Genomic DNA, 576716 nt, shown 5'->3' with positions numbered 1-576716 from the left:
AAAAAGTAGAAAGACCACAGATCCACAGGAGTATAAATAAGAGCTAAAAGCAACAATCAAATCACAAGATGTACATTTAATTCCTATTTTTTGTATTCTATATTTTTAAACTTTTATTTAATAAATATAAATTTCCAAAGTACAGTTTATGGATTACAATGGCTTTTTCCCCCCATAATTTCCCTCCCACCCCCAACTCTCCCATCTCCCACTCCCTCTCCCCTTCCATTCACATCAAGATTCATTTTCAATTTTCTTTATATACAGAAGATCAACTTAGTATATATTAAGTAAAGATTTCATCAGTTTGCACCCACACAGAAACACAAAGTGTAAAATACTATTTGAGTACAGTTATAGCATTAATTCACATTGAACAACACATTAAAGACAGAGATCCTACATGGGGAGTAATTGCACAGTGACTCCTGTTGTTGACATAACAATTGACACTCTTGTTTATGGCATCAATAATCACACAAGGCTCTTGTCATGAGTTGCCAAGGCTATGGAAGCCTTTTGAGTTCGCTGACTCTGATCATATTTAGACAAGGTCGTAGTCAGAGTGGAAGTTCTCTCCTCCCTTCAGAGAAAGGTACCTCCTCTTTGATCACCCTGTTCTTTCCACTGGGATCTCACTCGCACAGATCTTTCATTTAGGTCTTTTTTTTTTTTGCCAGAGTGTCTTGGCTTTCCATGCCTAAAATACTCTCATGGGCTCTTCAGCCATATCCGAATGCCTTAAGGGCTGATTCTGAGGCCAAAGTGCTGTTTAGGACATCTGCCATTCTATGAGTCTGCTGTGTATCCCGCTTCCCATGTTGGATCGTTTTCTCCTTCTTTCTTTCAGATAGTATTAGCAGACACTAGTCTTGTTTATGTGATCTGTTTGATTCTTAGACCTATCATTATGATCAATTGTGAACTGAAATTGATCACTTGGACTAGTGAGATGGCATTGGTACATACAATCTTGATGGGATTGAGTTGGAATCCCCTGGCATGTTTCTAACTACCATTTGGGGCAAGTCAGATTGAGCATGTCCCAAATTGTACATTGTATTCTATATTACTATCACAATTTTTCACCACATATGTATGTACCTACAAGTGATATCTAATATCATTTTGCAATGCATGCTTTTAAACAATATACATTTGGTACTGGCACTGTGGCGTAGCAGGTAAAGCTGCCACCGGCAGTACCGGTATCCCATATTTGTGCTGGTTTGAGTCCCGACTGCTCCACTTCCAATCCAGCTCTTTACTATGGCCTGGGAAAGCAGTAGAAGATGGGCCAAGTCCTTGGGCCCCTGCATCTGAGTGGGAGACCCAGAAGAATCTCCTGGCTCCTGGCTTCCGATTGGCACAGCTCTGCCCATTGCAGCCATCTGGGGAGTGAAGCAGCAGATGGAAAACTCTGCCTCTGGCTCTCTGTAACTCTGCCTTTCAAATAAATAAAATAAATTTTAAAAAAAAATATAATTAATGTATATACCGTTCTGTAATTTATTATGATGGTGGTTCTTATTAAGTATGTGATATCTGTCATTAATTTTCACTGTTGTGTTTCATTTTTTAAATGTACAATTGTTATTATTTTATTTGAATACGTCTGTTCTAACTCATACCTGCAACTCATTTATTTTTGCTGGGATTAATTTGCTAGGATTTATTACAATAATCTCATCTGTTATTTTCTTTAGCTTTTTTCAATCTTTTACTAAATTTTATTCGGCTTTTAATTTCCTCTAATTATTTTTATTGACTAAGAAATTCACTTATCTTTCACTTCTTTAATGGCTGGCTTGTAAGTGAATTCTATCTACTGACTTTCCCTCCCAGAGTTTTCAACTACAGTTCATTTTAATATTCTTTTCTGTACCTTTTATATGTCTGCTTAACTTATTAAAAATAGGAAATACAGTTATAACAAACATTTTAATGTTCTGATCTGTTAATTCTAATACCTGTTTCATGGATCAATTTTGATTGTTGGCTTTTTTTCTTCTCTTCATTATTGGCCACATATCTTGGTTTGTATGCCATATATTGTGGATTTTAACTTGTTGGGAGCTAAATACATGTCTATTCCTATAAATCTTTGTATGTTCTGTGTTTGGATGTGGTTAAGTTATTTTGGTTACATTGACCTTTTCAGGTCTTTTTTTTTTTAACTTTCATTTAATGAATATAAATTTCCAAAGTACAGCTTATGGATTACAATGGCTTGCCCCCCATAACGTCCCTCCCACCTGCAACCCTCCCCTTTCCCACTCCCTCTCCCCTTCCATTCACATCAAGATTCATTTTCGTTTCTCTTTATATACAGAAGATCAGTTTAGCATACATTAAGTAAAGATTTCAACAGTTTGCTCCCACACAGAAACATAAAGTGAAAAATACTATTTGAGAATTAGTTATAGCATTAAATCTCAATGTACAGCACACTAAGGACAAAGATCCTACATGAGGAGTAAGTGCACAGTGACTCCTGTTGTTGACTTAACAAATTGACACTCTTGTTTATGGCATCAGTAATCAACCTAGGCTCTTGTCATGAGCTGCCAAGGCTATGGAAGCCCCCTGAGTTCACTGACTATGATAATTTTTAGACAAGGCCATGGTCAAAGTGTAAGTGCTCTCCTCCCTTCAGAGAAAGGTACCTCCTTCTTTGATGACCCATTCTTTCCACTGGGATCTCACTCGCAGAGATCTTCCATTTAGTTTTTTGTTTGTTTGTTTGTTTGTTTTGTTTTTGTTTTTGTTTTTGTTTTTGTTTTTTTTGCCAGAGTGTCTTGGCTTTCCATGCCTAAAATACTCTCATGGGCTCTTCAGCCATATCCGCCTGCCTTAAGGGCTGATTCTGAGGCCAGAATGCTATTTAGGACATCTGCCATTCTACGAGACTGTTGTGTATCCCACTTCCCATGTTGGATCCTTCTCTCCCTTTTTCATTCTATCAGTTAGTATTTGCAGACACTAGTCTTGTTTGTGTGATCCCTTTAACTCTTTATTTATTTATTTATTTATTTTTTGACATGCAGAGTGGACAGTGAGAGAGAGAGACAGAGAGAAAGGTCTTCCTTTTTGCCATTGGTTCACCCTCCAATGGCCGCCATGGCCGGTGTGCTGGGGCCGGCGCATCACGCTGATCCGAAGGCAGGAGCCAGGTGCTTCTCCTGGTCTCTCGTGTGGGTGCAGGGCCCAAGGACTTGGGTCATCCTCCACTGCACTCCTGGGCCATAGCAGAGAGCTGGCCTGGAAGAGGGGCAACCAGGACAGAATCCGGCACCCTGACTGGGACTAGAACCCAGTGTGCCGGTGCCGCAAGGAGGAGGATTAGCCTATTGAGCTACTGGCCACCCTTTGACTCTTAGACCTATCAGTGTAAACAATTGTGAAATGAAATTGATCACTTGGACTAGTGAGATGGCATTGGTACATGCAATCCTGATGGGATTGTATTGGAATCCCCTGGCACATTTAGGGTGTTGTATTTTATCAAATGCTTTCTCTGCATTTATTGAGAAAGCATATGGTTTTTCTTCTGCAGTCTGTTAATGTGGTGTATCACATTGATTGATTTGTGAACATTGACACATCCGTGCATACCAGGGATAAATCCCACTTGGTCTGGGTGGATAATCTTTCTGATGTGTTGTTGCATTCTATTGGCCAGATTTTTACTGAGGATTTTTGTGTCTATGTTCATCAGGGATATTGGTCTGTAATTTTCTTTCAATGCTGTCTTTTTTTCCGGCTTAAGGATTAAGGTGATGCTGGCTTCATAGAAAGAATTTGGGAGGATTCCCTCTCTTTCAATTCTTTTGTATAGCTTGAGAGGAATTAGAGTTAGTTCTTCTTTAAATGTCTGGTAGAATTTAGCAGTGAATCCATCTGTTCCTGGACTTTACTTTGTTGGTAAGGCCTTTATTACTCTTTCAATTTCTGTCTCAGTTATGGTTCTGTTTAGGTTTTCTATGTCTTCATGGTTGAATTTAGGTACGTTGCATGTGTCCAGGAATCTATCCATTTCTGATGGATTTCCCTGTTTGCTGGCATACAAGTCCTTGTAGTAATTTCTGAGGATTCTTTTTATTTCTGTGGTGTCTGTTGTTATGTTTCCTTTTTCGTCTCTGATTTTATGGATTTGTGTCTTTTCTTTATTTAGCTAGTTGGGCCAGTGGTGTGTCAATTTTGTTTTTGTTTTTTTTTTTTGTTTTGTTTTGTTTTTCAAAAACCCAGCTCTTCGTTGGCTGATTTTTTGTAATGTTTTTTTGGATTCAATCCTATTGATTTCTTCTCTGATTTTAATTATTTCTCTTCTCCTACTAGATTTGGGTCTGGTTTGCTGCAGTTTTTGTAGATCCTTGAGATGCATTGAAAGCTCATTTATTTGGTGCCTTTCCAATTTCTTGATGTAGGCTCCTATTGCTATAAACTTTTCTCTTAACACTGCTTTCGATGTATCCCATAAGTTTTGATATGTTGTGTTGTTATCCTCATTTACTTCCAGAAAGTTTTTGATTTCTCTTTTGATTTCGTCTATGACCCAGTGTTCATTCAGGAGCATATTATTCAGTCTCCATGTGTTTGCATATACTCTAGGGATTCCTCAGCTGCTAGTTCCCAGCCTCATTCCACTCTGGTCTGAGAAGCAACATGGTATTATTCTAATTATTTTGAATTTGCTGAGACTTGCTTTATGGCCCAGTATGTGGTCAATCTTAGAGTAGGTTCCATGTACTGCTGAGAAGGATGTAAATTCTTTAAGTGTAGGATGAAAAGGTCTGTAGATATCTGTTAGATCCATTTGGGCTATATTGTCAATTAAATCTGCTGTTTCCTTGTTGATTTTCTGTCCGGGTGACCTATCTATTTCTGAGAGTGGAGTATTGAAGTCCCTTAGTGCTATTGTATTGGAGTCTAAGTCTCCCTTTAATTCCCTTAACATATCTTTTAAATAAACTGGTGCTCTGTAATTAGGTGCATATACATTTATAATGGTTACATCTTCCTGTTGAATTGATCCTTTAATCATTATATAGTGCCCCTCTTTGTCCCTCTTAACAGTTTTTGTGTTAAAGTTTATTTTGTCTGATATTAAGATGGCTACACCAGCTTTTTTTGGTTTCTGTTGGCATGGAATATCTTTTTCCAACCTTTCACTTTCAGTCTGCATGCATCTTTGTTGGAAGGATGTGTTTCTTGTAAGCAGCAAATTGATGGGTTTTATATCTTAATCCATTCAGCCAATCTGTGTCTTTTAACTGGAGAGTTGAGGCCATTAACGTTCAATGTGACTATTGATAAGTAGTAATTTTGCCCTGCCATTTTCCCAAAGATATTTTCTAATATATGCTTTGAACTTCCTGTGATTTTTTTACTGTGAGGTTTTCTTCCTTTACCTTCTTTCATATTGATGGCCATGTTTTTGTGTGTAACATGTCTTTAAGCTTCTTTTGCAGAGCTGGACAAGTGGGGACAAATTCTTTCAATTTCTGTTTGCTATGAAAGGTCTTTATTTCACCTTCATTCACAAATGAGAGCTTTGCAGGATGTAATATTCTGGGCTGGCAGTTTTTCTCTCTTAGTACCTGAGCTATGTCTCGCCATTCCCTCCTAACCTGTAGGGTTTCTGATGAGAAGTCTGCTCTGAGTCTAATTGGAGATCCTCTGAGAGTAATCTGACGTTTCTCTCTTGCACATTTTAGAATCTTTTCTTTATGTTTCACTGTGGTGAGTTTGATTACCACATGTCGCGGTGAGGATCTCTTTTGGTCATGTTTACTAGGGGTTCTATGAGCTTCCTGTACTAGGATATGTGGGGAGCAACTCTGACTAGACTGTTACTGGAATTAAGACTTATTCTATGCATCTGCTCTCCCACAATATGGCGCTGGGAGAGGAGGAAACAGCTTCTACACAGCTGCCTCCAGTTCAACCAATAAACAGCAGAAGCTGCTCCTGATTGGAGGAGAGCAGCGTACTCGGCGTGTGGGTAGCAGAGTTGGGATTGGTGGAAGAGGACTATAAAGGAGGAGAGAGACAACATGCACCAGGAACATCTATCTGAAGGAACACCTGTGCAGCCCCCGAGAGAGCCGGCCGGCGGTGTGCTGCTCCCCCGCGGAAGTGGGGAAAGTGGCAGGGGGAACCTCCCTTCCACGGAGGTGGAAGGGTCGGTAGCCAACCCGGGAAGAACCAGCAGCAAACCGGGGGAGGGCCGAGCAGGCAAAAGAACAACGCAGGGTTTAGTGTCGTTCCTCCACGAAGAGGGGGAGCGACATAATGGTGCCATGACTCGGATAGGAAACCTAGGGGGGAAGAAATGGGAAGAAGTGGGAAAATACCGGAGAGAGAGACTAGCAAAGAGCCTAGGGAAAAGCCGGACGGAAAAGGTGCCAGAAGAAGCTATTGAAAGCCTAGGCATAGACTCGGATACGGACTGTGGGAAAGAAGTTAGGATTGAAAGTGAAAGTGAAAGCAAGAAGAAACTTAGACTCGGATGTGGACTATGGCGGGGAAGCTAGGAGATTAAAAGTGAAAGTGAAAGCTAGAACAAACAGACTTGGATACTGACTGTGGGGAGAAGCAAGGAGAAATGAGAGGGGAATATTGTTGGCAGAAAAGTTAGGAAACATACCGGGTAGAGAAAAATATGTTAGGGAGGATGAAGCCGCGGGGGCAGGCTGAGGCGGAGATGTAAGCTAGATTGGGATTCGTCGAGTCAGCCTGGGGAACAAGGGGCGAAAATCTGGAACCAGAGGCGGAGACGTGGGCGAGGTTGGAGTCCGTCAGATTAGCCCGGGGAGCAAAAGACGGGAAGCCAAACTGAAAGGCGCAGACGTGAGCTAGGTTGAATTCGCCAGGTTAGCCCGGGGAACTTAGACTGAATACCGGTGGCGGAAACGTGAGCTAGGCTGTGTGATTCGCGGAGCCGCCGCGCGCAGAGAGAGCGCGCAGGGCACAAACGGAGAGAGCGCACGGGGCGCGAGTAGGAAATGCGGGGCTAGCGCGAAGGCCATGGTGCGGGCGCAAAGGGCGTGGAGACCACGGAGCGCGCGAAGCCGGGAAGCGACGCAGAGCCGGGAAGCCGCCGCGGGGCGAGGTGCCGAGAAGCAGCCTCGGGGCTGGCGCTGGGAAGCCCCGGGGATAAGAGAAACAGAAGTTTAGAAGTAAAATGAGAAAAATAGGAATGCTGGCAGATAGAAGTAAAATAGGAGAAATAGGAATGCCCGGAGATAAAGAGAAAAATAAGGCCTCCCCACAACACGGCAATGAGAGGGCTTGGATTCGGTCTGCCTGATTAGTAAGGCGATGAGCACCTGCGGGCGGCTAGCAGCTTATCCACCTCAGGTCACCGAAGACAGGCACGTTATCAACATCAACAAGTCTCCCCACAATACGGCAACGAGAGGGCTTGGATTCGGTTTGCCTGATTGGTAGGGCTTGTAAGCACCTGCAGGCAGTTCCAGCAGAGCAGAGCATGCGCTGCAGGGCACCGAACACAGGCACGCATCAGCGCCTAAAAACCTCCTCACAACATGGTGAAGAGAGGACCCGGATTCGGTTTGCCTGATTGATAGGGCTTGTAAGCACCTGTGGGCAACTCTAGCAAGCAGAGCAGAGTGTGTGCCACGGGGCACTGAAGACAGGCACGTATCAACGCCAAAAATAAAAAGAAAGGGGGATCTGTGGGGAGCAACTCTGACTAGACTGTTACTGGAATTAAGACTTATTTTATGCATCTGCTCTCCCACAATATGGCGCTGGGAGAGGAGGAAACAGCTTCTACACAGCTGCCTCCAGTTCAACCAATAAGCAGCAGGACCTGCTCCTGATTGGAGGAGAGCAGCGTACTCGGCGTGTGGGTAGCAGAGTTGGGATTGGTGGAAGAGGACTATAAAGGAGGAGAGAGACAACATGCAAAAGGAATATCTATCCAAATAACATCTGAGCAGCCCCCGAGAGAGCCGGCCGGCGGTGTGCCGCTCCCCCGCGGAAGTGGGGAAAGTGGCAGGGGGAACCGCCCTTCCATGGAGGCGGAAGGGTCGGTAGCCAACCCGGGAAGAACCAGCAGCAAACCTGGGGAGGGCCGAGCAGACCAAAGAATAGCGCAGGGTCCTGTGTCATTCCTCCGCGAAGAGGGGGAGCGACATAATGGTGCCACGACTCGGATATGAAGCCTAGGCAGGGTTTAGTGTCATTCCTCCGCGAAGAGGGGGAGCGACAGGATATCTCCATCGTTCTCCAAACCCGGGAAGTTCTCTGCTAGTATCTCACTAAAAAGGTCTTCTAATCCTTTCTCTCTCTCCATGCCTTCACGAACTCCTAGAACCTGAATGTTTGTTTTTTTAATAGTAGCCTGTAGATTCCTGGCAATATTTTTTAGATTTCTAATTTCCTCGTCTTTTCTTTGGTTTGACTTTATACTTTCCTGTGCTCTGTCTTCTAAGTCTGATAGTCTCTCTTCTGCTTCACTCATTCTGTTTTTAAGGCTCTCTAATGCGTTTGTCATTTGATCCATTGAATTCTTCAATTCATTATGATTTCTCTTTAGAAACTAGATTGTGATAGCTGCACAACTTTTAAATATTATTTGTGCTGAATTGTACACTTTAAAAGCTTAAACTGGCAAATTTTATGTTTTATATGCCTTAGCATTATTAAAAATTTTATTATGGGCTGTCATTGTGGTGTAGTGGGTAAAACCACTGCCTGCAATATAGGCATCCTATATGGGTCCTGGTTCATGTCCTGGCTGCTCCACTTCTAATCTAGCTCCCTGTCATTGTGCCTAGGAAGGCACTGGAAAGTGGCCCAAGTCCTTGGGCCCCTATACCCATGTGGGAAACCCAGTAGAGTCTCCTGGCCCTCTCCCTTGTCCAGCCCCAGTTGGGGTGTGAACCAGTAGATGGTAGATATCTCTCTCTCTCTCTGTCTCTGTCTCTCTCTCTCTTGCTTTAGCTTTGCTTCTCTATCCATAATTATGCTTTCCAAGTAAACAAGTCTCTTAAAATTTTATTATGTAAAATACCAAAAGGCATTGAGTTGTACACTTGAAATGGTTGAATCATATGGTATGTGAATTATAACTCCATAAGACCACTTAAAAAGACACAGGGGATGGGCATTTAGTTTAGCAGTTAAGATGCCCATGGCCACACCAGAGAATCTGGGTTCAATTCTGGGGTCTGGTTTCTGACTCCAGGTTTTATTAATGCACACCCTAGGAGGCAGAAAATGATGGCTTAAGTACTTGGATTTCTACCACTCTCATGGTGTGAATTGCGCTCTTAGTTCCTAGTTTCAGCCCAGATCCAGCTATTGCAGGCATTTGGGGAGTGAATCAGTGGATTGGAGCTCTATAACTACCTGTCTGTCTGCTTTTCTCTCTGTGTGTCTTTCTGCCTCTCGAATAAATTAAAACAGTATAAAATTTAAGAAAACCCCCAAACCTTACATTTCTAGAAAGCTAATTCTCAGATTGCACAAGTCATATACATTTTTAAGTTCTTTTAAGTTTTATAAAATTCTTCATTAGTATGTAATACTTATACATTTTTACGGTGTAAAGTGAAATGCTCGTCATTAAATGACATGATTTATCAAATCAATTAAATATTCACAGCAATAAGCTAGGGGAGAGAGACAGAGTTTCATAATATACTTGGCCTATGATATCAGCAGGTTAGATCACATCTGGGTATTGGTTTAAATGCCCTATTTCTCTCATCATGTCAACCTTTGCCACTGATACTATGCTCAGGAGAACCAGAGATGAAATTTGAGCAAAGGTATTTTTAAGTGAAGGAAACCTGAAACCAATTATATATACTTACTGTATTATAAAGTTCCATGGGCAAATGTGCCTGTCCAAAACTGATGTTTGCCATAGGCCAAAGAACAGTTTTAAGTTGTTTTTCTTTATATATATATATATATATATATTATTTTATTTAATGAACATGAATTTCCAAAGTACAGCTTATGGATTACAATAGCTCCCCCCCCATAACTTCCCTCCCACCCACAACACTCCCCTCTTCCACTCCCTCTCCCCTTACATTCACATCAAGATTAATTTTCAATTATCTTTATATAGAGAGGATCAATTTAGCATATATTAAGTATATATTTCAACAGTTTGCACCCACACAGAAACACAAAGTGTAAAATACTATTTGAGTACTAGCTATAGCATTAATTAAACACCTAAGAGTAATTGTGTATTAATTACAGAGTTCAACCAATAGTTTTAAGCAGAACATAAAAAATACTAAAAGGGTAAAGTATTAAGTTCTTTTTTTTCTTTTTCTTTTTTTTGTTATATAGTTATTTTTTATTTAATAAATGTGAATTACAAAGTGCAACTTTTGTATTGTGGCTTTCCCCACCCCAACCTCCCTCCCTCCCACGGCCCTCGCCTCTCCCACTCCCTCTCCCATCCTGCCCTTCATCAAGTTTCATTTTCAATTACCTTCATATACAGAAGATCAACTTAGTATATACTAAGCAAGGATTTCAACAGGTTGCCCTCACACAACCGCACAAGGTATAGGGTATTGTTCAACTAGTAGTGTTGCTTTTTAAGTTTCATAGTAGAACACATTAAGGACAGAGATCCTACATGGGGAGCATGTACCCAGTGACTCCCGTTGTTGATTTAACAATTGGCACTCTTATTTATGACGTCAGCAATCACCCGATACTCTTGCTATGAGCTGTCTAGGCTATGGAAGCCCCTTGAGTTCACCAACTCTGAACTTGTTTAGTCAAGGCCGTATCACAGTGGAGGTTCCTTCCTCCCTTCAGAGAAAGGTGCCTCTCTCCTTGGTGGCCTGTTCCTTCTGCTGGGGTCTTGTTCAGCAGGATTGAAGTTGTTTTTCATTTCTTAGAGGACGCATGCATCCAGATTAGGTGTCATTTATGGATGGCTGATTTAAGTCCTCATAAATACTGAACATTCTATGTATATTTAGTGTATCCTAAATATTAGGTGTTTCATGAATATTTAGTGTCTACTAGGTTCTTTCTGATCTATATTCTGTACACATACACCCTACTTTATGTCTAAAATGTCTCCTAGGGGCCAGACATTTGATGCAGCAGTTAAGTTGTTCTTTCGGCTTCTTCACTCCATATCAGAGTGCTGATTCAAATCTCAGTTACCCTGCTCCCTGCTCCTGACCCAGTTTCTTGCTAACACACACCATGGAAGGCAGAGAATAATGGTTGAAATACTTAGATCCCTGTCATTCATAAGGGAGACCCAGATTGAGTTCCAGGCTCCTGGCTTTGATTTGGTCCAGCTCTGGCTGTTAGGAATTTTGGGAAGTGAACCAATGGATGGAGAATCTTTCTATGTGCCTGTCTCTCTGCCTTTCAAATAAATTAGAATAAATAAACAGAATTAAAAGTAATAGAAATTTAATATCAAAAATCCTATGTGTTAATATTCCTACTTGGCTTTGCTTAGTATGAAATTCTTTTCTAATTTGTTTTCTAGTCTTCTATAGCAGAATGCAGTTTTGTCAATCAGTACAGAAAATGCATATTCCAATTAGTTTGCAGCATTCTCATTTTATACATGAAGAAGCTGATATACAGAGGAATTAGATAACTTGAAGAATTTTCCAGCCAGGATCACACATGGAATTCAATGCCTGGTAGTTTGACTCCAAAACCCATCTTTTTAACCAGTATGCTCTACTGCCTCTGGGGATAAAGATGAGATAGGGTATTATAACAAAATAAGTTAGACATCATAAGAGAAGGTCTAAGTGCAATGGAGGCTCATTGGAGAAAGCCTTATGGAAAGGCTTTAAGGAAGTCCATCTGAAATGACTTAGAAAGAATGTAGGGCATGATTCCTAGCAAAAAAAAAGAATGAAGTAGAAGTGTTACACTCTTTGTAACTTAAAACATTTAAACATATATAGTGTAACATTGTATGTGGTGCATTTGTGTCTTTTAGTTGAAGTTACAACCTAGGAGCAACCAGTTTTCTATTTCCACATTAACTTTTCAGGGAAGCTATCTACTGTTTAAATTAGAAGACATCTGCCCCTACCTGCTTCTTTTATCTATAGCTACACCAACTATAGCAATACCAGGTGCTTTATCTATTAGCACTGTCAATATTGAAAATTGGATTACTTTGGTGAAATGTGTGGCTTGTTAATCAGCATAATGAATGTTAAAAATGAATTCTTAGAAGTAAGTCCATAGGAATATATGAAGAACTATACAGCTTTACAGTTACAAACTTCATAGACTTCACAATTACAACTTTAGGAATATGGTGATTCTTTCCACTATGCCTGGCCTCCCACCCATACTCCCACTGCGCTTCCTCCTCCTTTTCTAATCCCCACTCTTATTTTTTACTGAGATTTATTTTTAATTGACTTTATACACATATGTTTAACTCTATGTTAAGTAAAGAGTTCAACAAATAGTATTTAAAAAAACACACAACTATTCCTCAATAGTCAAGACAAGAGCTTACTTCTCAAGATACAGTTTAAAACTTGCCATGGGACCCCAAGTCCCCCTAAGCTGGTGGTAAAAATACCATCTTAAGTGTTAAAGTGATCATATGGATAGGATTAAGGATCTGGTAATAGTAATAGAATTAAAAAGGAGTGAATGCTCCAATATGTGAAGCAGTCCACACAGCAGACTCAGAATGACAATCACTTTAAGTAGCACTCTGACCTTAGAATCAGCCTTTAAGGCATTCTGGTCTGACTGAAAAGCTTGAAAGAGCATTTCAGGCATGGAAAGCCAAGATACCATGGCAAACTGTTCTACATGAAGGACCTCAGTGGGTGAGACCCCAGTGGAAAGAAGTGGTCATCAAAGGAGGAGTTACTTTTCTCTGAATGGAGCAGAGAACTTCCACTTTGCTTATGGCCTTGTCTAAATAATAAGGGAGTTTGTGGATTCAAAAGGCTTCCACAGTATAGGCAGCTCATGTCAAGAGCCTTGGGCTATCACTGATGTCATACATAAGAGTGTTAATTGTTAAATAGTACAAAGTCTTCTGTATACCTTGCAGTCACTCTGTAGGATATCAGGGTTCAGTTCACATGCTCCAGTCCTGGGAATAGGGCTGTTGGTATTACAAGCCCCAGCAACAGTTACATTCTCCCAGAAGGACCTAGGAAGGGCCCCTCCATATCACACAGTCCTGGAGCCACAGCTATTTGTGTCACAAGCCCCATCGTCACCCAGGATTGCCAGTGTGACAAGGAGGAAAGCTCATTTTCTTTCCACCAGCACCAAGAACAAGGCCCTAGATATAACAATCCCTCGTGTAACTGACACCAAACTCTCTGGGGACTGAAGACACATGCCGTGGGAAGCCAACACTTACCTCAAAGTCACACTTTAACCACAAGCTGAGCCAACTAGACCACTGTATTACTTATAGACACAACTGATATAAATTAAAGCAAAGAAATCACTCAGAGCTTACACTTTGAGGCTCACTTAGAACCAGAGCCAAAGCAACAAACCAAGCGATACCCTGAATTCCACCTAAACCATAAACTCTATTGCAAGAAAACTTACTCCATAGAGAAGAAGGAACTATTACACCAGATGTGCAGATGTCAACAAAAGGAAATAGGAAACATGAAGAAAAATACTATGATACCTCCAAAGAACAATAGTTCTCCAGAATTAGACCCTGATCTGAAGGAAATCTGTGAAATGCCAGAAATAGAATTCAAAATAACCATTGTAAAGAAACTCAACACAATGCAAGATAATACAGACAGACAACTTAAAGAAATGAGGAAATCAAAGGGTGAAGTGAATGGAAAATTCACTATAGGGATTAGAAATCATTAAGAAGACTCAATAGGGCTGGTGCTGTGGAAAAGTGGATTAAGCCACTATTGGCATTACATACGAGTTCCTGTCCTGGCTGCACCATTTCCAATCCAACAACCTGCTAATTTGCCTGGGAAAGCAGTTGGAGGATGACTCAAGTGCTTGGTCCCCTGCACCCATGTGGGAAACCTGGAATAAGCTCCTGGCTCCTGGTTTTAGCCTGGCCCTGCTCTGGCCATTGTGACCATTTGGAGAGTGAACCAGCAAATGGAAGATTCTCTTTCTCTCTCTCTCTCAAATTCTGGCTTACAAAAGAAGAAATTTTGAAAATGAAAACCTCTGTCACTGAAATAAAAAAAACTGATTGAGAGCTTTAACAACAGAATAGACCAAGTGGAGGGAAAAATTTCTGCTCAAGAGGACAAAGTATTGGAAATAACCCAATCAAACAAAAATGAAGATAATTTTTTTTAATTTGACAGGTAGAGTTATAGACAGAGAGAGACAGAGAGAAAGGTCTTCCTTCCGTTGGTTCACGCCCCAAATGGCCACTACAGCCGGTGCTGCACTGATCCGAAGCCAGGAGCCAGATGCTTCTACCTGGTCTCCCATGCAGGTGCAGGGCCCAAGCACTTGGGCCATCCTCCACTGCCTTCCCGGTCCTCAGCAGAGCTGGACTGGAAGAGGAGCAACTGGGACTAGAACCTGGTGTCCATATGGGATGCTGCTGCCACAGTCGGAGGATTAACCAAGTAAGCCACATCACCGGCCCGAAGAAAAGAATTTAAAAAACTGAAGAAAGTCTATATGAAATAAAGGATACCATTAAGCAATGGAATATTTATATTGTAGGGATCCCTGAAGGGGAATAGAAGGAAAAGGCACTGAAAGCCATCTAAATAAAATAATAGCTGAAAATTTCCTTAGGTCTGAAAGAGATATAGATGTCAAGATACAAGAAAATCAACCAAGCAGACTCAACCAAAAAATATCTTCTCCAAGGCATATTGTAATTAAATGTTTCAAAAGTTAGAGGCAAGTAGAGAATCCTAAAGATAGAGAAAAGTGTCCATTAAAGATAAAAGAAAACCAGTTACAACAACAGCAGACATCTCAGTAGAACTACTACAGGTCAGAAAAGAGTAGGATTATATATTCAAGGTCCTAGAAGAAAAACAAAAGAAACAAACAAACAAACACCCTACAACTAATAATATTATATCCAACAAAGCTATCCTTTAGATGTGAAGGAGAAACAAAATATTTACCAGTAAGGAAGAACTGAGACAATTCATCACCACAAGACCAGCCTTATAAGAAATTCTGAAGGAGTCCTATATTAGAACTAAACATCATGCAAACAAATGAGAGTACCAAATTTTCTAACAGAGCAGGTGTAACCAGCAACCAAGCAACAAAATGTCAGGTATTAATTTTTACCTATCAATACTAACCTTGAATGTAAGTGGATTAAATTCCCCACCCAAAAGATGTAGGTTGACCAAATGGATAAAAAAACAAGACTCCACTATATGCTGCCTACAAGAAACTCACTTTACAAATAGACACACATAGACTGAAAGTGAAGGGCTAGAAAAAGATACATTGGTCAAATGGAAATCCAAAATCAGTAGGAGTAGGTATACTCACATCAGATAAAACAGATTTTAAATTAAAAAAAAAACTGTAAAAAGAAACAAAGAAGAACATTATACATTGATAAAGGATCAACTCAGCAAGAAGATGTAGCAATCATAAGTATATACACACCCAACAGAAGACTGCTAAGATAAGATATATACAGAAAATACTATTAGACCTAAAGGGACAGAGAGACTCCAATATAATAGTAGTTGGTGACTTCAACACCCCGCTCTCATAAATGGACAGGTCATCCAGACACAAAATCAACAAAGATACACGGGAGTTGAACCACACTATTGAGCAAATGGACCTAACAGACATTTACAGGACATTTCACCCAACGGTTATAGAATACACATTCTTCTTTCCAGCACAAGGAACATTTTCTAGGATAGACCATATATTAGGTTACAGGTCAAATCTCAGCAAATTTAAGAAGATTTAAATAATACCAAATATCTTCTCAGAAACCAAAAGGATAAAACTATAAATCAACAAGAACAATAGAACATTCATAAATATGTGGAAATTAGGCAACCTAAAACTGAATGACCAAGATGTCATTGAAGAAATTAAAAATGAAATAAAAAACTTTCTTGAAATACATGAAATTGAAAACACAATATGTCAAAACCTGTGGGGTACAGCACTAAAGAAGTAGTAAGAGGGAAGTTTATAGCATTAAGTGCTTATATTAAAAAAGAGAAATGTCTCAAGTAAGTGATCTAATGATGCAACTCAAAGACTTGGAAAAACCAAATCCAAAATTAGTAGGAGGTGAGAAATAACAAGGAGCTGAGCCGAAATAAAAGAGATTGAAATTTAAACAACAATACAAAGATCAGCTAACCGAAAAAGTTGGGTTTTTGAGAAGATAAACAAAATAGACAAACTTTTAGCCATAAGAACAAAGAAAAAGAAGAAAAAGCTCAACTGATTAAAATTAGAGATGAAGAAGAAGGCATTACAGCTGATATCACTGAAATACACAGGATCATCAGAAACTACTATGAAAAATTGTATGCTTACAAACTGGAAAACCTCAAAGAAGTAGATAAATCCCTGGATACATACAACTTAACACGATTAAATCAAGAAGATATAGAAAAGCTAAACATTTTCATAGAAAGCAACAAGATTAAAGCAGAAATTAAACATCTTCTATCAGCCCAGCAGACTCATAGAATGGCAGATGTCCTAAATAGCACTCTGGCCTCAGAATCAGCCCTAAAGGCATTCGGATCTGGCTGAAAAGCCCATGAGAGTATTTCAGGCATGGAAAGCCAAGACACTCTGGCAAAAGATCTCTGCGAATGAGATCTCAGTGGAAAGAACAGGTCATCAAAGAAGGAGGTACCTTTCTCTGAAGGGAGGAGAGAACCTCCACTTTGACTATGACCTTGTCTAAACAAGATAAGAATCGGAGAACTCAGAGGGCTTCCATAGCCTTGGAAACTCATGACTGGAGCATAGGGAGATTACTGATGCCATAGACAGGAGTGTCAATTGGTAAAGTCAACAACAGGAGTCACTGTGCACTTACTCTTCATGTAGGATCTCTGTCCTTAATGTGCTGTGCATTGAGATTTAATGCTATAACGAGTACTCAAACAATATATTTCACTTTGTGTTTCTATGGGGGTGCAAACTGTTGAAATCTTTACTTAATGTATACTAAACTGATCCTCTGTAAAAAAAAAAAAAATTATCAACTCCCAACTTGACTCTCACTGGGATTAAACATGACAATAGGTCTGATCTGATTTCATCATCATTTTAAAAAAATCATCTATTATTCCTCACTTTATGTTTCTGTGTGGGAGCAAACTGTTGAAATCCTTACTTAATGTATACTAAGCTGATCTTCTGTATATTAAGATAATCGAAAATGAATCTTGATGTGAATGGAAGGGGAGAGGGAGTGGGAAAGGGGAGGGTTGTGGGTGGGAGGGACGGTATGGGGTGAAGCCATTGTAACCCATAAATCGTACTTTGGAAATTTATATTCATTAAATAAAAGTTAAAAAAAAAGATACAATCCACTACTGTGGATTTTAATAACATAAAACTGCTGAGGTTTTCATAAATGAACTGAGAAGTTTTACTTATTAATTTACTCTAGTAGCACTTTTCCTGGTTTAATTAAGCATTCCAATTATCATCTGTTTTCTGTTTGCAGTGATTCATAAATTAATAACAATAACGATAGCAAGAGAAAGCTTTAATAAAAATATATTCATATTTAAAAAAAAAACATCTTCTATCAGGAAAAAGTCCAGTACTTAATGGCTTGACTACTGACTTCTACAAAACATTTAAAGAGGAACTAACTCCAATACTTTTTAAAAATATTTTTCTAAAATATTGAACTGGATGGAACTCTATCAAACTCTTTTTATGAATGCAGCATCACTTGATACCAAAACTAAACAAAGATACAACACAAAAAGAAAACTACAAACTTATCTCCTAGATGAACATAGATGCAAAATTCTCAACAAAATAGTAGCAGAATGAATCCAGAAGCACATTAAAAAGATCATACATTGCCAGAGTGCTATTTAGGACATCTGCCATTCTATGAGTCTGCTGTGTATCCCGCTTCCCATGTTGAATCGTTCTCTCCCTTTTTGATTCTATCAGTTAGTATTAGCAGACACTAGTCTTGTTTGTGTGATCCCTTTGACTCTTAGACCTCTCAGTGTGATCAATTGTGAACTGAAATTGATCACTTGGACTAGTGAGATGGCATTGGTACATGCCACCTTGATGGGATTGTATTGGAATCCCCTGGCACATTTCTAACTCCACCAATTGGGGCAAGTCTGACTGAGCATGTCCCAAATTGTACATCTCCTCCCTCTCTTATTCCCACTCTTATATTTAACAGGGATCACTTTTCAGTTAAATTTAAACACCTAAGAATAATTGTGTGTTAATTACAGAGTTCAACCAATATTCGGATCTGGCTGAAGAGTCCATGAGAGTATTTTAGGCATGGAAAGCCAAGACAGTCTGGCCAAAAAAGACCTAAATGAAAGATCTCTGCGAGTGAGATCCCAGTGGAAAGAACGGAGGTACCTTTCTCTGAAGGGAGGAGAGAACTTCCACTTTGGCTATCACCCTGACTGAATAAGATAGAAGTCTGTGAACTCAAAAGGCCTTGGCAACTCATGACTAGAGCCTAGGGAGATTACTGACACCATAAACAAGAGTGTCAAATTGTTAAGTCAACAACAGGAGTCACTGTGTACTTACTCCTCATGTGGGATCTCTATCCTTAATGTGTTGTCCAATGTGAAGTAATGCTATAACTAGTACTGAAACAGTATTTTACACTTTGTGTTTCTGTGTGGGTAAAACTGATGAAATCTTTACTTAATATATACTAAATCGATCTTCTGTATATAAAGAGAATTGAAAATGAATCTTGATGTGAATGGAATGGGAGAGCGAGTGGGAGATGGGAGGGGTGTGAGTGGGAGGGAAGTTATGGGGGTGGGGGAAGCCATTGTAATCCATAAACTGTACTTTAGAAATTTATATTTACTAAATAAAAGTTAAAAAAATGGAGAAAAATTTAAAAAAAAAGATCATACATTGCAATCATATGGGATTTATCTCAGAGATGCAAGGGTGGTTTAACATTTGCAAATCAGTAAATGTCATAAATCACATCAATAGAAGGAAAAACAAAAACCATATTGTCATCTGAACAGATGAAGAGAGAGCATCTGATAAGATTCAACATCTCTTAGTGGTAAAAACTCTCCACAAGTTATGTATAGAAGGAACATATCTCAAAATTATAAAGGCTATAGATGACAAAACAATAGGCAATATCATACTGAACCAGGAAAAGATGAAAGCATTTTCCCTCAGAACTGGAACAAGACATGATATCTACTTTCACCACGACTACTCAATATATTACTGGAAGTAATATATAGTAGGAGGAGTTAGAGAGGAGAAAAAATAAATAGCATCAAAATTGGAAAGAAGAAAGTAAAAGTACTCAAATATGCAGATGACATGATATTGTCATGTCATCTGGAAAAATCTAAACACTTCAGCAAAAAGCTGTTAGAACTGATAAACCAATTAAGTAAAGTTGCAGGTTACAAAATTAATATACAAAACCCAGAAACTTTCTATATGCTAATTATGAACTCACAAAGAGAAATCAAGAAGAAAATCCTATTCACAATAGCCATAAAAATAAAATATTTATGAATAAACTTAGTCAAAGAAATGAAAAATCTTTTTTTTCAAATTTTTTTTTTACTTTTTTCTTTTACAGGCAGAGTTAGACAGTGAGAGAGAGAGAGACAGAGAGAAAGGTCTTCCTTTCGTGGCTCACCCCCCAAATGGCCGCTATGGCCGGCACACTGTGCTGATCCAAAGCCAGGAGCCAGGTGCTTCCTCCTGGTCTCCCATGCGGGTGCAGGGCCCAAGAACTTGGGCCATCCTCCGCTGCCTTCCCGGGCCACAGCAGGGAGCTGGGACTGGAAGAGGAGCAAGTGGGACAGAATACAGCACCCCAACCAAGACTAGAACCCAGGGTGCCAGCATCGCAGGTTGAGGATTAACCAAGTGAGCCGTGGCACCGGTCACTTTTTTTTTAAATTTATTTGACAGTTAGACAGTGAGAGAGAGAGAGAGAGAGAGAGAGAGAGAGAGAGAAAGGTCTTCCTTCCGTTGGTTCATCCCCCAAATGGCCGCCATGGCCAGAGCTACACCAGTCCGAAGCCAGGAGCCAGGTGCTTCCTCCTGGTCTCCCATGCGGGTGCAGGGGCCCAAGCACTTGGGCCATCTTCCGCTGCCTTCCCAGGGCATAGCAGAGCTGGACTGGAAGAGGAGCAACAGGGACTAGAACCCGGCACCCATAGGGATACCAGTGCTGCAGGTGGAGGATTAACCAAGTGAGCCATGGCGCCGGCCCCAAAGAAATGAAAAATCTTTACTATAAAAATTATAAAATACTGATGAAAGAAATCACAAAAATGGAAAGATATTCCTTGCTTGTGGATTGGAAGAATTAATATTGTTAGGTCCATACTACCTAAACGATCTATAGATTCAATGCAGTTCCCATCAAAATATCAATGACATTCTTTAGAGAATTAGAGAAAAATCCTAAAATTCATTTGGAATCACAATAGACCCAGAATAGCCAAAGTGATCCTGAGAGGGCAAAAATATCATGTGAGGTGGAGCCAGTGTTGTGATGCAGTGGGTTAAGTTGCTGCCTGCAATGCTGGCATTCCATATGAACATCCCTGTAAGTCCCGGGTGCTCCACTTCCAATACAGCTCCTTGCTAATGTGCCTGGGAAAGCAGCAGAGGATGGACAAAATGCTTGAGCTCCTGCACCCATGCGGGAGAAACAGATGGCCTTCCAGACTCCTGGTTTTTGTCTGGCCCAGCTTCAGCCACTACAGTCTCTTGGGGAATGAACCAGTGGATAGCATATCTCTGTCTTTTTCTGTCTCTCTTTGCCTCAGCATGCTGGCCGAAGCGCATCGGCCACGGTGGCCATTGGAGGGTGAAGGAAGACCTTTCTCTCTGTCTCTCTCTCTCACTGTCCACTCATCCACTCTGCCTGTCAAAAAACAAAACAAAACAAACCCCACAGAGTTCCAGAAATACACTTTCAAAGACCCATATGGGGTACCGGCGCCACAGGCGGAGGATTAACCTACTGAGCCATGGCACTGGCCCCAATAAATAAACCATTAATCTCTCAAACTGAAACTTGCCAGTCAATAATATAAAATAATTAAATTTATTAGTTTAATTTGAAATAGATTGTATGACTTCAGGGCCTGTGCTGTGGCATAGCGGGTAAAGCTGCTGCCACCTGCAGTTCCGGCATCCCATTTGGGGTGCTGGTTCAAGTCCCGGCTGCTCCAGTTCCAATCCAGCTCTCTGTTATGGCCTGGGAAAACAGAAGATGGTCCAAGTCCTTGGGTCCCTGCACCCACAAGGGAGACCTGGAAGAAGTTCCTGGCTCCTGGCTTCGGACCAGCGCAGCTCTGGCCACTGCGGCCATCTGGAGAGTGAACCAGTGGGTGGAAGACCTCTCTCTCTCTCTCTCTCTCTCTCTCTATGCCTCTCTCTGTGTGTCACTCTGCCTTTCAAGTAAATGAATAAATCTTTTAAAAAAGGATTATATAATTTCTCCTTCCTTCCAACCTTCTACTACACTGTTTTGGCTAACAACACCAAAGATGTCCTAACTTGCCAAAAGCAAGTCCTAGTTGACCTCTCTGCAAAATTTGTCCCTTTAAATCAATTTAACTTTTTTAAAAAATACCCTACTTATTTAGCTTTTTTCCAAAGATTTATTTGAAAAACAGAGACACAGAGACAGACGTGGAGAGAGGTGGGGGGAAGGAGAAGGAGAGGGAGAGGGAGGTGGGTAGAGAGAAAGAGAGAGATCTTCCTTCTGCTGTTCACTCCCCAAATGTCTACAATGGCCTGGGCTGGGCCAGGGTGAAGCCAAGAGCCAGGAGCTTCATCCAGGTCTCCCATGAGTGCAGGGGCCCAAGGACTTGTGCCATCTTCCATTGTTTTTCCCAGGTGCATTAGCCGGGAGCTGGATCAGAAGAGTAGCAGCCAGGGCTTGAAACGGTGCCCATATGAGATGCAGGCACTGCAGGTGGATGCTTAACATTCTACAACACAGCGCCAACCCTAGTGCTCCCCATTCGTACAACCACTGTCTCAGTCAGAATTCTCAACCTTCTGAGCCCAAACTGAGCCCAACACATTTGCGTCTACATGTAAGGCACTATAGGGGTGTTTGTGTGTGTGTGAGAGAGAGAGTGTGTGAGTGTGTGTGTGTGTGTGAGAGAGAGAGAGAGAGCAAAAACTGACTGCAAAGTGAGATTAGTTTCCAGCTAGCAGTTAGGTTACCAAAAATCCCTTTGAAAGGACAATTCTTGGTTGAAGAATCAAAGACTCAGTGAAAAATATCAGGCTCAGGAAATTGAGCTTGTAAATGATTCCATGAGAGTTCTTATTGCAAATACTGGCTCTCCAAACATCACTAAAATAACTTGTTGAATAGACAAGGCTGTGTTTATTCTTTCCAAAGCATGAAGGGGTGTACTATCTGAACAGAGTTGTAGTAACATCTAAAACTAGGGAGGATGCAATTGTGGTATATATAAAATTCTAAATTCTATTGTAAGACATGCCTTTCATTTGAGAGAGGAGCTTAGTTACAATTGGGAAAGAATCCTCATACAATAGCTTAAGATTTGTGGACTCAGCAGTCCACCAATGGATTTTTAGGACTTTTCTGATGGTTCTTTCAGGAGTTTACTGAAATGTAAGATAAGTTTACCTTTAACTATTATTTTTCTGGAAAAGAATTTCCTGGAATAGTAAAATCATATGGATAAAGGCATTGGAAAATCACGTTAACATAGATAGTACACCTTGTAGGTATAGCTGGACTCATGTTTCATGATAGAGAAGACAATAAAGAGATAATAAGAATGATAATTAAAAGATATTTATGGATTAAATTAGTAATAGTGATTATTGAACAATTAATTTCTATTTATAACCATATTTTCATTGTTATCTGACCTAAGCCGATTTGGCCTCACAAGTGTTAAGTTTAAATATCTAGAAGTTGAGGCCTAGAGATCTTCACATGCACAACTTTGCTACTTCACAGCATGTTACAGTGAATGGGGGTCTTCAACTGAATTACCCCACACATACATTTATTAGCAAGCAGGCACAAGGAAGTCCTACAATATTTTACAATAAGCCCTGAAAAATCTCTGCTTCATTTTTATGAGCACTTGAGCTTTAGAAAGTTTCACTCCAAAGCAAATGTTCTGAAAGCAAGCTTATCTAATATATTTGGGTCATAGAACAAAGGGCCATATTACTGGTGTGGGGTTAGAGGATGGGGAGAGAAAGAGTTCTAGAAGTGAAAGACAAAATAAATCAACCAACTAAAGAGGTGTTTTTATTCAGGCTCCTGCTATAGGGAGAATAGGTATATGAGAGTCATCTATGAGGCATATGGGAACTATGAGAAGGATGTAGATGGGTCTTACCTGGGAAGATATGGAAGCAGAGTAGCCTTTTGAGATTATTCCATTATCATAGGATCCTTTGGAGTATCCTCAGCATGGGAATGATTTGAGCTGATTTGGCTTTAAACAGTTACTTGTTCTGTTATATGGTGTTCTAATCCATTTTCTTTTTCTATGACAAATGATCCTCACGACTAATTAGTTTATAAAAATAATTTGTTTAGTTTAATAAATGAATAGCTTATCCAGCCTAGTTCTGGAGGCAGGGAAGTCCAAGAGCATGGCATTAGCATCTGCTTGTATCTGCTTAGCATCTGCTGAGAGCCTCCTTGTTGCATCATAACTTGAGAGACGGTATCATGGCAAGCATGCTAGGTCAGGTCCTTCTTCCTTTTCTTATAAAGTCACTAATGGAGCCAGTGTTGTGGCGTAGCAGGTAAAGCCACCTCCTGAGCCACTGGCATCCCATATGGGTGCCGGTTCGTGTCCTGGTTGCTCCACTTCAAATACAGCTCTGTGCTGGTGGCCTGGGAAAAGCAGCAGAGGATGGTTCAAGTGTTTGGGCCCCTGGCACTCATGTGGGAGACCCAGAAGAAGTTCCTGGCTCCTGGCTTTGGCCTGACCCAGCCCTGGCTGGTGTGGCCATGTCTCGAGTGAACCAGCAGATGGAAGATCTCTCTATCTCTCCCTCTCTCTCTGTAACTCTGACTTTCCAAACAAATACTAAATAAATCTTAAAAAAAGAAATATAAGATCTCAGGCCCTGTCTCAAACCTAATGAATCAGAACATGCATGAAAAAAAGCCACTAATGCCATCATAAGATCCCCATGTTGGTAACTATATCTAAACCCAATTACCTTCCCATAAGCCCCACTTCAAAATGCCATCAACATAGGAACTTGAGGACTAAGTTTCAACATGAGTTTCAGAAGGACAGTTTAAACTATGACATATGACCTACAGAGACCAGGAGAAGAAGCAGAGAGGTTACTAAGGAGGCCACTGCCAAAGTTGAAGGGAGAGGTGATGGTGGTCTGAACCAGGATGTTCGCTGCAGAGGTGGTGTAAAGTGGCAGATTGTTTGCACATGGTTAGAAGGTAAAGTCAACAGAATTTTTTGATGGGTTGGTTGTGGGTAAAAGAATATCTTATTCAGGAATATCTCCAATGTTTTCTTCATTAAGTCATGTCTCCCCAGGCAGCTTACCTATGTTCCTGGAGGGTAGGGATAGAACCTAGACAAGTCTTCTTTGCACTGTATTTATTACAGGATTATATACCAGGGCAGGCTTAAATGAATATTGTTGACTGACTCTGCTAAACAAATTGAAATAGAAAATAAAAAGGTTACGATACGTGTCCACAAGGCAGATTTTCTAATTGGGGCGCCTCTTTTCTCATCCTTTTCCTTCTCTCTTGATACTGAATTAAGCATGAGAAATGCAAAACACTTAGCGAGTCTCCACTTTCCCTTAAGGGGTAAAATGACCTGCATATTGATGTAGTCATTCTAGGTAAAGTGGCTAGATGTTCTAAGTGAATATGAAAGAATACAAACATTTACATGTATTTGAATCCAGAATTTTTTTCTGCTGTAGAAAAGGAAATGAATCAATACCCACCAGAAAATTATAGCTGAATTGCAGATTATATACACACTTTTAGTTGCATTTTAATTCTGTACTATTTGTTTAGTGCTCAGGTAAAGAAGATTTTATTCTATGATTAAAATCTGGATTTTTTGTTGTTGTTGTAAATTTGCAAAAGCAGGAGAGGGACCTTTACTTTCCTTACTCAATCATGATACTCCTATTAATCATAGTGTCATGTAGAAATACAAGGGAGCAGTAATGCTCGGTTAGTAATGGAATTTACATATTAAAAGCAAGTGATGCATACTCAATTGGTTCTGTTTCAGAAACTCATCATTATCACATTAGTCATTACTGTGTAACTACCTTGTTTTGACTGATTATATCCATGAACGCAATATAAATGTGCATAGCTGTCATGAAAAAGTTGGCTTCCATTTAATTCTGGTAAAGTAGTTGTCAGTTTATTTAAATTTTGCTTCAAAATGTTTTTCATGTTTCCCCTAAAATTTCCATATGTTTTCTTCATTATCCATATTTTCATTTCTTCTTGCTTTCAAAAAAAGTGAAAGGAGTCATTAAAACCTAAATTCCTAATAGAAAAAGAAAAAGGATTGCAAAATGGTACTAAGAGCATATACTAGAAAGAGCATTTACTGTATTCCAAACTTATTGTGGTTATCCTTCTTTTCCACATTTAAAGTAAGATTCCACTAATTTAGGCTATCACATTAGAAATATTGGTTTGGTAATCACATGAACAGTGTTAGTATCATATTTAGGCCACCTAAGTGAATGACATGTTCACTAATGCAATCTCCCTACTGTTAAACTAGCTTATACTCATTCTTAGGAAAATGTTCACATTATCTGTAAGCTTTTTGTACATTCTAAGATACAGATTTGGGTAGCCAGGATTAACTGTATCTGGCTGGAACAAGGGTGGCCGATATCATGGAATGAGACTTCCCCACTGAATAATTCCAACTGTTAGCATCAAAGAGAGTGCAATATGAGAATCAGAGTATAATACTTAGTCTTTCACTCCTTCATTGCTATTCAGTATCTACTACTTACCAGGTTTTGAGCTAGTCAATGTAGTGATGAATGTCTTCCCTTAAAGTGCTCGCATATATGCAGATGCCTGTAGGGATTGAATGCAAGAACATTAGCAAATGATAATAACAGAGGTTTCACAGAGGAAATAGTAATGAACTATGTTCTGGAGGGAAAGATAAAGGAAAGTCATAGACCTGGATAACAGGGCTAAATCAAGCTTTTTTTTTTTTTTTTTTTTGACAGGCAGAGTGGATAGTGAGAGAGAGAGACAGAGAGAAAGGTCTTCCTTTTGCCGTTGGTTCACCCTCCAATGGCCGCCACAGCTGACGTGCTGCGGCCTGCGCACCACGCTGATCTGAAGGCAGTAGCCAGGTGCTTATCCTGGTCTCCCATGGGGTGCAGGGCCCAAGCACTTGGGCCATCCTCCACTGCCTTCCCTGGCCACAGCAGAGAGCTGGCCTGGAAGAGGGGCAACCGGGAAAGAATCTGGCACCCCGACCGGGACTAGAACCAGGTGTGCCAGCGCCGCTAGGTGGAGGATTAGCCTATTGAGCCGCGGCGCTGGTCCAAGCTGTTTTAAAGAGTGAATAGCTACACTGAGGATAGAGAGATGGGAGGTACTTTCCAAACAGAGGGAGGATAACATCATCTAGCTGAAATATATTGTGAACAAGAAATGAATGAGAGTGAGGATCAAGCAGTGCAAGCAAAATGATAGTTTTATGCATTATACTAGGCCACACACACACACACACACGCTTTCCTTAATAATTTCAGTGTCTCATTCTTAAATATAAACATTGTCAAGAAATACTAGAAATATGAGGAAAACTTCTAATATTAGGGCTTAATTTACTTAATGGGCATAATTTGGTAAATACACACACACACACACACACACACACACGTTGATTGTGTGTGTTGACATCCATAAAACAAATTGCTGAGATTTTGACTGGGATTATGTTGAATTTGTAGAGCAAATTGGAAAGAACTGACATCTTGAAAATATTGAAGTGTCCTATCCACAAACATGAAATATCTCCATTCATTTAATTCTTTCAATTCTTTCATAAAATTTCACAGTTTTATTCATGTAGATTATGTAAATATTGTGTTAGAATTATCACTAAGTGTTTCATTTGGGGGGTGGTACTGCAAATAATATTGTATTTTTAATTTCAACTTCCACATATTCATTATTGCTTTATAGGAAAATGATTAACATGTATATTAACCATTAACTTTTATCCTGCATTCTTGTTACAATCCTTACTAGTTTTTGTTTTTCTCTCTTTTTTGGATTTTTTTGCACAAATGATAATGTCATCCATGAACAAAGACAGTTTTATTGTTCTTTTCAATAAGTATACCTTTCAATCCCTTTTCTTTTTTTTTTTAAAGATTTTATTTATTTATTTGAGAGGTAGAGTTACAGACAGTGAGAGGTAGAGACAGAGAGAAAGATCTTCCTTCCATTGGTTCACTCCCAAAATGGCTACAACAGCTGGAGTTAAAATAGACCCAAACTCAGATTTGTTCCAAATCCATAGTTGGTATAATGTTCAGAATGAACTGTGGAAATGTCTAATAATGGATCGGTTGTGGCTACAAGCCACTTCCTGGAGCTGGTATAGGTCCAACCACCAAAACCTGTGGCCACAAATGCCATGATACTAGATGACACTAAGAGCCCATGGCTTATTGATACCAGTACAGCCCAGAGATAGGACTGACACCCACCAGGCTATGTTCTTTCTGCTGCTGTGGACTCCTAATCCAATGCAACTCCTACCAGTCATTGCTGATGCTGGCTAGATTGGAAGACTAATCAACAATATTCAGGTTTCTGAGGAATCTCCAGACTGATTTCCATAGTGGCTTAACCAGTTTGCATTCCCACCAACAGTGGGTTAGTGTCCCTTTTTCCCCACATCCTCTCCAGCATCTGTTGTTGGTAGATTTCTGAATGTGAGCCAATCTAACCGGGGTGAAGTGATCACACCGATAGGTCTAAGAGTCAAAGGGATCACACAAACAAGACTAGTGTCTGCTAATACTAACTGATAGAATGAAAAAGGGAGAGAAGGATCCATCATGGGAAGCAGGATACACAGCAGACTCATAGAATGGCAGATGTCCTAAACAGCACTCTGGCCTCAGAATCAGCCCTTAAGGCACGCAGATATGGCTGAAGAGCCCATGAGAGTATTGTAGGCATAGAAAGCCAAAACAGTCTGGAAAAAAAAGAAGACCTAAATGAAAGATCTCTGCGAGTGAGATCCCAGTGGAAAGAACAGGCCATCAAAGAAGGAGGTACCTTTCTCTGAAGGAAGGAGAGAACTTCCACTTTGACTATGACCCTGACTGAATAAGATAGAAGTCGGAGAACTCAAAAGGCTTCCATAGCCTTGGCAACTCATGACTAGAGCCTAGGGAGATTACTGACACCATAAACAAGAGTGTCAAATTGTTAAGTCAACAACAGGAGTCACTGTGTACTTGCTCCTCATGTGGGATCTTTGTCCTTAATGTGTTGTTCAAATGTGAAGTAATGCTATAACTAGTACTGAAACGGTATTTTACACTTTGTGTTTCTGTGTGGGTAAAACTGATGAAATCTTTACTTAATATATACTAAATCAATCTTCTGTATATAAAGAGAATTGAAAATGAATCTTGATGTGAATGGAATGGGAGAGGGAGCGGGAAATGGGAGGGGTATGAGTGGGAGGGAAATTATGGCGGGGGGAAGCCATTGTAATCCATAAACTGTGCTTTAGAAATTTATATTTACTAAATAAAAAAGGCTAAAAAAAGAAATTGAAACAGTAATAAAGTCCCTCCCAACAAAGAAAAGCCCAGGACAGGATGGATTCACTGCTAAATTCTACCAAACATTTAAAGAAGAACTAATTCCAATTCTTCTCAAATTATTCAGAACAATCGAAAAAGAGGGAATCCTCCCAAATTCTTTCTATGAAGCCAGCATCACCTTAATCTCTAAGCCAGCAAAAGAGGCAGCATGGAAAGATAATTACAGACCAATATCCCTGATGAACATAGACGCAAAAATCCTCAATAAAAATCTGGCCAACAGAATGCGATAACACATCAGAAAGATCATCTATCCAGACCAAGTGGGATCTATCCCTGGTATGCAGGGATGGTTCAATGTGTGCAAATCAATCAATGTGATACACCACATAAACAGTCTCCAGAAGAAAAACCATATGCTTTCTCAATAGATGCAGAGAAAGCATTTGATAAAATACAACACCCGTTCATGATGAAAACTCTAAGCAGATTGTGTATAGAAGGAACATCCTCAATACAATCAAAGCAATTTATGAAAAACCCACAGCCAGCATCCTATTGAATGGGGAAAAGTTGGAAGCATTTCCACTGAGATCTGGTACCAGGCAGGGATGCCCACTCTCACCACTGCTATTCAATATAGTTCTGGAAGTTTAAGCCAGAGCCATTATGCGAGAAAAAGAAATTAAAGGGATACAAATTGGGAAGGAAGAACTCAAACTATCCCTCTTTGCAGATGATATGATTCCTTATTTAGGGGATCCAAAGAACTCTACTAAGAGCCTATTGGAACTCATAGAAGAGTTTGGCAAGGTAGCAGGGTATAAAATCAATGCACAAAAAACAACAGCCTTTGTATACACAGGCCATGCCACAGCTGAGAAAGAACTTCTAAGATCAATCCCATTCACAATAGCTACAAAAACAATCAAATACCTTGGCATAAACTTAACTAAGGATGTCAAAGAGCTCTACGATGAGAGTTACAAAACCTTAAAGAAAGAAATAGAAGAGGATACCAAAAGATTGAAAAATCTTCCATGCTCATGGATTGGAAGAATCAGTGTCATCAAAATATCCATTCTCCCAAAAGCAATTTACAGATTCAATGCGATACCAATCAAAACACCAAAGACATTCTTCTCAGATCTGGAAAAAATGATGCAGAAATTCATATGGAGACACAGGAGACCTCGAACAGCTAAAGCAATCTAGTACAACATAAACAAAGCCGGAGGCATCACAATACCAGATTTCAGGACATACTACAGGGCAGGTGTAATCAAAACAGCATGGTACTGGTACAGAAACAGATGGATAGACCAATGGAACAGAAAAGAAACACCAGAATCAAGGAACTAAAACCAATTCCTGGAGCAAGGACAATCTATTCAAAATATGGTGCTGGGAAAACTGGATTTCCATGTGCAGAAGCATGAAAACAAGACCCCTGCCTTACACCTTACACAAAAATCCACTCAACATGGATCAAAGATTTAAATCTATGACCCGACACCATCAAATTATTAGAGAACATTGGAGAAGCCCTTCAAGGTATAGGCACAGGCAAGGACTTCTTGTAAAAGACCCTGGAGGCACAGGCAGTCAAAAGCCAAAATTAACAATTGTGATTGCATCAAATTGAGAAGTTTCTGTACTGCAAAAGAAACAGTCAGGAAAGTGAAGAGGCAGCCAACGGAATAGGAAAAAATATTTGCAAACTATGCAACAGATAAAGGGTTGATAACCAGTATTTACAAAGAGATCAAGAACTCCACAACAACAAAACAAACAACCCACTTAAGAGATGGGCCAAGGACCTCAATAGACATTTTTCAAAAGAGGAAATCCAAATGGCCAACAGACACATGAAAAAATGTTCAAGCTCACTAGCAATCAGGGAAATGCAGATCAAAACCACAATGAGGTTTCACCTCACCCCAGTTAGAATGGCTCACATACAGAAATCTAGCAACAACAGATGCTGGAGAGGATGTGGGGGGAAAAGGGACACTAACCCACTGTTGGTGGGAATGCAAACTGGTAAAGCCACTATGGAAGTCAGTTTGGAGATTCCTCAGAAACCCGAATATAACCCTACCATACAGCCCAGCCATCCCACTCCTTGGAATTTATCCAAAGGAGATTAAATTGGCAAATAAAAGAGCTGTCTGCACCTCAACATTTATTGCAGCTCAATTCACAATAGCTAAGGCCTGGAATCAACCTAAATGCCTATTAACAGAAGACTGGATAAAAAAATTATGGGACATGTACTCTATAGAATACTATACAGCAGTAAAAAACAATGAAATCCAGTCATTTACAACAAAATGGAGGAATCTGGAACACATCAAACTGAGTGAAATAACCCAGTCCCAAAGGGTCAAATATCATATGTTCTCCTAGATCAGTGTCAACTGACCGAACACCAAAAAGGAAACCTGTTGATGTGAAATGGACACTATGAGAAACAGTGACTTGATCAGCCCTTGTCCTGACTGTTGATGAACAACTTAATACTTTATACCTTTTAGTATTTTTTGTCCTACTTAATACTATTGGTTGAACTCTGTAATTAACACACAATTATTCTTAGGTGTTTAAATTTAACTGAAAAGTGATCTCTGTTAAATATAAGAGTGGCAATAAGAGACGCAGGACATGTACATTTTGGGACTTGCTCAATCTGACATGCCCCAAATGGTAGAGTTAGTAACATGCCAGGGGATTCCAATTCAATCCCATCAAGGTGGCATGTACCATTGCCAACTCACTAGTCCAAGTGATCAATTTCAGTTCACAATTGATCATAATGATAGGTCTAAGAGTCAAAGAGATCACATAAACAAGAATAGTGTCTGCTAATACTATCTGAAAGAAAGAAGGAGAAAACGATCCAACATGGGAAGCGGGATACACAGCAGACTCATAGAATGGCAGATGTCCTAAACAGCACTGTGGCTTCAGAATCAGCCCTTAAGGCATTCGGATCTGGCTGAAGAGCCCATGAGAGTATTTTAGGCATGGAAAGCCAAGACACTCTGGGAAAAAAAATGATCTAAATGAAAGATCTCTGCGAGTGAGATCCCAGTGGAAAGAACGGGCCATCTCTTTCTTTAAGAGGTACCTTTCTCTGAAAGGAGGAGAGAGCTTCCACTTTGACTATGACCCTGTCAGAATAAGATCGAAGTCGGCGAACCCAAGAAGCTTCCATAGCCTTGGCAACTCATGACAAGAGCCTTGGGTGATTACTGATGCCATAAACAAGAGTGTCAATTTGTTAAGTCAACAACAGGAGTCACTGTGTACTTACTCCTCATGTAGGATCTCTGTCCTTAATGTGTTTATACAATGTGAATTAATGCTATAACTAGTACTCAAACAGTATTTTACACTTTGTGTTTCTATGTGTGTGCAAACTGATGAAATCTCTACTTAATATATACTAAATCGATCTTCTGTATATAAAGATAATTGAAAATGAATCTTGATGTGAATGGAAAGGGATAGGGGGTGGGAGATGGGAGGGTTGCGGGTGGGAGGGAAGTTATGGGGAGAAAAAGCCATTGTAATCCATAAACTGTACTTTGGAAGTTTATATTTATTAAATTAAAGTTTAAAAAGTGTACAGTTCAGCACGAATAATATTTAAAGGTTGTGCAGCTATCACAATCTACTTTCTAAACCTTTTTAATCATCCCCAACAGAAATTCTGTAACCATTAATCAATTGCCCATTTCCTTCTGTTGCCAGCTATTGATGTTTAATCTACTTTTTGTCTCTGTGAATTTGCCTAATCCTTGGGCTAGTACTGCAGTGCAGTGAGTTAAACTGCCACCTGCAATGTTAGTATCCCATAAAAGCACTGGTTCAAGTCCTGGCTGTTCCACTTCCATTCTAGGTCTCTGCTAATGTGCCTGGAAAGAAGCAGAAGATGATCAAAGTATCTGGGCTCCTGTCACCCCTATGAGGGACCAGAATAGAGTTCCAGGATCCCAGCTTTGTCCTGGCCCAGTCACAGCTTTTGTGGTCATTTAAGGAATGCACCAGCAGATGGAAGATTCTCTCTCTCTCTCTCTCTCTCTCTCTCTCTCTCTCCCCCTCTCTAACTCTGCCTTTCAAATGAATAAATAAATCTTTAATATCTATATATAGCCTTTCATTATAATCGCTGTGAAGTAACATCTTACTGTCGTTTTTATTTGCATTTTCCTAATATTTCCCCCCATTTACTTTTTTTTTTTGACGGGCAGAGTTAGACAGTGAGAGAGAGAGACAGAGAGAGAGGTCTTTCTTCCATTGGTTCACCCCCCCAAATGGCTGCTACGGCCGGCATGCTGCACTGATCCGAAGCCAGGAGCCAGGTGCTTCCTCCTGGTCTCCCATGCAGGTGCAGGGCCCAAGTACTTGGGCCATCCTCCACTGCCTTCCCAGGCCACAGCAGAGAGCTGGACTGGAAGAGGAGCAAGTGGGACATTATCCAGCGCCCCAACCGGGACTAGAACCTGGAGTGCTGGCACCGCAGGCGGAGTGAGCCATGACACTGCCCCCCCCAATTTACTTTTGCCTAAACATTTCCCCTCTTGAACTGGTTTTGGAAAACACTTTCTGTAAAGGGACAGACAAATAATTATTTTAGGCTTTGTGGGCCTCATATCTCTGGAACAAGGCTGTTGTCTCATTAAAGCAGCCAAATTCAATACATAAAAATATGAGCATGGTTCTGTGGGTGGGCCAAATTTAACTCATTTATCATATTTTCCAAACCCCTTATCTAGAGATATAGGATCATTGCTGCTGAATTTGTTCCACATGCAAAAGCATGAATATGGAGGGGTCACATTTTTGTTCATTCAAAAATAATTATTCAACACATATTATTTGCCTGCATGTGCCAGATACTCAGTATATAATAATGATAAGCATTTTGAAAAGTTCTGAGACATTTTTTCCTTTCACTGATGTGTAATGATTTTATTTATTTATTTATTTTTTTTTTTGGATACAACTGAAGAGTCAGCTCTGCTCTTGAGATATTATGGCTTCATTATGATAGAGAACAAAACAAAATACCCTACAATTAAAGATCTGAATTCTCCTGGGAAAAGTTCTTGTCATGATGCATTTGCTCTCATTTATTTTTCTTTTCTTTTTTTAAACCACATAAATTATTTAAGGGAGCAAGGACACTATACCCTAAAGCCATAAAATTTCCTTGACTGTTTTTGCACATGAATTTTAATGTGACATAATGTTTTAAAAGTTATTGTCATAAAAATCGTAGTGTATTTTGGGATGTGAAGTTGATGATGTTTTGTCATGTTTTCCATGTTTAATCCCTTCTGTCATGTTTTTCACACTCATGGAGATCACTAATGTGAAGAAGTACTAAGTACACAAAAGAAAATTGAAAGGGTGAAAAGGACAAAGATCAAGTCAAATATGAACAGAAATAATCATGTTCTAAATTTTATAATTAATTTAACATGTATAGTCCACAAGAAAAATGCTGGAAGCAATAGAATCATCCTGGATTAAATCAAGAGAGGCCAGGGATGAGAAGTGACATTTAATATAATTATTATTATAAGTATATCTTATTATTAAGATGAATGGAATTCATATTTTATCTGAGCTTCTGGGCACATACTGAGCAATTGCAAGAATGTTTAAACAAATAAACCACCAGAAGCCTTACAACCAGATTAATCCCCTTCAATTAGACAGGCGCTTAATAGAAAAGATTAGTCTTTACAGAACTATCAATATTTGAAAACGAAATTGAATTCTTTGAGTGAAATATTCAATTCAAACCAGAGCATAGGCTAAGAGTATAGCCATCAGGTCTATCCATGCACCCGATCCATTGGGTAAGCCTACAGAAAGTACTTCCAGCCCTCAATTCTAGACTGATGGACAAATAGAGGGATGGTTAGATGGAAGAATAAGGGATAAAGCAAGTAAGTAAAATGTTGTTAAAATATAGGTATTGAGAATAGGTGATCACTGTAAAATTCTTGCACTTGTTCTCTATTGAACAACTTTACAATAAAATATTAGATATAAGAAAAATCTGCAGCTCTGCATAAGTGGTAAGAACAGCATCATATTCCCACTTTGACCATGAAAGTTTGTGTGTGTATGTTTTATTTGACATGCTAACCAACTTGTAGTACTTGTAGTGCATTTTCCATACTTTCCAATATTTTATCTTTTAAAACAAATCCTGAAGATATTTTTAAGGATTTATGTACTTGAAAAGCAGAGTTACACAGAAAGAGGGAGACTCAGAGAGTACGAGAGAGCACAAGAGAAAGAGAGAGAGAGAGAATGAGAGAGAATCTTCCACTTGCTGGTTCACTTCCACAATGATCAGAGGGCTGGGCCAGGCCAAAGCCAGGAGCCATGAGTTTCTTTCGGGTCTCCCACGCTGGTGGCAGGGGCCCAAGAACTTAGGCCATCTTCCAATGCTTTTACCAGGCCATCAGCAGGGAGCTGGATCAGAAATGGAGTAACCATGCCCATATGGGACACAGGCAACACAGGCAGCAGCTTTATCCACTATGCCACAATGCTGGCTCTTGACAATGTTTTAATACTGCAAGTTTTATGCCTTTTTTATTTACTTGAACAGCATATATGTATATGTATATGTATATGTATACAGATAGAAAGATGCATATATATATATGAGAGAGAGAGAGAGAGAAACTATCCTCTGCCACTTTACTCCCTAAAAATCCCACAAAAACAAGGGCTGGGCCAGGTCAAAGCTGGGAGCAAGGAATCCAGTCCAGATCTCTCTCACGTGGAGCAAGGGACCCACCCTAATTATCACCTGCTATTTCCCAGAACCCTCATCACAAGCTGGAATCGGGAGCCAGAGCTGGGACTAGAACAAACCCAGGCATTCTGACAAGGGATAAGGGTTCCACAATCGGTGTCCTCAATCATGAGTCCAAATGCCCACCCCCTTCCATTTTTGATCTCTGATTTAGCATTTCAGATTGGAGGGGATGGTGGAGATGATATTCATTAATCATTGTCATTTATACTCAGTCTCTTGGAGTGAAGGAAGCTGCTCCAAGACCAATCAGAAGAGAGTATGCTGGTAGCTTCATGTCACCAATTTTTATGGTGACATTATTTTCACTAATCATTTCACTAATCATTCAAACTGCAGCAAGGGCAGAGTTCACTATTTGTATGGATGACAGATGAGCCATACTCCATAGGAGTGGGGAGATAATGGCAAGATTCTTAGTATTTAGTTGAAAGCTTATTCAATTCCATGTTCATACAAGCAAGGAAAAAAGGATCTTATCTCATATAGTTAGCTGTCTTTTCTCATGAAATATTACCAGTTCTCAATCACCAAAGGGATCAATAGTTAAGGCCCTTCTTTGAAGCAGACTGGAGTTGTTGAAATAAATCTGAGAATGAGGGTAGAGGCGGCAAACCATCAGATAGGACCTGGTAAAAAATTTCTGTGAGGGAGATAGTCTAGGGGGACTGTTCTGTTTACTGTGATCGCTTTGGGTCCTAGAACAGAGGTATATGCTCAGTAATGCTTTATTGAATGACAGACTGACTGACTGAATAAATGTATTCTCCTCATTCAATTATTTTGTAAACCCATAGAAATTATTGCCATGCATTGAATTGTGTACTCCCCCAAATTCATGTTGAAGTCTAACCTTCAATGTGATAGCATTTGGAAATGGAGCCTTTGGAAGGCAACTAAGTTTAAATGAGTTAATGAGAGTGGAATCTCATGATGGGGTAAGTGTCCAGACCTTGCTCACTCTCTCTCTCTCCCCTCTTCCATACCCTGATTCCACCATGTAAGGAAATAGCAAGAAGGTTGCTGTCTGCAAACCAGTAAGAGAGCCCTCACCATGAAACCCAATCAGCCAAAACCTTGACTTCTACCCTTCAGAGTTTGAGAAATTATTTCCTCTATTTTTTCCACTTAGTCTATGGTATTTATTATAGCATCTGAGCTAACACAAGCAAGGACCATTTCTTTTCTCTGATCATATTAAAAAGAACCAGGCAGTCTAGCCCCAAACTAAATCACCATGTGTAAAATAAGAAAACCCTGTGAGATGTGACCTATCTAAGCATTTATGCTTTATGTTTTCTCTCAGCTTCTAAAGCATTAATTCAGTAATTTTAACAATTACTTTTATAACTTTTATTTAATAAATATAAATTTCCGAAGTACAACTTTTGGATTATAATGGCTTTTCCCCCCATAGCCTCCCTCCCACCCACAACCATCCCATCTCCCACTCCCTCTCCCATCCCATTCACATAAAGATTTATTTTCAATTATCTTTATATATAGAAGATAAATTTAGTATATACTAACTAAATATTTCAACAGTTAGCACCCACACAGACATACAAAGTATAAAGTACTGTTTGAATACTAGTTATGCCATTAGTTTACATAATACAACACATTAAGGACAGAGATCCTACATGGGGAGTAAGTGCACAGTGACTCCTGTTGTTAATTTAACAATTGACACTCTTGTTTATGACATCAGTAATCACCCAAGGCTCTTGTCATGAGCTGCCAAGGCTATGGAAGTCTCTTGAGTTTGCCAACTCTGATCTTATTTAGACAAGGCTATAGTCAAAGTGGAAGTTCTCTCCTCCCTTCAGAGAAAGGTACCTCTTTATTTGATGGCCCATACTTTCCACTGGGATCTCACTCACATGGATCTTTCATTTAGGTCACTATATTTTTTTTTCCCAGAGTGCCTTGGCTTTCCATGCCTGAAATACTCTCATGGACTTTTTAGCCAAATCCAAATGCCTTAAGGGCTGATTCTGAGGCCAGAGTGCTGTTTAAGACATCTGCCATTCTATGAGTCTGCTGTGTATCCCGCTTCCCATGTAGGATCATTCTCTCCTTTTTAATTCTATCAGTTAGTATTAGCAAACAGTAGTCTTATTTATGTGATCCCTTTGATTCTTAATCCTATCATTATGATCAATGATGAACTGAAACTGATTACTTTGACTAATGAGATGGCATTGGTACATGCCACCTTGATGGGATTGAATTGGAATGAATCCCCTAGCATGTTTCTAACTCTACCATTAGGGGTAAGTCCAAGTGAGCATGTGCTGAACAGTACATCTCCTCCCTCTCTTATTCCCACTCTTATATTTATATTAAATTTATATTATATTAAATTCTTATATTAAATAATTCAACCAATGGTATTAAGTAGAACAAAAAAAATACTACAAGGAATAAAGTAATAAGTTGTTCCTCGATAGTCAGTACAAGGGCTAATCAAGTCATTGTTTCTCATAGTCCCCATTTCGCTTCAACAGGTTTCTTTTTAGGTGCTCAGTTAGTTGTCATTGGTCAAGGAGAACATATAGTATTTGTCCCTTTGGGACTGGCATATTCCCTCAGCATGATGCTTTCCAGATTCCTCCATTTTGTTGCAAATGACCAGATTTCATTTGTTTTCACTGCTGTATAGTATTCTATAGAGTACATGTCCCATAATTTTTTTATCCAGTCTTCTGTTAATAGGCATTTAGGTTGATTCCAGGTCTTAGCTATTGTGAATTGAGCTGCAATAAATGTTGAGGTGCAGGCAGCTCTTTCATTTGCCAATTTAATCTCCTTTGGATAAATTCCAAGGAGTGGGATGGCTGGTCTGTATGGTAGGGTTATATTCAGGTTTCTGAGGAATCCCCAAACTGACTTCCATAGTGGCTTTACCAGTTTGCATTCCCACCAACAGTGGGTTAGTGTCCCTTTTCCCCCACATCCTCGCCACCATCTGTTGTTGCTAGATTTCTGAATGTGAGCCATTCTAACGGGGTGAGGTGAAACCTCATTGTGGTTTTGATCTGCATTTCCCTGATTGCTAGTGAGCTTGAACATTTTTTCATGTGTCTGTTGGCCATTTGGATTTCCTCTTTTGAAAAATGTCTATTAAGGTCCTTGGCCCATCTCTTAAGTAACAATTACTTTTTACTAAAAGTAATGTGTGTATTTATAAATTGGAAGAAAAGAGGGGAATTGGAGAGCTTTTAAGAATCCTGAAAATTGGGCCAGCGCCGCAGCTCATTAGGCTAATCCTCCACCTTGCGGCGCCGGCAAACCTGGTTCTAGTCCTGGTCGGGGCGCCGGATTCTGTCCCGGTTGCCCCTCTTCCAGGCCAGCTCTCTGCTGTGTCCAGGGAGTGCACTGGAGGATGGCCCAAGTGCTTGGGCCCTGTACCCCATGGGAGACCAGGATAAGCACCTGGCTCCTGCCTTCGGATCAGCGCGGTGTGCTGGCGGCCATTGGAGGGTGAACCAACGGCAAAGGAAGACCTTTCTCTCTGTCTCTCTCTCTCACTGTCCACTCTGCCTGTCAAAAAAAAAAAAAAAAAAGAATCCTGAAAATCAGTTATTATAGTAGACTGGTTAAATGACAATCTTGACTTTGGACCCATGCATCTGTTATTTATTGAAGCTTACCAAGTGACTCCAATATGTAGCCAGAGTTGATGACCACTGTTGTAGTCAAGGAAAGAGCAAATGTTTTCTGTAAAGAATCAGATAGTAAGTATTTTAGAACTGTGGGCCACATCTGTTTCTTTGATATATGCTCCTTTGTTTATGCTTCAACTATTTTTTAAATATTTTATTTATTTATTTGAAAGTCAGAGTTACACAGAGAGAGGAGAGGCAAAGAGACAGAGAGAGAAGTCTTCCATCCGATGGTTCACTCCCCAGTTGGCCGCAACAGCCGGAGCTGCGCCGATCCGAAGCCAGGAGCCAGCAGCCAGCAGCCAGGAGCCAGGAGCCAGGAGCTTCTTCCAGGTCTTCCATGCAGGTGCAGGGGCCCAATGACTTGGGTCATCTTCTACTGCTTTCCCAGGCCATAGCAGAGAGCTGGATGGGAAGTGGAGCAGCTGGGTCTTGAACTGGTGTCCATATGGGATGCCAGCACTTTAGGCCAGGGTGTTAACCCACTGCACCACAGCGGTGGCCCCTATGCTTCAACTCTTTAGAAGTATAAAATCTGTGGCCTGCACTAGGGCACAGCAGGTTAACGCCCTGACCTGAAACGCTGGCATTCCATATGGGCACCAGTTCGAGACCTGGCTGCTCCACTTCCCATCCAGCTCTCTGCTATGGTCTGGGAAAGCAGTAGAAGATGGCCCAAGCACTGGGGCCCCTGCACCCACATGGGAGACCCAGAGGAGCCTCCTGGCTCCTTGCTTTTGGCTTCAGATCGGCGCAGCTCTGGCCATTGTGGCCATCGGATGGAAGACCTCTGTCTCTCTCTCTCTGCCTCTCCTCTCTCTGAGTAACTCTGACTTTCAAATAAATAAATAAATCTTAAAATAAAGAAAAAAAAGAAATGTAAAAATTGAGGTAGATATTTGGCTTATCAGTTAAGTCACCATTGAGAGCTGCACCCCACATCAGAGTGTCTGGGTTCAAGTCCCAACTCACGATTCCAGCTTCCTGCTAATGCAAACCATAGGAAGCAGCAGGTGATAGCTCAAGTACTCCGGTACCTTCCAGCTACATGGGAGACCTGGATTTAGTCCCTGGTCTTTAGCTGTGGCTCATTTTTGAGGTATTATGGGAGTGAGCCAGTGAATGGGGCTCTCTCTCTCTTCCCCCCCCTCTCCCTATCTCCCTCTTTTTCTACCCCTTAAATAAAATAAATGAATACATAATTTTAATGTAAAAACCACTCTTATTCTATAGGCCACATCTGCTCTAGTCTGTCAGTTCCCTGAAAGCTACAACCACTTCCGAATTTTTCCCTATTATGCTATGGTTTAAACGGGATTTAGCTCCCAAATTCATACATATGGTTTTTTTTTATTTTATTTTTGACAGGCAGAGTGGACAGCGAGAGAGAGAGACAGAGAGAAAGGTCTTCCTTTGCCATTGGTTCACCCTCCAATGGCCACCGAGGCCAGCGTGCTGTGGCTGGCGCAGCACGCTGATCCGATGGCAGGAGCCAGGTACTTATCCTGGTCTCCCATGGGGTGCAGGGCCCAAGCACTTGGGCCATCCTCCAGTACACTCCCTGGCCACAGCAGAGAGCTGGCCTGGAAGAGGGGCAACCGGGACAGAATCCGGCGCCCCGACTGGCACTAGAACCCAGTTTGCCGGCACCGCAAGGCGGAGGATTAGCCTAGTGAGCCGCGGTGCCTAATCCCTAGCCACAAGTTAATAGTACTGGGAGGATGAAGACTTGATCCAATTGTAGTGTTTAGAAGGTGTGCCTGATAGTCCTTAGGTCATTGGGCACAAGCTGTCAGAAGGCAATTCTCATGAGAAGGTTAGTAACAAAAGCTGAGCTGCGCACTACCTCTCTCTGTCTCTCTCTCTCTGTCTTTCTCTCTGCCTCCTGGCTCACCATGTGATTGTTCCCCCACAAATGCTCCACTGTTACCATCCCCTGGCCTCAGCAGATGGCAGAACCAATGAAAACTGCCCAACTTTAGACTGTGAACTTCCAAAGCCATGAGAAAAATTAACTTTCTTTCTTCATAAGTTGCATGTGTTGGGAATTGTGTTATGGGGATGAAATCTAACTAATACATTCTATATTCTTGAAACCTAGCACAATGTCTACCACAGAAGAGATACCCAGTAAACATGTGTTGATTAACTGGCTGAACTCTTTTAGCAAATCTTCCCTTAACATTCTCCCACCCCAAGTAGAACTGCTTCATCAGTGTTAGGATAGCGTCCTGTATATTCATTATCTTTCTTTAGTATACCATTTTAATCATTCTTGAATACTTAGGGTTAAACACTGCAATATTTTGTTGAATTAAATACTACTTTGAGTATGCAGATAAAGTACGGAGGCAGAAGTGCTAATAAGCATGATTTAATGATAGTGAAGCATTCAGCAACCAAAAGCAGTTATGAAACTATCAGTGTTCTGAGTAGGTGGTTATTTTTGAGCTGTAGTTTAAAATGATGCTGTTACCTTGGATTAGGTAATGTATTTAACATATGAAACCAAAAGTAAAACAGGCAAACTGGATGACATCAAAATTAAAAATATTTGTGCTCCAAACGATACCAAAAATTGGAAACACAATGACGAAAGTGGGAGAAAACATTTCCAACAAACATGTGTGATGAGGAATTTAAATCTAGATCATATGGTGAATTTTTACAATTCAACAATAAAAAGAAAAATAACCCAATTAAAATGGATAAAACATCTGAGTAGACACTTCACCAAAGAAAATATACAAATGATCAATAATTGTAAGAAAATATGCTCACGATCATTCATTAGTAGGTAAATGCAAAGCAGAACTACAGTGAGATATAATCTCACACCCACAAAATGGCTCTAATTAAAAAGGTGAATAATAACAACTACTGATGTGAATGTGGAGAAACTGGAGCCCTCATACACTGCTAAAATGATGCAGCCACTGTGGGATGGTATGGCTACACCTCAGAAAGTTAAACATGGAGTTATCTTATAACCCAGAAATTCTACTCTTTGGTGTATACTTCAGAAAGTTTAAAAATATATTTACACAAAAATTTTTATACAAATGTTCATGACAACATTATTCATAATAGCAAAAAGTAAAAACAACCTGAATGTCCATAAACTGATAAATGGAAAGTTAGGAGAATGAGCCAGATACTGTTTTCATATTTATTTTATAAATGAAGAAACTGAAAAATACAGAGAGCTTTCAAACAGAGAAGTTAAATAATTTTCCCAAGGCCACATAGTACCAAATGGTAGGACTAGGATTAGAACTGAAGTTATTTAGCTCCAGAAATCATGCTCTTAATAATTTCACAAAACAACTAATTAGTAAAATCATACCAAGTACACAAGGCTCAGCTATCAAAGCTGGAAGGTAGCACATCTAAGGCCTATATTGAACTCTGTTACATTTATCCCACTAATTTTGACATAACAAAGGGAAACTGAGCAGAGGTAGCTTTTTCAAATTACTAGTATTTATTAAGGAATGATTTAAAACCAAAGATTAGCCAAGATAAATTTTAATTTAAAGAAATCTTCCCATTAATTCACATCACAGTCAGGCACTTTTTGCTGGGGTAGGGTCAAAGGCCACGGTATCTTAACTTCTTCAATGGTCCTTAAGTTGCTTTCTCAGTGGGGATGTACTCTTCTTTTCCAGTAGTTACTTAGGCCTTCATTGTGGATGGACTCTTATACAAAGGTTATTCAAAGCAAGCTAAAGAGCCTTCAGTCACAGGTACCACATTTGAGTCTTAGAAGTGTAGAAAGTCTTCAAACAGCCCTGAAGTGGGAACAAGCATATGAAGTTCATAATATGAAATAATTTCCCAGAAATGATAAAACATACTAGTCTTCAGATGGAAAGAGATCATTAGGTGCTAAACGAGATAATCAAAAAGAAGTCTCAGATGAAAATGCATTGTGGCAAAATTTCTGAACACTGAGAATTAAAAAAAAAGAATTAAAACAAATGTCAAAAGCTTCTGTAGAGAAAATATGAGACAAATACAAAAGTTGTAAATAATTCCAAATAATTGAGGGAGCTTAATGTCAAGTTCTTCTAATTTTTTAAAGATCATTTATTTATTTGAAAGGCAGATTTACAGAGAGGCAGAGAGAGAGAGTCTTCTATCTGCTGGTTCACTCCCCAGTTGGCAGCAATGGCCAGAGCTGGGAAGATCCGAAGCTAGGAGCCAGGAGCTTCTTTTGGGTCTCCCATGCCGGTGCAGGGACCCATGAACTTGGGCCATCTTCTAGTGCTTTCCCAGGCACTAGTAGAGAGCTGGATTGGAAGTGGAGCAGCCAGAACTCAAACTAGCTCCCATATGGGATGCTGGCACCACAGGTTGTAGTTTAGCCTATTACACCACAGCATTGCTGCCCCGCCCCCCCCCCCCGCAAACCTATTTCTTTAAAGGTTAGTCATGCTTGTGACTTGTTCTGTCCTTTAACCTGTTTCTACACCCCTGGCAATAGGAACCATTTGAGAAGTCAGAGGTACTTGAACAGTTGAAAGGACTGGAGTGGAACCCACTGCAAAGCAGTTGTTATCTTCAATGTACTATTTTCAAGGCGATTGATATTCCAAATAAGCCAGTGTACAAGTTAAAGGGTTCCATTCACAGACGCCATTGGTTCAGCTGTTTTTGGATCCATCTTGAAAAGCCTTGCTCTAGGGGCAAGCATTGTAGCATAGCCAGTAAAGCCACTCCCGCATCCCATAGGGCGCCTGTTCCTGTCTCTGCTACTATGCTTCCTATCCAGCTCCCTGCTAAAGGCCTGGGAAATGCAGCAGAATATGGTTCAAGTGCTTTGGCCCCGCATCCACATGGTATAACCGAATGAAGATCCTGGCTTTGAGCTGTCTCAGCCCTGGCTGTTGCAGCAATTTGGAAAATGAACCAGCAGATGGACGGTATCTCTACCTCTCTCCCTATCTTCCTCTCTCTCCTTCTCCCTCCCTCCCTCTCTCTGTAAGTCTTTCAAATATTTTTTTAAAAAAGAACCTCTGATCACTTAATTTGTGGATACATCAAGAATAAAAAAAAAAAAAAGCCTTGCCCTAGAACTTGACATCTGACAACTTTAGTAAAGAAAGATGGATGGCATCTCACTGATGTTTGCAACAACCTAACTCTGGATGTATTAGTGTTTTAACTTCTTGGATTCTTAAATTTGTGCAGACTACAAATCATGGCTTGTATAAGTGTTTATTTTAGTCAAGCTTATAACAGAGCAGTGCCCTACTCCCAAGTTTTTTAAATTTGCTAGCATTTCTGATATATGCATAAGTCCCAGCAAGTAATTCTAACTTCAACTGTCATTTGTTCACTAATTAGCTCCATGGGCTGCTTAACAAGGTTGTAGTCTATCTTAAGATTGTGAGTTTGGAATTTGGCTGGTCTTGAAACAAGCACATCTGCCTTCAGTTTCCAGTTGAAAACTTGTAGGTGTATGCCTTGTCCTGAATGCCATTACCAATTAATTCAGTTTAATCAGATGATTGTTATTGTCGTAAAACCTGAATTCAACATGTGTACTAAATTGACCTAATTATCATCAGATGTAATCAGTTTTTATGGTCTGTTTAAGTCATAAATACAAGTACCTTTGTTGATGTGTTCTACTCTTCTCTAATAAATAAGCGAGTGAGCCTTGGCCCTCCTGGTGAAGACCAGGGAGGTAAGGGTGAGGATAATCTATACTGCTGCAAAACTCTGCAGTGGTTCTTGGAGGCAGCTGCCAGATAAAAGGAAGTGGTTGTTGTGGTAATTAAAAAACTAAGACTTGCCAGCGCCGCGGCTCACTAGGCTAATCCTCCGCCTTGTGGCGCCAGCACACTGGGTTCTAGTCCCGGTCGGGGCGCCGGATTCTGTCCTGGTTGCTCCTCTTCCAGACCAGCTCTCTGCTGTGGCCAGGGAGTGCACTGGAGGATGGCCCAAGTGCTTGGGCCCTGCACCCCATGGGAGACCAGGATAAGTACCTGGCTCCTGCCATTGGATCAGTGCGGTGCGCCCGCCACAGCACGCTGGCCTCGGTGGCCATTGGAGGGTGAACCAATGGCAAAGGAAGACCTTTCTCTCTGTCTCTCTCTCTCACTGTCCACTATGCCTGTCAAAAAAAAAAAAACAAAAAAAAAACTAAGACTTTACATTGAATCAGCCTGTAGCCGAAATGTAGTGGTAGATTCCTCTTTTACATGTTACGTTTTTAGTTGCCCTTAATATTATCAACAATATTCTGTCTTTTCTTTACTGTTAACAAAATTTCATCATTCAGAAATACCAGGGGAAGGAGATACAAAGGTAGCATGGTTTATTTGAGAACCTTTACCTCTACCCTGTTCCTGATATAAATCTGGTGCACTAAAGTTAGAAAGTTGGATCTTTTCCATACTGAGGGAAAAAAAGTTTCTAGTAAAATCTAGATTTAGATTAGGAAAAGACTAAACATAATGTCACGTGTTAGCATACCAACCAGATGCATAGAAAGAACATATTCACCTTTGGAGCAAGAAGAAAAATAAAAGAACAAAGCAAATGATCCATCCAGATAAAAGGAAGAAAGCAGACATGAAACAAGAAAAAACAAAAATGAAGACATAAAATTACTAGTAGTACTAAGTACAAATATATCAGTAATTACAAAAATATTAATAGGCTAATTATACTACTGAGAAGACTCTAATTGAAAAATTTTGAACTTTTTCTTATGTAATAATTAAAGTATTTCAAGAAGTTTCAGCAATAGTTAAATAACTGTGGTACAGGTAGTTGAGTGTATGTATTTTTTAAAAAGATGTATTTTCTTATTTGAAAGTTAGATTACATAGCTAGAAAGAGAGAGACAGAGATTTTTCATCCACTGGTTCGCTCCTCAAATGGCTGTTATGACTGGGGCTATGCCTGGCTAAACCTAGGAGCCAGGAGCTTCATCCAGGTCTTCCTTGTAAGTACATGGGCCCAAGCACTTAGGCTGTCTTCCACTGCTTTCCAAGACATTAGCAGAGAGCTAGATTGGAAGTGGTGCAAGGCTGGCATGGTGGCTCAATAGGCTAATCCTCTGCCTTGCAGCACCGGCACATCGGGTTCTAGTCCGGGTCGGGGCGCCGGATTCTTTCCCGGTTGCCCCTCTTCTAGGCCAGCTCTCTGCTGTGGCCCGGGAGTGCAGTGGAGGATGGCCCAAGTACTTGGGCCCTGCACCCGCATGGGAGACCAGGATAAGTACCTGGCTCCTGCATTTGAATCAGCGTGGTGCGCCATTGGAGGGTGAACCAACGGCAAAGGAAGACCTCTCTCTCTCTCTCTCTCTCTCACTGTCCACTCTGCCTGTTAAAAAAAAAAAAAAAGAGGAAGTGGTGCAGCCAGGACTTGAACTGGCACCCATATGGAATACTAGTTTTGCATATAGTGGCTTAGCCCACTGTGCCACAGTGCCAACCTCAACTGTATTTAATTTGAAAATGTAAAATATGAAACCTTTTTAGCACTGATATAATGTTAAAAACTTTCAGATAATGGAGCATTTCAGATTTACATTTTCAGATTAGGGATGATCATCCAGTAAATTCCATGCAAACATGACAAAATCTGAGAAACTCAAGACATCTGAAGCACTCCCAGCCCAAGAATTTTGGATAAGGGATAACATTTATTCAGATTTCCCAGTTGATAACAGTTAACCACACTCATTTTCTCTGTTTCTAATTTTTTCTGAAAAGTTTCATCGTGTTTAAGATGATTCTGGAACATCTTGGATTCCAGAGAGTAAAGCTCTCAAAAAATCATGGGAAGAGAAATTACAGATAGTGCTCTTATGAAACCACAGTATAATTATCAAAATCAGGAAATCAACATTGACACAATATTATTATCTAATATATAGGTCTTATTCAAATGTTGCCATTTGTCTTGAAGAGTTAAAGCTTAAGCTTACAGGTTTAAACCTTCCTGGTACATCTGTAAAAAATAAGACAGAGTAGCACCTTGGCAGTAGGGACTCCATTTTGGAGCACTTGAGACTGCATTCTGGGAAAGCACCCCCCACTGTGAGACTCTGGTCTGAAACTATGATCTCAAATAGTCGGACAATAGCAGTGCACTACATCACCCTTGGCAGAACACAAAAAACCCCTAGCATGATTGCTCAAGCTTAAAAGTAGAAAGGTTGCACTTGGGTTACCTGGGCTAATAATAAAGATGTGATTTGTCTGTGTCTTACATTAATGTCAAGTCCTAATTGCTAATTGTAATATTGTAACTGGTATTGTCAAGATTATGATAAATATTAATTTCACTTAGGTTTTAGGTTATGTTGACCCCAGTAACCATATACTCTCTTTTGATTTTATGTACTCTCTTTTGATTTTAGCAACTGTGTATAGCAACCGTGCATAGCAACCATGTATTCCCCCCTTCCCGGTTTTGCGGTTTTTGCCTTTATAAACCCTAACCTTTGGTTATTCGGGGCTGCTCTGTTCATGTATGGTCAGACAGCCCCAGCATGCTGGATAATCAATAAATCTTTAACCCTTTGCTGGTTGCATGAGAGAAAAGTCTCTTGGAGTCGTTCCTCGGGCGGTGGGCTTTTTCAGACTGTAACAGGCTCAATAAAGTGACCCTTTGTGAGATTATCCAAGAGTTTGTTTATGTCATTCCATAAGACATAAGATAAGAGACACATAATGGGGGCCACTGCTGAGGTGTAGATTAAGCCTCTGCCTACAGTGGTGGCATCCCATAAGTCGCCAATTCGAGTCCCAGCTGTTCCACTCCCGATCCTGCTCCCTGCTAATGCACCTGGGAAAGCAATGGAAGATGGCCCAAGTGATTGGGCTCCTGCACCTGGGTGGGAGACAGGGAAGAAGCTCCTGATTCCTGGCTTTGGTCTGGCACAGCCCCAGCCATTGAGGCCATTTGGGCAGTGAAGCAGCAGATGGAAGACTTCTCTCTCTGTCTCTCCCTCTCTCTGTGTGTAATACTGCCTCTCAAATAAATACACACATCTTTATTTAAAAAAGCAGAGAGAGACATAATGGTATTATTAGGAAAAAAAATTATGTCCCTGTATGATATTGTAACTTTCCCAAATTACAGAGTTATTTAAGTGCAGACTGAAGATCAGAACTCAGGTTTCCTAACAGATTTCTTGTCTGGTGTTCTCTCATTCTGACACTATGTCCAAACAAGCAATTAACACAGGTTATGACTGGTACTAACTACTTTTCTCACTATCTATTTGTAAATAATATTTCACCTATTGGAACACACGGCCACATCATTAAAAACTGCTTTTAAAATAAAAAGCTGAATGTAAAAAGCTTACATTTTATAATACTCTAAAGCCCCCAACAGCTGAAAATTCTCATAAAAATGAAGATTCTAAGAACAATGTTGAAATGGGAAATATTGTGACTGTCATATAACTAGACTATTTTAAAAAAATTAGAATATATCCATCTGAATACTCTCCTAAGAGAAAAAATAATTTATTCCATGGATGCCACAATCACTTGCAAACCTTTTGCTCTTTCTTGAAATTGCTTTCTATGCCAGTTTATGAGTCACAGAAGAAAAATTAAAGAGAAAATTTATAGTCATATCTCATATACAACTGATGGGAAAATTTTAATCGGTATTCACCTAGTACTTATGGTTTTAAAAGCTACAGACATGGGAACTGATTCAATGAAAATGATTAAAGTGCATAATTAATTCTGAGTGAATTAGCAAACACCTAGACTGGTCAATGATAAATTGTTTTACAAGGAGTTGGCATAGAACCTATCTGAGTAATATGCTTAAGTGAAACTTTATGATATGATGGTTAAGTGGAAAGGGCAACCATGCTATAAAAATCCTACAAACTGACCTTATAAGATATAAAATATCCTGAAAGTGATCCATAAAGCAAGTAGGCTAGGAATTAGGCTACTATTTTCCTGAACTTTCACAGATAGCATCACACCAGAAATTAGAGAACAATGAATGGGGTGCTGTACTTAGCTGTACAATGTGATCTTAATGTTATCATTGTGATGCTATTTGCATATGGTTCCATGGAATGTTGCTCTGTAAAATTGTTACTACTCTGAGTCTTCATTCATTGCAACGCAAGTGCCTTGGAACTAAATAGAGGCTATCATTGTACAACATTGTGACAACTAAATTTCAATAAATTACAACTTTAAGATGGTTTATTTTGTTACATGAATGTCACCTGCCATTTTTAAAATTTTTATTTTAATTATTTGAAAGAGAGATAAAGACACAGACAAAGAAAGAGATGGGGAGAAAGAAATAGAGAGATTATCATTGGTTTGTTCACTCCCCCAAATGCTTACAACAATCAGGACTAGGCCAGGCCAAAGCCAGGAGCCAGGAACTCCACCCAGTTCTTCCATGTAGGTGGTGGAGTCCCAAGTTCTTGAGCTGTCACCTGCTCCATCCCAGGGTGCATATTACCAAGAAGCTGGAATTTGAAGCCAAGCCAGAACTCAAACCTAGGTATTCCAATATGGGATATAAGCATCCCATAGCAGCATCTGAAATGCCTCCCTAAATGCTTACTTTTCCCCTGTTTCAGGTACTTTCCTTGGCCTTTGTATACACTGTCTAACCCTTCCAACAAGCCTAAGAGATAGACATTTTTTATCTCTATTTTCCAGAGGAAGAATCTAAGGATCCATGGGTTTAAGTGTTTTTGTAGTTTAGTAGAGAAACTGAGATTTAAACCTAAGTATATCTGCTTCTGACTCTTGGGATTGAATATTTATAGAAGTCCACAAATGAAGTGTACAGTCATCTGGATGCAAATACTTGAAACCATATAACCAGAGTAAGAAAAGAAGAAGATGTCCTTACTCAGTGTCATTGGGGCCATCTGCAGAGTCAGCCAACATATGAAAGACTCTCTCTCGCTCTCACTCTCACTCTGTTTTTCAAATAAATAAATCTTAAAAAAAATAAAGTCTTCCCTCAATCACTCAACCCAGTCCCAAAGGCACTCATGAACTAAGTTGGTTCTTATACCCTTTTACTGAGGTGGCCCATGGAACTGCATGGTGAGCATTCTTCCTTCCTGCAACAAGCAATAAGCCCTTCTTGTTCAACCACAAGTGTATTATTAGTGACCTTTCACTACAGGGCGTTAACATAGCCAATTATACAGTATCAATTCCACGGTGTGAAAAAAAATAAAAAAAACTCCACTTTTTTGAAATAAAATTTTCGTATTATTTAAAAGATAGAAGAAAGAGAAAGATAGACAGAAGTATTTTATCCACTAGCTCGCTTTCCACATGTAACCACCAAAGTTGGATCAGGTTGAAACTAGGGTCAGAAACTCAATCTCAGGCCTACCTCACGGATAGTGTGGACCCTAGTACTTGGCCATCACTTGCTACTTATCACGGCATGCATTAGCAGGAAGCTCTACTTGAAAGCAAAGATGGGATTCAAACCCAGGCACTCCAATATAGGATGCAGGCATCCCAAGTGGTGTCTGAACCACTGTGCCAATGCCTTTCCCACCATTTTGGTTGTTCAGTATAAATTCTTTTCCCCTCTTCCCTCAACACACCTTTTTTTTTAACTTTTATTTAATGAATATAAATTTCCAAAGCAGGATTTATGGATTACAATGGCTTCCCCCACATACCGTCCCTCCCACCCACTACCCTCCCCTTTCCCACTCCCTCTCCCCTTCCATTCACATCAAGATTCATTTTCGATTATCTTAATATACAGAAGATCAGCTTAGTATACATTAAGTAAGGATTTCAACAGTTTGCTCCCACACAGTCAACACACCTTTTAAAACTACTTTCTTCATTTAATATAGACATTACTACAATATATCAAGTAATTTAATCTACAGAAGATACTCAATATCATCTTTGAACTCTAGATTCCTGGTTCTTTATTTACAGATCAGATTGATGTATCGTTTAGTGATTAAGAAAAGTGTATGATGAATACCTCTACATCTTAATAATTAAATTTAAAGTCATAAATACTGCTGTCTCAATGTCAACAGAGAGAGAGCAAGCGAGAGAGAGAGAGAGAGAGAGAGAGAATCTTCTATATGCTGGTTCACTTCCCAAGTGGCTAAAACCTGGCCAAAATCAGGGGCCACTAGCTTCATCCAGGTCTCCCATGTGAGTGGCTGCGGCCCAAGCACTTGGACCATCTTTTGCTACTTATCCCCAGACCATTAGCAGAGAGCTAGATCAGAAGTGGAAAAGCCAGCACACGAACTGGTACTGTATGGAAAGCCAGCATCACAGGTAGCAGCCTTACCTGCTATGTCACAACACTGGCTGCAAGTTGTTTTGAATTTATGTTTATTCACTTTTCATGTTTTTTTTAATCAGCTATAAACTCTGCTACATTGTTTCTTTCTAACAGCTTAATTAGAATATAATTCACATTCTATTTATTTTATACGTTTAAAGTGTACAATTTGATGTTTTTTTTTTGATATATTTGCCGGATTGTGAAACCATTTCCACAATAAGCATTCAGAATGTATTTATCTCCCCATAGGAAACCCTATATCTATTAGCAGTCATTTCCCACTGCCCCCAAGCCCTGAACCTTGTCCTAGGCAAACATCAAAGTGCTCTCTCTCAGACTTGTCTATTCTTAACATTTCATACAAAGAGAATATTAGAATATGTGGTTGATTTTGACGGCCTTCTTACATGTACAAATATTTTCAAAGTTCACCATGTTGTAGCAGTATATATCAGTACTTTATTCTTTTTTATTGACAAGCAATACTCCATGTTTCCCCTGCCATTTATTTGCTAACAGAGCCCTGGTTTTGATCATGTATAAAGTAGGCTTAGGCCCCAAAGATCACATTTCAGAGGGTAAATCTCAATCCAACCTGGGATTTTTCAAAAATTGGACAATAACTCACTAGTAAGCTATACAATCAATTTAGTAGGTTACAATCAGAACTTTTCTTAAAGATTTTCCTTCCTTCCTTCCTTCCTTCCTTCCTTCCTTCCTTCCTTCCTTCCTTCCTTCCCTCCCTCCCTCCATTTCTTTGTTTGTGTGGGGAGCAACTGAGACTAGACTAAGTTACTGGAATTAAGACTTATTCTATGCATCTGCTCTCCCACAATATGGCGCTGGGGAGGAGTAAACGTCTACACAGCTGCCTCTCACCAATTTGACTGATAAGCTACAGGAGCTGATCCTGCTCCTGCTTGGAGGAGAGCAGCGTGCTCGGCATGTGGGCAGCAGAGTTGGGATTGGTGGAAGAGGACTATAAAGGAGGAGAGAGACAACATGCACCAGGGACATCTGAAGGAACACCTGAGCAGCCCCCGAGAAAGCCGGCCGGCGGTGTGCCACTCCTCCGCGGAAGCGGGGAAAGTGGCAGGGGTGCCGCCCCTCCACGGAGGTGGAGGGGCTGGCAGCTAACCTGGGACGGCGTTGTTCCTCCACGAATGAGGGAACAGCAGCTAACCCGGGAAGGGCCGAGCAGCAGAAAGAACAGCTCAGGGTCCTGTGTCGTTCCTCCGTGAATGGGGGAGCGACACTTTGAATGTCAGAGAGACAGGGGGAGACAGAGAGACATCTTCTATCTGCTCCATCTGCTGGTTCACTCCCCAAATGGCTAGGTCAGGCTAAAGCCAGGTGCCTAGAAATCCACCCTAGTCTCCCACATGGGTAGCAGGGACCCAATTACTCGGAATATCCTCTGCTACTACCCAGATGTATTAGCAAGGAGCTGGATCAGAAGTAGAGCAGCTGGGATTCAGGACTCTGATATGGGATGATACGCAATGCCATTGGCACAAGCAGAGACTTAACCCACTGTGCCACAATGCCATCACTCAGCGCTTTCTTTTATTGTGGTAAAACATATATAACATAACATTTGCCATCTTATACATTTTTGTATACATTAGTTAGTATTAATTTTGGACACACTGTTGTACAACAGATCTCTAGAACTTTTTCTTCTTGCAAAATGGAAACTTAATACCTATTAAACAACATATCACCATTTCCCCTCTCTCCAGCTACCAACAACAACCATTCTACATTCTGTTGCCAAGTTTGACTTCTTTAGATATCTCCTAGTGGATACAGACATGTTTGTCTTTTTGTAACTGGTTTATTTCATTTAGCATGATGTCCTCTAAATTCATCTATCATTATAGTATATGACAAGATTTCTTTTTTTAAAGTTGAAAAATATTCTATGGATATCTGTATCTTCAATTCATTCACTCAGAATGACTTTTTTGCTTCTACATCTTGGCTATTAATAATTCTGTAGTGAACGTGGGTGTGAAAATTTCTCTTTGAGGTCATGTTTTCAATTCTTTTGTATATATACCAAGAAATACAGTTGCTAGATCATATGGCAATTCTATTTTTATTTTTTTTAAGAACTGTTATTCAAATTTTCCTAGTGGCTAGATCATTTTACATTTCTACAAGGGTCATAATTTCTCCATATCCTTGCTAACATTTATTTTTATTTTTTAAATATTTATTTATTTATTTATTTGAGAGAGAGAGAGAGAGAGAGAGACTGGGAGAGACTGGGAGAGACAGAAACAGAGAGGTCTTAGAGAGCTCCCATCCATTGGTTCACTTCCCAAATGCCTACAATGGCCAGTTGCTGGGGTAGGGCTAAAGCCAGGAGCCGGAACTTTTCCATGTAGATGACTGGAACTCAATTATTTGAACCATGATTGCTGGCTCCCAGGGTCTGCATTAGCAAGAAGATGGAGTCAGGAGCAGGATAGGAAAGTAGAACTTAGGTACTCTGATGTGGAATACAGCCATCTTAACAACTAGACTAAATGTCCATTCCAACTTTTTTTTAATAGTGACCATTTTAATAGATGTAAGGTGATATCTCATTGTGATTTTAACTAAATTTTATTTAGTTAGTTAGTTTACTTGAAAGATGAGGTGAGAAGGGCAGGGAGAGATCTTCTAGCTACTGGTTCACTCCCTAAATGCCTGTAACTGACAGGTCTAGGAAAGACCCAAACTGGGAAACAGGAACTCAATCTGTGTCTCCCCTGTGGGTGGCAGAGACCTAAGTCCTTGAGTTACTACCACTGCCTACTGTAGTGCGCATTATCAGGAAACTAGAATCAGAGTCTCAACCAAGACTTGCTTGACATCAGGCATTCTGATATGGGGTGTGGGCATTCCAAGTGGTATCCAAACCACTGTGCCAAATGCCTAGCCCATTTTGATTAGCCCTAATCAATTTTGTATTACGAGAAAGACAAAGATATTTGGAAAACGAATGTGTATTTAGAGATTGATATACAGTAACTTTATGAATATCTAGTAGAAGAGAAGATGGGAATTTTTTCTAATTCTATTTTATCTCCCCTTTGTCCCCAATTGTATCCAACCAAGCAGCAGATGGCTAAAGCACAGGTACTCACTACTGAGTTCTCCCTCAACTGCTTTAAAGTGCCCCTCATTTGGAAAGACTTGACCTACAAAGCATCTGAAATAGCATTGTCTATAGAATAGTTTTCCTTGGTTGATGTGCAACAAACCATTTTTATTTTTTAAAATCTTAGGCAGCTCAAACATATAAAGGCAAGCCACTTGAACATTGTAGAAGGGAGTTTAAACCTTCTTCAGAGTTTGCGCAGAGCATCCTGCATCAGATCATTAGTTGCACAGAGAAATTCAAGTATTGATCTACCATATCCCTAGAAACCTTCTGAAAATGTCAGACATTTAAAGAAAGTATACTAGCAAAAATACAATGCTTCAAGAAAATGATTTTCTTGAAGATAACGTAAATTTCTGGTAGCATTCAATTCATTGCAGTTGCCATTTGCTCAGAATCTCCACATGGAAATGGAGGTGACTTCTGCCCTTCCCTTAGATCAACTACTTGCTGCTTTTTTGAGAGTCATTTTTATTGTGTATTCTCAATGTATTTTTCTTTTACTGTAAAATGGGTGAAATGGCACCTCTATCTATACACTACAAAAACTTTTAACAACAAAGAACATATGCCGTGTGTCTCTGAAAACAACTAAGAAATATCAGGGAGACCTTGTAACATGCACTTCTGTGTGCATACTCTCTAGAATCTGGCATATTTGGCTTTGAATTCCAGCTTTGTTTCTTAGCTGAATGACCTTGGGCAAATTATTGAAGTTTGCTGGACCTTATTTTCCTCATGTATAAAATATAAATAATTGTATTACCTATCTCATAAGACTTCTTAACGTCAAAGTTGATTTGCATTCTGATTTTAGCTCTACTGTTAGACCAGTACCAAAGTCAAGAACTGGTAGTTGGCAGACCACAGTTTGAATAACACCGAACTAAATAAGCCTAAGAATTTCAGACTTTTAAGCTACTGATCTTTGTACACCATCCATTCTCTTCTTCTCCTTTAACTTAATGATCACTGCCTTCAGGACATCTGAAACAATAAGCTCCGTGGAGAAGAAAAACACTATTAATTTGATCAGGAAATTGTCCAGCAGAGCATCAATCTCAACTCCTGCTAAGGCTGCAGCTTTCTTGAGATGGCTTCTGCTGGAGGACAGAGCCTCTTGCTTTCTCAGTTCTTCAAGGCTCTAAATTACAGGAATTTCAGTAATCTTAAGTTTCAGGCCAAAAGCTGAAAGCATTTTTCCTAGTACATTTACATTTACTTCCGAATCTACAGTCTGACTTCATCACACTCTCATAGAGCTTTCCTAAAACTCATAAGAGGAGCCAGCATACGCCAGCCTTTGAAATTTCCTACAGTTTTTCTTTTTTTTTAAAAAAAAAAGATTTATTTATTTACTTGAAAGGCAGGGTTACAGACAGAGAGAAGGAGAGACAGGGAGAGAGGTCTTCAATCCACTGATTCACTCCCCAAATGGCTGCAATGGCCAGAGCTACAATGGCCGATCTGAAGCCAGGAGCTTCTTCTGGGTCTCCCACGCAGGTGTAGGGGCCCAAGCACTTGGGCGATCTTCTGTTGCTTTCCCAGGTCATCAGCAGGGAGCTGGATTGGAAGTGGAGCAGCAGTGGGATTCAAACTGGAACCCATATGTTATGGTGGTGCCTCAGGCAGATACTTAACCTACTAAGTCACAGTGACAGCCCCCCTATCATTTTTCTTAATGCTAATAACCTTGATTGACACTTGGTTTACACTCTAGGGAATGTCAGATAAAAGTCTCAACACAATCACAACCCTTCCAGATTAAAATGAGTGTGTCTCCAATACTCATTTTCCCATCTTTCCAACTCAGATAATACTTCACTTTTTAAAAAAGATCTTTTATTTATTTCTTTGGGAGGTATAGTTACAGGCAGAGACAGAGAGACTGAGAGAAAGGTCTTCCATCCACTGGTTCACTCCCCAAATGGCCACCATGCTAGGGCTAGGCTGATCCGAAGCCAGGAGCCAGGAGCTTCTTCCCAATGTGGGTGCAGGAACCCAAGCACTTGGGCCATCTTCCACTGCTTTCCCAGGCCGTAAGCAGAGAGCTGGATCAGAAGAAAACCAGCTGGGACACAAACCGGCACCCATATGGGATGCTGGCACTGCAAGCAGAGGCTTAGCCTACTATGCCACAGCTCCAGCCCCCAATACTTCATTTTTTTTTTTTTTAGAAGATAACCATATTTGCCTCCCTCCCTTACTCAAACCACTCTCTTTTTTTTATCTTTTATTTAATGAATATAAATTTCCAAAGTACGACTCATGGGTTACAATGGCTTCCCCCCCCATACCGTCCCTCCCACCCACAACCCTCCCCTTTCCCACTCCCTCTCCCCTTCCATTCACATCAAGATTCATTTTCGATTATCTTAATATACAGAAGATCAGCTTAGCCAATACTTCATTTTAAAATTTTGTTCTTTGCAGTACCATTTTTTGATACCAATTACTGTAAAGGTAAGAATTCTTAGACAACAACAGAGTCCATTCTACCTAGTTTGAAAATTCAACCGTGCTTAGTTTAATGTTATTAGATAACCTTCAGAATTGCTGGAAGACATGTTCCTAGACATGGAACAAAATAGATTAAATGCCTAGGAACAACTCAATAGAACTGCCTTATGAAGGATGTCACTATTGGCACAGGCCCTAGAACCATGCTTCTGCTATAATTGAAAAACAACTGCCTCCTTTGATGTAACAGTTTGTACTATTTTGCTATAACAATATGCCTGAGGGTGAGTACTTTATAAACAAAAATGTTTATTTAAAGCACAGTTCTGCAGACTCAACACCATGACACTAGCTTCTATTTGGCTCTGGTGAGGGCCTAACAGTGGATAGCATTACAATGATGGGAATATGTATAGAAAACAGCACATAGTGAGACAGGGAGCCAGAGAGCAGGGAGGGGTCAGTTTTATTCTCTTGATAACATCTCACTCTGGTGAGAACTTCTTTCAAGAGATAATCACAAATGCCTTGGAAGGGCAATGACCCCAATGACCTAATTATCCACCACCTTAACACTGCCACACTGAGAACAAAGTTTCCAATATAAAATCTCTTGAGGCACAAACCGCATGAAAACTATGGCCATGGACAATTCCAGAAGAATGAAATGCCTTTTCCAGTAGATTTCTCAGTAGGTCCAGTCTCCTTGGATTCTCTTTTCCAGGTCTCACACCTACAGAAACTTAGCTCCAAGAATGAGAAACAGATTTCAGCAGGAAGTGTATTGGGGAAGAGTTGAGTGATCCGATCTATATCATCTACCATACACTAGTCTTTGCCTTCTGACCTGTCAAGAAGAAGGGGTGTATCTATTCCTTTTCTTTTTTTTTTTTTTTTGACAGGCAGAGTGGACAGTGAGAGAGAGAGAGACAGAGAGAGAGGTCTTCCTTTGCCGTTGGTTCACCCTCCAATGGCCGCCGCGGCCAGCGCGATGCGACCGGCGCACCACGCTGATCCGATGGCAGGAGCCAGGAGCCAGGTGCTTTTCCTGGTCTCCCATGGGGTGCAGGGCCCAAGCACCTGGGCCATCCTCCACTGCACTCTCGGGCCACAGCAGAGAGCTGGCCTGGAAGAGGGGCAACCGGGACAGAATCCGGCGCCCCGACCGGGACTAGAACCCGGTGTGCCGGCGCCGCTAGGCGGAGGATTAGCCTAGTGAGCCGCGGCGCCGGCCTCTATTCCTTTTCAAAGTGAGTCTCTTACATTTTTGGCCACACACCTTCTTTAATCTTTCAGGATGGGACTCCATTAATTGTTGCTTAATTTAGTATCAGTCTCTCCTCCACTATCTTCTTTCCCTTAATCCAAAATCTATCCTCACTTACACCTTCCTATAAAGGTTCTTGCTTTCTCTTTCTTCTTTAATTTGACAATATCAAATTTACAGATTACCTGTATTAACTATTCAACCCATAGCAATCTAGGCAGGTCAGGGCAGACAATTTTTCCTTTAAAATCTGAATGAAAAAAACATTTTATTTTGCCTGACTTCATCATAATGTAGACAAAACAGGAATTTATGTGATTTATTAGGGCTTGATAGCACGAACATACTAAGATGCACTATAAATTTTAGGTTTAAAGTATACAAAGTGTAATTGGGGCAATACCTACGGAATTGTTTCCACCAGCCTTGATTTATGTTTTCTGGTCTTTAAAAACAACTTTTCGGGGAACGTATTTGGATACAAAAGCTATACTGCCGGGACTGAGCAATGGGTTAAGCTGCCAATTGTGCCCCCTGCCTCGAATATGGGCGCCAGTTTGGGACTCAGCTGCTGCACTTCCCATCCAGCTCCCTGATAATATGACTGGGGAAGCAACAGAAGATGAGCCAAGTGCTTGTGTCCCTGTATCCACATGGCAGACCCAGATGAAGCTACTGGCTTTGTCCCAGCCCAGCCCCAAATAAATAAAATTGATCTTTTTTTAAAAAATTACATTGCATATTAAAGGATATGGATAAATTTAGAAGCATGTGGGTTTTTTTTAAAAAAAGATTCATTGATTTAGTTATTTGAAAGGCAGAGAGAGAGAGAGATACCTTCTATTCTCTGGTTCACTCCCCAAGTATCCACAGCAGCCAGGGCTGTGCCAGGACAAAGCCAGGAGCTAGGAACTCCATCCTGGTTACCCATGTGGTAGGAAGTGATCTTATAACTAAGGCCATTATCTACTGCTTTCCCAGGTACATTAGCACGGAGCTGGATTGGAATCAGAGCAGCCAGGACTCAGTATGGTATGCTGGTGTTGCAAGTGGTGACTTAAACCACTGTTCCACAGTGCTGGCCCAAGCATCTGGTTTTATCAACTGTTATCTATCCTCATACAACCATTAAATATACAAGAAAACATAAATTTTAGACAACTTACCACCATCCTTGCAAACTACCATATTTCAGGTGACAAAGACTGTACTTCATTAAACCTTATTCATAAGGCCGGCATTGTGGTATAGTGGGCTAAGTTTCCGCCTCTGGTGCCGGAATCCCATATGGGTGCCTGTTCAAGTCCCAGCTGTTCCTTTTCCAATCCAGCCCTCTGCTATGGTCTGGGAAAGCAATGGAAGATGGCCCAAGTGTTTGGGTTCCTGCATAGATGTGGGAGACCCAGAGGAGGTTCCTGGCTCCTGGCTTCAGATCACCTCAGCTCTAGTTGTTGCAGCTATCTGGGGAGTGAACCAATGGATGGAAGATCTTTCTCTTTGTCTCTCCCTCTTTCTATCTATAATTCTACCTCTCAAATAAATAAGTAAATAACCTAAAAAAAACCTTATTCAAGCTACCGGACCATCTATGTCATCTATGCACTTCCTTGTAAAATCCAGCTTTAGCAAAGAATCTTGCTAAGTCATATTGGCAAGAGCTCCTTACCCTCAATATCTGATCACTCTCAATAGCTGGTCAGGCTATCAATCTGTCTGATAACCCTGGCCCGTTTTTAACAAGAATCTTGTCAAGTCATCTTAATCAGTATCTTCCTTACCCATAATGTTTGCTTTAGTAATTTTGCCTACCCTGTCCCTTGCCTATACATTACCACTTGCCCATGCTATATTCAGGGTTGAGACCAATATCTTTACCCCAGTACAAAATCTCACCAAGTGGCCCCTATGTTGCTATGATCTTGAATGAAGCTTTTTTTTTTTTTTTACTATTCTCTAACATGTGTCTTTGAATAATTTTTCTTTAATACACAATGTTGATAAATATTCTCTGCCTAAGAAACTAGAAAGCCCCCTTTTTTTCAGTTACTGAATATTGCAAGGGCCATGTGATCAGCAGCTGCTTCTGCAATATAATCTCTACTAACACAGTATAATGATTGATAGGATGATAAATCATGAATTCTGTAGCCTAGGTAATTGGCCTGAAGTAGAATATGATTAAAATGTATACTTTTAGATTGACCTTGTTAGAAAGGAAAAAAAAATCAAAAGTAAGATTCCACATTTAGTCCTACTAAACTAATAGTCATTAATTAAGTAAAACATTTTCGGCCAGCGCTGCGGCTCAATAAGCTAATCCTCCGCCTGTGGCGCTGGCACACCGGGTTCTAGTCCCGGTCGGGGCGCCAGATTCTGTCCCGGTTGCTCCTCTTCCTGTCCAGCTCTCTGCAATGGCCTGGGAGTACAATGAAGGATGGCCCAAGTCCTTGGGCCCTGCACCCGTATGGGAAACCAGGAGAAGCACCTGGCTCCTGGTTTCGGATCAGCGCAGTGCGCAGGCCGCAGTGGCCATTAGGGGGTGAACCAATGGAAAAAGGAAGACCTTTCTCTCTGCCTCTCTCTCTCACTGTCCACTCTGCCTGTCAAAAAAAAAAAAAATAAGTAAAACATTTTCTTGAATTATGCGTTTGTCATTATAATTCTTTTCTTACTAGAAGGGGAACATTTTGGTTCTTGAATTTTTGGTTTAGGGATACTGCTATGGTTTGCATATTAGCTTAGATGTTAAATGTTACCAAAGGCTCATAGGCTTAGTTTCCAGTCTTATGGTAAAGATACTAAATGGGTGGAAACCTCATCTAATGACTGTATTTGGATGTGAAGACTTTGGGAGGTTATTGTATTGGATCACTATAATATGGGGGAACTAAACAGGAAGATTAGGTAGGAATAGTTGAGATGGAATATTTTTTTCACAATTACTGCCTAGCCCTGCATTATAACTCTACCGCCTTCCCTGTCAATCTAGTATGCTCACTTTCCCATGATGCACCAGTATCTCATCTGGGACCAGGAGGAAGGAGATGCCATGATGGCCATGTGGAAGTTAAGCTCCGTATGGAGGTACCATGAAACTTCCAGAAATCCTCAAGCACAGTAAACTCCACCCCATTTATATATTCAATTACGGCACTACTCTGTACCTCATAAAAGGGAATAATAATGTGAAAGCCATCCTTCTTTTGCTCTTGGCTTCTGGGCCATGCATGTGGATCCTTCTCTGGTCTTCTCCTACTCTCTCTCCTTGTAGACATCTCTCTAGAAACAAAAAGCTGCAACCAGTGTGCCACACAAACCTGGGAAAGCCACTGATATCAGCATGCAGGCTTGAAGAACAGCCACGTGGGCAGAGACCAGCAGAGCCATGGTGGCATGGAGGCCTCCACCAGTACATCAAAGGATGTCTCAGACAACTTGGAAGTCCAGGCAGACACCTGGAGCAAGGGCAAGCTACTGCAGATAAACTCCAATAGGGCAATACCAAAAGGAAATATGTGGTTAAAGCTGGGGCAGAGTCTCCACAAGTTCAATGTCCAGGGGATCTGCAGAGATGAGATTCCAGCCTGTGAGAATTAATAAATAATAGACTGTGAGCAGCAAAGTCATAGAAGTAGGGCTACCCAAACCCTTGGGAACTCATCACCTGTCACAGTATGGCCAGAATGCCACACATGGAGCTTTAGGGTTTCATGCTTCCTCTGAGGGATTTCAGTCTTGCCTTATTCTGAATAATCATTTCTACTTGGTAGTTACCCATTTTTGGAACAGAAATATATACCTTTCCTATCCTACCATCATATCTCAGAAGTATGCAACTTTTGCTTTGTTTTGTTTTGCTTTGCTTTTACAGGAGTTTACAGCCAAGGAAGTTTACTTGAGTCTCAGATGAGACTTTGGACTTTTGAATAAAGTTGGAAAATTAAGATTCTGGGACTCTATTTTTTTTGACAGGCAGAGTGGACAGTGAGAGAGAGAGACAGAGAGAAAAGTCTTCCTTTTTCCATTGGTTCACCCCCCAATGACCGCTGCGGCCGACGCACTGCACTGATGCGAAGCCAGGAGCCAGGTGCTTTTCCTGGTCTCCCATGTCTTTGGGCCATCCTCCACTGCCTTCCTGGGCCACAGCAGAGAGCTGGCCTGGAAGAGGAGCGACCGGGACAGAATCCGGCGCCCCGACCGGGACTAGAACCCGGTGTGCCAGCGCCACAGGCGGAGGATTAGCCTATTGAGTTGCAGAGCCGGCCCAAGACTCTGGGACTCTTCAGAGTGAGTGCATTCTGCATGGTAAGGTGCACATGAAACTTTGGGAACCAGGAGCAGAATGCTATTGTTTGGATATTAGTTTGGTTGTTGAATATTCCTCAAAGACATATTTGTTAAAGGCTTGATCCCCAAAGTTTATGTCAATGATACTCCGAAGGTGAGAACTTAATTCAATTATGATGTTTGGAGGTAGGGCCTTTGGAAGGTGACTGGATGGAATTGGGCTGTTAGAGTGGAATACCATGATTAAGTCCTGATGGCTTTGTAGGCAAGCACATAGAAATAGAGATGAGCCATGTGGTGCTCAGTGCCACCTCAGGACTCTACTAGCAGGAAAGCCCTCGCTAGAGACCAAACCAATGCAGCCCTCCCAGACTTGGACTATAAACCTCCAAAACTGTGAACCAAAATGAACACTTTTCTTTCATACACAGTCTGTGTCAGGTATTTCATTGTAGTGAGAAAAAGCTGACTAACATGCAAGTGTGCCAAAATCTTTATTAAATAAAAATGACATGAAATAAACTATATGTATGCCTTTAAAAGTCTTAAAGTATACAATTTTTTAAATCTTAAAAAAAATTGTCTTTAAAGATTTTATTTTCATTTATTTGAAAGACAGATACACAGAGAGAGGGAGAGACAGAGAGAGACAAAGATCCACTGGTTTACTCCCTAGATGGCTGCAATAGCCAGGGCCAGGCCAGGCCGAATCCAGGAGCCTGGAACTTCATCTTAGTGTCTCGTGTGGGTGCAGAAGCTCAAGCACTCAAGCCATTTTTCACTGCTTTCCCAGGTGCATTATGCTCCAAAAAGGGATATTGGTGTTGCAGGTGGAGGCTTAACTTGCTGAGCCACAATGGCAGCCCCTAAAATTCTGTTTTTAAATCAAGATACATAACACAGATTACAGTGCTAGTTGCACTGTGAATATACTAAAAGCCATTGAACTGTGACTTGAATTTAAATGTGATTATATGATATATAATTCTCTCAATAAAGTTATGGGGGAAGACATAGATAAAGCTCCATTCATTAATAAGGGAATTCAAACATAGAGCAATGAACAGGAAGCTGAAGCTGCAGACCTACAAGGTTTTGGGAGCAAAAACATGGTATGGAGGGGCCAGCACTGTGGCGTAGTAGGTTAATCCTCTGCCTGCGGCGCCTGCATCTCACATGGGCTCTGGTTCTCGCCCCGGCTGCTCCTCTTCTGATCCAGCTCTCTGCTTTGACCTGGGAAAGCAGTGGAGGATAGCTCAAGTGCTTGGGTCCCTGCACCCGCATAGGAGACCCAGAAGAAGCTCCTGGCTCCTGGCTTTGGATAGGTGCAGCTCCAGCTGGGGAGTGAACCAGCGACAGAAGACCTTTTTGTCTCCCCCTCTCACTGTCTGTAACTCTACCTCTCAAATAAATAAAATCAAAAAACAAAAAAACATGGTATGGAGTCAGAAAGCAACTCAAATAAGACAGTTTTCAAGCATTCACTTATAAGAGGGGTTGGAACCTCATTCACGGGGTGAAATGAGGGGTGAAAATGACGGTATTGAGTTAAGCTTCCTTCTCCGATTAATTTAATACTGCCCGGGGTTACAGTCAGTAAACATGGCAAAAAAGAGTGGTTACAACTGTGCAGGAGAGAATACAGCCAAATTGTGCACTGATGCGGAATTGAGAGTCTCATAGCAAAAGATCTATGAGCTGCCATGTAGAAGAGCTGGTTTTAAATGGGGAACCGTAGGGACCTGATGGCAGCAACCCCAAAATTACATATGTGGAGTGGGAAGAGTGGACAAGGTTAAAAAGGCATGCTGACTCGAGAAAAGCTTTCAGAGCAAGATTGCAAACATGTGACAACAGTTTACTTTTTATATTTATTTATTTATTAAAAATATTTTACAAATTTTTAAATTTTTTTGAAAGGCATAGAGGCAGAGAGAGTCAGAGATACAAAGAAAGACAGAGACATATACACAGAGATCTCTCATCTGCTAGTTTACTCCCCAAATGCCCACAACAGCCAGGGCTAGGCCAAGAAAAAGCCAGGAGCCTGGAACTTAATTTAGGTCTCCTACATGGTAGTCTTCCATGATATAAAGTAGCAGAAAGCTAGAATCTCAAGTGGAGCTATGGCATGAACACAGGCACTCCAATATGGGATGTGGGCATCTGAAACAGCACCTTAACCTCTGTGCCAAATGCCTGCCCCATGGCGAAAAAAAACAAACTCTGAAAATGGTTAACAAGCTCAATAAATGGGAGAATTTAAGTGCGAAATAAATGTGAGTAAGAGAGCACTTACAAAAGATTTTTAAAGACCCACAAAGAGATACAGTTTGGAATAATATTCATGCAAAAGAGAAGCATATTTTGAAATAAAATTGGGCAGAAATGAATAAATAATATGAATCAAGATAAGTTAAAGTATAAAGTGAATACAATAAATGAGAATAGGTAATAAAGGAAGACACAGATGAGAAAAATTTACCGAACGTGCAACATCAGAGCTTTATGTACAAAACATAGATTAAGGAGCTCTACCATAAATCTATTAGGGGTGCATTAGTTTCCTGTGGCTGCCATAACAAATTATCTCAAGCTTGATGGCTTAAAACAGCAGAAATTTCTTCTCTTATATATCTAGAGCTAAGAAGTTCAAAACCGGCTGGCGCTGTGGCTCAATAGGCTAATCCTCCGCGTTGCGGCGCCGGCACACCAGGTTCTAGTCCCGGTCAGGGCGCCGGATTCTTTCCCGGTTGCCCCTCTTCCAGGCCAGCTCTCTGCTGTGGCCTGGGAGTGCAGTGGAGGATGGCCCAAATGCTTGGGCCCTGTATCCCATGGGAGACCAGGATAAGCACCTGGCTCCTGCCTTTGCATCAGTGCGGTGTGCCAGCTGCAGCGCGCCAGCCGCGGCGGCCATTGGAGGGTGAACCAATGGCAAAAGGAAGACCTTTCTCTCTGTCTCTCTCTCTCACTGTCCACTCTGCCTGTCAAAAAAAAAAAAAAAAGTTCAAAACCAAGGTACCAGCTGTGCTGTCGCCTCTCAAAAAAATAAAAGAACCTTGTTTTGCCTTTTCCAGTTGGCAGCTTCTAGCTTCCCTGGTTTATGGCTGCATAATTCTAATCTCTGCCTCTGTCTTCACCTGGCGTTTTCCCTTTCTTCCCATATCTCTCCTCTGTGTCTTTTATAAGAATGATTGTCACTGGATTTAGAGTTCACCCAGATAATTCAGGATGGTCTTCAAAGATTCTCTCTCCAAATAAGTCTCATTCACAGGTTCTGAGGATTAGGACATCAACATATCTCTTTGGAGGCTGACATCCAACCCTCTACAAGGAGAAATAAAATGAATAGCAGATAGGCAATATTTTAGAAGATAATGGCTAGACATCTTCCAGAATAGAATGAAGACAAAAATCCTTATATCAAAAGTGCACACCAAGCGGAAAAAGATAAATAAAAAAAGACTCTACATCTAGACACACCATAGCGAAAATGAAGGATATTTAAGAAATTAATCTTTAAGTTTTATCTATTTGGAAGGCACAGTGTGTGTGTGTGTGTGTGTGAGAGAGAGAGAGAGAGAGAGAATCTTTCATCTGATGGTTCACTCTAAAATGGCCACAACAGCCAGGGCTGATCAAGCCAGGACTGGGACAGGCCAGACGGGAACTCCATCTGGGTCTCCTACATGGGTTGCAGAGGCCCCAAGCACTTGGACCATCCTTTGCTGCCTTCCCAGGAGAATTAGCAGAGAATTGGAAGCAGAGCAACTAGGGTTCCAATCTGCATTACAATATTGGAGTGCAAGTGGAACTTAACCCACTATGCCACAATGCTGGCACCTAAGAGATTAATGTCATCCCCCAGAAGACAAATATACGTTTTCCCTGATTTGTAGAAACAAATATACATAATATACAGAGTAAAAAATTGTAATATACCTGGGCAAAATTGACATTTTGAAATTTATTATTGTTTATAGCCCTGTCTATATTCCTGAGGAACAGCAGCTTTTCGACCTACTTATTGAATTCTTTATTTAATGGAGGGTTAATCTCATAATAATAAAGTAAACAGAAAGTATGTCATTGCAGAAATTAAAAGAAAAGAAAGAAAGTAAGGAGGAGAGAGGGTGGGAGTGAGGAAGGGAAGGAGGGTGGGTAGGAAGTATCATTATGTTCTTAAAACTGTATACATTAAATGCATGAAATTTGTTCCCGAATTAGAAAATTATTGAAAACCAACCAGAAAGAAAGCCTAAAGTACTTAAGAAAACTGGAATGGCAGCAATTATTTTCATCAGCTATGCTATCAGCAGACAATCCGATGGTACCTTCTAAATTATGAGGGAAAAGAACTGCCAACATATATTCTATATTCAGTTTAACTATTATTCAAAGTGAAGTTAAATATTTTAGGGCAGATAAATATAAAAAATAGATTATTCACAAATATTTTCCAAAGCTATTATAACAGGTACTTTAGCAAGAAGAAAAATAAATCCAGAATGAAAATGTCAGAAGAAACATGAAATGGAAGAAAGTTGAGATGGAACAGAAAGAAATCAGCAAGTGAAAAAAAAAGTCAGGGAACTGGAAAAAAATGAAAGGAATGTTAGGTACATAAAACAGGGGAGAAAGAAAAGAGGAATATGGGGGAGGAGAAAATCCTTTTCAAAAGCAACAAAGAAAAATGCCCTAAAAGTGAGAAAATCCTTTGTTCCAGCAATTCTACCTCTAGGAATTTGTCCTAGGAAAATAATTAAGGACAGATGTTAATATTTAGCTGCACAGCATATTATCATTTAAAGATTAACAATAGATGATTTGATATGTAAATTAGGAATATCAAGATAGTAAAATATTATGTATAACACCAAAAATAATGTTCTATGTAAATATTTGGCAAGTAAAAATTTTATAATATATTGTTGAGTAAAAAGAAAACTGATTGCAAAACAGTATAGACTGTATGATCCAATATTTGTTTAAATATCCATGTGTGGGGGTCTGGTGCTGTGGTGCAGTGGGTTAAAGCCCCAGCTTGCAGTGCCAGCATCCCATATGGGCGCTGGTTCAAGTCTCAGCTGTTCCACTTCTGATCCAGTTCTCTGCTATGGAAAGGGAAAGCAGCAGAGAATGGCCCAAGCCCTTGGGCCCCTGCACCCACATGGGAGATGTTAGGAAACTGGCGCAGTTTCAGCCAGGTGGCCACATGGTCCAGCTACCTGAGCCAGGCTCCACCCCCATCCTAATGGGATTCACTGCTCCTGCTTCCCTGCCCACCCTCAGGCAAAGTTTTAAAAGGGCCTGTTCCTGAACACATGCTCTCTACCCTCTTGGCCCTTCTCTCCTGTGCTCTCTTGGTTCCTCTCTCTAGCCTCCTCCTCTGGTCTCTTGGCTCTCTCTCTCGGCTCCTCTCATCTCTCTTCTATCCTTGCTAGCTCCTCTCCTCTCTCTTTCTCTCTTACACTCTCTTTCTCTCTCTTTCCCTTCGCTGCCCCTTCACTCCGGTCTGTAGGGTGTTCCCCAATAAACCCTTTCCCTTACTCCGGTGTTCAGTGTGTTTTGCGACGGCTAACATTAATACATAACAGGAGACCCAGAAGAAGCTCCTGGCTCCTGGTTTCACATCGGTGCAGCTCTGGCAGTTGCAGCCATCTGGGGAGTGAACCAGCTAATGGGAGACCTTTCTCTCTCTCTAGATCTCCCTCTCTCTGTAACTCTGTCTTTGAAATGAAAAAAAAAAAATCCATGTGCGGGGCTGACACTGTGGCGTAGTAGGTTAAACCTCTGCTTGCGGTGCCGGCATTACATATGGTTGCTGGTTCAAGTCCCGGCTGCTCCATTTCCAATCCAGCTCCCTGCTAATGTGTCTGGGAAAGCAGCACAGGATGGCTCAAGTGCTTGGGACCCTGCCACCCAAGTGAGAGATCTGCAAGAAGCTCTTGGCTCCTGGCTTTGGATCCACCCTGCTCCAGCCATTGCTGCCATTTGGGGAGTGCACCAGGGGATGGAAGATTCTCTCTCTCTCTCTCTCTCTCTCTCTCTCCCTCTCCCTCTCTGTAGCTCTTCCTCTCAAATAAATCTATAAATCCTAAAAAAAAATCCAGGTGCATATAAATTGTAAAACATTTGGAAGCTTTTAAATTAATTTAGTTAATACTCTACTGAGTTTGAATGTGTTTAAAAATTTTATTTATTTATTTGAGAGAGAGAGAGAGAGAGTTACAGACAGCGAGAGGGAGAGACAGAGAGAAAGTTCTTCCATGTGCTGGTTCACTCCCCAAATGGCTGCAACAGCTGGAGCTGAGCTGATCAGAAGCCAGGAGCCAGTAGCTTCTTCAGGGTCTCCCATGCAGGTGCAGGAGCCCAAGGACTCGGGCCATCTTCCACTGCTTTCCCAGGCCACAGCAGAGAGATGGATCAAAAGAGGAGCAGCTGAGACTAGAACCAGTGCCCATATGGGATGCTGGTGCCACAGGCAGAGGATTAACCCACTGTGCCACAGCGATGGCCCCTGAATGTGTTTTTTAGAGATTTATTTATTTATTTATTTGAAAGGCAGAGTTACAGAGAGAGAGTGAGAGAGATTTTCCATCCACTTGTTCACTACCCAAATTACCACAACAGCCAGACCTGAGCCCATCTGAAGCCAGGAACCAGGAGCTTCTTCCCGGTCTCCCACGTAGGTGCAGGGGCCCAAGTATTTGGATCATCTTCTACTGCTTTCCCAGGCACATTAGTAGGGAGCTGAATCAGAAGTGGAGCAGCTGGGTCTCAAACAACTGCTTGTATGGCATGTCAGTGCCACAGGTTACCCACTATGCCACAGAGCTGGCTCTGAGTGATTGTGTGTGTGTGTGTGTGTGTGTGTGTGTGTGTTTAAGATGTATCTGAAGGCCGGCGCCGTGGCTCACTAGGCTAATCCTCCACCTTGCGGCGCCGGCACACCGGGTTCTAGTCCTGGTCGGAGCACCGGATTCTGTCCCGGTTGCCCCTCTTCCAGGCCAGCTCTCTGCTGTGGCCAGGGAGTGCAGTGGAGGATGGCCCAAGTGCTTGGGCCCTGCATCCCATGGGAGACCAGGATAAGTACCTGGCTCCTGCCATCGGATTAGTGCTGTGCGCCGGCTGCAGCGCGCCAGCCGTAGCGGCCATTGGAGGGTGAACCAACGGCAAAGGAAGACCTTTCTCTCTGTCTCTCTCTCTCACTGTCCACTCTGCCTGTCAAAAAAAAAAAAAAAGATGTATCTGAAAGGCAGAGTTAGAGAGAGAGAGAGAGAGAAATATCCTCCATCTACTGGTTCACTCCCCAAATGGCTGCAAAGGCTAGGGCTGTGCCAGGCTAAAGCCTGGAGTCCGCAATTTCCTCCGAGTCTGCCATGTGGATGCAAAGGCCCAAGATCCTGGACCATCTCCCAAGATCCTGGACCATCTTCTGATGCTTTCCCAGGCACATTAGCAGGGAGCTGGATAGGAAGTGGAGCAGCCGGGACATGAACCAGGGCCCATATGGATGCCAGAGTCACAGACAGAAGTGTAACCTTCTAGACCATTATGCCTGCCCTGAGTCTGAATGTTTTTAAAATTTTTTTGATATGCTTGCCAGCTGTATTTCTATTTTCTCTACAATGAATACATACTGCATATCTAACATTGTTTTATCTTTAATTTTAACATAACAGAGTAAACTTTAAAATAGTGTGTTTTTTCCTCATACTACTTGTTGAACTCTTTACTTACTGTAGGGTTAATCTATGAGTGTAAAGGAAACTGAAAATAAATCTTTGTAAAAATTGAGTGGGCATAGGAAAGAGAGAGAGGAGGAAGAAGAGTGGGAGTGCAGGCGGGAGGGAGGGTAGGGTGGAAAGAATCACTATGTTCCTGAACATGTATGTATAAAATGCATGAAATCTGAATACCTTAAGTAAGATTTAAAAAATAATAATTTTAGCTGATAGCAATTAGAATTGTCTATTGACTCCTTCAAGTCTCCAAAGTACTCTGTAGTTGTAAACAGAGATGAATGAATGGCTAAGATATTTTTTATTAGTCTCTTGTTTTCTACTTGTATGAGTTGCTGTCAGGTATTTTATTATCCATAGCATACTGTAGATAGATCTGTTATTTACTACTTCTTTAGGAATTACATTAATCATTTTTTAAAGATCTACTTATTTATTTGAATGGCAGAGGTACAGAGAGAGAGGGAGAGATAGAGAGAGAGAGAGAGGTCTTCTATTTCCTGGTTCACTCCCCAAATAGCCACAATGCCCAAGGCTAGGCCATCATGAAGCCAGGATCCTGGAACTTCATCCAGGTCTCCCAAATGGGTGGCAAGAGCTCAAGCACTTGGACCGTCTTCCACTACTTTCCCTGGTGCATTAGCAGGGTACTGGATAGGAAGTGAAGTAGCCAGGAATGAACCTGGAACCCATGTAAGATGCTGGCATTGCATGTGGCAGCTTAACTCAGTGTGCCACAACATTAGCCCCACATTAATCATTTTTATAGAGAGAGAGTGACAAGGATTAGGGTTATAAAATATGCTTAAGAAATAAAATATTTTAACCAAATAACAAAAATATGTGAAGAAATAACAAAACCCAAAATTGTTTATCCATTCATCCTATCTAGCATCATACAGTCACAGAATCCATGGTGGGCAAGGGTGATCATGGTATATGAAAAATATATGAAAAAGCATTGTGGCACAGCATTTTAAGCAACGATTTCTGACGCTGGCATCCAAAATCGGAGCACCAGTTCCAGTCCCCACTGCTCCACTTTTGATCCAACTTCCTGCTAATGTATCTTAGAAAGCAGTGGAAGATGGCCCAAGTTCTTGGTCTCTGCAGCCCACATAGGAGACCGGAATGGAGTTCCTGGCTCTTGGCTTCAACTTTTCCCAGGCCTGTCTATTGGTAGCCATTTGGGGAGTGAACCAATGGATAGAAGCTCTCTCTCTCTCTCCCCCAGTCTCTCTCTCTCTCTCTCTCTCTCTCTCTCTCTGTTGTTTTGCCTTTCAAATAAATGAATAAGTATTTAAAAATAAGACAGAATTGATATGAAATTTTTCAAAATGCTAATGCTATGATGGTTTTCAAAATACTCTTAACCAAGTTACCATAACAAAGACCTCAAATTATTCCTGCGAATTATTTTCTTGTTTGTTTGTTACTTGTTTATTCGAGATCTATCTATTTACTTTTGGGGGCACTACTTAGAGGAAAATTTATATTCCCATTATTGTATAGAAAAATATCACAAATCTAGCAGCTTAACAAAAATATCCATTTATTTCCATGAGTCAGGAATGTGAGCATGTATTGACTGAGTTTTCTGATCATAATCTCACCAGGTGGAAATCAAGGTGCTGGCCAGGGCTGAGGTCTTGTCTGAGGCTCTTGGCTCTTTTTCGAGATCACATGGTTCTGGGTAGAATTCATTTCCTTGCAGCTATTGAACTCACAGTGCCTGTCTTTAAGGCCAACAGAGGCATGTCTTCTATTGTTTCATACATCCTCTAAGTGCTCACGTGATTAGGTCAGGCCCATCCAGGGTAATCTCCCTTTAGTTTAACTCAAAAGCAACTTGTTAGGGATTATAATTCCATCTGCAAAATACATTTTGCCCACAGGTCAACAGGGCCCACATAATCAAGGGGAGAGTATTTTTTAAACAAGATTTTTGAATGGCAGAGTTAGAGAGAGAGAGAGAGAGAGAGAGAGAGATCTATCTATCTTGTATCTGTTGGTTTACTCCTGAAATCACTGTAATAGTCAGTGCTGGGCCAGGGTGAAGCCAGGAGCCTGGAACTCCATCTGGGTGTCCCATATTGGTGCAGGGGCCCAAGGACATAAGCCATATTCCATTGCTTTCCCAGGTGCATTAGCAGGGAGCACCCAAATGGTATGCTGGCATTGCAGGTGATGTCTTTACCTGCTATGCTACAATGCCAGCCTTGAGAGCATTTTTAGGTGTATTTATTTTCATTTTATTTGAAAGGCAGTTACACAGAGAAAGAGAGAGAGAGAGAGATCTTTAATTTGCTGGTTCACTCCACAAATGCTTGCAACAAGTAGATCTCCAGGCCAAAGCCAGGAGCCTGAAACTCAGTCTGAGTTTCCCCCAGGGGTGGCAGGGTCTCATGTACTTGGGCCATCATGAGCTGCCTACTAGAGTATGTATTAGTGAGAAGCTGGATTGCAAGGAGAGGAGCAAAGTCTGAATCAGGCACTTTGATTTGGGATGCATGTGTCCCAAGTGGCAAGTAAACAAGTATGAAATGCTCAGCCGAGGAGAGAGTATTTAATCCTTATCTAAGATTCTGTATCTTTACTTCCTAACAATGGAAACGGGGGAAATGTTAATTCTCCTTCACAGCTAATTATTTCAGATGTGCATCATGAATCAACTTCTTTTCTGATTCCGTAATTCCACTTACCAGTTTGGTGTGTGAAATCTGGCTACTTAAATACACCGACATTACTTATTTATTTTTGCAGGCTGAAAGTTGGACTGCCAAGGAAATAAATCAAATATAGCCTTTTGAAAATTGAACCTATTATGCTAAGCTAATGTATCCTCACAGAGAAAAAGAGCAAAGCACTTGGAGCTAATAGAATTGGCTGAACAGTGGGATTTTTAGAAGACCCTGAACCATTTTCTGGCTGACCTCCCCCATAGCATAAAGTAACAATAAATCTGAGTGGCATATGAGTCATACAGACTTATACAACCTTGGCATATACTAGTCACACTCATAATGTTTTACAGAGTATTTGTTATTATTACATTCAGCTTGCAATGTGCAAACCATGCACTCACAAATGAAATTGAATATTGGATGAGTTTTTCAAAATTGATTGGGGTAGTAGAAGGTAACCACAATGTTCCCTAGCAACAATAACATTGCCTGATTTATGAATGCTAGCATTAGCCAGCAGAATCACACAAAGCAGCCCTGATGAAATTTAAGCTGACAGGAGCACCATATTGTTGTATGCGGCTTTTGTTTTGTTTGCTTTCTTCTTTAGGACCTTCTGACTTGAAAATAGGATCTTAACTGCTTTTTAAATTTTATCAATTTTCAAAGAAGTCTAGCAGTACTTTGAAAACACCTTAGCAGTCATCAACAGAAATTATTTGTATTATTTATTTTTTTATTTAAAAAGCAGAGAGTGTGTGTGTATGTGTGTGTGTATGTGTGTGTGTGTGTGTGTGTGTGTGTGAGAGAGAGAGAGAGAGAGAGAGAGAGAGAGAGAGAGAAATCTTCCATCTACTGGTTCACTCCCAAAAAATGCCTGCAACACCACCAGGGCTGGGACAGGACAAAGCCAGGAGCCTATAACTCTACCTGGGTCTCCCAAAAATTATGTACAAGGACTCACCTACTTGAGCCATCACCTGCTGCCTCCTGGGATCACATCAGGAAGAAGCTTCCAGGAGTAGAATCAGGCAATCTGAAAAGAGATGTGGGCTTTCCAAGTGGCAGATTCAGTTGCTGTGCCACAAAGGCCCACTCAAACAGAAATTATTAGGATATTTTATGCCTTAGTACATCACTGTTTGCTGAATGTGCCTGGTGAAATCTTGGATTATATTTAGAAAGCTGGTTTGCTACCCATGAATAGACATGCTTGCATGTGCCAAGTCTCAAGCATGAACTAATCAATTAGGCATTAAAGTTACAAACATAATTAATCCACAATTCCTGCCTCAGAGGACTTCACAGTCCAGTAAGGAAGACAGATACAGAACAAATTAACTACCATATAGAACATATAACACACACATAAACAAAGTGCTATGGAAAAACAAAAGAGTGTTTCAGAAAAAACAAAGAAATGGATAATGAAAGTGGAAGAAGGAGGTCAGAGGAGGTAACTTATGAGAAGGGTCAAAGAATTACCAGGCAGAAGAGGAGGGAAGGGGCATTTCCATTACTGGAAACAGCTTCAGTGAAATGTATGAATACCATCTCCTGCATTGCAAAAAAAAGTACATTTTATTTCATTAGCATTACAAAAATATTCATATTTTCTTGAAGTGGTGAATTTGGTTTCACATTTTAACAGGTCCATAAGCAAGATGCTTTTAAGACCTTGAATGTAGAATTAAATAGATATGTATCCGAAACCAGGTCTAGCCATGGCTACCATCGGTACTTTTAAAAGATGGTAAACTTGATATGGCAATTTTTTTTTTTAATTTCAGGACAACTGAATAGCAACCTCCTCCAGTATTTCTTCTTGAAAAAGATTTATTGGCTGGCGCTGCGGCTCAATAGGCTAATCCTCTGCCTGCAGCGCCGACACCCGGGGTTCTAGTCCCGGTCGAGGTGCCGGATTCTGTCCTGGTTGCTCCTCTTCCAGTTCAGCTCTCTGCTGTGGCCCGGGAAGGCAGTGGAGGATGGCCCAAGTGATTGGGCCCTGCACCCGCATGGGAGACCAGGAGGAAGCATCTGGCTCCTGGCTTCGGATCAGAGCGGTGCTCTGGTCGCAGCTGCGCCAGCCGCAGTGGCCATTGGGGGGTGAACCAACGGAAAAGGAAGACCTTTCTCTCTGTCTCTCTCTCTCTCACTGTCCACTCTGCCTGTCAAAAAAGAAGATGTATTTATTTTGTAAGTCAGAGTTAGTTACAGATTTACAGAGAGGGGGGAGGGAGGGAGGAGGAGGAGGTGTAGGAGGAGGGAGGGAGGGGAGAGAGAGAGATTCTATCTGCTGGTTCACTCCCCAGATGGCCACAATGGCCACAGCCAGCCTTGGACCAGGCTGAAGCCAGGAGCTTCATCCAGGTCTTCCACATGAGTGCAGGGGTCCAAACACTTGGGCCAAATTTTGCTGCCTTTCTCAGGACATTAGCAGGCAACTGAATAAGAAGTGGAGCAGCAGGGACTTATACCTCTCTACCACAATGCCAGCATCTCCCTCAGTTACTTCAAAAAGCTATCAAGTGAGGTATAAAAGGATGATTCTATTTTCTGAAAGTCTCTTCCAGATATATTGGTCTAGATTTTTTTTTTACAACAAAAATCCATCTTCAGTTCTATCAGTGTTAACATTACTACATGAAACTAGCTCCAAATTGTTTTTGTTCTGTAAAATGTAGCAGATACAGCTGAGGCCATACTGGATGTGTTCCATCTCATTTTACTTCCTCCTTTTCAGTGATGACAACTACCACAAATTTAGTTGATATCATCCCCCTACTGGTTTTTAGTTTATTTGTACTTATGAGTGGTTCCATAAACAATGTATTCTGTTGTGTTTTCAAACCTTAAATAAATGCCATGATATTGCATATATTTATTTTGCAATTGTGCTTTTGATTCAGTTATATATACTTTTAATAAACCTGTTTCATTTCATTTCATTTCACTTATAGCAAAAAGTTTCTGTAAAGAAAGAGGGAGAGACAGAGAGAGGCAGGTCTTCCATCTGTTTGTTCACTCCCCAGATGGCCACAATGGCCAGGACTGGGCCAGGTCAAAGCCAGGAGCCAGGAGCTTCTTTCAGGTCTCCTACATGGCTGCAGGGTCACCTTCCACTGTTTTCTCAGGCCATTAACAGGAGAGATGGGAAGTGGAGCAGCCAGGATATGAACCAGCAGCCATATGGGATGCCAGCATCACAGGAGGCAGCTTAACCCTCTTAACCCACAGCCAGGGCTCCTATATTTTTTTAGGGAAGAAATGTGGAGGGTTCTCCCAGGGCACTGGGAAAATCCTGAAGCTAGGGATGGTGCAGGCTCCTTAGCTCCACCCAGAAATGCAAATCACCTACCTTGGAAAATCTGTTGGATCATGGGAAAAACTTCCCTAAGAGAGTATTACAATTATAGGTGTACTTCTTTCAGTTGTAGTCTGTCTAGCAGTTGTCATTGTCTAGTTGCTTGAATAGTGCTCTCTTGCAGCATGTTCAATAAATCAAACTCTGTTCACTCCAAGAGCCAGGAATTCAATCTAGGTCTCCTATATGAGTGGCAGGGGTCTAATTACTAGAGCCATCACCTGCTGCCTCTCACTGCCTCTCAGAGTACATGTTGGCAAGAAGCTGGAGAGCCAAATGTCTGCCCCTCAAAATCATATTTTAAGTTTTTTTGTTTGATCTATGATACAGTATTCTATTGTATTTGTATTATCACAATCTATCCAGTCACCATTATGTTGCTTTCAAAGATACTTATATTTTTTAAGACAACTCTTCTAAAGTGTGGTACACTTTGGGGGACATTGGGTTACTCTGCTCTGTTACATATGATTCCAGCATCCCATATAAACATCTCTTTGAGTCCCAGCTGCTTCACTTTTGCTCCAGCTCCCTGCTGTTGTGCCTGGGAAAGCGGCAGAAGGTGGTCCAAGTGCTTGGACATTGCCACACACATGGGAGACCCGGATGGCCTTCCAGGTTCCTGACTTCAGTTTGGCCCCACCCTTGCTATTTGCCATTGTGGCCATTTGGGAAGTAAACCAGTGGATGGAAGATCTCTGTCACTCTGCCTAATACTAATTAATTAATGAATTAAAAAATGTGATTTTTTAAATCTCACACCTTCACTTCTGCTTAGTGAATCAGAATGAAGTAGGCAGGCATACAGGTTAAAATTGATCAGATTTGTGAACTTGAAGACCACGCCCCTGTGTGACCTGATGCTCCTACCTGATGCCTTTGCCATGCCCCTGTGTGGCCTCATTCCCCTACCTGGCCACACCTGGGTGCCCACCAGCCAATCAGGATAATTAACCACTCCCCTTTGGAAGTAGGTTAAAAGCTGGGCCACACTGCTCTTTTTCCTTGGCCTCTTGCTAGGAAGGGGGCTTGCTGTAGCCCCACGCCTCCAGGGCGCATGGCCTTTGGGCCATGTGCTCTAGGCTTCCTGGCCTAGATGCTCATCCATGTGGCTGGTTCCTGGTGCTTGGTATGAATCCCTATTCACCTCTCTCCCCTAAATAAGCTCTCACCCTCCTATGCACCTTTCTCACTAAATAAAAGCCTAAAACGTACCATGCTGCCTCGTTTATCTGTGCCGGTATTCAGAATTCTTCAAATATTAGGCAAGAACCCTCTCGTGCTTATTAATATCGGGGATTTAGTAATAAGCCCGTGGTGAAATCGTAAGGCACCCCAAATTCCAGCAGCACATGTGGCACCCCGGATAGCATTTCTAGGGAACTTTAATGGCCACATTTTAGTGTAGATTTTAGGGGTTCTTGTCCGATTTCAAGAATCTGTGGAGATGGGAGGTGAGCAAGTTTTTTTTTTTCTTTCTATTACAAATTCCTTAGGAGATGTTTGGATATTACTGCTTTAGGAACTTCAGACTAAAGATGCAGCAAAGATAGATTTGTTTCTTAGAGCATCATAGAACTGGGAAACAATTGTAAATTAATTGCCTAAGGAAATTTGTAGACAGGTTTATCTATAACTACAGGTATGAAAAGCAGTAAAGAAAAGGTTCCAATTTGGTTTGTTCACATATCTGCTCAAAAATAGTTCTTAGAATGTTAAGAGCAAAGCAAATTCACGTGATAGTAGGTAACAGCTTGTTGCTATTTTCAAGTGTAGGAAAGAAAACTCCTTTCCTCTACCCTCTTGGTTTTGGTCCCAGTAGGTATGTGAATTAAATTAACAAAACACAGATTGTCAAGAGAAAAAAAATTATTTACACACGCAGCGCACTTAAGAGGGTACTTCAAAATGTTTTTGGAATTTGAAACCTATGTATATAAAAGGGTTTTCCAAAAGGTCGTGGAGATATGTATTGTGAAGAAAGTATGCATGGATTTCAAATTAATTTGCACCAAAATAAGATGATTTTTAATTCAATTTTCCACAAACTTCTTGATGTTCCCCAGACAGTGATGAGTAACATAAAGAGGTGATAAAAATATGTAGCTTACAAACCTAGCTTGAGGAAGGAGAGGTAGAGGGAGTCTATAGGAGGAACAAATAAATAGTGTTTTTCAGGAAAGACAAATGAGTTTCTAGAAGAAAAATAGGGGAAACAAGAAAGTTTGTGATAATGTTTGTTTATGCAGGTGCAAGTGGCCTTTCTATCTTTATAGTCATGATGCTCCCCCAGGGAGAGGATTTATGGTAGGTTTAGTTTTACTCTCTCTCCTGGCAGTAGAAAACTCCCCAAAGAGGGAATTTATAGCAGTCTCATTTCTCAGAAGTTCTGCTTTTGGTCAGATAAAGGAAGCTCCAAGAAGGCTTCTTGCTGCATCTGTTGAATCTCAAATGTCTTCAGCTTAAAATAATCTTTATACCAGCTCTGGGGTTCCGAGTAAAAAACATTTTGTAATGGAGTGAGTTCAAGTCAGAGTGTTAGAAACCACACTTCAATAGAGATGGGGAAAAAGTCAGAGCAGGTAAGTTGACCTACAGAAGACAGGCAAACAGATTAAGGATGTGTACAAATAATTGGGCAAGGCAAACAGTGTATCAGATACTAGTGAAAGCTGAAACCAACATGATTTCCTGTCCCCAAACTAAACAATTCTGAGCAAAGGCATATTTTCCTGTCTCTCTATTAATTCTGATTTCAGGTACCCCTTCCTGTCCTTAAACTGGGACCAGAAATAAAAATTGAGATACTCATTTCAGGAAATACTTGCTCTTGGGAGGGCAACCAATTAAAACAGTTTGATCATCAACATTCTCTTCAAGATTCTAAACCTGGGTGTGTTCAAAAATCCCATGTTACTATGCCATAAACTCTGCCTAATCTTTATCTGGTTGCCATCTTAAAATCTCCCATTGCAGGCTCTAAAACTCCAAAATACCTCATAACTTAATTTCTTTATTTTGAGACAATACTAAGACTGTCATAGTGGTCTTCTCTCTTATCAGTGTAGGTCTAATAAGCTTAGCACTGCTTGACCAACATGCTGTTCTGGTATCCAAAAGTTATAAAGTACTGAAAAAATAGGCAAAAATGACTAGATATCCTTTCAAAGGAATGCTAGATGTTATCTAGAAAATTCTTTAGGGATTATCTACTTTTATTAGGATCTATACTTTTCACTTTCTTTGGTCTAATTTACAACACTGTATGTTGTTAAAAATTATAATAATGCAAATTATTTTGTCCATAGAGATGTAGAGAGATTTCTCCTGATTTGGGATGGGGGAGGAGAGAGAAAGAGAGAGAGAATTATGTAATCATGGAAACTGTTGGAAACTGACAGAGTTGCTTCCTCTAAGGGAAAATTCAGTTTTGCACTTAAGACCTTCAAATGGGTATCATAGCCTACCTATGTTGACAACATAAAATTAACTATCTCACAGCTCAAAGCTTTTTCATATACTTATAGTTGATGCAAGAATCTATCTCTGTGTGGGACCTAAAACAGTGCTTCTCATGCTTTATGCCCAAAAAGAACCATGTGGGGATCACATAAAATGTAAATGCCAATTCAAGAGGTCTGGGGTACGGACAAATTAGCTGCCAGATGATGCAATGATGCTGGTTCTTGGACCACACTTTGAGTAACAAGGATTTAAACCGTAACAACAGAAATATTATCCAAGTCTCAAATGTGAGCCACGCATGTGATTTTAAATTTCTGGTGGCTACATTAAAATGTGAAAATAGATAAAATTAACAATTTATTTAACATAAAATATCATTTTAACATATAATGCATATAAAAAGATATTAAACATTCTTTTTTTTGTACTAAATCCTTGAAAATCAGGGCATATTTTGTAGTTTCAGCACATCTGTTTATCCTCGCTACAGTTCATGTATTCAGTAGTGATTTTCTTTTTTAAAAAAGATTTATTTAATTCTACCGTTTGAGGTAAGTCATCTTGAGCATGTCCCGAATTGCACATCTCTTCCCTCTCTTATTCCCACTCTTATATTTAACAGTGATCACTTTTCAGTTAAGTTTCAACACTTAAGAATAACTGTGTATTGATTACAGTATTCAACCAAAAGTATTAAGTAGAACAAACAAACAAACAAAAAAACAGTAGAGTTAGAAACATACCAGGGGATTCCAATTCAATCCCATCAAGGTGGCATGTACCAATGCCATCTCACTAGTCCAAGTGATCAATTTCTATTCACAATTGATCATAATGATAGTACTAAGAGCCAAAGGGAGCACATAAACAAGACTAGTGTCTGCAAATACTAGCTGATAGAATCAAAAAGGGAGAGAATGATCCAACATGGGAATCGAGATACACAGCAGACCCATAGAATGGCAGATGTTCTAAACAGCACTCTGGCCTCAGAATCAGCCCTTAAGGCATGCGGATCCGGCTGAAAAGCCCATGAGAGTATTGCAGGCATGGAAAGCCAAGACACTCTGGAAAAGAAAAAAAAAAAAAAACAACAACAACAAACCAAACACACACACACACAAACTAAATGAAAGATCTCCATGAGTGAGATCCCAGTGGAAAGAGCAGGTCATCAAAGAAGCAGGTACCTTTCTCTGAAGGGAGAAGAGAACTTCCACTCTGACTACGACCTTGTCTAAATATGATCAGAGTCAGTGAACTCAAAAGGCTTCCATAGCCTTGGCAACTCATGACTAGAGCCTAGGGTGATTACTGATGCCATAAACAAGAGTGTCAAATTGTTAAGTCAACAACAGGAGTCACTGTGTACTTACTCCTCATGTAGGATCTCTGTCCTTAATGTGTTTATACAATGTGAATTAATGCTATAACTAGTACTCAAACAGTATTTTTTCACTTTGTGTTTCTATGTGGATGCAAACTGTTGAAATCTTTACTTAATATATGCTAAACTGATCTTCTGTATATAAAGAGAATCGAAAATGAATCTTGATGTGAATGGAAGGGGGGAGGGAGAGGGAAAGGGGAGGGTTGCGGGTGGGAGAAGCCATTGTAATCCATAAGCTGTACTTTGGAAATTTATATTCATTAAAGTTAAAAAAATAATATCAACAACAACAACAAAATGATTTATTTATTTGAGAGGTAGAGCTACAGACAGAAGAGAAAGGCAAAGACAGAGACAGGGATCTTCCATATGCTGGTTCACTCTCCAAATCGCCACAACTGTGGGAGCTGGGCCAATTAGAAGCCAGGAGCCAGGAGCTTCTTCTTTGTCTCCTATGTGGGTTCAGGGGCCCAAGCACTTGGGCCATCTTCCACCGCTTTCCCAGGTGCACTAGCAGGGAGCTGGATTGGATGAGATGCAGGTGCCACAGGTGGAAGTTTAATCTACTATATCACAGCTCCAATCCCTCAATAGTGATTTTCATAGCATACAGTGCAGGACTAGGGATATGTAGGAGCCTTAAAAGGACCTTGTAGCTGGGTATGTGATACATTTCCTCTCTTCATCTTCTCATTTCCTCTTTCAGATAATTGTTTTAAATAAGATCAATCTTCAGGAATCGAATTGTATTTGAGTACAAACATTAACTACATCTAAACATGAAGCTCAACTATGCAGATCAACAATCACTTTTAAATACTCTTCTCTCTAAGTAAAGAAACGTCTACATTTATTAAAAGACGTAGTAAGAGGTGAGAAACTATTGGCTAGATACCTGATGGTTGACTACACAGGTAACATTCACTCCATCCTCTTGTGGTCCTGCCAGTTGTGACAGGTCAATGCAAGGATTCTGGGTCAGGATTCTGGCATCAAAGAAAAGTTGATCAAAAGAGCTTGCCAAAAAAGATATCCAAGACAAACTGAATCCCATCCTCATGCCCCAACATTCTCCTGTACCCTAGTACTGACGACCTTTTCATAGCATATTCCAATTCTAAAACAAAATTCTTATCTTCCTGTGAAGAGAAAATGGTTGAAAAAATTCTTCACTGAGGGGTTGCATTAGAGCTGGTACTTGATAGACTTGTAAAAATTTCGCAGGACAAGGTGGATGAAAATGCAAGAGTACTTCAAAATGCTCATGGAGAAACAGAATTAAAAGTTGATTTTGGTGCAAAAATTTGAAATCTATGCATAGATTTTTATACAATAGACATTTCCATGAAATTTTTGAAGTGTCATCATATTCCAGTATTAATGAACAATATGAACAAAGGTATTTATAAGCCTAAAAGGGTGGGTTTGAATTTGAATCTTTGCTATAACATTTTCAAATACTAATGTGACTTTCACCTCATTTATTTACCAATGTGAAAGTTCTGCCTTATTTTTCCTGGTTTCTTGCTTCCTTGCTGGATAACTCTATCCTCTTAGCACAGGCTCAGTTGCTTATTTTCTGTCTCAGGGTAGGAAAATTGCCCTATGTATTTTCAATCCCTTTCTTCACCACCCTTTATTGCACAGGTGAAGTTATCTATTGGGATGTCATTTTATTCCACTCTCTAGTATTAAAAAAAAGACAACCGGATTTGTACTAATAATTCTAGTTATGCCCATTTTTATTTTATTCTATGTTGTCTTAGGTAATGAATGTAACATCTTTGAACCATTTTTTTTCATTTATATCATAGTGATAACAAACTCCTTTTCACATCTTTGTTAGTATTAAATAGAGTATGTTAGTGAAAATGTCTAACAATTAGAAGATTCTCAATAAACTATTTTATTCCTCTTAAAACAAGCATATGAGTGGGAGAAATCAGCAAATTTTGTATGGCAGGTCCCAAAGAAACAGATCTTAAACCTTTCTGAGATTGAAAATATTTAAGAATTCAAAATATATTTCAATCAGCTTTTCAGTTAGCTTTTTCTCACTCTATCAAGATAAATTTTTACTTTCTGGAAAGATTGCTTATTTGACTTTAGTAAGAAATTTATTGCATAATTGTAAATAATAGAACTTTAGAATGTGTTACATGCATCTAAATAATAGTAAGGATTTTGTCTAGGGTCAAAAGGCCAGTATATATAATACTGCTATTATTATTATATATATAATATATATTATATATGTATATATAATAGCAGTATTTCATTTTATCTACTCAAATTGAAGTTGGGGTATAGCCTGGGTCAGGGAGATAAGGTTTTCTTATAACTCCAGGAAGGTTCATAAAGTAAAATGAAATAAACCGATTTAGAGCCAGGTATGTAAACTTGGGTCAGGAAATAGATGATCATGTTTAACTGTCCTGGAAAGTAGTCTTTTTTTGTGAGTAAAACTCTGGTGTTCTTTCATTCAAGGATGTGCTTTAATTTCCAGGATTTCACATGAACTAGGTTGCTACTTCTAAAAGCCTTTGCAAAAGACTACATCAGCTATGTACTTGTGTTATATTTTCTACAAAGCATTAGGCAACATCACGGACATTTCTGTAGCTAATGTTGCTGGGAGAATTAATTTGGTAAGAATCTACAAATATTTTTTAGGTTTTCTTAGCAAAGCCCAATACAAATAGCATTTCATCATATTCATTATTTTTATGTCACTTGAATTTTGCAGATTAAATGAGTTTTTAGGACTCTTTTTAAAGATTTATTTATTTATTTGAAAGTCAGAGTTACACAGAGAGAGGAGAAGCAAAGAGAGAGAGAGAGAGAGAGAGAGAGAAAGAGAGAGAGAGAGGTCTTCCATCCACTGGTTCACTCCCCAATTGGCTGCAGTGACCGAAGCTGCACTGATCCAAAGCCAGGATCCAGGAGCTTCTTCCAGGTCTCCCACGTGGGTGCAGTTACCAGACCTTGGGCCATCTTCTACTGATTTCCCAGACATAGCAGAGAGCTGGATCAGAAGTAGAGCAGCTGGGACTCTAACTGGCACCCATATGGGATGCCAGCACCGCAGGCAGCGGCTTTACCCATTACGCCACAGCGCCAGCCCCCAGGACCCTGACTTTTTTTAAAGATTTATTTATTTGAATGAATAAATAAATAAATAAATAAATTCACAGAGATAAGGGGAGAGCCAGAGAGAGAGAGAGTGAGGGTTCTTCTGTCTGCTGCTTCACTCCCCAGATGGCCACAATGGCTGTGGCTGGACCTGGCAGACGCCAGGAGCCAGGAGCTTGGGTGGTAGGTACCCAAAGTACTTGGGCCATCTTCTACTGCTCTCTTAGGTCATTGGCAGGGAACTGGATGGAAAGTGGAGTAGTTGGGATGAGAACTGGTACCCATATGGGATGCCAGCATTGTAGGCAGTGGCTTAACCCACTGAGTCAGAATGCCAGCCTCAGGACTTGGATTTTTGCACAGTTTTGTAAAACCTATATAAGTATGAATGTGAAATTCATAGTGAGGAAGAGAAAGAAAGGCTGACATTTTTCAACTCCTGTTCAATTGAACTTCCACAAAAACCTGACCCAGATCAATAGCAAAATTCTGGATTAAGATTGTTCTGTACATATAATAAAAATAAAAATACTTTATACAGTAAATATTCTTCCTGATATGCATATATTTACAAAGCCTTAGTGAAATTGGCAAAATTCTATCTCTTAGGCCATTAATGAATTTCACAATATTTTCTGCAAGTGCTGAAGTCTCAACTGCTCTGCTTCCAATTCAGCATCCTGCTAATATATCTTGAAAGGCAGCAAATGACTGCTTAAGTTCTTGGATGTCTGCCACCCACATGAAACCTGGCTGAAGTTCCAGGCTCCTGGTTTTAGCCTGGCCCAGCCATGGCTGATTGCAGGGATTCATGGAGTGAACCAGTAGATGGATGATCTCTCTCTCTCTCTCTCTCTGCCTTTCCAGTAGATGAAAATGAAATATATAAACATTTAAAAAAGAAAATCATAAATATAAGAGTTTGATTATGGGTTTTAGTACCACTTAGAGCCACATTCAATACCTTTGGCCAGAATAGACTTGGTTAATCTGATATCCTTGTTTAAGGAAACTGCCATTTGGGGAAACACATGTAGATTCAACAGGAAAATGAAATGAAAGTCAACTGAGGTCCAAATCAGTATTGTTAAGTGGCTGATTTTCCTCCTAACCATTTACTACTGAGCTCTCAATCATTAAGAGGAGAAATTACATTTTAGCTATCTGAAATTTTGGCAATCAAAATAATTTTATTTTCACAACCACCAAGAAAGACCTTTATATAGACCAGAGGTTTCCAAAGTGGACATGTACACCTCAGGAATATGAACAAGATGATCCACATGGCACAAGAAGGTGACCAAATGAAATTTTATTTAGATTTTAAAATTTATTTTTGTTATTTTTTTTAAAAAAAGCGGCTTTATTGAGAAATAACTTACATACCATAAAATTCACCAGTTTAAAGCGTAAAAATCCATGGTTTTTAGTATATTTAGATGTGTGCGACCATCACCATTTGATTTTAGAACATTTTCATTACTGCATAAAGATACCCCATTCCCACTAACAATAACTTCCATTTTCCCTTTACCCCATCTCCAGAAACCAGTAGTCTACTCTCTGTAGATTTTCCTTTTCCAGACATTTCATATAAATGGAGTCATATAATATGTAGTCTTTTATGATGGAATCTTTCACTGAATGTATACTTTTCAAGTTCACCCATGTTGTAGCACATACCAGTATTTCATTGTTTGCAATGCCAAAATTATTCCACTGGGACCAGCACTGTGGCATAGTAGGTTAAGCCTCTGCCAATCTCCACCTGCAGTGCTGGCATTGCATATGGACACTGGCTCGATTCCCAGCTTCTCCTCTTCCGATCCAGCTCTCTGCTTATGGCCTGGGAAGGCAGTAGAAGATGGCCCAAGTCCTTGTGCCCCTGCACCTGTGTGGGAAGAAGCTTCTGGCTCCTGGCTTCAGATCTGCCCAGGTCCAGCTGTTGTGGCCATGTGGGGAGTGAACCAGCAGATGGAAGACCTTTCTCTCTGTTCATCTCTTTGTGTCTGTAACTCTACCTCTCAAATAAATACATAAAATATTTTTAAAAATTATTTCATTGTATGGGTCACATTTTATTTATTCATTCATCATTTGATGAAAATTTGGGTTGTTTCCACTTTTTGTCCATTATGAACATTTATGAAGAAATTTTTATTGGAAACAGTTTTTCAATTCTCCTGTTTCTATATCTAGGAGTATAATTTCTGTATCATATGGTAATTATGCTTACATTTTATTTATTTATTTTTATTTTTTGACACGCAGAGATAGACAGGCACACACACACACACACACACACGGGGGGGGGGGAGTCAGGGGGAGAGGGAGGAAGGGAGGGAGGGAGAGAGAGAGAGAGAGAGAATCTTTCTTTCCATTTGGTGGTTCATTCCAAAAATACCTGCAACCCACTGTGCTGGGACCAGACTAAAGACAGGAGACTGGAATCTAATTTGAGTCTCCTACATGGGTGGCAGGGATTCAGGTACTTGAGGCATCACTGCTCCTTCCAAGGTACAGACTAGTAAGAAGCTAGAATTGAGAGCGGAGTCACAGCTTGAACCCTGGCACTCTGACAAGGGATGTAGATATCCTAAATGTTGACTTAACCTCTATGCTAACACCTTCCCCATATAGTAACTATGATTTACTATTTGAGGAATTGCTAGACTATTTTCCATAGAAATATAAAATTTTATATTTCTCTCATCAATTTATAAGATTTCATATTTCTCTACATTCTCATTAACATTTGATATTTCTATTTATCTGATTATAGCCATATAATGGGTATGCAATGACATCACACTATGGTTTTGATTGGCATATCACTGATGACTAATGATGTTGAGAACCTTTTTGTGTACTTATTGGTCATTTTTATGTTTTCTCTGGAGAAATGTCTATACAAAACCTTTGTCCTTTTTAAAAAATTTTCTTTATTTATTTGAAAGAGTCACAGAGAGTGAGAGAGATAGAGACGGAGAGAGAGAGAGAGAGAGAGAGAGAGAATCTTCCATCTACTAGTTCACTCCCCAGATGGTTGAAACAGCTAGTGCTAGACCAGGCCGAGCCCAGGAGCCAGGAGCTTCATTTGTGTCGCCCACATTGGTAACAGGGGCCCAAATACTTGAGGCATCCTACACTGCTCTTCCCAGGCCATCAGCAGAGAGCAGCCAGGACTCCAACAGGTGCCCATATGGGATGCTGGCGTTGAAGATTGTGGCCTTACCACTATGCCACAACATCGGCAATCCCTTGCCCTTTTTAAAAATTAGGGCATTTGTCTTTTTTTTCAAAGAATGATTTGCTTTGTTTATTTTAAAGGTAGAGTTACAGAGAGAAGGAGAGACACAGAGAAGGGAGATCTTCCCCCCGATGGTTCACTCCTCACTTGGTGGCAAAGGCCTTGGCTGTACCAGGCAGAAATCAGGAGTTTCATCAGGGTCTCCCATGTGGATGACAGGGGCCCAAATACTTGTGGGTACATATATATGTAGTGAAACAAATGTGATAGTTAATATAGAATACAATGTATAATTTGAGACATGCTCAAGCTGACTTGCCCCAAATGGTAGAGTTAGAAATGTGCCAGGGGATTCCAATTCAATCCCATCAAAGTGGCATGTACCAATGTCATCTCACTAGTCAAAGTGATCAGTTTCAGTTCATAATTGATCATAATGATACAATGAAGTGTCAAAGGGATCACATAAACAAGACTACTGTCTGCTAATACTGATAGAATTAAAAAGGAGAGAATGATCCAACATGGGAAGTGGGATACACAGCAGACTCATAGAATGGCAGATGTCCTAAACAGCACTCTCACCTCAGAATCAGCCTTTAAGGCATTTGGAATATCCTTTCATTTCTGATATGAGAGCATTCTGATATAAAGAAGCAATTCATCTCTGTGTCATTGACTTTTACAGCTTATAATCATCTAGAAGCAAGAACCATTCTGTCTTACTACCTTTTAATAATATCCAGTAGAACAACACATATAAGTGGAACTAAGAACTGCTTGTGATGATGATATATCAAACACTGATTCAAAACTGACAAAAAGCAGAGCTATATGATAATTGCCATTTTGGGAGTTTCATCTCTGTTTATATGACATTCAATGCAAATTTTATTTATACTTTTGTAGCCAGAGTACAAATTTTTATTTATAGTACAATTTGTACTTCTTCAAATAGATTTCATAAAATAAATTATACTTTCATTTTAACAAGGAATTCATACTCTACATCTAATTGTAAATGTATTATGGTATGAAAATCAATTCATTTCAGCAAACTAACAAATTCCCATACAAATAATTAAGCTATTGTCATCAGTATGAATGAAATACCCTTATTAATGTTTGCTTAACTCATAACAGGTAAACTTTGACAACAGTGGAGGGGTTTTGGATTACATTATCACACAAATTATATTATGAGCAATAAATCCTTTTCATACAAACAGCAAATAAAATAACAGGGAGTAAGAGTACATTATTCTTTATAAAATAGAGAAAGTTCACTTAATTTTACTCAACAACAAAAACTCCAATTTAAAACTACTTCAAATTATATAAAATTGAATGAGTCATTTCATCTAATGAAGGCTTTCACTTGTTTACAACGTTGTTTCTCTTTCTTTTAACATCCATAATTTTCAGGCACTGACTGACAAATGCCTCCTTTGGCCACGATACTGAGAGATGCATAATAATCAGTATTCTACAAGATATAAGATTCCTGTTGCAAATTACTTTTTTTACAACTGAAGGGTGCTTTTTTCTCATTGAGGGATTTATACTATAATTAGAAAAGGATGGTCTAAACTTTAGCAAAATGATCGTGCTTTGATTGGAATTCATTTGTTAGATAAGCCCATGCAGAAAAGTTGGAACTGCTTTTTATTGAAGTTAAATTGTTAACTGTGAAATCAACTAAATCACATTCTCACTTAAATATCTGGAATGACTGGTCCATTTAATTGCTTTTTTTAAGGAGCTATTCATCTGACATTAACTGGACAATACTTTAGGATAAAACATGTAAAAATCCTCTACACAAAAATATCAGCTCAGGGGCCGGCGCTGTGACTCACTTGGTTAATCCTCTGCCTGCGGTGCCAGCATCCCATATGGGCACCGGGTTCTAGTCCCGGTTGCTCCTCTTCCAGTCCAGCTCTCTGCTGTGGCCTGGGAAGGCAGTGGAGAATGGCCCAGGTACTTGGGCCTCTGCACCTGCATGGGAGACCAGGAAGAGGCACCTGGCTCCTGGCTTCGGATTGGTGCAGCGCCGGCCATAGCAGCCATTTGGGGAGTGAACTAACGGAGGGAAGACCTTTCTGTCTCTCTCTCTCTCTCACTGTCCATAACTCTATACCTGTCAAAAAAAAATATATATATATATATATATATCAGCTCAAGTAAAGTTGGAGGGGCAGTAGAATATTTTAAGTATGCTTAAAATTAACCTTGGAGCCTGTGCTGTGGCATAGAAAGTTAGGCCTCCACTTGCAGTGTTGGCATACACTATGGGTATTGGTTCGCTTCCTGGCTGTTCCACTTCTGATCCAGCTCCCTGCTAATGTGCCTGGGAAGCAGTGGAAGATGGCCCAACTGCTTGAGTCCCTGCAATTATATGGGAGACCTGGAAGAAACTCCTGGTTTCAGCCTGGCCCAACCCTGACCACTGCAGCCACTGCAGCCATTTGGGTGGCAGTGAACCAATGGATGGAAAATCCCTTTTTCTCTTCTCTCCTCTCCTCTCCCCTTCCCTCTCCTCTCCTTCCCTTCCCTCCCATCTTCTCCCCCCTCCTTCTCTATGTATATCTGCCTTTCAAATAAATCTTTAAAAGACATTTTACAAATATTTCAATTTGAAATAGTATGTTTCATGTTTAGAGAGTTTTTTTAAATATTTATTTTTATTTATTTGAAAGGCAGAGTTACAGAGAGACAGGGAGAAATAGAGAGAGAGAGATCTTCCATCCACTGGTTCTTTCCTAAAATGGCCTCAATGGCCAAGACTGGGCCAGGCCAAAGCCAGGAGCCAGGAGTTCCATCTGGGTCTCCACATCCATTGCTTTCCCAGGTACATTAGTAGGGAGCTGGATGGGAAGTGGAGCAGCCGGGGCTTGAACAGGCACCTATATGGGATGCCAGTGTTCCAGGTGGCAGCTTTATTTGCTATGCAACAACACTGGCCCCTAGAGGATTTCTTAATAGGAATACAAACATTTGGCCCAATATCAGATGAGCCAGTGTCAAGGCCAGCTAATGGCAATAAGTCCGTTAGAATTTCTTATTTATAAGACAAAAATTATTGCATTTGTTGCTTAGCCATCTCCTACCCTTCCAAGACAAGACTATATTTCAAAATAGTTCATATGATATTTACTGTATAAATTTTTCATGGTGATTTGGAACTTTGAGAGCAGTTTAGGTAACATTCAGTCTATTTGTCTTCACAAACCATCCAAATATCCTGGAAAAATCCAAAATTTCATTATCCAAACTATATCTTCCAGATTACTTATTAAACATGAAAGTAGCAAGAAACAACTCCTTTGGCATATATTTACAAATTCTTTCAGAACCTTTCCAGGGACCTTTCCAAGATCCGTCAGTATGCATGGTTTTCAACTTTTTTTGCACCAAAATAAGCATTTTAATTTCATTTCCATGAGCTCTTAGAAGTACCCTTGCATACCTGAATACACGAGAAAAAGAGCATTTCCATCAATGCAGAATCAGAACAGCATTAGAAAAAATTATCTCAAACTTAGCATATGTAATAACACAGAGAAGGAGCTGGCATTGTGATGTAGCATGTGAAGCCACTGCCTGCAATGCCAGCATCCCATACAGGTGCTGGTTTGTATCCCAGCCGCTCCACTTCAGATCTAGCTCCCTGCTTATGCACCTGGGAAAGCTGTGGATGATGGCCCAAGTGCTTGGGCCCCTGCACCTCTGTGAGAGATCTAGAAGAAACTCCTGGCTCCTGGCTTCAGTTTGTCCCAGCCTTGGCCACTGCGGCCATTTAGGGAGTGAACCAACAAATGGAAGATTTCTCTCTCTGTCTCTCTCCCTCTCTCTTTAATTCTGCCTTTCAATAATAATTTTAAAAAGAACACACAGGTATCCCAAGGAATAGGCAATGGTCAGACCCTTTTTTCTGTAAATTTACAGATAGTAAGTATATTCAGCTTTGTAGTCCATATTGTCTATGTCACAAGTCCTCAACTGTGAGGTTGTAGCCTGAAAGCAGTCACACACCATAGACAAGTCAGAATGGACAGATTAGGCCCACAGGCTTTGTCAATTGCTGGGCTAGGGACTCAGGTTCATAACTTGTTCAATTCACTGTTACCACTTAGTTTCCAGATTTAGTGAACTTTCACATTAATGGGTAGGTTTTTGTCTACAATAGATGCAAATAATTTCTGTATGACAGACAGAAAACCCCAATATTTTATGGTCCTGTTAGAAATCACCCAGTTTATATCTAATCCAGTAATTTTATGTTCCTAACAACTCTGATTGAAAACGAAGATTGGGGGCAGTTTTGGGGGCCGGTGCTGCGGTGCGGCGGGTTAAAGCCCCAGCCTGCAGCGCCAGCATCCCATATGGCCACTGGTTCGAGTCCTGGCTGCTCCACTTTCAATCCAGCTCTCTGCTATGGCCTGGGCAAGCAGTAGAAAATGGCCTAAGTCCTTGGGCCCCTGCACCCATGTGGGAGACCTGGAAGAAGCTCCAGGCTCCTAGCTTTGAATCAGCTTAGCTCTGGCCATTGTGGTCATTTGAAGAGTGAATCAGCAGATGGAAGACCTCTCTCTCTCTCTCTTTCTGTAACTCTGTGTTTCAAATAAATAAGATAAATCTTTAAAAAAAAAAAAAAGGAAAACGATGTTTGACACAGTGATGGCATCATAAGGGTTCCTTCATTAGTTACTGAGGTAAATAAAATAAAATAAAATATTTAACATGTGTTCATTTTATTTTTTAAATATTTATTTATTTATTTGAAAGAGAGAGAGGGAGAGGGAGGGAAGGAGGGGGAGAGAGAGAGGGAGAGAGAGGGAGAGGGAGGGAGGGAGAGAGAGAGAGAGAGAAAGGGGGAGAGAGAGGGAGGGAGGGAGGGAGAGAGAGAATCTTTCATACACTGGTTCACTCCCCAGATGGCCAAAGTGGCCAGGGCTGAGTCAGGAAGAAAGCAAGGAGCCTGGAGCTTCATCGGGGTCTCCCAAGTGAGTTCAGGGGCCAAGGACTTGGGTAATCTACTGCTTTTCCAGGCCATCAGCAAGAAGCTGGATCAGAAGTGGAGCAGGGTCTGGCACCATGGCATAGTGGGTAAAGCCACCACCTGCAGTGCCAGCAACCCATAAGGGTGCCAGTTCGAGTCCTGGCTGCTCCACTTCTGATCCAGCTCTGCTATGGTCTGGGAAAGCAGTAGAAGATGGCCCAAGTCCTTGGGCCCCTGTACCCATGTGGGAGACCCAGAAGAAGCTCCTTGCTCCTGGCTTTGGATAGACATAGTTCCAGCCATTGGGACCAGTTGGGGAGTGCACCAGCAGATGGAAGACCTCTCTTTCTCTCTGCCTCTCCTCTCTCTGTGTAACTCTGACTTTCAAATAAATAAATAAATATTTTAAAAAAAGTGGGGCAGTCGGGACTTAAACCAGTGCCCATATGGGATGTTGGTGTTGCCTAACTATTATGGTTTTACTTGTTTTAAAACTATGTTTTGACAGTTTTTTTTGACAGGCAGAGTGGACAGTGGGAGAGAGAGAGAGACAGAGAGAAAGGTCTTCCTTTGCCATTGGTTCACCCTCCAATGGCCGCCGCGGCCGGCGCACCGCGCTGATCCGATGGCAGGAGCCAGGTGCTTTTCCTGGTCTCCCATGGGGTGCAGGGCCCAAGCACTTGGGCCATCCTCCAGTGCACTCCCTGGCCACAGCAGAGAGCTGGCCTGGAAGAGGGGCAACCGGGACAGAATCCGGTGCCCCGACCGGGACTAGAACCCGGTGTGCCGGCGCGGCTAGGCGGAGGATTAGCCTAGTGAGCCGCGGCGCCGGCCGATGTTTTGACAGTTTTGAAAGCCCTATAGAGATGCCTAAGGTGATTCATATGATGGAGACACTTAAAATCCATTGCCAGAAAAATGTACCTTATAGCTTGTATAAGCCCAAGTATATTTTTTCTTGGCTGTTAGAGTGAATCTCTAACAGCAACAGAATTTTAACTTTGCTGATTCCATTTCCATAAATTTTATTTTCTCATTTTTACTGATTTTTTTTGCTTTCTTTGTGTTTACATATGAGCTGGGGCAGATTCTGTACAGCTAAAGTTATAAGGTCTCTATATACTTACGTTTCTATAAATCAGAAAGTCTTTTCTTTAGTATGAAGTAATTTAATACCTCTGAAGGGCAATAATAAATTATAATGTATCTTCAGGGTCAATTGTGATTTATTTATAGCTAATCAGATATAAATTTAATATTCCTATAAAATGACAGAAACTTATTTTTCTAACATTTATTTATTTGAAAGATAGAGAGTGAGAGACAGAGAGAGAGAGCCCCTCCATCACTTGTTCAGTCCCCAAACAGCTGCAACAGTCAGGACAGGGCCAAGCCAAAGCCATGAGCCAGGAACTTGATCTGGTAAGAAATTATGGAGTCTAACTCCAGAAACTCAGAACTTCCTGAATGCTGGGGAGGGTCACTGTGGAGGTTTCTGTGCTCACTTTCCAAAGCACATAAATCCTTTGTGCAGCTCGTGCTCCTGAATGGGTGGGGTGCACAGGCACTGTAAGTTCACCCTAGGCAGTTGAGTTATCTTGGCACAGAGAAGGGCTGAGATTGTGAACATGCCAGCCAGCATGATCATCCCCTCCTCACTACTGACAATAGAAGACATCTACCATGCCCAACTTGGGTGTCATTCTGGACTCCTGTCACAACCACAAATGCTGCTCAAAGCTCCCTGGACCCACCCAGCACACTCTTCTGGATATCTGCTAAAAGTACAGGTATTTCAGTAAGCCATAAAAGTGCATATCCTAGAATAAAGCCTTCAGAGGAGATACCAGCAAGGGTTTCCCAGATGCATTATAAAAAGTACAAATACAAGAAACATGAACAAGGAAGACAACATGAGTCCCAAAAGGAAAACGACATTTCAGTATTGGATGTGAAAATGAGGCAATTGAAGAAATGCCTGAGAAAGAATTCAAGAAAATGGTCATAAGATTACTCAAAAACACAGGGAAGCAGTTACATAAGTTAAAGAAATTGGCACATGGCATGAATGAAAAAGTCTGTTATGACATAGAGATATTAAGGAAAAATCTATCTGAAATATTAGAAATGAAGAATTCAAAATATCAAATAAAAATACAATGGAAAGTCTTAACAACAGACTTTGTGAGGCAGAAGGAAGGATATCCAAATAATAAGGAAAATCTTTAGGAATATCTCAGACCGAAAAAAAAGGGAAAAATTAGGAAAACCAAAAATATTGTTTGATATCTATGGTATACCATCAAATGACCAAATATGTGTCTTTGGAGTTCCTGAAGAAACGGAAAAAATAAATGGCTTAGAAGACTTATTCAGTGAAATAATTTCAGAAAATTTCCCAAGTTTGGAGAATGATATGGCCATTCAAGTTCTGTAAGTGCACAGAACCCCAAATAGACATAACACATTATAGTAAAATAGTAAAACTTTCAAAAGTAAAACTAAGGAAAAGATGTTAAATGTGCAAGAGAGAAATGCCAGGTTACCTTAAAAGGATCTCCAGTTAGATTGACAGCACAGTTTTCATCAGAAAACCTATAGGCTAGGAGAGAATGGAGAAATATAGTCTAAGTCTTAAAAGAAAAAAAAAAAACTCAACCCAGAATACTGTATCCAGGAAAGCTCTCATTTAGAAATAAAGGTGAAATAAACAGAAATTTAAAGACTTAGTCACCACATGGCCAGCCTTACAAATGATACCTAAGGATATGCTGCACACAGAAATAGAGAAAGATAATCAGCAACATGAAAGAATGTGAAGGCAGAAAACTTCCTAGCAAAAGAACAACGGAGATCCAAAAACAATAGGAATATTTATGGAAAAAATGGCAGGACCAAGTTATTACTTATAAATAACAACCTTGAATTTAAATGGATTAAATTCCCCAATTAAAAGATACAGACTTGGCTGAACAGATCAAAAAACAAGACCAATCTATATGCTGCTTACAAGAAACACACCTCACCAACAAAGATACACAAAGACTGAAAGTGAAAGGATGGAAAAAGCTATTCCATGCAAATGGAAGTGAGAAATGAGCAGGAGTAGTCATCCTAATATCAGACAAAATAGACTGTAAGACAAATACAGTTAAAAGAGACAAAGGGCATTATGTAACAATTAAGGGATTGATGTACAATTTAATACTGTATCCCCGTTAGTATTTTTTTTTTGTTCTACTTAATACTATTGGTTCAACTCTGTAATTAACACACAATTATTCTTAGGTGTTTAAATTTAACTGAAAAGTGATCCCTGTTAAATATAAGAGTGGGAAGAAGAGAGGGGGGAGATGTACAGTTTGGGACATGCTCAATCGGACTTGCCCCAAATGGTGGAGTTAGAAATGTGCCAGGTGATTCCAATACAATCCCATCAAGGTGGCATGAACCAATGCCATCTCACCAGTCCAAGTGATCAATTTCACTTATAGGTCTAAGAGTCAAAGAGATCACATAAACAAGACTAGTGTCTGCTAATACTAGCTGATAGAATAAAAAAGGGAGAGAACGATCCAACATGGGAAGCGGGATACACAGCAAACTCATAGAATGGCAGATGTCCTAACAGCACTCTGGCCTCAGAATCAGCCCTTAAGGCATGCGGATCTGGCTGAAGATCCCATGAGAGTATTTTAGGCATGGAAAGCCAAGAAATTCTGGCAAAAAAAGAGGACCTAAATGAAAGATCTCTGCGAGTGAGATCCCAGTGGAAAGAACGGGGCCATCAAAGAAGGAGGTACCTTTCTCTGAAGGGAGGAAAGAACTTCCATTTTGACTATGACCTTGTCAAAATATGATCAGAGTCGGCGAACTCAAAAGGCTTCCATGGCCTTGGCAACTCATGACTAGAGCCTAGGGTGATTACTGATGCCATAAACAAGAGTGTCAAATTGTTAAGTCAACAACAGGAGTCATTGTGTACTTACTCCTCATGTAGGATCTCTATCCTTAATGTGTTGTTCAATGTGAATTAATGATATAACTAGTACTCAAACAGTATTTTTTCACTTTGTGTTTCTATGTGGATGCAAACTGTTGAAATCTTTACTTAATATATGCTAAACTGATCTTCTGTATATAAAGAGAATTGAAAATGAATCTTGATTTGAATGGAATGGTAGAGGGAGCAGGAGATGGGAGGTGAGGGTGGGAGGGAAGTTATGGGGGAAAAAGCCATTGTAATCCATAAACTGTACTTTGGAAATTTATATTTACTAAATAAAAGTTAAAAAAAGGGATTAATTCAACAGGAATATGTGACAATAGAAGGGCACTGGGCTGTTGAATACCAATGTTAATGGATATAAAGGGACACATGGGCTCCAAGAGAATAGTAATGAAGGAATGACTTCAACACCCCACTTTCATCAGTGGACAGATCAACTAGAAAAAAAATCAACAAAAAACAACAAAGCGAATCCACACCATTGAACAAATGGATCTAATTGAGAGCTACAGAACATTTCATCTCACAGCTGCAGAATACATTTTTTTTTCACCAGTGCATGGAATGTTCTCTAAGATAGACCATATGCTAGGCCACAAAACTAAGTCTCAACAAACTAAAAAGTTGAAATCATACCATGTATATTTTCTGACCACAATGAAATGAAGCTGGAAAATAAAATAAGAAACCCTAGAAAATACGGAAACATATGGAGACTGAACAACATGCACCTGAATGAACAGAGGGTCATAGAAGAATTCAAAAGGGAAATTTAAAAATTCCTAGAAATGAATGAAGATGATAAATCAAAACTTACAGGATGGGGCCAGTGCTGTGGCTTAGTAGATAAATCCTCTGCCTGCAGTGCTGGCATCCCATATGGGCTCTGGTTCGAGTCCTGGCTGTTCCACTTCCCATCCAGCTCTCTGCCATGGCCTGGGGAAGTAGTAGAAGAAGGTCCAATTGCTTGGGCCCCTGCACCTGAGTGGGAGACCCAGAAGAAGCTCCAGGCTCCTGGCTTTGGATCAGCCCAGCTCAGGCCATTGCAGCCATCTGGGAGTGAACCAACGGATGGAAAACCTCTCTTCCTCTCTCTCTCTCTCTCTCTCTCTGCCTCTCTGTAACTCTTCCTTTCAAATAATAAATAAATATATCTTAAAAAAAACTTATGGGATACAGCAAAACAGTGTTAAGAAAGTTTATGGAAATTAGTGTCTACATCAAGAAATTGAAAAGGCATCAAATAAATAATCTAACAATGCATCTCAATGACTTAGAAAAATAGGAACCAAACCCAAAAGCAGTATGAGGAAAGAAATAATTAAAATTGAATAAATAAACAAAATTAAAATAAAAATTATACAAAAGATCAGCAAAATGAAGAACTGCTTTTTTGAAAAAAATGAAGAAAAATTGATATGCCATTGGCCCAAATAACAAAAAAGGGGGAGAAGACCCAAATAAATAAAATCTGAGATGAAAAAGTAGATGTCACAATAAATACCACAGACATAAACAGAATCATTACAAATTACTATTAACAACTATATGCCAACAAATTTGAACATCTAGGGAAAAATGGGTAGATTTTCTTACACATACAATTCACTAAAATTGAATCTTGAAGACATAAAAAACTGAAATAGACAAAAACAAAGATGGATATTGAATCAGTAATAAAGACCCTCCCAACAAAGAGAGCCCAGGACCAGACAGCTTCACTGATGAATTCTAGTAAACTTTTTTTAAAGATTTATTTATTTACTTCAAAATCAGAGTTAGAGAGACAGCAAGCAAGTGAGAGAGAGATTGATTGATTGGTTGATCTTCCATCCACTTGTTCACCTCGCAGATGGCCACAAGGGTGAGGGTTAGGCTAGGCTGAAACTAGGAGCCAGGAGTTTCCTCCAAGCCTCCCATGTGGGTGAAGCGGCCCAATCACTTGAGCCATCCTCTGCTGCCTTCTTGGGCATATCAGCAGTGAGCTGGATAGGAGATGAAGCACCTAGGACTCAAACCTGCACCCATAGGGATGCCAATGCTGCAGTGGCTTATCCCACTTAGGGGCTTATCCCACTAAGCTACAATGCTGGCCCCTCTACTACACTTTTAAAGAAGAATGAATTCCAGTTCTTATTAAACTACTCAAAACAATTGAAAAGGAAGGAATCCTCCTACATTCCTTTTATGAAATCAGTATCGCCTTAATTCCACAACAGAAAAAGCTACAAAAAAGAAAGAGAACTATAGACCAATATCCGTGATGACCATAGATGCAAGAATTCTTAACAGAATACTGGCAAATCAAATCCAGTAACACATCAAAAGATCATCCACCTGGACCAAGTGGAATTCATCCCAGGGATGCAGGGATGTTTCAATATATGCAAATCAAAAACCATGAGACATCACATTAACACACTGAAGAATAAAAGCCGTATGATTATCTCAAGAGATGAAGAGAAAGCATTTGACAAAATACATCTTTCATGATAAAAAAAAAAAACCTTATGCAAACTGGATATAGAAGGAACATTCTTCAATTCAACCAAGGCCATTTATGAAAAACCCACAGACAGCATCATATTGGATGGAGAACACCTGGAAACAATTTCAGGGAGATCCAGAACCTGACAAGGATGCCTCACCATTACTATTCAATATAGTTCTCTCACCATTACTATTCAATATAATTCTGGAAGTTCTAGCAAGAGCCATTCGATGAGAAAAAGAAACCAAAGGATACAAATTGGAAAGGAGGAAGTCAAGTTATCCCTGTTTGCAGATGAAATGATCTTATTTATTTAGAGAAACCAAGAGTCAACTAAGAGACTATTAAGGTGCCAGCGCTGTGGCACAGCAGGTAAAAGCCCTGGCTTGAAGCACCAGCATCCCATATGGGTGCCAGTTCTAGTCCTAGCTGCTCCTCTTCTGATCCAGCTCTCTGCTATGGCCTGGGATAGCAGTGGAAGATGGCCCAAGTCCTTGGGCCCCGTGCACCCATGCAGGAGACCTGGAAGAAGCTCCTGGCTCCAAATCGGCACAGCTCCAGCTGTTGCGGCCATCTGGGGAGTGAACTAGCAGGTGGAAGACCCCCCCCACCTCTCTCTGTAACTCTGTCTTTCAAATAAATAAAATAAATCTTAAAAAAAGAGAGACTATTAGAACTCATAAGAGTTTGGCAAAGTGGCAGGATATAAAATCAACACACAAAAATCAATGGCCTTTGTATACACAGACAATGCCATGGCTGAGAACGAACTTCTAAGTCCCATTAAAAATAGTACAAAAAATTTAAATACTTGGGGATAAATTTAACCACAGATGTGAAAGATCTCTACAATGAACATTATAAAACATTAAGTAAAGAAACAGAAGACACACAAAAAATGGGAAAACTTTCCATGTTCATGGATTGGAAGAGTTAATAGCATCAAAATGTCTATAGTATTGAAAGCATTTACAGATTCAATATGAACCCAATCAAAATAACAAAGATGTTTTTCTTGGATCTAGGAAAAATGTACTAAAATTCACATAGAAACACATGCGACCCCAAATAGCTAAAGCAATCTTAAATAATAAAAACAAAGCTGGAGGCATCACAATACCAGTTTTCAACACATATTACAGGGCAGTTATAATTAAAACAGTCTGATACTGGCACAAAAATAGATATGTGGGCCACTGGAGCATATTAGAAACATCAGAAATTAATCCACATATCTACATCCAACTAATCTTTGACAAATGAGCTAAAATCATTCCCTGGAGAAAGGACAGTCTCTTCAACAAATGGTGTTGAGGAAATTAGATCTGTGTATGCAGAAGTTTGAAACAAGACCTCAGGCTTACACCTTATACAAGAATCAACTCTCAGTGTATCAAGGAGCTAAAACTAAGACCTGAAACCATCAAATTACTGGAGGAAAACATACCGGAAATACTGAAAGACATTGGTGTACCCAAGGAACTCTTGGATGAGACCCCAAAGCACAGGAAATAATAGCAAAAATAGGCAAATGGGATTGCATCAAGCTAAGAAGTTTCTGCACAGCGAACAAAACACTGAACAAAGTTAAGAGACAACCAAAAGAATGGGATAAAATATTGCAAACTATTCATCTGATAAAGGATTAATATCTAAAATAAATAAGGAAATCAAGAAACTCAAGAACAAAAAAAATTTAAGTTCTGAAGTGGGCAAAGGAAATGAACAGGCATTTTCCAAATGATGAAATACAAATGGTAAACAGATGTATGAAAACATGCTCAGGATCACTAGCCATCAGAATACAAATGAAAACCACAATAGAGTTTCATCTAACCCCAGTTAGAAGGCTATCACCTTCTATATGGGAAAAGGGTACCCTAATATACTGTTGGTGGAATGTGAACTAGTACATCAATTAACGAAGACAGTGTGGAGATTCCTCCAAAATCTGAAAATTGATCTACCATATGATCCAGCCATCCCACTCCTCAGAATTTATCTAAAGGAAATGAGGCATAAGAAAAGAATGATCTTTGTTCCAACGTGTATAAGCAGCTCAATTCACAATAGCTAGGATATGGAATCAACCTAGATTCCCATCAACTGATGACTAGATAGAGAAAACGTGGCATATATACACCATGAAATACTACTCAGCCATAAAAAAAATGAAGTCCTGTCTTTTGCTACAAAAATGGATGCTACTGGAGATTATTATCCTTGGTAAAATAATCCAGACACAAAAAGACAAATTTCATGTTTTCTTTGATTTGTAGTAGCATTAGCAAATATATATATATATGTTTGATATATACAGTATCAAAAAGCAATAAATGAGTGAAATTGACAACTTGAGATTTGATTATTGTTTATAGTCCTTGTCTATACTCCTGTGGAACAGCTGTCTTTCTTCTTGATGAATTCTTTATTTAGTGGAGAATTAAGCCTGTGACTATAAAGTAAATTAAAAGTATGTCATTGCAAAAATTAAAAGAGGAAAAATGAAAGGAAGGACTAAGGAGGGAAGGAAGGTGGGAAGTGTCATTATGGTCTTAAACTATATATATAAAATACATGAAATGTGATCTTTTTATATAAAATTTAAGAAGAAACAATCATCCCTATGGAATTGATTTCTTCTCTCTTATCTGACTAAAATTTTGCCTTTATTTGTCCAAGACGAAAATCAAATTGCTGTTATGGTTATGAAAAAATATAATCTCTACAAAAAGAAAATATGTATCATGAAAAGACTGCATGGTTTTCAAACTTTTTTGCACCAAAAGAAACTTATCTTTTAATTGTCTTTTTCCATGAAGTTTCTGAAGATCCCTCATGTAAGGTAAGGTTTTTTTTTTTAATCAATGTAAAAATATAGTAGTTTTTTTAAAAGCATCTGATTGTTCCAGAATGTGAAAGTGGACAGGGAAAGCCAAGCTTTTACACAGTTACAGGTTTTCAGAAAGAGAATTTTCTTTTTCCCTTTTTTAAAAAATATTTATTTATTTGAAAGTCGGAATGAGAGAGAGAGAAAGAGAAAGAGAGAGAGAGAGAGAGAGAGAGAGAGAGAGAGATCTTCCATGTGCACCACAGTGACCACCCCTAGAAAAGGAATTTTCGTATGCAATGATTTGTAATTCTGAATCTGAAAAGAAACAAGGATATGTGTTAAAATTTTGCCAATGTTTGACTCAGTTTTGATGTATGTATTGATAATAAAAATGTGAATTTTTACTTCCAATGTTGAATTAATAAAACACTACAATTTGTCTCTCTCTCTATTAAATTATAAATTGCTGAGGGATAGACAAATTCTGCTGGTTCACTCCCCAAATGGCTCCAACACCTGGGACTGGGCCAGACTGAAGCCAGGAGCCAGAAACTCAATCCAGTTCTCTTACATGGGTCTCAGTGGCCCAAACATCTGGGCCATGTTCTGCTACTTTCCCAAGTGCACTAGCAGGAAGCTGGCTTGGAAACAGGACAGCCAAGACTTGAGCTGCTGTTAAAAGCAGAACAGAACATAAAACCCAAATATAGATCCCTGTAAATAATCCACTTAATTTTAAAAATAAAAACTATTTCTAAATTTAATTTGAAAGGCAGAGTGATGTGTACAGAGAGGAGAGGGAAGGAGGGAAGGAGAGAAGGAGGGAGAGCGAAAGCAAGAGAATCTGCTGGTTCATTCTCCAAATGCCTGCCACAGCCAGTGTTACTCCAGGCCAAAGTCAGAAGCCCATAAATCTATATGGGTCTCCCATGTGGGTAGCATGGACGCAAGTACTTGACTCATCACCTGCTGCCCCCCTGAGTGTGCATTATCAGGCATCCCAAGCAGTGCCAAATGCAATGCCTCCCACCTTCCATCCAATTAATTTTGACCAAGAATCAAAAGCAATTCAGTGGAGAAAGTATAGCCTTTTAAATAAATAGTGGTGGATGAATTAGACACCCGTTGACAAAAAAAAAAAAAAAAAAAAAAAACATAAATGAAACTTTACTGAATTCAAAATTGATCACTGACATAAAATGTAAAACAACACTTCTAGAAAAGAGGCAGGCACTAAGGCACAGCAGGTTAAGCTGCCACTTGTCATGCCCATATCCCATATCAGAGTGCCTGGGATCCAGGCCCACCTTCACTTCTGATCCAGTTTCCTGTTAATGTGCACTCTGGAAGGCAGCAGATGGCTCCACCTGCAACAGCTGAAGTATTTGCATTCCTACCACTCATACAGGATTTCCTGGTCCCTGGATTTGGCTTGACCCAGGCCAGGCTGTTGTGGCATTTGGGGAGTGAGGCAGTGGTTGGAAAACATTCTCTCTCTCTCTCCCTCTTCCACTCTACCTCCTTCCCTCTCTATCACTCTGCCTTTCAAATTAAAAAAAACTTCTAGAAAAGAACATATGAAAAATTCTAGATAATATTAGTATATAGTTCTTGGACTTGACAGCAAATAACATGATAGGTAAAATGAAAAATTGATAAATTGGACTTTTATTAAAACTAAATATTTTCATCTGTAAAAGATTATTTTAGAAGAATGCAAAGATAAGCTCCAGTCTGGAAGAAAATATTTGCAATCACATATTCAGTGAAAGATTTGGATATATAAAGAACTCTCAAAATAACATCAAAGGAAATTAAGAATCCAACTGAGAAATGGACAAACATGTACAGACATCTCATCAAAGAGGATATACAAACACATTAAAAGATGTTCAATATCACTATCCATTAGAGAAATGCAATTCTTTAAAAAAAGATAGATCTATGTATGTATGCATCTACCTACTTACCTATCTAAAAGGCAGAGTGACAAAGAAGGAGAAACAGAGATAGATCTTCCATCTGCTGGTTGACTCACCAAATGGCTGCAACAGTTAGGGCTAAGACAGACTGAAGCCAGGAATTCCATTTGAGTCCCCATCATGGGTAGCAGAGGCCCAAGCACCTGGGCCATCCTCTGCTATCTTCCCAGGTGCATCAGCTGGGAGCTGGATCTGAAGTGGAGCAGCCAGAACTCAAACTCTTGGTTTGGGATGCTAGAGTTTCAAGCAGTGCCTAACCTACTGCACCACAAGACTGGCCCCCTAAAAAGGCAATTTAAAAGTACAATGAGATGCCACTACATTCCTACTAGAATAGCTGAAATAGAAAACAATGATAACATGTAATGCTGGTGAGGATGTAGAGAAATTGGATGATTAATTCATTGCTGGAATGCAAAATGGCACAGCTATTCTACAAAATAGTTTGGCAGTTCTTTTCACATCAAAAATTGACTTAACATATGATCCAGCAATTGCACTATTAGCATTTGTCCTACAGAAATGAAGACATTTCCATGCAGGAAGTTGTACATGAATGTTCATAGAGACTTTATTTGTAGTTGTAAAAAAACTGAAAAGTATCCAAATGCCCTTCAATGAGTAGATGGCTATATAAACTACTCTGCAGTAAAAAAGAATGAGTTTCTTATACATGTAGTAACTTGGATGGATCTCAAGTGTATTGTGCTGAATAAAAAAAAGCCAATCTTAAAAGCTCAATATCGTACAATTGTATTTACGTAATATTCATTAAATAGCATAATTAAGAGATGGAGTGATGGAGAAGAGATTAGTGGTTGCCAGAGATTAGGAATGGGGGCAGGTTACCTAAAGGAGAAGTATAGTTATGGTATGGTTGCATATGTTGATTGTGGTGTGTTATATAGGGATACACAAAACTGCATAGAACTATACATGCACACATACACATACACACACAAAACACAACAATAAATGCTGAAATCTGAATAAACTCCAAAGATTGTACCAGTATCAATATTTTGGTTTTGGTATTTTAAAAATATTTATTTATTTTATTTGAATGGCAGAATTACAGAGAGAGATATTTCCCATCTGCTGGTTCACTCCCCAAATGCTCACAACAACCAACGATGAGACAGACTAAAACCAGAAGGCAGAAACTTTGTCTGGGTCTCCCATGTGGATGGTGGGAACCCAAGTACTTGAGCCATCATCTACTGTTTCCTAGGCACATTAATAGGAAGCTGGATTAGATGGGATAGATCAGCCAGGATTCCCAGTTTTTATTCTCATGTGGGATATAGGCCCCTCAAGCAGTGTTTTAGCCTGCTGTGCCTTAATGCCTGCCCCTGATATGTTTCAAAGTTAAGTTGCTAACATTAGGGAAGACAGAGGAAGAAATACAAAGAACTTCCCTGTACATTTCTTTGAAACCTCCTTGTTTCTATAATTAATTCAGAGTAAAAAAGAAATAATGAGCAATTGATCTTCAAGCTCTCATCAAGGGGCAGTAAGCGGTTGTTTTTTTCTTTAAAGATTTTATTTGAGAGGTAGAGCCATAGAAAGAGAGAGAGAGGGAGAGACAAAGATAAAGGTCTTCCATTTTCTGGTTTACTCCCCAAATGGCCACCAACAACCAGAGGTGGGCTGATCTAAAGCCAGGAGCCAGGAGCTTCCTCTGGGTTTCTTGCCCTGGTATAGGGGCCCAAGCACTTCAGCCATCTTCGACTGCCTTCCCAGGCCATAGCAGAGAGCTGGATCAGAAGAGGAGCAGCCAGGATATGAACTGGTGCCCATATGGGGTGCAGGCAGAGGCTTAGCCTACTCCCAACAGCGTCGGCCTGGCAGTAAGAGGGTTGTATTTACTTTCTGTATAGTCTGCCTGATAGCAAAGACTTCTTCACATCATAAAAACAGTTTTATCTTTATCTCCATCATCATGTCCCTGATTAAAAAAAAATACAAGTACTCAAAGGTGTAAACAAAAAACCTAGGTGAAAGAATTTTCTTATAACCATGTTACCTTCTTTTCTATTTTATTGCCATCTTAATTAGATAACCAAACATTGCTTTTAAGATATCTACGAGTCTTTATCTTCTTTGTCAAGCTGTTTTGATTTTTGTCTTCCTAAGATAGGATTCCAAATTTAGAAAAATAAAAATCTCAGGATATCTTCTTCATATTTCGTAACTAACTCAACACTACTGTAAGGCTGAACAAGAGGAAATGTGAATTCAGGAGAAATACTCAGCCATTCCTAGTTTAAATTTGTACAGATAACATGATATTAACATTCAAATGTTTCAGAAATTATACAATTTATGAATAAGCACTGGAGAGTTGTTGGCGCCTTCATTATTAAATATAGAGGGAAAAATTTGTCAAGATATTATGAAATCTCAGGGTACTTTAAAAAATTTGTGGAAAAATACCAAAAAGCTTCTTTGATACAAAAAAAATCCCTGAAATCCATGCATAGTTTCTTCATAATACACATTTCCCATAAAATTTTTCAAAGACATTTTGTAGTTCTGTACTATATGCCAATAGAAAATTTTACTGCCATTCTAATATTGGTGATTGTAAGAAATTAACCACAGTCTCTCAGTCTCCTCATCAAACATATTTCTGCTTTTTGGTATATGCCTAAAATCTCTGCTAAAAGGTTTGGCTGGAGTTTGTGCTACAACAAAGGAGGACAGTACTACAGGCTTGAGTATAGGACTATAATGAATTAATCTGAAGTACTAATACATTATGAATAGACTGTTCGTTCCAGCCTTCTGAGCTGACATTTCTTCTTTTTTAAGATTTATTTATTTATTTGAAAGTCAGAGTTACACAGAGAGAGAGGAGAGGCAGAGAGAGAGAGAGAGGTCTTCCATCTGCTGGGTCACTCCCCAATTGGCTGCAGTGGCTGGAGCTGAGCCGATCTGAAGCCAGGAGCCAGGAGCTTCCTCCAGGTCTCCCCTGCGGGTGCAGGGCCCCAAAGACTTGGGCCATCTTCTGCTTTCCCAGGCCATAGCAGAGAGCTGGATTGGAAGTGGAGCAGCTGAGTCTCGAACCAGCACCCATATGGGATGCTGGCACTTCAGGCCAGGGCATTAACCCACTGTGCCACAGTGCCGGCCCCATGAGATGACATTTCTTAGGTCTCAGACTACATGAATAGAGGGAGTTACAGTTTCTAGGACTTGTCATAGTCTGGAAATAGATGCATTTCACGAAGGCAGACTACTCATCCAAAATGCAATGGACACAAGTGAAACAAGAATTGACTATACAGGTGTGAATGAATGGATGAGGCTGCATGTGGGAAACCTTGGCTGGTAGGGCTACCACAGAGTCCCCACTAGGGCAATGCCCAGAGGAGTCATGGGTGTAAGGCCATTCAGAGACCAGAGACTGGTACCACCCCACTGCTCCCAGAGGCATTGCCCTTGTGGGGGCTCTCTTTGGTAGCCTCCCCCTCACAGAGGCCCTCTGCCTAAGTTGCTTGCCTAAGTGGCTCCATCCTTTGAAATCTAGCTGGAGGTGGTCAAGCCCCACAACTTCTGGTCTCTTCGGGCTGCTGGGAATGGCAGCATACAGACACCACCAAGATTTACCTCCTGTGCACTCCATTGAGGTGGCTACCAAAACCCTTCCCACACCTGTGAAAACTGAGATTGTGGCAGAGGATGGAGAACAAAGACTTGAGGTGCTGCTGGGCAATGTGTTCCAAAGTACTGAAGGCATGTGAGGCCCCTCTTTTACATAGTTTCTCTCCCCCAGAACTTTGCATTCTAGATCTGCAATAAGGGTGGCAGCTCTGATAATGCCTGAAATGCCTTCTGGGCCTTTCTTCCATATATGTATATATTTTTATTTGAAAGGCAGAGTGACAGAGAGGGAGAGAGAGACAGATATTTTCTAGTTCACTCTTCAAGTGGCCCCAGAAGTCTGAACTGGGCCAGGCTAAAGCCAGTAGCCAGGACCCATCAGGGTCTCCTACATGGATGGCAGGGACCCAAATACTTGAACCATCCTCTGCTATCTTCCCAGGCACATTACCAGGAAGCGAGATTGTAAGTGGAACAGTTGGGATTGGAACCAGTGCTCCAATATTGGATGCCAATGTAGCAAGCAACAGTTTAACCTGTTGAGTAATAACACTGGCCCCAATACTTCAAATTTTGAATTTTAATATTTTCCTTGGCTAGTCATTAGCACTATGGAGTACAATACTCTCTTGAGATGCTATGTAGTGACAGAAAGCCCCAGCTCCCAATCAGCTCTACGATCACAAGGGAAAAAAACAACTGGAATCTGCAGTGGACTGTGTTACTAAGGTAGGATGTTTGGGAGGCTAGGAATATTAAATGCCTTTTTTCCAAGACTATTTATTTTATTATTTCAGAGGTGTGCAGAGACAGAGACAGAGATAGGAGAGATGGATGGAAGGAAAGAGGGAAAGAGGGAGAGAGGTGGGTGGGGGAGAGAGCTCAAGAAAAATATACACATTGGTGGAGGCCTGAGACAGGAATTGGAAACACAATCCAGGTTTTCCACTTGGGTGGCAGAAACTCAATTACTTAAGCCATCATTGCTGGCTCTCGGGGTCTGCACCTGTGGAAAGCTGGAGTCTTTAACCAATTCATGGCTGGTTATTGAACCCAGGCACACTGATAGGGGATGCAGTTATCCTAACTGGCATCTTAACTGCAAGACCAAATGCCCGCCCACTAGATGTATTTCTGACTTAAAACATTTTCAACTTATGATGAGTTTGTGGGGGATATAACTCCAACCTACGTTGAGGCACATCTGTATATAAATATAGAAAAAGTCAATTACAGTAAAAAAAAAAAGTAATGTTGTTAGGTAGTCCAGATTTTTAATTCAAACAGATGTCTTACACAGCTGTACTTTAATAAAGGTGAAACATGCCATTTCAGAAATGAATTTATTAGTTAAATGTCAGATGCAGTTAGAACTTTTTCTGGAATAATCACTATCATACATAGATGTAGAACTTTGTAGCTCTTATCAGCAACCCAGAAACAACTTTCACCTTGACCACAGATTCATTTGTATGGAAAAACACAACAGTATTTCTAAATATATGCGGTATCTACCATCTAATTAGTACCTCAGGGCAGGTTGTTTATAAACAGAAAACAATAAGGGACATATTAAATATCCCCAACAGTATTCTTTGCATATTATCAGGTTTAGGAATAAGGAAGATGGTTTGCATTTTAAGTAATAAGCCAGATAGCTACCAGACTATCATTAAGTACAAAGGAACCAACTAGAATAACCCATGATCCATGCAAAATAATTCTGTCTGCAGCTTCATACCCTAGAGAAATAAATGACTGCCTTTAGCTTTGAATCAGAAATGTGTTTAGAGGGCAGTGTGGAAATAGATACTATATTTTTTGCTTTCAGTTTTAATAAAAAAGAATACTATTAAAATATTTCACCCTTCATGTTAAATATGTCAATTATGCCCATCTCCCACCTTGCAACAATCACTTCCAAGTGACTACAAGTACCACTTACTGGGATCACTAAAGAAATCAGCCACCAAGCAGGGAGCATCAAGCTCAAGGGACCTGTAATGGGTTGCACAGGAGTGCACATGATGTTTCACAGGAGGATGAGGTTGCCATCTGCTGGACTTTCTATGACTAAAAGCCAGTAACATTTATAGACATAAGCAAAGAAACACTCTCGCAGGTGGGCAAAACCTGCATATTTTAGTAAACATAAAGGTATTTTTAAATGTTTATTGCCTATTTTATCATTCCTATTGAATTGGTGACTGTTCTTTGTAACTGGAGTATGAGAAAAATATCAGAAAAGTCAGTATACTAAAGCTTCAGATTTAAAAGGTAATATATTGAGTACTTTAAAATATTTATCAAGTTTTTGTTAAATAAATTTTTGTTACATAAATATTAAAATATTTAGAGGTGCTGGTGTGTAGTGTAGTGTATTAAGCTGCTGTCTGCAATGTCTGCAACCCACGTAAGTGTCCATTCAAGTCCTGGCTGCTTCCAGTGCAGCCCCCTGCTGATGTGTCTTGGAAAAACAATAGAAGATGGCCCAAATGCTTGGGCCTCTGTCAGTCACATGGGAGATACAAATGTAGTTTCAGGTTCCTGGCTTTGGCCTGGCCCAACCCTGGCCATTGTAGAAATCTGGGGAGCAAACCAACAGATGGAAGATTTTTATCTGTCTCTCTATCTCTCCCTATCACTCTGCCTATCACTCCCTATCACTCTGCCTTTCAAATAAAATAAAATAAATCTTAAGAAAATAAAAATATCTAGAAGGCCTATGACATCATATTGGTTTTGTGTTAAATGTTAAGTTGACTTTTGGGTTCATGTATGTCTTTACCTGATGGCCTTGCCATGGGGATTCAGGATCAAATATATGCAAGTAGTGTAAATAGTTCAATCTCTAATCTACTCTAATGCAGAATGATTGATGATTCACATATCACCATCTACCTTTTCTAGTTTTCTAATTTTCTCCTTCCTTTTCCTAATGAAACTCTAAGAGTGATCACCATATACTGAAATGCAACATCATGACAATGGATTAAAAGAGTGTGCTAGGAAATCATAGTCATTTATTGCAAGTGTACACATAGAACAGCTCTGTCCCATGGTCATCAGCCAACCATGTCATAAGTATAGTAGTTAACTGTTTGTTAATCATAAAGGAGAGCAAGTCAAAAAATAAAGAAGACAGGCTTGAGTAAGATCTAGATTGAAATTTTATCTTGACTGTTTTTGAATTATTTATCCTTTATAAATGAGGTCTCTAAGCCTCATTCTTCAGCTATAAGAAAAAGAAGCAAGGGAAATTATGGCATATGGATGGTACTAGGCTGCTGTAGGGATGACAGCGCCTCTCAAAGAAAGGGATTTTACAGTAACTCAGTTATATGTGAAAAATTTCTTTTTGGAAGATTATATGACTTGCTGCCTTTATACAATTGTCATGTCAAGCTGTGCCTTTAAAAAAAATTGCAGGTGTTATCTACTTGTATACTCCTAAGGTTTTTTGCTTTTTAAAAATTTATTTGAAAGTCGAAGTGAGTGAATGAGAGGGAGACCTTCCATCTGCTAGTTTACTCCCTAAATGATCATAACAGTCAGGGCTGGGCCAGGTTAGAGCCAAGAGTAAGGCACTCCATCCAGGTCTCCTACATGGGCGGCAGGATCTCAAGCACTTGGGCCATCATTCATTGCTTCCCAGGAGCGCTAGCAGGGAGATGGATCAGAAGCAGAGTAGCCAGGGGGAGGGAGGGGGCGCTGTGGTATAGCGGGTTAAGCCACAGTCTGCAGTGCTGGCATCCCATATAGGCACTGTGAGTCCCAGCTGCTCTACGTCCAATCCAGCTCCCTGCTAATGCACCTAGGAAAGCAGCAGAAAATGGTCCAAGTCCTTGTGCCCCTGCACCCATGTGGGAGACCTGGAAGAATCTCCTGGCTCCTGGTTTTAGCATTGCCCAGCCTCAGCTGTTGGAGCCATGTGGGGAGTGAGCCAGTGGATGGAAGTTCTGTTTCTCCCTCGACCCCTCTGTAACTATGTATTTCAAATAAATACATAAATGGAAGGAGTGGCCAGTACTTGAACTAGCACTCTGATAAATGGGATATGGGCATCCAAAGTGGCAGCTAAACTTGCTATGCCACAATGCCTGCCTCCCAAAGGTATAACACTACCATTAATGCCATTAACACTACCATTACAGCTATTAAAGAAAACCTGTATCAAAGCCAGTTTTAAAACACAAGCAAGCCCACCAGCAAGCACATACATATATAAAAATATCAATTTAATATAAATGTAGAAACCGGGGCCAGCGCTGTGGCATAGCGAGTATAGTCACTGCCTGCAGTGCCGGCATCCCATATGGGCGCCAGTTCGAGTCCCAGCTGTTCCACTTCCGATCCAGCTCTCTGCTATGGCCTGGGAAAGCCGGAGAAGATGGCCCAAGTCCTTGGGCCCCTGCACCCACATAGGAGACCCAAAGAAGCTACTGGCTCCTGGCTTTGGATCGGCGCAGCTCTGGTCATTGCGGCTAATTGCGGTGTGGACCAGTGGATGAAAGATACACTCTCTCTCTCTGTCTCTCTCTCTCTCTCTGCCTTTCCTTCTCTCTGTGTAATCTCTTCTCTGTGTAATTTTCAAATAAATGACTTTCAAATAAATAAATAAATTTTAAAAACTGACATCACAATTACGAGGGAGAGGGAGAGGGAGAGGGAGGGGGAGGGGGAGGGGGAGAGGAGGGGGAGGGGGAGGGGGAGAATCTTCCATCTGCTGGTTAATTCCCCAAATGGAGTGAGTACATATACACATACAGAATGTTCCCATCTGCTGGTTCACTCCGAAATATCCGCAAGGCTGGGGCTGCACTTGCTAGAAGCTGGGAGCCACTCAGTCTAGGTCTTCCAGAGGAATGGGAGAAAATAAATTACTTGAGCCATCACCCCTGTCTCCCAGGTTCTCTCTTAGCAGGAAGTTGGAGTCCAGAGCCACAGCCAGGTATTACACATAGGCATTTTAACTGTTAAACAACAACTGCCCCTACATTTGTCGCTCCCCCTCTTCATGGAGGAACGACACTAAACCCTGCCTAGGCTTCATATCCGAGTCACAGCACCATTATGTCGCTCCCCGTCTTTGTGGAGGAACGACACAGGACCCTGCGTTGTTCTTCTGTCTGCTCGGCCCTCCCCGGGTTTGCTGCTGGTTCTTCCCGGGTTGGCTACCGTCCCTTCCACCTCCGTGGAGGGGCGGGCCCCCTGCCACTTTCCCCACTTCCGCAGGGGAGCGGCACACCGCCGGCCGGCTCTCTCGGGGGCTGCACAGGTGTTCCCTCAGATAGATGTTCCCCTTAGACGTTCCTGGTGCATGTTGTCTCTCTCCTCCTTTATAGTCCTCTTCCACCAATCCCAACTCTGCTACCCACAAGCCGAGTACGCTGCTCTCCTCCAATCAGGAACAGGTCCTACAGTTTATTGGTTGAACTGGAGGCAGCTGTGTAGAAGCTGTTTCTCCCTTCTCAGTGCCATATTGTGGGAGAGCAGATGCATAGAATAAGTCTTAATTCCAGTAACTTAGTCTAGTCCGAGTTGCTCCCCACAGCATTGAGATTTTAAGTGCCAAAAATAGGTATTTGACTCATTTTCCTACATCCCTACAAATTTTTATAATCCAGTTCATAAGAAAAACTTTTAGTATCTTCTTATTGAAATCTTTTTATATTCAAGGATATAAAGATGTCAATGGCCACTAAATCTATCTCTCTAGCCTAACTCTTGAACTGCAATCTCAGGTATCTAAATAGCTTCTATACATCTTCCTAACATGTCTCACCAGAGAGACAGCAGAGCCAAACATTTAAAAACACAGATTACAGGACAAGCACTTGGACTAGCAGTTAAAGTGCCAACTGAGATGTCTGAGTCCCCTATCAAAGTGCCTGGGTTTGATACCCAGCTGCACTCCTGACTCCAGCTTCCTGCTAATGCAAACCCTGGAAGGTATTAAGGATGGCTCAAGTGATTGAGGTCTTGTTACCCATGTGAGAGACCTGAATTGAGTTCCTGGCTCATGGCTCTGACTCCCAGGATGCTGTGGGGTATCTGGGGATTGAACCAGCCTGCCTGCCTGCCTCTCAAAACAAACAATTCACAAGTGCAGACCAGAGGTTAAAATAGACTATGTTCAACTCCTGACTTCATTACTAGTTCCGTAACTTTGGGCAAGTTAGTTTGTTCCTCTGAGCCTCAGTTTCTTCATTTGTAAAGTAATGACAAAAATAGTAAGTGATATAAGACTTATGAAAATTAAAGGGGATATATACTTAATACTCTTAGCTAAATGGTAAAAAAAATGGTTTATACATTCCATGAAACACACATACACATTCCTCTCTGAACCAGCAAGTTTTCTCTCCTGTGCCATAGCTGGCAGCCCTTTTACCAGCCTAGTTGTACCTAAGCTAGTTTTAGTCCATTTTAGAGCTACTGTAGAAGACTGGCCTGTGTGAATGAGGTACAAAGAAACACACAGATGTGGAATATAACCTGCACAATTAATTTATACTGCAACTTGGCAAAATGGATACATGAAAATACTTGTGTCATTCATGTGGCACTTATCACATAATACCATAGAGTTTAGTAGTTATTTTACATATGTTTTATCCTCAACACTAGATAATGAGCTTCTTGATATAACAGGCAGTATCTTCATTTCACAGCCTCCTCTCCATATGTCTGTGCCTTGCACAGAGGAAGTATTCAGTATACATAAATTGAGAAAGAAATCTATCTTGTTCTTACACGAAAGAAAAAAAGAATAACACAAATATCCATGTTAAATAATCTGCAAGCTCAAATATATTTTACTAGTCTTTTGGAGAATTATTTAAATTCTCATTTTCTCTCTAGGTTATTTCCTTTAGTCTTAGCCAATTTTATATATACATTTATACATATTCGAGACTTATGCATTCTTGCTAATTTGTTAGACTGAATATGCATTAATTCATTGCAGGCTGATAATACCTAGCTTTATAAAGATTTGGTTGCTTGGAAACACCAGCTATATTGCTTTTTAAAAACAGCTATTCTTTGACATGTTTCTCTTTCTTCTCTTTCAGCTTTTATTCCTTTCTTTTCTTACAACATATCTGATGGTATATTTTGCAAAAAACAGTAAGCTATGTGTGAGCTGAACATTTATTATGAATGCGAAATCAAAGCTCTGCTTAAAGTTCCAAATTGTTAATCTTCAAATTCATGTGCCTAGGATGAGCTATTTAATACTGCCATGCTGAAAGAACAGCAAAAACAGGGACAGCATTTAAAATTATACTATGAATATAAATAAGTTTACAGTAGTACTTGAGGAGGAATGAGGGAATTGAAGGAAATGGGGATGTTGTAACTCTTGTGGTATTCTCTGTTCTCTGTTGCTCTTTACTCATTTGTTCTTCCTTTTATACTGTTTAAATTCCTTTTTCAAATAATCACTAACCATCTGCCATGAAATAATTCATAAAAAAAGTTTAGTAGTTAATGGTGGGTAGTAAACACTCTATAAAGATGAATAAAGTCTAGTGACTATTACTGTGCTTAATTCTACTTCTTTGCCTTTACTGTACCCCTTTTTCCAAATTTTTATAAGGGCCAGTGAGGCCATGGTTGGAGCAGAGGAAGACCATGCATTTCATGTTTTAAATACATAAGATCCTGGGGCCGGTGCTGTGGCTCACTTGGTTAATTTTCCGCCTGTGGCGCCAGCATCCCATATGGGCGCCGGTTCTAGTCCTGGTTGCTCCTCTTCCAGTCCAGCTCTCTGCTGTGGTCTGGGAAGGCAGTGGAGGACGGCTCAAGTCCTTGGGCCCCTGCACCCATGTGGGAGACCAGGAAGAAGCACCTGGCTCCTGGCTTCAGATCGGCATAGCGCCGGCCATAGTGGCCATTTTGGGGGTGAACCAATGGAAGGAAGATCTTTCTCTCTGTCTCTCTCTGTCTAATTCTATATGCCAAATAAAAAAAAATTAAAAACTTAAAAAATAAGTGCATAAGATCTGTGTAAGTAATTTTAAAAATAATGTTTTTAATTCACCTATTTCATAAATCTACAACATCAAACTCCTTGCTCCATCCCTCCAATTAGGAACTGTTTTAGCTAGTCAATAAATGCCATTCTTCCTAAGGTCCCTAAATAAGGGCAATTAATACATGAGGGCAATTTTTCATAAAAATATATTCTGTATTCAAAAACTACTAGGCAGGCCCTTATTTCTTGTTTATTTATAAACAAATTATCTATAATTTCAAATATTTAACAATTGCTACAACTCAGTGTTCTGTAGCAACAGACCTTTTGCTTCTTCACAGTGCAGTGAATAGTCATATGTATGGCTTACTTATAAAATAACTTTTGTTTATTGCATGCTACTCTGAGGCCGATTTTCACTTTTTGTTGTAAAGTGGGCTTCTCAATCTCCCACCCTTAATGTTATTTGCTTCTGACTATATTATTTTTCAATACAAAATGTGCTATAAGACTTCTGGTTAAACAAAGCAGATAAAATTTTATCTTTGTTGTATCAGAAGGCTCTACTAAAATGGTAATATATATATATGTAAAATATATATATATATATTTTAAAAGTGTAACTATGGGTTGGTGCCATGGCTCAGCAGGTTAAGCCACCACCTGCGATGCCGGCATGACATATGAGCACAGGTTCAAATCTTGGCTGCTCTATTTCCAATCGAGTTCCCTGCTAATGTGCCTGGAAAAGCAGCAGAAGATAGCCCAAGTGCTTGGGCAACTGCACCCACATGGGAGACCAAGAGGATGTTCCTAGCTCCTGGATTTTGCCTGGCTCAGCTGGGGCCAATAACTCTGCTTTTTAAATAAATAACTAAATATTTTTAAGAAGGTATAAATACAGAAGGACAAAGAAAACAGAGAAAGACTACAGCAAAACAGTGAAGTCAATAAAAATGTAGAGGCTGAAGGCAATAGATGAGGTTAGTGCTAAGCCAACTTAATTGTGGAAAGCTGAACCCTAAAACTGGTATTGCTAGGCTCAGTTCATAGGAGTACTGAAGGTCTCTGAAGTACAGATGAAGAGAATGCTAAAAAGAGGAGTGATTCAAAGTTTATATAAGAAAAAAATGGATCTCGAGAGCCTCTTTTTCATTTCAACAAAAGTTTCAAGTTTCAAGCCATCTCTTCAGCTAAGGTTTAATCCTAGAGACAGGCATAGTTGAGGGCTGGAGTGATGAACTATAATGAAAATGGGGACTGAATGTCTATATACTAAACATTAAGACTAGTTACTATGGACGAGATCCATGGAGGACAGCTATTCATAATGACTAAATCAATTCTGACAGGAGCAGAGGGACATAATTCCTCATCACAGACATCTTTAATGAAAAAGAAGAGTTATAGGTAACCTGATATATTTGAACACACATAGAGGAGATGTATAGATCTTCTGGGGAGACCTGTTTGAGTAAGTGAATAATTCATAAAGAAAATCTTAAGCAAAATAAAATTTTTACAGGAAATAAAATTTAATGACATTTCCAATAAATGGTTAAAATCTGAACATTGTCTACAAAGTCATAGTGTTATAATCACCAAATATTGATTTAAATACTCTGAGAAGAAGAACAGTATGCATGTTTATGGGAGTACAAGCAAGGCAAATTGTCAATGTTTATGAGAGAAAATCAATAGATGGTATGAGAGTATATTAAAAATTTTACAGAAAAACGGAAAAGATAAATTCATTTTTTTGTAAAATTAATTTTGAAATCCATGCATTTTTTCATAATATGTGCTTTCCATAAACTTTTGGAAGCTCCCTTGTACCTAAAAATTTAAAATCAAGATACAACAATATAAACATGCTATGTAGAAACATGGTAATAAATACCATAGGGAATAGCTAAAACTGTTTAAAGTTTATTGCCCTTTTGGAGTGGAGAGGGATAGGATAGAAGACTGTTGTTTTTCACTGTACTATTTTTGAAGACCTATGTATACAGTATTAATTTAAGAAAATACTTAGCTTTGAAATGATTATTATGGGGGCTGGCATTGTGGCCCAGCTGGTTAAGCTACTGCTTGCAACTCTGGAATTCCATATTGGAGTGCCAGCTGAAGTCCTGGCTGTTCCACTTCCAATCCAGCTCCCTGCCAATCCACCTGGGAAAGCAGTGGAAGTTGGCCAGGTGCTGGGGCTCCTGCCACCCTTTGTGGGAAACCAGATGGAGTTCTGGGTTCCTGGATTTGGCATGGCTGTCAAAGCCAGTTGGGGAGTGAACCAGTACATAGAAGATCACTCTCTCTCTCTCTGTCTCTCCCTTGCTAATAATCTGCCTTTCAAATAAGCAATTGTTTATTATGTTATTCCCATAAACAACATATTTTTGGGTTTAGCTTAATTCTTCAGAGATGTGTGCATGTTCTAATCCACAAATAATAATTTTTAAGCAGGTAAATAATTCTTTCAAATATTTTGACACATTTGACTCTTATTAGATTCTTGAAGAGCAAAAATAAAACTCCTTAACATGACCTGTAAGGCTTGTTGAATTCTTCAATGTCATCGTGTACCCCTGACTCCTTTGCTTACTATGCTGTACACACACTGCCATTTTTCATTTCTCTATACACACAAGCAAAGTTTCTTCCCTGATGATCTGCCCAGAATGTATTAATTTTGGTTGGAAGGTTATTCTCTGTCTTCTCCTGGTTTTTTCCTTATTTTTTCAAACTTTAGTTTACATGCCACTTGTAAAGAGAAACTTTTCCCAATTATTAAATCTCAAGTCATTCCTTTGCCAACCCCAACACTGCTTGTAATCCTCCTCTGCATGGTTCTGCTCTATCACAATTATAAAAGCATAGTTTTTAAAGATTTATTTATTTATTTGAAAGAGAGTTACAGAGATAGAGAGAATCTTCTACTCACTCACTGGTTCACTCCTCAAATGGCCACAACAGCCAGGGCTTAGGCAAGCAGAAGCCAGGAGTCCAGAACTCCATCCAAGTCTTCCATGTGAGTGGCAGAGGTCCAAGTACCTGGGCCAACTTCCACTGCATTCCCAGCTGCATTAGCAGGGAGCTGGATTGCAAATGGAGAAGCCAGGACTCCAACTCGTGCTCATACAGAATAGTCGCTTAACCCACTGCGTAACAATACTGACTCTGTGTAAAGACATATTTGCATACATGTTTGTGTGTTCTCTCGGTTAGTGTAGTGCATCTGTGCATAAAAGAAGACTTGCACAATAATGCTTAATGATTATTTTTAATGAATTTGTTTATATTAAGTGACAGAGCCATGCCTCTGACATTTATTAACAATGGTATGTTATAGGCTGCAGATTGGTCTACAATGGGCTAAAATTAGATAAAAGGGACTGAAAGAGAAACCAAAGTAGTTCAAATTATTTTTGAAAACTGGAGTTCTTGAAAAACTTCAAAGTCCCAACACCTCTTGTATCATCTAAGCACACTTTCATTATACAATGGATTTAGAGCAATGTCTGGAATTTGAGTACTTAAGAGTATTGATTAAAGGAGGTTATACTCACACTACACTGTTTCCTTCAATCAAACAGCTTAATATTTGTAGTTGATTATGATAATTTTACAAATAAGGGGGTTAAATAACAATATCACTGATCAATGCTGCAGATGTATAATTATAGAATCAGGTTCACAATAATCAGATTCACATAAATGTCGTTTCCTTATTACTAAAACACATGGTAATGAAATATCTAACAGTTTTATAGCTGCTATAATAAAATGAAGTATGTTTGAGGTGATTAGTTCCATATTCAACTATTTTTTCTTTTCAACTTTATTTAATAAATATAAATTTCCAAAGTACAACTTTTGAATTATAGCAGCTTTTCCCCCCATAACCTCCCTCCCACCCACAACCATCCCATCTCCCACTCCCTCTCCCATCGCATTCTTCATCATCATTCATTTTCAATTATCTTTACATACAGAAGATCAACTTAGTATATACTAAGTAAAGATTTCAACAGTTTGCACCCACAAAGACACACAAAGTATAGAGTACTGTTTGAGTAGTAGTTTTTTTTTTTTTGGACAGGCAGAGTGGACAGTGAGAGAGAGAGAGACAGAGAGAAAGGTCTTCCTTTGCCGTTGGTTCACCCCCCAATGGCTGCTGCGGCTGGCGTGCTGAGGCCGGCGCACCGCGCTGATCTGAAGCCAGGGACCAGGTGCTTCTCTTTGGTCTCCCATGTGGGTGCAGGGCCCAAGCACTTGGGCCATCCTCCACTGCACTCCCGGGCCACAGCAGAGAGCTCGACAGGAAGAGGAGCGATTGGGACAGAATCCGGCGCCCCGACCGGGACTAGAACCTGGTGTGCAGGCGCCGCAGGCAGAGGATTAGCCTATTGAGTCGCAGCGCCGGCTCTGAGTAGCAGTTTTACCATCAATTCTGATAGTACAACACATTAAGGGCAGAGGTCTACATGGGGAGCAGGTGCACAGTGAATTCCGCTGTTGATTTGACAATTGACACTCTTATTTATGGCATCAGTAATCACCCGAGGCTCTTATCATGAGCTTTCAAGGCTATGGAAGCCTATTGAGTTCACCAACTCTGATCTTATTTAGACAAGACCATATTGAAAGTGGAAGTTCTCTCCTCCCTTCAGAGAAAGGTACTGCCTTCTTTGATGTCCCGTTCTTTCTGCTGGGATCTCACTCACAGAGATCTTTCATTTGGGTCATTTTTTTTTTTTTTTTTTTGGCCACAACGTCTTGGCTTTCCATGCCTGCGAAACTCTCTTTTTAGCCAGATCCGCATGCCTTAAGGGCTGATTCTGAGGCCAGAGTTCTGTTTAGGGTTTTTTCCATTCTATGAGTCTGCTGGGTAACCTGCTTCCCATGTAGGATCATTTTCTCCTTTTTAATTCTATCAATTATTTGCAAACACTGAATTATTTATGTAATCCCCCCCCCCTTTTTTTGACAGGCAGAATTAGACAGTGAGAGAGAGAGAAACAGGGAGAATGCTCTTCCTTTTCTGTTGCTTCACCCCCCAAATGGCTGCTACGGCCAGCGCGCTGCACCGATCTGAAGCCAGGAGCCAGGTGCTTCCTCCTGGTCTCCCATGCACGTGCAGGGCCCAAAAGAAATTACTTTGCCTACCTCCCTCTCCATTCCCAGGTGCTTTGCATTTCGGCTCTACAGAGTTGTGTTTTTTTTTTTTTTTTTTTTTTTTTGACAGGCAGAGTTAGTGAGAGAGAGAGAGATAGAGAGAAAGGTCTTCCTTTTCCATTGGTTTACCCTCCAATGGCTGCTGCAGTCAGCACACAGCGCTGATCTGAAGCCAGGAGCCAGGTACTTCCTCCTGGTCTCCCATGCGGGTGCAGGGCCCAAGGATTTGGGCCATCTTCCACTGCACTCCCGGGCCACAGCAGAGAGCTGGACTGGAATACAAGCAACTGGGACAGAATCTGGCGTTCCAACTGGGACTAGAACCCAGGGTGCCGGCGCTGTAGGTGGAGGATTAGCCAAGTGAGCTGTGGTGCCGGCCTTATTTATGTGATCCCTTTGAGACTTAATCCTATCATTATGATCAATTATGAACTTGAACTGATCACTTTAAAAACTAAGATGGCATTGGTACATGCCACCTTGATGGGATTTAATAGGAATCCCCTGGCACATTTCTAGCTCTACCATTAGGGATAAGTCCGAGTGAGCATGTGCCGAACTGTACATCTCCTCCATCTCTTCTTCCCACTCTTATATTTAACAGGGATCACTTTTCAGTTAAATTTATTTTTTAACTTTTATTTAATAAATATAAATTTCCAAAGTACAAGTTTTGGATTATAGCGGCTTTTCCTCCCATAACCTCCCTCCCACCCGCAACAATCCCATTTCCCATTCCCTCTCCCATCCCATTCACATCAAGATTCATTTTCAATTATCTTTGTATACAGAAGATCAATTTAGTATATACTAAGTAAAGATTTCAACAGTTTGCACCCACACAGAAACACAAAGTATAAAGTACTGTTTGAGTATCAGTTATGCTGTTAATTCACATAGTACAACACATTAAAGACAGAGATCCTATATGGGGAGTAAGTGCACAGTGACTACTGTTGTTGATTTAACAACTGACACTTTTATTTATGATATCAATAATCACCCGAGGCTCTTGTCATGAGCTGCCAAGGCTATGGAAGCCTATTGAGTTCACCAACTCTGATCTTATTTAGACAAGACCATATTCAAAGTGGAAGTTCTCTCCTCCCTTCAGAGAAAGGTACCTCCTTCTTTGATGGCCTGTTATTTCACTGGGATCTCACTCACAGAAATCTTTCATTTAGGTCTTTTTTTTTTTTTTTTTTGCCAGAGTGTCTTGGTTTTCCATGCCTGAAATACTCTCCTAGGCTTTGTAGCTGGATCCGAATGCCTTAAGGGTTGATTCTGAGACCAGAATGCTGTTTAGGACATCTGCCATTCTATGAGTCTGCTGTGTATCCTGCTTCCCATGTTGGATTGTTCTTTCATTTTTAATTCTTTCAATTAGTATTAGCAGATACTAGTCTGGTTTATGTGATCCCTTTGAGACTTAATCCTATCATTATGATCAATTATGAACTTGAACTGATCACTTTAAAAACTAAGACTGCATTGGTACATGCCACCTTGATGGGATTTAATTGGAATACCCTAGCACGTTTCTAGCTCTACCATTAGGGGTAAGTCTGAGTGAGCATGTGCCGAATTGTACATCTCCTCCCTCTCTTCTTCCCACTCTTATATTTAACAGGGATCATTTTTCAGCTAAATTTAAACACCTAAGAATAATTGTGTGTTGATTAAAGAGTTCAACCAATGGTATTAAGTAGAACAAAAAAATACTAAAAGGAACAAAATAGTAAGTTGTTCCTCAACAGTCAGGACAAGGGCTGATCAAGTCATTGTTTCTCATAGTGTCCATTTCACTTCAACAGGTTTCCTTTTAGGTGCTCGGTTAGTTTTCACCAATCAGGGAGAATATATGACATTTGTATCTTTGGGACTGGCTTATTTCACTCAGCATGATATTTTCAACTATTTTAAATATGGTATTTCATTACATTTTTAAGGATTTATTTCTTTAATTTAAAGGCAGGATAAAAGAGAGTGGAGGAGGGTGGGAAGGAGGGAGGGGGAGAGAGGGAGAGGGAGAGTGAGAGATATCTTCCATTGGCCGGTTCACTCTCAAAATGATTGCCATGGCCAGAGCTGGGCCAATCCAAAGCCAGGAGCCAGGAACTTCTTCCAGTCTCCAAGGTGGGTGCAGGGGCCCAAGGACTTGAGCCATCTTCTGCCTTACCAGGTGCATTAGGAAGGAACTGGATCAGATGTGGAGCAGCTGGGACTTGAACTGGTACCATATGGTATACCGGCACAGCAGGCAGTGGTTTTATCCGCTATGCCACAGTGCCGGCCCCAGTTTCATTATTTTTTATCTTTGTTATTGTGGCCTACAAAGCAGTGTGAGATAAAAGTCACAAAAAGGGGCTGGCACTGTGGCATAGTGGGTAAAGCCACTGCCTGCAGTGCTGGCATCCCATATGGGCACTAGTTAGAGTCCTGGCTGCCTTTTCTTCTCTCTCTTTGTGTAACTCTGACTTTCAACTAAATAAATAAATCTTTAAAAAAAAAAGTCACAAAAAATGTTTTTGAGAGGCAGAGAGAGCTCCCATCCTCTGGTTCACTCCCTGAATGCCCTCAATTTCTGGGGCTGGGCAGGGCCAAATCTGGGATGCAGGAACTCAATCCAGGTCTCCCTCACAGGTAGCAGTAACTCAAGTACTTGAGCCATCACCTGGGTGCATTTCCAAGGGTGCACATTAGCAAGAAGCTGGATTACAAGCAGAGCTAGGACTCAAATCCCAGAACTTTGATATGAAAAATGAGTAACTTAACCATAAGGCCAAAGATTTGCTGCAAGGTTCACTATAATTATTTCTTTTTCTTTCTTTTTTTTTTTTTTTTTTGACAGGCAGAGTGGACAGTGAGAGAGAGAGACAGAGAGAAAGGTCTTCCTTTGCCATTGGTTCATCCTCCAATGGACGCCATGGCCGGCATGCTGCAGCTGGCGCACCGCACTGATCCGATGGCAGGAGCCAGGTACTTATCCTGGTCTCCCATGGGGTGCAGGGCCCAAGGACTTGGGCCATCCTCCACTGCACTCCCGGGCCACAGCAGAGAGCTGGCCTGGAAGAGGGGCAACCGGGACAGAATCCGGCGCCCCGACCGGGACTAGAACCCGGTGTGCGGGCGCCGCAAGGTGGAGGATTAGCCTAGTGAGCCGCGGCGCCAGCCACTATAATTATTTCAATAATATTTTTTCTAATATGATTAGTGGTGTAATTTTCTATAAGCAGCAATTTCATGTATAGATTGAATTTGTAAAAATCTTAGTGTAGTAAAGTGAGATCAGATATGTAATGTGCCTTCTATGTGCTTGGCACATTAGGAATGTTCAATACAAATTAGATTGTTTTCCTGTCTCTGATGACCCAAATAGCAGTACAGCCAATTCTCATTCATTACAGTCCATTAAAACTCCAATATACTCACATAGTTGTTTTTTCTAATCTTAGTCTAAGACTTTGATCTGATTTATTTCAGCTTATTGCTCTTTGATATTTTCATTTTTTACAATTTTTGGGTTCTTTTAAATTTTAATTTTGTTAGCTCCCCTGCACATTCTTGAGTGAATGAAATCCTTCATTTTACTTGCTAGAATGTTAAAGAAACTGGGCAACCTGTTCTTTAAACATCACTGAAATAAAAAAGACTAATAAATTAAACCTTTTTTACAGCTCTCTAAAAGTGGACTTTAGTACATTTTAACTTATGATTTGAACAGTGAAGCTAGGAAGCATTATTTTGGTGTCCTTAAAAGTAAGACAACTGCCATTAATAATACTTGAAGGAAAATGTTAGAGGAAAGGGACAGTCAGGGTCTGGCAACTTCTCAAGAACACAAAGATCTACAAAGCAGAGATTAAAAGCCAGTGTTTTATAACTTGTGACTTCTCACTTTTGAAAAAAAAGACATTTACTTTAATAATACATGATGCATTTTTGATGAATGATACATTTTTGATAAAGTTTTGATGAATAATGGAAAATTAAAGAAATAAATCTAAACACACCTCAAGGATTTTGTTACGTGTTACGTTTAAAGATTAAGAAGAAACATTTCTGGTTTATCATTCTTTAAAAATTGTACTGCTGATGTTACTCATATCATGATATCATGCAAACTACCATTATTATAGGCTCACTGTTAAAGGATGGGTTAGCACAGTGTAGGGGAGCACTGGACATGCATGAGAAGAGTTGGGTTTAATCCTCAGATCTACTATCAGAATAATATTGGGAAAATCAATCTCTTTCTTGTTCTGAAATCAAACAAAAAAATGGTTCCAGGGCTTCTTCTAAATTTCTACACACCACTCTTTAGCCAATAAATATAACAAAAAATTACTGCTAGAAGAGTATAGGAACTATGTTTTAATTGTTTTTGTAATCCCCAGAGGGTATAAGATGATACATAAGAATTAATTCTATTTAATTCAATGAACATTTTCCAACTATTGTCCAGATTCCTGGAATAGCACAAAATACTGGAAATTCAGAGATGATTTAGATATGCTCTCTTTCACTATTTTACAGTCCAGAGAAGAAAACTATACATGTAATATAAATATCAAGGATTTATGACATGGGGATGGTATTGTGGTGTAGAAAGGTAAGCTGATGCTTACAAGCTGTTTCCTCATATCCAGTGCTCTGGTTCCAGTCCTGGCCACTCTGCTTCTGATCCAGTTTCCTGGTAACATGCCTAGGAAGACAGCAGATGATGGCTCACATACTTGGGCCCCTGACACCCATGTGGGAGACCAAGATGGAGTTCTTGGGTCCTGGCTAAGACCTAGCCATTGCAGCCACCTGGGGACCAGAGCAACAGAGGGAAGCACTGTCTCCCTTTTTCTCTCTCTCCCTCTGTCACTCTTTCAAACGTATATAAATCTTAAAAAAAATCATGACAGAGGTAGGAAAAGAGTGATACTGGAACATAGTGGGTACAGCTTATGAAAGGCTGAGAAAGTGTTCCTGAAGGAAACCATACCGTTGATGAATCCTGAAGGATTATTTACCCATTTCCATGGGAAGAAACAAGAAAGAGTAAGAGTGGGGCCAGTGCTGTGGTGCAGCAGGTTAAGCTACTGCTTAGAGCACCAGCATTCCATATGGGCACTAGTTCGAGTCCTGGCTGCTCCACTTACAATCCAGCTCCCTGCTAATGTACCTGGGAAGGTAGTGGAAGATGGCTCAAGTCCCTGGGTCCCTGTCACCCACATGGGAGATCTGGAAGAAGCTCCTGGCTCCTGGGCTTCGGCCTGGCCTAGCCCTGGTCATTGTGGCCATTTGGAGAGTGAACCAGTGGATGGAAGATTTCTGTCTCTCTCTGTAACTCTGTCTTTAAATAAATAAATAAATCTTTTAAAAAGAGCAAGATAAAAAAAAGAAGTAGCAAGGGCAAAAAATAAAGAAACATAAGGTGTATGAATAGATATTCATTCTAAATTAAGAAAAATACATCACCAGTCATATAAAATGGGTATGAAACCACCTTTATAAAGGTAACTTATGCTACTTATTTTCCATATTTCCTTTAGAATCTCAGCAATAGCTGCATGTTTATTTTTTGGTGCCAAATATGTAAGAATTTTCTTCTAAAATGCATGCTGTAAAACCTGGGTTTCATATGTCATGAAAAATGGTGAGAAAATAGGATTACTGGGTATCTTATGAAAAGTAGGGACTGTCTAATATGCTCTTTGGGTTACTTGTTTCTGTAGCTGTCTGTGCCTTTCACTGGACTAAAATGAGCCCTGAGAATCAGAATTCTATCCATTGGTATTGTCTGACAGTTATCTAAATAATGTCAATTTAGAAGACTGAACTCTAAAATCTGTTCTTTAAAGTAGCAATCATGTGTAGTACCTGGTAGTCTTTCCACGAGCATCTGAGATTCCTCTCTGATGAAGACACAAATTCTGGCCTGTAGTTTATAGTAGAACCTTCAGGCAAGCTCCAGAATAAAACAAGAACAATAAGATATTGAATAATTTTGGTTACCTTATTACTATAACCAATGTTATCATAAAGCATATATTGGAGTTTCATAAAAGCTTTGGTCAACGGTGGCGGCGGCGGCGGCAGTTCTGGCAGCTCAGGACTGAGTGCAAGTAACATAAAGTCAGCCATGGTCCTGCAGAAGCTCTTCAGGTTCTCCTCTGTCGTCCGCTCAGCAGTTGCAGTCCATCTGCGGAGGAACGTTGGTGTAACAGCAGTGGCATTTAATAAAGAGCTTGATCCTGTACAAAAACTCTTCGTGGACAAGATTAGAGAATACAAATCTAAGCGACAGGCATCAGGAGGACCTGCTGATGCAGGCCCATCATACCAGCAAGATCTGGAGAAAGAGCTTTATAAGCTGAAGCAAATGTTTGGTAAAGCAGATATGAATACGTTCCCTACCTTCAAATTTGAAGATCCCAAATTTGAAACCATTGAAAAACCCCAGTTCTGAAGAAATAATGGAAAATTAATCTGGTAATTTGTCATGGATTACTTGTACAGTTAATCAGAAGTATCACAATAAATACATTTCAATACATTTCACAATTAAAAAAAAAGCTTTGGTCAGGGTTATTATCCCTGTGGGCAAAATAAAATTATGGATAAGGAGGGTTCAGACAATTGCCAGAGACTTCCAATAAACCATATAGTTCCTTTACATTACATACATTTTATTGGTGCCAGCATTGTGGCACAGGATGTTTGGCTACTGCTTGCAATGTTGGCATCTCATATCACAGTGCCAGTTCAAGATCTGGCTGCTCTGCTTCTGATCCAGCTTCTTGCTAATGTGCCTGGGGATGGTCCAAGTACTTGGGCCCTTCATACTCATGTGGGAGACAAAAATGGAGTTCTAGGTGTCTGGCTTCACCCTGGATCAGCTTTGACCATTATGGCCATTTGGGGAATAAACGAGGGGAGGGAAGACCTATTTCTTTCTATATTTCTTCCTATCTCTCTGTGTCACTCTGCCTTTCACATAAATAAATAAATCTTTAAAAATACATTTTATCAAAGCAAATTTAACTTAGAGAAGACTAAGTATCTCTTCTGATACAACAACTCTTCCCATGCATCTTTTATAAAAATAACACATTAAAACAATCAGAATTGTTTCATCTCTTTTATAAAATAAAAGAATTAATCTTTGTGATTTTTCAGATGACATCAGAAATCTCAATGGTTTTAGCTTAAAAGTTTTTGGTTTGGGGCCAGTGTTGTGGCACAGCAGGTAAAGCTGCCATCTGTGACGCCAGCATTCCATATCAGAATGCTGGTTCGAGTCCCCGTTGCTCCACTTCTGACCTAACTCCCTGCTAATGCAACTGGAAAAGCAGCAGCAGATGATCTCAGTGCTTGGGCCATGCTACCCACGTAGGAGACCTGGATGGAGTTCCAGGATCCTAGCTTCAACCTGGTCCAGCCTGGCCATTGCAGCCATTTGGAAAGTGAACCATTGTATATACAATCTCTCTCTTGTACTGCGTCTTTCAAATAAGTATTTTTTTTAAAAATTTCATTTTCCACACACACACACACAAAACCAGGTCATTTATGTTAATATGCGATGTGTTTATCACTGCCATTTTCCAAGGAATAATTCAATAAATATTTTACCATTTTCATATTTTTAGTGTCTAATGTGGTAAATAACAATAGTTATAACCTACAGAAATAAAAATAGTTTGTTTGAGGTTCTCAATAATTTTTAAGAGTTTAAGAGGATTTGGAGAGACTGATGTAGCTGTGGGTTGGGATGCCCATATTCCCTATGGAATGGCTGGCTACATCTCTTTCAGTCTAGCTCCCTGCTAATGTGCCTGGGAAGGCACAGATACCTGAGTCCCTACCGCTTAGGTGGGAGACCCAGATGGAGTTGCAGGCTCCTGGCTTCAGCATGTCCCAGCCCTAACATCTGGGGAGACAATGGATGGAAGATCTCTCTTTGTCACTCTGCCTTTATTTATAAATAAACAAGCAAATCTTTTTTTAAGAATATAGAAACCAAGAAGTTACATTAGGGAAAAACTCTCTTTCCATGGAAAACAGAAGCACATATACTGGTATAATTCTGTCATGTTATTCTTTGAAGATTCTCAGTCACTCATATTAACTATATCTTTTAAATGAAGTAGTCAACTACTATTTTAAAGAGAAAAGAACAAGGTGGATTGAGAACTGTCTGGGACATACAAAGGTACTTCAAAAAGGTTGTGGAAAATGGAGTTGGTGTTTGATATTGAGGGAAGACAGGTAATCAAATCCTTGACTTACCTTCAAGAAAAAAATTAGGTGCAAATCAGAGAATAGCAAACAGCAAGCAGCAAACATTATATTGAGAAAGCAAAGATACAAACCACACGCTGCAGGGCAGCAGACTCTCACCTCTGAATTATGTTTCATATTATATGGGCCATGTAATTCAACAGGATGTGTATTTCAACAAAAGGTAGTTATAGTCCAGGTTTTTCTGAGAAGCTGGATGATTTGCCAGAATATAGTTATTAGCCTAGTTCAATACTTATATGTTATGATATTTCTTGTCATGGCAGCTGGTAGGTGTGTTACTCAGCATGCTGAAGTACTACAATGACAGTATACTGAGCTGTAGGTCAATCTAAGTCAACCTTGGGACACTAAATGGGTATAAACCTGGTCCAGGCAGGGAGTCTGCTTATCTTTAAAGGCAAGGGGAACCAAACTCATTTCTTGTAGGTCTTGAGAAAATAGGAACAACCCAGGTAGCTCAACTGTTCTCTCTGTTTCAGTAAAAGACAAATTAATCTTGATGCAACATAATATTCAGGGCTGGTATTGTGGTATTAGGTAACTGATATCCCCTATCAAAGCACGGATTCAATCTTTACTGCTCTGTTTCTAGTCCAGCTTCCTGCTGATGTGCTGGGAAGGCAGCAGATAAATACTCAATTACTTGGGCCACTATCACTCATGAAGGATGAAATTCCTGGCTTTTGATTTAGGCCTGGCTCAGTCCCAGCTGTTATAGTTGCTTGAGAAGTAAGGTATAGGATAGAGAATCTCTCTCTGTATCTTTCCAATAATAAATTCACCTTTTTAGAATAAAGATCTATTTATATATTCAAAAGGCAGAAATAGAGAGAGAGAGAGCGAAAGAGAGAGAGAGAGAGAGAGAGAGAGAGAGAATCTTCCATCTGCTGGTTTACTCACCAAATGGCCGCAACGGCCGGGGCTGAGCCAGACCAAAGCCAGTAGCCAGGAGTTTCTACCTGGTCTCCCACATGGATGCAGTGGCCCAAGGACTTGAGCCATCTTCTGGTGCTTTCCCAGGCACATTAGCAGGGAGCTGGATTGGAAGTGGAACAGCTGGAACTCGAACTGGTGTCCATATGGGATGCTGGCACTGCAGGCAAAGGCTTAGCTTTCTACACCACAGCAGCAGCCCTAATAAATTCATATTTTAAAAAATAATTTTGAAAGTATTCAAAAAGCTCACCAAGATTCACATTATGAAAAAAGGGCATGAATTTCAAAATTTTTGCACAAAAATGAGTATCTTTTTTAAAAAAGAATATTTATTGATTTGAAAGGCAGAATTACAGAGAGAGACAGAGATCTTCCATCCACTGGTTTACTCCCCAAATGATGGCAAGGCTGGGACTGTGCCAAGGCAAAGCCAGGAGTCTGGAATACCATCTGCATCTCCCATGCGGGTGGCAGGGGCCCAAGGATGTGAGCTGTCATCTGCTGCCTCCCAGGTGTATTAGGAGGGAGCTCAATTGGAAGTGGAGCAGCTGGGACTCGAACTGGCACTCATATGGAATGTTGGTATTGAAGACAGCAGCTTCACCTGCTGTGCCACAAAGCTAGCCCCTGAATTTACCTTTTAATTCCATTTTTCACAAACTTCTTAAGGTACATTGGCAGGAGCATTTGAACAGAGTAGCAGAGGTTAGGACTACATATAAGAAAACTTTCTATAACTACATAAATCCTTTTTATAACTTCCTAAAGTGGGGTAAATGGACACATTCATTACAGCCTTCATGATATAGCCCCTCTCAGGGCCAGCATTGTGGCACAGCAGGATAGTCACTGCCTGCAACACTGGAAGCCCATAATGAGAACTGGATCAAATCCAGGTTGCTCCACTACTAATCCAACTCCCTGCTAATGCACCTGGGAAGGCAGTAGAAGATGACCCAAGTACTTAGGCCCCTGTTACCCAAATGGGAAACTCAAATCAAGTTCCAGGCTCCTGGCTTTGGCCTGGCTATTGCAGCCATTTAGGGAGTAAACTAGTAGAACTCCCTCTCCCCCCTCCCTCTCCCTTCTGCCTTTCAAATAAATAAAATCTTTTTTTTTAAAAAAAAGTTCCTTTCAAATAAATAAATCTGTAAAAGAAAAAAGATGTAGCCTCTCTACAGCGTTTGAAAACAAGAAGCAGGGCTGGCGCCTTGGCACAGTAGGTTAATAGTCCGCCTGTGGCACCAGCATCCCATTTGGGCACCGATTCTAGTCCTGGTCGCTCCTCTTCCAGGCCAGCTCTCTGCTGTGGCCCGGGAGGGCAGTGGAGGATGGCCCAAGTACTTGGGCCCCTTTACCCGCATGGGAGACTGGGAAGAAGCACCTGGCTCCTGGCTTCAGATCGGTGCAGCTCTGGCCATTCCGGCCATTTGGGGAGTGAACCAACAGAAGGAAGACCTTTCTCTCTGTCTCTCTCTCTGTCTATAACTCTACCTGTCAAATAAATAAATAAAATCTTTAAAAAAAGAAAATAATAAGCAAAGGTAGTTAAATTATGCTTAATTGAAAACAATGTTTCAGAGTTCCAGCACTGAGGACAGCAGCCCCAGCAGTGTGGCTTTGGTGTCATTCAGAGAAGGTAATCCCACAGAGATGACTTCATCTCCTTGGCTCTGGGGAAGCAAGAGCATTGGAATGCTGTCTATGAGAGAGAACTACAAACTTTGCAGGAATATGGAGATACAAAAGAAATCTGGTTTGGAGAAGAGAGTGTGACTTGACTAATAAGATGATGAAGAAACAGAATATTCCACTGGATGCAACCAGTGCTTCATATTGGAATTGGATATAGTGTTTTCCTGGTTGAACCTGCAAAATTTGGTTTCAGTAATATTATTGGCATTGAGTACTCTCCTTCAGCAATTCAGATTTCTGGAAGTATCCTAGAGAAAGAAGGGCTATCTAACTTTAAGTTGAAGGTATAAGATTTTTGAATCTTTCCACAAAGCTGTCTGGATTTAAAATTTGTATTGACAAAGGGTCTTTTGATGCCATAAGCCTTAATCTTGACAATGCAGTTGAGAAGAGGAAGCAATATGTGAAATCTCTCTCCAGGTGCTGAAACTAAAAGGCTTTTTTCTAATAACCTCATGTAATTGGACCAAGGCAGAGTTCTGAAGGAATTCAGTGAAGGATATTTTGTGGGCCATCACTGTGGTGTAGCTGGTTAAGCTACTGTCTGCAGTGTTGGCATTCCATATCGGCACCAGTTTGAGTCTTGGCTGCTCCACTTCTTATCCAGCTCCCTACTAATGAGTTTGGGAAAGCAGCGGACAATGGCCCAAGTCCTTGGGCCACTATACCCAAAAAAAGCTCCTGGCTCCTGACTTTGGCCTGCCCCAGCCCCAGCCATTGCAGACATTTAGGGAATGAACCAGTGTATGGTGGAGCTTTCTCACTCGCTCCCTCCCTCTATAACTCTAGTTTCCAAATAAATAAATAAATCTTTAAAAAAAGTTTCATTACTCTCTTTTCTTTAGGAATTACCTAGCCTACCAATGACTAACCATGAACTCATTCAATTTAATGCCATCACATGATTGATTAAAGATCTTGGAAAAATCTTCACGTAGGCATACTTCAAAGCATAGTTGTTATTGAAATAAAGTTTGTTGGAATAATGATTTAATTTAGTTGAATACGATTTACATTTTTCACAATTGCAAACATTGTTAGGAATAATGTTAACTAACTTGATCAGAATATGTGTGCAAGTTTAAAAAAAATATCACCCAAGAAAAACAAAAAGTATGCTTATATTACACTTGACAATGGTAAGTCAGAAAAAAAGACATAAGCCAAAGAATCATGTTAATTATGTAATCTTTTCTCCATTAGTTTCTGTAAGATGTTTTATTAAAGTCTAGCACATTTAAAGTGTTAGAAGTTCAATTTTCTAGGAATTTAAGAACATTCAGTTTATGTATGTATTCAGGTTCTTTAATTGAACAATGGTGCTCCTTCACTATCTTCCAGATATAAGAAAAGATTTCATAGACAACAATGAGAAGTTAAGGAAGGTATTTCTGAGTAACAGCCACACAGATACAAAGAAAGCTTAAAACTTCAGCCGCATAGCGGGTTAAGCTGCTGCCTGCAAAGCTGGCATCCCATATGGACTCCGGTTTGAGTCCCGCTGTTCCACTTCCAATCTCACTCTCTGCTAATGAGCCTGGGAAAACAGTAGAAGATTGTCCAAGTGCACGAGCCCCTGCCCTTGGATGGGAGAACCGGTGCAAACTCCTGGTTCCTGGCTTTAGACCAGCCTAGCATTGCCCACTGCGGCCACTTGGGGAGTGAACCAGCAGATGGAAGATATCACTCTTTCTAGCTCCCTTCTCCCTGTAGCTCTCTACCTTTCTAATAAAATAAATCTTAAAAAAAAAAAAAAAGAGTCAACATAAAAACAAATCCTAATCAACCCAGAGATCAAAAAGCTATTCTTCCTGGTCGTATAAATTCTTAAATGATTTGAATATGAAATAAATAAACACACAAACAAAAGTAATAAATGCCTTCTATCATCTCTTGCCTAACGGAAGACAGGGCTTTATAATCCATTATTACTAATCTATACAATCTATTAATACAGGTCAAAGTCATACTATAAAACTGAATTCTCCCTTACTGCTGCTACCAAACATGTTTGTATCAAAAACAAAATAACAATAATGAAGAAAAAGGGTGCCAGTGCTGTGGCATAACGGGTACAGCTGCCGCCTGCAGTGCTGGCACCCCATATGGGCACCAGTTCAAGGCCCGGCTGCTCCATTTCTGATCCAGCTCTCTGCTATGGCCTGGGAAAGCAATAGAAGATGGCCCAAGGCCTTGGGCCCCTGCACCCACCTGGGAAACCTGGAAGAAGCTCCTGGCTCCTGGCTTCAGATTGGCACAGCTCCGGCCGTTGCGGCCAATTGGGGAGTGAACCAGCGGATGGAAGAGCTCTCTCTCTCTTTCTCTGCCTCTTCTCTCTCTGCGTACCTCTGACTTTTAAATAAATAAATAAATCTTTTAAAAAAATGAAGAAAAAAGAGAAAGGAAAAAATCAACTTTTAACAAATGTTAATTTTAAGCACCAACATGATCATCTCACAATATGGTATTAATATTAAATATACAAGAATTTTAATTTTCATGCTTTGTTATTAAATAGCAAAATATTCACTCTTAAGAGTCACATACCACAGTATGTTGAGCCATCACTTACAACACTGCATCCTCTATCAGACTGATGCCTTTAATTCTTTCTTGTGCCAACACAAGAACCTCTATTCCAGCCATTTCCACTAATAGTCAATTATTGCTTTCACATAGAAGAAATGGTTTCCGCAGGTTAGCGTGCCTTGTGGTAAAATTCAGAGCAACTGAGGCATATGCATAAATTATAAGTTCAGGATGTTTTAGGACAGGTAAGATTTTTAAATGTCTTTATCTTTAAATTTCAATACATATTCATATTTTATTCCTCTTATTGGGCAGAAAATGATTGTAATTATGTATTTTTATTTAACCATGGCTTTTCTACATTCATTATTGAGCTGTAGTTGCACTGTACCATTAATTTCTGAAATTTGGTATCAACAAAGGGATAACAACATTATCACTCCTCAAAGATAACTACCCATTGTACAAGATTTATAGGAAACACCCTATAGAAATAGGAGTCTGTCTTCTCAGCCTACTATTTTAGGCTTAATTCACCTCCAATTCTTTTCTGCTTTAAAATAATTTCTTCTCTTGGTTTCTGTGGATATATTCAGGCAGGCCAATATATAAACTTGAAGTGACTTAAAGTGAGATTTTAAGCTGGAAACACAAAACACATTAGAACGAGATAAAACAGGCAATAATTAACAGTATGATGGTGGCAGGAGTTTTTACACCTGTCTCTTGTACCTGCCTGATAAAGTGTAATTTCTCTGTGGCACTCATGCTGATTTATAATCTACAGTTTAAATGGTTCAGTGTAAAGGCTCAATGGGTTACAGATCTAGGCTTCATTCCTTACTACCTCTATTTTACATAAAAAGTGTGCTAAGGGAGTTGACCAGTCTCTTTGCAGCTTCCAAGAGACCCTCCAGCAATCTGGTTTTTGGACAACTGGAGTTGAAAGAGCCTACGAATGATTTTTAAAAAGGCACTTTTACTTTTTATCCCCCTCCAGCTTCGCAGCCTCGAATTAAAACTATTTAACTCACATGTATCTTGGAAAAACATAGTAGCAAGTAAAGAACCCCAAACTTTTCTATTATTAAAAGAACTGAAGTGCCCAAGAAATGACCCCAGCATAATTCTAGGGATAGACTGGTTGGTCTTTTTTTTTTTAATACTACTAAAGAAAAATTATATTAGGCATTTTCTTATCCCTTTACGGTGAGGGTCTCAAGAGCAGTTAGACGCCGAGTTTACAGCAAGAGCCTAGAAAGAAACCCTCAGTCTTTGGCTCCACCCCACTGGGGACACAGGCATGGGTCCTGCCGCCCCCTGGCGGTCCCGGTCGACTTCCGCTTCTGCCACGGACCACGGGCCACCGCACGCGTGGCCTACGCCACGTCACATCCGGTCCTTGCGAGTGGAACCCGCGCGATGAAGTGCGTGTTCGTTACCGTAGGGACCACCTGCTTTGTCGACCTCATTGCGCGTGTCTCGGCGCACGAGAGTCTGCAAGTGAGTGGGGGAGGGGCGCGGGCGACGTCTGAGCTCGCCGCGCTTCGCCCGCCGAGGCCAGTCTTAACTCCTGGCCCCGGTAACCTTGCCTGACCGCAACGCTGGGAAAGAAATTACCACAGCTGTACCTCAGGTGCGGCCGTCCCTTGATTGGCTTTTCACTGCGCCCGGTCGAGCCCGCTTCCGGCTCTGCTCAGCCCCTCTAGGTCCTCCACTTCCCCCTCCCGGTCCCCCGTCATTTCTCAGGGCCGAGCCTCCTCGTCCTTTCGGTGGCTCCTCCTTTCCCAGGCTTTTTTCCTTGGGATTCTCCGCCTTCGCCCCTCCTCCCTAACGGCTCCGCCCTCAGAGCTGGGGCTTCTGCCCAGCCGCGACACCCCGTCGTGTTCGGCCTTCCAGTCTGTGGGGTGCCCTCAGAGCTGGCGTCCTCGGGCTTCGCGGCGTCCCCTGAGCGCGTCCCCCTCGAGGCTTGCGGTTCTCGCAGCCCAACTCGTGAGGAGGTAGAGCTCTGCTGTTCCCTGCTTCTCTCTGGCTAGTTTGCGACCCTCTTTTCAAAGTCTAACCCTGCTCTCCTTTTAGCCGTGCTGGTTCTTTCCCGACTTGTTAAGCTGGGTCACCGAAATCCGTCTGGGATAGTGAGGTTCCTGGGTCGGGCCCGGGACGGGCAAAGTTGGGAAAATTAAGGTTGTTTGGTAGCCCGTGCTCGGGTCTGCACGCTGGCTTTTAGGATTTGTTAACTGCGGTTTTCTCGGGAGGCAGTTTAAAAGGCCCGCGTTTTCTTATTTCCTGTTTCAGATAACCAAGAGCTTTGGTTACAACCAACTTGTCCTCCAAACTGGCAGAGGAACTGTAGTACTCGAACCGTTCAGTGCTGAGTCTTTTACTCTGAATGTTTACAGGTACAAGGATTCCTTGAAAGAAGACCTTCAGAAAGCAGATCTTGCTATTAGTCACGCAGGTAAAATGCCTTAGAATCTCAGGATTTGGTCTTTGCCACATAACAAAAAACGAGTTGACACCGGGACCTTTCTGTCGCCAGAATTCCGAATGGTAGCCCTTTTGAACATATGATTACTGGAATTATTTGAATGTAACAATTGAGAACTTTATGGGAATTTAGTATTTCTGGATGAGCGAAGGATGGAAAATTCATCACCATAGCTCAACTTTCTGATAAGAAAGCTAAGCACAGAGAGGGAGATAGTTAGTTCATGCAATGACACCTGTAGTGAACTGTGAACTTGAAATTAGTATTTGGGCTTAGATCTGAAGCAATGTTTAGCTTGCTGATGGGTTGGGTTGGTCATGGTGAAATTCACTTTGAAAGATTTTTTTGCATTTCTATTAAAAGTGTGTGAAACGAATTCAGAAATATTCTTTAGCAGCTATATATCATGCAAATCACTGCCTGCTTTTCAGAGAACCATCCTAATGATCTAGTTAATTAGACTTCAGTTCCCTTATAATTGCATTTAGGAAGCATTGCAGTTTTCACTGCCAGGAGGGAGGATATTCCTGGTTTTTAAAGAGTCTAGTTTTTAAAGAGTCTAGTTAAAGAGGAGAGAAAGTCATTAGAAACAGACGTTACTAACAGATTGGTGATCAAAAACTTAGAAAATAGTAGCTAAAGAGCTTTTGGAACTGCTCTGAATGCTTTGTGTATTTTATCTTGTTTGATTCTTACATACAAAGGAAATAAGAGGAAATTCCAGAAGCTTCATGGCAGTTATAATTAAACAATGTTTATTTTGGTGCAAAAACTTGAAATCCATGAGTAACTTTTTTCATAACACATTTTCCATCAACTTTTTATGTACTTGTGTTTCTCCATTTTACAGATGAGGAAACAGAAACGTGTTAAGTTAGTTGTCCAGTCAGTAAGTGGTGGAAAGATAACAATTAATTACCCCCTCCTATAAAAGGTACTGTCTACATATCAGTGTTCTTGTTCCCATTTAAAATAGCTGGGTGATTTTAGATTCAAAGTTGAATTGATCCTAATATTTTATGGGTGAAAATTCATAGCAGTCTAACCATTCTGGGTATGGCACCTCAAGGGTAGACTCATAAGGAGTGGGCAGAGCTTTGCTTTATTATTAGTTTTTCACATAGCAGGCTTGCCTTTTCTATTTGTGTTTGAATAGAAGTAAACTGTGACTGTCCCTTGGTATCCTTGGAGGGTGGGTTCCAGTACCCTGTGCAGATGCTCCAGTCTCTTATCTAAAATAGAATAGTATTTGCATGTGGCTTAGACATATCCTTCCATAAACTGCACTTGAAATCATCTCAAGATTGCTTATAATACCTAATACAGTGTAATGCTATATACATGATAGTTATAAAAGGTTACTTCAAAAATTTTATGGAAAATAGAATTAAAAGATAAGTTTATTGATACAAAAACTTTGAAACCCACAGATTTTTAATAATGTTCACTTTCCGTGAATTTTTCAAGACTCTAGTATACATGAATTTCAAAAAAAATTATCAAAATAAACTTTTTATTTATTTGAAATGCAGAGTAAAAGAGATGCCTTCCATCTGTTGGTTCATTCTTGACATACCTGCAACAGCCAGGGCTGGGCAATGCCAAAGCCAGAAGCCTGGAGCCTAGAACGCCATCCGGGTTTCTCAAATGGGTGGCAGTGATCCAAGGACTTGAGTCATTGTATGCTGCCTCCCAGAGTGTGCATTAAAAGGAAGCTGGGTTAGAAGTAGAGGCTGGGGGCCAGAATCCTGGCACAGCAGCTTAAGCTGCTGTCTGGGATGCCAACATTGCATATGGGTACCTGTTCTAGTCTTTGTTGTACTGCTTTCGATCCAGCTGCCTGATGATGCACCATGGAAAGCAGCAGAAGATGACCCAAGCACTTAGTCCCCTGTCACTTATGGGAGACTTCATGGAGTTCCAGGCTCCTGGCTTCTGTGAACCCATAAAAAGAAAAGTCTGCTCTTTGAGCATGCATCCCAATGTTAAAAAATGAAGAAGTGGAGGCTAGGCTAGAGTAGATCCCAGGCATTCTGCCACAATGCCTGCCCTGAAAATAAACTTTTTTTTTAAAAAAAAGATTTATTTGTTTGAAAGTTAAAAGAGGCAGAGGTGGGGAGAGAGAGAAAGATAACAGACACACTTTCAGTCTATTGGTTCACTCCCCCAAAGACCACAATGTCCAGGGCTGAGCCAGGCTGAAGCCTGGATCCAGGAGCTTCTTCTGGGTCTCCCATGTGCATGCAGGAACCCAAGCATGTGGAACATTTTCCACTGCTCTCCCAGACATATTAGCAGCGAGCTTGAACCAGCACCCATATGGGATGCCGGTGCTGCAGATGGCAGCTTTACCTGCTACACCACAGTGCTGGTCCCAAAAATAAACTTTTAACTCCATTTTTCCACAAACTTTTAAAAGTATTCTTGTATTATTTAGGGAGTAATGACAAGAAAAAAATCTAAACATGTTTTGTACAGATCCAGTTTATTTCCAGAATATTGTTTTTTAAAGATTATTTATCTGAAAGGCAGAGTCAGAGAGAGGGAGAGACAAAGACAGATCTTCCACCCACTAGTTCACTCCCCAAATGATTGCAATGGCTGGGTCTGGAACAGGCCCAAGTCAGGAGCCTGAAATTTCAGCTGAGTCTCACACGTGGGTGGCAAGGGCCAGCATTGTGGCGCAGCAGGTTAAGCTGCTACTAGACACTGGACTCCCGTATGAGTGCCGGTTTGAGTCCAGGCTGCTCCACTTCCAATCCAGCTCCTTGCTAATGCACCTGATAAAGTAGCAGAAGATGAACCAAGTATTTGGGCTCCTGTCACTCACATAGGAGATTGGGATGGAGTTCCAGGCTCCTGGCTTTGGCCTGGCACAGCCTCATCTGTTGCAGCTATTTGGGGAGTGAACTAGTGGGTGGAAGATCTGTCTCTGTCCCTCTCTGTGACTCTTTCAAATAAATCTTTTTTTTAAATCGTATTAATAAATTTGATCTTTGGGGGCTAGTGCTGTGGTGAAGTGGGCTAGAGCCCTGGCCTGCAGTGTCAGCATCCCATATGTGCACTGGTTCAAGTCCTGGCTGTTCCACTTTCTATCCAGCTCCCTGATGATGCGCCTGGGAAAGCAGCTGAGGATGGCCTAAATCCCTGGGCCCCAGTACCCACGTGGGAGACTTGGAAGAAGCTCCTGGCTCCTGGCTTCAGATTGGCTCAGCTCCAGCGGTTATCTGGGGAGTGAACCAGCGGATGGAAGACCTCTCTGTCTGTCCGTCTCTCTCTCTCTCTCTCTCTCTCTCTACCTCTCTACCTCTCTACCTCTCTCTATATACCTCTGTCTCTACCTCTGTAACTCTTTCAAACAAATAAAATCTTTTTAAAAATTAACCTTTTTTTGGTAGGTGCAGGAAGCTGGAGACTCTGGAAAAAGGAAAGCCACTGTGGTAGTTATAAATGAAAAGTTGATGAATAATCAACTGGAATAATCAGCTGAAATTGGCAAAGCAGCTGTACAGAGAGGGGCATCTCTTCTACTATACTTGCAGGTATACTAGAGACCGATTATTTGACCACTAAGCATAATTCCTCCCTGACTGTTCTTATCTACTCACCTAGCCCGCCTGTCTTCTTTTAGCTGTTCTCTTCTCCTGCTTACCAAGCATACTTTGATTTTTCTCACCTATAAAATCATCTCATTTGTTTCTTTCCCTTTTTAACTGATCTCTGTGTTACATGCTTTTCTATGTATGTGACTGTTTCTTTACATGTGAGTATCTGGGTGTACAAGTCTCTGAGAATCTAATTTTTATGTTCATCATTTAGATATTCAGTATTCAGGGGAGGCATTTACTTACTTTAGTTAAAGTTTTGCATTTAGTAAGCCCACTGGCATCCCTAAATTAAATTTACTCATTCATGTATTCAACTGTACCTAATATGTAGTAGATGCTGTTTTAGGTATTGTGGATACAGTGGTAAAAAAGAGGTAAAGTCCCTGTGCTCATAGTGCTTACATTCTAGTGGTGGTTGATTAGCAAGCAGTAAATAAGTACACAAATAATCACAATAATTTCACCTGAAGGAATGTCCTGTAAAGAAAATAAGACCTGGGGTGAAGAACAATTAGATATAATTGTCAGGAGAGGTTTGACATGATCTTTGAGCTGAGGCTTGAATTCCATGGAAGAGCCAGTCATGTGAAGCTGTAGAGGTAGAGGAACAGCAATTGCAAAAGCCCAAAATTAGGAGTAAAGTTGGAATTTTGTGTGCTTGAGGAGCAAAGGGAAGGTTAGTGTGGCAGGAACATAGCAAGGGAGAATGTAGTGAAAGATAAGGCTGAGCAGGTATCATTCACGTGAGAGTTCTGATTTTATTCTGTATTAAGTGAGAAGTCTTTGGAGCGTTTTAAGTAGGGGGATTACTTTATGGTAAGAAGTATTATTTTCTTTTCTTTTTTTTTTTTTTGACAGGCAGAGTGGACAGTGAGAGAGAGAGACAGAGAGAAAGGTCTTCCTTTGCCGTTGGTTCACCCTCCAATGGCCGCCGCAGCCGGCGCACCGCGCTGATCCGATGGCAGGAGCCAGGAGCCAGGTGCTTTTCCTGATCTCCCATGGGGTGCAGGGCCCAAGCACCTGGGCCATCCTCCAGTGCACTCCCTGGCCACAGCAGAGAGCTGGCCTGGAAGAGGGGCAACTGGGACAGAATCCGGCGCCCCGACCGGGACTAGAACCCGGTGTGCCGGCGCCGCTAGGCGGAGGATTAGCCTAGTGAGCCGCGGCGCCGGCCAAGAAGTATTATTTTCTACAAGTGTGTTAGAATTCAACAAGAACTGATTGACATCATAATAGGAGGATGAAGAAAATTGCTGGTTTGTTTTCTATCGTTCTTCCTTAAGATACTGGAAGCTTCCCAAAGGGCTGGTCAGTAGTTCCTAACTGACTTTAAAACATATCCTAATTTGATGTTTTGAAGAGTAAAAGCATAGAAGTATTTAAAATTACTTATTTTTGTTATATTGAAGTTAATTTAGAATAAAAATAAGTAAACCATAGAAGAAATTGGCTACACCATAATAAGCTTTCCTTTTAATTTTCCTATTTTATCTTTTAGGCACTCACTAAATACTTGTTCATTCATTAATACTTATTGAGCACCTACCACGTGCAAGGTATTGTTCTAGGAACTTGCTATATACATCAGTGAACAAAATAAAGATTCTTACTCTCATCAAGAGGACACAGATTCATTCATTCAGGAGTAAAATTGTTGGTGGCCTCCTTTGTATACTGACAGAGATGTTAGAGGGTTCTATAATGTAGAAGCTGGTTTTGAAGCATTGTGAGTCAGTGGAGAAGCTAGATGATTAAAATTATGTATGCTTTAGATAATGGGCATATCTGTCTTTAGGTAACTGAGATTGCTAGGGGTTAACATCAGTTTTTAAGATAAATAAACTTTCATTTTCCTAACTGGTTTATGCGAATCTATTTTTCCAGATACATTTGAGGAATATTTTCACTTTAAATGATACAGCTGTGACTTTAAGTTAGTACCTTATAAAGGGAGAAACATTGACCATTGACTTCAGAAACACATGCTGGCCGGCGCCGCGGCTCACTAGGCTAATCCTCCACCTAGCGGCGCCGGCACACCGGGTTCTAGTCCCGGTCGGGCGCCGGATTCTGTCCCGGTTGCCCCTCTTCCAGGCCAGCTCTCTGCTGTGGCCAGGGAGTGCACTGGAGGATGGCCCAAGTGCTTGGGCCCTGCACCCCATGGGAGACCAGGAAAAGCACCTGGCTCCTGGCTCCTGCCATCGGATCAGCGCGGTGCGCCGGCCGCAGCGCGCCGGCCGCAGCGGCCATTGGAGGGTGAACCAACGGCAAAGGAAGACCTTTCTCTCTGTCTCTCTCTCTCACTGTCCACTCTGCCTGTAAAAAAAACAAAACAAAACAAAACAAAACAAAAAAACACATGCTGACATTTTACCGAGGTCTAAAGGGAAACAAGGGAAACTGTATACTTCTTTAATTTGCTCATTTTTTCCCACAGTTTTAGAAGTTTTTTTTTTTTTTTTAAGAAAGTCACATACGTGAAAGCAGTAAGAATCAATAATTGGTTGTATTTTTATTTTAGGTAAATCATTTTTTTTTCCAAATTTAGACTGGTTGGTTTAATATCTGTTCAAATTGAAGTGGCTGATTTAAATAAATTCCTGAAACAACAGTTTCATGTTGTTGTTTAGAACCTTATTTCTAAAATGCATGATGGTTATACATTGCTTATTTGTATATGGATTTATGATAGTAAATTACTGGCAGGATAGTTATTTTAAAATCCTCATGCATGGTCTATTCTTATCTGGCAGCTATTATATTTGGTTTCATTTATTCTGTTTTCATAAATTAATTTTGTTTTAATTTATATCTGCTCAGTCCTAAGAAGTATTACGAAGCCACATGAACACTTTTTTTCATGAAGTAACTACATTTCTGAAATATTACCTTGATATAAAAATGTATTTGTTGAATTGGTGTTGACATTTTATAGTATTCTTTGTATTGCTTTAATTATCTTGGTATGTATGCCTAGAATATTAAAATACATAAAAATTCTATGTGTAGTTTAAGAAGCATCACTGTGTTCTTGGAAGTGGATTTTAGTCATCAGGTGGACAGCAAGTAATTATGAAACTTTCTCCCGTTACCTAAAATTTTTCTTCTTTTGTTTTAGCACACTTCCTGGGTTGTTACAGTCAATGGATTATTAAAACTGAAATGTTATCCTCCTGGCCAGCCAGAAAAATTTTCTACATTTTTGGATAAAGTTGTTGGATTACAAAAATAAACACTAAACCCTTAGCACTTTTTTTTTAATGGATTTGAATCATAAACCCTTAGCACTTTAAAAACACTCCTGAATCCAGTACATGAAATGTAGCCAAATCAAATTAAATGCATAATACTTTTTCAGAACAATATAATTAATAAACTTCTTACATCTATGGAATGTACATATATAAGAAATTTTATGGTGTACACATTTGCAATGGGGTCAGAATTCTAATTGCAATTTAATGTACTTATTATTTTTTACCCAGTCTTCAATATGTAGTGAGAATTCACAGCTTTGGTCTTAGAATTCCAAATGGATTTGGAATCATGGGAAGAAAGTGAAATTTTAAAAATTGGACAAATGCCGTAAAGGTAGTTAGCTTTGATGTTCCTGATAATTAAAAAAATGAAATATTAACAACTTTTAAAAGTTGAGAGGAGTTGTCTTTACCTTCATAATTCAGGGAACCAATATTTTTTTAAAGCAGAAATGTTGGATCGTGCTTTATGAAGTAAAAAACTCAATAATTGCCTGAAAAACATTAGATCTGTTTATCTATTTTACTTGGAGAAACTACTTTTGTCCTAAAAGATAGGGTGAAGTGGATGTGCTAACTCTTTTCCCTCTGTAACATAAGTAGAAATGACAAAATAATTTTGCTCAGTGTCAAGTCTTTACTGGTTTGAGAAGACTAAACCAAAAGAAACTATGCTAGTAGGACAGTAGGACTTACCGTTATCTTTTTTTAAGGATTCCCCTCTCACAGTTTTAATGGAAAATTTATTTTAATTTATGTGCTTATAAAATTAGTTTTACAAATTAGGTAGGCATAATAGATTAAGTATATGGTTTAAGTTCATGTGATAACTTGAGATAGAAACACTATTCTTTCTGATGAAAGTGCATGGTCTCAAGATCTTTAGAATAAAATAGATTATCCCTAAGTGTCCATAGTTCTTTGGTAGGTAGTTTCAATGTAACTTCTCCATAAAAGTAGATATTCACCATAAAAACCAACCTTCTCTTATCTTACCATCCCAAAATATTAAATGTTCCAAACATTTTAATTTAGGATGCATTATATGATGTTTTATAGGTTTATTTTTCTGATTGTGTTTTACTTAGACTAATGCCAAAATCAATTCTTACTAATGGTAGAAAGTGGTGACTGAGAAGTACTCTGGGTAGCAAATGGAAGACAACTTGGATTAAAACTAAAAAGTGAGTAATCTATATCTACATAGTTGAGAATTCATAGCACCATGATTATAGTTGTATATTAATGTTTTACTAATGTTTTAGGAAAAGTCCTGTTCAAATCCAGGGAGAGAATTTTAGCGTTTTTTGAGCCCTCAAAATTACATTTTTCTCATTTCAGAAAAACTGTGGCTTGAAGTTTATATTTGTCACTCAGTCCTTATTTTATGGCTCACAAAGGACTAACCATAGAGACTCTGAAAGTAATGAAAGGGGTTTACTCAAATAGCAGACAGCTAAAAAGCCATGATTCCTCAAATCCTTTGCTTTCTACTTTTCTGCAAGAATGCATAATCTACAGTACATTTCATTTAGCAGAAGCTTAAGCCAGTGGTGTCAATTCTAACATCTCTGACTACAGTTTTATCAATTATGGGGTTTTATTTCAATATTTTAGAGTCCTTCTGGCTTGCCAGGGAGTCTCAAGATTATGTAGTGTAATGCCATCATTTCTTAGGTGAGGAAAGAGATGAGAGGTTACAGTTTGCCTAAAATGACAACTTTTGGCACAGCCACCACTAGAAGCAGCTTCTTGATTTTCATTCTCGTGCTTTCTGTCATACCATAAGTTGTAAGCTTTTTGGTTCTTTATAGTTGTTTGCTTAGTATTTATCTTAATTACAGTAAACCCTCTCAAAGAAAGTTTTATTTATTTTCACAAGTAATTTTAGTAATTCCACACATGAATTTTCCTTTGGTGTATGGCAGCCTCATCTAGGGCTTAGAAATGTGTCATTCCTGAATTTTTGGGATCTAGCAAAATGTTCTGTGTAGAATTAGTACTAGCAATGAATTAATACTTTAAGACAAAGGATTATGGAGTTTTGGGAGTGGGAAAAGAATTTAAAGAATGTGTGCTACAAACCACTCATTTACAGATGAAAAAGGCTAAGGTAGATTAACTTCCAAGTTCACATCTTACTGTTCTTTATGAAAAATTGGTAATCAAAATTCTAATTGAAATGTTTCCTCAATATAAATTTGATTTCATTGCGTGACAGGGCCTCAGGTTTATAAAGTCGGTGACTAAGTGGAATATGATTAATTTAGCAGTTTTATATTAGAAATATTTAAGTTTCCAGTGCTATGAAAGAAGAGAGTTTGGTTTTCGGAAATTTACCCTGTGGTTAGGTTCAAAGGTGGACAGGTGTTAGTTTATGGTGTTGGAATAGATGGAAAAGTATGAGGTAGTGTGAGATAATTTTGGGAATGGAGATTTTAGGTGACTGTGTTTATAACTTGGGAGAAAAGAAAGAGCTGGAAGCATTTGGTGGTAAGATAGTACTTGGCATAGTGTTCAGGAATATTTAAAAGTTGTCACTATCTGAAAGTATTATCAAGTTTCTGATTTTTGATAGCTTAAAGTTCTACTTTGTATGCTTTTAAGGGTAAATAATATGTGGGTACAAAGGAAAATATAAATAGATTGTTGCTTTGACTTAGGAAGAATTTTCCATGACTAAAGTTAGGGATGACTAACAATAATGTAGAGGTTTTTTGGCCCTTTGTTACAGTATAGGCACTTAGTCTTTCTGATTTGTTCATGATATAGAAGATGAAAGGTGACCAAAACTGGGCATACAGTCTGAGAAATGAGATATAAGAAAGGATAGTTTTCAATGATTTTTCCAAAATATTTGGAAAGGATAGTCCTGAGAGCCATGTGATAACCAGTTTTCTACTCTACAACTAATAGCATGGTTTGTGGAGGAATGAAAAAGAACAATTGCAGTCAACCCTTGTTGAATGTTTCCACATCAGCTGCTAGTGAAAGTACTTTATAAATATGAATTCATTTAATCTTTACAATAACTCTATGAAATAGTTGCTGTTATCCCATTTTGCAAATGAAGGATCTGACCTCAGGATATGAAGTGAAAAAGGAGTTTTATGCCATTTAAGCGTTTTTAAAAAGGGTCCCAAAATTGTAATTGGAACACTGGATTCCAGTATGTAAGTACTTCAAAAAGTTTGTGGAAAATGGAAATAAAAGACAAGATTCTTTTAATGTGAAAATTCATGAAATATGTGCATTTTTAAAATATTGTCCAAGAACTTTTTGAAGACACCTGATGTTTCCATCATTTATGGGGATGGTAGAATGGAGCATTTAAAATCAGAAGACTATTCCAGCAATTTTTTTTAACTTTTATTTAATGAATATAAATTTCCAAAGTACAGCTTATAGATTACAATGGCTTCCCCCCCCCCATAACTTCCCTCCCACCCGCAACCCTCCCCTTCCCTCTCCCTCCCCGCTTCCATTCACATCAAGATTCATTTTCAATTCTCTTTATATACAGAAGATCAGTTTAGCATATAGTAAGTAAAGATTTCAACAGTTTGCATCCACATAGAAACACAAAGTGAAAAATACTGTTTGAGTACTAGTTATAGCATTAAATCACAATGTACAGCACATTAAGGACAGAGATCCTACATGAGGAGTAAGTGCACAGTGACTCCTGTTGTTGACTTAACAAATTGACACTCTTGTTTATGGCATCAGTAATCACCCAAGGCTCTTGTCATGAGTTGCAAAGGCTATGGAAGCCTTTTGAGTTCACCAACTCTGATCTTATTTAGACAAGACCATATTCAAAGTGGAAGTTCTCTCCTCCCTTCAGAGAAAGGTACCTCCTTCTTTGATGACCTGTTCCAGCAAATTTAATGTATACTAGCCACAAGTATATAACCTTGTTTGAGTTTTTTCATTGCACACTGACAACTATTCATAGAAACCATGTGGAGAAACTTTCCCAGTTTAGCTAGTTGCATATTATTAGTATTACTGTTTTTCCCTCGAATGTCTATATTTAAGGTTCTCTTTTGGTCCTCTTTATATATTTTTCCTGGAATTTTCATCATTCTCAGAGATTATACTATTGTTGATTCCCCTATCTGTATCTCCCAAATAATGATTTGAGCTTGTCAATGATATTTCCAGTTGCCTATTGGCCATATCTGTCTGTTAATTCTGTAAGCCCTTCTCCACAAACTAAAATACTCCTTTTCAAGATCCTTATTTCTATTAATGGAGTTAACCATTTCAAAATCAGTTAACCCCTTACATCTGATTGTTCACAGTAATCTCCGCTTTACTTCCTAAGCATCCCAAGCCTATTTATTTATTAGTTCAGTCTTATAAGTGGATAATAAGATCCTGTGTTTTATGTCAGCAGAACTTAAGATGTGATTCCTGCTCTGGAGGAGCTTTTAACCTGTCTAGTTATGGAAGCTCTGTGTTTTACTCATTTTTGAATCCTCTGCCTGAAACACAGTAGGCTTTATATAAATGATGTCTGTACTTTTGTAATTTAGTAGTTTTCTGCTTAGGTATTGGTTCTAAGAAACATTTACACATGTTTATTTCAAAGTGTCTTTGATTTGATTCCATGTAGTATTTCTCTTGTTCAGAAGAACGATGAGGCTATCGCATGGTATGATGAAGTTTGTAGGATCAAGCATTTATAGAAATGGCATGCCAAATTTAACAGTGCTAATCCTATAAAAAATCTTTAAGATATTTAACAGTCTGTCAAATAATGTTACCTGCTGGGGAATTGTCGTAAATCATGTTAAAAATCAAGTATATAAAAAGCAGTGTAGTGATTTCTAGTAAAAGATTACATGGACAAAAATTTAGGTTACTACCAAATAATATTTAAACTACTAATTAAATAGTGAATTCCCTGCATGAATATTCTAGTACTATCTTTATATATTGCTGTTAATTCTTATGTATTTGTAGGTGACTAAGAAAAGGTAGACAAATCTACAGGAATGTAGAATCCATGCTTCTGGTTGTTAATATCAATTCTTGAGAAATATTTTGAAGAACTTTTTATATTGTTATACACTTCGATCTTATCTCACTTCTAGATATTTATGTGCTTTTAAAGCACATCCTGGCCAAAATTCTTTCTTTTGTTTGATACACTATCATAACTTCCAAAATGACTTTATTTTGATGGCTGCAATCTTGTTCTAAATGACTAAGTTTCTTTTTAAAATACTTAATACTTACTCGTCTCTCCCTACTCACACATATACATAGCAGTGACAGGTGCCTGCTGGTCCCAGATTAAGAATCCCTAGTTTGAGGCCAACTTCATTAACTTCATGCTTTGGTCTTTGATTATTAGTTTTGATACTAACTTCTATATTATTTTATAATTATAATTTCATAATTCTTTTAAACCCTTCTGATTAAATTTGTATAGCGATACCCAGTTTTTATAATGCAGTGTTAATTGTAAGCTTTTCACATCAAATTGAAAACATCAAACATCTCATTTGGAAACTAACCTTAACTCTTTTAAACTGTTAATTCAGTGTCTGTAACCCATAATGCTGTGTGTAGCACTATTTCTAATTGATAAAAAGGATTAAATGGAATTTTTCTAAAAAATTATAGTTACTGTTTTAGGATATTTACTACATTAGGCTATTTGGCAAAGGTGACCATTGAGGCAATACAGTATTGGATTTACTTATTTACTGTGAAGCATGCTTCTAAAGTACTTGTTTGTTAAACTATCATGGGCACTGCTTAAGTGATATCTGTGAGAGCACATACATTGCAATTTTTTCATTGTTCATTTCTCCCTTAGTACAGGATAAAATACTGTTGATCCAATGCAAGTGTGAAGTGTATGTATAGTATACTCCCCAAAGTTAGCAGTGGAAAGCACTCCTAAATCTTTAGCTTAAATTATTAATTTTCATAATCTCGGTTTTCTCACTTGTGAATTAATAACACTAGCTTTCCTTATATGTAATTTCTAAGGCATAAAACCAATTGTGTGGCATGTTTAAAAATAAAAAAAAAGCCTTTGAAATAATACATTTTTCTCTGTTAGTTTTTGTTTTAAGAAATAGGAATATGCAGAGATTTTCCCCTAGAATTCAGTCTATAGCCCTAAATGATACAGAGAGCAGATTCTTAATTGAATTTCATATTAAATTCATTTTCAGGCTCGAGTTGAGGTTATAGTTAGAGATTTAAAGTTATTTAGAAGTTTAAGTGAGTTTTTCTAATATTTTAAAACAAAGAATGTTCTGGTTTATTATTCCTCCTCCCAACCATTCTATCTCAAGACTGATCAGACACTGTAACTATCTTAGGTCAACAAACAACAACCCTGAGTGCATTTCTGCAGCAAAGCAATCAATTTTAAATAATAGTACTATCCCCCCCCATCTCTATTATAATACATCAAGTGGAAAAAAGGGAAGAGAAGAAAATGAAAGAAAGTGGTTCTCAGTAATGCTTTATTTCGTTTTTCACTTCTATGCAAGGATTACTACTCTGGCAGATATCTTTTTTTTTCTCGTTTTTATTTTCTCCTTCCTAAAACTTGAAAAGATTGAACAGGGTTGTGAGGCTATTTTTTTTTAACCATTGTGATTCCCTTACCTCCTAAATTCTGCTTTGCTATTTTTTTTTTTGAATATCCACCATTAAAAATAACAGATTCTTGTTCCAAGGTGCTATTAAAAACATTTGTTAAAAGTTTACCATTATATATTCAGTAATGAAAGACCTTAAAAAGATGTTTTATAAAGTTGAAGAGTTAATTTCTCCCAGTGGACCCCATATTACTTGATACTAAAACTATTTAAAATTATTTACTATGAAGTTTTTAGATACTGATTACCTTTTTCAGTAGGTTCTGTTATAAGTTTATAAAAGATTTGATCTGCTTATTTCGTTTGATAAGGTCAAATTTATTCAGTTTTTTTTAAAAGATTTTTATTTTATTTTACTTGAAAGCCAGAGTTACACACAGAGAGGAGAGGCAGAGAGAGAGGGAGGGGGGGAGAGGGAGAGAAGCGGGGAGAGGGGGGAAAGAGAGAGAGGGAGGGAGAGGGGGGGAAAGAGGGAGGGAGGGGGAGGGGGGAGAGATGGAGAGGGAGAGAGAGAGGGGGGAGAGAGAGGGAGGGAGAAAGGGAGAGAGGGTGAGAGGGGGGGAGAGAGAGGGAGGGAGGGAGAGAGGGAGGCCATAGCAGAGAGCTGGATCAGAAGTGGAGCAACCAGGTCTCCATCCGGCACCCATATGGGATGCCGGCACTGCAAGTGGCAGCTTTACCTGCTAAGCTACAGCGCCGACCCCAAATTTATTCAGTTTTCTATAGGCCAATCAATCTCACTTTTTTGCTTGGATAGTAGCCTAACACCACCACAGCTATTTTTATGGCTAATGTTGATCACAATTTTGACTACTGAAGGAAGAACAAATCTGTTACCCACCACTGAATCACAGAATAATTTCTTAGACTTGTAAGAGAGCTCAGAGATCCTGCAGCTCATCTCTGTTGTTTTACAGAGAAATTAAAGTGGCATAATACTTTTCATGATACTGTATTTCCTCTGAGAAACTAACTCAAAAGCATTATGTTGCATACATTAACAATTACACTTTGAATGTCACAGATTATGTATGCTTTAAAAAATAATTCTGGGCAAAAATACACCTCATTTAGTTGATTGAAACATGAAGAGGGGCCAGCTCTGTGGTGCAGTAGGTTAATTCTCCACCTGTGGTGCTGGCATCCCATATATGCCCGTATATGCATCCCATATGAGCAACAGAGAGATCTTCCATCCCTGGTTAACTCTCCAAATGTCCACATTACTCAAGGCTGGGTCAGGCCAAAGCCAGGAGCCAGGTACACCATGCAGATCTCCCACATGGGTAGCAGGGATCCAGGTACTTCAGCAAACATCTGTTGCCTCTCAGGGGTGTATTTGCAGGAAGATGGATTGGAAATGGAGGCAGAACTTGGACCCAGGCACTGTGGTGCATCCCAAGCATCAACCTAACCTGTTCTACAACTTCTGTCCCACCTTTGTTTTTGACCAAAGAATAATTTGGTGAACTACTTTGTCGGGTAGCAGCTAACAGCAATTAATATTTAATGAAGCATTTGTGTGTAAAACACTGAACATGTAGTGTTTTATATAATTATTACAATATCAGGTTTATATTATAGAAAAATATGTACAGCAATATGTTTCAAATTTTAGAACATTACCAGATGATCCATGGTGGAAAAAAATTGGGGGAAAGTCTAAGTCAAAACAAGTCAAGCAGTCACTTTAAACATTCCTTCTGGTCTTTAATATTACTTGTAGGCATTATGAATCACAAAGATAGAATTATAGTATAGAATGTTTCCTGAAAATTTGGCCTTGAAATCTTCTTTTTAACATTTAATAACTTGTGGAACACATTGTTTTAGAGCAGTAGGTCTAAAGGTATATTCCCTGGATCAGCATCAGCATCAGTTGAGAGCTTTGCATTCGCAAATTCTTAGGATCCCAGATCTGCTAAATCAGAATCTGGGGAAGAGGCAATCTGTTTTTAACAAAGCTTCCCTTGAGAATCACTGTTCTGGATGTTTACAGGATTGGAATAGTTTTATGATGCCATTATAGTCAGCCAATTGGGATTTCAAATGCAATAGATAATTTAAAGGACAATAAAAATACCTTGAAATGCCTTTCTGTTATGAACAAGATTAAGTCTAGCCATGTCCCATGAGTCTTCCTAAAAATTCTATTGTACTAATATGGATATTGTAACCTATATTTATCACTTTAGCCTTCGTTCATATTTTTGCTGCTTTGGCATATAATTCCTCTGTATATTAATTGTGTAAACATCGGGAGACTGTATAGTTTTAGTTCTGATACTGTTAGCGATTGCATATAAAAATGCAGACAAGTCTTATAATTAATCAAAATCTGTCTCTTCATCTATAAAATGAGAATTCTTTTGTAGCCACAAAATTCAGCTTTACTGATTTTCCCAGTTCATTCTGCCATTCTTTTTCTTGCTCGCTAGCAATAAAATGTTTATATTAAATTTTTATTGTTTTAATTTAAGGTAGTACAATAAATAATTTAAAATATTCATTAATTCTGCAAGGCTTATAGCAAGCAGCATTTCAGTGTCCCACTCTTCTCCATCTATGATCTTGCTTCTTGTAGGTGAACATATTATTTTATATGTATTGTAGGTAATATGCTCAAATGAGATTTTGTTTTTAAAATTTGAGTGTTATCTTTAATCTTTCTACATGTAAGAGAACTCAAATTTATACATTAATTTGACAATTGTATAAATTTATAGCAGTGATACTTTGGTATATGTAAGCATTGTGGAATTAGTAAATCAGTCTGATGAGCTTATTCATCTCACCTACCATTTTTAAAACGCTTTTAAATTTATTTATTTTAAAGGCAGAGTTATGGAGAGAGTGAGAGACAGAGAGAGATGTTCCATCTGTTGGTTCACTTCCCAAAGGGCCACAATGACCAGGGCTGGGCCAGGCCAAAGTCTGGAACTCTATCCAGGTCTCCCATGTGGGTGCAGAGGCTAAGGACTCAGGCCATCTGCTGCTGCTTTCTCAGGTGCATTGGGGAATCTGGGTCAAAAGTGTAGCAGTCAGGACTGGAACCACTGTTCATATCAGATGCTGGTGGTGCAGATGGTGGCTTAACCCATTCCACCATAATGCAGACACCACCCATCATTATTTTTATGGTGAGATGTTTGAAACTTATTTTCATAGTGATTTTAAAATATACTGAGGCTCGCATTGTGTAGTGGTAAAACCGCCTCCTGCGATGCCAGCATCCTATATGGGCACCAGTTCGTTTCCTGGCTGCTCCTCTTCCCAACAGCTTCCTGCTAATGGCTTGGGAAAAGCAGTGAAAGATGACCCAAGTGTTTGGGACCCTGCCACTCCTGGAGACCCAGATGAAGCTCCTGGCTCCTGGCTTCAGCCTGGCCGAGCCCAGTCCATTGCAGCCATCTGGGCAGTGAACCAGCAGATGCAAGATCTCTCCTTATGCAACTATTTCAAATAAATAAATAAATCTTTTAAAAATTAAAATATATATTATTGGTTATAATCCCTCTGCCTCCTGTCTCTCTGAAACTTTGTAACATTTGATTAACAACTCTCATGGGGCCAGCGCTGTGACTCAGTGGAGTAAAGCCCTGGCCTGAGGCGCCAGTATCCCATATGGGCGCCAGTTATAATCCCAGCTGCTCCTCTTCTGATCCAGCTTTCTGCTATGTCCTTGGGCCCCTGCACCCACGTGGGAGACCCAGAAGAAGCTCCTAGCTCTTGGCTTTAGATTGACACAGCTCCAGCCATTGTGGCCATCTGGGGAGTGAACCAGCAGATGGAATACCTCTCTCTGTCTCTACCTCTCTCTGAAACTCTGTCTTTCAAATAAATAAAATAAATGTTTTAAAAAAAACCCTCTCCCATTCTCTATTTCTCCATCTCCATCCCCACTCCTAGCCTCTGGTACCCTTTATTCTAACTATATACTTCTGTGAGTGAAACTTTTTAGAATTCACATATATGAGAATACTTAAAGTTTGTGGAAAATGGAGTTATTTGGGTACAAAATACTTTTGCATGTTTCGTGTGTTTTCAGGGTCATTTAAAAAAATTGTTGGCAATACTGTTATTCTGGAAGTTTACCTCTATATTTTCTACTAACAACTTTAAGTTTTTAATCCATTTTGATTGATTTTTGTATATGATGTGAGACAAAGATCCAATTTCATTCTTTAGTAAGTAGATGGCCAGTTTTCCTTTAAATGTATGGTGAATTTCTGGGCTTTTTAAAAAATATATTTATTTATTTGAAAGGCAGAGTTAGAGAAACAAGAAGAGATCTTCCATCTGTTGGTTCACTCCCCAAATGGCTGCAATGGTCATGATTGGTCCAGGCCAAAGCTGGGAGACAAGAGTTTCTTCTGGGTCTCCCACATGGGTGTAGGGGCCCAAGTGCTTGGCCCATCTTCTGCTGTTTCCCAGGAGCATTAGCAGGGGGCATGATTGGAAGTGGAGCAGCTGAGTCTTGAACTGGCGCCCATATGGGATACTGACATTGCAGGTGGAGGCTTAACCCCCTATGCCACAATGCTGGCCTGAATTTCTAGGCTTTCTACCTGATTCTGTAGATGAATGTGTATGTTTTTATGCTACTACCATGGTATTTTTTTTTTTATTTTTTTTGACAGGCAGAATTAGACAGTGAGAGAAAGAGACAGAGAGAAAAGGTCTTCCTTCCATTGGTTCACCCCCGAAATGGCCGCCACGGCCGGCGTGCTGCACCAATCCGAAGCCAGGAGCCAGGTGCTTCCTCCTGGTCTCCCATGCGGGTGCAGGGCCCAAGCACTTGGGCCATCCTCCATTGCCTTCCCGGGCCACAACAGAGAGCTAGTCTGGAAGAGGAGCAACCGGGACAGAATCCGGCACCCTAACCCGGCTAGAACCCGGGGTACTGGCACCGCAGGTGGAGGATTGATGCTGCTAGCTTTGTTCTTTGTCTTCAAAGTTGTTTTGACTATTAAAGATAGTCCCATGTGAATTGTAAAAACTATTCCATTTCTGTGAAAAATATCATTGAAATTTTGAGAGGGATTACACTGAATCTGTATATTGATTTGCATAATATAGGCATTTTTACAATATTTTTCTGACTCATGAACAGGATATGCCTTTCCATTTATTTGTGTTTCCTTCAACTTATTTCATCAGTGTTTTATGGTTTTCAATATATAGGTCTTTTACTTCCTTTGGTTAAATTTATATGTAAGTATTTTATTTTTATTGTTATTGCTGTTATAAATGAGATTAGTTTCATAATTTCCTTTTTGAATAACTCCTCAATAGTATATGGAAACATTGCTTATTTTTGCATGTTGCTTTTGTATATCCTACAAGTTTTTTTAAAAAGATTTATTTATTTATTTGAAGGTCAGAGTTACACAGAGAGAGGCAGAGGGAGAGTAGATTTTCCATCTGCTGGTTCATTCCCCAATTAGCTGCAATGGCCAGAGCTGTGCCAATCAGAAGCCAGGAGCCAGGAGCTTCTTCCGGTTCTCCCACGTGGGTGCAGAGCCCAGGGGCTTGGGCCATCTTCTACTGCTTTCCCAGGCCATAGCAGAGAGCTGGATCAGAAGTAGAGCAGTGGGACTTGAACCCGAGCCCATATGGAATGCTGGCACTGCAGGCAGCGGCTTTACCCACTACGAACTGCACCGGCCCCTATCCTGCAAGTTTACTAAATTCACTTTTCACTTCCAATGGTTTTTTAGTTCAATCTTTAGGGTTTTCTTGTGTGTGTGTGTGTGTGTGTGAGCACGCGTGCGTGCAAAGATAGATGATCATGCTGTCTGCAAATAGAGAAATATCGCTTCTTTCTGTTCAGAAAGATTTTTTCTTTTGCCTAATTGCTGTGTCTGGGACTTAGTACTGCATTGAAAAGAAATCGTGAGAGTGTTTCTTTGTCTTCTCCTGATATTAAAGAAAAACTTTCAGCATTTCACTGTTAAGAACGATTTTAACTATGAGTATAGAATATATGTCCTTTATTGTGTCAAGGTGCTTTCTCTCTATACCATGTCTGTTGAGAGTTTTTAATCAAGAAAGATTTTTGCTAGATGTTTTTTCTGCATATATTGAAATGATCATATGATTTTTAAATATTATTTATTTGAAAGGCAGAGTGACAGGAGGAGCTAGAGTATGAGAATGCTATCACTTCCTTCTGTTGGTCTACTCCCCAAATGACCAGGGCAAAGCCAGAAACAGGAATTCCATCTTAGTCTCCCATGTGGGTAGCAGGACTCAAATACTTAAGACATCTTCTGCTGCTTTTCTCAGGCCGTAACCAGGAAGCTGGATCAAAAGTGGAACAGCCAGGATTTGAACTGGCACACATATGGAGTGCTGGCATCACAGGTAGTGGCTTTATCCACTAAGCCACAATGCTGGTCCCTGAACCAGCACTTTAATAAAAGAATGGTGGCATTGCTAGTGGTGCTTAATCAACTGCACCACAATACTGACCCTGATTATATAATTTTTATCCTTCATTTTCTTAATCACATTTATTGATTTGCAAATATTGAATAATCCTTGCATCACAATAATAAATCCTACTTGATCAAGATCCATGATTATTTTTTAAAAAGTATTATTTGTTTTTAAACTTTTATTTAATAAATATAAATTTCAAAAGTACAACTTTTGGATTATAGTGGCTTCCCCCCCATAGCCTCCCTCTCACCCACAAGCATCCATCTCCCACTTCCTCTCCCATCCAATTCTTCATCATGATTCATTTTTAATTATCTTTATATACAGAAGATCAACTTGGTATATATTAAGTAAAGATTTCAACAGTTTGTACCCACACAGATACATAAAGAATAAAGTACTGTTTGAAGACTAGTGTTACCATTAATTCACTTAATACAACACATTAAGGACAGAGATCCTACATGGGTAGCAAGTGCACAGTGACTACTGTTGTTGATTTCACAATTGACACTCTTGTTTATGACATCAGTAATCACCCGAGGCTCTTGTCATGAGCTACCAAGGCTATGGAAGCCTCTTGAGTTCACAAACTCCGATCTTATTTAGACAAGGCCATAGTCAAACCAGAAGTTCTCTCCTCCCTTCAGAGAAAGGTACCTCCTTCTTTGATGGCCTGTTCTTTCCACTGGGATCTCACTCACAGAGATCTTTCATTTAGATAATCATTCTTTTTTTCTTTCTATGCCTGCAAAACTCTCATGGACTTTTTAGCCGGATCCAAATGCCTTAGGGCTGATTCTGAGGCCAGAGTGCGGTTTAGGACATCTGCCATTTCTATGAGTCTGCTGTGTATCCCGCTTCCCATGTTGGATTGTTCTCTCCTTTTTAATTCTATCAGTATTAGCAGACACTAGTCTGGTTTATGTGATCCCTTTGACACTTAATGATAGGTCATTATGATCAATTATGAACTAAAACTGATCACTTTGACTAGTAAGATGGCATTGGTACCTTGATAGGATTTATTTGGAATCCCCTGGCATGTTTCTAGCTCTACCATTAGGGTAAGTCCGAGTGAGTATGTGCCGAACTGTACATCTCCTCCCTCTCCTATTCTCATGCTTATATTTAATAGTGATCACTTTTCCGTTAAATTTAAACACCTAAAAATAGTTGTGTGTTTATTAAAGAGTTCAACCAATGGTATTAAGTAGAACAAAAAAATACTAAAAGAATAAAGTAGTAAGTTGTTCCTCAACTTTCAGGACAAGGGCTGATCAAGTCATTGTGTCTCATAGTGTCCGTTTCACTTCTACAAATTTCCTTTTAGGTGCTCGGTTAGTTGTCACATATCAGAGAGAATGTATGATATTTGTCCCATTGGGACTGGCTTAATTCACTCAGCATGATGTTTTCCAGATTCCTCCATTTTGTTGCAAATGACTGGATTTCATTTGTTTTTACTGCTGTATAGTATTCTATAGAGTACATATCCCATAATTTCTTTATCCAGTCTTCTGTTGATGGGCATTTAGGTTGATTCCAGGTCTTAGCTATTGCGAATTGAGCTGCAATAAACATTGAGTTGCAGACAGTTGTTTTATTTGCCAATTTAATTTCCTTTGGGTAAATTCGAAGGAGTGGGATGGCTGGGTCATGTTGTGGGGCTATATTCAGGTTCCTGAGTGTCGCTCCCCCTCTTCGTGGAGGAACGACACTAAACCCTGCCTAGGCTTCATATCCCAGTCACGGCACCATTATGTCGCTCCCCGTCTTCGTGGAGGAACGACACAGGACCCTGCGCTGTTCTTTCATCTGCTCGGCCCTCCCCGGGTTTGCTGCTGGTTCTTCCCGGGTTGGCTACCGACCCTTCCACCTCCGTGGAAGGGCGGTTTCCCCTGCCACATTCCCCACCTCCGCGGGGGAGCGGCGCACCGCCGGCCGGCTCTCTCGGGGGCTGCACAGGTGTTCCCCTTAGATGTTCCTGGTGCATGTTGTCTCTCTCCTCCTTTATAGTCCTCTTCCGCCAATCCCAACTCTGCTACCCACACGCCGAGTACGCTGCTCTCCTCCAATCAGAGCAGGTCCTGCTGCTTATTGGTTGAACTGGAGGCAGCTGTGTAGAAGCTGTTTCTCCCTTCTCAGCGCCATATTGTGGGAGAGCAGATGCATAGAATAAGTCTTAATTCCAGTAACTTAGTCTAGTCCGAGTTGCTCCCAGTTGCTCCCCACACTGAGGAGTCTCCAAACTGTCTTCCATGGTGGCTTTACCAGTTTGCATTCCTGCCACAGTGGATTAGTGTCCCTTTTTCCCCACATCCTCGCCAACATCTGTTGTTAGTTGATTTCTGTATGTGAGCCATTCTAACCAGGGTGAGGTGAAACCTCATTGTGGTTTTTATTTGCATTTTCCTGATGGATAGTGATCCTGAACATTTTTTCATGTGCCTGTCGGCCATTTGGATTTTGTCTTTTGAAAAATGTTTAGGTCCTTGGCCCATCTCTGAAGTGGGTTGTTTGTTGTTGTGGAGTTTGTTTTGTTATTGTGGAGTTTCTTGATCTCTTTGTAGATTCTGGTTATTAATCCTTTATCAATTACATAATTTGCAAATATTTTTCCCATTCTGTCGGTTGCCTCTTCCCTTTCCTATTTATTTTGCAATACAGGAACTTTTCAATTTGATGTAATCACAATTGTTAATTCTGGCTTTGACTGCCTGTGCCTTTAGGGTCTTTTCCAGGAAATCTTTGCCTGTGCTTATATCTTGCAGGGTTTCTCTGATGTTCTCTAATGATTTGATGGTGTCGGGTAAGTAGGCTGTAAATGTTTGGATTGATTTCTGGTGTTTCTATTCTGTTCCATTGGTCTATCCATCTGTTTCTGTACCAATACCATGCTGTTTTGATTATAACTGCCCTGTAGTATGTCTTGAAATCTGGTATTGTGATGCCTCTGGCTTGGTTTTTGTTGTACAAGATTGCTTTAGCTATTCGAGCTCTCCGTCTCCTGTGCCTCCATATGAATTTCAGAATCGTTTTTTTCCAGATCTGAGAGGAATGTCTTTGGTATTTTGATTGGTATCACATTGAATCTATAAATTCCTTTTAGGAGAATGGACATTTTGATGATATTGATTTCTTCCAATCCATGAGCATGGAAGATTTTTCCATTTTTTTGGTATCCTCTTGTATTTCTTTATTTAAGGTTTTGTAATTCAGATCATAGAGATCTTTAATGTCCTTGGTTAAATTTATTTGAAGGTATTTGATTGTTTTTGTAGCTATTGTGAATGGGATTGATCTTAGAAGTTCTTTCTCAGCCATGGCATTGCCTGTGTATGCAAAGGCTGTTGATTTTTGTGCACTGATTTTATATCCTGCTACTTTGCCAAACTCTTCTTTGATTTCCAGTAGTCTCTTAGTAGAATTTTTTTTTTGAAAGAAAGGCATTTCTTTTTTATTTATTTATTTATTTATTTATTTTTTGACAGGCAGAGTGGACAGTGAGAGAGAGAGAGACAGAGAGAAAGGTCTTCCTTTGCCGTTGGTTCACCCTGCAATGGCCGCCGCACTGCGCTGATCCGATGCCAGGAGCCAGGTGCTTTTCCTGGTCTCCCATGGGGTGCAGGGCCCAAGCACCTGGGCCATCCTCCACTGCACTCCCTGGCCACAGCAGAGAGCTGGCCTGGAAGAGGGGCAACTGGGACAGAATCCAGCGCCCCAACCGGGACTAGAACCCGGTGTGCCGGCGCCGCTAGGCGGAGGATTAGCCTAGTGAGCCGCGGCGCCGGCCTCTTAGTAGAATTCTTTGGATCCCTTAATAAAGAATCATATCATCTGCAAGATTATTTATTGGAAAGGCAGAATTACAGAGAGAGACAGGGAGAGAAAGCTCTTCTGTCTGCCAGTTACTTCTCAAATGGCCACAACAGCCGGAGCTGGGCTGGTCTAAAGCCAGGAGCTTCTTCTGGGTCTCCCACATAAGTGTAAGGGCCCAAGTACTTGGGCCATCCTATGCTGCTTTCCCAGGCACATTAGCAGGGAGCTGGATCGGCGTGTTTGATGTGCTTTTAACTTTGGAAAAAAAAAAACAGCTGGAACAGCTGGGACTTGAACCAGCATCCATATAGGATTGCAGACAGCATCTTTATGTGCTAAGCCACAAGGCAGGCCCCTGTGAATGATTCTTCTAATGTTTTGTTGAATTCTATGTGCTATGATTTTGTTGAGAATTTTTGCATCTGTATACATCAGAATACAGATGACCTGTAGTTTGTTTTTTTGTAGTGGTAGTGTCCTTGTCCAGCGTGTTATTAGGGTAATACTGGCCTCATAAAATGAGTTACAAAATATTCTCTCTTCTTCCATTTTCCTGAAAGAGTTTGAGAATTGGTATCAGTTCTTTGACTATTTGGTAGAATTCAGCAGTGAAGTTGTCAGATCGTGGACTTTCCTTTGATGGGAGAGTTTATTACTAATTTGATCTTAAACATTAGCTTAATAAGATTTTCTAATAATAGTTTAGTTTCAGTAGGTTATGTCTAAGAATTATCCATTTATTTTAAGTTATCCAATCCATACTCCCCCCAGTGGTAAATTTTTTTAGTTTTGGTAAAGTCCAGTTAATCGATTTTTTTTTTTCTCATGCTATATCTAAGACCTTTTTATCTAACCCAAGATCTTGAACATTTTCTGTGTTTTCATCTAAAAACTTTGAGGTTTTATTTTACATTTATCCATTTATTTATTTATTTGAAAAGCAGAGTGAGGACATTTTACGGGTAGGGGAGATGAACAACCAGGACACATATCTGGTGGTTCACTCTCCAATGGCCACAACAGTCAGGGCTGAGCCACACCAAAACCAGGAGCCCTAAACTCAGTCTGGGTCTCCCTACATGGGTGGCAGGGTCCCAAGTATTTGGGTCATTTTCTGCCACCTTCCCAGGTACATTAGTAGGGAGCTTTATGAGGAAAAAGAACAGTTGGGACTGGAACTGGGACACTGATATGCGATGGCAGCTATCACAATCGGCTGTTTAATCCACTGCACCAGAGTGAGCCTCCTTTTTTACATTTAAATCTATGATATTTTTGGGTGTATTATAAGCTATGAGATATAGGTTGATGGTTCTATCGTAGAAGCTGTGAGGTATAGGTTGATTTTTTGCATATGGATTATCAGTTGTTTTGATAGCATTTGATGAAAGTACTGTATTTTTTCTGTTGAACTGCTCTTGTACCTTTGTCAAAAATTAGTTTACCATCTTATTGTGAGTCTCCTTTTGTGTGTTTACCTTGTGTGTTACTTTTTTTAAAAAAGATTTATTTATTTATTTGAAGTCACAGTTACACAGAGAGAAGGAGAGGCAGAGAAATAGGTCTTCTATCCACTGGTTCACTACCCAGTTGGCTGCAACGGCCGGAGCTGTGCTGATCCGAAGCCAGGAGTCAGGAGCTTCTTCTGGGTCTCCCACATGGGTGCAGAGGCCCAAGGACTTTGGCCATCTTTTACTGCTTTCCCATGCCATAGCAGAGCTGGATGGGAAGTGGAACAGCCAGGTCTCTAACTGGTGTGTATATGGGATGCTGGCACTGCATGCAGCAGCTTAACCTGCTGGGGCACAGCGCCTACCCCTTGTGTTACTTTTTGTTTGTTTCTTTTTATCTTCCTGTCTCTGATTTTTCATCACTTTAGTTCCAGTTTTCTTCTGTTTTTTGATTCTCCTGATTTCCCTTCCTCTGTTGCCTTCTCGAAATCATGTTTGTAGATTGCATCAATTAAAATTTTATATACCTTATTTTATATACCGACGCTGTGTCATAGCGGATAAATCCGCCACCTGCAATGCTGGCATCCCATATGGATGTGGGTTTGAGTCCCAGCTGCTCCACTTCCTATCCAGCTCTCTGCTATGGCCTGGGAAAGCAGTAGAAGATGGCCCGAGTCCTTGGGCCCCTGCACCGGCGTGGGAGACCCGGAGAAAGCTCCTGGTTCCTGGCTTTGGATCAGCAAAGCTCCAGCCATATCAGTCAATTGGGGAGTGAACCAGCGGATGGAAGACTTCTCTCTGCCTCTCCTTCTCTCTCTGTGTAACTCTGACTTGCAAATAAATAAATCTTTAAAAAAATTTATATACCTTGTTTTTAGTTTAAAAGGCAATAGATATGAAGAATTCAGGTTTTTCCTATAAGCAAAATATGTCAAATGTATTAACTTTTAAATTACAGCCCTTAATTACTTTTTTTTTCCAGTGAATTAGTGGCCTTAAAGAAATGAGGTAATCCTTGTTTTCCAAACAGTATGGTTCAGAACTTTTGCAAAAAAAATCACTTACCCAATATTATAGTTTCTTTAAAAAAAAGTAATTCCAGATTGTCATGCTAAGGGAAGTCAATATTTTATTCCTTTTTAAAACCATGCTTTTATTTAGTTATACAAGTAGTAGTTGATGCTTTTTCTATAGGGAGTAATCAGGTTTACTACTGGAAGCACAAATATAAGAAAAACAATTTTAAAACCAGCTTACCGTGGCACTTCTCCAAAGCCAGCTTTTGACCTATTTAAATTATTTTAAAAAGTAGGAAAGGAATTGGATTTCGACTTTTAAATTAAAATAAGACACTTGATAGTGAAATCAAGCAATACAAATGATTGGTCCTGTCTTTTCCCCTTAATATTTTACTTTGATTTTCTCGAAATCCAGGGCAGTTTTTCTGGAATAGTACTCTAATAATACATTGTGTCCAAACCCCTCTTATATAGTGCCACAACATTTTACATGTAGTCTACTAGAACATTTGTGGGTAAGATATGTTGCATATGCTGCTTTCATTTAAAATGCTTATGTTTTCCATTTTTAAGAAATATTTCTTTTTGCATTGTCCCTTGTTATTAGTGTCATATAGTACTTTGGCAACATTAGTCAAAAATCATATCAAGGTTTCTTAGCACAGCTAATAGGCTTAGTTTTTGTGATTCTAGCAGTTACTACTATCTTAGAACTAAATGAGATTATTTCAGCCCCATACCTGAAATATCCCCAGATAATCGCTTTGGTTTTTTAGTTTGCTTGAACTGTGACCTCTACCCCTACAGATCAAGGGAGCTCCCTGCCTCCTTTGCTTATAAAAAAAGATACTCTTAATGTAAAACTTAGTAGTTAATTAAGTTTAGGCATTCCTGCAACTATGAAGCAAGCAAGGAACTTGGGTAGAGACTGTAGGTGAAAATTCAGGCAGAGATCTTAAGGCAGTGTGATGTGGACCAGGCTGTATTCTACACACCTGAGCCTTATCATAGTCCCCTTTGCAGCCTCGTGCAACAGTTGCCCTGAGTTAAGCTGCATACTTCTGGTCCCAAAGCTCAGCTGCTTATGCATACTTTTCTCAACCTTGGGCTGATTGGGTTAATCCCTCCCTTCCCCAATGAGGTAGCTCTGTGAGCGCCATGTCCCTCCCTCCCTTGTCTCCTTCTCAAGTTCCCCATTCCTAGGAGCATTGGCTCTTCCTCTTCTTTTCACAGGGTCCCGACCTATCCTGGGCAAGCCAGTTCTTTGCTTCTGCTCCTGCGAAGTGCCGAGGTTCTGCAGTGCTGACTCCAACTGCCTTCTCCTGCCTAGACCTGGGGCTGTTTTCCAGATATCTGCATAAACGGCCCTTGTCACTCCTACTCATTCCTCCCTGCATCCTGCTTTTTTTCTTTTTGCCACACTTTGTTCCTTCTTCTGCCCTGCTACGACCCTGCACAATGAATAAAGGATGGAAAAAGTACTGCGGCCAGAAGTCTCTGAGTGAGACATCAATGGATGAATATTTAGGCAGCTTAGGGCTGTTTCGAAAGCTGACTGCCAAGGATGCCTCTTGTCTCTTTCGGGCTATTTCGGAGCAGGTAAAAGAAAAACATATCTGTCTTCCTTAAATTGAATGTTAGCAGTTTGAGATATGGCATGGTCCTGTAGCTAAACATGTAGCCTACCATGAGATTAGATTAGGTCCTGGAAAGAGCCTCTCTGCACCTTATTAGCTTGGTGTGTGCTAATTCAAATATTGCTGTATCTTTGCTATTTTTTCCGTTTTCTAAATGCCAGTTTGCAGGAATGATAAGATAGTGGGGTTAAAGAAAACTTCGAAATGTATCTTGATCCTTTGTAAGTATCCCCTCCTTCCTCTAAATTTTATGCCCAAGAAAAACTACAGGCTGTGCAAGTAAGAAGTAGAAGGGAGGAGAGGTGGGGGGCTTAACAGAATCATCTCTTCTCAATCTCACTAAAGTTGATAAACATTTTAATAAGAGGACTGTAATTTGCCAGTTCCCTTCATATGTTCTGAATAAAGGAAGCCTAGTGTCCAGTTCATAGTCTTAAATTTAGAAGCCTCTGTTTCAAATGACTGCTGACAGTGAGCTGATCTTTTTCTTCTTTTTAGTTGTTTTGCAGCCAGGTCCATCATTTGGAAATCAGGAAGGCTTGTGTCTCATATATGAAGGAAAATCAACAAGCTTTTGAATCTGTAAGTAGAATACATACCCAGGGGAGAGTTGTTGGTATAGAGTATGTAGCAGGTAGGAGAAAGAATTTTGAGCACCTACATGTGAAAATTAGATTATGTCATGCAATCTCTTCTCTTAGCAGCAAATATTTAATTCTCAGCTGAATTCCTTGCCACTAGCTAACGTGCTTGGGCCTTCTTTCAGAATTAAGTTGTGTTGTAGTCTAAAAAATTTAAGAAAGAATTTATTTGTCTTTCCCGTTATCCCCGAACAACAAAAACCCAAACCCAAAAAAGTGACGTTTTGACTGCTGATTTGTATTATCCATACTACTGTTTTCTTGAACAGTTAACTAGTTTGTGAGAGGTTTTGCTGTTAATATTTTAAAATGTGTATTTTAAAATGTGTACAAATGGGAATCTACTTCTGTTCTTTTGCTTACTCCTGTACACAATCGTTAGAAGGAATTTTATAAAACTTAATTGTAAGCTAACAAATTACTCAAACTCCTAGTCCTTACATTTGACAAATTGTAGTATTGGAATTCTGCCACTAATGATTGATTTTAAGTAAAACAACTTTCAAGGTCTAATTTGAAGTGTGCCTTTTTGTATGGCTGTTTATTTTTTTGACCCTTCTAGCCCTTCCATTACTATTTGATTTCTTCTGACTATGTTGAGGGTATTTGCCTTCCCGCTGTTCGAGGTTTACTCTTAATTTTCTCAACAGGTTTCAGTAAACTATGTGATGGCTTCTTGACTTGTAAGCTTATTACCTTGAAGCTTGATTGTAGTCCTCTTCACACCTGGGGAAAGGATTATTAGTGACATTACTTCAAATGCAAGACTGTGGTGTAAAGCAGTGCATCTCAAGTATTTTTGTGCATACAAATCACCTGGGGATCTTGTTAAACTACAGTTCTGATTCAGTAGGTCTGAACTGGAATCTGAGATTTCTGCATTTAACAAACTCCCAAGTGATGCTTGCTGTTGGTTCATGGACTACATTTTGAATAACAAAGATGTGTGTAAAATCTTAAAACTACATGGATGAATCTCAAAATAATTACACTGAATGTGAGAAGCCAGGCACTCCCTCCTTCCCCAAAGTTTATTCTGTGTGATTTCCTTTATTTAAAACTAGAACAATATAAGCCAATCTGTAGTGACAGAGAGTAGATCAGTGGCTATATATTAGTTATAAATGGGCACAAGGAAACTTATAGGGGTGATAGATAATTCACGATCTCAATTGTATGGATGGTTTCATGGATGCATTTGTAATTTGTACTATTTAAATTGAACAGTGTATTGTATGTTAATTATCCCTCAAAACTCTTGAAAATAAATGAGGAAAACTTAAAAATTGATTTAAGACTAATGATATGTGGGCATCAAACTAGAAATCTTATGTTTCCTGAATTTAATTTGATTTTAGTTTTATTTAGTACATTTTACATTCAATAAAATTCATCATTTTAAGTTTAGCATTTTTAGTGTTGCAGTGACACAGAATCATGCAACTGCCATCACAGTCAAGATACAGAATGTTTCCATCGCCCATAAAAGTTCTCTTGTGCCTGAGCTTTTTTTGAAATGAATGATTCAGGTTCTCTTTAAAGTTCCTCAGTTTAACTTTGTAAATGCATGTCTCCTGCCGAATTTGAAGTCCTTATAATTATCAGTCTTATTTGATTCATGAAAATCATCAAATTATTTTAAGCTGGCATTTCAAAAGAAGCTCAGAGGCATACCATTTGATGAAATGCACTGGTATGTGGATAAGCTAAGAGCAACTCCTAAGATACTTTGATAGGATAGTGTTTCTCCACTCATAACTGTTGTGTATGTACAAATCTTCTTGAGGTGCTGTGCAAAATAGTAATTTAATACTATAATTGTTGAGCTAACCACAAAACCCATTGGAACATAATATTGCAAAATATAATCAGATTTCAGTAATGCTATGTATTTGGTTAAGTCAAGTTTGTTTTATTTTTGAAGTATGTGGAGGGATCTTTTGAGAAATACCTGGAACGGTTGGGAGATCCCAAGGTAAGATCAAATATGGGGGTTTAATCTTTTCAGAGTTATTTGGAATAGTAGCCTAAATCTGTGTTGCTTTATCCAGGCCCAAAATACTTAAGTAGCCAGCTGTGTTGAGTCAACTAATTTTTGGAAAAGTTTAGAGACTGGCAGTGGATCTTGTTTTGTGTTGAATATTGACAATTGTTAACAGTCTGATCCATAGGCTAGGCAGAGTACACACTGCTTGAGAAAAGGACAAACTTAAGGCTTTTCACTTTAATGGGGGAGGAGGGTGGTGATGAATGTTATTTTTGTATTGTTATTTAACTAATTCCCCTGATTTGTAGTTATCCTCCTTTTATGCACTTCACATAGACATAATTTTTATGTAATGCAATTAATTCCATAGTTCTAGGCTTATAACACATAGACAGAATATATCCTGCTACCTTTGTATTCTTAAGTTGCATTTTCATTGTGCCTTTTAAAGCTCCCATTTGAAAGGCTATTATTACTTAATGGCTAACTAAGAAGGGCTTAGTTAGGTAGTTTTTTCCAGGATAAGTTTATGTTAATGAGTAACTATCACAGTATTCCAAGCCTCAAAACAAGTTAAAGTGTGTTCTACAAGTTCTTTATCTAAAACAGTGCTAAGCAACTAAAAAAAAAAAAAATGCTGAATTTGCAAATCTTCTACCTCCTAACTACAGAATGGTTTTAAAAACTGTGTACTATTTATCTTTAGGAAAGTGCTGGCCAGCTGGAAATAAAAGCTCTTTCTCTAATTTACAAGTAAGTTGTATTCCCTTTAAGAGATATGTGAATGTGGGTGCATGCAGCCATGAGCCCATGAATGTAAGTTTCCTATTAAAGTCCGTTTTGGATTGGGAAAACTTAAGGTCTGATATACTGATATGTAAAATGAAGAGGTCTAAGCAATGTTAGTTTGGTGTAGTTTTTGGTTGGAGAATCCTATAGATAGTCTCTTTGATAGTGGAGATGGGTGGTGTAGGTTTTTAACTCATTTAAAGGCAAATAGAAATTAACAGGAGGGGCTTTTTGGGCTTAATATTTGGATAGACTTTAAGGCCTGACCTGGCCAGGTACGTGTGAGGCCCAGACCTATCCATGGGGTACTTGAAGAGACATTACAAAGGAGGTATGAAACTCCTTAAGGAAGGAATGTTGTTGACTCCTTTATGAGGCTGGACTAAGAAGAGAGCTAGTCTGAACAGGAAGCTAGTACAGAACAGGTCGTGTCTCTAAATGGAAATTCACGGTTTTTCCTGCAATGTCACTGACCCTAGGCCATCACCACAGTAGCAGTGGTTAGAATTTGAAGCTGGACAGAATGAAGGGTCTTTTAGCTTGGGGCCAACAGGGTCTGTGGCTCTGACCCAGGAGTCCTTCGACCCCCCAGGACAGTTTCATTTCCAGTGGCCTGCTTCTTGGCAGAGCTGACAGGGCTCTGTTTCTATCACAACAGCTGCTTGCCTAATGCTCTAGTTCTTCATATTGAAACAGGTGCCATTTGAGGTTGGACTGGCCTTGTTGGGTCTTCTTGATGGCAGATCACTGCATAAAGCAGCCTTACTTGGCCTGCCACCTATCCTTACATTGCTTCTTCTGCTTAGCTCTCTCCTCTTTCTCCAGGTCTCTTCTATAAAAGTAGACCAAATTGGCATCCTTTATGATATCATTCAATAGGGTGTTCAGTCCCATCCCTAATTTTTGAAGATTTCTTTTAACATTGACAGGGTGAGCTAGAAACCTATGGTAATGGGAAAATTCTGGTACTTAGTATTTTGCTATGCGTTAAATCAGTGCCCATGAGGAGAACTATCACCTTTTAGGTGATATCAAATGTGGTGACTTGTTTATATATTTTGAGGTCATCAGAAAAACTTCCTATCGCCCCTTCAATTTGATTTAAAAGGGGAGTTCTGCCCATTGGCCATGCACACAGAAAAATAAATCTAGCTGTAAAATCATAGCATAATTTAATCTTTCATTTTCTGGCTATGCTATTTTGTCCTCTGTATTATGGCTAGGTATTATTACAGAAAAGGTCAGTCATCCCTTTTATAAGGTCTGGGAATCAAACCATACATCGGAGTGGAGAGGCTGGAAGAGAAAAGAGGAAAAAATCTGGCCTCCCTGGTTGCTTAGCCTAATTTCCTGAGCCTTCAGATTTTACTGGTACTTACTCTGTAGCCCGACTTAAAGAAGTTGAATCTGGCCTGCAAGCCAGAGACTGGAGCAGCTGGGAAAAAAAAGTGCTTATAACTGAAGTTTAGCATCATTTCACATCTTGGCAGTGTTTAATATAATCCAAATAGCCTAATTGATTGTTTTCTCTACAAGATGAGAGATATATCTTTGACATTTCCAGGGGCTCATCTGAAAATATCAAAGCCCAAAGAATTCATAACCTTGATTTTCAGAAAGTATGTTAAAGGGCCAAGAGATTTTTTTTAAAGATTTATTTATTTGGAAGTCAGTTACACAGAGAGAGGAGAGGCAGAGAGAGAGAGAAAAAGGTCTTCCATTCAGTGGTTCATTCCCCAATTGTCCACAATGGCCAGAGCTGTGCTGATCCAAAGCCAGGAGCCAGGAACTTCTGTGTCTCCCACGTGGGTGCAGGGGCCCAAGGACTTGAGCCATCTTCTGCTGGTTTCCCAGGCCATAGCAGAGAGCTGGATCAGAAGTGGAGCAGCCAGGACTTGAACCATTGCCCATATGGGATACTGGCGCTTCAGGCCAGGGCGTTAACCCGCTGCACCACAGCACTGGCCTTGGGGGAAGAGATTTTAAAGTATCTGGTCAAAATGGAATTCCTTAACATTGTGAAATAATATCATCCATGTAGTCACGGTGAATTTACCAGTTTTAGAACAGATTTAATCATAAAGTGACCAAATATTTTTAAATAAGTACATATTTAAGACAATGCTTTCTAGCGTTTAGAACTTAAGAGACAGTAGAGAACACAATAGATTACTTCAATAGAACACAAAATCTGTGACTCTTTGGTTATCACATAAATCAGAAATAAAAACCTTAAATGTAAGATTTAGCACTTGAAATCACCCCATAATTTAGTTTAATTTAACAGAGTCAGAAAAGAGTTTACAGCACCTAACTCTTAAATTAAGTAAATTTTACTGGAACATAGTCATGCTTATTCACTTATGCATTGTCTGTGGCTGTTATCTGACCTTTTACAAAAAAAAAAATTGTCAACATTTGCTTTTCAAATAAACTATCTCTTCTATATACCAAATTATCTTTTCCCCTTTGTTTTTTAATGATAGTCGAGATTTCATTCTTTATCGTTATCCTGGAAAACCTCCAACTTATGTCACAGATAATGGCTATGAAGACAAGGTAAGAAGATAATTGAATGTTGATTAAAAAGAAGTTGAATGATGCTGTTTATTGCTTACTCTTTGACTAGAGGATGAGATTCAAGCCCTGAAGCTAAGGTGGTCTCAAACCTTTCCTTGCTTGCTTCATTGTCTTCCTGTGTGTAACATGCTACCATATGCTAGGGCTTTCAGGCTTTCAGTCCCTTTGTACTTCAAATATCCCTTCTTCTGAGACTTTGCCCATGCCTCTGGCCCCTGGAGGCAGATCTGCTCTTTGTGCCTCTTTAGCAGCTTCCTAGAGCAACTTTCTGGTATCTATTTTTATGTCTATTTATTTTTCCCATTAGTCTGAAAGTTTCTTGAGGGCAGGGACAATGTTCTGCCTAATAATGTGCTTGGAGAAAAAATAGGTTCTTTTGGTTGTGGCCACTCAGCAGATAACTAAATTGTTTTCTAGCATATAACTTATAAAAAGTTTGTTTTTTACTTGCAAAAAATTTTTAAGAAAAGGCTTTTATCTTCATTTGATTAGTGAATGTAGGACTATCTAGTTTTAGTTTTACAAGCCTTTTTTTCACACCATGGAGCACAATACAGGCAACAGTTTTAATGATGATAAAATAAGACTTGACACTAGGAGAATTGTTAGGAGGCCATTACAGTAATTTAGGCAAAAGACCTAAAGCGGTCTGAAGCGGGGAAGTGGTTTAGTAAAGACCAAATAACAGACAATTTAAAAGAAAAGTATAAATTGAGACATTTTTTTAACCAATGGCCACCATTTAATTTGTTCAGCAGACATTGAGCCCCTATAGTATAACAAACATTTTTTGGGGGGCTTTTTGGGAGACCAAAATGAAACGGTAAAATCCTTGTCCTCCAAAGACTTAAGGGACTATAAAGATTGACGTGGAAATAGATAATTACAGTGAAGTGATAAATTTTATCATAAAAGTATGTGCTAAGAGCATAAAAGGGGCCAGTGTTGTGGCACAGTGGGATAAGCCACTGCTTGTTGATGCTGACACCTCATGTTTGAGTCCTGACTGCTCTGCTTCTGATCTAGGTCCCTGTATTGTTTTTTTCTAAAGATTTATTTATTTATTTGAAAGGCAGAGTTAGAGAGACAGACAGAGAGCTCTTCCATCTGCTGGTTCACTGTGCATATGGTCACAATGGCCTGAGCAGGGCTGGTCCAAAGCCAGGATCTTCCTCTGGGTCTCCCACATGGATGCAGTGATCCATAGGAATACAAGATGTCAGGCCTCTTGAGTGTGTACAATCAGAACACATCATTTATAGTGCAAGTATGTTCATATTGAAATTTATGCAAAAGCCAGGTGCTTTTATTGTGTGACACTTCACTTTGTCTAAAACTTTGTTGTTGTATCTCCAGACTGCTAATATTGATATTTGAATTGAGATTTCAAGAGTGACTTTATTAAAGGTAGTAAACATTAATCAATCTTCTAACATGTTTAAGAGAAAACTTCCAAAGAAATAAATGCTCATGTTCACCTTGGTACTTGTAACCTTCTCTATCGACTTAACTCTGCAGTCTATCTATTTATCCTCAACTTCCTAAATGTATTCAGTATCAAAGTGAATTCTACTGAAAGTTAGCCATCTGTACTCAGATCATTTGCTCTATCTAGAAAGAACAAAAATAATACTTATTTTAAATACAAAATAAAACTTAAATCTTACATTGTAGAGTGAAAAGTAAAATCTCCATTCATTTTCTTCAGTCTTGTGCATTGCCAGGTAATAAGTAAGTATTGAGGGTGAGCCTTCTGTATCATTCTCTTTGTATTTGTGTATGTATTTTTTTAAAAACATAGATAGTATCATACTTAACATTTTATTTACTTGTTCCTTTTAGTTATCTTTCTCATGTAGATCTCATTTTCACTACTTTATAGCCATTACATCCCACCTGCCTACACCCCTTCAACTAACACACCACCTACAAGTATATATGAGAGAATTACTATTTAGATTGAGATACCCCCAGGAACATACTGCTTCTTCCATTGAAAATGGAACTTCTTGCCAGTTGAATAGAGAAATTGTGCAATCGTCTCTTTTCTTTCTCCAAGAACTGTTTGTTTATTCATCAATTCTGGTTAGCTGTGCTCCTTTACTCCTTAACAATTGCCTCTGGTTATTAACCTTTTTTAGTTGGAGTTTTCAGCTCAAAGTACAAAGGGCTACTCTGCTTAAAATCTGCTCACTATTGAGTTAATAAACTTCTCTTAAATGTATATACTACTTCTAGTAAGTAAAACTTATTCATAACATAAACTTTACTGTGAGTTACCTTAGCTTGACACTTGCCCTCAGTACTTTGAAATGGATTATACTGACAGAGTTAGAATTGTGATTTCAAAACATGACTAGGGAACAAAAATAGATGTGGAATCAGAAGATCATTGGGTTAGTCCAGGGTGGTATAGGAAAGTAGAAAAAAGAGTACTTAGGATAATTTTCTGCTAAGGAAGCTTGGTGGCAACATCCTTCCCTTAGAGCCCTAACTTGCCTTCAGTATCTCAGGTTTCTGATACCAGAGAGCACTTTCTTAATCCCTAGGGATTATATCACTTAAACAAGACAATTTTTTAAAACAAAACTTCATAAATATTAGGGAATAGTTATGTAAACACATTTAATCAAATGGAACATTTTTGTTGAAAAATTTGGGTTAGCAAGCATGACCTTTGGATTGTTTTGAAAAAACTATGGCGTGAAGGAATCAGCTAAAATGTTAACCTCTTGTTTTTGTAGCCTTAATTCATTAAGAAAGCCTTTTTAGCAGTCTTGTTCCTATGTAATATATTGATATATTGCTATTTAGTAGAGTGGATAACCTTTTGAATAAATTGCATGAATTTGCTCTCCTTAGTCTGACTTTGAAATTTTATTTAATCTCTCCAGTCATTGTTGGAAATTAATTTGGTTTTTTTTTGATTTCTGTTATGTTCAGTAACTAAGGTTATAAAAACAAAATCCCATCTTAATGCAGATTTGTACATCAAGACTTATTTAGTGTATTAAAAGAATATGATGGGCCGGCGCCGCGGCTCACTAGGCTAATCCTCCGCCTTGCGGCGCTGGCACACCGGGTTCTAGTCCCGGTCGGGGCGCCAGATTCTGTCCCGGTTGCCCCTCTTCCAGGCCAGCTCTCTGCTGTGGCCAGGGAGTGCAGTGGAGGATGGCCCAAGTCCTTGGGCCCTGCACCCCATGGGAGACCAGGATAAGTACCTGGCTCCTGCCATCGGATCAGCGCGGTGCGCCGGCCGCAGCGGCCATTGGAGGGTGAACCAATGGCAAAAGGAAGACCTTTCTCTCTGTCTCTCTCACTGTCCACTCTGCCTGTCAAAAAAAAAAAAAAAAAGAATATGATGGAGGTGCATACTATAACTTCAGTAATAATTTTAATCTTGTTATTTAAAAGTCACTGTCAAGAAATGTCTTTGAGCATAGCTTATTTATTTGTATTTAGTTTTAAAAAATCATATCTTAAAACTTCATTTAATCAATTACTAATTTCAAGTTAATTATCAGTTTAGTTGCATGGAATAACATTTAATTACTCTTTTTCATCAGATTTTGCTGTGCTCTTCCAGTAGTGGTCATTATGATTCTGTATATTCAAAACAGTTTCAGTCAAGTGCAGCTGTTTGTCAGGGTATGTGAAATCTTTATTAATATTTGGATGTAATTTCAGATGATATGTTGCCAGTCTTTAAATTGAAGTACCGACCATAAAGAACCCCCTTTAAAACCTTGTGGGTGCTCATTAAATTTGCGTGTTGGGCTTTGGCTTTTTTCACATTGAAATGAAAAACATCTTGTTTTGACAATTGAACTTTTGGCCATTTTTTTTTCCTTCAGCTGTATTGTATGAAATCCTCTATAAAGATGTGTTTGTTGTGGATGAACAAGTTTTGAAAACTGCAGTTGAATTGTTTCGAAGTAATTCCAGGAAGAACAGAAATAATGCTCTGACTGCAACTGATGATGCCCATATCGATTACAAGAATTCAACTCCGGATAGGTAATAAAGGGAAAGGGGATGACAACTACATGACAATTATGTTTCTGTGCATCATTTGAAAGTGGAAGGGGCCTGGCAAGTTTATGACTTAACTGACATACATGTGTGGTAGAGATACATATTTTTAAATAAGGAAGAGAAAATTTACCAAAAAATGTTTTTTAAAGATTTTATATATTTACTTGAAAGGCAGAGTGACAGAGAGAGGGGAAAACAGAGATCCTCCATCTGCTGGCATAACTCCCCGAATGTCGGTGATAACCAAGGCGGGGCAAGGACTAAGCTAGGAGCCAGGTGTCTCTTGATGATGGTAGGGATTCAAGTACTTAGTCCATCATCAGTTGCCTTCTCAGCTGCATTAGCAGAAAGCTGAATTGTAAGGGGGTAGCTGGGACTCCAACTGGCACTCCTATATGGGATGCAGATACCACAAGAGGTGGCTTAACTTGCTGTGCCACAATGCTCACCCTTCCCCCCAAAATTTGTTATATTGTGAGGTGCTCATACTTCAGGGATTCTGTTCAAGTCACAATCCATTTTTTTAATTTTAAAATATATTTTGAGATAACATTTTAAATTTACTTTATAGTTAAAAGCATATTGGCTCCACTAAATAAAAAATTCAACAAATAAAAAGACCATAGTGCAACAGCAAAAGTCAAGAGCTATACATTGTCAGAGAACAAGATGTTCAACTTCACTCAAAGTAAATTTTAAAATAGTTACAAAATCATTAAAACTATAGTAGTATATAATTTGTATCAATTTGACAAATACTGAAAAGCAAGTTTGACAAAACACTGTTTGTAGTAATGCTGATGCACTTGGACATTTCATCTTTTTTTTTTTAATTTTAGCTCCCACGTATAAGGGAGATGATGCAGTATTTGTCTTTTGGGGTCTGGCTTATTTCACTCAATATGATGTCTTCCAATTCTAAACATTTTGCTGCAAATGATAGAATTTCATTCTTTTTAATAGCTGGATTATATTCCACTGTGTGTGTGTAAGTTTATGACTTAGATTATATGTACATACATACATATACATGTATATGTGTACACACTCAAAACACACATTATCAATGCATTTGATGATGGACACCTTGGCTGATTCCATAGTTTGGCTGTTGTGAACAGTGCTGTTATAAATGTGCACATACCTTTTTGATACAATGTGTTCATGTCTTTTGTGTATATACCCAGTAGTGGGATTCCTGGATCTTTGGAACATCTATTTTAAATAGATAATAACTAGGCTAATAACTGCACTAATTTACATTCCCACCAACAGTGTAAAAATTAGTTCCCTTTTTTCCATGTCCTTGCCAGCATTTGTTGCTGTCTTTTGTATAATAGCCATCAGACAGGGGTGAAGTGATATCTCATTATGATTTTGATTTGCATTTTCCTGATAGCTAGGGATATTGAGCACTTCTTCATATATTTGTTGGCCGTTTGTATTTCTTCTTTTGAGAACTGTATTCAGACCCTTTGTCCATTCCATAACTGGAGTGGTGGTTTTTTTGTTGCTGATACATCCTGGATATGCATCCTTTATTGGATAAGTAGCTTGCAAATATTTTCTCCCATTCTGTCAATCTAATCCCATGATTCTCAAACTTTAATTGAATACAAATTGCTCAGAATGCTTCTTAGAAAGGCAAATTCCTGGGCCTACTTTCACAAAATATGAGGTCAGGATGAGAGCATGAATCTATTTTTTAAAGTATTTATTTACAAAATTCATTATATTCTACTGTAAGCCCTTTTGGATTATTTGGTTCACTTAATGGCTTGGTTGTGTATCTTAAGAAAATGGGTCCAGGCATAGATTATTTTTTGTGAATCAGATCTCAAATCTTATTTCTAATCTTTGTATTCCAGTATAATCTTGAAGCAGACTCTGCATTTCCATATCATACACTAATCCTTGCATGGTTTTCTTGTCTTCTTGCACTCTTCACTGTGATGTTACAATGATCACTTACATTTTGCCATATCTAGTTCTTCTCTTGGGTGAGGTTCTTCAATTATTCTGCAACATTTATAGGCAGCTTTGGTCAGCATATTTATGCCTACAACCACTTCTTCATTTTTTAGAGCATTACTTGTAAAATCATTTTTGGTTAAAGATCATGATCATTGAAATTTTTTCCCCAATATATTGGAGATAAACTCATTGAATACAATATAAAGCAATTAGTAAAAATAAGAGAAATAAAGATGTGACAATACAAGATAATTTGCATTATTATTACTTTCTATAGGTAAGAAATAATGCAAATAAGGTGCTATAAAATTTATAAACACTCTGTCAGCACTTTCTTGTCATAGACTAGTAGGTTACAGCTCTGAGGCTACTGTCATCAGTAGACTACATTTTGAGAGCAATGGACTAGAAGAGATGGAAAGCCATAGACACATCTCTCTGAATAATTCATATTAAAATATTTTTGAAAGGTTACTATTTTTACATTAAAAGATGTTGGCACAATGGGGCTGACATTGTACCACACTGGGTCAAGCTGCTGTTTGTGACCATGGCATCCCATACTGTAATATTGGTTCAAGTCCCAGCTGCTCTGCTTTTGATGTGGCTTCCTACTAATGTGCCTGCAAAGGCAGTGAAAGATAACCCAGGTACTTGGGTCCTCAATACCCATGTAGGAGTCCAGGATGGACTTCCTGACTCCTGGATTCAACCTGGTCCAGACCTAGACGCTGAGGCTATTTGGGTAATGAGACAGTAAATGGAAGCTCTCTCTCCCTCTCTGTCTCTGAGTGTGTGTGTGTGTGTCTGCCTTTCAAATAAATAAATAATTTTTTGTCTTTTTAAAAATTATATAACAGGAAGTTTCACATATTTCAAATATGCAGCATTTTAAAGATTTATTTTTTTCATTTGAAAGGCAGAGTTACAGAGAGAGAGAAAGATATGGAGAAACAGGTCTTCCATCCCCTGGTTCACTCCCCAGATGGCCACAATGGCTGGGGCTGAGCTAGGCTGAAGCCAGAAGCTTCCTCCAGGGCTCCTACTTGGGCGCAAGGGCCCAAGCACTTGGGCCATTGTCCGCTGCTTTCCCAGCTGCATTAGCAGGAAGCTGGATCAGAAGTGGAGCAGCCAGGACTCGAGCCCCAGTGTCCATATGGGATGCCAGTGCTGCAGGCGACAGCTTGATCCACTACACCATATATACAGTTTTAAGAACAGAGTGATAAATTCAACAACAACAAAGCAAGCAATCCAGTTAAGAAGTGAGCGAAGGACTTGAAGAGGCATTTTTCAAGAGAGGAAATTCAAATGGCCAACAGACACTTGAAAAAAAATGCTCAGGATCATTAGCCATTAGGGAAATGCAAATCAAAACCACATGGAGTTTTCAGCTCACTATTAGAATGTCTCTCATACAGAAATTAAAAAAAAAAAAAAACAAATGCTGGTGAGGATATGGGGGAAAAGATACCTCAGAAATCTGAATATAGACCTACCATGTGACCCAGCCATCTCCTGGGAATTTACCCAAACCAAAAGAAAACAGCATATAGAGAGTTATCTGGAGGCCAACGCTGTAGCATAGCAGGTAAAGCTGCTGCCTGCAGCGCTGGCATCCCATATGGGTACCGGTTTGAGTCCTGGTTGCTCCACTTCTGATCCCATTCTCTGCTACGGCCTGGGAAAGCAGTGGAAGATGGCCCAAATCCTTGGGCCTCTGCACCCAAGTGGGAAACCCAGAAGAGACTCCTAGCTCCTGACTTCAGATTGGCGCAGCTCCAGCCATTGGTAGCCAGTTGGGGAGTGAACCAGTGGATGGAAGACCTCTCTGTCTGCCTCTTTGTGTAACTCTCCCTTTCAAATAAATATTTAAAAAAGTTCTCTATACCCCCATGTTCATTGCAACACAATTGACAATAGCTAAGATTGGAATCAACCCAGATGTCCATCAACTCTTGACTGGATAAAGAATTTATGATATATATACATTGTAGGATAGTACTCAATTGTAAAAAAATAGAAAGAAATCCTGTCTTTTTCAATAAAATGGATACAACTGTAAACCATTATTATTAGTGAAATAAGCCAGTCCCAAAAACACAGGTACCATATGTTTTCCCTGGTCCAAGGTAACTAATACAGTACCTAAAATGTATTAGAGTGAAATGGACATTTTGAGATTTGATGATTGTTTACAGTTCTTGTCTATTCTGTTGAAGAACTGTTTATTTTCTTCATACTGTTTGTTGAACTCTTACACTTAGTGTAGAGTTAACTTGATGATCATTAAGTAAACAAGGTAGATCTTTGTAAAAAATTAAGAGTGGTAATAATGGAGAAAGAAGAGTTGGGAGAATGGGCAAGGGGGAGGGGTTGGATGGGAAGTATCACTGTGTTCCTAAATCTGTATATATGAAATACATGAAATTTGTATAACTTAAATTTTTTTAAAGAGCATAATGATACTTCCTAGTCTCCTGCACTTTCACCCTCTGTCCTCCTTACGTTTTTATTTTGCTTTCAGTTATAATCACAAGCTTAATTCCCACTAAATAAAGAATTTAACAAGTAGTAAGTAGAAATACCACTGTTCCTCATGAGTATAGATAAGGCTATAAAGAATAATGAAATCTCAAAATGTCAATTTTTTACTCATAAACCTTCAGTAAAATTAAATGAATAAATATATGTATGTCTGAAGACCCATAATCTGTCATAATTCTTTAGAGTTCTTAAAATGCACAACTTTGGTCATTATTATAACATTTTCACAGGGAAAAACAACTTTTGTACACATGTTTTATGAAATCATTCTACTTTGCATGTGATTTTTAGGGAAAAATCATAACTAAAAAAGATACTCATGTGTTTCTGAGGGGAAAAACCTGTTGGAGTGATGGTTGTTCAAAAATACTGCTTTTAGTACTCATGTCCTTCTGCTGAAAACATCTTACCAATAATTAAAAAATCTGAAATATTTTTGGAACATACTTTTATGTTTTTAACCAAGCATATTTTTTAAAAAAAACACAAAGCCTGTACAAAAAAATATTTACTTGAAACACACACTCACACACAGATATCAGTTGATTAGTTTCCAACCTTCTGGTTCACTCCTCCAATGACTGCAATAGCCGGATCTAGGTCAGGCCAAAGTCAGGAGCCAGGAACTTCATCCTGTCTTCCTGCATGCATGACAGGGGCCCAAGCCCTTGAGCCATCATCTGTTACCTTCCCGGGCACATCACCAGGAAACAGAGCAACTGGAACACAACCTGGCACTCTGATACGGTGTGCCAGTGTCACAAGTGGTAAATTAACCTTTGTACCGCAGTGCCCACACCAGGAATCTGCATTTTTAGACAAGTACCTCCAAGTGTCCTGATGTGGACCCATACTTCAGAGGGCGGGGGTGGGAAGCAATTCTCAATCAGCACCATCTTTCTGTTGCTGATAACAGGTAGATTGGTTGCTTGAGATACACACCTAGCTAGTAGAACATCTCAGGCTAACAGTGTTTGAGGAGCTTTCAATGTTGCCTTCTGTATGCTCTGGATTTATACATTGTGTGTATCTGTGGATGCAAATGATATTTAATAGATCTAATCAGAAACTGGGTTTGAGATAGTAAAGGGGGTATTGTCTTATATCTTGTCCTGTTTCTCAGTTCTGTCTGGAAATTCAGATAGGTTTGGTGCTAGTCAAGTTCTCTTCTGATTTTTGCCCTATAGGTCTATTTCTTGGATATTTAATGCTTGCATTTTTTTTTGTAAAAGAGGGTTTTTAAAAAGTTATTTGTGACTACAGGGAGTAGCAACCATGTATCAGGGTAAACATTGCTTTATTTTGTTTTAATTTATTTATTTGACAGGTAGAGTTATAGACAGTGAGAGAGACAGAGAGAAAGGTCCTCCTTCTGTTGGTTCACTCCCCAAATGGCCGCTACGGCCGGCGCTGTGCTGATCCGAAGCCAGGTGCTTCTTCCTGGTCTCCCATGTGGGTGCAGGGGCCCAAGCACTGGGGCCATCCTCCACTGCTCTCCCGGGCCACATCAGAGAGCTGGACTGGAAGAGGAGCAGCCGGGACTAGAAACTGGCGCCCATATGGGATGCCGGTGCTACAGGCGGAGGATTAACCAAGTGAGCCACAGCGCCGGCCCCAAACATTGCTTGATTGTTTGTCTTATAGACTTCAGGCTTAAGGAAGCTAGTAGTAAGAAAACAAGATGTATTAATTGTCTACTGCTGCATACCAATATTACCACAACTTGACATTTAACTCACAATTTATATGGGTTTGTAATCTGGGCATGACATAGCTTTTGCTGTCATAAGACCATAATGAGGGTGTTGGACAAGTCCTTATCTGGAGTTATTTTTATAACTAAATACTGGGGCTAGCACTGTGGTGTAGTAGGCTAACCTCTTTCTCCATGCTGGCATCCCATATGGACACCGGTTCTAGTCCCAACTGCTCCTCTTTTGATCCAGCTCTCTGCTTATGGCATGGGAAAGCAGTAGAACATGGCCCAAGTGCTTGGGCCCCTGTACTCATGTGGGGAGACCCAGAAGAAGCTCGTGGCTTTAGATCAGCCTAGCTTCAGCTGTTGTGGTCATTTGGGGAATGAACCAGCAGATGGAAAACCTTTCTGCCTCTCCCTCCCTCTCTCTCTTTAACTCTGCTTCAAATAAATAAATAATCTTTAAAAAATAATCAAATACTTTCTTAAAAGATTTATTTATTTGAAAGGCAGAGTTACAAGGAGAGAGGAAGAAACAGAGGGAGAGATGTTCATCTGCTGTTCTCTTCCCCAAAGTGGCTGTAAATGACTGAAGCTAGGCCAGCCTGAAGCCAGGAGCCAGGAACTTCATCCAGGTCTCCCACATAGGTGCTAGGGCCCTAGCATGTGGACTATTTTTCACTGCTTTCCCAGGCACATTAATAGGGAGCTAAATTGGAAGTGGAGCAGCCAGGACTTGAACCGTTGCCTATATGTGATACCAGCATTGCAGGTAGCAGCTCAACCCACTGTGCCACAAGGCTGGCCCTGGACTTTTTTTTTAAGATTTTATTTTTTTTGAAAGAGTTACAGTGAGAGAGCAATCTTACATCCACTGATGGACTTTCCAGATGGTCACAATGGCCAGTACTGGGCGAGGCCAAAGCCAGGAGCTTCATCTGGGTCTCACATGCAGATGGCAGAGGTCCAAACACAATCTTCCACTGCTTTTCCCAGTCCATTATCAGAGAGCTGGATTGGGAGTGGAGCAGCCAGAACACAAACCAGCGCCTATATGGAATGCTAGCATTGCAGGTGGCAGCTTTACTCACCACACCACAGTGCCAGCCCCTATCTAGAGTTTTGGCTTGAGGAAAGATCTTCTTTACTTGGTTCTTGGCAGTGTTCACTCCTTCCAGCTATTGGACTGAGAGCTTCCATCTTTTTGCTAGTATTTAGCCAGAGGTAACTGTCATCACCTTGACACATTGGTGGATACGGCTGCTTGCTTCCTTATAGGGCAGCAGAGGGGAGAGAGACCAGTAATATGGGTACTGCGTTCTTATGTAATCACATGCATTCCGTCTATTGGTTAGAAGCAAATTCAAGGAGAGGGGAATCACAGAGGTGTGAACATCTGAAGGCAGGGAGCATCCTAAGTGTATCTTCATAGGAGGTATAAAATATAGGAGATAATATGCTTGGTATACTAGTATTACAGCACATACTTAAATAAAGGGAGCATAAATGCAAATATTGGGATAAAGTATTTGCTTCACTTTGGAGATTGAGCTACTTTACCACTAGGTGGTGGTATAGTCATTAGACTTAAGTAACTATAGTAACATTAAGTAATACTTATATATGAAGCTCTTTGCTCTTAATCTTTCTAATTAGGACTGAGGAGTGGGGTGCCTGCTGCAATGTTGAAAGTATACCAGAGGGCTACAATCAAGGGACAGAAGAATCAAAGGTCTGATATTTTCTATGGAAAAGAATTTTTACATTCTTGGCTTACAACATCATGACTTAAACTAATTAAGGTCACATGGTCCATTCTAACCATATGGAACTTAGGAAGAGTTGGTCATGTTTTCCTTTGTGTATACTAAAGATGTAAACCATGTGTTTAATTTCCTCCAAATTCTTATTCTCATGAAATTTTAGATTTTTCAAAGCAAACTCAGGGCACTCAAGAAATTTCAGAAGCTGTTCTCAAAGTAGTACACAAACACGGTATTTAGTTCATAGTCAATCTTGTGATGCTTTGATCATTTTTTCCATGTAAGAATATAATGCTTATCTCTATTCTAATCAAAGAAACTAGATTATGATCCTGGTCTATTAAAGTTGGAGAAATAAGAGCAATTTTACCATCTTGACTGCCTAAGATCAAGAGGGCCTTCAGTTTCAGCCTAGCAAATACTACTACAGCAATCTATGTATAACCCAAGTGCTATTAATTTTGGAATAATACTGAATATGGTTAAATTCTAAGAAAGCAGTAAAAGATGGTAGTTTCTTTGGAAATTGTAACAATTTCACCAAAAATAAAGTAAACCTTTCTGATATTTTCAAGTGATTTTAAGGTTTATACTTGTACCTCCGTGTGTATATCAAGATGACACTTGAAAAATAGAGTTGTTGATTTTCCTAGGTGTTGTTTCCCTTCTGCTATCTAAATGCTTTTAAATTATTTGCAATTTACTTCTTTAGTTTCCTGATTTTTAAAATACACAGTAAAATTTGTGCTATTATTTTAATAAAGAAAGGGAGATAGGAAGACAAGAACCTTAATTCTTCCTTACTCAAAGAAGAAATATTCAAGCTAAGGATGGTGAGTTTGCAGCATGATTATTTTTCTTTTAGTCTCCAGAAAATCCATCAAAGATGCTCTTCCCCTATAAGGTGCTCAAAGCCCTGGATCCAGAAATCTATCGTAATGTAGAATTTGATGTTTGGTTGGACAGCAGAAAAGGTAATAAAATATCACCAAGGTACTTTTGAATCTTGACAGAGCCAGGAGAAGTTTCTTATAAGACATGTTGACAACATATTGTTGTCAAAACCAATCTAGTACTTTTATTACTCGAGATATGATTTAAAGTTGGAAGGAAGCAAATAGGTTTAGAAATGGGGAGGAATCGTTTAGAATCTAATGCTTGTCTGGGGCTTCTTAAAGTATTAAGATTACTCTTAACTGATGAATGAATAGGTCAGACCCATTAACCAAATATGACCTACAACCTATTTTTGTGTGGTCTATGAGCTAAGAATGGTTACTTTTAAATGACAGAAAAATAAAATAACAGTATATTGTGACACAAAAATTATATAAAATTCAGATTTCATTGTTTATAAATAAAATATTTTTTTAACTTGAAAGAGAAACACAGATCTCCCCTCTGCTTATTCACTCTGCAGATACCTGTAACAGTTGGGGCTGGGCGGAGCTGGGAACTCAATTCAGGTCTCCCACATGGATGCCAGGGACTCAACTACTTGAGCCATCACTTGTTGACTCAGAGGCTGAGGGATCAGGAATGGAACCAGGACTTGAATCCAGGCACTCTGACATGGGATGTGGGTATTCCAAGCAGTGTCTTAATCACTATGCTGAATGTTGCCCCTAAAGTTTTACAGTGGACTTGAATAGTTCTGACAGTTTCTTAATCTCTGGCTCATTACACAAAAAGCTTGCTAACCCTTGAAATAGATAATTGTATTCTTCTTATAAGGTAACTAAATTGATCAAACTATACCTTAAAGTACTGCTTCCAGGTTAATCCTTTAAGGTTTCACATTCATCTTCTTGAACTTCAGTGTACCTAGACATAATCTAGAAGGTGTTAAGACCTCATGTTGGTAATTTTAAAAGTCTGTTTTAAAGAAACTGTATAGTGGCTGGAGTTATGGGACTGTGAGTTAAATTGCCACTGCCTTCAATGCCAGCATCCCGTATGGGTGCCAATTCCAGTCCTGGCTGTTCCACTTCAAATACAGATCACTGCTAATACCCCTGGGAAAAAATGAGAAGATGGCCCAAGGGCTTGGGGCCCTGCCACTCACATGAGAGACCCTAATGAAGCTCCTGGTTTCAGCCTGGCTCAGCCCTGGTCACAGCAGCCATTTGGGGAGTGACCTGGCAGATAAATTGATGGATCTTGTTTTCTCTCTTCCTCTCTCTCTCTCCCTTTCAAATAAGTCTTTAAAATAAAAAAAAGTTGTATAATGTTACTTTCAAATTGTACCTTAATTAATGTTTGATCAACTCTAAGATTATATCTGAAATTCTAATTATTTGTATTTTAAAGTACAAAACTGTTCTGGTAAGTCACTTTACATTGACCACAGAAATAACATCTGAAGAGTGATAGAATGGCCCTTTCAGTGTTCCCCACCCCAAATTTTAATTTATAGTGGTAGCATTGTCAAATGCACTATGGTAAAAGTAAATTAGGAAATTAAGTGATGTAACATAGGAATGTTAACCAATTCAGTTGAGTTTCAATCTTTGTTTTCTTTCAAATAGAACTTCAAAAATCTAATTACATGGAATATGCTGGGAGGCAGTACTATTTGGGAGACAAGTGCCAGGTTAGTTCTTTGAAAGAATCAATTTATTTCTCCAGGGTTGGACTTTTAGTCATTCATAAGTTGAGCAAGACTTATTTACAAAATGCTAGCAAAATGTTGTTGATGTTTGTATTAAATTTTAACAACAAACTTCTGTGGTTTGATATAACTCTTTCATTATGTACAACCTCCATTGTCTCAGACGGGCAGTGTTGTTATCAATTACTTTACAGAGTAAATACTGAACTCCCTTTGGAGGAGAGTGATATTTTTGTTTGATAGAAACCAGATCTGTCAATAGACTTGAGACTAGAAGAATTCTTACTATCTCTTCTCTCTTTTAGGTTCGCTTGGAATCAAGTGGAAGATACTATAATGCTCATATTCAGGAAGTTGGAAATGAAAACAATTCTGTAACAGTCTTCATTGAAGAACTGGCAGAAAAGTAAGAGTATAACAATGTGTTGAATTACTAAAATCTTTGGATCCTGATAGCTTTTCATAATATTAGCTTGAGAATAGGATGCTAGTAAGAAACCAGAGTTATATTTGGTACTTGCCTAAGATGTCATCTTGAATTACAAAAAGCATATGTTGAAGTAGGAAATAACAGCATAAGTACCACTTATGTATAAGTTTCCAAATCTTAGGTACTAACCAACTCATGAGAAAGATTAAATTAAGTACAAGAAAATTATGGTTGAAAACCGTTCATAGTAATTGGAAAGGAGTTTTGCCAACTGAGCCTCTGCCAGTATCAAGATAAGCTAGACCAGTCCTTCTGAAACTACCATATACTAGAATTACCTAGAAAGCTTATGAAAACACAGATTGGTGAGCTCAATCCCCAGTGTTTCTGATTTAGTAAGTCTGGAGTAGTATCTAAGTATTTGAACTTCTAACATATTTCCAGGTGATGCTAATGCAGTTGGCTCACTTTAAGAACCATTAATTGAGGCTACATTGCCCTAACGATCAAAGAAATTTCAGCAGTTTAAAACAAGAAAGGTAATTTCTGTCTCATTTAGCATGTCCATAGTGGGTCCAATAGTGGCTCTTTTCTGATATGTGCTTCTGTAAGCACAGGCAGGGAAAGAAATGAGAGTGTGACAAACCAGCTGCTGATCCTTATAACTTCTCATACATTACTGACCAAAGTTTTACCTAGTGAAGTCTGATGTCAGTGGGGTGGTGAAATAAAATCCTTCTCTAAGAAGGAGCAGCAAATGTTTGAACTAAACAGTCTACCACAGTCTTCTGGATATAAGATACAAGCTACACACATTTTGAAGCTTTACAAACTAGTCTTAGGTTTTCTAACCTAAAAGAAAAGAAAAAAAAATGAAATAGGAAAGCTAATGTCAGTAAGTTTAAATAGAATACACTTTAAAATGTAGCAGGAGGTGTAAAATATGCATATTGAATGAGAGGTAAGTCTGAGTTACAGTGGCTTCATGGTGGTACTTCTGATTTTAAGGCATGTTGTTCCGCTGGCTAACCTAAAAGCAGTTACCCAAGTGCCACCTGTTCCTGCCTGGAATGCTATGCCCAGTCGGAAAGGAAGAGGTTACCAGAAAATGCCTGGGGGCTATGTTCCAGAAATGGGTTTGTATACTAAAGGCTTTTATTTTTCCTTTCTTTTGGACCTTTTTCTTATGTTGTAGGGTTTTTTTTTTATTTATTTATTTATTCTAGGGTAAAGTTTTTCAGCCTCGGCACTATGGACATTTTGGGATGGATAATACTTCATTGTGGGGTGATTCGAAGCATCCCTTGCTTCTACACACTAGATGTCAGTAGCACACTCTGCCTCTGATTATGACAACCAGGAATGTCTCCAGACATTCCAAATATACCTTGAGGGAGGAAGGGGAAAATTTTTTCCTCGTTGAAAACCACTGTTCTAGGAGACTTTGTGAAACTTAAGCTGGTGTACATTTTAGACTGCAAAACTTGAGGGGGAAATTTCTCAAAGAACTAAGAAAGTACTTTCTAAGAAGCAGCCAAAGATACTAACAGGCATAATTTCTTTTTTTAAAAAGATTTATTTATTTATTTAAAAGTCAGAGTTACATAGAGAGGAAAGGAGAGGCAGAGAAAGAGAGATCTTCCATCCGTAGCTTCACTCCTCAATTGGCTGCAATGGTCGGGGCTGCACCAATTCGAAGCCAGGAGTTTCTTCTGGGTCTCCCACGTGGGTGCAAGGGGCCCAAGTAACTTGGGCCATCTTCAACTGTTTCCCAGGTCATAGCAGAGAGCTGGATAGGAAATGGAGCAGCCAGGACTTGAACCGACACCCATATGAGATGCTAGCACTGCAGATGGCAGGCGGCTTTACCCGCTATGCCGCAGTGCTGGCCCCAGCATAATTTCTTGTAAAATAGTGATGTAGGTGACTGGATGACTTAATATTTTGAATTCAGTGCGGCCTATAAAGGTAACACTGAACTACTCATTGGTATAGAAATTATCTGCTGGTTTTGCTATTCTAAATGGAAGACTTCGGTATATCCTTGAAAGATACAAAAATGTTCTCCCTGTATTTGATTTATTCCTCATTAAAGCTACTGAAACTTTAAGGCAGCATGGGGGTTAGGGGATGCTAGATGTATTGCTTTGGCTATGAAGCTTATTTGGTACTTCTTTGTATGCCTGAAAGCTATGGTAGAGATGGACATGAAGCAGCGGAAGAAAATATTCAAGAAAGTTCGAGGAAAAGAGGTTTATATGACAATGGCTTACAGCAGAGGAGACCCCCTCTTTCCGGCCAGACTTCAGCATAGCATGCATTATGGGCATGAGCCTCCATTGCACTACTCACAGGCAGCTGGCAATGTTATGCCTAATGAACATTTTCATCCTCAATATTCATCTCCAAGACAAGGTCGGGGATGTGGGATGCCTAGGTAAGACTTTCAAGATAATATATGTCCTGTTTAGGTCTTAGAATTTTCTAATACCTGCATGGAATTATAGTAGAATTGAAAAAAAATCTGAATAATTCTCTGCCTAAAGAGAGCATGGAAGATAGAACTTCTGTACAGTTAAATTATTGTCAAATGAAGTTGTTGGCATTTTTGCATCTCATAGTCTAGGAAAAGGTAAAGCTGTTGAAGAGATGCTAGAAGATAAAATGTCATGAAGATGAATGTCCATGTGATATATGCCACTGTATCCATTAGTAATGGATATGCCTTATGCCAGTATGTTGGAAAGAGCAAATCTTGTTAGTTGGATGTTTTTAGAAAGGTGTTTTACTTCTTCTTAATTTCAACAATGACTACTCAGGCATAAGTGAGTAAAGAGTTGTATTTTTCCTTTCCGTTTATTCTTAGGGATTCATCTCACTTTATCAACAGGCAAAACATGCCAGGCCCTAAAGTTGGTTTTTATTCTGGCCCAGGAAAAAGGTGCTGCCAGAACTATGATAACTTCTCCTATAGATCTCGGTAAGTATTTTAAAAGAGTTGGAAGTCAGAAAAAAATAAATGGTGAAGTCTGGTTTCGTTGCTGAGCAATGATAATATAGACTAAAAAGTGTTAACTTCAGATATTTGAAGTGTTACTTAGAAATGGGAAACAAGTTACTGCCATATTTTCTCATTTTTCCTTTTTCATTCTCTAAACTACTTAAGCTCCTTTAGACGTAGTCACCGCCAGATGCATTGTATGAATAAGAACTTCCAATATGGCTTTGTCCCAGAAAACGGACAGATGCCCAGGAGCTTGGAAGAAACTGTTACTTTTTATGAAGTGGAAGAAGGGGGCGAGACTGCTTATCCAGCTTTACCTGTAAGTGGTCAAAGCTTTACTCAAAAAGCTGTTTAGTTTTTTTTTCTTTATAAGTAAAGACAATGTGGATAAATTTTAGCTTTTTGTATGAGCAACCAAATAACGACTTTTCTGAAGAATACAAGTTTTCATCTTAGAGCTTTCAAAGAGAAAAACTTTTTAAGCTGTTTGTAGAGAATGGGCTAGAAATAGACACATAATCTTATATATATGCATATACATAGATACATGTATACATGTATGTATATACTTATGTTTTCTATTGATCATTAATTTTAAAATACACTTAAAACATGTACTTATAGAATTCTCTGACAATAGCGATTCACATTGTTACTCTTTGTTACTAATTGCCTTTCAGAATATCCTCTTTTCTTTTCTGACTATACAAAGAATACACTTGTGTTTCTTTTTGATACAGAATCATGGCGGTCCCTCTACAATGGTTCCTGCTAATTCAGGATACTGTGTTGCAAGGCGAGGACATAGTACAGGCAAACAGCCTTTGAATGCAGAAGAGAATAATGGTCAGGGTGATAGTGGTGAGTCAATGTTCAATGTTTTTTAAAAGAGGATTCTTAGGGTATTTTCACATCAGGGTTGTGAAGTAGACCAAAAATTTGGGTCTAGGGTCTTGTCTTTGTTCTAGTAGTTTATTTTGGAAATGTTTTAAGGCCTTGTCCCAGAACCTGCTGGAGTTTGGAAGATGTCCTGGTAATTCTCAGAAGGACAGGCTTTTATTTCAGTAGGCCATTATATTGTTATAACTAATTTCTAGGTCTTTACATAGGACTTTGGTGAGTTTTATTGGTGAGATATCAGGATGGAAAACCTGTTTCTTATTAGTAAGGTACTATTCATAGTTCCCCTTAGCATTTGTTTAACTACTTTGACCTTTTCATATGACTAGCTGTTATTTTACAAGACTGCTATGGAGTGTCTCCTCACTCACAGTTTAGTTGACCTATACACAGTACTATTTATTGAATCCTATGTGACATCCATTTTAATAGGCTTATTTATACTTTAATATCATTATTTCTGTACTCTTTTAAGGAATGCAATATTCCTATTTTATCTGTGAGGAAATGTGAGATTCAAATGACATGGCCATGGCCATGATCATACTCTTGGTAAATGGTAGAGGTGTGTTTATATAACAACTTTATTAAGATACAACTTTTTACCTATTTAATGTGTATAATTCAGTGTTTTTATTACATTCAGAATTGCATAGCCATCACCATAATTAATATTATAGCATTTTTATTACCCCAGAGAGAAACTTAGTGCCCATCAGCACCTATTCCCCACATCATGTAACCACCCCTGTTCCCAGCCATTAGTAAACATCAGTATGTTTTCTGTCTCTATGGACTTACTTATTCTGGCCTTTTTAGATAGTATGAGGGTCTTCATAAAAGCTCATGGAAAATATGCATTATCTTTAGTTTTTTTTTTCCATGAACTTTTTAAAGTAGTGGCTCTATGTGACTGCAGAGATAGATTTTGGACTCAGGTGTATCTGACTTTAAAGCATACACACATAACATACATATGCATATATGAATGCTCTTAACAGATGTCATATTGCCTCCTACTAGGAGTATGCTTATTTTTTGCCATTTCACTAGTAAATGATATATGCCTACTGAAACTGTTCTGGAAGATTGGATGACGTAAGGCAGTGTGAGACATTCTGAATGACTTGATTTCAGTATGTTTCTTGTTTTATAATATTCCTCCTTCTACTATCATGTAGAAGAAAATACAGTAGATATTTCTAGGAACTTAATGAGAATCAAAAATACAGCACCAGTCCAATTTGTGAAAATGTTATGCACGTGTGTGTATGCATGTGCGTAAGGATGCTTCCTCTTTGTTTTTTTTTTTTCTTCTTATCCCTGTGGGTAACTTCAGATAAACTGCTCACCCATTGTGGCACATTTAAAGTGACCAGATCTTTGTTCTCACCTTCAGTTCAGATTGGTAGAGTTTTATTTGGTAGAAAACTATCCTTACTCTGCATCTCAATAGTACAGAGATCTTAAAGTACTTCAATCTATTGAGCCTTCCTTTCAGGAAAAATGGTACTACATGTATTACTGGCATGAAAAAGGCATAAAATATATAAGTCATAGCTTATTCCTTTATTATCCACCTCAGGAAACTGAGTTATACTAAGATTATGCTCAACATTTGAGTTGACTGTAATCTATACTATATGTCAAAAATTCTAAATTTTTTTCACTCTTGTTAACCCTACTCAAAACCCATATAAGCTAGATACTATTATCCATTTTACAGTGAAGAAATTGAGGTACAAATATTAAATAGCTTGCCTAAAGTCATGTAGCTAACTAGGATTCAAATTCAGGCAGTCCTAGCTCCAGGCCCTTTGTACTGCTACACTGTACTGCCTCCCTAGAAGCACTGAACACAGCTGGGTTTTTTACCTCTACCTGAACTCTTACAAGCTAAGAGAATTTTCAGGAGAAATTTGTGTTGTTTATTGCTGGTCTTTGGCTTCAGTATCTGTCAACAAGTATGAAAGCTCAAATGACTTCTAAGGATGTATGGAGTTTAGTTTTGAACATATAACCATAAAACTTAGGAAAAAATTTAAAAAGTGAAAAAACAACTTAGGAAAATCAAGTGTTGGCCATTTTGCTTTCTCAAGCTAATAAAAACTATAAATATACTTCTGTCTTTTTTTTTCTAGGGGTATATCATGAAGAATATCTTTATCCTTCAGGTCAGTGAGATATAGATATAATGACAATCGTCACTATTTATGGGATTTCAAATGATAAAATAATGCTCATATTTTACTTTACTTTGGCTGTATTCTCTAGAGCCAGACTATGAAACTTCAGGTGTTTACAGCACAACTGCATCTACAGCAAACTTGGTAGGTACTTAATAATGGCAAACACTGAGCCATATGTACTAGGGCACTATTCTAGGAGCTATGCATATAAATATATTCAAATCCATGAGGCAATTAGTATCATTCTGATTTTGTAGATATAGAAATTAAATAACTCATCCAATATCATACTCAAATTCTGAAATTAGGGATTAATTTAGGGATATTTAATTTAATTAAGGGATATTCCTAATATTTGTTGTTAGTAGAAGAGGAAATTCTAACATTGGCAGTGATGATTTTTAGAGGATTTTATTATTTTTTATCAGTTAAAATGAAAAATCTCAGTCATTTAATACAGCAAAAATTTGCTTCTTGGTTATGCTACATGTCCAGCAGAGGTCTACAAGGACTTAGTGACACAGAGTGATGGGTGCTGCATCTCTTGATTGCCAAAGTGGGTAATAAAAGTGGGTAAATGGTACACTGACTCCTAGAGCTTCTATCAGAGGTGACACATGGCACTTTGTTTTCTACTGGCCAGAGCAGATCCACCTGAAAACTCTAATTTATTTGTTCTTGGAAGGCAAAATGTTGACAGCATTAAGGACTTACAGTATTGAACTAGTTCTCCCTCTCCATCCCACAGGCAAAATACTTGTTTCTACCCCCAGAAGAGACAGCCTAAAATTTCCATTCAGTGTAATCAAACTTAAAGCCCAGGATTTCTGGGTAATTTGTTAAACTCTTTATGTTGGATCCAAATATCTCTCCTCTTTATGCTGAGGCCTAAAGCAAAAGTTTTACTGTGCCCACCTATATCCAGGCTTTAGTTACAAAACAGGGGCTAAAATATTGCAATGAAAATCCCTAGAAAGGAAGAAAATGGTAGAAACATAGTTACTGTCCCATAGCAATTCTGAAATCTTCATAGGCAAACATTATGAACAGCGCCAACCAATAAATGGGGAACTATTCATTGGTTCATTGTTTCTGGTATCTTTTGGTGGTTCCAAGGCTCTTCTTTCCTTGGCTATATTTGAAATAGGCATTGGAGAATGATTATTCCCTGGCAACTGAGAAGCTTTTTCAGCCTGCTTCTTACAGAAAATGGGGGCCCCAGGCATTTTTTTTAAGAGTCATTTATTTTTTTCAAATTTTTATTAATATAAAGATAACTGATTTCATGTATGCCATAGGTACAATTCTAGGAAGATAACTATACTTCTCTCCCTTCTCCAATCTCCCTCCTTTCTTCCTTTCTTTTTTCCTCTTTAATTTTTGCAGGAACATAATTTAAGTCCACTGTATAATCAGGCATAATGCACCACTAACCATAATGTTCAACAAGTAATTTAAAGAACACAGATCCAATTCCATGTCCTTCTTCATGATAGCTCCACATTGTATTTGGTTACTTTAACCAATCAATTCTCAATTGCCAAATTCATGAACAAATTTGTTTACAATGTTTATAAAATAAGATAGAAGTTTGTGTTTTTTTTTTCTTAAATAAAGTCCACAGTTCCCCTAGGCAGCTCATGTCAAGAGCCTCGGGTGGTCACTGACGTCATATATGAGTGTTAATTGTTAAATTAACAACGGGAGTCACTGAGTACTAATTCCCCATGCAGGACTTCTGTCCTCAATGAGTTGCATTTATGAGAGTTAACTGTAAAACTAGTTCTCAAACTGTGCGTGTGTATGTGGGCAATTGTTGAAATCTTTACTTAGTATAAAGTTGGTCTTCTGTGTACAAAGTTAATTGAAAATAAATCTTAATGGAGATTGGGACTGGTAAGGGGAGAGGGAGGAGGAGGAAGGGTGAGAGCAAGGGTTGGAGGGCGGGTATGATGAGAAGAATAACTATATTCCTAAAGTTTTACTTATGAAATTTGTATTCCTTAAAAAATAAATACAAAAAAAAGACCACAGTTCTACAGGTGTATAAACAAGGGCTAGAAACAATGATCAAATCACAAGATATTTGGTTCCTATAATTTTTTTATATTCTGTGTTAACTACTACATGTAAGCAAAAACATACTTGCTGGCTTATCTAAGCATAATAGTTTCTAGTTGCTTCCATTTTATTGCCAAAGATAGGACTTCATTCTTTTTTTAAGACTGAGTAGTATTCCATAGTGTGTATATACATTTTCTTTATCCATTCATCAGTTGATGGACATCTAGGTTGATTCCATATCTTAGCTATTGTGAATTGATCCATAATAAACATGTAATAAACAAATAACTCATATGCTGCTTTTATATCCTTTGGGTAAATTCTCAGGAGTGGGATGGCTGGGTCATATGAGAGAGCCATTTTCACATTTCTGAGGAGTCTCCATAATGTCTTCCATAATGTTATACCAACAGTGTCTTAGGGTACCTTTATCCCCACACTCTCCCCAGCAGTTACTTTTTTTTTTTATTTTTGGATGATAGGCATTCGAACTAGGGTAAGGTGAAACCTCATTGCGGTTTTTGCATTTCCCTGATGGCTAGTAATCCTGAGCATGTTTTCATATGTCTGTTGGCCATTTGTATTTTATCCCTTAAAAAATGCCTGTTCATATCCATTGCCCATTTCTTGATTGTTTTATTATTGTCGAGTTTCTTGAGCTCTTTATAGATTGTAAATACTAATCCTTTATCAGTTGCATAGTTTGAAAATATTTTCTCCTATTCTGTGTTGCCTCTTCACTTTGTTGCATGTTCCCTTTTGCAGTGAAGAAGCTCCTTAACTTGATGTAATACCATTTGTCAATTTTTGCTTTTATTGCCTGGTCTTCTGGAGTCTTTTCCAAGAAATCTTTTGTCATATCTTGCATAAATACCCCTTATGTTTTCCTCTAGTGGTTTGATGGTAAAAAATTGTAGATTTAGATTCTTGATCCATTGCGAGTTGATTTTTGCATAAGGTGTCTTGTTTCATACTTCTGCATGCGTAGATCCAATTTTCCCAACACCTTTCGTTCAATAGACTATCCTTTCTCTAGGGATTGATTTTAGCTTGTTTGTCAAAGATTAGTTGATTGAGCTTGTAGTTGATTGTAGTTAATGGTGAGTCCAAGGGTGGTTTTTATCTCAGCTGAATGGTTTTTAGTTCTGGCTTATAGTTTCTTTGAGTAATTCATTTATCAGTTTGATCTTTTACAGTTTAAGATCAAAAACAGTTGCTTCTTCTACCCTAAGAGTTCCTGTATGCAAAGACTCTCTATTCCCTTTTATTCCTGCCTGCAATCGGCTAATTCTTACACATGTCTGTCTTCAGAACTTTCCTAGAAAATCAGTATTATGAAAAACTACATGGATTTCAGAATTTGTTATACCAAAAGACCTTTAAGTTCCATTTCCACTTTTTGAAGTATTCTCATATCTTGCTAAACTTTGCCACCAGTAGTCAAAACACAGTGTTAACATTCAATTTTCTGAGTCTCTTTTCCTAAGAGCTATGCATTCACAATCTCAGTTAGATTTTGGGTACAACACATACTCTTAGTTACATCTGTTTTACTCAAATTAAGTTATGCTGTCAAATAGCCCTCAAAATCCCAAAGGCTTATCACCAGAAAAGTTGTTGCTGCCAATGTTATATGTCCAGTGCAGGATGTAGCAGGTATCTGTTCTTCATGATCCTCAGGGACGCAGGCTGATGGATGTGTACTTTCACAATCACTTCAGTAGTTCAAAGATACAGAAATTGAACACCAGCAGTTAACCTTACTGCTTATATTTCAGTGTCCAAACAAGTTACCTGGCAATACTTAATTTTATTTGGGGCTGGAAAGGACCATCCCACTAGAAACTCAAAATGAGAACTGGAATATTTAAGTACTTACTAATAATTACCCTCTGTTCTCTAATTAGGTTTATACTTAACCTTGGCAGCTTTCTGTAATTTTTTTTTCTTTTTTTTACTATTTAGGCAATTCATCTTAGGAAGGAGAAAAAAACTCTGATATGTAATTATTTTCTCCTCCTTTGTTCTCTTACTTTGCACCTTTTAAAGAAACAGTTTTTCCTCCACCTCACCATTACTGTTCTCATATCACATGCTTTTATACCTGCTTTTGAAATAGCCATTCAAGTGAAAATGGTAGTTAAAAATCTAGCCATTAAGCATGCTAATACTAGGTACTTTCTTTTGTTTTTAATTTCATTTTTCACATGTTCCTTTTTCTTCTCAATTTGCTTTATCATAGCCTACCATAGCCTACAGTCTCTTCATGATGTTCCCCATGCCCACCCGCCCCCCCAAGCTGCCAAATCCATAGCAAATTTCTAAAGATTTTTTTCATATTATTCTGAGGGATGGAAGCCTAATATAGGATTTGAATAAATGTTTCTAGGTACAGAGCCTTCCAGGAGACCATAAACATTTATTCCATGTTCATCGCTCAACTAAATCCTTCTCCATAGTTGTTTAACACCCGCACAGGGCCTTCTGAGCTAGGGTAAATGTTTGTCTTTAGGCAGGTGCTTTGGCTGTACTTGAACACAAACTTTGGAAATGAGCCATCTTGTTAAGTGGGGCTCCTTTTCACAGTATGGTTCCTGTTGTTTCCTGTGATTGTTTCCCTGATTCTTTCTGCATATTGACCAGTATTACCAGTTTCTCCTGTGAGAGTTTTTGCTGCCATCATAGTCTCTCTTACATGAATTTGAGGCCTTCAAAACCATCTTTACTTTTATAAAGATAAGCTCTTCAGCCCAAGGGAAGTAGTATTTGGATCCTACTACATCTTGCTTAGATAAGATGCAGTCATGAGGCGGGCACTGTGGCATGGCAAGTGAAGCTGCTGCCTGCAGTGCTGGCATCCCATGTGGGCACTGGTTCGAGTCCCGGCTGTTCCACTTCCAATCCAGCTCATTGCTGATGCTCTTGGGAAAGCAATGGAGGATGGCCCGAATGCTTGGGCCCTTACACCCACATGGGAGACCCAGAGGAAGTTCCTGGTGCCTGACTCCAGATCAGCCCAGCTCCAGCTATTGGGTCAATTTGCAAAGTGAACCAACAGATGGAAGATTCATTCATTCATTCTCTCTCTCTCTCTCTCTCTCTCTCTTCCTTTCAAATAAATAAATTAATCTTTAAAAAAGATGCAGTCAGCTAGCCCATCCTTGTCCCAAGCTACATTATGAGATAGAATAGAGTCCTTTAGCAAAACTATTGATGGTTCTACTTCTAAAGCAAGAAAGCCTACTGAGAAAGGGTTAAAATTTCAGTTAGATTTTAGAATCTGCCTTGGGACTAGAGTTATGTGATCAGGATCTCGGTAGGTAGGTAACAAAACAGTCACCCAAATCAGGCTCTAGAGTGACACCTTTTAGAGCAGTATTACCTATCACTTTCAAATTTGCATTATTTCAGGACAGATCACTTTCATTTGATTTTATATGTTAAGCAGATCTTTTATTGATGTGAGGTTTGGTTTCTTGATTTCACTTTATTCAGTTGTATTTCTGTATTCCTTAAAGTCTCTTCAGGACAGAAGGCCATGTTCTGTACCTCCTCAGGATGCAGTTACCTCATTCAGCTACCCCCAAAAGGTAATCTGTTATCAAATCATTACAGTGATCTGAACAGAGAAAAATTATTTTCTTTTATCTCTGTAATAGTTCAAACAGCTGATTGTGTTTTAATATTATTAATACCTTGTGGTACCTGACACAGTGATTGTGTAAATTCATTCAATAAAATTGATTAAGAATCTACTGTGTTCCAGACACTGTTCTATGTGCTGGCATTAGACTACTCATAGTCAACCTACTGTGAACCTCTTCTGTGATGAATGAGTTAATATAAATTACCTGTCAGATCTATTTTACTGAAGCTTAAGTTTAAAGTTCTCCTGTGGAATAAGGAGTCAGCATAAAAAGATAACTGGAACCCTAGGAGTAAATAGTCATCCTGGGAAGTGCAAGAGATTGAGAAAAGAATCTAGAACAGAGTATGTGAGTCGACAAATTTTACAAAATGGGTAGAGAAGGAACAGTCGGGGGGAGGAAAAGTAGGAAATTGTATTAATCTGGAAGCCCCTGGAAAAGAGAGTTTCAAGGAGCAGTCAAGTATCAGTTGCTGCTAAAAAGTCAAGCAACATAAGGATTAATAAGTCTATTATGGTTTGTTGCCATGGAGACTACTGATGACTTTGAAAGCAGTTTTGGAAAACCAGAGAGGGTAAGGGTAGTAGGCACATTTCCGTGGGTGGTAAGGAAATGGAACTGACAGTGAGGACAGTGTGTTCAAGAAGAGTCTTGCCATTTATTTATTATCTCTGCACAAACTTGGACTGGATGCTGTGGGAAAGTAGTCTGTGTCATAAACAGAAAAAAACTTGTAGTCCCATGAAGTTACCAAATATGCAAAGCACCTTTCCTGTTTAAAAAGTGTGTGATTATTTTAAAAAATGTGACAAACTGGATATGTATCACAAATCTCTGTAACCATATACAGGAAACTCATAGATTATCTGTTTGGGGAAGAGGTAGTGAGGCAAGTAGAATACAGGTTGGAAGGAAACTTTTCATTGTATACAATTTGATACTTGATTTGTGAATCTCATTTATATATTTTCATGAAAATAATAGATTTAGAAGTTAAAGCGTTTGGAGCCAGTGTTGTCCCATAGCAGATTCAGCCACTGCCTGTAATACTGGCATTCAAGTAGGCACTGGTTCAAGTCCTGACTGCTCCACTTCCTATCCAGCTCCCTGCTAGTGTGCCTGGGAAAGCAGCTGAGGACAGCCAAAGTGCTTGGGCTCCTATACCCATGTGGGAGACCTGGATGAAGCTCCTCTCTTCAACCTGGCCTAGCCCTGGCTGTTGCAGTCATCTGGGGAATGAACCAGTGGATGGAAGATCTCTCTGTGTGACTTTTCCCCTCTCTCTGTGTGTAACTGTGCCATTCAAATAAATAAAATCATAAAAAGTTAAAGCTTTCAAATGAATCTGGGATCTTCTAAAAGAAATAACCTTCCTACATAGCATTTATGTGAGATGAACTTCTTAGTCATTTAGTTATCAAAATTATATCCTGAATTTTAGGATTAGATAAGGAACTAAAATTAGTTTGAGAAACCAAACTTAAGAGTTCTGAACTTTTTCTGCACTTATAGGAGATGGGAAATTCTCCAGTACTTGCAGCTTCCTGTGCCAATAATGTTCCAGCTCCAGTTTTATCTAACTGTACAGCAGCTGATCAAGCTAGTAGTACCGCTTCAGTTTCCTCACAGAATACTGTACCACCTCTATATGTATCTACACCTATACGAGGTAGACCAGGTAGGTTACTAATGGTTGTTTTCCTATTTAAGAACATATGCACGCAACTATTACAGTGATTGGATAGGATCATTTTAATTGCCAGAATTAAATTTATTAGTAAACTTTGTCATTGAGGAATTCATGATATGAGAGTCAGAGTTTCAATTTTTTCTTGCAGATTTGGCAAACAATTTAATAACATTTTGTACTTATCATTTTTCTTTTCTTTTTTTTAAACTTATATTTAATAAATATAAATTTCCAAAGTACAGCTTTGGGATTACAGTGGCTTTTTGCCTCCATAACCTCCCTCCCACGCGCAACCATCCCATCTCCCACTCCCTCTCCCATCCCATATCAATTATCTTTATATACAGAAGATCAATTTAGTATATACTAAGATTTCAACAGACTGCATCCACACAGAAGTACAAAGAATAAAGTACTGTTTGACTACTAGTTATGCCGTTAATTCACATAGTACAACACATTAAGGACAGAGATCCTACATGGGGAGTAAGTGCACAGTGATTCCCGTTGTTGATTTAACAATTGACACTCTTGTTTATGGCATCAGTAATCACCTGAGGCTCTTCTCATGCGTTGCAATGGTTATGGAAGCCTTTTGAGTTTGCCAACTCTGCTCTTATTTAAACAAGGCCATAGTCAAAGCAGAAGTTCTCTCCTCCCTTCAGAGAAAGGTACCTCCTCCTTTGATGGCCCATTCTTTCCGCTGGGATCTCACAGAGATCTTTCATTTAGGTCATTTTTTTTTTTTTTGCCAGAGTGTCTTGGCTTTCCGTGCATGAAATACTCTCGTGGACTTTTTAGCTGGATCCGAATGCCTTAAGGGCTGATTCTGAGGCCAGAGTGCTGTTCAGGACATCTGCCATTCTATGAGTCTGCTGTGTATCCCGCTTCCCATGTTGGATTCTTGGGCATTTAGGTTGATTCCAAGTCTTAGCTATTGTGAATTGAGCTGCAATGAACATTGAGTTGCAGACAGCTTTTTTATTTGCCAATTTAATTTCCTTTGGGTAAATTCCAAGGAGTGGGATGGGGGTTTTATGATAGGGTTATATTCAGGTTTCTGAGGAATCTCCAAACTGACTTCCATAGTGGCTTTACCAATTTGCATTCCCACCAACAGTGGGTTAGTGTCCTTTTTTCCCCACATCCTCACCAGCATCTGTTGTTGGTAGATTTCTGTATGTGAGCTATTTAACCGGGGTGAGGTGAAACCTCATTGTGGTTTTGATTTGCATTTTCCTGATGGATGGTGATCCTGAACATTTTTTCATGTGTCTGTTGGCCATTTGGATTTCCTCTTTTGAAAAATGTCTATTGAGGTCCTTGGCCCATCTCTTAAATGGGTTGTTTGTTTTGTTATAGTAGAGTTTCTTGATCACTTTGTGGATTCTGGTTATTAATCCTTTATCTGTTGCATAGTTTGCAAATATTTTTTTCCATTCTGTCGGTTGCCTCTTCACTCTCCTGACTGTTTCTTTTGCAGTACAGAAACTTGCCATTTGATGTAATCCCAATTGTTAATTTTAGCTTTTACTGCCTGTGCTTCTGGGGTCTTTTCCAAGAAGTCTTTGCCTGTGCCTATATCTTGTAGGGTTTCTCCAATGTTCTCTAATAACTTGATGGTGTCGGGTCGTAGATTTAGATCTTTAATCCATGTTGAGTGGATTTTTGTATAAGGTGAAAGGTAGGGGTCTTGCTTCATGCTTTTGTGTGTGGAAATCCAGTTTTCCCAGCACCATTTTTTGAATAGACTGTTGTGGGGAGCAACTGGGAGCAACTCGGACTAGACTAAGTTACTGGAATTAAGACTTATTCTATGCATCTGCTCTCCCACAATATGGCGCTGGGAGAGGAGGAAACAGCTTCTACACAGCTGCCTCCAGTTCAACCAAATAACAGCAGGACCTGCTCCTGATTGGAGGAGAGCAGCGTACTCGGCGTGTGGGTAGCAGAGTTGGGATTGGCGGAAGAGGACTATAAAGGAGGAGAGAGACAACATGCACCAGGAACATCTAAGGGGAACATCTATCTGAAGGAACACCTGTGCAGCCCCCCGAGAGAGCCGGCCGGCGGTGTGCCGCTCCCCCGCGGAAGTGGGGAAAGTGGCAGGGGGAACCGCCCTTCCACGGAGGTGGAAGGGACGGTAGCCAACACGGGAAGAACCAGCAGCAAACCTGGGGAGGGCTGAGCAGACAAAAGAACAGCGCAGGGTCCTGTGTCGTTCCTCCGCGAAGAGGGGGAGCGACAGACTGTCCTTGCTCCAGGAATTGGTTTTAGATCCTTGATCAAATATAAATTGGCTATAGATGTTTGGATTGATTTCTGGTGTTTCTATTCTGTTCCATTGGTCTGTCCATCTGTTTCTGTACCAGTATCATACTATTTTGATAACAACTGCCCTGTAGTATGTCCTGAAATCGGGTATTGTGATGCCTCCAGCTTTGTTTTTGTTGTACAAGATTGCTTTAGCTATTCGAGGTCTCCTGTGTCTCCATATGAATTTCAGCATCATTTTTTCCAGATCTGAGAAGAATGTCTTTGCTATTTTGATTGGTATCGCATTGAATCTATAAATCGCTGTTGGGAGAATGGACATTTTGATGATGTTGATTCTTCCAATCCACGAGCATGGAAGATGTTTCCATTTTTTGGTATCCTCTTCTATTTCTTTAAGATTTTGTAATTCTCATTGTAGAGATCTTTAATGTCCTTGGTTAAGTTTATTTGATAGTATTTGATTGTTTTTGTAGCTATTGTGAATGGGATTGATCTTAGAAGTTCTTTCTCAGCTGTGGCATTGCCAGTGTATGCAAAGGCTGTTGATTTTTGTGCATTGATTTTATATCCTGCTGCTTTGCCAAATTCTTCTATGATTTCCAATAGTCTCTTAGTAGAGTTCTTTGGATCCCCTAAATAAAGAATCATATCATCTGCAAAGAGAGATAGTTTGATTTCTTCTTTCCTAATTTGTATCCCTTTAATTTCTTTTTCTTAGCTAATCACTCTGGCTAAAACTTCCAGTACTATATTGAATAGCAGTGGTGAAGAGTGGGCATCCCTGTCTGGTACCAGATCTCAATGGAAATGCTTCCAGCTTTTCCCCATTCAATAGGATGTTGGCCATGGGTTTTTCATAAATTGCTTTGATTGTATTGAGGAATGTTCCTTCTATACCCAATTTCCTTAGAGTTTTCAACATGAAAGGGTGTTGAATTTTATCGAATGCTTTCTCTGCATCTATTGAGATAATCATGTGGTTTTTCTTCTGCAGTCTGTTAATGTGGTGCATCACATTGATTGATGTGCGCACATTGAACCATCCCTGCATACCAGGGATAAATCCCACTTGGTCTGGGTGGATGATTTTCCTGAGGTGGTGTTGCATTCTATTGGGCAGAATTTTATTGAGGATTTTTGCATCTATGTTCATCATGGATATTGGTATGTAATTTTCTTTCAATGCTGCATCTTTTTCCGGCTTAGAGATTAATGTGATGCTGGATTCATAGAAAGAATTTGGGAGGATTCCCTCTTTTTCTATTGTTCTGAATAGTTTGAGAAGAATTGGAGTTACTTCTTCTTTAGATGTCTGGTAGAATTCAGCAGTGAATCCATCCTGTCCTGGGCTTTTCTTTGTTGGGAGGGACTTTATTACTGATTGAATTTCTGTCTCAGTTATGGGTCTGTTTAGGTTTTCTATGTCTTCCTGGTTCAATTTAGGTCGGTTGCATGTGTCCAGGAATCTATCCATTTCTGATAGATTTCCCTGTTTGCTGGCATATAACTGTTTTTAGTAATTTCTGATGACTCTTATTATTTCTGTGGTGTCTATTATTACATTCCCTTTTTCATCTCCAATTTTATCGATTTGGGTCTTTCCTTTTTTTAGTTAGTTGGGCCAATGGTGTGTCAAGTTTGTTTATTTTTTCAAAAATCTAGCTTTTCATTTAGCTGATCTATTATAATGTTTTTATTGGATTCAATTTTGTTGAAATCTTCTCTAATTTTAATTATTTCTCTTCACCTACTAGTTTTGGGTCTGGTTTGCTGCAGTTTTCTAGATCCATGATATGCATTGAAAGCTCATTTATTTGGTGCCTTTCCAGTTTCTTGATGTAGGCACCTATTGCTATAAACTTTCCTCTTAACACTGCTTTTGCTGTATCCTATGAGTTTTGATATATTGCATTGTTATCCTCATTTACTTCCAGAAAATTTTTGATTTCTCTTTTAAGTTCTTCTATGACCCATTGTTCATTCAGGAGCATGTTGTTCAGTCTCCATGTGTTTGCATATGCTCTAGGGATTCCTGAGTTGCTAATGTCCAGCTTCATTCCACTGTGAACTAAGAAGCTGCATGGTATGATTCTAATTCTTTTGAATTTGCCGAGACTTGCTTTATGGCCGAGTATGTGGTCAATCCTAGATAGGTTCCATGTACTGCTGAGAAGAATGTGTATTCTTTAAGTGTAAGATGAAAGGTTCTGTAGATATCTGTTAGATTTATTTGGGCTATAGTGTCGATTAAATCTGCTGTTTCCTTGTTGATCTTCTGTCCGGATGATCTGTCTATTTCTGAAAGTGCAGTATTGAAGTCCCACAGTACCTTTTTTCATATTGATGGCCGTGTTTCTGTGTGTAACACATCTTTAAGCATCTTTTGCAGGGCTGCACAAGTGGCGACAAATTCTTTGAATTTCGGTTTGCTATGAAAGGTCTTTATTTCACCTTCATTCACAAATGAGAGCTTTGCAGGACATAGTATTCTGGACTGGCATATTTTCTGTCTTAGTACCTGGGCTTTATCTCACCATTCCCTCCTAGCCTGTAGGGTTTCTGATGAGAAGTCTGCTGTGAGTCTAATTGGAGATCCTCTGAGAGTAATCTGACATTTCTCTCTTGCACATTTTAGAATCTTTATGTTTCACTGTGGTGAGTTTGATTACAACGTGTCATGGTGAGGATCTCTTTTGGTCATGTTTACTAGGGGTTCTATAAGCTTCCTATACTAGGATGTCTCTGTCCTTCTCCAATCCTGGGAAGTTCTCTGCTAGTATCTCACTAAAAATGCCTTCTAATCCTTTCTCTCTCTCCATGCCTTCAGGAACTCCTAGAACCCGAATGTTGGGATTTTTAATAGCATCCTGTAGATTCCCAACAATATTTTTTAGATTTCTAATTTCCTCTTCTTTTCTTTGGTTTGACTGTATACTTTCCTGTGCTCTAAATCCGATATTCTCTCTTCTGCCTCACTGACTCTGTTTTTAAGGCTCTCAAATGCGTTTGTCATTTGATCTCTTAAATTCTTCATTTCATTTTTCTCTTCACTATCACACTTTCCTGTTCTATTAGTTTCTGCATTTCATTTTGATTCCTCCTTAAGATTTCATTTTCACGAGAGATTTTCTATCCTGTCCAGTATGGGTTTCTGTAGTTCATGCATTTGTTTTTGATAACTTCTAAATGTTCTTATCATAAATTTTTTGAAATCCGTATCTTGCATTTCTTCTATCTCATCATCTTTATAATCTTGTATTGGAGTCTCATGTTCATTTGGGGGCGTTTAATGTCTTCCTTGTTCTTATTTCCTCGGTTTCTGCATTTGTTGTTTAGCATTTTGGAGATATTTTTTGATTTCTTCTTTTTTTTTTTCCTTGCTGTGGTGGCTTTTCTCATTGTACTATGACTCTAGATTAAGGGGACTGTCTGCTTTTGGTGAATCTCTAGAAGCTTGTTGTGGGTGTGGCCAGAGAGCTCTGTTCAGGTCTTCAGGGTTAAGGTTGTGCCAAAGGTGACACACCCAGGTTTAGCATGGTAAATCAATCTCTCTCTCTCCTCTCTCTCCTCTCTCTCTCTCTCTCACTCTCTCTCCTCTCTCTCTCTCTCTCTCTCTCTCTCTCTTATTTTATAGATATATATATATATATATATGATTTTTTTTATTCAGAAGGTAAGGGAAGTAATTCCGCTCAGCTTAGCTCTTCTCCTTCATGGCAATCAGTGTCTGAGCACTAGCCCCAGTGGGTGTAATGTTCGTCTGCTCTGTCCCAAGGACCACACAATCCTCAGTGTAAGCTCAGATTCCCCTGTAATGTCTCCCACCGAGTTGCCAAGGTTACCGAGTTTGTGGCGTCTCCCATGGAGACTACTCACATCTCAGCCACACTGTGAGTTCTCCCACACACCCTCAGGTTTTTTTTTTTTTTTCACAGTCCCAGTTCATAAGCTCCACACATTCACTAGGTCTTAACCTCCTGTTATTTCTCCCCACCAGAGTCAGGTTTTTCTGCTTGGCTGAGGGCGGGCACAGCCCTGAGCTGGCGCAGCGGTTTTGTATGTCCAAAATGGCACCTGCTGTATTGTCTTACCCACCTTTGTAAGGTGAGTGGAGAGAGAGAATCGTGTCCGTCCGTACCGGTCCCTTTCATTTTTTTTTTCTCTCCTCTAGTTAGGCTGGTGGACTTTCCCCCACGGGTCTTCAAGCCTCGTTGCCTCTAGGCTCTTCCTGCCACTTTTCCGCCAGTGTCTCGGGCTACTGCATTTTCTCCTCACCTCCCTTTCCAGCACTGGTGCGTAGACTCAGCAGCTGGGGTCCTGTGCCATGGGCGCCCGTGCGCTCCACATAGGTCCACCTGTATCCCACTAGTTCTGGAAGAGTTTCCTCTGCAGTTTTTTCCCTAACTCTTCCCTGAGACTACAGTATCTCCAGTTTCATTAAACTCTAATTTCCTGGACTATCAGTGTGCTCCCTCTGTATTCTGCCATCTTGTAGCTCCTCCGTTGGAGCAAAACCCTTACCATTTTTATATCCACTGAATATTTATAGGACTAACACCAGTTTCTCAAACTTTAACTTGTATTATACAAGAATTAACATAGAAATGCTTCTCAATTTATAGAAGAAATTCCTGAAGTGTTTTCTATAAAATTCTTGTACAATGAATCATTGCCCTGTGAACGTCATGACAAAGCACATAGGGTCTGGAACTTAGGAGTTCCAGGTTAGAACCTTTTTTAACCCCTTTTTAGCTAATTTTGGACAAGTTATTGAACGTTTGTTATCTATGAGCTTAGGGGTACTTATAATACCAATTCATGCAATGTTTGTGGGATTTTAATTAGTTAATACATTTAAAAATTCTCTGGGCCTGGTATTGTGGTGTAGCAGGTTGAGCTTCCACCTGTGACTGGCATCCCATATGAATAAAAATTTGCATCCTGGCTGCTCCACTTTGAATTCAGCTCCCTACTAATGGCCTAGGAAGGTAGGAAAAGATAGCCCAAGTGCTTGGGCTACTGCTGCCTGCGTGGGAGACTGGTGGAAGCTCCTGGCTCCTAGCTTCAGTTTGGCTTAATCCTGGACATTGCAGCCATTTGGGGAGTGAACCAGCAGATGGAGGCTCTCTATCTCTCCCTTTCTCTCTCTCATTCTGTCTTTCAAATAAATAAATAAATCTTTAAAATTTCTCAGAATTCTTGGCAGGTGGTGACAACACCACCATAGCTTTTCAGTCTGAATCCCCAAATATAAATGGAAATAGCAAAGCCAGAACCCACAGACAACATCTACAACAAAACATGGTGACAAAGTATCAACACAAACCCCAAAATTTAAATCACCAGTCATAATATCTGCATGTTCTGAGTGTCTTATAGGAGCAAGAAGATGAATGCATCAAAGATGCGGTCTTAGGGACTCAAGAGCAGAAGACCCCCAAAATTGCTAAAAAGAATTCACTGGAAAGTGGAATGGCTAATTTAGAACCAGCAGCTCAAACTGAGAAAGGATTTGATCTCTCCAATGAAACTTCGAATTGCTTACTGCAGTCTAGTCCCTAAGAAAACTCAAAATGGCCTGCCAGATCTCCCTTTTATATTTCTCACTGGGGATAAACTGCTGAGAGTAGAATGAAAATGGATCAGCATAGCACAAAGAGTGGTTCACACTAAAGTTGGGGAAGAGAACAGAGTCAAGGAATCCTAGAAAGCAGTCATGCTCTTTGTCTTTTAAGATTTATTTATTTATTTGAGAGGCTGGATGTGAGAGAGAGAAAACATGCATGCACACATGTGTGCATTTAAAACTGCTGATTCATTCCCCAAATGGCTGCAATAGCTAAGGTTGGGCTAGGCCGAAGTCATGAACTCCATCTGAGTCTTCCACATGGGTGACAGGAACTCAAGTACTTGAGCCACATCCAGAGATTCCCAGGAGTATTGGAAACAGAGTGTCTAGGACTTGACCTGGCTTTGTGATGTAGGATGCGGGTGTCACAAGTGGCAACATAACCCACTACACAACAACAACCGCCCCTGAAATAATAGTTTTGAGTGTTACATAAAGATATTTAAAAAGAGCTCTTTGAAGTTAGAAAAGCCTTCTTGTGCCCCACCTCATTCTAACGTTCATGAAAAGTAAATTTACTTAAAATTAAACAAAAGGTCAATGCTATATAAAGAATATATATTACGGGGATAAAAGAAGGCAGAATAGTATTCCTAAAATGAAATCATGTCAGAAATGCACCTACTAAACAGAAGTAAACTAACTTATCTCAAAATGAACTCAATAAAATACTGCAAAATATTAAAGATTAAGATAAATCAATTAGCAAAGCTCTCTTGAGGTGACAGAACTCAGGAAAGAATTAGAAAGGGAAGAAGATACTTCAGTAATGAAGAATGAAGTATAAAGAGCTTGAGCAAATGTATGCAAAAGATAATGCTTTGAGAAGAATAAGGACATAAGAATGGAGAAATCTAAAATTGAAAAAGATCAAAGATTGAAAAGTGACATGTAAATTAGGCAAAAGCAGTCAATCTCTGATAGAAGTCCCTGAAGAAGAAACTCAAAAGAGCAGAGCAAATACTGAAAGCTATAATTCAGAAAACTTGAGGCCAGTGTTATGGTGTAATGAATGAGGATGGCTGCTACCTACAACTCTGTCATGCCAGATGGGCTCCACTTTGTGTCCTGGCTGCTCCACTTTCAATCCAGCTCCCTACTAATGCTCTTGGGAAAAACGGTGGAAGGTGAACCAAGTGTTTGGATCCCTGCTGTCCACATGGGAGACTTTGATGAGGCTACTAGCTTCAGCCTGGCCCAACCTTGGCCATTGCAGCCATCTGGGGAGTGAATCAGCAGATGGAAGATCTCTCTCTCTCTCTCCTCTATTCCCCACTTTGTAACAATGGCTTTCAGATAAATACATTTTTAAAAGGAAAAATAAAACTTGACTGAAATTTTAAAATGTTTTAAAAGTACATAATGAAATAACTGAGAATATTGACCCAGAAAAACCAACAATTAGAATAGTCTAGTAAAACTACTGGAGTTTAGTGAGAAAGAAGGTCCTTTGCATATCTAACTAAAAGAGGCTATGGAATGTAAGAGAAACAAGATGATAGTCATCAAACTTTGACAGTAATGTTTTATGCTAGAAGAAAATGGAGTAACAGTTAAGATACTTGAGGAAAGAATTTGTGAACCCAAAGATAATAAAGTCAGCCTAACTGATTTTCAAGAACAAAGAACACCATGTAAAAATCAGAATGTTATTTCCATGAATCTTTCCTGAAGAAAATGCTAGAGCTGTGCTGTTGAGATAATCACTAGCTACATGTGACAAATTAATTACAGTTAAACTTTAGTTCCTCAGTCACATTAGCCATATGCCAGGTGCTCAATACAGTAGCTACTTGATAGCTACTGAGCACAGATGATATTGAGCACAGATATAAAATATTTCTACCAACCTAGAAGGTTGTATTGGACAACAGTGTACTACAGAATTAACTAGTATGCATGTATTTCCTATCTTCCTTCACTGAAAGGCTTAGAAACAAAAGTATCCCTAATACCCAGTTTGTGGTCTTAAAATATACTTTATCATTGTTTAAAGATATGGCTTTGTAGAGAAATGGTTGATTCCAGGTCTGGACAGGACCTATTCAAGTTGAGCCTGGAACATCTTGTCATATCAAACAACAAGGAAGCTATCAAAGAGTGCTGAGGTGTTGTCAAAATGAGTCATCTGGAAGGGATTCCCACTGGCCAAAGATGGAACAATTTAAAGTTCTACAATGACAATAGATTATAACATTTTAGATGTTCAATTTAAAAGTCCTAATAATATTTAAAAAATTGGTCACCTTAAGTGAATGATAAGAAATCAATTCATTTTCTTGAAAAGTAGAAAATAAAAAATCAAGGATTTATCCTGCTTATATGAACTATACCACTGAGTAACCAAATAGTAAATGAGGGGAAATAGCTCCTTATATTAGTATTCTAACTAGTCAATGAAAATGAAGTGACAAAATGTAATCATTTTGCAGTCCCCAATGAATGGATAAACATTAAGCATTAATAGCTGCTAATATTTCAAAGGCACTTAGATGTTACTATAGAAGTGCTAAAGGAATCAGTTGTGAGTCTGATCCAGTCTCCTGAATATATTTGCAAGAAATATAGATGTGATCAGCAAAATCCACACTGGGAAGGAAGCTCAACAGGTGGAATGGCCCAGGTTCTTCAAAAGAAAAACTGTTAGGAAATCAAGTGGATGGAGGAGGGATCTATAGGATAAAGAGGTTCAAGACATGCCAATTTTTTTTTTTCATTTTATGTTTCTCTTTTAAGTTTGACTCTCTGCTTAAGTTAGGTTCTCAGCTTCTTTTTTTTTCAACTTTTATTTAATAAATATAAATTTCCAAAGTAAAATTTTTGGATTATAGCGGCTTCCCCCCCCCATAGCCTCCCTCCCATCCACAACCATCCCATCTCCCACTCCCTCTCCCATCCCATTCTTCATCAAGATTCATTTTCAATTATCTTTATATACAGAAGATCAATTTAGTATATACTAAGATTTCAACAGACTGCATCCACACAGACACACAAAGTATAGAGTACTATTTGAGTAATAGTTTTACCATTAATTCACATAGTACAACACATTAAGGACAGAGATCCTACATGGGGAGTAAGTGCACAGTGACTCCTGTTGTTGATTTAACAACTGACACTCTTATTTATGATATCAATAATCACCCAAGGCTCTTGTCATGAGCTGCCAAGGCTATGGAAGCCTACTGAGTTCACCAACTCTGATCTTATTTAGACAAGACCATATTCAAAGTGGAAGTTCTCTCCTCTCTTCAGAGAAAGGTACCTCCTTCTTTGATGGCCTGTTCTTTCACTGGGATCTCACTCGCAGAGATCTTTCATTTAGGTCTGTCTGTCTGTCTGTCTTTCTCTCTCTTTCTCTCTCCCTCTCTCTCTCCCTCTCTCTCTTTCTTTCTCTCTTTCTCTCTCTCTCTCTCTCTCTTTCTTTCTTTCTCTCTTTCTCTCTTTCCCTCCCTCCCTCCCTTCCTTCTTTCCTTCTTTCCTTCTTTCCTTCCTTCCTTTGCCAGAGTGTCTTGGCTTTCCATGCCTGCAAAACTCTCATGGGCTTTTTAGCCAGATCCAAATCATGCCAAATTTTTTAAATGGGCAATACTGAAAAACTATCTAAGGATGCAAATTTGGGTGATAAAAATTCTAAAAATCACAAGGAAGTAATTACTATTAATGTCAAAATAATGGCTTGTTATGGTAGGAGAGAAAAGGCTGGGATTAATGAGGCAAAGGGAAAGGAAAGTGTGAGGTTGCTAGCAAAATTCAGTTTCTTGACCTGGTTAGTGTTTTCCTTTAAAGTAATCCAATAAGCCATACATTTGATTTGTTTCTATATATGTTTCATTTAAAAAAATGTTTATCACAGTGCCTGTAACAAAATAGTAAATATTAATAATGTTTAAATTTTTCATTGGGAATGTTGTTATAGACCCTGGTTTTACTACTTTGTGCTAATTGTAGGGGAAAGCATTGGCTGTCTGCTTCTAGCAGACATCTGAGCTTTAAAAAAAATCAAGTAATAGATGAGCATTGTAATGCCTCAATTATGTGGAATGATTGAAGGCTTACCCTTTAAATGTCAGGTTTTCCTGAATATATGCTTCTTTTATTTTGCTTTTTTTGTTGTCACTTATGAACCTCAACTATAGCTGTAATTTACTAGATTTGGCTGCTTTTTACTTCCTCTTTCCCATTCTTATCAACCCCTTAGATGAAACAACTAATGTTTCCTACTTTGTTCATAATGTCTTTCTGATTGGCCCTTTCCATCCTTCTCCCCACCCCCCCTTTAAGATTTATTTCTTTATTTGAGAGAGAGAGGTCTTCCATCCACTGGTTCACTCCCCCAATGGCCACAAAGGCTGGAGCTGGGCCCATCTGGAGGCAGGAGCTTCTTCGATATCTTCCATGAGGGTACAGGAGCACAGGACTTGGGCCATCTTCTACTGCTTTCCCAGGCCATAGCAGAGAGCTGGATAGGAAGTGGAACAGCCAAGATTCGAACTAGCGCCCAGATGGGATGCTGGCACTGCTGGCGGCAGTTTTTAACCACTATGCCACAGCGCCGGCCTTTCCATTCTCTTGTAACTTACTGCTAATATGCTAGGTAATTTGATGCAGTGATTATATTTAATAGAAATCTCTTCATAGGCATTAAATTGTGTCAACTTCCCATTTTGGTAACTATTTCCAAGACTGTCCCCCAGACCAGAACTAGTGACTCAATTGCCCTGAATGCAAAATTTAAGGAGATATCAAAAATGCACTGTAATTTAAGATAAATAATACTTTAATTCATTATTTTAAAAACCATTGCTAATGGGGGGAAAAAAAGTCCATGAACAACAAAGTATCAATTTTAATGAAGACAGGCTTTATGGTCCAAACTTGGGGTGAGGTGAGTGAGACACATGGAAGTGGAAGTTTGAAACCTGTCTTTATCAAAATTTTTCATGGGGCCAGCATTGTGGAAAGCAGGTAAAGCTGCCACATGCGATGCCAGCATCCCATATGGGCTCCAGATCAGTCCCAGATGCTCCACTTTCTATCCAGCTCCATGCTAATGGCCTGAGAAAAGCAGCAGAAGATGTCCCAAGTGCTTGGGTCCCTTTGACCCACACAGGAGACTCAGAAAAAGCTCCTAGGTTTGGCTTGGCCTAGCCCTGGTTGTTGCGGCCATCTGGAAAGTGAACCAGGTGATAGAAGATCTCTTTCTCTTCATCTCTCCCTCTGTGATTTTCAAATAAATACATAAATCTTTTTTTATTTTTTTTTATTTAGTAAATATAAATTTCCAAAGTACAGTTTATGGATTACAATGGCTTCCCCCCCCCATAATTTCCCTCCCATTCGCACCCCTCCCATATCCCGCTCCCTCTCCCACTCCATTCACATCAAGATTCATTTTCAATTATCTTTATATACAGAAGATCGATTCAGTATATATTAAGTAAAGATTTCATCAGTTTGCACCCACACAGAAACACAAAGTGTAAAATACTGTTTCAGTACTAGTTATAGTATTACTTCACATTGGACAGCACATTAAGGACAGATCCCACATGAGAAGTAAGTACACAGTGACTCCTGTTGTTGACTTAACAATTTGACACTCTTGTTTATGGCGTCAGTAATCTCCCTAGGCTCTAGTCATGAGTTGCCAAGGCTATGGAAGCCTTTTGAGTTTGCCAACTCTGATCATATTTAGACAAGGTCATAGTCAAAGTGGAAGTTCTCTCCTCCCTTCAGAGAAAGGTACCTCCTTCTTTGATGGCCCGTTCTTTCCACTGGGATCTCACTTGCAGAGATCTTTCATTTAGGTCTTTTTTTTTTCCCAGAGTGTCTTGGCTTTCCCTGCCTAAAATACTCTCATGGGCTCTTCAGCCAGATCCGAATGCTTTAAGGGCTGATTCTGTGGCCAGAGTGCTGTTTAGGACATTTGCCATTCTATGAGTCTGCTGTGTATCCCGCTTCCCATGTTGGATCGTTCTCTCCCTTTTTGATTCTATCAGTTAGTATTAGCAGACACTAGTCTTGTTTGTGTGATCCCTTTGACTCTTAGACCTCTCAGTGTGATCAATTGTGAACTGAAATTGATCACTTGGACTAGTGAGATGGCATTGGTACATGCCACCTTGATAGGATTGTATTGGAATCCCCTGGCAAGTTTCTAACTCCACCATTTGGGGCAAGTCCATCTGAGCATGTCCCAAATTGTACATCTCCTCCCTCTTATTCCCACTGTTATATTTAACAGGGATCACTTTTCAGTTAAAATTTCAACACCTAAGAATAATTGTGTGTTAATTACAGAGTTCAACCAACATTATGCTGAGTGAATTAAGCCAGTCCCAAAGGGACAAATATCATATGTTCTCCCTGATTGGCGACAACTAGCTGAGCACCAAAGGGGAAACCTCTTGATGTGAAATGGACACTATGAGAAACAGTGACTTGATCAGCTCTTGTCCTGACTGTTGATGTACATAAATCTTAAAAATGTTAGTCTTAGCCCTCTTTTTGATCTCTAGAGAATCAGTCTATTGTTTATATTTACATTCTCTAAAATACCCTGAAGCAGACTGCAGCTACATGAACAAGAGGAAATAAGCATTCTAACAGCATTACATTGATTTCTACTAAGATTTTAGAATATTTAATTTCTGTCCCTCAAACAATATCCCATTGAGCCTACAAAGACTGTGTTAAGAATGAGATGCTCATGCATTTATAGAGCCACTGGAGATTATAAGAACATTTTCTTAGAGGGCTTATTATAATACTGTGGGTATATAAGGAAGATGAGTTCAGACAATGTGACCTTCAAATTTTTCTACCTTTGATTCTTTCAGGTCCATGAAAAATTTATGTAGGTCTTTTTCTATTAGTTGGTTTTTACCTAGTGATCATAATCACACTCTGCTATTTTTAGCTAGTTTTTACTGCAGTTTCTTTTTTTTAAATGTGACTTATTTTGAGTATTTAAAAGGAGTAAGAGAAGAGCTTTGTTGAATAATTTGTTTTATTGAAAACAAATTCATTGATTTATAGCACTTAAGGATATTCCGAAAATTATTCTCAAATTGTAGAATGTTTCTAAATGCATGAAAAAGCTCCAACAGTTAGTTAAGCAAGTTTTTAAAATTTAATATTTATATATGGGAAAATTCATTTTTGGGGTACCAAGTTATAGTTCTGACAAATGCATGGAGTTGTATAACCACTTCCACAATCAAGAGAGAAAGTTTTATCACCAGACCTCCATCCCCAAATTGGTAACCAAGTTTTAGATAACCCTGAGATATACAGATTTCCTATAACCATTACCCTGTAAGTATATAAAAGTTATAGATGAATATATTGTTAGTATTTGTCAGTGAATGAAAACAACATGGATTACTTATTGCTAAATTACTACAATAACAAATTAACCTTGTGTTGACTGTTCCTGTACTAAATTCACTGGGCAGAAATTCTGAATTTAAACATGTATTGAATGATGATACTAAACTTCCTCTACTTCTCAGTATGAAAATGTTAGTGCAGGTGACATAGTGATGAAGTTTCATACTTGAATTTCTAAGTTGGCTCAAGTGATTCAGGTAAACTTGATGGGTTATATCCTTCATCTTTTGTTAGAAAAATTTAACTGGCTTGTCGTGTGTGTGTGTGTGTAGAGAGAGAGAGAGAGAAAGAGGAGGATGTATGTATTAACTAGGAAGAGCCACATTATTTCTCCTTTATTATCATAGAATATTCATATTTAAATGTTATTATATTTTAATTTCTTATATCTAAAACTGTGAGACACTGAGTATTGTTTTTAAACTATATTAAGAGGTAGAGAACATTAAAGTTAGCCCTTTAATGTTTATTTAGCCTGTTTTGTTTTGTACCTCCTTAGATATGGAACTGTTATGATATAGAATTTCCCATGTTTCTCAGATGTTACCAGTAGAATTTCTCAAAGATTGCTAAAATGTGAAATCTGTGCAGTTTAGTTTCTTATTAGCTTATGCATCTTGTGATTTAAGCATGAAAGATTGATGCTTTAAATTATATATTAAACTAAGTAACCAAAGATTTTTTTAAAAAAAAGATTTTATTATTTGAAAAGCAAAGTAAAAGAAGGGGAAGAGAGATAAAGAAGAAGGAAGGTGGAGAGAGAAAGGGGGACTGGAGAGAGATCTAACATTTGCTGATTCACTCTTCAAGTGGTCTCAGTAGCCAGGTCTAGACCAGGCCAAACCAGGAGCCAGGAACTCCTTCATGGTTTCTCACATGTGTGGCAGGGACCCAAGTACTTGGACCATTTTCTGATACCTTCTGAGGAACATAACCAGGAATCTGGATTGGAAGTGGAACAGCCAGGACTTGAACTTGCACCAAAGTATGGGATGCCAGTGTTGCAAGTGGCAGCTTAAACCTGCTGAGCTGCATCGTTGGCCCCACCTTGAAAGTTTTTATCTTTAAGTGAAACTATGAAAATTAAAGAGTTTCATGACCATACAGGGAACATAAAAGCAGAAGATAAGTTGTTTATAAGGTATTACAATATACATTGCTACTTTTCTTTTTTAGTGATTGTCTCACAGTCCTATCCATACCACTCTCCTCCACTTCCTCCTGCTGCTGCTGCTGCCTCTCTACCAGTACCACCACCACCACCACCACCACCTCCACTTCCTTCTCTTGAGATGGGAGAGGCTTCAAACTTTCCACCACCACCTCCGCCTTACTCCTGTGATCCAAGTGGCAGTGACCTGCCTCAAGGTAAGTAGATTTTGAGACTTGGTGAGGGTTATCTAAGTCTGATATTTTAAAAAAAATCTTGGTGCATATTTCTCTATGCTTGACCTATGAGAAAACTGGGGTGAGCAGCGAAATGGAAATGAACTTGAGCATAATGCCAGGTAAGTGACTGCAGAATGGAGAGATTGAAAGCTAAGGGTATCATTTACATAATCAGCAAGTAGATAGTTGATTTGACTTTTGATCCTTTTTTTGGGCAGTGACATATCTTTCCTGAAAAAGATTCTCAAATAGCTATCTTTCCTGTTCTCCGCTGTTGTTCTTTAAAAGCAGGAGTCAGTGTCAATTTTTCTCCATTTTTAAAATTCTTTCCACAAGTATATGAAATTGTTGCAGTCTTTGTTATTTAGGATTCCAAATGAATTGTGAAGACGTGCAGAGGGTTTTAGGGGAGAATTGGGGATCTGATCTGCTTGGATTTCAGCCATATGCTCATTTCCTTAAATAGCTAAGGAGTGGTTTCCATTGGAAGTTATCCTTCAGTTTGGTAGCATTGCTTAAAAAAGAATTGTACTTGAAAGTTCCTTGTAGTTTACTTATACTTTCTTTTCTTGAAAGAAAGATGTATTATTCTTTGAAAAACAGAGTGACAGGGGGAGGATGAGAGAGGCAGACACACTGACAGACATCCGTTTTATGTCTGCTATTTCACTCCCCAAATGGCATTAAAAACCAGGTCTAGGCCAGGCCAAAGCCAGGAACCAGGAACTTTGTCTTGGTCTCCCATGTGGGTGCTGCCTTCCCAGATACATTGATAGGGAGCTGGACCAGAAGCAAAGCAACCACAACTTCAACTCTCATATGGGATGCCTGCATTACAAGCAGTGACTTAACCCCCTTTGCTAAAATGCCAGCCCCTAATACTTGCTTTGCTGTGACATTCTCTTGATATTTCTAGCTGCTTTTCTATTCAATTTTGGTCTTTTTTCCCCCAATCCCAAATTAATTGCCAAGATTTTCTTCGACTTCATGATGTCCTTTTTCCCTTCCTTCAAACTTCATCGTTAATACTTCGAGGTAGTTGATTCCTAGATTTAGGTAGCCTTGGCCTCAGAATTATCAGATATTTTTCTCTAGCTACTTGCTACACATTTTATTTTCTTTTTCTTTTTTTTTTTTTTTTGACAGGCAGAGTGGACAGTGAGAGAGAGAGACAGAGAGAAAGGTCTTCCTTCTGTTGGTCCACCCCCCAATGGCCCCTACGGCCGGCACACCGTGCTGATCCGAAGCCAGGAGCCAGGTGCTTCTCCTGGTCTCCCATGTGGGTGCAGGGCCCAAGCACTTGGGCCATCCTCCACTGCACTCCCTGGCCACAGCAGAGAGCTGGATAGGAAGAGGGGCAACCGAGACAGAATCCGGCACCCCGACCGGGACTAGAACCTGGGGTGCCGGTGCCACAGGTTGGGGATTAGCCTATTGAGCCTTGGCACCAGCCTACTTGCTACACATTTTCATGTAGCTTTTAAACTTTCATTTCAAATTTAAAAGTCCATAATGAAATTCCTCATTTTTATCTCCTTTCTTCTTAGGCCACACAAAATGTTGACTCACTGACTCTTCTCCGTGGTTTCTTAGTTTGTTAGCAGTGGTAACATTTCCACCTAATTGACCTATTATCTAAACCCTGATTTCTTTACTCTCTCCCCTCTCTTACCTGCCTATACCCAAGTTGTAGTCAGTCACTGTATAATGCTGACTTTGCTCTTTTCCAACATTGTGTTATGGAAATATTCAAACACACATAAAGGTTGAATTTTAAAATCAATAGTCTATTCGCCACCTAGATTCTATCATTAACATTTAGCTGTGCTTTCTTTATAACATGTCTGTACATTTTTTCTGTCTCCATCAGTTCATTAATCCATCTTATTTATATGAATTTAAAAGTAAATTATAGATGTCAGTATATTTCTCCTAAATGGAAAAAGAAAATGTGGTATATATGCATAATGAAATGCTATTCAGCCATAAACGGAATGAGATCCTGTCATTTGCAGCAACATGGATGAACCTAGAGGATGTTACATTAAGCCAGGCACAGAAAAACAAGTAACACCCAATCTCACTTTTATGTGGAATCTTAAACAGCTGATCTCACAGAAGTACTAAATAGAATAGTGGTTACAAAGGCTGGGGAGGATGGAGGAGAGATTGGTCAATAGGTACAAAATTGCTGTTAGATACGAGGAAAAAGTTCTGGTGTTCTCTTGCATAGTAGGGTCACTATAGTTGACAGTATTGCATTTTTCAAAATAAAGAAATGGTAAATGAGGTAATGGATATGCTTAATACCCTGATATGACCATTATACAACATGCACTTTTATTGAAATGTTACACTGTACTCAAGTATGTACAACTGTTATGTATCAGAATCACAATAAAATTTCAAAAACCTTCAGTGTACATATAATTTAGTTGGAGTTCAGTAGTTTTTGGTTTTTTTAAAGGTTTATTTATTGGAAAGGCATAGTGACAGAGTGAGGGAGACAAATCTTCCGACTGCTGGTTTATTCCCCAAATGCCTGCAACAGCTGGAGCTAAGCCCAGCTGAAACCAGGAGTCAGGAACTGCCTCTGGGGCTCCCATGTGGGTGGCAGGAACCAAAGTACTTGAACACTCATTTGCTGCTTCTAAGATGCTTTAATCAGAAACACAGAGTAGTTGGGACTCAAACCAGGCACTCTGATATGGGATGCAGGCATCCTAGGCAGTGGCTTAACCGACTGTACAAGACCCACCCATAGTTTTTCATTTTCTTGCAAAATTCACATGTAATTGAATGTCCAAAGCTTAAAACTAGCCGAGTTTTAACATATGTGTGCATGTACCAGTGTAACCCAAATCTGCATCAAGGTACACAATGTTACCATTATGCAACAAAGTTCTTCCATGCCTCTTCCCAGTCTTTCCCTGCTTGAATCTCCATTATCCCTGAGACAACTCCTGTTCTGATTTCTTCCTACCATAGTTTTATCTGTTTTATCATTCCATATAAATGTAAACATACAGTATTTAGGGGCCAGCACTGTGGCGCAGCCAGTTAACATCCTGGCCTGATGCGCCGGCATCCCATATGGGCACCGGTTCAAGTCCCGGGTGTTCCACTTCCTATCCAGCTCTCTGCTGGATGAAATAGCTGGGTCAGAGAAGTATATTCTTGCTTTTATAAGAAATTGCTGAACATATTTTTTTTTATTTGGCAGGTAGAGTTATAGACAGAGACAGAGAGAAAGGTCTTCCTTCCGTTGGTTCATTCCCCAAATGGCCGCTACAGCTGGCGCTGCACTGATCCAAAGCCAGGAGCCAGGCACTTATTCCTGGTCTCCCATGCAGGTGCAGGGGCCCAACAACTTGGGCCATCCTCCACTGCCTTCCCGGACCACAGCAGAAAGCTGGTCTGGAAGAGGAGCACTGGAACTAGAACCCAGTGCCCATATGGGATGCCAGTGCCGCAGGTGGAGGATTAACCAAGTGAGCCCCTGCGCCGGCCCCCTACTGAACATAATTTTTAAAAGATTTATTTATTTATTTGAAAGGCAGAACTAGAGAGGAGAAATAGAGAAAAGATCTTGAGATTGATCTTCTATCTATTGGTTCACTCCCAAATGGCCATTATGGTTAGGGCTGGGCTGGGCTGGGCCAGGCCAAAGCAGGAGCTTCTTCCAGGTATCCCACTTGGGTGCAGGGCCTTAAGCACTTGGAACAGCTGGGACATGAACCAGCACCCATATGGGATGCCAATACTACAGGTGGAGGCTTAACCCTCTCTGCCACAGTGTTGGCCCTGAACATTTTCTCCAAATTATATCGCTTTACATGCCTACCAATAATGTATAATAATTCCAGTTCTTTCTCATCCTTGCCATCATTGAGGGTTGCCACTCTCTAGTTTTAGCCATTTTGGTGACTGATGAACAATATGTTTTGGGGGTCTGGCATTGTGGTATAGCAGATAAAGCTGCCACCTGCAATGCTGGCATCTCATATGGCTGCTAGTTCTAGTCTTGGCTGCTCCACTTATTATTCAGCTCCCCGCTAGTGTGCCTAAGAAAGCAGTAGAAGATGGCCAGAGTCCTTGGGCCCCTGCACCCACATGGGAGACCCAAAAGAAGCTCCTAGCTTTGGCCTGGCCCACCCCAGCCCTAACCATTATGGCCATTTGGGGAGTGAACTGGTGGATGGAAGATGTCTCTGTTTCTGTGTGTGTATGTGTATGTCTGCCTTTCAAATAAAAAAAGTACTGCATTTTTTGAGCAGTTTTCTATTCATAGAAAAATTGAGAGGAAGGTACAGAAATTCCCCATGCACCACCTGTTTCCACAAGTGCATAGCCTCGCATATTAACAAATGCCCCCCCACCAGTGTGATAAATTTGTTATAATTGATGAACCTATATTGACACATCATTGTCACCTAAGGCCATAGATTACATTATGGTTGACATGTACTGTTATATATTTCATGGGTTTGGACAATTGTACAATGATATGTAGCCTCCATTATGTTATCACACGTATTTTCACTGCCCTGAAAATCCTCTGTGCTCAGCGTATTTGTCCTCCCCACCCCCACCAACCTTTGGCAATCACTGATCTTTTTATTATCTTCATAGTTTTGACTTTTTCCAGAATGCTGCATACTTGTACACACAGTTGTATAGACAGTATTTAGCCTTTCCAGATTGACTTCTTTTGCTTAGTAGTGTGCATTTAAGATTCCTTCATGTATTTTTATACCTCAATAGTTAATTTCTTTTGAGAGCTGAAAATTAATCCATTGTCTGGGTGTATCACAATTTGCATATTCGTTCACCTACAGAACATCTTGGTTGCTTCTTTTTTTAAAAAAGGTTTATTTGTTTGAGAGGTAGAGTTACAGTGAGAGGGAGAGACAGAGGGAAAGGTCTTCTGTCCACTGGTTCACTCCCCAAATGGCCACAATGGCCAGAGCTGGGCCGATCTGAAGCCAGAATCCAGGAGCTTCTTCCGGTCTCCCACATGCATGCAGGGGCCCAAGGACTTGTGCCATCTTCTACTGCTTTCTCTGGCCATGGCAGAGAGCTGGATTGGAAGAGGAGCAGCCAGGACTAGAACCAGCACCCATATGGGATGCTGGTGCCGCAGGCGGAGGGAGGATTAACCTGCACCACAGCGCTGGCCCCAGTTGCTTCTTAATTTGAACAATTATGAATAGAGCTGCTCTAAATATGTATGTGCAAATTTTTGTTTAGTTTTTTAAGAAATAGTCAAACTTTCTTCTAAGATGGATGTACCATTCCGTATTCTCACTAGCAGCAAATGAGAATTCTTCTTGCTCCACATTCATACCAGTACTTGGTGTTGTCAGTGTTCTGGATTTTGGCCGTTCTAGTAGGTGTGGAATGGCACCTCAATATTTGGATTTAGATTTTTCATATACATATTTGCCACCTATATTTCGGTGAGATGTCTTCATGGTCTTTGGCCCATTTCTTTTTTTTTTTTAATACATCAGAAAGTGTCTTTTTTTTTATTTGACAGGCAGAGTTAGAGAAAAAGAAAAGAGAGAAAGGTCTTCCCTCCGTTGGCTCACTCCCTAAATGGCTGCAACGGCCGGAGTTGTGCTGATCCGAAGCCAGGAGCCAGGCGCTTATTCCTGGTCTCCTACACGGGTGCAGGAGCCCAAGCACCTGGGCCATCCTCCACTGCCTTCTAAGGCCACAGCAGAGAGCTGGACTGGAAGAGGAGCAGCCAGGACTAGAACCCGGCGCCCATATGGGATGCCGGCACCGCAGGCGGAGGATTAACCAAGTGAGCCACGGCGCCGGCCCCAGCCCATTTCTTTAAACAGGTTTTCTTATTGTTGAATTTTAAGAGTTCTTTGTGTATTTTGGGTAAAAATATTTATCAGAGATATCTTTTCTCCCAGTCTATGACTTGTCTTTTCATTCTGTTGACAGTGTCTTTTACAGAACGGACTTTTTTTATTTTAATTAAGTCTGCTTTATCAGTTACTTCTTTTATGCATTGTACTTATGGTGTTGTATCTAAAAAACCATCACCAAAGCCAAATCCATCTAGATTTTCTCCTCTCTGGTCTTCTAAGACTTTTATAGTTTTGTGTTTTACATTTAGATCTGTGATCCATTTTGAGTGAATTTTCGTGATGAGTGTAATTCTATGTTTAGATTGAGATTTTTCCATGTGGATATCCAGTTTGAGTATTTTTCACATCTGCTGATTGACTGTTTGCATATTTTTCTTTTTAAAAATACTATGTAAAAATCTTAATATACACTAAATTGATCTTCTGTTTATAAAGATAATTGAAAATTAATCTTGATGTGAAGGGGATGGGGAGAGGGAGTGGGAGAGGGGAGCGTTGTGGGTGGGAGGGAAGTTACGGGGAAGGGGGAAGCTGTTGTAATCCATAAGCTGTACTTTGGAAATTTATGCTCATTAAATAAAAAAATACTATGTAGGGCCAGCATTGTGGCACAGTAGCTTAAGCTGCCCCCTGCAATAATACTAGCACCCCAGATGAGCAGCATACCTTCTGAGTACCAGATCAAATCCTGTCTGCCCTGCTGCTGATCCTGTTCCCTGCTAATGCACCTGAGAAATCAGCAGAAAGTGCTCCAAATTCTTGGGCCCCTGGTACCTGCATGGGAGATCTGTAACTCTGCCCTTCAAATAAATAAATATTTTTAAAGATTGTGTTTTATAGGGAACATTTACATTTGAATGATTAAATTTGACCTGTAGTGGATGGAAGTAGGTTTTTTTTTTTAAGATTTATTTATTTGAAAGAAAAAGTTACACAGAGAGAGGAGAGGCAGAGAGATAAATCTTCCATCCACTGGTTCACTCCCCAATTGGCCGCAAAGGCCAGAACTGCACCAGTCTGAAGCCAAGAGCCAGGAGCTTCTTCTGGGTCTCCCACGTGGGTGCAAGGGCCCAAGAGCTTGGGCCATCTTGTACTGCTTTCCCAGGCCATAGCAGAGAGCTGGATCAGAAGTAGAGCAGCCAGGGCTTGAACTGGTGCCCATATGGGATGCTGGCACTGCTGGCGGCAGCTTTACCCGCTATACCACAGCACTAGCCCCAATATTTTGTTGTTAAAAAGTGTTTTATTTATTTATTAAGATTTATTTATGTGAAAGAGTTATGGAGGAGGGGAAAGAGAGACAGAGAGAGAGAGAGAGAATCTTCCATCCACTGTTTCACTCGCCAAATGATCACAACAGCTGGGGTTGGGCCAAGCCGAAGCCAGGAGCCCGTAACTCCAACCAGGTCACCCATGTGGGTGGGAGAGCCCCAAGCATTCAGGCCATCTTCCATTGCTTTCCCAGGCACATGAGCAGGAAGCTGGATTGGAAGTAGAGTAGCTGACACTTGAACCAGTACCCTTTTGGGATGTCAGTGTGGTAGGCATTGGTCCAACTTGCCGTGCCACAATGCTGGTCCCTATATTTCTCTTTTTTAAGTGTTTATTTTAATGTACTCAAAAGGTAGAGTAACAAGAGATATTGATCTTCCATCTGCTGTTTCACTCCCCAAAATTCCTGCAACAGCTTGGACTGGGCCATGCCAAGGTCTGGAACCTGGGATTCCATCTGGGTCTCACTCATGGGTGGCAGGGGCCTAAGCACTTGAGCCATCTTTTGTTGCCTCCCAGGATACATTAGTATGAATTTGGGTTAGAGGTGAAGGAACTGAGACTTAAATCACCAAATCAAGCATCCAAAGCTGTAGCTTAACCCACTGCACCACAATGCCCGCCTCTGTACCACTTGTGTTATTGAGTTGTAAAAGTTCTTTATGTATTTTGGATACTAGTCTTTTTGTCAGATATGTTTTGTGAATATTCTGTGGTTTACTTGTTTGTTTGTTTCATGGTGTCTTGATGAGCAGAGGACCAATGCCTACCACACTGACATCCCAAAAGGGTACTGGTTCAAGTGTCAGCTACTCTACTTCCAATCCAGCTTCCTGCTCATGTGCCTGGGAAAGCAATGGAAGATGGCCTGAATGCTTGGGGCTCTCCCACCCACATGGGTGACCTGGTTGGAGTTACGGGCTCCTGGCTTCGGCTTGGCCCAACCCCAGCTGTTGTGATCATTTGGCGAGTGAAACAGTGGATGGAAGATTCTCTCTCTCTTTCTCTGTCTCATCTGATAAAGTCTGATTTGTCAATTTTTTATTGTTTTCTATAACCAAAGAAACCTTTGCCTACTCCAAAGTCCTGAAAATGTTCTCCTATATTTTCTTCTGAAAGCTTTATTTGTATTTAGGTTAGCCATCCATCTCAATTTTTTTTTAAGTGTATGTTCATCCACTTAAAAGACTTAGACAATCCTCCATCTTCTGGTTCATTCCCCGAATGCTCACAATAGCCAGATCTGGGCCCAGCCCTAGCCAGCATCCTGGAAGTCCATCCATGTCTCCGATGTAGGAGAAGGGCCCCAGGCACTGAAGCCATCATCTGTTGTCTACCAAGATCTATTAGCGAGAAGCTGGATTGGAAGCAGAGGTTCTGAGACTCAACTTGTCACTGTTTTATGTAAGACACAGGCATTCCAAATGACAGCTTAACCTGTTCTATGAGGCCTGCCCTCATCTTAAATTTTGGTTTATAGTATGATCTGGGACTTAAGATTGCTTTTTTTCCCTTATGGATATCCAGTATTCCAACAGTACCACTTGTGAAAAAGACTTTCTTTTCCCTATTGGATCAGTTTGGTGTTTCAATCAAAAATGAAATAACTGTTTTAAGTGCAGGTTTATTTCTGAGCTTTCTTTTGTTGCACTGATCTATTTTTTTCAAACCATGCGCCTCTCCACACTGTTTTTATAGTATGTTTTATACTATAACTTATAATACTTTTATAAATTTTGTAGTTGTCTTCTGGGAAGATTGCTTTGGGTATTCTAGGTTATTTGCAGTTCCATTTGATTGTTGCTTTTTACCAACCAAAAATTCTTCTGAGAATTTGGGGTTTCATTGAATCTATGGCCCAGTTTGGGGAGAATGCCATCTTAACAGTATTATCACTTAGAATCCACAAACATATTGTCATACTATATCTGTCCATTTATTAGAATCATCTTTGAATTCTCACCAGTTTATGTATGTGTGCATAATAATCTTCTGTATCTTTTGTTAAATATGTTTGGCTTTTTGGTACTATGTAAATAGAATATTTAAACTTCGATTTTTTAATTCTTATATGCTAGCATACAAAAATACTATTGATGTTTGCATGATAACCTTGACTGACTTATTAGAAATTTGTTATAGAGGATTTTTTAAAATATCCATCGCCTCCATCCTAGATTGTGCCTTTATCACCTCATCTCTGAACATTAAGAGTAACTTCTTGACCACTCTGATATCTGTACCACTCTGTGTCTCTTACCTTCAGAACTCTTCAGTGATTCTCTAGTTTGTATAAATTTCAACAAATTAAGGATGGCATTTATGACTTAGCATAATGTAATCTCCATTCTAACCTTTTCTCCTTCTATTCTTACATGAACTTTATGCACCTAGTTTTCTGCTCCTAAGCCTTTGCTGGCATGGTGATTACTCAAAATATTACCCATCTACTCATCCATCAAATTTCCTATTAACCTCCAAAAGGTATTCTGTACCCTTCAGTAGTCATTCCCTATTCTGTCTGGTCCTAGCAGTCACAACTCTGCTTTCTATTTCTATAGGTTTGCTTTTTCTAGACAATTCACATAAATGGAGTCATACAATATAAAGTGTTTTGAGGCTTATTTCTGTCACTTGGCAAAATGTTTTCTGGGTACATCCATGTCATAGCATGTATCAGAATTTCATTCTTTTTATGGCTAATATTCCATTATATGCATATACCACATTTCACTTATCAGTTGATTCATATGTGGGTTGTTTCTACCATTTAGCTTTTAGTAATACTGCTATGGATATTTGTATACAAGTTTTTGTGTTGATGAGTGTGTATATCAAGGAGTCTCATGACCTATCTTTTCATATTCCTCAGCTTGCACATTAGGGTTTTATACTAAACTCCCACATAATAGTTAAAATACAAGCTGATTGCTTTTAAATAACAGCAGAGAGGTGTTTTCTGAGAGCTTCTGTTAGTGGAATTCTGGTTATATATGAATAAAAATAAATGTGGGTCCCAAGTCAGTCAGTACAAATACATTCAGAGATGCAATTGGAATACTGAGACTGTTTCCTCTGTTCACCCATACATCTAGTTAATTTATGAAATATTTTTGTTAAGTCCAGTTAAGTTCAATCATTGCCTCTTTTCTTTCTTGTTCCAGCAGTAGTATGTTAACCATGGTAAAGAAAAGCAAGATGAATTATTTCATGTTGTATTAGTTGTCTCAGCAGGCATCACTAATAGCAGCCTTAGTAGAGCATTAATATGTACCATCTAATCGTTCCAGTAACTGAGGACCAAAATGATTGCTTATATATAAGTAGAGTTGTTTTAAAGTTGAATTGTAGTTGAGGCAAGTAAGAAAATGCCTTTACTCATTTTTTCCTAAATGTTAGCAGAATTGCATTCTTGTTGATTCTACCTAATGTTAAGAATAGAAATAAAATATGTAGTTAGTGATTAACTTTTATATCACAAAATGATCTTATCTATAATAATGGGTAAATGGTCATTTACTGTTAAGGTAGAATTGAGAGAGGAGTGTCATGGTGGAAGACTACATTGATACCTACCTTAATGCTCAAAGAGAAGAACTTCTAAATGATGGTTCTGATTGCCTATATCAGTCTAATCACTAATTTTTTTTTTAATTTTAGACACAAAAGTTTTGCAGTACTATTTCAATCTTGGATTGCAGGTAAGAGTCATGTTAAATTTGCTTTCATAAGCTCTAAACTCAAAATATAAAGTGTGTTGATAATCAGACTCTTGAACTTTAAAATCCAAGAATACTGTGAGGGGCCTAAAAATTTTTTTTCTGTCTTGTGAGATCTCTGAAGATATGCTATAGGTCAGTTTTCTACTTTAGCCTCCCAGTGCTTAAGTTTCTCTTACTAGAAGAGTAGAGACTAAACTCTGGCAGCATAACTTCAGCAAATATTAGATTAGCCTTCATATTTAGCATTACATACCAACTCTGTACTGTTTTTCTGTCTTTGAATAAACAGAATATTTACCTTGCCTACTTAAAATATTTTATGACTATTTCTGCATTTTGTGTGAGAACTAATCAGACTGTTAGCTACATTATTTTTAAAAGCACTCGTGTGTTCATAGATACTTGCCAAACACTGGTTTCATCACTCCTACAGATGGGTACTGAGATATGTCTTAATATTTCTTAAAGGTATTTCTGATTTAAGCTGAGAGTTCTTTTATTTTTCCTCCTGAAATAACACTTCTGATAATACAAGATAACTTATTTACTGAAAAGGAATGATGCATCTTAAGATTTGGCAGATGATAAGCTATTACAGTCTCCTGGAAAATGCTCATATTGTTTCATATTCCTTGACACTGATTTCCCAGAAACCTTCAACGTTCCAGAAAACCCTTCTCCAAATAGTACCTATAAATTCAGAGTAGTGGGCTGTTTTTTTTTGTTGTTGTTGATGTTGTTGTTTTTTGAGACTTTTGTGCTAATTGCACTTTCAAGAATTGATAAATTACTTGCCCCTTCAGTTATGTTTATTATAGTCACATGTGGAAACTTTGTTCTACAGGACTGAGGAATTTAAAATATTCTCCAGCTTTTTATATCACAAGAGTACTAGGAAATGCAAACTAGATATTTTAAAAAAAAATTTCAAGGGCAAAGAGAGAGAGCAAGCTCTCATCCACTGCTTCACTCCCCAAATGTCCACAATGGCAGGGGCTGGGCTAGGCCAAAGCTGGGAGTTGGAAACTCACTTGAGGTTACCTGCATGGATGCAGGGACCCAAGTGCTGAGCTGTAACTGTCACCACTGCTTCCCATGGTCTGCATTAGAAGAAAGCTGGGGTTAGGAGTTGGAGCTGGGTATCAAACCCAGGTATTTTGATGTTAGACACAGATGTCTTATCTGCCATGTAGAATTCCCACCCCAGAGTAGCTATTTTAATATTTTAACATAATAGAAGCAGTAGTGTCCACTGCAGTACATTTGGATTAAATAGAAATTCAAATCATCTGTATAACCAGTATACATTTTCATCATATTCCCTATAACGTTTTATTTTTATTTTTTCCAGTATATGGATTCCGCTGCATAATTTTGTAATGTCTTAAGAATATTTTTTCTTGAACTATTTGACAGCATGATTTTTCGCCTATATAGTATTCCATCAAAGATATATAATAATTAATTCATCCAATTCTCTGTTGTTGAATACTTAGGTTCAGTGTTTTTTGCTTTTAATAATAATGCTACAAAATTTATCATTGTATACAGATGTTTATGTATATCTCTAATTTCCATAGGATGCTTTTCCAAAAGAATTCCTAGATCCAAATATGAAATAACAGATGCTGCAAGAGATGTTAAAATTCTAGTAGAGAACAAATTATCTGTCATTTCTTTTATGTCAAAGTCATTGCTACCATACCTGAAAATCATGACTCAATTGTTTTTTTCACTGAGAAATTCTATGGTATAATAGGAAACAGTAAATTTTTTTTTTGTTTTTTGTTGCCCTTTCTTGCTATCAAGTGCTATCATCAGAACTACTGGCACTCCATGGTCTATATGCCACATGTGCAGCAACTCCCTATAGAGAATTATCCAGTGTATCCTGAGCCACCTCCTCTGATAGGCCAGACTGTTACTCACACGTACAGTGAAGTAGGGAGAGCAGATGGCACACAGGCAGAAGCATCAACAAATGGTGAGTATGTAGTGAGATTGTCAGCAAGACAGACAATTGGATTTTATTGTATGTAATCTAGTAATACTTTCAGATGTTTTATTAGGTACATACACTAAGTCAGTGATTCTCAAAGCATCATATGTGGCCCCCTTTGCATCCCTGAGACTCTTTCAAGGGATTCATGAGGTCAAAAGTATTCACAGCAAGATTTTATCTGCCCCTTTAACTATGTTAGATATGCATTGAAGGTATAAAAATCAGTAATGGGTAAAACTGCTGGCACCTAAACACAAATCAAGGCATTGGCACCAAACAAAAATTCCATTTTTATTTCTTCTCCAGTTTCATCAAAAATGTTGTTTTTAATTAATATCTTTGACTAATTTTATTTCATATACTTTGTGATAGAATAGAAGCTATTCATAAAACATATCTGCATATTGAGTGAAGTACAATGATTAACTTAAGAAAAAGTTCTTGTGCTATTGAGTTACAAATTTTGCCAGCTGACTTCTTTCATGGAACACTCTTACTTGAAAAAATAATAGATTGATTATTCTGACTTGGTTGATCTCGCCATCATTTTCTCAAATGAACAAAGTGACCCTATTATTTCTGGAAAAGCAACTAGTAGCATTTATTGTCAAAGAAAACTCCAGTTTTCATGTAAAACTTAGGCTTTTGGAAAACTTCTATCTACTACCATGAGCTTGACAGCTTCCCAGGAATTAAAACTTTTTAACAAGATAGGTGGAGCAATGAAGCCAATTTCTTAAAATGTATAATGAAATGTGTTAACTTAGTGAGGTACAGTTTCCTAATTACCAAAGCATGATGTTACCCGTGCTTGGTTTTCTAAAGTATCTAACCAAAGTACAAGGTAAAACAGTGGATTCTAATGTAACATAATATGAAAAGTCCATATTGGTAATGACTTTTGAGAAACCACCACTTTGATAGTTTTGGTAAATAATGAGGTAATTTGAGGTAAATTTTTTCTAGAAATCACAGGATATCTAGAAGTCTTGTTATTTAAAAAATTCTCTTTTCCAGCTATGTCTCTGAGATCAGATTTCTTCTTATACTTCAACCAAAATGACATATAGTAGATTGAATACAGAAGCATCTGTGAGAGTCCAGCCATCTTCTATTAAGCCATACATTGGAAATTCATACAAATATAAAACAGTGACACTCTTCTCACTTTTTTTAATTTTGGAAAATTTTTTCATAAAATTTATATATATGTAGTTATTTTCACATTAATAAATAGTTTAGTTTTCTTATGTTAATTCTTACTATATTAAATATTGATATAAACCACATAAATAAAATTTATTTGAAGTTCTCAATTTTTTAAGAATGTAAAGTGATCCTGAGACTAAAATATTTGAGAACCACTGTGCCAGACAGTAAGGATGATTGCCATCTATGTGTTTACAGTATAATTTAGATGGGAAAGCATTTGGGAGGGTTTAGAGTAGGATCTTTGGACTGCTCTTCTTAGAAAGAATCAGTAGGAGGCAGAAGAAATGGTATGAACTAATCTAACTAAATCTGTTTTAAATTCTAACACTGCTACTTGATGTTTGTGATTTTGGTTAAGCTATTTAACTTTCCTAAACCTGATTTTCTGTAAACTGGGAAATAGCTGGCTTGCCAGTGTTGTTAGAAGAACTGATTGCAATCTATATATAAGTATGTTGTACCTGGTGCATATTTGAAATGTTAGTTTCCTTTCTCTACTCCCTTCCCTTTTTAAAGTATAGTAATGTTTTTGGAATGTTGTTAGCACTATATAATCTTGTTTCTAGTGAGCTGATATGATGTGGCCCATGGTAATAAAAAAATAAAGTGTCAAACTTCATTGCATTTTTGTACAATGTACCTTTTATAGAGCTCTTTTTAGTTGTAGTAGTAAACCATGAGGCAGTGGCAGTCTTGATTCAATGGAATGGGATAATCTAAATAATTAAAAATTCCTTTTTTTGTCTAATATGTATGGTCACTATAGCAAAGTTAGAACACCATCAATTTCTACTGTGTTTTTGATCATAGCCATTCCATCCGGGATGAGGTGATATATCATTGTGGTTTTGATTTGAATCCATTTTCCACAAACTTATATGTAATGTTTTATTTGAAAATTTTCATATTATCTTTTGGTTGTTTCCTTTTAGTCACTATTATTTATATGTAAAGTGCCCCTGCTGCAGTTGCCGTGATCTTTCTTACAGTTAGTGATATTATTATATTTCACCTGTAAGAACATCTGTTTATTTTGTATGGGATCTATTTCAGTGAATTTTTGTGTATAAAGTATACCATATGTATTCTGTATTTCAGATACTTTTCCAAATGCTGATCCTGCATCCATCCCTCATGGAGCAGTCTACTATCCAATGATGTCAGATCCCTATGGACAGCCACCTTTTTCAGGTTATGATGCCTGCTATCCTGTTGTGCCAGATTATACCTGTGTTGCCTCATGGCATCCAGTTGGTGCAGTCTATGGCAGTTCTTCTCAAATTCATGGTGCTATAAATCCTGGGCCAGCAGGCTATGTTGCTCCAACTTCCTCAGCTCCTCATTATTTACCTCAAAATATGTAAGATTCAACAGTATGAAGTATTCTTGCACTGCTATTTCTTGCTGTTTTGGTTTTTAGAAAGTCTTTTATGTTAGTGTTTAAATGGTTTAGGTGGGTAGAATGGTTACCATTGTATCTGTTTTCAAGAATATTTTATCTTTTGATTTAAAATACCACATTAAAGTAATATTTCTTTGAGTTGTGAATGAAGAAATTGAGTTGAATGTACAACTAGTCCCACATTTTATTCAACTGCTTTCCTATCAGCTGGCTTGTCAACTTTGAGTTAGCTGATGGTAACAATTGATAAAACGAATAAGTCATACAAACTGTTTCCTTAGTTCAGAGATCACACATATTAAAACATGCAAAATTGGAATAACTTGTGCTTTTTTCTAGAAAGCAAAACAATAAAACCAGAAGCCTTTGCCTCTGGGTGACTCAATATTAAATGAGAGTGTTCTTCAGATGTCTTAAGAGTTGTCTGAACTGAGCTGTATTCTGTGGTAATCAGCTTTGAAGGCACACGGTGCTCTGCTTTAGATTTATCCTATACTATTGTTTAAAACTGGATTTATGTAACTGTTTTACTGCACAGTATTGAATTGGTGTCCTTTGCACAGTTAGCAGTAAATAAAAACTAGCATTTAAAATTGCCAAAATGTGTGAGATTTTCTTCTATTTTACTTTTTCATGGCCACAAAGAGTGTACCAGACATTTGATTATTTCAGCATGTTTTTTCCCCTGGCATTTTGGTTGCAAAAGAATGTGAATTTATAGCATGAACTGGTGGGGGTAGTTGCGGGACCATTTGAAATGTCATTTAATCTCAGGTCACTGCAATGCATACTGCTGTATCTAGTTCTTTTCTCCTGAGAATGTTCCTTTTTAGGTTGTATTTCTGTTTTTCAGAAACATCTGTATAAACCCATTATGGAACATTAATCTAGACTTTCTTATTGTCCTATGCTTTGCAGTTTTTCATCTTGATGTTTTGTGTTTAGACTTATCTTGTATCTCTGAAGGCTTGTCTCTTTCTGCGAGACAGTTCATCAATCCATCTTTCCTTTTCCTTTTCATCTATCCAAACACCCCAAGGTGTTCTGTATTTTGATCAGTTCTCCTCTGAGGGGTAATTTGTCCTAAGTGCATTACTGTATTTCATCTGACAGCAGTTTAGAAAGTGTTCTTTGGTTGCCCCAAAACCTACTTTTTTTTTTAAAGTTTTATTTATTTGAAAGGCAGAGTCAAAGGGAGAGGGAGGGAAAGGAGACAGAGACTGATTGATTGAGATCCTTCATCCACTAGTTCACTCCCAAAATGGCTGTGATAGGCAGGGCTGGGCCTGGCCAAAACTAGGAGCCTGAAACTTTATATGGGTCTCCAGTGTGGGTGTCAAGTATCTAAGTGCTTGTGCCATTTTCTGCTGCTTTCCCAGGCATATTAGCAAGGAGCTGGATTGGAAGTAGAATAGCCGGACTTGAATTGGTACTCATGGGTTTCTGGCTTCACAGGCACTGGCTTAACAGTCTGTACCACGATGCCATCTCTAACCTATTTCTTTCTCTTTCTCTCTTTTGTAAAGGTTTATTTATTTATTTGAAAGAGTTACAGGTGGGGGAACGGAAGGAGGGGAAGAGAGAGAGAGAAAGAGAGAGCGAAATAGAGATCTTTCATCCTCTGGTTCACTTCCCCAGATGGCCACAACTGTCAGAACTGGGCCAGACTATAACCAGGAGCTTCTTCCAGGTTTCCCACATGGATAATGGGCCCAAGAACTTGGGCCATCTTCTGCTTTTCCTAGCCCATTAGCATACAGAGAAAATGCAGCCCCACAAAGGAAGGAAGCAGACCCCGGACACTAACCTTGAAAAGTGGTTGCTCCCAATTAACTAGCTAAGCAGCTGCCCAGTATTATCTTGTCAAGGGAGGGAAGATGTCCTAAGTTCTGCTATCTGTAACTCCAGTGATAAATCTGCCCTATAAATCCTCTCCAGGTATCTCTTTTGTAGCCATACAGAATCCACTGACCATTGAAAAGTGTGGCCTTAAGTCACATAGGATGCAGTTTAAACCCACTGCTGTACTGGCTAAGGTGTGATGCTGATGAACCTATAAATATGGTAAGAAACTTGGGATTGATGCTCAGTTTTCAGGAAATGATTCCGGTTGAGCCCACTCATGTTAATACACTGCTTTGGATCCTCCACTGTCTCTGGTGCCTGTTTGAAAGAAGGGAGTTTTCACATCCCAGGTTTCCATAACAAGCACAGAGAGCTGGATCGGAAATGGAGCAGCCAGGACTAAAATCAGCACCCATATGGGATGCTGGCGCCGCAGGTTGTAGTTTAGCCTACTACACCACAGCAGTGCCGCCCCCCCCCCCCCAAGCCTGTTTCTTTAAATGTTAGTTATGCTTTTGACTTGTTCTGTCCTTTAACCTGTTTCTACACCCCTGGCAATAGGAACCATTTGAGAAGTCAGAGGTACTTGAACAGTTGAAAGGACTGCAGTGGAACCCATTGCAAAGCAGTTGTTATCTTCAATGTACTATTTTCAAGGCGATTGATATTCCAAATAAGCCAGTGTACAAGTTAAAGGGTTCCATTCACAGAAGCCATTGGTTCAGCTGTTTTTGGATCCATCTTGAAAAGCCTTGCTCTAGGGGCAAGCATTGTAGCATAGCCAGTAAAGCCACTCCCGCATCCCATAGGGCGCCTGTTCCTGTCTCTGCTACTATGCTTCCTATCCAGCTCCCTGCTAAAGGCCTGGGGAAAGCAGCAGAATATGGTTCAAGTGCTTTGGCCCCGCATCCACGTGGTATAACCGATTGAAGATCCTGGCTTTGAGCTGTCTCAGCCCTGGCTGTTGCAGCAATTTGGAAAATGAACCAGCAGATGGACGGTATCTCTACCTCTCTCCCTATCTTCCTCTCTCTCCTTCTCCCTCCCTCCCTCTCTCTGTAAGTCTTTCAAATATTTTTTTTTTTAAAAAGAACCTCTGATCACTTAATTTGTGGATACATCAAGAATAAAAAAAAGCCTTGCCCTAGAACTTGACATCTGACAACTTTAGTAAAGAAAGATGGATGGCATCTCACTGATGTTTGCAACAACCTAACTCTGGATGTATTAGTGCTTTAACTTCTTGGATTCTTAAATTTGTGCAGACTACAAATCATGGCTTGTATAAGTGTTTATTTTAGTCAAGCTTATGACAGAGCAGTGCCCTACTCCCAAGTTTTTTAAATTTGCTAGCATTTCTGATATATGCATAAGTCCCAGCAAGTAATTCTAACTTCAACTGTCATTTGTTCACTAATTAGCTCCATAGGCTGCTTAACAAGGTTGCAGTCTATCTTAAGATTGTGAGTTTGGAATTTGGCTGGTCTTGAAACAAGCACATCTGCCTTCAGTTTCCAGTTGAAAACTTGTAGGTGTATGCCTTGTCCTGAATACCATTACCAATTAATTCAGTTTAATCAGATGATTGTTATTGTCGTAAAACCTGAATTCAACATGTGTACTAAATTGACCTAATTATCATCAGATGTAATCAGTTTTTATGGTCTGTTTAAGTCATAAATACAAGTCCCTTTGCTGATGTGTTCTACTCTTCTCTAAGAAATAAAAGAGTGAGCCTTGGCCCTCCTATTGGTGAAGACCAGGGAGGTAAGGGTGAGGATAATCTATACTGCTGCAAAAGTCTGCAGTGGTTCTTGGAGGCAGCTGCCAGATAAAAGGAAGTGGTTGTTGTGGTAATTAAAAAATTAAGACTTTACATTGAATCAGCCTGTAGCCAAAATGTAGTGGTAGATTCCTCTTTTACATGTTACATTTCTAGTTGCCCTTAATATTATCAACAATATTCTATCTTTTCTTTACTGTTAACCAAATTTCATCATTCAGAAATACCAGGGGAAGGAGATACAAAGGTAGCATGGTTTATTTGAGAACCTTTACCTCTACCCTGTTCCTGATATAAATCTGGTGCACTAAAGTTAGAAAGTTGGATCTCTTCCATACTGAGGAATAATAATTCATTTTTATTTTTATGTTGTATGTGCATTCTCAAAACTAATTGTGGCTGTCTGCCTTGATTAAGAGCAGATGCAAATATTGAGTCTTTTACTGTTGAAATCCAAGAGTTGTGAATTTAAAACATCTTTCATTTCCTTGGATCCTCTAATCAACGGATAACCTTTTAATTAGCTTTGGAAATAAAAGTATAAACAAGCAAATCATGGTGTTTTCATGTGAACACCAGACATTGAGAATTTAATTCAGACATGATAAATCTCCACCAAAAATGAACTAGTCCATTGGGGAAGGTAGGGCATGAACTTAATCTAGAGTTTTCTAAATCTGGGGCAATTTTAGGTCCTTTGATGTGAAATCTGGAGTATTTTAGTTTTCCATTCATAGCAGAACTAAGAATTCCTGACTGGCAAGCAAAAAATGACCTGTTTTTCCACATCCTATCTAGAATGTTAAATTTCAGGAAAGCAGTTTGATTTAGAACACTTGTCTTTTTTCCTACCTCAATTATCATAGGCAGTTTTATCTATAATACGTTTTAAGGACTTGTTGGGTACCTGTGGGGATATGTAACTTCAAGAAAGGATTGACCTGAGTGTAGGTAACTACCTACTAGGTGACTAAAACTGTTTTAAGGGTGATAATCTGCGGATATGAATTGTAGGTTGAAGATTAGCTGCCTGTTACTCTTTAATAACTGTTGAAGTTTGGGTTAGTTATGCTCTTCTCTACTTTGTGTTTGAAATTTTTCATAATTATTAAAGAAAAACTACATTGGTAATTGGCCATCTGGAGAGGAGATGTTTGCTTAGGACGTAAGAGTTCAGGTTTTAAAAACTGTTGACTTGGGACTGGCACTGTGGCATGTAGTTTAAGCTTCCACCTGCAGTACCAGCATCCCAGATGGGCACTGGTTTGTGACCCAGCTGCTCCTCTTCCAATCCCGCTCTCTGCTATGGCCTGGGAAAGCAGTAGAAAATGACCCAAGTGCTTGGGCCCCTGCACCCGCATGGGAGACCCAGAAGAAGCTCCTGGCTTCGGATCTGGCCCAGCTCTGGTGGTTGTGGACATTTGGGGAGTGGACCATCTTATGGAAGACCTTTCTATCTCTTCCTCTCTTTGTCTGTAACTCTACTTCTAAAATAATCTTTTTTAAAAAATTATTGACTTCAATCCAGAAAAGAATCTAATTTATTAGAGAGACTGTCACATAAGATCTGTAGATACGATGTGAAGACATCCATATGATAAGAAATGGCTCTTAACATTCTGCAATTCTCAAGAATAGTCAATAGCTACATGTAAAACTAATTTTTATTAACTGTATAACATTTGCTTGTAGTTTAATCTAATTGAGGTGAGTGAACCACTTCAGGTTTTACTATTTCAGTAACAGTTTTCCTAATAATTATCTCTGCCTTCAAGTTCACTTTTTTCTTTACATTTGGCTGCCAGAGGGGATTTTGGAAACCAGGAAATTTCCTCACTGGTGAACTGCTTTTTCTCCCTTTGGTGAGTGGCTTCTGTGACTGGCTAGACTAGGGGAATGGGAATGTTTCCATAATACTGAAGTTCAATTAAATGAATTCTTACAAATTCAGACCAGTGAATAAAAGTGTTAAGATCTTTTCCAGTCAAGGTTATTGGTTAATGTTACTAATGTATTAGTGTTATATGGGTGGTGAATCCCCCACATAATTAGGAAATTTTTCTTGCGAGACCTTATGACTTTTTCCAAACTCTGTATGTGTAAGTATGTAAGATATGGGTTTTTCAAATTGTTTGCAGAATTGTAGGAAAAATCTGCCCTACTAGTAGGATTCTAAAGTGTACTAGGCTTAAAGAAACTGTTTAATTTCATTGCTCTGGTATGTTAGCCACCTCAAAGTTAGAATTTTTACCTTAATAAAAAGCCAATTTATTTTCAGTTGCTCTGCTTGCCTTAGCAGTTGAACTTTGTTTTCTGCCTTTTAACTGTGCTTAGCTTAGCTTCAGCAACCTAAGTAGGTCTCCCCTTCCTAGTTGTTTTGAAGCATGGCATATGTTTGGCTTTTGTTAACCTAGTTCTTTCCCTTTACTGATTGCTTTTTCCAACATTTTATTATGAAAATGTTCTAAATATACAGAAAAATTGGATGAATATATATCCACGACCTAGATTTTATAATGAACATTTTACTCTACTTACTTTTTCACATATCCATCTCTAAATTCTTATTTTTGATGCATTTCAATGTAAATTGCAGACTTAAATACACTGCACCCCAAATATCTCAGAAAGAATATTGTTAACTAGAATTCTGTATTTCTTACAGATTCTTCTTTTGAGGTAAATTTTACATAGTGAAATGCAAGAAATCTTAAGTGATGCAGTCAGTTTTGATAAATCATAACTGACAAATCATAACTTGAATCCCATGTGCTGATCAAGATAGCATCATCCCTGAAAAATCCCTTCATGCCCCTTCCCAGTCAATCCTTACTTCTATCCCCATCCTTCAGGTAACAATTGTTCATTCTGGTTTTACCGCCATTAGAGATTGACTTTCTGTTATTCAAACTGTATGTAACTGAATCTAATTTTGTGCTCTTTTGTGTAAGGCTGATTTCAATATAATATATTTGGGATTCATCTATCTTACACGTCTCAATAGTTGTTTTCTTCTTATTTCTGAGTAGTATTTCATTATATGGCTGTGTTCTGTTGATGGATACTTGGTCTATTTCCAATTTTCAGATGTGAGTAAAGCTTCTATGAATGTTTTTCTGGAAATCATTTTGTGAACACTTTTCATTCCTCTTGAAAGAGAATTGTTGGGTCATAAGTTAGGTGTATGTTTAGTATTATAAGAAACTGCTGGGCATTTTTCCAAAGTAATTGTACCATTCTTACATTCCCATCAGCAATATATGAGAGTTCTAGTTTTTCCATTTCTATCAGCATATGGTGGTGTCAGTCTTTTTGGTTTTAGCCATTCTAGTGAGTGCCTAAGTGATATCTTGTGGTTAAAATTTACATTTTCTTAATTTTTTATCAAGCATTTTTATGTGTATATTCCTTTGTGAAGTATGATCAGACTGTTTCACATTTTGGGAGAAATTTGTACATGTTGATTACAAATCTTTGTCAAATATACTTCGCACTTCTTTTTAAATTGTCCTTATCTAACTAGTGTACAAATGTTATACACTTTTATGCTCAAAATAATTGGGCCAGAATTTCCAAGTTATTTAGCTGAAAGTTGGTGTTTTGCTTATGCTAACCAGTGTCCTAATGGCCTGAAACTTTAATTATTAAAATACAATGAAACATCAGGAATCTGAATTAGTTGGAAGAAACGTAATTGCTGGCGAGTCTATTACTACCAAACCTTCGAAGGAATGTCAATTAATACTTGAAGTATTGCTCAGATGTACTCAGATTACACCATAACCATGACCAGCTTAACCTTGGTTTATATGTCTTCTTACTGACTCAGATTCAAACTGTTTTGTGTGCAACCTGTATCGTATTTTAGGTATCCAATGGAGAATAATAAGTTTCTAGGATCAGGACTTTGAGGTTTCCCAGTGTTGTAAGCTATAGTTTTATCACTGGATTGGTCCTTTATTTTATCAACTCATAGGTTTTCTGAGTGATTACTAAATTTTAAATTAATAGTCATAGCTTGATTTAGTAGGAAATGTAAAAATTGGAATAATGTTTATTTTCAGTCATATACTTTTCAAAATCTATTAGACTGCAGAGGTCTTCTGTTAGTGTTTCTGTTGTCAAATTATAGTGTAAAATCTATTGTTCATAAATATTTATTAATAGGTGGCTACAAATTATTACATTGGAAAAGGGTGGAACAGACATACCTTAAATCTGAGTAACCATACATATGGGGGGGAGTAAATGCTTTATTTTTATTTATAGTAAAGCTAAAAATACACAAAATTATTGTACAAGATTTTTTTAACACAGTTAAGATTGACACTAAGTTTGCACTTCTTACAGAAAGTAAATAAAATAGTTACTGAAAGAGGTTTTAGCTTTTAAAATAGTTTGCAAAGCCAAAACACCATTTTTCACAAACACATTTGAAATTTTTTATGATTAAGCTTAGGAGCTATAATTTGAACCTTAAATTTGACACTAACACTTTCTGTATGATAATGCATGACTGGGGCCACCAGCTAGGCTGAAAAAGTGAATTAAGCATACACTTTATTTTCTAATCTTTTTTTTCTTTTTTGCTGTAGTTCCAAACTGCATTTATTAGTTTAAGTAGAAAGGAATTCCCCATCCTCGATTTCATCCCTATAGTTGAGAAATCTTGAAGATATTGAATCCTATGAATAATTTAAATATTGCTGTCCTCTTGAATACTACTTCTAGTGTTAGAAAAAAACAAGAAAGAAATTGTTCAATATCATAGACTGGTTTTCATAAATACATACATTCTGAACAATTTAAAACAGGTCATCAAAGAAGGAGGTACCTTTCTCTGAAGGGAGGAGAGAACCTCCACTTTGACTATGACCTTGTCTAAACAAGATAAGAGTCGGAGAACTCAGAGGGCTTCCATAGCCTTGGAAACTCATGACTGGAGCATAGGGAGATTACTGATGCCATAGACAGGAGTGTCAATTGGTAAAGTCAACAACAGGAGTCACTGTGCACTTACTCCTCATGTAGGATCTCTATCCTTAATGTGCTGTGCATTGAGATTTAATGCTATAACTAGTACTCAAACAATATATTTCACTTTGTGTTTCTATGGGGGTGCAAACTGTTGAAATCCTTACTTAATGCATACTAAACTGATCCTTTGTAAAAAAAAAAAAAAAGAAATTATCAATTCCCAACTTGACTCTCACTGGGATTAAACATGACAATAGGTCTGCTCTGATTTCATCATCATTTAAAAAAATCATCTATTATTTTTCACTTTATGTTTCTGTGTGGGAGCAAACTGTTGAAATCCATACTTAATGTATACTAAGCTGATCTTCTGTATATTAAGATAATCGAAAATGAATCTTGATGTGAATGGAAGGGGAGAGGGAGTGGGAAAGGGGAGGGTTGTGGGTGGGAGGGACGGTATGGGGGGGAAGCCATTGTAATCCATAAGTCGTACTTTGGAAATTTATATGCATTAAATAAAAGTTTAAAAAAAAAAGAAAAAAAAAAGAAAGAAAGCAACAGGCAGGTCTGGGCCAGGCAGAAGTCAAGAGCTAGAAACTCCATCCTGGTCTTCCATAGGGAGCTGGGTTGGAAGCAGAGCAGCCAGGACTTGAACTGGCACTCCTACATGGGATGCAAGTGTTGCAAGTGACAAATTAAGCAGCTGCACCACAACACTGGCCCCAAGAACCTTTAAAATGTTAACAGCAAGAAGACAAACTGGAAAGGGGTACAGTTGACAGTGACATACCTATGGATGATAAAATACAGCAGAACTCCATTGTTTTTACCTTGTTCCTGTATTTTCTGTCAAAGAGAAATATTCATATTGACAAGTCTAGCTCAGCGCTTTTTAAGCTTGAATGTGCACAAGCATCATGTAGAGATTTTGTTAAAAATAAAATTCTGATTTGGTAAAAAAAAAAAAAAAAAAAAAAAAAAAAAAAAAAAAAACGTACCATGAGTCTGATGTGTTCAATTCAGGGTTGCCGTGATCCCAAGATGAGAACTCACTACCATCTGAAATGAAACCCAAATATGACCCAAAATTTTAAAAATCATAGGTTGATTGGAACTAGTTTTCATATTCTGTTGCAATTCTTGATTTTATTAAGGGAGAAAATGATGACAATGTTTTAATTTGGAAACCATATTTTTTAATTGGGCAAACTGAATCTCAATTTGGTGGTTAGTCCCATGTATTTTTTTAAGAATACTTATTCAAAAAGCTGAGTGACAGGAAGGGAGACACAGAGAGAGAAACAAGTCTTCCATCTCAGATGGCCTCAGCAGCTAGGTCTGAGCCAGGCCAAAATCAGGAGCCTGAAATTTCATCTGGATCTCCCATGTGGGTGGCAAGGGCCCAGGTACTTGGGCTATCTTTTGTTTCTTTCCCAGGAACATTAGCAGAGAACTGGATCAAAAGCAGAGCAGAAGGCACTTATGCCAATGTACTGATACAGGATGCCAGGGTCACGAATTGTGGGTTAAACCATTGTACGACAATGCCAGGCCCAGTCCTATGTTTCAAAGTGCATATCCATATTCATCTTTACTTTAAAAGCTTTTCTTTTTGTCTCTCTACTGTCACCATCTAAGTCCCTCGAGAACTCCAGTAAAAATCCAAAGGGTCAGTTTTAGGGTTTCTATAAAACTGGAGAACTGTCAGGATGGTTTTTCATTTGGAAGGCAATTGGTGGCAATGAGTATTTGAGGGGCTATTTTGAACTTTGAGGGGAAAAAAAAATGGCCAAGACCAGCTTAACTGTACTTACACATGATTGCCTACTTTAGATTTAAATGAAAGATACACTGCTACCTATTCATTCAGGTGCCACTGAGAACAGTGTCTTGGTGTGTATGTTTCTGTGTGTTCATGTGTTGGCATACAACCTTTTAATGCTGAAGGGCAAAAAAAAATGTTGCAAATTAGTGAAAATGACTTTCACTCTGCATATCATTCTTCTTTAGTCTTTTTTAGTTCTATCAAGTCATTTGGAGTTGTAAAGAAGGCTTTTTGGGAGGAGGCGCAGGAGGGGAAGATGGATTTGTGCTACAATCATGGATGTGTGAAGCTTGATTACAGTGATCAAAAGTTGTGGGTTCTGTTACTGGGGAATTGTTTTTGCTTCAGCTATGTGGTGGCAGAAAGCCTCTATAGAGCTTTCCCAACTTTTCACATCAGATAAGAAAACTAGCTTCTGGTATAAGGGTGTCCCACTTAATTTTATATTTAAGTATCATAATTCCTAATATGTATATGTTTCTCAAGTACCTCCAACACTGATGGTATATTTTTAGAAAAAGGAAGAATACAGCTTGTATCAATAAGCTAACAAGTACATGATGCAAATCCATTCTAGATAGCAAAAGATAAAACAAATACTGAACTTAAAGATGCTAGAACACCCTGGCTTGCTGCCTGAATCATTCCAGTAATTAACTGCTCTGTGCTTAAACATCCCATTTTTTAAAAAGCCACCTACTAGCACTTTCTCTGGATCACCAAGCAGCATATAGTTTAAAATCCTAGGCCATAAATCAACATGTAAATAGTAATATCTCAAGTGTGCAGACTTGCTTTATTTTGCCAAAAATGTATATTTTTATATTTTACAGGTAAGCTCTTTTTTTTTTCCTGACTAAATGCTTATTCTTAAAACCAAAAACCTCAAATCTTGATAGCCCTCGATATAACAGTTGTGTTACAGAGAATGCTGTCATGGCAGTTCATTTTAGCAATTCCTTACCACATCTCAGGAAGTATCTTTCCATTAAAAAATTATTCCAGCTTCCTCTCCCTTCAGAATGATCTAATAATTACCAAACAAAATGAAGGGCCACGGTCAGTACAATCAGATGCTATTAAGTTTCATTACACATATGTGTACATAGACAAGGTTCCCACTTTAAGAAACATCCCCACAAAAGCAAAGCAAGCCAAAACTCTGATCTGTTGAAAAAAAAAAAAAAGTGACTGAAAGAGTCATTGGCAATGCAGTAGAAATAACATTTCTGTGTAGTAAAGTACTACTCAGTTTCCAGTTGCTAGTCCTGCATCAACAGAGTAATTGGAGCATTTACGCAAGTAGAGCAAACCAAAGAAACAATCTAAAATGCCCATAGTTCTGAGGCAAAGCTGCAAGGATTGAAAGTAGGGGGAGCTGTGAAGTAAGTATGAAGAGGTTATTTAAATGATCCCAACAATTACATTAATATACATTGACTGGTCTATACAAGCAATCTGTTTATTAGCACTCTTTTGAAAGCTTGATTACCAAGATAATATGTTCTAATCGTCTTTCTTTTAAACAAACTTCTGCCTAACTTCAAGTACTTTTTATCTGATGATTTAACAAACCAAGATCCGAACCATTAAAACTATCAATCAAAACACTGAATCTTACCCACAATTCAATGTGAATGCCAAATCGTTATATTTTCTGGGTAAGATATTGCCTCATATTTTCCTCTAAAATTCCCATTGAAATTTCCAAAGGAGGTTTGCATTGCCATAAGAACTATAAATTTTTTTTAAAAAGGTAGTGTTTTTTTGTTTTGTTTTTTAGGTTCTTGAACCATATTGCAGGTACATGTTTAGATGTTTTGCACTTAGTTGAAATAGCCTAAATTAGGCCATGATGGAATGAAAAATAATGAAAAATTCTAGGAGGCAGAACTGGACATTTAAAAAAAATTCCCATGGAAGTAGGTTGAAGTAAAACTTGGATCATTTATATTTGTAAAAGTTGGCCTATTCCAAAAAATGATTTTGAATTTAGAACCTTTCCTCTTTGTACTGCATTGGCCTTAAAGCTAGAAGTGGAAGGCATAACTTCAACCATGATCACTTTGTCATAAAATCCAGACATTGTAATATTTTTACCCTTACTATCATAGAGATGTGAGTGTCATTATGGGATCAAGCAAATTCATCTAAGGTGTCTGGAAGTAATAAGAAAGCCAACTGTAATGGAGGTGAACCATGGTATAGATATTTTATACTAGTAAATGTTTTATATAAGTATATTTGACTTCACAGTACATTTTTAACTTTACATTTAAATATGTCAGTCTGAAATTTTGTTCATAACATTTTGAGCAAATGAAAAAAGGGTATTTGTAGTGGCTATTTCATTTGCACATCTCCTGTATATAACATATATGCTTAATAATGTCTATTTCTGTGATCTAGATTTGAGTTATTGGGTTCTGTGATGTTGAGCAAGTTGTTATTCTTCTCTGGGCCTCCTTTATTCCTATTCCTGTTCTTTTATTTGTAAAATACCAAGTTGGAATAGAATCAGTCTTATCTAAGGTTCTCTTTTAGCTCTAACATTTTTACCTCTATAAATCTACTGAGGTTGTCTTATACCTTCTCTAGGGTCAGAGGATATGACCATTTTGACTTGAGATACCATTTTTGATAGTAGCTATCAAAGGTGGTACTTTCTTCATACTTTCTACTAAGTTAGCTAATAAAAATGTTGATGTCACCAACATAAAAATTAGGACAAAGTTTGGCTTTAACCACCATTCTAAATGAGGCCTCAACATTGCTAGTGAAGTCATAAGCTCAATTCATGCAGAAAACACCCTGAAAATATCTGAAAAACAATGTACTCCCATGAAATATGACACTAGTTTCTTTTAGCAGCAGGGATTGACTACTGTGATTTATACATACTCTTTCTTGAGAACATAGCTGAGAGAAGACTGTTTTGGAGCATGGCTCCTTGTGTGACTACCCTGTTCTCTGACAAATTGGTAAGTTAATTGCTAGAACAGTTATATGAGAAATATATACACTTGTGTGAAAGACATGTGGTTTTTCTTTTCATGAACTAGAGCTATATATATTGTTTTTTTGGTAACATCAGTACAAATTAGTAATGTAGTCAATGTTTTATTATTCAAAGTTACTTTGACAATTGGGTAAGTTAGATGAACTCCTACTGGTGTTGACGTTTAAAAGAATAAGATGACACCTAACTAACTGTTTTCTGGGGACACATACTGAATTTAATCTCCAGAATTCAGACCTATTAGGACTGTTTCAGGTCATTTATTAGAGTCTAAATTGGAAAAACCTTTGTGCTAATGCTGGTGAAAACCATTCTTGCTTATAGCATGTTATCTTGTGGTGGTTATCAGGTCTAAAACAATGACCTTTATGGTCATCATTATGGACTTCACTTTTAAACTTGAACCTTTGTAATCTGATGAGGCACTCAAGCTGTGGAAAGTAAATTTTGGATGTATATTGCTTCATAATAGCAGAACTTGGATCATGTGCACTGTTTCATGAGTTCACTAGGGTTGTTATTTTATATATCTAACAAATTTACACATGCAGTTTCATTGCTCCCAATGAATATTAAAACTGCAACCTGAATTAGGTTATCTAGACCTAAAATTGAGTTCTCTTCTGAAAGCGATTAAATTGAAGATGCTCATTTTTCAGATTCTAACACCTCAGCAAAATGTCATTTTTCTAATAGAAAATGTTTCAAATCCAGACTTGTATCTTAGAAATTCTTTGATAGCAATGATGATTAAAACTATAAACAGTAGATAGGACCCTATAAATATACCAGCTAATGATTTTTTTTTCTTTTCAGTGTATAAGATGTAGTGACTATTGGTTAGAGTGTAGTAGAAGTTTTTAAAAAACAGTACACATCCTAAATACTAACTTTGATAGTATCAAATATCAAAATGTAATAAGTTAACTGAAACACACAAACACAGGAAAGGAATTCACCTAACTTATTAGATATGCCATATACTATGGGGTAAATATCTCATTGGCACACATTACGAAACTGACACATCTTTAAGAAACAAAACTCAACAGCCCCCACAGTAAGAAGTTGTAGTGTTTCAAAACAAAACAAAAGGCCAGTTATACCTAGAAACCACGAGCTGACAATTCTTTGGAGTCTGTTCGGCCTCCCTCTTATGCTGTTCATTGAACCAGCATGGGCAGCGTGTAGCACTGAAGGGCAACAAAGATAGGCAGGTTGGTTTGCCTTATCTGATAGCTGGTGGGGACTGCTGGCCACATCCCTCCACCCTGTGGGGACATGGTGTGAGATCCTGAGGAAGGTCAGGAATCTGTGGCAGCAACAATAGCACAGTGGCACCTGGAGCTTCAAGGAAGCAAAGGTAAGAAAAGCAAAGCAAAAGGGTTAAGCACCCAACTGCACCTCTGCTGATTAGGGGCAACACCCCTTCAGTTGGTTGTGAGATGGACTTAGTGTTTATAGGTATAAAAAGGCAAATAATATAATAGTAAAACAAGAACAAAAATATGGAGGATGTGGCTATAAAAGACAGTGAAAATAATAGGAGTTTCACTCCTTCCTAGCGGGGGCAGTGAGAGAATCATATTCTATGTCACTTCTGAGAGCAAGGATATTATAAATTTTCTGTTGAGTTCCAGAACAGGTGATAGGGGCTTGACTTAGAGCCGAGTAGTAACTTGTTCTTCCTGTCCATCACCCCATTTGTGCATGAGCAAGTCACAAGCCTCTCCCCAAGTTTCAAATACATCCTCTGAGGAGTCTAAGAGTTTAGAATTTGAGGAGCAGATGCTGGATGCACAGTGAAGAGAGCTGGAACAGGTTAAAGGGCATTCACTGCTCTGAGCAGCGCCCCGGACTTCTCCTAATTCTACCTCACTGAGGTTAATTTCACTTTGAGAACAGGCCTCTGCTTTCCCTTTCTCCATCTGAGAATATCTGATGTCCTGCCACATATAGTGCTGCTGAACGATTCCATCAGAAATGGTGTACATTGGTTCTGAACTGGGTTCAGACATATGACCATTAAACTTGGAGAATAGGAGACCCAATTTCTTGAGAGAAGGGCCCATGAAGGAGCGTTTGCTTGATGACTCGGCTTTTGACTTTCCTTGGGCACCACTGGCTCTTGGCATGGTTCTGATGAGAGGTGGCCCATGGCATGCCTTTTTCTTACAGCCTAAATTGAAAGAAACACTCTTGGATTTGGCCCGAGCCCCACCACTGCCATCATTGGTATCATCCCTCTGAGAGAGTTCAGTGCTGCTAGTGGAAAGGCTTCTCCTTGGCTGTTTTCTATTTCCTAAGAGGTCAAGCACTTCGTATCGAAAGCTGGAGATGTCCTGCTTTAGTTCCTGGGGAAAGAGAGGAGGCACATTATGTCAAGAAGCTTGGTTTTTAATTCAAAGTGGGCACATTCCCCTTTGGAACGTAGCAGGGTTTTCCTAGTAGCAAATCACCAAGTCTGCAAACTATCAGAAAAGTCTCCCATTATCCAAGCACAAGAAAAAAAAAATGTTAATAATTCTGCAGGCAGGGTTGGCCACTGCAAAAATTGTGCAGTGGGTAAAGTTGATTTCAGAACCACCTCAGCAGGGCACATCAACAGACTAATTCCTGCTAAAGTGTTAACTGACAATGAAAGTATTAGATTAGGGCGCTGGCTTTCACAAGTATCTGCATATAAAAGGACTACTGAAGAAGAAAAAGCTTTCAGGACTCTAAGGAATGAAACTAGAGCAGTGGAATGTCAGAGATGAGACTGCTCTCTGGGGACAGAACTGTTCCTTTAAGTCTCTATGAACTCTCCTCTATCTTACTGGCTACTTAGATACTAGGTTGTTCCTTTGAAAGCCTTTTTTTAAAGCTTAATCTGATCATGTCATTCCCTTGCTTAAAACTAGTAATTTAGGACAAAGTTAAGCACCATGCCATGGATTAAAGTTTTTTTAAGGTCTAGTACCTATTGATTCTTTCTAGTTTCATCTCTCTCCTTCCCCTATTTCTCGGGCTGTCTACTGTCCACCCATACAGGCATATTCTCCCTTGTGCTGTCCTCTCTGTCTGGAACACCCTTCTCACCAACTCTTTCTTCATCTGGCTCCTCTGAACCTCAGCTTAAGCACCGGTTCTGCTGGAAAGACTGTTCTGGCCCTCCAAGTCCAAGTTGTGTTCCTTCTCTCTGTTTTCATAGTGCCTATATTTACCCTGTCAGAATACTCAATCATTTATCACTCTGCATTACTGCTTGTCACTCCACGATACTAGAGACTGTTTAGATCTTACTTACTACTGTATGCTAGCACTTAGCAGAGTTCTTGGCACTCCATAGGTGCCGAGTTCAGGCTCTCCATAGGTGAATTATGTCTGTGGATTACGATAATGGCCTTCCTATATACCTTAGAAAAGAAATGTGTTCTAGGAAAGGGTATCTCAACCTCTGCACTATTGAGATGTTGGGCTGGATAATTCTTTGATATAGGAAGCTATCCTCTTCATTAGCAGAGGTTTAGTAGCAACCTTGCCTTTATTCATTAGATACTAATGTAGTGACCAAAGATGTCTCCTGACATTCCTACATGGCCTGGGAATCAAAATTGCCCCCAAGTGAGACCCACTGTTTTAGGCATATGCCAAGAGTAACAGAATTGTATTGTTTATTGGTAGTGTTTCTTAAGACCTTAAATCTAAGAACAGATTTTTTTTTTTGGTCTTACATCTTTTAGGTAAATAAGTACTTTAAATCTCCAAAAAGCTTACCTTTTCTGTCTTGCCCCTCACCATACATCCTTGCCACATCATTTGCAGGGGTGGGGAAACTTTTTTCTGCCAGGGGCCATGTGGGTATTTATAACATCATTCGTGGGCCATACAAAATGATCAACTTAAAAATTAGCCTGCTATACATGTATTGAATTTTGAGTCCTGTCTGCAGTTGCCCCGGCAGGGCCACGCCAAATGGTTTTGTGGGCCTTATTGGCCTGTGGGCTGGATGTTCCCTACCCCTGAAAAACACCCAGAATATTAAAAGACTGCATGGAGCACACTTATTTTATTCATAAAACTGATTGTGATTTGATAAACATTGGTAAAATTTCTCCATCTACTGGGTGACAAGCAGTTTCAAAAAAGAAAATAAGTATTAGAACTGATTGTATGCGGGTATAGCTGTGTTATCGGCAGGTGAAATTTTATCACAAGTAACCCCAAACACTTTGAAGATTAAATGATGCTTAAGAAATAAAAAATGAGAGACCACTTAGTGATTAAATTACCTTGAAATTTTCTTCTGTTAGTCCTTCATTTGTTTTGGAATTTCTTATCATTGCAGCCACATATCTTTTAACTAAATTCCTGATAACTTCCTGGAATTAAAAAAAAAAAAAAAACAGGAAGAAGCATTCAGTTTCCTTCTTAGGCTCTTAGTGAAATGAGCAATGAACACAGGAAATAAAACATGCTTAGATCATCTTTGCAACAAAATCCTTACAGGATCCAGCCTTTTTCTGCCCCCAAAATGGATTAAGTCCATTGACTAAACAAATTATTATGTCTCTGAATGTGGGAGTAGAGTGAGCCAGTAAAAGCCAATTCACACTAAGGGCAAAATTTCTACCTAAGTATAAAGGAAATATGCATTCACACTTATAGAATAATAACAATGAAATAATGCTTGAATGATCATATTATCTGTTCCTTTCAGGCTGGATTAAACTGTAACACTCCTAGGAAAATGAGTTTTTCCTCCTTTTATAAAGTTCAGAGTCTCTAAGTGCTAATTTCAATATGCACTAATAATATACTCAGGGTATTTTTTTTTTTTCAGAATCAACCTATACTTCTTTACAGGAATTGTCTCTTGATTTGACCTCAGGGCAATAACACACATATGGTCTCTATGATTTGTATTAGTGATGATGATGATGTTGATAGCTGTCACTTACTGCACTAGGTTAGGCACTGTGCTGGGCAATGCCCCACACCACACACACGCACACACACACTCATCACTCAATTTCCAAGACCCTGTAAGAAGTTTTATCATAATTCCCCTTTAACAGATGAGGATTCTGAGACTCAGTGAGGTTAACAGGTGTGTCCAAAGTCACACTATTAGTAAATGCAAAAACTGGAATCCACTTTCATTTCAATCTGATTTCAAGGCCTATAGTAACAATAGCTAATGCTGTATATATTATATCTGTTACTCTGATCTTAAAGAAGTCACTGAGAGGCAGATGTTGTGGTGCAGTTGGTTAAGCCAGTGTGTACAAAACTGGCATCCCATGTCAGAGCACCAGTTCAAGTCCCAGATGCTCTGCTTCTGACCTAGTTCCCTGCTAATGCACCTGGGAGAGCAGTGGAAGATGGTTCAAGTACTTGTCACCCTGCCACTCATGTGGGAGACTAGGATAGAGCTCCTGGCTCCCAGCTTGGCCTGGCCCAGATCTGGATGTTGGGGGCATTTGGGGAATGAACCAGAGGATTGAAGATCCTCTCTCTCTCTCTCTCTCTCTCTCTCTCTGTGTGTGTGTGTGTGTCTGCCTTTCAAATAAATACACAAATAAATCTTTTAAAAAAAGTAACTGAGATGTCCTTGAAACAATTTTTATAAGGACTTTGAAGCAGGAAATGAAGACAGTGAATTTTTCTTAAGACTCATTATGAAAATAATAGTGGTTAGAGGCAGGAATAGTGAGAGAAGAGTTCTTACCAAATACTGTATTTTCTGTTTCTCTTAATTATGTCCTAAGAGAGAGTTAGGAGAAGTGACCTGTAGAATAAGGATGAATTTACTTCAAGCCTGCTTTTTTCTACTTTGGGCTTCTTTTAATCAGAAAGGTGAGAGATGATTGTCTCTTACTTGGGATTTGCAAGGATCATTCTCAAAAGATGTTTCTGGTATTTGGGTGCTTGGTTGTTTTCTGTCTGGTGGGGAGAGTACCCAAATGTTCCCTTGGTTTATTACATTTTTAGCATGCTGAAATGCTTATTTAATTCTGTAATTAAAGTCATGTTGTAATTTAAGAAGAGTTGTGTTCCTAACATTCAGATAAGCTTTTAATTCATTGATGTTACTTTCCTTTTGTTATGTATTCCTGATGCATTGTATAGTATCATTACTCTATGCACTTTTTTTTTTGACAGAGACAGAGAGAAAGGCCTTCCTTTTCCATTGGTTCACCCTCTAAATGGTCGCTACAGCCAGCGCGCTGCGCTGATCTGAAGCCAGGAGCCAGGTGCTTCTCCTGGTCTCCCATGCGGGTGCAGGGCCCAAGCACTTGGGCCATCCTCCATTGCCTTCCCGGGCCATAGCAGAGAGCTGGCCTGGAAGAGGGGCAACCGGGACAGAATCCGGCACCCCGACCGGGACTAGAACCTGGGGTGCCGGCGCCGCAGGCGGAGGATTAGCCTAGTGAGCTGTGGCGCCGGCTGCACTTTTTCTTCATAGTAGATTTTACCCTTGTATCACCTAATTTTAATAGCTATAATGATTTGTTAAATATCTTCTTATTCCTGCTAAATAATAAAAGAATAACAGAAAGACTGGGTCTTGTTCACAGTGATTTCTGTTGTACCCAGCTTAACGTCTGATAAACAGTAGGTATTAAAGTATTTGTTAACTGAGTGACCAATAACATTCTATTTTACTTAATCTCAAAAATATAGGTTTGGAGTAGGGTTTTGGCCTTATAGTTAAGACACCCACATCTGATATTGGAGTACCTGGGTTTGATTCCTGGCTCTGGTTCCTGATTACAATTTCTTCCAGTGCAGACCTTGGGAGGCAGTTGTGGGTTCCTGCCACTCAAGTGGGAGACCCAACTTGTGTTCCTGGCTCCTGACTTTGGCCCAGCCCTGGCTTTGCAGGCATTTGGGGTGTGAACCAATGGATGCAATCTCTCCCAGTGTCTCTTTCTGTTCCTCTACCTCTCAAAATTTTAAAAAAACTTTCTAAGTCATGGACGCTGTTGAATACACTGAGACATTGTTCAAAGACAATGAACAGGATGATAAACCAGGTGAATCCACTGTAAAGTGATACTTCAGCCTTTGATGAAATAACAGTCTCTCCAAGCCTCCTACTCCAGTCAAATGGAACATATCCAGAAAGCCAGCATGGAATTTGTTTCTACTTCACCAAACTGGCCAAAAACCATTGTCTTTAGTTCCAGTTAGGAAGCTTTACCTGATAATGCTGATTTTGTATCAGACTGTCAGCATGGCGTTCCTGGAATTGAAAATGGGAAGACAGGTTACATAAGCAATCAGCCCCGCCCTACCCACCCATCCGGATATATTTCTAAACATTAAGATTAGAGAATAACACAGGAGCTCCTTCTTGACAAACCCCCAAAGCATGTGTAGACTGGAGTGATTTTGACATTTAAGATACGGAATGTCACAAAGGAAGGAAGGGAAGAAACAAATTTGTCTAAAGGGAAACAATTTGAAAAAGGCTTACTGTGAAACTTCTCAAGTTGTGCCTTCTCCGTCTACCATCAGGGTCTCTTTTGGGGCAGAAAGTGTTGTTGAACCAGTTGCCAAGGTATAGAAATGACTTGGGGCTGGGGATGATGTTGAAAGGAGGTGGCAAGGTACCACCTTCATCAAAGTAACTCATCCAGAGCTTTGTCCTTGCAAATTTCCACTCAATATCAGCATGATCCTATGGAAGACAGAAGTTTAAAGATTTGGAATGCCTCATTCTAACCTTTCTTTTTGCTTCTGTAGAGGACACTCTGTCAGTAGCTATATCCTCAAGTTACACATAACTGATGATCCTGTAATCCCACTTTTAATAAGGTATATACCTTATCAATATACTTGCAAAAAGATATATGCATAGACTGTTCACTCTAGCACAGCTAGTAATAGAAAAACAACTAACACAACCTAAACATCCAATAGTGGGAGACTAGTTAAATAGATAATATCGTATCTAAAAATAGCATACAATATAATAATTAAAAGCAAAGAAGCTCTATAGATATTTTATAAGTACATATATGTGTCTAGATATGTCTATATGCATCTAAGACCTTTAGGTGAAAAAAAAAGCAATGTAAAGCAGAGCATATGCTGTATACATGAACCCACTTCTATAACTGTAAACCCTTTGTATCACATGCTTGCAGGTTCTAGACAGGTACATACTAAACTGATCATAGTAGTATTTTTAAGGAGTGGAACTGGAGTGGCGCTATGGTTTAGATGTGGTTTATTCCCCAAGGGTTTATGTGTTGGAAGCGTGATCCTCAGGTTGTGGTGTTAAGGTGCTGAGACCTTTACGAGGTGAGGCCTAATGGGAAGTTCTTAGGTAACCGAGGGCACTGTTATCAGAAGAAATTAATGTAGTTCTTGCAAGCCAACCCCCACTCTGGCTTCCTTTCTGGCCATGTGTCTCTCCCTCTCATGTACATTCCCCTTTCATGATGCTATCTGCCATGAGGTCCTCAGCTAAGTCCATGCCAGAGTCATGCTCTTTTTTTTAAGGATTTATTTATTTGAAAGGCAGAGTTACAGAGAGGCAGAGGAGAGGTAGAGAGAGAGAGAGAAGTAGAGAGAGAGAGAGAGAGAGAATCTTCCATCCACTGGCTCACTCCCCAAATGTCCACAGTCCACAACAGTTAGGTCTGCGCTAGGCCAAAGCTAGGAGCCTGGAACTCTATTCTGGTCTCCTGTATGGGTGGCAGGGGACTTCAAGTACTTGAGCTATCTGCTGCTGCTTTCCCAGGTGCATTAGCAGGAATCTCGATCGGGATGGAGCAACCAGGACTTGAAACAGCACTCTGATGTAGGATGCTAACATTGGAAGTCGTGGCTTAACCTGCTGCACCATAAAACCAGCTCCAGTGTTGAATTTCTTATATTCTGAAGTATTTGGAGTAAAATGTTATAATATTGCCAACTCACTTTCAATTATTAAAAAATAGGGGGGCTGCCATTGTGGTGTGGTTGGTTAAGCTGCTGCCTGTGACATTGGGATACCATATAAACACTGATTCTAGCCCTGGCTGCTCCATCCTGATCTAGTTTACTGCTAATGCACATGGGAAAGCGGCATAAGATATCCTGAGTGCTTAAGCGCCTGCCAAATGGAGTTCCAGCCTCCTAGCTTTGGCCTGGTCCAGACCCTGAAATTGCAGCCACTGGGAGAATGAACATTTGGATGGAAGATTGCTCTTTCTCTCTTTCTAACTGAGCCTTTATATTTAAAAAATAAATCTTAAAGAAATAACGTCCTTGAGCCCCCAACATTTTCATAAGACAGTGCAAGCTTTGTTTAGAGGCCACATAACTTATGATTTATACCCATCAGCTTTTTAAATAAAGATTTAATTTTTTTGAAAGTCAGAGTTGGGCGGGGGGAGACACACAGAGTTGGAACTCCCATCTGCTGGGTCACTCTCCAGATGGCCACACAGCAAGTGATGGGTTAGGCCAAAGCCAGGAGCCAGGAGCTTTATCTGGGTCGCCCATGTGTGTGGCAGGGTCCCATATACTTGGAACATCTGCTGTTGCTTTTCCCAAGCCATTAGCAGGGAAGTGGATCAGAAGTGGAGCAACTAGGACATGAACTGGTTCCCATATGGGATGCCAGTATCACAGGTGATAAATTTACCCACTATGCTACAGTGCCGGCCCCTACCCATCAACTTTTTTTTTGACAGGCAGAGTTAGACAGTGAGAGAGAGATACAGAGAGAAAGGTCTTCTCTCTCCTGGTTCACCCCCTAAATGGCTACTATAGCCAGCGCACTGCGCCAATCTGAAGCCAGGAGCCAGGTGCTTCCTCCTGGTCTCCCATGCGGGTACAGGGCCCAAGCACTTGGGCCATCCTCCACTGCCTTCCCGGGCTACAGCAGAGAGCTGGACTGGAAGAGGAGCAATGGGGACAAAACCGGCACCCCAACTGGGACTAGAACCCAGGGTGCCAGTGCCATAGGCAGAGGATTAGCCAAGTGAGCCATGGTGCCGGCCCCTGATAGGTTTGCATTATTTCATACCAATAAGTTTGTGGTTGTTTGTCAGAACAGCAATTGAAAACTAGTACAGATATGTGTGAAAGAACAGGGATCATCTTTTGGAGGCTGAAACAATATTGTTATTGGCTACTAAATTTGGTCGAAGATTTCTTGGGGCTGGTGCTTTGGCATAGCTGGTAAAACCACTGCCTGTAGTGCTGTCATCCCACATGGGTGCCAGTTCAAGTCCAGGCTGCCGCACTTCTGATCCAGCTCTCTGCTGTGGGCTGGGAAAGCAGAAGATGGCCCAAGTCCTTGGGCCCCTGCACCCACATGGAAGACCAGAAAGAAGCTCCTGGCTCCTGACTTTGAATCAGCATAGCTCCGGCCATTGCGGCCATGTAGGGAGTGAACCAGAGGATGGAAGACCTCTCTCTCTCTCTCTCTCTCTCTCTCCCTGCCTCTGCCTCTCTGTAACTCTGATTTACAAATAAATAATTTTTAAAAAAGGAATACAACCTAATTCAGTTATATTTTGGTTGTCTAATTTCCAAAGGAAATAGAATCTGTCTGCATAGATCACTGTTTTTTTTCTGGAACAATTGTTACAGATACTCTGGGAAAAAAAAGGAGTTCTGAGAAAGAGAAACAATATAGACCCTTCTATCAAAAGCTTACAGTGTAAGGACAAAAATGGAAATCTCTTTCTTTATCATTTCATGAGATTTTGAAAGGGCTATCTAGGTCTTACAATGTGGGCTCAGAGTGGTTTCTGGGTGAATATCCACTCTGTCACCGAATCCTAGAATTTGCCCCTTTAGCCTTTCAGATGTCCCACAAAGGCTTTCATTTTGCTCTCCAAGGAAGCAATGCTTAGCTACCATATTAAATAATTTGTAGATTGAGTGCAAGAGTGACGATTTTTAAGTCTGATTCTATGAAGTTAATGGAATCAATGGATCTATTAAAATTGTGTGTAAAATGTTGACTGTAATACATTTTTCTCGGTGTTCAGTGTTTATTATATTCTCAGAGGAATCTGCACTCAGCAAAATGATAAATAACCTCCAAAGTAGAGGATTCTGTTGCCTTCTGAGATTCCCATTGCCTGTTCATGAACAAAAGATACTAACCAGTTGTTAATGGATTGATTGGAGATACCTCTCTCTTGTTCAGGGGGACTAAAAGCAGTAAGTTCAAAATTGAAAGTTAGCTCCTATATTGAAATTAGCTTCTTAGACCCAATGCTAGATTTCATTTAGTGAGTTAATAAACATATAGCTGACCTTATTATGAGTTTAACTGAAGAAATATTTTGGTGACTGTTTTTCAATAAGTTTTTTCTTTCATCATTCTGGTGAAGCCCAGGCTATGGAGGGGATTTGGGGAGTGAACAAGTGGATGGAAGATCTCTCTCTCTCTCTCCTCTCTCTCTCTCTTAAATATATAAATCATAAAAAAACTGGATGTTTTGACTATGGTAGGATAATTTATAATGGGAATGCAAGAACAATGACATTTTTCTTTTAATGACCTGTCTTCTCCATTGTCAAAGTATGCATCATTCCAAAAGGGGAATTCTGTGAGAGCAAAGCAAAAAATGATAGTGCTAGATGAAATACTGAATTCTATATCACATTATTTCATCCTTGTGACAAAAACAAAGCATGCCTGCATGCTTTATTGATCTATCTTTCCATCCTTGTGTTAAGATTTACAAGTGAGATGGTCATCACAGAGATAAGTACTGACATATTTATTGAGTTGGAAAATGAAGTCATCCTTTTTGAGATAAGAAATAAATCTGATTTAGATCTCCAAGCAAGATGGCAGAATAGGAAGGGAAGCACACTGATAGTCCAAGAAGAGACAGTTTAATAAAAGTGGAGATACTGCAGGTTCAAGGAAGAGTTGGGGAAGAAACAGCAGAGGAAACTCTTACGTAACTAGTGATTCATGGTGGACCTGCGTGGAAGGCGTGGGAGCCCACGGCTCGGGACAGCAGCCACGGAATCTATGCACCAGCGCTGGAACATGAGGTGAGTCGAAACCTCAGTAGCCCAAGACACTGGCGGGAAAGCAGAAGGAGGAGCCTAGAGGGAACGAGGCTTGAAGCCCCATGGGGGAAAGTTCACCAGGCTAACTAGAGGAGAGAGAAAAAAAAGAAAAAAAAGGGACCGGTGCAGACACGAGTCTCTCTCTCTGCTCACCTCTCAAAGGCGAGCAAGACAAAGGTCAGGCACCATTTTGGACATATGTCATAAGCAGGGCAACCTCAGGTCTGCACCCACTCTCAGCCAAGCAGAAAAACCTGACTCTGGGGGCAGGGGCTGAAATAACAGGAGGTTAGGACCTAGTGAATGTGTGAAGCTAATGAACTGGGACTGTGAAAAAAGAGACGGTGGGTGAGAGAACTCACGGAGTTCACATGAGTACTCTTCAGAGATGCTACAATTTGGTAAACTTGGCAACCCCGTGGGAGACTGCAGGGGAATTTCAGCCCAAACTGAGGGCAGCACAGATTCCCTGTGTGGTCCTTGGGAAAGAGTAGACCAATGTTGTACCCAAAGGAGCTAGATATCGGAAGCTGACTACCTTCAATTCCACTCAGCTGTGCGGAATTACTTCCCTTCTGAATCGAGAGAGAGAGAGCGAGCGAGCGAGCAAGCAACCTGGGTGAGTCACCTTTGCAACACCCTTAACCCTGAAGAACCAAACAGAGCTCTGTGGCCACACCCAACTTAAGCCTCTAAAGCTCCATCAAAAGCAGTCCACTTAATCTAGACTCATAGTATAGCAAGAAAAAAACACCACAGCGAGGGAAGAAGAATCCAAAGAATATTTCCACAATGCCAAGCAACAAACGCAGAAACAGAGGAAACAAGAACAAGGAAGACATTATGACGCCCCCAAATGAACAAGACACCCCAAGCCAAGATTATGAAGATGATGAGATAGAAGAAATGCAAGATACAGATTTCAAAAAATTTATGATAAGAATATTTAGAAGTTTTTAAAAACAAATTCTTGAACTACAGAAATCCTTACTGGACAGGATAGAAAATCTCTCGTGAAAATGAAATCTTAAGGAGGAATCAAAATGAAATGCAGAAACTAATAGAACAGGAAAGTGTGATAGTGAAGAGAAATCAAAATGAAATGAAGAACTCAGTAGATCAAATGACAAACACATTAGAGAGCCTTAAAAACAGAGTCAGTGAGGCAGAAGAGAGAATATCGGATTTAGAGCACAGGAAAGTATACAGTCAAACCAAAGAAAAGAAGAGGAAATTAGAAATCTAAAAAATATTGTCGGGAATCTACAGGATGCTATTTAAAATCCCAACATTCGGGTTCTAGGAGTTCCTGAATGCAGAAGAGAGAGAAAGGATTAGAAGGCATTTTTAGTGAGATACTAGCAGAGAACTTCCCAGGATTGGAGAAGGACAGAGACATCCTAGTACAGGAAGCTCATAGAACCCCTAGTAAACATGACCAAAAGAGATCCTCACCACGACACGTTGTAATCAAACTCACCACAGTGAAACATAAAGATTCTAAAATGTGCAAGAGAGAAATGTCAGATTACTCTCAGAGGATCTCCAATTAGACTCACAGCAGACTTCTCATCAGAAACCCTACAGGTTGGAGGGAATGGTGAGACACAGCCCAGGTACTAAGAGAGAAAAACTGCCAGCCCAGAATATTATATCCTGCAAAGCTCTCATTTGTGAATGAAGGTGAAATAAAGACCTTTCATAGCAAACTGAAATTGAAAGAATTTGTCGCCACTCGTCCAGACCTGCAAAAGATGCTTAAAGATGTGTTACACACAGAAACACAGAAACACGGTCATCAATATGAAATAAGGTAAAGGAAGGAAACCTCACAGCAAAAGATCACAGGAAGTTCAAAGCATATATTAGAAAATATCTTTGGGAAAATGGCAGGGCAAAGTTACTACTTATCAGTAGTCACATTGAACATTAATGGCCTCAATTCTCCAGTTAAAAGACACAGATTGGCTGAATGGGTTAAGGAACAAAACCCATCTATTTGCTGCTTACAAAAAAAAAATCTTACCAAAAAAGATGCATGCAGACTGAAAGTGAAAGGTTGGAAAAAGATATTCCATGGCAACAGAAATTAAAAAAGAGCAGGCGTAGCCATCTTAATATAAGACAAAATAAACTTCAACACAAAAACTGTTGAGAGACAAAGAGGGGCACTATATAATGATTAAGGGATAAATTCTACAGGAAGATATAATGATTATCAATGTATATGCACCTAATTACAGGGCACTGGTTTATTTAAAAGATATGTTAAGGGAATTAAAGGGAGACTTAGACTCCAATACAATAGTACTGGAGGACTTCAATACTCCACTCTCAGAAATAGATTACCTGGACAGAAGATCAACAAGGAATCAGTAGATTTAAATGACACTATAGCCCAAATGGATCTAACAGATATCTACAGAACTTTTCATCCTACACTTAAAGAATTTACATCCTTCTCAGCAGTACATGGAACCTATCTAGGATTGACCACATACTTGGCCATAAAGCAAGTCTCAGCAAATTCAAAATAATTAGAATCATACGATGCAGCTCCTCAGACCATAGTGGAATGAAGTTGGAAATTAGCACCTTAGGAATCCCTAGAGCATATGCAAACGCATGGAGATTGAACAACATGCTCCTGAATGAACAGTGCGTCATAGGAGAAATCAAAAACTTTCTGGAAGTAAAGGAGGATAACAGCACAACATATCAAAACTTATGGGATACATCAAAAGCAGTGTTAAGAGAAAAGCTTATAGCAATAGGTGCCTACATCAAGAAATTGGAAAGGCACCAAACAAATGAGCTTTCTATGCATCTCAAGGATCTAGAAAATCTGCCGCAAACCAGACCCAAAACTAGTAGGTGAAGAGAAATAATTAAAATCAGAGAAGAAATCAACAGGATTGAATCCAAAAAAAAAATTACAAAATATCAGCCAAATGAAGAGCTGGTTTTTTATAAAAAAAAAAAAAATTGACACACCATTGGCCCAACTAACTAAAAAAAGAAAAGACCCAACTTATTAAAATCAGAGATGAAAAAGGAAACGTAACAACAGACACCACAGAAATAAAAAGAATCATCAGAAATTACTACAAGGACTTGTATGCCAGCAAACAGGGAAATCTATCAGAAATGGATAGATTCCTGGACACATGCAACCGACCTAAATTGAACCAGGAAGACATAGAAAACCTAAACAGACCCATAACTGAGACAGAAATTCAATCAGTAATAAAGTCCCTCCCAACAAAGAAAAGCCCAGGACCGGATGGATTCACTGCTGAATTCTACCAGACATCTAAAGAAGAAGTAACTCCAATTCTTCTCACACTATTCAGAAAAATCAAAAAAGAGGGAATCCTCCCAAATTCTTTCTATGAATCCAGCATCACCTTAATTCCTAACCAGAAAAAGATGCAGCATTGAAAGGAAATTACAGACCAATATCCCTGATGAACATAGATGCAAAAATCCTCAATAAAATTCTCGCCAATAGAATGCAACAACACATTAGAAAGATCATCCACCCAGACCAAGTTGGCTTTATCCCTGGTATGCAGGGATGGTTCAATGTGCGCACATCAATCAATGTGATGCACCACATTAACAGACTGCAGAAGAAAAACCATATGATTATCTCAATAGATGCAGAGAAAGCATTTGATAAAATTCAACACCCTTTCATGATGAAAACTCTAAGGAAATTGGATATAGAAGGAACATTCCTCAGTACAATCAAAGCAATTTATGAAAAACCCATGGCCAGCATCCTATTGAATGGGGAAAAGTTTGAAGCATTTCCATTGAGATCTGGTACCAGATAGGGATGCCCACTCTCACCATTGCTATTCAATATAGTTCTGGGAGTTTTAGCCAGAGCTATTAGGCAAGAAAAAGAAATTAAAGGGATACAAATTAGGAAAGAAGAAATCAAACTATCCCTCTTTGCAGATGATATGATTCTTTATTTAGAGGACCCAAAGAACTCTACTCAGAGACTATTGGAACTCATAGATGAGTTTGGCAAAGTAGCAGGATATAAAATCAATGCCCAAAAATCAACAGCCTTTGTATACACAGGCAATGCCACAGCTGAGAAAGAACTTCTAACATCAATCCCATTCACAATAGCCACAAAAACAATCAAATACCTTGGTGCTGTGGTTAAGATGCTGCTTGGGATGCCTTCATCCATATCGAGCTCCTGAGTTTGAGTCCAGCTCCCTGCTAATGTACACCCTGGAAGGCAGCCGGTGATGGTTCAAGCAGTTAGGTGCCTATCACCCACATGTGAGACCCAAATTGAGTTCTGGGTTCCTGGGTTTGGCCTGGTAAAGTCCTGGTTATTGTGGGTATTTAGGAAGTGACAGTAAATGGAAGATTTCTCTGTGTGTCTCTGTTTCTGTCTCCTCTCTTTCTCCCTCTCTCTCTTTCAAATAAATATTTTATAAAAACCCTTCAAGCACCAAACATTTATTACCCCACAGTTTCTGTGAACAAGAATATGAGCATGGCATAATTGTGCATCTCTGGTTCAAAATCTCTTACAAGGCTATAGCCAAAGAGTAGAACAGACCTAGGATCTCATCTGAAGTCTCAACTGAGAGAGTATTTTTCCAAGCTCATTTTCATGGATGATGTCAGGACTCAGTTTGTTCTCAGATATTGTATTGAGGGTCTTAATCCCTAATGGCCAGAGGCCAGAGGTCTTCCTCAGTTCCTTGGTATGTGAGCGTTTTCATAGGGCATCTCATAACATGGTAACAGGTTTCACTCGGAGAAAGAAAGAGAAAACCTTTTTGAAACCTCAAATTGGAAGTAACATTAACTTTACTGCATTCTTTCTTTTTCTCCCAATTTTTATAATTGACAAATAAGAATTGGACATTTTTTTCTGGCATACAATACGATATTTTGATATATATGCATACATGGTGAAATGATAAAATCAACCTTATTGACATAGCCATCATCTCATACAGTTACCACTTTTTGAATGTATGGTGAAAACTGTTAAGATCTAGTCTCTTAGAAATGTCAAGTGTACAATATAGTACATTTCAACTGTACTATAGTAACCATGCTGTACAATAGACCTCTAGACTTTTGCCATACCTTATTTGTGAGAAGTTAGACCTAAGGTTCAAACCTGTACTCAAGGGGAGAAGATTCTACAAGGGCTCAAATACCAGGAAATAGAGGTCAACAGAGGCTACCTGCCACGGTAGCATTTCCCAGAGACTGAGAAACTGAATGACCATGATCTAATTCTTTGCATTCCATAAAACTTAAGAAGAAGCTAATTAGGGCGGGCGCTGTGGCTCACTAGGCTAATCCTCCGCCTTGCGGCGCCGGCACACCAGGTTCTAGTCCCGGTCGGGGTGCCGGATTCTGTCCCAGTTGCTCCTCTTCCAGGCCAGCTCTCTGCTGTGGCCAGGGAGTGCAGTGGAGGATGGCCCAAGTACTTGGGCCCTGCACCCCATGGGAGACCAGGATAAGTACCTGGCTCCTGCCATCGGATCAGCGCGGTGCGCCGGCTGCAGTGCGCCAGCCACGGCGGCCATTGGAGGGTGAACCAATGGCAAAAGGAAGACCTTTCTCTCTGTCTCTCTCTCTCTCACTGTCCACTCTGCCTGTAAAAAAAAAAAAAAAAGAAGCTAATTAAGTTGTCAGTTGATCAACTCTTAAAATATATTAGGAAAACTCATTATTTTGTCACTTTTTAAAAGATTTATTTATTTGAGAGGCAGAGTTACAGAGAGAGTGAGAGACAAAGAAAGAGGTTTTCCATCATGGTGCACTCCCCATATGGTCTCAATGGTTAATACTGGGCCTGGCCAAAGCCAGGAGCCAGCAACCAGGAGCTTCCTTCAGGTCTCCCATGTGGGTACAGGGGCTCAAGCACCTAAGCAATCTTCCATTGCTTTCCCAGCTGCATTAGCATAGCTAGACTGGAAGAGGAGCAGCTGGGTCATGAACTGGCATCCATATGGAATGCCGGAGCCACAGGCAGAGGCTTAATCTACTACAGCACAGCACTGGCCTATATTTTATGACTTTTTACATGTAAATATGAGTTCCAAAACTAGAGTGACAATGGTATAAATAATACTTTATCCATTGACATATACTTAAAGATATAAAAGATGATAGTTTTATATAAAAGATATAAAACAGATATTTTTATAAAACGGAAAATAAAAATATAATTGATGCTGAATCCTGTTCTCAAATATTACTCAATATTCATATATGAGGTGAGCATTTGACATAGGGATTAAGGTGTATGAGATGCCCACATCCCATAACAGAGTGCCTGGGTTTAAGTACTGGCTCTGCTCTTGATTCCCAGGTTCCTACTGATGTACACACTGGAAATTTAAAAGATTTACCAACAGAGAGAGGGAGGGAGGAATAGTAGGAGGTATTCCTTTCGCAAGTTCACTCCCCTAATGCCTGTAACAGATAGATGTGGGGCAAGGTGGAAGCCAGGAGCCTGGGACTCCATCCAGGTCTCCCACACAGGTGGTAAGGGCCCAAACAATTGGGCCATCTTCCGTTGCCTTCCCAGGCACATTAGCAGGAAGCTGGATTGGAAGGAGAGTAGCCAGAACTCAAGCATTCAAGCTGTGGTTTAACCCACTATCCCCAGTGCCAGCCCCTAAAATAATTTTTAAAAATGTATATTTGTGTTCTTTGGAGCAGTTTTGTACTACAAATAATTGCATCATAAGTAGAATCAGAAGAGTGATTTTAACATGTATTGCCTTATGACTACATGTAATAAAAATTAAAATTCAACTTGTAGTTTTGTTATGAAGGAATATGACAGATATTAAAATATAATTATTATTGTTAAATATAACAATTAACATTAGGATAAAATGATATGGAAATATGGGATGAAAATAAGAGTTCAAAAAGAAAAAATGATCTAAGCATTTTGTACTTAAAGAAGAGCTGAACCATTCATTTTTAAACATATGGTTATAAGAAACAAATTGCTGTGATATTCAGATTCCATTGATGCATTTAAATGAGTAATTGGATAGTTTTATTTTAAATGTCAATATCTATCATATTCCAGAAATTGCATCCTTTGCACATTCTAAAATTTATGATGGTGGCCAGTGGTGTGTCATAGTGGGTAAGGCTGCCGCCTGCAGCTCCCACCATCCCATATGGTTGCCAGTTCAAGTCCTGGCTGCTCCACTTCTGATCCAACTCCCTGATAATAAGCCTCGGAAAGCAGCAGAAGATAGCCCAAGTCCTTGGGCCCCTGTACTCTGGTGAAAGACCTGGAAGAAGCCCCTGACTCCTGGCTTCAGATTGCTCAGTTTCGGCCATTGCAGTCATTTGGGGAGTGAACCAGCTGATAGAAGATTCTCTCTCTCTCTCTCTCATAACTCTACCTTTAAAATACATAGATAAATCTTTAAAAAATTTATGATGAAAAATTTAGACATCAACCCAAGAATATATAAGGAGATGGATTTTGTATTTCCAATTACATTAGAGGATATTCTAGACAAATGTTTCCATGTCCTTGATTAGACCTTGAAATAAGACCATTTCAATATTCACACTGCACACATGCATGCACACACACACACAAACAATTATGGGAAATGGGGTTGCTATGGGCAATTTAAGGTGCAGAGGAGGATAGGAGGGAAGAACAGCATGAAACAGTATGAAACAGCATGCTATTGCGAGAAGAGCAGGGAGTTTGGAATTAAATAACCCAGGGTTTGGAATACTGCTCTGCTACTTATTAACTGTGTGATCTCAGGTTGGTAAATTCAAATCTCTGAGTCATGGTTTTCTCAACTGTAAAAATGGGAGGGAATATCCACGCAGCTGAATTGTCAGTGTAAAGAAGTGAAGTCAGTGTAAAGCTCCAATCTGTCCTCTTTGGAAATACACTTATGTTTCTCTACCACAACTCTCAAAATGAAGATGATATTCACAAAGTATTTCTTAAAATGAACTATGTCACATTGTCAGAACTCATTTCTCGATATGTTCACAAAGGAGAATGATGTTGCAACTCCTGTGGCTATTCAGCTGCTTTTCTCATAAACTTGGCCCAATGTCCTAGTATCTGGAAATGCTCTGGTTTTTAAAAGTTCCTGAATGAGTTTAAATTTTTGTTTTCATATGTTTTGGACAATAAGAAGTTATGTCTTTTTCTTTTTTTAAAAGATTTATTTATTTATTTACTTATTTGAAAGTCAGAGTTACACAGAGAGAGAAGGAGAGGTGTGGTGGAATGAGAAGGCCATGCCGAGATGGCCGGTGGCAACAGAAACTGCCTGGCAACAGGCTGTGATTGGATGGTTTCGGAAACCACATGACAACGGAGCCTGCCTGGCAACAGGCTGTGATTGGATGGCTTCGGAAACTGCCTGGCAACAGGGTGTGATTGGTTAGGGCATAGACCACCCCTTGACCGGATTGGCTGCCTTGGCTATATAAGCTGCTGTAGCAACTGAAATAAAGGAGTTTGCAGGCTGCTTGCCGCAGGCCTGCTTTCACCCGATTCCCGGGGTCTATGTGGTGACTCCGTGCCTCTTGCCCCCACCATGCTCTTCCTCTCAGAACGAATCCACAGCAACAGAGAGGCAGAGAGAGAGGTCTTCTAACTGATGGTTCACTCCCCAATCGTCCCAAACGGCCGGAGCTCTGCTGATCTGAAGCCAGGAGCCAGGAACTTCCTCTAGGTTTCCCATGCGGGTGCAGGGGTCCAAGGACTTGGGCCATCTTCTTCTGCTTTCCTGGGCCATAGCAGAGAGCTGGATTGGAAGTGGAACAGCCGGGACTCGAACTGGGCCCACATGGGCTGCCAGCACCACAGGCGTTGGCTTTACCTCTACGCCACAAGGCCCTCCCCAGTTATGTCCTTTTCAAAAAATAGTTTTTTAAGGGGATGGAGAGTATTTGATTTTGAGAAAAAAATGAAAACATGTAGTGGGCCAAGTTATAAAGCATGGGCCACTGGTTTAGGGGTTGGGAGGCTTTCTGTGTCTACTCCCCTCAGGTAAGGATATGATTTTAGCTGAGCATTTACAAAATAGTTCAAGGACCTCAATCCCATTCCCTTGGTGCTCCAGTGATGTCAAGTTGGGAATTACTATGTAGTAATTCAGCCATGAAGTTATTGTAAACAATTCCCTCAAAATTCTTTTTCCATTCATTTATGATGTCTCAATTCATTATTCACTTATGCATTTGTTCTTTACTTATTTGAAAGGCATAGGGAGGGACACAGAGAGAGACAGTGAGGCCCCATCCACTGGTTCACTCTCTAAATGCTCACAATAGCTGGGGCGGGGCCAGGGCCAGAAGCCAGGAGGTGGTTATGCTATTCAGGTCTCCCATATGTGTGGCAGGAATGGAATTACTTAAGCCATCACGACTGCCTCCCAGGGTTTTCATTAGCAAGAAACTGGAGCAGGGAATTGAACCCAGGTCTATAATATTGGATGTAGGTGTCTTAAACTCTAGGCTAAATGCCTGCTCCCCATTAACTCTTTGACAGCTGTGTTGAGCAATGACTATGTGCTAGACATTCTTCTAGGTACTGGGTATAGAGAAATGACTGTCCAATGGTAGAGGTGGTGGTGGTGGTGGTGGTGATGATGGTGAGAATACCCCATGGGACACAATTAGAGTACAGAGGCAAGACACAAATCCTAAAGATCAGCAAATAATAGGAACTGGTTAAACAGAGTAAGCTACTAACTGATGAGTAAGGTAAGTATTTATTCATTCAGCAAATATTTATTGATTGCATTCTGTGTGTTAGGATTATGGACAACAGAATCATTTGATATACAGAAATCTTTTTTTAGATGTACTGATTTACTTATTTGAAAGGCAGAGTGACAGAGAGGGAGAGGGAGAGAGCAAGGGAGGGTGAGAGAGAGAGATCCTCCATCTACTAGTTCACTCCCCAAGTGCCCACAACAGAGAAATGTTTTATTTCCAATCCATGACCTAAATTCAATTGCAAGATTGTGGATGTAGCTTCTGTAATCTTATTTATCTAAAATTTTCCTAACTACATAGTGGCCAATTGGTTTTCATTCATCTTCATGGCACTAGCCTTTCACATTTTGTGGTAGGTAAATCAAACATTAGCTCCTCCATTTCTTTAGTGTTGGTGGTGATTCCCACTCCTACTCTCAGCCCAACCCTCTCTACCCAACTATAACTTTCAGATATTTTCCTAGATCAGCCCTGACTGGGTGTTTTTGTGTAAGAGATAACCTATGCAACCATAGACAATGGTTCTGCTTCTTCCCAAATTTCCAAAAGCTTTAGGACTTTTGTGCTGCCATATTGTGCACTTAATGGCACATAGCCTTACAGATGTGTTCTAACTCATGTGTATGCCTGCATTGCCTTTCAGATTGTCAGCTTGTATAAAGCAGGAGAGGGCTTTTTATTTGTTTTAGCTCCTTTCAAAGTGCCTGCATAATATACCCTAATTGCAGAGCACACCCACAAATGTTGTTGACTTGCTCAGATTCTGAGCACATACCTAGGTCATATGTACATGTCTGTACAATTTCACATTTCTTAACACATTCAAGCTCAAGGTTATTTTCCTTGCAATCATTCTGCAAGGCCAGTTTCTTACCCAGCTTTTGACAAAGTCCTATGTACTCTCTCAGATCTCCTGCCAGCAACCATCTTGCTTAGCAAATTGGAAAAATTTATAACATGATGTAAAAGAAGAGTGGCAGGAACAAACACAGCAAGAGCAGAGCTAATAATAACCCTGAAGGAGAAGGCTGCTCCTAGGAATCTTGGTCCCCATGGCAGGCTGGTTGGAAGGCTATTTTAGGCATGGGGACATGTTGGCATTCTTCAAATTAACTAGTAATTGCTTATTTCATTTGAGCATAAGACCAGCTCTGTTTCTCTTTGATGGGGAAGCAACATAAATCACTGTGGCTTACACACCACAAGAGATGAAGGAATTAATTTTCCATGACATCTCAAGGGAAGGTTACCTCATTTGGACTGCTTCCTCCTCATGTTAGAATCCAGGGCATGCTTCTTAAATATTGGTGTATATCAGAATCATATGGGACATTTATTAAAAACGCTGATTTCTGGAGCTTTCCAGAAGTTATACATGGTATTATAGTTTTGCCTCATAGCTAAAAATGCAATTTTGAAAAGACGTGAGCATTTTCAAGACATTATAATTTTAACTCCACTTTGTTTCAATTCGTTTTTAAAATATACAGGAATTTTTAAAATATGGAAGTCATTTGAGCCTCCCTCGATCACTTGGAGGCCTTGAAGCAGAAAAAAGTCCCCTCAGTGACTGTTTCCATCCTCTTTGATACCCTCCCCTCTTATGAAACACTTGTGGTGATCTAGTCAGGTGTCAGTTTCCTGCCACAAAATAGGCAGCAGTCCTCCCCACCTCCCTGAAGTTTCTAGGTGGCTAGAATTTACTGTTCTAGTCATTCTGGGGCCTGCTGGGCATTACTTTGATATTGGTGTACCTGGCGTTGAGCCCTCTTAACAGTCTCAATCTATATGCACAAACTCAACTGTGAAACTTCAGGGCTCTAACCCACTGGCTGCTCATTGCCCACCAATGCTTCATTACACCTTCGTATTGATGACTCCTAATTGTCCATTTAACCCTTTCCAAACTGCAAGAACCACCACAGTGGGTATTACAAACAAGTTTTTCTGCCTACTGAACAGGTGCAGTGATCTTGTGAATGATCATTATGTCTGTTTCCCTCCAAGCCCCATCCTCAGACATGGTCCAGCTTCTAAAGCCTTTCTCCAGGTATAGTTGATAGGTGGTTGGAATTGTTTTGATCATTGGAGAACTTGGTGTGTACTTTCTATAGGTTGTCCAGCATCCAGCTCTTGTAACAACCCTGACTCCAGTGCACAAACTCAGGGCAAATCTCAGAAATCATGCTCCAGCTGCATTCCAGCTTCCCCAACCTCAGGCTCCCAATTCCCTTCATATTCCACTACTGACACCAACAAACATCCTGTCTCACTGCTTCAAGGCATACCCTAGTCGTTTGCAGATGGGGAACTGAAAGCAGGGAAGGCATAAAACAGGTTGTATTTGGCCGGCGCCGCGGCTCACTAGGCTAATCCTCCACCTTGCGGCGCCGGCACACCAGGTTCTAGTCCCGGTCGGGGTGCCGGATTCTGTCCCGGTTGCCCCTCTTCCAGGCCAGCTCTCTGCTGTGGCCCGGGAAGGCAGTGGAGGATGGCCCAGGTGCTTGGGCCCTGCACCCCATGGGAGACCAGGATAAGCACCTGGCTCCTGGCTTCGGATCAGCGCGGTGCGCCGGCCGCAGCGCGCCAGCCGTGGTGGCCTGAACCAATGGCAAAAGGAAGACCTTTCTCTCTGTCTCTCTATCTCTCACTATCCACTCTGCCTGTCAAAAAAAAAAAAAAAAAAACAGGTTGTATTTGAACTAGGAGAAATTGTCCAGGCACTTCCAGGCAGGAATGAAGGGAAAGAACATTCCAGGAAGATGCAACCAAATGAAAAGGCAGGAAAAGTACAGAAGCTGAATTAACTAATTGGGCTTTGTTGACATAGTTCTCCAACTTTAGTAGTTATTAGATTCACTTTGGATGCTTGCTAAAATGCATATTCCGCTGCAGATCTACAAAAACAGATACTCTGGGGGTGGGAGTCCCAAGAATCCCATTGCTTGACAAGCTTCTTTGGATAATTTTGCTGCATGTGGTTGCTGACAACTATTTCAGAAACAGGACTTCAGGGATTCTACCTGCTGGTCCAGATATATTTGGCAGTAAGCCTATTTTCCTACACATAAAATGGAAATAATAGTAGAAAGTGCCTCTTCAAGTGATGATGAGGATTAAATAAAACATGCTGAAAAGTTGTAGGTAGCTTTACTGATGCTCCTTTCACCAACATATCTGTCTTGGATCTTCAATTAATTCCTTCTATAAAATTAATTGTATGCTTCCTTTGTTCCAGGCATTGGGACCAGGCTCTAGGATTATAATAGTGACCAAGACAAAGTCCCTCACCTTGATGGGCTTTCCCTCTAGTGATAGAGCTTAAGAGCAAGCAGAGAGATGAATCCATTAAAATTATTTACTTTTAGCTTGCAAATGTCTCCTACTGTATCAAATGTCTCTTCACTCTATTATTTCCTTTGATGTGCAGAAGCATCTGAGTTTGATATATCCCATTTGTGTTAAATCCTTGTCAACCAAATCATTAAGAATTATATACTACTACAGTTTTAGTAATCTGTGACTGTTTTAAAATTTACTGTATATGAGTGAAGTTGAACATCTTTCCATTTGATTATTGTTTATAGTCCTTGCCTAAATTCCTGCTGAAATATGGTCTTTTTATTTTTTATTTGTTGACCTCTTTATTTAATGGAACATCAACCCTTTGACTGTAAGTTAAAAATTGTTATCACAAATATAAAAAGGAGAAAAAATCGTTTAGTTTTAATAATAAGGACACATAGGAATTGGTGGAGCACAATTTAAATCTGGATTAGGCTGACTGTAGAATTCAAATACTTAACCACTAAGATCTATTATCATTTTGGGAAGTGTACAGGTATTCAAGATAGTACCTGCAAAAGATGTAGAAATAAGCCTTATCAAGACTGTGACATTTTTTTTAAAAATATTTATTTATTTATTTGAAGGATGCAGAGAGAGAGAGAAAGGGAGTGGTGGAGGTGGGGAGAATCTTCCATCTTCTGGTTTAGTTCTCCAAATGACTACAACAGCCAGGGATAGGCCAGGACAAAACCAGTAGCCAGGATCTCCATCTGGGACTCCTACATGGGTTGCAGGGATTCAAGTACTTAGGCTACCTTCCACTGCCTTCCTAGGCACATTAGCAGGGAGCCAGGTTGGAAGTGGAGCAGCCCGGCCTCAAACTGGCACTTTGATAACTGCCAGGGTTGGAAACAGTGGCTTAACCCACTGTGCCACAACACTGATCTCCTGGGCTATGAAGTTTTGATGAACAGATTCCTCACTCCACTCAAAAGAAAGTGTCATCTAGGTTTCTCTCCTGCTTGTATTTCTTACAGAAAAGGCAACTTTTGCTGGTTGAGAAGTGATCTTTGCTGAGATCCTGCCTTCAGCTGTGCAGATCATATACTGCACAATTTGAGAAACACTAGCCAGCAGATGCAGTAGTGTCAAAGCCCACTGAACTGCTTATTACCTTGTCTGGGGGCATCCAGAAATGTAAATTGACTCCTTGAGTCAAGGAAGGCACAGGTCCTTCTACCTGTCTGCATTTTTCAGTTGGGAGTGGGGAGAGGTTTCCATTTGGGAGGACAGAAGCAGTCATAGATGATGAGAGTGGTAATTTACTGAGCTCGACTTGTAGTCTTCAGAAATACTCATAGCTGGCACTCAGTCAATCAGCGATTCCGTTTCTGAACTATAACAAAAGCGAGAGGTGTGCATTATCAACCTGGGACATGGAAAAACTATAGGTCTGTCCCCAGCTGGGACTGTCACTAATCTCATGGACTCAACCATAATTCGAATTTTCTAATCTCCTAGGCCATATTTACATCTTCTAGACAGGTTGTAAACATGCTTGAGGAGTCACTAACCCTGAGTTTACTGTGATCGAATTCCCTATACCTAGAAGATTTGCAAATTCTTATGGAAAGAATGAATGAACAAACTTACAAAACTATCCTGTAACCTCAGGCAATTCTCAGTCTTTTAAAAGCCTGTTTCCTCATCTGTAACATGCAGATAATAGTGTCTACTTTCAAACAGCTCTTGATGAAATAATGCAATATATGAAAATATGCTTTGGAAAGTATAAAGCATTGTGTTAACTGTAATTATGAAATCCATCATCTAGGCAGATTTTCTTTCAGTTAGATACTCCTCTTTATCTGCTGACAGAAATATATCGATCTGCAAACTCTGAGATATTGTAATGGATATAAAACCACATTATGTGATTTTATAATATGGTTGGCAAACTGTAGATCTGAGATTTCCCCAAGCTTCATCCAATCAGTCAGTGAAAAAGCATTCATTGAGTATATACTATGTGTCCTACATTGTATCAGGCGCCAGGGGATAGGAAGAAATCCTAAAAGAGTCCCTGTCTTCACAGAGCTTCAGTATACAAAAGTTGAAGAGAGCATATTTTGAAACAACTAGAGTAGGAACTGGCAAACCACAGCCAGCAGATCAACTCTGGACTACTACTTGGTTCTATATAATCCATGAGCTAAGAATGATTTTTTTACATTTCTAAATGGTTGAAAATCGACACTTGAACACTATACTCAAATTTCAGTGTCCCTGAATAAAGTTTTATGGGCACAAAAGCCATGTTCATTCATTTATGTATTCTCTTTTATGTTACAACAACAGAATTGGATAGCTGAAACAGACAGCTTAGCATTCTGAAGTCCTCATATATCCACTATCTGGCTCTTCACAGAAAAAAAAAAAAAACCTGTAATCCCTTGAATAAGAGGACAACAAGCCTAGGTTTGGTCAGCCTTGTCAATTGCTCTGTCTTCTCACTTTAAGTATGTTATATATTAATGTTAGCCGTCACAAAACACACCGAACACCGGAGTAAGGGAAAGGGTTTATTGGGGAACACCCAACAGACCAGAGTGAAGGGGCAGCGAAGGGAGAAAGAGAGTATAAGAGAGAGAGAGACAGAGGAGAGGAGATAGTGAGGAGAGACGATAGAGCAGAGAGACATGCCAAGAGAGAGGAGCCAAGAGAGCAGGAGAGAAGCCAAGAGAGAAGAACCAAGAGATAAGAGATCAGGAGGGAAGAGCCAAGAGAGCACGTGTGCAGGAACAGGCCCTTTTAAAACTTTGCCTGAGGGCAGGGAAGCAGGAGCAGTGAATCCCATTAGGATGGGGGTGGAGCCTGACCACAGAGGTTGGGCCATGCAGCCACCTGGCTAAAACTGCGCCATTTTCCTAACAAAGTCTCCTTAGAAGATGCGGGTGGGAGGGACGTTATGGGGAGGAAGCCATTGTAATCCATAAGCCGTACTTTGGAAATTTATATTCATTAAATAAAAGTTAAAAAAAAATAAAAAAAGAAGTTACATGCAGAAAAAATTAATTAACTTGTTCATTTATTCAATAATTAATTGAGAGCTTACTACATCCCAGAAAGCACAGGATTGAGAGAGCTCAGCATAAAATATCTAACTCAATTAGTTTGCCTGTGTAAAATGTATGAAATAACATATTAAAGAGAAAAATCTGGGCCGGTGTTGTGATGTAGCAGGTAAAGCTGCTCTCTGTGACACCAGCATACCATATGGGTGGCGTTTTGAGCACCGGCTGCTCCTCTTCTGATCCAGTTCCCTGCTAATGGCCTGGGAAAGCAGCAGAGGATGGCCCAAGTGCCTGGCCGCTGCCACCTATGTGGGAAATCCAGAGGAAGCTCCTGGCTCCTGGCTTTGGATAGGCTCAGCTCCGGCCGGGCCGTTGTAGCCATTTGGGAAGTGAATCAGTGGATGGAAGTTCTCTCTGCCTCTCCTTCTATGTCACTCTGCCTTTCAAATGAATAAATAAAAAAAATCTTAAAAAAGAAAAACCCGGTGGCACAACCTCCTAGAGGATCCATTGAGTAAGAAAAACTGTGTACCTCCAGGAATTTTTAGGACTAGGCAAATGGGAACTTTGCTGGAGTCAGCTGAGAGGGTTCTAATTCCATTAGTACAAACCGACTTTAGTAACTGGTGTTACTTTCCTAACAAGTGAGGAGACCAACAATATCGTCTTTTTTTTTCCCTCAGAGATTCCTGATATGCTATGTTAACTAGAAGGGGCTTTGAGATAAATACATTTCTCATCAAGTCTTTGTGTTTAGCTCACAATTTTATACACCCAGGCATTCTGTAAGTTCAAGTACCTAGGGGAAACTGGGAATAAGAACAGAAGAAAAAGCAAAAACCTGTAAGGAAAGAAAGGGGGGAAAGAAAGAGAGAAATACAATTACTTCTCCCCCCATTTTTTCTCTTAAGTCTTCTCTATTTTCTATTTTAAACAACAGAAGATTTACCTTGACAGCTGAGATAATGTAATTTTGCTGTCAGATCTGGAGAATAAGGCAGGTTGATACAGTGGATTGATGTGCCTCTAGGTATTTTGACTTCTGTATTGTAGGTAATGAATACCTCCTGGCCCATTCTGTCTCTCACACTGAGCCAAGCCACAGCACAGGGCTCCAGTGACCCAGGGAAGAGAGAGAGGCCTTATTAATAACTCAGAACTTACACTTAGTTTTTAAACCTTGAGATGCCCAGAAATTAAAGAATATTTGTATCAATTTGCTTTTTAATCAACTGATTCCTGGTGCCTTGAACAAAGATTATGGAAATAAGACAGAACCCAAGAGAAACCACACTCTGCAACGATGATCTTTGAGCCATAGGCATTTGACTGGTACACAAATGTTGTTTGGAACTTATTAAGAGAACATTCAGAAACTAATCCTTAGGAAGGCCAGATCTACAAGGAACATTTTTATCTGAATCTCAGCTCTGAAATATTTTGAAATAGAAATGTAGTCAATTTTATCTTCAGAATATCCATTGGCAAAGGTTATTTTATGTAGAGGCTGAGGGCACCTTTGGCTTGGGGACTCTTGCACAAACTCGATCCTTTACCTAATTGTTATGATGCTAACATTTTCCTTCAATGTCTCCAATCTCTTTATCTCGATACTGTCCCTTCTCCTGTCTTTCTCAGGTGCATTTCCTTCATGGTATCGCTCACATGCTTGGCCCCCATAAGAAAACATGATATCAATAAGAGATTGGAATATTCATTTGCACTGAGTCAGCGATGACGTACTAACAGCTCAAAGCATATTTGCATTATAATAGGCAAAATCCTAAAGTGAGGAATTTCTGTATGACAGTGGGAGGATGTTTGTGAACCCTTTGAGATTTCTTTCTCTCTCTTTCTTTTTTAAAGATTTATTTATTTGAAAGTCAGAGTTACACAGAGAGGAGAGGCAGAGAGAGAGAGAGAGAGAGAGAGAGAGAGAGAGGTCTTCCATCTGATGGTTCACTCCCCAATTGGCTGCAATGGCCAGAACTGTGCTGATCTGAAGCCAGGAGCCAGGAGCTTCCTCTGGGTCTCCCACATGGGTGCAGGGGCCCAAGGACTTGGGCCATCTTCTACTGTTGTCCCAGGCCATAGCAGAGAGCTGGATTGGAAGTGGAGCAGCCAGATCTCGAACGGTCGCCCATATGGGATGCCAGCGCTTCAGGCCAGGGCGTTAACCTGCTGTGCCACTGTGCCAGCCCCTCTCTCTTTTTTTTAAGATTTATTTTATTTATTTGAAAGACAGAGTTACAGAGAGAGAGAGAGAGAGAGAGAGAGAGAGAGAGAGATGGCTGGCGCTGCAGCTCAATAGGCTAATTCTCCACCTGTGGCGCCGGCACACCGGGTTCTAGTCCCGGTTGGGGCACCGGATTCTGTCCCGGTTGCTCCTCTTCCAGTCCAGCTCTCTGCTGTGGCCCGGGAGTGCAGTGGAGGGTGGCCCAAGTGCTTCGGCCCTGTACCTGCATGGGAGACCAAGAGAAGCACCTGGCTCCTGGCTTTGGATCAGCGCGGTGTGCCGGCCGCAGCGCGCCTGCTGCAGCGGCCATTGGGGGTGAAAAGGAAGACCTTTCTGTCTGTCTCTCTCTCTCACTGTCCACTCTGCCTGTCCACAAAAAAAAAGAGAGAGAGAGACAGAGAAAGAGAGAGAGAGAGGTCTTCTATCCACTAGTTCACTCCCCAAACAGCTGCAACAGCTGGAGCTGGGCCAATCTGAAGCCAGGAGCCTGGAGCTTTTTCCAGGTCTCCCGCATGAGTGCAGAAGCCCAAGCACTTGGGCCATCCTCCGATGCTTTCCCAGGCAGATTAGCAGGGAGCTGGATTGGAACTGGAGCAGCCAGGACTTGAACTAGCATCCATATGAGATGCCAGCACTGCAGTCTGGGGCTTTAACCTGATGCGCCACAGTGCTGTCCCCTGAGATTTATTTTTCAATTTGAGAGGGAGAACTAGAGAGACAGAGAGATAGATCTCCCATCTGCTGCTTCACTCTTCAAATACCTGCATTGGGTGAGACTAAGTGATGCCAAAGCTGGGATCTGAGAACTCAATCTAGATTTCCTACATGGGTATCAGGGACCCAAGTACTTGAAGCCATCACCTGCTACATCCCAGGGTGCAGGAAGCTGAACTGGAAACAGAGCTGGGACTTGAACCCAGTAAATCTGATGTGGGATGCAGGTGTCACAACTTTTGGCTTAAGTGCTGTGCCAAATACCCACCTCCCTTCTGAGATTTTATGGTAAACGTTATACATTGTTGCTCATATGTACATTTTTCTTTTCCAGATTCATATTATGAATGGAGTCTATGTCCCCCAAAACGGTTAAAGGCAGTCTGAAGGTAAAGAGATAAAATGCAAATAGGAAAATCCGAAATTGTAGACTCTATGAGAGTGGTGACTCTGTCTTATTCACTTATTACCTATTGTATTCTCTGTGCTAAGAATGTGGCACTGCATAACGCAGGCTTTCAATAAATTGATAATTTCATCTATTTAACCATCCAAAAGACTTTTATTGTTAAATGAAGGCATGAAAGAGTAAAGGCAGTTAGCCTACAGATAGGGAGACGTATTCTTTGGGCATTGAAATCTGCTTGTCACTAGCAATACTTGGCCTTGTTTCTGTTTGAGTTACCCAAGATAGTCTCCATGACAACCACTGATATTTCTGAGGCGCATTCAAGACAGGTGAGCCTAGTATACAAAGCTCAGGCATCTGTCCTGTTTGGTTGCCCTGTAACACAGGAAAAGAAGTTCCACTTCCCCTCATTTGTCCTCTTTCTGGTCACTTGCATCTTTGTCAGTCACCAAATCATTAGCAGGCAGCAGCCAGCATCAAAGGCTATTGCAGCTGTTGGAAGCAGAGGCTGCTGCTCAACTGAGACGTGCCAAAGCATATCTTGAGAATTTTGAGGCAAGAACTCTCATCCCCACTAGAAGTGGACTCTCAGCTTCCTGACAAAGCTGGGAGCAGACATTGATGCAGAGTGACCAAATAATTGGTTCCTATATCAGACTACAAGGGGAAGGGCCAGGCCAGGCCCAGGCGGGATGCGCAAGGCTGAAAAGTCAGCCTTTGGTGCCCCCTGCAGCTTAATGTTGGGCAGTCCATCTGCTGGTGTGGACGAAATGTCAAGGGAGGCTTCATTTCCCAGGCCTGTGACAATGGTCTGGGAAAGAACAGGGCTGAGATTCAGCAAGGCAGCACGTGTAAATTGAATGAGTTCCTGCAACACAAATAAGCTTGGTAGTACTGCCGTGTTTCCTCTACTACAAGAGTGTGGTGCTCTTAGGTGGCCTGTCCCACTGCTAATTTGGAGGGGCTAGGAGTATTAGGGGCAGAGTTGAGAAGAAACCAGATGTTCGAAATCGGGGGGCGGTAGACACACTAAAGGAGAACAAGAGAGCGAGTGTGTGTGCATTTCTTTGCTTAGGAAATAAGGCACTTAGCCTCCAGAACCACCAGAAAGGCTCCTTAGACAACCCCTCTGCTGAGAACCCAGGAAACCATCAGTGAGTCAGTCAACCAGATAGAAAGTTGAAGCTGTGAAACTCGAAGGTTGGGTGAGGGTCAGATGCAGAGGTGTGTTGAGATGCAGATGGGAAAGGAGGTGCAGTATCATAGTTAATTTGGATCAGACAGAACTTATTAAGAGTGTGTTGTTGGCAAATCACATTAATTTCTGCCTCAATCTCTCCACCTATAAAATAGAATTAATAATGATACCTACTTAATAAGGTTATTGTAAATTTTAAGAAGATAATATGCAATAAAAGTGATTTTGTGCATGGGCAGGCACTGTGGCACAGTGGGTTAAGCTGCTCCTTTGGATACCTGCATCCCATATCAGAGTCTGGTTCATGTCCTGACTACTCCATGTTTCTGATCCAGCTCCCTGCTAATGTATCTGGAAGGCAGCAGAAGATGGCTCGAGCACTTGAGTCCCTGACACCCACGTGGGAGACCCACATGGAGTTCCTGCCTCCTGGGTTTGGCCTGTCCCACACTTGGCTCTTGTGGGCATTTGGAGAATGAATCAGTAAATGTAAGATCTGTATATGTTTGTGTCTGTGTGTTTCTCTCTCTGTGTGTGTCACTCTTCCTTTGAAATAAATAAATAAATCTTTAAATAAAATACCCAGTGTTGTGGCACAGCAGGTTAAACCGCTGCTTGTTTCAGCAGTATCCTGTATCAGAGCACTGATTCAAGTCCCCACTGCTCTGCTTCTGATCCAGCTTCCTGATAGTGCGCCTGGGAAAGCGTCAGAAGATGGCCCAAGTGCTTGAGTCCCTGCCATCCGAGAGGCCTGGATGGAGTTTTTGGCTCCTGGTTTTGGCTTGGCCCAGCTCTGGCTATTGTGGTCATCTGGGGAGTGAACCAGTGGATAGAAGGTATCTCTCTCTCTCTTTCTCTTTCTCTCTCTCGCTTTTCCATTCTCTCTCTATATCACACTATATCACACTTTCAAATAATAAATAAATAAATCTTTTTAGAACGTGCTTTTTGTAGTGTCTGAAAAAGTTCTCAAAAATGGTATTCATAGTAGTTCTGATGATAACAGAAATCACTTAGTTCAGTGCTTGCCCTTTAATGAAGGCTTGTCTACATGCCAGATATGCTTGCTCACAATAGTCTTATTATTGATTTCTCTAAGACTTAGGGAACTGTGAAAGAGCTCAGCTTGAACCTAAGCTGGAGGCATGGGTATTATCCAAGTTAGGCAGTTTAGCCCAGGTGCTGTGCTGAAACAGGTAGACAGTAGTACGAGGACCCAGAATGGGGCCGAGGGAAGCCACAGAAACAGACCTCATCTGCTTTTACTACTCTTCTCCAGGCAGCCTTGGGACCTCATCAGGCAGCTCCTAGCCATGCGACTTCTTTCCCTCCTTCCTGGGGCCAGAGCATATTCCCTGGGGAGGTGGCCAGGAAGGGTTTCATTCCCACTGGAGAAGATAGTTTTTTGAGGGATCAAAGGATATGGGCAGAAAGGAGTGAAGCCAGCCCCTACAGTCTTCATGCCCCCAGGAACACCCAATCCCTGCTGGTGTGCCAGCTATTTCTTTGCCAGTAGTGAGATCTGATCCCCTCCCCTACTTTTCTGCCTTTCCATTCTTGGCCCTTCCTTCAAGGTCCAGTTCACTGTGTGCTTTTTAAAACTCCCTCACAACAGTCCAATCAGACAGATACTCTTTGGGGTGTAGCTTAAAAAAAAAAAACAAAACAAAAATCACTCTCAGTCATTCAAATCTAGATGATTTACCTCAGGGATTAAATGGATGATTTACCAGCTGAGAAGCTAAACAGGGGGTAGTGAGGCAACTCAAAGAGAAGCAACAACGGGAAGCTCCTCTTATCCCTAGAGTTTGAGGACAACAGGAAGATGTATCTTTACCAGAGTCCAGAAACTGGGGCTCCCTGCAGTAGCTAGAGCCAAGATGGAACTGCTTGGAAAAGCTGGAGCCAAGGAGGGAAGGGCCGGATGCCTGCTGAGAGTTGGAGGTGCACCAGGGAGGAGACACAGCTGCTGCTTGAGGCACCACAAAAAGTGAGGTCGGGGATGGGGAGGAAGTATCCTAGTTTCCTCCTTCCTTCTACTTTAAGACTCCCAGAAACCAAAGGGCAGCGGCTTAGGAGAAATATAGTTCCCTTGATACAGCAAATGGGCAGAGAACACAGATGAGAGTAAGCAACAGATGAAAAGCTTACTTATTATCCCCATCTCACAGAGAAGTCAAATGAGGCAGAAAGATGAAATTGCCCAGAGCCACACTAAGCAGCAGTTTAGTTTGCAAATCTAAGTAGTGTGACTACTCTTGAGCCTATGCATTCTGTAATCAGTGCTCCTATACTCACGCTAGTAGTGCTATTGTAATTTTACCCAGGTTGGATTTCTCCCTTTAAACCGGATGCCAAGCTCCTTAAAGGCATAGGCTGTGTCTTTGTCTTTATACCATTCACAAGCACCTAGACCTTGGGTCTTCTACAAAACCTCCCAGAAAATGCAAGTTGTTTCCTGAAATGGGATTTATCAGCAGGTTGCACATTGCTTAAGGGAGGGGGACACGGTTAAACTGTCCTCACTGGTATTTTTTTGGTGGTTTTATTTTTTTGAACCCAAAATACGGTCAGGTGGGGAATGAAAATTAATCCAGTCTGATGCCAAAAAGCGGTCTGCGTTCCAGAGCTTTGCGCGGCACAGGATCTGCCTCCAGTTCTCTGCCTTGGTGCTTCTTCTTCTTTTTATTTTTAAATTTGTTTATTTATTTGAAAGAGATACACACACACAGAGAGAAGGAGAGGCAGAGAAAGAGAGGTCTTCCATCTGCTGGTTCACCTCACCTCCTACACCACAGCACCGGCCCCTGGTGCTTCTTCCATGTTATACCATCCCCTAGTGACCTTAACACAGGCCCAATGGAGGTCGTTTAAGATTTTGTTACTGGGGGCCGGCGTTGTGGTGCAGCAGGTTCAGCTGTCACCTGCAATGCCGACATCCCACACAGGCACCCGCTCCAGTCCTGGCGTTCTACTTCCAGTCCAGCTCCCCGCTAATGTGCCCGGGCAGGCAGCAGGTGATGGCCCCAGTGCTCAGTCATCTGCCACCCACATGGGAAACACAGATGCTCAGTGGTCTCAAATGTTTGTTTTCTCCTTAGTAAACTGTAGTGATCCCTGATCAGATTCCAAACTATGGAATGCAGGGAAAAGCATAGTTGAGTTGATAATCAATATCTGGATTTCTTAAGGGCATCCCATAGGGAAGTGGGTTATTAAAATTTGAAATGATTCAGTTCCATCAGCCCTTAAGGCATGCGGATCCGGCTGAAAAGCCCATAAGAGTATTTCAGGCATGGAAAGCCAAAACACTCTGGCAAAAACAAAAAACAAAAAACAAAAAACACACACACACACAAAAACAACAACAACAACCAAACAAACCTACATGAAAGATCTCCGTGAGTAAGATCAAAGAAGGAGGTACCTTTCTCTGAAGGGAGGAGAGAACTTCCACTTTGACTATGACCTTTTCTAAATATGATCAGAGTCGGTGAACTCAAAAGGCTTCCATAGCCGTGGCAACTCATGACAAGAGCCTTGGGTGATTACTGATGCCATAAACAAGAGTGTCAATTTGTTAAGTCAACAACAGGAGTCACTGTGCACTTACTCCTCATGTAGGATCTCTGTCCTTAATGTGCTGTACATTGTGATTTAATGCTATAACTAGTACTCAAACAGTATTTTTCACTTTGTGTTTCTATGTGGGTGCAAACTGTTGAAATCTTTACTTAATATATGCTAAATTGATCTTCTGTATATAAAGAGAATTAAAAATGAATTTTGATGTGAATGGAAGGGGAGAGGGAGCGGAAAAGGGGAGGGTTGCAGGTGGGAGGGAAGTTATGGGGGGGGAATCCATTGTAATCCATAAGCTGTACTTTGGAAATTTATATTCATTAAATAAAAATTTAAAAAAAAGAAATGATTCTGTTCCAATGTCATAAAATTCCTACACCTTGAATTAAGCAACCCCTTCACCTGGGAAGAGGCCAGTATTCCTTAGATTTACTATAACCTCCATGGTTTGGAATGTTCAATGGGACTGAAAGGTGTCAATTTACACTTTGTTCTCTTTTTCCAAAGAAACAGCTCTGGGGAACTATGAAGCAGGCACAAATAGATTGGATGAACTGGCAGTAGTTCCCAACCTGGAAGAAGTTAGGGCAGATAGTGGACCCTTTGTCCTCTCAGGTTAATAATGAAAGCTCTTATCACCAGAATTACTAAGACAAAGGGACTTGATGGTGCAGAGTCGTGATATGACTGGGAAAAGAAACAAGGTGTGTTAGGGCCTTTATAGTATGGTGCATCCCAGGTGCTTCTTGCCCTCAAGGTATAGGTTGATATGACAGTGTAGTCATTCGTATGTGGGTCATGGGATTACACTACCTCAATTCAAATCCAGACTTTCCCACTTACTAACATATGAGCTCAGCAGCATACTGGGAATATAGTACATTATCCTGTTTTTCTCACATCTCTCTGGTTGTTTCTCTCAGATACTTTGAGTGTAATAGATCCTCATTTTTCCAACCTCCCAATGCCAAAGTGCCCCAGGCCTCATTTTCAGGTCTTTTCCATTTTCTATCCACACTTACTCCCTCAGTGAATTCATTTAGTCCCATGAGGATACCATGAATATGCTGGCAACTCTCACATCTCTTTTTGCAGCCTGGACCTCTCCTCTAGATTGGTTGACCACCATTTCCTCAGTGTCTCCAATTAGATATCTAATAGGCATTTCCAACTCCACATGCCCTAAACTCTACACTTGCTATCTGCCTACCCCTCAACTCTGCTTCTTTCCCATTCATTCCCATCTCAGTAACAGGCAACTCCACCTTTCCAGTTGTTGAGGCCAAAAATCCTTGCTGCCATCTTTGATTCCTCTCCTTTGCTCATATCCCATTTGATCCTTCAGCAAATTGTATTTAGCTTTGAATTATTTTCAAAATCTGATTAATTCTCATCACCCTCATCATGACCACCCAGGTCTAAGTCCCCCAAGCCACTTATTTGCTATTGTCCAGGACAATGCAATCATCTCCTAATTTTGGTCTCTGTCTTTGCCCCTACCACACTTTAGTCCATTCAATCAGACACAGCAATCTTAGTCATATGCCTCTTCTGCTCAAAACCCTCCCCTAATTTCCCATTATTTTCAGAGTAGAAGCCAAAGTAGTCCTTACAATTAGACCCTATTACCTCCCTGGCCTTATCTCCAACTTCTCTCCCCTTTGTTTACTCTGCTCTAGTCATGCTGACATTCACAAGATTGAAATCGAGGCATCAGCGCGGCAGAGCTCTCATCATCTGGAGGCTCTGGAAAACAATCTGCTTTCAAGTCCACTTTAGTTGTTTACAGAGAGTTCATTTCCAAGTGGTTACAGGAGCCATTTCTCTACTTCCTTGTAGGCTGTCAGCTGAGGGCCACTCTTGCCTCCTACAGGCTGCCTCCATTTTATACCACATGGCCCCCTCCTTCTCAAAGCCAGCAATGGCACATCAAATCTTCCCTGTGCTTGATATATCTGATACCCTCTTCTGCTATCAGTTGGAGAAAATGCTTCTTTTAAATGACTGGTGTGATTAGATGAGGCTCACCTGGATAGTCTCTCTGATTAGTAACCTTAATTACATCTGCAAAATCCCTTTGGCCATGTAATGTAAGATGATCACAATCCCGATATCTCATCATATACACCGTCCTGATGATTAGGGTAGGAAATCTGGGTGGAGCATTTTAGAGTTCTTTCCACTACAGTGATACTTAGACCACTTCAGAAACCAACTAGAATGTATGCCAGCTACAGTTACTGGTGCAGGGTCTATTCTAGATGTTTCCCTTACTTGTTGGATTGTGGGAGATCTGAGGATGTTGCAGAGGAAACAGTTGGAGTGGTAGGTATTTGCCAGCTGCTGTGAAAGTATTTCAATATTTTAACAACTGGGTAGTCTTACTGGTTCATAGCAGTTGATAATCCATCCTAGACAGAGGGTTAAAGATGATGGCATACTATATGAGATGTTCCTGTTTTCTCTGCACATTGTGAGTCTGAGGTTGGCCACAGGTGACAGGGGTGGGTGGGGAGACCATTTGCAGCCCTTGGCATTTTGATGATGTGCAACAGCCCTCTCTAGCCTTTCCTGATGCCTCTGCAGTGCCAGGTTTGTTTGGATGAATGTCTTCATCTGCATGGCTGTCTTCCAAAGTGGGAAAGCCCATCTATCATCAGGGCCTCCAAATGCTGCCACCCTAAGGGAGACAACCAATCCTATGTATTTGGACTCTCCCCAATCCACCCAGCAGCTGTGGCTCTGTGAGCTCATGCTGTTGACCAGTTCTCAGAGTTAGAGTGAACATTCCACAACAGCCAAAGAAACCAAGAGTTTTTATTAAGTTGCTGAAGGAGGCCTTATTACACTTCATTATGGGCATCATGTTGTGTGAGCACCAACCTCAGACAATAGCGATATCCTTTGTGAGCCGGGGCCACATATTTACCTTAGAGCCTAAGGTAAATGAACTTAACGAGACTGATGTATCTCATCCACATAGTATTTTGTAGTGGGTGAATGTGATTAAAATGGCATCAAGAGTGGCTTTGCTTCTTAGAACTTTTGCACATTAATGAGGAATAGCAGTGGGAAGGTGGCTTTGCTGAAAGGAGTGTCACAAGGGGTAATTCACAACTTGAAGGAGATCCAATGATAAAGGGAGGAGTAAATCACTGCTAATTGCAAGTAACAAATAATAATATGCAATATGGCCAGCTTTATCTGCTGATGCCAGCTGAGACCACAAAGCACATGATGTGGAGTGATGCCTGCTTCACGGTATCTCGAGGATAACTCCGCATCACTGAAGTGTAGCCTCCTCTGGCCTAGAAATCCAAATTGTTACCCAAACATAGAGCCACACCACCAGCAGCTCTGAACCCCGCATTCAGCATTGAGAAAGAGCTCAGCCCTTCACAGTGTTTTTCATCTGTTTCCTACAATGTTCACTGAATAGCTTCACAGTGAGGCATGTTAATAACTGAGTCTCTGCCTAGACTGAGTCAAACTGTGATACTTTTGTAAGTCAGAAAAATTTGTCTTCAGTGGTTTCCCATTTTATAACATACCCCACCCCACCCCACCCCCAATACACACACCATATCAAGGTCAATCTGAAAACTGTTCACTACATAAATAGAGATATGGCAAACATAATTAAATCCAATCTTCACTACTTAAGCAGATCCACATATTTTTAGAGTCAGGTTGTCTAATATCAGGATCCCACTGCATTCATTTCCAAATGGTAAAAACACATTCCCAGGGGATCTCAAAGTAGCAAGTAGTATTCAGAATAGATTGATTATGACTCCAAATATATGAGATGGTATAGATACCCTAGGCTCCCTTCCAAGCCAAGGTGTTTTTTTGGATGCAGTGCTAGGTGGCACTGAAACAAAACCTAACACTAGCATTGGTGAGGGGATAGCTGGAGTTTGATTGCCACCCTTCCTAGAAAATGTCACTGAGCTCAGTGGGAAACACTATAGCCCTGCATTAGGTGACAAGAAAATCTTTCTCCTTTCTACTTTCACTTGGTACATTCAGCTGCCAGACACTCAGTGAGAAAACTACAAAGGCCTTAGCATGAATATTGCCAACTGGGCAGGGTGGAGAGTAGGATGCCAGGCATAGGGGGTGGAAAAATCAACCCTGATACTCCATACTAGCCTCTGTTCCTTTCTGGAAATGGACTAGAGGTGAGCATAAGTCATTCATAGTTCTTGGTCTAGTTTTGGTTGAGTGACAGGGAAGGAGGGACTGAGAGGGGAGAATATAGACAACACATGTGCATGTATGTATGTCTGTACACCTGTATATATACATATGCATGTATATGTAACAAATAATTTCAACTTCTTTCCTATAGGCTAAGTGACTTATCACTTAGCCAAATCTGAGAAATATATGTAGGAAGGAAGACAATACTCAGATCTTTTGTGTTTTGTGCAAAACCTTTCAACAACAGACAGATGCATAGGGGGTGAGTAAGCATCCTAACATAAACTAAACACCCAAATTCACTGATACCCAACTAAACAGGAAAACCTTGAGAACCAAAACCCTTTTGCTAATACTCCCTTTCTAGAAATGATAGGGAGATTATAAAAACTGAAAAGTTTTTTGTTTATTTGACAGATATAGATACAGACAGTGAGAGAGAGAGAGAAAGGTCTTCCTTCCATTGATTTACCCCCCAAATGGCCACCACAGCCGGCGCTGTGCCAATCCGAAGCCAGGAGCCGGGTACTTCCTCCTGGTCTCCCATGCGGATGCAGGGCCCAAGCACCTGGGCCATCCTCCACTGCCCTCCCGGGCCACAGCAGAAAGCTGGACTGGAAGAGGAACAACCGGGACTAGAACTCGGTACCCATATGGGATGCCGGTGCCACAGGAGGAGGATTAACCAAGTGAGCCAGGGCGCTGGCCCCAAAACTGAAAGTTATCATTAGATTGAAGTAAGAAGTTCTGCTGTTCTATTGCACAGTAGGGTGACTATAGATAATGATAACATATTTTATATTTCTTAAAAAAACCTGGATCACAGGATTTTGAATGTTTTCAACACAAAGAAATTTTAAATGTTTGAGGAGATAGATATGTTTATCCTGCTAGGACATTTAAACAAAGTATATGTGTACTAAATATCACATTGTACCTCACAAATCTGTTTAATTTTTGTATATCAGCTTAAACTTTTAAAATTCTAAAAATAAATAAATTAAATAAGTGGATGTTAGATATTAACTTGGCACCCAAAACCCCAGGCAAGGCCTGAACTGATCACACATTCTACACCTTCATCATTTATAGTCTAGGGTAATAAACACTGCTGATGATCCAAATGGTCACATGATGGTCAAAAACATTCAGCAATGAACTCTACTTATGAGCATCTCACAGTGGAGTGCACTTACTTATATATGCGTGATAAAAAAAAATAGCCATTGTCTCTGACAAGGTCATCCATTTCAATGGGTTCTCAGTTTGGAGAGGGAGATGTTCGCAGTGAAGATGGAAAGAGGGCTCTCCTTCCTACAAAACTATATGAGCTAAATCCGCCCTGGAGATTTTGGAGGTGACATTTTGCAGCCAAGTTGTGTTCAGGCTTCTATAATTTTCCTTACTGAATCAAGAAAACATTATCATTGGCTCATTGGCGTCAAAATGGTTAGAACTGGAGGATATCACATTGAGTAAAATAATCCAGACACAAACCTTATATATGGTAGCTACACTTTTTTTAAATCAAAAAACAAAAACAGAGAAATGCCTGTGTATACCAGTTCTGCTGCAAACACAGTGTTTTGTCAAACTTTGTTCTAAATCTTTATTAAATTGTTAAGAATTATTTACCACTTCAATTTTAATGATTTTGTGACTATTAAAATTTTATTTAAATTTACTTTATATGAGGAGGAAAAAAAAACCAGAAAATGGATCAGAGATTTAACAAGTTTTAGCAGGTAGCCAGAAAGTCTTGTGAACCAGAACCATGTATTCTAGATTATTGAGATTCAATAAACTAAGAGTCTAAACTGATCTGCCTTGAAAAGAAATCCAGTCTAACAACTGGGAAAGTTCATCTAAATTTACATAAAATGGGACAGACAGACTCTTTTACTGAGCTTCCAATGGGTTCTATGCTCAATAACGCCCCTCCTAAAACCAAAGTAAGCACCCTTGTGAAGCAAAGCTACTCACGGCAATAAGCTGGTAGGAATTGTTCATCATTGCAATCAGCATGTTCAGCAGCACCACCAGGGAGATGACATTGTATGTTCCAAACATGGTAGCTCCCACAAATTCAGTGAACTCGTGTCTGGCTTTCACATTGGTGACGTAAAGGTTTAAAAGGCCGAATACAGACCAGAAGAGTGACTGCAGGGTTTCGAAGAGCCTAAAAGAATTCAAAGACCAAGCTAGTTAATTCTCTAGGAAGTGCAAGAAAAGAGAAAGCAAATGTGACCTGATCTGCTTAAGAAGGGGACTGCTGGCTTTGCAACAGATGGGCTGATGATCTCACATGTTGTGCTCTCCTTCAAAACACAAACCAGCCTCCTCACTTTGTTTATTTTCACTATTATATCACATGCTTTTCTCTTTTACTGGGAATACCATCTCTCTTTTAGCCTATGCATAGCATACAATTTTCAAGGCTTATTTCAAGGGCTACTTCCTGCACCAAACTTTATCTTTATTCTCAGATTGTGTGATTTACCATCTTTCTCATTGGTGGTAAAATCAATGGTTAAGATGGTGCTTGGATTCGATTGCACTGAATTAAAATTGGAGCTCTTTCACTTGCTAACTGAGTGAATATGAGAGTTAGTATTTCTGATACTTCTTTTGTGGCTCTCATAGGGCCCAGATGGTGCTAAGTTTAGTGAAGAGACTTGAGGACTCACTCACAAATTAACACTTCATATAGATCATTGTCAATGATATATTAACTAAATGTTACTGAGAATTTACTATATATAAGCATGTAAGGTACTTCTACATATATGTTATTATGGTCCTTATAAAATTTTGTTGTTACTAATGAGGAAACAGATTCAGAGATTGAATGATGTACCCAAGGACACCTGGCCAGCAAGTGAGCCAGAATTCAATTCCAGGTCTGTCTGACATTCCAAACCATTGCATTAGTCTACATTACATGGCTTCACAAATTATTTTCTCTTTGAGTTCTCAAACTTTGTAGTGATATGCTTTTGGTGTTTGGGGTTTCTTTTGCCTTGTGGCACACAATGTCACAATACAATCTGCTCACCAGGGAAAAGGCACACCCAGGTGAAATGGAGGACTGACACATGAGGTGGACAGGGATATTCTGGTGAGACATATGTAGGAAGCTCTCACCACCTAGTGGGGGGGGGCATACTTGGTGGCAAGGTCCATAATAAAATTATACCAGAAATGGGAAACTGATGAAATCTTTACTTAATATATACTAAATCGATCTTCTGTATATAAAGATAATTAAAAATGAATCTTGATGTGAATGGAATGGGAGAGGGAGCGGGAGATGGGAGGGGTGCGAGTGGTAGGGAAGTTATGGGGGGGCGAAAGCCATTGTAATCCATAAATTGTACTTTGGAAATTTATATTTACTAAATAAAAGTAAAAAAAAAAAGAAATGGGAAACCTTATTGACCAAACTCTGGAATCCTAATACTTCAGAAATATATATATTTTTTTATTTTTAAAAGAGATTTCAGAAAAAACTCAATCCATTTCTATTTAGCATGGAGTAAACATATGAAATTGGTTATCTCAAGAAGGAGCATAGACAATACAAAGATTCAAGAAGACTTATATTAAATGTATGGAAGACAAATCCATACCAGGTGGTTGCGGGGAACTTGGATATACTGAAATACATTGTTAAACAGATCACAAGGCGGAGAGGTGTATTATAGAATGGAAATAGGAACTGTAGTTTTCTAAACATTTGATGACAATCTAACCTTTGAGATGGAGAATTGATCTTCTTAAAGGTAGAAAGGGTATAGGGAAGTTTTAACACTCTGGGCCTAATTCAGACCAGCAAAAAAGAACTGGATGGTGAACCAGCTACTTGTAGAAAGCAGTAACATCAGCCTGTATTTCACAAATTGTGTTTTAATAGCACAAATGAAACAAAGGCATGGTTAGTGCTTTGGTCTCGTCCTTATCCATTCTGCTATTCTTTAGACTGTTATTTCTTAATTCATTATACCTTTAACAGACTTCTATTTCTGTATGGAATGCACTCACCCTGTCCCTGACCTCTAGCCTCGGTGTCTGTCCTCTCTCCATTTCTGCTCAGTCTTTAAAGCTTATCTGAAGCCCTATCTTCTCTAGAAGTCTGTTCTAAGTCCTTTTCTACAAACTTGGCTCAGATACTCCTCTTTTGTGCTACACAGTACCCTAGCCTTATTCCATAAAGGCACATATCACATTGCAAATGTGGGGGAGGGGGGCGATAGCTGAGAGCAAACTTTAGACCCTTTCACAGATTAAATGTATGACCTTAAGGAAGTTACATAGCCTCTTTAAAATTCAAGATTCCTCATTTCAAAAATGATTATTGGTAGGCAAAATACTGATTGTTAGCATTGTGTTCTTACTATATGCCAAGAATCATGCTACGTGTTTTGCATATATTACAGATGGTCCCTGAGTTACGAAGCTTAGACTTATGACTTTAACTTTTCAATGGTATGGAAGGGATACCTGTTAAGTAGCAATGCTAATCCACATTTTAAATTTGGCTCTTTTCCCAGGATGGCAATATGTAGTAAGATCCTCTTTTGTGAAGTTGGGCAACACAGCAAGCTGTAGCTCCCAATCATTCCCAGGATCATAAGGGACAACCACTGACACTCCATAGTGTTCTGTAATGCTAAGCTGGGATGTTTAGTTGGTTAGTTGTATAAAATGCCATTGCAGGCCGGCGCCGCGGCTCAGTAGGCTAATCCTCCGCCTAGCGGCGCCGGCACACCGGGTTCTAGTCCCGGTCGGGGCGCCGGATTCTGTCCCGGTTGCCCCTCTTCCAGGCCAGCCCTCTGCTGTGGCCAGGGAGTGCAGTGGAGGATGGCCCAGGTGCTTGGGCCCTGCACCCCATGGGAGACCAGGAAAAGCACCTGGCTCCTGGCTCCTGCCATCGGATCAGCGCGGTGCGCCGGCCGCAGCGCGCCGGCCGCGGCGGCCATTGGAGGGTGAACCAACGGCAAAGGAAGACCTTTCTCTCTGTCTCTCTCTCTCACTGTCCACTCTGCCTGTCAAAAATAAAAAATAAAAAAAAAAAATGCCATTGCAGCTTAATGATATAGATTTATCAGGATGTAACCACATCCTTAGTTGAGCAACATCTGTATAGTATTTGATTGTAACTCTACTATTATTATTCTTTTTTTTTTCAGGCAAGAAACTGAGATACAGAGTGGTCACACAGGCAGGAAATGGCAGGGGTGGGATCCATCCTCAATTCTTTGGACTCTGGCACCAACACACTTACCCACCTTATTCCACCACATAACAAACTGCAATATACAGGACTCAGTACAGTTCTTGGCATATAATATACATTAAGGATAGAAGTGATTCCAAATGTTTACTTGCATTAACCATTAGACTATGGACTTCTTGAGGAAGTTCAGTAGCTTTATTGCCTGAGACATAGGAGTTGCTGAATAAATGCTTGTATAAAAGGTGACAGAAGTACACAACCAAGGAATGTATGAATGGGCGGTACCATTCTATGATAACAGTAGCAAGAAGGATATTAACTGAATTTAGGGTGGAAAGCTGGAGACAACTAATAAATCCCTTTTCAAAGCCTAATCATAACAAAAAGAAGAGCGTTTGTTGGGGACTAAGTTTGCATCCACATGACATCCATGCTCAGATGGGAAAATATGGGCTAAAGGAAGAGTACAAAAATCACTGCTGATTAAGTAGGCATAGCTGGAAATGAATGGTAGTGTTCTGGCAGGAGAACACAGTGGCCTACTTGGTCATGGCTCTGTCCTATTTAACTTTATATGTTTTCATTATTGTTGCAACTTTACACAACAAATCTTACATAACTTTACAAAACCAGTCCTATATCTGCCTCCCTGGAAGAAAGGGCAAACTAGACCTTGTATGCCTGGACTGACTTCTTGAATCTGACACTTATCATCTATGTAAGTGAGGGAAGCATGCTTAACTGCTTTGGACCCTAGCTTCCTCATTTACAAAATGAGCAAGAATAATAGTGTCTACCTCATAATGTGCCAGTGAAGATTAAATTAATTTATGTAAAGTTGCAATGGTGCCTAGCGCCAGTATTCAGCAAATATTTTAAGACTATTATCAAACTTTCTCATTGTTGCTTTTATATTCCTTCATTGTCTTTATAGATTATTATTTATTTACATATCTAGTTGTACATAGTCGCAGTCATAGTACATACAATTTTTTTATTTTTTCGAAGTTACACATTTTGGGTGTCATCACTTAAAATGTATTTGTTTATTTATTTGAGAGATAGAAAGACAGAGAGAACACCATCTTGTGGTTTATTACCCAAATGTCCTCAATGGCTGGGGCTAGGCTAGACTAAAGCCAGGATCTGGGAATTCAATGTAGGTCTCCCACGTGGGTGTCAGAGACTCGACCACTGGACCATCACTTGCTGTGTCCCAGGGTTTGCATTAGTGGGTAGCTGGAATTAGCAGTGGAGCCTGGACTTGAATGCAAATACTATGATATGAGATGTCAGCAACCTAACTGCTAAACCAAATATGTTTATGTATATACACAGTCTTCATACATACATACATACATACATATATATGTATGTATATATAATTTTAATAGCTGCCTAATGTTCCACTCAACAAATCCAAAGCTTATTGACAGTTTTATCAATGCTTTGGATGAGAACCTATGGATGCTTCTTTGATAGTCAGATGACACTAGACTGGAGGGGATAGCTAATAAATTGGATGACAGAATCAAGATTCTGCAAGATTTCAATGACTTACAGCAATGGGCTGGAACTAACAATATCAAACATAATAGGGATCAAAGTAGGACTTTGCTCTTGAACCATGTGCTCAACTACAGGATAAGAGAGGTAGGAGAAAGACCTACAATTTTTGCTGAAATCAAGCTCAAAGTAGATTAGGAAAGTGACAGAGCTGGCCAGATGCTTCAGTTGTCCTAGGGGAGCAGAAACAGAAGTAGATCATCTACAGTTAAAGATAGGATTGCTTCAGGCCCAATTTTGTGGCTGCAGGTGACTGGCATGTAAAGCTTGTTAGATGTGATTGAGGTCACTGGATTTTACCAAAGTTGATTTTCTATTTGTGATATTGTACTATAGTTATGCAAGATGCTACCAGTGGGGAAAACTGGGTAAATGGTTTACAGATTTTCTCTCTATTATCCCCCCCCCCTTTTTAAGGATTCATTGTATTTGTTTAAAAGGCAGAGTTGCAGAGAAGAGGAGACAAAGATATCTTCCATTCGCTGGTTCACTTGCCAAATGTCTGCAACAATTAGGGCTGGGCCAGGCTGAAGCCAGGAGCCTGGAACTCCATATGGATCTCCCATGTGGGTGGCAGGGGCCCAAGAACTTGTGCCATCTTCTGCTGCTTTTTCCAAGTGCATTAGCGGGGTGCTGGCTTGGAAGTGGAGATCTGGGACACGAACCCATGCCCATATGGGCTGCCAGTGTTACAGGCAGCGGCTTGACCTACTACACCATAGCACTAGCCACTGTCTGTATTATTTTTTACAATTGCATGTAAATCTACATTTATCTCCACACAAAAAGCTAAAAAATTATAGGCTTGCTACTGGACTTCATCCTTTTATTCACTTAATAGTTCAATAGGCATGGTGAACACCTTTGTGCCTTAGGGCTCTCTATGGTAGGTGCAAAGCTTACTAAGATAGGAATCTCAGTCTGATGGGAGAGAGACACACAAATATCTACAATATAACACATTTTGTATTCTAATGGTGATACACTTAGAAGCCATGTGTAACATGGAAAAGATGCAGTTGAGAGTGGGGTTACAGTGGATAAGTAACTTTGAAGAATTCCAGAAAGCTTTTAACTGTCCACCCAATTCCACGATGAACAAAGGCATGGACTCCTGCTGGCTCTGGTAGCTGGGATGCTGGTTGCTGCCAGCCTGAGAAAGCTGTGGCACAGTGGCAGCAGAAGCGGCACTGAGCCCTCATCATCCACTGCTTTAGGCTTACATTCCCCTGAGGACTTTGATTTTTAATGCATTTTCATTATTTGTGTAGATGACCTGCCAATATCTGTTCAAAGTTGTAGGGCTTAAAAAATGGAATACAAAAAATGAATCAACTTTGTTTCTTTAGAAAACCAAAAGAACAAAAATAAAACCCTAGGCTACTTTTGTTCAAATGCTAAAAAAAAAAAAGGCTTTGGGGCCGGCATTGTGGTGTAGTGGGTAAAGCTATCCCATATGGGTGCCAGTTTAGTCCCAGATATCCACTTTAGGGAGACCTGAAAGAAGTTCCTGGCCCTGGCTGTTGTGGCCATCTGGGAAGTGAACCACTGGATGGAAGAATTTTGTCCCCCTCTCCCTCTCTCTCTGTAACTCTGAATTTCAAACAATTAAATCTTTAAGGGAAAAGAACGGCTTTAGAGCCAGTGACACCTTGGCACAAGCTGGAAGGTGGCCAGGCTGGCTAGGTGGGGATGGGCTTTCTAGGCATGATTTTGTGGAGAAGATTCAGATGCCCTGGTGCCCATGAAGCCAGGGGTGACAGGATGAGACAGGCATATTGAAAGAAAGAAACTTCCACATGGCAGGGGGTGGGAGATTATTTGGAGGGAAGACAAGACTGGAGGCAGAGGGAGACCAGTAGGACTTAGGAGAGACAATTTAGTGAGTTGTGTGTGCCTGTATGGGGAGTAGAGTCAAGAGATATTCAAGAACTAGAACTGACATGGCTGACTGAAGCACTGGATGTGATTCATGAGGAGAAGGGTAAGAGTCCTGGATGGCTTCTAGGATTCTAGCTGGTGTCATTCAACAAGAAGAAGAATTTAAGGGGAAAGTAGGTTGGAAGGTAAAGATAGGGAGATATGGAAGTTAGTTGACATTTTGTGTTGGGGGGTCTTCTGGAACAGCCAGTTGTGTTCAGGATGCATTTGGAGATGAGAGCTGGACCTTACAGGAGAGCTTCCTTCGTTGCTTCTCTCAACAGGAGATGAAGTCCAGGTAGTCCCATTATGGAACACTGAACACAAGTCAGTACTGTAGTTTAGTACTGTACTGCAGCTGTCAGTAAAAATGATGGATTCCTCCTAAATTGTATGCTGAGTGAAAAAATATGTTTTTTTTTCTCTTTCAAGGAAAATAATAGCAATGGTATCTCTGGAGCATCGGAATGAAAAGGATAACAATAACTTGCCAGCAGACATATAAACAAGCACACTTTCCCCTTATCCAAAGGCTGAATCCCTGACACTCTGGCTGTGTCACATGCATTTTACCAGGTATTACAATTATGCCTGATTTGAAGCATTTAAAGAAAGCATAAAGAGTCAGAGCTCAATGGAAGAAAAAAAATCAACAGGTAAAGGGAAAGTTGAGGTAATGTTCTGCTGATTTGGCCCCAGCATGGCAATGCCTTTTCAAAACTGACATCTCAAGACATAATTTCATTTGACAGGTGCCCATTCGTGTCAACTGCCCCTGCTGGGCAAGTGATGGTAGCAAAATGTCAGTTGGCAACAGAGGTGTTACTAATTGGTATGAACATGCAAGGACGTATTTCATACCCTTCCTCAGCAGAGTTCACATGAAAGCATATTTGGCAGGAGCCTGACCTCCTAGAAAAGGGGTTCAATTCTATTGAACACTTTGAGGAGAACAAATGCAGTCTCCTGGTGCTCAAGCCACTACAAAATTGCTCTTTATGTTGAAAACACACAGATGTGAATTCAGTCTCCAGAGTAATGCTGGAGAGGAAGCAGGTCCCGGTCCAGAGACACTAACTAGTAAGGTGATGAATCCCCCATTGGACACCGTGAGTTGGCTTATCCTAAACAGCACTATATCTTTGCCAACCCTTTTGGGGCCTCTTTTTACTTTCAAATGAATCTTCTTTCTCCATTCAAGGTTTTCCCCTGAGTTCTGGGAAGAGGTATTGGAATGTGGCCTAGTGGAGGGTGTAGGTGCTGCAATGGGCAACCAAGTGAGCCAACAGTTTGCATATTTTCTCCCCACTGGAGCATCCTCCAGGAGAGAGCATTTGAAAATTATAGAGGAGGAGCAGGAGGAGGAGGAGTGTCTGTAGCTAATATATTTGGGAAAACCTCTCCCTACCTTGTGGATTCACAGTTGAAAGGCTCCAAAAGTCCTGCAGTGAAGAAATCTTTTCAACTTTTTCCCAGCATTTCCAAAACTCACTCAATCATAGATTCTGTTTTCATGTCTGTTAAGTTGGGCTTTTGGTAACCCATTTTAGGAATATGCTGCTAGAGGCAAATCAGAGGGGCAGGCCAGATGCTGTTGCTTTATCCTCCTCTTTTTCAGTGCACCTCTAGGGTCAAGCAGAAACCTCTTTTCTTCCTGGTCTTCGTTACTGAGCACATTTCTAGGATGTTGGAGTCCACTACACTGTCTACATTTTTAGACTTAAATAAAAAAAAAAACCATCTTATCTTAATGATTACTAATCTTGCACAACCTTGGGGTCATTGCTGTTGAATACGAGGAATGAGTTGTGCCCTCCAGAATGGCAGTGGAGATGGACAAGGTGTAGGACTCTGAGTCCAAGGTCAGCTCAATGTAGCTCCTAATCTAACACATTGCTTGACATGTACTTGTTTTCTTTCTGTTGTTTGTTTCCCTTAACATTGTATTTGTCAGAAAATAAAAGCCATTCCGGAAGCTTAAAGGTCCCACAGAAGTAGGTCTGACATTACAGAGAAAAGACACAGGAGCTCCATGTGTCTGAAGGCAGTGGACTCTTGGACAAAAACCATGACCTGTCTCTTGCATCCCAAGTGGGAGTGGGAGATATTTTCAATCAGTGTTTGTTTGGTGCCTCTTGAAGCACTTGAAACCTGAAATTAATCTCTTAGGTAAGCTAACTGATCTTGCTCTCAGCCTGTCCCTCCTCTAGCTTACTCCCACAGAAAGGGGTACGTTAAGATATTTTTGCATCCTCCTTTATTCTTTGGGCTTGATTCAGAAGAGTTAGCTTTGGTAACCACTTGTTCAGAGAAATAGGCTTGCTGTTTATTTCTTTGGTGAGTGCCAGTTTTTGAGTGAAGGATTAGCTCCCTCATCTCCATTCATTTAAAAAATTAATGAATTCTCTAAAAAATGTGGAGTGATATCACCATAGTTAGAACCAACTCCTTAGATGAGTTTTTGGGAGCCCATATGAGTGCTTGATTCTTTCTAACTTCTCTTAACTCCATTTCTCTCCTAATCTCCTGTAGTAAGAGAAGACCCCTCCTTCTGTCTTGGGCCCTTTGCGTGGGTCCATGGTGAACTTTGCATTGTTAACAGGCAGTGTCAAAGTTGTGGAATAAAAATAGAGCAAAAAGAAGAAGGCAAAAAAAAGGTGAAAGAGTCAGAGATGGGGTCTTACGTGGAGAAGGCATTGTTCTGTTTCTCACATCGGATCCCTTTGCAGTTGTTAGGCTCATCGATAGCTCTGGTCTCATAATAAAAGTAAAGCTGGTTCAGTCCATTGGCAAAGGCCAGCAGTACCAGGCAGTAGATAAAGAGGAATTTGAGGATATCAAGCAGCATGCGTCCCAAAGAGATCTGCAGAGGCCCTAAATGAGAGTTGGCTGTGAACAGGGATATGAGACGCAATGAACTCAAAATGTTGGATATTGCGAAGAGTGCTTCTGCAATCAGAGTCGGGTGCCACATTTCCCATTCCTCCCTTGGCCGAGAACCATTATACTGAAAGAAACAACAAGTGCACAAGATAAGAGGTACAGTGAGCACTCACCAAACTTTCCCCCTTTTCCACCTTTTGACACCCAAATAAAATCATCAAAATATGCAGTAAGCATTCATTTATACAACAGGCTTCATGCAGGGCACTGTCTTTTTTCTCCCATCCAATCAATTCATGATGCTAATAACTCTTTTCCTCCCACTATCATCAAAATATCTACCTAGCACATACATACAGCACAGAGAATTTTGGAATAATCATATGGAGCAACCACCTGGGGTTTATCAATAGCCATTTTCTAAGGTTTATTAGATTATTATTGGTGGTGCCTCTGAAACCACTGACACTCACAAAGTAGGGAAGGGGATAAAGCATCCTGCTTCTTAATAATATTTCAAATAACATCTACTATCTCAATCCCCCACTGGGTTCTGAACACCAGGGAAAACTTGCAGTTCCTGAAGAACAAGGGATAGATTGAAGCCTCCTTGGGATGGGGTGTTCATCTTCACTCTCCTGCTGACTGAAGTTTGGGGCTGATATAGCAGCCATATAAGCCATTCACTGGAACTTTCTGCTGATTTTCCAGCATCCTGCATGGCATTCTACACTACTGCAAGTGGCATGGCTATCTTTCAGTTAGTGAATTTTGTAGTGCCCCACACAGTGGCATATGGATGCATTTTACTGTTGCTTTGACAGTCATACGAGTTAGAATCACACTCTAGCACAAATGAAGACTCAGGGGTTGTAAGGAGGGGAAGAGCCAGTATTTCTGAGATTAGTTGCTTATTTTCCAGCCGTACGTCAGGCTTCCAGCTCCTGAAACACTGGGGGGGGGGTAGTCTTGTGAAAAGGATGACTTCATTGTAAGATCTCAGCTCCAATTTGGGTGGTATTGTCACTTAACACTGCCTGTATCTTCCAATTTCATCATAAAATGAGGATAATGTGTACTCCTACTCACTGCACATGTTTGTGATTCTGTATCCATATGCAAAAATCTGTGTACTCCATAAGGGGAGATGTTACGAAAATACAAGAAACTACTTATTACCCTCCCCAGGATAGAAGTAGATTTTTGCCTGTGATTCGATCTGAAGCATATTGCTTTGCACTTTCATCTAATTTTAATTTCTCAGGACTAAATGTAAACAAATTTCCTGAGAAAATGTTGCTTTAGGGACCAAATCATATTGTTAGCATTTCTAAAGTGTGCTTCAGTTCCAACTGAGGAAACTGGTATCATTAAAATCACTTACGTGTATCCAATATTCTTCACTGTCAGATGAGTTTGGGAAAATCATATCACAAATTTGTGCTTCTGTTTCAGATAGACCTTAAGATGGCCAACACAGCTGGAACTGTGCCTATCCGAAGCCAGGAACCAGGAGCTTCCTCCAGTTCTCTGTTGTGGGTGCAGGGTCTCAAGGATTTGGGCCATCTTCCACTGCCCTGCCAGGCCATTGCAGAGAGCTGGATCAGAAATGAAGCAACTGGGGCTGGAACTGGCACCCATATGGCATACCGGCACTGCAGGCAGTGGCCTTACCCACTACACTACAGTGCTGGCCCAAGGATGTATGGATTTCAAAAAAGTTTTTTACCAAAATAAATTTAATTCCATTTTCCACAAACTTATTGCCATACCCTTGTACTTATTCCAGTTGATAATTTCCAATTTTTAATACGTAGCTTTGTTTTGTCATCTGCAAAGGATCTCCATCTCTCACATATACCTCAAAACTTATAAAGGGCTATCTGACATCTGTGCTGTGATACCAACTATAATATAAGTAAGATTTGATAAAAACTGTGCTAGACTGATTGTCTAGAGATCTGCCACCAACTTGCTGTATGATCTTCAGCAAATCACTCTGCTAAAGGATTTGTGAATTGCACTGACAGCCCCAAGGCTAAATATGAAGAGGGATGGTCTAATATGAAGAATCAATCATAATAAAATTTAGGGAAAAGGATTGTATCTTTAGCCAAATATTGGCTGAAGAAAATACTCAGTGGGTCACAAATTTAGTTTGTGTGCACATTGAAGCAAAGTGTTGGTGGGATAGATCTAGGTCACACTATCCTAATAGAGAAAAGGACAATTATATTCCATGTTTAGCATTTTCTGGGGACATTGAGGGTCAATATTACTTGCACTTTTTCCTTTTGAGCACTGTGGTGTGTGTCTTTGGGCTTTCTTGTTGAAGACCACATGAGGTAGAGTATACTTATGTTGTTGACTAACTTTTCTAAGAAGGAATCTTTAAGGCTAGCTCATCCTTTGGTGCTTCTGTGCTGTGTCAATACAAGAGTGACATAAAATGTGTCAAGAGTCCTGTGGAGTGGTTCTTATGGCCTTACCTCATAAAAGTTGACCCAACCTGCTTGCAACAGGGCATCTCAGACTGGATGATCTTTGTGGATGCGTGGCCCAGACTCTAACCATTTACTGGTTCTCCTTGCAAATCCAATTTCCGCATGTGACATGTCTGGCTTTGTAAATCTTCCTTTTTTGAAGACACTAATGTCTTGGCAAAGGTCTTTTTGAGTTATGTGTTTGTCAGTTGAGAGGCATTTGCCTAGCTTAGGAGAGTGAATTTATTCTTACTCTTTGTGGTGGGGAAGTATCTAGGTCTTTGGAAGACTTGACAATGAAGTTCAACAGGTTATGTGATAAGTTAATGTTGAGCAGCTATAGATACATTTCCATATTCACAAATGTCAATCATTTTCTTCCTCACTTATACTAAACAAAACCCAGCAATTTCTAGATTGGTAATTTATGGTTCCTCTAGTATATAAATACCACTTCTAAAGGGAGAAATGTTCTTTTTTCAAGTCAGTGTTACTTAGTCAGCAGAGTGCCAGAGTGCCAGAATGACATGGAGTTCACCCAGGCACATTAACCCAAGAGTCAAACATTTCCTCTCCAGCTTTTCCTTTAAGGAAGTTGAAAGCATGTGTTAAATGATCACCACATGTATAAAGCACACTCTCGGGCTTCTTTCAAAAGTGTTTTATGACTGCATTCCATATTCATATTCTACATAACTCTAAGGTCTTCTAATATATGCAATATGCATATTAGGGATATAAAAATAAACTAAGTTGTTGGAGATTTGGGAGATGGCCACGTTCCCATTCTAAAACTCCTTAACAAGGAATTTAATGCTAAAAAGTAAGACTGACCAGTCAATCTTGGAGATTTCCTCATAGTGGGAAAGTTCAACTCACAAATGAGGGAGCACAGCTATCCCATTATCTAGAAAACACCAAACCTGAACTCATAGTCTGTGATTATACAAAGCGAAGTGTCGGACATGAAGCTATTTTCAAGACAATTCAAGCTGCACATTGTGTGAAAAAAACATCAAGGTGCCATGTGTGTGTGTGCATACATTATCTGAACTAGCACACATACATTGAGTGATATTCTAAAAGCTAGCTTCATAACGACTTGAATGACCGTCTGATGGTGGAAGTGATGAGGGAAGCAGAGGTTATTAGAGGTCTTTGTCTCCTGCAGTGAGGTTTCTGGGGTTCTGCTACCTGTCATATGAAGAATCATTGAGGGAAGTGGCAATGTTTACCTTTGAGAAGAGATGACTCAATGGGTTAAGCATAGATTTCATATCAGAAGCACTGTTATGGAGAAAGAACAGCCTTGTTCTGTTTGAAACCACAGGGATGAAGGACTACCAGTGGATGTGACAAATGGAGAATAATATTAGAGAACTATAAAGTAGCTCTTTTTAATGGAATGACTAAGGTTAAGAGGACTTTTTGGAGGTAATGAATTCAGTGAACTTCCTGTCCCTGAATGCAAGCATCAGTGGGCCATCCCCTGGGCAAGGACATTGTGGAAAGGATTCTAAACACAGATGGTTGAAGATCCTTTTTACTCTGAGAATTTAGGTAGGCAATGATTCATCGGCAAATTGTTCCCTTCACCACTCTTTGCTTAAGCAGAAACTGCTTACAAACCATTGAATGAATGTCTATTTATATGACACTTTCCTGCATGGAAGAACTGACATCATTACTGTTCTTCTAAACCATTTGTAATCCCAGTCCAAAAGCTTAATGTTAGAAAACAATCATTGCTGAAGACAAATGACAGACATCCCAATTTACCTTGACATAGGCCACAATCTTCAAGGAAATAGTTGCTAAGTAGAGGGAGTTCATTGCAAAATCCATCAGGTTCCACCAGTCATGGATGTATTCAGTAAATCCACCATCCCACATTTCCTTAATCTCCCCCCAAATAAAACCTGAAAATGGAAGCAAAAAGTTTGTTTCTGTATAGGCTGATTCCTGGTCATCATAGCGGGATCCCCCAAGGGAATAAATATGAAATTCATTGGGGCCACCTCTCACTCTTGAACTTGCTAAACCCAGTAGGCTTTTCCTGAAGATGCTCATAGCTTATACTTTTCTGCATGCTATAATTTTAGCATTCCTACTATAGTTACTGGGATGCTGCTGCCATTTTGGTTGCTTCATTCTACCTTCTTCCCATTTTGGAGTGGGAGTAATTTCATCAGCAAAATTATTAGATCAATGTTATTCCATAGATTTTTGTTTCCACAAGTTTTTTGGAGAAAAATTTCTCAATGAATTTGGAGGTAAGCAACCATGGACCATATTACCAGTAAGGCTGAAGCTAGGCAGTTGTGCCCTAAATAATTTAGGATCCTCTGTACTCCTTTCTCCTCTCATTGCATGAGAATTTGGTGGAATTCTTCCCAATAACTTTTAATGTTTCTTTAGTCTTGGATTATGGAAAACTATATGAATTGCTGTGATCTAGGGCAATGTTCTTCAGACTTTGAAGTATGTGTGAATCACCTAGGGGTCATGATAAAATGCAGATCTAGGGTAGGACCCTAGATTTTGTATCTAACAAGCTGCCAGGTGATGCTGATATTGCTAGTTTGGGGAACCACAGTTGGCACAGCAAGGACTTAGAGGATGGCCATACGTTGGGGAGTACACTGCAATCTAACTATCCCTGGAGACTATGGTGAGGCTGCTTTTACCCTAATGTGGGCAAAAATTCCAGATTTATCTCATGATTGTCAACCCAGTGACCAAATAGGATGTGGACCCTGAACAAATATCGGGATTGTGTGGGCTAGCCACAAGAAAGCAGCAGATCTATGTGCTTCTCCCTTCCTACCATTATAGAAAAGAGAGCTTAAAATAGACTGATCAGCATTTGCTCTGCTCATCTTACCTGATGCTCCACTTGACTGATACTTGACTTTTTCTGTAAACCAATGGACAGACAGCATCTCTGTCCTTGAAGATGTTAGGTCAGCTGAGGTAAGCACTATGCAGACTGCCAATCTCACTGCGGAACATGTTATACTGAGTGACCATGGCCCGAGACAGAAGGAACCCCATTTCTCAGGCTCCCAACATAGGACTACCCTACTGTTCAGAGGGGAATTGCACTACTTAAAGGCCAGTCTGACTATAAGCTGTAGTAGTTTCTCCAGACAGTACCAGAAGGCAGTGCCTCATCTTTTTAACTCACCTAGAACCCAGGGCAATATCATCCATTCCACGACAGTTGGGGGAGGTCCCTGCACATGGAGGTCTGTCCTGACGATGTGCTGAGAAGCCAGGAGAAGCATGAAGAGGAAGGTCAAATAGGATGCTGTGTGGCAGATGAACTTGATAAAGGGTTTCTTGATGAACAGCCCCAGGTTGCTTCTGGGTGAGATCAGATAGGCTATAGACAGCATGGGAAACAGGAACCCAATTGTCATGCAGGTCAGAAGCTTGACTACCCAGTGTTTCCTCCGCCATCCAGGGAAGCCGTCGTACCACAGAGTGGCAAGTAACTGTTGGCAGTTGGGTTGAGCAACAAACTGGGAAAAGAAGAGAACAAGTTAGGCATCTGCAATATCCTAGGGTAAATTTCTGTTCCTAATACCTCTCACAGTTCACAATCAACTCTAGCAAGAGAGGGACTATATGGCTAATCCCTGGAAGAGACCTGATTTTCAGGTCTAAGCCCAGAGACAGCTTGGCATACAAAGTGGTGAAATGAGACCTTCTTCAGGGTTGATTATTTGTTTCATATATTAAAATATGTTCCCTGTGTTCCATTTGTGATTCGCTATGCCTTCCTAGTCCCCTTCCCATCATGTTGGAAAAGTGGTTTCCCAAGCCTGGCTTTGCATCAGAATCACCCGGGGAACATTTAAAAAAAGTACAGGTTCCCAGGTCGCACCACAGAAACACTAAATGAGATTCTGAGCTCTGGGAGGGCAGAGGCTGCTGTTTGTTACAAATTTTCCTGGGAATTTACCTGCCTCTTAGCATAGAATCATGGATACATTTCATCACAAATCGATTCACTTCTATTCATTTCCCTAGGCTATGTGAGGTTATCATCAAATGTGTACTCTGGGCAAATACAGACTGCAAGAGAATATGCCCAGGCCTGTGGTTATGGTTTGATATGGAAATGAATTTCTTTTTTGAATTTGTTTTTTCCCCTGTTTTGTTTTGAGCACCTCTTGGTTGGCTTGTAATGAGTCAGGTTGCTACTTTGCCATCTATTTAACACTTTCTCTAGTCTAGACATGCAAAAGAGGGAAAAATATTTGGGGGCCAACTTACAATATTGTATACTAGCCCATCTGGGATTTTACTTAAATGCAATCAACAATGTGTCAGTGATTAATAATTAAGGAATCATCAGCATTTCAAGTCACCCTCCAGCTGCTACTTCTTGGTAAGTGACACAATTGGGAGCTCAACTGTCAACCAAGATTTTAAATACTGCCTATATTTGGCTCCTCCATCTTCCCATGGGACTGGTTAAACAGAGCTGTCTGTACTTTAGAGCTTACCAGCACAAAGGAAATAAACCTTTTCCATCACTACTTCCCCAACAACCCCAGGAAAACTAGCCCAACTTTCTTGTTAGTATCTGTGAATGTCACTGATTTTCTATTTAAATCATTTTTCTTCTTGAGCTCACAGCTGTACTACATTTCACAGCGAGATGTGGCCAAGTGACTAAATTCTTCCCTCCCTCCCTCCCTCCCCCTTTTCTGCCTGCCTCCCTTCCTTCCTTCTGGGAGTGAAGTAATTTCCTTCCTTCCTTCCTTCCTTCCTTCCTTCCTTCCTTCCTTCCTTCCTTCCTTCCTTCCTTCCTTCCTTCCTTCCTTTTTTTTCATTTTTCTTCCAGAGAGAGAGAGAGAGAGGAAAAGGGGAGAGGGGAGAGGGGAGAGGGAGAGAGAGAGAGCATCCACTGGTTCACTCCCCTAAATGCCTACAACATCCAGGGCTAGGCCAGATTTAAGCCAGATCGTGGATGACAGGGACCCAAGTACTTGAGCCATTGCTGCTGCCTCCCAGGGTGTGTATTAGCAGGAAGCTCATTGGAAGTGGAGCTGGTATTCAAACTTAGGCATTCTGAGCTCCAGCTTATCTACTGTGCCACAATGCCAGGCTCCAGATTGCTTATTATTTAACTTATTGTTTTGCCCAGCTAGTATCCACTGATGTATGTAGCCTTGTTGTTAAACAATTAGTGCTGTTTTAACAAATGACTACTGAAAAGGGCTGTTGGTATTGAATCAGATCACATAAAGACAAGCTGTGTGAATGCAGTTTTTCTAGGGAGTTTCCTAACAGGTCTCATAATGACAATTCTGTGGGGTAGAAAGATCTTTTTGGGGTGTTCCAAACCCAGTCCACTCCCTTCCAGTGAGTACTTCCAGTGGTTGCTTTTCACAGCTAATACACTTTCAAGGCTGTTGGTTTTCAATGGTTTATTTTATAAAAATTTATTTATTTATTTATTTTAGAGGTGGAGTTACAGAGAGAGGGAGAGACAAAGAGAAAGGTCTTCCATCTGCTGGTTCACTCTCCAAATGGCTGCAACAGTCAGATCTGGGCTGATCTGAAGCCAGGAGCCTGGAGCTTCTTCCAAGTCTCCCAAACAGGTACAGGGGCCCAAGGACTTGGGCCATCTTCTACTGTTTTCCCAGGCCATAGCAGAGAGCTGGATCAGAAGTTGAGCAGCCAGGACTCAAACTGGTGCCCATATGGGATGCTGGCACTGCAGGTGGCGGCTTTACCTGCTATGCCACAGTGCTGGCCCTAGGAACTACTCTTAACACAGGCACATCTTTATATACGAGCACTTATAATGTGCCATGTATCATCTCATAGCATACCTAAAGGCAGATATTAGTATTATACCCCTTTTACAGATGATGGGGCTAAGCCTGAAGTCAGATTTCTTAGTAAGTGGTGGTGTCAGTACTGAAGCTTTAGCCTGACTGACCCCAGACCAACTGTTAAACACAAAATTCTCTGACAATCCCTGGATGGTATTATCTCAGGCATGTAGAAAGCTACATACAGTGCCTTCCCCAAAGACCCTTCCACAGTGATTGAATGCCTGTATCACTGAGTGCTTTGGGGTAGGGCATTGAAGTTATATTTATGTTTGTAGGAAGTGGTGTTACATGAAACTGTTAACCACTCCTATTAGTTTAGAGTGGGTATGTCAGATCAGCTAATTAACAGGCCCACCTGCCAGCAAAGCCCAGAAGTAATGGGCCTTACTCTAGGTGTTGGATCCTGAGTGGCAGCTAAGCAAAGTGAGAGAAGTGGGGCATAGCTAAGGACAGTGGCTTGCCACAGAAGATCTTAGCTGCCTAATTTAGCCCCTGGTCAGATCTGTAAGGGACTGCTTATTTCAAATCACAAAAACTTTTCTCTCCACAAATGTGCTAAGGGTCTCATTGTAGTTGCTGGTCTCCTGCCCTGTCCCCCACCCCCACCCTGTGCCTCCCTGCAGTGATTCTATGCTCCAGTACTCCTAGGCAAGGGCAGGACATGATTCTACTTCTCATTACTACACAAAACTTTTGAAAAAGCCCTGGATTTTTCTTCCCTTTCATATAAATTGATGTTTTAAATGGAGAGGCTCCATGGCTCTTTTCCCCTCCCAAGAATAATTCTTGTGAGGAGTACTGTCAAGTTCTCTTGGCAAGAGCCTAGCCCTCTCCCAGAAAACTAACAAAATAGTTTTGAATTCACCTCATCAAAGTTCTAAGTTCATTCACATAGTGAAAAGAATTATCTGCTTAGTCCCTCACTGGTGTGTTATATGTGACTTTTGTGCTTCCAGCTGTCAAAATCATCAGTTTGGGGGTGGTGTTGTGGTGCAGTGGGCTAAATAACTGCCTGCAATGCCCACATGCCATGTGACTGTTGAGTCCCAGCTGCTCCACTTCCTATCTGGCTCCTGGCTAATGTGCCTGGGAAAGCAGAGGAAGATGGCCCAAGTATTTGGGCCCCTGGACGCACATGGGAGACCTGTATGGAGTTCCAGTTTCTGGCTTGAGCCTGGCCCAGTCATGGCCATTTTGGCAATTTGGGGAGAGAACCAGCAAATAGAAGAATCTCTCTCTCTCTCTCTCTCCCTCTCCCTCTCCCTCTCTCTCTCTCTCACTCTCCCTCTCTCTCTCTCTCCCCCTCTCCCTCTCCCTTCCTCCCTCCCTCCCTCCCTCGTCTTTCTTTCTCTATAACTCTGCCTTACAAATCAATGAATAAAATCTTTCTATAAAACCATCAATTTGCTCCGATAATGCCTAATTCATAGGCTGCACCCAAGGCCTAGCAGAATTTGACTTGCTCACTACAGGGGAGGTGCAAGATCAGTGTGATTTCATTCGGGTCTTTCAACAAGCATGTCAGAATACCTCCTTTGTGCCCAGCTCTGTATGGTGCATGGGAGAGGGTCACAGCACAAGAGACAGACCAGCAGTGACTGGCCAGGAGGAACTCCTCAGCAGGGAGACCAGCCTAGCTCATGTGAAACAAGTAAATGGGACAATCATGTTTGTGTTCAGACACCCCGCAGAAGCAGTACAGATGGTAAACATGTCAGGTTCCCAGATGGTTGGCTCTTACAGAACTATTCAGGCCACGCCCCTCTAAATTGGGAGATGGTATGCCAAGTGAGAACATGAGAAAAGCCCACACCCCTTCCATCTCCTGTTACCACCATTTTATAACAGAAAGGGCAGAATAAAGGGATATTTTTCAATCTGGATCCACTTAGCTTTAGAAAAAGCTCACTGCTCTCAGGAGGCATCACACTTTGAGTACTTAAGACATTCAAAAATGGTGGTGGTGGGGGGGGGTAGAATCAGCAGGCACTACAGTCCTAAGAAAAGGCTGCAGAGAATGATGAAATCAGAGAATTTCACTTCTTTCTGGAAGTCTTCCCTGACTGCTCCAGCCTGTGACCTTTCTCTCTTTGAGACAGGCCCCTTTGCTTTTTCCTTGTGGTACCTGTCAGTCTGTTTTGTGTTACATTCACTTTTATGTAGAATCTCTGACTCAGCTTTCTTATTAGAAGGTCGACTTCTGAAGAGGAAGACCAGTTTTGCATGTGTCATTTCATACCTGAAAAGGCTTTGCAGACCTTTACTGGATTTGTTAAGGCTAGAAAATTCTCTGCCTTTTTTTTCCGCTCAAATTCAGAGCTGAATGTTCAATGGCCCACTGGGCATTTCCTCTTGGCTGTTCAAGTGCATTTCAATCACATAATCCTCACAGAACCCTTTCCTCCCCAAACACATACATTTTCTCTTTTCACCCTGCATTCTGCATGCTTTTAAGCCATCTCTCAAGTGGTAATCTTAATACCCACAATAAAATGTGCACGGAATTTCCTACATTTTGGATGCTTTTAAAAGCAATTTGAATGTACAGACAGTCCCTGACTTATGATGATTCAACTTAAGATTTTTCAATTTTATGATGGTGAAAAAGTCATATTAATTCAGTGGAGAGCATCGTTGGAATTTTGAATTTTGAACTTTTCCTGGGCTAGTGATACTGTCTTGTGACACTGCCCTATCATCCTATCCCGAGAAACTGCCCATAGCCACATCCATTACTGCTTTATACCCCATTAGCTCCAGTCAGCCACTCGAACAGCCCACAGCCTGCATATGGTCATACCATTCCTGATTACTACTGTTCCTCATTCCTACCCCCATCTGAGCAAGCACTCCTGTGGTCTCCCATTTTGAGCACTGATTAGTCAATGATGGGTAAGATCCCCTGGGGGACAACCTAAGACAGGCACAGCCATGTACAGAGACCACATGGAAATGGGGTCAACAATGGTATGGCCAAGAATCATGCCTCCCGTTGCTCAAAAATAAACGAAAAGGGGGAAATGTGGTGGAATGAGAAGGTGAGAAGGTCATGAGAAGGTGAGCAGGTCATGCCAAGATGGCCGCTGACAAGAGAAACTGCCTGGCAACAGGCCGTGATTGGATGGCTTCGGAAACCACATGACAATAGAGCCTGACTGGCAACAGGCTGTGATTGGATGGCTTTGGAAACTGCCTGGCAACAGGCTGTGATTGGTTAGGGCATAGACCGCCCCTTGACCGGATTGGCTGCCTTGGCTATATAAGCAGCTGTAGCAACTGAAATAAACAAGTCTGCATGCTGCTCACCTCATGCCCGCTTTCACCTGACTCCTGGGGTCTGTGTGGTGATTCCACGCCTCTTGCCCCCACCACATTCCTCCTCTCAGAACAAATCCTCTCAGAAAGAAATCAACCACAACAGTAAGCCATAGCTTTGAGTCAGCCACATGAGAGAACAACCAATACCCTGCCTGCATACTGTGTCGTTAGGCTATGGTGCTTATTAGGCTAAGTATACTAAATGCACGTTAGACTTAGCAATATATTCTTATTTATTTGAGCGAGAGAGGGAGGAGAAAGAGAGAAACAGAGATCTTCTATTCACTGGTTCACTTTATTTTTTTTAAGATTTATTTATTTATTGGAAAGTCAGAGTTACACAGAAAGAGGAGAAACACAGACACACACACACACACACACACACACAGAGAGAGAGAGAGAGAGAGAGGTCTTCCATCCGCTGGTTCACTCTCACTCTGGCCACAACAGCCAGATCTGGGCCCATCCTAAACCAGGAACCAGGAGCTTCTTCCGGGTCTCCCATGTGACTGCAGGGGCCCAAGGACTTGGGCCATCTTCTACTGCTTTTCCAGGCCATAGCAGAGAGCTGGATCAGAAGTGGAGCAGCCAGGACTAGAACCGTCGCCTATATGGGATGCCTATATGGCACTGCGGGTGGCAGCTTTTCCCACTACACCACAGCGCCAGCCCCCACTGGTTCACTTTCTAAATGTCCACAATGGCTGGGGCTGGGTCAGGACAAAGCTGGGGTCTGGAGAGTCAATCCAGATCACTCATGCAGATGACAGGGAGTCAAATGCTTGAACTGTTGTCACCTGCTGCTTCTGATGATGCATGTTATTAGGAAGCTGGAATCAAGAGTGGAACTGGGACTCAAACCCAGCACTTTGAAATAGGATGCAAATGTTTTAACAGGCGTCTTAACTGCTAGGTCAAATGCAGGCCCTGAAGAGAGGTTTATGAATGTTATCACAAAGAAATGATAAATGCATTAATCATTATACAGTGTATACATGTGTGGAAATACCAGATTGTACCCTGCAAATATGCACAATTAAAAAAATACAAATCCATGTGGATAGCAAAAACAAAGATACATTAGTGAGCTAGGGACAGTCTTCCCTGTCCCTGGTTATTGACTGAGTCCTTGCTCCCTGAGGAGGCAATAGACAATAAGTGGAAGTCTCTTCATAGGAGCAGAGGCTCTAAGAGTGGGATGGACTCCTGAGAAGTAAGCCAGGCTGTGAGGCAGAGATAAAAGCCAGCAGCAACAAGTTTCCAGTGGTCCTATTAGCAACAGGAAATGGTAAGAGGAGAAAAATCTTTTAAAACCCTTGCAGTCCACCCTGTTCCCTGCTACCCAGGCTAGCAGCAAGAAAAACAATTAGAATGAAAAAAGTCACTCTCACATTGAGTCATCTAACTTGTTATTTTCAGATGATTTAAAATTGTTGGGTGTGCACAAAAGGGGCAAAAGGTGAGACTAGAAGAAAGGTCACTTTGACTTGTGCTTCATATTCAGAGGTTTGTAAAATAAGGTAGTTGGCCATCTGTACATGTGGGCCCTGCATCAGAGGATCCAGCCAATGGGGGATTGGAAATATTCCAAAAAGAACTGCATCTGTACTGAATATGTACCGACTTTTTTTCTTGTCTTTATTCCCTAAACAATACAGGTAAACATTGATTTACATATTCTTCACATTGTGCCAGGCATTGTAAGTAATCTACAGATGATTTAAGGTATACACACAACGTAGGTTATATGCCAACATTACACCATTTTATATAAGGAATTGAGCATCCATTGACTTTGGTATCCATGGGAATCCTGGAACCAATCTGCTGTGGATGCTGAGGAACGTGTGTACAGACCTGTTGTTTGCTGAAGTAATTGGCAGTGAGTTATCTTTGTATGTTTCCTAAAAGAAATCAGCTGACTTCAAGCTGAGATACTTCAAGCTGTAAACACATCTTCCCTTAGTCTATTTGGAGGAAAAGAAAATTTGAAAGGCCCTCACCACAGGGGAGAAGGTGAGGATCAGGAAGAGACAGCAGTAACAGCACTACCAGCAATGACAACATTTGAGTTTGGAAAAGTCTGCTGATCTTTCAAGAACATCCTCCTAGTTCTTCAATGAATGTTTGCAAATTGAAATAGGCCCAACTTTTATTGCATGAGTTGTAGGATCTTCAATACAGTCTGGTTGTATACAAGAATGTGTTTAAAAAGCAGCCCAGGAGTGGACATTTGTCTTAGCAGTTTAAGACCTGATATGGGAGCAGGCACTGTGGTGTAGTGGGTAAAGCCGCTGCCCACAGTGCCGGCATCCCATATGGGTGTCTGTTCCTGTCCCAGCTGCTCCACTTCTCATCCAGCTCTCTGCTATGGCCGGGAAAGCAGTAGAAGGTGGCCCAAGTTCTTGGACCCCTGCACCCGTGTGGGAGACCCGGAAGAAGCTCCTGGCTCCTGGCTTTGGATTGGTTTAGCTCTGGCCCTTGTGGCCATCTGGGGAGTGTACCAGCAGGTGGAAGACCTCTCTCTCTCTCTCTCTCTGCCTCTCCTTCTCTCTCTGTGTAACTCTGACTTTCAAATAAATAAATAAATCTTTAAAAATAAAGACCTGATATGAGAGGGCCTGAATTTGAGTTCTGTCTCTCTTCCTGAATCTCACTCAGCACAAATGGCCCAAGTGTTGGATACCTGCCAGCCAAATGGGAGACCCACGTTGAGTTCCCACCTCTGGCTTTGGCCTAGCTCAGCCTCTTCTGTTGTAGGCATTTGGGGAGTGAACCAGCTAATGGGTGTTGCCTCTGTTTCTCTTTCTCTGTCTGTCATTAAAATAAAACGCTAGCTCAGCAGAAATGACCCATGATAGAATGAGTTTGGTTTTCTTGTTTTGTAGTTGCCAATCAAGCAGGAATGTGAAGAAGAGAAAAATACTCAAAAAGGAAATTAATGGCAATGCAAATCCTGAAGAGGGATTAATGTCCAGCACTTTCTTTCCTTTGCTATTGTAGTAAGCTTGCAGAACCATTCTTTAGTTAAACAGTGCAGCTTTTTAAACAACTGCTGCAGCAGACATTTGAAACTGAGAAATAGGTTTTGGCAAGGAGTTTAGGCTCTGATTATGTTTAGAAATAGTCCCTATATTTTACATGTAGTTTCTAACAGTTTGTTGACTCCCCAGATTTTATATTTACCCACTTGGATCACCAATTCATTGTGAATTTTATGAAAAAAGGGTATGTGGGGGCCAGCCTTGTGGCACAGTGGGTTAAGCCTCTGCCTGAGACACTGGCATCCTGCATGTGGCATCCAGTATGAATGCCAATTTGTTTCCCAGTTGCTCCACTTCTGATCCAGCTCCCTGCTAATGTGCCTGGGAAGACAGCAGAAGATGGCCTGAATAATTGGGCTTTTGTGCCCCTGTAGGGGACCGTGGTAGGTGGGATAACTGAGTGGAGTTCTAGGGCCCTGTATTCTGCCTAACCCAGGTGGTATTTGGCCATTTGAGGAGTGAACCAGAAAATGAAAGGTCTCTCTCTCTCCATCTCTCTCTCTCCCCCCTTTCTGTAACACTGCCTTTCAAATAAATGAAATAAATCTTAAAAAAATGAAAGTTAAAGGGACATGTTCTCTTATCTAGGGATTACTGTACTAGAATATTTTGTACTAATTGGCTAAGTGGTTTCAATTTGCCAGCTGACTTTGTTCCTGAGCTAGGCTATCAATGTCAAGGACCCCACTCAAAGGTTAAAGACTCACAAAACTAGACAACTGGCCTCTAATTTCAAACTACAGCTAGGGCTAATTTGACCTAAATAGAGGAAGGTGAAGTTAGATGCTTAAAACTGTTTTAGAACATGTATTTTAGAAAATATATAATTTTCCTTTTGCAAATATACACAGCAGCTGGAATGAATGCAATGTGATTTTCTTGGCAGATATTCTCCAACCTACTGTAGCTGAAATAAGTTCAATGCAGTGGTTCATTATTGCCACAAGATGGCAGCAGAGGGTGGTAGGCGCTCACTGGAGTTCTAGAAGAAAAGGGGAGCCTGTATTGGACATTTTCTCACAAAGGAGGGAACAAATGACAGCATGGTTGGAAACTGATTAAAGCCAAGTAAGAAGTCAGACAGACTGTGCTAGGGTCAGCTGGAGTTTGCAGTCCTACTTCCCTACCAGGAAGCTGGAAGGGAGAGGAGGAGTGGGAGAGGAAGAAGGTGAGAGGAGGGAGGTAGGAGGGGGAGGAGGGAAGAGTGAGGGGAAGGGGGAGAGGGGAGGCGGATGTTGAGGGAGGGGGAGAGTGGGAGGAGGGAGGGGGCGGGGAGGAGAAGGGGGAGGGAGGGGAAGGGGAAGAGGGAGGAGGGGAAGAGGGAGGTGGAGGAGAAGGAAGTGGAGTAGGGGGAAGGGAAGGGGAAAGGAGGAAGAAGGAGGGGTAAGGGTAGGGAGAGAGGGGAGCAAGAAGGATGGAGGGAGAGGGGAGGGAGGAGGAAGGAGGGAGAGGGGAGAGAAGGGAGAAGGGCAGGGGAAAGGGAAATGGAAGGGAAGAGGAAATGGGAGGGATAAGGAGGGGGAGGGGAAGGGGGAAAGAGGAGGGAGGGAGAGGGGGAGGGAGAGAGGAAGGGAGAGGGAGAAGGATCTATCTGCTGAGTCACTTCCCAAATGGCCCTAACAGCCAGGGCTGGGCTCAGTCAAAGCCAGGGGACTGGAATTCCATCTGGGTATCCCACGTATGGTGTCAGGGGCCGAAGTACTTGAGCTATCTTCAGCTGCTCTTGCCCTCAGTTTGTCAATCTACAAAATGAGGATTGTAACAATAACCCATATCTTAAGGTTGTTATGAAGATTAAGAGAGGTAACTCAATGCTTGGCAACTCTGAAACAAATATAATTTTTCATCATGGATTGTTGTGAGGGTTAAATAAGAAGCACCCAATGAATATTAGCTATTTTCATCATTATGACTACTAATATTAAGAGGTGGGGAATTGTTTTCTGGATATGTAGTCTTGAAGTGACTTTATGTATGATTTGACACAGTCCATGCCTAGACAGAGTTTGAATGCATTAGCACTGCTTCCATTATCAGTTTTTCTGAATGTTCTGAGGATGTATTCTGTTATGCCAATTACTGCCTTGGAATTCTGGAAAAGAGACGGATGGTGGTGGTAGGAGGAATAGTGTGTTGAAGAAGTACATCCAAGTGGAATCAGCATGGTCCTCATTGTGTAGTCAGATCCTATAAATAACTAACAAATTCCACAAAGAAAAGCTGAATTGCTGGTGGAGTATGGGAAACAGCTTGATAGGTAAGGGAGAGGATTTTTCATTGAGAAAGACTGGTAAGTCAGGATGGCAGAAAGAATAGCTTTTGGGGAACTGGCTTTCAAGCTGAGATATCTCGGGATTTTTTTAAAGCTCAGATGGAAGACTGCATGAACTGGTGTTGACTCAAGTCAAAACACTTGCTCCGGAGCCGGTGCTGTGGCATAGTGGGTAAAGCTGCTGCCTGCAGTGCAGGCATCCTATAAGGGTAACAATTTGATACCCGGCTGCTCCACTTCCGATCCAGCTCTCTACTATGGCCTGGGAGAGCAGTAGAAGATGGCCCAAGTCTTTGGGCCCCTGCACCCATGTGGGAGACCCAGAGGAAGCTCCTGGTTCTGATTGGCACAACTCTGGCTGTTGCGGCCATCTGGGAAGTGAACCAGTGGATGGAAGACTTTTATCTCTCTCTCTCTCTCTCTCTTTCTCTCTGCCTCTCCTCTCTCTGTGTAACTGTGACTTTCAAGTAAAATAAATAAATCTTTAAAAAAAAAAAACCACTTGCTCCAAGTGACGTTCATTGGGTGATTATTCAGGAGCATTGCTTAGAGACCCCAAAGTAGCTTGGTTCCTGTGGGTTGAATGTGGCCTAAGAACAGTATGCCCTGCTTCGCCAAGTCCTCCCTGCCACCCTGTGCACTCTGAAACCTTTCCTGGCCACCCCTACACATTCTCTTTCTCTCTGGTAGAGAAATGAGGGACTATCTATGCTTGGAAGGCTTCTAAAATGTCACTTTCCATCTGATTCAAAGACTACCCCCAACACAGCCAACTCGAGTAAGCCAACAGTGTTTATGAGCACCTGTTTGGCACCAGGCTGTGGTCCAAATACTGGGGATACAGGCATGACTCCAGTAGCCAGAATCTCATTCGTGAAGCAAATACCTAACAGATAATGATAAAATCAGATTCCTGCCCTCACATGATGGGTGTTCCCAAGTCCTGACAAGAGCTACAGTGAAGCCAAGAGATTTTCTTATTAATGTCTGAAACAGGAAGTAAACTCACATGAGATTGCAGTTTAGGTAGCTGAAAGGGAAAATAAAATTAACTGGAGACCTAAAGGAGTAATTATTCCTTCAGAGTATCAAGACCACTGGGGACTTGGTGGCTTGATTTTAAAGGAAGCAGTAGCTATCCTGACTCATGTTCTGCCCCTTCCTTGTAAGGATCAGCCTTGCAGTAGGCTTTTAATAATAATGACCCAATAAGCACTTTATTATATGCCAAACACTTTGAATGTATTCATGTTTTGAATCCATAAGCCTCACAATGACTCTACCAAAGATGAATTGTTGCTGCTCTACAGATGAAGAAAATGAGACCCGGAGAGACAAAAACAAAACAAAACAAAACAAAACAAAATAAAACAAAACAAAAAACAAAAAATAAACTTGCCTAAGTAAGTGCTGACAGGCAATTCCTGAACCCAGGTCTATGTGAGTACTCTACACCACTGATGCCCTAACCCCGGGGTGAGTCATCAAACTGCAGCCTGTGCCTATGGATCAAATCCAGCCTGTTACCTGCTTTTGTAAATGAAGTTTTATGGAAATACAGCTAGCTGATTGGTTTAGCTATTACCTCTGGCGGCTTTTGTTCTATAGTGGCAGAGTTGAGTAATTGCAACAAAGACCCTAGTTCTAAAATATTTGCTGTCTGGCCCTCCACTGCTGTAATCACAATACTACAGAGCTTCTGGGACATAGGCTTTGGAGTTAGACAGACCTGAGGCCAAGCTCTGGTTTTGCCATTTATTAACAGTATACCCTCAGAGAAGTCCTTGTACTTCCCTGTGTCTCAGTTTCCTCACTTGTAAAACAGGACTCATACTGCCTAGATTCTAGGGTTGCTAAGAGGACTAAATGAATAATGTGCATGAAAAGGTCTCAGCCTGGTGCTTGGCACACAGTAAATTCTTAAAAAAATGTAGTTAAATTATTTCGAGCAGTAACGAAAATAGATAGAAGAGAGCTCTGTGTCTGGCACAGAAGTGAATGTTCATGCAAATAGTTAATATCCATATCTGTCTTTTTATTACTCTTGCTGACTTCTCCCAGCCCTTAGGTTGCTGAAGTCAAGACTGAAGTTTGGTGCTAAAGATGTAGGGGCCGGCACTGTGATGTAGTGGGTAAAACCACTGCCTGCAGTGCTGGCATACCATATGGGTGCCAGTTCTAATCCCAGCTGATTCTCTTCTGATCCAGCTCTCTGCTATGGTCTGGGAAAGCAGTGGAGATGGTCCAAGTGTTTGGGACCCTGCACCTCTATGGGAGACTGGGGAGAAGTTCCTGGCTTTGTTGCGGCCATTTGGGAACTGAACCTTCCGATGGAAGACTCTCTCTCTCTCTCTCTCTCTCTCTCTCTCTCTCTGCCTCTGCCTTTCAAATAAATAAATAAATCATAAAAAAACTGATGGTGTAGGGATTAGCAGGACAGTGCAGTAAACAGGGTGGTTTGGGCCCGTAGGGAACTGATACTAAGGAATTCACTCTAGAACAAGCTATTTAATGTTTTAAATCTAAATCATATCATATGAGCAAAGTGAGGTATGCATGGGGCAAGGTGGGGAGCAGGGGAAATGCAAGTCCTCTGTCTCCAGCCTGTTTTTCTTTCTTCTGTTTCACAATCCCCTCCTGTGTTGCACTTGAATGGACTCTGATTCCTTTCTTTGAGAAATGTGACATTTTCTTAAAGATTGCAGGCTCCTCTCCCCGCCCCTCTCTGTGTTCCACTAGCAACCACAGAACAAAAATGACTGTGGGATATGCTTTGTTCTTAGTTGTGCTTGGTTAGTCTCTATGATTAGACTTTTCAAAAGTATTTTAGGGCCGAGACTAAGACTTGCATCTCTCAGGTTTAGGGAGAAGGGCATTGCTGTTAGGAAACAATGAAAGGATGTGTGTTTATTTGGTGTGTGGGGGTGGGTCTGTGTTTCTGACTGGAGAAGGTATCTAAAACAAAGGAAGAATACATTTCAGAAGCAAAGTCTTTGAGGCACAAATGAAATGCTTTAATGTCCTATTAAGGAGCAGACCAAAAAACCCTAGAAAAATGAATGTGGCAAAAAAAGGCAAGTTCCTAGCTGAGGGAGTCTTCTGCTGGGATGGGGAGGGGTGCCCCTCTTAATTCTGCCCGTGGGAAGGAAATTACTACAATGTGATGGGAATGCTTGCCATTAGAGAGCCAAAGCTTTGTGTTATGGCTCTGCTATTTCAGAAATAGCCATCTTTTTCTAACGTCTCCATGAAGGTCAGCCGTTTTCGCCCAAGATGAGTTACTTCATAAACAATTCACTCCTTGAAGCACCTGAGAGGAGCAGAGGACAGATACGTTTTGCTGAGGGAGGATGGCTGAACGCTATTTCTGCCTAGGGAAAGCTCTTGCTTTATCTCTCCTTTGTCTGGCAATTTTTCCTTCTATAATCTCTTTGCAGAGCCCACCCTCCCCACCCACGTTCAAATATATTTCCTGTCACTAATAGAAACATCACTCAATCAATTTTTTTCTTGCCACTCTGGGTTGGAAAGTCCATGACTCTTGCAACAGGGGTTAATTTGGTAGTAGGGCCACAGAAAGTTAAGACCTAACAGCCTAAGAGAGCTGGAGAATTCTATCTCAAGCTGTCTTAGCTTCCATATTAATGCCAGCTGCACGCTGATTGTGCTTCAGATGGATATCAAGGCTGTCACTGGTCTGTATCACCCAGAGTTACCTGGCCATACTGACTTGCTTTAAGTGTAATTGTTACAGAATTCTCTAAATCAATGTGAAGATGCAAAACTATAATCAACACCCTCAGAATTCCTGGCTTCTCAATGGTATGGCAATTGCTTTTGCTTGTCCCTTTTACTAGTATGTCATATTATTACTCAGAGTGTTTTAGTCAGCCATAACAACAGTTTCCTGGGTATCACAGTGTGTAGTCATTCTGACTTAAATACCTGGGAGCCTTGGTTTAAGACTCTTCTTGGGAGGGCCGGCGCTGGGGCATAGCAAGTAAAACCGCTGCCTGCTTGCCAACATCCCATATGGCACCAGTTCCAGTCCTGGCTGCTCTGCTTCTTTTTTTTTTTTTTAAGCTTATTTTATTTATCTGAAAGACAGAGTTACAGAGAGAGGTAGAGACAGAGAGAAAGGTCTTCCATCCACTGGTTCACTCCCCAGATGGCTGAAACGGCCGGAGCTGCGCTGATCTGAAGCCAGGAGCTTCTTCTATGTCTCCCATGTGGGTGCAGGGGCCCAAGGACTTGGGCGATCTTCTACTGCTATCCCAGGCCATAGCAGAGAGCTGGATCGGAAGTGGAGTAGCCAGGTCTTGGGTCTCTGAAGCGCCCATATGGGATGCCGGCGCTTCAGGCCAGGGAGTTAACCCGCTGTGCCACAGCGCTGGCCCCAACTGCTCCACTTCTGATCCAGCTCTCCGCTATTGCCTGAGAAAGCGGTGGAAGATGGCCCAAATCCTTGGGCCCCTACACTCACGTGGGAGACCTGGAAGAAGCTCCTGACTCCTGGCTTCGGATCAGCCCAGCTCTGGCCATTGAAGCCATTTGAGAAGTGAACCAGCAGATGGAAGATCTCTCTATGCCTCTGCCTCTCTGTACTTCTGCTTTTCAAATAAATAAATAAATCTTTAAAAAATTACTCTTCTTGGGGTCCAAGTCTGCAATACTTCCATACTTACAAGATGACTATGTACAATCAGGTGCATGGGAAGTATCAAAGACAAATCGGCACAGGGCATGGCAGCAGGGTGATGTAAGCACTACCAGCAGGGGGACTGACTGGGAATCTGTTGTAACTGTCTGGGTGAGAGGTGATAAAGACTTAAATCAAAGCAGTGGAAGTAGAAAGGGGGTGATAAAAAGGAGATATTTTTTATAGAATTGACATATTTGGCAATCAATTGCATGAGGGAGTGGCAGGTAAAAAGAATTTGAGGTTAATACAGAAGGAGGATATCTCTAGTACTTGATGATGTAGGGGAGTCTGGAGTTAATTTTCATTATGGGGATTTACTATCTTGGTTTGCCTGGGATTGAGGGAATTCCCAGGATTTGGGACTTTCAGTGCTACAATTGAGATGTTCTGGCTAAACCAAGATAAATTGCTCACACTAAGCTCAGGATATGCTGGATTTGAAGTCTGTAGGCACTTAGCAGGTGGTTGGGCAAGGAGGTGGAGTGTGGAGGAAGGACATCTGAGTTAGAGGTGCAGTTTGGGAAGTTTCCTGTATAGAGATGATGGGTGAAATCTCAGAAGAGGGTATAAAAATGGAGAATGCCCTCAATCTCTTGTGGATTGAGAAAGGGATGTGAACAAAAGAATAAAGTAATTAAGAAAAGGGCTGGGTGCTTGGCACGGTGGTTAAGATGTTTGTGGCACCCACATCCCATATCAGTGCCTGGGTTTGAATCCTCTATGTGCTTTTGATCCCAGCTTTTTGGTAATATGCACCTCAGGAGGCAGCTCAAGTAGTTTGGTCCCTGCCACCCAAATGGAAGACTTAGATTTGAGTGCCAGGCTCCTGGTTTCAGCCTGGCTCAGTCCCAGCTTTTGCAGGCATTTGGGGAAGGAACTAGTGGATGGAAGATCTTAGTCTCTTTGTCTCTTGTTTTCCTTTCAAATGAGATGAAAGACAAGAAGAAAAGGTGAAAGAAAAAGACAGCAGGCTAGAATTTGGGAGACAGACAGACAGACATATAGGAGAAACAAACCTGCACTTGAGTTACAAAAGGTACAAAGGAAGCTATGGCAGACTGGTGATGCTACAAAAGTCAAGGAGGGAGAGAATTTCACAAAGTTGTGGGTTGAGTAGGCTGAATTTTGAGGGAAGGTGATTGGCTTTGGTCATTAAGAGAAATGATTCCCTATGGAATCCTGAAATCAGATTACAAGATGCTGATTAAACAGAGAATAAGAAGAAAGGAAGTAGGACAGGGAGCTTAGATCCATAATTCTCCCAACAATGCAGAGAAGGGAAAGAGTAGTAGCTTCTTTCAAACTCTTTAGGTGTGTGTTTTTTGGTACAGCAGTTAAGTCACTGGTTGGCATGCCACATACCATATTAGAGTGGCCTGGTTGGAGTTCCAGATCCACTTTCAATTCCAGGTTCCTGCTAATGAGCATAGGAAAGTCACAAATGATAGCTTAAGTACTTGGGTCCCTGCCAGCCATATGGGAAACCCGTATTGAGTTTCAGGGTTCCTGACTTTAAACTAGCCCAGCCCTGGCTGTTGTTGGCTTTTGGAGAGTAAAATAGAGGATGGGAGATCTCTGTCTCTGCCTGTCTCTTTGCCTTTCAAATAAAATAAATTACTTAAAAAACTCAATCCTTTGAAATTTTCTTGAACTCCAAATTCCTGATTTTCTCTCCCTTTTGTAAATTAAAAGAGAAATATCACATTATATGCCAGAAATATATACCATTATCATTCAGCAAATTAAAAGAAAAAGTTGTTAAAAGTTCAGGACAAATATCATGTTTTCCCTGATTTGTGTTAACTAATCTACAGGGTACAAAAAATGTAATGTATGTGAGCAAAATTGACATTTTGAGATTTGATTAATGTTTGTAGCCTTTGTCTATATGCTTGATGAACAGTGGTTTTTCTACTTACTACTTGTTGAATTATTTAGTGAAGGATTAAGCTTGTAATTATAAAGAGGATGGAGAGTAAGAGTGAGTGAGGGAAGAAGGGAGGGTATAGTGGAAAGTATCATTATGCTCTTAAAACTGTATATATGAATTACAAAAAAAAGTTATTGCAAAAATTAAGGAAAAAGAAAGGAAATACAGAGGGGTGTTAGAGGGAGGGAGGAATGGAGGCAAGTATTACTATCTTCTTAAAATTGTATCTATAACATTGTTGCATAGCAGGTAAAGCCATTGTCTGCTGGCATCTCATATAGGCACCAGTTCAAGTCTCAACAGCTCCACTTCAGATCCAGCTCCCTGCTAATGCACCTGGGAAAGTAATGGAAGATGGCACTGGTGTGGGAGACCTGAATGAAGCTCCTGGCTTCTGGATCTGGCCTGGCCCAGCCCTGGCTGTTGTGGTTATTTGAGGAGTGAACCAGTGGATGGAAGATATTGATATCCCTCTCTCCTTCCCTCTCCCTCCCTTTCTCTCTATCTCCCCCTCTCTCTTTATCTGTAACTCTGCCTTTCAAATAAATAAACCTTAAAAAAAGAATCGTATCTGTGAAATAGAAGAAATCTGTTATCCTTGTATCAATAAATTTTTTTAAAAAGTTTCTATGGGGGGCCACGATCGTCAGCGGCCATGGATGACTGAGGATACGGCAGCAGATCGCACCGTAAAGGACATGGGCTCCAAGCTTTGCCTCACGTGTGCTTTGAATCACAGTGCCACTCAGGTCACTGTCCACCACTGGATGAAAGACAGAAGGCAAAGTGCTGAAGGAAAACACACTGCTCAAACAACACAGAAACGTCGTAAACTCGCCTCCTCCTCAGGGCTGGCGAGGAATCCCGGTGGGAGCATGCCAATGGAGGAGGGGGGAATAATTATGGTGGTCTGTAAGCCAGACTCTGTCGCCCCCTAGTGACAGGTTAGATCTGAGACAAGATGGCCAACTCCGGGGACAAGGTCATTGTGCATAGCTGCCAGAGTTAAGTTATTGGTCAGACATTCAGAGGCACTGCCCCTCTGGGACCTGCATATCAACTTTGACCCTGGCACGTATGCGTGTGACGTCAAACTGTGCGTGCCCACGCACTCTGGCCCTCTCTGGCGCTGGTTACCGTCATCTTTATCTACAGGAACTGTAGCAACCCGGATAAGGTGTTGGACGATGATGACACCGGTACTGTATCACCCCAAAGCAGTGGGTACCATATGAACGACAAAAGTAAGTACATTTGCCAGAGGAATGCCACCTTAGCAAATGCTTCTGGAGACTGGCGCCCGCTCCGTGCCATAGTCGTCTGCAGCACCTACAGTAAGGATCCTCCTCCCGCTGTTGCCTACAGAACCCCGAATTCTTTCACTTTTGTAAGAAAACCAACCCAGCAAAAGCAAACCATTAGTAACACAGATCAAGTGTCTTTCCTTTTCAACTGAACCAGGGTTTTCTGCACAAAGAATTCTATTCCTTTGGGGATGTTTGTCATTTTTAAATGTTTTAACTGGAACCCCCAAAAGTCTGTGAGGTACTGGAGGGCCACTTTGCCATCCCTCTAACCCCTCCACACCTTCCTGCTCCATCAGCCCACCATCCCCACCCACCCCCCTTCCTCGTCCCCACACCTCTCTGCCTTTCCCCTCCCCACTCTTGTGCTGGCCAGATCTGAGTAAAGGGGAAAGAGCAGCCCTCCCTTCAGGTGCCCAGTCACTCCCTGCCCCTTATGGAAGGTCACAGGCCACGTGAAGCATCCAGAATCCTGGATGCTGTCTGGTTCCGGTTTGTGGTTCCATATTTTCTGAAGGCCACAGGAAGTCCAGTGAAAGCTGTGGTTTCTCAGCCGAGTGGAACCTACCTGCCCTTAGGGTGACCCTTCCTCTGGTTTCCCAAACCCTTCCTGAGCTCTGATAGCAGTTCCCTCCTCACCTAACTCCACAAAAAAATTCCTATAGTACCTAGGAGTTATATCCCACACTATGTGGTAAAAGAAAAACCCTTTGTGATATACTTCTTTCTGGTCTGATTACCTTAATGTGGTTGGCTGGTGTTTTAGACTCTAAGCTTCCTTAATGGACAGACTATAGCTTGCTTCCTTCCACAGTGTCCACAAGAAAGGCCTTCAAGAACAATTCCTGGTTGTTAGGATGGTAAATATGGAAAAATTTTCTAGATATGTTCTTGATCTCAACACTATTGACTTTTGAGGTTGGATAATACTTTCTTTGGGGAGACTGTCTGGGAACTGTAGGAAGTTTGTTTCCTGGCCTCTACCCACTAATTGAGAGTGGCACATGTCTCCTCAGCGGTGACAACCAAATATCTCTCTAGAGATTGCCAAGTAATCCCTGGGGGTAAAATCAGCCCCTATTAAGAACCTCTGCTTTAGATGACCTGGCTCTAACCTATTTGCTCCCCTGTCTTCAGCAGAGGCAGTTCAATGTCATCCTCAAGTGTGATACATTGGTCTTCAATTCACAGTCTCCAGAAGGACACGGATAACCTTGTTGCTTCTTTTCAGATCTAAGACTCTTAAACACAGTCCTTTCTCTACTTCTCCATGAAGCCAGTAAATGGCTCAGTTATTCACACATAAACATCAAGTACGGCAATGATGCCGTACTTGCTGAATAGCAAAGCAAAGCTGGAGAGAGATGTAATTACAACAGTGGCTTGTGATCTTTATGCAATTGTAAGGGGAATATTTATGAATTTGTTCACAAAGTGCAATTGATGATAACACTTTTCCTTTTCAAAATATATTTTGAATATTAGATTGTCACTGCCTGTGGCCTCCTCAGAGACTGGCCAGAGATTGGAGAGATCAGAAAGAGAGGGAATGTGTAAAATAAAAGTATAGAAGTTTTCAGTGCCTGAGCAGAACAGAAAATCTAGAAGTTATTGGCTTTCACTCTTCAAATTAAACCTGAAATGTCTCCCTGAAACTTCTGTGTGTCACTCCATTGAAGCCTGTGGTCCCAGGAAGATGTTTATGTGTTAAGGGCACAGGGAATGGATGGGTATGGGTTTAGTTGGACTGAGGATGACAGTAAGGGAAAACTCTGATCTCTTGAATTGTTCTACCCATTTTCCAGGCTTCTGAGGTTCCTTGGTATTGTCCTGTTAGTCTTCCTACTGCTATATGGTGAATTCCAGTAAATCACTCAGAAAAACTTTATTGAGTATCTGCTAAGCTAAATACTTTGAATACACCAAAGAGTGATAGGAATAAAAGGAGAATTCACATGACATACTATTTTTTCCTGGTTAATTTTTTAAAAATAAACTTATCTTTGGGCTGGCATTGTGGTGCAACTGGTTAAACTGATGCCTGTGATGCTGGCATCCCACACTGGAGTGCCAGTTCCAGTCCCAGCTGTTCAGCTTCCATTCCAGCTCTCTGTTAATGTACCTAGGAGAGCAGTGAAGCATGGCTCAATACTTGGGCCCCTGCCACCTGCATGGGAGAACTGGATGGAGTTCCTGGCTCATAGCTTTAGCCTGGCCCAGACCCAGTTGTTGCATCCATTTGGGGAAGAAACTAGTGGATGGAAGATTCCCTCTCTCTCTCTGTCACTCTGCCTTTCAAAAAATTAAATAAATCTTTAAGAAATAAACTTGGGGCCAGAGCTGTGGTGTAGTGGGTTAAGCCTGCTGACTGCAGTGCTGGCATCCCATATGGGTGCCAGTTAGAGTTCTGGCTACTTCACTTCCAATCCCTCTCTCTGCTAATGTGCCCAGGAAAGCAGCTCAAGTGCTTGGGCCCCTGTACCCACATGGGAGACCTGGAAGAAGCTCCTGGCTCCTGGCTTCAGTCTGGCCCAGCCCTGGCTGTTGCAGCTATTTGGAAAGTGAACCATTGGATGGAAAATTTTCTCTCTCTCTCTCTCTCTCTCTCCCTGTCTTTTCCTCTCCTTCTCTGTAATTCTGACTTTAAATAAATAAATCTTTTAAAAACTAAAATTTTATTTATTTTTATTTTATTTGAAAAGCACGGATAGAGTACGAGATAGAGATCCTTCATCTACTGGTTTACTCCCCAAATATTCCCAACTGCTGGGGATGGCCTAGGCCAAAGTCAGGCAACCAGAACTCAATCCAAGTTTCCCATGTGAGTGCAGTAGCCCAACTACTTGAGCCATCACCTGCTCTCTTCCTGAACATTTACAGGAAGCTGAAATCTGAGGGGAAGAGGAGAAAGTTTTCCATCTACTGATTTACTACTCAAATGCCCACAACAGCAAGGACTGGGCCAGGCCAAAGCAAGGAGCCAGAAACACCTTCCAGGTCTCCCACATGGGTGGCAGGGACCCGAGTACTTGAGTGAGCATGTGCTGCCTGTCAGAGTGTGCATTGACAGGGAGTGAGATTGGAAGCAGAGGCACTGGGCCTCAAGCCAGGCACTTCAATATGAGATGCAGGTGTCCCAAACAGAAACTTGACCACTGGGCCAAAGCCCCCCCCCCCCCCCGTTTCCATATTTCATTTTACTTATTTAATTATTTTGGAAACCTGAAAAAGACACATTTAATAGAATGTCCATCTGAAAATTCATTTCAAAATAGAGACGTTCTCTCTAAGACTGTAAAGGCCACAAAAATACAAAATATATCTTTAAGGAAAAATTGAATCTACATTACACTTCCGTGTTCTAATAAGTGCGTTGAGCTTCTTCCCACCTCTGCTGGGTGTGAGGTCAGTTTTCTTTTCTTTTTTTTTTTTTTTGTAAAAAAAGATTTATTTATTTTACTTGAAAGTCAGAGTTACACAGAGAGAGGAGAGGGAGAGAGGGAGAGAGGGAGAGAGGGAGAGAGAGAAAGAGAGAGAGAGAGAGAGAGAGAGAGAGAAAAGTCTTTCATCCGATGGTTCACTCCCCAATTGGCTGCAATGGCTGGAGCTGTGCTGATCCAAAGCCAGGAGCCAGGAGCTTCCTCTGGGTCTCCCATGGGGGTGCAGGGGCCCAAGGACTTTCCCAGGCCACAATAGAGAGCTGGACAGGAAGTGCAGCAGTCGGGTCTTGAACTGGCACCCATATGGGATGCCGGCACTCCAGGCCAGGGCTTTAACCTACTGTGCCACAGCGCCAGCCCTGTACAGTTTTTCTCCATCTGCTGCATGTCCAGGTCGCTGTGGGCTGGCAGGAAGACACCCTCCTCGCTGGCACTGGCACAGTCATTGGAGTTCCCACTGCTCCTATCCTCTGAGGCTGCCCATTCCCTCGAGGTCCACGCACCTGGCGTGAATAAGCCCTCAAGGCTGGGCTTGTCACATGGGGAGGACACGACCAATGGTCTACACCTGGGCAGTGTCTGAGTCCAAGGCCGAGTCCTCATCATTGAGGAAGCAAAGGCTTGTTAGTTTCTTAGCGTCTGCATCATCTTCAGGAAGCCCAAGGATCGCTGTATCCACTCAGCATCCTCCTCATGCCTCAGCTTGTGCAGGCTCCTCCTCCCACTGAGCACACGTGGCTGCAAGCAGCGCTGGGGCAGGGCGTGGTGCCAGCTGGGCTCAAGCATGCAGATGGGTGTACTGCCGGCTGAAGACCAGGTGCTCCTGTGACAGGGACAGGTGGCACCTCAAGGACAGCAGGCAAGGCCGAGGGACACCAGGGCAGGCCTGAGTTCCCACTATCTTCACTGCTGTCTCCACAGCAGCAGCCAGCTGAGGATGGCTGAGGGGTAGGGGAGGGGAGTTGTGGGCAAAACAGAGCTCCCGGGGCCACGGAGCGTGGTACTTCTGCCACTGTTGCAGCACCTCTTGCAGACAAGGGTCCACACCATGGAGCCACTGGGGTGTCACAGGGAAAGGCTGTGCACCAGCTTGGACAGGGACAAACGATGGCTCTTGGTTGGAGGTATTGCAGGCGGCCTGGGGTTGCCATGCAGGTCTGAAGAGCTGCTCAAATCCAGCAACTCTGTCTGTCACTGGGGCCCCTTGGGATGAACCAAGCCAGAAGGACCCAGCAGGAAGGGAAGAGCAGGGCCCGTGGCCACCTGGCTTTCAAGGTTTCGGCCTCCACTTGCAGCCTTCCAGAAGCACCCATCCACAGTGGTCTCCAAAGGCAACAGATCGTCGCTGTGCCGCCACAGGTCAGCCTCAGAAGCCTTGTAGGCAAGGTCAGACTCTGGCTGTGCAGCTTCACAGTGAGGAGAATGACTATGGCTGGGACCCTGAGGTTTTTTTGTCCACCCCAACGGGCACTGGCCAATTGCATAGTTTTAAAAAGAGGGTAATACTAATTTGTTGTTGTTGTGTTTCTGGTCAGATTGCTATTTGCCTAGGTCTTTCCCCCAGTTCCTAGATTTATTATATCGTTTTGGGCCTTGCCCATCATATTTGCTCTTGCCCTGTGTATCTATAGCATATAGGTTTTTAAATCAACTCATGACCATGTAGATGCCCCTTGAGTTTGCAGAATGAAAACTCCATGAAGTCAAGGGCTATAGCTCTATATGTGCTCACCATCAAACTCTCAGTATACAGGACAATATCTAGCATACAGCAAGTGATCAATAAATATTTGTGGGATGAACTACTGAATTCTGGGGCCCAGATCAGCCTTTTTGGCTTACTTCTGCAAACATGCTAATATAAGAAGTAGTTGCATTTTACAGGAACAGGCTGTGCTCAGGCACTATTCTGTGAGTGCACTTTCCCCCTGGATAGACCTACAACTTTCAGCTGGTCTATGCAGGGCTGATACCAAGTCACCCTGTACTGGAAGGAGTTAAAAAGGAATGTACATGCCTATTTGAGTTTAACTTAGAGTGAGATACTGGTAACAAAAATGATTAGCTGGGCTAAAGTGAACTAATGTGGAATGAATCAACTGCATTTTACTAAAAAGTGAATGCATAAAGGTACTTCAGAAAGTTTGTGGAAAATGGAATTAAAAGATAATTTTATTTTGGTGAAAAATTTTTGAAATTTGTGTATAGTTTTTTCACAATATTCACAATATTTCACAATATTGCCTTGAACTTTTTGAAGTACCAGTGTGCACAATGTATGTTTTCAAGCCGAATAATATATCTGGGGTTTGGAACAAGTGATCAGTCTTTTATCACCAGGAATCAAGAAACTATTAGACAGGAATGATTGATTGCTCATGCTCTGGTCTAAATTTAGCATCCTTTTCTTGAGTCATCAACTGAGGACATCAGTATCCTAGAAAAGGTGAAGCTAGTATACATTAGACTGACTTCTTCCTCACAATAGGACACAATAGGGAGAGTTCGCAGGGCCTACAAATATTAAGTTCAGCCTTAGGAAGCTTACACTCCCTTTACTGCAATTCTAGTTTGCCAGCTTTCTTTTTTTAATTTTAAATGTGTATTTATGTATTTTTAATTGATACATTAAAGTTGTACAGGGACAGGTATTTGACAATTAATACACCAGTTAAGATGTTTCCATCCCATATTTCAATGCCTGGGTTCGATGCCTGGCTCTTGCTCCTAACTCCAGTTTCCTGCTAATGCAGATCCTGGCTCAAGTGATTCGGTTCCTGCTACCTATATGGGAAACCTGGGTTGAGTTTCTGGCTCCTAGCTTCAGGCTCCTAGCCATTGAAAGCATTTAGGGTGATGAACCAAGGGATGGGAGTTTTTTTTTCTTTTTAATTGTTCATATTTATGGTATTCCATGTGATGTTTTAATACATGTATACATTGTATAATGCTCAAATCAGGATAAACATATTTGCTGAAGCATTTTTCATCTTTTTGCAGTGAAGAATTTCAGAATCCTTCTAGATTTTTTAAAATATGCAATACTATACAGTTATCTATAGTTATTTCACTGTGTAATACAACACTATAACTCTTTCTTCAATCTAGCTGTAACTTAGTATCAGCTAATAAACCTCCCCTGTTACTCTCCCCAGCTTCTGGTAACCATTATTCTGCTCTCAAATTTTATGAAATCAACTTTTTTAGGTTCCACAAAGGAGCTCTTCATAAATGCAGCACTACGAGCAAAAGCTGTGGATACTGTGCTTGTATGTGGGAACACATTTTTTTTTAAAGATTTATTTTATTTACTTGAAAGGCAGAGTTAGAGAGAGAGGAAGAGAGAGAGAGAGAGGGCGAGAGAGGAAAAGAGAGGGAGAGAGAAAGAGAGAAGAAGAGGGAGGGGGAAGAGAGAGAGAGAGAGAGAGAGAGAGAGAGAAATGCTTTCGTATGCTGGTTCATTCCCCAAATGTGCAAAACAGTTGGGGCTGGGTCAGGCTGAAGTCAGGAGCCAAGAGTTTCATCGAGGTCTCCTACATGGGTTTAGAGATCCAGAGACTTCAGCCATCTTCTGCTGATTTCCCAGGCACAATTTCAGGGAGCTAGGTTAGAAGTGGAACAGCCAGGACTCAAATTGGCATCTGTATGGGATGCCCACATTGCAGGCTGTGGCACTGCATTAACCCATTGCACCACCACTCCAGCTCCTAGGAACACATTCTATATCTGTTACAAAGATGTAAGTGTCCCATAAGGAATTGTACGGATCATCTTGACTGACTGAGGCTAAAATACATTTCCAGGTCTTGTGTTATTTTAAAAGATGTCCCCTGGTTTCTTGGGAGATGTCAATTTTGTGGATACTTGCTGTGTTACAGTATAAACACAAGTGGCGGGGGTAAGGTCAGGGTCATGTCAGTGTTCTTTTCATGATGCAGGGGGCAGAGTGCAACTGCAGTATAATTGAATTGATGGCAGCTGTGAAGTAGGGGAGGTGAAGGGCTAGAAGTATGTGTCTGAAATTAACCATAGTAAAGAGTAACTGTGGCTCAGTCAAGTCCTAACCAGTGTCTAATTAATTAACCATTCCAGAAATCCAAACCTAGTTAAGGCCTAGTCAGTGTTACAGCTAGTTAAGACATAATCATTCCACTTATAGTATAGTCAGAGCGAAGCCTATTTAGGCCTAGTTAGCCCAGTTAAAGTTCAGTCAGGCTAGTTAATGTCTAGTCAGGGTTTAAATATTAAGATCTAGTTAGAATGTAATTAAGCCTAGTTAGAGTCTAAGTATAGTTAAAGTATGTCAGAATTATGTCAGGCATAGCCAAAACTTAAGCCTAGTTAGTTCGATTTAAATTTCTTCAGAGTACTATTAAAACCTAGCCAGTACCTAAGACTCATTTAAGACTAGTCAGAGTGGGCCGGCACTGTGGCACAGCAGGTTAACGCCCTGGCCTGAAGTGCCAGCATCCCATATGGGTGCCAGTTCTAGTCCTGGCTGCTCCACTTCTGATCCAGCTCTCTGCTATGGCCTGGGAAAGCAGTACAAGATGGCCCAAGTGCTTGGGCCTCTGCACCTGCGTGGGAGACCTGATAGAAGCTCCTGGTTCCTGGCTTCGGATCGGTGCAGCTCCAGCCATTGCGGCCAGCTGGGGAGTGAACCATCGGATGGAAGACCTCGCTCTCTCTCTCTCTCTCTCTCTCTGCCTCTCCTCTCTCTCTCTCTCTGTAACTCTGACTTTCAAATAAATAAATAAATCTTAAAAAAAGAAACTATTCACAGCCCAGTTAAACCCTAGCAAGGGCCTATGACTGCTTTAAGTCTCGTATGAACCTAATAAAACCCTAGTCTTAACTTAATCCTAGTTAAGGTTCAGTCAGAGCCCAGTTAAGCCCCAGCCAGACTTCAGGCTAGTTTATTTCTAATTAGAGCTCCGTTAAGACCTATCTAGAAGCTAAGCTTATTTGAAACCTTATCCTAGTCTAATTAGGTTTTAGTTTAGTCACAGAGCTTTGTTAAGAATTAGCCAAAGCCTAGGCATAGTTAGGATGAAACTAAGTTTAGATAAGTTCTAGGCAGGGCCTCAACCTTGTTATGTGTTACCTGGAGACCAGGCAGGGTCTAGCCAGTACTTTAGATTAGTTTAGAAGTTGTTAGAACCCAGTGAAGCCTTAGGGCTTAAAAGTCCAGATAAGGCCTCAATTTAGTTAAGTTAAAGTCCAAAGCTAGTTTCAGTAGAACTAGGGCCTAGTTAAGGCTTAGACATTTACATCTTCTCAATTTTTATTTTTAAAAATGTTTGTTTATCTTATTTGAAGACAGAGTTACACAGAGAGATGGAGAAATAGAAAAAAATAGAGAGATCCTTCATCTGCAGGTACATTAGTTAAGTGGCCACAACGGCCAGGGTTGGGTCAGGCCAAAGCCAGAGGCCTGGAACTCCATTTGGGTCTCCCAGATGGGTAGAAGAGGCCCAAGCCTTGGGCCACCTTTGACTGCCTTCCTGTATGCTTTAATAGGGAGCTGTACTGGAAGTGGAGCAGCTGGAATTTGAACCAGAGCTTATATGGGATGCCAGTGTTGCAGGTAATGGCTTAACTTGCTGAGCCACAATGTTGGCCCCAGAGACATTTTTTTCCCCAAATTGCTTGTTGCATTTTATTTCAACACCAACAATGTATAAGAGCATCTGTTTCTCCACATCCTTGCGAACATTTAATGTTGTCCATGTTTTAAAATTTTAGCTATTCTGCTGGATGTACCTTTTTGTGGCTTTAGATTTCATTTGACTGATGACTAATGATGTTGAACAGCCATCATTTGTTTATTGAGTACTTGTATATCTTATTTATTTATTTACCACCTGATACTTTATTATTTATTTGATGGGCAGAGTTACAGAGAGAGAGGGAGACACAAAGAGAGAGAAAGATCTCCCATCTGCTTGTTCACTCCCAATGTAGCCACAACAGCCGGGACTGGTCCAGACCAAAGCTAGGAACCAGGAACTCCATCTGGGTTTTCCACATGAGTGGTAGGGCCCCAAGGACTTTGGCCATCTTGTGCTGTTTTCCTAGGCATTCTAACAGGGAGCTGGATCAGAAGCATTGCAGCTGGGACTTGAACCAGTGCTCCCATATGGAATGACAGGCATGGTAGGCAGCAGCTTAACCTGCTGTGCTACAATGCTGCCCTTTCTTCCTCACCTACTCCCTCCCCCATCAGAGACTTTTTTAAGCATACCTAGGACTTAAGACTAAAGGCTAGCCAGATTGGTTAAGGCTTCATTAGTTAAATTTTAACGATAACTTGAGCCCAGTTTCAACCTAGGTAGTCCAGTAAAGATCTAGCCTAAATCCTACTTAGGTCTAGTCAGAGGTCACTTAAGGGCTAGGCAGGGACCGAGATTTGCTAGGTTCTAGTCAGGATCTAAGTTTAGATAGGATATAGTCAGAGTCTAGTTAGAGTATAGCAAGGACCTGAGACTGACTAAGAGTTGGTTAAACCAGCTAAGGCATAACCAGTCCAGCCAGGTCTGCAGTGCATTTAAAGCTTCATCAGCCCAGTTAGGGGTTTACCAGGGTCCAAACATAGTTTAAGCCTATCCAGAACTCAGTTAAGCCCTAGCCAGTGCCAAAGCTTAATTATAAATATCTAATTAAGGTCTAGTTGCAGCCTAAAATCTAGAAGGCTAATCAGAATCTAGTTAAGGCAAAGCCAATGACTAAGTCTAAAATGGTCTTCATCACAGACAAATTAGGATGAAGTCAGGGCCTAAAACTAGTTAAGGCCTAGTCATCTCAGTTAAATCCTATTCATCTAAATTAAAGGCTAGCTAGGGCATAACCCTTGTTAAGGCTTTGTCAGTCTAGTTAAAGCCTAGTTAATGTTTAGTTAAGGCATGGCCTGGGCCTAGTGAAGGGCCTAGGGTCTAAACCTAGTAAAGGTTCAATAAGACTTTAGTTAAGGTCTAGCCAGGGCCCAAGCCTAGTTAGAGATTAGTCATGGTCTAATCAAGGCAAAGACAGAGCTTTAGCCTTATTCATGCATACTTATCCAATTTAAGTCCTAGTCAGCCTAAGTTCTGTTAAGGCCTAAGCATAGTTAAGCTCTAGTCAGCCTAGTTAGTTTATCCAGGGACTATGCTTTGTTAAAATCTCTTCAAAGTCCCATTAAGGATATTCCAGGACCTAAATCTAGAGAAAGTATACTCAGAGTCTAATTTAAAGTGTAACAATGGCCCTGGTCTGTTCAGTTCAGTTCAGGTATAGAAGGGGCCAAGAATAGCTAACTCCTAGTCAGATCCTACATATGGCCTTGCCAGGGCCTAAGCACAGTTAGTGCCTAGTCAGAATTGAGGTTAGACAAATATAGAACCTAAGTCTGGCTAAGGCCTAATCTTCCCAGTTAAGGCCTAATCAAGTTCTTGGTGTGGTTAAGGGCTAGTCAGGACTAGGGTGTCCAACTCATGCCAGTTTTTCCAGGACTATCCATACTTAGTCCTTAGAATCCTGAGGCCAGGAAAATCCCTCAGTCCCTGGCAAACCAGGTTGCTTGGCTGTCCTAATCAAGGCTGTTTAAAGAAAACTTCCCTTTGCTTTGAAGTTTATGCTTTAGAAAACACATTTCACTATTATCTCATGTGATTTTTTATAGGATCCATTTGATATAGGTGACATCATAATCCTTAAAATATACATGAAAAAATTCCATTTTACAGGGAATTAATGCCTTTCTCAATGCCATCACAGTGAGTTTCAGAGGTAGAGTTTAAATCTATGTTTGGGCTCAAAAGCCATACTTTTATTGTTTTTAACTAAAGTAATGGGATATGTCTCCTTAATTAAAAATCCTCAAATCACAAAAATAATACTTGCTAATGGCATTTTCATCTTCCTTATTTCTGATCAGGAAAATGAGTTGCAGCAAACTTAACTGATCTTTCAATGTACAGAAACATTTATACTTGAGCCTATATGTCTCTATCTCCAAAGCCCATAGAGTCCCCCTTGAAAATAATGTCTCTTTCCTCATTCCTTGTTACTTCCCTATTATCAAAGGCTTTAGTCCATGCCTGTGTGGCAGAGGTTGTTGTGTTTCATGTTTCACTGATGCTTGTATCCAATGATCATCTGAAGTCTATCAAGCATTTGGTAGATATTGCTTGCATAGACTCTCAGCCTGAAGTTTATTTATTAAACTGAATGCTTGCTGGTTCATTGGGGGATATTTGTCTAGCATGGCAGCATAGATGACTTGGTTATAGAGTTATGCCTCAACCAACGAGTTTGTTACGATCTTAAAAAGGACAATTCTGACAAACCACTGAAGACAAATCTGGTCTTCTCAGTAATTCTTGGGAGGGTTACTGGATAAATCCCTAGTATAATGACATTCTGGGGGTCAGGGAAAGAATTCCAGTCCTTGTTCTCTGGTACTGTGGATTCAGCTGCCAGAAGGCACTGAGGACTTGGCTTGCCTTTTCCTGGCTGTGCCATTTCTGTCGTCTCCTGTGAGCTTACCAGGGTGACAGGCATCTCTATTAAAAGGCCTGTACATAAATATAGCTGTATCTTCCACTATGTTATCCTAAGGACAAAATAGTTGCCACCCCTGCAGAATGCAGCAGCTTCTAGATTTGATGCCAATGGTATCAGTATGCCAAGCATAAAGTATCCTGTTTCTTCCTGCCAAGTAAACACCAGCCTCCTCTTTGGTAGTGCATTTAAAGAGACCATCTCCACTCTTCTTGTATAGCAGTGGCAGTGTGGGAGAGCCTTCAACATGAGCAGTTCGTGGCTTAGTTGGTGACACAATGGTAAAGGCCACTGGTATATACATCAGGTTTCATGTGCCTTCTTGGACTCTAATCTCCCCTTTTGTGTTATTATATTGTTTTGGAGACTGGTTTAATGTGTAATGCAAGAGAAAAGTAGAGATGGTTAGGAAGAAACAAATGATTTACTCCACCAAGTAGCTGGGATATTCCAATTCTTCTTTCTTGAGGAGAATGTCATTTGGGAATCTTTTCTCTGGTATTCACAAGGCAATTACCCACATAAACTTAGGTCTTTTGATGATTTCATATGTTTATGTTCCCATGTGCTGGTGAAACATACTAAGCTTTGAAGGACTGGGTTAATTGCATCAGCAGGACCCATGTCTTTACAAAATTTCTGGAAGGTGTTTCCTTAAGGACTAGGGACTTTGCAGTATTAACATGGAGGCTATGGAAAGAACATAGAAATAGGTTCCTGCTTTTACCACATTGTAGCTATATGTTTTTAAAGATTTATTTGAGAGAGAGAGAGAGAGAGAGAGAGAGAAATATGCATGACAGAGAGCTCTTCTGCTGCCTCACTCCCCAAATGCCCACAACAGTCAGGGAAATGGGGCTGAGCCAGGCTGAGGCCAGGAGCCAGGAACTCCATACGGGTATCCTATGTGGGTTGCAAGGGCCCAAGTACTTGGACCATTTCTGGTGCCTTTCCAGGCACATTAGTAGAAAGCTGGATTGGAGGCTGGGGTGCTGGGACTTGGACTGGCCCTCTGCTATAGAATGCAGGCATCCCAAGTGGTGGCTTAACCTGCTGTGCCACAGTGACCACCCCTGGTCAAGTGACTTAGAGCAGATTGCTTTACCTCTCCGTATTTCAATTTTCCTAATTGTAAAATGGAGACCATAAACACTTTGTTTCCCGAAAATCACATGAGATGCAATGTAAAAGCAGTAGAAAAAGCACGAAACACTATGAAAATATAAGGAATCACTTATTCTATTCTTCATTCAAGAAATATCGGCAGAATATCTTCCCAAGTGCTAAACACTGTTCTCGTACTTAGACAAAACTGAGATCCATGCCTTCATGGATCTCATTCTGGAGAGGGAAGCTAGAGAATGAATGATAATCATAATATGCTAAGTGGTGTTTGTAGAAAGTAATAAGTTCTTAGAATAATGAAAAAGGCAGGAAGACTCAGAAGTGCCAGGTTGGAAGAGGCAGGCTCAATTTTTAACAGGTGTGAAGTGAAGCCCTCTTTGAGAATACAAGAAGTAAGCAAAGAGGTCTGGTGCTGTAGTGTAGTGGGTAAAGCCACTGCCTGCAGTGCCGGCATCCCATATGGGCACTGGTTCAAGTCCTGGCTGCTCCACTTCCAATCTAGCAGAGACTATGGCCTGGGAAAGCAGTAAAGGATGGCCCAAGGCTTTGGGCCCCTGCGCCCACGTGGGAGACCAGGAAGAAGCTCCAGGCTCCTGGCTTCAGATCAGCTCAGCTCCTGCCGTTGCGACCAACTGGGGAGTGAACCAGCAGATGGAAGATCTCTCTTTATCTCTGCTTCTCCTTCTCTCTCTATGTAACTCTGACTTTCAAATAAATATTTTTTTAAAAAAGTAAGCAAAGAATTTGAAGGAAGTGAGGGACTTAGTGCAGGGTATTGCAGGCAGCAGAAATGGTCCTAAAGGAAGAGTGTGTTTGGTGAATTTGAGGAGTGACACAGAGGCCAGAACAACAGGAACAGGGAGCTGGAAGGATGATGAAGCTGCAGATTATATTATGGAGGGCCATGTAAGGCACTGTGAGAACTTGGGTTTTACTCTGAAGGAAATTTAGAGTCATCAGAGGGTTTCAAGTGGAGGATTGACAAGATCTGACTTCCATTGATTTTACTTATTTTTAAAAGAGCACTTATTTATGCTAAAGGCAGAAAGAGAGGGAGGGAGGGACAGAGAGAGAGAGAGAGGGAGGGAGGGACAGAGAGAGAAGGAGGGAGGGGCAGAGAGAGAGAGAGAGAGAGAGAGAGAGAGAGAGAATCGCTCTTCCATCCATCTGTTTACTCCCCAAATGCCCACAACAGCCAGGCCTAAGCCAGGAGCCTGGAACCTTCCAGGTCTGCCAGATAGGTGGCATGAATTCTAGTATTTGAGCCATCATCCACTGCATCACAGGTGCATTAGCAGGAAGCTGGATTGGAAGTGAAGTAGCTGGGACTCAAACTGGCACTCTGACATGGGATGCAAGCATCCGAAGTGGCTTAACTGGCACTCTGACATAGGATGCAAGCATCCCAAGTGCCACAATGTCTGCCTTGACTTCTATTTTAAAGGCATCATTCTGGCTGGTGTGTGTGTGTGCATGTGTGTGTGTGTTTTAAAGATTTATATACTTATTTATTTGAAAAGTGGGGGAGGGGGGAGAGAGAGAGAGAATCTTTCGCCTGCTGGTTTATTACCCAAATATCTGCAACAACCAGGTCTGAGCCAGACTGAAACCAGGAACCAGGAACTCCATCTGGGTCTCCCACATGTGTGGGCCCAAGTACTTGGGGACATCATCTGCTGCTTCCCCGTCACAAAAACAGAGAGCTGGATTGGAAGCAGAGCAGCCAGGACTCAAACAGACACTCTGATACGGAATGCCAGTGTTGCAAGTAGTGGCTTACCCTGCTGTTCCACAATGCTGGCCCCTGAACTGGTAATATTTGAAAACCAGAAATCTTTCTAGAAACACTACATCTGTTTCCAGACTCTCTGGGACCCTGGAGGTTTCTCACAGCAGCCATGCTGCAGGGGCAAGCCTGTGCAGAGTTCTACCAGGGTCAAGATGAGCTGGCTGTCCATATATTTGAACAGTGTTTTGAGGAAACTATGTGTCTGTCTAGGAAAATAATAAAAAAATGATTGTTTTTCCTCATGACTAAGTGTTTTTCTGAAGGGTAGGAAAGAGTCTGTGATTCTTTCGAAAACAATGAGCAAATTTGGAGGAGGAGGAAAGAAATCCAGTAGAATTTGGTTTAAATTGACCATAAGGACATTTCCTACTCTACCCCGCCTTTTTCAGTTTCTGTTTTGAATTTTTCATATATTTGCAAGAAAGGGCCATGTTTAGCTCCTCAGCTGCACAATTCTTTCCTTTCTTTCTTGATACATTAAAGATGGTTCATGGGGATTTTAAATGTCAGATCCTATAATGGGAAATGCCTTATTGCACACAGTTTTTTTTTTTTTTTTAAGGCAAAGGCTTGTAGCTTTAAAAAACGGAGTTTACAGGGTAAATCCTGTTGCTTTGTTCATTGTATTCCCACAGAGATGTTCCTGCTATGTCAAAATTATAAGATTTGCTCTTTGGGGACAAGATCCTCTTGATGGCTCCTTAGAAATCAGGAGGGCAAGGAGAAGTTATGTGTGTCTGGAGATGGTTTTTTTAAGACATCTATATTGAAATGCATGTATACAAATGGTACAATAGCACTAAGGAAGGGAACATTATGACAAAAGTCTCCTGTTTGTAAATGGGAAACTGGCACCTATACTCATTAAAGACACATTTGCTCCTCTCCCACACAGCTGCCTCTGTTCCCCTTGGATCTGAACTAATTTACCTTGCTTGATGCAGAGAAGCTTATCAACTGTGAACATAGACCCAGAGGATTTGGATTCCTTTGCTCCCTTTCCACCCCACTGTTAGACTCTTAGTGCCAGTTTTCTAGTTAGAAGTATCACAAAATAGCAGGGTAGGACTTTGAGCTTAAAGAAAAATAGTAGCTTTTGATTAGTTGTGCTGACAAAAATGTGTGTATGTGTAATCTAATGGGGTTAAAGATCTTAGTTATCAGTTGGATAGCACAGCCTCTGCCTCAGCGGTCTTTCTGAGCTACTTATAAGATGTGGGTTATCTCATCTTGTATTAATTAAAAACTCTATATAGGGGGAAACATTGTGGTGCAGCAGGTTAAGCCACTGCTTGTAATATCTGCATCCCACATTGGATTTCTGGTTTGAGTCCTTGTTTTATTGCTTCTGATCCAGCTTCCTACAAATTTACATAGGAGGCAGCAGATGATGACCCCAAGAATGTAGGCTCCTGCCTCCCACATGGGAGATCTGGATGGAATTCCTGCCTCCTGGCTTTAACATGGCCTAGCCCTAACTATTGTAGCCGTTTAGGGGAATGAATCAGAAGATGGAAGATCTCTCTATTTCTCTCTCTTTTGCTCTCACTCTCTCTATCACCTCTATCTCTACCTTTATCTCTATATCTCTATCTCTCTCCTACTCTGCCTTTCAAATATTTTTAAGAAACTTATGTCTAACAGTAAGAGTCTCTTGCTTTAGTACTGCTGTAAAGTAGAGAGCCACACAGGCCAAAGGGACTCTTCCCTAGACATTCATACTTTGCTCTTTTTTTAAGAAAAGCATTTATTTATTTGAAAGTCAGAGTAACAGACTCACACGCACACAGATCTTCTATCTGCTGATTCATTCCTCCAATGGCCATAACAGCTGGGGCTAGGACAGGCCAAAGCCAGGAACCAGGGATTCCATCCTAGTCTCCCGTGTGGGTGGCAGGGACCCAAGTACTTGAGCCATCATCTGCTGCCTTCAAGGATGGCAATTCGTTAGCAGGGAGCTGGATCAGAAGCAGAGTAGCTAGGACTCAACCAGTGCTCTGATATGGGATGCTGATGTCACAGGTAGTGGCTTAACCTGCTGTGCCACAACACCAGCCCCTGAACGTTCATACTTCATTCCATTTTCATTAGATTTGATGACTGGCTTATCGAACGCTGGTAAGACTGTCATTGACTTGCTGTCCTCAGTGGTTTTATAGAAAGGAGCCTCAAAATTTAAAAATGAAACACCTTTTGAGGTTTGTATACATACCATGAAGTCTGGAAATTTTAAGCATTCAGCTCAGTGCTTTCTTGTTTCTTTATATATGTAATCATATCAAGATATATGCTTACCCACAAGCCTTCCTCATATCACTTCCTAGTCCATAATATCTTACCCAGAGGTAATCACACTGTTCATTTCTGTTCTATAGATTTGTTTGCCTGTTCTTAAATTTCATATAAATGAAATGACATGATATACACTGTACTTTTATGCATCTTGTTTCTCTTAACATTCTTGTGCATGTATTTTGGTAGATATGTGCACTGTTTTATTTTGGTTATATACTTAGGAGCATAATTGCAGGGACATGTGGTAGAAGTATGTTTAGTTTTAGTAGATGCTGCCAAATAGTTTTCCAAAGTAGTTGTATCAGTTAACACTTCCACTATACTCCATGTTCTTCTCAATGCTTGTTGTCATCAGTCTCTTCAATTTTACCTGGTGGGGTTTTGTGTTCTTCATTGTGGTATTAACCTGTATCTGTGATGAGTACTAGTAATGAACACCTATTCATGTGCTTGTAGGCCATTTGAATATTCTCTGCTGTGAAATGACAATTCAATTATTTTTCTATTAAAAACCTGTCTTTTTTTCTTATTGACTTGTGGAATTTAAAAATGTATGGAGTAAATGTAAGCTGTTTGTGGGATATATATTGTGAATATTTTTCCCAAATTATGGTTGGCCTTCTCACCATGCGTCTTTTGATAGGCAAAAGTTGTTTTTTAAAAAGATTGCTTTATTTGTTTGAAAGTCAGAGTTACAGAGATAGTGGGGAGAGACAGAGTGGGGAGAGAGAGAGAGATCTTCCATCTTCTAGTTCACTCCCAAGATGGCCACAATTCCAGGTGTGAGCCAGGTTGAAGCCAGGGGCTAGGAGCTTCATCTTTGTCACCTGTGGGGGTAGCAGGGACTCAAACATTTGCCATCTTCCACTGCTTTCCTAGGCACATTAGCATGGAGCTGGATTGGAAGTGCAGCACCCACGACACTAACAGGTGCCCATATGGGATGCCAGTCTTGCAGGCAGTGGCTTAACTCACTACACCATAACTCTGGCACCATAAACGTTCTTAATTGATCTAATTTAACTTATTAATATTTTCTTTCATAGTTAATGTTTTCATATCTTATAAGAAATATTTGCCTACCAAAGATCACAGAGATTTTCTCCTGTGGTTTTATCTGGAAGATTCATTAGTTTAACTTTCTCATTTAGGCCTATTATCCATTTGAAATAGTCAACTTATTATTATTTTGCTATCTGGTTTGAGATAAAGTTGTGGTTCCATGGATTTATTTGTCTTTTGGTGCCAGTACTATGCTGCCTTAATTTCTGTAGCTGTAGAGCTAGCCTTGGTTTCTGATCAGTTATGCCTTCCAATTTTGTTCTTCAAGATGTATGGCTATACTGGACCCTTTATGCGTCTATATATGTTTTAGCATCACTTTGCCCAAAGTGCCCTTTGGGAGTAGTTTTAATCTTATTGACTCATTACCTTCCCCTAAATTCCTCTAACTTCAAAATCTACATAGCCTTTGACGGTGCTTGTGGCAGTTCCTCACCCTCTATTGAGAATTTGCCTCTGAAGTACCTGGAGACTGTGGGAGATTTCACTTCATCTTTCTTGCCCAGGTGCCAGCCTAGAACTCAACCAACATCAGGTAAGAAAAACTAGTCCTGCATTTCTGTCTTCTCAAATTTCCCAACCCATTATGTTAGCTACTTGCAACTGTCAAAAGTTAGACTGATTTCTCCTTTTCCACAGTAGAGTCCCTCTGCCTTAGGGCCAAGCCTCATTTACAACCTGTGCCTAGAGTTAGCAAATGCTGCAGGAAAGAAAAAAATGCCTGTGACTGTCAGCTCACTTAGGAAGGGCTGTTTGCTCTCTGAAATTTTAGTTTAGCTTGTCTTTGTTTTCACAGTTTGCAAGTATCTTTAAACCTATTGATTTTGATTTTGTTTTGTTTTATTTTTGTTTGTGGCAGAAGCCTTCACATCCTATTTAAAAGTAGAAGTCCAGAAATCATTTAATAGGCAGAACTTTGGGCTGCCCATCCATCTTGGCTCTATCATAGGTAAGTAACTTATGAGCATTTGGGACAATTCACATAGTCAGAGGAAGGGCAGGTAATGGACACCTCCCTAAACATGCCCCTGACAGATGATGGGGATTTTGTAGGGTATTGTTGCAGTTCTCCTGATCCCTCTACCTTAGTCACATTCAACTTAGAATTCTGTCAGTTACTAGAGAAAGCAAATCAGATTAACATTCTTAGTTTTATTCCTGCTTAGGAGAATGAGATGTCAGCTGTGGCTTTACTGAGGCAAATTTGCTCCTGTATGCACTAGCAAATGTGCCTTCTGGCATAGGACTTTAGAAGTTAGATCCAGGCTGACTTTCAACTTTGTATCTTTTCTTACCATGTGACCCTCAGCAAATTGCTTAATCTGCCTGATCCTCAATTTTTCTATTTATAACTTCATACAATTATTTCAGTGTGAGGACTGAATATACTAATATAAGTAAAGTAAGTTTCATAGTGCTTGACATGTAATAGATCTTTCATAAATGTGAGCATTTGCCAGAATAATTATGGGTATGTCATCTCATCTGATATATACTTTTTGAGGCTGAGCATTGTGCTTGGTTACTTTTTATGGGGGTGGAAGAGGAGGTAAAATTTACACATAATGAAATGCACAAATCTTAAGAGCACCAGTTAATGAGTTCTGACAAATGCATACTCCTGTGTAACTCACACTCTAAAACATGATCGTTACCATCTATTACCCTAGAAAGTTCTCATGTTCCTTCCCAATCAGTTCCCAATTCACTAGAGGCAACCACCATTCTGAATTTACTCTATTGCAGATTATTTTGCACTTTTGAGAATTGCATATGAATAAAGTCATACAGTATGTAATAATTTATGTCTGGCTCCTTTCATTAAATATAATGTCTTTGATATTCATCCATGCTGTTGTCCCTGTCCATGCCTTTCTTTTTATTGATAACTGTATCATGTTGCATGGGTATAATGGTTTGTATAACCATTATCTTGATTGGCACTGGGGCTTTTATCTAATTTTTAAAGCTGCTATGACCATTCTTGTGAAAGTCTCTTTGTGAATTTTCATTTCTCTTGGATAAATACGTAGGAGTATAATTTCTAGGATACAGATTGGTACATACTTGCTTTTATAAGAAACTGGCAAATATTTTCCCAAAGAGGTTACATCTTCTTACATTCCTACTAGCAGTATGTGAGAATTCTGGTTGCTCTACATCTATGTCAACAGTTGGTATTGTCAATATTTAGTTTTAGCTAGTCTAGTGAGTGTATTCTGGTATCTTATTGTGGTATTTATTTACATTTCCATAATGACTAATGGTATTGAGTATATTTTTCATGTGCTTATTAGATATTCCTTTTCTTTCTTTGTAAAATGTCTATTCAAATATTTTACCTATTTTTGAGTTGTTTGTGTTTTGTTAGTAATTATAAATGTTCTTTATATATTCTAGCTATACATTCTTTGTCAGATATCTGTTTTGTGAATGTTTTTTCTTAGTTTGTTGGTGGCCTATTTGTTTTATTAACCATATATTTTAATGAATTGCTTCATTCTTCTACCCCCTGTTATCCTCATACACAGTTGAAGCTTGATAGTACTTTCTGAATTGATGAGCTAAAAAGGATTGCTCCTTCCCTGCCTTCATTTTGACAGGCATTCTTCCCTGCGTTGGGAATATAGCAGAAAAAAAAACAGATGAGTTTCTTAATTTCATGATACTCCATTTTAGTCCATATGTATGTGAGAGTAGAGTGGGAGATGGAGAAAAATAAGTAAACAAAAAAATCTGAGCTAGTTACAGGTGCTGTAAATCACAACTGCAGTATATGCTTTATGGAAAAGGGATGACGAGGAGCTTTTGTTTTTAGGTCTGGGGATAAGAAATCTGAGGAGGTAATATGTAAGCTGAGATCAGAATGACAAGATGTCTATTTTTTTCCTGAGGGAAATAGATTCCAGGCAGAGGTAACAACTAATAAAAAGACTCTAAGCACTAACTGCTTAAAATCACCTTAGGCAAACTAAGATATCAAGGTTGGTTACTTTGGAAATTACGGTAACTGGAATAAACTGATGCTATACTCTATTTCTTAATATTTCAGTACTTAACACTTTCTCAGCACCCTCTTTTCCTCCTCCTCACTCCTGGCTTCTGGCTTCCAAGATGATTTGAAAATAGGAATTGTAGATTAGGTAACGTGAGGATCAATAGAATTAAGGCCAGATTAGGATTTTTCTTCCCATCCAAGGTCACCAAGCTGCAGAAAAAAATACAACAAAGGCTACATAAAGTAGTAACTACATTTGTCTTAAAAGAGAGCAAAATATTAAATGTTCTGCCTCTACATTTTTCATTTAGACTATGTACTATCCACCTTGATGAATAGAATATAATTTATAGTATTTCTAATTATTTTCCAGTTTATAAGGAGAGATGGAAGTAAGGATAGTGGAAAGGCTAGAGGAAGACGGAGATACAAAGAGGGTGAAATAGAATGAAAAAAATAAGTTAATGAATGGGGGCATATTGAATAAGAGGAGGAATAGGAGTCCTAGGGGGAGAGAGAGAAGCTAAGGGGGAAAACTGGGAGAAAAGGAAGCCAAAAGTTATACAAGATTGGTGTATTACCCTCTTTGGGTTATGGATTCCATAATAGGGTATTGTTTCCTTTGAAAAATGTGTTGGTGCTCTTTAACCATATTTAATGCACAGGTTTCTTTTGTGTTTTTCTTCTGATGTGCTGATGCATGCTCTAACTTAATGTCAAGTTCCTTTCCCTTATTTGTTTCTGCATTTCTGCCACTAACATGCTTTGTCTCTAATCAAATAACAGATCGTTTTGAGTTAATAAATCAACTGCTATTCCTCTAGGACTCATTCTCTCATATTTCAGATAGAAAGTTGCTTCCAACCCAAATTATACTTTCTGATTGTAATGGTTGTGACCCTTATCATCAGAGCAACAGCCATGTCTTCCGGTAGGATTCTAGCCAAAAACCTAAAGTGATGTGACAGGACTTACGCTAATTGGAGATAGTGTATAACTGAGTAGGTCAAACCAGGCCCTGTAGAGATAAGCAAGCTTCATGTGAACCATCTGGCTGGTGATTTGCTGTACTCCAATAAACATGCAATGAGTACAGTCAGTTGGAAGTGAAGTCTGTGGCTTGCTGGGCCCCACTCTGGGCAGAACTGCTAAAAATTAGGCAATAAAAGACTTGACAGCATATTAAAAGAGTAAGATGGACTTCGTAACACTTTCCACCATTGAAAGTTTGAATGAGTTTGGAGAAAATAAATCAGCCCAAGTTATAGGATTAGTAGCCAGAAATTTAATATGGGTGTGTGGCCCAACAAACAATTGGCCAAATATATTTATCTATAATGATCAACCATAGTCTAGAGATATATGCTGTTTTAAATGGAAAATTATGGACTGGACTATGGTGGGAAAACAGTCTAGTTAAGGGACATATGAAAGGAAATCAATGAAATGAATTTAACATTTCATGTAGGACATGTATCAGAATGGAAAGACAGAATTATTTACTTCAAATAAGACACAGAGAAGATAGGCCCCTCAAAATAGTGTAGAACCAGTAGCCTTCCAGCTCAGCTGCCTTATCTGTCAGGTCAATTTAGGGTTACAGTGGGAACATGAAACCTCAGGGCATATGAATATACTAGGTAAACAGAGGCAAAAGAGTGAAAAAAATATTATTCCAACAAACAGGTGAGTAAACAATATAAGATCATTAAATTACAAAAAACTTATTGTATCCTCAATGAACTCATTTTGAGTAGGCTATTTTGTGATAAATTAGACAAATGTGGCAAGTATTGGGTCAATCCTTAGATATTTTTTTGAGATTTTATTTATTTATTTGAGAGGTAAAGTTACAGACAGTGAGAGGGAGAAACAGAGAGAAAGGTCTTCCTTCCGTTGGTTCACTCCCCAAATGGCCACAACAGCCGGAGCTGCACCCATCCAAAGCCAGGAGCCAGGTGATTCTTCCTGGTCCCCCATGTGGGTGCAGGGGCCCAAGCACTTGGGTTATCTTCCACTGCTTTCCCAGGCCACAGCAGAGAGCTGGATTGGAAAAGGAGCAGCCAGGACTAGAACCGGCACCCATTGGGGTGCCTGTGCCTCAGGTGGAGGATTAACCTACTGCACCTTGGCGCCAGCCCAAATCCCTAAATTTTTAAACAAAGAATATTGCTTTACAGAAGTATCTACTTACTCAGGAAGATGATTTACATAGCCCACAAGACATGCAATTGAAAGTAGTACAACCATGGTGTTTGACAATGGTGGAGGAATATGTGGCAGATTGACAATAATAGGAAATACCCAAGAACTAATTTAATCACTGAAGTTGTTGAAAGTTTGGTGGAGAGTGTGGTATCTGTACTTACCATATACTCCCAGGCTGAAGGGTAATTGGAAATTTTAATGAATGGATTGCTAAAAACACAGAAAAAAATTAGTAGTGCCAGATATAAATGGCAATGAGGCAAAGATGCTGATAGAGAAGACTCCATTTATAGACTCATTAGAGATGTTTAAGAGAGATGGGCAAACTACATCTGCTCACTCTGTTCTCAAATCCCCTAGCAAGAGAGAAAGAGCCTAAGAAATTAAAGAAAATACTGCCGAGGAACAGTGCTGTTGTCATTGTTTTTTTTTTTTTTTTTCCTTACTACTTGTTGAATGCTTTATTTACTGGAGGGTTAAACTTGTGATTATAAAGAAAATTGAAAGTATGTCATTGTAAAAATTAAAAGAAAAATAAGAAAAAAAGGAGTAAGGGTGGGAAGGAAGGAGGGTAGGGTGAGAAGTATCAATCATACTCTTAAAACTGTATATATGGAATACATGGAATTTGTTCCATTTTTATAAATAAAAATTTTAAAAAAGAAATTAAAGAAAAGAGTGGTAGATCATTTTAGGGTTATCAAACAAGGAGGAGAAATAGCTACAGACACTCTTTCAGCCTTATGGACAATTCTTAATAGGGACATCCTATATCTAGAGCCTGTAGGATGGATAAAGACTCAAGGATACTAACCTTTATATTTCTTTTTTCTGTTATTAGATCTGCTTTGCTGATTTCTCTTGGCTGTGACAATCTAGCAGTTCACTACTAGTACAAACACAGTAACATAAGTAAATTTTGTGGGAGGTTCATCAACCTCATCAAAGACCTCTGTAGTACCACGAGCCTCTTTTTATACTTGATCACCGTCATAACAATATCAGCATCTTCATTTCTCATCTAAACCAACCAGAGAACCATCGTGAGCCATCAAGTATCCATTGTCACCAAGACTCCATTTTCTACAGCTTTTAATAATATTTTTTCTATAGAGATAAATATAGAGGCATGGATTCTGCATCAGTCTCTGTGCTAGTTGGTGAAATTTCTGATTGTTTAGATCAGTTAATAAAAATTCTTGAAGGACAATTACAGTCGATTTTACAATACCAAATTCCTCCTGTAGCACAAAATGATAGAGCACAACAGACAGGAGCTGTTGCATTTCCTTTCAGGGCTGTTTTCCTACCAGATCTCTCAAATCTTGCAGACTTAGAATCAATACTTTCACTAAGGGAAAGTGAAAACCTGATCTTTGATGATGATGATTCCTTGTTAGACATAGAGGGTTTAAGCGAAGTGGTAATGTCTATTATAAATGATGACTTAGAAATAAGTGAGACTCAGTTTTTCCCCACTGGCAAGTGAGAACTGATCATTCCTGTTTCAAATATATTTTGATTGTTCCAGACATTAGTAATGTGAGTTTTCTCCTGGTTCTGCACACTTTCATTATTAACAACTTATAGAAAAAGTAAGACTTGATTGATTTTCAGTAAATGCTGGGTTCTCCTTTGTTTTTGTTCAAAAAGCCCTGGCTTTAGTGATATGGTTCTTCCTTTAACTGTACTTGTTCTCCCTCTAGTATTTCTAATGACAAAAGCAAACAATAGCAAAGAAAAGAAACACCTTGCCTAACAATGGAGTGGAGAACTGATAAATGCTATCACATCTTGGGCCCCAGTTACATTGTCTTTTTTAAAAGATTTTTTTATGTATTTGAGAAGCAGAGTTATAGACACAGAGAGGGAAAGACAGAGGAGAGAGTACTTCTATCCACTGGTTCACTCTCCAAATGGCTGCAACAGCCGGAGGTAGGCCAATCTGAAGCCAGGAACCAGGTGCTTCTTCTGGGTCTCCCATGTGGGTTCAGGGGCCCAGGTACTTGGGCTATCTTCCACTGCTTTCCTAGGCCATTAGCAGGAAGCTGGATTGGAAATGGAGCAACCAGGACTCAAACTGGTGGTCATATGGGATGCCAGTGCCATAGGCAGACACTTAACCTACTAAGCCACAGTGCCAGCCTCTGCACTGTCTTATAGTAAGTGGAAATTAAAAGGAGACTACTGCTAGAATGATATAGTGAATATATTTGCATTAATTGGATAATACGGGAATACTTTTACTTGAAAAGTATAAATTCTTACTGGGCTTTTAGGAGACAATGTGTCAAAAGATGCTAGAGCAGACTAAGGGAAATAATTCTAAAAGAGGAGCATCTACTAGATAACAAAGCTGCAGAAATGTTTTCATATGACTATATGTTACCAGGAAGCAATCTTTGAAAAGCTAGGGCTAAGAGGTTCCAATGAAAGACTGTTCCTGCAAATGCCAACTCATGTCACTTTGAAATGTTGTTCCCCAAATGCACTACTACTTTGCAGTATTGCTCCCCAACAGTAAATGGAATTATATAAAATGACAAAGAGAAGAGTACAAGGTAGGCTAAACAAAATCCTGTAAAGACTATACAGTAGTAGAAAGTCTAACACTTATGATAGGAGTAGAATGGTCCATAAGGGGAAGTGGATAAAGTGTATCTTCTTAAATATAAATGAGTGTAAAGAATAGTTGAAGGCTCCTTACAATGAGTCTGATGCAACCTCAACTTAGAAATATTTTGTATTGAGAAATAGGATCATGGATGAATGCAAACAAAATGTGGACTGGTATTTAGCCACAATAATTCTACATATGCCAGAAGGGTAAATGTGATAGCTGAAGGTCTTCCACACCAAAACATACAGGGACCAAATATACGTGTGGGGAATTCACTGAGCATATCAATTCCGTGGCATACGGTCTGCTCAGTTTGGAAAAATGGCTATCCTTCAGGCATGCCCATGATACTATGGCCCTCATTCCTAAGGAATGACCTTTGATCTCATGACTCAGGCAACAACTAGGTAAAAACATAAAAGTTATACCACTGCGAAATTCGGTATGTGCAAGTTGTAAAGAAATGGCACAAAGAAATAAACCCACACTGGTGGAAACCAGATTATATCAATTTATATAGAGTCAAAAGGATTAAAATGACATTTAATGCAGATGATTTCAGAGCTAACCAACATGACAGATGCTGTACCTAATACTAAGTGAAATCTGCACTCACAGATAATTAGCTACCATAAAAGATCAATGCAGGCAATTATAGACAATGTAACAAACTGTTTTTGAATGAGCAGTAGCAGAAGAAACACAAATTAGTTTGACTACTGAATCTTAGGATAAAGTTATTTAACAAATTTAATAAAGAGACTGTTATAGGAAAAGCTACCACAAGTCCTTTGAAAATTGGAAGAACTTAACAAAGTTATTCAACATATTAAAATGAGAAAATTCCACAATAGACTGCTATATGGAAAGATTAGTAGAAGTAGGCAAGGACCCAAGAAACTTCCTAGAGTAAATGAAGACAGACAGGAAAAAATAAAAAGTATGTCATAGAGCACCTACTGTGGATAATTGCAAGCCACACCAGAAAGTACATTGAGGGACTTTTCTGTGACAGTATCAGGAGAAACTGACCTTGACTTGCCCATGAAGGGGACTGTAGATATTCATTTATGTCAAAAATGGCAAATAGTTGATGCATTTCAAAGGGTCAATGCCAAATTAACAGCCCAGTAGGAAGGCAAGAAAAAATGGTTTATCCCTCTATTTCAATAGGAACAATTTGCAAAGATTAGTGATAGCAGTTATACAAGGAAGTCTGCATTTAGCAATACATTTAGTATTCTTACAGCAGAAAAACTGGGTAAGAACTAAAAGATAGAATCTTGCTTTAATTAAAGCTTCAAAAACATCCAGGAAAGATACTTATCCACAAGGAATTTGGGCTTTAGAAAACGGCTATAATTTTGTGTCAAAATAAAATCAAAGCATAAATACCTGGACAAGATTAGGAAATATATCTAAGGAGAGACCACCATTGTGCTACAAATTCTATGTGGTGAGCCATTTAGTTGTAAAAGGAAAGGCCTGATGCTCCTCAAACATGGTAGATGCTGAAGGATAGCTGTCACTCCAAGTAGAACTCTAGAATGTGGACATTATAGCAATTCCGCAACAGATTAGTTTGACCTTGTTAAGAAACTCAGCATCTTATGGGAGAACACAAGCAACCATACAGACATTAGCAGGTCATCAAAATACATCAAGAGAAACTTGTGCGACCACTCTAGACCTTGCTACAAAATAAAGATTTGAACCAGTCTATAAAACAGCTAATCGGCAAGATGGTCTTTAGGTGCAAAAGCAGGAAGTTTCTTCAACTTCCCAGTTTGTAAAACTGGCTGGTTTCTTGTTTATCCAAGTCACCTGGAAAGATTATACTATAATGGCACCTCAGGAATAGATGAGTTATATTTCTGTGCTTGCTCTGGGTGTATGATTTTATGTTTTTAAGCCGTTGTTAAGATGTAAACCTCTCTACAGAATTAATTGCTATATTAAGTACGTTTGCTGTACGGAATATAATTAGAAACAGAGTTATTGGTGATTACAAATAAGCTTAGAGAATAAGAAAATACTTAGAAATAAGAACTAATGAGGAAGGCTTTTTCAAGAGAGCAAAGAAAATTAATAAATTGTCAAGAGTTATGCAACTGTTTATGGTGAAAAGCCATAATACAGAGAAGGCAGGTTTATGATCTAAGCCCTGTTTTAGTATTATGAAAATTAGCCAAATCTGAGATGCTGATAGAATTAGCTGGTTGGCAGTTGGCACTTTTTGTGTGCTTAAAAGCTCCATCAGAAAGAGAATGAACTTATTGTACTAGCTATTTTCCTTTGATTGAAATCCTAAATCTCCAAAATAATGGAGGGTAGTTGGTCCTTTATCTAAACTGTAGCTAGACTCTTGTCTGGATCTTCTTGAGACCAATGTTGAAGCCAGAGGCTTATCATTCTATGACAAGCAGAAAGGCATTAAAACCAAAAGAAATAGGCTGATAGGTGGCAATGAATTAGGTAGCACAAGTCTTCATCCCAATGTGCTCTGGCTAAGGTGTGTGGGAAGCTGTGATTACATACTTGCTTTGCTATGTGTGATGTTTACTGCCTGTTTTTAGATTATAATTGTTTATAATTTGTATGGTTCAAACTGTTTTACATTTTTAAGATATTTTAACTAATAAACTTTTGCTCACAAATCAAAGAAACTGTGGTTGTCTTAAATTCCCTGATGATGAATTTGGAAGTGTGGGGAGCAACTGGGAGCAACTCGGACTAGACTAAGTTACTGGAATTAAGACTTATTCTATGCATCTGCTTTCCCACAATATGGCGCTGAGAAGGGAAACAGCTTCTACACAGCTGCCTCCAGTTCAACCAATAAACTGTGGGACCTGCTCCTGATTGGAGGAGAGCAGCGTACTCGGCGTGTGGGTAGCAGAGTTGGGATTGGTGGAAGAGGACTATAAAGGAGGAGAGAGACGGCATGCACCAGGAACATCTAAGGGGAACACCTGAGCAGCCCCCGAGAGAGCCGGCCGGCGGTGTGCCGCTCCCCCGCGGAAGTGGGGAATGTGGCAGGGGGAACCGCCCTTCCACGGAGGTGGAAGGGTCGGTAGCCAACCCGGGAAGAACCAGCAGCAAACCCGGGAAGGGCCGAGCAGACAAAAGAACAGCGCAGGGTCCTGTGTCGTTCCTCCACAAAGACGGGGAGCGACATAATGGTGCCGTGACTCGGATGTGAAGCCTAGGCAGGGTTTAGTGTCGTTCCTCCATGAAGAGGGGGAGCGACAGGAAGTTATCAAATTGTATAAAGGAACCCCACTCAACAGAAGGTGGCAGAGTACATGCAAAGACAATATTGTACCAGAAGGCTGAAGTTCTACTTCTGGCTTTGCTAGATATAATTTTGCACAAATCTCTGAACATGATCCTTTCTCATTTCTAAATTAAGAGTTATAATTATTTTTCTGCTTTCCCTCAATGGTAATAGAAAATAAATGAAATAACACAGTTTTCAAGATAATTGCCAGATTGTACAACATCATAACTTCACAGGAATATCTGAAAAATGTCTATACAATGGTCCTGGAAAGTTTATTTGACATTTAAAGATTATCTAACACTTTGACACCTGTTTGCTAAGATATGAGAATTTCCTTCTGCTCCTTCATATCAAAGTTAGAGTTCTTTTTTCAGAGCTTAATTTTTTCACCAAATTAAATTCTTTTGGGGGAGTCGATTTGAGCTCTAGTAGGAATAATAATGAGGAAAAACAATAATGAAAATGCCCTTCAGGAAATAATGAATCATATTCCACTTGAGGCTGAGATTTTATTCTTGAGGATATTATATAACTTAAAATATTATTAACCCATCATGATCCAATGTGATTAAAAATTTTGTATCAAGCTGACAACTGTGATTTTCTACTGATAGCCTTGTCTTAATAGATTAGAGGTATTTAGTGATTGCTCTTGATTACTATTTTTTTTTTCAGGACCCTACTCTCTACAGTCCACATTTAAGACTTGTTTTTATTCTAGCTATATAACCCCCAGAAAGCTAACAAACCAACCAATTAGCCTAGAGAAAATCTCTAACAAAATAAAAAATAGGGAATCAGTGTTGTGGCACAGTGAATTAAGCCACAACTTACAATGCCAACATCCCCTATCAGAATGCCAGTTTGAGTTCTGGCTGCTCTGCTTCTGATATAGCTCCCTGCTAATGTGCTTGGGAGGTTGGAGATTTGATATATCTGCTCTGACTTATTCTGGATTATGAACACTGAGGAAGTGTTCTATCTGTAATTGAAAATAGAACCTCATGGCCCAACTGGTATAAAGCATGGAATCCAGTGCAAAAGAAGACATTTTTTTTCTTTTAGCTTAGTTGCCCCATTCCTATCTAGTTGTTTCTCTTTGAATAATTATGGTCCTACGAGGTAATTCTTATTCATTCCCCTACTGGTTTTCTTCAGGGTCTGAAGCTCATCTGGAAAAAAAAAAATGTCCTTTTAAGAAATGTCTCCAGCTTGTTTAGGGGTTCCCAACATGTGTCTATCAGACGTTAATATGTGGGCCTGGTACTGTGGAGTGGTGGGCAAAGCTGCCTCCTGCAGTGCCGGCATCTCATAGGGATGCGGTTCATGTCCAGGCTACTCCACTTCCATTCCAGTTCCCTGCTAATGTGCCTGAGAAAAGCAGGGGAAGATGATCCAAGTGCTTGGGCCCCTGCACCCACTTGATAGACCTGGAAAAAGCTTCTGGCTCCTGGCTTCAATCTGGCCCAGCCCTGGCAGTTGTGGCCATCGGGGGAGTGAACAAGCAAATGGAAGATTCCCCTCTTTGTTTCTTTCTTCCTCTAACTCTGACTTTTTAAATAAATAAATAAATCTTTAAAAAAAGATGTTAATATTTTTCCTTCTTGATGTGTTAGTACACATAAACTATATGCCTTTAAGGAATTTGAGGATTTTTGACTAACATGGAGAAGAGGAGTCAATCGTTTCATTCATTTATTTGTGCTCAAAGTAAAAGTTTACTTACTTTCATCACATCCTTCTTGAGGAGGGTTTTTACTTCAAAAATTGGTGATCGAACGTACATGTTGCATAATACAAAATGAATGATCTTTTTATGTTTGTGGCCTTAAGCATTGTGTGTAGGTTTCACTTAATTAAAGATTAGATTGTGAATGTTTATTCAACACACTAATCAGTATGATTCCTCAGACTTTGAGAATGAATTTCTTATGGACACTTGGAGTGTTAGAATCTCAGTAGCTCACAAGATTGTTTCCTGTTCAAACACACGAAGGTTACAATTACAAAAACACCCTGAAAAAAAAAAGACATTGCTTATGTGTGCAAGAAAGTGAGAATATTCAGCCTGAAACCAGGCATGTAGATCGAACAGACAGAAATTAGACACTGTACTAATCTGAAACTCGATGGAATCACAGATTTTAAAAAAATAGTTAATTCACAGATTGGGAAGGATTACAGAGTTTCTAGTGGAAATGAAGTCACAATTAAGATGGATTTACAGTTTGATGAATATAAATAATATCTTATATCCCCAAAGCAATGCCATTGGAGTACAAACATTAAGCTATATCCTAATTCTCAAGCTTGACTTGCTATTCAGTGTGGCTTAACTTGAAAAGGGTGAGTTAAGCTACAATTTATCTATGGCCTTTGCTAGGATAATGTATCTTGGAAAAACTGGAGCAAAATATATAAATCCCCAAATGATTCGGAAATCTCTGGCTATGGGACTAAACATTGAGCCATATTTGGGTTTATGTGGCTCCATGAAATTATATTCCTTATTGTGTTATTATTAACATTGAAATTGAGAGTCACTTACTTTCCCTGTTGCAAACCAGGTATTGGAGTTTGATGTGCTCTGACTGAAACAATTCAGTCTGTGAAATACTGGATTTCTCATTGATTTGATTTACAGTGATCAGTGAATAGCACCAGACCTAAAAGTATTGATCTTTTCATGAATACAGTGCTTTTGGGATTGCTTTTGTATTACTGCTGAATATCCATAACTTTGAATAGCTAACAGGTATTACTTTGTCGGTATTATGGAGTAAAATAATTTGGTCTGCAAAATATTAAATTCTTTTTTTAATAATTTTATTATTTGACAGATAGAGTTAGACAGTGAGAGAGAGAGATGTCTTCCTTCCGTTGGTTCACCCCCCAAATGGCCGCTACGGCTGGAGCTACGCAGATCCGAAGCCAGGAGCCAGGTGCTTCTTCCTGGTCTCCTACATGGGTGCAGGCGCCCAAGCACTTGGGCCATCCTCCACTGCCCTCCTGGGCCACAGCAGAGAGCTGGCCTGGAAGAGGAGCAACCAGGACTAGAACCCGGTGCCCATATGGAATGCCGGCACCGCAGGCGGAGGATTAACCAAGTGAGCCACGGCACTGGCCCCCAAACTATTAAATTCTAACTATATAGAATCACTAATAAAAGAAAATTGATAGCCCAAAATTGCACATTTTCAAATATGCAGCCTAGAGATGATAGTTGCATAATGTGAATGTTCTTCATGTTTCTAAACTGTACATTAAAAAATAGTTATAATGGGGGCCGGCGCTGTGGCTCAGTGGCTTAAGGCTGCAGCCTGCAGTGCAGGCATCCCATATGGGTGCTGGTTCAAGTCCCGGCTGCCCCACTTCTTATCCAGCTCCCTGCTTACGTGCCTCAGAAAGTAGTGGAGGATGGCCCAAGTGCCTGGGCCCTCCACCCACGTGGGAGACCCAGAGGAAATTCCTGGTTCCTGGCTTCAGCCTGGGCCATCCCTGGTCCTTGCGGCCATTTGGGGAGTGAACCAGTATATAGAAGATCTCTCTCTCTCTGTTTCTACCTCTCACATAAATAAATAAATAAATCCTTAAAAAATAGTTAAAATGGTAAATTTTATATTATGTATTATGTATTTTTACCACAATAAAAACATTTCTTTCCACTTTAATGTACATAAAAATGGGTCTTGGAAATAATGTTTGATTTTCTGATGCTTACTTAAGAAAGCAAAAAGAAATATAACTCCTTGGCACATTCAGGTTGGTATAATGATAGCTGAAAAATATATTGTATGAACATGTAGTAACATTTTCTAAGAGCAATAATAAGAGAAATTATAAAATAGAGAACACTGGGCACAGAAGTTTCAGGATAGTAAAAGAACTAAAATAAAGAAGAAAAGTGATGATAAAACTAATGAGAGTTGGAGGGCAGTTAATGCAGAATCCAAGAGTGATTCCATAGTCGTGTGCCAAGTAGATCTCCATGACAGTGAGACTGTTATTACAGTGGTTTCCCAGTGGAGAAGTAGCTTAACATGACAAAATAAGATTATACGTGCAGAAGGGGTCAAGTCACAAAATAGAAGGTGATCTATAAATACAAAATTGGTGACACATTGCAGTGAAGTTTTTGAAGATAAATGCTGTGTCACTTTTCAGGGGAAATAAAGGGAACCTCAAATTTTGAAAGGTATCTCCTATCCACTGGGTCAAGGGATGCCAACATCAGTCATATTTGACCATTTCTATTTTTATGAACTATTCTGTTCCCATTAACCATTCTGTCATTCCGAAACAAAATGCATGTGATATTTTTCCTTGTACTATTGTAACCATTTATGCAAAGTGAAAACATCCTTAATGGGAATTCACAGTGCATATATCAGAGTGTAGAGAAATCAATTAGACCATATAGCAGACAACTTAACACAATAACTGATACTGTACATTAATAGGAGGGCCATGGGAGGGAGGCAGGGATACTATATCCATTACCTGCAGTTTAATACACAGATTATGACCGAATATTATGGGTTACCCATGTGGAACAATGAAAATGAATAATCATAGCAGCTAATATCTGTCGAATGCCTACTGTGTGCTCAGTATTGTGCTACGCATAAGCTTTTTAAAAAATATTTATTTTGAAAGGCAGAGTTACAGAGAGGCAGAGGCAGAGAGGCAGAGAGAGAGAGAGAAAGAGGCCTTCCATCTGCTGGTTCACTTCCCAATTGGCTGCAATGGCTGGAGCTACGCTGATCTGAAGCTAGGAGCCTGGAGCTTCTTCTGGGTCTTCCACGCGGGTGCAGGGGCCCAATGACCTGGGCCATCTTCTACTACTTTCCCAGGCTATAGCAGAGAGCTGGATCGGAAGTGGAGCAGCCGGGATTCGAACCGGTGACCATATGGGATGCCGGCACTGCAGGCTTTACCCGCTACACCACAGTGCCAGCCCCAGCATAAGCTTTTAAAATTTCATGTAATCTTTACATTTTTCTAGGGAAGTAACTACTCCTGTTCTTATCCCCATTTCTCTCTCTCTCCCTCTCATCCCCTTGAAAGTGGCCTCTGGTACTGTTTTGCCTCACTTTAATGACATGATTTTCTTTTCTTTTCTTTTTTTTTTTTTTTTTGTCAGAGAGAAAGGAACAAAGTGAACACACATGTGATTTGCCTTAGTGCCTGGATCCATGAAAGGGTAGTTTCCCTTCAACTAGCAAGCACCTATTGGTTCTACCTGCTTGGATCTGACTCCAAGCACCATGGAAGAGAGATGAAACACACATTAAAGTACTTCATGTGACATGCATTCAACACTAGCTTTTCTCATTTATTTGCACATTAACCCTGTAAAATGGAGAAACTATAGCCATCTTCATTTTATAAATGAGCAAACCAGCACCTTGACAATCTGAATGACTTTGGGTCACAGAGCTAATGAGTTGGGATTCTATCCTCAGCTGCTCTGGTTCCACAGCCCCTGCTCTTTCTATAGCACCATGCAGCTCATTAAAGAGATAAATTAAGCTTTCTTGGAGGCCTCCCAAAATTGTTTGGGGATAGATGGCATAGAGCAACACTTGCTAGATGGTCAATCTGGCCAAGCTAGAAAGCAAAGTCTCTCCTGTGACCTGCTTGAACTGCCCACACTCAAAGAGGTGGCACCTAGCAGTTTGAAGATCACACCACAGTGGTTGTTGTTTTAGCCTTCTATAGAACTACAAACCCTGACTGTGACTCCATCTTCCCAAGGTTTATCTTGCTTGTGGGGCTTCTAAGGACTCAGTCGTGTTAACAAGTACCAGCATCTGGACCATGAGTCTTCCATGATTCCTGTCCCCATCTCCATGTCCAAAGTACATAGGGTAGGATCCATTGTCATGTGTTCTCACAGAACACTCTTCTTTAGAATACTTATCTTAGTTTGTAATTACATACCCTTTAAAGTGATTGTTTATTAATATCCATCACTTGCATGTAAGTTGCATGAAGACAGGGTCAGTATCTGTCTTCCGTATTAAAAGCACTGAGAATAGTGCTGAAAAAGCATTTGTGTGGGACTGGTGTTGTGGTGCAGTAGGTTAAGCTGCCACCTGCAACACCAGCATCCCATATGGGCACTAATTCGAGTCCTAGATACTCCACTCTGATCCAGCTCCCCACTAATGCACCTGAGAAAGCAGTGAAAGATGGCCCAAGTTCCTGGGCCCCTGCACCCAAATAAGTGACCTGAAAGAAGCTCCTAGCTCCTGGCTTTAGTCTAGCCCAGGCCCAGCCATTGTAGGCATTTGGGGAGTGAATCAGTGGATGGAAGATTCTCTCTCTCTCTCTTTCTCTCTCATTCTCTCGCTGTAACTCTGCCTCTCAAATAAATAAATAATTCTTTTTAAAAAAATTTGTTGAATGAATGTTTTCTCATAAAAAAATCACATGGCTATGTACCATAATGAAGACATACAGAGGCAGTCTGTGTCTTGAATGAATGGGTCGAATTATTCTAAGGCCTTTTCAGCCATTGGTTAGAGGTCTAATCGGTACAAAGTTGCTGCTTCTTGATCTGCTGCTCTGAATTCAGCAGGCCTGAAGCTCCTCGGACAGCAAAGGTGAGCTCAGCTTACCTCTTTCTGGTGGTATTTGATGGCCACCTTCAGCTTAGCCAGATCATGGTACTTCTGAGGATCAAGCTCTTCACTGTGGTCATCTCTGTGGTTGAGGATGATCTCCAGTTCCCGGGAGCTCCGGGCTTGGTCCAGCAGGTCTTTGGCAAACAGCTTGCACTGCTGGGAGAGTTCCTCATACTCAGCCTTGAACTCATTCTCCACTTTACTGAGCTCCTTGAGCTCCCAGCCCAGGCGGAAGGCAGTTAGGATGGGGTCCTCGCTTGATAAGGCAATGAGTGAGGGGCTTGCGAGAGCCTTGTAGATATTCAGTCGGGAGCGAGAATGGCGCAGACTGTCTACTTCAGAACTGGATACACACTCCACACAGTTGCAGCGTATCTGGTGGGGCCGTGGGATTGTGACTCGTTTCTGGACAAGCAATTTGATGATTTCATAGTTGTTGGTGTGGGCAGCCAGCATAATAGGAGTGATGTCTGGTGTGAACTCAGAGAACTGGGTATCCATCATCAGAGTGGGCACCTAAATACAAGAAATGAGAAGCATAGAAGGGCAGGATTAAAGGTTGGAGACAGAAGGAGCATAGAACCCACCAAATATTTGCAATTCAGGAATTCTTTTGTCACTCCTCCTCACCATTAAGGTTAAGGTGTGCGACATACTTACTATGTGCCAGGCACTGTTCTAAGCACTTTGTATATATTTACTCATTTAATCTCTACCACAAACTTGTGAGGTAAATACTCTCCCCATATAAAGAAGCAGAGACACAGAGAGGTTAAAGAGTATGCCTATAGTGACACAGTTTTTAATAGCAGAACCATGATTCAACCTCAAGCACTGTTGTTCTAGAGCCTGGCTGTTAAATTCTGAAAGTATAACATGCCTAATTCTGTCTGAGTCACAATAGGGGATGAGAAGAAATAAAGGACATTGTTCTTGACCTTCTGGAACTTAGTTGGTTAGATCAGCCATATGTGCAATTGTTAACAGTATAAAGTAATATGTTCAGTTTCAAATGAGCCACAGAGATCATAGGAATATTTGTTTGAAAGGCAAATGACAACCTTTAATCTTAAAGATTGTATCACTAAATCAAGTTTTGGAGGCTGAAGGAAGGACTCCGTCAATTCCTTACAATGTTTCTGAATGTCTATCAGGCTCCAGGGAACCAAAGACCAAGGCCAGACAGGGTTCATTTAACTTCATGGAGGTCCTAGGAAGGTAAAGACAATTCTTATTGTCAGGAAGAAGAGTTCTGTAAATGAGGACTTCTAGGCTTGCAGCACAGTTAATAGTTGGAAAAGGACCTTTGCTAAAACTGCTAAGCACATCAACAACCTGGTCAGGCGCTAACACCAGAATTCCTGCATCACCATGACTTAATGTTTGGTGTAAATAGCAGTTATAGGTAAAAGGTGTAGAGTTCTTGGGGTACTCAGGAGAAGTTCTGGGGGACTGCATGTAAACGACCTGATCAATGAATAAAAAAATATTTCAACTTTAAAATATATCTTTGGGACTCAGTTCTCAAAGTTGAGTAGGGAAACTGAGGTAGTTCAGTAGACTCACAGATAAGGATGTTTTCTCCTAAAGAACTAAGTTTAGTGGTAAGCCAATGATGTACATAACTACAACACAGTCTTGATGAATAAAGAGTGGAAACATGAATATGGTATCGAAAAGAGCATGAAAGAAGTAGTTTTTTTGGGTGTGTGTGTGTTGAAGTTCACTGAAAGGTCCATCTGCCAAAAACATACAGATTTGCCCCCAAACCTGCCATAGTGCAGTGCAATAGTGACAAGGAGTTATTCATTTGGGATATGTTCTATTTCCCAAAAACCTACATACAATTGGGCATTACTTGGAAAAGACTGACTTTTTAACACCTATTATTCTGTTAGCATGGATCCATTTGTTCTACTACACTAGACATGTAATTGTGGTAGGATGTAGAGCTAGAGAATGTGGAGGACTGGCATAGTCAAAGGAGTCTTTATGAAGAGATAGAGCTGAGTATTCAAAGTGCAGATAGTGTTTCAGAAGACTGGGAAATATTGATCCTGGTACACTTACAGAAGAAGGAAAAAAATAGTTCCAAAACATGAATAATTAAGAATCTCACCAAAGAAACAACTATTGTTTTAATCAATAATTTATTTTACTCTCAAAACCTCTTTTAAAAAAAAAAAAAAAGCCCCAACAACCCACAGTTACTGGCAAACTGACAAAAGGATGAGCTACTGTTTTTCATCATCTGCCTCCCTCCCACCTTGCAGGAGGGATTCCCAAACAGGAAAGTGGCCAGAAAACAGAGTGAGAGAAAGGGGGAGGAGGCAGACTTTGTAAGAAACCCGTTTCCTTCACTTAGTGGGTGCTTCAGCTGCTAAAGAGCTGAAAGCTGGGTGCACATTGATCATCAATTGCTAGGCTGGAGCAGCGAGCAAACATTGTTAAACATTTAGAAGGAGCAGCTCCAAATAAGACAGCAGGAAGTGAGCAACTTGGCTCATAAAGTAAATTGGACATAGGAAAGAATAATCTCAGAAATTAACATAAGCCTGCCGGCTAGGGAAGAAGTAGGTCTGAGTGGGCCTGGAAATGAACATGAACACAACCGTCATGAAGCCTAGAGTTGGGAGAGATGGTAAGTGAGCAATTTATGACAGTCTGCCTGGAGAAGAGAAAAGCTCAGATATGCGAAATCTGGGCAGAGGCATTCCTCAATCTCTGTCACCATCTAAAGGTGTTGAAGTAAGAGGGGACAGAGGGGATAACCTGCAGCACATTTCCTGGATTATATTGGTGGTACTGTGTACTTCCTACCAGGCCGTTCTTCCGGTTCTCTCCCCACCCCCTTCCCTTGTTCTTTCTACTTTTCTTTTTTTTCCAACAAGGAACTTTCTCATTTGCCATTTGGCTTTTTGGGTATGTGACACCAGAAAGGAAATCTTTTAAAAAGAAAACTGGGCTGCAGTGACCAACCACATCCTCCCATTCAGACTGCCTTTTGTCTTCCAGTCATTGTCCCTCAAAGGTTGCCACAGTTCACGTCATCCATTGCTTTGTGTGTATTCTTGTGGGATACACTGATTTCAACCCATTTCTCAGCCAGTCAAAGGCCGTTGCCTGATATCTATAGTAGCTCCCCCTCCTAACTTTGAGTCCATCCTTTGCTGCCCACCCAAACAGGATAAAATTGTATTTGAGCTAATAAGAAGATAATTTTTTAACTTTTATTTAATAAATATAAATTTCCAAAGTACAGCTTTTGGATTACAGTGGCTTTTTCTCCCCCATAACTTCCCTCCCACCTGCAACCCTCCCATCTTCCACTTCCTCTCCCATCAATAAGAGGATAATTTTAAGGCCACATACATGAGTCCCCTCAAGAAGTTCAAGCAGGCTCTGAAAATGAAATTAAAAGATAAGCTTATTTTAATGCAAAGCGTTTTGAAATCTATGCCTTTTTACCATAATATGCACTTTCTAAAGATCACTCATATTGTGAGTACTAGGTTACATCTGAGATAATCACTGTTTTGTTCCCTAATTATCTCACATATGTAGTTCTTGCTTCCTCCATAAGGTTGTGAGCTCTTTGAAGGAACAGCTGTCTAGTCTGCTTGCTTCCCTGTGGCATGGAACATGGTGCTGGACACAGAGCAGGCACCCAGAAACAAGACAGTATATTTATTCTCAAATTGAGAAATTGACTCTTGTTCACAAATCAGACTCCCAGATTTTGGGCCAACATAAGCTAGTTTCCTTGGGCCTTGCCTTTCCGTGTCCAGTGGAGAAAGTAGACAGCTCCCAGCTCTAAGGTGGGCTAGCAGGCTACCTGTACAGGGAAATCTTTGAGGTCTTAAACACTTGGGACAGTTCCTGCCTGTAATTTTCTCAATTTTGTTGCTTCAAAATGGAGTTTATCCTCCTGATCCTTCTTTTTCTCCCTTCATCATTCTGCTGTGTTTCCCTTTTTGGGCTGTGCATGGATCATGTGCTACTAACAGGACAGTCATGATAAAGAACAAGCCCTATAGTGAAGGTCAGAGGTTCTTGATAATAATCTACATTTTATGATATGGTCTGCACCAGGGGGCAAAAAAGTACCCTAAATGAGGGAAATGTACGTATAATTTGGGTGGATGGATGGGTAAGAACAGGTGAACTGTAGAGCCCCTTTCAAAGGCAATGGCAGCTTCTTAAATCCTGCAAATTTGTAAGCACAAATGAGGGCCAGGTCCTGTAAATTTTTCAAGAGAAGTCATACATATGTATTGGGGATATAATTTCTTAGTTTTAAGTGTTGACTCAAAAATTTTTAGACAGTTTGCAGGCAAACGAAATATACATGGAACAAACTTGGCTTGAGTTTGTGACTTTTGTACTCAGACATAAGTTGTAAGACTAAGGAGGGATGGGAGATGAAGCTGGACATTCAAGCAGGCTCTGAATGATAAAAGGTCTCATATACTATGTTAAGGAATTTCGATATTATCTGTTGACCAGGAGGAGCCGTTGAAGAATTTCATCAGGAGAATGCAATAGTTGAATTAAATATTTTTAAGATTTATTTATGTATTTGAAAGTCAGAGTTACAGAAAGAGGGACACACACACACACACACACACACACTCAGAGAGAGAGAGAGAGAGAGAGAGAGAGAGAGAATCTTCCATCCACTGGTTTACTCCCCAAGTGGTCAGAAAGGCCAGGGCTGAGCCAGGCCAAAGCCGGGAGCCAGAAGCTTCATCCGGGTCTCCCATGTGGTTGATGGGGGCCAAGTACTTGGGCCATTCTCTGTTGCTTTCTCCAGGCCATTAGCAGAGAGCTGAATCTGAAGTGGAGCAGCCAGGACATGAACTGGCACCTGTATGGGATGTTGGCATCACAGACAGCAGCTTTACCTGCTATGCCACAATGCTAGCCCCAAATTAAATGTTTTACAATGATTAATTTGACTAAAGTGTTGGAAATGGCCATGGTAAATGGGCTGGTAAGTGCTTAACAATCAGCTCTCCATGGGGTAAGAAAGATTCTGATTTGTTTGCTGATTTCTCTGGTATAAATACTGCCACATTGGCCAATTTCAAGCCATTAATTTGACATCATAGGACACGGAATTGGGAAGAAAAGGAGACAACTGGCTTTCGTGAGCTGCTGTAAGCCAGTTCCAGCACACCATTGGATGAGTTTCAGAATATGGTAAGCCTGGTTATCAGATATCATTAGTGCAAGTAAAGTGATGTCGATGATTTTACACAGTGTTTCTATGGATAGTAAAGAACATTTTTAAGAAATTCATTGCACATGTCAAGTAAGAGAAGAAATCAAAGATGTCGGGTTTTAGATTGCATGCCTGGTTGAATGGTGGTGTTAACAACTCAATGAATACAGGTGGAAGAGTGGGTTTAGAGTTTTAAAAAATTTGCTTTGGCACATGTTGAGTTTGAAGTCCCTATTGGAATAGCAGCAGAAAACTGTAACTTCAGTATGAACTTTTTTTTAAAGATTTATTTATTTGAAAGAGCGACAGAGAGAAGGGAGAGACAGATGTCTATTATTGGCTGGTTCACTCCCAAAATGCCCACAACAACCAGGACTGGGTCAGACTAAAGCCAGGAGCCAGAAACTCTCTCTATGGTTTTCCACATGAGTGTCAGGAGTCCAAGCACTTGGGCCATATTCTTCTGCCTTGCCAGGTGCATTCGTAGGGAGCTGGACTGAAAGAACCAGCACTCTGATATGGGATGCCAGTGTTGTAAGATGTAGCTTAACTTGCTGTACCACAATGCTGGCCCCTCCAGCGTGAATTTTGAATCAGAGGTCAAGGGCCAAAAATATAGATCTGAGAGTCTTTAGCCAATAATAGTGCAACAGTTCTCCTCCCTTATCTGTGATTTTACTTTCCAAGGTTTTAGTTATCCCTGGTCATCTGTGGTCTGAAAATATTAAATGAAAAGTTCCAGAAATAAACAATTCTAAGTTTTAAATAACTTTTTTACAGTATATTGTTAGACTTAATTTATTAGGTATTATTATCTTACCATTCATAATTTATAAACATTATCATAGGAATGAATGCATAGGGGACAACATACCATCTAGAGTTGAGTGTTATCCATGGTGTCAGGTATTACTAGGAGTCTTGGAAGCTATCCTTCACAGGTAAGGGTGGGACTACTGTAGTTGAAACCAAGAGATTGGGTGGAATATGCCTCTGCTAGCTCCAGCTCTCGCACATCTGGGCCCACTGAGCTACCTCAGCTACTGTGTCCTGCCCCAAGTTTCCAGAGCAACCCAGGCTTGAAGCAGGAAGAACTGACGTGGTGGATCTCAGCCTCCTTCATTCTAAATTCCAGTTGCTGGGGCTTTGCATAGGGGCACTCTTCTTGTTCTTAGTTTCTGAATTGCAGCTTTGTCCCCATGTGTGCCCCAGTTTGTGAAACAAAACTTCTTGTTGAATCCCTAGTCTGAGTTACTGGCCTAATAGCCCAGGCCTTTCTTATGAAACATGGCTATGAAGGAAAGGAGAGGAAGCTGCAGCTGGAGTATGTTGATTAAATAAGAAGGAGGCACCAGAGAGGAGGGGAGAGGCTACAGATAAGGGCAAGAAAGGGCTTGGGGTGGATGGAGGTGCCTGAGAAGGGGGATGGGTAAGGCCCAGAGCAAAGTTGGTTATGGCAGAGGATTGACCTTACCTTAGTCTATAAGAAGGACACCTTATCCTCAGAAACTGGAGGAGAAAGGTAAGCTGAGTGGAGCTGTATGAAAGTTTGCTGTTGCATACAGCAGGGCGTTAAGTAATTGCCATCTAAAACTCCTGTTTTCTTATTGAAATCGGAGGTGAGATCAAATGCTATGGGTGAGGGAGGTAGATGTTGATGGATGGTTGATGAGAATTGAATAGAGAGAAGACTTGCTAAAGAGAAATATAGAGGAAACTGACCAAGTAAAAGAGTAGCCTGCTAGGGCTGAAGTCTCAGGTCAATTAGAGACTGTAAATCTGTAATGGCAGTGATAGGTGGAAGTGTGCCGCATTTCCCCCCCTCTAACAGCTTTGACAGTCCTGGTGCAGGGATTAAGGACTCGGGTTGCTGGATGGACCCAGGGTTGAGGTTTTACTAAGAGTGAGAGGAAGCTCAGGGTGAAAGAGTTCAAAGTGACCAAGCATGAGTCCGAAATGGGGTAGGTAAGGGTTAAAATTCTGGAGAGAAATGAACACAAGGTCTCTCTTCAGTCAATGGGCAGACACAGAGGAAGCGAAATGAGAGGATGGTGGATCTGGTGCCCACAGGTGGAGCAGTACTGAATGATGACCAGCTCTGGGTTGGCCATGAGACAGCTGAAGTGGAGTGGATGTGAAGGTGGACAGACCAAGAGCTCACAGGCCAGGATGCTGGTTGTGTTTTCTGTGTGGAAACTGAAGTCACTCAGGACGATGGCAGGTCTTGGGCTGGAGAGGACAACTGTGATCTAAGGGCCAAGATATTCAGTGCATTTTGGATAGTGACTAAGTTCAGTACATGGCCAGGAGACGGAGAGAAAAGAAATTATGGCCACAGGTTCTGAGGTGGTCTCCCACTGTCAATTTAGGTATATCTCTTTTGGATTTGTTATTTACTAGCATTTTTGTACCTTGATTCCCTTTCCTATAGAACGGGGAAAATAGCAGCAGTTGGGCAAACTTATGAGGATTCAGTGAGATTGTGTATTATCTACACAGGACTTTGTGTATCGTTCTAATGATTACTGTGTTATAAGAATCTCCCAATCAAAAGCATTAGCACAACAGTGATTTTCTGTTCACCATATCTTGGAAAAAACTGTGATGTATAAGAAGCATTAACAAGAACCTCTTTTTCTAGTTCTCTTTCGTATACTTGTTAATATTCCCCCTATCTTGATACAAGTTAACCCAGGGCTCATTCACTCTCCTGTTTGTGAACTCAGTACTGTCATGCAAGCCCCCTGTGTGGGCTTAACCAGTATTACCTTGTATGATCTGTTCTTATATTTTAGACTATTTCTGTACAGATTTGGTTCACTAAATTTTGTCAGTTTCTCATTCGGGTCTCTGGATTTTTGGATCCTTCTAGGTGACTGGCCAGCCACACTCTGAAAAAAATTAATCTGTATCAAGTTGTTAATTATTGATAACCATATCTGGAGCTACCGCTGGCAGGTTTTTTTGTTTGTTTGTTTGTTTGTTTTTTTGCATTTGAACTGGCTGTTCTTGGCCAGAAGGTGAGAATTCCAACAAGAAGTATGTTGGTGGGGACTGAAATTTTCTGAAGGTCTTTCTTGGCTTCATAGTTCATTGCACAGCTTGTTTCCTATTCCGCTTTCAGATAATGGAGATTCTACTACTAGTGGTAGCTCTGGACATGAACTTTATCCTAGTAGCTATCAAGAAAAACTGTGAAAGATTTCAGATTGTGCAAAAGATAAGACTGAGATCCTGTCTAGTACATTCTCAGGACTATCCCTGCCTTTGATTGTCTTTGAATTACTTTATAACTCTGTAAATTATAATGCAAATATTCTTATTAATAAGTTGCATAATATCAGATTGATTAGAGACTACTTTCCATCCATTTATAAATTTATTCTGGTAGTCCTGATGGCTTATATCAGGCGAGGACAATTTTTTTTTTTTTTTGTAAAAGGGCAGAAGTATTTTAGGCTTTGTGAACCATATAACTGGCATAGTAGTGTGAAAACAGCCATAGGTAATTAAGTAAACGAATGGATGTGGTTATGCTCCAAAAAAATTTATTTACAAAAACAGGTGATAGGCTTGATTTGCTATGGAAGTCATAGTTTGCAGACCTGTGGCCCACTGGCTCCCTAATTAATAGGTTAAATCTTTGACAGCATTCACTTTAAATTTGTATGAGGATTCTAATAGAACCTTTTTATTTATTTTTGTATTTAAAAGGAAGATTTATTTAGTTAGAGACCTCCAGCCAGAGTGGTCTGGAGGGAGGCTCCAAGAGATGATTTAACCTTTTTTTTTTTTTTTTTTTTGGACAGGCAGAGTTGGTGAGAGAGAGAGACAGAGAGAAAGGTCTTCCTTCCATCGGTTCACTCCCCAAATGGCCACTACGACCGGCGCTGTGTTGATCCGAAGCCAGGAGCCAGGTGCTTCCTCCTGGTCTCCCATGTGGGTGCAGGGCCCAAGGACTTGGGCCATCCTCCACTGCCTTCCCGGGCCACAGCCAAGAGCTGGACTGGAAGAGGAGTAACCGGGACAGAATCCGGCGCCCCAACCTGGACTAGAACCAGGGGTGCCAGCCCCGCAGGCGGAGGATTAGCCAAGTGAGCCGCAGCGCTGGCCAGATTTAACCTTTTTTAACAAAATGATCCTTTAACAGCTATTTTGTGTTCACACTGGGATCAGGTGAAAAATTCAATCTTATTCTTTCTTACCAAGTTTTCCCTTCTCTTTGAACTCCAAAATGACACTGACTAATCTTGGGCTTCCTGTTAAAATCATGTTTTTTAGAAGGAAAAGAGGAGGGGGGGTGAGGCAGAGAGAGAGAGAGAGAGAAGAAAATAAGCAGGCTAAAAAATTAGATTTGGTTGGTTCATATCTATAATTGTATGCCTAAAAAAAATCTGATGCATCAACCAGAGTTATAAAATTTGCAATGATGTAGACTAAGAACATGGCCACAAAAGAAATTACTTTGTCTACGTCCCTCTCCATTCCCAGGTGCTTTGCATTTTGGCTCCGCTCTAAAGAGGTTTTTTTTTTTTTTTTTTTTTTTTTTTTTTTTTTTTTTTTTACAGGCAGAGTTAGTGAGAGAGAGAGCCTCCACTGTACTCCTGGGCCACAGCAGAGAGCTGGACTGGAAGAGGGGCAACCAGGACAGAATCCGGTGCCCTGACCGGGACTAGAACCCGGGGTCAGCGCCGCAGGCAGAGGATTAGCCTATTGAGCCACGGCGCCGGCCAAGAGTTTGTTTCTGGATTTGCCCTAGGACTGCTTGTTGAAAAACTAGCATTATATTCGAAAATCCTTCAGGATTAATGATCACAGCACAGAGAGTTCATCACATAAAACACTTGCAGTGCAGCTAAACAGAATGAACTAAAGTTAGCTTCTTCATATTGTCACCTAATTCTCATTGCCAGAGAGCACTATAGGGAAATAGATGATGTTCCACTCTCCCAACTCTGGAATGGCTAAAGCATTTATAAGGTTATTGTTCACAAGGAGCTCAAGTGATTCATTCATTTCCACTAGCCTCATCACTGGACACAATCTGTTAATTGGAACTTTTTGTGAACCCTATTGTTACCAAACTTAGGTAGGCACCCATGGTGGAGTTCATCACAGGCTTCTGAAATTCAACATCCTCATTTGTAATTAATAAGCAGACCTTTATCAGGAACCTTCTCCTGCATACCCACAATGCCACCTGTTCACAGACTCAACCCCTCTTACTGGCAGCTGGCCTGATAATATCATGTTGGAAATGAATGTCCTGTCCTGTGCTTGGATTTGGTGAAATTACAATCCTTTGTTCACCATCTGCTGGGTCCTTCCCACCCCAACATGCCAGATAAAACCAATGCTCCATCTTTCTCGGCAGTCCATAGGAACTATGGGAAATGGAATTTCATTTTCTGTATTACTCAAAAATGAATAACACTGGCACCTGATTACATCGTATTACCGATGTCCCACTCTGCCTGCCTATGAGATTAGTTAGCTAATTGGCCTTGGATGGGAAAGAATAGTTTTCCAGACTCTGTTATAAGCAGAATCATCCAAATTAGGATCTGCTGGTCATCTCAGCTGATTTTTCAGGTCAAGGTAAATATAATTTAAACTGGAATACTACAATAAATAAAACTTTAGGATGATGTCATAGAACCCACTTGTTGTTTAAAAATTAATGTTGAAATGTAGAAAAATCAACAATATATACCCCAATGGTCAGCCTATGTAGCAAGGATAAAGGTAATACTAATGGTTTTTGGTTATTGAGCACTTTGCATATACTAGCCACAATGCCAGTGTTTCATTGAGTACTCACTATGTAGCTGTATATTATTGGCATAATGATTCTCCCCATTTTATACTGAGAAAATGCAGAGAAACTAATTGCTTGCCCAAGATCACATGGCTAGGAAGTAAAGGGCCTGATCTTGAATCCAGGCAGTTTGGCCCCACAGCCTGTATTCTTAACCACAGTACTCCTCCACCCTAACCAGCAAAAGAGCAACAATTTGATTTATTACATGAATTAAAAAACATCAATATCACTGCATATGCAGACATATCTTAAGTATTTGTTATAGGCTTTGTTAGATATTAATTAACCTTATCAACTAGTATTCTACCTTAAACAGACATAAACGTTATATAGCATTGTTCAAGTTTTGACAGCCCATCTTGATTTCTCGTCAGATGAGGGCTCTTAATTTTTCCAATGGTAGGAACTACGTTTATGTGGAAAAAAAAATACAGGCTAAGGGAGTTTATAATTTTAGGTCTCTAGTTGGAGGAAACCTAGAAAGCCATTTTCTCTAAATATAGAGTGTTTTAAAGGGTCAAATTAGCCATTCCATATATTTTTCCCTGTAAGATATGGGTTATAATGAGTGATGGAAGTCATGATTCCAAAACTAAGGTGCGTCCTGGAATGGTTTTTAGAAATGTAGGAAGAGGGCGGTGCTGTGACGCAGTGGGTTAATGCCCTGGCCTGGGGTACCAGCATCCCATATGTGCTCCAGTTTGAGTCCTGGCTGCTTCACTTCTGATCCAGCTCTCTGCTATGGCCTGGGAGGGCGGTGGAGGATGGCACAAGTTCTTGGGCCCCTGCACCCATGTGGGAGGCTCAGAGAAGCTCCTGGCTTCTAGCTTCATATCGGCGCAGTTCCGGCCATTGCGGCGATCTGGGGAGGGAACCATCGGGTGGAAGACCTGTGTGTGTGTGTGTGTGTGTGTGTGTGTGTAACTCTGACTTTAAAATCAATCAATCAATCAATCTTTAAAAAAAGAAATGAAGGAAAAGATTTAAGATGCCAGATAGGAAGGGAATATACTGTAAGTGACCTTCGGGGAACGAGTGCCCTGTGAAAGGATTTTGTATAGAGTTAAGATACAACATTTTCCAGAAGATTGAGAAAATGATATGATGAGTTAAAAAAAAATCAGTGAATCAGAAGATGTGCATTGTTACAGAGATGGGAAAATATTGGGACTGAATGTTTGACCAGTGTGTGTCTAACACTGCTCAGAGGGATGAATCTCTAACCTGCCCATCTGAGTTAATTTCACAGATAGCCCAATGGTGGGCTCATACAAATAGCTTTTTTGGAAAGTCATAGTTCTTAGTTCATATTTTAGTAGGTCATATGACTTTGAAATTAAATTTTCTTTCAGGTTGCTTTTACTGGAAAGAGGATAGTGGCAAGCAGATTTAGAATTTTCCATCTCCCTGCTCATTGCATGATTAGTGTGAGTTTGGATAGCGTGATAAAGGTTTGTGGACAGGACTGAGAACCTACATGCAGACACAGGACCATGGAAGGGCCAGGATAAGAAGATTGCCATCAACCATGTGACAAGTTTTTTTTTTTACATTTTTTTAATCTTTTATTTAATGAATATAAATTTCCAAAGTACGACTTATGGATTACAATGGCTTCCCCCCCATACCGTCCCTCCCACCCACAACCCTCCCCTTTCCCACTCCCTCTCCCCTTCCATTCACATCAAGATTCATTTTCGATTATCTTAATATACAGAAGATCAGCTTAGTATACATTAAGTAAGGATTTCAACAGTTTGCTCCCACACAGAAACATAAAGTGAGAAATAATAGATGATTTTTTTTAAATGATGATGAAATCAGATCAGACCTATTGTCATGTTTAATCCCAGTGAGAGTCAAGTTGGGAATTGTGGGAATTGATAATTTCTTTTTTTTTTTTTTTACAGAAGATCAGTTTAGTATACATTAAGTAAAGATTTCAACCGTTTGCACCCCCATAGAAACACAAAGTGAAATATACTGTTTGAGTACTCATTATAGCATTAAGCCTCAATGTACAGCACATTAAGGGCAGAGATCCTACATGAGGAGTAAGTGCACCGTGACTCCTGTTGTTGACTTTACAAATTGACACTCCTGTCTATGGCATCAGTAATCTCCCTATGAACCAGTCATGAGTTTCCAAGGCTATGGAAGCCCCTTGAGTTCTCCGACTCTTATCTTGTTTAGACAAGGTCATAGTCAAAGTGGAGGTTCTCTCCTCCCTTCAGAGAAAGGTACCTCCTTCTTTGAAGACCTGTTCTTTCCACTGGGATCTCACTCACAGAGATCTTTTTGCCAGAGTGTCTTGGCTTTCCATGCCTGAAATACTCTCATGGGTTTTCAGCCAGATCCGAGTGCCTTTAGGGCTGATTCTGAGGCCAGAGTGCTATTTAGGACATCCCCCATTCTATGAGTCTGCTGAGTATCTCTATGTGACAAGTTTTAAAACAAACAGCTATTTATAATTTTGTAATTTTTCTAGGAGGTGCTGATCTTGATAGAAACACATCTGACAACAAAATGAAATTAGAATGAACAAAAACAGGGACCTTCATGCAAGAAGCAGTGTCAAGAACCTCTATTTTGTTTTAAATAGTTTATAATCATGCAACTGAACAATGGCAGATATCACCAGGAGTCCCAGTTTAGGCCTAGAAGAGTGTATGTGATAAAAATGAGCTCAGTTTGTTCTCTCAGTGTAAAAGGAAAGTTACGAAAGCATAGTTCTCACCATTTCTCTCAAAAGAGGTGTATCATAAGCCCAAATAAATGAAAGGCCTAAAGTAGCTTTGTGGTAGACTACATGCCTTTTGTTAAAGGCAAAAAGGAAACCAGTCAAGAAATTTAGAAGGAACATTCACGTTGAATAATGTAAAGAGCACCTTTGCCCATCATGATTTTCATTTCATGCTGCATATACATTACACGCAAAATGATGTTTTTATAAAAGCTTGCTTAATTCATAAGTAGGCATTTTACTGAAGGGTTATATGATATAATGGGAGGAAAAGGCCTACAGGGGACAATTTGCCCTATTTATCAAGCAATTATTGGGTCCTCCATTCCTGCTTCTGTCAGTTATCCACACCTGAGGTAAGCTAGGCAGCTAGTACTAGTCTCCAAAGGTAGACCATCACTGCCCTCCTGTTGGCAGCTACTTTCTTTTCTTTCTTTTTTTTTCTTTTTTTTTTTTTTACTTATTTGACAGGTAGAGTTACAGACAGTGAAAGAGAGAGACAGAGAGAAAAGTCTTCCTTCCGTTGGTTCACTCCCCAAATGGCCGCTACGGCCAGCGCTGAGCCGATCTGAAACCAGGAGCCAGGTGCTTCTTCCTGGTCTCCCGTGTGGGTGCAGGGGCCCACTGCCTTCCCAGGCCATAGCGGAGAGCTGGTGTGGAAGAGGAGCAACCAGGACTAGAACCCGGTGCCCATATGATATGGGATGCCGGCGCCACAGGCTGAGGATTAACCAAGTGAGCCACGGCGCCGGTTCCGGCAGCTACTTTCAATGTAGGTATAGTTCCTGAGGGCAGCGGAACTTAATTCCTCTCTATGTGCCTATCCTTGACTTTTTCAGCAAACGAAACATCATAGGGTTACCAACTATCTTTTAAATCTCCAGGTAATAGTAAAACATCTAAATTTTCTATTTCTAGCCCTGCTGCTTGCTGTCACATACAGGCATTTGGCATGTAGTTAAAAAAAAGGGGCAGTGGGAAGTAGATATAGGATAGTTCAGAGTTTCTCCAAGCTCTGAGTTAGGAGAAGAAAAGTGAGTTTATGGTGTGAATTATACAGTTTTGTTTTCTGTAATGAACATAGTAGCTTCTCAACTTTTTCCCTGAAGACAACACAGGAGAAAATGTCCCTAAATTGCAGCAAGAGACCTAAAAATATTAAATCTAGTCTGACCAACTTTCTTTGCCCCATGGACCTTTCAGCTCAGATTTCTGTCTCTAAGGCACAAAAGGGGGTGTTAGGGGAGAACAGAAATTCCTTCCATACTATGAAGTTCAAAGAAGCATGGCTCTAACATTCTGTAAATATTCCTGTAAAGAGCTTCTAATAATTTGAGAAGCAGCGAATATATCTAATACCAATACAGTCTGAGAATGCCCCCCCCCCTGCATCATCCTTTGGCTGGTAATGAGGATGAGTCAGTTTTTTTTTAATTCATTTATTTCTTTGAAAGGCAGAGTGAGTTAGCAACTGAGTGTGAGAGAGATCTTCCATCTTCTGGTTCACTCCCCAAATGGCTGCAACAGTCAGGTATGGGCTAGACCAGATCCAGGAGCCAGGAACCCCATCCTGGTTTCCTAAGTAGGTGGCCATGACCTAAGTAGCTGGGCCATCATTCAGTGCCTTCCCAGGCCCATTATCAGGAAGCTGTTAGGGAAGCAGAGCAGCTGGTGCTCGAACCAGCACCGCTGTATGTGATGCTGGTGTTGAAAGCAGTGATCTAAGCTGCTGTAATACAATGCCCAGCCCCAGGACAAGAGTAAATCACAGTGTGTCATTCATGTGAAAACTCAGTTATTTTCATTGGTTGCTGGAGGCACTTAGAAGCAAGACTGTATTCTGGATCTTCTGCTTGAACTCCCCATCTGGGATTTCTAAGAGCCCCTTACCCTGCATTAGGATTTGATTAGGGTAAAGCTGCCCTTGAGAAAAGAAGCCAGAGCCTGAACAATGCCAAGAAGCTTAAACTCACCTAGAACAGACATCTCAGTGGGACTAATTTCAAGAATATTTCTTCCTTCTTTAGCAGAGCAACAAGATTCAGAAGTCTCTGCTAGCTGGCCATGACAGCATATATCATGATGAGCAATTGAGTTTTCAGCACACAATGGCCAGGATTAAATTATTGGGTCACTAATATGATAGCAATCAGGTATAAATATGTAATTTTTGGTTGATAGGAAAAGCAACTTAAGTCACTTTGTGGTTGAACCTACGCCTATCATGTTGACATCAATCAATTGCAAGCAAGTTCTATCCAAATACAGCCTTTGAAAAGCAAAGGTTTTCTAATATCTTACAATGTACTGTCTGTACTCATATATTTCCCCTCTATCACATTTTGTTAGGAAAGACTCAAGAAAAATATCCCTGCTCCCATAATCTGAGACTCTGATATCCTTTTAAAAGATTTATTTATTTACTTGAAAGAGTTATGGAGAGAGAGGTAGACACATACACACACAGAGAGAGATAGATAGGGAGAGGGAGAGAGAGGGAGAGAGAAGGAGAGAGAGGGAGAGGGAGAGAGAGAGAGAGAGAGAGAGAGAAAGAGAGAGAGAGAGAATGAATCTTCCCTCTGTTGGTTCACTCCCCAAATGGCTGCAAGGGGCCAGGGCTGGGCCAGGCTGAAGCCAGGATCCAGGAGCCTCTTCCAGGTCTCTGTCTTGGGTGCTGGAATCCAAGCACTTGGGCCATCTTCCGCTGCTTTCCCAGGTGCATTAACAGGGAGCTGGATTTGAAGTGGAACAGCTGAGACTGGAACTGGCACCTGTATGGGATGCCATCACTGCAGACTGGGGCTTTATCCATTATTCTGGCCCCCTGACATCAATTATTTTAAAGATTTACTTATTTATTTCAAAGTAAGATTTAGAGGGAGAAACAGAGATCCTCCATCCACTGGTTCCTCCCCAGATGGCTGCAATGGCCAGGCTGAAACCAGGAGTTTCATCTGGTCTCCCATATGGGTAGCATGGGCTCATGTAGGTAGCATGAACCCAAACACTTGGGCTATCCTCTGCTGGTTTTCCAAGGCCATTATCAAGGAGCTAGATCAGAAGAGGAATAGTCACTATGCTGCAATGCCTCCCAGACATCACTTTTAATTGTATTGCTCTGAACTGGCAGCTGTGTTGTCAATAGTGCTGTCCCAAGAAGAATGCATTTTGTTCTTGTCAGAACAAATCAAGTGTTAAAGGAGCAGGAGCTTTGTTGCCTCAGGTTGGAGATAGGGGAAGGAGAGCTACTTTAGGCTTCTAACCCTACTGCTATGGTCTCTTGCCTGCCTTTTTCCTTTTATACTCCCAGACTAGGAGTGTGGCTGCTATCTCTCCAGAGGAATGTAAGCTAGGTGTTGATCACTACTGACTTAGGAAAATGTCAGCTGCCTTGTCCTTATTCCCTGAAGTCAAACATGCTACGCATCTGAAACTTGGAAAACCAAAGGCATTTAAAAAATTACTTACTTTTATTTATTTCAATGAGAGGGTGAGGGGGGAAAAAGAGAGCGAGCGAGAGCAAGCGAGAGCTAGTACATTCCTCAAATGCCTGCAAAAACTGGTGCTTGGCCAGACCAAAACCAAGAGCCCAGAAGTCAATCTGGGTCTCCCACATGGGTGGATGGGGCCCAAGAACTTGAGCCACCACCTGTTGCCTTATAGGGTGCCTGTTAGCAAGAAGCTAGAATCAGAAGGGGAGCCAGAACTGAAACACAGACATTCTAATATGGGATGCAGTTATCCTCACTGGGTTTCAACCACTGCCCCAAACACTTGCCCTTGGCAAAGGCGTTTTTAAATGTAATTATGACTTTCAATCATTTGCTAAACATGAAAGACACATGTAGCCAGGTACCTCATAGCTTCAATGACACCTTTTACTCTGCAGCACCTTTCAGTGCAGGTCAGGGCTAATTCTCAAAAGGAGTCTTTGAAGGGATTAAAGTTTCCAATTAGATTTTGTACTGCTGAGTTTTCTCCTTCATATTTAGTTACTAGGGACTAAGAATCCCAAAGACAGATGGAAAGTTGCAAGAGTGGTGGTAGTTGAAGCCATCAGATGTTTGATTTTTCCATGGGATTTTCTTGTGGGGAAGGAAACAGAGGCCCCTGCTCTGGAGGGCTTCACACCTACGGGGGTTGCTTGTCTATTGTCAGAAAAGGGCAGTGAAGCGGATGGTAGGTAAGGAGGAGTCTCAGCTCCTAGCAAACTCTTTTGCATCTGTGATCTCATTCATAAACTTGAGACTCCCCAAAGGCTCCAGATATACATTCGAGAATTCTGGGCAACTGACACTTGCTCAGAATGGCTTTGGAAGTTCTTTCATACCCTGCCAAAGTTCTCTTCTAACAAATTTGCATCAGTGTGTTTAACACACCTTGGATTGTTTGCGTGACAGAATGGATGAGATTGTCACCATGTTTCATTTAATACTGATGATTCTGTGATTAAGGGGACCATTGCCAGATATAACCTAGAACTCCAGAGGTTTTGTGCTAGAAATGTGTCAATGGCATCACTACCTGTGGAGGTAGAGCGAACTCCCCTGTGGTTTTTTATTTACTGAGGCTTTGCATTCTTGCCTCTCTACTAAACCGATTATATGTCAGGCACAGTGCCTACTTAATGTGGGTTTATAAAGTACTTTTATAATAATTTCAAGACATTGCTCATTTCCTCACAACATCCCTGTGAGATTACTTAGTATTATCCCTCTATTTGTCAATGGTAAAAGGTTTAGCTATAGAGAGGTTGAGTCATTTGTCTCTCGTTTCTCAACAGTTGAGGGATAGAGTTAGCAGAACTGCACTAACAGACTTTGTGCATCATATTATGCACCACAGTTGATTTCAAAAAAATTGCAAAATGGCCAGGTTAGAAGAGACCTCGGGGATGATATGGTACAGCTTCATAATAGAAGTTTAACTATTTTGGTAGCCATTCTGCTTGTGCTTGAAAATATCTTGTGGTGACAGGCCATTGCATTTCTCCCCAGTGCAAGACTGTTGTTTTGAAATAGAGTGGCAGGCCGGTGCCGCGACTTACTAGGCTAATCCTCCGCCTGTGGCGCCGGCACCCGGGGTTCTAGTCCCGGTTGGGGTGCCAGTTCTGTCCTTGTTACTCCTCTTCCAGTCCAGCTCTCTGCTGTGGCCTGGGAAGGAAGTGGAGGATGGCCCAAGTGCTTGGGCCCTGCAGCCACATGGGAGACCAGGAGGAAGCGCCTGGCTCATGGCTTCAGATTGGTGCAGCCTGCCAGCTGTAGCGGCCATTTGGGGAATGAACCAATGGAAGGAAGACCTTTCTCTCTGTCTCTCTCTCTCTCTCACTGTCTAACTCTGCCTGTCAAAAAAAAAAAAAAAGGAAATAGAGTGGCAACATTTTCTTCTTCTCCTTCAAACACTACTCAATATTTATCCTTTGGTGACTCTGCCTAGTAAGGAGCTTTTTAAGACCACTTTCCTGAGCACTGAAGTGGCATGCAGCAGGCAGTGAGCACATACCCATTCCCCTTTCTTGACTATAAATTCAGAGTAGCAGCAGTGATGGCTGCAGTCCAGTAGCTAACATGTAACTGTTTGTCCATGCCCAAGAGCTACACACACTCAAGAAGGTGGAGGGTTAGTAGCCCAGATCAAGATTCATGTAACCTCACCAGAGGTCATTGCCTTGGATGAGCAGGTGTTTTTTCTGGTGAAGCAAGCATGTTTATGGAGGATGAGACTACCTTCAGCTAGTATGGGGTGGAGGTCTGGTAACCCTGGAAGCAGCCAGCTACATGCAAGGGGGTGAAGTCCATGGTTTGCTGGCTTGAGTTAGAAAAGTGAGGTTCAAACTCCCAAGGAGGCCAAAAAAGGGTAGGAAGGGGGGAGAAAAGGAGGGAGGGGACATAGCAGTCAGGTCACACAGCAGATGCAGTATGATTATTACTTCATCAGTGTTGTGCCCACCTTTGGCTAGAAGGTGGGCCCCAATGCAAACTCTTAAGAACATTATATCCCTAGCTTCCTTTAATAAAGCCACTTAGCCCAGGCCAAAAAAAATTGCTTTCCTATTTTGTAATTCATTCCCTCTAGGCACAAGGCAACTCCATTATTGTATGCTTAACCCATGGATGCTGGGCCAAAGGATCTTTCAGGAAATAATTCAAAACGGTTTCAGTGAAGTAGTTGAGGACTAAGAGTACTTACTCAATGTTCTTACTGGGCTGTGCCATTCTGTCTGAGTGCTGGGTTGTGTCCTCCAGTTCTGAAGACAAAGGGGGATGGCAATGATACTACCAACTGAATCACTTAGTTGAATTTATTAATTTAGGCTTCCTCTTAGGTATTTTTAATTAAAAATGTTGTGAATGAATGAACAATTTCTATTAAAAGTTAGGTTGGCTCATTTAATAACTTCCCCAAGTGAGATTTATGGCATTTTCTCCCAAGTACTCCCAAGTACTCAGAGAACACTTTCCATTCTGATCAGACAAGCGATTACCCAGAAAAACTTAGCACTGGCAGCATAATATGCACACCCACTTTGTCCTACTTCCTAGTTTACAAATGGCAACAAGGTAATTTGGAAATCAAGGCAGGAGTGGATATTTGGTGCAGTGTCTAAGACTCCACTTGTGATGCTGCTATCCCTTATCAGAGTGCTTGGATTAAAATTTGAGCTCCACTCTTGATTCCAGCTTCCTGCTAATGCCTGTCCTAGGAGGCAAAGGATATTGGCTTAAGTACTTGTGTCCCAGACACCCATATGTGAGATGCAGATTGAGTTCTAAGCTTTTAGCTTTGGCCTGGCCTACTCCCAGCTGTTTCAGGCACTGGTTGAGTGAACCAGTGTGATCCATCTCTGTCTCTATCTCTCTCTGTGTGTCTATCTTTCAATTAAAATAAATATGAAAAGAAGAAATTAAGGCAGTCTATAGTTAAAATGATGGAGACATTAATGTTGGAAGGAAGAAAACGAGCTCTCAACAGAGAAGGCAGACAAATAATGACACCAAGTCCAAGGCAAAGCTCACTACTATATATGCCTTCAGTAGTCTGAGGGGAAGTCTACTTTTAATTATCAAAAGCTATAACAACTTAATACATTATCCTTCTTAGTAGTTTTTTTTGTCTGTTCTACTTAATATGACTGGTTTAATTCTGTAATTAATACACAGTTATTCTTAAGTGTTGAAATTAAACTGAAATGTGATCCCTGTTAAACATAAGAGTGGGAATAAGAGAGGGAAGAGATGTACAATTTGGGACATGCTCAAGCTGACTTGCCCCAAATGGTAGAGTTAAAAACATACCAGGGGATTCCAATTCAATTCCATCAGGGTGGCATGTACCAATGCCATCTCACTATTCCAAGTGATCAATTTCAGTTCACAATTGATCATAATGAAAGGACTAAGAGTCAAAGGGAGCACATAAACAAGTCTAGTACCTGCTAATACTAACCAATAGAATAAATAAAGGGGAGAGTGATCCAACATGGGAAGCGAGATACTCGGCAGACTCATAGAATGGCGGATGTTCTAAACAGAACTCTGGCCTCAGAATCAGCCCTAAAGGCATTCCGATCTGGCTGAAAAGCCCATGAGAGTATTTCAGGCATGGAAAGCCAAGACACTCTGGCAAAAAACAAACAAACAAACAAACAAACACCTAAATGAAAGATCTCTGTGAGTGAGATCCCAGTGGAAAGAACAGGTCTTCAAAGAAGGAGGTACCTTTCTCTGAAGGGAGGAGAGAACCTCCACTTTAACTATGACCTTGTCTAAACAAGATAAGAGTCGGAGAACTCAAGGGGCTTCCATAGCCTTGGAAACTCATGACTGGTGCATAGGGAGATTACTGATGCCATAAACAGGAGTGTCAATTTGTAAAGTCAACAACAGGAGTCACTGTGCACTTACTCCTCATGTAGGATCTCTGTCCTTAACGTGCTGTACATTGAGACTTAATGCTATAACGAGTACTCAAACAGTATATTTCACTTTGTGTTTCTATGGGGGTGCAAACTGTTGAAATCTTTACTTAATGTACACTAAACTGATCTTCTGTAAAAAAAAAAGAAATTATCAATTCCCAACTTGACTCTCACTGGGATTAAACATGACAATAGGTCTGATCTGATTTCATCTTCATTTAAAAAATCATCTATTATTTTTCACTTTATGTTTCTGTGTGGGAGCAAACTGTTGAAATCTTTACTTAATGTATGCTAAACTGATCTTCTGTATATAAAGAGAATCGAAAATGAATCCTCATGTGAATGGAAGGGGAGAGGGAGTGGGAAAGGGGAGGGTTGTGGGTGGGAGGGACGTTATGGGGGGGAAGCCATTGTAATCCATAAGCTGTACTTTGGAAATTTATATTCATTAAGTAAAAGTTAAAAAAAAGAAAAAAAAGCTATAAAAAATGACCCTTTGTATCATGAATGAATGTTTCAGATTCAATTCCAGGGGCTGTTTTATAAAATAAGTATGATTTAGAGGACTTATTTTAATGCTTACCTTCCCATATTGTATTAACCTGTAATGAACGATTTTGTCACCTCATTCAAGTGGCTTTCCAATCATGTGTTTCTAAATCCCTACCATCTAATGAGAGACTTCTTTTGTGAGGTTGATTTTGTTTGGGGCTCCATGGAGGTCTGAAATATTTCCTGAGGTTTATCTGAAGCAAGTATTCTCTCCTTAATATAGAAAATATTTGGTGGGGCCAGCGCTATGGCACAGCGGGTCAATGCCCTGGCCTGAAGTGCTGGCATCCGATATGGGCACCGGTTTGATTCCTGGCTGCTCCACTTATCATCCAGCTCTCTGCTATGGCCTGGGAAAGCAGTAGAAGATGGCCCAAGTCCTTGGGCCCCTGCATTCATGTGGGAGACCCGGAAGAAGCTCCTGGCTTCGAATTGGCACAGCTCCAGCCATTGCAGCCTATTGGGGAGTGAACCATCGGATGGAAGACCTCTCTCTCTCTCTCTCTCTCTCTCTCTGTGTGTGTGTGTGTGTGTGTGTGTGTGCGTGCGTGTGTGTAACTAGGACTTTCAAATAATAAATAAATAAATCTTTTAAAAAAAGAAAATATTTGATTGAAGGAAGATTTATATATCCTTATTCTCCATTGAGACCTGAAATACAGGAGGCTGTATAGCTTATAAAGTGAAAGATTAAGATTAAGAAGAAAATGCTGTGGTGCTAGACACTAGAATGGTTGACTACATGATGTCATATAATTCATTGATTGATGTCGCTCCCCCTCTTCGCGGAGGAACAACAAAGGACCCTGCACTGTTCTTTTGTCTGCTCGGCCCTTCCTGGGTTGGCTATCGACCCTCCACCTCCGTGGAAGGGCGGTTCCCCCTGCCACTTTCCCCACTTCCGCGGGGGAGCGGCACACCGCCGGCCGGCTCTCTCGGGGGCTGCTCAGGTGTTCCTCTTAGATGTTCCCTGGTGCATGTTGTCTCTCTTCTCCTTTATAGTCCTCTTCCACCAATCCCAACTCTGCTACCCACACGCCGAGTACGCTGCTCTCCTCCAATCAGGAGCAGGTCCTACAGTTTATTGGTTGAACTGGAGGCAGCTGTGTAGAAGCTGTTTCCTCCTCTCCCAGCGCCATATTGTGGGAGAGCAGATGCATAGAATAAGTCTTAATTCCAGTAACTTAGTCTAGTCCGAGTTGCTCCCAGTTGCTCCCCACAGATTGACTTAAAGATGTAGTAGAAGTAATTGCTCAATTGAAAGTCAGAAGTTATACAGCTTAACTCTACTCTAAAAGTCACCCTTGTTGACTCTAGATACATCACTTCATTCTGTGCATATCGCTTTTCACATCAATCAAATTGGGAGAAGGTAGAATAGACAATATTACTACAACTGACATTTTACTAATTTCACTTAATTATTTATTTGAAAAATTACTTAGGGCATATCTGTCACGTTCTAAAAACTGTTGTAGGCACTGGGGATTGGAAAGTGAAGAAAAAAATGGTAAAAGTACCCTCTGCAGAGAGATGACACAGGCAACAAACATGTCTGTCAGGTAGTGATAGAGCTATGAAGAATCTGAAGCTGAGAAAGATTGTAGGGAGCATGGGGGGCTACTGTTTCTAAACAGGGAGACCAGTTGTATTTCAAGTGACATTGGAGTATATATCTAAAGGAAGGGAGGTGATAACTATGCAGATACCTGGATGAGGAACATTTCTAGCAAAGGTTACTAGGACTAGATAATTGCTGTAAGAGGTGAGTATGGCTGGATCAAGTTGAGCAAGGAAAGAATGGTAGAAGAAGACAACAGAGATGTTAAGGGCCTTGTAGGCACTGGAAAGGCCTTTGGGGAGTTTTGAGCAGAGAGACATGGTCTGACTTTATGTTTTTAAAGTATAACTCAGGTTGCTTAAGGAAGAATAAATCGATTATGTGGGACTGACAGTGAAAGCAGGGAGATTATTTAGGAGGCTACTACAGTTTCCCAGGTGAGAAATAACAGTGGCTTTGACTAGGGTAAAAATTGCGAGAAGAGGCAAGATTCTAGGGTTGTCTATTCAAGGCCCGAAGTGTCTTGTTATGCCTGTCTCATGGTTTACTCTATTCTTTGAAATCCTCCTAGAAATTAGGAGTCTAAAATTATAGTTCACGTATTTTGAATGTGGAAAAGCTTGATTCATCCCTTTTACGAATTCACAAACTTACTCTCTTCTCAAAACAGGAAAACAATAACCTGAGTAACAGACATTTGATGTTGTTGATTGCTTCAGTCTAGTGGTCTTCTTCTCTTGAAGCTTGTGGAAGTTGTTCTACTCTGGGACCAAATGCCATTTTACTGACTACTGGAAGAAAATATGCTATAAGCCTCTACATTATCAAGAATCTTTCTGACATCTGTCATCTGTCAGGGCTACTTGATTATCCTATTCTGACATGAGTATTGTTGTACTCTCTCAAGGTCCCAAATATACTCCTAATCTTGATGTTTATGTCTACAAAGCACCAAATTAAGTATAAATTATCCTATTTGACCAATATAGACAATTTGGAAAGTTTACATTCAAAATAGAATAGACTTGTCATGTCATATATTTTCTTGCCCTTGTATGTTTCTGCAATACTGAGGAATGCAAGGAGAATGTGTTCCATACAATTGTACCATTGCCATCATTTCTTTTATGAAGTTGCAAGTCTGTTCCCCATGAAGTTGGGGCAAAGGATGGATTGAATTGTTTTTTGCCATTGCCTTGGTGTTAAAACTCTTTCCTCTGCTAGAGACAAACACCTCTTCCTGTTTCTGTCTCCTTTCAACTTCCCTTGGGCTTGAGATATAGGACTATCTTATACTCCTGTGTCTTCAGCTCAGTAAATGCTAGTTGTACCAGTAGTATAATGTTCTTTCTTTTGAACATAGGCACTGAAACACTAAATTGGAAACTTTAAAATATAAGAACTATTATATATGTATATTCTTTTATACTAGAGGGACATTAAGGTATTTAAGCATCATTCAAGACAGTCTTGTGATTATATTTAGCAAAATTAAAAGACCTAGAATACAATTAGCTTTGCCCTTTGCTCCAGACTTGCTGTAAAACTCTAGGGTAAATTAATAATTCAGTGTGAAAAATTTTAAAAATGAATAAATTATTAATATTATTGACCTTAATATACAAAGAGTTCAGACACGTCAGTAAGAAAAAAGATGAAAACTGTAGTAGATAAATGGGTAAAAAGTTAGGAAGTCATCAAAGAATAAAACAATGGCTTCTAATATTAAAAGATGGGAAATCTCAATTATAATAAAATTCAGATGTAAAACACTAATGAAAGCATTTTTGTCTGTTAGATCGACAAATATTTGGCATTTTTTTCCAATCTGTGATTGCAAAGCTGTGAGAAATGGGCACTCTCAAACATTCCTGATAGGAAAGCAATTTGGCAACGTTTTATGTTGAAATTAAGAAATATACATACTGTGTGATTCCATGGTCCCATATTAGGAATTTACCCTACCGATATAATCACACAGTGTTCAAAGACAAATATATAAGGATGATTATCACAGCATTGTTTAGAAAAGCAAAACAGCCAACAAACTATGAAACTATCTAAATGCTCATTACTAAAGGACTGATTAAAGAAGCATGACAGGCCGGCGCTGTGGCTCACTAGGCTAATCCTCCGCCTTGTGGCGCCAGCACCCCAGGTTCTAGTCCCGGTCGGGGCGCCGGATTCTGTCCTGGTTACCCCTCTTCCAGGCCAGCTCTCTGCTGTGGCCAGGGAGTGCAGTGGAGGATGGCCCAAGTGCTTGGGCCCTGCACCCCATGGGAGACCAGGAGAAGCACCTGGCTCCTGCCTTCGGATCAGCGCGGTGCACCGGCCTTGGAGGGTGAACCAACGGCAAAAGGAAGACCTTTCTCTCTGTCTCTCTCTCTCACTGTCCACTCTGCCTGTAAAAAAAAAATGACACATTTGTATGATACAATAGTGTCACTAAAAAGAATGTGGGGAAGATGTACATTCTCACAGGGCAAGACACATGCAACATATTGTTAGGAAAAAGCAAGATGCAGAACATTTGTAAAAAACTATATATTTGTGTATGTGTTTATAGATATAAAATATCTAGAATAACACACATAAACTGTTCAGAGTCATGGTTTCTGAGAATAGGTTTTGAGACTGGGAAACAGGGAACCTTTTCCTTCACATGCTTTTATAGTGTCTTAATTCTTATTACTTAATAAAAAAAAACTTACTCCTCAAAACTGAACCAAAACAAACCAAATAAAACCAAGGAATGTGGAGAGGTATGGTGGTGACCTTGAACCTGATACTTAAATAATTTCACATTTCATATGAAGAGTTAAGAAACTAGGGGGTGGAGGGAGAAATGTGCTTGAATAAATATGACACATCTTCATTTTGCTTGGGTAGACAAAACTCAAACTGTCTGAAACTCTGGCTGTCTTAGCAGGGATTGAAGCCCTTTGCTGGGAAGGCACATTGCGACGCAAGTAGATACATTGGTATCTGCCTGGTGGTTTAAATGCAAGGTCTATGTGATGACAAGGGAATGGACTTGAGGGTCTCTGTTAGTCATCTTGAGCTCCAAAGTTCTATCCACAGTTATGAGATGGATAATGGAGTTCATTGAGCCTGCAAACAGCAAATCACCACAGGCTGCTTTTAAGGAGTTGAGAGGAGATTTTGACATTTCATTATTCGGTTACAGGGGTGTTTGTTATGGGCTGTCACCCACCTTACCTAGGTGGAAGAGATAGGTAAAGGTGGTAGACTCCAAGGTGATCTGTCCTTAGGGCATCTTCCTCTGCTTTCTTTGATTCAACTCTTTTCTTTCAGTGCATTTTTCTTATCTAACTCACGGGCTTCCTTCACTAATAGACAATAACAATCCACTGGCAAGCTCCTGCTAATCATACACTGTACCTTCCACTCCACTGAGAACTTCTGAGAACTGACATACTTTTTAGAGAATAGCTACTGGATTGGGATTGCTTAATCCTGCCAGAAGTGACAAAGCTTTTGGATTTATCAGTAGGTTTCTGGACCCACAGTGGAGGTGGATGGGTATAGTGGCTCTCCTTCTGACTCCTGAGACTTCCTGCAGGTAGAGGAAAACACCCTCCCTTATCCTATTGTGTCTGTGGGCCTTAATAGCCCTCCAAGCCTAGTGTTAGATTTATCAGCTACAATTCAACATGATTTGAAGGGCCACTAATCAGCCTTCTTTTACCAATACTGTACTTATATTTTAAACTTTATTCCATAGGCAATAAAGAGCAACTATGGTCTTCTGAGTGACAGAATCACACACCTATGTCCCATGTATATATCACTCTTCTTTGATCTCCAACAGCATTCATACTGTCATTCATTATTTAGTTGTTTGTATTCTCACTTCAGTTAAGCTATTCAGAGGCAATTGATAACCATTTGGGTGCAAGTGACTGAAGGAGAAAATGGAGAAGAAGGTTGCCAGTGCCATTTCCTTAGTGTATACACTGGATGAGGGGGGTGAAATGAGGCTAGAATATATATTAAGAACACAGACTCTGTTGCCAGATTGCCTTGGTCTGAATCCCAGTGTGCCCACTTAGTAGTTGCATGAACTCAGACTTTTTTTTTGACAGGCAGAGTTAGACAGTGAGAGAGAGAGAGAGAGAGAGAGAGAGAGAAAGGTCTTCCTTTCATTGGTTCACTCCCCAAATGATTGCTACGGCCTGTGCACTGCGCCGATCTGAAGCCAGGATCCAGGTGCTTCCTCCTGGTCTCCCATGTGGGTGCAGGGCCCAAGCACTTGGGCCATCCTCCACTGCCTTCCCGGGCCACAGCTGGACTGGAAGAGGAGCAACTGGGACAGAATCCAGCGCCCCAACTGGGATTAGAACCCTGAGTGCTGGTGCCGCAGGCGGAGGATTAGCCTAGTGAGCCGGGGCTAAACTCAGACTTGTTACTTAACTTCCTTGTGCCTTGATAATGATACCCTGCATCCCAGGATGGTTACATTGAATAAGGTAATACATGTTGTGAACTCAGAATGGGAACTGGAACCTAGTAAATGTTCAATTAGTGCTTGCTATTATTATTACTAGACATAGGGATTTCAAATATTTGAGGTACATCTGGGTGGGTATATCTAAGCTGAAAGTTGGAAAATAAAGGATCTCATGAAAGATGGTGAGCTGCAAAGGGAAAAGTGGACAACCTCTGGTTGAAGGAGGGGAAGGAGAGTGAGTCACTTAGGGAAGGAAATAGATGAAAGGGGATATCCTCATAAATATTTGCTGAAAGGCATCCCTACCTAGCCAGACCACTGGCTAATCAGTGGGTCTAGCCTCTTTCTTTCACTCCACTCCAGTCCCCTGTACCCTAACTGCCCATCTGAGAACCTCTAATAACTGCTGCAATGGTAGTGACTATTCACCAGAGTGTCAATTCAGGAGCCACTTAATTAATTGCCATAGACTCATCTTCCTCTAGTCCAACTAAGAGAGAAAAGAGAGAGGGCAGGTGTTTACGTAACTCATTAACTACTTTTTGTGACTAGACTCAGGACCCACCTAGCTCAGTATCATAACTCTGAGGTATCCCGGGCCTTCCTCTAAGAGGCTAATCTCATGAGGGTAACATGAGCCCAAAGAGTTGCTTTTATGACCAACCCTTTACTCAGCACCCACTATGGCCAAGCTTTCATCATTTCCATGCCCCATGCCATTGATCATTTACTTCCTTCTGACCAGTGTGCCATCCCTTTCCTTCTGCCTTTCCAGCTCAAAGCCTATTTATTTTCTGAAATGTTATTCTCCTAGATGCCTCTCTGTCTACTGGTATCCAGAGTGGTCTCCCATACAAGTATTGTCTGTATCACACATATTTTGGATAATGTGACATACAATTCCTTGCACTGTGATATTACTGTCCCATGTTAGCATATGGAAAAGAATCAATATAGGGTAGTGTTTGGTGTGTTGGAATAGAATAACTTGGGGCAAGATGGAAAGATGGCTCTGAACTTTGCAATGATGTTTCACACTTTAACTTGAATAGTTTATCTTCTAATTGCTGTAAGCTGGAGAAAACAATAATAGAGTAACCCAATGAGGGATCTGGGGTGAAAAGGAGACAGAAGGATTGTCCATTACACAACACGTAAAATGAAATGGGAATGAAAATCATTTGCAGACAACCCTACCTTGGGACAGAGGAGAATGGAAGCTTCTCAATAAGACATGCACATGTGGGTTAGGAACACATACAACTATGAGCATAAGGTTAAGGAAAGAAACTCTGAGTTGGGAGGGGGGCCATGGCTTAAAATAAAACAAATCATGTGTTTTTATTTAGTAAATTGTTTCTCAGGTTAGTTCATGATTTCCTACTTATGAAGTATTGTCAGCCAACTCCCTTGGTCTACTTGAGATCAAATTTAAACTTTTTTTTCTCTGAGAGGCAAATATCATTATTTTAGTTAATTTTCTATTTCTATAGCAGAATACTTGAGACTGGGTAATTTATAAAGAAAAGAGGTTTATTTTAGCGCACAGTTCTGGAAATCCAAGAGCATATCACCAGCATTTGCTCAGCTTCTGGTGAGGGCCATGTGTTGCTCCATGTATCATAGAAAAGCAGAAAGGGAAGTGATCACATGTGGAAGACAGGAGGAGCAGGAGAAGTCAGCGGAAGCCAAGTCTAGGTTATAACAATCCCCGGTTGTAACTAATCCAGAACAGGAACTTACTTCTGCAAGATAGAGTTCTGCATGAAGGCAGAACTTCCATGATCTAATTACCTCTTAAAGGCCCCACTTCTCAACAGTTCTGCATTGACAGTTTAGATTTTACATTAAAAATCAAATTTCAATGTAGATTTTGGCAGGGACAAGGTATATTCAACCCATAGTAGTCACTGTCTTAAGTCTTTTGTCCTTTGGAATACAGAAGGCCAAGTCTACTAAGAGAGGAAATCTGGTGGGACATCATGTGCATATCTGTGCTTTCTGTGACTATAAATTTTTTTTATTTTTTATTTTTATTTTTTTTGACAGGCAGAGTGGACAGTGGGAGAGAGAGAGACAGAGAGGAATGTCTTCCTTCCATTGGTTCGCCCCCCAAATGGCCGCTATGGCCAGCGCACTGCACCGATCTGAAGCCAGGAGCCAGGTGCTTCTCCTGGTCTCCCATGCAGGGCCCAAGCACTTGGGCCATCCTCCACTGCACTTCCCTGGCCACAGCAGAGAGCTGGCCTGGAAGAGGGACAACCGGGACAGAATCCGGCGCCCCGACCGGGACTAGAACCCGGGGTGCCGGCGCCGCAAGGCGGAGGATTAGCCTAGTGAGCCGCAGCACTGGCCCTATATATTTCTTGAGAGCATGGATTATATCTCAGTTTTATTATGAATCATTTTAGTAGTAGTAAAAATACTTAGGAATTGAATAGAACTCAATGGAATTATCTGTTGAAACTATCATCAATGAGTTGTTCTATAACATACTATAAAGATAATTCCTGTAGCTTCTTTGTTTATTTTCTTCTTTGTTATAAGTGTTACTACTTCTGATGATTCCTCGGAGGCAGAGATCAGGGTAGTAGAAAGAGTCGTTTGGGAAATAAGAGATATTTGTGTCAGTTCAGGCTGAGTTGGATGACTGTGAAAATATCACTTTAGTTTAAACAGTCTCTACACTCTACAATTCAATTCTATGAGCAATGTAGGCCATATCTATTGAAAGTCAGCACAGACATGAGAGGAGGTAACTCAGTTTATCAGTTTGGCCAGTATGATGCCAGGGAGTAACTCTGTCCTCTTCTCTCAATTTGAACTTTCTGATTTCTTTTCTCTGCTTGATTGGCACAGCCTATTATTTTGGCCTAGAACTTTGACTTTGGAATGGGAATGAAAGCAAATGATAAAATTAAATCTATTTACAGGATTATTAAAGGGATAAAAGACTCATATTTGTCAATTCAAGTAACAGTGTTAATGGTACTATTAATACTAATATAATATGGGTATAATATTGAAGGTTATGTGCTACAAATTATGCCAAGTGTTTTAAAAAAAGTCATTTAAATCTCATAACAACCCATGCTAGGTAATATTATTGACTCCATTACACAAATAAGAAAACGTTACTTAACCAGAGTTAACAACCTTCCTAAGATCATTCATCCTGAATTCTTCTTTTTTTTAAGATTTGTTTTTATTGTACATTTTCTCTGGGGTACAGTGTGATACTTCAATACATGTAAAAATACATGTACATTGTCTTTTAGTTCCATTTTCCATGAAGTTTTTGAAGTACTTTCGTATACAAGGGGGCTTCGAAAAGCTTGTTGGAAATAGATTTAAAAGATAATGTGTAGGGCCAACATCATTGCACAACAGATTAGGCTGTTGCTTGTGACAAGTATTCCGTACCTGAGTGCCAGCTCGAGTCCCAGCTACTCTGCTTCTGATCCAGCTCCCTTCTAATGTGCCTGAGAGGCAGTGGAGGATGGCCCAAGTACTTGGGCCCTGCTATCTACATGGGAGACTAGGATGGATTTTTCCTGGTTCCAGGCTTCAGTTTGGCCCAAACTTGGCTGTTGCAGCCATTTGGGTAAGTAAACCAGCAGATGGAAGGTCCCTGTCTCTGATTCTGTCTCCGTCTCTTTGCCTTTCAAATAAATAAATCTTAACACATGTGCATTTCTATGCACTTTTTGAAGTACTTTCATTTAATGAGCAGTGATTAAATCAGGGTAGTTAGTATTTCTACTTAAGCATTAAATATACAGCCTGGATTATGAACTACTATGTGCTAGTAGAGGCTTAATACAGTTTTTGAATGGATAAATGGTACTATCAAGCAGGTGATATCAGCATGGCCTCAACTAGTAGTGGGAGTAGTAGTATTAGCTATCATTTATTGATGACTTACAACATATCAGGGACTGTTAGAAATAATATGCATTGGGGCTGGTGCTGTGGTGCTGTGGGTTAAAGCCCTGGCCTGAAGCGCTGGCATCCCATATGGGCATCGGTTCTAATCCTGACTGCTCCTCTTCTGATCCAGCTCTCTGCTATGGCCTGGGATAGCAGTGGAAGATGGCCCAAGGCCTTAGGCCCCTGCACCCACATGGGAGACCCAGAGGAGGCTCCTGGCTCTTGGCTTCAGATTGGCACGGCTCCGGCCATTGCAGCCATCTGGGGAGTAAACCAGCAGATGGAAGACCTCTCTCTCTGTCTGTACCTCTCGCTGTAACTCTGTCTTTCAAATAAATAAAATAAATCTTTTTAAAAAAAGAAATAATACACACCGGGGCTGGCGAAGTGGCATAGTGGGTAAAGTTGCCGCCTGCAGTGCCGGTATCCCATATGGGCACTGGTTCTTTTCCCGGCTGCTCCACTTCTGATCCAGCTCTCTGCTATGGCCTGGGAAAGCAATAGAAGATGGCACAAGTCCTTGGGCCCCTACACTCATGTGGGAGACCTGGAAGAAGCTCCTGGCTCCTGGCTTTGGATCGGTGCAGCTCCTGCCATTGCGGCCAATTGGGGAGTGAACCAGTGGATGGAAGACCTCTCTCCCTCTGCCTCTCCTTCTCTCTGTGTAACTCTGACTTTCAAATAAATAAATAAATCTTTTTAAAAGAGAAATAATACACATACATTATTTTATTTAATTCTCACTATAGCTATATGTAGGATACTCATTTATTGTTCCCAGTTACAAATGAGGAAGTTGAGGCTTGGAGAGAGTAAGGGATTTGTCCAAGAAAACACATCTCATAAGTGGCTGATTCCAAAGCCCATGGTCTTTCTACTCTGGCAAGCTGCCTATAAATAACAGGGTGACATCTGCAATTCTGTTCTTTACTTTTCTGCTCTCCTATTAAGTATTTGAGATTTATAGATTAGACCCTTTAAGTCCCCTCTCTGCTCCAGTCACCTTTGTTGGAGATCTCAGTGTCCCCCTCCACACTGGGCAATCTCACCTAACATCAAGACTCAGAGAAGAGGAAAAGCAAATGGAGTGTCCTGTTGCTGATTTTCTCTAATCTCAACACAAACACTTATCAGGGTTGTTGAGCTTTAATCTCTCCAGCTCATCTGTGAGACCAATTTTAATTTGGAGCCATCTGCCACAGACAAATGAGTAATTATGTCAGAGCCCAGAGGGGCGGGCCATGGGGACAAGGTTGGCTTAGCCTCTTTCTGCCTGCCTGCATTGACGCAAGTGACCAAGAAAAAAATCACTTGGGTGGGCTGTTGATGCAGAGGCCAGTGGCTCCATGCCCTATTGCTCAAATCCCTGGATGCCAGTGAGAAAGGAAGGATGACTCTGAGGGTACACAGCTTGCTTGGCAGCAGAAGGGAAGCTATTGCTATTAAGGCTAGGCAAGAGGAGGTAATCTGTGAAGTGGGCCAACTCACTTACAGCTTCTCCCTCTCAGTGTACTGTGGGGCCCTGTGATGAGTACTACTTGCCCACTGGGGGTCTCTGCACAGGACTGATTGAGTAAATCTGAAAAGAGTAGTCATTTCTGTCATATTTTTAAAATGAGACTTGGACATGTCTTAATCTTATTTTGTCCTCACAACAGACTCTTGATTAGGTAGGGGTAGGTATTGTTAACTTCATTTTTTGGATGATGAAATTGAGCTATTGAAAGATTCTGTGACTTGCCCAAGATCACCCTGTTAGCTACAAGCTGGCTAGGACCACAGTTGCTGAGTACATTCCTCACTGGCTTCTAGGCCCGTGTTTTCAAGCTTCCACAGAGACCAAGGAAGGTGTGTGTGTGTGTGTGTGTGTGTGTGAGAGAGAGAGAGAGAGAGAGAGAGGTCTTCTATCTGCTGGTTCACTCCCTAGATGGCTGCAACAGCCGGAGCTGTGCTAATCCAAAGCCAGGAGCCACGAGCTTCTTCCAGGTCTCCCACGTGGGTGCAGAGGCCCAAGGACTTGAGCCATCTTCTACTGCTTTCCCAGGCTATAGCAGAGAGCTGGATCAGAAGTGGAGCAGCCAGGATTGAACTGGCGCCCATATGGGATGCTGGCAATGCATGCTGTGGCTTTACCCGCCACGCCACAGTGCCAGCCCCGGAAATATTTCAAAACTGCTTATTTAGATCAGTATTTCTCCTAGAAAGGGAAGTGGGTTGAACTGTGTTCCCCCAAAAGATATGTCCAAGTCTTAACCTCTGCTGTCTATGAATGTGACCGAAAAATCGTGGCAGATGCAGCGACAATGAAATCACTCTGATTACATGGGTCCCTAAATCAAGTGACTGGTACATGTATAAGACAAAGGAGAAGAATATTTGGGTACAGTGACAAAGAAGGAAGGCACAAGAGAACTGTCTGTGCCAGTGGAGGTGGCAACTAGAGCAGTAAAGCTCTAAGTCAAGGAATGCTGAGTATTGCAGCAACTATGAGAAGCTTGCTCTTAGTGAGAAACAGGTGGAGCTGGACTTGTTAAAACACTGATCTCAGGCCTAATCTTCAAGATTCTGATTCTGTAGATAGGCAACAAGGCTCATTTGGACAAGGTTATTATACACTCAACAACTGCTTTGGAACTGGCTTTGAGTACACACAGATATGAATCTCCTTTCTTGATTGTAGCTGGTTTTGCTCCCCTTACTGGCCTTGCTCCTCTAGGGGTTCCCAAACGCAGCAGCCTGATGGTAGCAAGCATAATAGATAAGAAATATGTTGGCATTAGGCGTGTGCATTGTGATAGAGTGGTTTAAGCTGTATCTCCGGATACCTGCATTCTGTATCAGAGGGCTGTGTAGAGTCAGCTCCCCTGCTTCGGGTCCAGCTCCCTGATAACATGCTTGGGAAGACAGAGGATGATAACCCAAGTATTTGGATCCTTGTCACCCATATGAAATCCTCACAGAGAATTCTTAGCTCCTGGCTGTGGCCTGGTACAGTCATGGCTGTTGGGGGCATTTGGGGGGTGAACCAGCAGATGAAACTTTCTGTTACTATTACAAAAAAAATGCTTTTGAAAATCTTAATAAATAGGCTTGTATTATATCATACGCTGCCCCAAAGTTTTGAATTCTGAGGCTAATTTAAGAGTGTTTATCCCATGGGAAAAAATGCCCAGGGTCACTAAAATTTACCCCTGAGGAAATATGCCATAGTGATTGGGGGCGGGAAGGGAGGCCCAAGAGGGTCAGATTTCTGGAGTACCAATAAAATTACAGAGTAACACACATAGTGGTCAGGCACAAAGGTTTCTATCTGGTAGAGTGTTACCGTTTTTACTTTAGCATTTGTTCCCTATTACAAAAGTAAGTCTCTGAGCAAGCATTTGGTGTAGTAGCTAAGATGTTGTTTGGGTGGCCCATTTCCCACATCACTGCCTGTGTTTGAGGCCCATCTATCCTGCTTTTTTAAAAAAATATTTATTTATTCATTGATTTATTTGAAAGGCAGAGTGCAAAGAGAAATGGAGACATGGAGAGAGATATTTTCTATCCACTGGTTCACTCCCCAAATGGCCCCAACAGTGAGGACTGGCCAGGCTGAGGCCAGGAACCTGGAATTCCATTCAGGTCTTCCACATAGGTGGCAGGGGCCCAGATACTTGGGCTGCCATTTGCTAATTTTCTGGGCATATCAGCAGAGAGCTGGATCAGAAACAGAGCAGTCTGGGCTCCAGCTGGCACTCTGATACAGGATTCCAGTCTCGCAAGCAGCAGTTTAACCTGGTATGTCACAATGCTGGCCCCTGCTCCTCTGCTTCTGATCCAGCTTTCTGCTAATGTGCACCCTGGGAGGCAGCAGGTGATGGCTCAGTACTTGGGTCCCTGCTACCCATGTGGAAGATCCAGACTGGCTTCCAGCCTCCTGGTTTTTTTTTGCCTGGCCTAGCCTTTGCTGTTGTTGGCACTTGTGGTGTGAATCAGGTGATGGAAGATCTCTGTATCTCTGTTGTTCAAATAAATAAATTTAAAATTTAAAAATGCAGGTCGCCGAATGAGTGACACAGTTTCTGATCTTTGTCTGAGAGCAGCTTTAGTAGGCTAAAGGAGGGGGAAAGAAAAGCACAGGGCATTGGGGTAAAGATGGGACAGAGGGGGTCTTGCTGCCAGCCTGGATCTAAAGTCCTTGCTAAGTAAAGCCAAGCATGGCAGTGGTTTATCCTCTCCAAATTGATGGAGGTCAGCTGTGGCCAATCCCCTTGTGATATGGGGCAAGACCTCAGTGGTGAAAGAGCAGTTGTTCCAATATGTGGTGGAAGGGTGGTCTGCCTGAAAGTGGTCTGCCCAGCTGAACCCAAGGTCCTTCAAGAGGCCTGTATTTGCTCAGTACCTGATTGCTCCCACTTAAATAAACATTGTTTCAATCTGCCAGAAAGACAGAGCTTCAGCATTGTGGCAGCCTATTGTTATAGTTACTGACATGATTTATCACAGTGATTGTCAGAGCAGTGGAAGAAATGAAGTTTCACAGAGGCTTGTGGTGGGGGTAGGGGGGTTAGAAGAAATGGAGGAATAGACTGCTGAAGACACTCAGGAATGGAGCCAATGGCTTTCTAGGCTTGTACATATGGTATGACATCTGAGTATGGACAGAAGAGGTCTTATGTTGGTAGTGTGTCTGAAAGGATCCTGGTAAAAGACTTCCTACCCTAAATAGCTTCACTCAGGTTCCATATGTCCAACTTTCTACCATTAGGGTTCATTCCTGTGACTTAGGCACTACCATTCCCCAAGGGAGATCATGTCTTAGCATGTGCTTTAGTGTAAGTTTGCCTGGTACTTTTCTTTTTTTTTAAAGATTTTATTTGAAAGGCAGAGTCACACACACACACAAACATACATACACATACACATACACACACAGAGGGAGAGAGGGAGAGAGAGAGATCAATCTTCCATCTGCTAGCTCCCTCCCCAAATGGCCTCGACAGCCAAAGCTGGGCCAAGCCCAAGCCAGGAGCCCAGAACTCCATCTGAGTTGGGTGCAGGGTCACAATCATTTGTGCCATCTTCTGCTGCCTTCCTAGGCATATTAGCAGGGAACTGGATCAGAAGTGAAGCAACCAAGACACAAACTGGAGCCCATATTGGATGCCCAGTGTCACAAGTGTTGGCTTAACCACCCTCACCTGGTATATGGCATCCATACTCATAGATCCTCAGGATTGGCTAGAGCACTGGAGAAATATGGTGAAAATAGGGCCATCAAATAAGGACTTGGCCTAATTTCAAAACTGAACTAGGGTTAGCATTCCTAGTCCTCTTTTTGGAAACTGCCCTGTGCTGTACTCTTTATCAAAACAATTATGAAGCTAAATAGGGCTAAATATGAACATGCAGAAGCTCTTGTTCAATCAAGCTGTGTGCTATATGCTTAACTCCTTCACATTTCTGCAGGTATTTATATATCACCCATTATGTACTAGGCACTGCGTTAGTACTGTTGGAAGAAGCATGGAAACAGGCATTAGTTTTATGTTTCAAATTTAAATTTTTTAAAAGATTTATTTATTTGAAGGGCAGAAGTGGTGGGGGGAGGGTGAGATGTCCATGTACTGTTTTACTCCCCAAATGGCTGCAATGGCTGGGGCTGGTCCAGGTTGAAGCCAAGAGCCCAGAACTCCATCTGAGTCTCCCACATGAGTGACAGGGGCCCAAGTTCTTGGGCCATCCTCTGCTGCTTTACCAAGTCCAGGGATGCTAGTGTCACAAGAAGTGGCTTAACTCATTGTGCCATGATGTTGGCCCCCATGTCTCACATTTAAGAAACAATATAGCATTGGTTGCAATTAAGACACTGCTTGGGATGCCTGCATCCCATACTGGAGTGCTTGGATTCAAGATCTGATGTGCATCCTGGGAGGCAGCAGGTGGTGGCTCAAGTACTTGGGTGCCTTCCACCCATGTGGGAGACCTGGATTGAGATTCAGGCTCCTGACTTCAACCTGGCCTGGTCCCAGCTATTGCAAGCATCTAGGGAGTGAACCTATGGATGAAACATCTCTTTGTCTCTATCTCTCTGACTTTTTTTAAAGATTTGTTTGTTTGAAAGTCAGAGTCACAGAGAGAGGGAGAGAGAGAGAGAATCTTCTATCCACTGGTTCACTCCCCAGATGGCTACAACAGCCAGGACTGGGCCATACTGAAGCCAGGAGCCAGGGGTTTCCTCTAGGTCTCTTACATGGGTAGCAGGGACACAAGAACTTGGGCCATTTGCTGCTGCTTTTCTGACTCCACTAGCAGTGAGCTGGATCAGAAATGGAGCAGTCAGGACATGAATTGGTGCCCATATGGGATTGCAGGTGGTGGCTTTACCTGTTATGCCACAGCGCTGACCCACTCTCTGCCTTTTAACTAAAATAAATGAAATAAAAAATTTAACACAGAAACAATCTAGTTATAGAAAGAAGACATTTACAAATGTAAGGCTAACCAACAGTACAACATGATGTGTGGCTGGAGTCAAGTAAAGAGAAGAGCCAATGGACTGTAGGATCTTGAGGGCAGGGCAATGGACTCATGGGGGCCAGGGCAGTTGGTAAATCTTAGTGCAGGTTAACACATTAAGTAACCCAAGCACTTAGCAGGGCTCTGGGGAAATGAGGGCACAGAACAAATATGTTTTGATGAGGATGTTGAGATGGACTGCATAAGGAACACAAAGCTCTCTGCTTTCTTGTTCATACAGATCTTTCAAGTCTATCCTTTCAGTGAGTTCATCCATTGATCTACCTTGTTTCAGAACTGTTGTGCTGGGAATGCTAAGACTTACTCAGAATGCCAAGGAAGCAGTGCTCCCTAGTGGCTAGGGGGGTTGGTATAGGAGCTAGACTGCCTGGACTTGAAACTTGGCTCTGATATTTGCTGTGATCTTGGACCACTGACCTAACCATCCCATGACTCAATTTTTATCATTGGTGAAATGGGGTAATGATAGTTAGCATCTATCTAACACAGTTACAAAGAGGATTAAATGAAGTAAGTTATATTAGTTGCTCAGCACAGTGTTTGGTTGCATATTACTTTCTCATTAAACAAATATTGAGTGCTTGTGATGTTCTCAGAACTTTCCTGGTGATGTGATATTGCAGTGAACAAAAGTTCCAAGGTATCTACTCTCAGCACTGTGTTAAATGCTGATGAGGATGAGTAGAGATTCAGGCCCTTCACTCAAACAATGTGGAATCTATCTTCCTTTCTTTTCAGTGAATTCCAATTCTTAGTCTATGAGTTATAACATACTTTAATTTTATTCCTCTTATGTACAGTTTGGGACATGCTCAATTGGACTTGCCCCAAATCGTAGAGTTAGAAACGTGCCAGGGGATTCCAATTTAATCCCATCAAGGTGGCATGAACCAATGCCATCTCACTAGTCCAAGTGCTCAGTTTCAGTTTACAATTGATCATAACGAAGGGATTAAGAATCAAAGGGATCACATAAACAAGACTAGTGTCTGCTAATGCTAACTGAAAGAATTAAAAAGGAGAGAACGATCCAACATGGGAAGCGGGATACACAGCAGACTCATAGAATGGCAGATGTCCTAAACAGCATTCTGACCTCAGAATCAGTCCTTAAGGCATTTGGATCTGGCTGAAGATCCCATGAGAGTATTTTAGGCATGGAAAGCCAAGACACTCTGGCAAAAAAAAAACCAAAAAAAAACAAAAAAAAAACCAAACAAACAAACAAACAAAAAAAAACAACCACCTAAATGAAAGATCTCTGCGAGTGAGATTCCAGTGGAAAGAACGGGGCCATCAAAGAAGGAGGTACCTTTCTCTGAAGGAAGGAGAGAACCTCCACTTTGACTATGGACTTGTCTAAATAAGATTGGAGTTGGTGAACTCAAAAGGCTTCCATAGCCTTGGCAACCCATGACAAGAGCCTAAGGTGATTACTGATGCCATAAATAAGAGTGTCAATTGTTAAGTCAACAACAGGAGTCACTGTGCACTTACTCCCCATGTAGGATCTCTGTCCTTAATATGTTGTACAATGTGAATTAATGCTATAACTAGTACTCAAACAGTACTTTACACTTTATGTTTCTGTGTGGGTGCAAACTGATGAAATCTTTACTTAATATATACTAAATCGATCTTCTGTATATAAAGATAACTGAAAATGAATCTTGATGTGAATGAAATGGGAGATGGAGTGGGAGAGGGGAGGGTTGCGGGTGGGAGGGAAGTTATTGGGGGGGGGGAGCCACTGTAATCCAAAAGCTGTACTTTGGAAATTTATATTTATTAAATAAAAGTTAAAAATTTTCATTCCTCTTTGTATATTTATGCAAGTGTTACAGCTATGCATTTCTGATGACTCAGCTTTGTAAGATTTCAATTTGAGTGTTTATAATATCAAGATTTTCTAAGTACATTGCAATTTTGATTTTGATATGTACTATTTCTACTTTTTGGAATGTATTGAGATATTCCATTTTTGATGGTTCAGTGTTTCTTTGTCCCTATTGTGTGCATAACGCTTTTCTCCTGAAGAAAAGAGACAATGAAGAGACCTGTTTGACTTTTGGGGTGTTTAGGGGAAGAATGAACTGGAAAACATGATTACATGAAGGTTGTTGAATGCCAGGATTCCTGGGTTGGTTTCTCTTCTAGTGAGACATTGTAGTTATTGAGGGATGGATAACAATAACAGGATCATCATATTATTTTTTGGAGAATAAACCAACACCATTGTTTAGGATGACTTGAGAGACGGGAAGAGGCAAGAGGCAAGGAAGACAGTTAGGAGGTTTTTAATATTAGTCTAGGACAGTGGCTTTTAAAGCTGAAAGTGTAACAGAATCCTCTGGAGGTCTTGTTAGGGCTCAGTGTTTCTGACTCAGTAAGTCTGTTGTGGGGCCTGAGAATGTGCATTTATAATAATTTTCCCAGACAATGCTGATATGCTGGTCAAAGAACCACATTTTGAGAGCTACTATTTTAGGAGAGAGTGGATGAGAACCAGAGCCTCTGAGAGTGTTGAGAGCTAGGCTAGAAAGGAAAGTATGTAAAAGATATTGAGTAGGAAGAAACCACAGAACTTGGGGATTGGCCATGGAGGCCAAGGAGAAGGAAGAATCAAAGATAACTAGAGAATATAGAATCTGGGTGCCTTGGAGAATATGAGAATCATAGACACAAAAAACCCAAATTTCTAGGAGTGGAATGCAGTCACATGCTAGGTCCCAGGAAAATATATGAGGCCCTAGATCTATCTGCATCTACACTGTGGCACTAAAGTTTAAAAGCTTCCTATTTTGTGTTCAGGAGGGCTTGGTGAGAAGGAAAAAGTCCAGGTCTGCGTTTAGTCTCTCCTTTTCTACAATGTTGGCTTTTGAGTAGAGAAAGAAAATTAAAAGAGAAACAGGGGAGAGTTGGGTAGAAGGAGGCTGAATATTCTGGAAGTGAAGAGCATACCTTTGAGTTGTTAAGTATTGGATGTATATTGGCAAACACTAAGAAGGAAAAAGCGCATGATAAATTCAGCGCAAGCCACACAGGACAGATTTAGGATACCACCTGAGATCATGGATGCAATTTCTGAGATAGGGCCTTGCACTTCCAGACTACCTAACCTTCTCTAGATTCAAGGCTTCTGATGCTGGTGCTGTGTTGCCCCTAGTTCTTTCCCAGCCTGTAGGGATTTTCCTTACCTGTTTCTCTCCGCTTGGCTTCCTGTAGCTGAGCAGAAGCTCCACAGCACCCACTACTTCTTTGCGGATGGCATAGAGCAACGCATCACCCACGTACACACTGTGGTTCAGCAGCAGTTCCATGATCTCCAAGTTCTCATTCTCAATGGCAATCAGCAGAGCACTTCGGCCTAAAGGGTCCATGCAGTTGATGTTGACATTGTAGTAGATTTCGGCCTCCTGTAGGGCCTGCTTCACAGTGGCATAGTCCCCCTTCTCCACGGCATTGAGGAAGGCCTTCTCCTCTGCAGAGAGCTCTGTCTCAGCCCTCACGATCTGCAGGGGGATACGGTCTCGGTATGGTGAGTAGTTGACTTTTTTGTAGTAGAGTTGGGCCATGGTTCATATCAGTTTCGAAAGCTGAGTGAGGAAAGAGAGGAAGACAAAAAATATTCTTAGATGCCTGAAGGTTTCATGTGACCAGTTATAGAAGCTAGTTGTAGAGGCAAAGTGATATAGCAGAAGAAGCCCAGGTTTTTGAGACATAAAGACCTGAGGTTCAGACCTTGGTTTTACCATTTAGCAGCTCTGTGACCTTGGGTGAGTTACTTAAGCCCTCTGTGCTTCATTTGTTACGACTCACATTATCAATATTAATATAACCAGCAGTTATCATTTAGTGACTATTTACTATGTACCACGTCTACGCTAGAGAATAATTCCTACCTTGTAAAGTTATTGTGAGAGTGAAATAAGGGCTACATTATCAAAACAACTAGCAGAGGATGAATCTCCTAAGACGTGGCACAAACTAGTTTCTTCCTTCTTTCCCTTCTGTTGTCTGAAAACACTCACGGATAATACTTGTGATTGGCAATGTGTAATTGAAGCTCATCTTTAGCCAGATTCCTTTGAATCCAAGTCTGTGGATCTGTACTAATTATACAGATTTCATTTGCAACTGTCTAGAAAACTGGATTGAAATCCTGTTTTCTTGCTAACTGTATCCTTGCTTCTTGCTGTGATTCATGGTGGTGGTTGTTGGGGGGAGTGGGGGGCGAGGGTGAGAGTTGAAGCGTATTGATTCTAATTGGCCAAAGTCATCTGCAAAAGATAAGCATTAAGTGTTTATACCCTCTGCCTATCCCTATTTTTTTCTCCACCATTCCACACCAAGAAGTTAACAGATCTGAGAATCTATTTAAATCTGAGAAGTGAATGGTCTTTTTTATTTGTACCACATCTAAAGCCAGATTACATCTGATAGAATTGATTTTGGTATAAAAACCCATTTATTGAGCTCCTACAATTTGTTTAAACTTTATCTCGGAGACCAGGATAAAAAACAGTCTTTGCCTTCACTTATGTAGAATGAATCACCATATAGAGCTCTCTTGCCTGGTAAGTTTACAGATCAAATTCATGCAAATTCCTCATTGACTCCTTATACTTGCCTGGTGAGATAGGAGTCATGAGCTTCCTCAAGGGGAGAAAATGAATCTCAGATCTGACTCCTCTTTCCCTCCCATCCCTGCTGTCTTCAGGACCTGTGAAGGCTAAAGTTAGGAGTTAGGATGAACCTTTTTCAGGGCTCATTACCAAAGTGTTTTGCCAGCAAAAGGAAATGGAAATGTAATGAAGAGCCCCTTGTCTGATCTTGTGGATGTAAGAGAAGATGAAGACATGAAGCTTCTACAAACATTTACCTTACTCTTTCAGGTAATTATACCCCTGCTTTGGCAGAAACAGAAGCATATATTATTATATCAAGTGGCATTTGCAATTCATGTCCTTGTGATTTTCTGGGAAGCTAAGTGTTTGAAGATGAGTGTTGTCTCTTACCCTGAACAGATCCAAGTGACAAATTTCTCTCTGCATCCAAATCTCAGGAGAGCAGGGTGCTATTTGGCTATTTCAGAGAAGTACTGATATTTTCTTTCATTACTTGCAAGTAACTCAGCAGTGACTAAAGGAAAGCAGCACTTAAAGGAAGCATTTGTCACTCAACAACAAATGACTTTAATAATACTAATTGTAGAACTACCTCTCTGCCTCTATGATATAAACAGAAACGGGGAAGGAAGAGACCATGTGACCTCCTGAAGTGACTCAACAACCCAATACAGCTTCGATTTAGTTAATCAATATGAGTACACTGAAAGCCTCCAGTGAGCCTAGCACTCTGCTTGTAACTGGGGGTGGGGGGGTTGGGGGAAGTAGGATATTGAAAGAATAAATCTTTGCCTTCATGACACTTCACATGGATTACCACAACAGCCTTGGAATTAATCATCCTGACCCATTCTGTGGTCCTCAGACCATCTTCCACCCCACCCCCAAGTTATCTCATTAAACACAGATCTGATCCCATTTCCTTCCCCTGTGATTTATTTCCTGGTGCTCTTGTGATGAAATTAATACCCCTTTCTGAGGCCAAAAGATCTTGGCTTATAATTTCCTCTTCAATCTCATTTGAAGTCACTCTCTCACCCTCAGTCCTCACCCTTTAGCTTTTGATTCTTTCAACATGCCAAGATTTTTCCTACCCTTAGATCTTCAGTCGTGGCCTCAAACACTCTTCTGCAGTGCTTTTCATCTTTCAGGCCTCACCAAAATTTGACCTCTTCAGGAGTTGCCCCCATTAACCACCTTCTCCAGGGAAGTTTCTTCATATTCCTCCTTCCATTGTACTCTGCCCTCTTCCTCTCTGTTTATTGCAATTTGTAGTTATCTAGTTCTTTATATTACTTGGTAATTTTCTCTCATGTCTAACTAAGCCTTAAAGCTCAAGTACAGGGATTGCATCTGACTTGTTTTTCTAGCACCTGCTTCTAGTCCAGTGCCTGGCACATCCTGGTGATACCAGTCTGATGAATGAATGAGTCCACTTGGTATGATATTCCTGCCTTTCTTTACATGCCACTCTAAGTTCTAGCTGTATTGTGCCACGTTTTCTGGGTTGCCCTTTTATGAGCATGCCTTTGCACATGGCTTCATCTCACTCTCTACTTAACAAACTCTTCCTCATGCTTTAGCACCTTGTTCAGAGGTCCCCTTCTCTATGAATCTTTTCCCAAGTGTCCCCAGGAAGTTAGCCAAACTCCTTCCAAGTTCTCCATGGGTACTTTATTCACATTTCTATAAGTGTAGCCAACTGTATGTGTGTTTCCTACAATTAGGGTCAGAGTACTTTGATTTCTTCATTTGCAGCAGTCACCCAGGGTATAGAATGATGGGTGCTCAGTGAAATGGTGTCTAATAAGAAAAACCAGTTTAGTTGAAGAGGGTTGGCAGTCATGGAATGAGATACTAAATTGGTGGCACTGATTTGGTGTTTTGTAATTTCAGGAAGGGCTCTGAGAGGTCAAGAAATCTTAGGGAAGTTTTATGGAAGTGGTGCTCCTAAGCTAGTTCTTGGAGGATAAATTAAATCTGAAAATGTGAAGGCAGCACAGGCACCACAGAGTTTAGGAGAAAAGGTGGTAAGATTGAGCACAGCCTCACTGGAAGATGGGATGGAGGCAGCAGTGGGAACAGGGTGGTGGTAGTGATTAATTGTTAGGGTATAATGAGATATAGGGGTTCTTCTTCTTCTTCTTCTTGTTCTTCTTCTTCTTCTTATTGCTGTTGCCAATTTGCCATGTAAGAGGTTATCACAGAAGAAAAAGCTGAATGTTGGTTCAGATGGTGTAACTGGTGGTAGGCTAAGTATTATTGCTACAGGAAAATCATTGTTATGAATACTCTAGTCAGGCAAAGCTGTTGGTAAACAGAGGAAAAATGTGTCCCAGGGAAAGCTGAAAATAAAGGTAACCAACTCAGTTAGTGCCTTATTTTGTGTAGGCGCTATGCCAGGAGCTAGGGCAATAGAGATATAAAAATAATTGTTAGAGTTTTAAGTAATGTCCCAGGAACAGTGCCAGGTACTGGGATGGCACTATTATTACTATTACCTCTACTAGTAATAATGAAGGTAACAAACATTACCATTCATTGAATTTTCACTATGTGCCAGAGGCATGGGTTAATGTAGTGAAAAGAGATGGCAGTAAAACCAGGGTAATCTGAAATGTGAGGTAGTTATAATTGGATGATATGTAGTCAATTCAAAGGCTGGTTTTAGTTTTCATATCTTGCTCTTGGAATTAATCTGGTGTATTTCATTTCCATTGGGATGTGTTATGAAAGGCTTCAGAGTATTCTTCTATAGAAAAAAAAACCTCCAGAGGCTTGCCTAAGATTTTACTATTTCAGTCATTCTTCCTTTAAAACACCTGCAAACTAGCCTTGGAAGGAGTAATAAATCAAGTGGCTAACAGTCAGTAATATCTCAGTGTGGATTCCTTCATTTGGATAATTGCTATGACCTTGGAAGTAGAGCGATGCCAGGCTAGGACAGAGGCGATGTGCTGGAGGGGAAAGAAGATCCTTGGTATGCAGCCTTGGAAGCCTCTTTTAAGTAGCGATGCCCACCTTCTCCACTGAGAATGGTACAGAAGTGGATCCCATGAATCATCTGCCAATGTGTAGCAGGCTCACATAGATGTCTAACGATTTGTCTAGTTCCCTGTCTGCTTCCAATCCCCATAGCTAGAGAAATGTGACTCTCACTTAGAGCTTTGACCTCAGTGTCACTCCAGGTTCTGAGACCAGTTCCAGCTGTACATGCTTACTGTTCATCCTACTCTACCTTATTCTGGGGATAAACAACTAATGATGGATTTCCTGGCATCTCTTGAGGATGTATTGTTGGGAAGTTTCCTTTTCATCACCATTTACCTTTGTACTTGGCAGAAGGCATTTATCTGCTATTAACCTAAGCCAAACATTGAAGTATGAGGGGGCTGTAAAATACTCATGAAGTGGTGGGTATTTGGTACAGCGGTTAAAATACCTGTATCCCACATTGGAGTGACTGGGCTTGAGCCCTGGCTCTACTTTGAATTCAGCTTCCTGCTAATACACACCCTGGAGGCGGTAGCTGGGTCCCTGCCATCCACATAGGTGACTCAGATTGAGTTATTGGGCTCCTAGCTTTGGTCTGGATTAGCCCCTGCTGTGGGCATTTGGGGAGTAAACCAGTATATGGGTGATTTCTCTTTGTCTCTCAGTCTCTCTGCCTTTCAACTACATTTTTAAAAATGGAAATAAAACATGCATGGACAAAATGAAATTAAAACATACTGCACATTTTCCATGAACGTTTTGAAGAACCCTGGTAGACTTAACTGCAGGAAAAAAAACAGCCAGTGCTTCATGCTGCTCTGTCAATGAGCCCCACTCCCAGTATAGTCCCCCGAGCATGAAAGATTAAGAACAGTCTAACAGGCTGCCTCAGAGGGCTTATCATGTTCTCTCTTTTCTTTGCTGCTGGCCAGAGGAGTTTGTCTAATGGGATCTGTGACATTTGTGGGCTTAAATGATGCGATTTAAAGAGCTAAATCAATGGACTGGGCAGAAGGCCAGGGCACAAAGTGGCCTTGCCAAATCCCAGCTCAGATCATTGCCCAGCACATGACTTTATCTATAAGGAAGAAAGGCTGGCTTTCTATACCTAACTGGAAAAAATTTGCCTTAGAAGGGACTTTGTTTCTGTGTGTAGCTTTCATGGCTTCATGCACTGTGTACCATGAAGTTTGGAGTTGAAATTGTAACTTATCATCATTACCAAGCTTGTCTGTCCATCCAATCATCCGTTTCTTCAAGATCTTTCTAAGGCAAGTAGATTTAATCTGATAAGTATAATCTAAAAGGTGAATGGCCCAAAATTAGCAATTCAGTAAATAATTCTTACTATATACCAGGTATTGTGATAGAAGCTGTTGGTAATGGCTGAGTGGCTTAAACCCATACCTCCTCCAGGAAAAAAATTACTTTGGAATGGGGCATTCACTGCCCAGTTCCAAGAGTGATTACAGTGGAAACTTCATGTGCAAAGGCACAGGGGTAGGCTAGTCAGAGAAAGGTTGTGGGTGTCAGTTTTGAGAGCATTTTGGTTCCTTTCATATTACCACTTTGATAACTTTCTAATTTTATTGTGGTAACACTAATCTTACTCTGAAAGCTCCAGATCTTGAATGTCCCACAACAGACCCCAAAAGTCAATAAGAGTGATCTCAGTTTTAAAAAGAACTCTCCTTGACAGCATCATTTTATGAGACTGTTCAGTTAACAAGTACCTCCAAAGAGTGGGAAACTCACTAGTGCCTCCCTGCATGATGAGCACTGACTTTTTAGCAAATGCCTCTCTATGTCCAGCTGAATCTACTTGCCTACAACTTTTATCCCTAGCCCTACTTCTGTTTTCTAGAGCAGCATCAAATGAAGCACTCCTTTTTACACATAAAAACCCTCAAAAATTTAATGTCAACAGTAATATTTCCCTTTGCCCAAATCTCCCTTACTCTAGAATTTACATTCTCAGTTTCTTCAATGCTTCTCCATATTAGTTTCCAGATTTTGGAACATTCTAATGTCAGTTTCTAGTTATACTTTCTATCTCTCTCTCTCCCTCTCCATCTCTCTCTTTCTCTCTCCATCTCTCTCTCTCTCTCTTAGATTCTATGCATTTAAAAGTCAGTGATATACTTTGTGTTTCAGGGTAAAAACTTTATTCAACAATTTCAGTAATTTATAAATAAAAATATTTAACACTACTTTGAGCAAGATATTGTGTTAGTTGCTTTACATACACTATTTAAATTAATTCTCACTTTTAGGCAGTTACCATTATTATTTCCCATCTTACAGGTAGGGAACCTGAAGCACAGAGAGATTAAACAAATTCTTTAAAGTCACACAGCTTGTAAGTGGTACAGAGGAATTGGAGTCAAGCTTCTGACATTCTTAAGTACTTCAAAGTAGAAGATTTTTTTGGTATATTCTATGCACCTGCTATTTGTCAAACTCATAGCACATGGTAGTTAGGAACACAAGTACACACACACACACACACACACACACACGGCATGACCCTTGCCTTCAAGCAGCTCTAAGTCCAGAAGGAGAGACACAAATATAAATAAGTTAAATGTACTATAGTCTGATAGGATTCCTAATGTATAGTAGACACAGAGGAAGAAGTGTTCCATTGCACTTGGGAAGTGAAAGTATCACAGAGGAAGTTATATTTGTATTGTGTCTTGGAGGCATGGGAGGAGTTTGCTTCAAGGTAATATAGGGGGGGTTGTCATTCTAGGTAGTGGATATAGCACATGTGCAGGTGTGGGTAGACAAACCACAATGATATTTAAGGCAACATTGGCAATCTTTCTGTTTTTCAAACATATCGAACATGTAATCCCTTTGGGCATATGTACATTTGGTTTATTGCCTACAATCCTCTCCCATAGATCTTCAGTTTCTTATCATGTAGGTTTCAGATCAAATGTCATCTCTTCAGTGAAGCTTCCCAAGACAACTCTTGCAAACCCCACACATGTCACTCTGTCTCATTATCTTGGCTTGACATTCTTTAGGATAAGTCCACCAAGAGCTTATTATTTGAATTGACCATATTTTTCTTTGTTTACTACTTTGACATTTGGCTCTCTCAACCCAAATGTAAACTCCAAAATAGCAAGAACTACATCAATCAAGTTTACTACTGTGTTCCCAGAATCTGGTATATAGTAGGCTCCCAATAAATGCATATTGGATTATTTACACACAATCATGCTAGGTTCATAGATGATGAAATGCTCTGTTGGCATAGCCTGGCTTTTGTTTGTATGTTGAACCTCACCTCTACCATGCAATGTACTCAGGCAAGAAGCCCCTCTTTCACCTTAAGCAAATAGTCTTAATTGGTATAAGGTACGTCAGTTGGGTGACTACATTTCTTTGGCTAAGGCTTGACCTAGATTTGGGTATTTGATTCGATTATGGCTGGGTTTCTGAGAGAGTTTTCTTTGTTATTAAAAAGAGATAGAAAAGAAGAAAGATTTCACTTTTTGCTTCTGGATGTTGTCATTTGCATGCAGTACTAAGACTTAGGTAGCCATCTTGGAACTCCAAGGAAAACCAACCTAAGAGATGCAGCCTCCAAGTTGAGAATGGCATAAACTGGATCTTTCATAACATCTTTAAACCACTGAACTAATCAATCAGAGAGGTACTCAACCTCTAGGCTTCTGGTTGTATGAGATCACCCTGTTTTGTTAACCCATATTTAGTCATGTTTTTCTGTTACAAGAAGCTGAAGGCCTAAATGAGAGCAATTTCTAAAATATAAGTTACTAAAATTAAACCACAGAGATAGAAAAGCTGAACAGATTAATCATCATAACGTAAATGAAAACAATTTGAAATATATACCAATTAAAAGTCACTTAGCTCAGGTGGTTTCTTAGCTGTATATAGAACTTTAAAAATGCAGTCAGTTCTCTTGATACTGAAATATTTCAGATCATACAAAAAGAATGAACACTCAATGAATTCTACAGGGCTAGTATAATCTTAATGCCAAAATCTGATAAAGATATCCCCAAATGAAAACTATAGACAAATTTCAATGATGACAATAGCTTCAAAAATTCTAAATAAAGTGTTAGCAAATTGAAACCAGTAATGTATTTGAAGAATAATACACTATGGCCATGTAGAATTTATCCTATGAATGCAGTTATTTTTTTTACTTTTCTTTTTTTTAAACTTTTATTTAATAAATATAAATTTCCAAAGTACAACTTTGGATTATAGTGGTTTTTTCCCCCCATAACCACCCTCCCACCCAAAACCATCCCATCTCCCACTCCCTCTCCCGTCTCATTCTTCATCAAGATTCATTTTCAATTATCTTTATATACAGATCAGTTTAGTATATACTAAGTAAAGATTTCAACAGTTTGCACCTACACAGAAACAGAGTATAAAGTACTGCTTAAGTACTAGTTATACCATTAATTCACATTGTACAACATATTAAGAACAGAGATCCTACATGGGGAGTAAGTGCACAGTGACTCCTGTTGTTGATTTAACAATTGACACTCTTATTTATGATGTCAGTAATCATCCTAGGCTCTTGTCTTGAGCTGCCAATGCCATGGAAGCCTTTTGAGTTCACCAACTCCAATCTTATTTAGACAAGGCCATAGTCAAAGTGGAGGTTCTCTCCTCCCTTCAGAGAAAGGTACCTCCTTCTTTGATGGCCCGTTCTTTCCACTGGGATCTCACTTACAGAGTTCTTTCATTTAGGTGTTTTTTTTTTTTTTTCCAGAGTGTCTTGGCTTTCCATGCCTAAAATACTCTCATGGGATCTTCAGCCAGATCCAAATGTCTTAAGGACTGATTCTGAGGTCAGAGTGCTGTTTAGGACATCTGCCAGTCTATGAGTCTGCTGTGTATCCTGCTTTTCTCTGAAGGGAGGAGAGAACTTCCATTTTGACTATGACCTTGTCTAAATAAGATCGGAGTTAGTGAACTCAAAAGGCTTCCATAGCCTTGGCAACTCATGACAAGAGCCTAGGGTTATTATTAACACCATAAATAACAGGAGTCACTATGCACTTACTCCCCATGTAGGATCTCTGTCCTTAATGTGTTATACAATGTGAATTAATGCTGCAACTAGTACTCAAATAGTACTTTACACTTTGTGTTTCTGTGTAGGTTCAAACTGTTGAAATCTTTACTTAATATATACTAAATTGATCTTCTGTATATAAAGATAATTGAAAATGAATCTTGATGTGAATGGAATTGGAGAGGGAGTGGGGAGATGGGATTGTTGCGGGTGGGAGGGAAGTTATTGGGGGGGGGAGCCACTGTAATCCAAAAGCTGTACTTTGGAAATTTATATTTATTAAATAAAAGTTAAAAAAAACAAATTCAGAAATAAAAAAAAGAAATACATGAATCTATACATACAAGTGGCTCAAAGAATTCCAAGGAGCAACTCAAAGAGATCCATACTGAGACATACTATAATCAAACTCTCAAGAGCCAAAGATGAAAGAAGGATATTGAAATCCATTAATGAAGTCAATTGTCACATTAAAGGGCTCCTCAATAAGATTAACATGTGATTTCTCTTCCCAAACCATGGAGATCAAAATGCTGTGGATGATAGCAAAAGAAAACAAAATTAAAAATCTTCTAAATCAGGAATTTACATCTTCCAAAACTACCCTTAAAGTAGAAGACAAAATTAAGATATGCTGAGATAAACAAAATATGATGGAACTTGTTACTAATAAACTTGCCCTGTAAGAAATGATAAAGGCAAACTTTCAGGCTTAATGGCAATCTGAAGCCATATGAACAAGTAGAGAACACTTGAAAATAGAATTACAAAGCTAAATTTAAAAGCCAGTATTCTAGTACCTTTGGTTTCTAAGTTTTACTTTTTCTATCTGACTTAACGGACAAATGCATAAAACATAAATTATTCATTTATGTTAGTGGATATATGACATAAACATCTAAGTTCTTACAAAAACAACATAGAAAGGAAGTAATGGAGCTGAAAAAGGAAAGTTTATTATGTAATTGAAGCTAAATTGTTATTAATTAAAACTAATTTGAAATAAATTTAAGATGATAATTATACCTGCCATGATAACCACTAAGGAAGTAACTAGGGGCTGGCATGGCTCAGCATTAGGCTGCTGCTTGTAACACCGGCATCCCATATCTGAGCACCAGTTTGGGTCTCAACTGCTCTACTTCCTACCCAGCTCCCTGCTAATGTACCTGGGAAGGCAGTAGAAGATGGCCCAAGTACTTGGGTCCCTGCACCCACGTGGGAGACTTGGATGGTATTCCAGGCTCCTGGCTTTGGCCTCGGCTAGCTCTGGTTTTATACCCATCTGGGCAGTTAACCAGTGGATGAAAGCACTCTCTTTTCTCCTCTCCTTTCTCCATCTCTCTCCATTTTAGAAGAGAAATAAAATAACTAAAAACAATACAGAAATGATACATTACAAAAGTCAAACACAAAAGAAGACAGTAATGAAGGACTTAAATGACAAAAAATACATAAGACTTATAGAAAACAAATAGCAAATGGTAGAAGTAAATCCCATAATTATAAGGTGAAGGATTCAAGGAAAGGCAGTGGGAGACAATGCCGCTTTTGAATATGTTGATGTTTGAAGTTTTTGTTGGTACATGAGGAGGCAAGATCAAGTCAGTATCTGGAGGTTGTTCTTGAGAGCTAGAGACCTGAACTTGAGAGTTAATCAGCATATCGACCAGAGGTTCTCAACCTTGGGTGTCCATTAGATCCACTTGGGAGATCTTAAAAAAATACCCATGCCTGGGTCACTTTATCTCCCTCATTTAATATATCTTTTTTAATTTTTAAAGACTTATTTATTTGAAATGCACCATGACAGTGAAAGAGAAAGGAAGGGAGAGAGAGAGAGAGAGAGAGAGAGAGAGAGAGAGAGAGAGGTATCTTCCATATGCTAGTTCACTGTCTAAAGGCCTGCAATAGATGGCTAGGTTAGGCTGAAGCCAGGAGCTAGGAACTCCATCTGGGTCTCCAACATAGTTGGGAGGAACCCCAATACTCTGGCCATCTTTTACTACCTCCAAGTTGCGTTAACATGAAGGAGTAGGGCAGGCACTGTGGCACAGTGGGTTAAACTGCTGCCTGCCGTGCTGGCATTCCATAAGGGTATCCACTCACTTCTTATCTAGCTCCCTGTTAATGTGCCTGGGAAAGCAGCAGCAGGTGGTCCAAATGAAGTTCCCTGGTGTCTGGCTTCAGCCTGGCCCAGCCCTGGCAGATTTGGGGAATCAACCAGCAGATGGAGAATCTCTCTCTTTCTCTCTCTCTCTCTCTCTCTCTCTCTCTCTCTCTCTCTTTTCATTTGTCTCTTCCTCTCTTTAACTCAGCCTTTCAAATGAGTAAGTAAATCTTTAAAAATCATGAAGATGTATCAGAGGCATTAAGTAGGCAGGACTTAAAGCAGGCATTCTGATATGGAATATGGGTGTCCCAAGCAGCAGCTTAACCATGCCCTCATTGATATTTTAACATGGCTCTCTAAGTAAATCTAACATGCAGCTGGGATTGAGTACCTTCATTATAAATTTTAACTGGAGCTGATGAATCTGGACATCAGGGAGAGTACAAATTGCTCAGGGAAATTGGAGAGGGAATTTCTACTTAGGGTGGAGAAGGGTCTAACTTCCACTGTCCCATACAATAGCCACTAACCACATGTGACTGTTTAAATTTAAAATTTAGATAAATTAAAATTCGTTCCCCAGTTTCATGAACCATAGTTTAAGCACTTAACAACCACATGTAGTTCATGGCTACTGTATTATGTAGTGTAGATATAGAAATGTTCATCATTGTGGAAATTTCTGTTGGACAGTAGTAGATGACCTAAATGTCTCCTCTACTTCTAAAATGCCTGTAATACAGGAGAGTATTCAACTATAGGGTAAAAATATGTAGTAACTATCTTTAAAATCAGGTATTTTAATTAGTATAACATTTTCATGACTATGGGCATTTGGTACTTTTATTTTTTGTAAGCTCTTTTTCTACCTCTGTTTGATATCCAGGGGAGTTCTGTAGAACCACTAGCAGCTGGATTAAATAAATACTTTTATTTTCATTAGGGTGAAGGCATGAGTGAAAAATACATATTTGTTTCCCTCAAGTCATTCAGCTGTATGGGGTAGTTTCAATCTGTTGCTCACCACTCATTATCACTTTGTCTGCATGATGTTCCTTGAAGTAGTCAAAGGAAAGACAGAATTGAGTGACACTGATTATAGCAAATAATAGGCAGTGCAATTGATTCAAAGTCTTGCATCTGATTATTAGTTCTATGGTGGCTTTTTATTCCATATCCCTCAGACCCTGAGTAATGAGTGTCTGACTTCCTTCTATCACTCATTTACTTTGGAATCTAAAGTGACAATGTTCCTCAAGTAGGGATGACAGCCTTCTCAAAAATATTTTTTGTGATAATAATTAGGTAATCTGAGTGGAGGGTGCCCAAGAGTTTGTTGTTCTATTTTCACACCTTTTGTATATTTCTGAAATCATTTCAAAATAAAAATTACAGCAATGTATTTAAACAATAAAATCATAAGTACATTCTCATATGAATCAAATGAAATGGATTGAAATAAAGAAATACATTGTCTTTTTCTCCCATGCATTTAAATAAGATCATTATTCATATATGTTTTTCTATCCAGTTTTATTTATTGAATATCTTGTAAGAATTTTTCACATACAGTGATCTGTAATCTCTTTGCACTCCTGCCCTTCCTACTACCGATTTCCCTTGTGGCAAAGTGAACCTGAGGTGACATTGAGGCAATACACTTTATACCATCATAGGTTAACATATCACGCTAAATGACTATGTAACATTTCATTGGGTCAGGTCAGATATACCATAGAGTACTTCACTGGTCTTCAGTTTGGTGATATTTCAAGTTGATCACATTTATCTTCATTATTATAAATGAAGCTGTGATAGTTACTTTTATAAAGATCTTTTATATATGTTCAGAGTTATTTGTTCAATATAGCTTCCCAGAAGTCAAATTACTGGGTCAAACACTGGGAGCATTTTAAGCTCTCAATATCATTGTTGAACTGCTTTCTGAAATTGTTTTATTAATTTATCAGCAATGGCTTTCAAAGGGGAAAGAAAATATATCAGAAATCCCATGAAATAGAAGTGACTCTGTTTTCTTATGTGGACCCCTTTAACTGATGACCTGGCATTTGTTATAGTAACAGAGAATCACCCTGGGCTGTATGAACATCTGCCCATGCTCATTTTCACAGTAGGACTTTTTGTTAAGTGAAATTTTACCTGGTAATTTTTTTCATTCTACACAAGCAAGACGGAGATACTGTCTGGAGCAAAGATAACACTAATTAAATTGTGAAGATCAAGATTAACTGGAATTACTGAAGGGTGAGCAGGGAAAGTATATGAAAGAGGTAAAGCTGAGATGAGCCTTCGTGGTGGGGTAGGATTGTGATAGGCGGGGTGTAGAAGTTGGAATATTTCTGTTATATGTTGGGATGGGGTGGAAGTCAAGGGTGAGAATTGGCAGTGTCTTGAGTAGAGCAGTGTTTGGAAAGAGAGGGAAGAATGTAGGAATACATAAGCAAGGCTTGGTTTTTGAAGCATATTGAACGTCTGACTGAGAAGACTGAGAAGCTAGGGCTTGATGTTATTGTCACTGCAGAGCCCCTCTAGGTTCTTAAGCAAGTGATCAGAAAAGCTGTATGTTATAAGGTGACTGCCATGGCTATGCCCATGGTGACCTAGAATAGGAGAGAATGGGACTCTTGCTACAAATTAATGCGATTGCATTTTGGGTGCTGACAGAATTAAGAGGAAAATGTTATGGGTATTTCAAAGAGATCAAAAACAGAGCTTGGTAATGGGTAGATATAGGGAATGAGGTAAAGGGAGGATCTTAAGATGATATCTAAGTTTAAGCATCAGTGACTAGAAAAGTGGTAGTGCTACTTACTCTCTGTGACTGATAAAGGCCATTTAATCACTGGGCTGATTACTGGGGCCCTGACATTTTCAGGGTAAACTGAGTTCTCATCAAACAGATTCCATTTCTTCACGACTTCCATTCCTACTTCTAAGATGATAATTTGACCTTTTTGGTCTTCATTTGGCAAGTCCTCTTAACATTTTAACTTTGTTTCTCTGTCCTGGAAGAGTTCTGCCAAGTAATGATCTTAAATACTTAAATGTACTCAAGAACTTCTACTGAACATTCCCTTACAATAAAATCACCTTAAATATGACTGCTTTGCAATTTTCTCATTTTGCATATCAGGTTCTCTAAAACCAGGTCACCCTTGTTGTCATCTCAAGAGTTTTAATTTGTACAAGGTCATGTTTCCTGAGAAATCAGTTACTTCTCTCTCTCTGCCTGCCCCAACACACAACATTAAGACTTGAAATAATACCATAGTACAACTTCAAAATAAATGAAAAAATTGGTCAGTGCACTTATATGGAAATAATGGCACAAATCTCTATGTGTAAAATGGTGGACTTTAGAAAACAATGTTCTGGGAATTAGGAAATCTGTATTATAGTCCCAGCTGTGCCATTAACTGAAAGCATGAACTCCAGCAAGTCACATTACCTCTTCTTCATGTCTTCATTTCTTTTTCTGCAAACTGAGATGGATAAACATGGCAACTGCTAAGATCAATGCCAGTCCTAAACCCAAGTATTTATTAACACAATAAATCAGGGGTGGGTCACCTTTTTTTCTGCCAAGAGCCATTTGGATATTTATAACATCATTTGCAGGCCATACAAAATTATCAATTTAAAAATTAGCCTGCTATAGATTTATTGAATTTGGAGTCCCATCTGTGGTTGCCTTGGCAGGGCCAGACCAAATGATTTCACAGGCCTTATATGGTCCACAGGCTGGACAGTTCTCACCCCTGCAAAAATGTTTGCCAAGGTTTAGCAACCTTTATAGCACTTAGACACTACTGAGTGCTATAGATACAGCACCAAGTAAGGGGCACACTAATTGATTAGCCATCTGTTTACTCCATGAAGACAGGCAAACAGGATAATTCAGGCTAAAAGAAATGAAGTTTGAGACTCATAAGTTTAAGCTATTTTTATAGATTAAATAAACTAGATAACCCAGATAGAATTTTGTTTCCCTTTGACTCTGGGATATATCCAACATTATAAGCCTGTATTTCACTGGTAGAATTGAAAAGGACCTGCAGTTAGTGTTGCTTTGCTTTTCTGAGGTCTGTGACTATAGCCTCTTTAGCACTGGCTCCCAGAAATAGCAATCATATTGCTCAGAGCCATCTTAATGACTCAGTATGATCACTGTGATTTCTATCACCAAGGGAACCAAACGAAGATCATTCCCCTAATAGAGACTCTAAGAAGGATGTTGTTAGAACCGAGGCTTTTCCTCCCACTGTGTCCCTTTCAAGAATTAAGACTACTCCCAGAGTACTATTGCCTATTAATGACCCCCTATGTCTATTTTCTCCATAACTTAACGTTGGTACTCCTCAAATCTGGAAGACATTTCACTTGGAAGTCAGGATGCTTTCTGTGAACTCAATAAAATATTCTAGTAAATTTAATCTAATTTCTATAAGCATTTTTATCTGGTTCCTCAATATACCCTGAACCTCATGTAAATAGAGGGGCATCCTAACACATCCAGAAGCTTTTAGATGAAACATTTAGTCAAGTGGTTAAGACATATGTTAAGAAAGTCATGTCCCAGGACTGGCACTGTGACATAGTGGGTAAAGCTACTGCCTGTGGTGCCAGCATCCCATATGGGAACTGGTTCAAGTCCATGCTGCTCCACTTTCAATCCAGCTCCCTGCTAATGTACCTGAGAAATCAGCAGAGGATAGCCCAGGTGCCTGAGCCCCTGAACCCATGTGGGAGACCCGAATGAAGCTCGTGGCTCCTGGCTTCAGCCTGGCCCAGCCCTGATCTCTCTCACTGTAACTCTTTCAAATAAACAAATAAATAAATCTTAAATAAAGAAACTCATATTGGAGTGCTTGGTTTTGATTCCTAACTCTGGCTGCTAACTCCAATTTCTTGCCAATGCAGACCCTGGGAGGCAGAAGTGATGGCTCAGGTAATTGGGTTCCTAGCCAATGATGTCTTGAGGTAATTGGGTTCTTACCACCTGCGAGGGAAACCTGAATTATATTCTTTTTAAAAAATATTTATTTTATTTGTTTGAAAAGCACAGTTGCAGAGAGAGAGGGAGATAGATCCATTGGTCCATTCCCCAAATGGCCACAATGGCCACGGCTGAAGCCAGGAGCCAGAGCTTTATCCAGGTCTCCCACATAGGTGCAGGGACCCAAGGATCTGAATCTTCTGCTGCTGCGTTCCCAGGCCATTAGCAGGGCGCTGGATCAGAAGTGGAGTAGCCAGGATTTGAACTGGTACCCATATGGGATGCCGGTATTGCCAGCTGTGGCTTAACCCACTATGCCACAATGCCACTCCCTGAATTGTATTCTTTTTTTAAAAGATTTATTTATTTGAAAGACAGAGTTACAAAGAGAGGTAGAGAGAGAGAGAGAGAGAGAGAGAGATTCCATCCGTTGGTTCACTCCCCAGTTGGCCAGAAGCCAGGAGCTTCTTCCGGGTCTCCCACGTGGGTACAGGGGCCCAAGGACTTGGGCCATCTTCTACTGCTTTCCCAGACCATAGCAGAGAGCTGGATTGGAAATGGAGCAGCCAGGACTTGAAGCAGCATCCATATGTGATGCTGGCACTGCAGGCCATAGCTTTAACCCACTGTGCCACAGCGCTGGCCCTTGGATTGTATTCTTGACTCCTGGCCTCAGTCCTGGCCCAGATCCAGCCTTTGTGGGTATTTCTTGAAGTGAACCAGTAGATGGGACCTCTCTCAAATAAAATAAAAATTTAAGCCCTTCTCTCATGCTGTCTATTCTCCTAGCTTCCTATCCATACCTTGCACTCTGGAGTAAATGATTATGAGAGCTGTGTTCCTTTTGGCTTCATTGTCTTCAATTTTCTGCTTCTCAGACTACCTCAGGTTATGATTTCTCTGCTTTGCATTTCCTGCCCTTACCCACACCACTTTCCCTTGTGAAGGCAGTGGCTCTTCCACATGGGATTGGAAACACATGCTTTATTTCATCCTATGACTTAAGGGAAATTTTACTAGCAGATTAAAATGCAAGCACAAGTATATGACCACAAGCAAAATCAAGCCATTCTCTGTTTCCCTCTCTCTGTAACTCTGCCCTTTAAATACATAAATAATTTTTTACAAAATCAAGCCACTGATGACACTAGCAGTGTCTGCCAGGCATCACTAAAGGATTTAAGGGGAGTTTGTCACCAAAGAAACCTGAAATGGAGAAAATTCTATACATGAACTGAAATTTTTTCTGCATATCAAAACATGACTTCCACAGATTGGTTTTGCCAGCAGAACACCTTGGTGGGATCCAAAGATCTTCAGTGTTTTGTGGGACCATAATTTAATAAATAACAATTGATTACAACTTTTTAGTTATTTACATGTTTCTTATAGTAAGCAATTCTGTAAGTTAAGTTCTGAAGGTAAGTTCTGTAACATACTATGTAGTGTGGTATTTTTATTTATCCTTAGATTTCCTCAAATACTAGATTTTATGATGATCACTTAACTCCCTCTTATAGCTGTTATCTCTCCCAGATGAAAGGTGCCTTTGGACTGGCAGAGACCTTCCCCACTTTAGGTTTCCTCTTATTTTGAAAAAATTCAGGGATATGAAAAAGGTATCATTGACATTCTGAAAGTTGTACAGATGGGCACAAGCTAACTCTGCTTTCTGAAGTGATACAATCTAAATGAGTAGACTCAGCTCTTGGTAGGCAGTGACAGATTATTGAGGGTTTGCAGTTAGCCAGGAAGTGAGGAGATCTCACTATGTGACTCGCAGGGCTGGGGGTGATGCAATTTTTATTTATTGGAGTGAACAGTTAGTAGTATTCTTCCCTTGGAAACTCAGTGTAGCCAACTGAGAATTTGCATTGCCTACTTTTCAGATGGGTCGAACAGCTTTGTGCAGGAACTGCTGATCCTGGCTCAAGGGCCTTGGTGTGACCATTTGTGCTCTCTTTCCTCAAAGGCATTAAAAATGTTGTACTAGTGATGTATTGTTAACTAGATTGTGTGCACTGAGTCCTGTAAATGTGATATACATTTCACCTTTAGAGTAAGAACATCTCAGTCTAAGATAGTCATATGTCTACTTAAAGCTAGTGTTTGAAATTTTTGACAGTACAGCTCTCAAATTTATATAAAGTCACTTCTCAGTATCTGGTGGGGGTTGACTCCATGACCTCTACAGTTACCAAAATCTTCAGATGCTCATGTCTTTTATATTTAAATGGTGTAGCATTTGTATATAGCCTGGGTAATTCTCCCATATCCTTTAAGTCATCTAAAGATTACTTACAATAATTAATACAATGTAAATGTTATAAAGTCATTATACTATATTGCATAGAAAATAATGACAAGGATAATGACCACATATGTTCAGTATGAAACCATTTTTTTTGTCAAATGTTTTTGATCCATAGTTGGTCAAATCCACAGGTGAAAAATCCACATATATAGAAGGCTCACTGTACCTATTATTATTTTTTTATTGGACAGGCAGAGTTAGTGAGAGAGAGAGACAGAGACAAAGAGAAAGGTCTTCCTTCCGTTGGTTCACCCCACAAATGGCCGCTACGGCTGGTGCGCTGCGCCGATCCGAAGCCAGGAGCCAGGTGCTTCTTCCTGGTCTCCCATGCAGGTACAGGGGCCCAAGCACTTGGGCCATCCTCCACTGCCTTCCCGGGCCGCAGCAGAGAGCTGGACTGGAAGAGGAGCAACCGGGACTAGAACCCGGCGCCCATATGGGATGCCGGCACCGCAGGTGGAGGATTAACCAAGTGAGCCATGGGGCCGGCCCCCACTGTACCTATTATTGAAGAAAAATGGTTATATCAAAAGCTATGTACACATTAAACTTCCATTTTTTCCTTGCAATGGTCTCACATTATTAAATGGCACAGTTTAACTGTTATTCATGTCCTTATCTACACCTGTTATCACATAGCACATACATTTTGCCAGTCTCCTTGTTTGTAGTGGTAGCACATAATACCCTTAGTTACACTTTTGTGAATATTAATGAGATAAGCATCTTTCTAACTTTATTCACCACTGTGGTGTTTCTTCTTTGGAAATATGCCAGTATGTGTAATATACCCCTTTTCTTACTGACCTTTTGGATTTTTCTTATTGATTTCCAAAAGTTGTTCATATAATCCAGGTACTTGTTTCTTAACTTGCTAGTATTTTCTCCTAGTCTGTGTCCTTTCAAATTCCTGTAAAATTCTTGTTGATGAATAGTAGTTCTGAATTTTATTGTAGGAAGATTAACTTAATTTGTTTTATGGTTAGTACTTGTCATGTACTTTTAAGAAACCTTTCCCTAAACTTTTAAATTTAATAAACTTGTTTTCAAATGAAATATTGAGTCAAATTGGAGTTGTTTCAGGGAATATTATTATTTAAGGATAAAACTTACTTTATTTTTAATATGGATAACAATCGTTAAATTGTACACATGCTTCTGAAGAACACTTTCAGCTCCACTGTGTAAATTTCTTCTTTTTAATTAGTGATTATTGTTAAATTACATATTTTTTTTCCCATGGGATTTCATTTCAAGTGTACTGACTTAAGTATTTTCGGAGTATTCTCTTTAACTTGTAAGTATTTTCCTTAAATAGAATTATAATACATCGAGAAACAGCTGTATACAGTTCACATATTTATTAGTGGTCTGTATACAGTTGACATATTTATTAGTGTATTAGTATATCACTCATTTATAATTTTATTTTTAATCCTGAGAAAAAATATTTTGAACTCAAGTCGAAAGTGAAAACTTTATCACAAACTCTATTTTCTTAGTCAAATTCTTCTTTGTCACTTTTCACTATTTTCCCATCCTAGTCTTCTTTTTCTTTACTTATGTGAATGGATGAGAATTCCTAGCTTTTCTATGTTGGCATGGCTACTGATGTGCAGGTATTTTAAACATATGAGGTTTATGGATGTCTTGTTATCTTTTCCTCCTTTCCATTTCTTTCTCTAATATTTAAATATTCCCTAGGAATGGTTAGCAGTTCATGTGACCTCCCCTGCTAGTGGGTAGTCAGGCCAAGATAGGAAAATGCATCAGCTGCTTTCTTAGCACTTAGAAACTCAGTCCTATATATGGGTGTACTGGAGTTGGCTTTCTGAAAGATAATGAAAGAGGTACTTTTTAATGGAATATTTCCACTTTCCCTTTATTTATCCGATATCTACCTCCATTGCTTCTGCTAAGCACAGAGCCTATGAGCCAATGACAGAGGGCCTTGTTCTTACTTAGCTATCTAATAACCTTAAAAATGTTAGCTGATTAAAAGGCTTAAAGTATTACTTTTCACAGGAAAATATGTTACCATTTTAAAATGGGATTCTTAGAAATAAAAAAGGCTTCAAGATCCATAGTAATGAATTTTTAATAGTGGAATATTGGGATAGATTTTTTCTCTGCAGAAAAAAAGGAGGTCAAATGCCTGCTTTGTGTATTTGCTAGGGTGGCCTAACACCTTTGGTGAACAGAGATTATGTGCACATGTGTCCCTAGATGGATGAATTCTCTCCTTACTCTGATGCTTCCACAGTGACTCTAATCTCCAGGAACAGAGTCATGAGGGTATAGCAGATGGCTCATGCTGTTTCGGAAGAGTTGATTATTACATTGTTGGGAATTTTATAAGTTGATTTAAAAAATACATCAATTTACAATTAAATAAATTATGTTAAAGCAAAGTAATACTTAAAACATCAATTCCTAGTATTTTACTACATTTTACTATAATCTATGCACCTGATGTTAATGACGTCTGCTGTACTCATATCCCTGTAGTAGTAATATTACATAGTTTGGTAGCTTGAAACTGGCGATAGTGGGATCATTTACATACATGAATTGGCAAATGCTACAAATCTAGGCTAGATCTGTTGTTTTGCTGATGGTCAAGACTTAAAGAAGTGGGCCAGAACCACGGCTCACTTGGCTAATCCTCCGCCTGCGGCACCAGCACTCGGGGTTCTAGCCCCGGTTGGGGCGCCGGATTCTGTCCTGGTTGCTCCTCTTCCAGTCCAGCTCTCTGCCCTGGCCCAGGAAGGCAGTGGAAGATGGCTCAAGTGCTTGGGCCCTGCACCCGCATGGGAGACCAAGGGGAGGCACCTGGCTCCTGGCTTCAGATCGGCGCAGCGTGCCAGCCATAGTGGCCATTTAGGGGGAGAACCAACGGAAGGAAGACCTTTCTCTCTGTCTCTCTCTCTCTCACTGTCTAACTCTGCCTGTCAAAAAAAAAAAAAAAAAAAGACTTAAAGAAGTGATAGAGAAAAAATGTAGTTTACTTATTTTGTTTTTATTTATTTTATAAGTCACAGTGAGAATGAGCATGAGAGAATTTGAGCGAGAACAAAGCATAAGAGCAAGTGCTGGCCGGCGCCGCGGCTCACTAGGCTAGCTAATCCTCTGCCTTGCGGCGCCGGCACACCAGGTTCTAGTTCCGGTCGGGGCGCCGGATTCTGTTCCGGTTGCCCCTCTTCCAGGCCAGCTCTCTGCTGTGGCCAGGGAGTGCAGCGGAGGAGGGCCCAAGTACTTGGGCCCTGCACCTCATGGGAGACCAGGATAAGTACCTGGCTCCTGCCATTGGATCAGCGCGGTGCGCCGGCCGCAGCGCGCCAGCCACGGCGGCCATTGGAGAGTGAACCAACGGCAAAGGAAAACCTTTCTCTCTGTCTCTCTCTCTCACTGTCCACTCTACCTGTCCCCCCTCACATGGACAGAGACTCAACTACTTGACCCATCATCTGTTGCATCCCAGGATACACATTCGCAGGAAGCTGGATCAGAAGCAGAGAAGATACTTGAACCCAGGTCCCCGGATATGGGATGTGCATATCCCAAGGGGTAATTCAACCCACTGTACCACGATGCTCACCCCCAAGAAAATTTTAATAATGCATATTAAACTTAGAAGTGTATCCAGGATGGGTTCTGTGCTTCTGGTCAAAATCAAGTAACAGGAACCAAATTTAATCTCCTGCTTGAAATAACCAAAAAACAAGAAAAAAGCAATACAGTGATTTTCAGAATATTAGAAATCAGCCAATGAAGGACAATTATTTCTGATAGATGGGAAACAAGTGAGGAGATTCTATAATTGTCCAAGCTTTGAATCTTGAGAAATTCTCCAGGCCATGTTAGGGAGAAGGAACTGAGGCAGAACCTGGTGGACTGGCTGTGATGAGCAGGTCAAGCTGAGAATCTGGGGAATCCAAGGCAGCTAGAGATCACAGGACGGAGTATTGGCCAGACAGAGCTACATAGAGAGAGGACCCTAAATATCTGAATAGGGTCACTTACAGGTTTTAAAGCGAACACTGATCAGTGCATGTATGTGAGGAAGCAACCCAAGGCTGGAGAAAAAATCACCCAAAGATTAGATGGAACATTACCTAGTGTTTACACAGAAGAGGGAGTAGATCCTATTACTACTAGCCAGATGGAAACTTTCATAAATCATGGCACATTGCCTTGGTAGTGGGAAAAATTAGCCCTAGAATAAACAAGTCTCTGGTCCCATCTAACATGCTAACCACAAGTTTGGAAAGGATCATTCTATTTATAAGCATCTTACCTGTGTCCTGAAGATGAGGAATATTTACAGAAATGTGAAAATACTCAGCATAGGGGAGGCATTTCTACCATAGTGTGTAAGACCTACCCCTTCCCCCAACTCTGATCCTTCATAAAGGTACTGACAACACTAGCAAAACATTATTCAAAGTATTTTGTTTCAGAACTCTGAAAATTAACCGAAAGCTTGCAACAATCAGAGAAGATGTTATTCAAGGAAAACAGTTTAATCTTGATAAGAACAGAGGACATTATTACTTGTCCTAATCCCATAATCCATTCCCCAGGTTCATGGTAGCCTTGATAAGCTACAAGTTCAGAGATACAGTAACAGCAAAAATTCAGCAGCCTCATAACCACTGGAGAAGACAGATTGGGTTCGGAGCTCCCCAAGGAGCCATCTCCAGAGAGTTACCACTATTTGATCTGTCTGGAAAAATCCCTGGGAAAACTCCATCCTCAGGGCTTATGTTTATTTTGACCTTCCTCCAGGGCTTTGCCAGTTAGGAAAACTCTATCCCTAGCCTGGCTATTCAAAATATCTGTGGCAATTGTTTAACACTATAGCTCTCTGAAGCAATACAACCAGCTACTGCAAAGAAGAAGATTACAGAAACTTAAAAGGAAAATATGGGGAATGAAGCATTCACAGGAGGCTCTAAGGAGCTCTAAAAATTTCCAGAGACTCTCAAAGTGATGCATATACGTTTGGCTGCATATGTGTCCAAAAAAGACCAGGGAAGGACATACCCGCTCATGTAAGAGTGACTTTGAGGCAATGCAGAAGCAGGAAGTGAAGGTTAAGACATCCTTAACTGCCTGCCAGGATAATGGGGCTTCATCCAACACATGCTCAGAGTCCCTTCACAAAAGGTGGGAGAATTATTAGCTTGAGGCATCTCTGCCAATCAGTGATCACTAGGCTCACTGAGGAGAGACTTTCAGTAGCTGTATACAACTAATACAGTGTTTACAAAGTTAGTCTGAAAATTAAATAAACAACACTAAGAATCATAAAAAATAAACAGTAATAGCAACAAACACTGGAAAGGAATGCAATCTGATTTCTATAGGTAGCACATTATATTACCTAAAATATCCAATTTTCAACAAAAATTAATAGACACACAAAAAAACAGGAAAATGTTCCCTATAAGTATGAAAAATTAATTAATAGAAAATGTTTCTAGGGGCCAGCATTGTGGTTTAGTAGGTTAAGCCTCCACTTGTGATGCCAGCATCCCATATGGGTGCCAGCTTGAGTCCCTGGTCCTGGCTGCTCTACTTCTGATCCAGCTCCTTGCTAATGGTCTGTGAAAAGCAACAAAAAATGGCCCAAGTGTTTGGGCCCCTGCCATCCATGTCGGAGACCTGGAAGCTTCTGGCCCCTGATTTTGGCTGGGCCCAGCCCTGGCTGTTGGGGCTACCTGGGGAGTGAAACAGCAGATGGAAAATCAAACTCTCTCTCTCTCTCTCTCTCTCTCTGTGCAACTCTGAATTTCTAATAAATAAATAAATCTTAAAAAATGTTCCTACACATAAGGGAGAACATGTGAGTGGGAGCTAAACTTTAAAAGCAAACAAAAGAAGAGGAAAAATGTCTGTACATATCAGTACTGCTGCAAAGATAGTTTTATAAAACTTTTATACCTTTGTCAAACTAATGGTTAACAATGCTTTACTACTATAGTTTTAATGATCTGTGAGTTCTTTAAAATTTACTGTATATGGGTGAAATGGTCATTTTTCTATTCAAGTATTGTTTATAGCCATCATCCATATTCCCTCTAAACTAAGATCTTCTTGCTTTTTACTTGTTAAACTTCTTATTTGGTGAAGTATTAAGCCTTTCTACTGTACTGTGATTTTAAAATATGTTATCTCAAAAACTAAAAAAAAAAAAAAAAAAGAGGAACGAGGGCAGAAGGGAGAGAAGGGGAGGGAGGGAAGAAGGGAATATCATTATGTTCATAGAATTGTACCTGTAAATCATATTGAATCTTTTAAGAACTAATTAAAATTAAAATCAAAAAATTAAAAAAAAAAACTTTCTAAGGAAACACCAGCATGGGACTCCTAGAGGAAGTCTAAAGAAACTTGTGTCTGAAGAATTAAAGGAAAGTATGAGAACACTGTCTTACCAAGCAAGTAAGATCAATAAAGAAATAGAAATTATTTTAAAAAAACACCAGAAATTCTGGAGTTGAAAAGAACGATTACTGAAAGTAAAAGAAAAAAAAAAAAAAAACAGGCCACAGGGGCTTAATAGCAGATTTGAACTGATTGAAGAGTCAATAAGCTTGAAGATAGATCCATTGAAGTTGTCCAGTATGAGGAACACAAAGAAAAGTGTGGAAAACCAGATAAAGATATTACAAGAAAAGAAAACTATAGATGAGTATTTCTCATGAACATAATTGTAAAATTATTCAAATAATAGCAAATTGAATCCAACAATGTATAAAAAAGAATTATGCGCCATGACCAAGTGGGATTTATCATAGATATACACGACTGGTTCAACATATGAAAATCAAGTAATGCCAAGGTTAGCATTAGGAAGATTTCCCACAATGTTTTCTTCTAGGAGTTTTATGATTTCAGGGATTATGTTTCAATTCACTCAGATCTATTGAGAGTTAATTTTTGTGTATGGTATAAGAAAAGTATCCAGTTTCATTTTTTAGCATGCGAATATCCAGTAATCCTTGCACCATTTATTGAAGAAATTGTTGTTTCTCCAATGCACATATTTGGTACATTTATTGAAAACCAGGTTATCATATATGCATGGGCTTATTTCTGCTCCATTCACCTATATGTCTGTTTTTATACATGCAATGCTATTTTGATTATTGTATTCTGTAATATATTTTGAAATCAGGACGTGATTATGACTCTAGCCTTGTTCTTGATCAGTATTGCTTTGGTAATTCAAAGATTTTTGTGGGTCACAAGGGTGGGGAGCCTTTTTTCTGTCAAGGGTGATTTGGATATTTATAAAAGCATCCGTGGACCATATAAAATTATCAAGTTAAAAGTTAGCTTGCTATATAGATTTATTGAATTTCCTTTTTAAAACTTTTTTAAAGATTTATTTATTTGAGAGGCAGAGTTACAGAGAGGGGGAGAGGGAGAGTCAGAGAGAGACATCTTCCATCCACTGATTCACTCCCCAAATTCCCCCAACGGCCGGTGCTGGGCTGATCCAAGCAAGGAGCCAGGAGCTTCTTCCAGGTCTCCCACGTGGGTGCAGGGGCCCAAGTACCTGAACTATCTTTTACTGCTTTCCCTGGCCATTAGCAGAAAGCTGGATTGGAAAAGGAACAGGCAGGACTTGAACCGCCCCTATATGGGATGCAGGTACTTTTAACCCACTGTGCCACAGTGCTGGCCCTGATTTATTGAACTGCAAGTCCCACTTTTGATTGCCTGTATTGCCAGACCAAATGTTTTTATAGGCCTTATATTGGCCAGAAATTCCTCACCCTTGAATCATTTTTTTTTATTTCTGTGAAAAATGTCACTGGGATTTTGAAAGTGATTGCACCTTTTGGATATGACACTGAAAGCACAAGCAACAAAAGCAAAAATAGATAAGTGGGACAATATAAAATTTAAAACATTTGCATAGCAAACAAGCAATAAACAAATGAAAAGACAACTGATGAAATGGAAGAAAATATTTGCAATCCATATTACTGCTAAATTTGTACTATCCAAACTAAATGGCAAATACCCCAAATAATCCAGTTTAAAAATGAGCAAAAAGGGCTGGCGCCACGGCTCACTTGGCTAATCCTCCGCTTGCGGCACCAGCACCCCGGGTTCTAGTCCCAGTTGGGGCACCGGATTCTGACCTGGCTGCTCCTCTTCCAAGCCAGCTCTCTGCTGTGGCCCGGGAAGGCAGTGGAGGATGACCCAAGTGCTTGGGCCCTGCACCCCATGGGAGACCAAGAGGAAGCACCTGGCTCCTGGCTTCGGATTGGCGCAGCGCGCCGGCCATAGCGGTCATTTGGGGGGTGAACCAACGGAAGGAAGACCTTTCTCTCTGTCTCTCTGTCTCTCTCACTGTCTAACTCTGCCTATAAAAAAAAATGGGCAAAAGAACTCACTGAACATTTCACCAAATGAGATATACAAATAGCAAATAGATATATGAAAAGATGCTCAACACCATTAATCATCAGGGAATTATGAACCAAAACCATAATGAGTTATACCACATACAAGTTAAGGTGGCTATAATAGGGGCCAGCACTGTGGCACAGCGGGTTAACGCCCTGGCCTGAAGCACCGGCATCCCATGTGGGTGCCGGTTCTAGTCCTGGCTGCTCTACTTCCAACCCAGCTCTCTGCTGTGGCCTGGGAAAGCAGTAGAAAATGGCCCAGGTTCTTGGGCCTCTGCACCCGCTTGGGAGACCTGGAGGAAGCTCCTGGCTCCTGGCTTCAGATTGGCGCAGCTCCAGCCATTGCGGCTGTCTGGGGAGTGAACCATCGGACGGAAGACCTCTCTCTCTCTCTGCCTCTCCTCTCTCTGTGTAACTCTGACTTTCAAATAAATAAATAAATCTTTAAAAAAAGGGTGGCTATAATAAAAACAACAACAATAACAAGACACTATTGACAATGATGTGGAGAAAAGGTAAGTCTTGTTACCTATTCTTGGTAGAAGTGTAAATTGGTACAGCCTTTATGGTAACTCCTAAAATAATCAAAAGTAGGATTACCATATGATAACAACAATACCACTTCTGCCTATATGTACAAACAAAGAGATAAATGAACTGTCACATTCCTTGCAACATTATTTGCAAGATCCAAGATATGGAAGCAACCTAAATGCCCATAAAAGGATGGATGGATAAAAAAAATACGACACATTTACCAAATGTAATATGCATCCTTTAAAATGAGGGAAATCCTGTCATTCGCAAAATACAGGAACCTGGAGGGAATTGTGCTAAATGAAATGAGCAATACACAGAAACACAAATATTACAAGATACCCACACATAGAATCCAAAGTAGTTGAACTCATAGAAGCAGAGTGAAAATAAATAAATCTCTAAAAACAAAAAGGGGAGGGGGGGGCCAGCGCTGTGGCGCAGCAGGTTAACACCTTGGCCTGAAGCGTTGGCATCCCATGTGGGCACTGGTTTGAGTCCCAGCTGCTCTACTTCTGACCCAGCTCTCTGCTATGGCCTGGGAAAGCAGTGGAGGATGGCCCAGGTCCTTGGGCCCCTACACCCATGTGGGAGACCTGGAAGAAGCTCCTGGCTCCTGGTTTTGGATTGGCGCAGCTCCAGCTGTTGCGGCCATCTGGGGAGTGAACCAGCGGATGGAGGACCTCTCTCTCTCTCTCTCTCTCTGTGTTGTGTGTGTGTGTGTGTAACTCTGCCTTTCAAATAAAGAAATAAATCTTTAAAAAAAAGAAACAATGAAATCATGGTTGATCAAGGTTGTGGGTGGGAAAACAAGCAGAAATTAGTCAAAGGGAACGAACTGTATAAAAGAAAACATACATATTCCACCTTAAGAAATAGGAAGACTTAGCATTGTCACAATGTCTTAGTTCTTGTCAATTTGATTGATAGATTCATTATTCCTATCAACAACCAAACAAGTCAGTTTTTCAATATATTGACAAACTGATTATAAACTTTACATGAATAACCAAAAGATACAGAAGAGCACACTCAATAGGATTGATATTACCAAATTTAAAGACTTACTCAGGCCAGCGCCGCAGCTCACTAGGCTAATCCTCTGCCTTGTGGCGGGTTCTAGTCCTGGTCGGGGTGCCGGATTCTGTCCCGGTTGCCCCTCTTCCAGGCCAGCTCTCTGCTGTGGCCAGGGAGTGCAGTGGAGGATGGCCCAAGTACTTGGGCCCTGCACCCCATGGGAGACCAGGATAAGTACCTGGCTCCTGCCATTGGATTAGCGCAGTGCGCTGGCTGGCCGCGGCGGCCATTGGAGGGTGAACCAACAGCAAAGGAAGACCTTTCTCTCTGTCTCTCTCTCTCACTGTCCACTCTGCCTGTCAAAAAAAAAAAAAAAAGACTTACTCTAGTTAACCACTCTACTTAACCACTGTGGTTAAGATGCCACTTGGGACTCCCACATCCCCTAGCTGAGTGCCTGGGATTGAGTCCTTGCTCTGTTTTCAACCAACCTTCCTGACAATTCACACTCTCGGAGGCACTGTATGATGCCTCTAGAACTTGGGTCCCTGATACCCACGTGAAGACCTGGATGGAGTTCTGGACTCCTGGCTTTGGGCTGGTCCTGCCCAGGCATTTGGTGAGTTAAACAGTGGGTAGAAGATCTATGTCTCTTATCTCTGTCCCTCTGCCTTTCAAATAAATAAAACTCTTAAAAAAGACTTACTATAAGGCTATGTTAATGAAGACAACATGGTATTGGAAAAGGAATAGACAAATGTTTGTAGATCAATTCCACAGAAAAAAGAACCAATGAATAGATCCAGACAAATACCAACTGATTTTTGGCAAAGAATCAAAGGCCATATAGTGGAGCAAAGATAGTATTTTCAAGAAATAGTGCTGAATCAACTGGACTGTAACCACATTCAAAAGATGAATATACATCCAGACCTTATACCCTTCAAAAATATTTATTTAAAATGGATCAAAGAGCTAAATGAAAAATGAAAATCCATAAGACTTCTAGAAGATAAAGTAGAAGAAAATCTAGATGGGTATATGGATGACCTCACAGATATAATGCCAAAGGCATGACTCATGAATGGAATAATAAAGTAGGCTTTATTAACAGCAAAGTCTTCTGCTCTGTGGAAGACAACACCAAGAGAACAAGGAGACCATCTATGCACTGGAGAAAATACAAAAGACACATCTGATAGAGGACTGTCATCTGAGCTATAAAAGCACTCTTTAAACTCAACAATTAGGGAAAATCGTTGTTTTAAAAATGGGTAAAAGATTCATGTATCTATTGTCAACTGACTTTTGATGAAAGTGGTGAGGCCAGTGTGAATCAAATAGTGTTTCAATAAGTGATGTGGGGATAACTGGATAGTTGCATGCAAAATCATAAAAATTAGAGTGAATCAAAGACCTAAATATATAAACTAAAACCAAGAATCTCTTAGAATAAAACATGGTGGTGGTGGTGGGGTAAATCCACACGGACTTGAATTTAGAAAAGTATTGTGATATAAGTATTGGAAGAAAAAAACTGATAAACTGGATCTTATGAAATATAAAACTTACATGCTGCAAATGGCACTATATAGAAGGTGAAAACATAATCCACAGGATGGGAAAAATTTGCAAATAATACAACCGATAAGGGATTTTATCTAGATTATATAGAACTTTTAAAACTCAATAATAAGACAGAGAACCCAATTTAAAAATGGACAGAAGACTTGACTGTATTTCTCCAATGAAGATATTCAAATGGCCAAGAAGCATATGAAAATATATTCAACACTAATTGTTAGATAAATGAAAACTAAAACCACAGTGAGAAGCCACTTCACACCTGCTAGGATGTTTATAATCAAAATTCAGAAAATAAAATGTGGGGAGCAACTCGGACTAGACTAAGTTACTGGAATTAAGACTTATTCTATGCATCTGCTCTCCCACAATATGGCGCTGGGAGAGGAGTAAACAGCTTCTACGCAGCTGCCTCTCGCCAACTTGAGTGATGACCTGCAGGAGCTGATCCTGCTCCTGATTGGAGGAGAGCAGCGTACTCGGCGTGTGGGTAGCAGAGTTGGGATTGGTGGAAGAGGACTAAAGGAGGAGAGAGACAACATGCACCAGGAACATCTAAGAGGAACACCTGAGGAACATCTGAGCAGCCCCCGAGAGAGCCGGCCGGTGGTGTGCCACTCCCCCGCGGAAGTGTGGAAAGTGGCAGGGGGAACCGCCCTTCCACGGAGGTGGAAGGACGGCAGCCAACCCGGGAAGAACCAGCAGCAAACCCGGGAAGGGCTGAGCAGACAAAAGAACTGCACAGGGTTCTGTGTCGTTCCTCCATGAAGAGGGGGAGCGACATAAAAAGTGTTGATAAGGATGTGGAGAAATCAGAATCTTCATACAATGCCATTGGCAATGTAAAATGCAGCATCTGCTTGGGAAAACAGCATGACAGTTCTTCGGATGGATAAAAACAGAGTTACCATTTGATCAAGCAATTCCACTCTTAGGTAATTACCCAAGAGAAACGAAGCATGTGTATGCAAAAGCTTGTACACATGTTTGTAGTGTTTCTCATCAAAGCTACAAGTTAACAACTTACAAATCTATCAGCTGATAAGCTGACAAACAAAATGTGTTAACATGCACCATTGAATGTTATTTGGCCATGAAAGGAATGATGTACAGATATATACAACCTTGAAATCATATGCTAAGTTAAAGAAACCTGTCACAAAAGGCCACATAATGTATGACTCCATTTTAATGCAATGTTCAGGGTAGACAAATTGATAAAGTAGATTATTGGTTGTTTAGTGCTGAGAGAGGTGGGGCTTGACAGGTGATGCCTAAAGGGTATTTGGGTGTCTTTTGAGTTGAAGAAAATGTTTTAAAATTTGCTGTAGTGATCATTGAACAGATCTGTGAATATGCTAAAAGATGCTGTATTGTACACTTAGTCATGTGATTTTAATGCATGCCGTATGTGAATTATACTTCAATAAAGCTGTTATACAAGTTAAGAGACATCCAAGATATAAAAAAAAGACTCAAACTTTTAGAGGTGAACAATCTCTGAGGTAAGTAATATATTGTACTGCAACTATACAATGACAAAGAATGCATGAACACATAGCAGTAAAACTACCCAAAATGAAGCACAGGAAAAAGTGGGGGGGGTGTACCAATGAGCTGGGGCACAACTTCATGGTAGATGCTATATATGTAATTGGAATTTGCATTGGAGAAGAGAAAACGGGGTGATAAAGGCTTTGAAAAATAATTGCTGAAATACTTTTCAAATGAGAAGTCTATATCTAAAATCCTAAGAATCTCAGGTACAAGAAACATAAAAGAAACCACCGTGGGGCAGCAATGTGGCACAGCGGGTTAAGCTGCCGCCTGTAGCAGCATCCTAGTTAGGCACTGGTTCAAATCCCAGCTGCTCCATTCCAATCCAGCTCTCTGCTAATGCATTTGGGAAAGCAGCAGAGGATAGCCTAAGTGCTTGGGCCCCTGCACACACATGGGAGACCTGGATGAAGCTCTTGGGACCTGGCTGGCCATTGTGGCCATTTGGGGAGTGAAACAGTGGATGGAAGATATCTCTCTCTCTCTCTCTCTCTCTCTCTCTCTCTCTGCCTCTCCTTCTTTGTAACTCTGCCTTTCAAATAATAAATAAATCTTAAAAATAAAAAAAAAATCATGCCAAGACATGTCATAATCAAATTACTCAAAATAATGAAGAGAAAATTTTAAAAGCAGCCAGGGAAAATGAAACTTTTAAGCTCAGAGGAGCAAGAATATGTTTGATGGTGGTTTATCCTCAGAAATAATGCAACAAGAAGAAAGTGAGGCAACATTTTTAAAGTAGTGAAAGAAAAAGTGTTAACCTAGCATGCTGTTTTCAGAAAAACTGAATGTTAAATAATTTTTCAGACTGCAAAAACAAAATATTTCACCACCAGTAGACACACAGCATGAGAAATACTAAAAGCCTTTCAGGCAAAAGCAGAATAAGTAAGATGTAAATATAGATGTACATAGAAGATGAGCACTAACTTGGAAACTACCTGATAATATAATGGAATACTTTTCTTATTTAAGCCTCTTAAAATATAATGGGCTGGCCGGCGCCGCAGCTCACTAGGCTAATCCTCCGCCTAGCGGCGCCGGCACACCGGGTTCTAGTCCTGGTCGGGGCGCCGGATTCTGTCCCGGTTGCCCCTCTTCCAGGCCAGCTCTCTGCTGTGGCCAGGGAGTGCAGTGGAGGATGGCCCAGGTGCTTGGGCCCTGCACCCCATGGGAGACCAGGAAAAGCACCTGGCTCCTGGCTCCTGCCATCGGATCAGCGCGGTGCTCCGGCCGCAGCGCGCCGGCCGCAGCGGCCATTGGAGGGTGAGCCAACGGCAAAGGGAGGACCTTTCTCTCTGTCTCTCTCTCTCACTGTCCACTCTGCCTGTCAATATATATATATATATATATATATATATATATAATGGGCTATTTAAGCAACAATTTTAACAATGTGTCATGGAATTTTACATATAAAAGTAAAGCCTTTGACACTAACATGACAAAGGCTAGAATTGGAAGAATGTCAGTATATTGTGGTGAGTTTCCTATACTGCACTGGAAGTGCTATAATTTCACTTGACTGTGATTAAGTGAAAATGTGCAATCTAAGGCAATCACAAAAAGAACAAAGCAAATAGTAGGATATAAGGAAACAAAAGAGATGAATTAGAATCATGTAAAAATTCAGAAGGATACAAAAGAAGAGGAAAGCTAAAAAGAATCTTCAAAAAGTTCAATGAAGATACATATGAGAAAAACTATGTATGATTTTGATGTTTTTACACAAAAATAAACTTATATTTAATCCTATTTTTCCACAAACATTTTTGCAGTACCCATGTACAACTGATAGGACAAGCAGGAAAAAAAAGAAGATAGGTTTAAACTCAATCATATTAATAAGCATATTGAAAGTGTATGATCAATATATTCCCCTGGAAGACATTATCAGATTGAATGTAGAAGGCAAACCAACTATATCATGTCTTCAATAAACTATCAATTAAAATATCAATTAAAATGTTTAAAAATAAAAGGATGACAAAGACGTATCATGCTAATATTAATCAAAAAAGGTCAAATGGATATATTATTTTAAAACATTTATTTATTCAAAGGGCAGAGTTACAGAGAGGCAGGGGCAGGGAGAGAGAGAGAGAGAGGTCTTCCATCCACCGGCTCACCCCCCAGTTGGCCACAAAGGCTGGAGCCAGGATCCAGGAGCTTCCTCCGGGTCTCCCACAGGGGTGGAGAGGCCCAAGGACCTGGGCCATCCTCCACCGCTTTCCCAGGCCACAGCAGAGAGCTGGATTGGAGGTGGAGCAGCTGGGACTTGAACAATTGATACCAATAAATTTGAAATTATATGAAATGAACAAATTCCTTCAAGACACAAACTACTAAAGCTCACCCAATAAGACATAGATAACCACAACTTTTATTTTTTAAAATATTTATTTTATTCATTTGAAAGACACAGTTACACAGAGAGGTAGAGACAGAGAGAGAGGTCTTCCATCTGCTGGTTCACTCCCCAATTGGCTGCAATGGCTGGAGCTGCATTGATCTGAAGCCAGGAGCCAGGAGCCTCTTCTGGGTCTCCCATGTGGATTCAGGGGCCCAAGGACTTGGGCCATCTTCTATTGCTTTCCCAGGCCTCAGGAGAGAGCTGGATTGAAAGAGGAGCAGCCGGGACTAGAACCAGTGCCCATATGGGATGCCGCACCCCAGGCCAGGGCCTTAACCCACTGAGCCACAGATCCAGTCCCAACCACCACTTTTATGAAAGGAATTGATGTTTTAGTTAATAACCTTCCTATTAAAAATAAAGTGGAAAAAAGACAAGCAAACCAAAAAACCTTCCAGTCTCAGATGGCTTCTGTGATGAATTCTATTGAATATTTACATAGGAAATAATAGTAATTCTGGAGGCCAGAATTGTGGTGCAGAGGGCTAAGCCAATGCATGTGACACTGGCATCACATATTAGAGTGCTTTGTCTCCCTGCCACTCTTTTTTTAAAAAAATCTTTACAAGGATTAATCCTTAAAAATAAATCTTTAGAAATAATAAATAAAACTTAAAAATAGCAATGCTTTTTTGTGGCAAAAATGTTCTACATGAAGGATCTCTGAGACCCCGGTGGAAAGAAGTGGCCATCAAAGAAGGTTGTACTTTTCTCTAAAGGGAGGAGAGAGCCTGCACTTTGCTTATGGCCTTGTTTAAATATTGACAGGGTTTGCAGATTCAAAAGGCTTCCATGGCCTAGCCAGCTCATGTCAAGAGCCTTGGGTGGACACTGATGTCATACATAAGAGTGTTAGTTGTGAAATTAACAACAAAAGTCACTGTGCACTAACTCCCCATGCAGGACCTCAATAAGTTGCATTATGAGAGTTAACTGTAAAACTAGTTCTCAAACAGTTTTTGTGTGTGTATGTGCAAATTGTTGAAATCTTTACTTAGTATAGAGTTGGTCTTCTGGTACAAAGTTAATTGAAAATGAATCTTAATGGGGAATGGGACTGGGAATGGGAAAGGGAGGAGGAGGAGGGGTGGGAATGTGGGTGGGAGGGCGGGAATGGTGGGAAGAATAACTATATTCCTAAAGTTATACTTATGAAATTTGTATTTCTTAAAAATAATTTAATTTAAAAAGGCATTTCCTTAATCTAATGAAGAGCATCTACCAAAATCCCACAGCTAGGAGTGACAGCACAATGGCAGAGCAGGAAATGCAAGCCTTTGTCCATCCCTCCCCCCTCCCCCAACAATAAAAACAATTAGACAGCTATCAAGGAATTACTATAACACTGGAAAATCTCAGGAGTCCAATTAAGATGCTGTAACAATGCAATGATGCAAAAGGAAAAAGACCGTGTGAGAATAACCATATAGAAAGGGTAGGAAGAAAATTTCATTTTTTTCTGCATCATCTTACCCTTAGACTGGCAAAACTTTGTGTCCAGTCAGGTCTTTTTCACCTGCAAGTTTACCTTTTGAGGGAAAAATAGGAGCAGAGTGATTGACCAGATGCCTCAATCTTTTGGGGCATTGCCAAAAGGACCTGGTTCAGTTTTATCCCAAAAGATTGATGGGGGGATTGGTATAGCTGAGGCTTGTGGATATAGATAGGAATAAAGAAGTAGGGTAGAAGTTATCAGTATCGGCCATGTGGCAGAGGCCATCATGGTCCCCAGTGGCCTGCTGTATGGAGGACCCCAGCAGCCTTTGCTGATGACAACTGCAACAGCTATCACAGCTGTCTTATATACCCTGCAAATTTTTATCACCTAACTTGCAGTGTTTGCCACCATGCACTGCAGTGTCCTGAGCCCTGTCTCCCTCAACTGACACTGAAGCTGCCCCAGCTAGTACAAAAGGGGTCCCAAAACTAGGGATGCAAGGTGGTCACCCATGAATACTTGTGACCAGCTCAGGCTCTCCCACCTCCTGCCAATCCTGGCTCCCACCACTGCATGTCCACAGCTGATCCTGAAACTCTGTAAATTTATGCAGCTGACCCCAAACCTTGGTACCAGTTCTCAGTGCCACAGCTGCGCACAATACAAGTCCTAACCTACAACCATGTGGACATACCCTGGGCCCACACTACTACACAGCCACCTAAAACTGCCCAGTGCAGTTCTAGGCATGAATATCATCAGTCTTGCCCCATAACTTTGTGGATACTTGTCACCAGCTCCCATTATCATATGTGCAGACATTCTGGTCCCCATAGCCAAGCATGTGCACACTGCTAACCTTGGCCCATGTCACCACTTAGCCCATCTCTGTTTATCCAATCATACTTGTAGCAGACACATAGGTTTGAACATCATTCACAGCCATTAACAGACCACTCACATCTCTCACCATGAGGACCATGAAATTGCCAAAGTCATGGATCCCAAATGCCTGAAACAAGACATTGCAGCTCATCAAATCTAGAGCTGTGACACATTTTTGCACTTGGTGTCTTTTGTTACTAGACTTGGTATCATAGTGCACACCAGCATACTTCCCCAGTTAGTGCCTCTATGCCTACCTCCTCTACTAGAGGCGAAAGGTCTTTTTTTAAAAAAACATTTATTTATTTTATTTGATAGGAATGGTTAAAGAGTGAGAGAGAGGCAGACACACACACACGCGTGCACACACACACACACACACACACACACGAATCTTTCTTTTGTTGGTTCACTCCCCAAATGGCTGCAATGTTCAGAACTGGGTTGATCTGGAGCCAGGAGCCTCTGCCAGGTCTTCCACATGGATGCAGGGGCCCAAGTATTTGGGACATCCTCCACTGCCTTCCCAGTCCCATCAGCAGGGAGTTGGATTGGAAGTGGAGCAGCTGGAATTCTAACTGGCACCCATATGGGATGCTGCCTCAGATGTGGCTTTACCTGCTATGCCACAGTGCCAGCCTGGAAGGTCTTTTTAAAACAAAGACAGTCCATAAAGTCTGAAAGAAGTGACTCTTTCTTCAAATGCACATACATCTATGCAAGACTATAAAAGATCATCAAGTATCAGGGAAATATGACACCACCAAAGGAATGAAATAAACTTCTGGTAATTGACCCCAAATAAATTGTGGGGTCAGAATTTAAAAGTCAATTGTTCTAAAGAAGCTCAGCAAATCAACAAGAGAACAGAGATAAACACTTTAATGGAATCAGAAAAACAATAAAATAATTAGATGTTCAACAGAAAAAAAAAAGAATGAAATCCTGTCTTTTGCAACAAAAAGGATGCAACTGGAAACCATTATACTCAGTGAAATAAGCCAGTCCCCAAAACACAAATATCATGTTTTCTCTGATATATGATTGTTCATATAGAATGCAAAAAAAACAATGTGTAAGAATGAAACTGACATCTTACCACTTGATTATTGTTTATTGCCCTTGTCTATATTCCTGTGGAAAAGTTGTCTTTCTACTTGTTGAGTATTATGGTTAGAGTTATGTTAAGCTTATGATTATAAAGTAAATTGAAATTGTTATTACAAAAATTAAAGGGAAGAGAGCCGGCGCCGTGGCTCAATAGGCTAATCCTCCACCTTGCGGCGCCGGCACACCAGGTTCTAGTCCCGGTTGGGGCGTCGGATTCTGTCCCGGTTGCCCCTCTTCCAGGCCAGCTCTCTGCTGTGGCCAGGGAGTGCAGTGGAGGATGGCCCAGGTGCTTGGGCCCTGCACCCCATGGGAGACCAGGAAAAGCACCTGGATCCTGGCTCCTGCCATCGGATCAGCGCGGTGCGCCGGCTGCAGCGGCGGCCATTGGAGGGTGAACCAACGGCAAAGGAAGACCTTTCTCTCTCTGTCTCTCTCTCTCACTGTCCACTCTGCCTGTCAAAAATTAAAAAAAAAAAAAATTAAAGGGAAGAAAGGAAGGAAGGAGTGGTAATGGAAGGAGAGAAGTATGGCTATCTTCTTAGAATAGTACCTATGAAATACATAAAATCTGTGCTCTTTATCATAAAAATTTTAAACGAAAAATATCTAAAAGAGCAGAGTTGACAGAGCTAAAAGGAATCTTAAGTGCCAACAAATTGGATAACACAGAATAAATCAATAAATCCCTAGAGATACACAAGTTAGCAAAACAAAATCAAAGAAATAAAAAGTCTGGACAGAGCAATAACAAAGAAGGAGACTGAATCAGTAATCAGACATCTTCCAACAAAGGGGATAAATGACCTCGTAAGATTAATTCCACCAAATATTCGAATAAGAACGAATAAGATGGAGCCCGTGCTGTGGCATAGTGGGCAAAGCCGCTGCCTGCAGTGCCAGCATCCCATATGGGCGCTGGTTCGAGTCCCAGCTGCTCCACTTCTGATCCAGTTCTCTGCTATGGCCTGGGAAAGCAGTAGAAGATGGCCCAAGTCCTTGGGCCCCTGAACCCACATGGAGACCCAGAAGAAGCTCCTGGCTCCTGGCTTCAAATCGGCTCAGCTCTGGCCATTGTGGCCAATTGGGGAGTGAGCGAGCGAATGGAAGACCTCTCTCTCTCTCTCTTTCTGCCTCTCCTTCTCTCTTTGTATAAATCTGACTTTCAAATAAATAAGTAAATCTTTAAAAAGAAAGAACGAATAAGAAGCCTTCTTAGCTCTCTTAAAAAAATAGAGGGAACACCACCAAGCTCACTTTATGAGGTCAAAATTTTTCCTGATTCCAAAGCTAGACAAAAGCACAAGAAAAGAAAACTCTGAGTACAGGCCAATATTCCTAATACACATAGATGAAAAAAGCCTCAGTAAAATATTGGCAAATCAAATTCAGCAGCAAATTAAAAGGATTGTACAGGATGATAAAGTGGGATTTATCCTTGAGATGAACAAAAGGTACAGCGTGTAAACGCCAATCAATGTGATAAACTATATTAACAGAATAAAAGACAAAAATCACATGATCCTTTCTGTAGATGTAGAAAAAATGCATTTTACAAAATTCAACATTAATAGCTTTTCGTGACAAAAAGTCTCAATAACATAAATATAGAAGGGGCTTAATTTCACACAAAAAATGCTGCGTACAAAAAAACCTGATCACTACCCTTATAATCAATATGGAAAAACTGTGAACTTTTCCTCTCTGACCCAGAACAAGGCAAGGATATCTACTCTCACCACTGATATTCAACATAATACTGGAGCCCTACCCAGAGAAACAACTCACGAAAAGGAAATAATAGCTTTCAAATCAGTAGGCAAAAGGTAAATTTTTTTCCATATATGAATATATATGTAGAAAACTCCAAGAATCCACAAAGAAACTATTAAAACTAATAAATCAATAAAGTTGCAGAACAACCGATCACTCAGCAAAAATCAGGGGCATTTCTATACACCAACACCAACAGTGAAATATCTGAAAGGGAAATGAAGAAAACAGTCCCGTTTATACTAGTGACAATATTGCAATATTGGTATCCCATATCCAAGTGCTGGTTCTAGTCCTAGCTGCTCTGCTTCTGATCCAGCTTCCTGCTAATGTATCCGAGAGGGCAGTAGAATATGGCCCAAGTGCTTAGGATCCTGATATCCAAGTGGGATATCTGGCTGAAGTTCCAGGCTCCTGACTTGGGCTTGGCACACCCCCCAGCTGTTGTGGTTATTAAGGGAATGAACCAGCAGATAGGAACTCTGTTTCTGTCTCTCTGCCTCTCAAATGAATAAATTAAACTTAAAAGAAAAAGGGTAACGAAAATTTTCCATGTACTTTTTGAACTTTAAGTTAACTATTTAGTTTCACTTTTCCTTTTTTATTCATTTTTAAAGATGTGTTTATTTCGAAGGCAGAGTTACAGAGATCTTCCAACTGTTGTTTCACTCCCCAAATGGCTGCAACAGTCAGGGCTGGGCCAGGTTGAAGCCAGGATCCAGGAGCTTCATTCAGGTCTCCCACATGGGTAACAGGGGCCAAAACACTTGAGCCATCTTTAGCTGCTTTTTCAGGCACATGAGCAGGGAGCTGGATAGGAAGTGGAGCTGCTGGGACATGAGCAAGTGCCCATATGGAATGCTGTGGTAGTTGCAGGTGGTGGCATAACCTGTTATGCCACAAAGCTGGCTCATTTATTTTCTTTTTCTACAAACTATCTCAAGTACCCTCATGTTCACTCCCATGTTTTGTGTGTGTTACTCCCAATGGCCACGATATTAAGAGCAACTTAAATGTCCTTTGCTGGATGAATGGCTAATGTTGTGTGTGTGTGTCTGTACACACACTCAATTGAATACTATTCAGCCTTTAAAAATAAGGAAATTAAGGGCCATCATTGTGGTGTAGTGGGTGAAGCTGCCACTTGTGATGCTGGCATTGCTTATGGGCATCCATTAAAATCCTGCTGTTCCACTTCCAATCAGCTCCCTGCTAATGTGCCTGGGAAAGCAGCAGAGGATGGCCCAAGTGCTTGGGCCTCTGTGCCCAAGTGGGAGACCTGGAAGAAGCTTCTGGCCCAGCTCTGGCCATTGTGGCCATTTGGGGAATAAACCAATGGATGGAAGATTTCTCTCTGCCTCTCCCTCTCTTTTTGTAACTCTGCCTTTCAAATAAAAAATAAATCTTCAAAAAATAAGGAAATCCTACCATTTGTAAAAATATGGATGGAGCAATATGGATGGAACTTTATGCTAAGTGAAATAAGCAAGACACAGAAGTTGAAATACTATATGAGCTCATAGGTGGAATCTAAAGCAGTCAAATTCAAAGAAGCAGAGAGTTGGATGGTGTTTGATAGGAGCTGGGGGGTATGTAGTAACATTGGTCAAAAAGTACACTGTTTCAGTTATATAAGATGAAAAAGTTCTGTAGATAAAATGTACAGCATATTTATGATAAAGTACTGTATGTAATATACTTGAAATTTACTGAGAGGCTACATCTTAAATCTTCTCAACACACACACATGTACAAATGGTAGCTCTGTAGTAGTGACAGAAAGTTAATACCTAGTGATTATTTCACAATGTGTATCAAAATATGAAGTAATATACCTTAAATGCATGCTTTTATGTATATGATTTTGTCATTGATATTTCAATAAATTCTTAAAGTCCTCTACAGCTAATATCACACTTCATCCTGAAAGACTGAATACTTTCTCTCTAAGATGAAAAACAAAAAAAGATGTCCACTTTTGCTATTTCTATTCAATATTATATTGGAAATTTTGGTGAATGCTAGAATGAAAGAGTTACAAATGAAAGACATACACATTGGAACAGAAGTAGCAAGACTGTCTTCACTCGAAAATGATATTATGGCCTCTGTAGAAGATCTGTTGGAATCTATAAAAATGTCACTAGAACTAGTAAGTCAGCACAGAAAGTATGCAGGATAAAAGATCAATATACAAATATCAATTTCTATATGCTATCACCAATCATAAATTTCAATGATAAAGTTCAATATCATTTGTAATGACATTAAACAATAAATACTTAAGACATAATTCTTTATTTTATTTTTTTTTGACAGGCAGAGTTAGACATTGAGAGAGGGAGAGAGACAGAGAGAAAGGTCTTCCTTTTTCCATTGGTTCACCCCCCAAGTGGCTGCTACAGCTGGCGCTTTGCTGCCAGCGTGCTGCACTGATCCAAAGCCAGGAGCCAGGTGCTTCCTCCTAGTCTCCCATGCGGGTGCAGGGCCCAAGGACTTGGGCCATCCTCCACTGCCCTCCTGGGCCACAGCAGATAGCTGGACTGGAAGAGGAGCAACCAGGACAGAATCTGGCGCCCAGACCGGAATTAGAACCTGGGGTGCCGGTACCGCAGGTGGAGGATTAGCCTAGTGAGCAGCGGCGCCAGCCAAGATGTAATTCTGACAAAAGAAGTACAATATTTACAAACTAAAAATACTGCTGAAATAAACTAAAGAAGTAGTAAATAATGGAGGTATATAAATCATGATCTTGAGTCATAATACTCAATATCTTCAAGATGTTATTCTTCCCAAATCCATAAATTCAATATAATCCCAATAAAAATTCTATTAGAATAGTGTAGATTTTGAGAAGTCCATTATAAAAATTCTTATGGAAATTCAAGAACTTTAGAATAGCCGAAACAATTTAGGAATGATCAAAATTGGAATATAAAGAGTAACTGATTGCAAGAATTTCAAAGAATGCGTCATAATCAAGAAAATGTGGTCATGGCATTAAGAGACAAATGGATTGGAAACATATGTACACACATACAGATAATTGACCTCTGACAAAGGTATAAGGCCATTCAATGGATAAAGTACAACCGTTTTTTTTTTAAAAAAAATGGTGCTGGAAAAACTGAATTTCCATGTAATAAAAAAGAATTTTGATCCATATTTTGTACCATACACAAAGCTTAATTCAAATAGATCATAGACCTAAATGCAAAAATCTAAAATTAGGACATCTGCCATTCTATGAGTCTGCTGAGTATCTCACTTCCCATGTTGGATCACTCTCCCCTTTATTTATTCTATCGGTTAGTGTTAGCAGGTACTAGACTTGTTTATGTGCTCCCTTTGACTCTTAGTCCTTTCATTATGATCAATTGTGAACTGAAATTGATCACTTGGAATAGTGAGATGGCATTGGTACATGCCACCTTGATGGGATTGAATTGGAGAGTATTTCAGGCATGGGAAGCCAAGACACTCTGGCAAAAGATCTCTGTGAGTGAGATCCCAGTGGAAAGAACAGGTCTTCAAAGAAGGAGGTACCTTTCTCTGAAGGGAGGAGAGAACCTCCACTTTGACTATGACCTTGTCTAAACAAGATAAGAATCGGAGAACTCAGAGGGCTTCCATAGCCTTGGAAACTCATGACTGGAGCATAGGGAGATTACTGATGCCATAGACAGGAGTGTCAATTGGTAAAGTCAACAACAGGAGTCACTGTGCACTTACTCCTCATGTAGGATCTCTGTCCTTAATGTGCTGTGCATTGAGATTTAATGCTATAACGAGTACTCAAACAATATATTTCACTTTGTGTTTCTATGGGGGTGCAAACGGTTGAAATCTTTACTTAATGTATACTAAACTGATCCTCTGTAAAAAAAAAAAAAAGAAAGAAATTATCAACTCCCAACTTGACTCTCACTGGGATTAAACATGACAATAGGTCTGATCTGATTTCATCATCATTTAAAAAAAATCATCTATTATTTTTCACTTTATGTTTCTGTGTGGGAGCAAACTGTTGAAATCCATACTTAATGTATACTAAGCTGATCTTCTGTATATTAAGATAGTTGAAAATGAATCTTGATGTGAATGAAAGGGGAGAGGGAGTGGGAAAGGGGAGGGTTGTGGGTGGGAGGGACGGTATGTGGGGGAAGCCATTGTAATCCATAAATCGTACTTTGGAAATTTATATTCATTAAATAAAAGTTAAAAAAATGCCATAAGCAAAATAAAAAAAAAGAAATAAAGAAATAAACCAAGCATAAAAGACAAAAAAAATCTAAAATTATAAAATGACTAGAATAAGATATAAGGGAAACTGAAAACAAACCAAATACCCACCAACAGGTAGATGGCTAAACAAATTGTGATATGCCCATACGATAAAACACTGTTTAACAATAAAATAGAATGAATAATTGACACAATGTTATAGTATTGATAAATTTCAGCATAAGTATGCTGAATAAATGAAACAAGGGAAAATAATTCATTCTTTATGATTCCATATATAAAATTCTTGAAAATTAATCTGTGATGAGAAAAAGGTTAATTGTTGCCTTGGTATGATAGCAGTGGAGAGGCATGAAGAGATTACAAAATGAACAAGAGGAAACTTTTGGGAGTGATACATATGCTTTGTTGTGATGGTTTTATGGGTAAATATCTATGTCAATATATATCAAATTTTTTACACTATAAATATGTGAAGTTTTAAAATGTTCTAAATCTTATTGTAGTTGGCACACAATTAGAAAATTATTCTTTACTGTTTGAAAAATACTACAGATTTGGGCCAGTGCCGTGGCTCACTTGGTTAATCCTCTGCTTGCAGCGCCAGCATCCCATATGGGCGCCGGGTTCTAGTCCTGGTTGCTCCTCTTCCAGTCCAGCTCTCTGCTGTGGCCTGGGAGTGCAGTGGAGGATGGACAAAGTGCTTGGGCTCCTGCACCCACATGGGAGACAAGGAAGAAGCACCTGGCTCCTGGCTTTGGTTTGGCGCAGCTCTACCCATAGCAGCCATTTGAGGGGTGAACCAATGAAAGGAAGACCTTTCTCTCTGTCTCTCCCTCTCACTGTCTAACTCTATCTGTCAAATTAAAAAAAAATTAAAAAAGAAAAATGCTACAGATTAAGCAAACAAATCATTTATGACATTGATGGATGAGAGAAATTCCAACAGACATCTGTGTAGTTTCACCTTAGTGTCACTCATTAACATAAATGAAAATATCAACCAGTGTTCATGTCAGAACTATATTCCTTCATCAGTTGCCACCATAGCCTGGCTATGAATATAATCTTCAGCAAACATCACTAAAAGCATTCTGTGAGAGTCAGTAGGTTATATGCAACTTACAATAAAAAATATTGTATATTGTTTATAGCTTGTGTGCCATACTTCATTTGTATCAATACAATTTGTAATAAATTTACATATTATTTGGGATTATCCAGAAAAACAGAGCCAGCAGGATTTTTATATATAGAGAAAGAAATTTATTGGAAGGGACTGACTCATGCCATTGTGGAGGTTGACATAGTCCAAGATCTATAGTAGCAAACAGGGAGACTAGAGAGCTGATGATGTGGTTGCAGCCTCAGTCTAAAGGCCTGAAGGCTAAAAGAGTTGATAGAGTAAGTTCCAATCCAAAAGCCTGAAGGTTTGATAGCCAAAAATAGTCAATGTTTTGGGTCAAGTCCAGAAGCAAGAAAAGACTGATATCCCAACTCAAGTAATTAGTCAAGCAGGAGGAGCTTCTAGTTAGTCCCGTGAGAGTCAGATTTTGTTTGGTTCAGGCCTTCAGTTGATTAGATTGAGGAACATCCATGCCATGAGAAACAATTTGCTTTACTCAGTCTATCAATTCAAATGCTAATCTTATCTGAAAACCCCCTCACAGATGCACACAAAATATTTTACTATCTCGGCATCCTATGGTCCAGTTAAGTTGACAAATGAAATTAACTTCCACAGCCTACCATTTCTCAACTTGGCACTTAAACACATCTTTTTAAATTGTACTTAATCTCTATAACAATATTAAGGGTCCAGCATTGTGGCACAGCAAGTTAAACCACTGCTTGTAATACCAGCAACCCATATCAGAGTGCCTGTTTGAGTACCAGCTACTCCGCTTCTGATGCAGTTTCCTGCTAGTATGCCTAAGATGGCAACAGAAAATGAAAATGATCTAAGGACTTAGGCCCCTGCCACCCATGTAGGACACCAGAATGGATTTTATGGCTCCTGGGTTTGGTCTGACCCAGACTTGGTTGCTGTGGCCATTTGGGGAGTGAACCAGAAGATGGAAGGTCTCCTCTTCTCTCGTCTCTTCCTCTCCCTCTCCCTCTTCTTTTGCCTCTCCCTCTATCCCTGTTGCGTTTTCAAACAAATAAAACCAATTTTAAATAAGACAATAACAAGGTCATAATTTAGACTAACATGATAAACTCTCCTGCATACAACTAAAAATGTATTAATCCCTTCTGCAGAAGAAGAGGTAAAGTTCTTGAATGATATCTACTTTTCTGTAGTTATCTCATCAATATTGTGGTATAAAATTAACGGTGCTTAGATACAATTGTGCAGAACTATTTGCAAACCAGATCTGAGTGTTCTTTTTCTGCCAACTGGTCTTAAGGAATAGGTATGGGCTTGGAAAGAGAAGGCAGTAAAGTCAGCGAAGAGATGATGAATATTTGGGCCACTTCTTCATATAAATTACTTGTGTCTTTAGGGTCTGCGCAGACCTTATCCTGTATATACCACTTTTATTTGATGATGGAGTGACATCCAACTTTATGGCATGGTGGGCAGATAACACTGTTTATTATGTCCAGCTCAGGTTTTATGGTAAGTTGGTAACCTATGGTCAAACACTCAGTTTCTTCTAAGGTCTAGTAGCAGGCTAAAAGCTGTTTGTCAAAAAGAGAATAGTTATCCACAGATGTCAGCTCTCTCCTCCAAAATCCTATACATGAGTCACCTCTAGGGGACAGCCAAAGGCCCCAAACAGCATCCCTAGCTGCTATGGATACTGCCCTATCTGCCAACAGCACTGTTCTGCTGGACCATATGACCCAAGTAGCAGAGAAGATTGAATAGTGGTTAATATCTGTTGCAGAGCATTCTCATATTTTGGGCTATATATAAAACTAGCATCCATTTGGGTATAATATACCAAAATGAGGAAGATTTTGCCTTCCAAATCCAAAGAGGCCCACCAGACATTGTGCCTCTTTTTCTCCTCTTCTCCTCCTTTTTTTGTTGTTGTTGTGGGAAGGACCATAAGGAACAACTTATTCTTCATATTGGAAAGGCTATCTGGATATGTTCTACATGACTGAACCCCCAAGAAATTTCACTGAGACAGAAGGCCCTTAGACTTTGGTTGTACTTATTTCTCACACTCTGACACAGAAATGTCTCACCAAGTTGTCTAGAATAGTTGCTGCATTTGCTTCAATAGATCCAATTAAAACAGTGTCAACAGTGAAATGGATTAGTGTGATGACTTGTGAAGGGTAAATGTGATCAAGATCCCTTTAAACTAAATTATGACACAGAACTCCTGAGGTTGAACTGTAAATATGTATTGCTGGACTTACCCAGCTGAATGCAAACTGGTTCTCATGGCTCTCATCGACAAGATGAAGAAAAAGAAATTTGCCAGATCAGGAGCTTCGTATAAGGTACCATGGTACCATGGTACCATGGGGCATATTAATTTGTGTAGCCAATGAAACCACATGTAGTATAGCAGCTGCAATTGGAGTCAGCATTTGGTTAAATTTAAATCAATCCACTGTAATTCTCTAAGATCCATCTGTCTTCTGTGAAGTCCATATGGACATGTTGAATGGGGATGAGATGAAAATCACCACCCCTGCATCTTTCAAGTCCTTGATGGTAGCATTAATCTCTGCATTCCCTTAGGGAATGTGGTATCTTTTTTTAATTTGCTATTTTCTGAGGACAAAGCACGTCTGTTGGTATCCACTTGGCCTTTACCACCATATTAGCCCTTACTCCCCAGGTCAGAGGACAAATGTAGCAATTATGTCCACTATTGAGTATATGTATTCCACTTATGCATTCAGGACTGGAAAAATAACCACAAGATGAGTCTGGGGACCAACTCTGTTAGCTATGACAGATCTGAGCTAAAATCCATTCCCCACCTGATTTTATATGCCCCTATTCTGACTGGTTGACCACACTGATATTTTGGAATTATCATTTCAGATCCAGTGTTCTACAGTTCCTGAAAGATCTGATCATTTCCTTTCCCCTAACGCAGTTACTATGTAAAATGTCATAGATTCCTTTTGGGAGGCTGTGAGAAAGATCAACAGCACACATTTTGGTAATATACCAGGTTACTTCCTCAAGGGGACCTAGCCGCCCTTCCATTCAAATGATTCTGAGTCTGTAAATCGGCCAAAGTCAGGGAATCAATTGTTTTTCTGATTTAGGTTAGACTTTTGTTCACTTGACTTAGAACTGTTATGCTTTTAGTGGTCAAGTTAAAATTTAGGTTTAGGTTTTAATGGTCAAATAACAATTTAGCTTGTAGGTTTTCTACAAGCTGCAACATTAAGTGCAGAATTGCTATTTAGTGAATCCCTAACAATACATTTTACCTGCTCAAATATTTGGTCCTTTCACCATCGTCCTCCTGCTTTAATATCCATTCACACACATGTCCAGATTTCTGTATACATTTGAAAACCCAAATTCTGTCTCTCTATTTTTTTTTTCAGTGTGGTGCCCATCCTCACAGTCCATATTTTCTACTTCACATTTAAGGACATCTAGGAATTGAGTCTAGTGATCATCCTATTTCTTCCCAATCAATGACCCCAGTTTAACCATAAATGACTTACAATTCTAGGAATTCAACCTTTATTGAGATTCAGCCATTCATAGGATGAAACTCTGGGTTTGATTTTCAACAATTTCAGCTCTATGACCACAGGATATAAAGATCTTCAGGGCGCATATAGAAGCTTTCAGGTCATTTTTGCAGTGCTTAAGCTGGGAAATTGAATTTGTGAGCTCATCCTTTAGTTTTTCCATTTTGTCAATCAACATTAGGAGCAACTATCTGATTTGATTATATTCATTAGCTTGCCAAAAATGTTTGAAAAATAATGCCAAAAATTATATGATATATCATATCATATAATACCAGAGCCTTGTTTATTATAAGTGGTTGATTAAGAGTATTCAATATGGTATTTTGCAAATACTCTCTGGTAGATCATGCCATATACCATCAGTGTTCTCTTTATTACTAGAAATAGTCATTAGTATCTTTTGTAATTCCAATTATTATTGTGATCTAAGATATACACATGATGTTTTGGTGTACATATACATTGTGAAGTGATTACCATAGTCAAGCAAATAAACATATCCATCATCTCAAATTGTTACTTTTTCCTTTTTTGTGTGCTAAGGGTAACTGGGATCTATTTTCTAAGCAAATTTACAGTTTTTAATACAATACTATTAGCTACAATTAATACATTCATTTTTTAAACTTTTGCAGGCTATGTAACTATAATTTTGTACACTCTTTCATTTCCCCATTCCCTTCCCTGCCTCCACTTCTGGTAGTCACTGATATATTCTCTGTTTCTATGTAGTCAATATTGTGTAAAGATTGAACCTATATTTGCAATCATGCAATATTTTTCTTTCTTTTTTTAACTTTTTTTATTTGAAAGGCAGAGTTACAGAGAGAGGGAGAGACAGAGAGAGTGCACACGCTCTTCAATCCACAGGTTCACTCCCAAAATGGTTGCAACAGGCAGAGCTAAGCCAGGACAAATCCAAGAGTTTCATCTGGGTCTCTCACGTGGGTGTGGGAACCCAAGCACTTGGGCCATCCTCCACTGCTTTCCCAGGCACACTAGCAAGGAGCTGGATTGGAAGTGGAGCAGCTGGGACTCGAACCAGTGCCCATATGGCATGCCAGCACTGCAGATGGTGGCTTAATCCACTATACCATAACACCAACCCCAGTATTTTTCTTTCTCTACCTGGATTATTTCACTTAGCATAATATCCTCTAAGTTCATCTCTTGTTGTTGCAAGTGACAGAATCTCCATTTTATTAAATGATGGATAATAGTCCATCTCTCTCTCTCTCTCACACACACACACACACACGTACATCACAATCTCTTTATCCATTCATTCGTTGACAGTCTGAGTTCAGAGGCAGGAAAAGATTGATGTCACAGCTCAAATAGTCAGGCAGGAGGAGGTCCTCTTCCTCATGGGAGAGTCAGCATTTTGCTTCTATATAGGCCTTCAAGTGATGAGCGTCTTGCATATTAGGAAGGGCAGTATGCTTTACTTAGTCTGCAAATTCAAAGGTTAATGTCATCCAAAACTCTTACAGAAACATCTAGAGTGATATTTGACCAAATATCTGTGTATCTTGTGGCTCAGTCTAGTTAACACATGAAAATATGCTCCACAGATTATGTTTAGCATATAAAGCAACATACACCATTTTTCTGGAGATCTGGTTGTTAAACATTTACCAGTGCACCATTGGAGCAAGTGTTTGGCTTCTGGTGTTTTTTTTTTTTTTTTTTTTTTCCTGGTGATGAGCAGATTTTCTACTGTTAAGGTCAATGCTTCTCTTTGCACTGGGTCTTGGAAAAAAAACAAGAAACCCACATCTAACATGCTGGCAATATGTTTGTAATTTTGCTTCTAGTCAAAGACTAGGAACCTGCTGATCCTTTGTGTCAATAAGGTGCCATCTGCCTGTCAGACAGTTGGTGGAAAAACTGCCTTGTTGTCTGTAGTTCTATTGATTGCAGCATTTCACAGTGCACTCTAGTTTCATGAAGATGGTAACTGATTATTTGTCATTTTGTACTTATTTCACCCTCACTCTTTCCCTCCCAAACCTGACACAAATTTTCTCTTGTGCTTGACAAGATAAATAGCTTGGAAACATGAGGTTGTGACTTGAACTTGAATTTCATATTGGAGCAATTAAGACTTTCTAACCCCCCCCCCTTTTTTTTTGGACAGGCAGCGTTAGACAGTGAGAGAGACAAAGAGAAAGGTCTTCCTTTTTCCTTTGGTTCACCCCCCAAATGGCCACTACAGCCAGTGCACTGGGCCGATCCAAAGCCAGGAGCCAGGTGCTTCCTCCTGGTCTCCCCTGTGGGTGCAGGGCCCAAGGACTTGGGCCTTCCTCCACTGCACTCCCAGGCCACAGCAGAGTGCTGGACTGGAAGAGGAGCAGCCAGGACAGAATCCGACGCCCCGACCTGGACTAGAACCCGGGGTGCTGGCGCCACAGGCGGAGGATTAGCCTAGTGAGCCGCGGCACCAGCCGCAACTAAGACTTTCATGAATGAGCCTGGATCACTAACTTTGGAGAAGTTCATCTGATTTTCAACCAAGATGTATATTCTAGTTTATTCTAGTTCCAGCTATGCCAAAACCTATATTGAACCAACCCTGTAACTTCTCTGAGCCTCAGTTATCTCTCCATAAAGCATATTTGTAAATGCTCATCAAGACGGTAGTGGAGAAAGAAAATGTGGTACTTCCATATAATGAATTACTGAACTTCAGTTAAAAGGAACTAAATAGATAACAAATAATGTTGAGTGAAGAAATCTAGATGCCTACTGTAGGATACCTTTGAAAGAAAGCACCTAAAAATAATGCTACATATTGTTATGCATGAGGAAGTATAAAACTTCTGGAATGAAACTCAGAAACAAGTAATAGTTCTTATGTTTGGGGGCCAGGAGAGGGCACAAGGAAGCATCCTGGATTGGGAACAAATCATCAGCTTTATAATGTTCTGTTCTAAAGATAATCTGTAGTAATTTTCTAAAGTTAAAATAGTTCAATTTTTAAATAAAGATGATGGTTAGACTAAATATTTCCTGAAGTCCCTTTAAAATTTAACATTCCATGGCTCTAAGATATGGGGAAGAATTGAGTAGTGGATCATTACAAATGTCTCTAAGTTCTCTTGGGATGGAGTTCACCACTTCTCCTGGGATAAATAATTTACTTTCTCTTGGGAGATCAGAGCAGATCATATCTAAGATTTGTCGAACCCCTACTCTCTATGAAAGCAAGCAAAGATGGTTCCCTTCAGTTCTTATAAATGATTCATTGCTTCCTGGTCCCCTACATGAGCTTGTCCTGCTTTCACTGAAGAAGTTGGGGGTCAGAAGTGCTTGGCTACCAGTTGTCTATGGAGAGGTCAAATTGTCTGGGAGGTTTCCCATCATGGAATACTTCTATCTTTTGTTAGGAAAATCAAAGAAAAATGTTTTCTCTGCAGAATTCCCTCTCCCTACTTACCTTTTCTTTTATGCTAACTGCTGCTGTTGCTATTAGAAGCTGCTGTAATGAAAAATTGCTTTATGTTTGATGGGTAGACAAGGGCTCATCTGAAATCAAAAGACCGAGATATGTAATTGCCATTGACTATGGTAAAGAGACAGAAAAACTAATTGGCAACTACTGTGTCACCCTCACCAATTGACTGTAACATTCTTCTGTCATGCCTATGTCTCTGCCTCTTCTAGATCCGCAGTACAGGGCTGTTAGAGACCCTCAGTGCTGGGGATACTTCTTTTCCCTTCTATACCCTTTGCATTTACTATGCTTATTCTTGCCTCTAACCCAGTGGTCATGCCAGGGGCCAAGGGCATGTGGAATATTTCTCCCTTTTCCTCTGGGCCTACCTCTAGCTCCTCCTTCAAGAAGCCTTCCCCGACCTCCTCAGTGTACAGGGACAGATTTTTCCCCAATACCCTTGTGACACGTCAGCTGAACCTTACAGATATAAACCTCATATTGTATGGCTATGGATTCTCTCACCATTTAGGTGATGTTAATCTTCTTTTCCCCCATCGTCCCATTTTATAAATAGGGCCATGCATCAGAAGAGTGCGTAACAGTGGACAAAGGCAGTGGTCTGTCAAAGCCAGATATTCACACAATTCTCCTTTAACCTAGTTTTTCTCTTCATTTAGAGTGAGAATATTAGGTTAATATGTGGGTGGAGGACAGACATAAGTGTATGAGGACAGTTGATAGATAAATCAATTAGATAAAGAAAAGCTCCTTAGGGCTCCTGTGCATCATTTTATAACAACCTGGTAGCACTCTATCACTTCTAGACTCATTCATCAAATAGTTGGGTAGTTTTTTTTAATGAGTTTATCTGCTGACCAAGTCAGCTACCTTTGCTGTATCCTAGAAATTTCTCTACCAGGTAATATACAGATTCTTCAAAAGCTTATAAATACCAAACCCATTTTTCCTAATATACTAGAGCTCAAAAAGATGCTTAGGGTTTCAGTCTATTGGAAAAATTATCTGCACTCTTTATTCCTAAAAGAAAAATTCTATCAGCCCAGCTAAATTTTAGATTAGCTTTCTAAGTCAGAATTTATTGTCATTCTTCTTACTGTACTTAGCTTGGATGTTAGCCTAAAGTTGAAGTTTAGCACTGAGAATCACAAGTCACAGATCAGAAAACTGTAACATTAATCAAACGAATGCAGTACGTTAGGGATAGAGCTGGTCTATTCATTTGGCAAGCAGACTCTAATTTACCTCCTTATAGATTCAGAACAGAATTTGTGCTTGGAAACAAGGTAGGGAGCAGAAAGTGGTAAGAGAGGGGCTTACAAAAAGGCCTGGAAATTGTTAGAGGTAATGGATAGTCTCATTTATCATGGTTTTGATGATAGTTTCATAGGGTGCGTATATATGTCAAAAACCTAATTGTACAATTGAACTATGTGAAATATGTTGTATTTCTTTTTTTCCATTTTTTAACTTTTATTTAATAAATATAAATTTCCAAAGTACAGTTTATGGATTACAATGGCTGCCCCCCCCCATAATTTCCCTCCTACTCTCACCCCTCCCATCTTCTGCTCCCTCTCCCATTCCATTCACAACAAGATTAATTTTCAATTCTCTTTATATACAGAAGATCAATTTGGTATATATTAAGTAAAGATTTCATCAGTTTGCACCCACACAGAAACACAAAGTGTAAAATACTGTTTGAGTATTAGTTATAGCATTATTTCACATTGGACAAAACATTAAGGACAGATCCCACATGAGGAGTAAGTGCACAGTGACTCCTGTTGTTGACTTAACAATTTGACACTCTTGTTTATGGTGTCAGTAATCTCCCTAGGCTCTAGTCATGAGTTGCCAAGGCTATGGAAGTCTTTTGAGTTCGCCAACTTCGATCTTATTCTGACAGGGTAAGAGGTACCTTCAGAGAAAGGTACCTCCTTCTTTGATGGCCTTGTTCTTTCCACTGGGATCTCACTCGCAGAGATGTTTCATTTCAGTTTTTTTTTTTTTTTTTTTTTTTTTTTTTTTTTTTTTTTTTTTTTTGCCAGAGTGTCTTGGCTTTCCATGCCTAAAATACTCTCATGGGCTCTTTAGCCAGATCCGAATGCCTTAAGGGCTGATTCTGAGGCCATAGTGCTGTTTAGGACATCTGCCATTCTATGAGTCTGCTGTGTATCCCGCTTCCCATGTTGGATCGTTCTCTCCCTTTTTGATTTTATCAGTTAGTATTAGCAGACACTAGTCTTGTTTGTGTGATCCCTTTGACTCTTAGACCTATAAGTGTGATCAATTGTGAACTGAAATTGATCATTTGGACTACTGAGATGGCACTGGTACATGCCACCTTGATGGGATTGTATTGGAATCCCCTGGCACGTTTCTAACTCCACCATTTGGGGCAAGTCCGATTGAGCATGTCCCAAATTGTACATCTCCTCCCTCTCTTATTCCCACTCTTATATTTAACAGGGATCACTTTTCCGTTAAAATTTAAACACCTAAGAATAATTGTGTGTTAATTACAGAGTTCAACCAATAGTACAATTATACCTGGATAAAGCTGCTTAAAAAGAATTTGAAGATGTTAATTTTTAAAAATTGAATTTACTCATTGAGGCAAATACTCATAGGGCCCAATTTCCAGCTTAATCCCAGTGGTGAAGAAAACTTGCTGTGGAGATGGACAGACCTGTGACTCTGTCATTTATGAGCTGAGTGATTCTTATAAAGCTTTTAACCTCTTTGAATCTCATACTTACATCTGAAAAATGGAAATTGTAATGAGAGTAACTAATCCATATTCTCAGGTTTAAATGAGATAATGATATGTGGAAAGCACTCAGCATAGCATTAAGCACAAATTAAGTATTGAAGAAACGGCAGTTATTGTTTTATCTTCCACTGTGATACTAATCTTGGATGAAAGCACACAGAATCACAGCAGATTCCTAAAGCAATTTATTGATTGCCATCAACCCATCAGAACCTTTATTAGATACTTGTGGACAGATTCCCATAATTGACACTGTTGGGAAGTAAAAAGGTAAGCAAATAAACAAGTATGTGAAATGAACAGGTGAGATGGGACACATGTTTGAAGGAGATTGCACAAAAGCATATACAGGAATAGATGAGGAAATATGATTTCAATAGTAGAAACAATGCAAGTGACAGTGAGTGTACAACTTGGACAGGATTTGCTGGGAAGCATAGGTGAAGCAATCTCCCTACCGGGGAACAGCATGGTTCTTGGAATCTAGCAAGTATGGGCTTGAGTCCCTACCTCACCTCTTATTAGCTGGGATAACCTGAGCAAGTCATTGAACCTTTCTGAAGCTCAGTTTCTTGCATGGAGATAGAGTTAATGCTGCATCTATAAATTCAATCAACTGTGAACTAAAACTATTCAGGGAATTAATAATAATTATTATGGCTGTTCTGAATATATTCAGACTTTTTCCTTTGCCATTAATTCCTAAACAATACAGTGTAGCAACTATTTACATAGCACTTCCACTACATGAGGTATTGGTAAGTACTGCAAAGATTAAAGTATATATAAAGTATATAGAAGGAGGCAGGTGTTGTGCAGTGATGGGTTAAGTAGCTGCCTAGGACACTCACATGTCATGCCATAGAGTTGGTTTGGGTCCTGGCTACTTTATTCCTGATCAAGCTTCCTACTAATGTACCTGGGAAGGCAGTGGATGATAGCCGAAGTATATGTGGGTTCCTGCCACGCACATGGAAGACCCAGACGGAGTTCTGGACTCCTGGTTTCAGTATGGCCCAGTCCTGGATGTTGTAGGTATTTGGAAAGTGAACCAATGTGTGGAAGATCTGCCTTTCTCTCTGTCTCTGCCTTTCAAATAAAAGTAAATATTTAAAGATGAAGTATATAGGAGTATTTCATGATTATATGTGAATATACCATTTAATATAAGGGATGTGAACATTCACAGATTTTTGTACCCACAGGTGATCCTGGAGCTAATATCCTACAGATACTGGGGGATGAAAGTGCACTAATTATCTTCCTCCTAGGATTGTTGTGAAGATTAGATGTGGTAATGCATTGCCAACACTTACCACAAGCCTACAAAATTAGCAAGCACTCCAAAATATGGAAAGCACTTTCTTTATTACTTATATTTCAAGATTTAAAAAGTTTATTTTTATCTATTTGAAAGGTAGAATGAAAAGGAGGGAGGGAGAGTGGAAGGGATGGAGTGGGAGAGAGAAGGGGGAGAGAGAGAGTGAGAGAGAGAGAGGTACCTTTCATCTGCTTGTTTACTCTCCAAATGTCCACAACATCCAGGGCTGGGCCAAGCTGAAGTCAGGATCCTAGAACTCAGTTTGGGTCTCCCGTATGAGTGGCAAAGAACTCAGCACTTGGAAAATCATTTGCTACCTCCCAGAATACATTTACAGGAAACTGGAGTGGAAGTGGAAGAGTCAGGACTCGAACCAGGCACCCCAATATGAGATGTGGATATCTCAAGCAGCAACTTAACTTGCTGCACCACAGTGCCTATTCCTAGAAGCACTATTTATGTCTTCAAATCTCAGGGTTCTTTTTCTCTTTTGTTCCCATGTTTGGATGAGTGTTTTATGGGATATTTCCACTGCCTAGTATAGGTGCTTGAAAGAACAAGGAATACAAAAGATGTACAAGAGTGAGAGGCTACAGAGAAAAGCAGAAACATGATTCATAGGTTCTAGACCAAAGAGACAGTGGTATTAATCAGTGGAGAAAGTGATGACACATTGCATAGAGGATCTCACCATGACAATGTAGCTGGATCAGATGGGGGAAGGCTGCATTATGATGCCACTTTTGGGACATCCACTCTTTGAGGAAATTTTCTGGGCTTCTAGGAGGTAGCATTGAATTGAATTTGGGCTTAGAGTTTGCTTATCAGTGAAATGTAGATAACGTCACATGTGCCTTCCTTGTGGGATTGTGGTTAGGATTAAACACATTAAAAAACCAAGGCACTGGAACATAGGAAGGGCTCAAGAAAAGTTAGTTATTATTATCCATTGGAAAGTAAGCTCCATGAAGGTAAATATTTTTGTTTGATTTGTTCACCTCTATATCCCAAGCAGTTAGAATAGTATCCAGTACATAGTAAGTGTTCAGTAAATACTTGATGAATAAATGAATTAATCCTTAATTCTATCTCTTTCTCTCATAATTTACAATCTACTTTCCAAATAAATCTAGAATCTGACCAGTTTTTGCCGCCTTCTTGGTTAGCATCTTCTATCTCCTTTTAGCTGCGTTGTCACTATAGCTTCCTAACTGACCTGGCTATTTTTGTCCTTTATAATCTGCAACATGCCCAGCCCCTCCTCCAAGTCTTTTCTTCAAACAACAATCATAGTGATCCCTTGAAAATATCTTCAAACCACAATCATAATGATTCCTTGAAAATGTAAGTTAGATCACATTGCTCCTTTGCTGAAAATCTTCCCATCGTTTCCCAATTCACTCACAGGAATGGGTAAGTATTTTTACTTGATTTGTTGTTAGCTACCTCTCTGATCTCATCTTTTATTACTTTTCCATTTTCTTACTGTGTTCTAGTCACACTGGAACAAAATCAACATTCCTTTTAAAAATATTATTTGTTTACTTTAAAGGCAGCGATATAGACACATGTGTGAGGGGTTGGGGGAAAGAGGATGGGATAAAGAGAGAGAGAAAGGGAGAAAGGGAGAAAGGAAGAGAGAGAGAGAGAGAGATGGAAAGCCTGGAACCTTGAACTTAAAGTCTCCCAAGTGGGTATCAGAAAGCCAAGTACCTGCCTACCTCCGAAGTTAGATAGCGAGAAGCTGAATCAGAAGTGAATTGACATCCAGGGACTGACATGTGATGCAGGCATCCCAAGTTGCATCCTAACTGCTGTGCCAAACAGCAGCCTTACAATCAGCAGTTCTTTAACACACAAAGTATGCACTCCTATCTAAATGTTCTCGCACTTGCTATTTCATCTGCTAGAAAGTCTCCTCTCCCAGGTTTCCCTTAGTTTACTTCCTTACTTTCTGTAAGATCATGCCTGATCATCTCTTATAAAGGAGCATCATGATCCCTAGCATTCCTTTGCCACTTTTTCCTTCTTTAGTTTTCTCCATAGCATTTGTTACCACCTGACACATTTACACACCTGTCATTTACTACTACCTGTTGTAATGAGGATGATTGTGATGATCTCATCTCACTTCGTGTCACCTCCACGAGAGCAGAGACTTGGCAGTTTTATTCACTGCTATATTCTCAGGCCCTGGAATAGCTCTTGGAATATTGTGATCCCTCAATATATTTGTTGAATGAATGAATTCAATAGTTTTAAGAAGTAATCTCCTTCACTTGTATCTTCTTATTCCATGGAATAGCATGTATTTTAAGATAATCCCATTCCAGGGCCAGCTAAATTTGGCTTTGATTACTGGAGAATAGGAAAAGTGAAGTTTTCCCCATTGGCACCAGTTTGGTAGGCAAAATATAGGGAAACAAAAGGTTTGTGGGGAGAAATATTAACAAGAGCCCTTGGGGTTGAAAATTGGGAGGGGTGTGAGCTTTATTGTGTGGTATCACACTGCTCCAGGCTGTGGACCTAGATAAACACTTGCCAGCCTGAGGTTTTGGATACTAAGAGACAGCTCTGTCTGGCTGCATTAAAAATCATTCAGAAGAATCCATTAGATTATTTTAACAAAATAACATTTTTCAAAAGGTTCAAATTGTTAATTTTTTGGGAAATGCGGGGTTTGGAGGAATTATAGGAGCAAGGAAAGGAAAGAGAAGACTTTTATGTGTAATTCTACATTATTATTTTGTATTTATGTGGAGCAATAGTTATCCTTTTAAATAAAAATACTTTCACTCTCTGATTTTTCTTCTTTTTGAGGGGGAAGCCTTGAAAAATAACAATTGATAGCAACTTTTCTTATTTAAAAATTGATAACATTCTACCATTAAAAAACTTTATAGTGGGCAAGTAGTAGGAAAATACAAAACCTAAAAATGATTGGCTAGATTGTTAAAGCTTTAGATTATTTATGTTTGTGAACTTGAAGCTCCAAAGAAAATGTTGTGATTCAGATAATTGCTTGGGGTTGTGAATGCATGCTCTAGGGCAGATATTTAAAAATTATGATGTCTCTGGTTTTCCCATCTGTGTTAGATCCACATAATCAGTTGAGTCTTAATGAGCAGAGGTGGGGAGGGGTACTCTCTGTGTTTACAAAACACAGGTCCGTTAGTACTCCCAGAGCCACTTCTTATTTTTTTAAAAGATTTATTTATTTATTGGAGGGTAGAGCTACAGAGAGGCAGAGGCAGAAAGAGAGAGAGAGAGAGAGAGAGAGAGAGAGAGAGAATCTGCTGGTCCACTCCCCAGATGAGCTAACAGTCTGGGGGCAGCACTAAACTGCTATGTTCAGGACAGAGGTTTCAAACTTCTACGTTCTAAACAAAATTTTAATCAAATAATTAGGGAGAGGGGCAAGGTGGTCTGCTAGAACTCAGGCTTCAGAATGAGGATGGTGAAAGCAAGTGAGACTTGACTATTTTCTAAGCCCAAACTCAATTCAATGCTACCTCCTAGAAGCCCAGAAAATTTCCTCAAAGAGTGGATGTCCCAATAGTGGCATCATAATGCAGCCTTCCCCCATCTGATCCAGCTAGATTGTCATGGTAAGATCCTCTATGCAATGTGTCATCACTTTCTCCACTGATTAGTACCACTGTCTCTTTGGTCTAGAACCTATGAATCATGTTTCTGCTTTTCTCTGTAGCCTCTCACCCTTTGTACATCTTTTGTATTCCTTGTTCTTTCAAGCACCTATACTATGGCATTAAAAAGACAAATAAATCAACTCCAAACCACTTAGAGCTGAAGTAGCCTGTTGTTTTGATTTTCAATACAGAGCTCACTAGAGAGCTGAGGTATAAGTAGCTCCACCACTTGTAGTATCATGTTCCAAGACTATTTAGACTATTGACAGGGTATTTTTCAAATTTTCTAAAAATTGAACAGGTACCCTATTGTGTCTTAGAAGCATCAAAAAGTGAATAGACAACATGCTTTAAACACTCTTTCATTTGTTTTAATATAATTAGGATTGTAAGCAGGCAACCAATGAGAATGTCCAAGTGTAGCATTTTGAAATCAGAAAGAAGTTGGAAACACCACCTTGACCATCCATTGCATTTTAATGAGCTCGAATGCAAGTGAATAATTAAAAGGGGGAAACTTTCTGATCTAGCCAGTTTCCCCTTCCACCACAAAGAGTTCAGTGGGAGCCAACTATTTAAAGACCCCTAAAAAAAGAGCAAACTGACAGCTAAACCTTCTCCCTAGACTCTGAGTAAGAATAGGGGCATTAATTTCACAGAGGGAGTACATACCTATTACTAGCCAAGCATTGGGCTGGGTACTAGGTGTACAATGGTAATTGCCTTCTTGGAGCTTGTGATCTTATTGATGACATAGGTATTAATCATATAATTATAGAAATGAGTACATACTTATAAATTGAGATAAATGTCTTGCAGGAAAGAAACAGTTCTAAGACCAGTGTATAGTGTAACAGGGAGTTAATAAAGGCCTGCATGAAGAAAATTTCACTTAATCTGAGATTTGAGGGGTCATTAGGCATTTAATGACCCATAAGAAAAGTGTTGCATTCTAAACAAAAAGAACAGCAGGTCCACAGTGCTGTGGAGGACTACAAACCAGGCCAAGGTGGCTGGAGTGCAGACAGCAAGGGAGTAGGGAAGAGATGAGGCCAGAGAGTTTGACAGGTGTGTGTCTCAAAGGAAGTGTCACTGCTTTAGGTTAGGACAAGTTTTCTTGGGGATGGGAAGTGCAAGTTTGCACATGCAGTGGTGTAGGAAGTTTCCCATCCCTGGGCCCTGCCTTCTAAATGCCAAAATTATATTGCCCCCACCTCGCCCCATATTTATAACAGACCCTAAATTTCTGAATGGCTCCTGGTTAAAAATTACTGAATTCAGGGCCTTGTAGGCCATTTAAGGATTTAGGATTTTGTCCTACAAGCAAGGAAGGAAACAATGAGAAGCAATTTAAGCAGAGGAAGGAAGTGATCCAATTTATATTCTGAAAAGATCATTCTGGCTGCAGTGCACAAATGCAGGGTTTCCCTGGAGATCTTCCCTGGTTAGATTGTTGTTAAAATGATGACTTCCTGGAATTAAAGGGTTAGTGGGGGAGGGTCCACATGAATGGAGGAACACTTAGGTCAGCTCTCAAGAGATATACATAGTTACATCTTAACACATTTGTAATAGGAACTATTTATTGAGCATTTAATATATGCCAGATATGTGGTATGTGCTTTACATACATTGTTTTATTTTATTCCTGCAATAACTCTGCATAGTATGCATGGTTTCCTTGTAATACTGCACAAGACCATTTTCTGTTATAAAGAAATAGTTGAGGCTGGATAATTTAGGAAGAAAAGAGGTAAGCTCATGGTTTTGGAGGCTAAAAATCTAAGTAGCATGGTACCAGCTTCAGTGAAGACCACTCTCTCTGCGTTACCTTGTGGTGGATGGTGGCATTGCAGAGGGTGTGTGAGAGTGGAAGATCACATGACAAGACAAAGCCAGATTGTGAGGAGGGCTGTTTTATGACAACATACTTTCCTCAGGACTAACTCAGGGTCTCAAAGATAACTAACTACCTCAATCCTTTTTGAGTGCAATGCTCTTGGTGATTTAAGAACCTCCCACTGTGCTCCAGCTTTTCAAGATCCAGCTACCTCTTAATGTCTCAATACTAGGGATCAAGCTTCCAACACATCAACCTTTGGGAGATACACATAAGCAATAGCCAAAGCATAGCTGTAGCTATGAGCAGCTGTAGCATCAGAGAAGCTCAGTGATGTTCCCAGTATTATATTAAAGACTAATGGTAGATTCAGGTGTCCACTCGACTGCTTTGACTCCAGAGCCCCAATGTCTTCATTTACCACAGTGTTAATTCATGCTGTTACGTTATCAACAGAGCATCTCAGCAGAGTTCAGAGATGGGAAAGCCTGTGAAGGAGGGCAGAAAAGTCTGATAGAGCATAAGAACTCTTTCTGTGCAGCATTTTGAAGAATTTGTGGTTAGGATGAAAACTGTCAGTGCTTGGGAACTGGAAGATGAGAATGAGAAGACAGTGAAGAGAAATGGATGATGCTTAAGGCAAACTTTCTGAGTTTGCCAAAGGCAGATCCTGCTATGGTCATTTCTTCTTGGAACTGTCCTATCAATTTGAGAGAGGCCTTTTGGAAATTCAAGAAGAGAAGAGTAACTTCTATATATTCATAAGGTGAAGCTAAAACTAAGCCTTTTGGGTTTGCTTACATTGTGCATTCAAAGAAGAATGGCCTATTTGACTCAAGTTCAGTCTGCAGAGGCTGTCCATACACCTGAGCTTCTTCCATTATGTGAATAAATGGCTTCATTTGACACATACTTACAGGGCTCTTTTAGTCTGAAACTAAGCATTAAGCATTGTAGAGGATACAAAACTGTAATATAAGCCTATCTTCAATGACTTCATAGTCTAATGGGGGAGACAGAAATACATGCAGCATAATCAACAGAGGCCAAATAAAATGTCATGGGGATTCAGAGCAAGAATTCTCACTTTCACAGGAGAAAGGAAGTGGGGCATTAGAGAAGACTTTGTAGTGAAAACAGTGCTGAGTTAGCTAGGTCCTAAAGGATGGAAAACATTGTCTAAGGCTGGTGGTTCTCAAAATGTGGTCATCATCAGCATCCCTTGGGAATTAGTTAGCAGTTCAAATCTCTGGTCCACCTTAAACACACTAAATGAGAAACTCTGGGGTGGAGACCAGCAAGCCGTGTTTAATAAGCCCTCCAGGCAATTTGATGTGTGCTCATGTTTGAGAACCACTGCTTTTGGCAAAGAAGGGGGACCATTCCAGGTCAAAGACAGATCATCAGCAGAATTTCAGTGAGATTAACACAGGTAGTGCCTCTGTAGACTGGTAAAGAACCAGGTTTGGCTGGAGAATATCATGTGTGGGTGGAGGTGGCAGGGAAATGAATAGGGTCATATTGTAAGGCTCTTAAACACTTGATGTCTCAAGTAATAGGTGACATGGAGGTGTTCAAGTAGGAGAGCAACAGGCAGCAGAAGACTGAGTTAGAGACTACTTTTTTTCATTTAGTCCAGTGGTTCTCTGTCCTGGTTGCATGTTAGAATCATCTGGCAAGCCTAGCAATATTGCCAACCTCAGGGACCCTCACTCAGACATTCAGGTTGAATTGACATTAAGGGTTGCCCATGATTGGCATGTTTCAGAAGTCCCACTGCAGATTCTAGAGTGCAGCAAGGGCAGAGGACTTCTGTTCCAAGAGCTAGCTAGAGCACTGTCTGTCAGTGGATGAGAGGGAACAGGAAGTGATCCTGTTGTTCTCCTCACCACCCCTGGTGGCATAGGAACCACGAGAAAAGCCCTAACTGGGCTGCTTACTCTTCTTTTTCAGTGAGCCACTTCTCTATTTTGTGAATGACTCTAATAGCTCAAGATGAATCAACTGCAAAATCGGCATTGAAATAATATGACTGAGGGGACTATCTCAGGGCCACTTGACACAGATGCTTGAACAAGCTCATCCAAAGTGTCTATGTATTCTCCAAAGCCCCTCATGGGGTAGTGGGAGAGTGGGTAGGCCTTGGCAAGGGGAAGGAAGGGGACTCAAATACTGAATGTCAGGTATTAGAGCTACTTCCCTCAGAAGCCCTAGTTGGAAAATATGCCACTTTCTCTCCACGTCTGCCTCGCAGCTTCTGTGAGCCCATGAGGCTGCACCCACACAAGCAGAGGGACAAAAGGAGGAGGTAGTGAACACAGCTCAACAGCATGCTCATTGTGATCATCTACAGTCAGAAGGATTTCAGGTGTGCTAAGTGATTTGAATGGTCATTTCATTTATCTTTTACATTGACCTTATCAGATAGGAACTATTGGTATTCCATTTTATAGATGAAGAAACTGAGGTTCTTAGAGGTTAAGGAATTTACCCAAAGCCATACAGCCAGTTAGTGTAGAACCAGAATTCTAAACCACATCTATCTGACTCCAAAATATGATCTGTTAACCATTCTGTTGTAGGTAATGGTGAAACCATACCCAATTCTGGAATGGGTAGAATTTGTGTTGGCTATATGGATGATTAGACAGAATGGACCAGGTAAAAGTGGTCTTTGAAGGTGATGCTGAGAGGTTTGAGTTTTATTTTAGAGGCATTGGAGAGCAATTAGACACATTAGGGTATTATTATTGGCATTAGCAGACGAGCTCTAGCAATAAACATGTGTAATGAGTCCAGATGGGGAGAGACAGGGTGGACTTGCCATGCAATTTGTGAGGTCCAGTGAAAAATGCTCAGTTAGTATGCCCATGAAGCCAGTCCAGGAGACAGGGAGACAAAAAGAAATCAAGTACAGGGAGCTGGGGTGGGGTGGGGAGTGATGTGGATAAGGTGGGGGACAGGGGTGGTACATGGTGATAGCTAGAAAGGGATGGAAAAGTAGAATCATTAGGATTTCATGAATGTTCCTCTATCACCTCCCATATTCAGTGACAACTGTGAGGTCAAGGTTGAATGACTGAGTCTGTGCAATTCCTGATGATCCTTCCAGGTACAATGTGGGTAGGGTGGCCAAACAGATTCATTATCTTGACTTATAGTGTCCTCTGTATTTTCATGTACTTCCTTGGCCCTATTTCCCTTAATCTGCTCCTTAGGATATAGAGGCAGTCTAGGAATATTTGAGTAGCTCCAAAGCAGATGGTCTTGCTTTTCATTCATGTCTCTCTGATAAGGGGACAGTTTGGACCTACAGGAATTACAAAGGTTTCACTGCCAGATCAGCATGACAGGTCCACTTGACAATTAATACTTGGGTGGTGTGGGGAGCAATCCGGACTAGACTAAGTTACTCGAATTGGGACTTATTCTGTGCATCTGCTCTCCCACAATATGGCGCTGGGAGAGAAGTAAACAGCTTCCGCACAGCTGCCTCCAGTTCAACTAATAAACTGTAGGACTTGCTCCTGATTGGAGGAGAGCAGCGTACTCGGCGTGTGGGCAGCCGAGTTGGGATTGGCGGAGGAGGACTATAAAGGAGGAGAGAGACGGCATGCACCAGGAACATCTATGGGGAACATCTAAGGGAACCCGTGCAGCCCCCGAAGAAAGCCGGCCGGCGGTGTGCCGCTCCCCTGCGGAAGTGGGGAATGCGGCCAGGGGGAACTGCCCTTCCACGGAGGTGGAAGGGGTAGTAGCCAACCCGGGAAGAACCAGCAGCAAACCCGGGGAGGGCCGAGCAGACGAAAGAACAGCGCAGGGTCCTGTGTCGTTCCTCCACGAAGAGGGGGAGCGACAGGGTGGCTCCATCTAAAGGTCCAGAATGGAAGAGTCCATCAATCATGACCTAACCATCTAGATAGCAGGGAAATTCAAGGGGAGAAGAATGTCATCAAATATCCACTCTATATCCTACTGCTCATTCCCTGTGTGTCTCCTATCTCATGAGGTGACCAGTTCTACTCCAAATAGTTCCCTACCAGGAAAGAAAGCCCTCCACTCCATCCATACTAAAACACACCAAGCATGCATTCATAGGTTATTCCTCTGGTGAGGAGAGCCTGGGTTGGGCATAAGTGAGGATATGGGCATCTTGGTGGAAGAGATGAGTGACATTTGTCCACTTCCTTCCTGATCCCCCAGCTGCTGGGTCCTTGGTCTGCCACATACCTCAGAATCCAAATGACAAAAGATTCGTGGAGCCTCATGAAGAAGTCACTCCCTTCTGTGTGGATCCCCTTCTATTTTAGAAATAGAGAAGGTGGCTTCAGAGATTGAAAGTTCTCAATTTTCTCCTTACTAGCTGTGTAACCTTTGACTAGTTATTTATCTACTCAGAGCCTCAGTTTTCATATGCATGATAGCCATTTAATAAAATTATTATGAAGATTAAAGGAATTAATACATGTAAAACACTTGGAAACAGTGTCTGGCACATATCAAATGGTTGATAAATGGGAGATTAATCATAATCTTAATAATAACAAGAGAAACTGAGGTGTTTGGGTGTGCTATGCCACCACCATCAGCTGGAAGCCTGGGCTGTAAACTGTCCCAGGGGATCTGCATTTCATCCCAGTCAATAACCTTGACTTATCCAGACCATGAAAGGGCTTTTTCCTACCCTCTGATCTGAATGCTTGGTTGTCACTTTGTTCTCTCAAATGCTGCTTCAAGGTGTGCGAGATGAGGTCAGGCTTCACTGTAGTGTCTTGGCCACAGCCAAAAGTAGAGGCAATTTGGAGTCCAGAGTCCCACTGGGGACCTTGATCATTAACCTGGGAGCCTCTGCCACTGCAGAAGACAGCTTTGCTGCCATCTGTCAGGTTTTAATTAAGCCCAGTTTATGAAGTGAGATCTGGTGCCAAACCAGGGAGGAACAGGGTTGGTCTTCAATGAAGCCTTATTTCTCCTTGGTTGGCCTTGCCTTCCAAATACCCAATATTGCCATGAAATCCCTGGCTAGTTAAGGATTTTGATCATACTCATGCTCAGCCCTTTTTCTCCTAGGCAACTTTTTCCTAAACCCTCAATTTGCCTGTTCAGGGACTCTGATCAGCTTTGAATGTCTGGGTGTTTATGATCAATGATGATTGCATTATGCCTGCCAAGTGTTATTCACAATTCAGTAAGGGCATCCAAAGCTGCAGAAGAGTGAGCAGATGAATGGACATTTAGCTTAGTGGTTATGACATCTGTGTCCCACATCAGAGTGCCTGAGTTTGGTTCCCAGATCCAGCTCTTGACTCCAGCTTTCTGCTAATGCAGACCCTGGTAGGCAGCAGTGATGGCTCAAGTAATTGGGTTCCTGCCACACATATGAGAGACCTGGATTTTATTTCCAGTTCCCAGATTTGGCCATGGCAAGCCCAGCCCCAGTCTTGGCTTTTAAGGGGGGAATAATAAGCTGTTGGGAGCTTTCTCTGTATCTTTGTCTCCCACTGTCTCTCTGCTTTTCAAATAAATAAATAAATAAATAAATAAAGGGTTGATATTTGGGCAAAATGGGTTAAGTCACCACCTGCAACACCAGCATCCCAAATGGGTGCTGGTTCAAGTCCTAGCTTCTCCATTTCGGACCCAGCTCCCTGATAATGTGCCTGGGAAAGCAAAAGAAGATGGCTCAAGTGCTAAGACCCCTGCCACCCATGTGGAGACCCTGATGGAGTTCCAGGTTCCTGGCTTCAGTCTGGCATAGAACCGTGTGTTGCAGCCATTTGGGAAGTGAACCAGCACATGGAAGATCACCCTCCACCCTGCATAACTCTGCCTTTCAAATAAATAAGTATTTAAAAATAAATAAATAAATGCATAAATATATAAATAAGTAATAAGAGGGAGCAAAGTATGCATAGTAGACTGACTCAGCAGTGGAATAAGCCTGTCTTTGGGAAACCTTTGCCTGGGAAAGTGCCACCAATTTCTCTTTACATTTAGTGAGCCTTAATCCACATGGTTTTGTTGCTTCTAAGACTGAGTGTTCCACTGCTATATTATTCAGGATTTGGCAGGGAAGGATGAGAATGAGGCCAGAAGGGTGGCCCAAAGGAATGGCTTTTTTAAAAAATTATTTATGTAGTTAAAAGGCAGAGATACACAGAGAGAAGTTAGAGGGAGAGAGAGAGGATCTTCCATCCATCCACTGGTTCACTCCCCAGATGGCCACAATGGTCAGGGTTGGCCAGGCCAAAGCCAGGAGCCAGGAGCTTCCTCTGGGTCTCCCATGTACATGCAGGGCCCAAGTACTTGAATCACCTCCTACTGCCTTCCCAGGCACATTAGCAGGGAGCTGGATTGGAAGTGAAGCAGCCAGGACGTGAACATTTGCCCATATAGGATTGCTGGCACTGCAGGCAGAGGTGCTATGCCACAGCACTGACTCCAGGAAGATATTTTAAAAAAATCAGAAAGTGTGACTATCTTGGTTACTCAGCCAAAAGAAAGAAAATGTGGTGGTTGCCTCTAGAGCCAAGAATTGTCTTCCTGGACTGCACATTTTGTATTGTATTTAATTTAGCACTTGGTTAAACATTTGAAGATTGCTGTTGCTTGCCTATGTGTCAATCATTTCTTGACAGGATCACATTGCATGAAATGGGACCACAAACTCATGTGTTAGGTTGAACCACATGACATCAGTTGGGTTTATCAGTAAAATGGTCAAATAGTGGAATTCTGTGTGATGCCACCTACCACTTTTTGGCTATTCCTCACAGTATCCTGCCCAGAACTCAGTATGGAGCATATACTTGACAAGCCAGTTTTTGTATAAGTTGTAGATAACCAGGATTCCACAATCCCTTCTGCTCTCATAGGCAAAGACAATTGACGATAGCATTGATGGAACACTTCAGATTGTAAGGGTGAGGGGAGGGTGGTAGTGTCTACACTTGACCCCTTTTTTATCATCCACCACCTAGGTTAGTGCTCAGAACTGCCTCATGAAGCAGTTGTTATTATCTCATCTTCAAGATGACTCTGTCTCTCATATGCTTCATGGCATGTCTAAGTTCACACAGCCACTGTGGAGCAGGGATTTTAACCCAGCTCTGACCTCTTTCCATTGCCTAACTTTTCTCTTTATTTGCATGCCTTCCTGATGATCTACATTTAGGGTTTTCCTTGACCGTTTGCTATATTATTCACCTTCTAATATTTAAAGACTATTGAGATGTTCACCTACGCCTATGATCCTGATGTGTCTAAGCAGCTTGCCCCTGTTATTTGTGCATGTTTCCCAGCTACTTGAAATAGCTTCCTATCCTGAAGAGGGACTCCTGTGTACTACTCAGGAAAAAAAGCTCTAATTATTAAATGGGTCAGGACAGTGTTCAGCCAGATGGTTGCCTGCTACACATTAATGATTAAACCATTTACGATGGTAGTAGGGCAATAGTTGCAGTTATTTGCCAGGTGCTGAAAAATTGAACATGCATATATACACAAAATATATTTTGAGGCATCAGTAGATTTTGTGTTTATATTTTCCTATTTTTACAGAAACTATCTGGGTTTCTGAACTCCCTCAGTATTAGGGTGTAGATTTTGAAACAAAACAGTTTAGATGCCAAAAGAGTCCCTGGAAACCATACAAGAATCTCTCCCCCCATTTTATAGCTGAGGAAACTGAGGCTAAAGTGGGAAGTACGTTGTTCAAGATAGGTGGTTAGTTTAAAGGCAGAGCCATGACTTGAACTCAAGTATGAAAGATTCCTGCTCACTAAACCCTGCCACCTCTAGCATTATTATCCTTGTTGTACATGTCCCCAGATAACAAGGATTTATTGCACAACTGCTCCTGTAGCTTGATTTAGACTCAGAGTTCTTAAGTGACCCTTTCAGGGTCACACTTCTTGCATATGAAAGGGTCTAGATCCCCATTCTCCTGTGCTTCTGACCAGCCGCATTGAGAGTCCTCATTGAAGCCTGGTGCACCTTCAGTGTTTTACAGTGCTATGCTGGGGAGGGTATGATTGTAGCCTTGAATGGCAGGTGCCTCAGTGAACACTCACGGATGTGAAAAAAAATAACCAGTTCCTCCTTTGGGGATTTGTTGCACTCACTAGAGTAAACTTGAGCATGTACCAGTATCACCTGGAGAAATGTCAAAACACGGATTTAAGGACGTCACCCTCAAAATTTCTTTTTCATAGATCTGGGATGGGGCCTAAGATTTTGAATTTCTAATAAGTTCCCAGGTGGTGCAGGTGCTGTTAATCTGGGGACCACACATTGAGAGCCAGTATTCTAGTTCAAAAAGTGGTTATAATAATATTTGACCCATTCCTCACTAAGTTTGCTGGAGCCCTCTCAAAGTTTTCTATGAGAATGGTTCTAGAGATTGTATCTCAATTTTCTCCATCATTTTAATGTGTAGAAATAGCTTCCAAAACCTATCTGCCATTATGCTTTTTCTTAGCATTCTAGAAGAAATTGGGATTAATAAATATCAGACCATTTAGTCCAGTCTTCTGCATCTAAGATGGGAGTATTTATTTTTATTATATTTTAAAGATTTATTTTATTTATTTGAAAGGCTGAGTTATAGAGAGAGACTAAGGGAAGGAGGGAGGGAGGGAGGGAGGGAGAGAGAGAGAGAGGGAGGGAGAGAGTGAGGGAGGGAGAGAGTGAGGGAGGGAGAGAAAGAGAGAAAGAGAGAAAGAGAGAGAGAGAGAAAGAGAGTGAGTGACAGAGAGAAAGAGAATAGAAGAAATCCTTCATCTGCTGGTTCACTCCCCAAATGCCACAATGTCCAGAGCTGGGCCAGACCAAACCTAGGAGCCAGAAGCTTCATCTGGGTCTCCTATGAACCGGCACCCATATAGGATGCCAGCACTATCCATGCTGACTTAACATATTATGCCACAATGCCAGCCCCTATTTTATTTTTTTAAAGAATTATTTATTTTTCTGAAATACAGATATAGAGAGGGACATACACACACACACACACACACACACAAACACGGGGAGGGAAGAGGAATCTTCCATATGCTGTTTCATTCCCCAAATGGCTACAATGGCCAGGGCTGGGCTGGGCTGAAGCCAGGAGCCAGGAGCCCGAAGTTTTATCTGTTTCCCACATGGGGGACAGAGGACCATGTATTTGGGCCATTTCTTACTGCTTTTTTCAGGCCAGTAGCAGGGAACCAGATTGGAAGTGGAACAGCCAGGACTTAAACTGATAATCATATTGGATGTGGCATTACAGGCACCATAATGCCATGGCTGCTCACCCTTTTCAATCATTTGTTCCTTGAGTGACTATGATGAGCATCTACTCTGCATCTCCTGCTGTGAATGAATCACCTCTTTATTCTAATTTCTCCCCTTGGATGCTCCACAGCGATTGCACCAATAAAATCTATCTGCTCAGGAATGGATAGTGCCTATCATAGTGCTTGGTGCATAGCAAGCACTCAATGCCTCTTAGCTCCCTTTCCTTCCCTTCTCAAACTGGTAATACCTCCTGATTACTCATGATCCATCCTGGCATTATCCTGATCCAAACCAGGCATACACCAGATGATAACTATAATGGTAAAGGCCTCCAGATGACATCCTACCCTAGGTTTCTAAAAGTAGGGGCTCTCAGCCCTGTTTGCACATTAGATCACTGGGGTTGCTTTTAAAATTCTGATGCCTAGGCCTCATGTAAGACCAAGTGTGTCAGAATCTCTGTTGGGAAGGCCTAGGCATTCGTATTTTTAGAGCTTTCTAGGTGGTTCTAATGTGCATCCAAGATTGAGAACCACCATGAAAACCAAAGTCACCTTTCCTTTACTTCTCCTTGCCTTTTTAACCAGGTCTAACTCCTGGTTAAAACTCCCCTAGAAGATATTCAGTATGACACTGATCCTGAAACTTTAGCATGCATCAGAATCATCTGAATCACACAGTTTCCAACCCATAGAATTTTTCAGTCCTTAGGACTGGGGTGGGACCCAAGAATTTGTATTTCTAACAAATTTCCAAGTGATGTGGATGTGGCTGGTCCATGGACCACATTTTGCAAACCACTAAGGGAAGGCACACAGTTCTCTTCAGCCAGTAGTCCTTCAAAGACAATTGTAATAATTAAGTTTTATGACCCCAATCTCAATGACATTTTGACATTTTTCAAGTACACTCACATGGCAGTGTTGGGGCCAGCGGTATCAACATTTCCAAGTGTCCATTTGTAAAATCAAGTGTGCAAAAAAATGAAGCAAATGTTCTCCTAGGTAAGAAGTAGCAACCAGCAGCTGAGGAAAGAGTTAAATAATCAAATTGGTTATCTTGATTCAGCCTTGGCAGGGCATGGATGACTTTGCTTCCATCTGCACCTGCCATGGTTAGGACTGTCTTTTACCATTTAAAGAACAGGTTTATTGTTAAAGCACAAGGACAAATTAGAGATCACAGACACCAAGAAGAAAGAACAAAACAAATCAAAGCCACTCCTAATTCAGAGCAGCAGATCAAGAAGAATGTTTTGGGTTGTTTTTGAATATTACCATCAGCTTGAGATGACTCTGCCTAGCGTTTGTAAGTTTAATTATTCTCTACAGAGATGGAGGTGGGGCAACAGCTAGACAGGGATGATGAGGTTGAGAGGGAACTGGTTAGTCACTCTGTTTGCTTAGAAGGATGAGCAATGCACTGCCTGCATTTTCCATCCATTTCTTCTCTTCTAGTGGATCAAAGGCAAGAACAGGTGATAAATGAGCCCTGTTGCCCTGATTCACCATTTATGTTATACATTGCAGAGAAGCACCTCTGGGAGGTAGGAGGGTGAGTTTCAGGGAGAGACAGGCTCAAGAACAGCAACTGTATCAGCTAGTCAGTCTTTCTTACCCATGTTTCTCTTGTAGAATACAGGGTAGAGATGAGCTGGCATAAATACTAGCAGAGCAGGAGGGACTCAGAAAACAGAAGTGAGAGATCAGCTCTGATGCCCTTTCTCTTTCCTGGCTCCACATCTGGAAGCCTTAGGACTATATTCTCAGGTTCCTGCCCACAGAATAACCATCAGGTCATATTCTTGAGATCTGAGTTGAATTTAGTCCTGTGTTTCTCAGGGCTAAGCTTTGGCTGCATGGAGGTAGGTGAAGGTGCCGTGTAGCTGAATGTTAATTATCCGAATTCGGACTCCATGTGTTTGAATGCCAAATGGACCTCCAGCTTCCTGAATTACGTTGAACAAATCACTTCACTATGCAAAGCTTCAGATTCTGTCAGTTAGCAATAGAGATGAGAGTTGTAAGGATTGAATGAGATAATCTATGTAAAGCACTTAGCCTGGCACATTACAAGTACTTAATAGATGGGAGATTTTGTTGTTATTATCATTACTTTTACAAGGAGCAAGAGACTTCTGGGGAAGAAGAGAAGCCCAGAGTGTCAGCAACATAAACTAAATGTCTGAGGCACTTCACAACTGACATTTTGCCTCCCTTCCGCCTGCCCCCACCCCTAGCCTTTCCCTTAGGTGATTGCCATTAACACTGTGGCAGAATTAAGCCTGTTACTTCACAAAGCCTGAGGGGGGAAGATACTCTCAGGAAGATGGATTTAGAGAGTAAACTTTCCAGGCAGATCCTGAGTAGCAAGAAGCAGGGCAGACAGAATGGATCAGCAGGCAGTGATGCAGATTCCACAGTGGGTGTTGAGACTTTCTTCTTCCCTCCCCATTCACACTCCAGCATTATCTGAAATACCTGTAGTTCTTTGCAAGTGCTATGCTTTCTTTCCTAAAATATTGACTATAATCATCTTTTTTTAAAAAAAAATTATTTTATTTATTTGAAAGACAGTTACAGAGAGAGGTAGAGACAGATGTCTTCCATCTGCTGGTTCACTTCCCAGGTGGCCACAATTGTTGGAGCTGAGCCAATCTGAAACCAGGAGCCAGGAACTTCTTCCGGGTCTCCCACATAGGTACAGGGGCCCAAGGATTTGGGCCATCTTCTACTGCTTTCCCAGGCCATAGCAGAGAGCTGGGTTGGAAGAGGAGCAGCGGAGACTAGAATCGGCGCCCATATGGGATGCTGGCACTTCAGGCCAGGGCTTTAACCCACTGCGCCACAGGCACTGGCCCCTATACTCATTTTCTTGCACCACCAGTTCTTTGCTCATGTTACTTCCTCGTTCTGGAACAGCTTTTAACCTGCCATTCACCTGCTTAGCATTTGTTACACCTTCCTTGTTTTCCCCTTTCCCAGTCTGATTTCAATGCCTTGCCTTCATTGTCCCATAGCCCTAAGTAATTCTCCTGGCCTAACAAATTACCATGGTACACTGCACTATCAGATATACTTTTGGTATCCAGTACAATAGCCCCATGTATTACGTGGTGATTGAACACTTTAAATTTGGCTGTTCTGAAATGAGTTATATTGTAAGGATATCATATCAGATTTTGAATACATAGTCCAAAAACTGAAAAGAATTTAAAATATCACATCAGTAATTCTGTATGTTGGGATGGCATTGTGGCACAGCAGGTTAGGCTGCTGTTTGTGACACTGGCATTCCATATCAGAGTGCCAGGGATGTAATCCTAGCTATTCTACTTGAGATCCAGCTTCTTGCTAATGCATCTGGGAAAACAGCAGATGATGGCCCGAGTACATGGGACCCTGTTATCCATGGGGGAGACCTGGGTGGATTTCTGGGCTCCAGACCATGGTCTGATTCAGTCCTGGCTGTTGTGGCCATTAGGGGATTGAGCTAGCAAATGGAAGATTTCTCTCTTTCTCTGTCTCTCCCTTTCTCTGTCACTCTGCCTTTCAAATAAAGAAACCTTTTACAAAATTCTGTATGTTGATTACATGTTGATATGATACTTTGTATACACTGAGGTAGAATATATTAAAATATGTTCATCTGTTTTTATTTACTTCTTTGAATAATACTAGAAAATTTAAAATTACAAATGTGGCTTACATAATATTTCAACTTGGTCATGCTACTCTGGCTTCACGAAGTCAGAGAACTTGTCTATTTTGTTAACTATGGTATCCCTCATGCCTGACATAGAATAGTGCTCTCTAAGTACTTGTATTTCTAAATAATCAAATGAGGAAATTGATCTTGTATCTGAGTTTGTATAAAATTCTGGAACTTTGGCTAGAAGGTGCACAAAATCATTTTGGATTTATTTTTTCCTTCCACAGAGTGATTGAGTGTCTAATGCACATTAATGTATTTCATGTCTTTAATTTCACTACTGACAGGAAGTTGTAGCTGTGGCGAGTGATGTAATGTTCCACTTACAAATTTATTATTTCTAAATCCTTCTCATGTCTGTTCATAGAAGTGATATGAAGAGGAGAAAATAATTCTCAAGCTAAGGGCAACTTAAAGCAACAAAAGTTGAGAGGTAAACAGGACCAGTACTTGGTAGCTAAGAGAAGCTGTATTAGTTTTTATTGCTGCATAAAAAACTACTACAAACTTAATGACTTAAAATAACAAAATTTGTTAGTTCATACTTTCTATGGGTGAGAGGTCTGGGCAGAGCATGCTTGGATTTTATGCTGGGGTTTTACAGAGCTAAAAGCAAGGTTTCTAGCCATGGCTGCATTTCTCACATGAGCTCTCATTAGCTTTTTAAATTTCATTCAGACCATTTGCAGAACTTGATTTTCTTCTAGCTATTTATTGGGGACCACACTGAGCTCCTAGAGGCTGTCCAGTTTCCTGCTGGGTAGTCACCAAAGGAAGTTCATAACATGAATGTTTGCTTTCTTCCAGCTTGACTGGAGCATGTCTCTTTGACTTCCTGTTTCTCACCAGAGAACATTCTAAGCACTTAAGAGCTTCATAGAATTAGGTTATTCTCACCCAGATAATTACCCTATTTTACGTCTATTCATCTGGGACCCTGATTGCATTGCAAATACAACATGGCAGTACCTATGTTAGTATTGGAGTATATCACTGAGGGAAAGGTGGATATACATTTGGGACTGAAAATCTGGGGAGCCCATCTTCAAAATATGCCTACCTCAGAAACTTAGACAAGGTCATTCATTTTTGGGGAAGAATAAAAATATGAGCAGAAACTTTGAGGCCACAGAAGGAACCAATTCTTTTAGAGCAAGAGAAGGCCAATTGAGAGAATGGCCACAGGATTTATAGAGGGGACCCTGAATTAGGGAAATGCCACCATTGGAAGTCATGCTAGAGAAAGGATAGCCCTCTTGTTTTTCAGATGAGGAAAGGACACTGCAAGGGTGGCAGCCTTGTGTGAGGGGTCACTGTGGTCTTCACCTGTTCTTTCTGTATTTGCTGCTGACTAGTGGAAGGCTAGTAGGTAGAAAATTTGAAGTCTACTGAGATTAAAATCTCTCATCAAAATAACTTTATCACCTTCTCTGTGACTACATGAATTCTAAAATAACTTATAGCCCAAATATACTTTTATTCTTTGAGTTTTAGCAAAATAAGACTACCTTGTATATATATTGAATTAATTATCTCATTATTTTTAAAATTTATTTTAATTTTTTATTTACATAAGGTTAACAAATTTCATGCAAGTCATATATACAAATTTAGGAACATAGTGATACTTACCACCCTACATTCCCTCCTGCCCATGTCCCATGCTGCCTCTTCCTTCCTTTCTTATTCTTTCTTTTAATTTTTACAATGACATACTGTCAGTTTATTTTATAATTACAAGATTAATACTCTACTAAGTAAGAATTCAACAAATAGTAAGAAGAAAAACACTGTTCTTCAATAGTAGAGACTAGGTCTGTGAATAATAATAAACTTCAAAATGTCAATTTCAGTCATATAAATTACATTTTTTATACTCTGTTACCACAGACATAATATTTTAGAGACTGGCTTATTTCACTAAGTATAATGGTTTCCAGTTGAATCTATTTTGTTCCAAAAGAAAGCATTTCATTTTTTAGGGCTGAATAGTGAAATACTATACTCTGAAATAGAGTCAATTTGTTAAGTCAACAACAGGAGTCACTGTGCATTTACTCATCATGTAGGATCTCTATCCTTAATGTGTTGTTCAATGTGAATTAATGCTATAACTAATACTCAAACAGTATTTTACACTTTGTGTTTCTGTGTGGGTGCAAACTGTTGAAATCTTTACATAATATATACTAAATCAATCTTCTGTATATAAAGATAATTGAAAATGAATCTTGATGTGAATGGAATGGGAGAGGGAGCGGGAGATGGGAGGGTTGTGGGTGGGAGGGAAGTTATGGGGGAGGAAGCCATTGTAATCCAAAAGCTGTACTTTTGAAATTTATATTTATTAAATAAAAGTTAAAAAACCTAAGATCTATTTTGAATTAATACTATACACAGAAGATTATACTAAGTAAAGATTTCAATAAATTGGATGAAAAGAAAAAAAATTGTTCCTCAGCAGTGGAGACAAGGGCTGTTCAAAGTCATAGCATCTTGAAGTTAATTTCATTTCTTTTTTAAAGTATTCTTTTTTTTGAGAAGATTAATTAACTTTAAAGAAGAACCCAAGAATGATAAAACTTTTTCAAGCACTTAGATATAACTATAACTTATGAGACATAAGAATATATTCCACTTAGTACACTAAAACAAAGTAAATCTTTGAGAACGAGTTTTACTATTAACTCTCATAATACAACTCTTTCAGGACAGAGGTCCTACATGGGGAGTTAGTGCACAGTAACTCCTGTTGTTAGTTTAACAATGAGCACTCTTATGTATGACATCAGTGACCACCCAAGGCTCTTGACATGAGCTGCCTAGGCCATGGAAGCTTTTTCAATCCTCAGACTTCTTCAGTGTTTAGATAAGGCCATAAGCAAAGTAGAAGTTCTCTCCTCCTTTCAGAGAAAAGTACATCCATCTTTAATGACCGCTTCTTTCCGCTGGGCTCTCATCCACATAAGTCCTTCATGTAGGACACTTTTTGCCACAGTGTCTTGGCTTTACATGCTTGGAATACTCTCATGGGCTTTTTAGCCGGACCAGAATGCTTTAAGTGCTAATTCTGAGGGCAGAGTACTACTTAAAGCAATTGTCATTCTATGAGTCTGCTGTGTGGACTGCTTCCCAAGTTGGAGCATTCACTCCTTTTTAATTCTACCTATTATTACCAGACACTTAATCCTATTTATTTGATCACTTTAACACTTAATCCTATCTAGATCATCACTTTAACACTTAAAATGCTATTTTTACCACCCGGCTTAAGGGGATTTGGGGTCCCATGGCAAGTTTTTAAACTATACCCTTAGAAGTAAGTCCATAGGAATGTATGAAGAACTATATAGCTTTACAGTTACAAACTCCATACATTTCATAATTGCAATTTTAGGAACATGGTGATTCTTCCCAACATGCCTCCCTCCCACCCACTTCCTCCCTCTCTTATTCCCACTCTTATTTTTTTACTAAGATCTATTTTCAATTAATGTTATACACATATGATTAACTCTATATTAAGTAAGGTGTTCAACAAATAGTATGAGAAAAAAAATTTTCCTCAACAGTCAAGACAAGGGCTGTCCAAAGTCATTGCTTCTTAAAGTATCAATTTCATTCCTAAATATTGCCTTTTAAGTGTTCCATTAGTTATCACTATCAGGGAGAATATAGGGCATTTGTCCCTTCGGTATTGGCTTATTTCACTAAGTATGATGTTTTCCACTTCATCCATTTTGTTGCAAATGACCAGATTCTTTTAACTGCTGCGTAGTATTCCATGGTATACATATCCCATAATTTCTTTATCCAATCTTCAGTTGATACTTTTCCCATTTCTTAACTGGATTTTTTGTTTTGTTGTTGATGAGTTTCATGAGCTTGTCATAGATTCTAGATATTAATTATTTATTATTTTCATAGTTTGCAATTATTTTCTCCCATTTAGTCAGTTGCCTCTTCACTTTGTTGAGTGTTTCCTTTGCATTGCAGAAGCATATTAGCTTGATGTAATCTCATATGTCTATTTTTGATTTGGTTGCCTTGCTTCTGGGTTTTTTTTCCACAAACTTTTTGCCTATACCATTGTCTTGCAGAGTTTCCCCAATGTTTTCCTTTAGTAATTTGATAGTATTAGGTTGTAGATTTAGATCCTTGATCCATTTTCAGTTGATTTTTTGTAAGATATAAGGTAGGGGTCATATTTCATACTTCTGCATCTGGACTTCCAGTTTTCCCAGCACCATTTGTTGAAGAGACTATCTTGGATCCATGGGTTAATCTTTGCTCCTTTGTCAAAGATAAGTTTGTTGAGATGTGTGGATTAGTTTCTGCAGTTTCTATTCTGTTCCATTGCTCTATATATCTGTTTTTGTGCTAGTATCAGGCTGTTTTGATTATAAGTATACTGTAATATGTCTTGAGATCTGGTATTGTGATGTTTCCAGCTTTGTCTTTATTGTTTAAGATTCCTTTACCTATTCAGGGTCTCTCGTGTTTCCATGTGAATTTTGGCATTTTTTTCTAGATCTGAGAAGATGTCATTGGTATTTTCATTGGTATCACATTGAGTCTGTAAATTGTTTTTGGTAGTATGGACATTTTGATCATATTAACCCTTCCAATACATGGACATGGAAAATTTTCCATTTTTGGTGTCTACTTCTATTTCTTTCTTTAATGTTTTATAATTTTCATTATAGATATCCTTCACCTCCTTGTTTAAATTTATTCCAAGGTATTTAAATTTTTTGTACCTATTGTGAATGGGATTGATTTACAAACTTTTCCCCAGCCATGGCATTTTCTGTATACAAAGTCTATTAATTTTTGTGTTTTGATTTTATATCCTGCAACATTACCAAACTGTCTTATGATTTCCAATAGTCTCTTAGTGGAATATTTTGGTTTCTCAATATATAGAATCATGTCATATGCAAACAGGGATCATTTGATTTCTTCCTAACTTGTACTCCTTTGATTTATTTTTCTTGTTGAATGCTTCTGGCTAAAACTTCGAGAACTATATTGATTAGCAATAGTGAAAGTGGCATCTTTGTTTTGTTCTGGATCTTAATGGAAATGTTTCCAACTTTTCCCCATTCTATATGATGCTTTCTATGTGTTTGTCATGTATTCCCTTGATTGTGTTAAATAATGTTCCTTCTATACTCAATTTGCTTTGAGTTTTTATCATGAAAGGATATTGTATTTTATCAAATGCTTTCTCTGCATCTATTGAAATAATTCTATGGTTTTTATCTTTCAATTTGTTAATGTGATATATCACATTTGTTGATTTGAATATTTTGGAGCATCCCTGCACACTAGGGATAAATTTCACTTGGTCCAGGTGAATGATCTTTCTGATGTGTTGTTGGATTCAATTAGCTAGTATTTGGTTGCGGATTTTTGCATATATGTTCATAAGGGATATTGGTCTGTATTTCTCTTTCTTTGTTGTATCTTTTTCTGGTTTTGGAATTAAGATTATGCTGGCCCCATATGAGGAGTTTGAGAGTACTGCATCACTTTCAATTGTTTTGAATAGTTTGAGAAGAATTGGAATTGGTTCTTCTTTAAAAAGCTGGTAGAATTCAGCAGTGAGGACATCTGGTCCTGGGCTTTTCTTTGTTGGGAGTGTCTTTACCACTGATTCAATCTCCATTTAGGTTATTGGCTTCTGTAGATTTTCTATGTCTTTATCACTCAATTTTGGTATATTGTATGTGCATAGGAATGTCTCCATTTTGTCTAGATTTTGAAATTTGTTGTCATATTGCTATTTGTAGTAATTCCTGATGATTCTTTTTTTTCTGTGTAATCTATTGTTACATCTCCTTTTTCATCTCTAATTTTATTGATTGTGATCTTATCTTTCTTGTTTTTTTTGGCTAGTTGGGCCAATGGTATATCAATTTGGTTTATTTTTTTTTTAAAAAACTAACTCTTCATTTCACTGATCTTTTAAATTTTTTTGCTTCAATTTTATTTATTTCTTCTTCAATTTTAATTATTTCTTTCCTCATACTAATTTTGGGTTTGTTTTTTTTGCTGTTTTTATAGGTCATGGATATGCATTTATAGCTCATTTATTTGATGTCTTTCTAATTTCTTGATGTGGGCACCAATTGCTATAAACTTTCCTCTTAGCACTGCTTTTGCTGTATCCCGTAAATTTTGATAGGCTATATTGTCATCTTCATTACTTTCCAGGAATTTTTTTTTATTTACCTTTTGGTTTCTTCTATGTCTCACTATTCATTCGCGAGTGTGTTGTTCACTATCCATGCGTTTGGATATTTTCTAGAGTTTCTTAAGTTGTTAATTTCCAGCTTCATTCTATTGTGGTCATAAAGGTATATGGTATGATTTCAATTGTTCTGATTTTTTAAAGACTTTTTAAATTTATTTGAAAGGCAGAGTTACAGAGAGGCAGAGGCAGAGAGAGAGAGAGAAGTCTTCTATCCACTGGTTCACTCCCCAGATGGCCACAATGACCAGAGCTGCACCAATCCAAAGCCAGGAGCCAGGATGTTCCTCCAGTTCTTTAATGTGGGTGCAGAGGCCAAAGTTCTAGGGCTATCTTTTACTGGTTTCCCAAGCCATGTCAGAGAGCTGGATCAGAAGTGGAGCAGCCAGAACTCTAACCAGTGCCCATATGGGATGCTGACATTATAGGTGGTGGCTTTACCTGCTATGCCACAGCGCTGGCCCCCAGTTGTTTTGAATTTGCTAAGACTTGCTTTATGGCCTAGCATATGGTCTATCCAAGAGAAAGTTCCATACACTGATGAAATGTGTGCATTTTTCAACTGTGAGATTAAATGTTCTGTAGATTTCACTTAGATTCATTTTGTCTGTAGTGTAGATTAGCCCTGTTGTTTCTTTGTTGATTTTCTGTCTAGTTGATCTATTGATGAAAGTGTGGGATATTGAAATCCCCAATTACTATTGCATTGGAGTCTATGTCTCCCTGTAGATCCATTAATATCTGTTTTAAATATCCAGGAACCCTGCATTGGGTACATATACATTTATTATTGTCACATTTTTCTCTTGAATTAATCCTTTGATCATTATCTAATTCTCTTTTTTGTCTCTTTTAACAATTTTTACGTTACAGTCTATTGTGTCTGATATTACAATGGCTATATCTGTTCATTTTTGCTTTCCACTAGCATGGAGTATTTTTTTTCCATCTTTTCACTTTCAGCCTGCATGTATCTTTGTGGTGAGATATGTTTCTTATAGGCAGCAAATGGATGGGTGTTGTTTTCTTATCCATTCAGCCTGTCTGTATCTTCTAACTGGAGAATTTAGGCCATTTACATTCAAGCTTATTATAGACAAGTAATGAATTGGCCCTGCTATTTTTCCATAAATATTCATATTGTTTTGCTTTGGATTAGCCTGTCTGTATCTTCTAACTGGAGAATTTAGGCCATTTACATTCAAGCTTATTATAGATAAGTAATGAATTGGCCCTGCTATTTTTCCATAAATATTCATATTGTTTTGCTTTGGATTTTCTTTCTACTTTTACTAGGAGATTTTCTTCCTTTGCATTCTTTCATGATGGCTATCTTTTTCTGTTTCCATGTGGAAACATTTTTTGGTTTTCTCCTCTGATGAATTTTTATCTCTGAACTATGTCTCTGTGGCTTAGTATAGTGTCTGCTCCTTCAGTAGATATCCAGAGGTGTGTACTGGATGGGGCCCAGGAGCTCTGGTCAGTGCTCTCAAGTTTGGGGCAAGAACCAAATTGGGTGTGGTAGATTTCTATTGTCAGCAGGGGGTGGGGAGGTATGATCATGCCTATTGGTGTAATCGCAATCTCACCTCTCTCTTCCAAGGTAATCAATGCTTGGGGTTAGTCCACAGTGGGTACAACCCCCACCCACACAGGACTATGAACTGCACAAAGCTGCACAAAGGATCTGTTTGGTCCTCAGTGTGAGCAAGAAATCCTCTGCAATGACCCACCCCAGGCAATCAGGGAGCTCTGAACCTCTGATGCCAGACACTGTGATTGCCCAGAGACCCAGCTACACCCCATGCCCTAATGTGCAGTCACAGTATTCCCACTGACATAGTGTGCAAGGCTCCAACATTTATGGAGTGCAGAGGATTTGCTGTCAGCTCCATGAGTGTGTTCCATCCATGGAGAGAGCAGAGAAATTCCCAGAGCTTGTGGATGCTTCACCTTGGCAGTTTGCACTTCATTGCCTATAATAGGTTGAGGGGATGGTTGTACCTCATAGTCCTAAGTGGGTACCCAGCCCACTGCCAGTCCTCTCAGCCAGATTTTTCCCTTTGATATAATCTCCTCATTGTGTGTGCATGCCCAAGAGCCACTGCAGCCTCTACTGTTGTCAAGATGGTGCTGTCTTCCCACTGGTTGTTGGACACCCTTGTGAAGGGATGGGGAGAAAGAAACGTGCTATTCTTTCACTGGATTAGGTGTGTATCCTGCCCCCCCCCACTAAGGCTTTAGACTGGACTCAAAGTCAGTGTGATCCAAGAGATTTTCCTCAGGCAGTATCACCAGTGGCATGAGCTGCCGCAGTTTGCTCTCACCTCACTCTCAAAAGCTGGCATCTCCTCCAGACCCCAGCCGTGAGAGTCCTGGGTGGTGTTCCCATTTGCTGCTGTGTGTCCCCAATTTCCATGCTGTTCCATGGTATCCTTCTTTATGTAGAATTTCAACTGGAAACATCTCTCCTCTGGGAATGCATTTCCTCTGCTTCTCTTCTGCTATCTTCTACTATTCAATATTGGCATGTCTTCTCCCTATTCAGCAATCTTGGAATCTCTCCCTCTCATTCATTTCTAATACTGAGTGTACTGATAGCTAAATCATGAACCCTGCTAAATTTGCCATTTTTTCAGTTGTATATTTTTATTTAAACCAAGTGTTTCAGAGATAAGGAACTTGAGCAAAGTTGTGGCTCTTTTTCTCATTCAAGACAAAGTTGTGATGGAATTGTTTAAGAATAGACTTTTAAGGGCTTCAACTTAGAGGTCCTGAGAGGGCCAGGAGCTTTGACAGCTTTACATGAAAATAAACTTTTATTATCAAAGTCCTTTGTTTAGATCCCCAAAATTATCTGATGAGAAGCTGGGAGGGATATGTAACACTCTGGGATCTCAAAGGAACATTTCCTGAATGACATTTTTAGGCCTGAATTAAGCCCTGCATGTGCACCCCTGCACACGTGCATGCGCACACACGTATGTGCACACACACACCAAACTCACACATGTTGTTCCGCCAGTGCTGACAGTACATTAACAATGTGATGAGATGAGCAAGTATTATTTTTTCAGAGGCAGAAAAAAATTAAGATGCAATCTCTGGGGCCTGATTGCCAACAATCAAATTTGACTTTGCCAATGACTGAATTTAAAGGTACATTTTGTCTCCTCTGATCCTTACATTTGTAGCTGGGCTGGGGCCTGATTCAGATCTCTGCCAAATTAACTTAGGTTATTTATTGAAAATTGTCTGTTTTCTTTGTTCATGTTTCCAAGGGTTCAGGCACTGAGGATAATTTTTCTACTACAAAATGATCAATAACCTGACTGCAGCTGTCTTCTCACTCCTGACAGCAGTCAATTTTCAGATCTTCTGGGGATGTTTATCTAGTTGCCTGATGCCTCAGGCCATTTGATCACTTCCATTTGTTGATGGCCTTTGAGGTCTTTATCCTCCTCAATACCACCTCCACCACAGGATCACAAGAGGATGGAAGGGACTTGGAAAAAAACAGTTCACTTTCTTATTGTTAGAAGCTTTAAGAGGAGGTCTTGGAGGAGCTAAAGCAGAAACAAACAATTAAGTCTTCTGGGTCATGACCAACTCTTACCTACCCTCCTTTTCTTTTCTTTTTTTTTTTTTTATTCTTGGCCCCATCCTTACATATAATTCAGAAGTGATTTCAGTGGTCAAGAAAACCTTTGGATTTGCAGTATCAAATGATACCCATTTCTGCCAATCTATACAGTCAGTATGATAAGCAGTTAAAACATAAAAAATGGAGCATAGACACAGCATGTCTTCTGTTACATGTGGATGTTTTATTTGTATGTATAAATGTATGTGTGTATGAATGTAAAATAGTGATTAATAGAGGCTGGGGATGGTGGGACATTGGGAGGGAAAAATAAATGAATTACCTTGAAGACATGATTATTAAATAATATAAATCAGTTGGCTTATATCATTGCAAAGATATTATCTCAAGCTATGTGTTAATAAATTAACTGTCATGACAAGAAGAAAGGAAGCCTCTGGATGACCAGTTTAACCCTTATTGTTGAGTCAAAACTGAAAGTTTTACTAACTAATTTGCTCTAAAGTAGAATTTTCATAAATGTCACCATTCATACAGAAATGTTAAATGTTCCTCTGTTTCTATGTTAGTCTCTATTGTGAAACTGCACAGACTTCAGATTTCTCAATCCCAAACAAAATGAGTTTATAGTCTCAGTCACAGTCCACTGAATGATGCTTTTACTAGTACCATAACCTCTGTCCCAGTGCCAATGTGGAATCTAAATTCTAAAGGGATAATGACCACTACACAGTCAGCATGATTGAATATACCTGTTTCAAACACAAAGGCTTTTTTGTGGTTTGTTGGCAAGCATATTTCGCATATTCTGGGTACTTGATAAGAAAAAAAGGGTCCCCCATAAGAGTATTAGAGGGAAAGGGTCATGGAGCTAAAAGAATAATTTTCTTATTCCAACTATACTACTTACAAGTCTTTTGAACTTGGGTAAGTCAGTGACATACCTTTCTGAGCAACCCAGAGCCCAAGAAGGTTAAAAATACCTGTTCATCTCTCAAAGGGTTGTTCTGAGTGTATCTAGACAGGAACCTTGACACTTAATTGGCAAGAAAGTGGAGAAAGGGGGACTCATACACTGTTAGTGGCAATGTAAATTAGTACAGTCACTATGGAAAACAGTACAAAGATTTTTTCAAAGACTAGAAATAGAACTGGCATATGATCCAGCAATCCTACTACTGGGTATGTATCCAAAAGGCATAAAATTACTGTGTCAAAGAGATACCTACTTCACCATGTTACTGCAGCATTGTTAACAATAGCCAAGATAAGGAATCAACCAAGATGCCTAACATCAGATGGTATATATACACAAAGAAATACTATTCAGCCATAAAAAGGAAGTAAATCTTGCCATTTTCAGCAGAATGGATGGAACTAAGAGGACATTATTTTAAGTAAAATAAGTAAGACATAGAAAAGCAAATAACACATGTTATCTCTCATAGTGGAAGCTAAAAGAAAAACTACAATCTGAACACATACTGTTGCTTACTAGAGGCTGGGAAGGATTGGGGAGAGAGAGAGGGATGGAGAGAGTTTCAATTTAGAAATAATACGGGAAGCTGTGTATGGTTCATGAATTGTGAAAAATGTGTCACACTAATATGATCTATAAATGTGAAACCTGGTATGGTTTATTGATTATAACAATTATATCATACTATTAAAAGATTTTAATAATAAGGAAAACTGAGTTTGGGGCACATGGGAACTCTAGGTTAGTTCACAATTTTTGGTTTGTAAATTTCAAAGTATCTGAAATAAAAAGTAAAAAAAAGGAACTTAATTGGTATTCTGTAAACATGTGTAGATTCTGACTGAGGGCCACAACAGGTCTGGCTCCAAGAGGCCCAGGTGCTTAACAGTCAAGCCTTGGTATATGAGGGCCCTTCATAAAGTTAATGGAAAATGGAATTGAAAGATAAGTTCATTTTGGTATAAAAAGGCTAAAATTCATATGATGGGTTTTTAAAAAGTTCATAGAAAATTCATATTACCAAAAACTATACATAGAACTTATTTTTTGCATCAAAATTATCTTTTAATTCCATTTTTCCACAAACATTTTTAAGTTTCAGGTACTCTCATACATTTTGGAGTGAATAAGAGTCCAAGGGAAGAGTAGGGGAAGATACTAGATTTAAAATATAAGAATTGGACACCATGAGTCACATTTAGATTTCTTTATATCCCAATCAACTGTCATTTTTTGTGGAGAAGGGTACTTTTTTTGGAACTGGATACTTCATTAAACCATTAAAGAACAAGCAGAGAGGAAAGAGCTTCTGGCTGAAAATGAAAAGCAGTTTCTTTTTTTTTTTTACTTTTATTTAATAAATATAAATTTCCAAAGTACAGCTTTTGGATTACAGTGGCTTTTTTCCCCCCATAACCTCCCTCCCACCCACAACCCTTCCATCTCCCGCTCCCTCTCCCATTCCATTCACATCAAGATTCATTTTCAATTATCTTTATATACAGAAGATCAATGTAGTATATACTAAGTAAAGATTTCAAAAGTTTGCACCCACACAGAAACACAAAGTCTAAAGTACTATTTGAGTACTAGTTAAACCGTTAATCCACATAGTACAACACATTAAGGACAGAGATCCTACATGGGGAGTAGGTGCACATTGACTCCCGTTGTTGATTTAACAAATGGCACTCTTGTTTATGGCGTCAGTAATCACCTGAGGCTCTTGTCATGAGTTGCCAAGGCTATGGAAGCCTTTTGAGTGTGCCAACTCCAATCTTATTTAGACAAAGCCATAGTCAAAGTGGAAGTTCTCCCCTCCCTTCAGAGAAAGGTACCTCATTCCTTAATGGTACCTCCATTCTTTCCACTGGGCTCTCACTCACAGAGATCTTTCATTTGGGTCTTTCTTTTTTTTGCCAGAGTGTCTTGGCTTTCCATGCCTGAAATACTCTCATTGGCTTTTTAAAAGCTGTTTCTTAATATGTGTACCAGGATAGGTCAACAGTCCTAGTTATCAAGTTTCTGAACAGCACATTAGAAAGTTCACAAGAATACAAGCTTTAGGACAGAGGGGAGTTTTGCATGATTTTTTCCCATGCTGTATTTCCAATGCCTAGAACAATTCCTGACATATAGTATAAGCTCAATATATGTGTCAAATGGATGAATGAATGCTCTTATTCACCATTCCATATAGAACATCATAAATAATAGCTATATATTTGTTTTGTAGAGTAATTGTCATGCAATGGAAGTATTGAATCTTGAAAAGGCACGGTTATGAGAGTAATCAAATTGATGACAACCCCAAAATCACAACCACAAAAAGAAACTTTGCTTGATAAGGATTTCCATGTTTTTTTTTTTTTTAAGATTCAGGAAAAAATTTGTTAATCACATAGACTTTGTTATAAATAATTTTACTGTGACAAGATTTATTGCTGTGGATTTTACTGTCAGCAAGATTAATATTTTCTACTTTTTATTGTTTGGTGTTTATGTAGTCTAATTTGAATAGAGTAAAGTCCTCTATTAAACTCAACTGTCGGGATTAGAGTTTTTTTTTTTTTTTATAAACAGGGATTACTTTAAAATTCTTTCATGTTTCCCCTCTTCTTGGCTTTCTCTTTGCAAATCTACCACCTGGCACTGAAATCTGTTCCTAGCCTCCAGCCTTTTATGGGTTTCTCACAGTCCTTGGCAGATCTTTCTGACAGAGATCTTGATTCTGTGACTTGAAGCCACATTGGTCCTGAACTGGCCAGATCTTGGCAAGTAGTCCCCAGACTCCTGTGAAAAAGTCTATAAGGCTTCCTTTCAGAAATAGAAGTCGTCTGGTTTACATTCTTCTTGACTCTTAAGCTTTCTGTCAGCCTCTAATATTCTGACTCTTTCCTTGGAACTGCCTCGTCATCTAATGTCTAGAGTTTTCTATTGATTACCTACCTGACTCTAATTATTATTTTATTCTAATCTGCAGTTTCTATAAACTGCATGTATCTGAACTATTTTCCTGACATATTCCTATATTCTGGTTCTATCTACAGCTATATTTCTGTATTTTTCTGTGACTCATGGCTCCCTTTCCAGAAATCCTCCTACCTTTGCTGCTCCAAATCCTGAATAAACCCTAACAGAGAGAAAAATACAAGGTTGGACCATTCCAAATAAAAGAATATTTGCAAAGGGAGTGAGAATAATCTCAACTACAATTTTTTATAAAGATTTATTTTATGTTTTTAGTAGACAGAGATATCTTCCATCTGCTGGCTAACTTCCCAAATTGCCACAATGGTTAGGAATGGGCCAGGCTGAAGTCAGGAGCAGGGAACTCCACTTTCCATGCGCGTTAGCAGGGAGGCAGATAGGAAGCAGAATAGCCAGGACTTGAAGTGGCACGCTGATATGGGATACCAGTATTACAAACAGCAAATAAACCTACTGTATCAGAATGTTGCCCATCCCCCAACTAGAATTTTCACCCTTCTCCCATTTAAATGGTGTCTTCCATCTCTAGAAGTCTTTTCTATAAGAATATTGAACTTAGAAGCTTCATCCTGTCTAGATTATCTTAACAATGAATCCAGTCTTCTAAGAGATGCTGAGTGGAAAGAGAGAAGACTAATGATTTCTCAAATCCTATCTCACCTTCTTTGCTCTGATTGTCAATTTTATGTGTCACTTTGGGCCATGGGATGCATAGATATCTGGTCCAACATTCCTTTGGGTGTGCTGTAAGAATGTTTTTGGATTAAATTAGCATATAAATTGATATACTGAGTAAAGCAGACTGCCTTCCATAATAAAGGCAGTCCTCACCCAATTCGTTGAAGGCCTGAATAGAGCCAAAAAGGCTGAGCCTGATGTAAGATGGGACTTCTGTCTGACTACTTCAGGTATCTGACTACTTCAAATATCTGGTTTTCCTGCCTTTGGACTTGAACTGAAACATTGTCTTCTTTGGTTTCAAGCCTGATGGCTTTTAGACTGGCATATATACCACAGCTCTTCTGGTTCTCCAGCTTGTGGGTCTTAAGACTTCTCAGCCTCCATAATCATATGAGTCTATTTCATATAATAAATATTTCTGGAGAACCCTGACTACAACACTTGCCCTTTCATGAAGAGCAGGAGTAAAGATGGTCCCATGGACCTTGATAAAGGCATAGTCCTGCAGGTGGTTTCTCTCTCACTGCACACCCACTGGCACGGCCCCCTTCTATCTCTAGACTTCCTTTTAGCTACACAATGGCATCCTTAACCTTTCTGGGACCTGTAAAAAATAAACTGCTTTTGTTTCATGCATTTTAATTTCACTTCCTTATTATGCCTCAACTTACCCATACAGTAGTGTGTTCTCAATATTACTTGAAATATTTTGACAAATCATAACACACTATTTCTGTAAGATACAATTGGAAGAATATTCCTAGATGCATCAATACCCCTGTACCTCTACTCACACTGTACCTCTGCTAAGACATATCCTCTTTCTAACACTTGAAAGCCTTCCCCACAGGCCATAGCTTGGCTAGGAAGCAGTCCCTGTCCAACAATCCCTGCCCCCATGATTATACCCTCTTACATGATATGTTTCCCACATTTATTTGGCACTTGACAATAGTAGAGATGTCAGTGTTCCCTTCAACATGTCATGGCTTGGCTAAATACTTGAAGGAAAAACTTTAGGCAGATTTCTGGATCCTTCAGTGCTTCCATTTATTTATCTTTGAAATGAAGAATGTGGATAAGAGTTTTGGTTTTCAAGCTTTTTGATTTGGCCTTGTATCCCTTTCTAGTAACAATGTATATAGAATTCCAATGTACAAAATAGGATAAATAAATTTTTCTTTAAATTAAAGCAAGCCCATGGGTTTAGCACATTCTGATTGCAAAGATCTGCCCTAGGCCCCTTAGGGCAGTTTGAGGCTTTTTTGTGGAAGCCCAAAAGCTCTATCAAAGAGAGAAAAAACCATTAGATTAGCTATCTAAGACCACTTTTGGCACATATAATCTATGCTCTGTGTACATGTGTGGAGTCTTGGCTACATTGTAAACATTTTAAAACAGTGATTATGCATGAATTCAGGATTTTAGATTACATATGACTTCTGGAGAGAAGATACTATATGTGGGCCAATGGAGAGGGTAAGCTCCTTTGGAGATACATAGTCTTCCATTCAATAGTTTGAGTAAGTTTTCCATTTTTTTCCTGGGCAAGGGAGGTAGAGGCAATAGCAACCATATTTCTACATTTAATCTTGAAACTTTGAATTTGCCCTTTAATGACCTTTGCTAATTTTGTCCTGCTATAAGCTATATTCTTGGAAGTAACGGCAGATGACTTGACCTACAGGATGAGAATGAATCAAATGTTCTTGGAATCAACTCGTATAGGGATAATTTAAGAAACAGACCATATCTCCTTTAGGAAGAAAGGAAGATGTGTGTGTGTGTGTGTGTGTGTGTGTGTGTGTCGTGAGAGAGAGAAAGAGAGGGAGGAAGGGAGGGAGGGAGGGAGGGGGAGAGAGAGAGAAGTTTTGTAAGTCTTGTCTAATTACATTTCTTTATTCTACGTACAGGGATCAAATATTAACTATATAGGTGTGATAACATAAAGCAGCACTGAAAGTGAACCATGTTTAAATTTCAGACCAAATAACAAACTATATCTTTTAGGCTCCCTTTAATGAATACCTCAAAACCTTCTAATACCAAAGAACCCATATCATATCTCAGAATATAAGTTGATTCACTGTACCAACATAATATTTACTGTTGATATTTGCTTATTCTGTTTATTCTATACATACACTTCTATTAAGGCTTGCTTTTAGGAAAAGTAAACCTTAGAAACAGCCAATAAGGAATTTATGGAATCTCCATCCCAGGTGCTGGGCTTAAACTCATTCCAAAATTAAGTAAACTGGTTAATCTCTTGAGTTACCGCAAATTTACTCATGTCCATGACTCTTTTCCCCCATCTAGAAATGTTGTGATTTGTCCTTCATTGTCAGCCTGAATGACTAGTTTGAAGTAGGCTTAAAAGTGGAAGGAATACTCCAGTCTAAGCTTCTCTCATTCACTGTACATAAATGTATGTGCAGAAAGATGGTGTGCTCAGTTATTCTTAAGTGTTGAAAATTAACTGAAATGTGATCCCTGTTAAACATAAAAGTGGGAATAAGAGAGGGAAGAGATGTATAATTTGGGGCATGCTCGGGCTGACTTGCCCCAATTGGTAGAGTTGGAAACATACTAGGGGATTCCAATTCAATCCCATCAAGGTGGCATGTGCCAATGCCATCTCACTATTCCAAGTGATCAATTTCAGTTCACAATTGATCATAATGAAAGGACTAAGAGTCAAAGGGAGCACATAAACAAGTCTAGTATCTGCTAACACTAACCGATAGAATAAATAAAGGGGAGAGTGATCCAACATGGGAAGTGAGATACTCAGCAGACTCATAGAATGGCAGATGTCCTAAATAGCACTCTGGCCTCAGAATCAGCCCTAAAGGCACTCGGATCTGGCTGAAAAGCCCATGAGAGTATTTCAGGCATGGAAAGCCAAGACACTCTGGCAAAAAGATCTCTGTGAGTGAGATCCCAGTGGAAAGAACAGGTCTTCAAAGAGGGAGGTGCCTTTCTCTGAAGGGAGGAGAGAACCTCCACTTTGACTATGACCTTGTCTAAACAAGATAAGAGTCGGAGAACTCAAGGGGCTTCCATAGCCTTGGAAACTCATGACTGGTGCATAGGGAGATTACTGATGCCATAAACAGGAGTGTCAATTTGTAAAGTCAACAACAGGAGTCACTGTGCACTTACTCCTCATGTAGGATCTCTGTCCTTAATGTGCTGTACACTGAGGCTTAATGCTATAACGAGTACTCAAACAGTATATTTCACTTTGTGTTTCTATGGGGGTGCAAACGATTGAAATCTTTACTTAATGTACACTAAACTGATCTTCTGTTAAAAAAAAAAAAGAAACTATCAATTCCCAACTTGACTCTCACTGGGATTAAACATGACAATAGGTCTGATCTGATTTCATCATCATTTAAAAAAAAATCATCTATTATTTTTCACTTTATGTTTCTGTGTGGGAACAAACTGTTGAAATCCTTACTTAAGGTATACTAAGCTGATCTTCTGTATACTAAGATAATCGAAAATGAATCTTGATGTGAATGGAAGGGGAGAGGGAGTGGGAAAGGGGAGGGTGGTGGGTGGGAGGGACGGTATGGGGGGGAAAGCCATTGTAACCCATGAGACGTACTTTGGAAATTTATATTCATTAAATAAAAGAAAAAAAAAAAGAAAGAAAGATGGTGTGCTAACTAGTGGAAAAGCTGGAGCTAAACTTGTTGCTTCTTTTAATTTGTTGTATTTTCCACCAAGAAAAAAAGATTCTTTTTTCTCATTTTTTCAGGTGTATTCAGATCTCATTATAACGATTAAAATACAAATGTATTTAAAAGCATTATTAAACTCAGAGATTTTTAAAATATTTTCTCAATTGATATATCCTAAAATCACTACTTAATGGGTGTAATTGAAATTAGATTCAGAAAATGTGTTGACATTAGAAGGTGTCCTCACACTTAAAAATATGCACAGCCACAGCACTATAGGACTTATGTAACCTTGAACACTTACTGAGAGCTTTGACAGTCATTCCAACAAGAACTTTAGGGACACAATCTCATTAAATTTCACAACAATCTTACATAGTAAGTTCTATTATGTTCCATTTTCCATATGTAGAAACTAAGCCTCCATTTCCATTTCTTTTTTTCAGCTTTTCAATTGAGACAGTACCTATATAGGTACCTATGTAATCTAGTGTATGGGACCATTAATTTGAATGAAAAGAAATGTAGATGTGATGATTAATTTTCACAATAGCATCATCTTTAAAAATAAGTCATTTTTGGTAAAATAGGGTATAATTTCAAATAAAGATACAAAGAGAGGAAGAATGAACATTTACTGCTCAGTGACTATGTGCTGGGCATTGTACCAGGCATTTTACATCTATAGTCTTGGGTAATATACACAATAACATAACAAGGTAATAATTATTATTTGTAAATGGGTACTCTAATCCTCAGAGAAGGAAAGAAACTTGTCCAAGATCCATAGTTATTGGGCAAGAGATCTGAGAATTGCGTGCTGGCATTGTGACACAGTGGGTAAAGCCGCTGCTTTCAATGCCAGTATCCCATTGTGGGCTACGTGTGTTTCCTGTCTGCTCCACTTCTGATCCAGCTCCCTACTAATGGCTTTGGAAAAGCAGCAGCCAACAGACCACCTGCTTGGTCTCCTGTTACCCACGTGGGAGACCTGGGGGAAGTTCTTGGCTCCTGGCTTTGGCTTGGCCCAGCCCTGGCCATTATGGCCATCTGGGAAGTGAACCAGTGGATGGCAGGTCTCTGTATCTCTCTGTCTTTCTGTCCCTCTCTCTGTTGCTTCTCCACTTCACTTTCACTTATTTATAAATAAATAAATAAATATTTTGAAAAAAAAAAAGAGATCTGAGATTTGAAACAATATCTGTCTGGAATCCCATCTGTGTTCTTGTTAGTCACTATAGCATTCTGAACCTAAATCCTCCTGAGAAGGATAAGAAAAACATTACTCTTCCTGATCAAATGATTTCATTGTGATTCATCCATTAGTTGAGCTTCCTTTTGCTTATGTGTTGTGGATACCCTCTGATTCTTGTGGGGTAAATATAAAATACAGGTATTCTGGGGGTAGAATTATCTGTCAGTTTCATCTTTCTCTCATTTTATTGATCTCTCTCCTAAAGGAATCAGTTTTTATATATTTTTTTTCACACAGGATATTTTACCAGGTGAAAAAGCATTGCTGGTGGTACTTTACTCCATGCAGTATATCAATGTTTTGGCATCTTTTATAATGAAATTTTGGTTTATGACCCTTCCTCATCAACCATCATTTTTTTTTTTTTTTGTTTTTGGAAAGGAGGTGAAGTGGGAGCAAAAGGGCATCTGGAATTTGATTGAAGAAAAATAATTAGTATTGAGTACCTACTATGTGCCAGGCATTGTATCTGTTCCTCTTTGTCCTTAAAACAATCCTGAAGAGTTATATATCCACATTTAATAGAAGGGGAAACTAAAGTTTGAGAAGGCTAAGTAAATACACAGCTATTAAGGAACAGAGCTGGGCTTTGAATCCAGGTGTATGGATTCTAAAACCTAAGGTATTCCACTGTTCTACTCAACATTCATTAGAAAAATGGCACCGCGGCTCACCGTGGCTCACTAGGCTAATCCTCCTCCTGGGGCGCCAGCACATCGGGTTCTAGTCCCGGATTCTGTCCCGGTTGCCCCTCTTCCAGGCCAGCTCTCTGCTGTGGCCAGGGAGTGCAGTGGAGGATGGCCCAGGTGCTTGGGCCCTGCACCCCATGGGAGACCAGGAGAAGCACCTGGCTCCTGCCTTCGGATCAGGGCGGCGCGCCGGCCGCAGCGCGCCGGCCGCGGTGGCCATTGGAGGGTAAACCAACGGCAAAGGAAGACCTTTCTCTCTGTCTTTCTCTCTCTCACTGTCCACTCTGCCTGTCAAAAAAAAAAAAAAAAAAAAGGAAAAATAGCTTTTGTTCTACAAGAACCTTCACAAGCTTGGAAATCTTAATTGTTCTCAGTTTTCTCTAAATCATGGCTCCAACTCTTTGAAGATTCCCCTATAGCAGAAGGAACATAATCAACCATAGTCTCCAGAAAAAAAGGGGCAAAAAACACAGCAAATTGAGACACAGAATTGAAGGATTATTTCCTGTATCCTTCTGTCCTTGCCTTTGTTGAAAGGTCTGAGTTCATCTCCTGTGCCCCTAGTCAAACCCATACATCTGGGAACAGCTTCTTGGCTATGCAAGTCTGACCATTTTTTATTGTTATTTTAACTGTGAGTATTTTCTCCAACCTCACTGTTTCCAATTCCTGCACCTGCTAATGGATTAGTGTTCTTTTGAGTTTAGTAGCTTGTGTATTCCTAATTATGTAATAAGAATAAACTGTTTAAAAATATTAACATTTAAACACATACTGAGTACCGCCAAAAAAGGGACCAACATAGTTTTTAAAAATTAATTTATCAAAGTGATAACTGATGCCATAGACAGGAGTGTCAATTGGTAAAGTCAACAACAGGAGTCACTGTGCACTTACTCCTCATGTAGGATCTCTGTCCTTAATGTGCTGTACATTGTGATTTAATGCTATAACGAGTACTCAAACAATATATTTCACTTTGTGTTTTCATGGGGGGTGCAAACTGTTGAAATCTTTACTTAATGTATACTAAACTGATCCTCTGTAAAAAAAAAAAAAAATTATCAACTCCCAACTTGACTCTCACTGGGATTAAACATGACAATAGGTCTGATCTGATTTCATCATCACTTAAAAAAAAATCATCTATTATTTTTCACTTTATGTTTCTGTGTGAGAGCAAACTGTTGAAATCCTTACTTAATGTATACTAAGCTGATCTTCTGTATATTAAGATAATCGAAAATGAATCTTGATGTGAATGGAAGGGGAGAGGGAGTGGGAAAGGGGAGGGTAGTGGGTGGGAGGGACGGTATGTGGGGGAAGCCATTGTAATCCATAAATCGTACTTTGGAAGTTTATATTCATTAAGTAAAAGTAAAAAAAAATTAATTTATCAAAGTGAAATTCACACACCATAAAATTAACCATTATAGGGCCAGATGTTTGGCCTAGCAAAATACCAGTTAAGATTCCCATGTCCCATGTTGGAGTACGTGGGTTCAATATCCATCCCTGGGTCTTGATTTCAGCTTCCTGCTGATGCAGACCCTGGGAAGCAGAGGTGATGGCTCAAGTGATTGGGTTCCTACAACCCAGTAAGAAACCTGATTGACTTCAGCTCCTAGCTTCAACCTGGCCCAACCTGACCTTTTGGAGGCATTTGGAGAGTAAGCCAGAATAGGAGTGTGCGCGCTCTCTCTCTCTCTGCCACTAAAATAAGTAATTTTTGGTTAATAAAAGGTAACCACTGGGGCCAGTGCTGTGGTGCATCAGGTTAACGCCTTGGCCTGCAGTGCTGGCATCCTATATGGGTGCTGGTTCAAGTCCTGGCTGCTCCACTTCTGATCCAGCTCTCTGCTATGGCCTGGGAAAGCAGTGGAAGATGGTTCAAGTCCTTGGGCCCTTACACCCTCGTGGGAGACCTGGAAGAGGCTCCTGGCTTCGAATTGGTGCAGCTCCAGCCATTGCGGCCAACTGGGGAGTGAACGATCAGATGGAAGACTTCTCTCTCTCTCTCTCTCTCTCTCTCTCTGTGTGTGTGTGTGTGTGTGTGTGTAACTCTGACTTTCAAATAGATAAAATAATTCTTAAAAAAAAGGTAACTACTATAGAGTGGACAATTCTGTAGTTTTAGGTACATTCACAACATTTTGCAACTATCCCTTCTATGTAGTTCTAAAATATTTAAGTCACCATAAAATTACTGACCTATTTAGCATTTATATCTATCTCTGCCCACCCTAGCCCTTGGCCATCACCAACCTGCATCCTGTCTTTATAGATTTGTCTATCATGTGAATGGAATCATACAGTATGTGATTTTTGTGTCTGGCTTCTGTCACTTAGCATGTTTTCTTTTCTTTTTTTATAGTCTCTCCTTTTTTAAAGTTATATATATATATATAAATATAAATTTATATTATATATATATAAATATAAATTTCAAAAGTACAGATTTTGGATTATAGTGGCTTTTTCCCGCATAATCTCCCTCCTACCCACAACCATCCCATCTCCGACTCCCTCTCTCATCCCATTCTTCATCAAGATTCATTTTCAAAGCTCATCCATGTTATAGCATCTATCGGTACTTCATTCTACTTTATGACTCAGTGAATTCCATTATAATATAGTTATAGATTTATCCCACAATTTATCTATTTATAAATACATTGAAGGACATTTTGACTGCTTCTACATTTTGGTTATTACAAATGAGGCTGTTATAAATATGCACATACATGTACTTCTACTTCCTTGAGTACTTGTTTTCAGTTCTTTTGGGTATGTATGTAGGAGTGGAACTGTAGGTTCATATGGAAATTCTGTTTAACTTTTTGAGCAACCGTAGAACTGCTTTCTACAGCATCTGAACCATTTTACTGACCCACCAGCAATGAATAAGAGTTCCAGTTTCTTCATATCCTTGGCAGCAATTGTCATTGTCCATTTTTTTATTATAAGAGATTATAGTGTGTGATTTTGATTTTCATTTTCCTAATTACTAAAATATAAAGATCTTTCCATGTGTTTTTTGGTCATTTGTATTTTTTTGAAGAAATACATATTTGACTTCTCTGTTAATTTTTTTTTTTTTGACAAGCAGAGTGGATAGTGAGAGAGAGAGAGACAGAGAGAAAGGTCTTCCTTTTGCCGTTGGTTCACCATCCAATGGCCGCCACGGCTGGCTCGCTGCGGCCGGAGCACCGCGCTGATCCGAAGGCAGGAGCCAGGTGCTTCTCCTGGTCTCCCATGGGGTGCAGGGCCCAAGCACTTGGGCCATCCTCCACTGCCTTCCCTGGCCACAGCAGAGAGCTGGCCTGGAAGAGGGGCAACCGGGACAGAATCCGGCGCCCCTACCTGGACTAGAACCTGGTGTGCCGGCGCCGCTAGGTGGAGGATTAGCCTATTGAGCCGCGGCGCCGGCCCTCTGTTAATTTTTAAATTGAGTTTTCTATTTTGATTCATTCATAAGAATTTGCAAAATATATTTAGGACACCAGATCCTTATTAGATATATAATGTGTAAATATTTTATCCTAGTATATAGGTTGTCTTTTCTCTTTCTTGATAACATCCCTTGATGAACATGTTTTGATTTGGATGAAATACAGTTTACCTATTTATTCATTTGTTGCTTATGCTCTTGGTGTCATATCTAAGAATTCATTGTGAAATCCAAAGTCATTAAATGCACTGTTTTGTTAAATTTCAGAACAAATAACCCCATATCTTACTGTAAAGTTTTTATGGGTATTTCTTGCAGTTGTATTTACATCATTGACCTATTTTGAATTAATTCTTGTATATGGTATGAAGTAGGGCGTACCATCATTCTTTTGCAGGTTATTTCAGAACCATTTGTTGGAAACACTGTGCATTTCCCATTGAATAGTCTTAGAATCTTTTTTGAAAATAAACTGGCTATAAACGTATGTGCTTATTTTGGGATTCACAATTCTATTTCATCAATCTATATGTCTCTTCTTATGCCAGCATCACACTGTTTTTATTTACTATAGCTTTTAAAATAAGTTTAGAAACAAGGAAATCTGAATCATGTAACTTTTTTAAACTTATATTTAAAGATCATTTTGGCCATTAGGGAACCCTTATAATTCCAAGTAAATTTTAGGATCTTTTTTTCCATTTCTTTAGAAAATGCTATTGGAATTTTGAAAGGGATTGTACTGAATCTGTATATCCCCTTGGGCATTATTGATATCTTAACACAATTAAGTATTGTTATACGCACACACACAGATTGTTTTTCTATTTATCAGGTTTTTTAAATTTCCCGCAATACAAAAAACCAAGCAAACAGGAATTTTATCTGCAAGATACTGAGGTATCTCATGGAGTCTAAGGGGAGACAATAGTGGGGCTTCAGAAGATATAGAAAAAAGGGCTAGAAAGCCTACTTGGTTTTTTAAAAATGTCTATCAGCAGTGTTTTTATGTCTTCAATATACATCTTTTACTTCTTGGTAAATTTAAATCCTTGATATTTAATTCTATTGTTATTTCCATTATTTCTTTTCTTTTAACTTTTATTTAATGAATATAAATTTCCAAAGTACATTATTTCTTTTTTTTGATTATTCATAGCTGGTATTTATAAACACAAGTGATTTTTTGTATTTTTTTATCCTGAAACTTTTTTGGATTTCTTTTTTTTTTTTCATCTTTTTTTTTATTTTTTTTAAACTTTTATTTAATGCATATAAATTTCCAAAGTACGACTTATGGATTACAATGGCTTCCCCCCCATACTGTCCCTCCCACCCACAACCCTCCCCTTTCCCACTCCCTCTCCCCTTCCATTCACATCAAGATTCATTTTTGATTATCTTAATATACAGAAGATCAGCTTAGTATACATCAAGTATGGATTTCAACAGTTTGCTCCCACACAGAAACATAAAGTGAAAAATAATAGATGATTTTTTTTTAAATGATGATGAAATCAGATCAGACCTATTGTCATGTTTAATCCCAATGAGAGTCAAGTTGGGAATTGATAATTTCTTTTTTTTTTTTTTTTTTTTTTTTTTTTTTTTTTTTTTTTTTACAGAGGATCAGTTTAGTATGCATTAAGTAAGGATTTCAACAGTTTGCACCCCCATAGAAACACAAAGTGAAATATATTGTTTGAGTACTCGTTATAGCATTAAATCTCAATACACAGCACATTAAGGACAGAGATCCTACATGAGGAGTAAGTGCACAGTGACTCCTGTTGTTGACTTTACCAATTGACACTCCTGTCTATGGCATCAGTAATCTCCCTATGCTCCAGTCATGAGTTTCCAAGGCTATGGAAGCCCTCTGAGTTCTCCGACTCTTATCTTGTTTAGACAAGGTCATAGTCAAAGTGGAGGTTCTCTCCTCCCTTCAGAGAAAGGTACCTCCTTCTTTGATCACCTGTTCTTTCCACTGGGATCTCACTCACAGAGATCTTTTGCCAGAGTGTCTTGGCTTTCCATGCCTGAAATACTCTCATGAGCTTTTCAGCCAGCTCCGAATGCCTTTAGGGCTGATTCTGAGGCCAGAGTGCTATTTAGGACATCTGCCATTCTATGAGTCTGCTGAGTATCTCACTTCCCATGTTGGATCACTCTCCCCTTTATTTACTCCATCGGTTAGAGTTAGCAGGTACTAGACTTGTCTATGTGCTCCCTTTGACTCCCAGTCCCTCCACCATGACCAACTGTGAACTGAAACTGATCACCTGGAACAGTGAGATTTCTTTAATAGCTTCTTCTGTATCAATTACAATGATGATGTGGTGTTCTTCTCTTAATGTGATGTTTTACCACTGATAGATTTTCTTAAATTGAACTACACTTTCATTCCTGGGGTAAATATTGGTCAGGGTGTATGATACTTTTAATTTGTGGTCAGATTCAGTTTGCTAGTGTTTTGTGGAGTAGTTTTGCATCTTTATAAGCTATGTTGGTTTATAGTTTCCTTTTTTCATGTCATTATCTGGCTTTGGTGTAAGGGTAATGCTAGCTTCAGGCAATGAATCACATAATGTCCTCTCCTCTTTTGTTTTTTTGGAACAGTTTGAGAAGAATTCATTTTAATTACTCTTTAAGTGGTAGAATTAATCTGTGAAGCTATCAGGTTGTGAATTTCTCTTCTTGGGAATTTTTAAAAATTTATTTTATTTTTTAAAAAGAATTACTCATTCAACTTCTTTACTGTTTAGTGTTTCTGTTCCTTTTAAAACGCTTTGATAATTATGTGTTTCTAATAATTTGTCTATTTTGTCTAGGTTATATAATTTATTGCCATGTAATTGTTTATAGTACTATCTTAAAATAATTGTTACTTTCTATAACAAGATTATAACCACTTGTTTCTGGTCTTATTTAATTATGAGGGAGGGGGAGAAAGAGAAACACTCTCACCCACTGGTTCAATTTCCAAATGCCTGTGATGGTTGGGGATGAGTCAAGCCAAAACTGGGATCGAGGAACCCAATACAAATATCCCACATGGGTGGTAGAGACCCAACCGCTTAAGCCATCACCTGCTGCCTCCTAGTGCATGGATTAGTAGAAAACTGGATTTGGGAGTGGAGCCAAGACTTGGACCTATGTACTCCAGTATGGGGTGTGTATGTCCCAACTGACCTATTTTTTTTTATTTGACAGGCAGAGTTAGACAGTGAGAGAGAGAGAGAGAGAGAGAGAGAGAAAGAGAGAAAGAGAGAAAGAGAGAAAGGTCTTCCCTCCATTGGTTCACCCCCCAAATGGCCGCTATGGCCGTTGCTGCACCAATCTGAAGCCAGAAGCCAGGTGCTTCCTCCTGGTCTCCCATGCAGGTGCAGGGTCCCAAGCACTTGGGCCATCCTCCACTGCTTTCCCGGGCCACAGCAGAGAGCTGGACTGGAAGAGGAGCAACCGGGACTAGAACCCAGCGCCCATATGGGATGCTGGCGCCACAGGTGGAGAATTAACCAAATGAGCCATGGCGCTGGCCCCCTGACCTATTTTTTAAAAGCTTTTATTTAATGAATACATTTTTCATAGGTACAATTTTAGGAATATAGTGGTTCTTTCCCCCATACCCGCCCTCCCACCCCATCAACTCCTGTTCCACCTCTTACTCCCTCTCCCATTCCATTCTTCATTAAGATTAATTTTAATTATTTTTATATACAGAAGATCAACTCTATACTACATAAAGATTTCAACTGTTTTCATACACAGACACACGAAGTAAAAAGTACTGTTTGAAGATAAGTTTTACCGTTAATTCTCATAGTACAACTCATTAAGGACAGAGGTCCTACATGGGGAGTAAATGAACAGTGACTCCTGTTGTTCATTTAACAATTGACACTCTTATTTATGATGTCAGTGATCACCCGAGATTCTTGCCATGAGCTGCCAAAGCTATGGAAGCCTTTTGTGACCACAGAGTCCATCAGTATTTGGACATGACCATAAGCAAAGTGGAAGTTCTCTCCTCCCTTCAGAGAAAAGTACATCCTTCTTTGTTTTATTTTATTTTATTTCATTTTTTGACAGGTAGAATTAGAGAGAGAGAGAGAGAGAGAGAGAGAGAAAGGTCTTCCTTTTTCCGTTGGTTCACCCTCCCCCCAAGTGGCTGCTACAGCCGGTATTTTGCAGCCGGTGTGCTGTGCTGATCCAAAGCCAGGAGCCAGGTGCTTCTTCCTGGTCTCCCATGTGGGTACAGGGCCCAAGCTCTTGGGCCATCCTCCACTGCACTCCTGGGCCACAGCAGAGAGCTAGACTGGAAGAGGAGCAACCAGGACAGAATCAGGCGCCCCTACCGGGACTAGAACCTGGGGTGCTGGCGCCGCAGGCGGAGGATTAGCCTAGTGAGCAGTGGCGCTGGCCAATACATCCTTCTTTGATGGCCCTTTCTTTCCACTGGAGTCTCACTCACAGAGATCCTTCGTGTAGGATATTTTTTGTCACAGAGTCTTGGCTTTCCATGCCTGAAATACTCTCACAGGCCTTTGAGCCAGACCAGGAAGACTTGAGGGTTGATTCTGAGCCCAACTGACCCTCTTAACCTCTAGATCAAATGCCCACTCAAACATTTCTGGTTTTAGTGATTTGCATCTTCTTTCATTTTTTCTTTGTCAATCTAGTTAAAGATGTCTTAATATTGTTGATGTTAATAAAGACTCAAATTTTTGTTTCATTGATTCTATTATTTTCCCTTCTCAATTTTGTTCATCTCTGCTTAATCATTATTGATTTCCTATGTTCTGATAGTGTTTGTCGCTCCCCGTCTTCGTGGAGGAACGACACAGGACCCTGCGTTGTTCTTTCATCTGCTTGGCCCTCCCCGGGTTTGCTGCTGGTTCTTCCCGGGTTGGCTACTGACCCTTCCACCTCCGTGGAAGGGCGGTTCCCCCTGCCACATTCCCCACTTCCGCGGGGGAGCGGCACACCACCGGCCGGCTCTCTCGGGGGCTGCACAGGTGTTCCTTCAGATAGATGTTCCCCTTAGATGTTCCTGGTGCATGCCGTCTCTCTCCTCCTTTATAGTCCTCCTCCGCCAATCCCAACTCGGCTGCCCACATGCCGAGTACGCTGCTCTCCTCCAATCAGGAGCAGGATCAGCTCCTGGAGGTCAGCACTCAAGTTGGCAAGAGGCAGCTGCATAGAAGCTGTTTTCTCCTCTCCCAGCGCCATATTGTGGGAGAGCAGATGCATAGAATAAGTCTTAATTCCAGTAACTCAGTCCAGTCCGGGTTGCTCCCCACAGTGTTAAGTTTACTTTACTTTCCATTTTCTAGTTCTGTAATCTGTGATGTTACATTACCAATTTGAGATTTTTCTCTTTTTAAATGAAGGATTTACAGTTACAAATTTCCCTTTTAACAGTGGACTTCCTCAAGGGCCATTTCTGCTCTTTTTATTATTTGGACTTCTGTGAATGGGTCATTTCTTCCTGTTTCTTTGTATGCCTTGTGAATTTTTGTTGAAAACTGGACATTGAATATTCTAATGTTGTAACTCTTGATAAATTGGATTATCCACACTTTCTCCAGGGCTTGCAATCTTTGACTATAAAAGATCTGCTTTTTAATGACTTTTCCAAACATACTTTGCAAAGACTATTACTTGTCTTCAGTAGTCAGTGCAGTGTGTTCTTTAGCTGTGTTTAGCTAGAGTTTTGACAGATATTTCCTTGGATTTAAATGTGTATGCTCTTACATAAGATTGGCTTTGTGCTAGGGCAGTCTAAACAGCAATGATTCCTCCATATGTCTTCCTGACACAGGAATCATTGCTTACACTTAGGCCTAGAGGATACTCATGGGCATCTGAGTGTTGATAGGTGGTAGGGAAGATTTTCTAATGGCTAAGGCAGTGGGAAGGTAAATCAAACAATGTTTCAAAGCCTGGTGATCAAATTGCAGTCTTCCCTTAAAAACATGTTCCAAAAAGTGGCATTCATTCATAGGTTTGTTCTCTGTTAAGGTTGTTCTTTGATCATTTTCTCTTCTTTTTTCCAGCAATTATAAACACTGAATTGATGACATACTACCTTGCTAAGAAAAACTCTGAAATATTATATTCCCACCACCATAGGTATTTCCCTTGGTATCTAGGTTTACCAAAGAATCTTCTTCCTTCAGTCCATTTTTTTTTGACAGGCAGAGCGAGAGAGAGAGACAGAGAGAAAGGTCTTCCTTTGCCATTGGTTCACCCTCCAATGGCCGCCACTGTCGGAGCACCACACTGATCTGAAGGCAGGAGCCAGGTGCATATCCTGGTCTCCCATGGGGTGCAGGGCTCAAGGACCTGGGCCATCCTCCACTGCACTCCCTGGCCACAGCAGAGAGCTGGCCTGGAAGAGGGGCAACCGGGACAGAATCCGGCGCCCCGACCGGGACTAGAACCAGGTGTGCTGGCGCCGCAAGGCGGAGGATTAGCCTAGTGAGCCATGGCGCCGGCTGACATTCTTATTATTTTTTACAGTTCACCAACCTTTCTGAGTCTTTACTCCTCAACACTAAAGGCCCACATCCATTCAAAGGTTACTCCTTCTGCTTTGGTAACCCCCTACCTATCAACACCACCAAGGCATGGGCAAAGAATCAACTAGATTTGTGCTATTTAGCTTGCATTGACTATTTCCTTTGAAATCTGACCATTTTACTTATTGAGAAATTCATGTGTCTTTACCATGTTGACCTTATCTTTTTCCCCCCTAACCTTTATTATAGCACTGCTCTTCCTTAGAGGTATATTTTAGCCCTTACAGTAGCTATTAGAACTAAGTCATACAATTTTCTCTTCATCTCAATTGTTTCTCCTTCTGCTCTGAGTCCACTACTTTTACCTTTTTCCAAAATCTTTGAGTTATGTGTTATAAACACAGGTAGCTCCTATTTCTTTAGCATTTTTAGAAAATGTAGGTTATGGACCTGTCAGACAAATTGTCAAAGCAGCAGTTGATACAGGTGAAACGGTAACTAAATGCTACGTGTACAGACAAGAAATCATGCTGATTGCCTTATCTAATTGAATCAACATTCAACTGCAAATATATACCTTGAATAATTTTTATTCTTTTGGGGGGGATGTCTAAATTATTACATGATTTTTATTGGATATTCATGTATAATACATGAATGAAGATATTTTATGACTCCCTAAAAGAATATAAAACATGCAATTAAAAATGAAGATCTCCCTTGGCCAGCGCCACAGCTCACTAGGCTAATCCTCCACCTGTGGCACCGGCACCCCGGGTTCTAGTCCTGGTCAGGGTGCTGGATTCTGTCCCAATTGCTCTCTTCCAGTCCAGCTCTCTGCTGTAGCCCAGGAGGGCAGTGGAGGATGGCCCAGGTCCTTGGGCCCTGCACCCGCATGGGAGACCAGGAGGAAGCACATGGCTCCTGGTTTCAGATCAGTGCAGTACGCCAGCCGCAGCGCACCTGCCATAGCGGCCACTTGGGGGGTGAACCAACGGAAAAAGGAAGACCTTTCTCTCTGTCTCTCTCTCTCTCTTACTGTCTAATTCTGCCTGTAAAAAAAAAGAAAAAAAAAAGAAAAAGAAAAAATGAAAGAAAGCAGAAATGCTTAAAAAAAAAACCTCCCTTTTGTATGTGTATTTCTCTTTTGCACAAAGGAGTATCACATGTAAAATCATCATCTTCCAGCAAGAGGTGACCAAAGCTGTTAAGTAGGGGTGGGGAATCTCTGGTCCATGAACTTGTTCGGTCTTGCCCTGCCAAGGCAACTATAAGAAAGACTAAATTCAATAAATCTATAACAGGCTAATTTTTAAGTTGAAAGTTTTGTATGGCCCATGAACGATGTAATAAATATACAAATAGCCCTTGGGAGAAAAGGTTCCCTACTCCTTCAAAAGGACAAGGTCAAAATGATGTAGAGTGAAAGCTCAGCAACAAAGTGCCTAAAAAATGAATCTTTCTGGATAGAAGAGGTTTCTGGAAGTTAATTTACTTCTTTGCATTTCAATGGTATTTTTTAAATTTAATCACTTTTGTTAGACTATTTTCTAACATGTACTGCACGCTTCCTTGCCTATTTAGGCAGAATATATGGGATACAATTTCATCTTTTCTGAATGACTCAGAATTTATGCTATGATTTCCAGCTTCACATTGTGCTTTATCCAGTGATGCCCTCAGGGCCTATTACAGGCTTTAAGTATGTTTGCTCCAACACTAAATGTTCCCAGACTAAACAGAGTTATTTTTTCAGCTGTTTTCTAGCTTTTTTTCCCTCTCTCTTGCTTTTCTTTACGTGCTCTGTTGTCTTTGTTTTAACATCTACTTTTTAGCTTTTAACATGATGTCTCTAATCTTTGGTAAGATTGGAAATAAAATATGCAAACTTGGTTAGAATTATGTATAAAATGCAAATGTATAGATTCTGAATGAAATCTGATGGAGCCTCACCTTGAAGGCTGCCCATGAGTTAAAATGATTGAGCTTAGTCCTTAGATACCCTCTTTGCTTAGCAATGTTATATGGGTAAGTAATGTTGCTGTGTTAAGGTGAAGTTGGGAAAGGTTAAGGGCAATTTTTTTGTAACTTTCAAGTTATTGTAAATGTAGCTTACCATGTGCTTCAGGTTGCTCTCTACTTCTCTAAAATTATACTCATTACTTCACCCCTTTCAGAGAAAAATATTTAAACTCAAGGTGAGGGCTATAATTCAAGCATATCAATGATTTGACCACTCTCCTGCAAACCTAGTGTCTGAATTCAGAAGCACCATGTACCTAATGCCCATGAATCTTAAGACTTTCACCTATAGGTTTTATAGATGGAGGAGATGAGGTAGACAACAAGGTGTAGGGAGCACCACTCTCTTATACGCAGAAACACAGAAACATGGCCATCAGTATGAAAGAAGGTAAAGGAAGAAAATCTCCCACTAAAACATCACATGAAGTTCAAAGCATATGTTAGAAATATCTTTGGAAAAATGGCAGGGCAAAGTCACTACTTATCAATAGTCACATTGAATGTAAATGTCCTCAATTCTCCAATTAAAAGACACAGACTGGCTGAATGGATTAAAAAACAAAACCCATCTATTTGCTGCTTAAAAGAAACACATCTTTCCAACAAAGATGCATGCAGACTGAAAGTGAAAGGCTGGAAAAAGATATTCCATGCCAACAGAAACCAAAAAAGAGCTGGTGTAGCCATCTTAACATCAGACAAAATAAACTTTAACACAAAGCTGTTAAGAGAGACAAACAGGGCACTATATAATGATTAAGGGATCAATTCATCAGGAAGATGTAACCATTATAAATGTATATGCAACAAATTACAGGGCACCAGGTTATTTAAAAGATATGTTAAGGAACTTAAAGGGAGACTTAGACTCCAATACAATAGTACTGGGGGAATTCAATACTCCACTTTCAGCAGTAGACAGATCAACCAGACAGAAGATCAACAAGTGAACAGCAGATTTAATTGACACTATAGTCCAAATGGATCTAACAGATATCTACAGAACTTTTCATCCTACACTTAAAGAATACACATTCTTCTCAGCAGTACATGGAAGTTACTCTAGAATTGACCACATACTAGGCCATAAAGCAAGTCTCAGCAAATTCAAAAGAATTAGAACCATACCATGCATTTTCTCAGACCACCATGGAATGAAGCTGGAAATTAGAAACTCAGGAATCCCTAGAGCATATGCTAACACATGGAGACAGAACAACATGCTCCTGAATGAACACCGGGTCATAGAAGAAATCAAAAGAGAAATCAAAAACTTTCAGGAAGTAAATGAGGATAACAACACAACATATCAAAACTTATGAGATACAGCAAAAGCAGTGTTAAGAGGCAAGTTTATAGCAATAGGTGCCTACATCAAGAAATTGGAAAGGCACCAAACAAATGAGCTTTCAATGCATCTCAAGGATCTAGAAAAACTGCAGTAAACCAGACCCAAAACTAGTAGGAGAAGAGAAATAATTAAAATCAGAGAAGAAATCAACAGATTTGAATCCAAAAAAAAATTACAAAAGATCAGCCAAACGAAGAGCAGTTTTTTTTTTTTGAAAAAATAAACAAAATTGACACCCCATTGGCCCAGCTAACTAAAAATACAAGAGAAAAGACCCAAATCAATAAAATCAGAGATAAAAAGGGAATGTAACAACAGACACCACAGAAATAAAGAGTCATCAGAAATTACTACAAAGAGTTGTATGTCAGCAAACAGGGAAATCTATCAGAAATGGATAAATTCCTGGACGCATACAACCTATATAAATTGAACCATGAAGACATAGAAAACGTAAACAGACCCATAACCGAGTCAGAAATCAAATCATTATAAAGGTCCTCCCAACAAAGAAAAGCCTAGGAATAGATGGATTCACTGCTGAATTCTACCAGACATTTAAAGAAGAACTAACTCCAATTCTTCTCAAACTATTCAGAACAATCGAAAAGATGGAATCCTCCCAAATTCGTTCTATGAAGCCAGCATCACATTAATACCTAAGCTGGAGAAAGATGCAGCATTGAAAAAGAATTACAGACCAATATCCCTGATGAACATAGACGTAAAAATCCTCAATAAAATTCTGGCCAATAGAATGCAACAACACATCAGAAAGATCATCCACCCAGACCAAGTGGGATTTATCCCTGGTATGCAGGGATGGTTGAATGTTCACAAATCAATCAATTTGATACACCACATTAACAAACTGCAGAAGAAAAACCATATGATTATCTCAATAGATGCAGAGAAAGCATTTGATAAAATACAACATCTTTTCATAATGAAAACTCTAAGCAAATTGAGTATAGAAGGAACATTCCTCAATACAATCAAAGAAATTTATGAAAAACCCATGGCCAGCATCCTATTGAATGGGGGAAAGTTGGAAGCATTTCAGTCACTGAGATCTGGTACCAGACATGGATGCCCACTCTCACCACTGCTATTCAATATAGTTCTGGAAGTTTTAGCCAGAGCTATTAGGCAAGAAAAAGAAATTAAAGGGATAGAAATTGTGAAGGAAGAAGTCAAACTATCCCTCTTGGCAGATGATATGATTCTTTAGGGCATCCAAAAAACTCTACTAAGAGACTATTGGAACTCACAGAAGAGTTTGGTAAAGTAGAAGAATACAAAATCAATGCACAAAAATCAACAGCCTTTGTATACACAGCAATGCCATGGCTAAGAAAGAACTGCTAAAATCAATCCCATTCACAATAGCTACAAAAACAATCAAATACCTTGGAACAAACTTACCCAAGCACGGCAAAGATCTCTACGATGAAAATTACAAAGCCTTAAAGAAAGAAATAGAAGAGGATACCAAAAAACTGAAAAATCTTCCGTGCTCATAGAGTGGAAGATTCAATATTATCAAAATGTCCATTCTCCCAAAAGCAATTTATACATTCAATGTGATACCAATCAAAATACCAAAGACATTCTTCTCAGATCTGGAAAAAATGATGCTGAAATTCATATGGAGGTACAGGAGATGTGGAATAGCTAACAGTCTTGTACAACAAAAACAAAGCTGGAGGCATCACAATACCAGATTTCAGGACATACTACAGGGCAGTTATAATCAAAACAGCATGATACTGGTACAGAAAGAGATGGATAGACCAATGGAAGAGAATAGAAACACCAGAAATCAATTCAAACATCTACAGCCAACTTATATTTAATCAAGTATCTAAAACCAATTCCTGGAGTAAGGTCAGTCTATTCAACAAATGGTGCTGGGAAAACTGGATCTCCACATGCAGAAGCATCAAGCAAGACCCCTACCTTTCACCTTACAAAAAAATCCACTCAACATGGATTAAAGATCTAAATCTATGACCTGACACTGTCAAATTATTAGAGAACATTGGAGAAACTCTGCAAGATATAGGCACAGGCAAATATTTCTTGGAAAGGTCCCCAGAGGCACAGGCAGTCAAAGTCAAAATTAACAATTGGAAATGCATCAAATTGAGAAGTTTCTGTACTTCAAAAGAAACAGTCAGGAAAGTGAAGAGGCAACCAACAGAATGGGAAAAATATTTGCAAACTATGCAACAGATAAAGGATTAATAACCAGAATCTACAAAGAAATCAAGAAACTCCACAACATGAAATCAAACAACCCACTTAAGAGATGGACCAAGAGCCTCAATAGACATTTTTCAAAAGAGGAAATCCAAATGGCCAACAGACACATGAAAATTTGTTCAAGATCACTAGCAATCAGGGAAATGCAAATCAAAACCACAATGAGGTTTCACCTCACCCTGGTTAGAATGGCTCACATTCAGCAATCTACCAACAACAGATGCTGGTCAGGATGTGGGGAAAAATAACACTAACCCACTGTTGGTGGGAATGCAAACTGGTAAAGCCACTATGGAAGTCAGTCTGGAGATTCCTCAGAAACCTGAATATAACCCTACCATGCAACCCAGCCATCCCACTCCTTGGAATTTACCCAAAGGAAATTAAGTTGGCAAACAAAAAAGCTGTCTGCACCTCAATGTTTATTGCAGCTTAATTCACAATAGCTAAGTCATGGAATCAACCTAAATGCCCATCAACAGTAGACTAGATAAAGAAATTATGGGACTTACACTCTATAGAATACAACAGTAAAAAAACAATCCTGTCATTTGCAACAAAATGGAGGAATCTGGAAAACATCATGCTGAGTGAAATGAGCCATTCCCACTGGGACAAATATTATATGTTCTCCATGATCGGTGACAACTAACTGAGCACCTAAAAGGAAACCTGTTAAAGTGAAATGGACACTATAAGAAACAATGACTTGATCAGCCCTTGTCCTGACTGTTGAGGAACAGCTTACTATTTTATTCCTTTTAGTGTTTTTTTTTTTTGTTCTACTCAATACCATTGTTTGAACTCTTTAATTAACACACAATTATTCTTATGTGTTTAAATTTAACTTAAAATTGATCCCTTTAAATATAAGAGTGGGAATAAGAGAGGGAGGAAATGTACAGTTTGACACATGCTCACTTGAACTTACCCCTAATGGTAGAGCTAGAAACCTGCCAGGGGATTCCAAATCCCACTAAGTTGTCATGTAGCAATGCGATCTTCCTAGTTAAGTGATTAGTTTAAGTTCATAATTGATCATAAAGATAGGATTACGTGTCAAAGGGATCACATCAACAAGACCAGTGTCTGCTAATACTACCTAATAGAATTAAAAAGGAGAGAATTATCCTTCATGGGAAGCAGGATACACAGCAGACTCATAGAATGGCAAAAGCCCTAAACAGCACTCTGGCCTCAGAATCAGCCCTTAAGGCATTAGATTCTGGCTAAAAAGCCCATGAGTGTTTTGCAGGCATGGAAAGCCAAGAAATTGTGGCAAAAAAAATACCAAAATGAAAGATCTCTGTGCATGAGATCCCAGTGGAAAGAACGGGCCAACAAAGAAGGCAGTACCTTTCTCTGAAGGGAAGAGAGAACTTCCGCTTTGAATATGGCCTTCAAGAGGCTTCCATAGCCTTGGTAGCTCATGACAGAGCCTTGGGTGATTACTGACGTCATAAATAAGATTGTCAATTGTTAAATCAACAACAGGAGTCACTGTGCACCTGCTCCCCATGTAGGACCTCTGCATTAATGTGTCATACTATGAGAATTAATGATAAATCTACTACTCAAACAGTACTCTATACTTTGTGTGTTTTTGTGGGTGTAATCTGTTGAAATCTTTACTTAGTTTATACTAAGTTGATCTTCTGTATATAAAAATAATTGAAAATGAATTATGATGAAGAATGGGATGGGAGCGGGAATGGAATATGGGTTGGTTGCGGGTGGGAGGAAGGTTATGGGAGGAAAAGCTGCTATAATTCAAAAGTTGTACTTTGGAAATTCATATTTACTAAATAAAAGTTGAAAAGAAAAAAGATTAAAAAAGAAACAGAAACATTGATAACAGGAGATCTGTATTAAATCAGATTCAGTGAGGGACATTCAGATGTTAGCAAGTTCTGTGGCTGTCATTTAATTCAATCATTGATTTATTTTAGCCTAACCTCTAGAGCTTGGAGCTAAATCATTTTTATAAAAACCTAAAAGTTGCCTAGTGTAACCTTGGAATTCACCTGAGTACTGAATATTTGGAGGGAAGGCAAGCACAGGTACTTCCTCCTACACTGCTACTCTATTTACAGTTTTTCATAGGGGACCAAATGATCATAAATAAGGGAAGCTCATCAAATAAGAGACCCCAATGGACAGAATCTTCTTGTTCTTTAAATCTGGCAGATTTCCAGTTATGGCATCCAAGGTTATAAGGAACCTTCCTTTAGCTGGAAGACATAGAATGTAGAGAAAGTCCTGAAAAGATTGTGTATCCCACAAATAAATTCTTAGTACCCAGTTGTTATCCATCAGGGAACTGTCAGCATTCAACTCTTTTGTAGATCTTCTAATCTAATGTGTATTAATGTGCACAGAAATGATCCTGAAGCCCTTTAGCTCCCCAACTTCCTACTGAACCATCAAGGAACTTTAATTTGTGTTCAACATAATGACCACCCTAAATATTACTTTTAAAAAATCAGTGTCACTGATTCAGAACTTCTCTTGTTAGCTAGACTCTTGAGGAACTAGAACAATCTATTTATAGACTCTGACAAATAATTTAGTACTCATTAGGTAGATAGCTAGTTAACATCACAAATTTAAGGAACAAACTGATAAATATGCATGCCACACACAGAGAAGTTCAACGGAGTCAGCGGGAATGTGACCCTTCCCTGACTGCTCCACAGACTTTTAGGGCATCAATTGAGGTGCAATGAAGAGGAGGATAACAGGGAATAACTGACATTATTAGTCTATGTATATCTGGAAAAAAGTTCTAATATATACTCTCAGAACAGAAAAATATTCATGTGGTCAAGAGACTTGAGATCTAGGTTCAATTATTCCATTAACTACCCACAATCAGCTTCCTTAGTGCTGAATTATGAAGTCTACACTTACCTGTCTCAGGGATTGTGGAAAGATCTTAGTTTGAGCTCCTAAAGAAGTAGACCCTGAGACAAAGACTCCAGTGTAACCAGTTTGATAGCTGAAGGAAACATTTGTAGGAATAGTGAAAAAAGGAAGGGAAGCAGGTGGGTTAAAGGTAGCATTATTACACTGGCTATCACAGAGAGTTAATAGGAGCTTAAACCTTCAGGGGTAGTCATGGAAGCAGTATAAGACATCAACTTCAGAGTTACCCACCTGAGGGGAAATTGGACATCTTTTCCCATCAACTTTTGCTTAAGGGCCATTAGTTCCTCAGCGTGTCCAACCCATAACACAAGTTAACCAGGTAGGATCCAGCATCCATAGAAAGTCTTCTGTGAAAGAAGTGTATTCATTCAAATGCATTGAATTAAAATAAATTGAATCATTTAGTCCTCTTTGTGAGATACAAATTACTATTATTTCCATCTTACAGAGGAGGGGAATTAAGCTGAGTGAGCTGAAATAACCTGCTCAAGGTCACACAGCTAATGATTGGCAGACCTTAGATTTGAACTCCACACTCTTAAAAGCACTATAAGTCATTCTTTGTTGTCCATGGAGGATATATTCCAAGACCCCCAGTGGATACCTTGAACTGTGAATAGTACCAAATCATATATCTGCCTATGATAAAGTGTAATTTATAAATTAGGCACAGTAAGAGATTAACAATAATAGCTCATAATAAAACAGAATACTTATAACAATACCCTGTAATAAAAGTTATGTGCATATGGTCTTACAAAATATATTACTGTATTTCAGCCGTTTCACTTAAAGGAAGCACTATACAACTTCTTTTTGATATTTCCAATTTACCAACATTACTGCACATGTGCTTTGGAGTCATTAATACATAAAATAAGGATTACTTGAACACAAGCACTGCAAACCAAAACAGTTGCTCTGATAACTGAAGATAGCTACTAAGTGACTAATGGGTGGATATCATATATGACATAGATACCCTGAGCAAAGGGATAAATCATGTCCCAGCCTGAATGGAGTGGGACAACATGAGATTTCATCATGCTACTTAGACTTGAGTAATGGCATGCCACTTAAGTCTTGTGACTTGCTTATTTCTGAAAGCTTCTATTTCACATCTTTAGACCATCGTTGACATCATATCTGTTGTCAGCATATCTGCTTGCTGAAACCACAGCAAGCAAAATCTTAGATAAGGAAGAACTGTTGTTTTCTACTGATATTCCTTGGCATACAAAGCTGAAAGTCTCTCTGGTGACCTTGAAGATCCTGTTCTTTTAATTTTTCATTTGTAATCAACTACCTCAGCTGGTAAAGAGGATTTAAGATATCTTGCTGAGGTTGTGTTTGCTGTTTTCCAGACTGGTGCCTTGAAAATGCCAGGAATCTCTGATCTATTTGCTCACAAGTTATATTGCATATAGCTCTGTAGTGGGAAATAAATCAACCTGTTTTATGAATGTGGCTCCTTATATTGCTAAAAGATATTTTACAGTATGACTCTTGTTCTCAATGGTCTTATGTAAGCTGGTCAATTTGGAAAATATTTTTTATGTAGTATTTAATGGATAGCAGGGTGATTACTCAAATACATATCAAATAAACTAAGCTTAATTTGAATGTCTCAATCCACTCAGGAGGAGCAGCATGGGGAAGCTGGAGTGTTAAGGATTAGAAACTAATTCTCTATGTGCAGCCTATGATGAGGCTGACAGATGCTCATTGCAGATATGACAAGTGCATATCTTATCTGAAAATTGTCTTCCACAGGACTTTGGAAAAAGCCTTCTGACTGGCCCATGAAATGACTGTTGCAATCAAGTTTCCCAAGTAATGTGACAGCCATTAAAATCAGGTTCTGTGGAAAGGGAAGATTAACATGCTGAACAGTTGAAAGAAAAATAGAAGGTGCCACATTGGACCTGGGCATCCTGAAGTTATTGATGAGCTGTGTTCAGTTGCTCCAAGAGGGAAGAATGTTTTTTGCTTTAATTCTCTTCTTCTATCTGGGACCACATTTTCAATTGTCTCTTTTGTACATGTTTTATCACTGCCCGAGACTCACTGTGCCAAATGGACTGTTTTCATTACTGTTTTCCAACTCCCTTTGGGCTAATATTAGTATGTTAGTGCTAATGGCTTTCTGCTCCTTCTCCTTGGCTTACCTCCTCAAGGTCATGGTCCCTCTTTTTTATTATTAAGCACATGGATTTTCTCTATTTAATCCTCTACACCTAGCTCCTCTGCCATCACTTGTTCTAACTACAGACCTTCTCTGGTCTCAGCCTCCATTATTGATTTGAATCCAATCCCCATGAAGAGCAGATGAAAAGTATTATAAGCTGATCATCTTTTCCAAACTTTGTCCCTATAAGACTATCCATACTATAACTTGGCCATATTGCATCACTCTGATTTTTGCTCCTTCCAGGTAAGTCATTTGATCTTTAATCTTACTAGATTCATTTCACCTCTTTGCCTTTGTGAGTCTTATTCTCACCTCATGAATTATTCTTGCCTCTTGTATAGGCTTTTGTATAATCTATATATCCTTTAAGTTCTCCTCCATGAAACCTTCTTGTCTATTATAATCCATTGTATTTCATATTATCTGTACCTACTCTTCTAAGTATGTAGTTGTTTATACATTACACTTAAATAAAATGCTTCACTTAGACATCTCATCTCCTCAACTGCATTGAACACCTCTTGAGGCAGAAACTGTGACTTACATTTGTTCTGAGTTCTCAGTCCCTAACACAGCACCAAGCCTAGACGGTCTCTTTAAAGCTAACTGAAATGAGAGGTATGAGTTTGGCCTAGAAGTTAAGTCTCCAGGTACTATATTGGAATGCCTTGGTTCCAGTTCTGGCTCTGACTTCTGATTCTAGCTTCCTGTCAAGGCAGACTCTGAGAGACAGTGGTGATGGCTCAAGAAGTTGGGTCCCTGCCACCCACATGGAAGATCTGGATTGAGTTATCTCCTGACTCTGCCCCAGGGAATTTGAGGAGTGATTCATCATATGGGAGGGCCCTCTCTCTCACTGTCTCTCTCTTTTTCTCCTCCTCCCTTTCCCTCTCCCTGCCTCTTAAATAAATAATAAAAAAATTGACTAACAATGTTGACATTATTTATTACAATGTGCCAGTGCTGAACATCTCTGCTTTAAAAATGCCTAAATGTGTAAATATTTTTATTTTTCTCTGTTGGTGTGAGCTCAATTTTGCATCTCTTGGCTTGATAAAAAGGAGCCCATATGTGGCAGAAGGTGCTCCATGGATGTTCCAGATAGTTAGGTATTTGTTAAGGAAATTGATACATGGAAATTTCAAGTTACATTAAGCCAGCAGCTAAATTTAGAAATATTTGTTGGAGGAAGGACTATTGAGGATCAGGCATTAATGGCTCAACAGGTTAAGCTGCAACTTGCAACAGCAGCATTCTATATTGGAGGGATGGCTTGAGTGCTGGCTGCTCTTCTTCTAACCCAGTTTCCTTTTAATATGCCCGGAAAGGGCAGAAGATGGCCCAAGTAGTTAAGCATCTGCCATCCACATAGGATGGAGTTCCTAGATCCTGGCTTCAGTCTGGCCCAGCCTTGGCTGTTATGGGCATTTGGGGTGTGAATGAGTATATGGAAGACCTCTCTCTCTTTCTCTCTATCTCTGCCTTTCAAATAAATAAAATAAATCTTAAAAAGGAGAAAAGTCACAGAATGGCAGGTGTCCTAAATAATACTATGGCCTCAGAATCAGCCCTTAAGGCATTTGGATCTGGCTGAAGAGCCCATGAGAGTATTTTAGGCATGGAAAGCCAAGACACTCTGGCAAAAAAAGGGGATCTAAATGAAAGATCTCTATGAGATCCCAGCAGAAAGAACGGGCCATCAAAGAAGGAGGTACCTTTCTCTGAAGGGAGGAGAGAACTTCCACCTTGACTATGACCTTGTCGAAATAAGATCAGAGTCAGTGAACTCAAAAGGCTTCCATAGCTTTGGCAACTCATGACAAGAGCCTAGGGTGATTACTGATGCCATAAACAAGAGTGTCAATTTGTTAAGTCAACAACAGGAGTCACTGTGCACTTACTCCTCATGTAGGATCTCTGTCCTTAATGTGTTGTTCAATGTGAAGTAATGCTATAACTAGTACCCAAACAGTACTTTACGCTTTGTGTTTCTGTGTGGGTGCAAACTGTTGTAATCTTTACTTAATATATGCTAAATTGATCTTCTGTATATAAAGAGAATTGAAAATGAATCTTGATGTGAATGGAAGGGGGAAGGGAGCGGGAGAGGGGAGGGTTGCAGGTGGGAGGGAAATTATGGGGGGGGAAGCCATTGTATTCCAAAAGCTGTACTTTGGAAATTTATATTTATTAAATAAAAGTTTAAAAAGGAGAAAAGTGATATTACTATCTTTATAGGAACAAAAATGAAAATTTACTTCATTCTGATAGCAAGAAATATTATAGGACACTGTGCTTTCGCTGGTACCACAATACTGTTTGATAGTTTGTGTTGAGAAGAGGCAGAATATCTAGAGATAGGAAACTCAAAAGGAGAAATTATCTTGCCTGCTCTTCACATTCTTGAAGTCCTTTCTGTGAAAGCTGACAGAGACATTAGAGAAGAATAAAAAAAATGTTTCCATTTGAGAAAAATAGCTCATGGCTCTTTTGTTGGTAAGTCAAACAGAAATACTGAAGACGTGTGCTAGTCAGGATGGATTTGAATATAAGAGGAAGCTTTATTTAAATTGAAGTCAGCAGGGATTATTTTGAAGACAACAAATTGCATATTTTTATTTTCTTGTAATAATAATTTAAATGCCTGACCTTTAAACACATCTGAATGTATCACTTAAAATAAGGTAGGCTAGCAAAGTGTAATTTTCTTTATAAAACTGTAAAGTCCTGGAAATCCACTATTATGATCATACTCCAAAGTAAGCACACTTAACAGTTTAAATTTGATCATTATCAGTTTAAATTTCATCTTTACTCAATGGATTTACTGACAACTGTTGTTCATGTATATGAATTACATGAAAAGTGCCTGAAGAGTATTTGACTCTTGAGGTTTTAATTGCTTAACTACACATGTAAAGTGACATTTGTCATTTATTCTTATATCTCAGTAGCTATGGGCCATAACTTTTTGAGACATTTGTCTATGTCATTCTTAAATAAGAGACAATATTTTAGAAGAGACAATTATTATAGAAGGTGGAAGGCTTGAAATTTAGTTCAACTTGGGGATTATCACTTAACTCCTCAAACCTCAGTTTCCCTACCTATGAACTAGAATGATGATGATGACTGCTCTTCCACAAGAAGTGTTGTGAGAATCCAACCAGAGCCTATTTTGTGAAAAAGCTTTGTAAAATTGTACATAGCATATGCCTTCTCCCTGTTTCCAATGTAAAATGCTGAATAGCAGGTGAAACAGCATGTTGTCATGGACTCAGAGAATGTTAAAAGGCTACAGTTTGCTTTCTTCTCACACCAGATTAAGTCTCCTTTCATTTCTTGAACTATTTCAATATCTTGAGAAATTCTATGTGGTTTCCTACACTAAACCCCTCAGCATGACATCATGCTTTTTATAATTTTCCCAAGCCTAGAAATGCCATCTTTTAATTCTTCATCATTATCCTAACTTCACAGTGACTTTTACTATGTTTCCTGGAGGACAGAGGAATAGATCTCTATCCTTCTGTGCCATGGTTAATTCAAAATTGGAGTCATAAGCCCTGTATAATTTGTCTTACCTCTGCCAATCTCTCAGTATGCCACCTCTTATGAGTTATTTAACCTCTTTATCCCACTATTTCCTCATCTATAACATATAAATAATAATCTGGGGCCAATGTTTTGGCACAGTGGGTTAAACTGTTGCCTACAAAGTTGAAATCTTATGTGAGCTAAAGTTCGAGTCCCGGTTGCTCCACTTCTGCTCCAGCTCCTGTTGATGTGCATTCAGGGAAAACAGGAGATTGCCTAAATGTTTGGGTTCCTGCCACCCATAGGGGATACTTGAATGGAATTCCAGCTTCTGGCTATAGCCTGACCCAGCTCTAGTCTTTGCAGGCATTTGGGGAGTGAACCTATGGGTGGAAGATTCTCTTTCTCTCCCTTCCTCCCTCCCTCCCTCTCTCTCGCTGAAACTCTGCCTTTCAAATTAAATAAATAAATAATCTTTGCTTTATTTATTTCACAGGGTGGTTTGATAGGCTAACAGCAGGCCCCCTCCTTAAACAAATTAAGTCCCTGGAACCTATGAACATTACTTTCTGTAGCAAAAAGTAAGAGAGAGAGATCTTTACAGGCATAATCAAATTAAGGATTTTGATGTCAAGATTATCCCGGATTATCTAGTGTGGCATAAACACAATCATATCATGCTTCTAAGAGGCATGCAGAGGAAGATTTGATGATGCAAAGAAGAAAAGTTAATGTGGCTCCATAAGCAGATATTGGAGTGATGTGATTATAAGTCAAAGGAATGCCAGCAGCTTCCAGAGGCTGGAGAAGGCAAGGAACTGATTCTCCCTTAGAGCCTTTTAATGCAGCATGGCCCTAAAAACACCTTGTTTGGCCCAATGATACTAATTTCAGGCTCCTGACCTTCAGAACTGTGAGAGAATAAATATATGTTGTTTTAAACCATCACGCTTGTGGCAATTTGTTACAGCAGTCACAGGAAATGAATACAGGTAATACAGAGATTAAAAACCCCTGGTATGAGGTTGGTGTTGTAGAACAGTGGGTTATGCCACCACCTAAAATGCCTGTATCTTATATTGGAGTGCTGGGAGTCCTCAGTGCTCCACTTCTGATCCAGCTCCCTGCTAATGTGTCTAGGAGAGCAGCAGAAAATGGCTCAAGTGCTGGGGTCCCTGCTGCCACCCATGTGGTAGATCAAGATGGAGTTCCTGGTTATAGTCTAGCCAAGCCCTAGGTTTTGCAGCCATTTGGGAAGTGAACAAGTGGATGGAAGATTCTCTCTCTCTCTCTCTCTCTCTCTCTCTCTCTCTCTCTTTCCCTCTCTTTCCCTCTCTCCCTCTCTCTCTCTCTTTCTCTCTCTTTGTCTCCCCCTTGCCTTTCAAATCAAGAAATAAATCTTTAAAAATATTAAGGCCCTGGTACATAGAAAATAACCGGTGAATGATAAACTGAAATCAGTGACAGATGTATGAAATGAAGTGCCATATATTAGTAAGAAGTAATCATCATGACTTGAGTTTAGGTCCCTTAAAAACACTGCTAGGTGGTTTGGTGTCAACGGAGACAGTTAAGGGCTCATTATAAGTGAGAGGGAGTTAATTATCTGAATTATCTATATGTGAACTCTGAGGTAGTGTCTTCTGTTTATAGAGTGATTTGATCTACAAGACTTGGAAATTATAATTCATTTGATTCCTGAGGGTTTAATGGCTAACTGCCATTATTTCTAGAGCAGTGGTTCCTAATTTGAAGTGATTTATTCCCCTCCCCAAGGGGACAGTGGTGGTGTCTGCATACAGTTTTGGTTGTCACGACTTTGGCAGGAGTTTCTGGCATTTTGTTATTTGAATCCAGGGATGATACTACTAAACATCTTGCATTGCACAGGACAATCTCACAACAAATAATTATTGCCCTAAAATGTTAAAAGTATAGAGGTTGAGAAACCCTATTTTAGAGAGCACGAAAACTAGAGGTAGCCTAACTACATCTTCCAGTCTTTAAAATTTATTTTGTCTGGATTATGGAAGAGAGAATGATAAAAAGTTTATTCATGGCTGTAGGACTCAGTGTAACAGTGAGCTCATCAGACCCCTTCTCTGGATGACTTTAGTAGTTTATTGTCAGTGGAAGGAAAAGTTCTGGAGTTCTTTTCAAAGCTCTTACTGCAAGAAGTAAGAAGAGGGAAGAGGAACAGAGAGAGCCTGGTGCTTTCCTCCATAGAGTTTGGATCAGTAGCTTCATTCCTGACCCCCTGCAGGTTGTCATTCTCACACAGTCACCAGGGTCTCCAATACATTATTTAGGATCAGAGTGTTTGTTTACATGCCTAGACAAAATGGGTCTGGCATTTCTGTTGCACTGCAGTGAAAGGTTAGAGCTTACATAAGCCAGAAAAATGGGAAGTCAAGGTGACTCTATTTTATGTACCATATTAACATAGAACTTCAAATCCTTGGGGCACACTTAAGGAACCCAAGGAATCCAAGGTTATGCTGCCTAGAAAAGTGAAAAGATGCATAGAATTTAGAAAAATATCATGGATAATGAGAACTGTTTAGAACCTTGGCATTTCTCTCATCTAAAGGCTACCTTGTATGGAAAAGCCTCAGTAGGATCAAGTTGGAAAGATGAACTTTCTCTACTTCTCTCTCCCACTTTTCTCTCCCCTATTTTAACCAGAATGTTACTTGTATTTCCGTTGCTTCATTTGCTTATTCTTCAAGAGTTCAAAAACAATACATGCTAGAAGTCACCTTGGCCATCAACCCACTTTGACAAAGAATTTCTCTACTAGACAATTAGTCTGGTGAGGATCCTTGTTTTGTTTCATTATTGAACCATCTGTGTCTATCACAGTGCCTGGTGCACAGTAGGTGTCCAAAAATATTTGCTGGATTGATCGGCGAATAAACTCTCTCCTCAGACCTTCCCCTGCTGCCTCACCTGCAACTAAGGCCCATATCATCTGATTTAGTGTTTTTGGTGGAGCTATTGGTACATGATCTATATCCTTCCACAAGCATCCATTGAGTCTCTCCTTTAAAGTGGTTTTCAAGCTTTATTGTATATCAGAATCATTTGGTGGGCTTGTTAAAACAGGTTGTTAGGCCCAACCCCTGATTCAGTTGGTCTGGGGAGAAGCCAGAGAATTTGCATGTCTAACAACTTCCCAGGTGATTCCAACATACTTTACCATTTTCTTTTTTTTTTCTTTTTTTTCCCCTTTTTTTTGTCAGGCAGAGTTAGACAGTGAGAGAGAGACAGAGACAGAGAGAGAGTTATAGACAGTGAGAGAGAGACAGAGAGAAAGGTCTTCCTTCCGTTGGTTCACTCCCCTAATGGCCGCTACGGCCGGCGCTGCGCCTATCTGAAGCCAGGAGCCGGTTACTTCCTCTCGGTCTCCCATGCGGGTGCAGGGTGCAGGGCCCAAGCACTTGGGCCATCCTCCGCTGCCTTCCGGAGCCACAGCAGAGAGCTGAACTGGAAGAGGAGCAACCGGGACTAGTACCTGGTGCCCCAACCTGTACTAGGACCCAGGGTGCCAGCGCCGCAGGCGGAGGACTAGCCAAGTGAGCACTACTTTACCGTTTTCTAAAGGAGCATACTTCGAGGAGTACTGTGCAAACTTTATGCTGTAATTATGTTTACTAGATATTAAATAATTAAAACCAAGAATATAGTGTTATTGATGAGCTCTGCTCTTTTAGCAGAGATGAAATATCAGGAAGTAAAATAACTGTTGAATCTTACAAATAATTTTTAAAATGCCAATTAAGAAAATAATGAACCCCACACCTGGCCAGATGAATAAAGACAAGGAGACTATTCCTCACTGGCAAGAGTGTGGGAATTTCATACTAGGTGTATATTTGGGGGGCAAGTCTACTTTCATACAATCTTCCCCTCACTGGCAATGTCTTTCTCATTCTTTAGATTTTATCTTAATTTCTCTTCTTTAGAGAGACCTTCTCTGGAAAAGGTTTATTATTATTCATATTTTACAAATATCTATAAATACATATTAATGTATTTGCTTAAGCAACTTGCTGTTCCTACTAGACTGGCAAACCTTGGAGCGTTGAGTCCATGTCTATTTTGTTCATTGTTCTATATTAGCACCCAGTACCATGTCTAGCACCTAATATGATCTCATTTCCTCAGTTAATATCTGTTAGAGTGGTGCTGTTGGTAGTAGGGAAAAGTTGTAAGAAATCTAAATGCCCAGAAGCAGATGTTTCATTTAAAAATACAGTAAGTACATTTATCTAATCAGTGGGATTCTCTTGTATCCACTAGATACGTTATTTGAAAAAAAATCTGTTGACATGCAGCCATACCAATAAATATGGAAATATGGGGGGGAGGGAGTGATAAAAGCAGGTTCCCAAATGGTGATATGGTATAATTTAGTTGAAAAAAATAAGATTTCTCATTGTTTCTAAGATGCTACGATATTATTATTTTTATTTTTATCGATATAAGGTAAACAGATTTCATGTATTTTATAGGTACAGTTCTTTTATTTTAAAAGATTTATTTTATTTATTTGAAAGGCAGAGTTAGAGAAAGAGGGGGGGAGAGAGAGAGAGAGAGAGAGATCTTCCATCTGCTGGTTCACTCCCCAAATGGCTTCAATGGTTAGGGCTGGGCCAGGCCAAATCCAGAGACTAGGAGCTTCATTGGGGTCTTCCATGTAGGTTCAAGGGCCCAAGCACTTGGGCCATCTTCTGCTACCTTCCCAGGTAATTAGCAGAGTAGAGCAGCCAGGACTTGAACCAGCACCCATGTGGGATACCAGCGTCACAGGCAGTGGTTTATCCACTATGCCACAACACTGGCCCCCTCATAGGTACAGTTCTAAGAAAATAACTGTACTTCCCTCCCTTTATCAGTATGATGGTCCGTATCATCTGTGAAGGGAGCACTACCTCTTCAACTGTGAATATCAATTGGAAGACAAGGCCCAATTTTAGAAATGCTAGAAAATGAAAGAAAATAGATTACGGAATCAAAGATACATAGGAAAGGATCTTAAGTATTATATATCAAGGTGTCAACAGTAACTATTTGTGGATAGTTATAAGTATTTATTCATATTTTTCTTCCTTTTGCTTATTTGCAGTTTCTAACCTTTCTGCAGTGAGCATCATTAACTTTTGGTACTAGATAAACAAGAAATAAAAGGAAACTTTGGGGGAAAAAATCTTTGCTTATTCTCCTTAGGGGTTTCTCAGGAGCAAAGGGACACCCTCACTCACTTCTTGCAGCAGAATGCTTAACACTGAGTACACAATGAGTTTAGGGCATTGCAAAACTGAAAGATTCTTCCTGCCTTCAACCTTGGTGCATTTAAAAAGCACTGGAACTACAATGTCTAGACCTACTTTTAAGCCCAGGCTTTGCAGTATAACCTTGGATGTGATATGTAATCTTGCAGTTTTCCAACAGTAAAATAGGGATGGTCATAAAACCCATTGATTGGTTAGAAATGAAATGGTTCGTGTGAAAGCTCCTGCAACTATAAAATGCTCTTCAAATGTGAACTGGTCTTATTAGAGCTACATTTCATCTTGCCTAAATTATGCCAAGGACCAAGAGTCTGCTGTGTCTTAAAGGCATTCTGGAGTGCCTCGTTCTTGATCTGGGTGAGCAATGCTGCCCTCTTACTTAGCCTCTATCCCCCAACCACCTCCCTCTCCACCCCAGATCCAACTGGAAGCACCACTGACTGCAGGGGCACTAGGGCAGGGACTGAGAGATAAAGCAGGCTTTGTAGACTAAAATATATTTTAATATACAAATGAGCATGTTTGGGGACTAAGTACAAATGTAAAGAAAGGCTGTAGAGAGGGCTTGATTCAACAAATTGATCATTTCAAATAGCTTGAGATGCTGCAGGCAGGGTGATAGAAGTTTCCACGATCAATAAGGTCTGGCAAACAAAAATACCACTGCACACTTTACTGCCCTCTCAGAGATGCAGTACACATTAGAATATTAAAGGCTATGGGAGTCCCATAGTTAACATGTCTGTTTCACTATGTTTATCCCAGCATTTTCCTGAGTTGACCAAATTGACTGTTCCCTCATTGGAACCTTGTTAACATTCTGGAGGAATACTTTCTGGACAATACTAACTTAGGTGATTATTCCAGAGGAAGCCTTCTATGCAGTGTGATACAAAAGACAAAGTAAGTGTCCCCGTTTCTTGCTCATAGATGGCAATAATGGTTTGACAAAAGCACAAACAAAAGCCAAATTTGGGCAAGTATATGTGTATTATGTGTATAAGTTAAGGCAGAGGGAAAAGAACCATTGGTGCACATGTGCAAGTGTGTGGTGTATGTGCATGCCCAGCCCCATGCATTATTACATCATGGTGATCTACTCTCAAGTCAGAAAATCTTTGACATCAGAAGGGGCATTGGGGGCTGGTGCAGTGGGTTAAAGCTCCAGCTTGCAGTGCCGGCATCTCATATGGATGCTGATTTGAGTCTTGGCTGCTCCACTTCTGATCCAGCTCTCCACTAATGTGCCCGAGAAAGCAGCAGATGATGTCCCAAGTCCTTGGGCCCCTGCACACATGTGGGAGACCTGGAAGAAGCTCCTGGCTCCCGGCTTCAGATCAGCTTAGCTCCAGCCGTTGTGGCCATTTGGAGAGTGAACCAGCAGATGGAACACCTCTCTCTCTGTAACTCCATTTTTCAAATAAAGAAAATAAATCTTTTTAAAAAATGAGGGGGCATTAATAAGAACATCTATTCCAGATATTTATGAGGTAGAAATTGAGGCTCAGAGTGTAATAGTCACTTGCTTGAGAGCATGGGTCTCCTACCTAACAGCTATATTTGTCCAAGATGTCCTGTTTTCTAATTTTCTCAGAGAAGAACCAAGGAAAGGGTGAAACTTTTTCCCCCAATGCTTAACGACACTTTGCTTGGTACAAAGGAGTCTATCATCTATTATTCTATTTGAGACTTAGAGAGCCCCTGTCAAAGGTCAAGACAGGGATTACGGTGTATTAATTACCAAGTGGGCCAGAATTTACCTAACAGGTTAACTTACTTGCCTAATTCTCCACGGTTGCTAATAAGCCTAGACCTAGAACTCAGGTGTGCTGCTTATTCTATTTGCCACCCCAAACACATATACCCCTTATCCATTCACTGTCCCTTTCTATCCTGCTTTGTACCTTGAGAGGGTAACTCCAGCAGAATGAATACCCTATTCCTTTACCGAATGGCACAAACTAAGGTTTCTGCCCATAAGAGGTTGCTGCAGAAGACTGAAGTGTGGGAAATATAGAGCTCAGCATATTTCTTTCTGCTGCCTCTCTGCTTTGGTGCCAGTTCATTGGTGTTGCTGCCAGGTAGCTCCCCCTTCAAGTTTCTCATCATTTCCTCTTCTTGTTCCTTCACCTTTTAGGGTTGACAACAAAGTCCCCATTGCTCCTCTCTAGGAGTCAAACTAGGCCTTTTTCTAGTCCCTGTATTAGAATCTCACTGACCATAAGGTGTAAGTTGCCTCCAGAGGAGAACTTGACTAATGCAGTGCATCTTCTCAACTCAATAGCAACTGCTTTCCCGAACACCATGAGTCTCAATAATGGGGGAGCAGGAAAGAGAAATGTTTTCCAAACCAAAATTCATCTGCTCAAAAGTTGATGGAAGTGGGCACAGCAAGATAACAGGAGAAAAAAATGCTTTCCGTATTTCTCTACCAGATCCTGGACCCAATTTTTCCAGGGAATTTTTTCTCATGATGTAGTAAAAATACACATAAAATAAAATCTACCTTCTTAACTATTTTAAAAAAATTATTAGAGAGGGAGGGAGGTAGGGAGAGAGAAGAAATGGGGGAGAGAGAGAGAGAGAGAGAGGGATAAAGAGAGATCCCATCTGTTTGTTCACTCTCCATATGCCCACCATGGTTGGGGGCTGGTCCAGGTCAAACCTGGGAGCCAGGAATACAATATAGGTCTCCCATGTTGGCAGCAGGAACCCAATCACTTGAGCCATCACCACTACCCTCCAGGTCTACATCAACAGGATGTTGTTATTAACAGCCAGAGTCAGGAATCCCGGGCACTCCAATGCGGGACATAGATATCTTTTTGTTGTTGTTGTTTTAAGATTCATTTATTTATTTGAAACTCATACTTATGGAGAGAAGGAGAGAAGGGAGAGGGAGAGGGCATGGGCAAGGGAGAGGGAGAGAGATTCCATCTGCTGGTTCATTGACTAAATGAAATAGCTGCAAAGCGCAAACCTGAACCAGATTGAACTGAGGAGCCTGGAACTCCATCTGGATCTCCCTTAAGGGTGGTAGGGCTCAAAATACTTGGTCTATCTTCCACTGCTTTCCCAGGTGCATTAGCAGGCAGCTTGATTGGAAGTGGAGCAGCCAGGACTTGAACCAACACTCCAATATGCAATGCCAGCATTGCAGGCAGTGGCTGACCTACTGTGCTACAATTCCCCCAGGACATGGGTATCTTTTTTTAAGGATTTATTGATTTATTTGAAAGTCAGAGTTACAGAGAGGGAGAGGCAGAGGCAAAGAGAGAAAAGTCTTTCACATGCTGGTTCACTCCCCAAATGGCCACAATGGCCAGGGCTGAGCTCCAAAGCCAGGAGCCAGGAGCTTCATCTGGGTCTCCCATGTGGGTGCAGGGGCCCAAACACTTGGACCATCCTCTGTTGCTTTCCCAGGCACCACAGCAGGGAGTTGGATTGGAAGTGGAGCAGCCAGGACTCTAACCAGCACTCCAATATGGGATGCCAGAATTGCAGGTAGTGGCTGACCTATTATGACACATTGCCCCAGGACATGGGTATTTTTTTAAAAAAGGATTTATTTATTTATTTATTTGAAAGGCAGAGTTACAGAGAGGAAGAGAGACAGGCAGAGAGAGAGAGAGAGAGAGAGAGAGAGATATCTTCCATCAGCTGATTCACCCCCAAATGGCAACAGTTACTGGGGGTGGATTAGGCCAAAGCCAGGAGCCAGGAATTTCATCTGGGTCTCCCACATGGGTGCAGGAGCCCAAACACTTGGGCCATCCTCTGCTGCTTTCCCAGGCATAACAACAGGGAGTTGGATTTGAAGTGGAGCAGTCGCGACTTGAACCAGCACCCAAAATGGAATGCTGACACTGCAGGTAGTGCTTAACCCACTACGCCACAACACTGGCCCTGAGAACATGGGTATCTTAATGGTATCCTAACCACGAGGCCTCTCGTCTTAACTATTTTTAGGAGTAACTGTTCAGAGGTGTTAAGCACATTCACATTGTTGTGAAACAAATATCCTGAACTCTTTTCATCTTGTTTAATTGAAACGCTATACTCATTAAACAACTCATTTTTCCCTGCCCCCAACAACTGTCAACCACCATTTCACTTTCTGTCTCTGTGAAGTTGGTCACTCTAGATACCTCTACTAGATACACTCTATCTAGATACACTCTAGATACACTCTAGATACCTTACTGGTGGAATCAAACACTATTTTTTTGTCTGACTGTCTTATTTATTTCACTTAGTGTAATATCCTTAAGGTTCATCCATGTTGTAGTGTGTGTTAGAATTTTATTCTTTTTTATGCTGAATAATATTCCATTATATGTGTTATCACATTTTGTTTACCATTCATACATTAGCAGAAATTTTTGTTACTTCTGCCTTTTTGCTATTGTGAATAATGCTGCTAGGGACGTGTTTGAATAAAAATTTCCTTGAGGTCTTGCTTTTAATTATTTTAGGTAGGTACCCAGAAGTGGAAATAAGTAAATATTAAAATAAAAAAGAATTTCTGGTACTTCTGTTTTCAGTCTTTCAAGACCTCCATACTGTTTTTCATAGTGTCTGCACCATCCCATCTTACATTCCTACAAGCATTGCACAAAGATTTGTTTCTCCGGAACTCCGTGAACACCCTCCATTTTCTGTTTGTTGTTTATTAGCCATCTTAATATATGTGAGATAGTTTCTTTTTTTATTTTTTGACAGGCAGAGTAGACAGTGAGAAGGAGACACAGAGAGAAAGGTCTTCCTTTGCTGTTGGTTCACCCTACAATGGCTGCCACGGCCACGCGCTGCGCGTACCGCGCTGATCCGATGGCAGGAGCCAGGTACTTCTCCTGGTCTCCCATGGGGTGCAGGGCCCAAGCATTTGGGCCATCCTCCACTGCATTCCCTGGCCACAGCAGAGAGCTGGCCTGGAAGGGGGGCAACTGGGACAGAATCTGGCGCCCCGACCGGGACTAGAACCTGGTGTGCCGGCGCCGCAAGGCGGAGGATCAGCCTAGTGAGCCATGGCTCACTTATAATTGTGAGTTTTATTGCATTTTCTTAATGATTAATGATGTTTAGCATTTTTCCATGTGCTTCTTAACCGTTTGTATATCTTTAGAAAAATGTCTATTTAACTCCTTTGTCTAATTTTTAATTGGGCTGTTTGCATTTTTGTTGTTGAGTTGTAGTTGTTTATGTTCTAGAAATTATCCCTTTATCAAGTCTGTGTTTTATAAAAATTTTTCTCTCGTCCCGTAGCTAGCTTTTCACTATGTTGTGTCTTTTGATGCACAGTTTGAAAATATGATATAGCCTAATTTATCTATTTTTACTTTTGTTACCTGTTCTTTTGATGTTATAGGCAAGAAATAATTATTAAATCCAATGTGATAGAATGTCTCCCCTGCTTTCTCCTAAGATTTTTATAGGTTTTGCTCTTAAAGTTAGGTAATTTGAATTAGTTTTTGTGTATGGTGTAAGGTATGAATCTTTGGCATGTGACTATCCAGTTATCCCATCATAATTTGTTTAAAAGACTATTCTTTCCCTATTGAATGTTCTTGGCATACTTGGTGAAAATCACTTGACTGTATATGTCAGAATTTATTTCTAGGATCTTTATTCTATTCCACTGATCTGATGTCTGCCTTTATGTGCCAGAGAACCTTTTGTGAGAGCTCAAAATGTATATTTTTAGTGTAACAGTGACTCTGTTTACCCACCGAGGTATGTAGCTGAGGGATGCACTAGCAGTATCAGAGTTAGGGGAAGAATCAGATGGAAATACTTGGCGATGTGAAGACAAGATGTCAGCTAATGGTAGCATTAACAGTAGTATACTCAAGCAGAAAGCATCTCTAACTAGAGATGGTAAATGGATACACTTTACAAAGTAGCTCACTCATAGGTATAAATCCTTAAATGATTCAAATCCAGAAGGTGATATTTGAATTGGTTTTGGGAACTTGCATGTATTTTGCTGTAAAAGGAAGACATATATAGTGCCTTTCAGGGCAGTGCTGTGATGCAGTGGGTTAGGCCCTCACTTGTGGTGTTAACATCCCATTATCAGAGTGCCAGTTCAAGTCCCAGCTGCTCTACTTACAATCCAGCTCCCTGCTGATATGCCTGGGAGGGCATTGGAGCATAGCCTAAGTACTTGGAGATGGAGTTCCTGGTTCCTGGACTCTGACCCAACCCTGGTCATTGCAGCCATTTGGGAAGTGAACCAGGGAATGGAAGGTTCTCTCTCTCTCTTCCTCTCTCTCTCTGTCTCTCTCTTTTTCTCCCTCTCTCTCCCTCCCTCCTCCCCTCTTTCCCTCTCTCCTTTTCTTCCCCTTCTTCCCTCCCTCTTTTCCAAATAAATAAATAAATCAATATTAAAAAATAAAGAAGGCATATATGTATCTTTCTTCTAAAACCAAATCTTAAAAGACCAAGAATATCTTTGAAATACAGGCTATTGATATTGAAAAAAATGATAGGCAAGAATATTATTTTACTCTTTGATAGACAATGAATTGCAATAATAATTTATTTTATATATTTTGAAAGCTAGTACTGGAGTAAAAAGAGATTTTTTTGAGTTCCAAAAAGAGATAGATGAAAACTTATAAAGTCTGAACTAGTACTCAAACAATATTATACACTTCGTGTTTCTATGTGGGTACAAACTGTTGAAATCTTTACTTAATATATGCTAAATTGATCTTCTGTATATAAAGATAATTGAAAATGAATCTTGATGTGAATGGAAGGGGAGAGGGAGCGGGAAAGGGGAGGGTTCCGGGTGGGAGGGAAGTTATGGGGGGGGGAGCCACTGTAATCCATAAGCTGTACTTTGTAAATTTATATTCATTAAATAAAAGTTAAAAAACAGAAAACTTATAAAGTCTGAAAGGATTTTTCTAGATAGTGGAACAGAATGTTGAGGGAAGGGCTTTGAAATCAGATAATTTGAATTTTCAATTTCCTAGCTATGTGATTTAGAGGCTTTGAGGATCAATTTCATCTATAAAATAGTGATAGTGGCAACTACAAGGAAACTTGAAGAAGTTCCTGAAAAGACAGAATTAAAAAGATGTTTATTTGGATGCAAAATTATTTTAAAAATCCATGCATAGTGTTTTTTTTGTAATACACATTTTCATGAACTTTTTGAAGACCTCTAATGTTACAGGGTTGTATTGAGGACTAAACAAAAATTCCTGAGGGGAGTGGCCACAGTACCAGATTCCTGTCTTTCCATACAGAAGTGTGCTAAATGTGTTTAAGAAAACTGTTCCTAAGCAATGGATTAGGTCACATATATAAAATTAGCTCACAGGCATGTAACTTAGAAGTTTCTAATTGTACATCAAGAGTCAGGACAAGAGCTGATCAAGTCACTGTTTCTCATAGTGTCCATTTCACTTCAACAGGTTTCCCCTTTAGTGCTCAGTTAGTTGTTGCCAATCAGGGAGAACATATGACATTTGTCCCTTTGGGACTGGCTTAGTTCACTCAGCATGATGTTTTCCAAATTCCTCCATCTTGTTGCAAATGACCGGGTTTCATTGTTTTTGACTGCTGTATAGTATTCTATAGAGTACATGTCCCATAATTTCTTTATCCAGTCTACTGTTGATGGGCATTTGGGTTGGTTCCAGGTCTTAGCTATTGTGAATTAAGCTGCAATAAACATTAATGTGCAGACAGCTTTTTTGTTTGCCAATTTAATTTCCTTTGGGTAAATTCCAAGGAGTGGTATGGCTGGGTTGTATGGTAGGGTTATATTCAGGTTTCTGAGGAATCTCCAGACTGACTTCCATAGTGGCTTAACCAGTTTGCATTCCCACCAACAATGGGTTAGTGTTATTTTTCCCCACATCCTGACCAGCATCTATAGTTGGTAGATTTCTGAATGTGAGCCATTCTAACCGGGGTGAGGTGAAACCTCATTGTGGTTTTGATTTGCATTTCCCTGATTGCTAGTGATCCTGAACAAATTTTCATGTGTCTGTTGGCCATTTGGATTTCCTCTTTTGAAAAATGTCTATTGAGGTCGTTGGCCCATCTCTTAAGTGGGTTGTTTGTTTTCATGTTGTGGAGTTTCTTGATTTCTTTGTAGGTTCTGGTTATCAACCCTTTATCTGTTGCATAGTTTGCAAATATTTTTTCCCATTCTGTCGGTTGCCTCTTCACTTTCCTGACTGTTTCTTTTGAAGTACAGAAACTTCTCAATTTGATGCAATCCCAAATTTTAATTTTGACTTTGACTGCCTATGCTTCTGGGTTCTTTTCCAAGAAGTCTTTACCAGTACCTATATCTTGCAGGGTTTCCACAATGCTCTCTAATAATTTGATGGTGTCGGGTCATAGATTCAAGTCTTTAATCCATGTTGAGTGAATTTTTGTGTAAGGTGAAAGGTAGGGGTCTTGCTTCATGATTCTGCAAGTGGAAATCCAATTTTCCCAGCACAATTTATTGAATAAACTGTTCTTACTCCAGGGATTGGTTTTGTATCCTTGATCAAATATAAATTGGCTGTAGATGTTTGGATTGATTTCTGGTGTTTCTATTCTGTTCCATTGGTCTATCCATCTCTTTCTGTACCAGTACCATGCTGTTTTGATAACAACTGCCCTGTAGTATGTCCTGAAATCTGGTATTGTGATGCCTCCAACTTTGTTTTTGTTGTACAAGATTGCTTTTGCTATTTGAGGTCTCCTGTGTCTCCATATGGATTTCAGCATCAGTTTTTCCACATCTGAGAAGAAGGTCTTTGGTATCTTGATTGGGATTGCATTGAATGTATAAATTGCTTTTGGGAGAATGGACATTTTGATGATATTGATTCTTCCAATCCATGAGCATGGAAGATTTTTCCATTTTTTTGTTATCCTCTTCTATTTCTTTCTTTAAGGTTTTGTAATTTTCATCATAGAGATCTTTAACATCCTTGGTTAAGTTTATTCCAAGGTATTTGATTGTTTTTTGGCTATTGTGAATGGGATTGATCTTAGAAGTTCTTTCTTAGCCTTGGCATTGCCTGTGTATACAAAAGCTGTTGATTTTTGTGCATTGATTTTATATCCTGCTACTTTGCCAAACTCTTCTATGAGTTCCAATAGTCTCTTAGTAGAGTTGTTTGTGTCCCCTAAATAAAGAATAATATCATCTGCAAAGAGGAATAGCTTGACTTCTTCCTTCACAATTTGTATCCCTTTAATTACTTTTTCTTGCCTAATAGCTCTGGCTAAAACTTCCAGAACTATTTTGAATAGCAGTGGTGAGAGTGGGCATCCCTGTCTGGTACCAGATCTCAGTGGAAATGCTTCCAACTTTTCCCCATTCAATAGGATGCTGGCTGTGGTTTTTTCATAAATTTCTTTGATTGTATTGAGTAATGTTCCTTCCATACCCAGTTTGTTTAGAGTTTTCATCATGAAAGGGTATTGTACTTTATCCATTTTGGTATTTTTTGTTCTAGTACTATTGGTTGAACTCTGTAATTAACACACAATTATACTTAGGTGTTTAAATTTTAAATGAAAAGTTATTCCTGTTAGGAATTTGGAAAACATTATGTTGAGTGAAATATGCCAGTCCCAAAGGGACAAATGTCATATGTTCTCCCTTATCAGTGACAACTAACCGAGCACCAAAAAGGAAACCTGTTAAAGTGAAATGAACACTATGAGAAACAGTGACTTGATCAGCCCTTGCCCTGACTGTTGATGAACACTTAATACGTTATCCCTCTTAGTATTTTTGTTTGTTTGTTCTACTTAATACTTTTGGTTGAATACTGTAATCAATACACACAGTTATTTTCAAGTGTTTAAACTTAACTGAAAAGTGATCACTGTTAAATATAAGAGTGGGAATAAGAGAGGTAAGAGATGTGCAATTTGGGACATGCTCAAGCTGACTTGCCCCAAACGGTAGAGTTAGAAACATACCAGGGGATTCCAATTCAGTCCCATCAAGGTGGCATGTACCAATGCCATCTTACTAGTCCAAGTGATCAATTTCAGTTCACAATTGATCATAATGATAGGACTAAGAGCCAAAGGGATCACAAAAATAAGACTAGTGTTTGCTAATGCTAACTGATAGAATAAAAAAGGGAGAGAATGATCCAACATGGGAAGTGAGATACACAGCAGACTCATAGAATGGCAGATGTCCTAAACAGCACTCTGGCCTCATAATCAGCCCTTAAGACATGCGGATCTGGCTGAAAAGCCCATGAGAGTATTTCAGGCATGGAACACCAAGACACTCTGGCAAAAAATAAAAAAAAAAAATGACCTAAATGAAAGATCTCCGCGAGTGAGATCCCAGTGGAAAGAATGGGTCATCAAAGAAGGAGGTACCTTTCTCTGAAGGGAGGAAAGAACTTCCACTTTGACCATGGCCTTGTCTAAATATGATCAGAGTCAGTGAACTCAGGGGGCTTCCATAGCCTTGGCAACTCATGACAAGAGCCTAGGTTGATTACTGATGCCATAAACAAGAGTGTCAATTTGTTAAGTCAACAACAGGAGTCACTGTGCACTTACTCCTCATGTAGGATCTCTGTCCTTAATGTGCTGTACATTGTGATTTAATGCTATAACGAGTACTTAAACAGTATTTTTCACTTTGTGTTTCTATGTGGGTGCAAACTGTTGAAATCTTTACTTAATATATACTGAATTGATCTTCTGTATATAAAGAGAATTGAAAATGAATCTTGATGTGAATGGAAGGGGAGAGGGAGCGGGAAAGGGGAGGGTTGTGGGTGGGAGGGAAGTTTTGGGGGGGAGTCCATTTTAATCCATAAGCTGTACTTTGGAAATTTATATTCATTAAATAAAAGTGTAAAAAAAAGTTTCTAATTGTACTGATCAGGCCTTCTTTATAGTGGTTAAGATGTTGCTTGGGACACCTGCATCCCAAATCTTAGTGCTTGAGTTCAAGTCCTGGCTCTTTTCCCAATTCCATATTCTTGGTAATACACACTCTGGGAGGCAGAAGATGATGACTCAAATGTTTTGGTCCCTACCATCCATGTGGGAGACTCGGGTTGATCTCCTGTCTCTTGGTTTTGGTAAGGCCTAGCCAACGCTTTTGTGAGCATTTTTGGGAGTAAATCAATGAATGGAAGATATCTATTTGTCTCTGTCTCTCTGCCTATCATATAAAATAAATAAAAAACAAATTAAAAACCTGAAATTCTTAATAATGCAGACCTGGCCAGGTTGCTATTTTTTAATACTTTGTGAGTCATTGGTTTAGGTGTCTAAATGCACTTAATAATTATTACTCTACTTTTTTTCAAATTTGGTCTTTTTCTTCATTCCTTGGAAGGCCCAGTGTGTGCAAAATAGGTGAGATTTGACTGTGGTACAAAGAGATTACGGCAACCTGAGATGATGTAGAATTATAAAATAAGCAGAATGGAGCAGAGGAATATAGAATCCACCTCTGGAAGCAATGTGTTCTAAGCTAGGCCTTGAAGAGAGTGATGTGGATTGGTGGTGGAAACAGATAAATTGTCAAGGGAGGAAAGCATCACATGTTAGAGAATAATAAAGGGAGGAAATATGATCTGATCGAAAGACCCAAGAAAATACCTCAACACACCACAGTATGGTTGCAATGAGGGTACTTGAGACTAGATTAACGTGTTTTGACTTAACTCAGTACATAATAGGGAACCACTATACAATATTGTAATGGAGTGGTGAGATGTGGGTAACCATACTATATAGGCATGGTTATGGCCATGATACACACAGTGGCTTCAAAATCTAGCTTACAAAATACAGATGCTCAGGTGCCATCCATTAAGATTCTGATTCAGGCTATGGGTATGAGGGAGATGGGCACAGGCAGTCAATATTGATGTGTGAGAGAGGTGAGGACTTTGGACAGAAATAGGGATCTCTAAAGCCCATGAACATAATCACCTCATTCTTTATGATGTTTCTCATACTGTCACCTCTTCCTGAGATGCCCTTTCTCTCCATATACTTGAAAAGTATGCCCATTTTTCAAGATCAAGTTGAGATTCAGCCTGCCCTCAGAAGCCCTCCTCTAGGCCATGTCATCTTCCAAACTGCTATGATCTCTTCAGTCTTTACCATGGGAAAGATTATGAAGAGACCATAGATCAAGAGTTTAGAGGGGAGCTGCAAGAGCTAAGTCAGTTGCAGGCCATAAACCCAAGGGAAGGATCATATGAGGTGCATGGAAGTTCCATAACAAGTCATCCTCACACTTTCATTTACTCTCTGCATATTGCAATTTGTGTGTAAATGCATATATTAAATCACAGATCAAATTTCCTGGCTTTAACTTGCCTAATCTTCACAAATGAGCAAGTAGTTTAAACTTTTTCCTGTAAATGAATCAGGGATTAAAGAGAAACTTAGTGTAAACACAAGAATTGTAAGAAAATGGGAATACTAATGCTATTATGTTCCTAAATGCTTCTACTGCTTGAAGGAGTTCTTTGTCAACCACATTATCAGTTCAAACATGTTGTGGCATAGCAGGAAAAGCCACTGCCTGCGATGCTGGCATCCCATTTGGGCACCAGTTCAAGTCCCAGCTGTTCCACTTTAATACAGCTCCTTGCTAATGTGCCTGGGAAAGCAGAAGATGGCCCAAGTCCTTGGGCCCCTGACATCTACATGGGAGACATAAGAAGCTCCTGGCTCCTGGTTTTGGAATGCCCCAGCTTTGATCATTGCAGCCATTTGGGAGTGGAACAAGTGGATGGAAGACCTCTCTCTCTCTCTCCCTTTCAAATAAATAAATAAATCTTTATTTAAAAAAAAGCAACAGTTTAATGATTAAACTGGTAAGAAATTACCCAAAAAGATTTGCCAACAGTCTTTGTGAGATGCATTATTTTGTGTTTTGGAAAGCCATTCCTACCAAGAATGGAAATTACTAAACTTAGTATCAGGATTTCAGATTACTGTATCATGAAGGATTAAACTAAGATTTTTTTAATTATCATGTTATTTTATTTATTTTTTTAATTTTTTATTTAGTAAATATAAATTTTCAAAGTACAGTTAATGGATTGCAATGGCCCCCCCACCATAATTTCCCTCCCACAGGCAACCATCCCATCTCCCGCTCCCTCTCCCATTCCATTCACATCAAGATTCATTTTCAATTATCTTTATATACAGAAGATCAATTCAGTATATATTAAGTAAAGATTTCATCAGTTTGCACCCACACAGAAACACAAAGTGTAAAATACTGTTTCAGTATTAGTTATAGCATTACTTCACATTGGACAACACACTAAGGACAGATCCCACATGAGAAGTAAGTACACAGTGACTCCTGTTGTTGACTTAACAATTTGACACTCTTGTTTATGGCATCAGTAATCTCCCTAGGCTCTAGTCATGAGTTGCCAAGGCTATGGAAGCCTTTTGAGTTGGCTGACTTCGATCTTATTCCGACAGGGTCATAGTCAAGGTGGAAGTTCTCTCTTCCCTTCAGAGAAAGGTACCTCCTTCTTTGATGACCCATTCTTTCCACTGGGATCTCACTCGCAGAGATCTTCCATTTAGGTCTTCCTTTTTTTTTTTTTTTTTTTTGACAGGCAGTGTGGACAGTGTGAGAGAAAGACAGAGAGAGAGGTCTTCCTTTGCCATTGGTTCACCCTCCAATGGCCGCCACGGCCAGCGCGCTGCGGCCGGCGCACCGCACTGATCTGATGGCAGGAGCAAGGTACTTATCCTGGTCTCCCATGGGGTGCAAGGGCCCAAGGACTTGGGCCATCTTCCACTGCACTCCCTGGCCACAGCAGAGAGCTGGCCTGGAAGAGGGGCAACCAGGACAGAATCCGGCGCCCCGACCAGGACTAGAACCCGGTGTGCCGGCGCCGAAAGGCAGAGGATTAGCCTAGTGAGCCATGGCGCCGGCCGGGTCTTCCTTTTTTTAATAATGAAACTTATTAAATCACATTGCCCTTTCTAAAGACATAATTTTAATGTTTTCTGTTGAAAGCAGAAAGGATTGAGAGACTGTTAATACATTAATACATTATTTAAGACAGTTAATTTAATCCTTATTTAATATTTTTAAATGTTTTGCTTTATGATGTACACAATATAGTAATACAGTAGTATATATTTAGTTATAAATGTCTATATATTTATTTATACACACATTGGGAGTATAGGGTCAGATTTTTTTTTGCTTAGTAATAGAGTTATAAATCAAGAAAACTGGAAAGCCTTTGCATTAGGCAACTTTATAATAATAGTAAACAGGAAGGAGAAATGGTGCCCCCTATTGAAAGAACTTTCTCTGTCCAGATATTTAGAAGAGGCAGGGCTCAAAGAATATTGGAATATCAAGAAGGGGAAGGGGTAGAATAAGTCGCAGTGAGTCGGAACTATCTATATTGTCTCTTTGGACAAAGAAGAAAAAGGGATCCTAACAAGCAGGTGCAACTACACATTATGGTACCAAGGTTGGTAATTCTGTACACTGGCCCAAGTTGAACCTACATTCACTTTCATCAGTGGGCACTCTCATGCAGTACATGATCTGCATATTTGTACACTGCAGCACTACCTAGGAAGATTTAATAATTGAAAAGTATCCCCAAGTGATTTCAATGATGAGCCAAAGTTGTGAATTACTGGAATGCCTAATGCTTTGTTTACTTGGTTTTTTTTTTTTTATAAGCGTGGTAAAATTCTTAAAAGAAATGCATTTTTAAACTGGAGTGTATCTCTGACAGCTCACAAAATGAAAGTTGCCTTCCCATCAGTAAGTTTGATTCAGAGAATGTTCATAGTTATGTAGCTGTATGACCCTGTGTTAATCATGTTCACTCTCTGAATCTCACAATTTCTTATAAAATGAACCGAATTGTATTAGGTGATCTGGGAGGTCCTTTCTAGCCACAACACCACATTTTCTATGCATTTTGCTGTTTAGTGATGCATGAAATTTTTTGCCAGGTGGCCTATGCAACTATATTTTTCTGGTTGGTTTTGACTCATTTTTCTGAGAGGGTTGAAGGTATATGTTCACTCTAACTCGATTTATACAGAGGAACCATTTTTACCATTAATTTTTAAAAAAAGAATTATTTATTTGAATGGCAGTGTTATAGAGAGAGAGAGAGAGAGAGAGAGAGAGAGAGAGGCAGAGGCAGAGAGAGAAAGGTCTTCCATCCGTTGGTTCACTCCCCAGATGCCCACAACGGTAAGGGCTTGGCCAATCTGAAGCCAGGAGCCAGGAGCTTCTTCCAGGTCTCCCATTTGGGTGCAGGGGCCCAATGACTTGGGCCATCTTCCACTGCTTTCCCAGGCCATAGCAGAGAGCTGGATCAGAAGTGGAGCAGCCATGACTCGAACTGGCACCCATATGGGATGCTAGCACTGGAGACAGCGGCTATATCTGCTACGCCACAGTGCTGGTCCCACCATTAATTTTATTGTCTTCCCCTTGCCAGTATCTAGTTGGCATATCTAAAGTAGGTTGGCAACAAAGGTAGCATGTACAGGCAACCTCAGAGTGGGAACTTCAATTGTTTGACCAGTCTTCAAATGACTATTCTATTTTTTTTTAACTTTTATTTAATGAATATAAATTTCCAAAGTACAGCTTATGGATTACAATGGCTTCCCCCCCATAACGTCCCTCCCACCTGCGACCCTCCCCTTTCCCACTCCCTCTCCCCTTCCATTCACATCAAGATTCATTTTCAATTCTCTTTATATACAGAAGATCAGTTTAGCATACATTAAGTGAAGATTTCAACAGTTTGCACCCACATAGAAACACAAAGTGAAAAATACTGTTTAAGTACTCGTTATAGCATTAAATCACAATGTACAGCACATTAAGGACAGAGATCCTACATGAGGAGTAAGTGCACAGTGACTCCTGTTGTTGACTTAACAAATTGACACTCTTGTTTATGGCATCAGTAATCACCCTAGGTTCTTGTCATGAGTTGCCAAGGCTATGGAAGCCCCCTGAGTTCACTGACTCTGATAATTTTTAGACAAGGCCATGGTCAAAGTGGAAGTTCTTTCCTCCCTTCAGAGAAAGGTACCTCCTTCTTTGATGACCCATTCTTTCCACTGGGATCTCACTCGCGGAGATCTTTCATTTAGGTCATTTTTTTTTTTATTTTTTGCCAGAGTGTCTTGGTGTTCCATGCCTGAAATACTCTCATGGGCTTTTCAGCCAGATCCGCATGTCTTAAGGGCTGATTATGGGGCCAGAGTGCTGTTTAGGACATCTGCCATTCTATGGGTCTGCTGTGTATCTCACTTCCCATGTTGGATCATTCTCTCCCTTTTTTATTCTATCAGCTAGTATTTGCAGACACTATTCTTGTTTATGTGATCCCTTTGGTTCTTAGTCCTATCATTATGATCAATTGTGAACAGAAATTGATCACTGGGACTAGTGAGATGGCATTGGTACATGCCACCTCAATGGGATTGAATTCGAATCCCCTGGTATGTTTCTAACTCTACTGTTTGAGGTAAGTCAGCTTGAGCATGTCCCAAATTGCACATCTCTTCCCTCTCTTATTCCCACTCTTACATTTAACAGTGATCACTTTTCAGTTAAGTTTCAGCACTTAAGAAGAATTGTGTATTGATTACAGTATTCAACCAAAAGTATTAAGTAGAACAAACAAAAAAAAAATACTAAGAGGGATACCATATCAAGTTGCTCATCAACAGTCAGGGTGAGGGCTGATCAAGTCACCGTTTCTCATAGTGTTCATTTCACTTTAACAGGTTTCCTTTTTGGTGCTCAGTTAATTGTCACCTATCAAGGAGAACAAGTGGTATTTGATCAGCTCTTGTCCTGACGGTTGATGCACAATGTAATACTTTATCCATTTTAGTATTTTTTTTTGTTCTAGTACCGTTGGTTGAACTCTGTAATTAACACACAATTATTCTTAGGTGTTTATATTTTAACTGAAAAGTGATCCCTGTTAGGAATTTGGAAAACATTATGCTTAGTGAAATAAGCCAATCCCAAAGGGACAAATACCACTTGTTGTTTTTTTTTTCTTTTAAGATGTATTTGAAAGACAGGGGTACAGACAGAGACAGAGACAGAGACAGAGAGAGAGAGAGAGAGAGAGAGAGAAATATTCCATTCTCTTGTTCATTCCCCAAATGGTCGCAATGGCTGGAGCTGAGCCAATCTGAAGCCAGGAGCCTGGAGTTTCTTCCAGGCCTCCCAGATGGGTTCAGGGGCCCAGGGACTTGCACTATCCTCCATCACTTTCCCAGGCACATTAGCAGGAAGCTGGATCACTAGTGGAACAACCGGGACTCAAACTGGTGCCAATATGGGATGATAGCATTGCATGCCGGGGCTTTAAACTGCAGTGCCACAGTGGCTGGCCCCCTTTTGATATTCTTAATGGAATGCCATGTTTACTCATCTTTTTTTTTAAATTCTGTATTTTATTTGTGAGGGAAAGGGAGTGGGAGAGGGAGAGAGAAAAAACAGAGAGCAGAGAAGGAGAGAATGAGAGCGAGAGCAAGAGCAAATGAGAGAAAGAGACCCCATCCAATGGTTCACTCTCCAAATACCACATAAGCCAGATAAAAGTCTGGAGTGAGGAACGTGATGGAGTTCTCCTACATGGGTGGCAGGGGCCCAATTACTTGAGACACCACCTGCTGCCTCCCAGGGTTTGCATCAGCAGGAAGCTGGAATTGGCAGTGAAGCCAGGAGTGAACTGGGCACTCTGGTATGGGATGTAGAACTCCCAAGGTATCATAACCGCTAGGACAAAATGCCCACCCCTTTACTCATAGATATTTAGATTATTCAAAACATATTTTTCTTCCCTTGCTGTTGCTATAGATAGATGTGAAACCAAAGGTCTACTTTAAATAATTTGAAGGCTACATCAGAGTAGCTGAAGAGTTGTAAATGGTGGGGTGTTTTTGTTTGTTTGTTTAATCATTTCACTTTTAGTCGTGAGGGCCATTGGATCTTATTTAGACACTCTGCCTAACTGCTCAAAAGTTTCTGCTTCAGTTGACAAGCGTTAAAGCCTAATTTGAAGGAAAAATATAGCAGGGAGAATAGTGTTTTATTCTCAAAGCTGGGGGAGCAGAGGGAAATGTGGGCAGGCAGGCAAGCAAACCAAGTATGTTTTGTCTCCACAACGATGATTGACTTAATAAAGATTTATAATCAATTAGCTATCTATGTGTCCTCGGAAAAATAACTTCCTCTTTCTCAGCCTCAGTTTCCTTGGTTGTGAAATAAATTCATTTTGGTTCAAGGAGCTCAAGAAATGTGGAGTAAAATTCATGAAATATTTTTACTTAAACTTTGTTCTTATTCTCGAGACAGAAACATGAGCCTCCTATCAGATAGTTTATACTTCATATAGTTCAGGCTTTTTCCTGAACTGACAAGCTTTACCACCTTATTTTAAAAACATGAATATGTGCTAAGAGTTTCTATAGCTTTTATTGGTTTCATATTCCTATGTGTCTAACCACTCTGCCAGAAAATCTTCCCTTAATTCAATTCCCTCTGACTACAAATAAAACCTATTTCTCTTTTTTAAATACTTGTTTTTAAAGATTTATTTATATATTTGAAAGGCAGAGTTACAGAGAGGCAGAAACTGAGGCAGAGAGAGAGAGAGAGAGAGAGAGAAAGAGAGGTCTTCCATCTGCTGGTTCACTCTCCAATTGGCCACAATGGCTGGAGCTGTGCCTATCCAAAGCCAGGAGCCAGGAGCCAGGAGCCAGGAGCTTCTTCCATGTCTCCCACGCAGGTGCAAGGGCACAAGGACTTGGGACATCTTCTACATCTCTCGCGGGTGCACCAGCAGCTGGGAGAGTTGGATTGCAAGTAAGGCAGCTGGGATTCGAACCGGTGCCCACATGGCTTGCTGGCACTGTAGGCAGCGGCTTTACCTGCTAAGCCACAGCGCTGGCCCCAACACTTATTTCTTATACATAATTAACTTGTCTACAACTGAGATTCAACAAAGCTGCTCAGTCTCTCAAATTGAATTCAAGGAGATTTTAAATGGTTGGAACAATAGTTCTTTACCCACTATGCCACAGCACTGGCTCCAAAAACAATAGTTCTTAAGCCTGTTTCTTAGTGGGCAGTTAATTCATTCAGATAGTATGCTAAAATTCAAATTCCAGATTTAATTGGTTTTGAGGCCTAAGAATCTAATGCTTTAATATAGCCATAGATGGTTTCATTTCCAGAGGCCGATGGTCTGCTGTTGGAGAAACACTTCACTCAAAAGATGGTCATGGGGAGATACCACCATCTATGCCAGTCCTTGCTTGTCATTTCGCTAGTCCTTGGCCTATGTTGTTTCTGTTCTCCATGTAGTGTCTCTGTGAAAGGAGTAATAGCTATTGCAAACTCTGCCTTCTCCAGGTTCAGAAAGATGAAATGACCTTTCCAGAGCCCACATCCAGTGAAGAAGGAACAATACTAGAAGTTCCTTTCCTAGCTTGAAGCTAGAGCAGTCTTATGCTAATATTCATCTTAACAGTCCAAGATGAAAAGCTAGACAAAGCACTGACCTTTCTCCCTTTACCCACTGACTGGTCTGTGTGATTCCAATGACCAGTGTCAGCTTTGTTAGGAAAGAAAAGGAAAACTGGTAAATAGCACATTGTCCTCAAATGCTTGCTGCTTGAGCTATACTATCCCCTAGCAGCTGGTGTGAAGAGATGAACTTGGAGCAGAGCCTTTGATTCCTTGCCTGTGGTATCATATTGTTAAGAAACTAAGGAATAGCAGAGAGGAAAGAACCACTCTTCATCTTGAGGATTAAGAGGCCCTAAACCATCTATATGATATTATTCACTTACATCAAGATTTAGATTAAAAAAGCATTAGCTGTTAAAAAGAGAAGGTTGTGTTATTAAAAATGCTTTAAAAATCCATGGTATAATTCTACCATCTCATTTTATAAAGGGGAAAACTAAGATCCAGAGAGGGGATGTGATTTTCTTATAGTGTCTTCAAGTTTTTCAATAATGACTATTAACTTTAATTCTTACTTTTTATATTTTCTAAAAGGGAAGCACATTAAAAACAATAGCTAATATTTTAGATTCCTCATTATATACTAGGCATTTTTCTATGTGCTTCACATTTAACCCTCACAACAATACTATAGGATAGATATCATCATCCTCACTTTATACTTGAAGAGACTAGGCACAGAAAAATAATAAGCAAATTTCCCAAAACCTCACAGATAGCTTTAGAATAGGGCTTAAAACCCAGAGTAGCTAGCTCTAGAGTTTATGAGTTTAACCACAATGCATCCTCTAAAACACAAGGGGTAAGATTACCAAGATAATTTTCATCAGATTCCCTCCATCATATCAATTCCGTGCTCAAAAACACACATGGGGTTCTGACTCAACAATCCTGAATCTATAGACCCTGAAGACATTTACATTTGCCTCCTCTACCTCACTGTGATCAATTATATAACCAATGCAGAGGGCTGGCCACCCAGGGCCACATGCGGCTATTCAGAACTCAAAACAAGAAGAAAAAAAATCTCCTTAACAAATTAAAGAGAAGTTGTGAATACCAGTAATATATTTTTGAAGAATTTCACATCTAACATCTTCTGGGGTGGGAGTTTGGTGAAGAAATTAAAATGCTGCTTAGGATGCCTGCATCCTATATTAGAGTAGCTGGGTTTGAGTTCAGACTCCACTTCCAATTCTAGCTCCCTGCTAATGTGCACTGTGGGAGGTATCAGGTGTTGGCTCCAGTACTTGGGTTCTTTTCATTTACATGAGTGACCTGGATTGAGTTTTGGGCTTCTGTCTTCAGCCTATCTCAACCCCAAATTTTGTGGGCATTGAGGGAGTAAACCACTGGATGCAAGGTCCCTCTCTTTTTCCCCCTCTACCTCTCTCTCTCCCTCTCTGCCTTTCAAATAAGTGCAAGTGAAATCCATAAAAATTTTAAAAAGGAATACCTAACGTTTTTCTTTCTAAAAAATTATTTGAGTCAGACTTCCAGAGGCAGAGACAGAGAGACAGAGAACCATCTGCTGGTTCACTCCCCAGATGGCTGAAATGGCCTGGGCTAAGCCCAGCCAACATCAGGAGCTAGGAGCTACATCCAGGTCTCCTATGTTGGTGCAGGGGTTCAAACACTTGCACCATCCTCTAATGCTTTTCCCAGGCCATTAAGAGGGGCCTGTTTCAGAAGTGAAGCAGCCAGGACACAAACCAGCACCACATGGGATGCCAGAGTCACAGGCAGAGGCTTTATCCACTACGTCACAGAGCTGGCTCCCATTTTCCAACATTAATGCAAATGAAGATGTTCCTATCCATATGAGTATTTATTATGATAAAATATTTGGATATTAACAACTTTGAAATAAAGAACTTTACCTGAGATCCTTTGTGAAAGACATCAGTACTTGCTGGTTCCTGTGTATGGTTAGACTGATCATCCTGGTTTAGGTCAGTTTTAGCTCACTGGAGGAGCATACGAACATGTCAGAACATCCCAGAGGATGTTCCCATAGTAAATCATTCTGTGCAATTAAATATGTTGCTGATAAAATATGTTGTGATATGTATGGTAAAAAAATGGTTGAGAGCTATCAACAGAGCCTATTTTGAAAGGCTTCCCGTGAAAGTGTTGATTTGTTAGCTACCATTTACTTTCTCTTAGAACTCAAGCTTCTAAGGTTCCCTTGTGAAAATGATTAAGATAAAACCTGTCTTTTTCTGGTTTTCTTATTTTGTGGACTCCTAGAAGAAAATGCCTGATGACTTAATCTTTGCTTTTCCCTGGACCCTCTAGCAATCAGTCATTTCTTGGACCCTCATTTTGTTTACACCTTAAAAATTCCCTTCCAATACTGGGGAAACACTTCCAGGGATGGCTGTGTCCTGATTTGTGTTTTATTCAGCTTGTAGGCTGTCAAAGCTGCTCAACAACTGTTTATTAATTAAACACCCACAGGGTTTCTTGGACTGCACCAAGCTCTGTTTACTCTGTGGCCAAGTTCAATTTGATCAAATCTATGTTGAAGGCTATAGGGCATGTGGCAAAAAAAAAAAAAAAAAAAAAAGTGTTGAAAGAAGGTATCTTCATCTCCTACTGGACACCAGTATTCAGCCCTTTCAGATTCCCTGTGGTGTACAAGCCCCAGGGGCATTTGAGGATGATCCCTGAATATTAGAACAAACTTGTTTCATTGAAAGCCAGGTACTAGTTGAAACTAAGGGAGAATGCAAAACCATATCTGAAGAGGAATACTGAGGAGGAAAACTGAGGACCATATTAATATTCAGATCTGAGATGTGGGTGGGGCCTAAAACAACTGAAACAGAAGAGGAAGGGCTGGGTAAAGGAAGCACATGTTCATAAACAAGCTTTCTGAGGGTCTCTGACATTTGATTTGGGAGCGGTTCCACATTAATTTGAATTAATTAATTCAAACCTTTACCAAAGTAGCTAATAAAATTGGTTTCTCTCTCTCTCTCTCTCTCTCTCTCTCTCTCACACACACACACACACACACACACATACTCTTGTTAAAAAAAATCTGTGTGTGTGTATGTGTGTGTGTGTGTGTTTGTAGGGGGTCTAGTGGTAGTTGGAGATAGGGCAGAGAGGAAGTAGTGAGAAAGGGAAGAAAAGAACATAAAAGAGAAAAGTCCAGAAATAAGTTTTTCTAGTACTAGTCACATCTTTGCTGTTTATTTACAGTAACACACAATCAATAAGGAATCCTGAAGTAAACTCCTAACTCGAACTCATTGAGAGTTTTGAATTAGTTCTCTTATTTAAAACCAGGAACAGTTTTTACCAATGATAAAATGGTTTGATTTTCCTTTATGAGTTCTCATCTTTCTCTTTCTCCTATATGATTAGGCATTCTTTATATCTCCAGGCCATTGCATTTAATTAGCACAGATGAGTTTTCCTTTTAGAGCTGGAATTCAATTGTATTGTGGCTGAGACAGCCAACTTATGTTACTTTTGCTCCGCTTTGTTTAGGCTATTTTGATAGTGCCTGACAGTGACTCTCTCCCAAGGCAATACAATTTCTGAGTAGAAATATGCTGTTATAAAAATAATTGAAAAAATATTTATTGCCTCCCTGCCATACACAAGGCAATGTATTATTTGCGGGTTGTAGAGTGAGAGGTGAAGAGAAAGAAGTACAGAAGCAAATCTCAGTTCTCTAGATGCTTACAGTTTACATGGGAAGAGAAAATGTTTAAACAGAAAATAATGGCTGATAATAATATAGAGTAATCTTTTAAAAGGCCCAGTTGTAATATCTAGACACTGCCCAATAGGCTCAGAGGACAGAGAAGCCATCAAATACTGGGAAAGCTAGCAAAGGCTTCAAAATGCCTGGCACACATAGGATATACAATGTACATTTGCTGAGGGATTTAAATTTAGTTGGATCTCAAATGATAAATAATATTGACACTTGCCGATTAGAGGAGGAACCATATTTTTGGTAGACTACCTGTTATAGGTAAATATGGGGCAATAGGGTCTGTGATGGGGAACAATGAAAATAATAGTTTTACAATTTTTCTGGAGCATGAGGTTTATGGAAGGAGTTCGTACCGAAAACATAGTTGCGGTCAGATAATGAAAGGTCTACTGTCCATGGAAAAGAAGTTTGAGCTTTATTCTATAGGTAGTAAAGAACCACTGAAGGTTTTCAACAAAAGATAATGTTACATGGGGCTGAATCTGTTGATAATGTGCAGAATGGATTGCCAGGGAGAGAATGGAGGCAGTTAGACCAGCTAGGAGGCTAGGCCTTCAGATAAGGCCTGTATTTAGGCTTATAGCAGTGAGCAAATGCAGAAAGGTAGACAATAACAAAATGCAGAAGATAAATTAACAGGATTTGACTATATGTATGAGGCAAAGGAGAGATGAGAGGTAAGATGACTCAGATTTCTAGTGCTTGAGACTGAAGAAGAGTGGTGGCATTACCAGAAATTGTGTAAATCCCATTTCACAATAGCTACAAAATTTTTAAATGTATAGCAATAAATTAAAAAAAAAGAAGTAAAAGATCTGTACAATTACATTATAAAACAATCATGAAAGAAATCATCAAGGACACAAAAATGGAAAGATGTTCATTGCTCATGAATTGGAAGAATTAATATCAGTTAAATGTCTATATTACCTAGAGCAAACTAGAGAGTAAATGCAATCCCTATCAAAATACCAAAGGAATTTCTTTACAGAATTAGAAAAAAATACTAAAATTCATATTGAATCACAAAAGATACAGAATAGCCAAAGTGATCCTGTTTTAAAAAAATCAAGCTGGAGGCATAACAATACTTGATTTCAAAGCAGACTACAAAGATATCATAATTAAAACTGAATGGCACTGGCATGAAAACTGACAAAATAGATCAATGGAACAGAACTGGAGTCTAGAAATTAATCCATGTACATACAGCCAACTGATATTTGACAAACATACCCAGAACACACATTGGAGAAAAGATAGTCTCTTCAATAAATGATGCTGGTGAAACAACATATATTTATAGGAGAATTAAATTAGATCCCTACCTCTCACCACATAACAAAAATCAACCAAAGATGGATTAAAGACCTAAATTTAAGATCTGAGACTATGAAACTGCTAGATGAAAATGTAGGAAAACAGTTCAAGACATTGGTATAGGTGATGACTTATTGGTTAACACCCTAAAAGCACAGGCAACAAAGGCACAGCCAGACAAATGGGATTATATCAAACTCAAAAGCTTCTGTTCAGTAAAGGAAACAATCACTATGGTGGATGAAAATATTTTCAAGCTACTTAGCTGATAAATAATTAAATATAGAATATGACAAAAGCTCAAAAAATTAACCATAACAAAAAAAATTCAGTTAAGAAATGGGCAAAGGATCTCAATAGACAGTTCTCAAAAGGAGATATACAATTGGTCAAAAATATATGAAAAAATGCTCAATATCACTGGCCATTAGGGAAATATAAATCAAAACCACAATGAGATTTCACCTCACTCCTATTAGAACAGTTATAAAAAACACAGAGAATTAACAAATGTTGGTGAGGATGTGGGGAAAGGGGAACATTTATAAGCTGTTGGTAGGAATTTAAATTACTGTAGCCACTATGGAGATTTTTTTAAAAACTAGAAATAGAACTGCCATGCAATCTAGCAATCTACTAGGCATATACCCAAAAGACATGAAATCATTGTATCATATCATAACATATCATATCAATAAACATGGTCCACCATGTTTATTGCAGCACTTTTCACAATAGTCAATATATGGAAACAGCCAAGATATCCATCATCAAATGAGTGGATAAATAAAATGTGAAATATATATATATTTATATATCTCAGAATACTATTCAGCCACAAAAAAAGAATGAAATACTGTCATTTGCAGCAAAATGGGTGGAACTGGAGTTTGGATAAAAAAATACAGGAGAAGTTGGGTGTGATTCATTAATTGTAACAAATTATTCTGTGAAGTTAATTAAAAATTAAAATAAAAAAGAAGTTGTTTAATGGTGTTCTAGGATAGTTGTCAAGGAACAAGTCACAGAGAACTGCTTTTGTTGGCTTTTCAAATATATTTCATATTATTCTATCTTGGAACTCTGGAGTTTGAAGGGACCTGGAGAACTGGCTTGTTTGAACTTAAGGCTCTAGTCAGAGACAACCCAAATGATGGCAGATAAATTCTATTGTGTCCTGATAGATTTTGCTTACTATTTCATACAGATTGTAAATATGTTGATTTTTTCCTAGACTTACTTTGCTAGGCAATCTGTTCAGGGGCTGGACAACTCCTATTCCATGGCATGTATACCTCATTACTTGCCTGGGCAGGTTGATTTAATGTATGTCTTCATGCCCACTTTGGGCCTTTGAGAACCTGGATATCACAGGGATTGACACTGACTATCTTTTATGCAACTGAAGGTATCAGCTGTAGACAACTAATGATGACTTAATTTTTATTTTATTAATTTAAACAAAAGAGCCCTTTTGCCTTTAGAGCAGGGCACATGATGATTGTTTTCCCATTTCCTCTGAGGGGTTTGGGTTTAGTGGTGTATGTTTGAGTGGATTTCTTGGATCAAAGATGTAGGAGGAAGATCATGTGAGATTAAAAAATATCACATGGTATATGGAAATCTATTTAGCATTCTAAGTACATACTTATGCATACTTACTCCAAAGTCATTTGTAATAATTCAGTTTGTCTACAAGCCAGCACATACCCCACCTGTATGCAGAACACACACACACACACACACACACACTCCAAAATAAGAAATGTCTATGGTCATTTCTGTTATAATATGGGAAAGTAAATGAAGGCAGAGTTAAATACTACTTCTAATTAGAACAATGATGTATTGGAAATGAGAGCTCAGTGATTTTAGTGGTGAAAACTATATTTTATTTTTAACACATTTAAAAATATTTTCATATTCCTTAATTCAGTAGATCTTCACAGCTGTCTCTTGAGGTAGATCAGGTAGATAACATTATGCCCCCAAACCACAGAGAGTATAAGGTCACCTAGCAATTTAGCAACAATGCCATTTCCCTTTATTCATCTTGTTCATTTTTCTCTGAAATGGAAACACTATCACCAAAAGTTGCTTTAGAACTCAATGGTCTACAAGGGAATAAAAACAATTGGAAGACAGATGAAGTCCCTCCTGCAATGTGGAAACCATGAGCTGCTACCCACTGTGCAAGCCCCACTACCCTCTGGTAGCTGGCTTCAGAAATGGAAAGGAAACATCCAGGGATTTTGACTCAACACCCTTAGAATGGGAGCCAACCCTCTACCTTGTCCATAACACTGATTTTCCTGAAGCATCTAGAAATATATCAGGAATGATCTCCCTACTTAGAAGTTCAGATAATAATAAGGCAAGGCATATCTTTCTATCTGAAGACTAGAGATTTCCCTTTCAATGTAGAATGGATTAAATCATTATCTGGAAGATTTTTAAAAAGATCAGTCTCACACACATGATATCCACAACTGATCTGTACAGCAATGAATATCAAATTTCTCTCCATTGAGCTTAGATCTATGTCAAATTGCCTCCTGGTATGTAATCATCATTGGTATGTAATTCCTCCACAACATATCTTAAACTCAACAGACCCAATGTCAAACTCATCATCACCCCCATCTTTACCTATCTCACAATATTTAATATTTGTTTTTGGTACTACTATCTATCCAATTTCTTAGGCCAGAAAACCAGGAGTCATTCTTGAATCCCTTTTTCTATTAGCCTTCACGATCCTATCACCAAGAGCTATCATTAAAGCCTCTAAAACATAATATTCATTCCCTTCTCTCCATTCCTGTGGCTATTTCCTGGGTTCAGGACCTTGCCATAAATCTAGTAGGCTATCTAAACCTCCTGTTTTGTGGTCTCCTTACTTTCATGTTCTCTTCCCTCTTTCACTTGATGATTATAATTTCTTTATAACACAAATCTGATCATATCTTTTCCATATTTAAAAATTTGCTGATACTTCTACTTTGGCTATAGGTTCAAGTTTTAATTGATAAATAGGTCCCTGCCTAGTTCTCTAAAGATATATTCTGCTACTGCTAGTCACATACCCTGGACTCTAGCCATATCATACTATCTGTCCCGAGCACAGGCTCATGACTTTTTCTTGGTATGGGGTGCCTCCATCTGATGCCTGTTCTTTCTTTACTTATCAATATCTGCTTCTCCTCCAAGTCCCAACTCAAATGTGAGAGCTCTCCCTGGTTTCTCCAGACACAACTAAATCCTCCTGCTTCTGTGCTCCCATGACTCCACAATCATCTATAATTCTGTACATACATTGAAATTAGCTGCTATCTCAATGTATTGGAGTAATTTGTTTCTCACAAATAAGCATGGGTGGGGGAGGTTGTTAAGTGGGTCTTATGTAACTCACCCTCATCTTAAATACATCACATAATATTTGACACTTAGTTGGTTTTCACTGAAAACTCATTGAGTCTATATTTCATTAAAAAATTCATTTAATCAATCAGCCCTCATGTTAAGTTCTGGAAATTTGTTGGTGAACAGGCAAAGTCTGGTCTTGGCCCTCATGGAACTTACTATCAATGCTTAGGCTGGTGGGAGATATCCACAAATAAATGTTGAATTCCAACAGAACATGGTAGATGGAAAGTTTGAATGGAAGTTGCCAGGCAGCATAGCATAGAGTTTAAGGGCATGGTTCCTTTCCTGGAATTGGCTAGTCTGAGTTTGAATTCTAGTTCCATTGTTTACTAGCTGGATCACTTTAAGCAATTTACCTAATGTCCCCGTGTCTTACTTGGCTCATCTGTAAAATGAAAATTATGGTCTTTAACTCAGAGGGCTAGAATGAAGATTATATCAGTCAATCTTTGTAAAGCAACTAGTGTCTAGCATATACAAAGTGTTTAATAAAATTAATTAAGGGAAATATAGGGGAGAGTACAAGGAAATGTAAATTGCTTTGCTTGAGGGGTAATATGGATGCTTTTGTTCCCTATTTAAAAACTGAATTAACCTCATTATCTGCAATCTTACCCATTCCTATAACTTTTGATTCAGGACTTTTTTGAGTAAAGGAAAGCGAAGGTATGTAGGGAGTATCACTTGAGGGTTATCATACAGCCCAGTACCTTGTTACTATCCCTTCTTTCCTCCCTTGCATACTTGGAGGAGCCTTAGTATTTCTCAAGGTTAATCAGTCAGCTCTGGGTGGCTCTGTCTGGTCACGGGGCCCTAAGGAATGAGCCTTAGGGACTTCTTTGTCCTATTATCTCCATCTGTTTCTCAGCCCTCACTACGGGAGACTCTAGCCTATCCTTGCCTGCTTTCATTGCAGAGTACTGTGGATCTCCCACAAATTTGTTGGTAGACAAATTATGGAGCCTGTAATAGCCCCTGGCCAGATGCAATATCTGGCCCCAGTCATTCCTTCTCCTGTCACCTCTCTTCTTCTGATTGCCACCCCGTGAGGTCTCTGAGACCAGTAGTGTCAGGGGAAGGAAGAGGAGAGAAGAGAAAAAGAGCTAATAGCCCAAGTAATTAATTATATATTGCTTTATTTATTTCTCAAGACCACTGTCTTGTCATATTGCTAGAACACAGTCTGCCACTTCAGCTTTGGCAGGCCAGTTGTGCACTGTTTTTATGACTCCAGAGCTGTGTCCTTGAGAAGTCACCCTAATTGCCTCTACCTTCCCAGATTGGTACCAGGGGTTTCATGTCTGTCTGGAGGCTGCGGCTGGCCAGTGGGAAGGTATTCAGTCCCAGAATCACCTTACTCTATGCTCATTATCCATCTCCACTGCTCTCACAGAGCAAAGCTCTATAGACTCCTGGCCTCAGGGAAAGCCAGGAAATTCTTCCACTTCATCAGAGATAGGAAGGGAGACATATACAGAGATAAAGTGTGGCAGATGCATGAAACGCTCCACTTAACAGTAGAAGGGCTGGAGGAACGCCAGGTGCATTTCACCTAGCCATCTAGCTGTCAAGGTCAATGCATCCTGTGCCTCTTTTGAGATCACTGGGTCCTTAATGATCCCTTATATCTTGCCAGGGATTTATAAGCGTGTACACATACATTTCTTTCTTCTTGTCATTAAAATAATATGTTGAGGTAAATGGTATTATTACCCATTTTATGGGTGAAGAAACTTAGGCTCAGAGAAGTTAAGAAATTTACTAATACTACTGGTATTCTAACCTTTCCATTCCAAGCCCATGCTCTTTTCACCATTCCACAGATGTCTCTTCCATTCTCCTTACCCCTCCATCTCTAGAAATGGTAGGAATGGGCTGTTTTATAGCCTACCATTTAGGTGCTCCCATGTTACATTTATAATGTCATTCCTGCTGTCTCCAGTGCCTTCTAGTTGTACAGGAAGCTTGAGTAGTGTCCTACACCTGAAATCTCCTTGTTTTTTCCTTCCAGAGGGAAAAAGAGCTAAATAATCCAATTCATACTCTTGCTGATAAGTGATCCTTGGTAGGCGGCATCACAAGCATGTACTGGGGAGTTCGTCTTTAGAAAAAAGGCTAAGGTTTAAAGGAACAAAGCTCAAATGATGAGAATTCAGACATCAAGGTCAGGTGATATTGGAGAAAGGAAAGGATTTTGATTATGAGGGTGACTGAAACACTCTATTTTAAAAATATTGTTCACTTATTAATGGGTCAAGAGAAGGGTGTGAGTTTCTAGTTTCTTCTGACATCTGTCTGTAAGGTTCCCAGTTAGTGCTGCTGCCTTTGTGGCTGGTGAGGGAAGAACACACATCAGCATAGCTCCCACAGCTGGGACCAGATGAAACCCTGTATTCTGAGTAGAGGACAAGACTGCTTTCAGAGAATATAATTGGGAAGAGGTCTAGGCTGGGAGTAGAGTACCTTGGGTTCTCATCTCAAATTTGCTGTTGCTTCATAGGATAACTGTCCTTGTCTCTCATGTTCCTTTCTCTATCTTTAAAAAGAGTTAAGGCTCTCTAAAATGGAAAATGAATTCCAGTATTTGGATAGTATTGTACACTCTTCAATCACAGCATCTTCTTTGATCAGCAAGTCAGTATTAAACTGAGGGTGGCGGGGCTGCACCATGACACAATAGGTTATCCTCCCCCTGCACCCGCATGGGAGACTGGGAAGAAGCACCTGGCTCCTGGCTTCGGATTGGTGCAGCTTTGGCTGTGTTGGCCTTTTGAGGAATGAACCAGTGGAAGGAAGACCTTTCTCTCTGTCCTCTCCCTTTCACTGTCTGTAATTCTACCTCTCAAATAAACAAATAAAATCTTTTAAAAAATTAAAAAATAAACTGAGGGTGGGAAAACAGGCTCAGGGAGGTTGTGGGAGTTTCTGAAGGTCTTACGACCAGTAAGAGGCAGAGCCACAATTCAGGCCTAATTTTGTTGGAAGTCATGCTTCAAGGCCTTTATATGTCAAATGAAGATGATGATGACATGATGGCAACTAATGAATGCTTACCATAAGCTAGTCTCTGTGCTAAAAGCTGTTACTTAATCCTTTCAACAACTTCTTCCACAAATGTTAAAAGTGAAGACTCAGAGTCATTGAGTCTTGTTTAAAGTCACACTCCTAGTAAGTGGCAGAGCTAGGGCTTAAATTTTAGACTCTTTACTCCTAGGGCAATGTCCTTGACATAATAGTTTGTTTAAAGTGCTAGACAGGAAAGTGCTTTAGGAATATATGGTGGCTCAATACATCCTTTCATAAGATCCCAAATGATCCTGGAAAGGGGTATGTACACTTGTCTGCACCCCAAGTCAGAACTCCAAGGCAAAATGGGGGAAAAGTCTACAGAAGGTCCACTTTCAACTGAAGGAGGCTCAGGCTCTCTGGGAGGAAGCACATGTGGAATCTTCAGAACTGCTCTGGCTAATGTCAGCTGAACCGCAAGTCTCCAGGGATTCAGTGAGCACCTTTTTCAGTAGGACTTGTTTCATTTCTTCCCTGCCATCTGTACTCTTAGCCAAAGCATTTGTTCCCTGGATCTGTGGCTTCCTCCATCAATGCCTCTGAGCCCCACACTGTCTTTAGTTTGCCCAGACAGTTGTTTTGTTGGCCCTGTAGCTTTACCTCTGGAATCTTAAGAGAGGGAGCTAATATAACACACCAGTTAATGTAACGTTTTAGTTGGATCTATGCTGAACATCATAAAGCTTGTAGTTCTGCATCTTTCAGATTAAGAGATTTTATTGCTGGTCTATTGGAGTCCTGAAAGGCATTCAAATCATCTCTAGAACAAGTTCTCATACTTTAGAAAAATCCTTCTTTCACCATAAAAGTCACAGTTTATGCTCCTCCTCAGAGCACTTGTCTCTGGTATGTTACAATGGAGTTTTCAGAAAAGAAATCCAAACATGTGTGAGGAGGCTGTGCTATCATGCAGAGTAGATACCACACCAAGCAGGGTAAATAAGTACAAGCCTGCTGACCAGACCATGGTCCCAAAGACAGGCTGGAATATGATCAAATGGTCTCCAAGGTGGTATTACATTGTCCCTGTCTTTCAATGCAACTACAAGTACTGACTAAGCTCAACTGTGTGGGTTTTGTCTTTCAGGCTTTTGAGTACATCTAGAGAAAGTCACATGGCTATGTAGACTGATACCACTAAGTTCTAATTTTCCAAGTTCTGCCAATCCCATAGGGTAATTCCACTCACTTTCCTCTTTTGAACCTTTTGGGTTAACTTCCTTTGGAAAGTCCTATAGTCAGTGTTCTGTCTAGTCCTTCTACCCCGCCTCACAACAGAAAAGCTTATCTGATCTCACAGAGGAGAGTACTTAATGTATGAACTCCCTTCTTCAATTGAATAACTCTTATATTTGTATCCAAATTTATTTCATTATTTGAAGAAGAAATCTTCCTACTCCTTGTGAGGTCTAATCTCTCCATTTCTTCTCCTGATCTGCTTTTTATGTTCTCAGGATGTTATTCAATTTTCTTTCCTTCCATATGCTCAATATTCACTCAGTTCTTCCTTCTCAGCCCTTGAATGTGTTCAAGACTCTCCATTAAAAATAAAAAATCACTCTCAAAGCTATTTCCTCTCCCATCCTAAATTCCACTGTGAAAATTTTCAAAAGTACAATTTCTGCTTATGCAGTCCTCATCTCCAGTTCTTTTGGCACTCATTGCAATTTGGCTTCTAGTTCATTATTCATGTCTGCCACATCAGAACATTTGAGCAGCTAGCATTTGTTAACTTTTTACTAGGTACCAAGAACTCTGTTAGTCACTTAACATAAACTTTCTTATTTTATCCTCATAACAATCTATAATTTCCATTTTAATCTCAATTTTATAGATGAGGGTTAATTTTGCATTTGGTTGTCCAAGGTCATATAGCAAAGTGAGTGATGGAGTTAGGATTCAATTTGAGGTAGTCACACCTTAAAACCCATACTCTAATGCAAAGGCTGCCAATTTTGTTATATAAAGGGCTATATAGAAAAGATTTCAGGCTTTGCATATCATACCATATATTCTCTTTTGCTCAGTTGTGCCAAATAAAATACATAAATAAGTGAGAGTGCCTGTGTTCCAATAAAACTTTATTCATTGACACTGAAATTTGAATTTCACTTAATTTTCACATCATAAAATATAGTCTTCATTTGATTTTTTTAGGCATTGAAATATGTGAAGAACATTTTTAGCTTGCAACCCATATAAGAACAGGTGGTGAGCCTGATTTCAGTCATAAGTTGTGGTTTGCTGCCCCTGCTCTAAGCAAATTATTCAAGGCTTCTTTAATTGTCAAATAGAATGGCCACAACTCTTAATGCCCTTTGGGGCATTCTCTCCTCCAATAAATTTGAAGCCATCACTCACTCTTCATCTTCCTTCTACCCCTAGGCTTGCTCTTAGTCTCTTCTGAAAGTGTCCTTTCTCCCACCTATCACTCAAATGTTATTTCCAAAGAAATACTTGACTATTTCTTTGTTTCTTCTGTAATTGATTCTGCTTCCACGATGAAAACCTTCTGTTGTAACTAGGAGCACAGGCTTTGGAGTTGTACTTGTGAGGATTTGAATCTTGGCCCCAATAGAAACCATTTGTGCTACCTTGATCATGGATCTCTCTAAGCCTTATTTTCAGTTGTTTTGTTAATGAAGATAAAAATAGAATTTACCTCATAGGGTTGTTGTGAAGGTTACATGATTCACTATTAGGAAAACTCTTAGAAACATGCCTTAAATACAGTATACAGTTAATAAATATTTGTTATTGTCATTATTATTGTACTATTATTATAGGATGCTGACTCCCTAATCTATATATTTAGTTACAACTTCTATTTTGTGTTATTGACCTTTATATCTAGTTACTTAACATCAGTTCTTGAATGTCCCACTAGTACCTTGACCTCAATATATCCCAAACCTAACTCATTATCACTCTCCTATATCCACATTCCTTCACCCTAACCTGCTCATTTCCTTCCATTATTCCTTATTCTTGTTAACTATAGCACTCTTCTCTCAATGACTTAACTGAGAAAGCTGAGTCAAGTTTCATGTCAGAAAAAAAGTGTCATGAAACATCCAGCTTTCAAGCAAAGATGAGACTGAACATTTTCAATCTTGTCAGTTGGGAGTTGAGATTAGCTATGTGGTAGATTTGAACTTTCTCCTCTTTTCCCTTTCTTTATATTGTTCCCTTCATTCTTGTTACATTGGTCTATTCTCTCTCCCTTAAATTGATGTGCTCATTTCTAACTCCTCACCTTTGATCACACAGTTCCTCTCATCTGAAATGCACCCCCTGCTACATTTCCAAATGCCATCTATCATTCAAGGGCTAAAACACCCAGGAAGCCTTCCTGACTTCCCTACTCAACAAAATAAGGTATATTTTAGAACAGAAAAATTCATTGTTTAAATCAAATGTTGTTATTACAGATTTCATACTTCATAATTCTTTCTGTCACAAGAATGTACGTTGCATTGTTTTAAAAAGCGTATAAGCACCTTAAATTCATAAAGCATGGCATGTTCTTCTTGTGAATTCCCTATAGCGCCTTATACAGTTCTTTTGCTTTCAGTCACTCTCTGCTGCTGTCCCCACCAAGTACAGACCACAAGGATAAACATTAAATGATTTTCTCTCTTTTGATGGGGGATTTTAGTCCACTTCTCTCTTTTCCTTGGAGATTTTAATCTATTTCTAACAATAAAAATGTTAACACTTATGTCTAAGATGACCCCAAACTTATCTTAATTCCTAAACTTTCTCATGAGGTCCAGTTCCACATCTGAGAAGTTTTTAGTGGCCATTTTCACTAGGATGTGTTACATTGAGTCCAGACTTAATTCTACATGGAAACCTGCACTCAGCTTCCTGTTTTTCTCTAACTTCACATTTCCTTATGATATTATCATTTCCACTATCCAGATAAAACTTGCACTTATCTTTGACTACTTTCATCACATATGTATAATCATCCACCATAGATACTTACCTACTGCTCCTTCATAGTGTATTTTACACCATAACCTTTCCATAACCACTGCTGTAGTAACAAAAACCATAATAACAACCACAAAAGTTAACATGGATTGAGTGTTTATTATGGCCAGGTACTAGACCAAGTGCTTTACACATAACTCATTTAAACCTAGCTGAATTCCTGTAAAGTAGGTATTTATTGGTATTCTCCTTTCATAGATGAGAAAACTAAGGCCCTGAGTGGCAGAGCTAAAATCACAGCCAGATTCCTTAACTATAGTGCTACTTCACTTACCTAGAAGTTTTTTTTAAAAAAAGATTTGTTTATTTGAAAGGCAGAGTTACAAAGAGAGAGGGTGAGACAGAGAAAGGGGGAGAGGCAGAGAGAGGTCAGTCCCCAAATGACTGCAAAGGCTGGGGCTAGGCCAGGCTGAAGCCAGGAACCAGGAGCTCCATCTGGGTTTCCCATAGTGGTGCAGGGGCCCAAGCACTTGGGCCATCCTCCACTGCTTTCCTTGGCACATTATCAGGGACCTTGATTGGAAGTGGAGCAGCTCGAACTTGAACCGACACCCATATGGGATGAGAGCGTTTTATGTGGTAGCTTTATGCACTATGCCACAAAGCCTCCCCCCTAGATTTTTATAATTGCTTCCTAACTGGTATTATAACATTGATTGCTCCTCTATCAATCCTACCTGCACACCAATTCCAGAATAGTCATCCCCAAACATTGCTATCATTTTCTCATCCTCAAATCCTTTTGTACTTCACTAAATTAAATCCAGGCACAACCTAACATTTAAACTTCTCCACAATCCTACCAAATATAACTTCCTATCTACATCTACTAAAAGTATCTACATATATTTTCATGAATGGCTTAAACCACAGTGCTCTACTCAGCCATACCAGGATTTTGCTTTATGTTTGCTCCCAGCTTCCCACTCACTTTTGGCCAAGTTGCAAGTTCCTTGAGGGAATAGAATGGGCATGGATGGTTGCATTCCCCACAGTGCCTTCCACTAAGTGAATGTTTGTCAAGTGACTAAGAGTAGGGGTCCAACAGTCACTTGAAAGATAGAATGGTTTAATTACTCCTTACCATAGTTTAATTACTCTCTTTCCTCCCACTAGTCCTCTAATTTTTCTCTTCCCTGCAATAACTGCCCCACAACAAATGTGAACAACTTCTTTACAACATCGGCATCCTGGGATGACCTTTACCTACCAATTACCACTTTATCAGTCTTTCCCTAGGTTTGTCCCCAAACATACATTTTTATCTTTCTATTAATCTTTCTTCATTCCTTCATGTTTACCATTAGACTAAAATGTGCTAATCTAGGAAAGGCTTCTGGAGATGACCACTGTGTAAAGACAACAGCACAGTCTAAAGCATAAAATTCTCTGGTGGCTCTTGAGGTTAAATACTTTACATAAGCTTCAGAGTTTCAGGCCATGTTCATCACTGACTAGGGTCCTCTGAACCATGGTATCCATGAGATGACAATGGAAGTTCCATCTGGGAAGCTCAGTTCCATATCCTGAGATACTACAAATACTGAGATGTTCATGCATCACAGAGAGAAAGCATTCACATTTGTATTGGCTTTCTAAGTATTCCTTTAATGCTTGCTGCTTTCTGGGCATTGCCACAGATTAGTAACTACAATGCTGAGAGAGAGCATGGAATTCTTTTGTATTTTGAAAAATATGTTCAGAAAGGTCACAGTTTTTTAGTGTGGGCAGAAATTCATAATATTTTTAAGGACTCTAGAATATTTATCACACCTGACCAGCGGTTCCAATTATTTCAATCAATATTTATCAATTTTTGCAATTATTTACAGTAAGAAAAACATTTTATACTAGTACCATTAATGTAAACATGTAATGTACACATACACACAAGCATACATATAGTATTGAAAGTGTTTCACAAAACAGTGCTTACTCTTACTAGATACGCATTTTTCTCTTTTATTCAATTTCATTTAAAAATGATAGTTATAAACTACTAAACTGATTTTATAGTGTACTAATGAATCATTGCCAGTATATTGAAAAAACACTGGTTTAAAAGATAGAAACAATAAAAAGAAAGTGATATGATGTTGTGTTTTGTGCTACCAGAAGCCAAGTGTATACTGCATATTACTGACATGCAGGGAAGAAGAGGTTCATAAGTTATAGCTAATGACCAATGATCATAATAGGGACAACCAAAATAATTGCTCTTACGTAGTGATTTTTACATTTTATTCAATTCTTTGTTTGAACTAGACCTGTCATCTTTTATTTTCAGTTCTTACTGTTGTATAATATGCTACCCAACTATATGGTGGGTAGTGTGTTTCAAAGTTTACAATTATGTAAGAGTTCCATGTTCTTTTGCAAAATGGAAACCTGTGTCATTTTTTTCAGATTATTGATAAATAAGGTATTGGGTTCATTTGTACTAAAGTATGATTACCTCCTTACTATATGAAATAATAATAGAAATCATATTTTGAATTTGTGGCTCTTTTCCTCCTTTTCCTGCTTCTTATTCCATTTCCTCTTCCTCTTCTCTCCTTCCACCTCTTCTTCCTTCCTTTTCTTCTTTTATTTCTTTCTTATCATTTTTCTCCTTCTTCTTCTCTCCCTTTCCCCACTCATTTGCACTTCCTAGAGCTCCAGAACTCTAGAATATTCAGATAAAGTTTATGGGTACCACAACAATATTGAAATATCAGGGTTATATAATGTATAGAGCATTTAATGAACATCATAGGGCCAAAGGGAATACAAGGAAGTTTAAAACTAGGTGGTTATATTATAAAGTGCTTGGGTAATAATTGACCCAAAAGTATGTCCCTTAACACAGATGTTAGTTCTTCCAAAGTTGAACTGTAGTGAGAATGCAACAAAAGGACAGGATAGATTTCAGCTAAGTTTGGGAGATTTTGTTATGACATAAAGATATTTCTGTATATCTATTCATAGCTGTTCATTTTTTCATTAAGAAGTTCTAGAAGGAAAAAATACAATGGGAGGGGGTGGTGGCAACCAAGCAGGTGGGAAACAGAGTAGGAGCAAGATTGGTCACTGAATACTCTTTGATATATTTTGATTGTGAACCATGGACTATTGTTGTAAATTACATATTCAAAAATGTAAATAAAAATAGAAAACAGAAGCTGTCCCTTTATCCACAAAGAGTATGTTACAAGATTACTCCAGTGAATAGTTGAACCCTATATATATATATATATATATATTACTTTTTTCTTAAACATAAATACCTATGATAAGAGTTAATTGATATCAGCACAGTAAAAGGTTGACAAAAATAAGTAATAAAATATATAATAATTTAGTAGAACAAGTTTAATTATATATTGTAATAAAGCTTATGTGAATTTGGTCTCTCTCAACATATTTTATTGTATTCATTCTTCTTTTTGTGATAAGGCCATACAATGCCTATGTGATGAGATGTGATAGTTGATGTGATAACTATGATGCCTACTAGTAACTTGATTAAGTTACTATTGGGTAGACAATGTATACAGAATGGATAAGCCAGACAAATGGGAGAGTTGCTAATTAGCTGTCTTTAAAAGATGGGAGATTATCTTGGGTTATCTGGGTTAGTCCAACATAAACACCAAAAAAGCAGAAGAGGAAGGCATAATGGTCAGTCAGAGAGAGAGCGAGATATGCAAAGGAAGAAAAGGCAGAAGAAATTCAGCATGAGAAGCATTCAGCTAGACCCTAATGATTTTGAAATTGGAGGAGTGGGACCATGGACCATGAATGTGGGTGGCCGCTAGAGGTAGGAATGGCCTTCAGCTGACAGCCAGCAAAGAATTGGGACTTCAATCCTCCAACCTAAAGAAAGTGGATTATGCCAACAATCTGAATAATGGAGGAAATGGATTCTTTCCCAGAGCCATCAGAAAGGAATGTGGTCCTGCTGCCACCTTGGTGTTAACTGAGTGATCCCTATGTCAGACTTTTTACCTACAGAACTACATTAACCAATCTGCATTGTTTGAAACTGATAAGGTTGTGTTATTTATTATGGAAGTAATAGAAAATTAATACAAAGGTATTCAAGAATTCATAGTACTTGCTATTGTTTAGTTAGAGTGATAACAGAAATCTTATAAACGAGTGATCCATAATGTCTACTGTAAGTTTATTGGTGCCATACTAAACTGATTTCTCTTAAAAATGAATGGATGTTGAGCAACCTCAGTTCCAACAGAAGCTAGAGGTCTCAAACATGCCAAAGGACTGAAACCCAAGAGCCATAATCTCTGTCTTTGAAGTCAGCCTGCCCAGATTACACATACCAGCCACTAAGTCTTCATAGAATCAAGTGTATTCAAATTTGTAAAAAAGCAATAAAACTTATATAGAGTTATTGGAATTTATAAATTTATAAATTCTATACCTATATTATTTTACAGCTCTCTGCTGTGGCCCGGGAAGGCAGTGGAGGATGGCCCAAGTCCTTGGGCCCTGCACCCACATGGGAGACCAGGAGGAAGCACCTGGCTCTTGGCTTCAGATCGGCGCAGCACACCAGCTGCAATGTACCAGCCATAGGGGCCACTTGGGGGGTGAACCAATGGAAAAAGGAAGACCTTTCTGTCTCTCTCTCTCTCACTATCTAACTCTGCCTGTCAAAAAAATAAAAAAAATTAAAAAAAGGAATAGAAGCAATCTGCCCCAAGATATTATATCCAATGGCTAGTTTTCCAGAAAAATAAAATTATTGGTCATGTCATATGAATTATTATAATATCTTCTATTTATTGAGTGTTCACCATATACTAGTGTCTCATTTAATTTTCACAACTCAGTTACAGTAGATACTATCATTAATCTTCTTTTATCAGATGAAGAGTCTAAGAGACAGAGTATGTTGTACATGTTTGAAAACCTTGTGATTTGTAATTAGAACCAGGATCTGAATTCAGGTCTGTGTGATTCCTCAAACCCAGCTCCTCCTGATAAACAGAACAATCCTGTTGGCTGACTCTTCTTAACAGAATTGTCTTACCCGCATTTAAAGCTTTTTATAGTGGATAATGGGAGAAGCAGACCTGAGTAAAATTTACATTTTTATTTTAATCGATAAGTAGCAAGGATTATATTTGCATGTCCAATAGGTAGTTGTTTATTTTTAACATTCAGATGCTTTTTTGGGGGGGTATGCTCTGGCTTAGTGCTTCTCAAATTTTAGTATGAAAATGAATCTGATAAATAAAATTATTTTTGAAAGTCATTCAGAGGGAGGTATTTGCCACAGTGGTTAAGATGCTGCTTGGGACACCAATGTCCAATATTGGAGTGCCTAGCTTTGAGTTCTGGCTGTGCCCCTGATGCCAGTTTCTAGCTAATGTGCACCCTAGGAGGCAGCAGGTGATGGCTCAAGTAAGTTGGGTATCTGCCACCGATGTGGAGACCTGGATGGAGTTTCTGGCTTCTGGCTTCCATCTGGCCCAGTCAGAGCTGTTGCAGACATTTGGAAAATGAGCCAGTAAATGGGAAATCTGTCTGTCTCTGTCACTGTATTTCTGCCTTTCAACTAAATAAACAAACAAAATAAATGCTATTAAAAAGAAAATGACTCCTTGTGGATCTTCATAGAAAAACATATTCTGATTTATTCGGTGTGGGAAAGGGCCTGAGGTTCTGCATATATAGATAACTCTCAAGCTTGAGTGGTAATGCTGGTGTGGAGACCACACTTAGAGTAGTAGCAAGGTTCTAGCCAACTCTATCCTAGTATCTTTCCTAAGTTTGTGATAGTCTCACAATAATGTGGAAGTTCTTCATATTGTCCTTTGGAGAATACAGCAAACATGTTTGCATTGGCCTATTTTCTCAGATTCTGAAACAATTAGGGGAGGATGATGGAAAGTAAGCAGCAAAGCTAAAGAATGGAGGCAGGTAACAAATAACCTCCTGCAAACCTTTTCTTCTTCACTTTCTGTGCCGTAGGCCACCTGCCTTGTCTTTCTTATTTCCCTAACTTTAATTATTAAAGAAGTGTGTGTTTGTGTGTAGGGGGCAGGTGGTGGATGCGAAGGTAAGTCACAAAGACATGGCAGAACATGTAACATACACATGTAAATATAAATATGCTAGAGAAATAGGGGTTGTGCTCTTAGTAAACTTGGTTTCAGTTACTCCTTGATTCCTTGGAATGATCTCCAGAGAGTTTTAGAAATTTTACTCTGTATCAGCAGATGGTCCTGGGTTCTTGTTTTGGCTTTGATTCTAGCTAGTTCTATGATTTAGACAAGTTATTCCTACTCTCTGGGTCTCAATTTCTCCATAGGTGAAATAAGGCAATTGGACCCTGATAATGTCCCTACTTGTTCTTCACCATCATATTTCCTTGTCCTAGTTAGACAGAAACTTAGGAGAATTGCATGGGCCACCAGCATCCAAGAGCTAACTGCACAATGGATGACAGAGAGGCAAACTTAAGGAACTTGTAAAGTTCCTTTGACCTAGTGAACTCTATTTTTCCCCTTAGCCTCACCAGATGTTATGTTCAAAATCATCTGTTCTTACTCAGTTGAGCATGATGTGTACATGTTTGTTTATGACACCACAGCTGAGTCATTCAGGAATGACTTGCTGGAGGGACGGATCTGCTGGTCTCACTGGACAGAGGGCTTGATGGCTCCATCAACAGAAGGAAAACTTCATAAATTTTAAGAAGGATGACATGGATGATTCCAGCAGGTAGGAAACTTTGATGTGTTGGATAGCTCCAATTTAGCCATGACCTGGAGTTGATCAGTTGCAACTTCTGCCTAGAATGAGGCATCATTTCTCTCTGTAGGCTGCAAACATTTTGATACTCTTCTATGAAAATCTGGAAAATGACTGAGACATATTAGATTGGTGGCACTTTGGGGCTCAGGGTGCTTTGAGGAGAGAGATCCTATCCCTCATATTCCCTAGCAGTTAGCAGGAGGCATCTGAATGGCCTAGTGGGACTCAGCTGAAAGTGGAAACTGTGGCAGATGTAAAGCAAGCAGAAATGCTCTGGTTCCTGTCCTTTGGCAATGGAGCTATGACAAAAGACAAATTAGAATGTTTGGAAACAGACCAGAGCAGGTAGCATGACATTTTAAAAATATACATTCAATAATGAAGCACCTGTATGGCCTATAAATTTAAATTTAATATGATAAGAAGTAAAATGAGATGGCAACACGAAAAATGCACTTCAGGTTTCCATTTCCCTAGTCCTCAGGAATTCTTTCACCTTTTGCTTAATGTTTACAAGTAAAATCACAGGCAATTTTGGGGTGCTTCAACATTTGAGGTGATTTTCTGGATGATATCTATTTCCAGCTAAAGCACACATCTGGGTGGTTTTCTTTCCACATGTTTCAAAACATCTTTGGTTTTCATCTTCATCTGCTCTGCATCTAATTTCCTGGCTCAGCCTTTTCTAAGAACTATGTGTCTGCATGCCATTCCATTTTCATTGGTTAGTTCTTGAATGGGCAGAAACATGGGATTACAGCTCTCACAACTGGAAAGGATGACAGATATTATCTGGTCTAGGTCTCTGTGTTGAAGTATACACTTAAGTTAGGTCATCTGTACCAATGAAGTTGGAGGCTATATTGGTTCTGAATTGCTACAACTGCCCACTTCCTTTTCTCTTGAGTAATCATCAATGAAAACCTACCTTGGTGGCCAGACACCTACATCACCAAGAAGAGAGCAAAGACCTCCACCTCAGATTTCATCTCTACTGATACTTTGAGTTCTTCCCCAGTCATGATACTGCCAGTGCTTTCTTACCTATTTGCAATCTGTTCTTTGCTATCTATGAGAAAGTATAATTTTAACCTATCTAAGAAGATAGTTGCTTACGATTGTCTAAAAATGTAACGGAATGGGCACTTTTGCAGATCCTACTTGAGTAATCCTCGTTCAGCTTTTTCTCGGCAGTAAGCATTATAAGAAATTTCCTGATGCAACATAAACAGTTCCACTCAATGCAGAATCTGTTTATCTCATTTGCTGAGTTGGAAGGAGGTAATTCATTGTATTTCCATAAAGTCGGAATAAATAGAAAGTTCAACAGAAGGTATGGATGCTTTGTAAACACAAATTCAAATCTCCCCCTGCCTCCCCACTCCAACTGTACTCACACAGAACTCAGATTGTAGGAGGGTGATTTGGGTACTGGAAAAATCATATACACATGGAGGTACCTTTATATCAATATATGTATAGTGTAAAAGTTTATGAAAACAGCATCTCCCTGAGAACAAAATGCAGATTTCAGGTGACATTCCATTCTTCCTTCAGCCTCACAAACAGCATCAGAGGCTCCTCTTGACCCTGCGAGTTTCCCTCATTCCAGGCTAAACATGAAACACACTTGCTATCAAGTGAATGCATTACCATGTCTTTTGGATTACAATAAGCGGGTTTTAAATACATCATTTGTGTCTCAGCTTTTTAATAGTTTATGGGAAAGGACACATGAGACAGATCATTTGTAGAACATTGAAAAATCTGAGACAAACTATAGACAACTATAAATGCTGATATATCAACATGCCATTGCTACTAAATGCCATGAAAATAAATATATGGCAGTAGACAAGTAGGTCTGGGTACCACGTCAGTGCAGTCATTATTTCTTATTTGAAGCCAAGGCTGACATGCACAGTCTCTAAAGGGAACAGTATTGATTAGTCTGTCTCTCCTACTCACATAATAAACTCGGGTAAAGTTCAGAGATTCTGTCTTCCAGGCTTGTTTCCCAGCTTCATGCATTTCATGAGGGAGTGATAACCTTGCTAAACACTTGGCTATCACCAGGTACATGACTGTGGCCCAAAGAGCCCAGGTTGGCAAAGGGTGGGGGAGGCCCTTCTCCCAGTTTCATTCTCAGAGACCATGAGGAAAGATCAGGATCTGTAAATTCAGTTCAGTACCTGCATATGTGAGACATGATCATGACCATTTGTCCAAGTAAATGAATGTGAATGCATGTGTGTGTGTGGAGGGGGGCACTTGGACCAGAGATCTGACTGATATCCTCCCATTTGCATCTCTTGGTTCCTTTAAGGAAGCCAAGAAAATACATGAATGTGGCCATTTCTTGAGTTTGAAGCTACCAAATAGAAAGAAGGTAAATGAGGGCTCTGGTCCCTGAGCCCCCATGTGCCAGCCCCTGGCTTTCTGCAGCTGAAGGTGGTCGTTGTGAAAAGGGCGAGTATCTTTATCTCTACATTCATCTCAGGCAGATGGGGGCAGTGCTGGGAGTGGGTTCCCTGGGAGCTTAATATCTACCCAAAGACGGAGCAAATGACTTTCCAGGCAGGGGTAAGGAAAAGCTCTGTTTTGGTAGACCATTACCAGTGGAAAGGATGCTTTCGGTCATTGCTGAGAGCACCTTGCGTTATCACGCCTAGATCTTTCCCCTTTTGCATCTCCTTCCTCCTGTACCCAAACAATCTGTTGCTGGCCTCCCTCTGCTTCCCACCACCCCAAGCTCACAACCTGGAGCCAGGGAGCACCTCCCAACCTACAGCAGCCCAATGCTTCATTCAATCAGCACTTCGCTGGTCCTCGGCAGCGCTCTGGCAGAGAAAGCGGACTGCACCCGGTCTCCTGGCGACTTACCCCGGACGAAGTGGTTTCTTCGGATCTGTGTCGTTTGGTATCCTCTAGTTAGGGTGCGTGGTGCGGCAGCTTTGCTGGACTCTCCTTCCGCAGCAAGCAAGCAGCCGTTGCCTGGGACAGCCCTGGGCCTGGAGCTGCCGGGTGGGTGGGCTGATGAGCACAGAGAAAGGGGGCGGGGTGCAGCGCGAGGCACCAGGTACCCGCTCCTACCTTGATTTCTTCCTTCCCTCTTCAGTTATTTCCCAAACTTCCCTGTGACCGATTGGCCCTCCTCACCTTTCGCCTGAGCCAGCGCCCCTAAACTCTGTGCTCTACCCGTGCTCCTGCCCTGTTCGCGCTCCCTTCTCCCAGCTCTCGGACTCAACCTTTGCCTCTTCAAATGCATGCACTCTGCACGCAACAATAAGAGCAACGGAAGAAGCTGACAAGGGGAACTGGAAAGGGGGACCTGATACAGTAGTATGCAGAGGAGGGAGAGAGAGAGAGAGAGAGAGAGAGAAAGCGAGGGAGCGAGGGAGCGCGGGAGCGCCAGCGGGGGAGGGGGCGCTCACACTCTTACGCGCACGTCAAGCTCTGGCTGCTAGGTAAAGGCTGTCGGGAGCCCCAGCCACCCATCCAAATCCTTTTGCTAGCCTAGAGATTTCTGTCCCCTGCTCCCGCTGCTTCTGGAAAATGCTACACAGCTAAGGGAGAGGAAAGCAAAGGGGTGGGGAGGGGAAATCAAGGAGGCGCGCTCCCTTCCTCCTCCCCACCCCTAGCTCCCAAAATGTCCAACCCGTGCTCTTCCTTTTCCCTTTTATCTGCTCCCTGCTTCCCTCTGCTCCTGCTGTCTTTCTCCCTCCCTGTAGCAAGCTGAGAACACCCGTCGCAGTTGTGATGGGTGTGTGTGTGTGTGTGTGTGTGTGTGTGGAGAGAGAGAGAGAGAGAGAGAGAGAGAGAGAGAGAGAGAGAGATCCAGAGCGCCCGAGCGAACAAGCGAGCGCTGGAGCCCTGGCTGGTGAAGCACCTCTCACCTCCCCCAGTCCGTGGCCAAAGCTTCTCTCATTCTCAGCGCTGGCGGCTGGGGCGGGCGGGGCGGGGCGGGGGAGGCGCGGAGTGGGAGGGAAAGAGGGAGGACGGGGCAGCCTGCAGGGGCAGCAGCTCCTGCCTTCTCTGCAGCTCAGCGGTCAGGGGTGGAAGGAAGCCGCAGTCTCAGCCCCAAGTCAGCCCCCGCTGCCCCGTCCCACCGTCTCATCACTCCCCCCTCGGTACGGCATTTTCTGTTTCGTTCATTTGCTTCCCCAGCTTCACCCTCCCCTGGGTGGGTGCAGAGACCGGAGGGGCGGAGGGAGGCTGAGCGCGGGCGCGGGTCGAGGGGACAGGAGTGCCTCAGGGAGCTTGATTTGCAGAGTCAGTCCTTGCCCCTTGGCCTTTGAGCCTCCTACTTTGGGTAGTGACCTCTGCCCACCTCTCTCATCCCGGGCTCTAGGTTGGCTGTGGCTGAGCTGCGCCGGCGGCCACAAGTCATCCTGGGGGAAGGGAAGTTAAGCTGGCTGGAGCGCGGGCGGGCAGCTGGTGGGACAGAGGACAGTGAGGCCCTGAGTCGCCGGGGGTTGACTTGGGATCGTCCCATACCGGTTTCCATCCCCGAGTCTAGTTGAACCTTGTGCAGCGCAACCTAATTCTCCCATCCGTGCCCCTCTCACCTATAAGATTGGTTTCCAAAGACAGTCTACATTGAGGCAGGGAGGGACAGTGACAATGTTGGATGAGGGGGCAAGTTGCTTAGTACTGCCAGTGGCGTAAGTGTGATGGAGGGGAAAGGAAGGAGGGCGGTGTCACCGGACACTTGGGCGACTCTTTGCTCCTTCGTGTCACGTGAGGCACCTCTCCACCCCCACCTCTCATCCTATAGTCTGACTCTCAGAATGAAAGCGTCTTGAACCCTTCCGGAACCCGCTGTAGCGCCCCATCCCCACCGCAAGCCTGACACTTCTACCTGCAACCTGCAGGCGCTTAGGTCCGCTAGCTGGCAGCAGCTCATACCCGCCACATAGCCCCCAAATCTCGGCTTTGTCTTTTTATCTTCCTCACCTGCTCTGTCTGGATGAGGGAATTCAAGACTGCTTTTCAGGACGCCAGGCTGGTGCTTGAATCCCGTTTTTCTACCCATCCTCAGAAGAACCCAGAGCCGTGCAAAAGCTCAGTTGTATTTCCCGCTATTGCCTTAACGCCCTGGGCACACACTTGGAGCCAGAAAAAGCCAGAAGGGGGTTCACAGCCTAAAAGGTTGAGGATTTCCTTTGCTGCTCCTGTGAAGCTGGAGTTAGATTTAGTGGGGGAATGCTAGCGACTCTACTCCTGGACTACCCTGGGAAATTCCCTCAGGGCACCAAGCAAGAGGAGTTTTCCTGTTGTCCTTTGTCCCCCTTGCCCCTAGGTGGTTCAGTATTATGGAGAGTGCTATGCCTGCATACAGGAGCAACGTATCGAAGAAAAGTATTGCTTTGGAGGATGAAGTGTGTGTGTGTGTGTGTGTGTGCATGCACGTGCATGCCCAAGTAGGGGGGAGGAGGGAAGAGAGTAGAGCCTTACCCTCCATATTGTTTACCTTTACTTTAGGAAGTGTTTCTAAAGATTGGTCAAGGGGATGGCTGAAAAAAAAAATCCCTTGATTCTGGGATTCTTCAGTCTTTTTCTCATGTAAGGGCAGTTTTATTGTGTTACCTAGCAAACTCTGATGTTGAGCCTGTCAAACAAGAGAGGTCTGGGCTGTGGTTATGCCAGTCTCTCTTTTGCTATGAGGAGAATATGGAGATACAGACAAGACTTTAGGGGCATCTCATTTCTCTTAGTGAAACTGCAGTTCAGCTGAGGCTTCCACTCCAAGCCCAGGATGCACTCAGGAGCAGTGCTCAGGGAGAAGGAAAGCCCTATTCTGGTGAGCTGTTTCTTTCAATGACCCTACATACAGTACAATTTTCTTTAATGTATGGGGATTGTGTGTGTTTCTAAATTTTGGTGCTTTCTCAGTGAATTATGGGTAAGACCAAAGTTCCTCTCACTGTTTCTGCCTGTGCTGCTCATGATCTATCCTGCTAACCCCTCAGATCTAGGATATACAAAGGAAAACCCTTCCCAAAGTGGAAAGCATGGTACAAATATCAGGCATTACAATGAATTCCAGAACAAACTTCCTGGACTATCTCCTATGGCAATTAACAATCAGCCTAGGGGCCCAGTGGATCATTGTCTCTGTAGAAATGAAAATACTTGTTTTCCACTTGGTGGCTGGGAGCATATGTCTGTTTGAACTCTCCCAGTGTAGTTAAGCCCAAATTTACCTAGCTTCTAGGCTAGACTTACTCACATGGCCATGCCTATTCAAACACTGTGATGGGAATGACTGTCAAAATGCAACTGAGATTTCAAAATTCAGGCACACTTTTTTCTATTCTCTTCTTACAGCCTTAGCCATAGTAATAAATGGTATATGTAGACCTGAGTTTAGTGTAATACCATAGGTGAAGAGGGACTAAAGTGAGGAAGACAGTGTGGGCTTTTTCCACTCACATTAAGCAGGGTTTCTCAGTCTCAACCTTATTGACATTTGTTCCAGTTGATTCTTTGTTATGGGTAGAATGTTTATCAGAATCTCTGGCCTCTATCCACTGGATGTCAATAACAACCTATGCCCCCCTACCCTGCCAGCTTATAAACACCAAAAATGTCTATAGACAAATGTCACGGGGGATGGAGAACAACCTTCCCCCCCCCCATTGAGAACTATTACAATTTTACCTTCATTCTGTCCAAATGGCATGCCAAGACCTTGTATTGAATGGAGTCTCATGAAGTATGGAATATCTTGTAACACAACAGCATAAAAAATGAGTCCGCACAAATGAGTAAGTTTTCACAAATGTTGAAATTTATGGTTATCATCATTGTCATCTCTCTGTCACCATCTAATGCTTGTAAAGCATACAGTATAAGTAAGGTGTTGATTATAGCAGATCTATAAAGTTAAATTCCAGCCTTTAATATACTAAGAAACTACTGGCTTTTATTTGTCCCAAAGGAAAGGGTTACTGATTTTCACAGATAACCAATTTCTGAATTGAACTCAACCTGGGTTTGTCTCTCTTCTGTTTCTTATTTGTCCGTAAACAGCAACTTGCTCTTTAAGGTTCTGCCTTAGGATGTTTGTTGTTTGTCTTGGTAATTACTATAGCCTTCCATTGAATTTTTGCAATTTCTCCATATGTGACATGTACCAAAACAAAGGGTCTAGCATCAACATGACCAGGACATCACAAAGGCTGTAATAAAGTGAGCAATTTGAGTACAGATTTTTATTTTCAAAGAAGCAGCTTCTAACTACCTGCATGTTAGACCAATACTCAACAGTGACAAAGGCAAAGGAATGAAATAGAAATCAAGAAGAGGTGATTCTTAAAATACTGCGGAGTGTTGAAAAATGTCTGGGTGTGACTGCAGGTTTTAACACTTAGCACTAACTCTGCCCTAGGAAGTCAAACGACACTAATTTGAATTGTAGGATTTTCATCACAAATTCAGCAATGGAAAATGAATGGGGAAATGTGGAATATCTACCTGTTCAGATCAGCAAAGTAATCTCTTGCCTTAGAAAATAAGATTCCTGGGAGCCGGGACTGCATCAGTTTCACTTACTTTGAATAAGTTCTAGCCCAATACCATGCATATATATAGCAAAATGTCCCTTGTAAAGGTCAGCACAGGGACCAACAGTTAGCACATTTAAACTTTGTGATTCATAAATTGTGATGTTATTGCCAAAGCTAATTATGTGTTTAAATAAAAGTTTTGTTTGAATTGGGACCATGAATTATTGTAACTGAAAATGTTTCATTTTTCAAAGGTGGGTTTAAACTCTTATATCAGAACCATGTCCCTAAAATCAAGGCATACATTCTTTTTTTTTACATATGTTTTTAAATTAAGGAGTGATTAATCTTAATAAAAGAAGTACAAACAGAACACATTTCATGGATTAGCTAAGAACTTTGCTGTGTTTGCTATTAATAGGGATGCAAATAGGGCTAGCACTGAGCAAATTTATAAAGTGGAATTAACGAGTCACAAACATTAGAAAATATAGGACTCAGGGGAAGGGCCCTCTTTGAGGTTAAATGACAGTGATAGTGACAGAGACAAGATTCAAATCAAGTCTTGCTGCTCTTTGGCTGACTCTCTATTTGACCTTTGGCAGGGCAGGTTTAGTTATCACTCTGCTTACCTCCTTCCCAGCTTCATAAACTTTGCTCTTGGAACAGATGTTGCATAGCAGATGCCACTTGGAATACCCACATTCCATAGTGCAGTGCCTGGATTCAAGTTCCAGCTCCATTCCTGATTCCAACTTCCTGCTGATGTATAACCTGAGACACAGCAGGTGATGGCTCAAGCACTTGTTAGATCCTTTCCAACTATATGGGAGACCCAGACTGAGCTCCCAACTCAAGGCTTCAACTTGACCCAGCTCTGGTTATTGCAGGCATTTGGGGAATGAACCAGAGTATGGGAGATCTCTATCTGTCTATCTGACTCTGCCTTCACAAATAACTAAATAAAGAAAAAAATGTAGAAGCTGGTGTTGCAGCATAATAGGTTAAGCATCTGTCCGTGGCACCAGCATCCCATATGTGCCCTGGTTCAAGTCCCAGCTGCTCTGCTTCTGATACAGCTCTGCTATGGTCTGAGAAATCAGTGGAAGATGGCCCAAGTGCTTGGGCCCCTGCACCTGCATGGGAGACCCAGAAGTTCCTGGCTCCTGGCTTCAGATTGGCTCAGCTCCGCCCATTATGGCCATTTGGGGAGTGAACCAGAAGATAGCTAATAGAATTTAAAATTAAAGTTGAGTTGATTGTTCTTTTGTTGTCGAGCTATGTAAGCATTCTTGGTATATTCTGGATACTACACACTTATCCTATACATGACTTGCAAATATTTTACCTCATTCTGTAGATTTTTTTTGCTTTCTTGATAATGTCCTACTCATGAACAATTGTGTTTAGTTTTGATGAAACTCAATTTGTCTTTCTTCTGTTGTTTGTGCTTTTGGTGTCATATTTCATAAATCATAGCATAATCCAATATTACAAAGATTTATCCCTATGGTTTCTAAGAATTTAATTTTTATATTTATAATTCTGATCCATTTTGAGTTAGTTTTCATTTATGCTATGAGGTAGGGGTCCTATTTTATTCTTTTACATAAAGATAGCTTGTTGTCGCAGCATTACTTGAAGAAACTTCTTTCTGGATTGAATAGTCTTAGCACCTTGTCCACATTCAATTGATAATAAACATGTAGATTTATTTCTGGAGCCTTAATTCTATTCTACCCATTTATATTTCTATTCTTAGGCCAGAACCACATTGTTTATTTTACTGGATCTTTGTATTAAGTTTTGAAATTGGAAATTGTGACTCATCTAAAATTGGTCTTCTTTTTTGAGATCATTTTTGTTATTTGGTGGTCCCCCAACTCTTCTAAATTAGAAGATCAGAATTCAATTTCTTTAAAAAAATGTAATTAGAATTTTAATATTGATTACATTGAAACAGTAGACAGCTTTGGGAAGCATTTTCATCTTAATCATATTATATTCCAATTAATGATATATGGTGCCTTTTCACTTAGATCTTCTTTAAGCGTTTTTGTAGTTTCAGCATTGTTTTGTAGTTTGTAGTTTTTCATATGCAAACTTTGTACCTTCTTGTTTAAATTTATTCCTGTTTTATTCTTTTTGATCTTATTGAAAATGTAATTGTTTTCTTAATTTCCTTTTTGGATTGTTCACTCCTAGGTATAAAAACACAACTTATTTTTGTATGTTAATCTTTCACCATGTTTTGTCCATTAGCTCCTAAGGTTGTTTTGTTACCCTTTCTTGTCTAGATGCTCTGGCTAGAACTTCCAGTAGTATGTTAAAAATAATCAAAATGGTTGGTGTTCTTGCCTTTTGCTTAATATATGATTTTTCATAAATTACTTTTAACAGATTGAAGAAGTTCCATTCTATTCCTAGTTTGTTGGGGTTTTCTTTGTTTTACCATGAAAGCATGTTTAATTTTGTCAGATCTTTTTTCCTGCATCAAGTAAGATGACTGTGTGATTTTTCTTTCATTACAGTAATTGGTATATTATATTGATTCTTTTTTCAATGTTGAAACAATATGATGGTTCTGTGAAAAATCCAACTTAGATTTCATGTATAATATTTTGAATATGCTGCTCAATTTGATTTACTATTATTTTTTGGGATCTTTGCATCTATATTTATAAGGATATTGATTTGTAGTTTTGTGTTCTTTGTGATGCCTTTGTCTGGTTTAAGTGTCAGAGTGATGCTATACTCATAGGATGAGTTAGGAACTATTCTTTTCCATGTGCAATAGTTTAAGAAGGAATGATATTAATTATTCTTTAAATATTTGACAGAATTCACCAATGAAGTTATCTGGTCTTGGGTTTCTTTTAGGAAAGAGGA

At 40.1% G+C, this 576716-nt stretch overlaps 5 protein-coding genes, 1 long non-coding RNA gene and 1 pseudogene across 28 annotated transcripts; 5 read left to right on the top strand and 2 right to left on the bottom strand.

Moving 5' to 3' along the window:
• Nucleotides 1–42998: 42998 nt before the first annotated feature.
• On the bottom strand, nucleotides 42999–74514 carry LOC149119685 (uncharacterized). Its single transcript, XR_016227952.1, has 2 exons — nucleotides 74405–74514; nucleotides 42999–43328 (listed from the first exon to the last, which is right to left on the bottom strand). It is a non-coding gene; the product is annotated as an uncharacterized LOC149119685 (long non-coding RNA).
• Nucleotides 74515–127113: 52599 nt separating this feature from the next.
• Nucleotides 127114–127725, top strand: LOC100350526 (ATP synthase peripheral stalk subunit F6, mitochondrial). The gene has a single exon (XM_002720207.6). The coding sequence runs from the start codon at nucleotides 127254–127256 to the stop codon at nucleotides 127578–127580; it is 327 nt and encodes a 108-aa protein (XP_002720253.3). The 5' UTR covers nucleotides 127114–127253; the 3' UTR covers nucleotides 127581–127725.
• Nucleotides 127726–129349: 1624 nt separating this feature from the next.
• LOC100342743 (EEF1A lysine methyltransferase 2 pseudogene) lies at nucleotides 129350–132585 on the top strand (annotated as a pseudogene).
• A 3363-nt stretch (nucleotides 132586–135948) lies between these two features.
• Nucleotides 135949–140603, top strand: LOC149119684 (UDP-N-acetylglucosamine transferase subunit ALG13-like). 4 transcript variants are annotated; one of them, XM_089324212.1, is made up of 4 exons: nucleotides 135949–136081; nucleotides 136874–137036; nucleotides 137917–138000; nucleotides 140465–140602. In XM_089324212.1, exons 1-3 carry the CDS (start codon nucleotides 136001–136003, stop codon nucleotides 137937–137939), a joined length of 267 nt encoding a protein of 88 aa, XP_089180338.1. In that variant the 5' UTR covers nucleotides 135949–136000; the 3' UTR covers nucleotides 137940–138000; nucleotides 140465–140602. The 4 variants fall into 4 exon arrangements, with proteins under 4 accessions (XP_089180338.1, XP_089180339.1, XP_089180337.1 ...); XM_089324213.1 differs by lacking the exon at nucleotides 140465–140602 and adding an exon at nucleotides 140167–140299; XM_089324211.1 differs by lacking the exon at nucleotides 137917–138000 and having other exon boundaries at nucleotides 140465–140603.
• On the top strand, nucleotides 136000–232276 carry LOC100342997 (ALG13 UDP-N-acetylglucosaminyltransferase subunit). Of its 20 annotated transcripts, none has more exons than XM_089324197.1 (26): nucleotides 136000–136081; nucleotides 136978–137036; nucleotides 164536–164901; nucleotides 165438–165521; nucleotides 167505–167555; nucleotides 168274–168320; nucleotides 170843–170915; nucleotides 174503–174584; nucleotides 174791–174953; nucleotides 182845–182920; nucleotides 183817–183925; nucleotides 185480–185544; nucleotides 185868–185968; nucleotides 187001–187128; nucleotides 188183–188429; nucleotides 188859–188972; nucleotides 189159–189315; nucleotides 189737–189857; nucleotides 192038–192070; nucleotides 192171–192226; nucleotides 197668–197739; nucleotides 199309–199474; nucleotides 215967–216158; nucleotides 226997–227037; nucleotides 228868–229042; nucleotides 231371–232276. In XM_089324197.1, the coding sequence occupies exons 3-26, from the start codon at nucleotides 164761–164763 to the stop codon at nucleotides 231634–231636; spliced, it is 2760 nt and encodes a 919-aa protein (XP_089180323.1). In that variant the 5' UTR covers nucleotides 136000–136081; nucleotides 136978–137036; nucleotides 164536–164760; the 3' UTR covers nucleotides 231637–232276. The 20 variants fall into 20 exon arrangements, 19 of the variants coding, with proteins under 19 accessions (XP_089180323.1, XP_089180324.1, XP_089180329.1 ...); XM_089324198.1 differs by lacking the exon at nucleotides 136000–136081 and adding an exon at nucleotides 136133–136214; XM_089324196.1 differs by lacking the exon at nucleotides 136000–136081 and adding an exon at nucleotides 136497–136578.
• Nucleotides 232277–245939: 13663 nt separating this feature from the next.
• On the bottom strand, nucleotides 245940–569954 carry TRPC5 (transient receptor potential cation channel subfamily C member 5). The gene is given in 11 exon segments (NM_001082779.1): nucleotides 245940–247480; nucleotides 249401–249490; nucleotides 252316–252357; nucleotides 252592–252795; nucleotides 287627–287822; nucleotides 297050–297372; nucleotides 301511–301650; nucleotides 302919–303255; nucleotides 358138–358659; nucleotides 400086–400484; nucleotides 569200–569954. Coding segments are annotated over 10 exon segments (2925 nt in total). The 5' UTR covers nucleotides 400464–400484; nucleotides 569200–569954; the 3' UTR covers nucleotides 245940–246787.
• On the top strand, nucleotides 346741–347100 carry TRPC5OS (TRPC5 opposite strand). Its single transcript, XM_070067154.1, has one exon. It carries the CDS (start codon nucleotides 346741–346743, stop codon nucleotides 347098–347100), a length of 360 nt encoding a protein of 119 aa, XP_069923255.1.
• Nucleotides 569955–576716: the final 6762 nt, after the last annotated feature.

The sequence above is a fragment of the Oryctolagus cuniculus genome, chromosome X (genome assembly GCF_051225735.1).
Source record: "Oryctolagus cuniculus isolate XC-2025 breed Fujian yellow rabbit chromosome X, ASM5122573v1, whole genome shotgun sequence".
In the NCBI taxonomy this organism is placed as follows: domain Eukaryota; kingdom Metazoa; phylum Chordata; class Mammalia; order Lagomorpha; family Leporidae; genus Oryctolagus; species Oryctolagus cuniculus.
Note: the sequence above shows the minus strand (reverse complement) of the source record. Positions and strands in the feature narration are given on the sequence as shown.

Excerpts from the sequence above, each read along its gene's own strand:
- LOC149119684 (XM_089324211.1), top strand. The coding sequence starts at position 136,001 with ATGAAGTGCGTGTTCGTTACCGTAGGGACCACCTGCTTTGTCGACCTC. Across the intron at positions 136,082-136,873 it reads CGGCGCACGAGAGTCTGCAA|ATAACCAAGAGCTTTGGTTA; the intron begins GTGAGTGGGGGA and ends TTCCTGTTTCAG. Across the intron at positions 137,037-140,464 it reads TCTTGCTATTAGTCACGCAG|GTGCAGGAAGCTGGAGACTC; the intron begins GTAAAATGCCTT and ends TTTTTTTGGTAG.
- LOC100342997 (XM_089324193.1), top strand. The coding sequence starts at position 164,387 with ATGCATACTTTTCTCAACCTTGGGCTGATTGGGTTAATCCCTCCCTTC. Across the intron at positions 185,545-185,867 it reads ATTTGGGAGACAAGTGCCAG|GTTCGCTTGGAATCAAGTGG; the intron begins GTTAGTTCTTTG and ends TCTCTCTTTTAG. Across the intron at positions 199,475-215,966 it reads ACCTATACGAGGTAGACCAG|TGATTGTCTCACAGTCCTAT; the intron begins GTAGGTTACTAA and ends TTTCTTTTTTAG.
- LOC100350526 (XM_002720207.6), top strand. The coding sequence starts at position 127,254 with ATGGTCCTGCAGAAGCTCTTCAGGTTCTCCTCTGTCGTCCGCTCAGCA.
- TRPC5OS (XM_070067154.1), top strand. The coding sequence starts at position 346,741 with ATGGATTCTGCATCAGTCTCTGTGCTAGTTGGTGAAATTTCTGATTGT.